This window comes from Meles meles, chromosome 18, assembly GCF_922984935.1.
Source record: "Meles meles chromosome 18, mMelMel3.1 paternal haplotype, whole genome shotgun sequence".
NCBI lineage: Eukaryota > Metazoa > Chordata > Mammalia > Carnivora > Mustelidae > Meles > Meles meles.
In genome coordinates, this window is record NC_060083.1 from 51,764,857 (window position 1) to 52,341,572 (window position 576,716).

Genomic DNA, 576,716 nt, shown 5'->3' on the forward strand with positions numbered 1-576,716 from the left:
TGCTTATGAGATGAAAGTAAAACACAAAATTATACGCTGTGTATGATCCTGATTTCGATTTTGGTATATAAACATGCTGCAAGGACATAACTCTACGTGGCGAGATTATAGGATTTTCATTTGTTTCAAACGTTTGTTTTCCAGATTGATTAGACAGATATAACACGCCTTTATAATGAGTAGAATAAACATGTAATTCTCCGCTGTATGAACCCTCTTCTTTGTGAAGCAGAACACCCACCCCTGTTCTTCCTGTTCTGACTCCCACCTTTGTTGTCCTTGTACCTTATGTGATCTTTATCTCAACTTGGACTTGTTTTAGTCAGGTGAGCTCCTGACATTTTACAGGCTTGATTTATGCTGCATTTGTGTTCATTCCATGTGCTGTTTCCCCCCTTCCATCCTTCCATCCTTCCTTCCTTCCTTCCTTCCTTCTTTTCTTTCTTTCTAGCATGTCTTTTCTTTCTATATCTAAGCTCGCCAGAGAACTTCTTGAAAAGTCATGTTAGTTTCTCCGGCTGCCTCCTCATTTTCTTCTACATCAGATCATCAGTGAACACGTTTTCAACATTTTATTCTCAGGCCCTCATCTGTTAAGTCTCATCTGTTCCCTTCCAGAATCTCCGGTAATGAGATCATATGGATCTTTCCTTTCGATTGCCTACAATATGTGTTTCTAAATAGTGTATGACATCAATGGGAAAGATCCCAGTGTTCTCATCTTTGTGTTCCAAAGCGTCAAGGCCTTTTTTGTCCCAAATGGGCCCTAACTCTGAATTTCATGTGAAGCAGGAAAAGGGAGGGAGTTGGGACCAGGCACCAGATCCATACCTGCCAGGAGCCGAGGGGGCTGAGGAGCCTGACTCTGGAGGAACTGGCTGGGGTTTCTGGTGATCACTAGACATTACCTGGGTGACATGATCACTGCTTAATCTTGAGGGGAAACATCTGTAGTGTTTTCTATATAAAGTGAGTTCCTGGAGCAGAGAAGCCCTATGCTTGTGCTGCCCCTGGGGATGGGGTCGAGTAAGCAGTGTCCAGGAATACTCTTTCAAGATGGAAGAATAACATACCTTCTTTTGTGTTTGTAGAGTTCCTGCACGGAAATAATAATCTTTTCCTCTTCTTCTTCTTCTTCAGATTTGATTTACTTATTTGAGAGAGAGAGAGAGAGCACAAGCAAGCAGGGGAGCAGCGGGAGAGGGAGAAGCAGGGTCCTGACACTGAGCAGGGAGCCCAGCTTGGGACTCGATCCCAGGACCCCGGGGACCATGACCTTAGCCCAAGGCAGGTGCTTAACCAACTGAGCCACCTAGGCACCCCTCCGTGCAGGAAATCTTGCATTTCCCCCCAAAGTGGAAATAATATTTCTGTCTTATCTACTGATCGGTTTTTAAAAATCAGTAAAAGCAAAATAAAACAAAAGCCTGACGTATTAACATGAAGGAAAAAAGTAAAATACTACTATTCCACCACCTACAGATGACTGACATTTGCAGTAGGGGATAGAATGTGGCTCTTTTTTTTTCTTTTGTTCTTTTGTGTTTTCTCATAATGACAGCAATTCACTGAGCCTTATTGAAATCTATTACGGTTTTGTGTGGGGATTTCCAGGTCTTGGGTGTAAGGCATCTGAGTCACTGATATTAATGATAAGAAGATTGTTAAGGAGAGCAAAATTTCTCAAGCACTTGGTATAAATCAGGCACATTGAAAGCACTCTGCATGCATCCCAGTTTAATCCCGACAATCAGCATTTGCCGTCGGTTTTCTTTCCATGCCCATTTTAGAGATGAAAACTTGACGATAGAGTATCGCTTGCTGAGGATGCCACAGCTAATCCGACGCAGAGTCAGGACTCAAACTCAACGTACTGTGATTAAAGGCTGTTTTTGCTGGGACACTGCCTTCCCTCTATTGTGGCAGCCATGGCACCCTTCTCCCATGGAGTCATCCTCCAAAGAACCACACACTGAGCTCTTCATTTTCTCTATTTGGCTCATATTCCCCTCCATAGACTCTATGTCACAGTTACATCTGGGCACGATTCTCCAAATTCCGTTTAAAACCGGAACATCTGGGTTAGTGATTCTGCCCAGCGAAATTCCCTCCAGTTCTGACTGCTGTCCTCAGCCCTCTGCTAGGAGTCCATTCTTAGGGAATAAAGTCCTTTATTCCCTCGGTCCTCCCTTTCACTACCTTCAAACTCCTAGTCACGGAATATAAGAGGCTCGGCTACCTAGATCCTACCCTCCCTCCAGACTCGTCTCCTGCTGTTCCATACCTGAAGCATTCTGCTCCGGCCACATTCAACCATTTGCAGCTCTTGGAAATACAGCTTTGCTTGTGCAACTCCTTGGACTGTCTGATCCTTGCCATCCCATCCCCACCCCACCTCGTCCCCACTGAACCACTGAGGTTCTGTCAAACGTAATCCAGATGAAGCACCCTCTGTGATGTTTCTGCAGTTGCTTTAAAGGAGAATAAGTATCTTTGACTTTCGTCTTCTTCCTTTTTTTTTTTTAAAGATTTATATATTTATTTGACAGACAGAGATCACAAGTAGGCAGACAGGCAGGCAGGGGAGGGGTGGGAAGCAGGCTGCCTTCTGAGCAGAGAGCCTGATGCGGGGCTCGATCCCAGGACCCTGGGATCATGACCTGAGCCAAAGGCAGAGTCTTTAACCCACTGAGCCACCCAGGCACCCCTCTTTGACTTTCTTCTACTATTTTATTTATAATACTGTATTTCAATCCTTGTCAACTGTGAACGCCTTACAGGCAACAATCAAGTCTTAGGTATTTTTCTGAAATTCCAGTATCAACTACAAAGCACAGCTTAGTAAGGGCTTAGTAAATGTTTGTAAGAATTTGGGGTGCCTGGATGGTGCAGTCAGTGAAGCATCTGATTCTAGGTTTCAGCTCAGGTTGTGATCTCAGGGTTGAGAGATCGAGCCCCGTGTCAGGCTCTGCACTCAGTGCAGAGTCTCTTGAGATTCTCTCTCTCCCTCTCCCTGCCCTTCCTGCTTGTGCTCGCTCCCTTTTTGTCTAAAATAAATAAATCTTTTTTTAAAAAAATGATTGAATTCATGGAACCCAGAGATAATTCACAAGAGCTCAAGGAGTCGCATAATATAGAAAGTATAGAGAGTAGTGTCACTTTGACAGGAGAGAGAATGTATGTGGAGGAATCCCATAGGCTGAACTTAGGTAAATATTAACATGATGAATCAGAGGGTTTTAACCTTCACTGCAATCATAATTATCTCAGCACTTAAAAAAAATTAATCAATGCCTAGACCTCTACTATCCCGCCAGAAATTCTATTCAATTTTTAAAAATTTAATTTAATTTTTAAAAGATTTTATTTATTTATTTATTAGAGAGAACAGAAGCAGGGGGAGTAGCAGGCAGAGGGAGAAGAAGGCTCCCTGCAGAACAGGGAGCCCAATGAGGGACTCGATCCCAGGACCCTGGGATCATGACCTGAGCCAAAGGCAGATACTTGACTGAGCCATCCGGGTGTCCCTCAATGTTTTGTTTTGTTTTTTGTTTTTTTTTAAACAGTCTGGGAGATTATAATGTGCCGCCAAGGTTAAGAATAACAGCTCTAGGTGAAGACTGAAATTGTAGTATATAAAAGACATTAGTTTTTTCAAGGGAAATGCTATTTACATGTAGGGAATCTCAGAATTCACACAAAGGTGTTTCAGTGCTGACTTCGGCTGACCGTGTGTGTATTTCTAGATGCATATAATCATGCCCATTAAGCCCTGTGACAACGGTCCTTTGTCCTCTCGGCAAATACGGGCGTAGTTCCTGAGATATTCTGCTATTATAGGAGCAATGGCACTTGGATCTTTCCACTGGGACCTTGTTGGTGGATGTGGGCTAGAATTCCATCCCAGAAAGAGACAATATTGAAAGGTTCTTTTTTTTTTAATCTAAACTGTTGCTAAATGTTTAATGTTACGGTCAAAGTCTCTGCTTGTAAAGTAAATAAGAACTTGTAAAGTAAATAAGTTTTGAACATGTGATGCAATGTGATGTTAGGAATACAGACCTTGGACTCCGAGTCTGGGTCTCTACAGTTCAATTTACAAAGGAGAATAGGGAAGGATATGTAAGGTCTTTAAGAGTTTCAAGTACAAAATCCTATGTTTCTTGTAAAACAGATGTTTTCATGTACTCTTCAGCCCAAGTGTCTATGTGTCTGGGTGTTCCCATCCATGGTTAACAAAGCAATATACCAAGTCCAACATTGACTCCAAGGGTTGGTTAATCTTTAGTGGTGAGTATAAACCCCAACAATACAAAACAGCCACTTGATTTGCCAAAATTCTTAGGGTTTTTTAGCAAATGGTTTCTCCATTTGCGCTGCCAAACTAAACTTCAATGGTAAGTTTAAATGTGTCTTCAAACTGCCATTAACCTTGATGATCAGCCAGCTTCTCAGTTATTATCATAAGGTAGTTAGTGTGAGTTGAACTGTAGGGAGAAGATAGATCAGACTCTGGGCCAACCACCTGGTGCTGAAGCTACGCAGAGAAATGACTCATCCATGCAGGGTGAAAGATTGCATCTCATCTTAAGGCTCATCGCGAAGGCTTTCATCAGCCCCATGTGTGTTTTTGGAAGAGTTCTGAGAACATCTCGTAATTCTCAGACGTGTTCAAGTGGCAGTACACTCAGAACTAATAATAATTATAACTTATGAATTGTGCAAAATACCATCCATTATCTTTGTATTTAATTATACAAACAAGGAAAAATTTTGCTAACAAAAAAAGGGGCGATAAAGAACTCCCCCTCCCCCTACCAAAACCATAAACACATGACTCTTCTCAAAAGCTGTCAGACTAAGTTTGACTTCGTCGTCTCCTCATTGACTTGTTACTGTGTTTTTTGCACTATTTTCCATAGCTTAGTAGGTGACAAATAGGAGTGGGATGTCAATGGCTCAAAATTAATGTGTATACATAATATATATAACTACTTAAAGCTCCTTTGCTTTATACACATGCACATACACACATATACGGGATTGAAGTTGAAAAAATTCTGTCCTTTACACTGATTTTTATAGGGCGATATCAAAAAAGCTCAGGTTTGGTTTAAGAACAATGTTTTATTGGGCTCCTGGGTGGCTCAGTCAGTTCAGCATCTGCCTTCGGCTCAGGTCATGATCCCGGGGTTCTGGGATGGAGCCCCATGTCAGGCTCTCTGCTCAGCAGGGAGCCTGCTTCCCACCCCTCCCCCGCCTGCCTCTCTGCCTACTTGTGATCTCTGTCTATCAAATAAGTAAATAAATCTTTAAAAAAGAACAATATCTTATGAAGACCACTCTCAAGGAAACCACAAGAAAGGAACATATTCCTTTTCATTGTTGTTATATTTTTAAGCAATTTCACATTTCAAATACACAGGAAATTTCCCAGAATAGAACAAAAACCTCCATATACTCTTTACCCAGAGACTCCATTCAACCTTCACCAAAATCCCCTCAGGCTCTCTCAGCAATGGCGTGGGACACGCACTTGACCATTCTCCCTAGGTTCCACCCAGTCTTTCTTTGCCTTTCATGGCCTTTGCCGTTTTGAACTTTACAAGGTGGTCATTTTGCATATCATCCTTGAACTTGAGTATGCGCCATATTTTCTCAAGACACAACCCGGGTCTTTATGTTTAGGGCAGGAGTATTGCAGAAGAGATGCTGTGTCCTTCCCATCGCATCTTATTTATGGGTCATGCTATGTCAATTTGTCCCATTAATGGTGGGAGAACTTTGGTAATTTGATTCAGATGGTGTCTGCCAAGTTTCTCCACTATAAATTCCTTTTTTCTCTCTCTTTGTAATAAATACGTTTTTAAGTGGAGACATTTTTAAGGCAATATGATTATCTCATCTCTAATCCCACTAATACCTCCTCGTTTTTATCATCCATTGATAGTTCTTGCCAGAATTAAATATTTCTCTGATGATTTCCCAACTGCAATTTTCCAATTCCAGTATTCTTATTATACTAATTAATTGGCATTCTACCACAAGGAAGAACTTCCTGATCTTCCCATATACTTGTTAATATGTTTATTGCTATCAACATGGACTCATTGATTTCCATTTTAGTCAATGGACTGCAACTTATTATATCATGACTTATTTTAACACTCAAATGGTCTCATCTTGAGAACCTCTTTAAATGCCTTCTGGGTCCTCCTAACATGTCCCTATCATTCTCTGAGCATTTTCTGCACTGCTCTTCACAGCACAATGTTGCAGAATTGTCTTATAGTTTCCACTCCTAGAATCAACCAATTTTTTAAGGAGCCTTGGTGCCTTTCCATGGATAGTTGTTTTAGAAACCAAGATCTGGGGATGAGGTGTGCTCATTGCTACGGAGTATATTGTCATTCCCAGGCCATCTTGGCGGAGAGAGCTAGGAGTAATATGTATGTCCAGGCATACATACATACACACAGGTACACAACTTTGTGTCTATAATTTCTGTGTCTGTCTAGGTATATGCAAAATTTGTACCGATACTGCTCCTTCCAATCGAACACTACAGGGTTTATTAGAACTTTCCTTCTTCCCCTTTTGCTCCTTCTCCTCACCAGTAAAAATCCCGACTCTCATTATCCCTAATATATTTGCCTGTTTGCTCAATCCCTTTTTGTAGCCAATCCTGTGATAACGCTGGGTTGTCATCATCACAAGGGTCAATGTGACTGCCCCACTGGGTCTGCCCCATGACTTTTGGACAGAATTAGGAAGGAAGGACAAAAGAATGGAGGGAGGGAGGGAGGGAGGGAGAGAGGGAGGAAAGAAGAAAGGAGTGCATTGTTTTTAATTTGAGGTATAATTAGCATATAATAAAATACACAGATTTTAAATGTTTACTTGGATAATTTTTAAAATTTAATAAATTATTTTTTAAAAATTGAAGTAGAGCAGACATCCAACGTTACATTAATTTCAGATGTACAGCATAGTGACTTGACAATCTATCCATGATGCTGTACTCACAGGTGTGGCCACCGTCTGACACCATGCAATGCTATTACAGTTCCATTGACTTTATTCCCTATACTGTGCCTTTCCTCTCCATGACTTACTCATTTGGTGACTAGAAGACTGTACCCATCCTCCCCATCCCTCCTCCTCCTTCCCCTCTGGTGACCATTAGTTTGTTCTTTGTTATTTATGGGTCTGTTTCTGCTTTTTGTTTATTTCTTTGTTCATTTGTTTTCATTAAATGAGTTTTGATCATTGCAAGTACCCTAGTAACAAACATGTAAAGTATAGAATGTTCCCGCCTCTCCAGAAAGGCCTCTCAGGTAAGGGTGCACATCCATTAGCAAATACTGTTAAAAACCCCTCTTCTGGGCGCCTGGGTGGCTCAGTGGGTTAAAGCCTCTGCCTTCCGCTCAGGTCATGATCCCAGGGTCCTGGGATCGAGCCCCGCATCCGGCTCTCTGCTCAGCAGGGAGCCTGCTTCCTCCTCTCTCTCTCTACCTGCCTCTCTGTCTACTTGTGATCTCTATCTCTCAAGTAAATAAATAAAATCTTTAAAAAAAAAAAAAAACCCTCTTCTGTCACTGCTCCTCTAAACGACTATTACTCCATTTACACCTATTGCCAAAAACTTCTCTTCTTAGTTTCACACTTCTCAAATATGTTTTCCTGATGCCCAGCCTGTTTGGTTTCTCTCTCTCTTTCTCCATCTACCTCAGATCTTTATTATGTAGAACAACTCAGCCTTATCTTCTTTAGTTTCTCTCTTCTCCACATTGAGGGAATTCTCTGCAATGAAACAGAGCCTGTGAATGATCTAGAAAAACCTTAGAAGGGGAAGGTTGAGTGTGTGTGTGTGTGTGTGTGTGTGTGTGTGTGTGTGTAAAGACTTTGATTTAATCACAGAGGGGGAAGAGCCACGATATTTTCTCTTAGTGGGAGTATACTTTTCTTCTTGTCACAGAACACAATGTTCATCAGAAGCAAAGTTCAAGAATCACTGCCTGACAAGAGTACTTCTTAAACTAATGTGTGTCAAGCAGCTTTAGACCTCAAAGGCCATCTAAATGAGAACGAGCAAAGGCAACTGACTCAGAGCTTGCCATAACAAGGGAGTCAGCCATCATTATTGGTATTTGGCATAGACTCAAAGTCAGAGGAGTGGTCAAACTTGATTGTGGACACAAAGGGCAAATTTCAAGTATGTCCCAATGGAAGGTTGTTGGTATGATAGGGGCAATGGAGGTGGACTAACTAGAAGCTGGGCATCCTATGTGATTGATTAAAGAACATATTTGGCTTCTTCTAGTTTGTCCTAAGTTGGGCTGATTGCTGTGGAGGTTGGGATTTGGCTTGCTGGATTGGTTGCTGCAGAAACTAGGGGTCAGAGTTCTTCTTCATATATTTTCTGGCCATTGTCCACTTGTATATTCAGTCCCTCTGACAGTGGGGGATGCATGAGAGGATTAGGGAGTCATGGCTGGTCCTCTCTGAACCCTCCAAGCAACGTCATCATCATTGGCCATTGTCGCCTCCTACTCAACTTCTGTTCTTCTCAGAGTCCCAGCCTGTAACTTCATGTCAACTTTCCAGTCCCTAAAACAGATCTAGAAATCTGCCTCAACAGATCTAAGAAGTATTAAGAACAACGAGAAGGACGAGAAGGACTTCGTGTTGACTTGACGTGAGAAGACCGAGGATTTGAGGATAGCTTTGAGGTTGCACCTGGAGGTCCCAGAATGATCTGTTACTAATTGACAGTAAAACAGAAATCTGGAAGAAATCATTGTTTTTCTGCGGGAAGATGATAAACTCAGGTTTTTAGGCATTGTAGTTTTAGACGCCTCCTTGTGGATGTTCTTCAGAATCATACATCTGGAAATGAATATCATTTTAGAGATGTGAAGACTAAAAGCCAGAGGTGGTCCAAAATTTCTCCATCAAGACTGTGGGGGAAGCAGGTGCTCCAGGCTTCTGATGTTCCACCCACTACATACACAAAACTAAGGATAGAGGATGAGAGGTCTGGAGTAGAGCCCTGACAATCTGGGAATCACCAGGATTCTATTCGAGGTGATAATGGACCATGTTGTGCCATTAAAATAAATGTTATGAAGATGGAAACCATTTGCCAAGGATTTCACAACAGACCCACAGAAGTGAAAGTAAATGATTAAAAAATGTAGGTCTCAGCGTTCCTTTCAAATTGTGATATTTTCCCTTCTATTTACAGAGGTAAAAGAACACAGGAGAAAAGGTTAATGTTTAAGCACTTTTATATTTGCGTCCCTCTTTTTAGCAGAGGAAACCATTTTGGTAGTGCCTGTGTGAGTCATCCACAATGATTTCTCTGGGGCTTTTCTTGTTCTCAAGTTTTCTCTGCCATGTTGCTACTGCAGGACGGAGTAAGTACTCTTTGCTTTGAGTAAGTACTCAAAGAGTAAGTACTCTTTGCTTTTGCAAATATAATTAATACCTCCAAGCCCTTAGTATATGACAGGGATCAGTAATGATGATTAAAATTCTTTCAGGTGTGGATGCTGGGGAGTCTGGATTGATACTGATTCTTCACGATTGCCACACTTAAAGTTCCTCCCCAAATATTCAGCAAGCTGAAGCCTCGATGTATCGACCTATAAAAGGGGGACACCTATAGTACCCCTCAAAGTTGAGGATATTAGATGAGACCTTGCATATGTGAAATATTTGGTACAGAATTTGGCATAGTGACTATTGGCAGCATTAGTTTTTTCATTTTTGTGCTAGCCGAGCTTAAAAATGAAAATATAAGTTTCTTTTTAAAATTTTAAGATCAATTAACATATAGTGTATTATTAGGTTCAGAGGTAGAGTTTAGTGACTCATCAGTTGCTTATCACACCCAGTGCTCATTCCATCAACTGCTTCCTTAATGCCCATCAACCGGTTACCTCATCCCCCCACCGCTTCCCTTCCAGCAACCCTCAATTATTTCCTACAGTTAACAGTCTCCCGTGATTTGTCTTCCTCTCTGATTTTGTCTTATTTTAGAAAAATGTAGATTTCTTAACTGACCACTTTGTGCTCTATTTCAGCCTGTCCCAAACCAGATGAGCTACCATTTGCCACCGTTACTCCATTAAAAAGAACCTATGACCCAGGGGAGCAGATCGTGTACACCTGCCGTCCGGGCTATACGTCCCACGGTGGGATGAGGCGGTTCACCTGCCCTCTCACAGGACTTTGGCCAGTCAACACCCTGAGGTGTATCCGTAAGTCAGTGCCTTCTCTCACATGCTGTCCCCTCATTGGGATTCAGGACACTTGGTGGATAATGCTCTTTGTCATGTTGGGGGCACAGAGGGCCAGGCGAGCCACAGAGTGGAAGGCTGTGAAGAAACAAGAGGACCTGGGTGGTGTTCATGGGAGTAGAGAGTAGAGGTAACAGGTACTATTTAGAGAGGAGGAGGTGAGCAGAGCCCAGAACTAGAAGAGATGTAAACAAGAGACCTGCTACAATAAGAGAGAGAGAGAGACACTGCAGATGTAAAAAAAAAAAAGATGTACAGATACTCTGAAATTTAAACGGATGCCAAAGAGACTTTTGAAAAAGTAAAACACAAGGAATCATCATATATTTGGACTTGGCCTCAAAACGAAAGTATATTTAATGGAATCGTATTACAATAATTTACAATAAATATAATAATATGAATTATACATGATTATATAACCAGAATTTATAATAAGTTATAATGTTATATATATAAATATAATATAAAAACTTAAATATAAATTTATTGCTCTCCCCTTATGGTAGATGGTTGCTTTTCTTTATTCCTCAGTACATGGTTCTATGCTATCATACCAGCATTTCTTTTTACAGTCAAATATGGAGCAATTGACCCAATAGAATTTCTGGCCCTTTTATGTAGAAGTTAAAGAGTAAAAATCACTTTATAGGTCTCTCTGAGCTCCGGTTGTTTTGGTCATATGAACATGGCCTTTGTGAAAATCATATATTTCATACGAGCAATTTTGGTCTGCTTTTTGATTCAAAAAGGACTAAACACGATTTTTCATGAAAAACAGCTATAACATCATGAGGGAAAAGTTTTCTTTCAATCGGTCATAACTCTGGAATACTAACAATTTCAGTTTTTCAAGTTACTTTCCACATATATTTTTGCATCATTGCAGAAAGTAGGTACCATTTTTGTATTTTTCTATATTCATCGGCATAAATATTCACAGTGTCTCCATAGTCTTTGTAATTCATATTTTGTTGGCTGCCTAAGAGTTCAACTGTTGATTTACCATAATTAATCAAGACAACCACTTGTTGGTAAACATTTAGGCTGTCTGATTTTTGTTATTAGAGGTAACAGTGCAATGAGCTTCTTTTGCATATATCATTTGATAATTTTGAGCTGTTTTCTTAGAGTAGTTAACAGTAGAGTTATTGGATCAAAGAACAGAAATGAGTTTATATATATATATATTTGACACTCAGAGATCACAGGTAGGCAGAGAGGCAGGCAGAGAGAGAGGAAGGGAAGCAGGCTCCCTGCTGAGCAGAAAGCCCCATGCAGGGCTCGATCCCAGTACCCTGGGATCACAACCTGCACCGAAGGCAGCGGCTTTAACCCACTGAGCCACCCAGGTGCCCAAGTTTATATGTTTTTACTCTAATAAAAAACTCAATAAGTTGAAATTTACCTCTCTATCTTTAAATTACAGCCAGAATATGTCCTTTTGCTGGAATCTTAGAAAATGGAGCTGTACGTTACACAACTTTTGAATATCCCAACACGATCAGTTTTGCTTGTAACCCCGGGTAAGGACTTCTAGCTAACAGAGGAAGAATGTCTCTCTGTCCTTACGTTAAATATCAAGACATATTTTATTTTTGGCCTTCCGGCTGGAGTTGCTAAATATAGATCATTTTTAGTCCTGCTTTTAATCTGTACCACCGCGGCATTGGGATGGGGGAGGGGTGGAGACTTTAACAGCTAGTGACACATAAAGTTGCTACTTGTATCCAACTTCCTCTCTGGTTAGTTACTTAACTGAGGAGGTGCATTGGGACCATTAAAACTGGATGGTAATTCTTTATCATCTCTGGGACTTGGCATGAAGGTTAAAATACTTTAGGAATTGGACTTGGGCTTTAGATATGAACCTAATTTGATTGACTGACCTGGGAGTCTCCAGAAGGATATTCTCTGGTGAAGTAGGGAGTGTGTTGGTCTGGAAGGTAGTTCCGTTGATTAGCATCCCCGGCCAGAAAGCACGTCCGGTCGGTCACATAGCTCAGCGGCCTTATGAGCAAAGGCACCACCAGTGACATTGTTGGTATAGGTCAGCTGGCTGTACCTTAGGGCAAAATTTTACTGAGGATTCTTATTTGAGATTGGAAATGAAGAAATACTATGTGTGAAAGAGAAATGAACTCTTTTCATCCGAAACACCAATTAACTTGTGGGTGTGATGAAAAAGGACCTTGAAGCAATTGGCACAGCGTTACATTTTCTATGGAAATAGATGCATTGTTTCCACCCATTTATCTCAGTAGAGTGAATAGTTTTAGGAAATGAAGTGTAGCCATGACTCAGTTTGATTCAGTTTTGTGACCCTGAAGAAGAGATGCTTCTTTGCTCTGCGTATGAAGCAGTTATTTTTGGTCTGCTGATTGGAAAAGAGGGATCTGGGGGTTTGGCTTCTACGCCTCCAGCTGTGGAAACTTCTCATTCTTCCGTGAGTCCCCTGCAGTCCTGGGCTGGGAGATTTGATGAGCCTTAAGAGTGCTGAGCTCCTCAAGAAAGCAGCCTTACAAAATAGGGGGAAAGTCGGTAGCATGACTCTGAGGCTATGTTCAGTAATGAGGACATTTGAGATGCCATCGATGGGTGATTTTACTGCTTCATGGGTTATATTGTCTTTTTGCAGGTTTTATCTGAATGGAAGCAGTTCTGCTCAATGCACCGAGGAAGGAAAATGGAATGTTGACCTTCCTGTCTGTACTCGTGAGTCTGTGGGTCCCCAGTTCTGGGGAGAGAGATTAGTTGTTTCGCCTGGGTCTTTGCTGGTCTCAACACTGTACATTCCCTGACCTGGAAACCCCTCAGTCCTCACTCCTTGGGATGGTTGCTCATCCTTATGCAAGTGTTCCACCCGATATCATCTTACCTTGGAGGATGCAACAACCCTTTTGGAAGGACAGAAGGGAAGCATTCGACTCTGATCACATTTGTATCCTCCACCTGGTGAAACCAGTGATACTTGGGCTTATTCTTTCCCTCACTCTCACAGTTTTTGGCAGGGGCTTGGCTACGTGTGATATTGGTCAACCTGGGATAGCCATCATTTGACTAGAAGAACTGGAAACAATCTTTCTGCCACTCTGGGACCTCATTCATTCATTTATACATTCATCCATTTATGTATCTAATTTATGTAAGAGATATACATATGAGATACACGTAAGAGATATACATATGAGATATACCTCATTTATGAGATATTTGTCTCATATGAGATCTCATTATGAGACACATAAATGAGTATTGGAGACCTAATGTGTGTCATGTTCTCTTCTCAGCACTGAGGCTGTATGGCTGAAGGAGAGTGGTCTGCCCTCTGGCGAGTGTGTCTAGTGATGAGGAACATAGGAAAGTAACCTTCGCAGTGACCTTAGACTCCATCAAAGGGCCTCGCCTCATAGGACTAGAGTGGGTTTGCTTCAAAACACACTGCTGGTTTATTCCGGGACCCTCAGCCACGCAGTCAGGGGCTGCTCTGGACATTGCTGATGGAGGCAAGGGTGTTCTTATTGTGAGTCACAGGAGACCAATCTTCGACCAGGAGTCCCACATGTCACAATCATGGTTATGGTTCTCCAACATTTCACTGAGATCTGTCCTAACAAGAGCCAGTAAAAAAGTCAAGCAATTTCAAATCAATGATCGTTTGAGAAAAGTTGAACTACCCAAACAAAAGGTTTTTTTTTTTTTTAAACGTTTATTTGACAGAGACAGATCACAAGTACATAGAGAGGCAGGCAGAGAGAGAGAGAGAGGGAAGCAGGCTCCCTGCTGAGCAGAGAGCCCCACGCGGGACTCGATCCCAGGACCCCGAGATCATGACCCGAGCCGAAGGCAGCGGCCCAACCCACTGAGCCACCCAGGCGCCCCAAACAAAAGGTTTTTAAGGCTAAAGTAGAGTTCTTTACTCAGCAGTAAAAATCACGACGGTTCCTCCAGTTTCCCTTGGAAGCAGGTTTACATCAACTACGTAAAGTCACTTTTGCTTCTTGGTTACAAACAGAAAATCTGCTTTAGCTTCCATCTAATCTAAACCAACACTCCTCATACTTTAATGGACGCGTGAATCATCCGGGCATCTCGTTCAGAAGCAGATTCTGATCCACCAGTCTGGATGGCGTCTGAGCTGCTGCATTTCTAGCAGGCTTCCCACTTGGAGTAGCAAGGATTTAAATAATTCAGATTAAATCACATTCTGCTCTGCACTAACTTCCTTTACATTAGTATAACTCTCCCTGGATTTATTGAAACCCCGTATTAGTCAGGTCGGATGACAACCCCGACCATATCTCCATGTAGAGCTACTTGTGCAAACTCCAAGCATTCGGAGTGCAGAAGGAGGAGATGTTCGGTGGGAACAAACCCGTGTAAGACAGCAGTGGAATGAAGGTGTCACAGAGGACGTTGTACCAAGCGCTCTCATGAGCATTCATTGCAGGATGGTCCTCTATCCTCCACTAACTCTGACTTCCAGAAACATCTAGCATTTGGATCAAAGCCTTATGGAGACCTATGCACTGTGTCATTTTAAGAGCCAGATTCGTGGGGACAAGACTTAGACTTACTTCATTTCTCAGTCTTTTCACTGGTTCGGACATCTGATTTTTCAGGTCATACGTTCTTCCGTGACTTTTTAAGTGATTGTTTTTACCCTGGCATTTGATCCCACTTTGCATTTTCTCAAGCTAATCTTTGTTTTTGTTGTTGTTGTTGTTTGTTTGTTGTTTTCCTTTCTGGAAAGAATAGCTTTAAAAGACTCAACTATTTCATAAAAGTGATCGTTCTTTCTTTTTCCAGCTGTAACCTGCCCTCCACCATCCATTCCGAAGTTTGCAACCCTTAGTGATTTCAAGTCACTGACTAAAAACCACTCCCTCTATGGAACAAAAGCTGTCTTCGAATGTTTGCCGCACTATGCCATGTTTGGAAATGATACAGTTACCTGCACAGCACATGGAAATTGGACTGCATTACCAGAATGCAGAGGTAGGTGCAAGGACGAGACAAAACGATTATGACAGTGTAGAATCCCATTTTTGAGAAGTATGGGAAATTCCACTCTCATCGAGTGTTTCCAATGGCCTTGTTCAATACATGTTTATTGGCATCTACCATGTTCTGGGCAGTGTGCTGGGTGTTGGGGATACCAGATGAAGGACACCTGGCTTCTGACATCAGGAGAATTCTATATAATGCATGAACTGTTTGGAGCTGCCTGGGAGGGCTTCCCAGAAGAGAAGTGGAGAATGAGGGGGAGTTATGGGAAGTTAGAGAGCCGTGAGAGAACAGGGTATATGCATGGACAGTCAAATATGGTAGTGAGATTGGTGGGGAGAAGGATTAAATTGGGGAGTTCTAGGAGATGACGGTGAAAAACTGGGCTGTAGTTGGATTGCCCCAAGCTCTTATAGTCCACCTAAATTTAAGAATCACAAGAACATTTGATTTAGGGGCGCCTGGGTGGCTCAGGGAGTTAAGCCTCTGCCTTCAGTTCAGGTCTTGATCCCAGGGTCCTGGGATCGAGTCCCACATTGGGCTCTCTGCTTGGCAGTGAGCCTGCTTCCTCCACTCTCTCTGCCTGCCTCTCTGCCTACTTGTGATCTCTCTCTATCAAATAAATAAATAAAATCTTAAAAAAATTTGATTTTAAAAATTATGAAAATTCTTCCTCTTCTACTTATTTTTATTTTTGAGAGAGAGAGAGAAAAAAAATGCATGTGCTCATAGGGTGGGGAGGGAGAGAATCTTAAGCAGGCTCCATGCCCAGCACAAAGCCTGACATGAGGCTCAATCCCAGGACTCTGAGATCATGACTTAAGCCAAAATCAAGAGTGGGACCCTTGACCAACTGAGCCACCCAGGTGCCCCCTTCCTCTTTTAATTTGATCTATCACCATTATCTTTGAATTTGTCAACTGCAAAACAAGTAGACAAATTATAGACTCTATCACGCACACAAGGAGTGACACTAAGGACTGCTACTTTCTCCTCTAGCAGATCTTGCTGATTTCTTCTGAATGATTCAAAGCATAAATGCTTTTTAGCATGGGGAAACTACCAGTAGTAACTCCTAGCACCTTCTGTGGGATTCAGACTCTGGGTCAGGTACTGGTCTCCTGCTCTATGCGTCATCTCATCTCATTTAATTCTCTCAAGTCCTAAGCAGTAGGTTCTTTCCCCCCCTCCCAGCCTTTCACCTACATGTATCAACCATCAACATGTTGTAACTTTTTTTGGTCTCTCTCCTTCTCTTTCCATAGACAGATGCTTTTTCTTCCTGTGCCATCTGAAAATAAGTTGTACACATCATGACACCCACAGATACTTCAGCAGGAATGCTCTAACAATGTTCTTGTAGGCAAGACATTTAATGTGTTTTGAATTATTAACAATAACGATTTAAACTATTATAATAATATAAATAATTAACATTTATTTCATGTGGAAATTTCCTCCCAATTGACCCCAAATTGTTCTTAGACATATGTTTCGTTTTACATGGGATCTCATCAAGAACTACACATTTGGTTTAGCTGTCATGTCTCCTTAGTCTCCGTTGGTTATAGAATGATCCCCTGCGGGACACCTGGGTGGCTTAGTCGGTGAAGCATCTTCCTTCTGCTCAGGTCATGATCTCAGGGTCCTGGGATTGAGTCCCGCGTTGGGTTCCCTGCTCAAATGGGAGTCTGCTTCTCCTTCTCCCTCTCCCAGTCCCACTGCCCCTCACCTTCCCCCTACCCATGCTCATTCTCTCTGTCTCTGTCTCTCTCTCAAATAAATAAACACAATCTTTTTTTTTAAAAGATTTTATTTATTTATTTGACAGAAAGAGAGATTACAAGTAGGTAGAGAGGCAGGCGGAGAGAGAGAGGAAGAAGCAGGCTCCCCGCTGAGCAGAGAACTTGATACGGGGCTCGATCCCAGGACCCTGAGATCATGACCTGAACTGAAGGCAGAGGCTTAACCCACTGAGCCACCCAGGTGCCCCTACAATCTTTTTTTAAAAAAGAATGATCCCCTGCCTTTTTAGTAGTCTTTACTTGCCGTTTTTATTTTTATTTATTTATATTTTATTTTTATAGAGAGAGAGGTAGCATTTGTGGGGGGGGAGGGGCAGAGGGAGAAGGAGAAAGTGGATGCCAAGCAGACTCCATGTCCAGCGTGGAGCCGGGCCTGGGGCTCAATCTCTCAACCATGAGATCACAGCCTGAGACAAAATCAAGAGTCAGATGCTTAGGGATGCCTGAGTGCCTGGGTGCCTGGGTGGCTCAGTCAGTTAAGCATCTATCTTTGGCTCAGGTCCTGATCCCAGGGTCTTGGGGTCGAGCCCCACATTGGGCTTCTTCCTTGGTAGGGAGCCTGCTTCTCCTTCTGCCTGCTGCTTCCCCTTCTTGTGCTCTCGCTCTCTCTCCCTGTCAAATAAATAAATAAAATCTTACAAAAAAAAAAAAAAAGAGTCAGATGCTGCTTAACTGATTGAACCACCCAGGTGCCCTTCCTTGATATTTTTAAAGAATACAGGCTAGCTGTCTTGTAGAATGTTCCATACTCTGAATCTAGGTGATGATTTACTTGTGATTAGATTCAAGCTAAATAATTTCATAAAGAATTCATTCGATCACATCAGGAGGAATTGCTGGTCATGGTTTGTTTGATCCCTCGTTCGGGTAGGTTGTGTTAGATCTCTTGGTAAAGGCATCTTTTCCTCTTTGGAAGCAAATGGTGGGTGATACTTTGAGACTGGGTGAATATCTACCCTCTCGCTGACATGTTGGCATCCTCTGATGATGCCCGACTTAGTCAGTTACAACACTGGTGGTTGCAAACTGTGGCTTTCTATCTTTTTCCTTTCTATCTTTTCTCCTATATTTATTAGTTTGCATTCTTCTATAGAAAAATGCTTTACTTTTCTTCCTTGGACTATTTTTAAAATACTATTAGAGACTCATAGATTCAGGTGCCAGGAAAAACATCATGTTTCTCCTTCATATTTCATTCTGGCTTCTCGTACAGACTAAAGACATTCATAAGAATTAGATTTAACATCTAGGGGTGCCTGGGTGGCTCAGTGGGTTAAGCCTCTGCCTTCGGTTCAGGTCATGATCTCAGGGACTTGGGATTGAGCCCTGCATCGGGCTTTCTGCTCAGCAGGGAGCCCGCTTCCCCCTCTCTCTCTCTGCCTGCCTCTCTGCCTACTGGTGATCTCTCTGTCAAATAAATAAATAAAATCTTAAAAAAAAAAAAAGAATTAGATTTACCATCTAAAATCCAATAATGGTGAGCTAGTGTGCGTGGAGGGAGGCTTTGTGTTCTAATTTCATGGTTTGTTGATTAAAAGAGGCAGAATCTTTTTTTCTTTTTTGAAACCCACCATTTTAGACTGCATGCAGAGGAAATTTGGAATAAATAACACCTTGCTATTGTATGAGAGCCCAAAACACTTGGTAACTCATCGATTTACTTTCAAAGTATTGTTTTTTCCTTTATAATATCTAGGGTCCTGTGGGCATAAGAAAAGGGGTACAGGATTAAGCACCTAGGTCCCTAGAAATTGATTTCCAGTTACAGGAACACCCAGTGACTCAGTGGGGTAATGGAGATTGGAATGTAAGTATTTTGTAACTGTGGAAGAGCATACATAGAACTAATACGTCTTACTGAATATACTTTTTAGAAGTAAAATGCCCGTTCCCATCAAGACCAGACAATGGGTTTGTGAACTATCCTGCAAAACAAGCACTTTATTACAAGGATAAAGCCACATATGGTTGCCATGATACATACGTCTTGGATGGCCCAGAAGAAGTAGAATGTAACAAATTTGGAAACTGGTCCGCACAACCAAGTTGTAAAGGTATGAAATAGGGGTGCAGTCTTAACATCTCCCTGAACTTACTCAGTGGATTACTTTTACTTGCCATTTTCTTGTTCCAATCATTTTCTGCTTGTTGCTCAGACGTGTTTCACAGTTATTTTTATGTGAAAGACTCTAGGACTCACATGTGCCTTGGGAGCTTCATGCTTAGCAAGCATGTTTGAGATGAAACTGTAGGAGATACACACATCCCTTGTAAGCACTGATGATATGGAAAATGGTGTGGGTTTCCTGTGCTCGTTTCCCTGCGAGCATCCTTTTCTGTTTTGTTCTAGTCTAGACTCTTCTTGTTGCTGCAAAAAACCAACCACACATTCAAGCTAGTTCAAGGAAATAGGGGTTTATCATAAACAGGCAACAGGTGAGCACATGGACATTGATGAGGAATGACGAAGACATGAAATACAACTGGTCCTCCTGAGGATTTGAACTGAAACCAGGCCCTATTGCTACTCTTTCCATATCTCAGTGACCTCATGTTCTCTCTCATCTTCATGTTTCCCTGCTCACTCTCCTCAAAACTGGCTTGACTCTGCACCAGGACCTCTCAAGCAAAGGGTTCATCACTAACTGGCATCTTTTCCTGGAAACACGGGTTCCTTTTGAGTTAGGTGCCTATCCTTGATCCAGGGTCATGCTTATGCAGAGAACAGTTACCTAGCACTGTATTTCTGCACTGGTCATTACAGGGCTGGGCAGTTTAAGCAGAAAAGGAAACCAGGCACAGCAGGCAAAACGTTGTGTAAGTAGTGTCTTAGGTTGGGGTCCCCTAGAAACAGAGCCTGAGACAGGGATTCAGGTGCAGGTGATTTACTCAGTGTGTGTCTCAGGAGGAAGTGAGGCAGGTAGGCTCCAGTAGGGCACTGGTTCTCAAACGTCACTGTGTCCCAGAATCACCTGGAGGGCTTATTTAAACCCAGAGTTTTTGATTCAGTAGATCTGGGATGGGACCTGAGAATTTGCTCAAGTTCCCAAGCGATACAGCTGCTGATGATCCTGGGACCAAATTTTGAACAAACAGGTGGTCTCAAATAGAGTCTAGTTTCAATTTCATCCCCTTGGGAGCTCTGGACCATGAATTCTATGCCAGAGTTGATTCCACCAAAAGGCATGGGGACCTGCTTTTTATATTCCCTTATCGGTCCGTCATTGGCTATGGGCTGCTCTCTTCCCTGACCCCGGTGTGGAGGCTGATTTGCTCCTGGAAGAGGCGGCTCCCTTATGGCTGAGGGCAACTTTGCAGAGAAAGGAGCATTTGTGAACTATCATCAGCCAACTCTCACAGTAGCTGTCGGATGGCTGCATTAGCTCAATAAATAAGATCTCAGTGGGGCAGTGGAGGTTTATATAAAATGGCAGTATCTTGTAGAAGTTCTTTTTCTTGGAAACCTAAAATCTGATGCTTCTGCTCTGACCTTATTATGTAGGTACTATAGGGGGAGAAAAGGGCATCTTGGAAGCCATGATTAATGGTTCTATGGATAAAGAACTTCTATTGGCCATGACACTGACGTTACTCACTATGAACATTCTTGGAATCTTCCTGTCTTGAGCAATGTGTTTCAAGCATACTCATCGACTGATTTAAATGCTACATTGTCCTTAAGGAAGACTCACTGAACTCCTAAGTCTTGACCACGAATATTGTGTCTTTCAGCTTCTTGTAAATTATCTGTTAAAAAAGCGACAGTGCTATACCAAGGACAGAAAGTAAAGCTTCAAGACAAATTCAAGAATGGTATGCCACATGGTGAGAAAGTTTCGTTCTTCTGCAAGAATAAGGAGAAGAAGTGTAGCTATACAGAGGATGCTCAGTGCATTGATGGCACCATTGAAATCCCCAAGTGCTTCAAGGGTGAGTCTGACTCTGGTAATTTTAGCTGGGATTCCCACTTGCCTCTCACCATAGTAAGTACTTTAATGACATAATGATTACAAGAAGCCATGTGAGTTTAGCCTCTGGATTTTCTTTCCTTTTTTTTTTTAATATTTTATTTATTTATTTTACAGAGAGAGAGATCGCAAGTAGGCAGAGAGGCAGGCAGAGAGAGAGAGGGGGAAGCAGACTCCCCATTGAGCAGGGAGCTGGGTGAGGAACTCTATCCCAGGACGCAGGAATCATAACCTGAGCTGAAAGCAGACACTTCACTGACTGAGCTACCCAGCTGGCCCTGGCCACCAGATTTTTAAAAAGAGCAGGGGAGCAGGAGAAAACAGTGAGATGAAGCCATAAACGGATTCATTTTCTCCACTTGCATTAACATTTTCCTTTCCAATTCTTTTCCTTAAAGCTCAGGGTTGCAGTTTTATTCAGTGACTATTGAGATGAATTATGCTATCTTGCCTAATTCTAGATTAAGCTCAAAAAATAATATTGCATGGAATATTGAATAATAATAATATTTACTTGGGGCGCCTGGGTGACTCAGTGGGTTAAAGCCTCTGCCTTCTGCTCAGGTCATGATCCCAGGGTTCTGGGATCAAGCCCTGCATTTGCATTGGGCTCTCTGCTCAGCAGGGAGCCTGCTTCCCCCTCTCTCCCTGCCTCTCTGCCTACTTGTGATCTCTGTCAAATAAATAAATTTTAAAAAACTTTAAAAAAAGTTGGGGATTTAAAAAAAATAATATTTACTACCCCTCAGTCCCAAATTACAGAGAACTCACCCCAATTACAAAGTAGCTCATAGTAATGGTGATTAGTTTATAGATCTTCTAACATTTTTTTCCTCTTTCTTCAGCAATTCCTGGACTTTGAAAAGTCTTCATTAGGGCAAAGTATTCATTAGAACAAAATACTTTAAGGAGGATGAGGTTATGTTTGTGTGAGATCAAGAGTATACAATGATCAGCATTTAGAACTGCCAAATTTTTAAATTTTCAGGTTTAGGGCTTAAATAGCTTTGTACTATGAAGGAAGAATGAACCAGAGGCTGAAGGTACTATTGCGTCTTAGTTTAGAAGTGGGATCCAAGAGGGATACCTGGGTGGCTTAGTTTCTGCCTTTGGCTCAGATCATTATTCCAGCGGCCTGGGATCCAGCCCCACATCAGGCTCCCTGCTCAGCAGGGAGAATACTTCTCCCTCTGCCTGCTGCTCCCCCTGCTTGTGCTCTCTCTCTCTCTGACAAATAAATAAATAAAATCTTAAACAACAACAACAACAAAATGTTCCAAGAACGCTGACAGCCTTATACTGGGCAGGCAGGTTAGAAAAGATGAGGGGTTTGAGAAATGACCAGCTAGAGATGGAAAAGGGAATGAAAATCACACCTACTTCATAGGTTTGTTTACCAGAAATATGATCCATGCCACAGAGGAAGTGTTCAAACAATGATAGTTACTATAATCGCTAATGGTTAGAAATGCACTGGATAAATTGTTATTGTTTCAAATATAGCAGACCCCCCAGGCAGATATTAAATACTGAAATTGACAGAGGGCCTGTAGCCTCATTCAAATCAGTACACAAAATATTAGAAGGCGATAATTTTGAAAAACCAAGCTGAGTTTTGTTGATGTATTTCTTCGGGCCATTGTTCCTTACAGTCTTCAGACAGATACCGCACTGTTAGTGCATTGAGAATAAATAAAAGGCTGATACAGTTGGTTTCTTTTTTTTTTTTCTTTTAATCTTGACTGTCAGAATTATACAGAACCTTTTATTTTCTCTCTTGGAAATGAGTGCCTTATCATTTCCCTGATGTTTTCTCCTGTCACTGAAACCTCACAGTCAATGGTTTTATTCATATAATTAAATTTTCCCACCCGTTGGTAAAATCTATTTGATTTGGCTTAGGCACTTAGCAAATTTAAGAAATGATCATTTCTCTTAGAATCTTTCTCTTTCTCTTCCCAAACAGAACATAGCTCTCTGGCTTTCTGGAAAACCGATGCATCAGATGTGAAACCATGCTAAACTGGTTTTCAGATTCAAAATTAAATGGCGCACTTGAATTGGTGTTTGTCCAAGGAACATGACAGAAGTGGAAAAATAAAGTGGCTGAATTTATTCCATTTCTCGCTGCAGCGTGGTAGCTTCCTTTTGGTTATGTTAGCTGGTTAAGAAACCCAGACACTTGGAACTTGGCCATTTCGTGATGTGGAACGGAAAGGGTACACAATTACCCAGGTAACCTAGTTCGGCTCTCCCTGGTTCTACTCTCAAATAATTTCACCTTAACCAACAGCAGTATTTTTCATAGACTGGTCCCGAGAACCATCACACAAGCCCTCAGCTCTGCCTGGCAGTCTTACTGTATTTCTCTAATTTGTGCACTCCCCTCCTCTCCAAGGTGGCTACTTCTCTTCTCAACCCTTCTCAGGCTGCCTTCTCTCCCCTCACCCTCATCTGATAATCTTCCTCTTCTTGCACCAAGAAAATAGAAAAGACCCTTTAAAAGACCTTTCCATGGGGTGCCTGGGTAGCTCAGAGGGTTAAGCAACTCTTGATTTAGGCACAGGTTATGTAATCTCAGGGTTGGGGAAATCGAGCCCCAGCAGGGAGTCTGCTGGAGAGTCTCTCTCTCCCTCTCCTTCTGCTCCCCCCAACCCTCACTGGTGCATGCTGTCTCTAAACAAATTTTTAAAAAAATAAATAAAATGAAAAATCTTCCCATGATCAAATCTGTCATCTTACTACTACCTGTACCAGATTCTCTGCCTTCTGTCTTTTTGCAGTGGATAAACTCAGTTCCCATCTAGGGGCAAACCATATGCACTGGATCCCATCTTCTCTCTCCCACTTAAGGATTTTGCTCCTGCCACGAGTGATCTTCCATTTTTATTTTTTTTCTTCCTATTGGACCATTTCTATCAGTGTAGAAATATACGGTAATATTACCCTTTACAAAAACCCTTCCTATTGTCTGACAGCTTTTTCCAGCTACTGCCCCGTCTTTTTCCCCCCTCTTTTTGTTTTTATTTTGTTTTAATTTATTTTAATTTTTAATTATTTTTTATTTTTTAATATTCCTCGTTTTTATAAAAGTACTAGAAAAAGGTGTTTCTCTTTGCCAGCTCTACAAATAGGAACTGTCACTACTCTTGAAATCTGTCTCCCCAAAATTCCCTCACTGATGCTTTTTCATTAGTGTTTGACCTGCTTGCTGTGGGTGGGGGCCAGATCTCTCTTCCAAGATATTTCTCTGCTCCTCCTTTGCTTCCCCCCACCCCCAAGGTGGTCATTCGAAAGCTCCACATTCCCATTACTTAACCTTAAAAAAGTTTTACTTTTTCTTCCTCAATCCCTCCTTTCTGTATTGTCTTTCCCTCTCTGGGCCTTTGGGTTTGGGTTTGAGACCATTTGATACCTCCTCTTTGTAAACCAAAAAGCCCTATTTGGGGATTTTGCTGAGCAAAAGAGCCTTCTGCTCTGGACTTCCTCTCTTAGCACAAAGCTTTACACCCACAGTTTCCTTTAACTTCTTATGTACTATTTTTAAAGTGGACCTCCCAGAGAATCTGGGTGGCTCATTCGGTTAAGTGTCTGGCTCTTCATTTTGGCTCAGGTCATGATCTCAGGGGTCGTGAGATGGAGACCTGCTCTACACTCGGCACAAGTCTCTTTCTCCCTCTTCCTCTGTTCCTCCCCTCCTCCCAATCTCTCTCTCTAAAAATAAATAAATAAATAAATAAAATCCTTAAAATAAAAAAATAAAAGAGACCCTCCCCCCGCATCCCGTGTAACAGGACTAAGAATGACAAGACCCTCCCCCCGCATCCCGTGTAACAGGACTAAGAATGACAAGACCCTCCCCCCGCATCCCGTGTAACAGGACTAAGAATGACAAGACCCTCCCCCCGCATCCCGTGTAACAGGACTAAGAATGACAAGACCCTCCCCCCGCATCCCGTGTAACAGGACTAAGAATGACAAGACAGCAGTAAACATTTTAGAGCGTCTCCTCCTGCTCCAGACATGATCGCAAGGTTTGCTCCAGAAAAGGAGAGAACATGTTTTTCTATTATCCTCCTTTTTGTTACAAATGTTTTCCTGATTAATTTTATTATTTCAAAATTTTAAAAAATACATAAGAAAAAATTTTAAATTGCTCACTGTCCCTCAGCTCACTTGAACAGGACTATGGAGCCGTGAATGTTAGTGATTTTCTTTATTTGTTGAGTGGTTATTGGGGAACTTTCTAATGCCGACCTGAGCTCCAAGGTCGTTTGCTCTATCTCTGAGGGCCTCTTAATAAAGACACACAATTAAGCTTTCCTGTTCTTTCACGAGGCCATTACCTACTTGGATCAACTGAGACATAATCCAGAATTTTTAAAGTTCTATAGTCCAGCTTATACCCAATGAACGAACATACCCAATGAGGGATTATTTACTTAAGTATTACCACGACCCATCTCAAGGGTATAACCAGTAGGATATGGGCCAATCAGAATGGACTGGGGGCTGGGTTGGGGCATTGGGGCTGAAAGCCTCCTGATGTATGAGGCATTACCCTTCATTTAGACTGGTGAAAGCAGGGCACAAGGTCTTATGGGAAGAGCTGTTGGCCGCATGGTTGGTACTCAGCGATTTGGGGCAACAGCTATCTATCAACTGGTGTAAAAGGTTTTCAATATTTTCACACTGTGTATGTCCTACCACGCCCCCTTTCAAGAAAGATTTGGAACATCTTGATGTTGAAAGGACATAAACAACATAAAAAGAAAAAAACCCCACATGCAACAAAGGAAACAGAACAAGAACATATATCGTATATTTAAAATTGTTATACCATTTATTTTTTAATGCTTTATTATTTCTTTAGAGTAGTTTTAGGTTTACAACAAAACTGAGTGGAAAGTACAGAGGTTTCGCATACACCACCCGTCCTCACACACGCAGAGCCTAGCCGTTATCAGCATCACTTACCGAAGTGGTACATTTTTAGCCCAAGTGAAAACTACACTGACATATCACCCCAAGTTTACCTTGGTCTATTTCTGGGCTCCCTGTTCTGTTCCATTGATCTATTTGTCTATTATTTTGCCAATACCACATTCTCTTGATAACTGTGCCTTCATGTCTGTTGTTTGGTAAGATCAGGTGTTCATACCACCCAAGTTTCCTGAGCCCAGAACTCCTATATTCAACCTACAGTATCTCTCTACCTCCTATCCCCTTAATCTGCTCTACAAAGAAGCTCCTAGAACATGGTAGGTTTGTTGAGGATGGTGTTTTGCACCTTCCCCCCCCCCCACTGGAAGGCATTTCAGGCTGCTAGATAGGCTTGGGTCCCTGAAAAATTAATCAGAGTAGACTTTAAAGCTTAAGCCGTAGTCCGAGTCTTCTAATTTAATGGTATTTTCATAGAAAGAAAAATCTGCTACTTTGGCAATTTGGATTAAAGGGCCCTGTCAGTAGAAACTGCCCAGTTCAGCCCTCCATTTCATGATTATGTGGTCCATTTAGCGACATAGGTAGATTCTCCTTCCCAGATGTTTTTCTTCTTAAAAGCTTAGGTCACCAGGTCACCCAGCATTAAAATTCAGCTATCCCTTCCCTAGTAGGTGTGCAGTGATCTCCCCTGCCAGCTGACAGAGCAGGAAGTACCTCCCTCCTCCTCCCACAGGGTCAGCTGGAGAAAGAGTGAAACTGTGGTTAAGGAGCCGGTTATCATCCTATATTTTAGCATCGCTGAATTCATCTTCCCATGTTATGTGATAGAAATTAACTAGCAACAGCAGACCCAACCAACACTATAAGCTACATATGGCCAAGGAGGACTTCTTCTAAGACGAGAAGGTCCCCAACTGTGCCTTCTAATGCCCAGCTTTCTTCTCTTGGATGATGGCTGGTTAGATTTCTACATGAAAAGGTGTCCATGTTTTAGCTTTTCTCTCACACTGTCCTAGTATCTGTATCTGTCAGGGGTTTAGAGTATCAAAAGTGAATTCTCTCATTTCTGTGGTGTTGACCAGTCTTTCAATATACAGGGTCTCATTTCTTTTTATTTTTTAATTAATTAATTTATTTTTTCTATAAACATATAATGTATTTTTATCCCCAGGGGTACAGGTCTGTGAATCGCCAGGTCTACACACTTCACAGCACACACCATAGCACATACCCTCCCCGATGTCCATGACCCTACCTCCCTCTCCCGATCCCCCTCCCCCCAGCAACCCCCAGTTTATTTTGTGAGATTTAGAGTCACTTATGGTTTGTCTCCCTCCGGACCCCATCTTGTTTCATTTATTCTTTTCCTGCCCCCCAAGCCCCCCATGTTGCATCTCCACGTCCTCATATCAGATCATATGATAGTTGTCTTTCTCCGATGGACTTATTTCACTAAGCATGATATAGGGTCTCATTTCTGAGGCCCCAAGCTCAATAACAAATATTCCTCAGTGAAATTTCTCATGTACCCCGAGGATCATTCCCCACCTTAATCCCAAAGTGAAAGATTGAAAAGATACAAGAAACAGGAAAAGAAAAGAAAATCACCCGGGATGTGTGCAAGTGTGTGTGTGAGTGTGCGACATACGGGTCGACATGAATGTGTGTGTGTTTGTGCGTGTGTGTGTGTGGTGTGTGTGACTGTGCAATGTAGGCTTGTACACAAATGTGTGGGTGTGTGAGAGAAAGTTCTTTGTGGGCAAATACTGCCCCCTAGTGGCATCTCTTAAAAGTGTTTAACATTAGGGAACGAGAGGATACCCAAGTCTCCTAGTGTCAAGCATCAGGCAACTTTCTGTGTATCTCACCTTTGTTATTTTTTATTTTCCGTTATGCCATAGGGAAGGTAAAGAAACTCAAGCTCGGGGAGGTTATGTCACTTAGTTTATCAGAGTCACAAAGCTAGTGACAGTTACCCAAACTTCAGAACTACGTCTTTTCTACCACTCTCACGCTGCTAATTCAGTGATGAATTTTCTCGGGGGTTTGTCAAAATGATGGCAATCTAAAGTTAGAATTTCACAGCCTCGGGAGGAGTGCTGAAACGTTCGTGGAGAGATTTCCTGGCAGGTGGTTGCCAGCGTGTAAGCACGCTGGCTGGGGCATATGAGTATTTCCGAAGGGGAGAAAAGCCAGTGTCTCTCTGTTGGTAGCTCCCTTATGGCTTGTCCAAGAGGGCAGGATAGAGCAAGCCTCAGGGACAGGGATAGAATGCCAGGTGCAGCTTACTTCCGGCGTGAGGATGGAATCCAGCATCATTGTGATAAAGGTGGTAACTCTTTTTCTTCTTTTTTTCTTAGTAGTGAAGAAAATAATGCTTGACAATTCTGTTCCTGCTCTCTTTACACTGCATCTATTTTTTGTCCTACAATTTATATTTTATGACCTGAAAATAGGAAGTTCTGAATCATTTCCTATCCAATTTAAGGAATTTGCTGGCTGTAGGATTATTGTGATATCTACCTCTAATGTGTTTACATAATAGTAATCATACTTGGTATTTGTAAATTGCTTTCCATTTAGATAGCTGAGATTCATTCATTTATTTCACTCTAATGATAGAGTATCTTGATAATGCAAAATGGTGAATCAACAGAAACTTGAGTAGTTAAAATATCAGCCCATGCTAAGTACTGTGTGCAGAGGCATTATTGGTTTTGAAACAATGAATCAAAATATGGAAGTTATGAGGGTAGGAGAAGAATAAATGAAACAAGATGGGATTAGGAGGGAGACAAACCATAAGTGACTCAATCTCACAAACTGAGGGTTGCTGGGGGTGGGGGGTTGGGAGGGGGGTGGGGTTATGGAGATTGGGGAGGGTATGTGCTATGGTGAGTGCTGTGAAGTGTGTAGACCTGGCGATTCACAGACCTGTACCCCTGGGGATAAAAATACATTATATGTTTATAAAAAAATAAAAAATAAATAAAAAAATTAAAAAAAAAAGAAATAGTAAAAGCCTAAAATTTATCTAAATAATAAACAGCAGGTTCCCTGGGGAAAAAAAATATGGAAGTTATTGTACATCAGGTCAAATTCTAGAAAAATGGACAAAGGGCTAAAAGGGTCCTTTGCAAATGAATAAAAAGAAAAAAAAACTAACAGAGATTTTAAAAATATTTCAATGTTTCTAATAGTGAAAAATGCAAATTAAAGAGGACTGTTTTTAATATACAGTTAGCAGTTAGATAAATTACAGTTAGAAAAATTGTTAATGTGAGACAGCTGCTCTCAGGGAACATTGGGTGGGACTGTAAGTTTGCAAAACACTCCTAGAAAGCAATCTGACTGTACTGATCAAAAGCCTTAATCTTTTATGCTCATGGGAATATCTTTTATGGAGATAGCTGAAACTTCAACCAAGGTGTATATATTAAAAGATATTTATTGTAACATTATTTATAAGAGTAAAAAATTGCTAATAACTTACATATCCAATCACAGAAGAATAAGCACATTTTGTTGGATCCAAATGATGGAGCAATAAGTAGACAGTAGGATAATTACACATGCACACACACACACACACACGATTTGAGGAAATATATGCAATTATTAATAGTGGTTATTCTTTAATGGTAGAATTACAAATAATTTTTCTTTTCTTCTTGAAACCTTTCAGTGTCTTCCAATTTCCCTATAATAGCATTAAAATTTTATAATCTGATTTTAAAAACAAGTCAAAAGTCTCCATCTAGGGAAAAACGTTTCATTTCTCTTTACAGGTAACTTTTGATTTATTATTATCATTTTTTAAAGATTTTATTTATTTATTTGAGAAACAGAGAGAGAGAGAATGAGCAGGCAGAGAGGCAGAGGCAGAAGGAGAAGCAGGCTCCTGGCTGAGCAAGGAGCCAGATGCAGGACTCAATCCCAGGACCCTGGGATCCTGACCTGAGCCAAAGGCAGATGCTTAACTGACTGAGCCACCCCGGCGCCCCTATTATTCTTGCTAGTAAGTGGGAATAACTGCCTGATAGTCCACTGAAGTGATCCAAAGTCACTAACATTTGTTCTTAGGCAATGTACTTTCTCTTTTATATGTTTATTATTCACAGTCCTTCAAATTAGTGGGTAAATTCACATTGAAGTTCTTGAAGCCCTGACTCAAAAAAATTTTAGAGGAAAAAAATAGAGTAAATTTCAAAATTTTGTGTCTGAGTCCATTTTTCCAAAATAGTGCATTTTTGGAGAGATTTAAGACTATTTAGAAGGTAAAACAGAATTTAAAATATGTTTAATTGCTTCACCTAGAGAATCACTGTCCACATTTGATTTGTATTCTTATGCGTTCTCCTTTCTTTGTGTGTCTGGCAGGTATGTAGAATGGAATCATCATATTTCGTAACTCACTTTTAGTACTTATTAGTACAGACTTCTACTTTTGGTATGACTCTTTAAGGCAATTAAGGTATCACAAGAATGCCTTTAGGAAATATGTAAGTTTTATATGCATATAACTTAAAGTTAAGAGATGTAAGTTACTGTAATCACGTTTACATTTGACTTTATAAAACAGGAAATTAAAATGACAGTGGCTTAAACAAAATGGAGGAATCTTCCAGGTCTGTGCTATAGTTAGTATAATATTAGAGAGTAGGAGTTTAAAATACAGAGTTCATCAGATTTAATACAACAAAATTCAGGCCTAGTTCAAACTATGGATGAGTAATTATTATCTTTCTAATTAGCAAAAGATCACCTTTTCCCATGTCTTATATAGGGAATAATTGAATTCACCTGGTTCAGTATTATCTAGACTAATCTCTCAATTTTAAGTTTATATTTTGAAAAGAAATAGGTAGCTTTCAATGTGAGAAGTATAGCATAATCAACTTCCTATACAGGGAAGGAAAACAATTCATATTTTATGGTCATTTTTTTTTAAGATTTTATTTTTTTGACAGACAGAGATCACAATTAGGCAGAGAGAGAGAGAGAGAGTGGAGGAAGCAGGATCCCCACTGAGCAGGGAGCCAGATGTGGGGCTCAATCCGATCATGACCTGAGCCAAAGGCAGAGGCTCTAACCCACTGAGCCACCCAGGCACCCCTTATGGTCATGTTTTTATTACTATCATGTTCATACTCTATTATCAACTGTGTTACCCTTGGTTTTTTAAAAATTGAGGTTAAATATTACTTGTTTTTGAAACAAACTTCTTTCATTTAAGTCATTTGTAGCTGATAGAAAATAATAGGTATTTTTTGAAACAATATTTTCAATGGGAATAATGTTTCAATTTCAATCCGGTTTCTAAAGCTGGAGCTAAAAACAAGGTTGGGTATATATTTTCTTGTCTTGACTTTATAATTACTATATAGTGTTTGCTTCATCTCCCCTCTATTCCCATAACATACTTTTTATAGACCTTTCAAGCCAGGTGATGTAACCTGACTCCAAATGTGGTTATTTGGTGTTTGTCTTATTACCTCCTACTACACGTTAAACTTTTGGAGGATGGAAACTCATCTTTGTTTTCACAACTCCTGAAGCTTTGTTGAAGCTGGAACCATTTGTGGGAACTCCTTAGTCTCCTTCTATGAGAAAGAAATCCTGATCCCTGTCCTTCAGCACAAAGGTGAGCTACTAAAAGTCATGTTAATACAGGGGGATGCCCCATCTCCTGACCACACCCGATCTGATTAAGTGTTCTCACTTGATTCAAATTAGACCAATCAAGTGCACTCTCCCAGAAAGAAGTTTGGATTCAGACAGTTAGTCTTCTGGGCCTCCTGAATGAAAGCTTTGTAAACTAGGCAGTTAAGGGTGGCCATGTTCCACCATAGGTGCAGAGAAAAGCACAAAAAAACCGTTTGCCTTCATTCTTTGACTGATAAACATTTACAGATTGTCTGTAAGTGGCAGGTGCTCTGCAAGGTGCTGGGTCTCCAATGATAAGCACAGCATATATGGTTCCTCTCCTTGTGGATCCTACAAACATTTGAAAAAGATTGCTAGTTTCGTGAATAATGGCTTACAAATTTTGATAAATGCAATGGAGAGAAGGAACAGGGGCTTTGAAAGTTCAAGGATGATGGGTGCATTAAGAACCGATGAAGGCCTGAGTAAGTGACATTTAAGCCAAGGTGAAGAGCAAGGTGTTAGAACATTCCCTGTAGTAACAGGTCAGATGCTCAATGACACCTAGAAGCATTCGATAAATATATTTTCGGCTGAAAAATTATCATGCATTATAAGAAAACCAGACACAGAAGTCCTATTAGTTGGTTGCCCTAGGTGTTTGGCCGTCAAAGGTTTATGTGAAGCTGTATTTTTCAGGCCACATAAGCTGGGGGCTATACTGCAGCAGTCACAAAAGAGTATTTATCTGACTTTACCCTTTGAGGTCCCTGAATGGATTCTGATTCCAGCCATTTCTTCCCAAATATTAACGAAGGTCTCTAGGGCGGGTCTCATGCATGCTGTGTTACTAAACTGCCATAGGCTTGTGTCATTGATTTTTCTCTAAGTGCCTGTAGCTGTGAGGATGCTGTTATTCTCACTTCTTGTCTCTGATGCTTGATGAAGGTGTTCCTGCGGCTACTTTTTACTGATGCTGCCTTGGGGTCGCTGGCGCCCACTACTGGGGCAATGTTGTCTGTACTGAGTGTGCTACCTTCAGAAATTACGTTCACACGTGCCGGTTACGGCTTCTGTTCTCAACGGTTAAATGGGTAATCAATCCACGCCCAGGAGTTCTTAACCTAGGCTCTATGGATGGGCTTCAGAAATTCTGGAAACCCTTTGATTTGTATCCATATTGTGGGGCATGGGGGCATTTGATGGTGAAGGAGGAAGGGAGGAAGGTTCTACATTTTTAAGATTTTCGAAGGATGTTCCTTACCTCTAAAGATTAGAAATTACTCTGTTACAACAAGAGGAGGAGAACTGGAAGCCATTTCAAGGCCAGCGCTGTGCTTTATGGAGAAGAGCCTTTCCCTTCAATGTTTGTATCATCATGGAACCAGACCTACTCACCATCTCTTAGGATGAGTTACTTCCTAGCAGTTCCTTGATTCTCATGTAAGGAGATTCTTTACATTTTCCACCAGACCGCTCACTAAGATGTATATAGGCTTAAATCCCAAGATGAGCGCAGCTTGGTCTCAAACTGGTATTCCAGCTTCATATTTAGAACATAAATGACACTAAGAGCCTCCATGCATATCATAACAATATTTCTGTCTGCACAAATATATATGTATGTACAGTTGACACATGAACAACATGGGGGTTAGCCATGTTGAAAATCCATGTATAATTTTTGACTCTCCCCAAAACTTAACTACTAATAGTCAATTGTTGACCAGAAGTCTTACTGATAACATGAACAATTGATTAATACATATTTTGTATGTTACATGTATCATTGACTGTATCCTCACCATAAAGTAAGCTAGAGATAAGAAAATCATAAGGAAGAGGAAAAACATTTACAGGACTATACTATTGTTATTTATGGGAAAAAATTGGTGTATAAGTGGACCCACGCAGTTCCAACCCATGTTGTTCAAGGGTCAATATGCTTTTTTTTTTTAAAGATTTTATTTATTTGACAGACAGAGATCACAAGTAGGCAGAGAGGCAGGCAGAGAGAGAGGAGGAAGAAGTCTCCCTGCGGAACAGAGAGCCCAGTGCGGGGGCTCAATCCCAGGACCCTGAGATGACCTGAGCCGAAGGCAGAGGCTTTAACCCACTGAGCCACCCAGGCGCCCCCCATATACCTTTTAAATGAAAAATTGGCAATCTTCTAGTTCTTAAAAGTGGAAAGGGAGATTTTCTTATCTTCTTATCTTCTTTCACTTATTTAGGGAAAATACTTAAGAAGTCTACTTTTTAAATTTTTTTTTTAGTTATTACTTTTTACTTTCAATCATATTTTTCTCTGCAACTATTTCCGCTCAGATGAACTTGACTTTATTTTTACCCCTTTTTTCACCTTCCATTTTTTTTTCTCATTCTCATTTAGACATCAATTGTTAAAAACTCATTTCACGTTCTCCCTTCAATGTGGTTATATATTTCGAACTTCACTGAGTGGTCAAATTCCTGCAATTAATTGCTTGCATGAGTTTTGCATCCCTGAATCTCAGTGCAAATGATCTGGATGACTGATCATTCTTTAGCTATAAACATGCTTTGGAAATATGCTTTGGAAAACTAATTTCTAAGGCGTTTCAGTTTCCTTCCTTTAGCCTTCATAATTCGTCATGGAAACAATGAACAACTGTTGGTGCTTATTTCTGGTAGGATGAGTTTGAAAAAACACCTTGGGAGAGAATAGGACTTCCCTCTGGAAGCTTGAAAGTAACTAGTTACAAATGAATGAATCTTCTATTTTCTTTATGGAAAAACTGAAAAGTTGCTTCAAGCTGTGCTTATGTTAGATTTGGCATCACACTAAGTGTATCGCGGATACTGCAGAAGAAATCCTGTTGTGAAATTAGATGAGAAACAGTGGTAAACTGAATTTCACTTAAGTGAGTGTTTTTACAATTTAAATTTTGTTTCTGCCTAGTATTTGGATAAATATACTTCAGAGCTCTTCCAGAAATGTAGTAGAAAACCAAAAAATATCACAGCACAGCAACGCAGACATGGAGACTGCCGTTGAGGTGCTTGAGACGTGCTGGGAGTAAAACAAATTACATTTTTTCCACTCGATCTTGCTATTCTACACAGAACTGGTAAACACAAAACCCTTTATTTTATTTCAGCATCCTCAGAATTTGGGGTCCAGTTTCTTTAGACCTCGGAGAGTTCTGAATGCAGAAAAAAAAAAAAAGAAAAAAAGAAGAAAAAAAAAAGGAAAAAAAAGGAAAAAGAAAAAAGAAAGAAAAAAAAAAGCAACAAGCTAATGCTCACTTTCCCCCTTTAGTCCGACCTCATTCACCTCTGGTTACCACTGCTGAGATACCAGGCAATAAATTCTCACTTCTGTAGACTCAATGACGTCTGTCCACATGGGCCCACCCTTCTGTGAACACCCCTCCAGCTATTCTATTTCTCTTTACCCTTTACCTGCTTCTTCTCTACAACACCTAAAATGTTCACAAGATACTCTCCTCGCTGGATGACCCAGGGGAGCAGTGTCCCGACAGCGATCGTGTTACCCTGGGAACCTCCGCCTACGTACCGTCAGGCTGCTCAGGCCGCCTGGAGGCTGCGCGACACCCGGGAACGTCGCCATGGCAACAGCGCGGCGCGCACCCCGGGATCTGGAGGAACGAGTACGGAAGTCCCACCTCCGAATTGCCGGGGGCGTCGCCATAGCAACGGCGCCGCGCGCACGTCGCGAGCGGTGGGGTAGAAAGGGGGCGGGGAATGAGGGCGCGGAAGTCCCCGCCCCTGAGCTGCTAAGGGCGGCGGCGACCGCGACGGCCCGCAAGGATTTGAAACCGTTTTTTCTGTGGCTGAGGTGGCGGCGGCGGTGCGGCCGACCGGAAAGCTTGCATGTAGGGGCGCCAGGTTCTCGACTTCCCGAATTTCCCCGCCCCGCCCCTACACCCGGGTTCTCGAGTGGAATTTTGCGCGGGAGGGCGGCCGCCCCTCCCGTGCGGGCCCGTTCGGGGAGGGGCGTCGCCCGGCAGGCCCCGGGCCCGTTCGCAAGGCCTGTGGGGCGCGCGCCCGGCTGGGGGGTGAGGGGGAGGGGGAGGGAGGCATTGAGGGTGAGGGTGGGGCGTCTGGGCGTGGACCGCTGCGATTCCACTTGGGGGTGAAACCCAGTCCTGGAAAGTTCTGGGTAAAGTTTGCTAGATGGATGGAGCTGGTCCGCAGGACGCGGTCCCGAGGTCGGACCGCGAGGTTGGTGCTGGGGAGGAGAAATCTGGGTCCTACACAGGGCAGGGGAGCGGCCGCGGCCTCGCGGCCTCGCAGCCCCCCGCCCGGCGCCCGCTGGCCGCTCAGACACGGGAAGTTCCTCCCAGGACAGGATGGGCGACCCCGGAGTTAGGGCCGGACCGGTGTGCTGGCTCCCGTGCGGGCGGCAGTCCCGACGCCCCAGCCCTCGGAATGGCCTGGCCCACCGCCACGGCGTGCGTGCGGGGGACACCGAGTGTCCCCGAGGTCCGGGGTTCAGGAGAACAGCACGGGTGCCGACGAACAGCTTTTGTTCTGATCCTTGTGTGGCTGTTTTAGCTTTTGTCCTTTATATTCAAAAATGAGTAAAAATAAGGTACAGAAGGTGAACGGAATGACAGGGGCCGCTGCGTAGTGGCCAGGCCGCGGGCACTCAGTGTCCAGGCCCAGCTGCCACTTTCCGTGGGACTGACTCGAGGGCAGTTACTTCACGCCGCCGAGCCTAGACTTCCCTTGGGAAATGGCCATGAAAGAGCGCCGGTCTCCCAGGGCGATGACTGGGAACCCTTTGTAAAGTGCACAGCATGCTCCTGGCACCGTCAAGGAAGTCCCAGTCCGGGCTCTGGTAACTGTCCAAGCATCACGTGCACCTGTAAAACTTCTGATTTACCGAGGGACATATTTCAAGTTTTCTGGAATGACTCACCATGCATTTCAAATATGGTTTGAGCAAAACTGATTTTTGCAACTTCCAGGAGTATGTTTATTGTGTTTGGCCCAGGGCACGATATACGGGAGGTGTATTCTTTGGCAGTGTGGCTGCTTTTCTCCCAAAGTCTTTTAATACTGGTGGCTTGCATCTGCTTTGCTGACGCCTGTGGAGGCTAAGCACCTTGAGAAGGTCTTAGCCCATTTAATAGGTGGCCACATATAAATAGGTTTAAAAAAAGTCAATGCCAGTGAGTTAAATAAAAGACGTTGTCAAGTATAGATTATAACCATAAGCAAGAGTGACCCAACTGAGTTCTTTTTTTTGCTTTTAAAGTAATTTATGTGATTGGTAGGCACATGAGACATACGGAAATACAGTTTTAAGTAGTGATAAAACTTTTTGCCTAGCTGGAACTAAGTAGATAATAGTTTGTTTACAAGATGTAATTTGGGTAGCAAGAATTCCTTGAAGGTTTGAAATGATAACTTCATTTTTTCCTTTTTGCATTTCTTAATGTTGTTGGCAAATAAATAAGGGGTAAGGAGATGCAGATTTTTAGCTTTTTCCCAATATCACATTGACCCTTGATTGAGTTTTTTAAAAAAGTGTACTCCACTATTGTGTCATTATAGTGATTGCCTTTCTGCTTCTCTAAATATGTCTTTATTAGTTGGAGATGTTGCTGATGTTTATGTAAATGCCAAGAGGTCAGGTATAATGGATCTGAGAGCTAGGGATTTCAGAATTTTAATCTGAGCTTTGTGCTTAATTTCATGACTTCGAGGAAGTCTTTCAGCTGTTGAGTTTTAGTTTTCCCTAAATTAAACACTAACATCTCCTGTGTGTGTCAACGGATTTATTGTGATTAGTGATTATTAGAAATCTTTTTGTTTTAGCTTTATCTATGGGTGTTCTCAGGCAAATGTTTGAGAACCTGGGCAGGCTGCACTGTTTCAGTCTGGGAGTACTCCTAGGCTAGAGTGGTGCTCAAAATTGTGAGTTTGGGAGTTTCTATTTGTGTTTTCATCCATTTGAATAGTTACTTTTTAGCTTTATGATCTAATGTCCTGCAGTGGTAACGTAGCCCTCTGCTACCAAGTACCTTAACAGGTGTAATTATAGGAATTCAGTTAGTTAGTGTAGGAATGCCAGACGACCAAGCAAACACCCCCAAGCCAACTAACCAATCAGAAAATGCATTTAAATAAAATTTGACTTAACCAAGTCTTACATTTGAAAATATGTTTCTTCTACTGTGATGCACAAGGTAGGATGACCAGTTATGGTAAATAGAATTAAGGCCGTGTACTATTTCTATTCTAGAGGAGCTGTTTGGTACTTGGAACGGAATCTTCTAAAAAAATTATTAGTCTCACTTTAAAGTGGGACATTATTCTGTTTTGTTAGCCTTTATGTACCAGTCCTTGAGCTTCTAATATTGGTGCCACATAATGGGCCAGGTACCTACGAAGATGTGTAAGTCGTGGGCCCTGCCCTCCAGAAACATCTCACAGATGGTGGAAGACACGTAAATAACGCACAGAGGTGTACGACAAATAATGGCACGGCGAATGCCGCTCCACACATGTGAGCAGTGCCCACGGAGAATGGAACACAGGCGTCTGCGCCGAGCGGGGCGGGATTTTCTCAGAAGCACCATTTGGGCTGCATGTTCCTGACTGCGGGCAGAGGGAACCCCCGCGAAGAGGCTGTGGAATCATGTCAGGGCTTGGAGTGTTGCAAGAACGGCGCAGAGGTCACCGGCAGGGATGTGGCCCTTGGCGGGTAGACGAATTAGGCGGCGTGTATGTAAGGAGAGGTGAGACGTGGGCTCACATGCAAAGGCACTCGAAGGCCTACCTTTGGGTTTAGGTAGTATGTTGATGCAGTAGCTCACGAGAGATTCTTTTTTTTTTTTTTTAAAGATTTTATTTATTTATTTGACAGAGAGAGATCACAAGTAGGCAGAGAGAGTGAGAGGGAAGCAGGCTCCCTGCCAAGCAGAGAGCCCGATGCGGGACTCGATCCCAGGACCCTGAGATCATGACCTGAGCCGAAGGCAGCGGCTTAAGCCACTGAGCCACCCAGGCGCCCCTCAAGAGAGATTCTTAAATAGTGATATGCTTAGCTTTGCACTTAGGGACCTTACTCTGGTACCAGTGACTGAAGTCGGGAAACCAGACGGTGGGGGGGGTCGGCTGGAGGAGGGCCAGGGAGTGGTGGGAAGGGCTTTCTCTGAGATGGTGACAGTGAGAAGGGCGACACCAGCACGTTCTGAGACATTTCTGAGTATTTATTGATATATTGGCTTGAGGGGGGTTAGAGAATGGGAACAGTGGAGGGGATGGAGGCCGTGGGGAGGGAGATTTGAACCCCCGAGGAGGTAACTGATAGGTGATGCAAATACTGGTGTTAGAGACCACAGCTAATGCTTCAGATACAGAAGCAAAGGCGGTAAGGAGGTATTCTGTTCTCTGAGAGGCAAGTCGAGAGGTGGAGGGAAGAGGATTTGGGGTGTCACCACCTGATTATTTTTCCCATGAAGGAGGAGGTAAGATTTTTTAAAAATTGAGAGTGAGGGGAGACAAGAGCAGTTGGAGGGGTTTTGTGCAGCTTTTAAGCTGCTCGGTGGAGGAGGAAGTAGTGAAAGACACGTGAGGGCTCAGGCGAGGTGGGAAGCTGTCTGACTGCAGGCAGCGCCATCTTTCTCCATCAGACCCTTCGTGAGGGAATGAAGGAGGGCGTCGCAGGAGCGCGGTGTTCTGAGGGAAGTGTACATATTTCTAACTTAGGAATTTCATCAAAGCCTATTGACTTTTGGGATTCATCTTCTTATAGGTAGTGTTTTTCTTGCTAATTTGGAAGAAATGTGAGGACTAATGTTAAGGTTTTTTGAGGGGAATTAAAAAGTTTGAATTTATGTACAGTTAAAAATCACTTTTTTGGTGTACAGTTCACTGCACTTCTACACGCGCATGGAATAGGGTCTTCGAACCTCCTGTGCAGACAGTAGACAGAACAATTTCCAGCACCCCGCGACTTCCCTTGTGCCACTTCTTTGTATTCAGACTGTCCCCCCACTGCTAACCCCTGTGAACTGCTGATCTGTTCTCTAGACTCATACTGTTCGCCTTTTCTAGAATGTCCCACAAATGGATAGCTAGCGTATGCAGCCCTTTGAGAATGGTTTCTTTCGCTCAGCGTAATACATTTGAGGGTTATTCATGCCCTGTATGTTAGTAGTTCGTAGCTTTCTGTTGCTGAGCCCTCCCTTCGTTGTGCGGATACACCGTAGTTTATTTCCCAGGTGAGGGACATTCGGATTGTTTCCTGTGTTTGGTGATGCCCCGAGAACAAAGCTGCTACAAGCCTTATATTCAGGTTTTTGTGTGATTATAGATGTTGTTTCACTTGAGTAAATACCCAAGAGTGGGATTTCTGGGTCATAAATTGTAAGGGTGTGTTGGACTGTGTAAGAAACTGCTAAATTGTTTTCCAGGGTGGCTGTGCCATTTTGCATGCCTCCCAGAAGTTCGTGAGAGTCCTTGTTCTGTGGTCTCACCAGCATTTGGTATCGTTTGTTTGCTATTTTTTATTTTAGCTGTCATAATAGAGTGAGATCTTGTTGTGATTTTCATTTGCATTTCCCTAATGATTAATGACACTGAGCATCTTTTCATATGTTTAGTTGTCATTTGCACATTTTCTTTGGCAAAGGGACCCTTTTTTTTTTCCTATTTATTTTTGTTGGTTTTTTCCCTTATGATTGAGTTTTGAGAGTTCTTTGTATGTTTTTCATATAAATCCCTTATGAGATATATGATTTACAAATATTTTCTCCCAGTCTGTGGCTTACCTTTTCAATCCCCTAATGGAGTCCTTTGCAGAGCAGTTTTTTATTTTGGTGCAGGTCAATATGATAATTTTTCTTTTATGGGGAGTGCTTTTGGTTGTCATATCTGAGAAATTCTTGTCTAATCCAAGGTCATGAAGATTTTCTCCTATGTTTTCTTCTAAGAGTATTATAGTTTTACATTTTACACTTTAGGTCTTTGATTTCTTTTTATTTTTGCACACAGTGTAAGGTCTAGGCCGAGATTTGTTTATTTACTTTGCATATGGATGTCCAGTTGTCACAGTGTATAAAACCTCTGTTATAAAACCTGTCATTTCTCCAAGAATTGCACTTTTGTCAAATACTAGCTGTCCATACTTGCTTTGGTCAATTTCTGAACTCTGCTCGGCTCCGTGAGCCTGTGTGGCTTATGCTTTCCCCAGTACCACATTGTCTTGATTCCTTAGCTTGATAGCACATCTTAACATCAGATCATTGAGTTCTCCAACTGTGGTTTTTTTCCCCAGAATTGTTTTTGATATTCTAGTTCTTTTACATTTTTACATAAATTTTAGAACCAGCTTGTGCACATTTACAAAGAATACTGCTGGAATTTTGATTAGGACTGCAATATATCTATAGGTCAATTTGGGGGTATTTAACACTATTTAACACTAATGAGTTTTTCTTGATCTCTTTCATTAGAGTTGTGTAGTTCTCAGCAGACAGATCTTACTATTTTAATTTTAAATCTTTTATAGACTGAATTATGGAAATTGGAAGTGAAGAAGAAAAATGGGAGAAGCTGGATGCAGAATTTGATCACTTTGTGGTAGATATGAAGCCCTTTGTTCTAAAATTACCCCATAGGTCAGGTAAGATTATGATTGCACACCAGATTTTAAGATTAATTTTTCTTTATATTATCTTTTCAAACCAGTGAATTATCACAATGAAGAGAACACTTAATTTCTTTTTTCTTTCTTTTTTTTTTGGTGAAAGATTTATTTATTAGAGAGTAAGTGTGTGCATGTGAGCAAGGGGAAGGGGAGAGGGAGAGAGAGAATCTAAAGCAGACTCCTTGCCGAGCGCAGAGCCCAATCTGGAGCTCGATCTCACTATCCTGAGATCATGATCTGAGTTGAAACCAAGAGCTGGATGCTCAACCGACAGAGCCACCTAGGTGCCCCCAAAAGCTAAATTTCTTTAATCACAGTTTCATGTTAAGCTGATGTAGAATTGTGTGCTTTGAGCTATTCAAGGATATATAGAAATTTAGTGATAATATCCTAGTAAACTGTGGGAAGATCTAGTAAACTAGATCTGTAAACTGTGAAAAGAGTGTGATATCACTCTCAGCCATCGTGAGCTTAAAGCCCTGGATCTCTAACGTTAGCTACAGCTGTTTCTTCCTGCATCTTTTTCCTCCCTGAATTGCTTCCTCTTTCAGGAGCCTACTACTATCCATTTGTTCTCTGACAGTTTTATTTATCAAAGAAGAAAAAAAAGTCTATTGATCTTGTATGCTTATTGGTTGACTGAATGAAATCAATTGTGAATGAGTTTTTGTTACTATCTTGTCTGTACTTCCTGGCCTGTTTAGTAATGGGATAAGAGTCTTTGTATCAAGTCAAAGACTTTCAGATGACTTAGGCATCAGAGAACAGTTGGAGAGAGTTTGGGGGGCCAGGGTGATTCTCTAAGCCATTGTAGGCTATAAAGATTAATGGGATTTGTTAGTGGGGAATAGCGCCAAGATGCTCTGGCTTTTACCCATGTTTTGTCCAAGTTCCCTGTTTCCCTGAGGTGTGTAAGTTAAGTCCATGTTCAAAATGAGGAAGCAACTCCATATTAGATATTTGTTCTGGGGGTCTGCACTGGGAGAAGGGAGTGTAGTGTATAAGTTATACATTCTGTGGTCATCTTCTATTCTGGGGCTGTGGCCTTTCTTAGAATAGCTTGGCATGGTCTTCTAAGCTTCTTTCTCTACTCTCTTCTTTTGCCTCATCAGACTGTAACCTCTTCTTTCTCCCTCTGCTAGTCCTTAAGATGCGTATTTCATGTCCTGTGGCTCAGTCATGATAACTTATATTGTTTGTATATTATTTGATTAATTATATTTCTATTTCATGGTATCTATACTGTGTCTTTTTTTCTGATATTTCCTACCTTTTTTTGGTCTTTTCTGTTCTATTCTTTTGTATTTCTATTTCTGTTCTTTGCTATTTCATGATCTCTATACTGTGTACTGTGTTCTTTTCTGATATTTACTACCATTTTTTTTTGTCTTAGACTTGCAGATTTGGACAAATTTGTATTAAAGTCTCATATTTCATTTTTTTAAAAATATTTTTTTAAAGATTTTATTTATTTATTTGACAGAGAGAGAGATCACAAATAGGCAGAGAGGTAGACAGAGAGAGAGAAGGGGGAAGCAGGCTCCCGGCTGAACAGACAGCCTGATGCGGGGCTCGATCTCAGGACTCTGGGATCATGACCTGAGCAGAAGGCAGAGGCTTAACCCACTGAGCCACCCAGGCGCCCCTTCATTTTCTTTTAAAAATGGATGGTCATATGATTGGATTAATTGTAATCTTTGGTTCATGACTTATTGTCAGTATTGGTATACCCTGCCCTTTAATTAATTAATTAATTCATAATGAATGTTCCAGATCTCACATCCCAATCAAGAGCTGGAATAAGGATGATAATTTATATCTTCTTATAGCTAAATGCTACTTAACAATAATGGCTTTCCCCAGTACTTTAAATAGAGTAAAGAATTCTTTTCATAGACCTAATTGTACTAAATTCTGGCCATTAGGTTATTATATAGATTTCAGTTTGCAACAAGGCATATAGAAAATACATAATTTGAAAAAAGTGTTTTCTTAAGTTTATCAGTTTCACTTTTTTCCCCCCTCAAAATACACCAAGTATTTCTTGAAGTTTGCTTTGTGATTATATAATTTTCAAAGCTAAAAATACAAAAGTTCTTTAAAGGTTAGCCCTCATACCTGTAAGTGATAAATCTGGTATAAGCAAAGTGGTAAATCCGGCCTTAGTGATTTTTGTAGGTAAAACAGTAAATGAATATGACCTTTAGAAATAAGAGATTAAAGCAGAGTTATGATTTATGTTAGATATATAATCCTTAAATTGAGTTAAACTGATAAAAGATTAATCTCAAAATAGTTTTCATGAGACAGGAAAATAATTCTGTGTAGTGGTCAGATAAGGTAGTCAGTAGGTCATTATATGTGGATTATATGTGTATTTTTAAAGTAGTTTTTAAAGGGATAATTATTTTGCTAACTTACATGTTGATAGCCCTCAATTAGTTTTAGAGAGGTCAAAAGAAAACCCTAAATTAATGTACAATTCTGAAATTTATCAGCTTAGTAAATAAAACATTTGAGATCGAATTTTAGGGTAAGTTTAAAATGCTTAAATAAGATTGCATTTCAGCTCTCCTTTGGTTTGTATAATTAGAATTATAGAAAGATTTTTCAGCCCAGCTAAAATTGTCTTAGAGGTGTTTTTATAGCATAATTTTATCTCAGAAATTATTCAATAGCGATCAGAGATTTTATTTTTGAGAACATATTTCTTTGCATTTGTCTTGCCTGATCACTACTTAACTGAAAAAGTTAAACTTTTCCGGGGTTGGCAAACCATAGCCTCCCAGCGCCAAATCCAGCTTGCTGTCTTTTCTCTCAAGTTTTATTAGAAAATACTGCTGCCTATTTGATTACACGTGGCATGGGGCTGCTTTCACGTTGCGGTGGCAGAGTCAAGTAGTCATGTCAGAGACCGGCTGGCCAGCACAGCCTAAAATGACTGCCTGGCATTTTACAGACAACGTTTGCCGCCCCTGCCCTAGACCAAAAAAGATGTTTTATAGGCCTTTACTGTTTTATTTTCTGAAAAATCAAGTTTCTGATGGTTCTTATGTATTTCTAGAACGGCAGAGGTGTGCACTTTGGATCAAAAAACTGTGTGAGCCTTCAGGAACAGGTGCAGGAATAATGGGCAGGAAGAATCGGAACCTCTACGCCAGACTGTTACTGCATATGCTGAAGCGAGGAGTGCTCGAAGGCCCCTTCACACACCGACCTGAACCGGGGACACTGAAAACCTTACCTTCGTACATGGTAGGTGTCATTGACCAAAAGGTGTCTCAGCTTCATTTCTTTAAAAATGTCAACTCATCATCCCAGTTGGGAATTGTTAAATTACTGCGTTACAAGTCCTGGATAATATATGAGTTAAAACTGGTTTTTTTTTCCTTCCTGATTCACTTTTTCCCCCTGTGAAGAGAAACCAGATACTGGCCTTATGGGGATTATGCATATTGATCTAGCCATCCCACAAATTCTCCCGTATTTCTGAAAAACAGAAAGTACACTTTTTAATATTGAGCCTTAGTTTTCCCACTAGTTTTCACTGGACAACATTAACCATTATTTATGTGTATCAGTGAATTTTAGTTTATTAAGCTCACGTACATCATTTAAAAATTCATGAGATGTTGGATTGAGTGAGTTTCTACTCTAATAAAATGATGATAGTAAGTTGGAGTTTACACTTCATTTAATTTCATTATCAGAATCAGCTGTTACAAAAGTAGTTATAATTATGTTTGACTGGTGAGTTGCCACTGTCTTGATCTTTGTAACCATGAAATACGCTTTGGTTTGTGTGGTGTTTGAATACTTGAGAAACCTGACTTGAGTACTTGGTATTGATAGCTGTTATTAGGATATTTATGTATTAAAACAAAATGATTATGGATAACTTAAACCAAAATGCAGTGAAGAGGCCTACTACGCACTCGACGATAATTTTGTTGTTCAAGGAGAGATGCCAAAAGTTGTAATGCTGTTTCTAGTTGTATGGTAAGGTAGAGCGGTGTATTTTTCTTCAGATCAGTGGGCTTGGGGGTAGTAGTGAAGTTTCCGGTTAATGCAGAGTGTCCTTCAGAAGTGTGTCAGCAAGCTCTGGTCACTTGAAAAGCAATTAGTGGGCCACTGCCATTCTTCCTAAAGACTGAGTGTAGAACCTTGTCTGAAGCAAATTCAGATGTTGAGATATGGGTATGTTGCATCATGTTTTTCCATTCATACTCATTTCACAGACTCATTGCAAGGCTTGCTTTCACAAGAGTAATAATGAGAAAGCCCAGGGACCCATCTTGGATCTTCTAGTTAGTTTATGGCCAGAACTAAACTCCAGGTCTTCACCTCTATTGTTCCTCCTTTACCTTATTGAGGGATTCTTAATTTCTGTTTCTGATTTTTATGGATTGTGGTTTCTCTGCCCACTGATTTTGTGTGTGTGTGCAGAGTAATTAGTGATTACAGAAAGAAATAGAGCACATGATTTAAAAAGAATTTCCGATTTATCTTTTTTTTAAACTGGGATTTCTAGTATTCCATTTCATTTTCACTATCAGTTTATTAGCCATATCTCTCCTTTTTAGTAGTTGCCTTAGGGCTTACAAATTGCATCTTTAAGTTATGGTAATTTACCTTCAAAAATATTATACCAATTTATGAATTATGGAAGAAGCTCATAAGATTTCCTCTTCCCATTCTTTGTGCTATAAGTTTTCATGCATTTCGCTCCTACATGTATTTTATTTTTAATTTTAATTCCAGTATCATTAATGCAGCATTATATTAGTTTCAGATGTACAATATAGTGATTCAACATTCTATACATCACTCAGTGCTCATCGTGATGAGTATATCCTTTTTTTTTTCTTTCAGGTTTTCTTATTCCCAATTTTTTTTAAAATTTTATTTTATTTGTCAGTGTTCCAAGATTCATTGTTTCTGCACCACACCCAGTGCTCCATGCAATATGTGCCCTCCTTAATACCAGCCACCAGGTTCACATATTCCTCCCCCACCACTCCAAAACCCTCAGTTCGTTTCTCAGAGTCCACAGTCTCTCGTGCTTCGTCTCCTCCTCCGATTTCCCCCAATTCACTTTTCCTTTCCTTCTCCTAATGTCCTCCATGTTATTCCTTATGTTCCACAAGTAAGTGAAACTATATGATAATTGACTCTCTCTGCTTGACTTATTTCACTCAGCATAATCTCCTCCAGTCCCCTCCATGTTGATGCAAAAGTTGGGTATTCATCCTTTCTGATGGAAGCGTAATATTCCATTGTATATATGGACCACATCTTCTTTATCCATTTGTCTGTTGAAGGGCATCTTGGCTCTTTCCACAGTTTGGTGATTGTGGCCATTGCTGCTATGAACATTGGGGTGCATATGGCCCTTCTTTTCACTACATCTGTATCTTTGGGGTAAATACCCAGTAGTGCAATTGCAGGTTCATAGGGTAACTCTATTTTTTAATTTCTAAAGTAATCTCCACACTGTTTTCCAAAGTGGCTGCACCAACTTGCATTCCCACCAACAGTGTAAGAGGGTTCCCCTTTCTCCACATCCTTTCCAACACTTCTTGTTTACTGTCCTGTTAATTTTGGCCATTCTAACTGGTGTAAGGTGGTATCTCAGTGTGGTTTGATTTGAATCTCCCTGATGGCTAATGATGAGCATTTTTTTTGTGTCTGTTAGCCATTTGTATGTTTTCTTTGGAGAAGTGTCTGTTCATGTCTTCTGCCCATTTTTTGACGTGAATATCTGTTTTTTTGAGTGTTGAGTTTGAGGGGTTCTTTATAGATCTTGGATATCAGCCCTTTGTCTGTAGTGTCTTTTGCAAATATCTTCTCCCATTCTGTGGGTTGCCTCTTTCTTTTGTTGACTGTTTCCTTTGCTGTGCAGAAGCTTTATATCTTGATAAAGTCCCAAAAGTTCATTTTTGCTTTTGTTTCCTTTGCCTTTGGAGACATGTCTTGAAAGAAGTTGCTGTGGCCAGTGTCGAAGAGGTTACTGCCTATGTTCTCCTCTAGGATTTTGATAGATTTCTGCCTCACGTTGAGGTCTTTTATCCATTTTGAGTTTATCTTTGTGTATGAGGTAAGAGAATAGTTGAGTTTCATTCTTCTATACATAGCTGTCTGATTTTTCCAGCACCATTTATTGAAGAGACTGTCTTTTTTCCACTGGATATTTTTTCCTGCTTTGTCAAAGATTATTTGACCATAGAGTTGCGGGTGTGTATCTGGATTCCCTGCTCTGTCCCACTGGTCTATGTGTCTGTTTTTGTACCAGTACCACGCTGTCTTGGTGATCACAGCTTTGTAGTAAAGCCTGAAATCAGGCAACATGATGCCCCCAGTTTTGTTTTTCTTTTTCAACATTTCTGTAGCAATTCCAGTCTTTTCTGGTTCCATACAAATTTTAGGATTGTTTGTTCCAGCACTTTGAAAAGTGCCGGTGGAATTTTGATCAGGATGGCATTGAAAGTGTAGATTGCTTTGGGCAGTATAGACATCTTAACAATGTTTATACTTCTGATCCATGAGCATGGTATGCTTTTCCATCTTTTTGTGTCTTCTTCAATTTCTTTCATGAGTGTTCTGTAGTTCCTTGAGTACAGATCCTTTACCTCTTTGGTTAGGTTTATTCCAAGATATTTTATGGTTCTTGGTGCTATAGTAAATGGAATCGATTCTCTGATTTCCCTTTCTATATTTTCATTGTTAGTGTGTAAGAAAGCAACTGATTTCTGTGCATTGATTTTGTATCCTGCCACATTACTGAGTTGCTGTAAGAGTTCTAGTAGTTTGGGGGTATGATAAGTGTATTCTTAATTCCCTTCACCTATTTCCCCCTTCCCCCTCACCCACCCCCCCCCCTTTGATAACCACCAGTGTGTTCTCTATTAAGGGTCTGGTTGGTGGGTTTTTTTGTTTGTTTCCTTTTTTTTTTGTTCATTGGTTTCTTAAATTCCACATATGAGTGAAATCATGTGGTCATTTATCTTTCTATAAAGCTGTAATTTTTTATAATATAAATACCAGATTTATCTGTTATGTAATTTTTATCATTTATCAGATTTCTTAAACAGCAAAGCATAACTAAAATGTAAAATAGTATCCACTTTATGTTTTTTAATATTTCATAATTCATTATGCATTTTTAATGTAATTGAATTTAAGTTGAGTATTTGAAAGGCTATTACCAGACTTGAAACTTGGTGGAAATCTTAACTATTTCATTACAGTACATTTTGAAAGAATAATTTTTCTAATTTTTAAAAATCAGTCCATCTATTTTGATGAACCAAATCCAGCACGAGCAAAAGGTTCAAGCCCGGAAGGATTACCAGACTGGGTAATGGGTGAGCTGGGGACCAGTGAACACAAATTAAATGAATCGTGGAAGCTTTCTTCCGGAGAAGATTACTCTTTGCTGCAGTCGCCAACTGATGTACACAGGTATGCTATGAAAATGGGATTTAAATGTGATTCATTATTTAAACTGTCTTCAGATCTGGTTCATATGTTGTTTTTCCTTGTGGGTTTTTTTTTTTTAATGGTAAGTAGTTGGCTTAGTTTATAATTTCATTATATTCGAGGGCTGTGAAGGGATGTCAGGTAGGAAAAATAACAGTTTTGGTTAAACACTTATGATATATGCAAGATTCTGTTATAGTTTCAGCCACTTTTGGGGTGTTCGTTAAATGTATATATATATCTCATACTCGGAAGTTAGTGCCTGAGAACCTTTAAATAACTTCTTTGTTTTCCTCTATGACAAGCATGAATAAAGAACATTGTTAATGACTTTGCCAAGATGTAACATCCTGCATGTTCATCTTGAAGTTTGTTTAAATTTCTCTTCTTTTCCCATCATTGCACAATATTTGTTTTGACTTAATAAAATAATGAATGTAAAGGTAAACCCCAGTCAACTGTGTTTTCTCACCAAAACATGAAACTTAAGTAGGATTTTTAGTGCAAATAAGAATAGACTTCTAAGGTTTTCAAATACACAAAAAGTTTATTATTGTTGTAGTATAACTTTTGGCCTTAAGGAGGGATAGATTTCCATTGGACTCTTATCAAATTTTGAATTTAACTTGGGCATTGTTTTCTGAAAACTTAAAATTTTGGACAGTGGCAAATTGACATGGAGCATACTTTATGCTTTACTCCTCACCATTCTCTTTCTAGTTTTAATATTTTGGAACTTGGTGTGGTTAACAGTATAATCTTTCTTTTTTTACTATAATTATTTTTGGTTTATTCCTTAATCAGATAGAGAAATATTATTAGTAATTTGAAATGTCTTAATGGTTGATGTAGTCTGGTTACAGGTTTTTCAGACCTCCCATATTATGATGGAAAAGAGCAGATAGATGAACACAACGCAAGAAATCTAGTCTACGTGAAATTTTTTTTATTAGGAAGGGGAAACAAAATGGAGAGGCAATAAGGAAAGAAATGGTAGAGTTAAGGATACATTCAGAAGATTAAAGAGAAATGAATAGATGAGTTAATAGCAGGTTAATAATGAGTTGATGTTAGATACTTATTTTTTCGCAGTCACAGGAGATTTAAAAATAGAAGAGGGGTTATTGTGGCATTTTTGTCAGCCTTGTAGTTGGTAAATGGAGGTATAAAGAGATAAAAACAATTCTTGGTTTGGCTTCAAAATCCATTAGGTGTTTGCCAAAACATTTCTTGAGTGTCCAACTAAAAGCTACATTCCTTTCTAGGTAATAAGTATGGAGATGAAAGTATAAAGGTGAACTAAAATAGTTTCCCATGTCTTGGAGCTGAGCAGAGGTTGGATACTGATGATCTTCCTGGACTGAATGAATCATGGGGTGGAGAGATTTGTTTTGTTTGACTTGTAGAGTGTCTTTAAAGGTTTTTGAATGAGTCATTCAGACTTAATAATTGGGGAATTTCATATAAATACCTAGTTTTTTGGACTATTAAAAAAACTGGAGGCCCAGCTGTCTTTCAAGAAGACAGCCATAGGTTGGAGATAAGTAATTCTTGGTTATTCCCCTAATGCATCATGCCTTCACTGTTTGCTGCTCGTTTCTGACACTGAGGTTGACTATGAGCTCTTTTTCCCTTTTAAGAAAGGTTGAGAGGTGAAAGAAGTACTTCTTTTCACATTTTTACATTCTGTCACAAGTGGGAAGAAGAAAGGTAGATGAAGAGGGCTCATATGACTCAAAAAGAGGAGAGAGACTGCATCTTTGTAGAAGTGAAGACTGTCCCTACATCTGGCAGCATAATCACTCATTTGTTACCTGGATCCTACAGACATTGGATTGTTAAGGGTAGTTTTAGATAAATAGGGAAGAGAGTTAGGTGTGTGGAGAATTTCCATATGGTGATTATGTGTGGTTGTGGGGATTTTTGTGAAGATTGAGGTGTGTGTAAAACTAAGGTTGAGGGTAGGAAATTTTTTTTTTTTTTAAGATTGATTTATTTGACAAGAGAGAGAGACATTATAGTAGGCAGAGAGGGAGGGGGAAGCAGGCTCCCTGCTGAGCAGAGATTCCTGGTGCGGAACTTGATCCCAGGACCCTGAGATCATGACCCAAGCTGAAGGCAGAGACTTAACACACTGAGCCACCCAGGTGCCCTGAGGGTAGGAAATTTGAGAAATCAGGGAGTCCAGGTGAATGGGCTTTTCTTCTTGGAACAGAGGGTAAAGTTTAAGAAAATACAGTGAGAATATTCTTCAAATATTATTCAGCGACTTTTCTGGAAAATGATACCATAGTAAAATCTCCACAATTTTAACATATAACTTCTTTTTCCTTGTTGCTCACCTGTCATAAAATGGCATGTAATGCAAGTTATTCAAATAATACATAATTGGTGGGAGAAGCAGGCAGTCATTTGGTTCTCTTCAGTCCTTCAGACCTTACAGTTCAAAAAAGCCTCACTCGACACCCCAGGTCTGTTTAAGGGACTCTGTGTTTCCCTGGTGCGCTCATGACATTCAAGGGTTCCATATCTGTCCTCTGTGCTAGAGTGTCAATGTCATGAGGCCGAGACTGTGCTTTTCCTATTTGCACCGTGTTTCCAGCATGTAGTGCTGGGCAGGAACCTCTTAGGAACTCTGAGTATTTGTATTTGTTGAGTGCTTACGTGCACGAATGAGTGAATGATGTTGGGCACCGCCACATACTCAATCTGTGCAAAACCTTTTGAGATGGGTAGACTGTGACAGAGAGGATGACCCACGAGGATTAAAATAAAACTTTCAGGACAAGTTGAGGAAAGGATAAATTTTAGAAGAAGTTAAGAGAAGTGGTATAGGCTGTAGAGATGCCCTTCACACACTGGGAGGGATATAAAGACAGTGAGCTGGAAAAGGCATACTGAAATATCTTTCTGGTCAAGTATCAGAATACCACTAAGGCTAGTGTCTCAGAATATCTTTTCTTATGTTTTTCTCTTAATTTGATCTGTTTTCCAATTTTAATTTGATTAAAAATTTTAATCCACAAGTACATGAATTAACAGATATTTGTAATTTTATATACATGAAGGCATTTAAAAAAATAAAACTGACTTTTACTTTAGCTAAGGGCAATAAAATTGACTTAAAAGCCAAATACATACTGTGTCAGATGAGATCAGAAGTGGCGGTAAGAGTCTACTGATGGTCTGTCTCCATTTTTCGAAAGTTGCTCCTTGACTAAGCGGTCATACTGTGCTAATGGAAAAGTTAGTATCTGCTAGTGTTGGCCTAATACAGCTAATCAGTTCTGTAAGAAATTGTTTTAAAAAGTTTAAGAGGCTTATAATATTTGACACATGTATGTTTTTATAGTGAATAATTTATTGTTACTTAGAACTGAAGTTTAATGCTGCCTCATAAATTTTACAACCACTTCAACTTGTCCTTTGAAAAACCTCTTTAATCTTAAAAGATTTTCCCCCTTAGTGTTTCTTTTTTGATCACTTTATAAAATCCTGCTTTACTTAGACCTTTTTGTCTGTGAAGTATTTCTAATGGCATTTTAGATTATGCTGTTTGTGTCCTAGCCTTTTCATAGTATTAAAGAGGCAGAGCCCTTCTGAAGCCTCTTTGTTGGGCCTCCCTGTTCAGCGGAGGTGACACCTTTCCTTTACCTTTATTCTTCCCGTAGGATGTAGGCCGTAGCTTCATTCCAAACATGGTAGAAGTAGTAGGAGGTTATATTCTGTCATGCTTATTCTCATGCTCCCCCGCCCCCCCCAGATACACATCATACCACGAGTAAACTTAGCATTTCACACCAGACAGTTGACACGTAGCTAGTTCCATCCTGGTTTTGTTCTTTGCTTTCCTTTTTCACTATTCTTGGTTTAGGGTTAGGTTATTATCTATGTTTCTTTTAGAAAAACTGCTGTTCAAATCATTTTGCTATGTTATGAGAGATCTATTGCTGCATTTAAATGGCAGACATCTGCTTATTTTCTTGGCGGTGAAGTAGGTTACTTGCATTTGAGTTTGGAGTGTGATTTTTCAAAATGTTACTGGCGGGACCATAGACTTAGATCTCATCCCTGTACTGTCTGGCTGATTTCGCTTAGTTCTGCCACTGTGAGCCATATCCGTATATGTTGCTTCCTGGTCATCCTTCAGACACTTACCACTGTGATCTGGTAAAGACCTTAATTATCTTCGTGGTAGACAGACTTTCAGGTGGCTCCAGGGTCCTCCTCTGGGCTTTCATAGTCTTGTGTAATCCCTGCTCGGGTACGGGTAGGACCTGCAGCTTCTAACTGGTAGAATATGCCAGTGGTGTTGGGATGTCACTTCCATGATTACGCTGTGATATGTAAGGCTCTGTCCTGCCAGCAGACTGGGTCTGGAGTCTTCTGCCTTTTCCTTGCTGGCTTTGAAGAAGCAGGCTGCCATGAATTCTCTAGTTAAAGGACGCTGAATGCCACTGACAACCCTACGAGCGGGGAAGTGGATCCTTCCCCAGGGGAGCCTCCAGATGAGAACCCAGCTCTGGGCGAGCCATGATGGCGGCCGCATAGGGTCCTAAGCAGAGGACCCCGCTCAGCTGTACCTACACTTCGGACCCACAGAAACCAGGAGAACATATGTAAAACACATGTGTGTTGTTTAAAGCTCTTCAGTTTGTGGTAGTTTGTTGTGCAGCACTAGATGCCTAGTACAGTTTTCGTCCTCCCTTTAGGAAGTTATACAAACTGTATATAAGACCTGCTTCTTGTAAAAACATCAGCGTCGAAGCACGTGGAGTAAAAAGTCAAAGCCCTTCTCTCTAGGTCCTCCTCTTCCACTTGCCTCACAGGATGTAATGGCCATCAGCAGTTTGGCGTGTAGCGTTGTCTAGTAGACACAGAGCCACACGAAGGTGATTACGAGTTAGGAGCTGGTGTACACTCTGCGCTGTTCTGACACTTGCTCTTCTGCCACTTGACCTTGTCGGATCCTGTCGTGTAGTCCGTGTGTCTTTTTAATTGTAGACCGTAATCCATAGTGTGGATAGACTGTAATTTAACCTGTCTCTCTTGCTTTTAATTCTTTATTGTTATAGAGAATGCCTTGGTTAACATTTTGGTACACATATCACCATGCAGCTACCTGCATTTTGGACTATTACTCATGCCCAGGAAAGAAATCACTGTTTCAGTAGCTAGGTGCATTAACAAGTTTAATGGATAAACTATTGGTGGGATTATTAGTAGGTGCAACATTTTGTGAATTGGTAACAAAAATCTGTAAGGGCTAGTATGGGGAAATCTCTAAGATATATAAAGTTTAAAAGAAGCATATGAAAGTATAGCAAGCTTCCATTTTTGTGTGTGTGTATATTTTATTTTTTATTTATTTATTTTTAAAGATTTTATTTATTTATTTGACAGAGAGAGATCACAAGTAGGCAGAGAGGCAGGCAGAGAGAGAGGGAGAAGCAGGCCCCCCGCTGAGCAGAGAGCCCGATGCGGGACTCTATCACAGGACCCTGAGATCATGACCTGAGCCGAAGGCAGCAGCTTAACCCGCTGAGCCATCCAGGCACCCCAGTGTGTGTATATTTTAGAGAGAATATGTGGATACATATGTGTACACGTGTAAGGGATACTTCTGGGTGCCACGTTTGAAACAGTTTTAAGAGTATAGGACTAGTCAGGTGTGGAAAGTTGAAAACTTTTATTTTGTACATGTGTCTGTGTTATTTTTAATAGTCTACACACTTATTTTTTTGATAGATTCTGTTTAGTTGCCCTCCAGAATATCATCTTATTAAGATGTTTGGGCATGGACATCATTAACATTAACGATGTACTCTTAACTATAAGAAACAAATATACAAGTTTAAACATAAGAATGAAATTTTCCCCCCAAATTAATACTTGTGGATTTCACTTGTATTTCTAGTTTGTGAAAACAGAAATCAAGTGGGACAAGTTGTACCATTTATGGAGCCTCTACTGCATGCTAATCCTGTTCCAGACATCTTTTATGAGTTATCTCATTTCATCCTCCTCCAGTTCTTTGAGGTTGCCGCGATGGCCCTTTGTGTTTATAGAGGAGGTAAGAGCTTCAGTAAGGTCGCGACACTTCCCCTCCTGGATCCAGTTTCGGAGTCTATAGGTCTTGATGATTCCAGACCTCAGTTCTTTCTAGTCGACCGTGTGGACACGAGTACTTTCCGCAGCAAATAAGGAAATTCCACTTTCATCTATCTTTTTTCCCACTTGAGCTGCATCAGCAGTCCTGGGCGACTGTGCCTTTGTTCTTGGTTATTTCTAGGCTGAGCTGAAATGAGGTAGTTTGCCTTTGTTCAGATCTCACTTCTGACACTTGGCAACCATGTGTCCTCAGGCAAGTTACTTAATTTCCCTAAACCCTGGTTTCATCATTTGTAAAATGGAGATCGAGAGCCTCTGACATGAGATCTGGGAAGGTGTTAGCTGTTGTGGCCACCATCATTGCTGACATGGTGATTGTTATTTTAATAGTTCCTGCAGGGCCTTGCTTCTTAGTTTATTTGACCATTCTTTGGCTTCTCTAATTATCCAGTCTTCCTAAAGGATATTATCTTTAAATCGATTGGTCAGTTATTTTGAGTTACTAAAAATCATTGTGTTCTTAAGAAAAATAAATGAATGGGTATGCAGAAAGCTTCTCATTGTAAATATGAACCTGCACACTTTCAGAATAAGGAGTGGTAAGAGTATTTGAAAAGAGGCTTCGAAGGAATCTTTATTTAGGTAAGCCAGCAAATCCCTTTCCTCTTCAGATAGAAGGAATACAGTGTCGCTGGCCCCACGCCCTACCTTTTTTTTTTTTTTTTTTTTTTTTTTTTGCATTTGGCCATACCCTAAATTAGAGGCTGCCTAAGTAATAGTTAGACATAAGTTCATGTCGTCTCTGTATATTCTTTTTGTGCATTACCCCAAACACAGAATACAAAGATAATAGTTTGTATTCTTGTCTTATGATTCTGTGGAAAATGTTTTGAAGCTTCTTTTTAATGGCTTGTAATTATTTTTATGACTTTTCAGTGAAGTATGATGTGGTTTGGTAGCTTATCACTGAAGTGAAGTTAGGGTCTAGGATAGAAAAGATGAAAAAGAATGCTTTAATGCCACTTATTATTTTTACTTGAAAGTTTGCTTCAAAGTTATGGGTTAAGAGAGGGTGGAGGGGATTTAAGAAGATCAGCCTGCTTCCCCGTGGAAGAAATACATGGATTCTGCTTATTTTAGAGGACTTTGTTCATGAAAAAGAAAGCATTGGTTTAGATTTCTTCAGATGCCATCTTATCGAGAGCTACCATCTAGATTACATAAAAATTCTAGGAATGTGCAAACAGAATTATTATTTATTGTATATTACTTTTACCATATTAGATTTAGATTATCTTTATATGGATTAAAGTTTTATCTCTTATTTTATCTTGTATCCTCTAAATTATAAATTTGTTCGTACCTATAGAAAGGACTTGGAGAATAATTATCTTATTTTAAGTGATTATAGAGGAGTATAATTTTTTTGCATCTAGCTTTAATGAGATCCTTCCATGGGTTATTCGATGCCAGATTTTAGTTTGGAGTGAAGAATCTAATTATAGCCTTGCCTTTATGGAAAATATGATTTGCTTTACAATGATCCTCTTTATGATGTGGTTTTCCAGGAATGCATTGCAGCAAAAAGCTGGGACTGTGTATGTCCTTTAAAAATATCTCCCAGTAGAGCAAGCATTTTATTTGCTTGTGTAGTTTACCAACATGGCCAGCAGATGGCGATCAAGTATAACGAAAATGTAGTTGTGATTGCGCATGTTGATCTATGTGGAAAAAACATTTTTCACTTTAAAAATAATGATGTAATTTTCTAGTCTGGATACTTAAAAGACTGCAAAAAAATATTTTTACTTTGTTAAGCTCTATTTTTGTATGTAAATGACCTTAACACTAAAAATAGCCCCTACTCATAGATCGTTGGATGAGTATATGGGGGAGCTGATCAATACCTTTCCTTCCTAGGGCTTCTTTATATCCACTGGCATAAATAAATATGGTTGGGATTACACGTAGTAAAACATCCTTAAATGTTCACCAGGTGCATTCATTATATTTACAAATAGCCCTGCTGTTTGGGCCAAGATACCCTCTGCAGCAGCACCTTCCAGTAGAACTTACTGCATAGAAATGGCCCATGGCTATGCTGGCCAGCCCAGGAGCCACTGTTCACATATGCCTGCTAAGCACTTGAAATGTGACTAGTGTGACTGAGGAGAGGAATTTTACATGGTACTTAATTTAAATAGCATCTGTGTTTTTGTGGTTGCTGTATTGGGCTTGGAATGGTAGACCTGGGTCTTCGGCAGGGCCGTTGTGTTGTAAAACCTGAGCTACCAGTGGACAGCTGCCATCTCGGTGGGGCAGTGGGATGCAGACAGGGACTAAGAGTTGGGTCTTGGTGCACATAAACCGCCTCTGCCCCAGAGGAGACCTTTTTTCCGTGCTTCCTTGTAATTTCACAGGTATCTCTTCTTTGATGATAATCACCCACGATCAACACCTGGTTGCAATTCTTTCAGTCAGTCTTGGGTTTCTTTCTTTTTTTTTTTTTTTTATTTATTTGACAGAGAGAGACCACAAGTAGATAGAGAGGCAGGCAGAGAGAGAGAGAGAGAGAGGGAAGCAGGCTCGCCACTGAGCAGAAAGCCCGATGTGGGACTCGATCCCAGGATCCTGAGATCATGACCTGAGCCGAAGGCAGCGGCTTAACCCACTGAGCCACCCAGGTGCCCCAGTCAGTCTTGGGTTTCAAAGGAGCTCTTGCGAATAAATATTTTTGAAAGAAAGAAAAATTAATCATTTTTCTTAAATTAATTTTTGTCACCATTTTGTTTGGGTAGAACACTTAGGATGGATTATATCTGATTAATTTGATATTCTTGATATAGTGGCCACTTAACCTTGAGCTCTAGAAATAAGTCTGCTACATAAATGAAGAATGAAAACTGTTTCTTAGGGTACTCCATAAAACCGAACATAATATTTCACTCTCATAAAACCATTTAACTACTCATTAATTTTCAACATTCATGTACTAATTAAATATCATTCTTCGGTGTTCACCAAGGCAAGGAAGTGGCAACAGATTGGTAACTGAGATGAAATTGCTTTGAAAATAATGGCCTTGCTTTTCTCTTAGGCATTTTTTTTTTTTTAAAGTGAGTCAGATTTTTTACAAACATAGTCACTTTCTAAAAAAATTTTAAGAAGTAGGGCTTTGTAACAGCATCTTTTTATTTCACAGGCAGGTTTCTTTTTGTGAAATCATAATATTGAACAGTTTTGATTGCCCTTTTAATAAACAAAAAAGGATGACAGTAAGCTTTAAGTATATTACTATAAAACTTAATTTTAAGGGAATGAAAATACTCTCTTTAAGTGTTGTGCTATTAAACGAGAGATCTATTATTAAATGTTTTACTTAATTGCATGATTTTTAAAGACAGTTTTTATTTTTAATCTTTAAAATTACATGTATTATTTTAAGGTAAGAAATGGGGACAACATGAAGTCTTTAGTCTTTGACTCTGGTCAGTTTTTAGTTTTGTTAAGCATCTAATTTTTTTTTTCATTTAGTTTTTCTTTTTATTCCTAATAAAGTTACCTTTGAAAAATTAAAATAAGTATGTTATGGGTCATTGATAGTTATTTGTATTTTCTTATTTTCAATGTTATTTGATAGTTTACTGCATTATTAATTGTTGTTTATTTTTATGTTTCGTTCGTATTTAACAATACCCTTAGACGACGATTCTTCAGATGGTTGTGTAACATTATGACCCACTGCTCAGATTAATGCAAAGACACGAAATCTAGTTAGTTCTTGCTTTAATTTTCTGATCATTTATAATGCAGTAGTTGTGCAGAAGTTGTACTACTCTGCGATATTTTACAACTTTGAAACAGCATACATGTAAAAAGTGTACAAGAATATACAGGTATACTTTAAAGAACAATTACAAAATAAACATCCCTATCCTTTAGGCGCACCCAAGAAACACCACGGTATAGTACTCCAGGAGACCTTTGGGTGTCCTTCACTGTTGCTCCTCTTCCCATCTCCTGAGAGGAGCATTGTCCCGTCTTTTATGTTAAACATTTCTTTGCATTTTAATTTTTTGAACGTTATATAAGTGGGACCATACTTTTTATATTATTTTGAAGCTTCTTTTTCTCACCCTATTTCTCAGATTCATCCACGTTAATAAATGTAGCTGTAGTTCAGTCTTCGTGTAAACTTCTAAAATCAACGTGTGACGTACAACAAGACACAGAATCTCGTGTCTAAAGCTTGAGGAAGTTTTACAAAATGAACACCTTTATATAACCGCCTTTTAAATCAAGGTAGAGAACATCACCAGCTCTCCAGAAACCTCTGTCTTGCTCCTTTCCAGTCATCTATCATCCCCTCTCCGCCAAGTAACCACTATTCTGCATTGTATCACCATAGATTAGTTTTAACTGTTCCTGATTCATAAAGTATGTTCACTTTTTTCCAACTTCATTGGCTCAACATTATTTTGGGATATTGATTCATGTTGTTGCATTTAGCAACGGATTATTTTTTTAAATTTTACTACTGTGTGAATATATCACATTTATATATCCATTCTACTGTTACTGGGCATTTGGGTTTTTCCAGGTTTTGGCTATTAGAAATCATTCTGCTGTGAACATTCTTTTCCATGTCTTTTAGTGCACATATGTACGCTATGTTGACTTGGAAGTGTAATTACAGCAGATACTGCCAAAGAATTTTCCCAAATGGTCATAGCAATTTATATTTCCATAGTAGGACTTCGGAGTCTGTGGCTCCCCATCTTTCCCAGCACTTGGTTTGTCCGTTTCTTTTAGATTTAGCAATTCTAGTATGGCGTTTTAACTTGCATTTCTCTCATGACTAATGACATCGAGCACTTTTCCCCATGCTTTTTGGCCATTTGGATGTCCTCTCTTGTGAGGTTCCTATTTATTTTTAATAAAAAATGGTTTGTCAGTCTTTTCTGTATTGGTTTGTCATAATTCTTTATATATTCTGCATACAAATTGTTTATTGATACACGTATGGCAAATATCTTCTACTTTCACTGTGTGTTCGGTTGAATGTTATTAAATTACAATGTAGTTTTATTTGTTATTTGTCTCCGATATCATTTGTGTTTGTTTTTGTGTGTCCTGTTTAAGATTACTTTCCTTATCTATCCCAGGATTATGGAGAGACTTGTCTGTGTTAGCTTCTAGAAGCTTTCTAATTTTATCTTTCTCATTTAGGCATATGCCACATCTGTAATTGATTTTTACATATGAAGTGAGGTAGGGCTCCCACCACACCCCTGCCCGCCACTGGCCCAGGATAGCAGATAGCCATTTGATCTAGCACCTTCAAAACAAAACAAAACAAAACAACCTCCCCCCCCCCCATTCTTTTCCCTCTGCTGTAGTTGGCATCGTTATTGTAAACTAGGAAATCTGATTTGTGTGGGTTTGTTTCTGGACTCTTATCTCCTACATTTGTCTGTTTGTCTATCTGTGTGCTAGGCTATGCTGCCTTAATTACTATAGCTTTGAAATAAATCTTGATTTTTAGTAGTGTAGTATATGCTTATCTTGGCTTTTTACATTTTCATTTAAATTTTATAAATAGCTTGCCAGTTTGTACACACACACACACCCCTCTGTTGAGATTGTGATTGCGTATGTATTGAGTTTATCAATCAATTTGGGAAGAATTAATATCTTTATAATATGGAATTATACTCCAAGACTCAGGCAAGCAGTGATCTGCTTTTTGTCTCTATAGTTTTGTCTTTTCTAGAAATTTCATGAGTGGAATCATAAACTATGTAGTCTTATGCATCTGGTTCTTTACTTCGTGCATTATTATTGAAATTCATTTGCATGTATCCATAGTTTATTATGAATAATGCAGCTATGGGCATTCATATTGCAAATTTTTCTTTGAACAGTGTTTCTCATTTCTTTTGGGTGGATATCTAGCAGTGGATTATATGATAAGTGTATAGTTAACTTTTTAAGGGAAATATCAAACCATGTTCCAAAGTGGCAGTACCATTTTATATCCCCATTAACAGTGTATGAATGTTTCAGTTTTTCACATCTTCAACTCTTGGTATTATGAGTGTTTTTGATTTTGATCATTTTAATGGACATGAGGTAGTATTGCATTGTGGTTTTAATTTGCATTCCCCTAATAACTGTGCTGAGTATTTTTTCATGAGCTTAATGGTCATTGGTATATCTTTGGAGAAATGTCTGTTCTAATAGTTGCTTGCTTCCCACACACCCAACTAACAATAATCATAATAGACATTTCTAAAAAGGAGAATAATGGGAAGCACAAAGTAGTCATTGGTCCATAGCAATTTTGAAATCTAGTTGGGCAAATATTAAAAATTCCTTAGTTAAGGCTCAAGACCTTGGAATAATATTCCATGTCTTGTGGCTCTTCCCACTAGGTTCTTGATTCCATCTTGTGAGTTCTTCCTTTTTCATGAAAAATAGCACGTATTTGCAGCTGAGTAGTTTTCTCAACCTACTTCCTTCCAGAAGAATTTTGGGAGTCCACTGACCCCTTCTTATTTTGTATTCTATCTTTTCAGTCCAGGAGAGAAGTGATTTTGCTGATATGATTATCTCAAAAACTTTGTAGACCTCCTATACATCTCATTCGTGTTCATTCCATTAGACAAAATCTACTTATATTAATCTCATTGAGAGTCCCTTTCTATGTTGGGTTTTTTGGGAGAAAATTGAGTAGCAATGACCTTAACCTTTCTGGAGACTTCATTGTTTGATTGAGAGAATCTGTATGGAATAGACTTAATCTTTTTAAAGGTCACTCTGTGTCTATGTATAGTACTCTGATGTACCACCTTTAATCTTTTTGATCTTATAAAAAGGTTTTTCATTTCTACTGTATCTCAAGGCAGTGCCCAGACTTCACTTGGATGCCATTTCTTACTTTAGCATCTTTTTTTTTTTCAAAGATTTTATTTATTTACCTGAGAAAGAGAGATCACAAGTAGGCAGAGAGGCAGGCAGAGAGAGAGAGAGAGAGGGAAGCCGGCTCCCCGCTGAGCAGAGAGCCTGACGCAGGACTCGGTCCCAGGACCCCGAGATCATGACCTGAGCTGAAGGCAGCGGCTTAACCCACTGAGCCACCCAGGCGCCCCCTACTTTAGCATCTTTTGCCAGCTGGAGACTGAAAATTTTTAATACCATGAAACCCTCGTTCTTTTTTCTTTCAATTTGTTACTCTCCTCTTGCATTTTAATGTAGGCAACAAGAAATACTTTGCTTGGAAATCTCCTTCACTGTATCACTTATCTAATTTATTTACAACATTTTCCATTTTCCATGTTACTGAAGGTGATAGTGGGCTTTCTGCCACTGTATAAAAAGGATCCCTCTCCCTCTAGTTTTTAATAATGTGTCTCTCATTTCATCTTGAGCTCTCACTGGACGTGTCCTCAAATTCCAGATTTCTACCTACAGCTTCTTCAAGTCAATTTTGTCTTTCTCTAGCATCCCATGCAAAGTCCTTCCAGACTCCCACCACTATCTGGTTCACATGAAATTTCCAAGTTTTTAGGCATTATCTCACTTGCAAGTACCAAAATCCATATTAGTTGTTGTCTATTGCTGCATAACAAATTACTGCAAGTCTTAGCAGCTTAAAAACAATAAGCATTTATTATTTTGTGGACATGACTTAGCTGAGATTTGTGGCTCAGGTTCTCTTATAAAGCTGCAGTCAAAGTATTTGTGAGGTATTTGTCTGAGGGTCTCAGTCTTCTGGCTTTCATTCAGAGGCTTCCCTGAGTTTCTTGTTTAGACTTCTCCAATGGACAGCATGCAGCATGGTAGCTGGCTTGCATTAGAGAGGATAAGCAAGGCGGAAACCAGAGCCTTTTTGTAAACTAATTTTGGGAGCGATATCCTACCACTTGTGTTAGATTCAGGTTATTAGGAATAAATTACTAGATGCATTGTACAGTCTAGGAAAAGGGCTTATACAAGGGCATGAATACCAGGAGATGGGGATCATAGGGAGCCATATTAGATGTTGCATGACATATACCTAAAACAATTATTAAAAATATAATAGAGGGGCGCCTGGGTTGCTCAGTGGATTAAAGACTCTGCCTTCAGCTCAGGTCATGATTCCAGGGTCTTGGGATCGAGTCCCGCATCGGGCTCTCTGCTTAGCAGGGAGCCTGCTTCCTCCTCTCTCTCTCTGCCTGCCTCTCTGCCTCCTTGTGGTCTCTGTCTGTCAAATAAATAAATAAAATCTTTAAAAAATATATAATAGAAAGACCTATAACCAGGAAGAAATATAACTAGAGGAATTAAAATGGAATATAGTAAAGTAGTCAACACAAAAGACGGTAGGGAAGGAAGAACAGGGGAACAAAGAGGAGATGGGACAAATAGAAAACAAATAGCAAAATGGAAGACTAAATAGAACCATACCAATAATTAAATTAAATGTAAATAGATTCAACAGTCCAATCCAAAAGCAATGATTGTTATATTGGATTAAAAAAGCAAGAACAAACTGTGTATTATCTATAAGAGACATACTTTAAAATACAAAGACAACTAAATTGAAAGAGATGTAGAATGTAAAGAGATGTAAAATGAAAACAAGCATAAGGAAGTTGGAATGGCTATATTAAATATCAGTTAACTAGACAGTAAGCTAAGGAGAACTATTAGAGACAAACATAATTTTCTTTTTTTATATTTTCTTTTTAATTTTTTATTTATTTCTTATTTTTTTTTAAACATATAATGTATTTTTATCCCCAGGGGCACAGGTCTGTGAATCGCCAGGTTTACACACCTCACAGCACTCCCCATAGCACATACCTTCCCCAATGTCCATAACCCCACCACCCTCTCCCTACAACCTCCCCCCAGCAACCCCCAGTTTGTTTTGTGAGATTAAGAGTCACTTATGGTTTGTCTCCCTCCCAATCCCATCTTGTTTCATTTATTCTTCTCCTATTCCCCTAACCCCCCATGTTGCATCTCCATGTCCTCATATCAGGGAGATCATATTCTAGTTGTCTTTCTCCGATTGACTTATTTCACTAAGCATGATACCCTCTAGTTTCATCCACATCATCGCAAATGGCAAGATTTCATTTCTTTTGATGGCTGCATAGTATTCCATTGTGTATATATACCACATCTTCTTTATCCATTCATCTGTTGATGGACATCTAGGTTCTTTCTATAGTTTGGCTATTGTAGACATTGCTGCTATAAACATTTGGGTGCACGTGCCCCTTCGGATCACTTCGTTTGTATCTTTAGGGTAAATACCCAGTAGTGCAATTGCTGGGTCATAGGGTAGTTCTATTTTCAACATTTTGAGGAACCTCCATGCTGTTTTCCAGAGTGGTTGCACCAGCTTGCATTCCCACCAACAGTGTAGGAGGGTTCCCCTTTCTCCACATCCTCGCCAGCATCTGTCGTTTCCTGACTTGTTAATTTTAGCCGTTCTGACTAGTGTGAGGTGATATCTCATTGTGGTTTTGATTTGTATTTCCCAGATGCCGAGTGATGTGGAGCACTTTTTCATGTGTCTGTTGGCCCTCTGGATGTCTTTTTTGCAGAAATGTCTGTTCATGTCCTCTGCCCATTTCTTGATTGGATTGTTTGTTCTTTGGGTGTTGAGTTTGCTAAGTTCCGTATATATTTTGGATACTAGCCCTTTATCTGATATGTCGTTTGCAAATATCTTCTCCCATTCCGTCAATTGTCTTTTGGTTTTGTTAACTGTTTCCTTTGCTGTGCAAAAGCTTTTGATCTTGATGAAATCCCAATAGTTCATTTTTGCCCTTGCTTCCCTTGCCTTTGCCGTTGTTCCTAGGAAGATGTTGCTGTGGCTGAGGTCGAAGAGGTTGCTGCCTGCATTCTCCTCAAGGATTTTGATGGATTCCTTTCTCACATTGAGGTCCTTCATCCATTTTGAGTCTATTTTCGTGTGTAGTGTAAGGAAGTGGTCCAATTTCATTTTCCTGCATGTGGCTGTCTAATTTTCCCAGCACCATTTGTTGAAGAGGCTATCTTTTTTCCATTGGACATTCTTTCCTGCTTTGAGACAAACATAATTTTCTAATGACAGAAGGATCAGTTCATAAGCATGACATAACAATGATAAATGTGTGTGTAGCAAATAGTAAAGCTTCAAAAACATGAAGCAAAACATAACCGCTAAAGGGAGAAATAAATCCACAAATGTTGCAGATTTTAACATCTTTTCTTAGGAACTGATGTAGCAGAAAAACCAATAATGATAGAGGACTTTAAAAATGCACCAATCCACCTCAACGTCCTTGACATCTATAAAATACCCCACCCAATAAGTGCGGATTACACATCTGTTAAGTGCACATGGAATGTTCATCCAGATAGGTCATCTCTGGGTCATAAGAGAAAACTCAGTTGGTCTCAGAAGGTGAAGGACATGGAGTATATATTCTGTCCTTATTTGAATTTAACGAGAAATGAATAATAAAAGTATTGGACATCCAGAAAAGCCCTCAAACATTTATAAATTTAAAAAACCTACTTTTTAAAAAAGATTTAATCTTCAGTGATTTCCACACCCAGTGTGGGGCTCGGACTCATAACCTTGAGATCTAGAGTTGCATGCCCCACTGACTGAGTCAGCCAGGTGTCCTCCAAAAAATCACCTTTATGCAACCCATTGTTTAAGAAAGAAATCACAAGGGGCACCTGGGTTGCTCAGTGGGTTAAAGCCTCTGCCTTTGGCTCAGGTCATGGTCTCAGGGTCCTGGGATCAAGCCCCACATCGGGCTCTCTGCTCCGCGGGGAGCCTGCTTCCTCCTCTCTCTCTGCCTGCCTCTCCGCCTACTTGTGATCTCTGTCTGTCAAATAAATAAATAAATAAAATCTTAAAAACAAAAATCACAAGAGAATTTAGAAAATATTTTCAAACAAAAAGTAAGGAAAATGGAAAATTTATGAGGTACAGTTGAGGCAATGCTTAGAGGGAAATTTAAAGTTTTTAATGCTTATAACAGTAAAGAGATATCAGGGTTCCTGGGTGGCTCAGTCGTTAACTGTCCGACTCTTGATTTAAGCTCAGGTCATGATTTCAGGGTCCTGGGATTGAGCCCAGTGTCATTCTCGATGATCAGCATGGAGTTTGCTTAAGATTCTTTCTCTCCCTCTGCCACACCTCCCAGTTTGTGTGCACACTCTTGCTTTCTCTTTCTAAAATAATTAAAAAAAAAATCTTTAAAAAGAAAAGAGATATGTAAAATCAGTGATCACAGCTACCCCCTTTGGAAGCTGGAAAAATAAGAGGTGAGTGGACCCAATGTAAGCACAGTGAAGGCAAAAAATAGATGAGTGGAAATCAATGCAACAGAAAGCAGTAGAGAAACATTAATGAACCAAGCATTGATTTTTTTTTTTTAAGATTTTATTTGTCAGAGAGAGAGAGTGTGTGCACAAACAGGGACATCATCATGCAACAGGAGAAGCAGGCTCCCTGCTGAGCAAGGAGCCTAAGGCAGGTCTTGATCCCAGGACTCTGGGATCATGACCTGAGCTGAAGGCATACACTTAACTGACTGAGCCACCCAGGTATCCTGCATTGATTTTTTTTTTTTTTGAAAAGCTAAATAAAATTGATAAATTCTGGTAAGACTGATCAAATAAAAAGAAATATATGGATAAATATAAAATCCTGTAGAATTTTAATTTTGGCTTATAATTGCATTTTTTGTTTTTTATAGGAGTATAAAGAAATATGCATAAAACAATTATAATTATGTGTTAATGAGTCATGGTATAAGTAACAAAAAGCTATGGGGAGAGACATGGAGCTGTAAAGGAGTAGAGGTTTTGTATCCAATTGAAGTTTAAAATATATTGTTGTAACTTCAGAATTTGTGTGTGTGTGTGTGTGTGTGTGAGAGATCTTCCTGGTAACCACAGAGAAAATATACACAAAAAGCTATGAGAAGGGAATCAAAACATGCCACTACAAAAAATTAACTAAATAGAAAGGGCAGGCAGTAAAGAAGGAAATGAGAGGCAAAGAGCTATAAGAATACAGAAGATAACAGAATGGCAATAGTCTTTGTACATCACGAATTGTACTTTATGTATAAATGTATTAAACTCAGTAATGAAAAGTCATGGTGTAGAAGAATCCAACTATATGCTGTTTATAGGAGACTCACTTTAGATCTAAGGACACACACATTGAAATCGAAAGGATGAAAAAAGATATTCCATGTAAATAGTAGCCAAAGGAGATCAGAGGTGGCTATATATCATATAAAATGGACTTTAAAGAAACTGTTATGAGACAAAGAAGAACAATATATTATGATAAAAGGTTCAATTCACCAGGAAGATTTAACAATTATAAACATAGATGTACCAAACCTCACAAGTCCTAAATATATGAGGCAAACATTGACAGAACTGAAGAGAGAAATAGCTCTTACAATAATAGTAAGAAACATCAGCACCCCACATTCCCATATTCAATAATGGGTAGAACAATCAGACAGAAGAGTAATTAAGAAATAGGAGACTTGAACTATAGACAAATGGGACCAAGCAGATACACACAGAGCAAATCACCTAACAACTGCAGAATACACATTTTTCTCAAGGGCACATAGAATATTCTCTAGGGTAAACCATATGGTAGTCTACAAAAATTCTTAATAAATTTTGAAAAATTGAAATCACACGGTTTATTTTTCTAATCAAAACATGGGGAAACTAGAAGTCAGTAGCAGAAGTAAAACTAGAAAATTCATAAAGATATGGAAATTAAATACTCACTCTGAGCAAGCAATGAGTAAGGAAGAAATCAAAAGGGACATAAGAAAATATCTTGAGATAAATGCAAATGAAAACACAATAAACCAAATCTTGTGAGATTCTGTGAAAGCAGTGCTAAAAGGAAAATTTATAGCTGTGAAAGCTTATGTTAAAAAAGAAGAAAGATCTCACATTGACAACCTAAATTTGCATCTTGAGGAATTGGAAAAAGAGAAATTCCAGACTTAGCAGAAAAAAGGAAATAATGAAAATTAAAGCAGTGACAAAAAATGGAGGATGAAGAACAGTAGGGAAAAAATAAAACCAAGAGTTGTTTTCTTAAAAATAAATCAAATTTGACAAACCTTTGTTGAATTGACTAGAAGAGAAAGAAAAACTCAAATAACTGAAATTAGAAATGGAAGAGGGGATATTACAACTGATTTTATGGAACTGCAAAGGATTATAGGTGAGCACGATGAGAAAATACATGCCAAAAAATGGGATAAACCAGATGAAATGGACAAATTATTGGAAACACAATCTACAAAGAGTGAATCATGAAGAGATAGAAAATCTGTAAAGACCTGTAACTGGTAGGTGATTGAGGGAATATTTAACAGTCTCACAACAAAGAAAGGCCTAGGACCAGATGGCTTCATGAGTGAATTCTCTCGAGCATCTAAAGAATATTTAACACCAATCCTCCTTATACTCTTCCAAAAAAATTGAAGAGGAGGAAACACTTTCAGTTCATGACATGAGGTAAGCATTACCCTGATACCAAAGCCAGACAAAGACACTACTGAAAAACTACAGACCAATTTCCCTGATGAATATTGATGTAAAATTCTTAAAAGAAAGAAAAAAAAAAAAAAGGAAAGAAGAGAAGAAAGAAACACAACCAGCAAATAAAATTTGGCAGCACATTAGAAGGATTATATACTGTGACCAAGTGGGATATTCCTGGAATGCAAGTTTCAACATATGAAACTCAATCAATATAATACTTGCATTAATAGAATGACAGGAAAAAACCACATGATCATCTTAATTGATGCAGAAAAGGTATCTGACAAAATTTAATACCCTTTCATGATAAAAAATACTTAACAAACTAGGAATAGAAGGAAATTATCTCAAAATAATAGTCCACATATGAAAAGCAGATAGCCAACATCATACTTAATGTTGAAATACAGACTTTCCTCTAAGGTCAGGAACAGGACAATGATTCCATTCTTGTCACTTCTATTCAACACAATACTAGAAGTTCTAGCCAGAGCAAGTAGGCAAGAAAAAGAAATAAAAGGGAACCAAATTAGAAAGGAAGAAGTCATCTCTGTTCACAGGTAACATGATTTTATACATAGCAAACTGTACATATCCCATAAAAAACTGTAAGAACTAATAAATTCAACAAAGCAGTGGGATGCAAAACCAACACACAAAAAATCTGTTGTATTTTTTATACACTAATAGTAAACAATCTGAAATAGAATTAAGAAAACAATTCCATTTACAATAGCCTCAAGAATAAAATACTTAGGAATAAGCTTAATTAAGGAAAAGCTATAAAATGTTGCAGAAAGAAATTAAAGAAGACACCAGAAATGGAAATACATCCTGTGCTCATGGAAGACTTGATATGTGAAGATGCCAGTACTCCTCAAAGTGATATATGGCTCCAATGCAATACTATCAAGATTCAAGTGACATGTTTTTTTCCCCTCCAGAAATACAAAAATCCATCCGAAAATTCATATGGAATCTCAAGTGACAATGAATAGCCAAAACAATCCTGGAAAAGAAGAACTCCCATTCTTCCTGATTTCAAAATTTATTGCAAAGCCACAGTAATCAAAACAGTGGTATTAGCCTAAAGACAGTTATATATAGAATAACATACTGGAATAGAGACCCCAGAAATAAACCCTTGCATATATGACCAAATTATTTTTGTCAAGGGTGCCAAGAGCACTCAGTAGGAAAAGGACAGCCTTTTCAACAAACTGGGGAAAACTGAATGCAAAACACATTCAGAAGAATCAAGGTGGACTTTGACACTGTATACAAAATTTAACTCAAATGGATCAAAGACCTAAACATAAGAGCTACAACTATAAAACTTTTAGTTGAAAATATAGGGGAGAAGCTTCACGACAGTGGATTTGGCAATGATTTATTGGGTATGACACCAAAAGCAAAAAAAATAGATGAATTGAGTTACATCAAAATTAAAAGCTTTTGCATATCAAAGGATGTAATCAACAGAATGAAAAGACATCCCATGCAATGGGAGAAAATATTTGCAAATTGAAACACGGTTAATTTTCAGAATAAATTAAAAAATTCTATAAATTGGGATGCCTGGGTAGCTCAGTCAGTTAGGCATCCAGCTTTTGATTTTGGCTCATGTCATGATCTTGGCTTGATGGTACTGAGCCCTGAGATGGGCCCCCAGCTCATCTTGGAGTCTGCTTAAGATTCTCTCCTTCTCCCTCTACCCCTCCGCCCTGGTTCACGCACGTGTGCACTCTCTCTTAAAAGAACAAAACAAAACAAAAAACTTCAACTCAATGACAACAACAAAAAACTACCTTGTCAAAAATTGTGTAAATTAACTTGAATAGACATTTTTTCCAAAGAACATAGGCAAATGGCCAATAAACACATGAAAAGATGCTCAACATCAGTAGTCATTCTGGAAATGCGAATCAAAAACATACCAAGGTATCACCTCATACCTATTAGGATGACTACTATTAAAAAAAAAAAAAGAGTCCCAGAAATTATTAGCAAGGATGTAGAGAAATTGAGACCCTTGTGCACTATTGGTGGAAATGTAAAATGGTATAGGCTACAGTTCCTCAAATAAATTAAAAATAGTTACCATATGATTGAATAAACCCAAAAGAATTGAAAATAGGAACTTGAACAGTGATTTGTACACCCGTGTTCATAATATTATTTGCACTAGCCAAAAGGTGGAAGAATTCCAAGTGTTCATTAGTTGATGAGTGGGAAGAAAATGTGGCATATACATACAATGGAAGATAAGTGAGCCCTATAAAGGAAGGAAATTCGGACACGTTACAGCATGGATGAAACTTGAAGATGTTATGCTAGGGAGAACAAGCCAATCACAAAAAGATAAACAATGTATGTTTCCACTTTTTTTTTTTTTAAGATTTTATTTATTTATTTGACAGAGATCACAAGTAGGGAGAGAGACAGGCAGAGAGAGAGAGAGGAGGAAGCAGGCTCCCTGCCAAGCAGAGAGCCTGATGTGGGGCTCGATCCCAGGACCCTGGGATCATGACCTGAGCGAAAGGCAGAGACTTTAACCCACTGAGCCACCCAGGCGCCCCATGTTTCCACTTTTGTGAGGTACCTAAAATAGTCAGATTCATAAAGGCAAAAAGTAGAATGGTGTTTGCCAAAGGCTGTAGGCAGAGAGGAATGGGGAGCTATTCAATGGATAAGAGTTTCAGTATGGGAAGATGAAAACATTCTAGAGATGGATGGTGGTGATGGGTGCACAGCAATATGTATGTACTGTTTTGTTTTTTAAGATTTTATTAGAGAGTGTGGAAGCACGAGCTGGGGGAGGAGCAGAAGGACAGGGACAAGCAGACTCCATGCTCAGCACAGAGCTGGGTGCAGGGCTCGATTCCAGGACCCTAAGATCATGCCATGAGCCAAACCAAGAGTGCAGTGCCCAACCAACTGAGTCACATGGGTGCCCCATGAATGTACTTAATGCCACTGAGCTGTATACTTCAAAATGGTTAAGACAGTAAATTTTATGTTATGTCTATTTTGCCACAATTGAAAATAAAAAAAGAAAACACAAATTAGCCATATCAAGAATGAAAAGAAGATACCATATGGATCCTGCACACATTAAGAATATAATAAGAGAATAATATAAACAATTTCATATCACTGAAAACTTTGAGTTAGTAGAAACATTCCCTGAAAGACGCAGAACCAATAATGACTCAAGAAGAAATGGGAAATTTGAGTGGCCCTGTTACCTACCAAGGAACCTTAATTCGTAATTAACCACCTTTCCACTAAGAAATCTCCAAACCCAGGTGGCTTCCTTGGTGAATTTTATCAAGCTTTTATGGAAGAAATATCCTACATGAAAATTTTCCAGGAAATAGAGGAAGAAGGAATGCTTCCCAACTGATTTTGTTAATTCAGTGTTATGTTGTTTCCAAAAGAAGACAGGGACATTATAAGAACATAAAACTGCAAACTGGTATGCAGTATGTTTAAATCAAGAACACTTAAACATTCTTAATTAGCAAGTTGTATGCAGAAGGAGGATAAAAAGGATAATATATCATGAATGTATGGGTTTTTTCTCAGGAATATGAAGGTTTTTGGCACTTGAAAATCTGTGTATTTTATCACATAAACAAGAAAGAAAAATCATGTCACCATCTCAATGGATGCAGAACAAGTGTTCAACAAAATGCAACAACCATCCATGATAAAAACTCTCAGCAAATTAGGAATAGAGGGGAACTTCCCCTGCTTGATTTAAGTTATCCACTAAAAACCGAAGCAATTAAGAAAGAGAAGAAATTAAGGAAAGAAAAGAAAGAGGACTTAACATTCCTGATTTTTAGAATTAAAGCTACAGTAATAGAGATATCAGTGTTGGTGAGAAGATAGATAAAGCCATAGATTAGAACAGAAATTCTAGAAATACGTCTGCACATATATGTTCCATTGATTTCCCACAAAGAATGGAAATCGAGGGATTAAATCAAATTATGGGGGAACAACTGGATATCCATATGGGAAAAAATGAAATGGGTCATAGACATAAATGAAAATGCTTAACACTAGAGAACTTTTTTTTTTTTCAAGATTTATTCATTTATTTGAGGGAGGGAGTGAGAGAGAGAGAACAAGCCAGGGGGAGAGGCAGAGGGAGAAGCAGACTCCCCACTGAGGAGGGTGCCTGATGCGGGGCTGATCCCAGGACCCTGGGATCATGACCTGAACTGAAGGAAGACAGTTGACCGACTGAGTCACCCAGGTGCCCCAAAACTAGAGAACATTTAAAAGAAAACAAAGATCTTGATGACCTATGAATAGGCAAAGATTTCTAAAATAGGATATTAAAAAAACAAACAAACAACACAATGAAGAAATGTTATAAACTGGACTATCAAAATTGAAACTTTTTTCTTTGAAAGACATCATTTGGAAAATAACCTGACAAGGCACAGAATGGGAGAAAATATTCTAAATACAAATATCTGACAAAGGGCTTGTGTCTAGAATATGTGAGGAACTCTTTACAATTTAAGAAATAGTGGATAACCCAATGTGCAAAAGATTTTATGGGTACCTCACAAAAGAAAATATATCAATAAATAATAGACATGTGTGAAAAGATGGTGAGCATCATATTTGATTAGAGGAATGACCATGATCAAGCACAATGTGATACCACCAAACACATTCAAATGGCTGAAATGATAAAGACTGTGAAAGCCACATATGGTGATGATGTGATCAAATGGGAAGGCTCATACAGTGTTAATGGGAATGTAAAATGGCACAACCACTTTGGAAAACAGTTTGTCACTTTCTTAAAAAGTTTAGGATAACTTACCATATGACCCCCATAATTCTATTATTTAGTCAAGAGAAATTAAAATGTATGTCCAAGTAAATAGTTGAGTGTTCATAGCAGCTTTTTTCGTAGTACCGGAAATGTGGAGACAATCTACATGTCCATCAGCACATGAATGAATATGCAAATTATGGTTCATTCATATAAGGGAATACTGATCAATAATGATAAGTGAACTTTAAAAAAAGATTTATTTGAGAGAGAGAGAGAGAGCATGTGAGCAAGTGGACGGAGGGGCAGAGGGAAAGTATCTTTCAAGAAGACTCCCACTGAGTGCTCCATCTCACAACCCATGAGGTCATGACCTGAGCTGAAACCAAGAGTTGGATGTTTAACCAACTGAGCCACCAGCTGGCCAAAGAAATGAATTTTTTGATACATGTAACATTTTCTCAATGAGAGAAGCCAGATATACAAATGTATATACTGTTTGATTCCATATACATGAGATTCTACTAAATGGAGGTTGTCTGGGTACAGAAGATTGATAACAAAGGAGCTCAAGGGAACTTTTAGGTGCAATGGAAAGAATCTGTATCTTTATTGTGGTGGTTATACAGGTACTTGTCAAAACTCATCAAACTCTGCATTTTAAATGAATACAGTTTATTTGTACATAAATTATACCTCAATAAACTTAATAAAAATCAGGGATGCCTGGGTGGCTCCATTGGTTAAGTGTCTGCCTTTGGCTCAGGTCATGATCTCAGGGTCCTGGATTGAATCCCACATTGGGTTGCCTGCTCACTGGGGAGCCTGCTTCTCCCTCTGCCTGCCGCTCCCCTTCTTTTGCTCTCTCTCTGAAAAATAAATAAATAAAATCTTAAAAAAAAAAAACTCAATAAAAATCATATCCAGGTGTAGTTGAAGCTTCCTTAAGTGTGCCTTCCAGTCTAAACACCTGTGAACTAAAGGATCAAGTTATTCTCCCCCACCCCCAGCCATCCAGTCAGCATATGGTAGAAGGCTGGTGAACTCCCATTCAAACACCAGGGAGAAGAAGAGACACACAGTGATGACAATTCTATAGCATTTCTGAAATCTAGCCAGGCATTTGTTGCCTGTTTCTTCTTTTTTTTTTTTTAAAGATTTTATTTATTTATTTGACAGAGATCACAAGTAGGCAGAGAGGCAGAAAGAGAGAGAGAGAGAGAGAGAGAGAAGGAAGCAGGCTCCCTGCTGAGCAGAGAGCCCGATGCGGGACTTGATCCCAGGACCCTGGCAGAGGCTTAAACCACTGAGCCACCCAGGCACCCCTGTTGCCTGTTTCTTGATTAGGGTTTAGTGCTCCTTCCCAGCTCTTTGCTTTTCTGCCCTTGGGTTCTTGGCTTTTCCCTCTGAACTATATATATATATATATATATATATTTTTTTTTTTTTTTTTTAAATTATATGGAATGATTTGCTTTAAGCTGAGTAGTTTCCCAGCCTGCCTCCTGTTTGTAGGAATTTGGAGAATCAAGTATCTCTTTTCATTTTGAATTCTGTCTCTTTCACATGAAGCTAGTCTGATTCCTTGGTTTTGAGACTGTCTATGACCTTTGCCTTTCCTAGGCCATACGGTTTCTTATAAGCCATAGCGGTCAGAAGTGATCACCCACACTGATTTTTAGCTTCCTCTCAAGAGCAAGGAAATCCATCCCTGCCTCTGGATTTTTGGAGTTTGATTTTGTTCCTCTACTTTGGGGAACTTTGGTTCCCTACTAATTCTCCAGAGTCGTACTTCTGCTGTCTCCAGTTGTTTCTGGAACCAGAACCTGGCAGAACTTTAGTTTCCATCGTTTTCAAGGCATTGCATTTTTGTTCTAGCTAAAAGTGGCATCATAACTTACTCTTTTAAGCTCTTCTTTGATGCAATCTTGACTGGTACTGTCACTACTATTTCTTTAATTATTATTTCCCCAGTTTCTGTTTTATTTATTCCTTCTGGAATTCATATTTTTTTGATGTTAGAGATTGTGAATCTTTCTACCTTATCTGTTGTGTATTTTCATTTATTATAATTATCTTTTTATTTTTTTTCTTTGTGTTATCTGAATATTTCTTGAACCAGTTTTTTAATTCACTGATTTGATTTTATACTATATTTAATCTGCTGTTCTCTTCTTCCATTATGATTTTAAAATTATCAAATTTTACCAAAATTTAAAATTGCCAAATCATGTTTATCATTTGTAAGCACATTTTTATGATCATGGATTATTTATTTTCTTTTTACATTTGAAATATCCACTTGAATGACACTGGAAACACAAAGATATAATTAGAAGCTTCCCTTTGTATATATAAATATATATGGTAAATTTCTTTGTGGGAAGACATTTGATTGGTCTTCCTTTAAGCTTTTAAATCTCATATGTCCTGTGTCTTATCCCTCTATCTTATGGGGACAAGTCTTTGTTTCTCTAGTATTTGGAATCAGGAATAATGCTGAGAGAATGATTCTGGATTCCTGTTGAAATATTTTAGCATTAGGAAAAAGCGAAAAGGAAAAATTTATATTTCCTACAGTTTTATTCCTTCCAAGGAGGAAAGAGGCATTTACATGTCAGGAAACTTACTAACATACTTACTGATATTTCTGTGTTAGTTTCAGTACCCTGAAATTGATCAAGCCGCAGTCCCTCTCTTCTCATTGATGCAAGTACCATAACCATGAACTCATGTAAATATGTCCCTGTACCAGGTACTCCATGAGCACCACGCCTTGCTATTCTGTGTGGTAGACAGTACCTGTTATTCCTGAAGAGGCTTACAGGGTTGAGCCTTGTCTCCTATCTTCTCTCTCACTCTCACTGTCACTCTAACCTCCAGCCTCATAACAGTGAGTCTGAACTATCTACTTTGAGTTCCATTTGATGGTGTTTCCAGCTGGAGACAGTCCTAGTGGCAAGAAACTAAACTTCTGTGCCTAATGTCCTGTCAGCCAGATTTTAGCAGTGGTAAGCCCTCCTTCATTAGTTGTCTCAACTGCTCGCACAAGAAACTGGCTTCCGCAATGCCTCTGCTTTATTTGGCCTGAATTAGAGCACGTTTTTTTGTTGTTTTTTTTTTTTTAATTTTTATTTCTTTGACAGAGAGAAATCACAACTAGGCAGAGAGGCAGGCAGAGAGAGAGGAGGAAGCAGGCTCCCTGCCAAGCAGAGAGCCCGATGCGGGGCTCGATCCCAGGACCCTGGGACCATGACCTGAGCTGAAGGCAGAGGCTTTAACCCACTGAGCCACCCAGGCGCCCCTAGAGCACGTTTTAAGGACAATATAATGTATTTAGTTTTGAACACATTGAATTGAAAGTAAGTAGGGCTTTTCGGTTTGTATTTGTAATGGGGTTGGAGGCTGAGAGAGCAATTTGGGTAACCAGAGTTCCTTGTTATTTGAAAAATAGTCTTTTTATTAGCATTTTGGATTGTCCAGAGGGAATGCGTGTAAAAGGGAAATAAGCAAGGTTAGACCCAGAACCCCAAGATTATAGCATGGTTGGGGTGTGCAGGGAAGGAAAAGCTGCTGAAGGTTATTGTGAAGATTTCTGAAGGATTGGATGAGAACCCGGGAAGAATGTTTCTATGGAGCCAGTGAATGTGGCATCTTTAAAACACTGTACCTAATGTTTTAGTGAGATCCACTAGGGTAAGGACAGATAGCAGCTCACTTGCTTGAGCAGCTAGGAGATCGTTGATGACTTATAGCACTTTCAGGATAAGTGGAAGTCAGATTGCAGTTGATTGAAAAGTGTATGGCAGGTTAGGGCATGGATCTAATAACTTATTTTGAAAATTTATTGTGAAGGGAAAGAAGTAGATTGGTACTTCGTGGACAGCTACAAGTGAATTAAAGGATATGTTGTTTTATGTATGCACCCTGTGTAATAAATAGATAAATGTTTCAGGCCTCTTTTTTTATTAATATTTTCTATGAGAATTTCTTTTAATATTTAAGCATTTTTCAATTTTTAAGTTAGCTCTTTTTATGATTGTTTAATCTATTCTTAAAGAAGGACAGGCCACTGCTTAGTATAGTGTATTAGGTTGCCTCTTCCCACATCCTTAGTTTTAACAGCTCAAGCACATGGGCTAATGAAATTATTCTCAAAATATTACTTTATCTATTTTTCTGATTTGTTTTTAAGTATTTGGATAACCCGGGGTATTGGAATAACAAATTAATAGCTCTTCTTTAAAATAGGTTTTTCAGACATTTTATGTTACTTAGTAACTAGTCTAAGGAATGTTATTCTTTTGGTGTTACTAACAAAACCACATTCATTGTCATCTTGTCTTTTTCAACTACTATTCTGTCTTTGGGAATACTTCGTATGGACCAGTGTTTGTGAAAGGAATCCTGATAGGGCTTATGGTTAAAAGTTAGTGACTTTACCTCATTCCGTAATGGTTAATTTCCATTTTATGTATCTTGAAGGAGCTGTTCAGAGCATAGATAATCATAATAATGAAACATTCATTGAAGTAGCTGGAGTAAAAATATATGAGAGACTCCAGGCTAAAGCAGAATATTGAGAATGATATTTTTAAATTATATTTTGTATTAGAGAAAAGCCTTTTTGTTCAAATTCATTTGGAAGCTTAAACTATTTTCCTATTTATACTGCACTTATAACATTTTACCTGAATTAACGTGGTATATTTTAAATTTAAGACTGATTTATCTGTAGTTTCTGACATGGTTTCAGATTAATCCAAATTTTCAGTACATGAGGATTTTTAAATTTTATGTATCTAACGGCTTCATCCTGAAGTACAACAAGAATCAATAAAACTTACTAACCTTTAAAAACAATTATCATCTCCAAGAATGTATGTTTCATTTTTCTCTTGTTCTCCACTTAGGAAAAGAGGGAGGAAGAAGAAAAGATTTGAATACATGTACTTTATTACAGTTCCACTTAAAAATAGCATTTGTTTATAAGCAAGTCTGTGACATTTAGATGACATTTTATTTATACTTAAATGAAATTAAATGTGGGAAATACAAATGGTCGTTGTATGCCTTTATTCTTTGCTATGGAAGCACCATTGTTAAATATAAACAATCATGTCATTTCCAAAAGAAAAAAATTAGTAGTCCTAGATTTGAATGCCCTGTGTCTTCTTAATTTCCCCCATTCTGACTGTTACTGTTTTGGTCTGTTAGTAGGGAACGATACACTGCGAAGCTCCAAATGAGATCCCATTCTATGAGTCCAACCTCCAGAGAAGATGGACAAAATATTACCCCGAAGAGTTGTGTAAGATCAGATTCTACTTCCGTTTATTTGTTATTTTAAAATAACTCCACAAATTTTTAGTTTCAGGTTTGTCAGTTTCCAACACTTACTTAAAAACATTGAATACAATGTAAAGGTTTTGGTGGACACTCCAATATCAAAGAACATGGTGCGTTGGGTATACTCCATGGTGTTCCTTCTGCTTTCTTAATGGTTCTGAGGCATCACATGAAGTAGTGTATTGTTTCTCTTGTGCATTGAAGAGTAACTTTGGAAAGCTTCATTTTTTAGCTGTTTTTTTCCCCCTTTTGCTTTATACACACACACACACACACACACACACATATGTATACATATATATATATATGATTTAACACCCGGTGGTCATACATTTAAGAAACTGGGATTAACTTGTAGTGAAGTAGGGGTACTGCATTTTTGCTGAAGTTGAGCTGTTTGTGTCCTAAAATGTGAAGGCCTCTTTTGCAACTAATTGCTTATCATAGTTTTGGTTTGAACAAGGTGCTATTGAGCGTTCCAGTTAGCTTTCTTTTTTTTTTTTTTTTCCCATTTTATTTATTTTTTTCAGCATAACAGTATTGCATGGAGCACTGGGTGTTGTCCAGTTAGCTTTCTAAGGAGAAGAATTTTGCCTGCTTACTCTGGCCTTTCTTGCGTAACTCTGGCTTGTCTTGGGTTACGTGACTTGTAGTTACAAGGAGATCATGTGTGATGCGTGACTGTTCAGCACATACTGCTCTAAACATAACTCACTGCATTTTCTCCAGTAAGAGTTTGGAACTTTGGAAAATATTTTAAGGGCAGCGTATTTTAAATATTTGTGGGTTTATTATCAACCATTACATTTACTCAAAATAAACAAGGCAGGTGCCTTTTCTTAAGACATTCTTCTTACAAAGAAAAACATACAAGAAGCAGGGGACCAACAGTAGAAACAATAATGAATTTTAATAGAGTATATGTAATAAATTAACACTTTGTTCAATAGAAATTTGGAGACAATAAGATATGGAGAACATTTTAGTATATTTTTTCATCACTTCAGGGTAAGTGATCATAGGGAAATAGATTTATTTATTAGTAGTGAGGTTTTCTAAAAGTGTGGAAATGGTGTGCCAACAAATTTAATTTCAAAATACATTTTTTGGCTGTACTGTAATGTATGCATTATTATTTTACACAGATATACCTTTCTAAGTTTTTAGAGCTTTTAGATCATTGTCCATTTCTGGGCACAGATTTTAGACTGTGCTCAGTTACAGTTTCAATCTGCTTTGATAAATGTGCAATATAATAAGTTATATGGGAGGGGAAAAGCGTGCAATTTTAATTTTTTAAAAAAGTAAGATTTCACATAATTGTATTCTCATGATGTGAATCCAAAGCTTATTTCTCTTTATATTCAGTGTATGAATGAGAATTAATTTAAGAACAAAGAGCTTCTTGGACATCAACACAAACTTCCCTGTTAACTAATTTTAAGGATTATAAATAATTCATCTTTTCAAGTGTTTCCCCACCCCCCTTTAAAGCTACTGTGGTATACCACAATTAAAAGTTTTTGTAAAAGAACTTAAAGAGAAGAATCTTTATTAATTTTTAAAATATTCTTTTGATGTGTGGGTTTTTTTTTTTTTTTGAAATCTAGTTACTGTGTGAATATATTGTGAAGGCACTTCGTAGCCCTAAGCAGCTCTAATAAACAGTCATTAAAAAGTCCTATAATAAACAGTCATTTATAATATAGCTCTAATAAACAGTCATTACTTAGAATTGAGAACTCTAGCTCAGCTGTAACTTTACCCTTTCCTTTGAGGGCAAGGCAGCACTACCAGAAAAGCACACAAAACGCTCATTACTCTGAATGACATATATTTTGTCCTGTTTTCTGTCTTTTCTTTCTTCTTTCCTCTCACTGTCCCTCTCTTCTTCCTTCCTTTTCTCTGCTATTTCTTCCTTCCCTCTTTCCTTCCCCCGCTTCCTCTCTTTTGTCTTTTGTCTTTCAGGAAGCTCATTCCAAAAAATCTGCTGTTTCTTTGGATGACAGCGACATCGAAGCTCGCCTTAATAGTTGGAATCTTGGGGTAAAAAAAAAGTACTTTATGTATGTATATCAATGTAGGAGAATTGTATTATATTTGGAAAACACCTGAACTGATTCTGTTTAGTGACTATTATTGGATGTCAGCCTCAGTACTGCAGTAGTACTGTGGGAGAAGGACTTTGAGTACAGGAAAGAGAAAGAACGTTCCAAAGAAGCATAAAGCAGTCCCTGCCCTCAACAAGCTGACTTTCTTATTGGTTAAATAGGAGATACACTCATACCTAGTTAAACAATAATTGAAGATAGTGTATGGTAAAATATCATAATGAGTTAGTAGAATACTAAAGTGGAGGGAAGGGGAGGGAGGACTTGGAGAAGCAAGGTCATTACGGTTGAAAAAATTGGGAGATATCCTGGATGAGCTGCCATCATGGGCAGCTGTTTTTGGTGCAAAGACCGAGAGGGGCCTGGATGTTTCTAGACAGGCGTGGAGGTGGAGAGCTAGGAAGAGAGAGGCCTGAAGAAATGTGGGTAGTGTAAGTCAGCTGTCATGACTGGATCTTTGGGACTTATGTAGTGGGTGAGGGGCAATGTTAATCAGGTGGATTGTATTGGAGCTTTGAATGCTAAGTTGAGTGGTTTAGCTTTTGCATTTTAGGCAATAGTGAGCCCTGGAGGTTTATTTTTTCCTTCTATGGTCCACTTTGCCTGATGCCACTTAAAAGCTTTGAGGAAATAAAAAGGGGGTTATAACAATTTTTATCGCATTTTTTTTCAAAGATTTTATTTATTTATTTGACAGAGACAGAGATCACAAGACAGGCAGAGGTGGGGGGGAAGCAGGCTCCCCACTGAGCAGAGAACCCAATGCGGGACTCGATCCCAGGACCCCGAGATCATGATCTAAGCTGAAGGCAGAGGCTTTAACCCACTGAACCACCCAGTCGTCCCACATTTTGTTATTAATAAAATAATTTGTAATTTGAAAATTTGAAAAATATAGAAAATCAGAGAAATAAAGTATGTTTGAAAATCTTAACACTGAGAGATGGTTTAGCCTTTTGCTATATATTTTCTTCCCTCCTTTTTTTCCTGTGTATATTTATAAAATTAATATTTAAACAAAATTGGGGTCATATTACAAATACCATTTTGCGCTGTTTAAATTTGCTCTAAGTTTATAATAGTTCTATAAATATGAATATTAACCATAGCACTAATTTTTCTTTTGGATGGGTATTCCGTAGCTTATTTAAGCATTCTGCTATTTTTGGGCATTTCGGTTGCTCCCAGTTTATGGCTAATGTAAGTAACACCCATTAAGAATCTTTGTGTACATATTTGGTTGTTTTCTCAGGTTATATTCTCAGGTTATATCCCTTCCTGGTACATTGCCCCCAGAAGGCATATACCAATTTATTCTCCAACCAGCAGTATGTGGGATTGTCTTTCTTTCTTTCTTTCTTTTTTTTTTACCTCTTCACTGACGGTAGCGATTGTTATTTTAAAAAACCTAAAACCCTTCCTTCTAATAATGGTCTTTAATGAAAGCGGTGCTTTGGGAAAATTGACTTGGTGGCATTTTTTTTTAATGTTTTTTTTTTTTTTAAAGATTTTATTTATTAATTTTGACAGAGAGAGATCACAAGTAGGCAGAGAGGCAGGCAGAGAGAGTGAGAGGGAAGCAGGCTCCCTTCAGTGCAGAGAGCCCGACGTGGGACTCGATCCCAGGACCCTGAGATCATGACCTGAGCCGAAGGCAGCGGCTTAAACCACTGAGCCACCCAGGCGCCCAACTTGGTGGCATTTTGAAGGTTATGGTGGATGTGAGTAGGAATTGGAGAAAGGGAGCCAGTCATCTTTTCAGTGTTTGTGGTGAACGGCAGGTTAGTGTGATTTCTGTGAAGATGGACGTTGTTGAAAGAAAAGACATTCAAAGAGGGTAAAGGATGCTAGTGACTGATGGGTGAGCTGACCGGAAGGGCACCTAAAGGTTTGCTTCTAGGAAATGGGAACATTGGCTCAGTTAACTGTCAGATGCGGGAAATCATTTGAAGAGTTACAAGTTTCCTTTTAGATGGGTGGAGTTTGAAGAGATGGTCGGACACTTTGGGGAGGTCAAGGTTTGGAGGTTCATGAGACTCGAGGGCTGGAATCCTACTTCGTAGTCGTACTGCTCCAGTGGTGGCTGCACCCAGAGGCTGGACAGCTGGTCTTCAGGGGGCAGAGTAGAGACAGCTAACTCCTATAAGGGGCATGATTAGAAGGTAGGGAATGGATCAGAATTTAAAGGAATATGAATCTCCTAGCCATTTTGGGAGCATGTTAGTGAAAGAGAAGAGAGAGAATTAATAACAAGAGGGGAATGGTAAGTTAAAAGAAACACACTGGGAGCGCCTGGGTGGCTCCGTGGGTTGGGCCGCTGCCTTCGGCTCGGGTCATGATCTCAGGGTTCTGGGATCGAGTACTGCATTGGGCTTTCTGCTCAGCAGGGAGCCTGCTTCCCTCTCTCTCTCTCTGCCTGCCTCTCTGTCTACTTGTGATCTCTCTCTGTCAAATAAATAAATAAAAAATCTAAAAAAAAAAAAAAAGAAAAAAAAAGAGACACACTGTTATGTTTGAAGGTGGAGGGGAAGCTGCCACTGGAGGGAAGGCCTAAGTTACCACCATGGGAGAAGAGCACAGGAAAACCCCCAGAAAGACAGTTGTTTTGATATTTGCCAGAAAGCAGTATCAAAGTGGAAAGTGGAATTCTGGGCTCTCCTTTTAAACTTGCCTTTGCCCTTAGCTATTCGGAACTTCTGATGCACATTTCTTAGCACACACAGTACTTTGCCCAATTATTTAACTGTTCAGAGGATTAAATTTTTCATTTATATAATAAAATTAAAACAAAAGATGTAAAATATTTTGAGGTAGTACCTTAAAACTAGGTCTGCCTGGGTTTTGTTTCACACTTTTATTGTTCAAAGAGTTCACTAACAGTGTAAAATATGAAAGTCTTGCATTTTTATGTAACATCTATACATTAATCAGGCTGAACTATATCTTTTGATCACAGTAGAATAATTTAAGAATCCAGTGTATTAAAAAGGTTAGATTTTGCTTTGATTTTAGTTTTGTGTGAGAATGTGTGATGCACTTTTTTTCTTCCTGTGAATGATCAGTTAATAGTAGTTAATTTTAGTGCTCTGCATTAAGGGTGCATTTTTTATATTGCTGGCATGACTTTCATACACCTTTGTTCTGATGCATTAGATGTTCCAGAATAATTTTCTAGATTTTGTTAAACATACATTTTTTCCATCAAATATATTCTTTCTTTCTCCAGGAGTGTGTTAGTATTTTTTTTTTTTAGGAATACATAATTTTAAGTAGAGATTTACTTACTAAACCTAGCAATTAAATTTTCTTCCTTTTTTTTTTTCCTTCCTCTCTGAGCATTTTAATCTTTAGTTTTGGGGAGGCTTTCTTACTCTGCCAATATAATGTATGTGTATTTCATGCTTTACTATCTTTACGTACATTTTTCCTTTTTCTTTTCTCTTTTTCTGAAGCCCTGGTTGGGGGCTGGGAAGAGGACTTTCCAGGGCCTTCCATCCTGGTTACTAGTCACCTGCCCACTCCCACTGTGGGTCCACATGCTGATGGCAAAGTCTCACTCCCACCAGAAGCAAAGGAACAGTGAGGACTCTGCACCGTAGCCCCAGAGCAGGATCTGGGTGGAGTGTGGGATTAGTGCAGGGTTAGTTCTCAAGATAGGCAGTGGGAGCTGGGCAAGGTCAGCAGGAGTGAGTGTCCCCCAAATCCCACAGGTAGTTCCAGAGGGTGAACAGCACCCTAGAGGCAGGCAGACCCACCTGGAGGCTGGGGGCCATCTGGGAGGAGTGAACTTGCCCGTCAAGGGCCAGGGGTGCCTGTAAACAGTTAGCAGATGGGAATATGCCTTTGCTCTCCGTCGGAAGCCTGGTGGGTCTGCTCACTGGAGCCTTCCTCCCCCGGGCCTGTTGGGAACTGTCCTCATTAGGCACCTTGGCGCTGTCACGCTGGTCTAGTAAACAAAAGAGGAAGAGGAAGACGAAAGAGTAAGTTGAGATGCGCGGTTCCAACAGATGAGTTGCCCAGCTTGCTGACCCACAGAACTGTGAGCTCAATAAAATGGGTATAGTTTGAAGCTCTGAAGGTTTGGGGTAATTTGTTGTGTAGAAGAGAGCTGTTTGTTTGGCACAGAATACTGCCTGACTGTTTTCTGAGGTGACTGCTGGGTTTCCTCCTCCTCAGCCAAGGGCCAGCTCTCGCTTCTCTACTTTCTCTTCAATCTTTGGGATTGTCAGTGAATTTTTTTTTTACTTAAAAAAAATTTAGCCATGAGAGTGGTCGGTGACATTGCTTTGTGTGGTGTTTGTATGTATTTTCCCAGTGACTAATACAGTTAGGTGACTGTTCAGAAGTTGTTGACAGTTTAGATGGCCTCTCGCAGGGTCAAGTGCCTACTTGTGCCTTGGCCAGGTTTCCTGTTGGGTTGTTTGCTTTTTTCATACTGATATGTCACAGTTTTGTATCTATTTTGGGTAAGAGTCCTTTTGGAGTATTATAAATATTTTCTCTTTGTTGCTTTCCTTCAGTCTCTTACTGGCATTTTTGATGAACAGAAAATGGACATTTTAATGCAGTTCATTTTCTTATCTTTTCACTATGTGATTAGTATTGTTTTGTGTTCTATTTAAGATCTTTAGATATTCTCCTATGTTGTCTTCTAGCAGCCCTGTTGTTTTACTTTATTGTGTTGTATTTGTTTATTTTTTAAAGTTTTTATTTATTTGAGAGAGGATAGTGAGAGAGAGAACGAGCAGGGAGGAGAGGGAAAAAGCAGGCTCCATTTCCACAGGGAGCCCAGTGTGGGGCTTAGCCCAGGACACTGAGATCATGACCTGAGCTGAAGATAGACGCTTAACCGACTAAGCCACACAGGTGCCTCACTTTTTCTGTTTAGATTACATACCATCTGGAGGTGATTTCGGTATATAAGATAGAGTGTTAAGATTTATTTTTGTCACATATATATGTAATCTATCTCCAGGTGACACTCACATTTATTGAGAAGACTATTCCTGGTGTACCACGGTTTTATCTGTCTCATAAATCAGGTGATAGTACGTGTCTGTTTCCATTCTGTTCCTTTGGCTTAATTGCTTTTCCTTGTGCCAAGGGACTATGCCATTATATATCTGTATTTAATTTGTGCTCATTAAATGTTTGTTGAAATGTGAGTAAACCAATGAATGAACTTACAGTTGTAGTATTATTTCTGAGGAAAAGCATTTTTCAAGTTCTAAAATGTTGACTTAAGAAACATTATTTTGGGGGCACCTGGGTGGCGCAGTGGGTTAAGCCTCTGCCTTTGGCTCGGGTCATGATCTCAGGATCCTGGGATCGAGCCCTGCGTTGGGCTCTCTGCTCAGCGGGAGGCCTGCTTCCCCCTCTCTCTTTGCCTGCCTCTCTGGCTACTTGTGATCTCTCTCTGTGTGTTTAATAAATAAATAAATTCTTTAAAAAAAAATATTATTTTGGAGCATAATTGGTTTGACATTGAGAACTGAATTTTTTTTACGCTATTGGGAGAATTTTGGCACTTCTGACAGATGCCGTGACTTAAAAACATTTATTTTAGTTGTGGTACTAGTAATATATTGCTTGATCATGCCCTTTCTTGTAAGGCAGCTAAAATATTAGATAAAATGTCTGTTTTTCTGGAATCGTAGACCCTCTCTAATTGGTCAACATTAGTCTATAAGGGATATTTGATCAGTTTGACCAAAATCCTGAATAATCCAAAGAAATAATCTGACAGAACCCTTTGTAACCAGTTTGGCTAAAACACTAACCAAAATAAAATGTCAAAAGCCAGTTTTCATTAAAAAGCATTCAGGTATCTGTATTTGTGTCTAGTTTAAACTATTATGTATTTTATTACTGTGATTCTGTTTGCTCTTTAAACAAGAAGTGTTGGTCGTGTGAGTCATTCTTGCTATTGGAACTTAATTTTTTTGGCTTTGTTTTCTGTGTAATATTTTGTTAGAATTTAATGTTTTACATAAATCCTTTTTATCTTCCATTTTGGACATTCTTTATTGTGGTCTTCTTTCTTGAGGTATTATGAGAGAACAAGAAATTTTCCAAAAGAGCATGAAAAAAGTAAATGTTAAGACTGTTTATAGATTGCTTCAAGTCCATTTGCTGGTGGATTACAAAGTGGGAACATTTAACTTCAAAGCACATCTGGCTGCTGTTATAAAAATCAGAAAATAGATTGCTTATTTCCCCCAAGTAGACACAAGAACATGCTTTACTATGGATAATTCTCATTACATATTGAAAGTGGTTATGAGACAAACTCAGTGTACTGTAAATGAACAACAACAGAAAGAAGATTTGTACTTGTTTACAGTGTTCATTGTTGCTGTTAAATATTATAATAGACCTTTTCATTTTCTTCTTTTTTTTTTTTTGGTCAACTTGAGAAAGAAAATTTATGATAACAGAATGAGACTTTAACTTCCGTATTTAATGGCTTTTAAAGATGCAGAGGATGAAACAGGAGTCACTTCTGCATAGTTGAAAGGCTACATTGTAATTAGCTAAACCAATATTTTGTACTCTGCTTGTAAATGTAGAGCTGTGTCAAAATAAGTCACAGATGGTTTTCTTGGCTTTTGGTTTTAAATTTTAAGCTTAATTAGAGCTTGAGCATCTTTGAGAATTCCGTTTCCCCCTTCCTTTATTTTTCCCCTTCTATTTAATTCTGCTTCATGAATTAGGGTTTTATGTATTTGCAGGTTTGGGTGTGTTTTTGAAGAACTTACTTTCTTGGCTGGTTTTCTCCATTCCAAAAATAGAGAATGGTTACTTACTTTTCATATATATACCTTCAGACAATAAATATTTATTGAGTGTACTTTGCTGCCTGTTGGAAATTTGCTGCCTCTATTTTTCAAAAAGCTGTGTATATATAGTACAGTGTTATTTACTAAAGAATGTGCCTCTTTCTCTGGTACGGTATTTAAGTGGGTTTTATTATTATCTCTACTTAATAAATGCTTCCCAAAATGAATGTATTAATTCATATACCCACCAGTGGTGCACCATCTGGAACACTTTTATTGTCAAATTTTTAATGTGTACCAATCTGGGGGCTATAAAATGCCATCTAGCTCTGGAATTACTTTACATTTGCATATTTCTGAAAAGATTGCACATATATTTCTACATGTATTAGTTATTCAGATTTCTTTGTAAGTAAAATGTGTCTCATGTTTTTCACATTTAAAAAAAACCTGTATTGTTATTTCTTTTATTCAATTTTAAAGACCTTCTTTACACATTTTGGAGACTGATCATTTCTGCAAACATCTCCCAGTTTATGGCTTATCTTTTCATTTTACTCATGATATCTTTTTTGGAGAGAAGTTCTTACTTAAGTCAAATATTTTAATTTCCTTTTTGTTTATGCATTTTGTTTTGTTTTGTTTTGGTTCTTGCTTAAGAAATCTTTTCTACTTTGAGGCTATAAAGTCAGGGAGAGGGAGAGAATCTTAAGCAGGCTTCATGTCCAGCATGGAACTCCACGAGGGGCTCGATCTCATAAGCCTGAGACCATGACCTCAGCTGAAATCAGGAGTTGGACTCTTAACTGAATGAGCCACTCAAGCACCTCAAGTCATTCTTTGAAGTTGTCTTCTGAAAGGCTTTATGGTTCTGCTTTTAATTATAAGTATTTTTTTAAAGATTTTATTTGTTTGTCAGAGAGAGAGAGCACAACCAGAGGAAACAGCAAGCAGAGGGAGAGAGAGGCAGGCTCCCCACTGAGCAAGGAGCCTGATGTGGGACTCAATCCCAGGACCCTGGGATCATGACCTGAGCTGAAGGCAGACACTTACCCGACTGAGTCACCCAGGCGTCCATAATTTTAAGTATTTAATCCACTGGAAATTTATCATATGTGGTACAAGAAGGAATCAGATCTCACTCTTTTCCACTTAATGAACACAGCTTTATTTTCTCAATAATTCACAAAGCTAGATTTTCATGAGTCATGTTCTCACATTTATTTGAATTTCCAGTACTCTCTAGTTGATTCCATTGACTTATCTTCATTACTATAGTTTTATTATATCTTAGTAAGTCACTCCACCTTGACTGTTTTCTGCAGGCATGTCTTGGCTATTCTTGTCTATTTATTTATATACATTTTATAGTGAGCTTATTAAGTTTTACCAAAGCCCTATAGAGATTTTGGTTTGGATAAATTTAGTCACTAGATCAAGCTAAGGAGAATGTCATTTTTATAATATTGAGACTGTCCAAAAACATGGTTTCACTATTTATTTCATTATTAATATTTTTCAAAAAGTCTGAATTATTTTCTGCACAAAGGGCTTATGTGTATTTTCTTAGATTTGCTTTCAGGAATTATATGTTGTTTTGTGATTACAAATGATATCTCTATAAAATTAATTTCTTTTCCTAAGTGACTTTTGCTAATTTACAGAAACGCAGCTGACTTTCATGTATCAGTTTGGCATCTCGCAAATTCGCTGAGCTCTTACTTGGTCAGCTCCTGTTTAATGTCTTTCTGTTTTCTGTCTTTATTTGTAGTGTTCTTTACGAACTTCCTGAATGTATTTAGAAGTTATACTTGAATACATATTGTCCTGGCGGTGGGACAGAAACATCGTCAAACACTGAGCTGCAGGAAAGTGGTCTATGTCAAGTGGGTTGCGTAAAAAACCCTAATGAATGAAAGTCCTGGACACAGGGGAGGCCAAAGGAGGCCCATATTACTGTTTTCTTCTATTTCATGGCTTTAAAAAAAAGTAATTCCTACTATTGACAGGTTTTGATTTTGGTTTTCTGTTTTTTATAGGAAGTTTTTATGGATGTTGGATTCTTTTTGTTGTTGTTGTTCACGATTACTGGTGTTAGATGTTTTTGAACAAGAGGTAGCCAGTAGTTGTACGGGATGGATGGCTTGGGTAGCTTACTTTATTTCTTGGTTTAGGAAGGCCTTCTTCTCCGGCTCCACTGAAGTTCACTTTCTTTAGTAAAGTTCTGCCTCTTGGGGTTGTCATTTTGGCCCGTCATCCTCTGCTTCTTTGCTTCTGTCTTGTTTCTCCAGGGTTCTTTTTCTTCAGTTCCTTCTTTCTTTCCCTCCGTCATGGACAAACTTCCTTCCAAGGGGCCTCTCTCAATTGCATAAGTGGTTCCTTCCTAAGAACCTTTTCTTATTTATAAGAAAGTTCTTTATACTTTTTCACACCCTTCTTTTGATTCTTCGGGCTCCAGCACTCTGATCCATCAGGTTTTTTTTTTTTTTTTTTAGTTTACAAATTCTATTATTTATTTATAAGTCTGGCAAATTTTAACAATCACTTTTAAGGGCACCTTTGAGAAATGTTTCTTCTCATTTACAAATGGATTTAATTAGTTTTGCATGGAGCACTGGGTGTTGTGCAAAAAGAATGAATACTGTTACGCTGAAAAAAAAATAAATAAGTACGAGAACCTATAAAAGAATATAAAATTTGCCGTATTTGTAAGTTTAATGAATGAGATTTATACTGGTTACTTAAACTTAAGAAGGTTTGTTAGACAACTGAAGTACTTAAAAAGAGATCCATCAGGTTTTTTGGTGCAACCCGGGAAAGGTAGACCACTCTCCTTTTACAAGTCAGTGTTTGATGACATTTATATTCCAACACCACTAGGACCCTGAGGCACTTCCCTTTTTGTTCCATGCTGTCACTCTGGTTTGGCTCCGGATCTAATTCTGCTGATCTGTGATCTTTCTTTGGTCACTTACATGTAAATCGAGGGTTTTAGTAATCTCTTCTTGTTATGTTGTAGACCTGGTGATGGGTTTTTTAATGTGCTTTCTTTGTTGATCTGTATGGGTTTCTGGAAGATGGGGAGAGAAATTTAAATTCAGACAGTTGCCATTAATTTATAGGAATCAGTCTTCAGGCAAAAGAAAATTGTTTTGTAAATTAATCCTTATCTAGATGCTAAAATATAGTTACTCTTCAGATCTTATCTGTTGCTATAGAGGCTTTTATGTTTTTTAAACATGAATAATCAGTTCTATTTTTAATTTCGTTGCTGCTGTATTCTTTGATTAATTGGTCCATGCATCCTTATTTATTATGAACTTGAGTGTAGGTTGTTTATTTCTATGATTATAAACCTATAACAAGTCATTTGAGGAGCTTTTTGAAAACACAGATTTTGGAGGAGTAGATTCTGATAATATATGTTTGACAAAATTTGTTATTTGATGCCAGTGGTATACTTCAGGGTAAAAACCGTTCTAGCTTGAAGTCATGGTTAGTGTTGTATTTATATTCTTGTACATTTTGAGATTATCTGTGTTGTAAATTATAACTTTAAGATGTCAAGAGATTAGAGTTCCGTGATAATGATTTTTTTTAAAGATCTTATTTATTTATTTGTCACAGAGAGAGAGAAAGAGAAAGCACAAGCAGGGGAGGCAGCCAGCAGAGGGAGAAGCAGGCTCCCCGCTGAGCAGGGAGCCTGATGCAGGACTCGATCCTAGGACCCTGAGATCATGACCTGAGCCGAGTGCAGATGCTTAACTGACTGAGCCACCCAGGCATCCCTTTGATAATGATTTTTAATTATCACTTCACTTGTGAACAAAATAGTTGGGACAATAATCAGTGTTTCTAGTTTACCATACAGTATATTCATTCAATAAATACTTCCTTGAAAGGCTACTACAGATTAGGTATTGTGCTAGTTACCAGGAATACAAAACTGAGACATCATTATCCTTGCACTTGTTGTGCATAAAGACAGACGTGGAGACATACTGATAAACACTTAGAATGTGCTGTGAGAGACACATAGGATACTTTAGGAGCTTGGTTAGAGGGTGGGATCAGGTACATTGTGCCCCTTCCTCCCTTCCTCCCTCTTACCCTCCTTCCATCCTTTCTTTTTTTTATTTTATTTTATTTTATTTATTTGACAGAGAGAAATCACAAGTAGGCAGAGAGGCAGGCAGGGAGAGAGGAGGAAGCAGGCTCCCTGCGGAGCAGAGAGCCTGATGCGGGGCTCGATCCCAGGACCCTGGGATCACGACCCGAGCCGAAGGCAGAGGCTCAATCCACTGAGCCACCCAGGCGCCCCCCATCCTTTCTTTTTAATGAATATTTAGTGGGCACCCATCACTTGCCGGGCCCTTTGGTGGATGCTAGGGATAGAAGGGTTGTGACAGTCATAATCTGTTTTCAGAGTTTACACTCTTTTACAGAAGACAGATGTTCGATTATAGAAGGTACTATCTGAGTAGGAGGAACTTAATTAAATATCTTGGCGAAGAGTCTTGAGTAAGTGAACCACAAGACGAAGTTGGGAGAATGATTTCATAGGTTGCAAAGACTCAGATTTGGGAGAGAAGGTAGTGCTTTTCAAGGTAAGGCAAGTCATTTAGTGTCCGTGAAATACAGGGTATACTGAGGAGGTACATGAGCCTGAAAGGTAGATGCAGGAGGAGTCCCAAAGGAATTCTCTACTCTGGTAATTATTCTGGAGGTGAATGTCAGGATTCATGCGCTGAACCGGCCTGGCTGTATAGTTATGAAATTGAGACTTGAAAGCTGATTAGGTAGGGGTTAGAGGGGCACGGAGTGGTGCCTAGACGTGGAGAGGCCCAGGAAGACTACCATGTTTCAGCAGTGTAAGTCAGCCAGGGTGCTGGGGTATAAAACGTGTCGGGAGGAGTAGTGGAAACGAATTGGGCAGTTAGGCTGTAAGAGGATCATGAAGGTGCATTTCTGTCTGTAAAGGAGTTTATGCTTTATTTTTATTTGTTAGTGGGCTACTGAAAGCATATCATACAATACCCATCCTAAAACACAAACTCAATATTAAGATACATAGAAAATGTTTTTGTAAAGCAGCTTAATTCAACATTTTATCAAATAATTAAATGCAAAAATTAAAACTCAAAAATATAATTAATAATTAACCAAATTATTAATTTCTATCTCAAATTTTCAGATAGAAAATCCTCGATACCTGAGACAGAAGCCAATCCCAGTTTCTCTGGTAGGTGGGAATGTCACTGGACTTTTTCTATGGACAGATTTTTTTTTTTTTAAGATTTTATTTATTCATTGAAGGAGAGTGAGTGAGAAAGAGAGTGCATGCACAAGTGCGGGGATGGGCAGAGGGAGAGAGAATCCCAAGCAGACTCCACAATGAGCATGGAGCCCCACGACCCTGAGATGATGAACCTGGGCTGAAATCAAGAGTCAGGTGCTCAACCCACTGAGCCACCTACACGCCCCCTTATGGACAGATACTTTTAAATAAAGTAATTGTTAGGTCATTTACAGAAAAGAACAAAAGTCCACATTATGAAGCATAATAGTCTTATTAATCCTATCACTTGTGAGTGAATAAATCACTTTTTTCTCCTATGTCAGTATTATTTTGGCATGAACTTCAGACAATTTAGAGTTTCCTTTTTGGTTAATGAGAAGGCAGGCTGAAAAAGTATTGAATAACTCTTACTCATTCAACAGATGACTCCCAAATTCAGTCTGAGAAAGTCCAGCAGTTTCCATGATGATCATCTCTTCATGCATGAGAAGGAGGTAGGATTGAAATATTTCTGAGTATCGAATAATGAACACAGGTTTTGTATTTTATATCATATGAGTTTTCAGGTCTGAATAATTATGCACGGTAGGGAGAGGTTGTCTTTGGTTTAAATGTAAAATAATGATGTAGGGCAGGCAAGTCTTGTGTTTCTGTTTTTTTGTGTGTGTGTGTGTGTACATCTCCCACTTTCTGTGAGTGCTGAGGGGACTGTCTTCTGACTATGCATTCCTGCGTGTCAGGGCCTGGGGAGAGGGCAGGTTTCAGAAGCAGTGTCTTTGACCTCAGTGAATCCCTCCATCCTGCCTTTATCTCAACCTGATTTTGATGTAACTTTCTACTTTTGCTATTCTTAACTGTTTCTACTATTTAAATTGATCTGCGGAATTAAGCTATGCTATGGTTGATATATAACATAATATACTGTCTTTCTTTGGTCATTGAAAAACAGAATTATCCAAGAGGCAGTATTGTTTATTGGTTAAAAGTATAAACTACGGAGTCAAGAATACCTGAATTTAATTCCTACTTATTTGCTGTGTGAAAACAGGCAGATACTTACCCCCTCTGAGTCCCAGTTTCCTTGTCTAATTTGGGAGACACCTGCTTTACAGGATTAGTATGAAGATTTTATGGTCTGTGAGTACCTGTACGCTTCACATATAGTAGACATGAAATGAAGGTTAATTTGCTTTATGATTTTCTTTTTAAAATTTCTATTCTAGGAAATCTGAAAATCATCATTATTATTTTTATTTTTGCTTATGACACCAGTGAAACGCTTTGGTCATCTGTGTGGTGTGATAGAAGACTGTCAGATTAGGAATATGAAAAACTATGTCCTTAATTTGCCTTACCGTTCTGTAGTCATATTAGCCGGGGAAGTCAAGAATATTAGTTTAGTTTTTGCTTAAATAGAGGGGAATTATTGATGTCACAGGGTCATTACCAAAATTAATGAGAATAAGGAGTATGTATGGAACTTGTAAATTGTAGTTTAAATGTACAAATGTGAAAGATGTTATTGGACTTAATGTTTCTAATAAATTTAATTAAATAATTTTATCTTTCATTATTTTTTCTTTCATTTTAATGAGGATGCTTCTAAGAATTTCTAAAATTTAATTTCAGTTTGGTGATTTTCAACATGAAAGGGTCTTCTCATCACCCTATTTATAAAATATCACAAAGGACATTGATTTCTTTTTTCTTAGATATTCCAAACAATAGCATGAGCATATAATTTGTTTTTTGTTGATAATGGAAGAGGAAAGGCAGTTTTTTCTTTTAACTTTAAATCTGGTGGAATTGTTGCTGCTGATCTCAGTACTATTTGTCATGAATTTCGTGGTTCCAGTTTAAGGCATGTGGGGTTTTGTTTCTTGGTGCAATCTTAGTGTTTAAAAAAACTGTTGAAATAAAAAACAACTACATTTTAAAAAGCCTTTGAGGAAAATACTTCTCTATATAGACACATCTTTTGAGCTCTTATTTTGAATTTCTTTCTTTTCCAAATTGTCACTAATTCTTTTTACAAGTCATTCCAAGTCATTCCCAACCACTTTTCTTTTTACTTTTGTTTTATGCTAATTCTTAGTGTTGAGGCTGCTTACCATAGAATAATTAAAATAATTGAAAGGAAGTACTGGCTTTTTGAATCTTTTGGGGGTCTTTGATGAATTAATATCTTGATTCTTTATGATGACACCTTGGGTCAGGCATGAACGTACCAGTGCTACCCACGTATGTGTTGACTGAGAGGAAAAAAGCATTTAAAGCTATCATGTATTGCATCAGAAATTCATTTTTAAATGTGTGTGGCTTTATTTTTTTCCACGCCCTTATGTTTTTGTTTTTCTTTTTGGCATACTACAGGAATATTTTTGGCATCATTGAGAGGTTTGCATGTAAACATCAACTTACTTCATATCTTAAAATATATCCAGTGCATATATTTTGGCTAAAATAGTCCTTTGTGCAATTACATAGTTGTTTTGGACTTTCTTATGAAATTTTTGTTTATCATATTTTTCTCCATACTAAAATATTTTAAAAGTATAGGCTGAGCTGCCCCAGTATGAGAATTATCTTAGTTTCATCTTTCTTTTAAAGTGCCATTTATAATTATAAAATAATTTATGGATTTTTATTGAAGAAATTTTGGAAAATATAGTCATGTGTAAAGAAGGAAATAAAAATCACCCATAAAACCAACACCTAGAAATAAAAACACTGGCAAAATATTGTATTGCCTTTTAGTTTTTTCTTTATGTATTCCGTAAATCTAAATTTTTCCTTAGAAAGTTGAGATGATACGGTATTTTTTTGTATAATTTGAGTAATTTTCATTCTATTAAATTTTGTTCCTAAGCATCTATTTTTAATGGCTGAAACATATTTCAAATTATGGAAGTATCCCCAGTTAATTTAACTTATCCCTATTGTTGGGAATAGAGATTTTTATATACTTTCACTAATATAAATAATCCTGGGAAGAATAGCCTTAATCTCTCTATCTTTAGGTGCATATCTAAATATTTCCTTGGGGTATTGAATTATATCTTAAAACATGATAAAATTGAAATGATGGGTTTCTGTAAGTTTAGTATCATTAACAATTTCACTTCTAGAATAAAAATTAACACTTACAAGCTCATTGAAAATTGTATGTTACTATAAGATACAAGTAAGGAACATATTATGCGCAAAAATGAGAATAAAAATAAAAAGACAAAGATAGGGGCGCCTGTCGGTTAAGCATCTGCCTTCGGCTCAGGTCATGATCTCAGAGTCTTGGAATTGAGCCCCGCATTGGACTTTCTGGTCGTTAGGGCGTCTGCTTCTCCCTTTCACTCTCCATCTGTGCGCTCTCTCTCTCAAATAATAAATAAAATCTTAAAAAAAAAAAAAGACAAAGAGAAACAGGAGCCATTTGAAGGCGGAGGAAGTAGCAATTTATATTGCCTTTGTAAATACATAAATACTAATTATATTTTGTAATACAAACATGTATTTGTAGGATAGAATTTTTTAATATTCTCATATTTGAAATAGAAAATACTAATCATATTGTTTTATTATTTTTGTCTGTTTTCCAAAGATATTTTTCTAACTTGGATTTTTTCCTAAGTTTAAATACATAGTTATATTGTGATATCATAGTTACCCTTTAGGATAATCTTATGTCTACTTGCTTAAGTCGCTTTTATTAAATATTTACTTGTGGATATGATGATATATGCTTTTCTGTTTTGAAGAAAACCCTGGTGTGTCTTTTGCATGTTCTCATTTAAAAATGCTTTTGTTGGGGCACCTGGGTGGCTCAGTGGGTTAAGCCTCTGCCTTCGGCTCGGGTCATGATCTCAGGGTCCTGGGATCAATTCCCACATCGGGCTCTCTGCTCGGCGGGGAGCCTGCTTCCCCCCCTCTCTTTGCCGGCCTCTCTTCCTACTTGTGATCTCTCTCTGTCAAATAAATAAATAAAATCTTTAAAAAAATCTTTAAAAATGCTTTTGTTGTTGCTGGGTGGTGTTTTAAAAATAATGAAGAGCATCGTTTAAAATGAGTTTACTTTATTTTAAAATGAAATATAAAATTAAAGATATAATCTTCATTTTCTCAACACCTAACCCTCATCCTTCAGAGGTAATCATAACTAAAAATTTAGTGTGTATTCTCTTCAAAATTTTCTAGGAATAGCTTATTTTTCAATATAAATAATATCATAAGCATTGCTTCAGTTTGTTTTTTTAACTCAAATATATAGTCTGATAATATTTCTATGTAGAATTTGTCTTTATTTCTTTTAAATAGTTACATTGCATTTTACTTTACTATACCATAATAGTTTCCGATTGAGCTGTATAAGTTATTAATTTTGCTGTAATAGTGTTTGAGGAACATCCCTGTGTATATCTTTGTGTATCATTTGCTGCTTTCTTTTTGGGGTGGTGGAAGGGACAGAGGGAGGGAGAGAATCCTCAAGCGGACTTCACAGCAAGCAAGGGGCCCCACGCAGGGCTCAATCCCACCACCCTGAGATCATGAGCTGAGCTGAAATAAAAAGTTGGAGGTTTAACTACCCAGGTGCCCCTCCCATACTTATTCTTATACGATCCATTCTGTGAAATGGAATTGCTCATTCACAGGGTTGCACACTTAAATTTTTTCTTGATCATCAGATTGCCCTTCAAATAAGATTCTGTGTGTACGGCTGCCGGTGTAGGAAGAATGGGAGAGTGATGGCTAAGGGATATGAGAATTCTTTTGTGGAGTGCTAAAAATGTGCTGAAATTAGATTGTGAGTGAGGATGGTTGCCTAATTCTCTGATACAGTAAAAGCTGTTGAATTGTTACTTTAAATAGGTGAATATTATGGTGTGGGAATTAGGTGTTTTTCAACAAAGCTATTATTTTTTTAAAAAGATTTTATTTATTTATTTGGCAGAGGGAGAGACAGTGAGAGAGGGAACACAAGCAGGGGGAGTGGGAGAGGGGGAAACAGGCTTCCTACTGAGCAGGAAGCCCAATGCCACCCTCTATCCCAGGACCCTGGGATCATGACTGAGCCGAACGTAGATGCTTAACGTATTGAGCCACTCAGGTGCCCTTCAATAAAGCTATTAAAAAAGATTATGTCTGCTTATATTTGCACCAATAGTGTATGAGAAATGTCTGTTTTTTCTCATTTCATCAACATTCAATTCTAAACATTTTTCATTATTGTTGACATGAAAATAGTATTTTGTTTTGATATTTACATTTATCAAAATGAGAATGAACATATTTTTTGTCTGTTTTAATTTTACTTTTAGGAGCTATCCTTTCTTATAGTTTCCCGTGTTTTCGTTGAATTGTTTGTTTTCATTGTGATTCCTGAGCAGTTTCTTTCTTTTTTTTTTTTTTAAAGGGAGTCTCAGATCTCTTCTGATTATACCTCTTGGTATTTCCTTCTCTCTCTCTCTCTTTCTTTTTAAAGATTTTATTTACTTATTTGAGATAGAGCATGACGAACATGAGCACGAGTTGGGGAAGGAGTGGAGGGAGAAGCAGGCTCAATCTCAGGACTGAGCCACCCTTCCTGAGCAATTTCTATGTTAAAGAATTCCGGTCCTGGGGCGCCTGGGTGGCTGAGTCACTTAAATGTCTGCCTTTGGTTCAGGTCATGATCTCAGGGTCCTGGGATTGAGTCCTGCATTGGGCTCCCTGCTCAGTGGGGAGCCTACTTCTCCCTCTGCTCCACCGCCCGGCTCATGCTGTCTCTCTCTCTCTCAAATAAATAAAAAAAAAAAAAATTCTGGTCGGTGTCATATATCTTGCAAGCATTTTTCTCTGTCTTTGGTTTATTTGTTTTGTTTTGTTTAAAGATTTTATTTATTTGACAGAGAGTGAGAGATCACAAGCAGGCAGAGAGGCAGGCAGAGAGAGAGGGGGACAGCTCTCTGTTGAGCAGAGAGCCCGATGCAGGGTTGATGGGGGGCTCTATGTGGGGCTCGATCTCAGGACCCTGGGATCATAACCTGAGCTGAAGGCAGAGGCTTTAACCCACTGAGCCATCCAGGTGCTCTTGTTTTTTTTGTTTGTTTGTTTTGTTTTTAATGTATGCAAGTTTTCTCTTAAAAGCTGGATCTATCTTTTCTCTATGGCTTCTGGTTTTTGTATCATACCTAGAAAAACACTTTTTGTTATAAGATTATGAAAAAAATTTACTCATATTTTTGCCACTCCTTAAATCTTATTTTTGTATTTAAATTTCAGATCTATTTCAGAGGCTTTTGTCGTGAGTAGTGATGGCAATCTAGGGCTGTCAATTTTAAGGTCTACAATAAAAAATTAGGAGGTTCTAATGTTTAAGTTAAAGAAGGCAAGTAGTATAGAGAGAATTAATTGATGTGAAATTTTATACATATTACAGAGTTCATCTGTGTCATGAAGCATTCAATGAAGGACTTGATTCTGTTTGAACTTTAGAGAGTCCTAAAATAGTTAATTAGCCTTAAGAAATCAAACTTTAAAAAATACAACTTTCATTTTAAATTTATGATTGTGTGGTAAATACCACGGATGTTGCATGAGTAATATTTGCAGTATTATTTTATTATAGTTAAAAACTTATAGTAGGTTTTTTTGTGCTTAAAAATATGTATACCCATAAGCTATTTAAAAATGTTCTTTTACAAAAATGTTCTTTTAAATTTCCAATTAATTTTGGGCATTACGGGAAAACATGTTCAGAGACCGTGATCCTTATTTTAACTTTAGCCTATCATTCACAAACACACTTGAACTTGTTTGCATTTGTAATTGTTAACACATTTCCTGTGATATCTACATCACAGAGTTCTGTGACAGTGAGCATCATTAAGCAGTGGGTTTTTTCTTTAGTATTCTTAAAAAAGATTTCTGACATAGATTAAGTCATTTGGAAAACCGTTGTCACTGAAAATGAAGTAAGAGACAACACAACAAGGGGAGATCAATTTTCAGAGCAACCATCAGTTTTCAGAGAGCAGATTGTAGAAATTGCTCTTTTTGTGAAATAAAATAGAAAATTTCCTTTGAACATCACCTTCACTTATATTGAACATTCTTACCTATTGTATAAAAAGGGATGATGCTTCCTTCTCGCATGTGATGCCAATTAGACATTTTTACCTTTGTGAATCTGCTAATTAAATATAGAATTTAAATAAATCCAAGATAGCAAAATTTACATTATTGACCTAATAAATGAAAAAATTGATATTTTCAAACATTTCATATGAATATAAATTCAGATATATCTCACACAATCTCACAAAATATAATAATCATACAAAGGAATACCATTGTAAAAAACACCCAGGCTAGGAATTAGGTCGTTGCTAATATTCCAGAAGCCTGCTGTCTGACCCTTCCCAAACATATTGTTTCCATCTTCTTTTGAGGTAACTACTGGGGCACCTGGGTGGCTCAGGTGGTTAAGTGGCCAACTCTTGATTTCGGCTCAGGACATGCTCTTAGGGTCCTGGGATTGAGTCCTGCATCCAGCTCGGTGCTCAATGAGGAGTCTGCTTAAGGATTCTCTCTCTCCTCCTCCCTATGGTCTTCCCCCTACTCGCGTGTGGGCTCTTTCTCTCCAATAAATAAAGAAATCTTTAAAAAGAGCAACTACTATCCTGATTCTGATTTTTTCTGATGATAATTTCCCTCCTTTGTTTTTAAAGTTGATCTTATCACCAATGCCAGCATCCTTAAAAGTGAAAATATTTTTATTTTAGTAGGTTTTAAATTTCATATAAATAGTACTAGACTTTATATATTCTTTTTTTTTAATATTTTATTTATTTGACAGAGAGAAATCACAAGTAGGCAGAGAGGCAGGCAGAGAGAGAGGAGGAAGCAGGCTCCCCGCGGAGCAGAGAGCCCGATGCAGGGCTCGATCCCAGGACCCTGAGATCATGACCTGAGCCGAAGGCAGAGGCTTTAACCCACTGAGCTACCCAGGCGCCCCTATATATTCTTTTTTTAAAAAGATTTTATTTATTTGACAGAGATCACAAGTAGGCAGAGAGGCAGGCAGAGAGAGAGGAGGAAGCAGGCTCTCTGCCGAGCAGAGAGCCTGATGCGGGGCTCGATCCCAGGACCCTGGAATCATGACTTGAGCTGAAGGCAGAGGCTTTAACCCACTGAGCCACCCAGGCGCCCCCAGACTTTATATATTCTATCACTTGTTTTGTTCAGTAGTAATTGGTGAATCTGCCATTATCATCCCTGTTATGCCATCTAGATTTCTATTACATGACTCGGCCACAGTTCCTCTCCATTTTCTTGATGAGTCTATTCTGATTTTTGGCTTTTACAAACAGTAATTTATGGACAGTCTTGTACATGTGTCCTGACAAATGTGTGAGAGTTTCTCTGGGTAGTGGCTCTCAAAGTGCTGTCCATGAGCCCGCAGTCCCCAAGACTCTTTTATGAGGTCTGTGAGGTCAAAACTTGTAATGATATTTAAATGTTATGTAATGGTATTTAATGTTTTTGTAACAATATTTTGTAATAATACTTAAATGTTATTTATCTTTTTACCATGTTGACGATGGTGCAGATGCGAAACTGGGTGAACCTGTATCTTGGCCCAAATCAAGGCAGTGGCACCACATCGTTCTTGTGATTGTTCTATTCTTCAGGGCCACATGGTCACAGGGAAAAAAAAATGAACAATTTTACTTAGGAATGTTTCTGATGAAACAAGCCATGAAACTCTTTATTTTATTAAATCAGATATGCATTCTTTTTGATCCCGAGTGAAGGAATGGAGCTTTGCAAAGAGAACTTAACACTGCATACTGAAGGATGAAGGCTGCCCAGAAGAAACATGCTTGTGTGATTGTGTGAGTTAGGAACTGCTGCTGTTTTTGCAGAAGACTGTTTTTATTTGAAAGAATGACTGACGAACAGTGGTCATTCAGACTTGGATATCTGGCAGACATTCTCTGAAAAACGAACAAAACGAACCTGTCTCACTGTGAGCTTGGGAGCTTTCTAATACTAAGACTTTTACTAAGACTTTTCTGATGAGAATGAGCATTGATATTAACCAATGTGAAGTTTGGGTATTGTACTACGAAATTTTCAATATTTGGAAATCTACATAACTCATTGAACTGATGTTTTCCAAATGAGTGATGCATGCTGTCATAAGATCACACATTGGTTAAAAAGTCCATTCCAGGGTGCCTGGGTGGCTCAGTGGATTAAGCCGCTGCCTTCGGCCCAGGTCATGATCTCAAGGTCCTGGGATTGAGCCCCGCATCGGGCTCTCTGCCTGCCTCTCTGCCTACTTGTAATCTCTCTCTCTGTCAAATAAATAAATAAAATCTTTAAAAAAAAAAAAAAAAGTCCATTCCAAGTTCAGGGTAGACCAACAGAACTTACTGTGACAGAGCATGAAAAGTTTCAGGTTCCACAGTGCAAGTAACTTTAAAAATCTAATACTTGTGAGAGACAATCCACAATTATCTGAAAAGGGTGCTAAAATACTTTTTCGGGCGCCTGGGTGGCTCAGTTGGTTGAGCAACTGCCTGACCTTTGGCTCAAGTCATGATCCTGGAGTCCCGGGATCGAGTCCCACATCGGGCTCCCTGCTCGGCGGGGAGTCTGCTTCTCCTGCTGACCTCTCTCCTCTCATGCTTTCCCTCTCTCAAATAAATAAATAAAATCTTTAAAAAAAAATAAAATAAAATACTTTTCCCCTTTCAAACTACATATTTATGTAAGGAAGCATTTAAGGAAGGACAAATTCCAGCATTACACAGATTCTTTGAGACAGTAGAGGAGGACGGAATACTTCTCTGTTCATTTTTTTTTTTTTTAAGATTTATTTATTTGACAGATAGATTACAAGTAGGCAGAGAGGCAGGCAGAGAGAGAGAGAGGAGGAAGCAGGTTCTGCGCTAAGCAAAGAGCCCGATGCGGGGCTCGATCCCAGGACCCTGGGATCATGACCTGAGCTGAAGGCAGAGGCTTTAACCCGCTGAGCCACCCAGGCGCCCCACTTCTCTGTTCATTTTATGAGATAGGCCTGACACCAAACCCGGAAGGGAAAAAAATTAAATACCAGTAAAAATAAAAACTCAATAACAAAATTCATTATCAATACACTGAGAAAAGATTTTTAGTTAATAAATGATGCTGGTACAATCTTTCATTTTCCTGGAAGAAAATAAAATTAGATCATCGTCCTTTAAAAACAGAAAGAAACAAAAACAAATTCTGGATGTACTGAAAAATCTGTAAGGCCCAAACAAAAAGCCTCAAGACAACAGAAATCTTGCAAATAAAACAAACTCTAGGAATCAGAAGAGGTTTCTGACCTAAAACTTTTGCAAACCCAGGACATATAAAATAAATGATAGCACTATTCGAATCAAGTGAAATAAAAGGCTTTGTGTAGTAAAAAAAAAATTACAACAAGCAAGATCAGTAGAAATATAATAGATTTGGGGAGAATATTTGGGACAGACTGTGTGTTAACGTGTATAGCACACCAGGAGGTCCTACTGACCGACAGACAGAAATTTGGATCAAAATTGTGACAGGACATTTTTCAGAACAGATTCTTATAGACTCAGAATGTGTGAAAAAGGGTTAAGAGTAGTTTTCAGGGGAATGCAAGTCAGAGTAGTAAAAAGGTAATCACTCTTTTGGGGGAAAGAGAAATTCACTTTTATTTTATTTTATATTTATTTTTATTTTTATTTTTACTTTTACTTTTTTTTTTTTTTTTTTTTTTTGCCATGGGGAAGAAACATTTATTCTGCCCTGTAAGCACCTGAATTTACCTTTACCAGAGGGCAAAATCTAGTAACATGTATCCACCATGGACTCATCCGCCTGTCTTCTGAGAATCTATAGCCACCCAAGCCCTGGTGTGTAGGATGCATGTATGAGAATTATTTTGTGGTGGTGTTTGGATTAGAAAAATACTGAAAATAAGGCTAATTTGCATTAAGGGAACAAATTTTGTTTTCATTAAGGAATAGGTGGTAACAATGTAAAGGAATGAATAAAAACTACAGCAGGTGTTGTTGTTTTTTTTTAAGATTTTATTTATTTATTTGACAGACAGAGATCACAAGTGGGCAGAGAGGCAGGCAGAGAGAGAGAGGGGGGGGAAACAGGCTCCCCGCTGAGCAGTGAGCCCGATGCGGGGCTCGATCCCAGGATGCCGGGACCATGACCCGAGCCGAAGGCAGAGGCTTCAACCCACTGAGTCACCCAGGCACCCCTACAGCAGGTGTTTTAAGAGGGATTTCCATGAGATATCATTCAGAGAGAAAAGCGAGATGCAGAAAAAATATATTTGTGTAAAACATTCATAATAAGCCAATATGTATTACTGAAGGTATAGTGGTTTAAAGAAGGAAATTTGGTTTAACTCACACTTAACAGCCCAGGGAATGTAGGGAGTGCTCTGCTCTGTGACATCATCGGGGACCCAGGCTTCTGGGGAAGCTCTGCCATCTTCAGTGTGTGACTGCAGTCTCTGGGTCTGAGGTGGGGGTTGCTCGCTGGTATCTTCTCTTTTAAGAGTCATCCTTCAGAAAGAAAGAGAGTGTGAAAAGAAAGCCACCTTATTTTAGATATCCAGTCAAAGTTGCCTGCAGCCTTTCTGTCCCAGTACCCTCCTCAACCATGGCTAGTCACGTGGTCACTCGCAGCCTCTGGTGATATGGCCCAGCCCAAATTTGGTGGTGGTGGGGGACTCAAAGAAAGGAAAGGAAGACAGATATCTGAGGACACTGGCAGTCTGTGCTACAAAACCCCTTCCTGGTGTATGCCTGTGTATGTTTGTATGTGAGTCATAGGCGGGAGATATGCAGATGTACTAGTTTGTATGTGCTACAAAACCCCTTCCTGGTGTATGCCTGTGTATGTTTGTATGTGAGTCATAGGCGGGAGATATGCAGATGTACTAGGTTGTTACTAAGGGATACACCATGCGGGTATTAACACTTCAGAAGGACATGGGGAGGAGAGGGAGAGAGTCAAATAAAAAGTGAACACCAAAGAGTGCAGAGAAGCTAAACAAAATAAACAAAAACTCAGTATAGAATAGAATTGGGATTATGTTTGTGTTGCATGTAAATTATGTTTGTGTATGATATATAGCAAAATATAAAAATTAGAAGAAAAATACCAGTATGCACTGTGTATGTTTAAATACCACTTCTTCTCTGACTGTAAAGAGTTCTGAGGAGACTCGAAATGACTTCGGAGAATGCCATCTATCTCTAAGCCCCATGGATAAGGTAGCAAGAGAGATAGTTCAAGTGAACATTTTGAGAGTAGGGTACACTGGAGGTGTTAATCAGGAAAAATCTTAATTATCAACACATGATAATACCTATCCCCTGACTAGTAACTAACAGAATTCTCTAAAAAATGGTTGTAACAATTAGGCATCTGAGTAAGTACAGTGATGATTATTTTAGAAACAACCTCTTCTGCAATTTGCTGTGGTGATTGTCGAGATGTAGAAAGTGGGAGGAAGCAAATACATCATGCGGTTGTGTGGCTTTGGAAATTGCTGGGCCGTGCACATGGTTGACATCAGCAGTGTTTTTGAGCTTTTCTGCCTTACAGTTGACTTACTGTGTAGTTGCAGTAAATAAAGGCAGCCAATATTTCAAAGTATGACATTTTCTGCTTTATAGAAAACTCGTAGTTTGTCGAGTTTTTCTCTCCATCAGAATAAATCTTGCTCTTTTTGCATATTTTATTCCTTTTGATATGATTGTGGTAGTTGATCAACATTAAAGCTTTTTTTTTTTTAAAAGATTTTATTTATTTATTTGACAGAGAAAGATCACAAGTAGGCAGAGAGGCAGGCAGAGAGAGAGAGAGAGAGGGAAGTAGGCTCCCTGCTGAGCAGAGAGCCCGATGCGGGACTTGATCCCAGGACCCTGAGATCATGACCTGAGCCAAAGGCAGCGGCTTAACCCACTGAGCCACACAGGTGCCCCAACATTAAAGCTTTGAAATGACATTAAAAGGAGTTCGTTGGTATTTTAAAATATGTAGCTGATACCTGTTTAAATAACTTCAATACATTTTTTCCTTACAAATTCATTAATAGTTATTATGCCATTTTATTTTGGTATTGTATGGATTTCAGTATCAAATGTTTAAAGTTTGCACCTGCAAAACTGCTAATCGTAAAAATACCATTCTGAGTAAGAAATTTGCTCTTCTGTAAGAGTCAGTGTTGAATGCCTGAGTGAATAGACTGGTAAGCATTCCTTGTTTTCTTTAAAAAAAAATAACATTGGGGGATAGGAAAAGAGTAAATGAAACAAGATGGGATCGGGAGGGAGACAAACCATAAGAGACTCTTAATCTCACAAAACAAACAGGGTTGCTGGGGGGAGGTTGTAGGGAGAGGGTGGTGGGGTTATGGACATTGGGGAAGGTATGTGCTATGGGGAGTGCTGTGAGGTGAGTAAACCTGGCGATTCACAAACCTGTACCCCTGGGCTAATAATACATTATATGTTAATTAAAAATTAAAAATTAAAAAATAATACAAAGAACAACAACAACAAACAAACCCTTAATTCAAAGCTCGTGAGTATTTAGTTAAATAAAATGACAATGGTAATTGTCCTAAAATTTAACTAGTTATACTGTAAGTGGGATATTTTTAAACCCAAGGAAATTCTCTAATCCTAAGTGAGCACCTTCATCAGTTTTATTCACTTAGAAAGAACGTCCAACCTCAGAGCTATTCTTTGAAGCACATACTGCAGAGAAAATGAAGCCAAATGGACTTTCTAAATAAAATTTCCTAAGGTCTAAATACAAATTTATAAAATTCTCTTAAAAATAGCCTGGGGGCATGTCCTGTAGAGAGGGAGGTGATCCATTTTCAGATCCTTTGCTTTGGCAGTAGGTTGTCCGTGGAATGTCTTGTCACACACGCCTCGTGTTCGTGGCATCGTCTCAATCTCTTGCTGGTTGTATGCTTCTTTTTCTAGAAGCGGGTGGTTTAGCCCTGAGGAGTTGGTTCAAGTAATTGAGTGGAACTTCCGGTCCTTTTGCGCAGGGGACTTGGTCAGAGGAGGTAAAGCTCTCCTCTTTCCACTTACCCCAACTGATTCTTTTAAGATATTTTTGAAGGGGCAAATGGCTTAGACAGGTATGTTGGTTTCAAACCTAACTCCTTTTACATCAGAGAATTGATAGATGATAACACGTTGAACAATGGCTGATCTTAGAAATAGGGTGAAAGTCCTTGCGTTTTTTTTTTTTTTAAAGATTTATTTATTTGACAGAGAGAAATCACAAGAGAGGCAGGCAGAGAGAGAGGAAGGGAATCAGGCTCTCCGCTGAGCAGAGAGCCCGATGTGGGACTCGATCCCAGGACCCCGAGATCATGACCTGAGCTGAAGGCAGCGGCTTAACCCACTGAGCCACCCAGGTGCCCCAGTCCTTGCGTTTCTTACGCATTGCTTTCAGCAGGGCTTCTCTGCCAACTCTCCTTAATGGCTCCGTCTTCTTACTTGACATCGAAAATTCTATAATTTAGGCTCAGTTTTTCACTTGTCTAATATTTAAAACTTAATTTTAACATATACATACTTGTGTACTTATATGTCTGCATAAGTATTGTGCACAAAGAATACAAATGGGACTACAAATTTTAATTATTTTATTCAGCAAATGTGATGAGAAAAGCCCCTAAAACTTAGATTTCAGGTCCAGGAAAGAAGGAAAGAAAGTACAGTGCAAACCAACTGCAGGCCATGTTGAATACAAAGTGTTACAAGGTATACTGAGGAAGGAAAAGTTGCTGTTTTCTGGGAAGTCTGAGGAAGATTTCATGGAGGGAATGACATTTGAGCCATGAGATGTGAAAAGGCAAAGAAGACATGGAGGCAGGAAGCCAGAGTGTATGTTTAGCTGCAGCTTGTAGACCTCCTGGCTGATGGTACAGGGAAAAGAAAAGAAGAGGGGGGTGTGGTAAAGTGACACATATATGCTGTTGCCAAGGCAAGGCCCAGGGAACTACTGAAGTTTCGACCTCACCTTGAATATCGTGACTTGGGGATGTTGAGGGTCAGGGACAAGGAGGAGTAAAGATAAGGGAGTTATTTATATGTAGTGACTATTATTTTGTATCGAATGTTGAATTGTACTAGAACAACCAACAGGAGTTAGCTAGGAGGTGGTGGAAAATAGGAAAGACCTGAGTCCTGGAGATGGACGGTTGTGACTCACCTGCATGGGAGATTAGAGCTCAATCTGGATAAAATACCCAAAGGCAGAACTTGTACAGGAATATACTTGTCAGGATATAAAATCAATGCACAGAAATCAGTTGCATTTCTATATACCAACAACAAGACAGAAGAAAGAGAAATTAAGGAGTCAATCACGTTTATAATTGCAGCCCAAACCATGAGATAACTAGGAATAAACCTAACCAAAGAGGCAAAGAATCTATACTCAGAAAACTATAAATACTCATGAAAGAAATTGAGGAAGACACAAAGAAATGGAAAAATGTTCCATGCTCATGGATTGGAAGAACAAATATTGTGAAAATGTCTATGCTACCTGAAGCAATGTATATGTTTAATGCAATCCCTATCAAAAATACAATCAATTTTTTTTTCAAAGAAATGGAACAAATAATCCTAAGATTTATATGGGCCCAGAAAAGACCTCAAATAGCCAGAGGGATGTTGAAAAAGAAAGCCAAAGTTGGGGCATCACAATTCCACACTTCAAGCTCTACTACAAAGCTGTCATCATCAAGACAGTATGGTACTAGGGCACTTGGTGGCTCAGTGGGTTAAGCCTTTGCCTTGGGCTCAGGTCATGACCTCATGAGATCGAGCCCCACATCAGGCTCCCTCAACAGGGAGCCTGCTTCCTACCACCCCCCGCCTGCCTCTCTGCCTACTTATGATCTCTGTCCAAAGAAAAAAGACAGTATGGTATTGGCACGAAAACAGACACATAGATCAATGGAACAGAATAAAGGGCCCAGAAATAGACCCTCAACTGTATGGTCAACTAATCTTTGACAAAGTAGGAAAGAATGTCCAATGGAAATAAGATAGTCTCTTCAACAAATGGTGTTGGGAAAATTGGACAGCCACATGCAGAAAAATGAAACTGGACCATTTCCTTACACCACACACAAAAATGGACTCAAAATGCCTGAAGACCTCCATGTGAGAAAGGAATCCATCAAAATCCTTGAGGAGAACACAGGCAGCAACCTCTTCGACTTCAGCCACAGCAACTTCTTCCTAGAAACGTCGCCAATGGCAAGGAAAAGGGCAAAAATGAACTATTGGGACCTCATCAAGATCAAAAGCTTTTTTTAAAAAGTATTTTATTTATTTGACAGAGAGAAATCACAACTAGGCAGAGAGGCAGGCAGAGAGAGAGGAAGAAGCAGACTCCCCATGGAGCAGAGAGCCCGATGCGGGTCTTGATCCCAGGACCCTGAGATCATGACCTGAGCCGAAGACAGAGGCTTTAACCCACTGAGCCACCCAGGCTCCCCAAGATCAAAAGCTTTTACACAGCAAAGGAAACAGTTAACAAAACCAAAAGACAACTGACAGAATGGGAGAAGATATTTGCAAACAACATATCAGATGAAGGACTAGTATCCAAAATCTATAAAGAACTTATCAAACTCAACACCCAAAGAACAAATAATCCAATCAAGAAATGGGCAGAGGACATGAACAGACATTTCTGCAAAGAAGACATCTAGTTGGCCAACAGACACATGTCACTTGGCATCAGGAAATACAAATCCAACCACAATGAGATACCACTTCACACAAGTCAGAATGGCTAAAATTAACAAGTCAGGAAACGACAGATGCTGGCGAGGATGCGGAGAAAGGGGAACCCTCCTACACTGTTCATGGGAATGCAAGCTGGTGCAGCCATTCTGGAAAACAACAAGGAGGTTCCTCAAAAAGTTGAAAATAGAGCTACCCTTCGACCCAGCAATCACACTACTGGGTATTTACCCTAAACATACAAATGTAGTGATCTGAAGGGGCATGTGCATCCAAATGTTTATAGCAGCAATGTCCACAATAGCCAAACTATGGAAGGAACCTAAATGTCCATCGACAGATGAATGGATAAAGAAGATGCGGTGTGTATATATATATATGTATATATATATGTATATATATATATATATATATATATATATACATATATATATATACACAATGGAATACTATGCAGCCATCAAAAGAAATGAAATCTTTCCATTTGTGACAATGTGGATGGAACTAGAGGGTATCATGCTGAACGAAATAAGTCAACCAGAGAAAGACAATTATCATATGCTCTTCCTGAGTGAGGAAGTTGAGAAGCAAAGTGGGGGGTTTGGGGGTAGGGAAGGAAAAAATGAAACAAGATGGGATCAGGAGGGAGACAAACCATAAGAGACTCTTGCAGGGGGGAGGGAGGTAGGGAGAGGGTGGTGGGGTTATGGACATTGGGGAGGGTATGTGCTATGGTGAATGCTGTAAAGTGTGTAAACCTGGCGATTCATAGACCTGTACCCCCGGGGCTAATAATACATTATATGTTAATAAAAATAAAAAAAATTAAAAAAATCACCAGAGGCAAGTGTTGCCCTATAGTGAAGGCAACTGCGGGGCTGACAGAAGAATGGCGGAGACAGAGAAACCCTCTCTGAGGAGCAAGAGGAGAACCACAACAGCAGAGTCGCAGAAGCTGAGGAAAAATGATGATCCTCCTGCAAATCACTAAAAACAAAAGCATGGATTTTGCCCTTAGAATTGGTGATCAAAGGGCTTTTGGAGTAAGGATGACAATTATGTCACATTGTGAACTTTGAGATTGCAGTTTTAATGCAGGGTGGAAGACATTCTTAAGGGAAGAAGTGGAAGTACAGAATGTGGAATATATGCACTATGAAAAGGTCATTAGTTAAAAAGAGGGAAAAAAGAAAAAATGAGTGATAGTTTGTGGGGAAAGCTCAGATATTGAAAGAGCAATTTCTGCCGGTGTCCTTCAAATGGGATTAAAAAAATTAAATATTAATTTGATTAATCTATTAAATATCATGAGGAAGATGTGTGTAAAGTACTAAATGATCTAAAAAAGGTAGGAGCTCTTAATCTTAAAACATTAAAAGTTTTTAGGGAACAGAAAATCAGCACGTTTTAGACTGTCAGTGGCTTATGGGTTATGTGCCTGTCCCTCCTCTCTTCCCTAGTTATGCCAGTTTTTCTGTCCCAAGCAAACATTTCTCATTAAAGCCATAAGACTATTTATTTAGAAAGCATCTTGTGTTTTTTTTTTTTTTTTTCTAGCAGAGGGAGAGAATCTCAAGCAGGCGCCACTCTCAGGGCAGAGCCAGATCAGGGCTTGATCTCAGGACCTTGAGAACATGAGCTGAGACAAAATCAAGAGTTGGGCGCTTAACTAACTGAGCCACCCAGGCGCCCCTTACTCTCATAGTTAACCCTCAGCTTTATTTAGCTTGTGTTCATTAGCTGGACCCAGACTGCTGAGTATGAGTCAGGCTGTATACTTCTATAGCTGGGTGACCTTGAGCAGCTACCTCTTTGTGCTTTAGTTTTGCCATTTGTAAAAAGGAGATGGTAAAAGTACCCACTCGCAGATGCCACTGTGAGGATGACATGAAATAATGAAACAAGCCATATAAATTTTTAGGATCAAAGCCTTGCAAGTTGTTTTATTTTTAAGTTTTATTTTATGAACATAGAATGGATTATTTGCTTCAGGGGTATAGTTCTGTGAATCATCATCTTACACCATTCACAGCCCTCACCATAGCACATACCCTCCCAGTGTCCATCACCCAGACACCCCATCCCTCCCACCCACACCCCCCAGCAACCCTCAGTTTGTTTCCTGAGATTAAGAGGCACTTATAGTTTGTCTCCCTCCCCCAGATATTTCTGCAGAGCTTTGCAAGTTTTATGTAATCAGTCATGTGTTTGTTGTTTTTCTGCTTCTGTAATTTTTTCTTTTCACTCCTTTCTGCTGCTGCTACTGAAATTGATAACTACAGATGGTCCTTGACTTAAGTCAAGGTTCGACTCAATGGTTTGACTTACGCTTTTTCGACTTTATGGTGGTGTTAAAGCGATACACATTTGGTAGAAATCATACTTCAGATTTTGAATTTAGCTCTTTTCTTGGGCTGTATGCGGTGCAATCATCTCTTATGATGCTGGGCAGTAGTGTTCTGTTGCATGAATATGCCATAATTTGTTTATCCATTGATATTTTAATCACTCTTTGGTTTGTTTTCAGTTTTGGCTGTTATTAATAAGGCTACCAGGAAAATTAATGTACAAGTTTTTGGTTCACTTATGTTTTTAGTTCTCTTGGATAAAACTGCTAAACTGCTTTCCAAGTAGTTGTACAATTTTGTACTCCTATCAGCAATGCCTGAGAGTTCAAGTTGTTCCATATCCTCTCCACCACTTGATATTGTCAGTTAAAAAGTTATTTTAATTTGAACAGAGCTATAAACAGCAAAGAAATTGAATCAGTAATCAAAAGTCTCCCAACAAACAAAAGTCCAGGGCAGATGGTTTTCCAGGGGAATTCTACCAAACATGTTTTTTAAAAAAAATTTGTTTTTAATTTATTTGAGAGCAAGCGAGCATGGGAGCACAAGTGGGAGGGGGAGTAGAGGGAGAGGGAGAAGCAGACTGCCCGCTGAGCAGGGAGCCCAACACAAGGCTCAGTCCCAGGACCCTGAGATCATGACCTGGGCAGAAGGAAGACGCTTAACTGGCTGAGCCACCCAGGCGCCACTTTACCAAACATTTAAAGAAGAGTTAGGCTTATAACAAATCCAAAGAGTTAGAAGATCTGTACTCTGAAAACTATAGAGCACTTATGAAAGAAATTGAAGGTGATACAAAGAAATGGAAAAATATCCCATGCTCATGGATTGGAAGAAGAAATATTTTTAAAATGTCTGTGCTACTCAAAGGAGTCTTCACATTTAATGCAACCCCTTTCAAAACACCAGCAGCATTTTTCACAAAGCTAGAACAAACAATCCTATAATTTGTATGGAACCACAAAAGACCCTGAATAGCCAAAGCAATCTTGAAAAAGAAGAGCAAAGCTGGAGGCATCACAATTTCAGACTTCAAACTGTATTAGTATTGCAAAGCTGTAGTTATCAAGACAGTATGGTGGCAGAAAAACAGACATAGATCAATGGAACAGTATAGAAAACCCAGAAATGGGTCCACAACTATGGGGCCAACTAATCTTCGACAAAGCAGGAAAGAATACCAAATGGGAAAAAAATCTCTTCAACAAATGGTGTTGGGAAAACTGGATAGCCACATGCAGAAGAATGAAACTGGACTGATTTCTTACACCAGACACAAAAATAAATTCAAAATGGGTGAAAGACCTAAATGTGAGATAGGAAACCATCAAAATCCTAGAGGAGAACATAGGCATCAACTTTTTTTTTTCTTTTTTTCAAAGTAGGCTCTACATCTAGCGTGGAGCCTACCATGGGGCTTGAATTCAAGACCCTGAGATCAAAGCATGAGCTGAGATCAAGAGATTGATACTTAACTGACTCAGCCACTCAGGCACCCCTGACTGTAACCTCTTTGACCTTGGCCATAGCAACTTCTTACTAGACATGTCTCTGGAGGTAAGGAGACAAAAATGAACTATTGGGATTTTATTAAAATAAAAACCTTGTGCACAGTGAAGGAAACAATCAACAAAACTTAAGAGGCAGCCTATGGAATGGGAGAAGATATTTGCCAATGACGTATCTGATAAAGGGTAGTGTCCAAAATGCAAAGAATTTATCAAACCTAACACCCCCAAAAGTCCCCCAAAATGACAAATAATCAAAAAACAAATAATTCAGTTAAGGATTGGGCAGAAGATAGGAATAGGCCTTTTTCCAAAGACACAAAGATGGCTAACAGAGATATGAAAAGATGCTCAACATTACTCGTCATCAGGGGAATGCAAATCAAAACCATGATGAGATACTGCTTCACACTTCTCAGAATGGCTAAAATTAACAACGTGGGAAAAACAGATGTTGGCGAGAATTTGAAGAAAAGGGAACCTTTTCACACTATTGGTGGAAATGCAAACTGGTACAGCCAATCCAGAAAACAGTATGGAGGTTCCTCAAAATGATAAAAATAGAACAATCCTACAACCCAGCAATTGCACTACTAGGATTTACCCAAAGGATACAAAAGTACTGATTCGAAGGGACACATGTACCCTGATGTTTATTATCAACAATATTTTTATTATATATTATTATATATTATATATATATATTATTATTATCTATTATTATCAACAATATTCAAATTATGGAAAGAGCCCAAAAGTCCGTCCACTGATGAATGACTATGTCACACACACACAGACACACAGACACACACACACACACATGAATATTACCCAGCCATCAAAAATTGTGAAATCTTGCCATTTTCACCAACATGGTTAGAGTTAGAATGTATTATGCTAAGGGAAATAAGTCAGTCAAAGAAAGACAAATACCCTATGATTTCATTCATATGTAGAACTTAAGAAACAAAACAGATGAACGTAGGGGAAGTTGTAAAAAAAAAAGAGAGGGAGGAACACCTTAGGAGACTCTTAATGACAGAGAACAAACAGGATTGCTAAAGGGGAGGTTGATGGGCTACGGGCTGGATGGGTGGTAGGGATTAGGAAAGCACTTGTTATGATGAGCACTGGGTGTTATACGTAAGTGATGAATCACTAAATTTTACTCCTGAAACCAGTATTACACTGTATGTTAACTAGAATTTAAATAAAAAGTTAAAAAAAAAGATCTATTGATATACAATGCCAACTTAATTAAAATTTCTGAATAAAATTTCCAGTACCCTTTTACAGATTAAGAGTCCTGTAGGAAATAACAATAAATAATCTAATAACATAAAGATATAGATTTGTTTTATGAGCTTGGGTAAATATGAAAAAGTCATACTTTTAAAGACATCTGTCTATGGTATGTGAAAGCAACAAAAACTAGATTAACTAAAATTCCAGAATGAGAACTATCTTGAAACATACCGTTAGGTTGCCGTTAAGAAAAATTATTTTAGCCCATTGAAGTTGTATCTCATTGTAGTTTTAAAAAATAATATTAGACTTTATTTTTTTAGAACAGTTTCAGGTTTAGAAAAATTAAGTCCCTATTATTACCATCATATTGTATCAGTATGGTACAGTAGTTAGAACTGATGAACCAGTTTTGATAGGTTAGTATTAACTAAAGTCCATGAATCACTTGGATATCTCTTCTTTGGGTTAGATATATATAGTTCTCTAGGTTTTGACAAATGCATAAGGTCGCATATCCACCATTATAGTATCGTATATAATAGTATACCCTAGAAGTCTTCCCTTCTCCATTTCTTCTTCTCTCCCTTTCTCCCCTGGTACCATTGATCTTTTTACTATCTCTTTGATTTTGCCTTTCCTGGAATGTCAGGAAGTTGGCCTTTCACTTGAGATTGGGCATGTTCAGGGTGGTATGGCCATAGACCAGATGGGTGGCCTTTCAGAAGGACTTCTAATTAGCAATGTACTTAACGTTTCCTCCATGTCTTTTTCTGGCTAGATGTCATGGTTGTTCTAATTTGTGTTTTCTGATGGCTAATGATAATATCTTTTCATATGCTTCTGGCCCATTTTTATATCTTTTTATGTGAAGTATTTGTTTAATGCTATCACATTTTTTAAGGATTTATTTGTTTTAGAGAGAGAGAGAGAGAGAAAGCCCAGGGGGAGGGGCAGAGGGAGAGAGAGTCCCAAACAGACCGCATTGCCGACAGAACTTGACAATGGGCTTCATCTCACAACCCTGAGATCACGACCTGAGCCAAAACCGAGTTGGGTGCCCGACTGACTAAGCCACCCAGCTGCTCCTCATGCTATTACATTTTAAAATAAATTTAACTTAAAGTAAAATAAAATTATTTTATTCAAAATAAATAAATTTAAAATAAAAAGTTATTTGCCATTTTATTAAGTTCTAAGAGCTCTTTTTATGTTCTGGACACAATTATATTTTATATTCTAGATACTTTTTATATTCTGGATACAAATTATATTTTTCTATTCTGTATACAAATGGGAATTTTGTTATTTGATAGATACATAAGCAGGAAGTCTTAATATTGCTAGGATGAATTCCTGTATCACTATAAAATATCCCTCCTATCTTTTCTTATAGTTTCTTGGTTTGTGTGGCATATCTTTTCATGCTCTTTAATTTTTGTGTCTTTATGTTTAAAACAGATCAGTTGTAGACAGCATATAATGGGGTCATTCTTTAAAAATGTAGTCTGTCTCTGTCATTTATTAGAGTGGTTAGTTCATTTAAATTTAATGTAATTATTGATATAGCTGGTTGGTTTTCAATGTACTTTCTTGGTATTTGTTTCCACTGGTACCTTATTTTTTCCACTCCTTTGTTGTCCTATTTTCATTTATTCATTTAAAAACTAGTGGGGTGGAGAGGGATGGGTGGCTGGTTTAGGGACACTGGGGAGTGTTTGTGCTATGGGGAACACTGTGAATTGGGTACGACTGATGGATCACAGACCTGTGCCCCTGAAGCAAATAATACATTCCATGTTCATAAAAAAAGTTATTTCATTTAAATTTTTCTATTGAATTCCTCATTATATATGCTTTGATATTTTTCTTTATTGGTCATTGTAGAGCTAAAAATGTGCTTCCTGCCCCTGTCAGAGTCTGTGCACGGTCAATACAGAACCACCTCCCTCTGGACTTCCCCTGTTGCAAATCTAATAATTCAGAAACAGTATCATGCGGTTTAAGCCTCATTCTCTGTGCTATCGTTGACACAGGTCTACATACATTAAACCCCACCTTCCAGTGTTGTCAGTTTTGCACTAAATAGTTGTCTTTGGAGGGAATAGGAGAAGAGAGAACAGCTCTTCTTCTTTTTTTTTTTTTTTTTTTGTTTTTTAAAAAATATTTTATTTGATAGAAATCACAAGTAGGCAGAGAGGCAGGCAGAGAGAGAGGAATGGAAGCAGGCTCCCCGCTGAGCAGAGAGACCAATGCGGGGCTCGATCCCAGGACCCTGAGATCATGACCTGAGCTGAAGGCAGAGGCTTTAACCCACTGAGCCACCCAGGTGCCCCGAGAGAACCGCTCTTCTGTATGTGTCCACTCATCTACTCCTCCAGGTCCTCTTCTTTCTTTCAAAACTGGGTTTGTATCTGGTATAATTTCCTTTCGTCCTCAGGAACATCTTTTATTATTTCTTGTAGTGCAGTTCTCTGGTGACAACTCCTGTCAGCTTTCCTTTTATCTGGAATGATTTTTTTTCCTTCCTTTTCAGCACGTCTGAGATATTATTCCTTTGTCCTCTGGCCTCTATTGTTTCTCATGAGGAGTGAGCAGTCATTCTTGTTATTGTTCCCCTGTAGATCATGTCTCTTTTCTTCTGGCTGTTGTTAAAGTTTTCTCTTTATCTTTGGTTTTCAGCAGTGTGACTGTAATGCGCCTAAATGTTTTCTCAGAGTTCACGGAGCATCTTGGATCTCTAAGTTAGTCTTTATTTTTTTCTCAAACTTGGGAAGTTCTTGGCCATTATTTCTTTAAGTCACTTCCCTCTTCAGGTATATTAGACTCTTCGATTTTGTTCCACAGCTGCCCGAAGTTTTGTTCATTTTTCATTAATTCTTTAATTTTTTTTCCCTCTCAGTCATTGGATTAGATCATTTCTATTGGTGTGTCATCAAATTTATAGACACTTTCTTCTGCCATCCCAAAGGTATTGCTAAGCTTATCTAGGGATATTCCCCCCCTCTCAGTTGTTATAATTTTCTATTCTGGAATTTCTACTTGTTTCTTTTTATAATTCCATGACGCTGCTGAGATTCCTTATCTGTTCTCTCATTAAAATGAATACTTAATTTTTTGAATATATTTTCCTTTAGTTCTTTGCAGTATTTATATTAACTGCTTTAAAGTCTTATGTGCCCAGTAGGTTCCTCTTGGGCCTTATTAGCTCCTTTTACTTATTTGTTCTTGCCTATAGACAACATTTTTCTTTTTTTCATGTTTATTAATTTCTGTGTATAAGACATTGTCATTGTGGATGATACATTTTGGAGACCTCCAGATTCTGTGGTCTTCTGCCATACAATGGTGATTTTCATTGTTGTTGTTCTTACAGGCTGTTCAAGTATTGGTCAGTTAGCTCTAACTTGTGTAAACTTGACTTTACATTCTATTAAGGCAAAAATGTAGAAAGCAGAAGGTATTTCCCAAATCCTCCAGCATGGTGGGAATCTAATCTACAATCTCTGTCTCTTCTGAAGATCTTATAAAGGCTTGCTTTTAGACTTTACTGGGTAGGTTTAGGATAAGCCTTAAGTGTGGCTTTAAGTGGATGGGGAGGTCTTCCCAAGTTGTTAGAAAGCTGTCTTCAGTTTGCTTGGGCTGGGCCTTCAGTGTCTCACAGCACCGTGTCATCTGGCGTCTGTTGTATTTCCTACTTTAGAGCCGCCCAGCTGTGTTATTTACCCAGTGCGTGCACCTGGTGTACCAGATGCACACACATTCCCTCCCCATGCTCAAGGGCTGGCAGGGCTCCTGCTGGCAGTTTCCCATGTTCCTGGTGCCCTTTACTTAAGATTCCAGCTTCTTCAACTGTCCTGAACTCTGACCTTCGCCTTCCCAGTTCAGTAGAGCTTTGGGGCTCCACTTGGACGGTGCTTGTGCCCATGCAGAGAGCCAGAACGATAGTGGGACTCAGCTTAGGAGGATGGCAGTATCACACCGCCTGTTTCCTGATACCTGGGAATGGTCACCTCCTGTATTTCATCCCATTTTGTGCTTGTTAACACTGGGGGGTAAGTTCGGTACTAGTTACTCCATTATAACCTGAAGTAGACCTCCGTGGTTCTTCAGTTTGAAATTGATAGTGTATATACTGAGCCCAGTTAAAGAAAACTTAACTGTTGTCTGGAATAGACTTACGGGAACAGGGGGTCAAACAAATTAGAAGTGCTGTATTCAGTCTTTTAATTTCAGTCTTTGTGTTAAATTAAGCAAGGCTGTTTACTCTCTTTCCATATGCATATGGTATATGTATGTAGATGTGCATAGATGTATGCATATCTATATATCTGTGTCTTGTGTCCTGTATTGTCTTTATATTCTATACTAGTAAAACTGCTTCTGTATTCTAATCCTGATCATTTGTCATGAATCATGCCCCTGAGTACAGGCAGAAATATAGAACTATTTTTTGGGTGTAAAGGTAAGAGTTTCCAGAAAGAGATACTCCTTTATTATTATTATTTTAGGATGGCAGTAGAGAAACTGTCTATTTAATAGTAACCTGATGATAACTTGTTCTCTCTCTTAACCAAGTTATCAAATGCTACATTGGCTATATTGGGACAAACCATCCTCTTCCTGATAAGATGGAATGAAAAAGGACACAACATCACATTAGGTGAATCTTGCCAAAATCTAGTAAATCTAATGATCAGGAAACATCAGACAAATCCAAACTGAGGGACCTTCAGTGATTCGCTGTACTCTTCTAAAGTGTCAAGGTCAAGAAACACAAAGAAAGGCTGCCCTAGATTAAAGGACATACAGTTGATATGTTACTTAAGGGCAATGTGTGATCCTGAATTGGATCTTGGAATGGGGAAAAAAAATACCTACAAATGGCATTATTGTGATAACTGATAAAGCTTGACTATAGACTGTGCATTAAGTAATATTATTGTATTGTTACATTTTCTGATTTCGATAATGGCTGTGGTTACGGAAGATGGCACCTATATTTTTTAAGGAAATATGCACTGAAGTTTTTAGGGACGAAGGAGCATGGTATCTCTAGCTTTCTCACAAAGGGTTCAGAAAGTAGGTTTATGTATGTCTCTAAGTAGATACAGATATTAAAAATGATAAAGCACATTAGGCAAAATATAAACCCTTTGTGAATCTGGGTAAAGGGATATGGGAACTCCTTGTACTGTATTGTAACTTTTCTTTATGTTTAATATTATACCAAAGTAAAAATTATAGCAGAAAAGTCAAATTTAGATATATCTCTGCGGTTGCAAGAACAGAGATCCATTGAGCTTCCCTGAAATAAAAAGGAATACAAAAACCTTCGAATTCAAGGGCGCTTACTGTCATGGACACTATTAGGGCCTGAGTTTGCTTACTTGACATTGAAGATACTATAGGGTTTCTGGTCTTTGCTATGTTGATGTATGTGGTTTGCTCTCTTCTCTGTAATGGATTCCTTTACTTTCTCTCAGTTGCTGCCCCTCTAGAACTTGTTTGTTCCTCAAAGTCGCTAACTTGCTGCCCTAGGTCACATTCTTGAGAGAGAGCATCAGAACAATTATTCTCCAATTAATGGATTGGTTAAGCATGTGTCAGGTGTTTATTCCTAATATGGTCAACCAAGATTGAAGTGGAACAGACAGGAGGAGGGGGTTTGGATTATGGCAACATAATTCCATGGCATTTAGGGCTGCCCGTCAGAAGCAAAGGGTATGACAAATTCTCTCAAAGGTGTTGGGGAAATATATGGACATGAACTGTGTCTCCCATATCTGCCCAGCTTGCTTCTACTGCTTTTTGAGTTTAATTACTTTTTAAAAGACTCCTACAATGCTTCTGTTGAGGATCTTCACACGGACTTGGATCACCCAGTCCGCTTTCTGCTAAAATGAAGAAGTAACAAAGGGAGTTAGAGGCAAAAGAATGGAAACATTCACAGTCTCTTCCTTGTGTGTAGTAAATGGATGCCTGCTTTCCTCTCCACCACTCATTGTTTAAAAAATCATGAGACTGTTAACTTTTGTTTGTGAAAGTTTTAAATTTCATTTTATTGTGTTGGCTTGATCATGCATGTTTCTCTTAAGTTCAGATTCATTACTTTTTTGAAATAGCAATTGAAACATATAAAGTGTATTTCAGAAATTTTAAGAGAGTATTTTGACAGGACATTTGTAATATTTTAAAAGAAAATTTTCCTGAAGGTTGTAAACTAATTTTTTTTGAGTACCTACTTTTTGCCAAACATTGTCCTGAGTATAGTTACTTAAACGATATCATTGAAAATAAGCTTCACAGCTCATTGAGGTAAGGGTAATTAATCTTAACTAGCACAAGATGAAATAGAATCTCAAAATGGTGACTTGCCCAAAGTCACAACAGTTAATGTAATGGGATTAGAATTCGAAATAGAAATGAGGTCTGTCAGACACCAATGTATATACTCTTTCAAAGGGTAAGGAATCAGGTGGTCAAACACATTTACATTTGAGATAATCAATTCCATATTTTTCATCTTAAAACCTGTCACTATTATTCTTTTAATTTTGAGATGTGCCCATTATTAACAAGGATTTGTTACATTTAGGCTGGCTTCACTCAGAACACTGTATAGTAGGTGTTGGTTTGATAAGGATAGGAGTCGTTAATGAATTCTCAAAAGGACATCAAGTTCCTTCCTTGAAGTAGTCAGGGTCTACGATTCCAGGAGACAGAAAATCTGTTCAGAGAAATGTGTGATGATCAGTCATATGCCATGATTGTGGACATCCACTCTCAAATGGTCATATTTAGGGGCACCTGGGTGGCTCAGTGGGTTAAAGCCTCTGCCTTCGGCTCAGGTCATGATCCCAGGGTCCTGGGATCGAGCCCCACATTGGGCTCTCTGCTCAACAGGAAGCCTGCTTCTCTTCCTCTCTCTCTGCCTGCCTCTCTGTCTGCTTGTGATCTCTCTCTCTCCGTCAAATAAATAAATAAAATCTTTTTTAAAATGGTCATATTTAAGTATGTAGGTAAATAAGAATAGTTTTAATGAGCATACAAATGTGAGAAAAGAAAAAAGTAAAAAGGTTGAATAGAGGCTCAAAAATAGTAAACAAAGGCTAAACTACTAGTGAATTTAGCAAAATATCAATTTAAGATGACTTCTTTTGAGGGTGGAGTGGGGTGGGGATAAGTGCTGAATCTGTATTTAGTAGTCTCCATTTTGCCTGTGCAGTGAAATTCATTTGAAAATGAGCTTGGAAGTAATCAAAGAATGTAACCAACGTGTTGGTAAGACGATGTGATTGCTAGATCAGTGGCCATAAGAAAAAAGTGGAAAATGATACTTTCACATCAGGAATTCTTTTAACTTAATTGCGAGCTTTTGCCAGAGGGACAAGTATGTTAATAACACCTTCAAAATGTTTTTCTTGAAGTTGGACATAAAAACAAAAATGCTGGAAGCTAAATGTCATGAGGAGAAGCTTAAACTGCAGCAGAAACATGATGCCGACGTTCAGAAGGTAGGGTATCTGCTGGAATGTTCTAGGTCTTGTAACCTTCATCCCTGCATCCACTTACTTATGTACTTAGAACAGCCTGGGCTATAAATGGAATTTGCTAAATTAATAATTTGGCAAAAGTTGATCTTTAAACTTCATCTTCTGAACAAATGTGTCCATGTAAGTATCCTGATGGTTGGCCTTGCCCTGTAGTTCTTGTCTGCTTGAAGGCTGCCCTTCTCATAGTCCATAATCCACATGCTGTCATTACCTTTGTAAAAGCTGAAGTAAGACATCAGCTGTAGACATGAGTTTTTCTTTTAGTCTGATGTTCTGTTGGGTTTCTGGAAATTAAAATTTTCTTTTTCATTGGCAAAGGAACTTTTGGGCTTAGTTCTGTTTGGTGTAGACCGCATGCATCGTGACGGGGTAGCACAGAATGTGGGCTTCTTGGTTCACTAGCTCATTGGATTTATGCCTTTCAATGTTGCAGTTTCTTTTTTTTAAAGAAAACTTATTTTTCTTCTTAATGGGCACAGCACCAGTAATAATTAATTTATAGTTATCCCACATGGAATTTGAATGATTAGTATATTTTAGTATTGATTTAAAAAGTTGAGTGATATTTTTATATATTTTAATACATGAAGGTTAATCCAAGTAGAAATTTGGCTTATCCCGTTTCACAGTTTGCCTGATCCTGCTTCCCAAAACTGAGTGACAGAGGTGGTAGCAGGGACTTGAGGCCACGCATCACATACCCAAGCTTTCATAGAAGCTAAAAATATGTTACTATTTAGTCAGGTGTCTATTTGGCTCATTTTCTTTCAAAGCAACAAGAAGGAAACCACTGATTGAAAATTAAAAGGAGAAAAATATATTGAATCCTTTCCCTTCTTCTTTCTTCTTTCCCATTCACATTTTAAAGGCCTGTATTATCTTCTGCTCTTACTAGAATTTTTCCTTAGCTTAAATTGGTTAGATAAAAACAGTTCTCTATCACAAATATGTTAGAGATTTAGTAATGTAATTTTAATATAACATAATTATATATCCAAATGAAATAGAATATATTGATGTATAAGATAAATAAGTATAAAAATATATTTGGAAAATCATGGTAATAGAGTTTGAAATAGGCTTCTTGGTATGTCCGTTACAAAAATCTATTCTAAGAAAAACATTTAATAATAAAATTCTTTCCAGGAATTTCTCTTTTAAAATAAATTCTGCATGAAAAAAGAAAGCAATGCAACTAGTTTGAAATGCCAGGTAAAATATAAATAAAATCCTTGACCTTATGCCAGATTTGGAAAGTATATTCATCAGCTTGTTGCTTAGATGGCATTTTCTAAGTGTCAGGCGTTGGGGAGGAACAAAATTAGAGTGTTTTATCTTTTTGCATACATTCTTTTCCTTTTGTGCTTCTTTATGAACATTAGGACCAAATTAGCTCCTTTTCTTATTTACCAATCATTCTTAGAGGTGGAACTAAAACCGTGAAAGGTAAAGTAAAATGCTCGTAAGAAAAGCACTAAGAAAAAGTTGGTTTGACTTCCAAAAGTTGGAAAGACTGGTGAAGAATGCCCTCTGCCATTTTTTTTTTAAAGCTGAATTTGGTTGGTAGGAAATATACTCCAACGATAAGAAAAGTGGATATTCCTACTCCTGCCTCAGTTTCAATTTGGTTTTCTTTTTCCCCTTTGTTAGCATGTTTTTGTCCTACTTTGTAGCTATTACATTTATGGTTATTTCTCCAGGTTTTCTTTTCATTTTCTTTTCTTTATTTTTTTTTGTGCCTGTATGTATAGATGTATGTAGATGTATAAAATCATACTTAAATCTTATAAAATGATTCATTTAAAACATTTAAAACTTGTGGCACAATATAATTAATGATGGTTTGTAAAAAGTTGGTTTGACTTCCAAAAGTTGGGAAGAAAAATGTTGGAAAAAAATGGTTTATAATTGACATTTTGCATCATTAATTGTACAAAAAATGTAAAATATTTTTACATTTACATCATTAAAATTTTTGACATATTTTGAACTGATTTTTTTGGTTCATGATAGCTAGGTATAAAATAAGCATAATACAGCTCAACTTCCCATGTTTCTGGGGACTCTTGTTATTGTGCATGAAAAAGAAGGGACACCAGAGAAAGGGAGGATCCAGGGACCACTCATCTGAAGGTGTTCTGTCCCAGTGCTGGTGGGGGGGCGGTGGATTGTGCTGTGCCAACAGGCTGATTTTCTGATGGCTTCTCTCTGCTACTTTATGACCCTTTAATCTCTGAATTGCATTTTAGAGAATCACCTAATTTATTATTTATATTCTCAAAAAATTGATCATGAAAATTGGAAGCTGGTAACATATTTCTTTCAGTAATCAGTTATTCTAGTATATTTAATATTTTCTTAGTGCCCTAAAATATAATTTTTACATTTTTTTTGGAAACCACTTATGGGATTAGCTGAGATAGATTTGCAAAAACTATTGTACCTATTTTTAAAAGTTCTGTGTTCTATGTATAAAAAATAGTTTACTAAAACATTTTAAATTCATTTGCAGATTTTAGAAAGAAAGAATAACGAAATAGAAGAATTGAAAACTTTATACAAAAAGAAACAAAATGAAATGGAGGAGACTATTCGAAAACTTGAAAAAAAAGGTGATGTTGTATGGTTACATTAATTTTTTAAAAGCATTCACATTTTATTTTGGTGGCTGTATAAAGTAAAATTTCATTTCTGACCTTTTAGCATGACATAGGGATGTTTATATGGGCTTTCATATAACTGAGAAAAAACTGTGTGTCTGTGTGTGTGTATATTAGGTGTGTAGTATGGGATATATATATATATATATGTGTGTGTGTGTGTGGTGTGGGGGGTATGGGGTATGTGGTATGCATGTGGTGGGGTATGGGGTATGTGTATGTATGTGTACATATCGGGTGTGTGTGTGTATTTGGGTGTGTATGGTATGTGTGTGTGTGTGTGTGTATGGGGTACATGGGTTGTGTGTGTGTGTATGGGGAATGTGTGTATGGTGTGTGTGTGTATGTGTGAGTGTGTGGTTATGTCTGGGGTGGGGTGATGTGGTGATGTGGTGTGTATGTGTGTGTGTGTGCAGGTTTGTGTGTGTATGGGTGGTGGTGACGGCAGGGGTGGTTGGTTTGGTTAAGGAGTTGAAAGAGTCTGTCACTGTTTCTCCCTCTTCCTAACTCTCTCTCATTATTGGACTGGAGCTGCCCTGAGTAGTTTATAGATTAGAGCTTACTGGCCCTCACAGGGAAGTCTAGGGAAATTACTCCTCCTGGTCTAATAAAAATTCATTGCATTAAGTACCTCCTTTAAGCTTTGTGGTATATGCTGGTGTCATGATGGGCAGAATAAACATTTAAGAAATATTCCTCATTTATACTTCCATGACGAAGGAAAAGAAAGCATGTAATCAAGTGTAAAATTGACTGTGACTGTAGGTGAAAACATTGAAATGCAACAGGTAGGCAGAGAGAGTGAGTGTTGAAAGTATGTTTTGGAGAAAGGAACTTTAAAAGTTTTGTAAGATTTGATTAGTTCAAGAGAAGAGCTTCACGAACAGGGGTAGGAATGCTGTGTTGTCCTGTGTGGGAAGGATGCTGCCAAGCTGCCGGGCTGGAGTGGATGTCCTGTGCATTAGAAGAAGGATTGCAAAGGACTAGACATGGGATTGGTCCTGACTTCAGCATGACCTTGAATTTCAGACTTAGAAGTTTCAAGTTTGTCCTGTAGGTGGTGGGGAGTCAGAGAAGATTTTTGAGAGGTGAACTTTAGGACCTCATGTTTTAGAAGAAGTAGCCTGGTCATGGTGGGTGTGCCAAACAAGGCGAGGCTGGCTTCTAGTCTGTTATAATAGAGGCAGCAGGAGGAGAGAGAGAGAGAGAGTGAGAGTGAGAGAGAGAGCGAGAACGAGGGAGAGCACATTCCACTTAATAGAAACATGGACTGTAATCCCTGCCCTGCTGTTCAGGGTCTGCTATATGACATCAGGAAGTTTCTGGGCAATGGCGTACTCGTTATAAAATGGTGAGGTTGGAATAAGTAATATATTAAGTCCCTTCCAACTCAAGGATGTTCTGCTTCCGTGCCTCTGTAACTTTGCTTGTGGGGTCATAAGGACTGGGAGTACCTGAATGATGGCGGGGGTGAAGAGGCTAGTGAGAGTGAAAGGGAAGAAGACATTTTGGAGGGTTTGGTGAATGGTCAGATAGAAGCGATGGGAGAGTTTTCTGTTGAGGGTTTCCATATGGAACTTTCTGGCTTTCTCCCAAACCACCAACCCTGAATGTATCTGAGAGAATGATAATGCCCTTGAAATTTAGGGTGGCAATTACATATATAAGTTGACTAATGAAATGGATATTTTTAGGTTTATTTCCAGCCTTAAATGTTGGTGAAAGTAATTAGAAATTTGTTCAGGTTCTTTTGCCAAATATCAGTGGCTACAAAAATATTTAAAATTTTTTTCTAGGTTTTCGTTTCTTACCCTGATTCAAACCAGGCAATTTAAACATGTCTAAGATTTAAAAATAATATTTCCTAAGGCTTTCTGAATTGCAAACAGATCTTAGTTTTAATTTTGGAATTGTGAAATAAAATGTTGTAGATGCTAAAAACTAATATTAGGTTAACTTGGATTCTCTACCTTTTCCCCTCCTGTGTTGCATAGTTGAGATACATGAGTGAAAGAAGTTTCTATGTAAATGTTTATGAAAATTTTGCAATCTTAAAGTAAGTGAAGGAGAACATATTCAGTAAGCTAGGAAAATAGTACTTTTAAGCAAACGTACAACTAAATTTATTTTACCCTCCAGAATTTATTTTACATGAACATATTAAACAAATTTTCACTTAAATCATTTAAAAGTTCAAAACATTTAAAGTTCAAATCATTTAAAAAAGTTCAAATCATTAAAAAAAAAGAAGATAGAAATTTAAATGATTTATAAGGGAAATGTTTTATATAATTTAAAGACTTTTGTTTCAATAACATAAACCTTGGCAATGATTTTAACATATCTAGGAGCGACGATACATTGAAATGTTGAGTTCCTCTAACTATGTATTCAGGACACATCTTTTTGAGTACTTGCCTGTGTGGCAGTGTTTGTTATGCCTTGTGGATAAAAAGTTGAAACATCTTTCTCCTCAGGAGATAGGCAAGCAAGCCATTATAACGTATAAAGTAATAAGTGATTTATTGGGGAAATAGATGAGGTTTCCTGGGAATGAAGAGGATTTGCTTTCTGGCCCTGCAAGGGGAGAAATCTGGTTGGTGAATGGTTCATGAAGAAGGTGATACTTGAATCGAGATTAAGGTTAAGTAGCGGCTTTTCAACAAGGGAGGGACAGTCATTCCACCTGATAAATAATCAGTCTGGCGTGAATAGATGAAAGATTATGGCCTCGGGAAGCCACAGACAGGTTGGTGTGTTTACAGTACAAGGTTGAAAAGATGGACGTGGTGAGATATGGCCAGGAAGCAGACCATGAGGAGTTGTTTTCCATATTAGAGATTTTTGGCTTTTACCTTTCAGGTGAGGGAAGCTGTAGAAAGATTTCAAGTCTGGGGGTAACAGGGCTGGATTTGCACTATAGAAAGGCCTCTTCACCGCAGTGGAGGACCCGCTGGAAGGGAACGATGTGGAGGCCAGCACACTGTTCAAACTGTCTAGAGAATGAGGAATAATGGTTTCAACAAGGGCTGTGGCGGCAAAAATGGAGAAAGGAAAGAATAAGAGATACTTTAGACAATTGAGAAGACTTGCAGAAAAATGGAGCTATTAACTGGTAAACCATATTTTTGTCATCAGACTCTTACGAGGTAACTAGGATTGGCTTAACTGTGTTTTCATCATTTTTGACAGTTCAGGCCCTTATACGTGACTGTCAAGTTATCAGAGAGACCAAAGAAAACCAGATTACAGAGCTAAAAAAGATATGTGAACAGAGTACAGAATCTCTGAATAATGACTGGGAGAAAAAGGTAAGCGTCATAAAATTGTGATGGAAAGTACAAAGGTTTATGCTTCAGAGGAATACATTTTATTATAAAAATAATGGATGCTCACAGAATATACAGAAAAGTATGAAAAAAGAAAAGAAAATAACATAAAATTCAAGACCAACTGTTTAGAAATAACTACTGTTCATGTTTTGATGTATTTTCTTCTAGAAGTCTAATGGTTTATAAAGTAGTTTTCACTTAGAAAACTTCCTTTTGACCAATTCTTCAATTTCATGTTCTGAATTTTTTGTCATAGCCTATAGCTTTTAAGAAAAATCAGTAGGGACAAAGCAAAAGGATAATTTTTGGAGATTTTACCTTTCTAATTTTGGATTTAGGCCATTGGATCATTTCTTTTCTGAAGTTTCAGATAACACAATATTTATAGTATAAGCTTGTTTTGGTTGTAAACAAAATCAGTAGTGGATGAGTTATTCTTGGAGAAGCATTTAATTAAGAAACACTTTCATATAAATTGACAGTGTCATAAAAATACTTCTTATGGACAAATCTCACATACATATAGTACTTTCACTTAAACCCTTAGCTATTAGCTCAAATTACAGTATGTGTTTAAAATAAAGTATGTCACTTCTTTTGAGGTATTCTCTCATAAAGATTTTGTTTACTCATATTCTCTCGATTATGGTCTGGGTTCAGAATGTTTTACTGAAAGTTATAAATGCCTTTGCAAGCAGATACTGTTGGTCTGAATGCGTCTTGGTGATGGCAGCTTAGATCAAGTCTGGGAAGTACACTGCAGATATAGCAGGATGTGGAAAGTTAGCTCTTTTCTGGTTTTATTTTGTCAATTTATGTGATTTTTCCTCTTTTTCACGTTTCGGTTTTACCTTTTCTATAAATCTGGCATATTTTTATGTTTGTTGCAGGTGCATTTCATACCTAGCAGGACCCCTTCCTCAAGCCTCACCTTCTGTCACAACCCTGCACTTCTTCTTATATTTTGGACTGGCTTCACAGAACTTTCCCAGTTTTCTGACTCTGTCATGCTGGTTCTAATCTGTGGGCCTTTAAAAATATTGAATATGATTCACACACTATAAAATCCATCCTCTTAAAGTGTATATACAGTTCAGTGGTTTTCATTATATTTACAAAATTGCATGACCATCATCACTATCTAATTTCTAGGCATTTCTGTCATCCCAGAGAGAAACCGATTGTCAGTCACTTCCTGTTTCCCTTTCCTCCATGCTCTTACAGCCACTAATCCATTTTCTGTCTCTAGAGTTTGGCCGATAGAGTCACATACTGTATGGCATTTTGTGACTCACTTCTCTCACTTACCATGTTTTTAAGTTTCATCATGTTGTGGCATGAATCAAGAGTTCAGTCAGCATTAAGGCTGAATAATGTATTGAATGGACGTACCACATTTTGTTTATCCATTCTTCAGTTGATGGGCATTCGAACTGATTCCATTTTTTGATGTTATGAGTAATGCTGCTATGAAAATTTGTGTACGAGTTTTTGTGTGGACATATGTTTTCATTTCTCTTGGCTATCATATGGGGAAAACCACTGCCCGTGTTTTCCCTCACTCATACACTCGTTATACTTCTGACTCCAGATATGTGAGTTTATTACATATCAAGCAATTTTCTTGGATGCCACCTGGATGTCCTGTCATTCAACTAAATTTGACACTCTTTGCCTAGAGTTAGTAAGTATCAGAGCCTACAACGTCAGGGCTAAATCCCACAAGACTGCCTCCACTTCAGATGTCAATCAAAAGTCCCAGGCTGTTACCGTACTTCTCACCAAACAGCTGTAAATAGGAGTACCGTGAAACCTTTCATGGGTTCTGTGATTTGCTGGAATAACTCACAGAACTTATGGAAACATTACTTATATTTACTGTTTTATAAGGCATATTATAGTAGATGTTGGTAAATAGCCAGACCAAAAGATACACAGGGCTAGGTACGTGGATAGGGACACAGGGTTTCCATGTCCTGTCCTGGCACACCACTCCCTGAGTTCTTCCACGTGTTCACCAACCTAGAATCTCTCCAAACCCAAACTTTTGGGATTTTTAGGGAGGCCTTATTAGGCAGGCACAAGCAATGGTAAACTTAATTTCAGCCACTTGCCCCTTCCCAGAGGATGGGGAATGGGGCTGAAAGTTATAAGCTTCTAATTGCGTGGCTTGACCATCTGGGTCACCAACCTCCATCCCAAAGCTATCCAAGAGCCCATCCAAAGTTGCCTCACTAGAACAACACACACTCCTATCACCCAGGAAAGTCTAAGGGATTTAGGAGCTCTAGGCCAGGAATCAGGGTCAAAGTCCAAATATTAGACCAAAAGACGCTCCTAGTGCTCTTATCACTTAGGACATTACAGGGATTTTAGCTCTAGGCCAGGAACTGGGGGCAGAGACCAATATGTATATTTTCTGTTATTTCACAGGTGTACCCCTAGGAGTGGAATCTCTGGGTTATATGGTGATTCTGTGTTTAACATTTCAAGGAACTGCCTGACTGTTTTCCAGAGTGCCTGCACCATTAACCTGTGGGCTTTTACAATACTTCTCCATCTATTTAGACAGATTGCTAGGTTCTCTGGGTCCTTTCTAGCATGAGGAAACTACAGGGTTAAATGTCCGAGCGAAGGACCCACATGTGGGATGCTGGGAAGGCCTCTTGCATCCCCCGTACCCATTGCCAAACCCTGGCTAAAAAGATGGTAGATCTCCTCCTTATCATACACCTGTTTGATCCTCAGGCATGTCAGCCAAATTAGAGCATACGTGTTTCTGGCAGGATCATGTTTGCCCTTGAAGTCTTAACTCTAAGTTCCCTGGGTGAGATAACTTGGGCTGACTTACAGGCACTCCATTAACAGGCCGTCCCCTTGTAACTCACTTGTGGGATGCACCCCGAGAAACCATGCTATGCTAATGGACTGCTAGATGACAGAGATTTGCAGCATTGAGTAGGCGTATGTCCTAGGACCTCTGGGAGACCCCAAACGTAAAGAAACCACTGCAACATATGTAAGACCGCAGAATTCGAAGTGACCTTTCGATCGCTTTGTCAGAGTTACGACCTAGGTCAGTCCACGGCAGTGAAATTTAGGTGCTGTGGGCCTGGCCACATTCATGTGCCCGCTCAGACTGACTTCTGAGCGGCAGACATAACGCCAGTTTAAACATAGACTTTGGCAAAAATTATAAACCCAACATACCAGGGATTTGTGGGGCGGCTCAGAAATAGCCCAAACTGCATATGTGAAATCTGTGAAACTCGAGTGTGGTTATTAAATCTTTATTATTAAATAAATATTAAATTTTATTATTTATTATTAAATCTTTTGTGTGGCTATTACTCAGCCATCCCCACTTTTCCTGGTCAGCTAGAAGTGAGAAGAGTTACTGGGGCCCTTGCCAGAAAGGAGCACAGTTCCTGCCCGCATTCTGCCTCCCCTTCCCACCATGTCTCAGGGGTTTCCCTCTCAGTTCAGTATCTTTCCTGTCAAGTCAGAATCTCTATGCATATGTTATATCCTCGTCTCTCCTGGTCATGACTGGGAAATCAAATCTGTCTTGGAAATCCTTCTGGATGTCTTTCCTCCCCACTTAAGGAGCAATCCTAGGGTTAGGTGTGGGGATAGGAGTTAGACTCAGAATTCACTCCCATTAAGATAAATAAAGGAATATCCCCAGCCTGGGAGCAGATTTTTAACTCCTTTTGGAAGCTATCCACTGAACTGTGTTCTCTTTACCTTAGTTAAATAGATTATTTTGGGCCTTCATCCATTTAAACAGTGGATACATAATCTTTATAAAAACCTGTATTCAGGAGGACACGTAGTATACATTTCTACTTAGTGAACTCTTTCCCTTTTTGATTTATAAATGCTATCCTTTGTATAGATTATGAAATGGGTAAAAATAATTCCTTGTTGGGTTAGGGTGAAAGGGAAAGCATTTTTAACACTACTCTTGTGCAAAATTTGGTGCAAAGGAGATGGAAATTCCGAAAGTCAGATAATATTCCTGGTCAATAACAATATTATAAATATTTCTGTTTCCTGATTTTAGGCAAACACCAGTGTTTTTCAGCCAAGGCATTGTGTTATCTGTATGATTTATTTACTATTTCTACCTGAGGTGGATAATTCCCTTTAATATTTGTTTATTCATTGGGATTTTCAGCTAAGGGAAGTCAAGAAAAAATTGTTTCTTTTTTCTTTTTTTAAAGATTTACTCGTTTATTTTAGAGAGGGAGTGGGGTTAGGAGCAGTGGGAGAGAAAGAGAGAGAATCACAAGCAGACTTCCTGCTCGGCATGGAGCCCAATGCATGTGTCTGTCTCATGACCCTAAGGTCATGACCTGAGCAGAAATCAAGAGTTGGATGCTTAACCGACTGAGCTACCCAGGTGCCCCGAAAAAAATTGTTTCATAATTATGCTCCATATAACCTCTTTACTTGGAATATTTATTTATGAGTTTTATATCTTTTGTTGTTCAGGTCACCAAATAAATAAATAGAGAAAAATAGGAAAACATTTTTTTCTGAATTGCAAAGTAGGCTCTTCCATAGTAATAGTGAAAGGGTCACTTCTTAAATTCACTGTGTAGCTCCACAATGCCGTCGCAGAAATGGAGAAGGAAAAGTTTGATCTTCAAAAGCGGCACACAGAAAATATTCAAGAATTGCTCGAGGACACAAATGTGCGTCTGAATAAAATGGAGAGTGAATACATGGCGCAGACGCAGTCCACAGTGAGTCTTTGTTGCCCTTTGCCCTTTCTTGCTGCTCCTGCTAACCATCCTGTTAATCTCCATGACTCCATGCTTCCTTGATGTATGCAGTGCATGAATAAATGTGTTACAGAATTTAAAAAAGCATTTTACCTTCTGACTTGATATAGAATTATACATGACAATGGACAGTCTCTTGAAGTCTGCTGTGGGATTTCACTCTGGATTGTTCACTGACACTTTTTTTTCCTTAACCCCCAGAAGCCTTTACAAATCTTGTTTCTTGCTTTGTTGTTGTCATTGTTGTTAACTGACTTTCAGTCTAGCGACCCTTCCTTCCCTCCTTACTTCATTCCTCCCTCCTTCCCTCCCTCTCTTTCTCTCCCTTCCTCCTCTTTCTCTCTCCTTCTCCTTTCCTTCCTTCCTTCCTTCCTTCTTCCCTTCCTACCCCTTCCCCTCCCTTCCTTTTCTTCCCCTCCTTTCCTTTCCCTCCCTTCCTCCCTCCCTTCCTTCCTTCCTTCCTTCCTTCCTTCCTTCCTTCCTTCCTTCTTTCTTTTTGTTTCATTTCAACTTGATTGAGGGACCAGACCCAGATATCACATGGGTAAACCACAAAAGTTCCCTTTCTGAGAGGATGCAGAAGGAAGTCCCCAGAGTATACAGGAGAGAGACCAGTCACTTTCCCGAGGAAAGATGAAGGAGTCTCCTCAAGGCCACCTCAGGGAGCACGTGGTGGTGGAGGACAGGTCTGAGAGAGTGAGCATCTTCAGCCTTTGAGAAGGTTAACTGACTTCCTGAAGTACATAAGTCTGAAACGGGTAGGCTCATGGATACGTGGACTGGGCTCCTCAGATCTGAGGCACGTACACCTCATCCATTTTGTTCCGAGTATATGGTACGAGCTTACAGAACTGTAGAGCCTTGTGTCCTAGGCAAGAACCCAGTTCTCATTTTCCACTGACAGTCTACCCAGGCCAGCCTGGCTGGGCCCCGTACTTCCCTTGAATTTAAAGCTGTGGAATTTGAACGAGAGTCAGTTACTCAGGCTTATCTTGGAGACCCCTAGACCAGTTCTACAGCTTGTCTCACAGAGTTAAAGAAATGGGAAGCAGGATCCGTGGTGACTTGGAACTTGGGCTTTAGGGTCTTGGGTTCAAAACCCACCTTGAGTGCCATGTGGATTCTTCACGTGTTAATTTTCCTCATCTGTTAGATAGGCTAACTGTAGTACAGTGTAATAGATGTTGTTGAAAAATTTTTTTAAAAGATTTTATTTATTTATTTGAGAGAGAGAGAGAGATAGTGAACGAGAGAGACAGAGAATGCATTCCAGGTGGAGAGGCAGAAGGAGAGGAAGAAACACTCCCCGCTGGGCAGGAAGCCTGACACAGAGCTCGATCCCAGGATCTCAGGATCATAACCTGAGCTGAAGGGAGACACTTAACTGACTGAGCCACCCAGGCATCCCTGTTGGAAAATTTTAATAAATTAATATGCATAAATTAAGTTACATAATAAGTGCTCAATAGATAATTTTTAAATACTATGTTTGAAAATGTAACATACAAGAATGATAATCAAGGGAGACGTATAAATGAGAAAATGATCAAGAAGTTGATCAACATTTGCTCAAAGATGGCAGGTTGAAGATTGTGTGGGCCTCCATCCCCTCCCACAAAAATGATAGTAAAGGGATATAGAAAAAGGCGTAAACCCAGACGGACAAAGAGCATTTGGCAGTAATAAAATTTGTGGAGTTGGAAAAGCAGTGGTGGGTGAATTGAAACTGACCAGTTCAAGAAAGCGGAACCCTAAATCAGCACTGAAGAAATCCGCAAGCAAGCTGGGTGACACTGGGGGTTCTCACATAGAGGCTCAGGACTTGTCCGCACCGGTCACCTCCGGAAGAGGAGGTGCAAATGGTGCTTCAACACATTGGATTCCTAGAAAGTTTGCTGAAGAAGCAGCTGGATGAATAAATAAATAAAAATTTTTAAAAAGTCTTTAAAAGGGCGCCTGGATGGCTCAGTGGGTTAAGCCTCTGCCTTCGGCTCAGGTCATGATCCCAGGGTGCCGGGATCGAGCCCCACATCAGGCTCTCTGCTCAGTGGGGAGCCTGCTTCTTCCTCTCTCTCTCTCTCTCTCTGCCTGCCTCTCTGCCTACTTGTGATCTCTGTCAAATTAAAAAAAAAAAAAAAAAAGAAGCAGCAGCTAGATATTGACTGGGTGCTGGACACAAATGGCTTTATCATACTACTCCTTCTGCTTTTGTATATGTTTGAAATGTCCCATAATAAAACTATTTTAATGATAAAATCAACAAACAAAACCAACCAGATCTTTCTATCCCCTCTCCTACCTCCTCTATGAAGCCTGGGATCCTAGCAAAGACATGAGGGTATTTTCTGAAGAGATTTCTTACCACTGCAGTTCTCAAAGTATGGTGAGCACATCCTGGGGAGTCCTTGAGGCTCTTTAGAATCCTTTGAGTGGCCAGACTGAAACTCTATGAAATTGAAATTCCACCCCCTTAATAAAGGAAAACATCAAAAACTCAGGTCATTTATAAGGGGAAACTATGAAGCTTCCCTCAGATTTTCTCACCTCAGTATTTGATACCAGAAGACAATAGAACAACACTGAAAGAAAAACATGAGAAGTGTGGCCTTAAGCAATTTTTACATATAGAGGATATGAGCAGTTTTGAACATCAACAAATATCTTTGACTTATTTATAAAAGCATTTATATACAGAGTTTCAATCTTCCAGAGGTGACCGGTGCTGACAAGTCCTGAGGCATTTACAAAGGAACCCAAGGAAATATCAGAGGAATCCATGTGATAATCTGGGAACAGCATTTCAGGCAGAAGGAACAGCCAGTGCAAAGATCCTGACACTGGGATGCATTGGGCAAATTCAGAGAACAGCAAGGGGGCAGTGTAGACCTAGCACTGGGAGCAGAAGGAGGCATGGTAGGAAAAGCAGGGCACAAATCAGAGAAAGCTGTGTAGACCATTGTGATTGATTTTTTTTTTTAAACAGATTTACTGAGGTATAATTTATATATTACAAAATGATTTTAAAGTGTATAATTCAGTGAATTTTTAGTATATTTGTATTGAATCTTTAATGAGTTGAGCACATGGACATGATTCCATCTGACTAATATTTTAAACATGGTTCTCTCGCCCTGTGCGGAGAAAAAAAGTGTGAGGGACAAGAATGGGAGCAGGGAGACTGATTAGGAAGCTATTATTGTAGTCTAGGTAAGAGAGGGGCTGGCTTGGACATAGGTATCAGTCAACAAATGATGATGCTAACAAGTACACTGTGGAGGCTAGAGGTAGATCAAATTTACTGGGGTAAAAAGAAAAATTCAAGAACTTATTTTGTGGATAATGACTGTAACGATGTAAACAAAGTCATGAATGAACACCCAATTTAACATCTGAAATACATTTTTTGTCATCTCAGCATCCTAAATTTTTGCAAACATGAATTAAAAACAATAATTTTAAAGTTGAGACTTGTGAAGCATATTGATTGCCCAAAATGCTGACTACATAGTTATATTTTATTAAATAATATACAAGCAAGATCTTTCACACTGGGATTTTTAATTTTTGTACATTTGGGATGTAAAGAAACGTGATGCTTTGGAGCCAAGTGGTCATTATCAAAGAAACCTCATTCTATTTTTAATGAAAGTTGAAGTTAAAAATTAGCATTCAGACCTTGTCATTAGGTAACAGTAAATATAGAGAAAAATGGACAGAGTCTGTCAGCAGGATTGAATTTAAGAATCATCAGAACTAGACAGATCTTGGTGAGCAGCTCCTGATTTAATAATTAAATAAGGTAGAGTTCAAGGCATGGCTTAAGATGAAAGACGGGACTGTCACTGAGAATTAGTTTCTCAGTTTTGTTGTTCTTTCAGGCTCTTTCTTTCTTTCTTTTTTTGTTGAGTCTTGTTTCATTGCCATTTGTTGTAAGCAGATACTTCTATAGATTACATTAGACTTCTTTTGGTATTGGCAGGGATTTCCTAGTGTGAAATTCATAATTAAAATATGTAAGCATTGAATTTTTAAGACAATGTATTAGAACTTATACATATGAAAATTATAGCTGAATTATTAGGTGCTTGGGGAGGTGACAGCTGTAAAATATAGGGCTCTATTCCTATCAACACTTAGACACACTGAAAGCCTGTGGATGACTTTGTTGCAATTTTAGGCTCTGTTAGTGGAATTCTTTACCTTATTTTGTATTATGAATCCTGCTGGCTATCTTGTAAAGTCTATGTAGTCCTTCTCAGAAAAATATATTTAGGTTTAATAAAATATTAAAATTATAAAGAGAAGAAATTTTATTGAGTTATAATTATCAAAATATTAAACAAAGTTTTGATAAAGTAATATATGTTTCTAAACTAATGCAATAAATATCAAGATTTAGGGGGCCTGATAACTTCTAATTTATGAATACGATGAAGATAAACAATATTTAGTGATTATCCCAAACTATGATGGACTATAAAAATATCTGTGATATATGATAACTACTTTCATTTTTGACCATATTCTTAGTTGAAGGGAAATGCTGAAGGCCAGTTAGGATAGTGAAAATTAAGATGAGATTTCCTTCTCCATTCTAATTTCCTGACACTCTGAATTGTGTTCATGGACCTGTATCAAGTTTAAGAACCCCAACCTTAAAGAGTATCAAAGGGCCTTCGACACCTGAGAATTTTGTTAGCCATTATTAACTGTTGTTAGTAGAGACATGTGATAATTCATGCAGCTGCTCATCTCCTCTCTGAAATGGCTGGAATTTGTCATTCTGTAGTCGCCACCAGCATTTCTTCTCCCAGCCTCAAAATTATAAAGAAACCCCAAATAGCAGTAGTTCATCATGTTGAATTAAATGACCATTTAAAAAAAAAGTAGATTTTATCTTTTTTAAAAAACAGTATTAGATTTACAGAAAATCTGAGAAGATTGTACACAGTTTCCATATACCCCATCCCAATTTCCTATATTATCATCTTACATTATTTTGGCCCCCTTGTTACAACAAATGAATCAGTAGTGATACATTATTATTAACTAAACTCCATAGTTTATTCAGTTTTCCTTAATTATTATGTAATGTCCTGCTGACCAGGGTCTCATGCAGGACATCACATTACACTTAGTTGTTATGTCTCTCTAGTTTACTATTGGTTGTGACAGTTTCTCAGGCTTTCCTTGTTTCTCATGATCTTGACAGTCTTGAGTAATGTGGGTCAGGCATGTTGTAGGATGCTCCTCTATTGGATTTTGTCTCGTGTTTTTCTTATGATTAGTCTGGGGCTCTGGGTTGAGGCAGTAGGATCCCACAGGTGCAGTGCTGTTCTCATCACATTATATTAGTGGTATGTGAAACTAATGACATCACTTAAAAAAAAAGATTTTATTTATTCATTTGAGAGAGAGCGAAAGTGGGTGCATGTGAGGGGAGGGAGGGGGACAAGCAGACACCTTGTTGAACGCAGAGGCTGACACTGGGTTCCATCTCATGACCCTGGGGTCACGACCTGAGCTGAAATCAAGAGTCGGATCTTAACCAGCTGAGCCACACAGGCGCCCCAGTGACATCACTTTTGATACTAACCTTGATCACCTGGCTGATCAAGGGTAGGGTTTGTTAGGGTTTTCACCCTAAAGTTATTCCCCACATTTTCATACTGTCCTCTTTGGAAGAAAATTGCTCTGTGTAGCCCATGCTTAAGATGTAGGGACTTCGCTCACCATACTTGATGGAGTACCTATATAAATTGTTTGAAGTTTTTCTGCATGGGAGATTTGTCTTTTCTTTCTCATGTATTCATTTATTGAATTGTTTATTTATATCAGTGTGGACTTGGGATATTTATTTAATACTCTGGGTTATAATCCAATATTTCTTCATTTTGTTGCTTAAATTGTTCCAGCTTTGGCCATTGGGAGATCTTTCAGTGGGTTCCTGTTCCCCTTTGACATCTCCCCATCAGTGCAGATACCATGGAGAAGGTATTAGAAAGCAAGATCTGTGTGTTAGGTACACTCATTACTATTGGGGTGTCTTTTCTTTTATGCCCTTTTACCTGACGGAGCAAGGGAGTGAGTGTGCATATACTAACCTGTGTATATATGCATTTCTATAAATATTTCTATATGTAATCATCTCTATCTAAACACATTTTTTTACTTATATCAGTAACTCAAATAAATTACCACATGGATTGTTCTAGCCTCTTCCCATTGTGTGTCTGTAAATTCTTAATCCAACAGTGGAAACTTGACATCTACCATCCTCCTTCATTGTTACTTAATTGTTCCATTCCCATATACATGTATACTGGTATCAGAGTTATTAATCCATAACCCATGGGAACCAACTTAGAGTGCAGTGCTCGTGAGAGTTCTTTTTTGCTTTTGGTCTTACAGGCTCCACTCATTTTAAAATTGCTTAGGCTATCACTTTTACCCTATCCCTTCAATGAGTTTTTTCATGTAATATAACTAGATTTTCTTGTCAGTCTGCATTTCTTCCCAATTCTTAAGTGATTTTTAAAATTTGCATAACATAGAGTTCATTTTTTGTGCTTTAACATTCCATTGGTTTGACGAGTGGATCTTCTCATGTATCCTTCATTATAGTGTCGTACATATTTTCACTGTTCTGAAAATCACCTGTGCTTTACTCTGTTCATCCCTTGCCCCTCTCCCTAGAATCCCTGGGAACCACTGATCTTTTTTTACTGTTTGCCTAGTTTTGTCTTTTTCAAAATGTCATGTAATTGGAATCAAACAGCATGTGTCCCTTTCAGACTGGTTTCTTTCACTAAATAATTATACCAGTAAGGATTCTTCATGTGTTTTTGTGGCTTGAAAACTCATTTCTTTGTCTTGCTGAATAACATTCAGTTATATGGATGTACCGTACTTTTACTCATTTATCTACTGAATGACATCTTGTTTATGTCATTTTTTGGCAATGATGACTAGAGCTGTTATCAGTATTCACTTAACAGAGTTTTGCGTGGGCATAGGTTTCAAATCAATTGTGACTCATATCATTTGCAAATTTGCTGCAGGAAGTGTAACCAAAATAAATCAGTGCATATATATGTGCCATAAAATATTTATGGAAGTGTTAATAAGCAACATTATTTTTAATAGCCAGACACTGAAAACAACCATCAATAAATGGATAAATTATTTTATGTACATTCACACAAGGGAGAACTATATATAGCAATGAAAAAGTTTTAATTACTGATATACCCCATGACATGGATGAATCGCTCAGACATACAATGTACATGATGAAGCCTGACCCAAAACAGTGCTCTATGATTCCATTTATAGGAAACTCAACAAAGCCAAAGTTAATTTTTTTGTGATGAAAGTCAGAATAGTGGTTGCCTGTGCAGAGAGGATGACCAATAAGGCTTCCGAATGGCTGGTAATGTTTACATCTTATAGTGGCTCATGGGTGTTTTCAGTTTGTAAATAATGATTAACGTGTGTGCTTAAGATGTGTATGCCTTTTTGTCATATTTCAATAAATTTATGAAATAAGATAAAATATGTCACTCTTTTTACCACTGGAAATAGTTGCTGAGTTACTAACCCTTTCTAATTTTTATCTCCTATAGGATTTCAGATGTTTGGGTGTAAAATTCCAACATTTGTATCTCCAGTCCTTATGTCTTATTCTAGCATAACCGAAGGCCCATTGGTTATTTTATAATTTCCTAATAACTTGTTGAAAATCTTGTCTTATATTTCCTACCAAAATAATACTCTTTGCTGAGCTTTCTCTTAATTCCCAATGTGCTATAATTCTCTTGGCATATTAGATTTTGAGCCTGGAAGATTTTGAATTCTTGCCATTTGTCATCTCCTTTACTTGGTATTTTATTTAATCATACTATTTACTACTCCAAAAATTTTCTTGGGTCTTCTCTCTTCCCTTCTGTTTCCACAGCTACCAGTTGAGTTCAGGCCATTGTTGCCTCATTCCAAGACCCTTCTAGTAACCCACTAGTTGCTCTCCCTGTCTTCTCTTGTTCCATACCCCACAAATGCAGTTTGTCCATTTACCCATGATCGAGAACTTTAGTTACTAATCTAATGCCTATTATAACTTCTACTTATAAGCCATGCCCATTCAAGAACTCCAACCTCATCTTCCGAGTGCCACCTTTGAGTTCACAATGTGGGAAGGTATTCTTGGCACACAAGGTAATTTGTTTGTCATTAACTATACAGTTACTTGTTCCTTCCTGTATCCTGTTCTTCTCTACCCAGAATTCTCCTCTACACTGTCTGTCACAGCCTGCAAGGCAGTGATTCGACAGCATCTTTTTTCCTGAGTAACTTTTTACCCCATTTTGAGGTTTCTGTTATTTTTTTTATCCTCTCAGTTCTTTTTATACAGTTTGAAAAAGGTTACTTTGCCTAAATATTGTTGTCCTTAAGGTATTTCAAAATACATCTATATGCTTTCCCCTGAATTTATTTTACTTACTTTGGGTCTATTTTATGTAAGACACCATGAGAGTTAGGAAAATGCCTTGAAAATGCATCATAAAAATAAAACAATAATAAATTTAAAAAATAATAAAATGAATAACTGTCTTACTATGCAGGGTGATAACAAAATGACCAACTCGCTACATGAGTGAGTTCTGTTGCATTTATTATTCTACAGGTGCTGTAAGTCTTCTCATACTGTGTGTTTCTTTCCCTGAATTGACCTCAGTCATAATTTGCTTCCTGTGAATGTGGCTTTGTGTGATTTTTCACCTAGCCCAGACTTTCCTGCTTATTCTTTGATGTCAGATTGCATTCAGAGATGCTCTGGTTACAACTTGTGTATATGTTATTGTTGAACCAAGCAACAGATTATTTGCATCCCACTTAGTTTGGATAACTATGTTCTGATGACATTTTCTAAGCTCTCCAGCCATGGGTCATGCTTTCTTGGAGTAGTCCTACATTTCTGTTTGATCATCATTTCATTTTGCAGACCTTCCTCATGTATTTTGAGTCATGTAACATTCCTCATAGATTTTTAGATTTCAGTATCTGGGCCATTCTGCATGCTGATTTCTGTTTTATTTTTTCCCTCTTGATTCTAATTTTTGATGGGCCTGGTATTTTCTGATTGAATGCTAGACATTGTGTATGAAAGATAGTAAATGCTCTGGATCATGTTATCTTCCCCAGAGAGGTGCTACTGTGACCGATGAGAGGTGTCTGGTGTGGAGACAGCTCCCCTCGATCCATTCAGGACTGAGGTGACTCAAGGCCAGGTTACAGTCCTTGGTCTACCTCTGATTCACTCCCACTCCTAGTGTGGCCTTCTACACAGTTTGAGGTGAAAGTCTCTGCTGTTACCGGGGGCCTTCCTCCTTGAATAATAATCTACAATTTTTTACTCCTGAGAACAGTGACATGCCGAAAACTCTAGTCTGCATTTCAGAGTATTTTTTCTTGGTTTCTTAGCCAGCTGCCCTGTAAATGTTAGGAATTTGGGAAATTCCTTGAGGAGAAAACTGTTTGGGGGCGCCTGGGTGGCTCAGTGGGTTAGCCGCTGCCTTCGACTCGGGTCGTGATCTCAGGGTCCTAGGATCGAGTCCCGCATCGAGCTCTCTGCTCAGCGGGGAGCCTGCTTCTCTCTCTCTCTGCCTGCCTCTCTATCTACTTGTGATCTCTCTCTGTCAAATAGGTAAATAAAATAAAAAAAAAAACCAAAAAAACAAAACTGTTTGGGTGAAGCCCCCTCCTATGTGCAGCCATCCTCTCAGGGATCTTGGTTCCTCAAGTCTTGGCTGCCTAGGCCACCCCCTGCTCTAATTGCCTTGCCTCGTCCTCATTCTCCAAGATTGGGGAATGCCTCAAAGGTGAAAGCAGCTTATGGAGTGTTGACTACTCATCTCTTGAGGTTTCTTTCTCTGGCCCCCGTAAGTCCTGCCTGCCTTGAAGATTCTCAAGGCCTTTGAATTGATTTTTTTCTTGGTACCTTTTGGGTTTTTCACTTTTTCTCGGCGTAAGTGTGATCTGCTGTAAGCTATTCCTTCATAGGCAGAGACAGAAGTTCCTCTCCTAGGGTTTATTAAGACAGAGTTTCATTTCTGTTTCTAGTATATCTTGTCTTTTTGTGTAATTTCCAAGAGAAAAGGGAATAGAAATAATTTTTTATTTCTGCCATTTAAAACTGGAAGGCCAAGTATGTATTCTTTTCTTTGTTTCTTCCAGTCAATCGATATTTAGGAAACAAGGAGAATTTAGAATATGTATTGGAAAATTGAACTATCTTCTAAAAGGAACTCCCAAAGCAGAGGGATCATTAATAATGAGGCAGAGTGAATAGGATCCATGGAGAAGAAATCTGAGCATCTGATATGTGTCAGACTCTGAGCTAGGAATTGTATGTATTTTCTATATACCGTATCTATATACCATGTTTTTACATTATATGTAATTATTTTCATTCCTCAAATTCAGAATCTCTTGCTTCCAAAATTTAAATTATATACCTAAATTTGTATTATAATGAAGAAAGGATGGAATGAATAAAGAATGTTGGGGTTATAATATTATTAAATGTTTAAACTTTATTTTAAATGTTTATCTTAGAATGAGTATAAAAACATACTAATTGGGGGCACCTGGGTGGCTCAGTGGGTTGGGCTCTGCCTTCGGCTCGGGTCATGGTCCCAAAGTCCTGGGATCAAGCCCCGTGTCAGGCTCTTTGCTCGGTGGGGAGCCTGCTTCCCCCCCTCTCTCTGCCAGCCTCTCTGCCTACTTTTGATCTCTGTCTGTCAAATAAATAAGTAAAATTTTTTTTAAAAAGGATCCTAATTGGTTAGAACATCATCCTAACCTTTCTAATTACTTATACTTACTGGAAGTATAATTGTTAAAATGAAAATCAATTGTCCCTTCAGCTAATGCCTGCTTACCCTAATTTTAGATAAAGTACGTAGTCATAAACATGTTGATCTAGTTTTATAAAGATGAAAAATTCAAAATAACTTAAACATATAATAGGGAAATGATTTAATTATGTGATAACTTTTGAAGACTTTGGAAAATGGAGTGCTTGATAAAATGGTAAGTAAATAAAAATATGAAACAATGAAATTTCATTCACTAATACTGCAACTATGTAATAAAATATTTTATACCCTAATGTGATATGTATATTATTTTTTAAAATAAAAATTTTTAATTAAAGATATTATTACTTTTTTATGATTTTAAGAAGTTTCTAGAGCTTCAACTGAAGAGTAAAAAACATTGCCAAATATATATTTATTAGCAGTTGCATAAAGAGAATGTATCTTTTGTGATGATAAGAACTTCATCTCTCTTATTTACTGGTTTGTCTCTAGATCCTGAAATCATACCAGATTCAGTAATTACTTGCTGAATGAATGAATGAATGAATAGCTAAAAGCATATAATCATGATGGTCTTACTTTTATGGGAGAAAGCATTTTTTTTTAAGATCTTGTTGAGTTAGGGGTTGGTTTAATTTTTACCAGTATGATTTATGATACATTTATTTTCTATATTCTTATCTGTAATAGGGTATATATTTTCTAAAGACTACTTAATGATACAGAAGTGTTATAAAGTCAGTCAGAGGCTTTCCTAACAATGACCTATTCTTTCAGAACCAGGTGGTCAAGGAACTGGAGTCCCGTGTCCAGCAGCTGACTGGAGAAGCAGAGAACAGTAACTTACAGAAACAGAAATTAATTCAAGAAAAATCAGAACTTGAAAGATGTTACCAGATAACATGTAATGAATTACAAGAAGTAAAGGCAAGGTATTGTCTGAAGTCAGATATCTATCAGATGTGGCTGTAAAGTACTGATATTAACTGAAAATTATTTACCAAAATTAATCACACCTGTGCATTTAACCTTGGGAAGTTTCTGGTTTAAATATTGCCATTTGTTAATTTTAGAAGTCCTATTTAATAGAGGAAGCATAACGTTTAAGTTAAACTGTTAATGTGTGGTTAAAATGTGGATACTTGGGGCACCTGGGTGGTTCAGTGGGTTAAGCCTCTGCCTTCGGATCAGGTCATGGTCCCGGGGTCCTGGGATCGAACCCTGCATTGGGCTCCCTGCTCTGTGGGGAGCCTGCTTCCTCCCCTCTCTCTCTGCTTGCCTCTCTGCCTACTTGTGATCTCTGTCTGTCAAATAAATAAATAAAATCTTTAAAAAAAATAAAATGTGGATCTATTGAAAGATAATGCATTTGAATTTTGTTCACTAAAAAGTTTCATTTTGGGTATTGATTCTAAACGTGTTAGAAGTATATTTTATTATCTTATGCTTTTAGGCGCAACATACTGCATAAAGAGAAAGATCATCTTATAAACGATTATGAACAAAACATGAAACTATTACAAACCAAACATGATGCTGATATAAGCCTTCTGAAAAAGGAACATGCTCTTTCAGCTTCTAAGGTATTCTGTGCGGGTAGATAGAGCCATGCAGAGTAGTTACTTAAACTTACTTGGCAAAGAGCCATAGATAGCCATGTGGAAGCGAACAATTTGGCCTTTGAAATTTGTCTCTTTTTTGCTTAATTTTTGAAATAACTGAAATTTTAAGAATTTTTATTGGTATTTAAAATACTGAAAATGCTGAATCTCTAATACAGAGCATAATATAAATATTTAATAAGCTAAATTCTGCTATAAGTTAACCCTTTTAAGTTCCAACTTTTTTAAAGGAGTAAACATAAAAATTCAAGTAGAAATGCTCAGTTGTGTCAATAATGCAGCTTATAGAGTAACTATATACACTGTTACTATTACTTTGAAATCTGGGTCATTCTTTAGCTTTCCTAGCATCACATACACATTCATAAAGTAGTCCATAGACACACTTACTGGCACCCACACACTTTTGTGTCCGATACTGAAACTTTCCACAAAGAGAATCCTGTAGCTCTAATTCTAAGGTAGTCAATTACTTGCTATTTCATGACTTAAGTATTCCAGTAGATTTACTTTGAAAATTAAAATTTAGAAGGTTTTCTATAAGCCCATTGTCTTTACATCAGCATCATATTTTTGTAACTTTAAGTACTGTGTAGAATTTAGTTTATATTTTGACTTTAAAAGATTAATTTTTAAGCTTTTAAAAAATATTTTTCATTCAGATTTATAGATGATTTTAATTCTGATTAAACCTTCAGTTAGGGGGAAAAGTAAATATATTCACCCAGAAGTTCTAGGATGGTACTGTTTTTCATTATTCTTAAAATTCTTGTAGGCATCTGGTATGATTAAAGAACTAGAAGAGAACATCTGTCTATTAAAACAGCAGCTCCAGGAATCAGAACTTCAAAGAAAGCAACAACTAAGGGTGAGTCCTGTATTTTTATAAAGAGCAGTGACTAAAACTCACCTTTCCTTTTCTTGATTATATGTATAAATAAGAGTCAATTAAGTAAAATCCTCAGACATACAAGAAGCCCTTTTTTTCTTTTGTTGCATTGTATCATTTTTCATCTTATTTATTTTAATAAAAGTAGATGCTCATGGGATATAGAGACTTAAGAATAATTTTATTGAATAATCTTTTTTGATTCATTCAAAAGATCAACTTTATTTAAATACATTATTATTTTAGAATAATTTCCTTCATTTAAATTACTCTCTACTAGTCTTCAAACTTTCTCTTTCTCCTTCACATCTTCTAGATCCTTCTTTTGCCTCATGGTCAAGAATTGCCAAAGACTAACATACGATATAATTTCAAATGTATTATTTCTGTATTGAGTCAACTGATTACTTTTAAGTAATATCCTAATCCTAAGGGCCAGAAAGGTTCTCTTCCATTGTAAAGAAGTCCCTTTTGAGGTAGGAACATCTTCAGATAGCTAAGGTGTTCTGTTCTGCCCTCACACATAGCTACTCACATTTCTGTTTGTAGTTTAGAAGATTGGACAAGTAGGGCCCTTGTAATAATATGCAAAACTTAAATAAAATTTGTCATCAGGTAGATTGATTTATTTCCTTAGATTGCAAATTGCGTTGACTCTAGTAGCAACTTTAAGTATAATAAAAATATTTATTATTCACAGGATCAAGAAAATAAATTTCAAATGGAGAAAAGTCATTTAAAACACACCTATGAAAAAAAGGTAATCTGTTTTGTGGGACACTGTAAGACATTTAAGATGGCCAATGAGGCTTAAGAATGAGGGCTGGTTTTTATGAAGCCATGCATTCTAGCCCTTAAAGGGTCATTGGTTTCTTAAGTTTATTTCAGCTAGCCAATATCAAATTTTGCTTCATTTTTCATGTTTATGTACATTTTCATGTTTATAAACAGCTTCTTTAGTTTATGAATTGTATCAATGTAAAAATACCCCTTGTATATTATATTTAATGCTTGAGAGTATTATGGTGTTACCTCTTATAATAAGACTTTGAAATTATATATTTTTTCTACCAGTTTAGAAGTATGGTACAACTGATGGGAGCTGTTTGTGTTCTGTTGTATCATGTGTATAGTAATGCTAAATATTTAACCAAAGAATATAAAACAGTTAAAGAATTGTCTACTACTTAGAAATGTATTTAATAGTTGTTTCTTGTCATTTACGACAGTGAATAATTCTGCATGTGCTCATCCCTGTTATCAGTAATAACTGGGGATTTATTGACAGAATTTAACACCTGGCAATAAAACCTAGAGTTCTATGGTTTTGTGACTTTTATCCTTCAATTTTGAATTTGTTTCCTGTATGACATGGAAAGTAAAAGAATAGTTGAAATGGTAAAGGCTTTATTGTTGTTTTTGTAATTATTTACTGTTGAAATATTAACTAAATTAATACATTTGTAAAATAGTCACATAATGATAAGTGAATAAAACATTAACCTTCAATAATTAAATACATACAAATTAAAATAGGTTATATAGCACTATATATATATATATATTTTTTTTTTTTAAGATTTATTTATTTATTTTAGAGAGAAAGACAGAGAAAGGGGAAGGGGCAGAGGGAGAAGGGGAGAGAGTTCCAAGCCGACTCTGCTAAGCGTGGAGCCCAACTCGGGGCTAGCTCATGACCTGGTCTGAAACCAAGACTCAGTTGCTTAACCGGCTGAGCCACCCATACGTCATGTAGCTTAGAACGCTTTGCATATCTTGTCTTACTTATCCATATGGTCACTCAGCAGATACTCATTAAATGCTTTCCTTGGGCAAGGGGTCACATGAGGTGTTAGATGGAGGGGAGTGTTAAGGATGAATTAGCATAGATTCTGCCTTCCAGGAGCTTAATGTCTAGGAAGAATGTTTCTGTCATTTGGAAAAGTGAGTATTTCAGCCGACATGTGTTGACGTGAATACATGCCCTTTCAAATTATAATTTTCTAATTGCTTAAGTTTTTTTTTTAATTTTGCTGATGTTTTATACAGTCTCAGTGCCAGGTCTTAAATATATTTCATGTCTACAAAATGATATCTGAACAAGAGAGATATATACTGCTTTCATTGGAATAAAGAAAAAAAAAAATATATATATATATATTTAGTTTTTACTCTTGAGCCATGCAGCTTCATAAATATTTGACTTAGTAAAAGAAGACCATACGTTATCATAAGCCTTACCTCTGCTATATAAGGCTTCCTCTGGGTGTCCTTGTTAGTCCATTGTTCATTCTTTGGACAGATGTCTGGCTTCCTGTTCATTAAGGAACACCTTCTTGGTCCCCTGCTCCACTAAACTCTGTGGTCACCCCTCTTCCTCAGATGATATGTGGGTACCTGTGAGATAGGGAGAGGGGTTGGTAGCAAAGAGAAAGGCATGCACTGACGAATTGTAAAAGAATGTGTTCTCTCCCAAACTTCTGTCAGTCCTACTGAGGACTGTTCGATACAGAGACGGAGCTGAAGAGACAGTCTTTCTTCTACCACCGTCTTTTCTTGGCTGGTTAGCCACAAAGGACACTAAGTTTTCTGGATCAGCCCCTCTGCCTGGCAGACACACCTGAGAAACAGAAGGTTAGAGCTCAGCTGGTCCCTATCCAGTAGCCTTCCACCCACTCCCGTTCTATTTCGCTTAGGGAGCAGACTGAAATTCTTTTTGTTAGGCATGCTTTTCCCTTTCCACAAAGTGTCTGTTGGCTTCAGCTTTTTAATAATGTAACTAGTTAAAGCGTGTTACTTGTTTTTAATGTAAATAAGAAGTGTTGAAAATAATAGCCATCCTAAAAAGAAAAATAAGCTCAGTTGTTGCCGTTGCCTATGTTCTAACATTGTTTATACTGGAAGAATGTTGCTCAGCAGGTCATTTTTTGTTTTACAATTAATTCCACAGTCTCCCCCTTTTACATTGACATCTGTTCTTCTTTCTTTATTAAACCCGCTGTGATCTCAGTCCTTGAAGATTGGATGTCTCGTACCCCCCTCAGGGAATATCCTTTCTGACTGAGCAAAGAGCCAGCATAAATCTGACATAGTCCTGCACTGTGGAAGTCAGTAGCTAAATGGGTTGTATAGGTTTTTTGTTTGTTGGCCAGTGTTACAGGTGTGCATGCTCAATAACTCTTGGTAGACAGCTTAGTTCTGAATATCTTTTCGGGAGGAGGAAATGCCATCTGAGTGACATTATTTCCTTACGCCAATAAGAAAGCAGCATGAGAGATCCTAACTTGTCTTTGAGGTAAGAGAAACAGCTAGCATCAAATGCTGTCCCTAATTTAAGCACACACACATTATCTAATGGTTTTTATTGATCTCTAGTGGCTATTGCCTGCTCTTAAGATCTTTGAACATCAAACAAATAATAGGTAGTAAAACTAAATGTCATTGTTTGATGAAGTGTCCTAATCTGTTAAATCAGGAAATGGTTAGGCTAAATGATTTTACTAGCAAGGAAACACCTGCCTCCTACAAATAACCTATTGGTTGTTTTCCAAACAGGCACCAAAGAGTGAAAGGTGGTGCTGTTTACCCAAAAGAAGTTCGGGAGACATACGTTAAGCATGTATATTCTAAAATGTGCTAGAATTTGAATACCTGCTTAAAATTTTTCTGTTCTAACCGTGTAACAGATGAGATAGAAAGTCTGCTGGAGTTCAAAACCATCAAAAATAGTATTCCAGTATTTTACACTCACTTATAATTCTTTTAATTAGGTTAAAATAATTTAAAATGTTCACAGCTTTACACATAATATATTATGTAGTATTTTCCAACTACCACAGGCATGATTTTCTTTAAGAGGGCAGTGTGCCTTGAGTCAAGTTTTAAACAATGAAATTGCACAGTGCAGCGACTTATACAAAGAAGTCATGCAGCCCCGGCGCATGTGCCTCCCGTGGGGAAGCTGAGTTGGAGCTGGGGCAGAGTTAGCTGGACAGTGGATGTGTGGGTGCGCAGCGGTTCACCACTCCTTCCCACGCCAGCGCGGCTGGCACCCTGTGTCTGTGTCCTTGTGCAGAGCAGAATCTCTTTCTTGTTTATATAAGTACTCCTTTCTTGATTACTTCAGTTCTTGGGTTGCCAGGGAAAATATTCATAATATTTTACATATGTTTACATACATTTTACATACATTTCCCTACATTTAGTAAATGTTCAGTAATTGTGTTTATGTCTAGTTCAATCAGTTATTTACAACAAACTCTCATGTTGGGGAATGTATGCTGTATCTTTGACTCTCCGGTTTGTGTTTTCATTATTTAAGTTATTAAGATTCATTTTTGGTATTAACCATACAGTGTAGGTTACAGAAAGGATTACAAAATCGGTTCGGATTATTCTCCACTGTCTTGCATACATTAAAAAGCAGGGGTTGACGGAGCATTATCTTTATCACCACAACTGTCTGGAATATAGGTAAAAACTAAAAATAAAATCCAAAAAAGCCCTTAACCACACAATACACATAGGTTCAGTTGAGGACAAAAAAATTTTTGTGTGTGGGCCCAGTATTGTGCCGGGTGCTGGGGATGTAGAAATAAATGAGAAAGAAGCAGCTTCTCGCTTTAAGGACCTCTTGGCTCAAAAGTCTGTGCATCGACGCAGGTATGTTTACCTCAGAGGGAAGCCTCTGCTTCTCCCCTCCAGAGAGCCCCATTCCTGCTTCAGAAATGGTTTCAGTGCTTTCAGAGGGAATAAATCAGATCAAGGTGCTTGTGTTAGCTCATTGACCAGCACCAAGAAGTCACAGCTGCAGACCTGACAGAGGTTAAGACTGAAGAGAGAGTGATAAAAAGCACTTTTACAAGAGCACCAATTCGTAGCGATGCAGGGCATCTTTGGAAAGGGCAGCCTGGGATGTACTGTATTGTGCCATCCCTGGGACTTTGGTCTTCACAACGACCTTGAGTTTTCAAGAAAATGTTTAGGTCTAGAGTATTCAATCTGAGAAGGTAATGATAATAATTTTTAACATTTGTGGAGCATTTATGATGTTCCTAATATTGTTCTAAGAGCTTTACATGGAGTCATTTATTAACTCATCACAATTACTTATTTCCCATGGAGGAACTTATTAACCTGTCACAATTTTTAAGATCTAGTTACTGTTACCCCTGTTTTTTCAGGGGCCACAGCTGAGGCACTGTGTTAAGTAAGTGGCAGAGAAGAAGGGTCGAAACCCATGCAGTCTGACTCCAGAGCGCACACTCATAATCACCATGTAATTTCAGATAGATTTTTCTCAAAGATGGGCAATTTTTTGAAATTTTAATGGGAAGAGGTAAACCTCGGTTATTCTTTCACGCAGAGAGTTCTGAGTCCCAGAGTAGAAGAAACAGAAGGGAAGACCCTGGTCGTGCTGTGCGTGGGAGGTTCAGCGCCAGTAATGGACAATATCCGTGATGGATCTAACTCCGCCAGCGGCTCCTTCTGGGTTCTCCAGGCGGCCTATGGCTTCGGAGTCCCGCAGAAGTGAGCTGTGAGGTGTGCACAGAGACCCCTCCTCGTGGAGATCCCCAGTCCACCATCCTGGGGGCTTCCTGGGACCCTCACTGGTGCTGCAGCCCCGAGGAGGAGGCCACACCAGCTGACATGTAATGGAAGCACTGTTCTGCCCCCTGCATTTTTGCTCAAGCACCAAAGCAAAATGGATAATATGCCATTTACAGATGAGTTGGAGAACAGAGCCATAATGGGGTCTGTGGCAAAACAGTGCAGAGCAAAGGAAGGAAAGTTCCATGTAAGACTCCAAGAAAGGAGCATCTTCTGAGAGGTATTACTCCAGAAGAGAGCGTCAAAAGAACTCATCGGTAAAGTCCTGGAAGATACGGTATCTAGGAAAGGGACACAGACATCATACAGAAAGAACGGGATGGAGTGAAGGTAGAGGTAATTGTCGTGGGAAGGATGTGAAGAACGTGAAAACACGGCAGCAGAGCGGACATCCACGCGGGAGCTGGGGAAGGTGGAGACGGTGCTGTGGAGCGCCCGGTCAGGGATCTGAAGGACAGACCTTTATCCCGCAGGCTGCAAAGGATGGGCAGAGAATAGATAACGTAAGCAGAAAACAGAAAACCAGTAGACAATAATCAATATTCCTGAAGGGGGTTCAGAATCAATTAACATGAAAGAAAGGGAGGAGAGAACTTTCCTGAAGGTCTTTGAATACAGATTGAGAAGAGTCACCCTTTATCAGGTAAAATCCGCTGAAGAGATTCGATAACATTTGATCCTCCCCACAGAGAGTGATTTTGTAAGCAACGGGGCTGGGGTGAGACGAGGCAAAGGTCAGGTCAGCTGAGCCTCCTTGGCTGCAAATCTCAATGTCTTAAGACAGTAGAGTGACATATGCTCCGTTGTTAGGCCAAAATGTTATGACTCAGTGACAACTTTTCCTTCGTGTGCGAAGGCAACAGCTGGCCTACTTAGATGTGTAAAGCCTCAGAGATAGATCACCAAGATACCCTTTTTGAAAATAAGATTACTAGGTGGTGTACTTTCATCCACCTAAGGATAAGCAAGAGACCATATCAAAACAAGACAAAATACTCAAGAATAAAAAAGAAGTAGTGTTGGATGCTACAATGAACTAAAATAGAGTTAAATTTAAATGTTTTTGTGTACATGATATAAAGTAGTGCAGCAGTTGTAAAAATTTCTTTAGAGAAGGGATGCATAGTTTAAAAATGTGAAAACGGCCATCTGGGATAAATCAATGAGATTATTGAAAAGAAAAAAATGGATAGGAGAAGAGGTCAGTGTGCTAAGCTGTTATTTAAAAAGATCAGACACAGGTTATGTTTTTGCTCATTGCCGGTTAGAGAGGTATGGGTTAAAAATAATTGTGAGGTGGTGCCTGGGTGGCTCGGCCGGTTGGGTGTCTGCCTTTGGTTCAAGTCATGCTCTCAGAGTCCCAGGATCAGGCCCCTCTTCAGGCTCCCTGCTCAACAGGAGTCTGCTTCTCCCTCTCCTCCTGCACCTCCCCGCCCCCCCCAAATAAATAAAATTTTAAAAAGAAACCAAAATGAAAAAAAACAAACATGTTTCCAAAGTGCCTACATTGGGTCATCTCTGAGTTTAATTTTGGGCTTTAATTTCTTTGATTCTGTACATGAAAGACACCAGATCAGCATTGGGATGGTGCTTCTGATGCTTTATTAATGTATCTACTCCAATTTAGCTTGCCTATGTATTTATTTTACTAAACCAGCAAAGGAGAAAAACACAAGAAAATCATGCATGGAAAAGGTCATAAGATTTTTGAATTGGAGATGTCTCTATCCAGACTAATATAAATAGCCAAGTACAGGCATTTCGGGCTAGCACTGGTTCAGTGTTTGAAAAGGTTTGTGAATGCATGTGTATGCGGAGGGGGGTGTGTGTGTGTGTGTGTGTGTGTGTGTGTGTGTGTGCGTGCGCGCGCGTGTGTGCATTGTTGGTTGTGTGCTTGTCATTCCTCTCCCATCCCCTTGACCCGCCTGTGATGCTGTCACCCTCCCCTGGGTTGCCAGCAGGTGGCCTGCTGGTGTCCTCACCCCACTAAGTGACTTGAATTTTCTCACCACCAGCATAGCTCCGTCCCCTCCCTCGTCTTGTTTGTGGACGCGAGGCTGCCCTTTCATTGCTCCCTTTCCGTCTCCTTTCCCTGCAGATCCATATGTTATCCAGGTTAGATATGCTTATCTGTATTTGCAGTGAAGGGCTTTCTGGGAGGAGGAAGCTTCATTTAGCCCTCATTATTCATGCTGCCATCCCGCCGACTCCAAGGATGCTATGTTTAGGAAAGAGAGATTCGTGGTGGGGGGACTGCCTCCCCAGCTCAGTGAATGGTTTTCCAAATCATTGCTGGCAGGGAAGAGAGGGCTGTTTCATCAAAACCTGTGTATGTTTGCAGAATACAGACACATGATTCACTGTATTCTCCTGAATCTTGTGAGATTCCTTTCCTTTGGCTACAGTGTAAGTTCAAGAAAATCCACAAGTGACTGCTCCTTTTGAATTTCTTACACATCAGCTTATTTTACAGGAAATCCACGTACAGGTAGCCTCAAACAGTTACTAACTTCGGCCCGACAACTGGTACTGGAACTATAGTACCGACATCGTTGTGTGGTAAATGGTTATGGTTAACCAAGTCTCTGTCTTGAAATATCTAAATCGGATTTTACATTAAAAATAGATTGAATGAGTGCTGTGAAGGCGATTCACAGACCTGTATCCCTGGGGCTAATAATACATTATATGTTAATAAAAAAAAAGTTCACAATGTTCAAAAAAAATAGATTGAAGATGACTGTTTCATTGTTTGTATTTCTCCTATGAGTGCTTGTCTTCTGGTAACTTGTGCATGTCATTGTCATGGCAGATTCATGAGCTACAGAGTGAACGTGATAAAGAAAAAGAAGATGCTCAAAAGAAAATCCATAAATTTGAGGAAGCACTGAAGTGAGTAAAACTGTCGTGTATTTAATTACAAAACACTCTTATTCTCGACTGTGAGCCACATTAAGTAACTAGAACTTAAACATCATACTTTTCTAAGAGCCTTGCTGTGGTTTAGTTTGAATTGGTTTTCCACCATGAATCTCCATTTTCTGAATTTTATTGCTAGCCAGCCCATATTTTTTTTTCAAAAAGGAAAAAATCAGTTCATCTGTTTTTAAGTGATAGGAATGTAGGAAAATAGAACTTAGTGGTTTTAGATGCTTTCTTCCTCTTAAATGAAAACAGATTAAAAAGAAAAAAACCAAGATTTAGGTCTTAGGACATTTAGAAATTCTTCTGTAGATTTTTTTTTTTTTGAGAAATTTTGGTAATGAAATGTTCCAGTTATATTTGAAAATGGACTATTACACAGGCATTGTTTGGAAAAGATTTTGCCTCATGATATAACACTTAAATATACACATTAAAGTGTCAGATTTTATTTATCTTCTCCATTCATTTACTAGGTTGATTAGGCCCTACTTATCAGTAGGTTTTATCATTCATTGATTTAGTCAATAAATACTGAGTTTCCACCATGTGTCAGGCAATATGTAGTCTCTTCCCAGAGGACCTTAGAATCGGTTGGAAAGATTTTCAAAAACTTTAGCAATTATATTACAGAGTGATAAGAACAGGGTACCTGACCCAAAAAAGTGATTTAAGAAGGGAAGCTAACTTGAGTGCATTATATCTAGCTACTCCCATCCCAGAGAGTTAGCTAATTCGATTTTTCTTTCTTCCTCAAACCTTCAAACAAGAATAACTTGCAGAAGGCCAAAAAGAACACCCAGAGTCAAGCAAACTTAGCATCAGATTCTGCCTGGCAGATGATGTAATCATTTCTTCTGCCTTGTTTTCCTTGTTAAGAAAATGTATTAGCTGAGTTATCGTATAGAACATCTTACAATAATTTATGTACTAAGACCTTATCGATATCAGTTTTTATCTGCACAAGGACTTAGTGCTTATGTGTTCACATCACCATGTATGAATTAAAGTCAGATGAGAACTATAATATTCATCAAAGATTAGTAAGTTAAGTAAGTGTGTTTTATACTCTAATTTGATTAGTGACAAAATGAGGGTGTTCTTGCTTCCTTCATGAAGGGATGCCCTCCCTTTATTCTTCATTCATTTTTCCTCCTTAAAATGTTGATTAATGGGGCACCTGGGTGGCTCAGTGGGTTAAGCCGATGCCTTCGGCTCAGGTCATGGTCTCGGGGTCCTGGGATCGAGTCCCGCATCGGGCTCTCTGCTCAGCAGGAAGCCTGCTTCCCTCTCTCTCTTTCTGCCTGCCTCTCTATCTAATTGTGATCTCTCTCTGTCAAATAAATAAATAAAATCTTTTAAAAAAATGTTGATTAATAACTTTCTTCGTCTATCCAATTTATAGTACTTCTCATTTCTCTTTTGTTCTACTTTGTCTCTATTCTTTTGTAATTTCTTTATAATTTTTCCATTGGGTTGTTGATACGCATTTTATACCCCTAATGGAAGCGATAACCCCTTTAAATAACAGTACACCAACAAATATTTGTTTGGTACTTAGGATGTCTATAGATTGTGGTATGATGCTAAAACAAGTAGAAGGTTTAGAAGATATAGCTTAAGACAGAATGCTGTTCTTAATGATTTGGTATTTGCGATACCAAATACTCAAGTTGTTGACAGTAAGTGCAATTGGAATTCAGAACGATTTTTTCAGTGGGATATTGGGAGTTTATGTGTAAAACAGTGTAGTATCTTTTATTGTTCACTGATACATTTTGAAAGAACCCTAGGCCTCTGTGGTTTTCTGTATACAACATTAGCATTCCCTGGTCCATATAACACTCATTAAAGCCTTACGGGTCTTTACCAAAATACCAAATTTTACTTGGGATCGAAAGGCTATTTACTAAAATTCCCCCATAGACCTGTTTCTCCCATTCCCTGTGTAGGTGATGTTTTCATTTCAACTAAATGTCTGTATGATCCTCACAGGATAGCCCGTAGGGTAGCAGGAGCAGTCGGCCTGAGAAGAGCAGAGTAAGTTCTTGTGTGCCCTGAACTTTAGAGTGAGCAGCGCAAGCTGGCTGTAGCCCCAGAGGAAAACAGTCTGGAGGGTGAAGGGTGACTGCTACTGCTTTCGAATCTAAGAATCGTGTTAGATCCAGTGGGTCCAAAAACAAGTCCGTTTTTCTAAGAAACAGCTATATGGTATAGAAATTTGCCTTGATTATTAGCAAAACTTTTCTGTGATTAATACGTACAAAATGGAAAGTCCCACTTTAGAATGTTGTGGCGTTCACTCGCAATCCTCCTTTCATCCGCTCATTAAGGGTTTATTCCTTCTGTGCATGTTGAGTGTATGGTAGAGGACAGCAGAGAACAGGAATTCATACATAGGAATTCATACACGTGTGAACACATGATAAATGTACTCAACTCAATCTTCAGTTAAGGGGTCAAGCTGATACCTGAGAGCCTCTCGTTTCTTAAGAGGAGCCCTGATTTGAGGTCGGCATTCGCTAAACGCTAACTGCTTAAGCTCATTTGTCTATTGTTACTGTTTCTCAGAAATAAAACTAGTTTGATATCATTGTACTACTTATAGTTTTTATTCTACACATATCCCAAGTGTTTTTGCTTCCTACTTTATTTTTATCCTAGCAAATAATTTTAATAACCTCCAATAACTAAAAGCTATCTGAAACTGTCAATGGTATGAATTGTATGTGTTCATTTTTTGTTCTTCAAAGATAAGTAATTGAAATATGTGGGAGGCTTGGTGGACTAATGAATGGAAAATAACCACATATAATAAGGTAATTTGGTATAACTCTTTGAAAAACTAACATTGAAAAAGTTTTTCTTTTTGTTTTTGTTTTTCGAGAAGTTAAAATCTATGGACAATAGGGGTAGACAGTATAGATTTGGTTTATTTCTTTTTCAATATTCATGTATTTAACAAATTTGATATCTAAGTTTTTGGTGCTATAAAATAATGAAGTATTGTTCTGAGATTATTATATACATTGTCTTTTAAGATTTTATTTTTTATTTTAGAGAGAGTGTGCGTGCACACACACACATATGCATAAGTGGGGGATGGGCAGAGGGAGAGGGAGAGTGAGAATCTCAAGCAGAGTCTGAACTAAGCATGGAGCCTGACATGGGGATTGATCTCACGAGCCTGAGATCACAACCGGAGCCAAGCCAAGAGCTGGGCACCTGACCAGCTGAACCAGGTGCCCCTATACATTGTCTATTTTAAAGTATTTAATGAAACATTCCAAAGTCATCTTTTTAACTGATACCTTTCAAATTCTTCTTTTGCAGTAAAATATAAAATCTGTTTCTGCCTTGAAACAGATTTATTCTGATCCATTTTAACTTTTTTTTGCGTTGTCAAATTGTAAATGTTACAACTATTTCTACCTTCATGCTATACACACACACACACACATATATATACACATACATATATATATATACACACATGTGCTTTCCGGTTTTTACAATTATCTGTCTAGTTTAAAAAAATTAGGCTTTTTGTTAATACTACTGAACATGTATAGTTCAACAAAAGAAAAACTGATACCGTTCAGTGTTAAGTCTTTTTATGTAAGAACGTGAGAGGCCTTTCCATTTGTTAAGGTCTTTTTTTCTGCTATTCTACAGCTCTACCTTTTTTTGAGAGACATTAGTCATAAGAAATTTGTGTTACTTAAATAGCACAAGTTGGTTCTCTTGTACTAAGCATGTGTGCTTAGTATTCTGATTATTAAGGTATGTAATGTGAAAATTGAAATACGTAGGAAGTTGTATGTTCTAGGTTTGACGTTTCACACAGAATGAGGTATGGATTTTACATCTCTGCACTTTTGTACAAACCATGTAATTCTATATGAAGAATGTGAAACTCTTTGGGGCATCACTTGCTTTGTGTATGCTTCTCCTGTAGCCATTCAATGCCTTATATCTGATTTTAATCAAATTTGTTTATGAATTCCTCCCAACATCTATTTTCTTCTAGGATCTTTGTTGGTATCGAGTACACAGTATGGGACAGAGCAAGCAAGGGCTCAGCTGTGGCATGGTGCATAGCTGTGCAGGCTTTGTGTTGCATAATACACTATTTGTTAGTACAGTAGTGTGGCTCACTAGGTATTAGTGCCCCCACTAATGGGGAGCACTGTCCACACAGACCACCGGGTGGTATTCTGGAAGTTAGATGTGTTTTTCCTGCTTTAGTTGATAACATCAGATACTGTTTTTTTGTTGTTGTTGTTGTTGTTTTTATTTTTATTTTTTTCGTTTTATTTCTTATTTTTTTCTATAAACATATAATGTATTTTTATCCCCAGGGATACAGGTCTGTGAATCGCCAGGTTTACACACTTCACAGCACTCACCATAGCACATACCCTCCCCAATGTCCATAACCCCCCTCCCCCTCTCCCAACCCCACCTCTCCCCAGCAACCCCCAGTTTGTTTTGTGAGATTAAGAGTCACTTATAGTTTGTCTCCCTCCCAATCCCATCTTGTTTCATTTACAGATATTGTTGATTTCATTTTACTAACTTAGTATAAAATAGTTCTTTTGCCTTCCATTAAACTGTTGTTGGGATTGCTGCACTGTTTGTAAAAGTAGAAATTTTGTATTGAAGGGAAAAATAAGTGTTTCAGGCATGATTTCAAGAGTTCAGGTTGGTAATTTATAGAAAGCCCAGCATGAGTCTGTTTAACCACCCCTGCCCATGACGTCTTTTGGAAGTGCAGTTGCCTGAGCACCTCCTAAGTGTCTTTGCTGCTCAGTCGGCTTTGCTTGACTGGTTTCCGTCAACTCAGATGTCCAGACTGTGTCACGTTCATCCTTTGTGTGATGTTTTTCTCTGCGTGTATGCAGAATCTAAGTCAGTATTGTTTTCTTCTGGAGAAATAATAGTAACGTCTAGCAGAGTTTCTTTCAGCAAGTAAATAGTTCATGTATTTATAATAATGGTATATAATGGATTTATAATACCTAGAGTGAACGAATTATAAGAAAAATAAAAATCTATTTTTAAAACAGACAAATGTCTTTTATAATATAAACAAATATTAACATAAAATTAAAATATAACATAGTCATGTAGAGAGAAGGACATATTATTGTACCAGAAATAAAATTATTTCTGTATTTAAATTCTAAATTTGCCCTGGCCTGAACTCTTTGATATGGTTTTGGGAGGCATTAGCATAGGTTAAGAGCATGGGCTCTGGACCCAGGTGTCACAGATCCAAATTCCTGCTCAATTTACTAGATGTGTGACCTTGGGTGTGGTGCTTAACTTCTGTGCGATGCAGTCTTTACATCTGTAAAATGAGGACAGTAATAAGATCTTCCTCCTAAAATTGTTGAGAGGCTTGGACATGTTAATAAAAGCATTTAGAACAGTGTCTGTTACATACGTATATGAGCTCTTAATATTTGGTTTCTCATTGCCTTATTAAAGGATGCAAACAAGTTCTTCAGAAGAACTTGTATTATAATCTTTCCTGGCATCATTTTATTTTTTTTAACAAACAGCTTTATTGAGGTATAATTATCACACCCTAATATTTACTCATTTTAAGCATATAGTTCAGTGCTTTTTAGTAAATTTACAGTATCACCATGGTTCAATTTTAGAACATTTCCATCATCCCAAAAGATCCCTTATGGCACCAGATTTTAGAAGGAAATTATCATAATTCATTTTTTTCGGATCAAAAGGAATAAGTAATAAGGGACAAGATCTTTGACAATTCTTTTGTGGTCAGTGTTAACTGACCACTTCTTATTTTGACCTTTAGTAAAAGTTGAACTCCTCATACTGAGATTTACTTCAGCATTTTGTGGAGATCTAAGCTAATGTAGCCCTAATATGTTGCTTCTGGGTTATTTAACTCTCTGATGTTTCAACTTTGTTGGAAGGATACATTTAGAAAGCAGATTCTGTGTGTGGTGTGTGCACATGCGCGTGCGCGGCGATGCTCCTGCAAATGCACTGAAAAGAGCCTGGAAATATATGTGAGCAACTGTGTTTGGTGCTAGAGTAGGAGTGATGTTCCCTTTTTCCTCTGAGTTCCTCTCTATTCCAATACGAAGAGTGTATGTTATGTTTGTAGCTTAATAGTAAAAGACAAAAGAAACCAATACAGATTTTAGAAGGAAGAATTGTGCAATATTAATAATGGTGGGCTCTGCTTAGCAAGAATATGGGACTTAAAAAGAATTCGTGTGTATTTTACATGTCCTAAAATACATGTGTCCCGCAGTTCCTCAGAGTCTCGACACCCTTTCAACTTGAACTAAATCTCTTTGTCAGCATGGGCTAGATAGAGCAGGTGGTAAAGCCGGATGTCTCTGGAAATCCAATCTAATTATTTTGGATTTTGTTTGGGGGAAAAAAAAACCTTTCTTGTATTTCATATAATAAAAAGCTAGGTGATAAGGTTATTAATACTTTTTTTTATAGGTGAGAATTTTTGTCACCTAGAATGAAGGGATACCGTGCTATAAGATTTTAAGATAGCCCATTAGGAAGCCTATGGAATATAGAAAAGGAAATACAGCTTTCTAATAAATGTACAATTAGGATATTCTTTTTTTTTTTTTAAAGATTTTATTTGACAGAGAGAGAGAGCGATCACCAGTAGGCAGAGAGGCAGGCAGAGAGAGGGGGAAGCAGGCTCCCTGCTGAGCAGAGAGCCTGATGCGGGACTCTATCCCAGGACCCTGAGATCATGACCTGAGCTGAAGGCAGAGGCTTTAACCCATTGAGCCACCCAGGCGCCCCCAATTAGGATATTCTTTTTTTTTTTTTTTTTTTTTTAAAGATTTTTTTTTTTATTTACTTATTTGACAGAGAGAGATCACAAGTAGGCAGAGAGGCAGGCAGAGAGAGAGGGAAGCAGGCTTGCTGCTGAGCAGAGAGCCCGATGCGGGACTCGATCCCAGGACCCTGAGATCATGACCTGAGCCGAAGGCAGCGGCTTTAACCACTGAGCCACCCAGGCGCCCCGAGGATATTCTTAATGAAAGTAAAATATATTCACCTTGAGAGATTATTTTGATATTTTTGACATGCTTTAAGTTTTCTTATGGGAATTCACATTTAATACATAGATTCATTTTCCACTTTTAATTTATGAATCTTATTTTATAAACTTGAATCTGATTGTAATACACATATTTTTATTCCTAATGTCAGAGCAAATTACATGCACTGGTTATTAATCCCAAGAGTATAAAGCACCACGCACTGGTTCCCAGTCCCTGGGAGGGCTCCAACTACATGGAGCATAGCGGAGATCATCACAGTGCCAACCACCAGGAACAGAAGTCCAAACATTTCTGCCTGTTCTGTCTTTGTATTGGAGTCATCAGGAGCACAACACAATCAAGCATTGAATGGAACAATGCTTTACTTAAATAGAGAAGAGAGAGAGCAAGATTAGCTTCAGGAGTGGGCTCAGTCCACCATGGACTATGGCTCTCTCCTGATGGCTGTCCCGAGGCAATTTGCCTACCTCTCCTATGCTGCAGTAGAAAGACTCTGTCCTTTCCTGTCGAGGACGGATCTAACAGTGGGTTTGGCCAGGTGCCAGATGATGCACGCACTTCAAGCAAAGACAAAAGAGCATCCTTTGACCTGAAACAGGGAGAAATACTCCCCAACAAGGTGATAAGCCCAGCACAGGCTCTGGGGGCTCTTTCTCTGTTGAGAAGTGTTCCAAGCCCCAGGCCCGTTCTTATGTGGCTGATTTGGGGCGGGGGGGGTGGTCAAAAGACTGCGTGTATGAGGCTGCCTTTCCTAACACCTAAATATCCTAATATTTCAAGGTAGGTGAATCTCATGCCTGACCTGTACTTTAGGGAGATTATCCTGGCAGGAGTGAGAATATCAAATGTATGAGTAACAAGAAATTGGAAACAGGAACATAAGGGAGACGAGGACCCAGTAACAGCCCATGTGAAAGGCAGCAGACGGAAGGCGGTGAGACTGTGGCAGGGTATAAAGGCAGCTTCTCTGGAACTCTTCAGTTTCATCTCAGTGCCTTTTTAAAAATTCAGAGTCAGAATGAACTTTCACAGATAAATTCCGAGAGATAACACTGACGGAAAGCCTTTTTATATTTTTATTCTGTGTAGGAGTAGCATAGATGGCTGAGGAAATGGAAACACGAAGTAAAAGGACTTCATTTGAAAATTTTGTCTCATGCTCTCAGGAGATACACATTTAAAGATGTTTACTTTTTATTATTAAAATTTGTTGCCAGCTTTATTAAGTATAATTGACGTAGAACATTAAGCTTGATTGGATACACTTTTATATTGTGAAATGATGATCACTGTAGCCTTAGCTAACACCTTCATCAGCTTGCAAAATTACCATTTCTTTTTTGTGGTGAGAACAATTAAGATCTACTTTCTTAGCCACGTTGAAAGGTATAATACAGTATTGTTAACTCTAATCACCATGCTGTGTATATTAGATCCCAAGAACTTAATCAACTAGTAACTGGAAGTTTGTACTCTTTAACAAACATCTCCCCCTTGTCCCTTCCCTTCTAGTCCTGGTTTTTACCATTTTACCCTTTTTCTGTGAATTGGGCTTTTTAAAAGATTCGTTATATAAAGGATATCACGCAGTATTTGTCTTTCTCAGTCTCACTTATTTTACTTAGCATGATGCCCTCAAGGTCACTCCATGTTGTTGCAGATGACAGGATTTCCGTCTTTTTATGGCTGAGTAATATTCACTGTGTGTATACGTGTGTGTGTTGTATACATATCACAGCTTCTCTATCCATCCATCTGTCGATGGACACTTAGGTCGTTTCCATGCCTTGGCTATTGTAAATAACGCTACTATGAACATGGGGGTAGAGATACATTTTTGAGTTGGTGTTTTCATTTCCTTTGTGTATATTCCCACATGTAGTATTGCTGGAGCATATGGTGGTTCTGTTTTTAATTTTTTAAGGGTTCTCCATACTGTTTTCCATTAAAAGATTTTATTTATTTATTTGGCACAGAGGGAGAGAGAGAGAGACAGTGAGAGAGGGAACACAAGCAGGGAACACAAGCAGGGGGAGTGGGAGAGGGAGAAGCAGGCTCCCCACTGAGCAGAGAGCCTGATGCAGGGCTCCATCCCAGGACCCTGGGTTCATAACCTGAGCTGAAGACAGCCGCTTAACGACTGAGCCACCCAGGTGCCCCTCAGCCATCATTTCTTTAAATAAACTTCCTACTCTCTTCTCCCTTTGTCTGAACCTCCAGTAATTCGCAAATTGGTTTTCTTGATAGTTCATGTAGGCTTTATTCATCCTTTTTTATTATTATTTTTTCCTCCTCCAACTGGGTAATGTCAAAGTTCCTGTCTTCTGGTCTTCTGTCTCATAGATTTTTTTCAGCCTGATCCGTATTGCTCTGGATGCTGTTGATTCTTTTTCATGGCCACTCTCTATTGCATTCATCATTTCACTCATTGTATTCTTCAACTCCAGGATTTCTATTTGGTTCTTTTTTGATAATTTCTATCTCTTTGTTAAACTTCTTATTTTGTTTGTATACTGTTTTCTTGATTGCACTGAATTGTCTTTTGGTGTTTGTGAGTTTCCTTAAAAAACGTATTTTGTATTTATCATGTACATTGCAGATCTCCATGTCTTTGGGACCAGTTGCTAGATGATTGTGATCCCTTGGTGGTGTCATGTTTCCTTGATTTTTCACATTCCTTGAAGTTCCGCGTTGCCATCTTCACATTTGACATAGCAGTCTCCTACCAAGGGTCTTTACTAATTGCCTTCAGGAGAGAAATACCTTCCTTCAGCCCTGCTAGTTATTCCGAGGCTTTCTCAGCCTTTCTAGAGTATACCTGCTTCATGCTTCTTCTTCCCTCTCGTGGTGGAATTCTTAACCTTGTATGCCTTTTTTTGATCCTGCAAGATATCTGGCCAAGTGCCCACAGATTCTGCTGTTTTTACAGAAATGGCGCTAATACCCATGTTTGTGGTCTCATCCTGGCCCTCAGATTTAGACTGGCTTTTTATGCTTTCTCACTAGCCATTTGCTCAAGCTTGCTCTGGTTGCTGCCACCGGGCGCTCACGCAGGAGCTGGCCTGTGCATAGGGCCTTCCCAGTGGCTCATGGGCACTCTTCCTGATGGAGTCCATGATGCAGTGAATAGGACTTGAGTCCTGTGAATGCCCCACGAGAGTCCCGTCTCCCATTCTCCCAGCCTCTTCCTACCCTGTAGTCACACAGCTCATCCTCCAGTACTCTGGATGGAGTTGGACAGGAATGAGCTTCTCTTGCTCAAACTTTAGGTTTGTGAGACCGTATTGTTACAAACATTGTAGTTTATTCTCATTTGTTGAATAATATTTCAAAGTGAACATACCACAATGTATTTATCCGTTGTATTATCAGTTCCTACCTTGGGGATATTATTAATAGTGCTGCAATGAACTTTCCTGTTATGTTTCTTTTGGTAGGCGCATATACACATTTATGTTAGATATATACCTTCATCCAAATTTTTATATTGTTCCAAGTCAGATGCATATATGGAGAAGACCGTCTTTTCGACTATCTAATGGCATTATCAAAGAACCAAGTGAAGTTAGCGCGGGATTCAGGTGGGTTGGGATGAAAGGGAAGAAATTATTGAAGGCCTTCCATCACTTTTACTTCACCCTCGTGCAGTTTTGAACCTCTTTTGCTGAGAACACAGTCATTATATGAATCAACTTTGTTTGGGAGGATCAAAGACACGAGTGATCGGATTCTTGGACATGCAAGTTGGTGAATGGGTGATGATAAGCTAATTGAACAAGTATTACAAGTAAGGAAAAAATATGACAGTTTCCTGAGGACTTATTTTATTATTGATTTTTAAAATGTTCCTGCCTCCATTAAAGATTTCTGCTGTCAATAGCTGTTTTTTTTTTAAATATATGATCATATTTTCAGGTACCACTGCTTTGTCAAGTACAATTTAATTTGCACATAAAATTATTAGAAAAAAGTTCTTGATATTTTTTATAGTAATTAAGAATGTTCTTGAATTATGTATATATAATGTTCTTAAGTTGTATATATATGTTATTTTTATATATATATATATATTTTTTGCTTTGAAGCCAACTCTTAATGTTAGTGATAGTCAGTAAATGTTTACCATTTGGTTTATTGGAAGTCATTCTATAAAATTATTTATTTATATAAAAATAAGTAGCATCTCTTCTTTTGCCTGACTTCTTAGCTTTGTTTAAAATGAGGAAATTTATGAAATACTTTTGGGGTGTTATTTTTCCAACACATTTTAGAAAACACAGTCTTTTCTTGCTGAATATACACAGTATTTATAATGTCCCTTCAGTGGAAAACAGATTATTTACCCCTAAAGTTATATTTTTAAATAAGTTATATTTTTAAACGTGAGTGGAAAAGCTTTCCTATAAGGTTCTTGAAAATCTCCTTCATTTATCTTTCAGTTGTTTGTTATTATAAATCAACATTTAAAATATTAGTAGGAATGGGGATTAATCTTCAAATAGGAATGCCTTAGAGTGTAGATAATAAAACTGCAATGTTATAATGACAGTGTTTTTGTACTTTTATTTGCTAGAAACTAATCTTAAAAGAAGACAAATGGAATGCTAAATAATGTTGTGATTATTCCAAGAGGGAGTGAGCTACATTTTGATTAGGTTTGTTTTTTAATGGAACATTGCTTATTGTAAAAATTTGGATGAAGTTCCATTAAAAGCAGATAACCTTCCAGTATACCCAGGAGCTTGAATTTTGAATTTTGGTAGAAAGGGAGAGCTAGGTTCAATCAGTCTTGTGCAGGAGGAATTTTAAAGTGTAGCTGAATCGTATAATTCTAAATTCAGTTTTACATATTGCCAAAGTGAGGGATTGCAGCTTAGTTGTTTTGTTTGTAAGGTTGGTAAAAAATAACTTAAGGTATTACTAGTGATATATATTTTAAAATGGAAAAAAAAAGTGAATTAAGGAGCTATATAGAAAGAAGATATAATTTCTATGCATAGTAAGTGAATGAAAACATCTTTTCCTTGATAAGAAAAATTATTTCTGTTTAGAAAACAAATTTGTGCCTTTAAAAGTTTTTTGGAAGATTAATTATAAAAACTGTTCCACTACAATCTAAAGTAACTTATAACTTATGATACTTAATAAGGAAGATGTATTAGTTTTAACCAAGACTATTGGAGTTGAAAGATGAATTCAGTTTGCAAATTGTCAGATACAATTCGTGATGTATTGTTCAATGAAAATATGTCAGATTTTTTATATCGGCCTATAATGTTACCTCCAACAACCTAGATATTTTGTAGAGTGAGGAGCAAGAAGATTGATGCGTATGATAGCATTGTAGATTTTATGTAACTGGAATTAGATTAATATGTCAGGGTAGGGTTAAATATAACCAGAAACTGGTAAGTTATGTTATAGTTGAATTATTTAAAAAGTTTGTTATTTGTCACTGCCCCTTTTGTTCTAGGCTAATCCAGGAGAGAAATGCTTTTTTTCTACCACTGGAATAGAGAGCTTATGTTAAAATGAACCTATGCAGGGTCCTTGGAGGGTGAACTCTGGATACTGAAATTATCCAGTGAGAAAACTTTTAGAAGTATCTATTGTTTAGCTTTGTTTTTATTACAAAACTAATATATACTTACTGTAGAAAATTGGAAAATGACAGAAGAGCACAAATAATCAAAATAGCTTATGATCACATTAAATAGAGCTATTTAATGTTACTCCATTTTAATTACTCTGAGAACATCAAATCTTGAGCTCTTATACAGGGATAACATCCCCTCCCATACTCTGTTCTTTTTTTTCTTTTTCTCACGCTCTTTAAAATTGTCTTAGCCATTCTTATTTGCTCTTCTATTTCAATTTCAGAATCAGGTTTTACTAAAATTCTGTTGTTATTTTATCATATTTGCATTGTTTTTGTAGATTAAGTAGAATTAAAATTTTACTAGATTGGTTTATTTCTTCCATAAATTGTATATTTCTCTATTAGTCTATTTTAATAGATTTTAAGCTTTATTTATTTGAGAGAGAGAGCACACATGAGCTGGAGAAGTGAGGAAAGGGGGAGTGAGAGAGAGAGAGAATCCTCAAGGAGATGCCCCCTGAGCATGGAGCCTGATACAGGGCTCGATCGTAGGATCCTGAGATCATGACCTGAGCTAAAACCAAGAGTCAGAGGCCTAACTGACTGAGCCACCCATGTAACCCTATTTTAATGGCTTTAAATGTTTACAATTTTCTCCACATATATTTTACATATTTTTGTTAATTTATTCTTACATGTAGTTTATGATCCCATTTTGAATTTTTATCTTTTTTTAAAAATTATATTTTCTAATTGAAGGGTCCAGCAGATGGAAGTACTTTCTTATTTTTAATTTTTTAATGAGAGAGAACATGGGTATGTTTGGAGGGGTGGGAATGAGGCAGAGAGAGAGGGAGAGAGAGAATCTCCAGCAGGCTCCACACTCAGCATGTAGCCTGCCACAAGACGCTGAGATCATGACCTGAGCCAAAGGCAGGTGCCCAATTGACCAAGCCACCCACGTGCCCCTGGTTGAAGGTTTTTGAGGCCACTTTATCAGGTTAAGGAAATTCCTGTTCATTTCTAATTTTCTAAGAGTTATGTTTTAAAAAATCATGGATGGTTGTTATAATGTGCCTCCAAATTTTGTTTTATTGCAATTATCATATGCCTTCTTTAAATGATTTTTATGTATTTATTTATTTTAAAGATTTGTTAATTTACTTGAGAGAGAAAGAGAACGAGAAAGTGAGAGTTTGCTTGTGAGCACAAGTCGGGGGCAGAGAGAGAGGGAGAGAGAATCCCAAGCAGACTCCATCCTGAGTGTGTAGCCTGCCGCAGGGCTTCATCTCAGGACCCTGAGATCACGACCTGAGTTGAAACCAAGAGTCAGGCACTTAACCAACTGCACCATCCAGGCGTCTCTTGAAATGATTTTTAAAAATTTACATTCCACTTTAAGCAAATTTCAATTATACAATACAGTGTTACCAACTGTAGTTACCATATTATACTTTAGATCCTAACTCCATACTCATCTTACAGCTGAAAGTTTGTATCCCTTACCAACCTCTAATTTCCCCACGTCTAGCTCCCAGCAATCTCTTTTCTACCTTCTATTTCTGAGTTACCTTTTTTTTTTTTTTTAAGATTCCATATGTAAGTGATATCATGCAGTATTTTGTCCTTTTCTGCCTGGCCTATTTCACACAGAATAATGTCCTTCAGGTTCATTCATGTTGTTACAAATGACAGAATTTCCTTCACTTTTAATAGAGAGTGATGTTACATTGTATATGTACACCACATTTTCTTGATCCGTTCATCCATAGGTAGACACTTCAGTTGTTTCCGTACTTTGGCTATTGTGAATAATGCTGCAAGGAACATGAAAATATAGATACCTCTTCAAGGTCATGGTTCTGTCTCCGTTGGTTATAGTTCCAGAAGTGGGATTGCTAGAGCCTATGGTACCTAGTTTTAACTTCTTGAGGAGCCTCAATACTGGTTTCCATAGTGGCTGCACCAGTTTACATTCCCACCAACAGTGCAGGAGGATTCCCTTTTTCTGCACGCTCATCAGCACCTGCTATCTCTTGTCTTTTTGATAATATCCTTTGTAACAGGTTTGTGGTGATATTTCATTGTGGTTTTGATTCAAATTTCCCTAATGTTTAGTGATGTTGAATACATTTTCATGTAAATTTGGGCTTTTGGGGGAAGATCTTTCTTTCTTTCTTTTTTTAATGTAGGTGTTATCACTATCAAGTATCCTCTTAGACCTGCTGTGGCTGTATCCCATAATTTTGGTTGTTGTGTTTCCATTTTCATTTGTCTCAAGATAGTTTTGTAATTTCTCTTTTGATTTCTTCTTTGACCCGTTGATTACTCAGTAGCATGGTATTTAATCTCCACATATGCATGAATTTTCCAGCTTTCTTCTTGTAATTGATTTCTACTTTCATACTGTTGTATGAAAGATGCTTTGTGTGATTTTAATCTTAAATTTATAAGACTTGTTTTGTGGCTTAACATCTGTCCTGGAGAATGTTTCATGTGTACATGAGAAGAATGTGTACTTTCTTCTGAAGAAAGAAAAAAATATATAACATACATATTGTAATATACATGTATGTAATCACATGCAATATACATGTATGTATATACATGCACCTCTGCTGCTACTGGATGAACTAGTCTGCAAATATCTGTGGGTCCATTTGTTGTAAAGTGTAGCTGAATTCCAGCATTCCCTTATTGTTTTTCTCTGTGCATGATCTATCCATTGTTGAAAATGGGTTGTTGGTATCCTTACTATTACTGTACCACTGTCTTTTTTCCCCTTCCAGTTTGTTAATATTTGCTTCATATATTTCTTTCTTCCTTTTATTGGGTGCATAAATATTTACTGTTATATCCTCTTGATGAATGGACCCTTTTATCATTATATAATGACCTTCTTTGTCTCTTGTTACAGTCTTTGGTTACAGACTCTGGTTACAGTCTGTTTTGCATGATACATCTACCCCTGCTCAATAACTTTTTCCATCCCTTCACTTTTAGTCTATATGTGTCCTAAAGCTGAAGTGAATGTTTTGTAGACATCAGGTAGTTGGGTCTTGTTTTACCCACTTAGCCATTTCATGTCTTTACATTGGAGTATTTAACCCATTTATGTTTAAAATAATCATTGATAGTTTGTGGATTTACTGTTGCCATTTTGTTAATTGTTTTCTGGTTGTTTCATAATTCCTTTCTTCCTTTCTTGCTCTCTTTTTTTGTAATTTGATGATTTTCTATAGCAGTATGCCTTTTTTCCTTTTTCCTTATTTTTTGTGTATTGATAGGGTCCCAACTCTGCTCTTCAGGAATAAGCTGAGAGTTGGGAGCTTCTTCCCTATTACACAGCACCATACTGGGTGTGCTTATGGCGGGTGTGTGTGTGCATTTCAGCCTTTCTTACCCAATGTGATGCATCTCTATTGTATATTCATGAGTTATTCCTGCAGACATTAAGAACTACTTCTTTGTTTGCATAGCCCTGTGGGACTTGTAAATGCAGGCCCCATTCTCTATCAGAGCCAGGCAAACACAGGAGTTTCTCAGCTAGTTTCTGGATTTCTTTCAGAGTTACTTTACTTGCAGCTGTACATTCTGTGTCTGTGGGAGGAGGGGCATCCTGTGACTTCATCTGGGTTGACCCCCTCTAATTTGGACTTGTTTTTCTTCTTCTTTCTGAAGAAAGAAAAAAATATATAACATACATATTGTAATATACATGTATGTAATCACATGCAATATACATGTATGTATATACATGCACCTACATGTATGCGATGTATATAATATGTAATATGCATGCATGCTTATATATGTAATATACATAATATCTAATAAATATAAATATATATTCAGCATATATAAGCATATATAAATATGTATTTAGTATCCTTATATATAATATACATTATATATGTAAATCTCTTGGCATAAGTGTTTATATATTTACATATGATATATGCTAAATATGTGTTTATGCTAATATATTAGTATAAATATATTAGCATATATTTAGCATATATGAAACATATGTAAATATATATTTAGCATCCTCCTATGTCCATTTCCGTGTCTTTTATTCTTTCATATTTCAAATTTTCTTATGTTTTTATCTGTGTTCTTGTCCTCTGAATGTATGTTTAAGATGGTTTCCAAATCACTGATTTGACATTCTGCACTTGCATTTCTCCTCTTTTCCACTTCCATGATGAGTTTTTCTTCTGCTCTAAGTTTTTCTTTTTTTATCTCTTCTTTATTCTAATCACTTCCCAGCTTTAAATCTTAATTGTATTCTTTTTATCTTAGATCATTCTTAAGATGTAACCCCCTATCTCATAGAGACCATCTTCTGTCATTCAGACTTCTCACAGTGTTCCTGTTACTTTCTTCTGGATATTGAAGGGGACCATTTTGACAAGTGACTCTTCCATGTATTTGAAGTGTTTCTATTCCCAGGTTGTGCAGTAGCTTTCAGACTCTAGTTGGTGTTTTCATACCTTATTACTTAATCTTAAACAAGGTAAATTTTGTGCAGTCTTGGTTTTTTTACTTCACAAACACTGAACTTCTACTGTGTGTGCATTTTGGCAGATACCATCTGGCATTAGTGTACCATGGAATCTGGGGATGGATTGTCCTGTCTCTGCTCCATGTCTACTTGCATAATGTTCCTGCTCTGTCGGAGAGCTGCAGCTAGCTAGAAAAGTCCTTGTCAGCCGCCAGTGAAGTTCGAAGTTTCTAGGAAATATTACCTATAGAAATTCTGCTTTACTGATGGGATGCTTTTTCATAGGCTGTGTGATGAGTTTCTGTTCTTCTGAATGAATGCAAGTTCTATAGTTCTGAGTGCATATCAAGCTCCATTTTCTTCCTATTTATGTTTCCATCTATGTTACTTTAGTTGTGGAAATTATAGCTCCTGGCATACGGTATACCATCATTCATTTTTTACGCTCAATCCAGATATTTTCTAGGACTTCCTGGCTCTGAATGGATGTATATAAAACATCTGTGGACATTCCTCTGATGTCTTCTGTTATGTGGAAGAATCCCAGCTACCTTTTTTTTTTTATTATTTGTTTAGACACAGAATCTTTTACCTGAGGGAGGAAGAGGGTGTCTTTCTACCTTATTTTTCTCTGATTCTATTTCCTAAGACCCATTTAGATGTGCTGTCAGATGGACCTGTTTAGGTATTTTTTATCAATCCATTTCCATTTGCTTTGTATTTATGGGCAGTTCCTCCCAGCTTCTTTCATTGGGTTGTTTGTTTATGTCAGTTCTTATTGTTATTGGGATCCCCTGCCCCCTACCTCTCTTCCCCCTCTTCTCTTCCTAGGTATTTTAGTTAGTGCTTGCAGGATTCAGGAGATGTTAGTTAGCCAGATGCCATTTTTGTATATGGAGACTAGAACTATTCTTGACTTATTTTTTATTGGAATTCTTTTTGAAATGTAATATATCCTCTCCCATCCTTTTTGTCATTGCATAATGAAAACATTTTATGGTAAGTCAGAATCGTCATCTTTAGAATCAACTATTGCAATTTACTATAGATTCAATTACAGATTAGTTCGTGTGACTAAAATCTAAATACACAGTGACCTTCCCATGACCTTGAATCTTGATTTTCAAAAAATTCCTTGATCTCCAGCTTGCTTTGTGGTCTTTTGCCTCTTTTTCAGGAGGACAGTGAGCCATGTGGAGCTGTATGACCTCCTGAGCAGTGGAACACTGTTAGCTTTCTGCAAAATTAATAAGCGAATCAAAGGCTGACTCAGATCTCCCAAATGGTTTTTTCTAACTCCAGAAAACCATCATATTCTGTGTTGCCATGAGTATTCTTTAATTTTTCACCCCATTGATATATGCTTTATGAATACAATAGACCACAGTCATGTCCTTTGGAGCTTTTATCTATATTGGGTTTTTTTTTATTATTATTATTATTATTCCTGATGCTGTTTGTTCATGGAGCATATAGGGAAACCTTTGTCATCACTTTGTCATCTCCTCCTCCTCACCTGCCACCTGTCACTAATTACATGTAAAATGGGTGCTATTTCTATCCTTGCACCTCCAAACTCAGCTAGTTTCTTCTTAATGTCCTCACTTTAGACCCTTACTTTCCTGTGTTCTGTGAACTGACAAGGTCATCCCTCACACCTAGCTTCCCATGCATTCTCTGGTTCCTTTCCCAATTATTGCCCGTTTCTCCATTGTACGGACTAATTTAAGACCCCTTTATTATCTCTCAACTACGTTGGTCCTTTTAACATGTAGAGAAGAGTAGATATCCACCTTAAAACACCCTTTCTCACCCTTAGCACCCCATCTGCAATCTTTTCCCCTTTCTGCTTTCATAGACAGGTTTTTTGCGAATTTAGTTATTTTGCGAATTTAGTCTGTGTTCTCATCTTCCACGTCCTTTCTTCAGCTCAGTCCCGTCTGTCTTCTTTCATCATGTTACCAAAACTTCTCCTAAGGTCACAGTGACCTTTGATCTGGATTTTGTTCAGTCTCTGTTCCCTACAACATTCTCTTCTTCAGTTTTTGGGACACATCCTCCTGATTTTCTTCCTTCCACCCTGTCTTAATTACATGGTCATTCCATGTTCTGTTGTCTCTGGATCCTCTCCATAGACAATCCAATCCAAGACCATAGCTTTAGAAACCATTCTTCGATACCGATCTTACGGCAGTGACTTACACATGTGTATCTTAGTCTCAGACCATTTATCTCCTTAATTTTCTTTATAGCACTTATTACTATATATTTGAATATTTGTGTTTATTTTCCACTTTTTAAACTCCACTTTTAAATTCACTTCTTATAGAAATTCAGAATGTCACAGAAGCCATTGCTTTCTCTTCATTGTTTCTCTTTCATGGTGGGTGCTCTTATCTTCGCCATCTCTCTGCTTGCTTCTTGTCTGTTTTGATGTTCTCCTCCCAAGTTCCTGCTTTCTTGGGCTGCTGATTGAGTCATTCTGCACATGTGTTCAGTTTGGACTGAAAAATAGTTTGGAAAATTTGAATGAGTTGCCAACATTATAAAATTAGGAGATTTCACATGAATTTGAATTTCTTGTTTCTCTGGAAACATGCAAGATCTGGCAGCACTAAGTCGTCTTCTCTCATGGTGACAGGTGGCTGGAGCTGATTGTGTAATGCTTGGATTAAGTCATAATGGAAGTCACAACAGTTTTCAAAGAATCATTTTCATTGAGGCCACTTTTTCTTCTGTTTATGGTGCGATTAAGTTAGTAGTCAATGAGAAGCAGCCAGTTTTCTTTTTAAACCCTCAGGTTTGTCAACTTAAAATTGTACTTTTAAATAATGTAAGGTTAAAAAGGAAATAATAATAAAAATTTCCAAATGTTTAATAAGAGTATTCCTCATCAAATATTAAGAAGTTTCTCTAATCCAATGTCCAGACTGAAATGACGTCAAGAAGCTAGATGAAGACAACAGGGTCATATGAAGACGATAAAAGAAATAAAGCTAGGGGCGCCTGGGTGGCTCAGTGGGTTAAGCCGCTGCCTTCGGCTCAGGTCATGATCTCAGGGTCCTGGGATCGAGTCCCGCATCGGGCTCTCTGCTCAGCAGCGAGCCTGCTTCCCTCTCTCTCTGCCTGCCTCTCTGTCTACTTGTGATCTCTCTCTGTCAAATAAAAAAAATTAAAAAAAAAAAAGAAATAAAGCTAAGAACAGAAATCCGTGGAATTGGAAACACGATGCAGAATATCACCCAAACCACTTTGAAAAGAAGTTAGTAAATGAGACATGTCCCTATTGTACAGATTAAAAAAGAAGAGAGGAAAAAATTGAACAGCTTTAACCAAAAAACCCCAAAGTGGCAATAGAACTCTATGCAGAGAATGATGTTTTGGGGTCATTCTTCTCATTTCTGTTACCTGGTCCTTGTACACATTTTCATCTGGGCTCCTCTCCACTGTTTTAGTTGTTTTGGTTTTTTGCTTAGTTGTTTTGTTTAAATTTGAGGTGAAATTTACATAATATAAAATTAACCATTTTAAAGTGAACAATTGAGTGACTTTTAGTGCATTTACATTACTGTGCAACCAGCATCCGTGTCTAGTTACAGAACATTTTCAGTGCCCTGCAGTAAAGCTCTGCACTCATTTAACAGCTTAATCCCCAATCTCCACCCGTTCCCAGATCCTCGCAACCACCAATCTGCTTGCCCTCTCTGGGTTTTACCTATTCTGAATATTTCATATGAGTAGAGTCCTGCAACGTGTGACCTTTGTGTCTGTCTTCTTTCACTTACATAATATTCTCCAGGTTGTTACATGTTGTAGCATGTATCATCACTTCGTTCCTTTTCATGGCTGGATAATATTTTATTGTATGTATACACCACCTTTCTTTTTTTTAATCCATTCAATGTTGATGGACATTTGGATTTCTGTCTTTAGGCTATTGTGAACAGTGCTACTATGAGCATTCATTCCACAGGTATTCAGTTCTTTTGGTGTATACTAGGAGTGGAGTTGCTGGGAAAGCTATTTGTTTTTGTACTTGGCTTTTGTTACTGGGTCTTCAAAATGATACTCTGGCAGGTAGCACACATATTTCGTTGTCAGCCTAGTTTCAGCTGCTGCTATAGCCCACAAAAAGAGAATTCCTACTGAGAATTATGTAAAGGCTTCTAGGCATTTGCTAAGAATATTCTTTTCTTTTTCTTTTTTTTTAAAGATTTTAAAAAATTTTTATTTATTTGACAGACAGAGATCACAAATAGGCAGAGAGGCAGGCAGAAAGAAAGGGGGAAGCTGGCTCCCCACTGAGCAGAGAGCCCGATGTGGGGCTCGATCCCAGGACCCTGAGATCATGACCTGAGCCGAAGGCAGAGGCTTAACCCACTGAGCCACCCAATATATACCCAAGAATGTTCTTTTCTAGTGGGCTAGCCTGTTCCAGAAGCCAAACCACTGATTAAATTATTGTCTGATAGAATTATAACAATGAGAACTTGGTGTTCTTAAGTCATATTTGTATCGAATTAGAGTGAGCAGTTAAGTTGGGTGGGTTGCCCTTCCCTACTATGGGATATTTTCACCGGTATCTCCTTTGTTAGGCTTTGCAAACGAAATTTTCCTCTGCTAATTGGTGCTAAAAGTACTCTGACAGACTTTTACCCTCCATATCCATCCATGTATAATCATTGTCATAAAAAAACAGTAAATTAAGATGATCACCACGTTTATGCCAAGAGAGTCACAGTAGAATTGTTAGGTTTTTACACTTTTTGGCCACTGGGCAGTATGGGAATGTTGTCTCCTTTTGCTATAGCAGCTCATTTATATGGTCATTTTAATATTTTATTGTATTTTTGCAATCAGAAAAATAGTGCCAACGCTAGTGATAAGAAATCAGCTCTTACAAACAAAGCATAATTGACACAAGATAGAGATCATCGTCCATGTTGAACGCGATGCTTCTTTAAGCTCAATTAATTTCACATTGGACTTAAACCTGTTTGTTAAAAATACAATGGAAGAAAGAAAAATTAAATAACACATCTGAAATACTGGAAAACATCCTTAATGATGATTATTTCTCACAGTTACTTCTTCATGGAGACTCAGAAACTAAGTCTTACCAGTAAAAAATTCGTATAAGCTAACTCTTAATCTGGTGTTAATTTTAATAATAGATCTCTTTCTGATGGTATCCCCAAGGTATACTCTGAACACAGTGGCTTATGTACCTAATACATTTATTCTTATATGTGGTAAAAGTCATCCAAGAAATTGGAAGAGTATGAACCTAATATGGAGGGATGGAGAGTAGAAGAGGGCATGTGAGGGAACTGGAGAAAAGGAGCCCACTTGGATCAGGAATACAGCAGCCTAAGCAAGACCCCAAATCCCCCCAAAGGTGGGGACGGAATACTTTCTTCCAGCGGCGATGGCAGATGGTTAGAGAACTGGTAGCAATGTGGTATGTGATGAAACTGGCATTGGAGGAAGACTTAACGTTCCTGAATATGTCTCTGCAATAAAACTGGGTTTTGAAGAACAGAAAACGAGCTGCTGGAGAAGAGGGAATTTCCCTGCCAGAAGAAATAAAATGTTTCAAGACATGAATGTGGTAATGTGTTAACGTCCAAGCATGAGGTTAGGAGTAAAGCAAACAGACCTCATTTTCTGGAAGAAACACTTTTGTCAGACAATAATAATAAATAAGCAAACGTCGAACGTTTCCATCCTTAAGAAAAACACGCTTTCATTTCCTTAACTCTGTTTCCTTTATTCCTTCCTAACTTATAGTCCCTGAAGTTCGAGGTCATGAAATTTAACAAGGAATTTAAAAATTGGGGACTTTGTGAAAATTTGGATCTTCTAGTTTTTTATTACTTGATAGAACATTTATTCATTTTAGGTGTGGAATACACAAATGTCAAGGAACTTTGAAGAAACTTTTGGTAATTTGAACCATATATCTCTATTCTTAGTGAACAATGAAGGAGGTTTGATGTGGAGTAAAGTAGGTCTGGAAATAGTCTATATTGAAAGACCTAATGGTCTTTTGATGTCTGATTCTTTGATTTTGCTTTTGCTTTTTAAAGGGGTGCTATGTGATTATAATGAGAAACATTTCAAGTTCTTTACTGGGGAAGTTAATTGTTCCTTAGCTTGCTCTGTTACAACTAATCGGTGGTTTTGAACGGTAGCAGTGTTTGAAATTATTACTGAAGAGAGTCACCCTGTTTGGTAGAGAAAGGTCCAGTTCATCATGAAAGTTTAATCACACCCATAAATTGTCGTCATCCCTTCTCTAGTTTGTGGCTACAGTGGGAACATACATTCATAATATATAATTAAAGTTTCAGTGTAATAATTTTCTAAGTAATTAATAGGAATAGAATAGTTTGTTTTTCTTGCAACGGGTACCATGAAATTTGAAGTTGAAAATTATGGATAAATCACTAGAAGGCACCATCAAAAGTTCATACTCATTTTTGTTAGGTGACTTGAAAAGTATTCAGTTTTGCACTGACGCAGACATTTGTGTCATCGTGAGAAAAGTTATCCCTGCACTTTGGAAAGTGCCCACCAACTCTGAACATAATTTTCTTCTTGAAAAATAGCACTCTTGAGTATCGATGGTGGTAGGTGGTGGGGGGGGACCCATCTGTTCTCTTTGCTGCGCTCTGCTTGAGCATCTGAAACCATTTTAGATGGAGAACACAGTTTCCCGTTTCTTGTAAGCATTCCTTAGCCCCGTGAGCGTGCTGATGTAACCCTGCCTCGAAGAAGCACGATGGAAGGCTTGAAGAGAGGACAGAAATATATGGTGGCCTTGCTTCAGATCGAAAAGGAAGTTTCTGTTCTGTCAAGTACTTCTTTGTAGATGCGTCTTCACAGAATCCTGCCCTGTTTAGAGGACACACTGCTTTACATCAGTGTCACTGTGATATAACGGTCAAGAGGCCTCTTATTGGCAGACATTTGTGACACTTTCACACAGTAAGTGTGGCTTTTAGGTTTATTAGATTCTTTCTTCAGGAATTAAATTTGCTGAACTCACTGTTTTAAACAGTTTATATATTTAGCTTCTTGAGTTTTACTATAATCAAAATTCAGTTTAGCAATGAAATGTGGTGAAATAGACTTAAGTCTGGTGGAGAGTTGATAAACAAATGGAATATAGCAATACTTTATTTAATGCATTATGGTCAAAATGATTTCGGTATATACCCTCTTTTTTTTTTTTTTAATTTTTTGACAGAGACACAGCGAGAGAGGGAACACAAGCAGGGGGAGTGGGAGAGGGAGAAATAGGCTTCCCACAGAGCAGGAAGCCCAATGCGGGGCTCGATCCCAGGACCCGAGATCATGACCTGAGCTGAAGGCAAACGCTTAATGCAGGGACGATGTGTTGATTATTTTTGTATTTTCAACACCAAGCACAGATTCTGGCATACAATAGGTGTTAAGTAAATACTTGATAAATATTTTAGCTTTCAAATGTTCTGGAAGTGGTTTGATATGCAAATATGTTGTGTGAGGATAAATTATAATAAGTAAGCACCAACTTGTGAGTTCAACCAATTAGCATCAGTGATTTAGTTATGTGTATTATATATATGCATACACACACACACACACACACACACACACACACAGGTTTAAAGAAATAGCATGATGTAGTAGAATGACTTTGGACTTTGAAGTCAAATGGGCTGCTTTAATTTCTCATTCTGCCATTGATTCTGTAATTACTTGGGCAAATCACTTAACTCTTCTAAACTTCCTTATTTTCCTTATTTCCTTATTTTCACTGGTGGAAAAAAGTAAGTGATAACTTTCTTATCGGTTTAAAAATGAAATGAAATAGTTCACGAACTACCCCAAACCAATGAGCATAGTGAGCATTCAATAAATATTCCCTCTGTTTCATCATTTCTGAAGATTATGCTTACACCATAAATGTTACTGTTTGTAGCAGCTTCATCCATTGGAAGTACTGAAAAGTGTCTATTATGACTTTATAATTATTTTGTGTAATTTAGAAATCATTTCTGATAAGCAAAAAGACTCCCATTGATAAATATTACATTTATGTTTGGTAAATAAAATAAAATTAAATTTGCCTATTTAAAATTTGATCTACTTGTGCATAGTGATGAATCTAAGTGAGAATATGTTCCACCTACTTTGAAATGTTGAACTACCCAGGGACAAGGCATGGATGATGTTTTGAAGGAAATAAATATTTCAGCTTCATGTTTCAGCCTTTCTTCTGTATTCCTTTGATCTGGCTTTGGTTTACTTTTTACTTATTATTCTGCTTGAATAACTTCACATTGCCTTTTTTCCTCTCCTGAGTAACAGGAAGTGGTCCTGTACCTATTTCAATGTATTTAGGCTTTGTCATTTTATAGGATGAACGTGTCTCTAATTATTTACTGATAAACGACTGCCTGTAAAATAAGCTGTATTGGTGGATATGTATGTAGCTTTGCATGTATGATGAATAATTTATATATGGAACTTTTAATCTACTTTCTTAAATATAAGAAACATAAAAGAAAACATTAGATTTGCGATTTTTTTGAAGTCTAAGATTTTAAAGGAATTTTTCTTCACTATCCACTGTAGCTATTTATGTTTAAGAATCATTTTCTCAAGGTTTTCTTATTTTACCATGAAGATTTCAATTGCTCTTCTGTTTGCTGGGATAGAGGTCTTTTCATTTTTTTGGTAGATCTATATTATAGAGAGAAGTTAGTTTAGCACAAAATTAATACAGAAAACTTTAAACTGCGTAAACATGTCATCACATTTACCTACATTATGTTATACTTCACACACAAATCTTCTGATCTTCTTGGCTGGTTTCTTATACAGATTCTCGCTGACTCTTTCCATTTATCATGGTCCCACGGCACTTAGAATATATATTATATATAATATTACAGTACTACTTGATTTTTTTTTTCTTGTGCTTCCCCCCATAATCAGACTATAGTTTCTCCAAGATTGGGTCAATTTTTCTACTTCTTCTAGGTCTTCTGCAGGTATCTGACTGAGTAGGTCTCAAAATTTGCTGCCAGGACCCTTGCCTCAGCTCCTAGAACACAGCTGCCTTGCTGAAAATGTAGGGTAGGAGGTTGATGCCAGGATTAGTTCTTTTGAGTCACGATCATTGACTTCAAGGAATTTATGTATCTTCTAGCTGAAATCCTTATGTTTTCAGGAGATTTTTGGATCGCTGAAGGAGATTCCTCATTCTTGTTCATAGGTAACATGCTTCAAAACCAATCATGGTTCTTCAAGACTGGAGTCTGGCTCTGGGGGCACAGCCTGCTGGGAAAGCCCAAGTCATTGACAATACAAGGTCCATGTCAGAAGAGAGTTCATTGCACTTCTTCATTGTACCATTGTACCATTGTACATTGTACATTGTACCATTGTACCATGTACCATGCCCTTTTGGAGTGTTTGGAGTGTTTCCCTTGGTATCAAGAGAAGAATCTTTAGCTAGGTTAGCATTGGAACATTATAGTTTGAGTATTATTGTGTGTTTGCCCATGATTTATCAATGCTGCCCTATTTGAGCCACGATGATGGTGGGAACTGCTGGCTTGCTTTCTTCTCCGTTTACTGTTGCTGTACATAAGCCCATTTGCCCTGAGCGCCTTCTAAGAAGGTTGTTCTGATTCACTATAATAGGATGGAGATTCCTACAGTAGAGATCTCTTTCCTATAGATCCATCTTCTTCATTGACTGGATGGAATGAAATCTCTCTGAACCCTCTCCTTCTGTTTTTCAAGACCCTGTGTTTAAACCTCTATTACAATATTTGGAACTTATTTATATTTTTCCTTTACGTGGTGGCGTCTTCTTAAAGAGTCAGGTTTGTCATATAGCTTGTTCCTTAGTGTAAGTTAGTGATTAACACATCATAGGTCTTAACCAATTTTTGATGAATGAGTTAATAAAATGTTGGATGACTCTGTTGTAAACTCAAAATATTATGTTCTTTTAGGAGGAAGAAGAATGTAAAACAATCTTCTCAGCTTTGCTATGGACATTTTAAACATCAATTTGTTATCCTTAGAAATATATTTATATTTGGTCTTAGGCTTCAGTGATTATATGATTATCTTCTACACAGCCTACTCTGTGATTCAGGAAAGCACTTTGTCCTTCTGTATTTTGTGTGTCATCCTTATGCAGGGGTCATGCTAATCTTCTCTGTATTGTTCCAGTTCTAGTATATCCGCTGTCAAAGTGAGCACTATCCTTGTGTTTTATGACTAATATATTTTTTAATTTTAATTTAATATTTATTTTATTTTTTGTGATCTCTACACCCAACATGGGGCTCAAACTCACAACCCTGAAATCAAGAGTCACATCCTCTATCTACTGACTAAGCCAGCGAGGTGCCCCTGTCCTTGTGTGTTTTGACTTGGACACCCACATTAGGTTTCAAAATTGTGATACATGTCTTTAATATGAGGAGTACAGAAATGCTTGGCAGCATCATTTCCTTGTAGGGCCTTAAAACTTCTCCATACAAACTCACCTTAGCTGTGCATTGGCATTCTTCTTCGGTCTTTCATAATCCTTGAGGTGCCCTGGAGTTTTCAACAGCACCTCGTTCCTCATTATCCATTGCGCACTTCTTTTCTATGCCAGCTTCTAGTCTTAGGAACTTACTTTTGAAAAACAAAACTTTCCTTGGTCACTTCTTCCTTTTGCAAGCCTTAGCAGTCATTCACCGATCTCCAGAATTTTAATTCCTAACCATACTGATTCCCTGCACTTAACCACACTGAGAGTTTGCATGTTTGGGCAGATGCATCTTGGTTAAGGGGAAAATCAACAAACTGGACAGTCTTTGGACAGTTTTACCCTGGGTCCTATCTCATTCAGATTTGCCACTATTCAATGTAAATATGCTCTTTGCGAAGAAATAATTTGACTTTTTAGTGTTTTGTTTTGTTTTTTAAACCTGGTGACATTACCCAGAAGGAGTTAAATAACAGAGCAAAGATGAAAACTTTAAATGCTCAAAGACTAGCAAATTTAACCTATGGATTTTTTTTTCCTTGATTTAACTTTTAAATTTGTTGAATTACCTACTTATTTTTTTGTTCACAGCATTGTTAAGGCAGTTATATGTGTGTGTGTGTGTGTGTGTGTGTATACACACACACACATATATAAAGTACCTCAGAGATCCCTTGATGTGTTCTAAGGTTTGAATATATACTAGTTTTATTAGGTGTTACTGTTTCCTTTCACTGCTGTACCACAAACATAGTATCTTATGACAATTCAATGTAGTATTTTACAGTTTGGAAGGTTAGAAGTCCAAAATAAAACTTAGGGCCCGAGATCAAGGTTTGTTAGGACTGGTTTTTGCTGGGAGATTTTAGGGAAGAACCTGTTTCTTGCCTTTTCCGTCTTCTGGAGGCTGTCTTCATTCCTTGGTTTGGGAGCCTGAATCACATTGTCTTTTCTCCGCTGCTGCTTCTCTCATACTGCCTTGTCTCTCCTTTGACCTTGGTCTTCTAAGGACCTTATGATTACATTTGAGGCCTATTGTCTCCTGTTTTTAAGCTCTTAAGCAGCCTCCATACTGTTCCACGGTGGCTGTACCAATTTACACTCCTACGCACAGGGCACAAGGGTTCTCTTTTCACTACATCTTCGCCAATACTTGCTATCTCTTGTCTTCTTTATTATGGCCGTTCTAACAGGTTTGAAACGATATCTCATTATGGTTTTCATTTTCATTTCCCTGAGGGGGGGTGATGTTGAGCACTTTTTCATTTATCTGTTGGCTATTTGGATATCTTCTTTGGAAAATGGTCTATTCTGTTCTTCTGCCCATTTTTGATAGGATGATTTGGGCTTTTTTTTTTTTTTCTCTTGAGTTATATTGAGTTCTTTATATGTATATTTTGGACAGTAACCCGTAACAGACATGGGTTTTGAAATATTTTCTCCTATTCTGTAGGCTGCCTTTTCATTTTCTTGATTTTTTTTTCCTGTACAGAAGATGTAGTCTCATTTGTTTATTTTTGGTTTTGTTGCTTATACTTCTGGTGTCATATTCATGAAGTCATTGCTAAAACCAATGTCAGGGAGCTTTTTTTTTTTTTTTAAAGATTTTATTGATTTATTTGACAGACAGAGATCACAAGCAGGCAGAGAGGCAGGCAGAGAGAGAGGAAGGGAAGCAGGCTCCCTGCCGAGCAGAGAGCCCGACGCGGGGCTCGATCCCAGGACCCTGGGACCATGACCTGAGCCGAAGGTAGAGGCTTTAACCCACTGAGCCACCTAGGTGCCCCAAGGAGCTTTTATCCTGTTTTCTTCTAGGAGTTTTATAGATTCAGGCCTACCAATTAAGTCTTGAATCCTTTTGAGTTAATTTTTGTGAGTGTGAGATAGAGGCCCAGTTTTGTTCTTTTGCATATGAATATCCATTTTCCCCAACACCATATATTGAAGAGACTGTCACTTCTCCATTGAATAGTCTTGGCTTTCTTGTCAAATATTAGCTAACTGTTTATGCGTGGATTTGTTTCTGGGCTTTCAATTTGTTCTATTGGTGGTGTTTTTGTTTTTTAAATAGCAGTACCATACTGTTTTGTTTACTGTAGTGGAATTTCTGGGAAGCGTCCTGCAGTACTGGGGAAACTAGATGTCTACCTTAGACTCTCCTTTTTCTACTGGAGAAAGCAGGGTGGCTCTGTTGGTGCAGTGTAATGCTGGCCTGGGTTGAGTGGATGGTGATGCAGAGTGCAGCCGTTCCTCTTACCTATCTTATGTGACCCATCTCAGTCTCTGTGGTCCATGGGGGTGCTTCATTCATATCCTTGGGTCTGGGATTTTCATGATGGTATCATGTCTATGGATAGTTGCTAGTTGGTCTTTTGGTGATGGGCACTGAAGTTGGGACTGATTTTTGTCACCATCTTGATGACATTACTTCAAATGGGCTCTTTGATATAGTGCATTTGAAGTGAAGACTTTTGTGTTCCAGAGAGGAGCAGAAGTTTGATCTAAAGCTAAATATCAGAGTCCCAAAACAGAAAGCAGACTATACCTTATCAACCCATGTGTAGCAGGCTGATCGGTAGCCCCCCAGTAGATATGTTCATGTCCAAATCCTCAGAACTAGTGAATGTTTTTATTTAACAAAAGGATCTCTGCAGAAGTAACTGAGTTAAAGATCTTGAGATGAGGAGATTGCCCAGGTGGGTCCTAAAGCCAACCATGAGCATCTTTATAAGAGAGACACTGGAGAAGGGACGTAGAGGAGAAGGTGATGTGAAGACGGATCAGAGAGAAATACAGTGGTCGCAAGCCAAGGATGCCAACAATCTCCACAAGTTGCAAGTGCCAGGAAATGGATTCTCCCTTAGAGCCTCCAGAGGAAATACAGTGCTGCCGACTCCGTGATTATACACTTTTGGCCTCCAGAATGAAGAGGGAATGAATTCCTATCGTTTTGGACTACTTAGTGTGCAGTAATTTGTTATAGCCGAGGGAAACTGCCACACCAGGCTATTTTCGTGTATTGCTCCATGGACTTCAATACTGAATTAGCTCTCTCTGTCCTACATTGTGTCCATAATGCTGATAATCTCAATAATCACTCTTTCATTCTGTGCAACAATAATTTTTTAGCTACCCCCATTCTCTTATTCATGTATGATCTCTTCCTACACTTGATATTTTTGGATGTCATTCAGTTTGCCTTTCAGAGTTTGCCTTTTTAAGACTTAACTACTTCTCTTCCTATCATATCTGAATTCACTCTCTTCTATCACTTTCCAAAGGTCATTTGATAAACTAAAGGAACAAATCGTGGCATTAGTCCAACTAGATAATTACAGAACATGCCTTCTTCGACGCTGAATAATCTATATATGTTAAGTACAATTACCATGCGGAGTATACTCTCAATTAATTATAGTTTCCAGTTTTGACCCCTACTAGTTTTTACTTCCTCTTTAAAATTTTCCATCAGAGGGGTAGAGGTGGCTCAGTCAGTTGAACATCCACCTTTGGCTCAGGTCATGATCCTGGGGTCCTGGGATTGAGTCCTGCATCAGGCTCCTTGCTCAGTGGGGAGCCTGCTTCTCTCTCTGCCTGCTGTTCCCCCTGCTTGTGCTCTCTCTCTCTCTCTCAGACAAACAAATAAATAAGAAAATCTTTTAAAAATTAAAATAGTGTAAAATTTTCCTTTAGAAATATATACCTAGAGGCACTTGGGTGGTTCAGTAGGTTAAGTGTCTGACTTTAGCTCAGGTCATGATCCCAGGTCCTGGGATTGAGGCCCATATCAGGCTCCACACTGAGTGGTGAGTCTGCTTATCTCTCTCCCTCTGCCCTTCCCCCAACTCTTTCTCTCTTTCAAATAAATAAATAAAATCTTTTAAAAAAGGAGAGAGAAATATATACCTAGTTGGGAAAATACATATAAAAACTCATGACTGTAAAGAGGTATGCAAGCATGTCATCATCATCATCATCATCATCATCAGCGTCATTGTCATCATCATCGTTGTTGTCATCAATTTAGGATTATCTGCGTCTTCTCTCTCCAGGTCAAAAACACCTACAAGGCACATGCTGTAGCAACAAACAATTCCTGGTGGTGGAGCCGTTAAAATAATTTATAAGCGTTTATGGCTTTGAATTCTCTTAAGAAGTTGGATGGTAATTGCTCTTTTAGATTATTCCCCATTACCAGTATCCTAACCCTTGAAAATCAAACACCTAGAAACCAAATACCTAAGGCTTCTTTCACTCTGTGGAATTTGATAAAGACCCATACTTTCTGGCCTAGTTATTCTTAATCAGGCATGATTTTGCCCCCTCCAGGGCATATTTAGCATGTCTGGAGACATTTGGGGATTGTCAGAATTGGGGATAGGACATTGTCACCGGGATCTAGTGAGCAGAGGCCAGGGATGCTGCTAACCATATTGCAATGCATAGAACAGGTCCCCATGATAAAGAATTAATCTGATCAGAAATGTCAGTAGTGCTGAGGTTGAGGAATCTGGGTCTATCTAGATGATATAATATGAATTTATGAAACAAATATTGAATTACTCTATACATGTAGTATATTCAACATATGGTTTATAAATATGAGGAAGACATGGCTGTGTCCCCACATCCTCCATTCCCCTAGCCTCAGAGAGATTTCATTATCCTAGAACAGATAAATACATAAATTAACAACTATAATGGCACATATAAAATGCTGTGACTGTAACCAGACTGGGTAGATGACAGCTGGATTTCTAGACTGGCCACAGGGTCCATTCACCTCCCAGGTGACACTAGAAGAGACCAGGTGGAAGTGGAGTGAGTGGGAGATTGTTGGGGGCCTGGAGACCCTGTCCCTGAAGCTGCCTGCCATGGTGACTGCTGCCCTGCGGCTCAACGAACCCCACTATGCCACATTGCCCAATCTCATGAAAGCCAAGAAGATTGAGGGCATCAAACCAGGAGACCTGAGTGTGGACCTGACCTCCAAGCTCTCCATGGTTAGTGTGGAGGACCCACCCCTGCATACAGCTGGCATCAAGGTGGAGACCACAGAGGATATGGTGGTCAAGCTGAAGGAGATTGGGTGGACTTGAGCCCCTTGCCTGAAACCCAGCAATAAAACCATGACCCTCCCAGAAAAAAAAATGCTATAGTAGCAGTATATAGAAAGTGTGGACAGGACAAAAGAAGTAGCTAGCAATTCTATCCAAAGAGTTGGCATTTGAACCCCCTTAAGAATGAATAGTAATCTGCCAGTCAAAACAACAAAGAAGGGGGGAGGATTCCAGTTTATACTATGGCCAAGTAATCTATCAGACTAATCCTCCCACAAATGGAAGCTCTGTACAAAATATAAAATACAGCTACCTGATGGCCCAGGAGAAAGAATAAACACAAAGAGCGTTTGGGAATACACACTTGTAAGAAGGAAAAGTGAATTTCCCATTTTTGTATTATTTATTCCTCCACATTTGGTGCCATAAGGTACAGTTAGAATTTAGGTAGATACCTGTGATCTTAGTGCTCAAAGAACCAGATGAATGAATGAGGCAACCACTGGTAAACTCAGATGGTGAAATACCCAGGAAATAAGTGAGCAAGTGAGACAGGAAGCCCAAATTCTTTGTATAATCTCGGTCCATGTTTCTGACTGATTCTGAAACATGCGTAGTTGGAGAGGATTCTAAGCAGCCCAGGTAAGAGTAAAAGAACAGAATTTATATATGAACTTTTGTCACCTGCAGAGGAGACAGAATTTATAGGGTTGGTTTTTTTGTTTTTTTTTTTTTTGGTAGGTAAGCTACATTTATTGGTTTATAAATATGTCCAAAATATATTTAAAAATATAGTTACAAAACTATAATGACGTCAAGAATTTATAGTTTGAGTTCAGCCAAGTTACCTGCCTGCTGGAAACAAACAATTGAAATTAATTATATTAATACTATTAATACTCTTAATATTATTTGGAGGAAAATAACAGAAGCCACGCTCTCTGTAATGTCTCATTCATAAAGATACAAGCCAAAATTACTCGACATAAGAAATAGGTAACCTATTTATTCTTTTTTTTTTTTTTAAGATTTTATTTATTTGACAGAGAGAAATCACAAGAGAGGCAGGCAGAGAGAGAGGAAGGGAAGCAGGCTCTCCGCTGAGCAGAGAGCCCGATGCGGGACTCGATTCCAGGACCCTGAGATCATGACCTGAGCCGAAGGCAGCAGCTTAACCCACTGAGCCACCCAGGCGCCTCGGTAACCTATTTATTCTTAAGAAAATAATCAGCAGAGACCACCTCAGGATGAATTAGATGCTAGGTTTAGCAGATAAAATTTAAAGTAGCTATTATAGTTGGCTCAAAGATATTAAGAAAAATTGATAATAACAAGTGAGAAACCAGGAAATCTCAACAGAAAAACTGAAAAAATACAACATTTGAGATTTAAAGTGTGGACTGATTATAACAACGGGGTGGAGAACAAGAAGACTCAATGAACATGAAGATAAATCAATAGAAATCAGCCAGTTTGAGGACAAAGAGAAAAATATACTAAAAAAACGAGCTGCAGGAACTCGTAGGACAATCACAATGTATAAATCATAACTGAGTCACAGAAGTAGAGGGAAGAGAATAATAGAGGCAAAATATTTTAATAAAAGCCAGAATCTTCCAGTTTTGTGAAAGGGTAATTATTTGTATTCAAGAAGCTAAAAAAAGCACACACAAGGTAAATGCAAAACAAAGCAAAACAAATACCTGTTCCTATCTGTCTTTTGATAACAGCCATATGAGAGGTTGTATAATGATATCTCATCGTGGTTTTGAATTGCAATTTTTGAATCACTATTGCTATTGAGTGACCTCTCATGTGCATATGGCCAACTATGTATCTTCTTTGGAGAAACATCTATTCAGATTCTTCACCTCTTTTTAAATTGTGTTCTGTATTTTTTTTTACTATTGATTGGTAAGTGTTGTTTATGTGTTCTTGATACAGGTCTCTTTTCACATATATGACTGGCAAGTATTTTCTCCTCTTCTGTGGATTTTCTTTTTCATTTTTGATGATATCCCTAGGAGCACAAGAGTTTTAAATTTGCTGAAGCTGTTTATCTATATTTTATTTTTTTGTTTATACTTCTGGTATTATATCTAAGAAGGCTTGGCTTAGCTCAATATCACCCAAATTTACTCCTGTTTTCTTCTAAGAGCTTTGCATTTTTAGCTCTTACATTTAGGTCTGTGGTTTATATTGAGTTACTTTGTGTGTATTGTGTAAAGAAGGAATCCAGCTTTATTGTTTTTGATAAATGGATATCCGGTTGTCCCAGCACCATTTGTTGTACAGACTGTTCTTTCTCCATCGAATTGTCTTGGCTCCCTTGCCGAAAATTCACTGATCATCAATGTAAGGGTTTATTTCTGGAATCTTAATTCTATTCCATTGATTTATATGTCTTTTCTTATGCCAGTAGCATGCTGTTTTGATTAATCTAGCTTTGTAATAAGTTTTGAAAATCAGGAAATGAGAGTTCTCTAACTTTGTTCTTCTTTTTTGAGATTGTTTTGCCAATTCTGTGTACCTTGCATTTCCATATGAATTTCAGGTCTCACTTGTCAATTTCTACAAAATCCCACCTGGGATTGTGTTGAATCTGTAGATCAATTGAGGAGTATTGTCATCTTTCCAATATGGAGAGGAATGCTACTTTCCATTTTACTCAACAGTTCTTTCTGACTCTTGAAGTATCAAAAGTTTCATTGTTCACAGTGTTTACCATTTTTTAATAAGAATTTAGCAGAGGGGCACCTGGGTGGCTCAGTGGGTTAAAGCCTCTGCCTTCGGCTCGGGTCATGATCCCAGGGTCCTGGGATCGAGCCCCACATTGGGCTCTCTGCTCCGTGGGGAGCCTGCTTCCTCCTCTCTCTCTGCCTGCCTCTCTGCCTAGTTGTGATTTCTCTCTGTCAAATAAATAAAATATTAAAAAAAAGAATTTAGCAGTGACAATGAATTCTGAAACACTGAAAAGAAATTAAAAAAAAATTTAAATTAAAAAAAAAAAAGAATTTAGCAGAGACCCCTAGTCTTGGCAGTCATGTGAAGAAGAGGCCAAAGAAGTTCATTTATCATGCATAGTGAAAGGTATTATCATTAGTGCCTTTTAAGTCAATTTTATCTTCATGTTTTTGACTAACTCACTCTTATCACCTTGAGTACCAATCAGCAGCCATGAACGTAGATGATAGAGCTGCTTGAAAGTCTTGTTTTCCAGCCCAGCTGGAAAGGGAATGGAGCCTCCTCTAGCTGTTTTCAGACACGTTTGAAGTTTTGTTTTGTTTTTCTTGGAGTTTCCAGTGGAGATGCCACGCTGGCAGCAAATGAAGTATCTTGTAATATGAAGCCTTATAAATAGATGTTGGATCAATGCCATCATTATCAAAAGTGCTGGTACAGAAATGTGCAAAGGGAAGATTTTCAAATTAAGGTTGGCCTGTACATACAAATGTTAGCTTGTAAAGCTCAAGAAATACTAAATTGTAGTCTATTAGTCTCCTACATTTTATTGCCTTTTTGGAATAATCATGCACTTCAGAACATCCTTTAATCTGAGCTGGCTTGTGGTTGTATAAGAATGCAGCTTCTTTCTTCTTTATGCTTTATGTTCTCAGACGAGGAAAATTTACTGCATTTTATAAATAAATCAGAACTGAAAAGCAAATTTTCTTCCCACCTTTTTATCTTCATGGAGGCCCTGCTTTAAGGCATTTGAATGATGCAGTTATACTCGGCCCCACAACTAGTTCCACTGGAAGAAACAATCTTCAAAGTCTTTTTCTTTTTTTTTTTTTTTTTTGCTTCTTAGAGGATGTACTCTGGAATCATGGTATGAGGAATATTGTTCTTAGTGAGAAGCAGACCTTTCTCTTTTTCAGATGCTGAACGTTTTCACTTCTACTTCATTACTTTGATAGAAATTAAGATGGATCCCTCATTAAGATGAGTATCATCTCTTTATTTAAATTGACACAGATATTTTATTTATATTAAGAGAGAAGCTTCCTAAATATCAGTGGAGCTCAATGTGTTTGTCATGTTGAACTGGACCGAACAGTCATTAACATTGAGTGAGGCCTTTTTTGATATTTAGCTTTACTACTAGCAGGTGTGGTGGGACTGGAACCCAGCTGGGATATTTCTTCAATTCCCCGTGCTTGCTATTTAATATGCAACAATGTTTTCTATTTGTAAATCATGATAGAACTTATCAACTAAATGCAATGTGTATTACTACACAAGGTTTTAACAATATCTTAAATATGGTCATAATATATAGCTGATTTTAGGTAAGGTTTATGACTTTGATTTATGTGGCTATAAGTTAGTTAAAAAGTCAATGACTAAATTTGGTAGGTAGGAATGAAATGACACAAAATATTTTCCCTATTAAGTAAAGTGTTTATATTAACTATAGGCTCATGTGACTATTAGGGCAAAAAATGTAAAAGAACTGACTTTTAGCATTCATAGAACAGAGTGGATATCTCAGCCAGTGGGTCATATATTTTATAAAATGTGTTAGCAAAATTTTCTTTTGCCTAAGTAATGGTACATTAATTTTTAAATTATATGATAAATAAATTTTTAAAGTTTTCAGATAGTGTCCAATGTACTTTTCTTTTGTGTTTATGGACAGACTGACCAAGCTAAGTAAACCTTTGAAAAATTGTATTCCTGATAGGAAATAGTCCTTTCAGGTGCTTTTAGGAGGCCTTCAAAAATGAAAGAGTAACAGAGGCTGAAGTGGTCACTGTGGTCCCTGGGTAGCATGGCAGTAGCCCTCATGATGCCTAACCCTAATCCCCTTCAAGGCGACATTATTCACCAACCACAGTAGCCCTTTCCTCCGAGCCTGGTCTCAGAATCCTTTTCACAGATAGTTCTTGGCAGCCCCATTCAGTCATCTGAGTCTGTTGCACCAGAGAAAATGTCCATTAAACATTTGTAACAAAATGTTTACAGCAAATATCCATCGAATTTTTCAACCTAGGTCTAGGACATGGTACCCAGTATACCATATATGACTTTACGTTGTTCTCATTTGTTTTAGTGTTCAAATATTTGAATATTTATTTTTAATAAATATTTGATTATTTAAACGAAACATTCAGTGTTTGTATCTGGGAAACCCTAGTCAAGCCTTCCTGCTCCTTGGGCAGAGTGATAGAAGAATGGAAATGCACTGGGCCAAATTCAAATTCCCTGTTGCCATCAGAGCGCTCGGTCGTTTGTGTGGTGATGTCTCTTGAATCGGTCTTCAGTGTAACATCCAGTTACTAATCACCTTTGTCTACTAGCTAATATTAACATCATATGACAAAGAAATGAAACATTAAGGCCTTAGAATTCGGCAACCAGTTAACATTAAAGACATCTTATTCTAACAATGTGGAAGAAAAATGAGCAGCAACGTATTCAGGTTCCTGTTGAATAGGCAACTGAAGTAAACCACTTAAATAAAAGCTTTTTTTTTTTAAGATTTTATTTATTTATTTGACAGGCAGAGATCACAAGTAGGCAGAGAGGCAGGCAGAGAGAGAGGAGGAAGCAGGCTCTCTGCTGAGCAGAGAGTCCCATGCAGGGCTCCATCCCAGGACCCTGGGATCACGACCTGAGCCACCCAGGCGCCCCTTAAAGAAAAGCTTTTAAAAGAAGTTCCAGAAGCCTGCACCACATTGCCCGTAAAAGGCAGCAACAGGAGCTACATCTGGTGTTGCAGCACCACCTAGAATGGCTTCCCTCTCCTGGAGGGCCCCCCACACCTTGGGGTGGAGTGTGAAACCCTTAGCTCATTAAAATGGTGGCTCCGCCCATGAAACAGACATGTAGAACGGCCTTTCTGCAGAAGAGCTGCTTTGTTTAGCGCAGCGATGTATTGATTGGGTCATCTTCAAGTAGAAGGATCTGTGGTGGGTACGAAGACGTTGACACAAATGGTATATCATGAAAAATAAAGGGAAGGTGGATTTGGAGTATGTTCATACTGTGGAGTATGCAGAGAGCTGCTTACTTCCAGATCCAACCCAAACGGGGGAAACTCTAAATGCTCATTGCCCCATTTCTTTACCAAGAGCCAGGAGAAACCTGCTGAAGAGGAAACTAAGGGACACTTTTTATTATTTTTGCATTCAAGCTTTGAGAAAGTTTTCAGTGTTTTTGGAGAAAGTTTGGTATTATGGTATTTTATATCACGTATGTGTTCTTATTAGAAAGCCTAGACATTGTTGTGTCTTAGAGGGGTTTTTAAACTCAAATCTGAGTAATTCCAAAAAATTGAAATTACTTTTTGCCTACCTCTTAAAAGACAGTATCATCATTATTTAGGAAATACCCCCCTCCACCCCCACTACCAACTCCTCATCATGATGTTTCTCTAAAATTTTATTTGTGTGCATTAAATCACCCCATCTCCCAGCATTCTTTAGTATGATAGTTCATCAGATAATGTTTTCTATGTGTGTAAACTTTTGCCTTTAGGGAAGGCAAGCCAAGTTAATCTTACGTATGATGTGTCAGTCTGTTTGCAATGCTGTAAGAAAATACCACTGACTGGGTAGTTTATAAGCAACAGAACTTTATTTCTCATAGTTCTGGAGGGTGCTAAGTCCAGGATCAAGGCATCAGCATGGTTGTGTTCTGATGAAGACCTTCTTGGTTCATAGCCGGTGACTTCTCACTGTGTCCTCACATGGTGGGTGGGCCATGGGAACTCTCTGGAACCTCTTTTTTTTAAAATTTTTATTTTTTTTTAAGTTTTTTAAATTTATTTGACAGACAGAGATCACAAGTAGGCAGAGAGGTAGGCAGAGAGAGAGAGAGGGAGAAGCAGGCTCCCTGCTGAGCAGAGAGCCCAATGCGGGGCTCGATCCTAGGATACTGGGATCATGACCTGAGCCAAAGGCAGAGGCTCCTTAAAGGCAGTGGCTCTTTAACCTTCTGAGCCACCCAGGCGCCCCTGGAACCTCTTTTAGAAGAGCACTAGTCTCACTTCAGGGGGTCACATTCAGACCAGAGTATGGCGTCTGGAAAATCAGGGAAGCAGCAGAGCCTAGTAGCCAACAGCATGAGCTCTAGGATCAGACTTGTGGGACTAGGCCTGATTAAATCTACTACTAAATGTATTGCCTTGGAACCACTCTCTAAGCTCCAGTTTCCTGCTCTGTAATATAAGGGCTCTCTTATATAAAGGTAATAATACCCTTTTATAAGTTTGCTGTGAGAGTAAAGGAGAGAAGATGTATAAAAATATTTTGCACACTGCCCAGCATGTAGGCAGAACTCAATATTAGCCATGGTTAACTTTCATGCATTTATAACCTCAAGCCTGTATTTTTTCCTTCTATCAATACATAAAGATTTCTCTTCTATTGAACCCTTTTGACCATACAACTTGAGCTCAAGATGTAAAGAAATGAGACGGGGATCGGTAGGCAAGTTTACTAGAAGGCAGTGGAACAGTCTCAGGCCGTCAGTCTGCTCTGTTGCCCCTGTCACCCTGCAGGTCAGCTGCTGCTAGACATGTATATTAGACGTATTTCTTATGGTACGTTGTTTTGTTTTGTTTTAATTGAGATATAATTTGCATGCTATAAAATTCATCCTTTTTTCAAAGTACACATTTCAGCAGATTTTAGTATATTCACAAAGATGTGCAGCCATCCCCACTATGTAATTCCAGAACATTTTCATCACCGGAAAGGGCACTGTATATGCATTAGCAATCACTTCCTATCCCCCCGACCCGCCACCCCCACCCCAGCCCCTGGCTACCCCGATCTACCTCCCATCTCTAAGCATTTATCTATTCTCGGCGTTTCACATAAATGGAATCATACAGTATGTTGCCTCTTATATCGCTTAGCGTGGTGTGTTTGAGGCTCCCCATGCTGGAGCCTGTGTCACAACTTCAGTGTTTTTGAAGGCTCAATAATACTCCATTGTACAACTATACTATATTGTCTTATTTATCCATTCATCAGCTGATGGAGATAAATGGGTTTAAGTGGTTTTATTTTTAGGGAAATCGTTGAAAGTCATTTGAAAGAAGTCTTTGAAAGTAGTCATCAGAACTCTCTGCCCCCTTTTCTGCAGGCCAAGTATTTTATGGTCAGCTTTTTAAGGGGAAGTTTTATGTAATTTGGATCAAAAAATTGAAATCTGAATGTTATTTTAGAGAGGGTTAAATCTTGCTCTTTCATTCAAGCCTCGTCCTTTTATTTTACATTTCAACTGTGAAGCTTCTCTGGACTTTTCCAGGGAAAAAGAGGAACAGCTGACACGGGTGACTGAAGTTCAGAGGCTGCAGGCCCAGCAGGCAGACGCCGCTCTGGAAGAGTTTAAGCGGCAGGTGGAACTGAACTCTGAGAAAGTCTACGCCGAAATGAAAGAGCAGGTGAGGAGGCCGCTGGGTCATCCCTTTGCAAAGTCGCTCTCCATAGGAAGGTACATTCTAATCTTTATGTGACAGAAACATATTTACTCTTTACAAAAGTTGTATCAAAATTAGCCATATAAGTGGGTCAGAGATTCAGAATGAAAAAGGGAAATTAGCCCAGGCAGAGGAGGCTGCCCATCTCCCCTGGAGCTCACGGTGGGTCCTGGCAACCGAGCAGGAGGGCCCTGGTGGGGAGGGCTCAGCCAGCACCCTGAGTGTCCTGTTCCCCACAGAGTGTGCCAAGGGAGGAGGCCACAGTCAGCAGCGCTGGCAGGCCTGCTCTGGGCTCCCCTGGGCCACCAAGTGGGCGCTGATCAGCAACTCCTCGGTGGTGGTGTGTGGAGGGAGGAGGGTAGACACCCAGCAGGAGCGGGGCAGGCAAGGAGATGAGTCCTCCGGCCTCCTTCAGGATTCCTTGATTCACCTTCAAGCAATGCCCACATCATCATTTTAAAGTCCTTGCTACAAATGTAGTAATAGGAAGAGTGGGTCTTGCTTTAGGAGTGTGGATCAGCCTAACAGTAAATTTCCATGAGCCGTTTCGTAGAGCAAGGGCTCAGGTTACCCATGTCTGTGCTTGTTTATGTTCCATAAATAGTGTTTTATTGATCAGCTACAGCAACATGTTTGCAACTGGCATTTCAGAAGGACAGAGACTGTCTCTGGTTCTTGTACAAGTCAAGGGGTATGCTTTTGAGTTTGTTTTTTTTTTTTTTTAAGATTTTATTTATTTATTTGGCAGGCAGAGAGAGAGGGGGGAAGCAGGCTCCCTGCTGAGCACAGAGCCTGATGCGGGACTTGATCCCAGGACCCTGAGATCACGACCTGAGCTGAAGGCAAAGGATTTAACCCACTGAGCCACCCAGGCACCCCTGCTTTTGAGTTTTGAGAGAAAAATAAAAAATTTGGAAAGGAGAGAGGGAACAAATACCTAGGTGCCCATCATGAAGACTCCACAATTGTCAACACTCTGTTTATTTAAACTAAAACATTACAGATGAAATTTAGTTTGCTTTGTTACTCGTATCTAATCACATTACTCTCTCTCTACTTGGGAGAAAACCACTGTCATTAATTTAGTGGGTATTATTTCAGTCTCTTTTATAGGTTTATATGTATATATAATGTTCATGTATCTTACATGCATATGCTCTCTCCATATGTAGATATTACATGCATATATAATTTTTGTGCATCTATTTCTTAAAAGTTAGGTGAGAACTGCAGATTTATTATGCCTTATTTGCTCTTTTATATTTAATTTTTTTTCAACTGACTGCTTGGAGTTTACTTTCCACTTGGTGCAGGGCTGCTCTTTAATTTTATATATCCATGCCCTATCCATGTTGATTTAGTGCAGTCCTTTTCACACTGAACATATTTTATTGTATGAATATACCACATTTCATTTATCAGCTTCTCTATTCAAGGGTGTTAGGTTTATTTTCAAGTTTTCTTGATTCCAAAAAAATGCTGCAGTGTTGTCCGCGATCTCATTTTCAGCCAAAGTTATCTTCCTCAGGAACCCCAAGCACACAGCGGGTGGTAGTAACATCCATGTGGAAGGTTTTATGGCAGAGCCCTGTACGGTTTCTAGTTTGGAACTGTGCTTTCTTGTCATTTTCTTGATTCAGATTTCCACTCCTATTGAGTTGTTTAAATCTGGATTTTGAGAGGGGGGTTCTGAGATCCCATTCTTCATTTTTCCCTCCCACTGCCTGGGGCAAAAGCTGGATTCCTGTGGGCTGTCTGTGCCAGAAGGTGGAGATCAGCCCCTGGGGCATGGGTGTGCATCTTTCAGCATCCTGCTAGCATCAGGGCCCAGGCCCTAGAATGTACATTTGGTCCAAATATGCAGCAGAGCTGCATAGGAGACTCTCTGATCCCCTTAACAGTTAAGGAATACAGAAAATATGGGAGGAAGTGGCCTCTGGCAAAAAGTTTTAAAGATAAATTCAAGAGGGCTAAAAATGAGGCATTTGAAAATGCTAAGACAGTACAACTTCTGTGAGAAGCTGAGACCATGACAGCTACCTTTGGCTCAATGAATGCACCACTTGGGGCTGATGATGTAGTATTAGCAGGTCACAGCATTCATGGGTAAGGAGGGAGAATAAAACAAACAGGGAACTCGCGAGAACATTCTGTAGAACAAGAAAAAGACATTTATTTGTATTCAGCAATTACAGAATAAAAGCATACTTCTGAAGATAATCTAGGGTAGAATATGGGGGGGGGAGCAGAAAAGTAGTATCCTCATAAGAAGACATGACCTACATGAAAGAGACCACATATCTTAAGTAAAAATAATGCAATGAAACCTGGATACTTTCTTGAAAAAGAATTGAATCTCAAAAATAAAAATGAAAATCCCACAAGTTTCTAGGCGGGATGAAACTGGCAAAGAAATTAGAAAAATAATGGAGTAATATTTCAGAATTTTGAAGGAGGAAGGTTGTGACCCAATTTTATACAAAACCAAAGAGTTTTTCACTTGTGAAATCAACAGAAAAACATATTCTTAGTAAGAGCTCATATGATGTATACTGCTTATTTCTTTTCTGGAGAAAAATTATATGAACTCATAAACCAATCCAGAAATGAAGCAAAAGATTTCCCACACATCCTTAAACCATCATATTTAAGGATGAATAGGTAACAATGGAATCCAACAGTATAGAAACAAATTAAACAAATTGTTATAAATCCAATTATAAAAAAGAATGTTAATGTTTATTGATTTTTAGGAAAGAAAGTATTTAAAGTAGAAAGTATAAATTTAATAACAATTTAAATCTAAATCTCTTGAGTACATTAACAAAGATCAGGATGGAGAAGTGGTTAGGGGGTGGGTGAGAGGAGCAGTATACTAAAACTCTTGGCCATGGAATATAGAAACATAGGCATTAATAAAATTAAAAGGGGTTATATTCTCATAAAAATCTTGAGAAGATAAGTCAAAACTTGAGGTACTGCCAAAGGAAGGGAAGAAGAAACAGATCAAAATGTCCAAAATAAGACGGAGCATATAAGTATAATAATAAATATTAATAGGTTAATTCTTTTAGTAAAAAAGATGCTGATTAGTTGACTAAAATCCATGCATATGCTATTTATAAAAGACATGACTAGTTTACACAAAAATTATGTTAGAAAATGATGAAAATATATCACTTGTATTCAGAAAAAAAGAATGTAATACTGTCATATAAATCACCATCAGTACAAGTTAATAAACTGGACAAATGGATTAATTTTTCATGCTAAAGGAAAGAATACTTAAATATGAAAAAACTATTAGGAATACTTGGAGAAATTTACCTAAATAGTCATGGAGTGCTTTGATAAATTTTTCTTCATTTTTGACAAAAACCAAACAAATAGGTCTAAATAATGGTTTGTAAAACATTTTATATTTCACTTTCTACCCTTCAAATACGACACATTAAATTCCTACTCCATTGGAAGAGTTGTAAAACTCAGTAGACCATAAAGAAATACTCAATATGTTTCTAAAACTTGACATGACAGAGAATACATATTTTTCACCACAATGCAATAAACCAGATATTAAATTTCAATTAAAATTGCTATATTCCACTTCACCAAAATTAACAACTTTTGATCTTTGAAAGACACATTAATAAAACTACAAAAGGAAGTAAGGCAAGCTGGAGAATGGGAGAAGAGATTCACAGATATTTCCAAGAACTTGTATCTAAAATGTAAAAGAAATCTTACAACTCAGTAATAAGAAGACAAGCAACTTAATTAAAAATAGGCAAAATTTTGGATCTCACAGAGAAAAGATTTTAAATGACTAATAAGCACATGAAAGATGTTCAGTTTCAATCATCAGGGAAATTAAAATCAAAGAAATGCCACTATATGTGCTTGCTAGGATGGTTAAAATTATAAAGATTGGTTGATATTGCTGAGTGTCGGTGAAGATGTGATCAAATAGAGCCGTTTCTTTTTTTTTTATTTGACAGATAGAGATCACAAGTAGGGAGAGAGGCAGGCAGAGAGAGAGAGAGGAGGAAGCAGGCTCCCCGCCAAGCAGAGAGCCCAATGCGGGGCTCGATCCCAGGACCCCGGGATCATGACCTGAGCGAAAGGCAGAGGCTTTAACCCACTGAGCCACCCAGGCGCCCCAAATGGAACCGTTTCTTAACAAGTGAAACATTCAGTGACCATCTGTCAGTCATTCCATCCTATGTGCTTAAGCAAGAGACATGAAGATAAATCCAGACAAAGACTTGTACACAAATGTTGACAGCAGTTTTATTCACAATAACCCCAAACTTGAACAACCCAAATGTTCTTCAAAAGTTGAAAGAACAATCTAAGTGTCCGACTCTTGATTTCAGCTCAGGACATGGTCTCAGTGCTGTGGAATTGAGCCCCAAGTTGGGCTCCGTGCTGAATGGGAGCCTGCTTAAAATTCTCTCTCTTCCTCTGCCCCTCTCCCTGCTCATGTGCGCTCTTTCTCTAAAGTAAATAAATAAAGTAAATAAATAAAATAAATAAATAAATAAAACCTTTTTTTTTTTAAAGTTGAAAGAACAATCAAAATGCAGTGTATACACTGGAATACTTCTCAGCAGTGTAAAGGAATGAACTACTAATGCCCAAAACAACTTGGATGAGTCTCAAAATCCTGATGAATTTTGTATTAATTACTCTCAGTAAAGTTAGAATTGCCTAGATGATCTTGAGTTTTTTGTTTTAGCAGATTATCAACCCAGTTTATTTCAGAATGAAACTCCTGTGTCATCTTCTGTGGGTGGGTTTCAGTTTCAATTAAGTTCCAAAGCCTTTGCTATGCTGCGTTGGGTCTGTTTGGATTGTGTCAGTCTGGAGTTGAGTCTGAGATGTGGGTGGTATTTAAATCACTCCACCTGGTAATCACTCCATAGAGGCACTTGTGGGACATTCCTCAGGAGAAACCATATGCTTGGATGCAAAACAATTCTCAATAATTTTTGGAAGGATTAAAGTCATGCAAAATGTGTTCTTTGACCCCAATGAAAATAAATTAGAAATAAACAATAAGAAATCTGGGAAGTCCCCACGTATTTGGAAATTAAATAACATGCTTATAAATAACTCATGGGTCAAAAAAGACATTACAAGGAAATTTAGGAAATATTTTGAACTGAATTAAAACAACATGACATATCAAAATTTATGGAATGCAGCTAAAGCAGTACTTAGGGAAAAGTTTATAGCTTTAAACATCTATATCCCCCAAAAAAGTTCTCAAATCAGTAATGTAAACTTCATCTTAAGAAACCAGAAAAAGAAAAGCAAGCTTCAGCCCAAACAAGGAGAAAGGAAATAATAAATATTTTTGTATTTTTGCAGAAAGCCAAAAAGTAGTAAGCAAAAAAATAGAGAAAATTCATGGAGCCAAAGCTGGTTCTTTGAAAAAATCAACAAAATTGACAAATCTTTAGCAGGACTAATGGGGGGGAAAAAGTGAAAAGAAAGAAATTAACAAGGTTGGGAATAAAAGAGAAGGGGACCCCCATTATTGATCTATAGAAAATAAAAGAATAATAAGGTATTTTATAAACTTATGCCAACAGACTACAAAACTCAGGTGAAATGGACAAATTCATAGAAAGATGCAAATTACTAAAATTGTCTCAAGAGATAGAAATCTGAACTGTCATATAATAATTATATTTAATTGACTGTAAAAAAACCTTTTCACAAATAAAAGCCCAAGGCCAGATGCTTCCCTGGTGGTTTCTATCAAATAGTACAGAAAATATAATTTTAATATTTTGAAAATTCTTCCAGAAAATCAAGGAGGAAGGAACACTTTCTAGTTCATTCTATAAGGCCAGTAGTACTCTATTATCAAAACTAAATACACTGCAAGAAAACTGTCATGAATGTAGACACAAGAATCCTTAGTGATATTTTAGGAAATGGAGTCTAGAAACATATAAAAATGATTATACATCACAACCAAGTGGGATTTATTCCAGGAATCCCAGGTGGTTTAAACATTTGAAAATTATTTAATGTCATGTAACATTTTAAAAATTTTTTTATTTTTTACAATATATATATTGTATTATTAGCCCCAGGGATACAGGTCTGTGAATCGCCAGGTTTACACACTCACAGCACTCCCCATAGCACATACCTTCCCCAGTGTCCATAACCCAACCATCCTCTCCCTACCTCCCTCCCCCCAGCAGCTTTCAGTTTGTTTTGTGAGATTAAGAGTCTCTTATGGTTAGTCTCCCTCCCGATCCCACCTTATATTTTTTCCTTCCCTACCCCCCAAACCCCCTCACTTTGCTTCTCAACTTCTTCATATCAGGGAGATCATATGATAATTGTCTTTCACTGATTGGCTTATTTGCTCAGCATAATATTCTCTAGTTCCATCCACGTCGTCACAAATGGCAAGATTTCATTTCTTTTGATGGCTGCATAGTATTCCATTGTGTATATATACCACCTCTTCTTTATCCATTCATCTGTTGATGGGCATCTAGGTTCTTTCCATAGTTTGGCTATTGTGGACATTGCTGCTATAAACATTCAGGTGCATGTGCCCCTTTGGATCACTACATTTGTATCTTTAGGGTAAATATGCAGTAGTGTGATTGCTGGGTCAAAGGGTAGCTCTATTTTCAACTTTTTGAGGAACCTCCATGTTGTTTTCCAGAGTGGCTGCACCAGCTTGCATTCCCATGAACAGTGTAGGAGGGTTCCCCTTTCTCCACATCCCTGCCAGCATCTGTCATTTCCTGACTTGTTAATTTTAGCCATTCTGACTGGTGTGAGGTGGTATCTCATTGTGGTTTTGATTTGTATTTCCCTGACGCCGAGTGATATGGAGCACTTTTTCATGAGTCTGTTGGCCATCTGGATGTCTTCTTTGCAGAAATGTCTGTTCATGTCCTCTGCCCATTTCTTGATTGGATTATTTGTTCTTTGGGTGTTGAGTTTGATAAGTTCTTTATGGATTTTGGATACTAGCCCTTTATCTGATATATCGTTTGCAAATATCTTCTCCCATTCTGTCAGTTATCTTTTGGTTTTGTTGCCTGTTTCCTTTGCTGTACAAAAGCTTTTGATCTTGATGAAGTCCCAATAGTTCATTTTTGCCCTTGCTTCCTTGCCTTTGGCGATGTTTCTAGGAAGAAGCTGCTGTGGCTGAGGTTGAAGAGGTTGCTGCCTGTGTTCTCCTCAAGGATTTTGATGGATTCCTTTCTCACATGGAGGTCTTTCATCCATTTTGAGTCTGTTTTTGTGTGTGGTGTAAGGAAATGGTCCGGTTTCATTTTTCTGCATGTGGCTGTCCAATTTTCCCAATACCATTTGTTGAAGAGACTGTCTTTTTTCCATTGGACATTCTTTCCTGCTTTGTCAAAGATTAGTTGATCATAGAGTTGAGGGTCTATTTCTGGGCTCTCTATTCTGTTCCATTGATCTATGTGTCTATTTTTGTGCCAGTACCATACTGTCTTGATGATGACAGCTTTGTAATAGAGCTTGAAGTCTGGAATTGTGATGCCATCAACTTTGGCTTTCTTTTTCAACATTCCTCTGGCTATTCGAGGTCTTTTCTGGTTCCATATAAGTTTTAGGATTATTTGTTCCATTTCTTTGAAAAAAATGGATGGTATGTTGATAGGGATTGCATTAAATGTGTAGATTACTTTAGGTAGCAGAGACATTTTCACAATATTTGTTCTTCCAATCCATGAACATGGAACATTTTTCCATTTCTTTGTGTCTTCCTCCATTTCTTTCATGAGTACTTTATAGTTTTCTGAGTACAGATTCTTTGCCTATTTGGTTAGGTTTATTCTTAGGTATCTTATGGTTTTGGGCGCAATTGTAAATGGGATTGACGCCTTAATTTCTCTTTCTTCTGTCTTGCTGTTGGTGTGTAGAAATGCAACTGATTTCTATGCATCGATTTTATATCCTGACACTTTACTGAATTCCTGTACAAGTTCTAGCAGATTTGGAGTGGAATGTTTTGGGTTTTCCACATAAAGTATTATATCATCTGCAAAGAGTGATAATTTGACTTCTTCTTTGCTGATTTGGATGCCTTTAATTTCTTTTTGTTGTCTGATTGCTGAGGCTAGGACTTCTAGTATTATGTTAAATAGCAGTGGTGATAATGGACATCCTTGCTGTATTCCTGACCTTAGTGGAATAGCTCTCAGTTTTTCTCCATTGAGGATGATATTCGCTGTGGGTTTTTCATAGATGACTTTGATGTTATTGAGATATGTACCCTCTATCCCTACACCTTGAAGAGTTTTGATCTAGAAAGTATGCTGTATTTTGTCAAATGCTTTTTCAGCATCTATTGAGAGTATCCTATGGTTCTTGTTCTTTCTTTTATTAATGTATTGTATCACATTGATTGATTTGAGGATGTTGAACCAACCTTGCAGCCCTGGAACAAATCCCACTTGGTCGTGTTAAATAATCCTTTTAATGTACTGTTGGATCTTATTGGCTAGTATTTTGGTGAGAATTTTCGCATCCGTGTTCATCAAGGATATTGGTCTGTAATTCTCTTTTTTGATGGGATCTTTGTCTGGTTTTGGATGAAGGTAATGCTGACCTCATAAAATGAGTTTGGAAGTTTTCCTTCCATTTCTATTTTTTTGGAACAGTTTCAGGAGAGTAGGAATTAATTCTTTAAATGTTCAGTAGAATTCCCCTGGGAAGCCATCTGGCCCTGGGCTCTTGTTTTTTGGGAGATTTTTGATGACTGCTTCAATCTCCTTACTGGTTATGGGCCTGTTCAGGTTTTCTATTTCTTCCTGCTTCAGTTGTGGTAGTTTATATGTCTCTAGGTATGCATCCATTTCTTCCAGATTGTCAAATTTGCTGGCGTATAGTTGCGCATAATATGTTCTTATAATTATATTTCTTTGGTGTTGGTTGTTATCTCTCCTCTTTCATTCATGATTTTATTAATTTGGGTCCTTTCTCTTTTCTTTTTGATAAGTCTGGCTAGGGGGTTATCAATCTTACTAATTCTTTCAAAGAACCAGCTCCTAGTTTCATTGATTTGTTCTACTGTTTTTTTGGTTTCTATTTCATTGATTTCTGCTCTGATCTTTATTATTTCTCTGCTCCTGTTTGGTTTAGGCTTTCTTTGCTGTTCTTTCTCCAGCTCCTTTAGGTGTAGGGTTAGGTTGTGTATTTGAGACCTTTCTTGTTTCTTGAGAAAGGCTTGTATCGCTATATATTTTCCTCTCAGGACTGCCTTTGCTGTGTCCCACAGATTTTGAACCGTTGTATTTTCATTATCATTTGTTTCCATGAATTTTTTTCGATTCTTCTTTGAATTTCTGGTTGACCCATTCATTCTTTAGTAGGATGCTCTTTAGCCTCCATGTATTGGGGTTCGTTCCAGATTTCTTCTTGTGATTGAGTTCTAGCTTCAGAGCATTGTGGTCTGAAAATATGCAGGGAATGATACCAATCTTTTGGTACTGGTTGAGACCTGATTTGTGACCCAGGATGTGATCTATTCTGGAGAATGTTACATGTGCAGTAGAGAAGAATGTGTATTCTGTTGCTTTGGGATGGAATGTTTGGAATATATCTGTGATGTCCAGCTGGTCCAGTGTGTCATTTAAGGCCTTTATTTCCTTGTTGATCTTTTGCTTGGATGATCTGTCCATTTCAGTGAGGAGGGTGTTAAAGTTCCCAACTATTATGGTATTATTGTTGGTGTGCTTATTTGATTTTGTTATTAATTGGCTTGTATAGTTGGCTGCTCCCATGTTAGGGGCATAGGTATTTAAAATGGTTAGATCTTCTTATTGGACAGACACTTTGAGTATGATACAGTGTCCTTCCTCATCTCCTTTTATAGTCTTTGGCTTAAAATCTAATTTATCTGATATAAGGATTGCCACCCCAGCTTTCTTTTGATGTCCATTAGCAGGGTAAATTGTTTTCCACCTCCTCACTTTAAGGTGCCTTTGGGTCTAAAATGAGTTTCTTGTAGATAGCAAATTGATGGGTTTTGTTTTTTTTATCCATTCTGATACCCTTTGTCTTTTGATTGGGACATTTAACCCATTTACATTCAGGGTAACTATTGAGAGATATGAATTTAGTGCCATTGTATTGCCTGTAAGGTGACTGTTACTGTATATTGTCTCTGTTCCTTTTCGGTTTATGACTTTTAGGCTCTCTCTTTGCCTAGAGGACCTCTTTCAGTATTTCCTGTAGAGCGGGTTTGGTGTTTTTACACATTCTTTTAGTTTTTGTTTGTCCTGGAAGCTTTTTATCTCTCTTTCTATTTTCAATGATAGCCTAATTGGATGTAGTATTCTTGATGCATGTTTTTCTCATTTAGTGCTCTGACTATATCATGCCAGTTCTTTGTGTCCTGCCAGGTCTCTGTGGATAAGTCTGCTGCCAATCTAACATTTTTACCGTTGTATGTTACAGACTTCTTGTTCCAGGCTGCTTTCAGGATTTTCTCTTTGTCATTAAGATTTGTAAGTTTTACTATTAGATGATGGGGTGTGGACCTATTCTTATTGATTTTGAGGGGTTTCTCTGCCCTCCTAGATTTTGATGCTTATTCCCTTTGCCATATTAGGGAAATTTTCTACAATAATTGGCTCCAATATACCTTCTGCCTCCCTCTCTCTTTGTTCTTCTTCTGGAATTACAATTATTGTAATATTGTTTCATCTTATGGTATCACTTATCTCTCGAATTCTCCCCTCATGGTCCAGTAGTTTTTTGCCTCTCTTTTGCTCAGCTTCTTTATTCTCCATCATTTGGTCTTCAATATCACTAATTCTTTCTTCTGTCTCATTTATCCTAGCAGTAAGAGCCTCCATTTTTTTTTTAAGATTTTTATTTATTTATTTGACAGACAGAGATCACAAGTAGGCAGAGAGGCATGCAGGGAGGGAGGGAAGCAGGCTCCCCGTTGAGCAGAGAGCCCAATGTGGGGCTTGATCCCAGGAAAATTTCAGCCTGGTTACATTTTAGGTTTTTTATTTCTCCAGAAAGGGCTTTTATTTCTCCAGACAGGGTTTCTCTAATATTTTCCATGCCTTTTTTGAATCCAACTAGCACCTTGAGAATTGTCATTCTGAACTCTAGATCTGACGTATTAACAATGACCATATTGATTAGGTCCCTAGCCTTTGGTACTGCCTCTTATTCTTTTTTTTTTTTTTTTTTTTGTGGTGAGTTTTTCTGCCTTGTCATTTTATCCAGATAAGAATATATGAGTGAGAGAATAAAATGCTAAAAGGGCGGCAAAGAACCCAGAAAAATGTGTGTTAATTAAATCAGAAGAGACCCCAAATCATGGGGAGAAGAAGGGGGTAAAAAGAAGTTAAAAAATTTAAGAAAAAAGGAAAATACATATCTTAGACTGGTGAATAGAACAGAGCCACGCACTTGATTTGGGGAGTATTTTGGTCTCTTAGAAGAAACTACCTCCCAAAATTTTAAAGAGTGCTCACTTCGGCAGCACATATACAAAATTTTAAAGAAAGAAACACACACACACACACACAAATACACAAATAAGGGTAAACACAATGAAGGGATGGAATATGACTGTAAAGATGAAAATTTTAAAAAAAATTCTAAAAAAGGAGTTGATAAGTTGCTTGGGAAAAGAAAGTGGAGAGAATTTTCTCAGGTTGGAGACTAGAACAAACCCTGTGCTAGATTTAGGGTATATTTTGATCTATTAGAAGAAGTTGTATCCCAAAATTTTTTAGAAGAAAAAACCCTATGTGTATACAAAAAAATTAAGTTAGATACAATGAAGGATAAAATATGACTATAATAATGAAGGTTCAAAAAGATTTTTTTTTTTAAGAAAGGTATTGTTAAGATAAACTTTCAGAAAGTGGAAAGTGGTTGATTTTCTGTTTCTAGAATTGCTGCTCCTCTCTCAATCTCCTGTTGGATTTGTAGGTGTTTGGAATGGTTTGATAACTAGCTGATCTCCTGCTACCTGATGACTTCTCAGCCTGCTACTTCTCTGCCATCTTGACTCCTCCCCCCATGCCATGTAACATATTAATAAAGGAGAAAACAGCATGATCATCTGAGTAGAGGCATAAAAAACATTTAAAAAGTTCAACACCGTTTATGATAAAAAAAAATTCTTGGAAAATTAAGACTGGAAGCAAACTTACATAACCAATTAACAGACATCTGTGAAAACTCTATGGCTTGTGTGCTTAACATTGAAAGGCTTAATGCTTTCCCTCCTAAGAACGAGGAAACCATGTCTGCTTTTGCCACCTCTGTTCAACATTGCATTTGGCATTTTGCCGTGCACTAAGGCAAAATAAGGAAAAAATGGAAAGAGAGAGAGAGAGAGAGAAAGAAAGAAAGAAAAGAAAGGAAGGAAGGAAGGAAAGGAGGGAGGGAGAAAGGAAAGGAAGAGCAAACGTATTAATTGGAAAGGAAAAAGTACACATATCTTCAGATGACACAATCATCTTGTATGGTCAAAATTTGTATAAGAAATATGAGAATTAATAAATGATTTAAACAAGTTTTCAGGATACAACTTTAAAATATGAAATTTAGCCATACTTTTATATACTAGCAATGAAATATCTGCAAATGAAATTAAGAAAACAGTTTAACCCACAATAATGGTAATTCTTTCAAGCTGATAATTTTTTTTTTAAGATGAAAAAGTAGCCTGTGTTGTGTGGCAGAACTGAAAGCCCTGGGGATAATGTCATCTCAGGAACCATTAAATGAAGAACCCTACCTAGGCACAAAGTGGACTGCCATAAAATATAGAAAGGCAGGGATGAACAATGGTATGTGTGGAACTGATTCTGGAACCACCCTTAATTGTTCTACCCTCGTATGTCTGACTGTTCTGCTATGTACCTGGTTCATGGTCTTTCTTCTATTTTGCTTCACCAATTCTGCCAATGCATTTGATTCTCCCACTTCTGAACACTGAGTTCAAGTGTTCCTGCCTTCTAAGTATCATATCTTTATGGACTGGTTAAATGATCCCATGAAGGACCCTATTGGGTGCAAGCCTCTGGGATTCCTTTCTTCCTCCATATAACCCTACTCCTGTGTCCTGTCTTTGCAAGTAGTTCTTACCATGTCTGATCTGCCCGGTGGTGCTTGATTTAGGCTCTTTGAAAAATAACAGTGATGACAGCCAATGAGCAACAAATTCTTTTGATGGTCTTCTGTTGAAGAAATAGTCTTCAGTGCTTTCCATCATAAATAGTTTTGCGAAGTGCAGTTGAGTTTCTGAAATAGAGAAAGTACCTTTGATGGGAGTCTAACAATAAGAACATCATTTATGATGGAACCCTTATAGCTGGGCTCATTCACAAATCAAATAATTCTTACCTGGCAAATTTTAACAAATGTTAAGTAAAATATATATGTCAAAACATGGTAAATTAGAAGTCTTCTACTCCAGATTATCAATCAGTTAAAAAGTATGCATCTGATATAGCTCAGATGCTTAAAAAATCAGCAGATTCATTATTTGGGGAATCATAATGTTTTCAAATTTTTTCCATAGTCTATATTTTTAACAGTCTTCCTTTTCTCTTGTTGTCTTGAACTGCTCATTTCTCTTCTTACTAAAATCTTTGTGTAAAAGCCAGCCGAGCTTAGGGCATCTTTTTCCATTTGGAAACTGCTGCAGATAGCAGACAATGGGAATTTGAATTTAAAAAAAATAAAAGCTTTGAGTTTGTTTTTGAAAGTGAATTGCTATTTCAAAAATGAGGCCCAGGAGAGAAAAATGGAACAGAGAAAGTTTAAAAAAAAAAAAAAATTGCTTCACACTGTTTCTTTCACTTTAAAGAACTTTTTATCTCATTTAAGATTGCTTCAATAACCTAATTTTTACTCCAGTGGTGAACTCTATTATAAATATTAGCTATCAGCAATTAGTTATATAAAATATACATATTTTAATTGTGAAAACGCACTACTGTGGTAGAATTTTCCACTTATACATACATAATCACACTTTTAAAAGAAATAGTGTTCTGTATTTACCTATTCTCTGTGAAACAAATAGATGACTGAAAAAGACAGCTATGTTTTTGAAGTACTGACAGGAATTCTAAAGTGAAACTTTAATCTTTTAAACTGACTGCATGCATGTCAGCTAACTAGTTCCTCCTGGGGCTTCCACTAGCCACTTGACTTCTAGTTAATTTTTCTACCCTTGAAAGTACATCCTCATTAAATGGTATTTGCTGCTAAGCTGCTAAATATGTGACTTTAAATTCAATTCCTTTTTTTTTTTTTTCTTTTAACCGTCATCGGCTACCTGATGTTAGCTTTGGACTTGGAGAACCCACTGGCTTGCCATGCAAACAAAATTCTGAAACATGGCTGTTGACGAGTGAGGTTGCTTCTGGCTCCTCTTACACTTGTAACTGGTTAGCAGTTTCTTACATTCCTAGAGATTGTAAATTTAATTCATCACCCTATTATTGCTGTTGAATATCTGAAAAAAAATTCTCAGGTTACAAGGAAGAAAGAATGCCCTCTGGATATATTTGTGTCATTAAGTGTAAATGGATAATAGACAAAGAGTCATCATATGAACCATTCATTGTGACTTACTCCTTTGTCCTCTTGTCCTTTAAGGGTCCTGCTGGCTCATGTAATTTTAAATAAGTTTTTTTTTTTTTAGACCAGTTTTAAGATAATAAAAGATCCAATATAAATAGAAGCATTTTATCTCAGTTACTTTTTGATGATAATGGAGACATCTCTCTACCCTTTTAACATTTGGAATTTTGTCTTTAAATGAGATTAGGTAGCAGAAGTAAAATTCTAAAATTCTATTTAAAAGTTTCAATAGAGGTTATTAGGATAATTCATCAATTCCCAATGACAACATCAAGAGAATATGTGTAACTATTTGGCTTTGAAAAACAAAATTAAATGACGACAACAGCAACAACAAAATGAATAATTACAAGAAATTTCAACTTTTATCCTTAAATGCTTAATGTAAGCAAAATAAGTGAAGCTTTTTCCTTGTAATATTCGTCAGTGACTAATCTCTTTTGCAGACAAAAATAAGCCAAAAAAAAAAAATCTACTGAGGACATTGGACCAGAAAATATGTCAGTTTTTTTTTCTGCATTTGACTGATCAGAAGGGTTTTTGATTATGAAATAGTAACATTATTATTTTTTAATACTTCAGTTATTTTACTGACTTACTGGCCAAGGATACAATAGATTTGACTTCTTTCATTCATTTATTAAAAATTTATGAATACTTGCTTCATACCAGCCATTGTTTTTGTTTCTGGGAATTCAGAGATTATTTAGACATGTTTATGGCTTGTGTGATAGGCCAGCACATAAAAGTGTGTGATTTAGTAAGTGTGGGACTGGTGGAATAAACATCAGTCAGAGAACACAGGGGAGGGACATCTAAGCTAGCCTCGTGAGTTTGGCATTTATCTGCAATTGGGACGTCTTTGTTGTAACTACAAATTTCTTAAATGTTTGCTTATTGAAAGGTTGACAGTAATGAATTTGATAAAGTCACTGAGTATAAGAGCATGTAGACAATGCAGTTTTATTTCTATATCAGCAGCCAACAAATAGAAAATAAACTTTGAAAAAGATGTCATAGCGTGAGAAAGCTTCACATCGGTACCAAAGAATCAATCCAGCAAAAACGTGCAAGACTTCTGTTTTAAAAACTGGAAAACATTATCAAGAAAAGAAGACCGGAATAAATTGGCAGATTCAAAGGCTCAATGTCATAAACATGTCAGTTCTCCCCACATTCATGTATAAAATCAACACAGTTCTGAAAATCAAAATGTTAGTAGTGGGTTTTTTGGGTTTTGGGGTTTTTTTGGGTATGTGGTTTTTGTTTTTTTGTTTTGTTTTGTTTTGTTTTTGGTGGGGTGAAGGGAAGTGAGAGAAACTGACAGCTAATTCTAAAACGTATATGAAAATACAAAGGGCTAAGAATTGCTCTGGCAATCCAGAAGAGCCCAACATATATGACCAGCTACTGAGACTAATATTCAGCTTCACTAATTAATACAGCATAGTTTGGGCGCAAGGATGACCAAAGACTTACAGAAGACAGAGACTCAAAATTAGACTCGCACATACATGCTCAGTCTGACTCATGTTGAAGGGAGTGCTGCAGTGCAGTAGGGAAAGAATGATCATTGTAGGAAATGCCACCGTGTCAATTGGATAGCCACGTGGGGGAAAGAAAAGAAAGAATCTTGCCTCTTATTTTACCCATGCACAATTATAGATGTACAAGTGATAGTTTCAGTGATCGTTACATAAAACTTTCAGAAGAAAATGTAGAAACATATTTGATAGTTGGAACTAGTAAGGATTATCTAAATAGGAAACAAAAAATCCCCAAATGTTGAATATAACCGTATTAAAATTTTAAAAAAGCAAACCACGCTCATTAAAAGAGACCAGTAGAAAGTGGAAAAGCAACTTCAGAGTGCGAGATTCAGGTGTGGAGTCCAAAATTTAATACCTAAACATTATCCAGAGCAGATCAAGAACTCCCACAAACTGACTGGGACAGGTACCATAGATATCATCTGTCTTCTATCAATTTATGGTTTTCTGTCACAAAAGAACTGTAGATATAATCAATTAATGTGTTCATTTGTATTCCCTGTTAAGGATATTAGTTTCTACGGAGTCTTTAGCCAACCACAGAATTAATGATCTGCCTTTCTGCCATTTGTATCTATCTGCCTGCCTGCCTGTTTCTGTCCATCGATTGATCGCCTTATCGATTGATCCAAACATACTTGAAGGACAGTTTTTTATAGTTTACCTAAATATGTATTAAATACAAAAATATTTATTTGAATTGTATATTCCTATACAACTGTCGTTTATTATAACGTGAATTGTATGTTGAATTACTCCGAATATAGTTACACAAGAGTACTTTACTAGAGAAAGAGCGTAATTTACGACCCTATTTGATAGTGACTGCCAGATGTCCACACCTGCTTTCTTATTCATAGAGCCCTGATTTTATTTAGGGCAACATTAGACACAGTTTTAAAACTGCAGTTTCTCACCTTGCAGATGGAGCTTACTTTTTAATGTAGTTGCAGTGAATGAGATACAACAGCATAATTAATTTGCTATTGACAGGAACTTGCAGGAAAGCTCCTTAAAAGAGTATTCAGCTCAGCTATAGGACCCTTTGCCCTTCCCTTCCCATATGTTCAGAGCTGTGGAAGCCATTTTGCAACTATTATAGGAAGGCTGAATTGCAGAGACCTTAACCCTGACATCTTTGAACTGCCAGTATAGCGGCCTGTTTCTGAACTTGTGGCACAAGGAAAACATAAAGGGCCTATGTTGTTTAAGCTCTGCACGGTCACTTGGGTTTTCTCTTCCCTGTAGCCCAAGTACCGAATGCCTGAGGCACCAGAGGAGGAAAACACCCCCCAACCCCTCCCCTTCCTTCTTTAAACACTAAACGTTCACAGAAATACACCCAACCCCTTTTTGCTCCAAAGTTGGCCACCGAGTTTTACTCCTAGGTTTTCTTGAAGCCAGAGTCACACAATAAAGGAGTGTTGTTGTTGTTATTTTCCTAACACTTGAAGTTGAACAGAATGTGGAATGATGTATGAGGAAGCAGAATCTTCTGTATCTATGGCAACTGAGAACACTGTGTTTTTATACAAACTAAGTATTTTACAAGACTTTTTAAATCGTTTTGTTAAATTATTGAAGGAAAATGGAATGGGGCCTTGCATTTTCGGTCAGTATTACCTAAAATGACATGCATTTTCATTTTCTTGTATCAGTTATTTACTTTGAATTTGTTTTAATGTTTAGGTATAAAAGGTCTTTTCATGTGTTTTAAATTCGTACCTGTTTTGGTTATAAAAGGGGATTTTGTTTTTTCTTGAATATACTCTATTTTTTACAAGCTTTGAGTACATAAAAATTTAGTTTTTATTTTAAATTCTAAATATTTTAAATATTTAAGTATTTGTTATTTACTTTTAATAGTCAATTTGTGCCGAGATAAAATAAGAACTTAAAATCAACTTCATGTGAAGATCTGTCTTAAAAGAACTAAATAAACCAGATCTTACCTCCTTGATGCACCTTCTCTTTTTTCCATCCCCTTTTGCTTTTGCCAATCATTTTATTCATCCTTGAGGATTTAATGCATATTTATTCTGCATACCATACCAATTAATAATTAAGATATAAAAGAATTATAAATCACTCTGCTCTGCAGGGAGCCTGCTTCCTCCTCTTAAAAAAAAAAAAAGAATTATAAATCATAGTTCCTTTTATTTGGTAGCTCATGATCTAGATGAATAAACAAAGCTCACACATTTGAAACACTCCCGTATTATAGAGAGAAGCACAGCTTGCTATGAAAATAGATGTTGAGTCCTTGACTATAGAGAGAAGGAAGGCACTTATGTCAGTTGGTGGGATTAAAAAACACCTTAGAGAGAGGAGAGGAAACTTGAGTCAGCCTTGAATACTATCAGTTTGGGTGAGGGAAAACACAAAAGGGTTTTCCAGAGAGTGCAAAGAGCAAAAGGCTAGGATCAAGAACAGACCTGGGTTGTTTGGGAAAAGCCAAGGATCTTGGAGTATAGGAGCACAGACTGCTGAGGACAAGCTAAGGAGCCTTCTGCTTGAGGTCTGATGTGAAAATCACTGAAGGAAAGAGAGCCTTGAAACCCCCATCTTGAGTTAGAAACAAAAGAAAACAAAGTGGACTTGAGTAATTCGTTAGTAAATTTATTCATGGCCACAATACCGACTACCTGTAGATCAATAATCTTTTAACTCTGATCATTGAATTTGGAAGCCGATGACTTAGTATTATTAGGGTTGCTCCCTTTGGATTTTTACAAAGAAGTAGGCTAAATTCCATGCTGTAGTTTAGATACTTCAGACCTGGCTGTGAGAAGCAGAAACCGGAATACACTGTTGGATAGCAGAGCAGTGAATGGCCATATGCATTTTGTTCTCACCCAGTGCAACTGGGTGCTCTTCACTGAACAGCTTTGTTCCTAGAGCCTTAAAGTGTAATCATGTCTGAATAAATGCATTAGAATTATTTTTTTAAAAAAATTTAAGATGAAAAACTGTGAAGGAAGGACTTTTAGGGTTCATTTCCCCTAATATTCATGTTTTGTCTAATCCTAGCAGTTACCAAAACGTAACCTGCAAGAGAGCATCGGATACAAGCTGAAAAAAAAAAAAAGAAAAGAAAAGAAAAAAAGAAATATCTCAACCTATCAGTGCAGCAGCAGAATGATAAATAATATAGAGTAGTCAGTGGTAAGATGATTGTCACATTAATTGACAGTTGTCTCAAGAAAAACATCTTCTGAGACAAAATCAAATCAGGGGAAGAAAGACAAAGGAAAAACTATTAGGAATACAAGGTGCCATTTTCATATTATAGGAAGCAATTTTTTATTACTATCTGTAAGAATATTTCTTTCTTGCCACATATAAATAAGCATCTGGCAAAAGCAAAGATAATCATACATTATCTCTAATTTTGTATGTGACAGAAATGTCAGATTCAACATAATCTCATATGTTATCGAAACTCTTGCACTATTAAATGTTGAAAATTACTTAATCATCAAATCTCAAACCTAGTTTCATACACTTGGTTTGCCTTTTTTCTTTTTCTTCTTCATTTGACTACTGAGGCCCTATAGGTGCCGGGCAGGGGGCTAAATCATTGGGATATGTGGGTGAACGTGGAGTTACTTTACCATGGGTGAGGCAGACATTAAAATGAGCCCTAAGGAGTAAGTAAGTTGTAGAGTATGCTTAAAGGTGATATGTCCTGTGATAAAAAGGAACAGTAGATCAGGGCAGAGGAGACTGTGACAACTGGGAGGTGGGCTGCAATTTAAATAGGCTGGTCAGGGAGGCTTCAGTACAAAGATGACATCTAAGCAGAAACTTGACTTTGAGAAAGAAGCCGTGTGACCATCTGAGGGGAAGCTTCTGGACACCAAGGCAAGAGCATCTCTGGCTTGTCTTCAGCCCAGCAAGGAGGCAGGTGGGCTGGAGTGGTGGTGCTTGTATAGAGTAGCAGAGATGAATGGAGAGAGGTACCTAGGATTAGATCATGTGAGGCCTCATGGAGTATGCCATAGTGTTTGACTTTTAATTTTTTCTATAATAACACCTTTATTAAGATATAATTCACATGTGGGGTGCCCAGGTGGCTTAATTAGTTAAGTGTCCCAACTCTTGTTCTCAGCTCAGGTCTTGATCTCAGGTGGTGAAATTAAGCCTTGTGTTGCCCAGCATGGAGCCTACTTAAAAAATTTTAAAAGGGATATAATTCACATAACAGCAATTAATTCATTGTAAGTGTACAATTGAATCATTTGTAATATATTCACAAATTGTGTAACCATCAGCACAATTTCTTAAAAGATTTATTTATTTGTTTTAGAGAGAGAGAGCATGAGCAGGAGGGGCACAGTGAGATGAAAGGGAGGGGCAAGGGAGAAGGAGAGAATCCCAGGCAGACTCCACACAGACCGTGGAGCCTATCTTGGGGCTCCATCTCATGACCCCAAGATCACAATCCAAGCTGAAACCAAGAGTCAGTTGCTTAACTCACTGTGCCACCAAGGCACCTCAGCACAATCAATTTTAAATTACCATTGCCCCCAAAAGAAATCTGATACCCTTTAGCAGTCAGTGCCCACCCCCCAATTCCCTCTCACCCTAGGCAGCCACTAGTCTACTTTCTGTTTCTATGGATTTGCCTTCTGGATGTTTAATACAAATGAAATCATATAACACATAGTCTTTTGCAACCATCTCCTTTCACTTAGCATAGCGCTTTCAAGGTTCATCCGTGTTATAATGTTATAACATGTATTAGTATTTCATTCCTTGTTGTGGTTGAATGATACTCCTATGTATGGATAGACCTCTTTTTGTTTATCTGTCATCCATTGATGAACATCTGGGTCATCTCCTCTTTTTGGCTAATGAATAATACTGCTACGAACATTTGTACACAAGTTTTTGTGTGGATGTGTGTTTTAATTTCTCACCGAGGAGTGGAATTCCTGGCTCATATGGTAACCGTGTTTATCTTTTTGAGGAACTGCCAAACCATCTTCCATTTCACATTCCCACCAGCAGGGTATGAGGGTCCTGATTTCTCCACATCTTCACCAACACTTGATATAATCGGTCTTGATTAAGGCATCCTAGTGGGCATGAAGTGGTATGTCATTATTGTTCCAATTTGAAATTGCCTAATGGCAGTGACGTTGGCATCTTCCAGATGCTTATTGGCCATTTGTGTGTCTTCTTTGGAGAAGATACCTTTTCAGTTCCTTTGCCCATTTAAAAATCGAGTATAATTGCCCATTTATTACTGGGCTATAAGCATTCTTTATATACTCTTGATACAAGTCCCTTATCATGGATATGACTTGCAAATATTTTCTCCCATTCAGCACATGCCAAGGCCTTAAAAATTCTTGTTGAATATTTGAATGCTCAGAAGTATATTTCCATTACATTATTATTATAGCATTAGAGTTTAATCAAGTATATACAGTGTTAATTTCCCTGGCTTAAACTATTAAATATATGTAAATAAATTGATATAGCTTTCATTATCTTATTTTTAAATTCACCATTATGATTGATAAAGGGTGTTTAAAATCTGCCATTTCAATGAATAGACAAATTACAAAAGCATGAAATATAATTAATTTTTTGTTTAAAAATATATTTGATTTTTAAATTTTATAGATGGAAAAAGTGGAAGCAGATCTAACTAGATCCAAGTCTCTTCGTGAGAAACAATCAAAGGAGTTTTTATGGCAGCTGGAGGATGTCAAGCAACGATATGAACAGCAGGTTGGTCTTTCATTTTGATGATGCCATTGAATTTTTAAATGCATTTATAATCTCTCTTTTAAAAATCTCAGGGCACCTATCTGGCTTAGTTGGTGGACCACGTGACTCTTGATCTTGGGGTTGTAAGTTTGAGGCCCACATTGGGTGTAGAGATTACTTAAAAATAAAATCTTAAATATCTCATTATAGCATCAAATCCTTGCACAATGATGATATTACTAAGAATGTTATTACTAATATATGTGAATTATTTAAAGCAAAATGTTTCAGTAAAATCCAGAAATAGGATGTTAGCGCTTCACTGAAGTCTATTCCAATGATTTGTTAATCTGCATGTTTAATTGAAGCATTTATTGTGATTCTTGTTCACAATATTGTGATTCAGGCTGTTCCTGTCAGAGCAAAAGTCTGACTTGTTCATTTATTTAAGAAGTAGTTTTGGGTACCTACCATGTCCTGATTCTGGGCAGAGCAGTAAGTTAGACTGACAATGGTCCTTTTCTCACAGTGCATATACTACATTATTTTATAATAATTAAAAAAATTTATTTAAATTTAATTAACATATAGTGTATTATTAGTTTCAAGGGTAGAATTGAGTGATTGATCAGTCACATATACACCCAGTGCTCTTATATCACATGCCCTTCTTAATGCCCATCACCCAGTTATCCTATCCCCCCCACCCACTTCCCCTCCAGGAACCCTCAGTTTGTTTCTTATAGTTGAGAGTGTCTTATGGTTTGCCTCCCTCTCTGTTGTTATGTCATTTTATTTTTCATTCCCTTCCCCATTGTTCACCTGTTTTGTTTCTTAAATTCCACATATGAGTGAAAAAAATTATATAATTATCTTTCTCTGACTGACTTATTTCGCTTAGCATAATACTCTCTAGTTCCATCCATGTTGTTGCAAATGGCAAGATTTTATTTGTTTTGATGGCTGAGTAGTATTCCATTATATACATATGGCACTTCTTTGTCCATTCATCTGTCAGTGGACATCTGGGCTCTTCCCTTATTTTGGTTGTTGTGGGTGTTGCTTTATAAACATTGAGGTGCATGTGTCCTTTGAATCACTATATTTCTATCCTTTGGATAAATACCTAGTAGTGCAATTTCTGGGTCATAGGGCTTCTATAAAGAACTTATCAAACTCAGTACCTAAAGAACAAAAAAAAATCCAATCAAGAAATGGGCAGAAGACATGAACAGACATTTCTCTGGAGCAGATATCCAAATGGCTAACAGTATTTACTGAATTTGGGCAGGCAGCCAGGCCATTAATAAAAAACAAAACAACAAAACACGAAATGATTTCAAAGAGTGATTTCTGAAGGAGAAAGAAGGTGTGTACAGAAGCCTTGTTGGGTGGAGGTAGGAAGGGGATTACCAGCATTGATGGATGGTCAGGGAAGCCCTCCTAGCAGGGGAGCTTTGTGCTGAGAATCTTGAAAACTCCGGGTGAGCTAGCCATGAAGTCTCATGAAGTATTCTAGGCTGGGGGAACAGAGAGTGCAAGGATCTGAGACGACAGCAAGTTGGAAGTGTTCGAGGAATGAAAATGACAGAAAAGGCCAGTTCAGCACAAGTATGGAGGTGAAGGTTCTAGGTGTAGGAGAGGGGGTGAGAACTCGGCTTAGCCTAAGACCAGGATGTCTGGGGCAGCGTAAGAGGTTTGGATTTTGTGTCTTATTTATTCTATAAAAAATTTTTATTTTCATCTTTTCTAAAAATGTATTCCTGCTAATTCTTAGAATATTCAAGGTGGTTATTAATTTTTACTTGTTTAATTTGCTTGCTTTGTTTCCTTAACATCTGGAAAAATGTTAATTAGCTTAATCACTAAGTTAAGAAAATTTTTTTTCTAAAGACAATATTTGAACGTTTTTATTCTGAAAACTTGAGTAATTTTTTTCATTATTATATTTTCAATTCCTTATAAGTGGCTACTACATCAAAAACTAATTAATCCCTGTGATTACTGAATTGAATCTCACTCCTAAGTGTAGCAATTAGGGCCTCAGTTGAGTTCCATGAAAAGGAAATCTGATCTGACATGTGACCCTATATGGCTGTTGTGTTGTTATCGTTCACTTATCATAAAATGTTGGTAAAAATACCTGAGTTACTTTCATAATGATGGTGTGAAGTTTGCAAATTGGTCCTTGTTATTTGTATTACCCACCTTATCTTGCTCCATTCTGTCTGCGCAAATCATGCTGGGTTTCAAGACTTGCTTCCTGCTCCAGCACTTACCTAAAATGTCTTGTGACCTTTTTGGCCCATACCCATTTCTTCCATCTCTGAAATTATGGCATTAATCATCTCATTATTCTGTACACTTAAATCAGTTCTTGTATTGTAAAATATCATATAGAGTTCTTTTTTCCCAGAATGGAGTGTAGTCTACAAGGGAACAGAAACTTTCTCTTCTATTTCTTCCAACCTCTATTACATTATGTTTCTGTGACTGAGTTGATATTAGAAATACATGATAGAATTCATTGCATTGTTTAATAATTAATTGGATTGGGAAGTGGGGATAAGAAGGAATCCAAGATGACCAAATATAAATAAGAATTTTTTTAAAAGATTTTATTTATTTATTTGACAGAGAGACACAGTAAGAGAGGAAACACAAGTAGGGGGAGTGGGAGAGGGAGAAGCAGGCTTCCCACTGATCAGGGACCCGACCTGGGGCTTGATCACTGGACCCTGGGATCACGACCTGAGCCGAAGGCAGATGCTTAATGACTGAGCCACCCAGGTGGCCCTATAAATAAGAATATTAAAGAAGGGCAAAAAGTGTTGCATATTATTGTGCTCTAGTTACGAGGTATAATTGAGATCATTTTGGGATAAAAAGCAATATTAAAAGCAAAGATAGAAACAAGAAAAATGTCAGTTCCTCTGAGTGAGCTGGTGGAAGAACAGGGAAGAGAGGAAACCCAACAAGTTAAAAACCGTTTCTGTGACACAGATCTGACTGAGAAGCTACTGTGTTTCAGGGTGAGTATAAGGGGGAGAAGCATTCTCTTTAAGACTTTAAAAAATTACATTTTCAGGTGTGTCTGGTAGGCTCAGTCTGTTGAGTGTCTGACTCTTGGTTTCAGCTCTGGTCATGTCATGATCTCAGGGTTGTGAGATCAAGCCCCGAGTTGGGCTTTGCGCTCAGTGAAGAGTCTGCTGGACATTCTGTCCCTTTCCTTCTGCCCCTCCTCCCCTTCCTCTGCCTCTCACCCCCCATTCACTCGCTCACTCTCTCAAATAAATAAATAAACTTTTAAAATTATATTTTCATTTTGATGATAACCTTGTAGATGACAAATTTCTTTCTTTTTTTTTTTTAAGATTTTATTTATTTATTTGACAGAGAGAAAGAGATCACAAATAGGCAGAGAGGCAGACAGAGAGAGGGGGGAAGCAGGCTCCCCGCTGAGCAGAGAGCCGGATGCAGGGCTCTATCCCAGGACTCTGAGACTATGACCTGAGCCGAAGGCAGAGGCTTAACCCACCTAACCACCCAGGTGCCCTGTAGATGACAAATTTCTAATCAGATATAGCCAAGTGACTTCAGTGCCTGATTTACGTTTATTGTGTGACTGATTTGGCACAACTCTGGCTTTTTAAAGTTGGGCGCATAGGAAAAACCCACCGTGGGAAATTAGTATTTGACTAAATAAAAATTATTTTAAGTTAAAAAAAAATACTATTTGCAATGAATGTGATAGGCAAAGAGTGACTCTTTTATGAAATTGGTAAATTTATAACAAATAAAAATAATTAGCATATAAAATAATTAGCACAAATCATAAGAAAATCATTACTGTCCCAACAAATGTCCTGGCAAAGGACAGAAACAGATAAGAAACGAATTGAATAAATGACCATGTAAAAACATCTCCAGCCTTATATTAATAAAAATGCAAATTAGAATTAAAAGTGATATACCATCTAAAGTTGGCAAAAGTTTAGTGAAATTTTTACTTTCATATATTGCTGATGGCATTTAAATTAATGCAACCTTTTTGAAGAGAATTTTAGCAGGATCTACCAGGAGTCATAAGAAGTATTTACACCCACTAACCCAATTATTTTTAATCTCAGAAATATTCAAACAATAATGTTAATTATTTTTTAGGTGATGGAATCATAGTTGATGCTTTTTCTATACTCCCTACTTTCCACATTGTGATTTTTTTTTAAGATTTTATTTATTTATTTGACTGACAGAGATCTCAAGTAGGCGGAGAGGCAGGCAGAGAGAGAGAGAGGAGGAAGCAGACTCCCCACTGAGCAGAGAGCCGGGTGCAGGACTCGATCCCAGGACCCTGGGATCATGACCCAAGCTGAAGGCAGAGGCTTTAACCCTCTGAGCCACCCAGGCACCCTGTGATTGTTTTTTTTAATGGGACAATCATGTTTTTAATTTAAAAATATACTTACACAGTGGTGAATCACTAAATTCTACACCTGAAACCAATTTTACCATATATGTTAGCTAACTTGAATTTAAATGAAAACTTGAAAAAGAAATACATTTACATAAATTTGTTTGAAAGAATGTAGGTTTCAAAGGCTTTTCTCAGAATGATAGTTTTAAAAATCTACCAAAGTTTTGTCTTTGTATAGTCTTGCTTAAAAATACTATAAGGAAAATTATTTTTTTAAAGAATTGATACTATTAATAGAAACGACATGCTGTTGGGATGCCTGGGTGGCTCAGTCGGCATCTGACTCTTCATTTCGGATCAAGTTATGATCTCAGGGTTGAAGGATTGAGTCTCATGTCCAGCTCCATGCTGGGTGTAGAGCCTGTTTAAGATACTCTCTCTTCCTCTCCCTCTGCCCCTGCTCATGCTCTCTCAAAAAAAAAAAAAAAGAAAGAAAGAAAGAAAAAAAAAAAAAGAGGTGGGGGGCACGTGGGTGGCTCAGTCAGTTAAGTGTCATGATCCCAGGGTCTTGGGATTGAGTCCCACATGGCGCTCCCGGCTCAGCAGGGAGCCTGCTCCTCCCTTGCCTCTGCCTCTACCGCCCACCCTGTGTCTCTCATGAATAAATATATGAAATCTTAAAAAGAAAAGAAAAACTGCATGCTATTGCTTTAATTTTTCTGTACTTCATTTTCATGAAAAAGGGATAAATGGTACAAGTGTCATGCAAATGTGTGACAGGAATTTTTTTAAAAACTCACACAAGAATCTCTCAGATCTTGGTGATTTCACCCATTTTATTCTTCTTATATCTATAGGCCTGTTCATTAGACTCGGTGTTGAGACTGAAGATTCCAGGCAGTAACTCACTAGGGAAAGACAAAGGCAAGAGGAATATGAGCCAGTAAATTTTAGGAGAATATTTATTGATGTGATAATATACCAACTTTTAAAAACTCTTTCTGGCAGAAAATTTTATTAACTGGAACAGTATTCCCCCAGACCACTCCAAATTGTTAAGATTTTTACTGTGAAAGTTTATCGTGAGAAATGATAGGCATATAGCTGTGGTCCCTACAAGCTAGCAAAGTGCACTAAAATGAAGCCGATTAAACTAAGCTCATTTCCTTCTTTGAATTGGGGTTCAGGCTGGTAGATAAGGCAAGTAGCACTGGACTTCATTGAGCCATCTGGTAAGGTCCTTCATGAAGGCGATGTGGGAAAACATGGTTTAGGTATTGGTGCATTTTATGTGGCTAAGTGGTGGTTCAAAGGGCCATCTCTGAATGACCAATTATCAACTTGAAGTGAGATTTCTCAGTGTGTCCATCACTGGATGATGAGACAGACCTAAATTTCCCTGCTTCCCTAGAGCTCAGAGGAGTAGTTAACAAGTAAGGCACGAGAACCAGTACTCTGAAGCTTTAAACAGCTGAAATTAAGATGATTAAATTTATTAGGATTGAATATAAAATCTTATGCTTAGATTTAAAAATTATTGGGAAAAAATACAAGGCAGGGTGGGATGGGTGAGGAATATAAAGGATGGAAACAGTGAGGCAGATGGAAAAACACGCCTGGGATGATGGCTTAATGGACCCAGTACACTGTTTCCGTATCAGGTCACATAAGGAATATGTCCATTCTGGTCACCACATTTTAAGTAGGACACTGGCAAAGCCATGTTCAAATGAAAGTCTCCAGAATATAGAAAGACTTGGAACTCGGTCAGAGAAAATATTTAAAGGAATTTGGCCAATAAGACTACGGAGAATAGCATATCTATTTGTTCTTAAATTCAAAGTAGGCCATCTAGAAAATAGTAGGATCAATCTATGTGGGAATATCCCAGTAGCCAGCAGTTAGAAGGACCGGCTCGGGGCCATGTACTGCTTTCTGGGCACATGTATGAGTTCAGCCACCCACCCTCCGCACAGCAGTCTTGTGAGGCAGAGACCGTTATGTCTTTTTTTTTTTTAAATAAGATTTTATTTATTTATTCGACAGAGAGATTACAAATAGGCAGAGAGGCTGAGAGAGAGAAAGAGGGAAGCAGGCTCCCCACTGAGCAGAGAGCCCAATATGGGGCTTGATTCCACGACCCTGAGATCATGACCTGAGCTGAAGGCAGAGGCTTAACCCACTGAGCCACCCAGGCGCGCTTATGTCTTATCCCTATCTTCTAGATGTAGGAACTGAAACACCTCCTTTTAAGGGACCTGACCAAGTTCCTACCCCTTTAACAGGTGACAGAATCAGGCCCTGGTCCCCAGCCATGCTCCTAAACCTCCATTCTAAACGGACTCCCCTTGCCCTTCCTGGAGGCAGAAATGGAACCCCTGTGTAGATAATACTAGGAGGCATATTTTGAGTCATTTCAAAGTCATTCTTTCCTAAACAACTATTCAAATGTGCAGCAGTTATCTTGGGAGAAAGTAAGTTTGAAGTAGCTCTTGGGAGTGTTGTAGGGGGACGCTGTGCTTTGGGGGGGGGGGGGCTGGCCTACCGCTGAGGTCCCGTTTGAAAACGAGTGTTCTGTGATTGTCTGTTCTTTTGCCTGATGAGACACTCAGCCCGTGTGTGTATCTTACAACAGATGGGGAGATCTCTGGCCCCCCACTGACCCATCTACTTACGTACCTGTCTAGCTGGATGTCCTTCAGGGCTTCTGCCTCCCTTCTCAGCTGCCATGCTGTGCAAGTGTGAGAACATCTCTCTTACTCTGCCTGACTTTCCTATAAAATGTGAAATACACGGGAAGGAGACGTAGACTCCCGTCACCCAGGCCCCTGTCTCCACTCAGCCCGGGGTGGGGGATCCTGGGGGTGGTCAGCCGGGGGGGTGTGTGAGGCCGCATACAGGCTTCCTGGAAGGTTGGAGTCACTTGGTTATTTTGTGGGAAAGCGAAGCAGTTTTACTACTGAGGTAACAATCATATTAAAACAAACAGAGACTTTCCTGTTTTGAAAAATGCACAGTTCTCATGAATTTTTGAGATGAAATAGGACATTTCAAAGAAACCACCTTGCAGAGCCTGCCTCGGGCTGTGCCCTCAGATCGCCCAGAGGGGTGCTGTTTGTTTTCACTGCTGCTGGGGGTACTTTGGTGGAAAAGTTTAGAAGCACTTATCTGGCCTCATCCTCGCATTTGATAATGAGGGCATTGCCATCCAGAGGAAATGAATGACTTGTGCTTTTGGGGTCTCAGTTTCCTTATTTGGTTTTCATTTCTGAGCCCCATCCCGTATAGGAAGCATCATGCCAGGAACTGAAATGAAGTGAAAAAAGCAAAGTGGTATTTTAAAATATTTTTGCCAGAATGCAGGCATAAAGTGAGCAGATGTGGAGAGGAAAACATCAAACGCATGGGCTAAACACTCACACAAATATCCTGTAAAGCCCAAGCTTTCATCAAGATTTCCTGTTTCTTTCCTGTATAACCCATTGGAACAAAAAGACAATTCTAATTGTCTGCACAAACCTCATTCAAGCTGGAAACAAACAACAAACCAGGCATGCTAGGATTTCCTGAACTGTGGAGATTTTTTTGGCAATCCCATCGTATCATTCTTTAGTCTTCTATTTTATATCTTCTCTTTTCACTACAAAGCCTTTAAAGGGAAATGTAGTTCAACAGATAAACAAGTGGTCAAATTCTCGGGAAAGAATAAATACTTATTGTTGATGATCATAAAAAACACTGAAGAGACCAGCTGCTTACATGTTACTCTTATTTGAAACTTCAAAGTATTTTGGTAGCAAAGACAGGGTAAAGATGAGACAAATTATGCAAAATAAGTAGTTGGGAAGTTTTACGATCAGTTGAGATATTTAATTAGCAGATAGCATGCAACTACTAATTTTTCCCTGTAAATATTTCAGTTACCTCGATTTTTTAGGTAACATAGTCTAAAAACATGGGTATACTTAAAGCAGGCCTCCTCTTCCTAGCTGTTTGTTTGTAACTTTTCTCATCTAGGTTAAAACAAATGGCACTTTTATGTGGAGTGGGAATTAAGAGGGCAAAGATGAACACAGTTCTTTTCAAAAACTGTGGTATGAAGTATATATGTTGTGTTTTAGGGATACTTCATTTTAAAGATGTTTCTTATGGGGCACCTGGGTGGCTCAGTCACTTAAACATCTGTCTCTGGATTTCAGCTCAGGTCATGATCTCAAGGTTGTGAGCCCCATGGTGGGCTCTGTGCTGGGTGTGGAGCCTGCTTAAGATTATTTCTCTCCCTCCCCTTTGGGACCTGTCCCCACCTCCCCCAGCCCTGCTTATGTGCTCTCTCTTTTAAAAAAAGAAAAGAAAGTAAAGTAAAAACTACAAAATAAAAATAAAACAAAAAGATTTCCTAGATGGTGATATGGCTGATTGATGATTCCCATTCCCTAGATACCTCAGAAGTCTGCAATAGAAGCAGTGTCTTTCCAGTCATTCCTTAGTTAACACATGTTTATTGAGCACCTACTTTGTGCTAACCATTGTTCCAGTGCTTAGGATGTGGCAGTGAACAAAATAAGGTCTCGGCTCTTATGGTAGAGGAGACAACAGCAATACCTCTCTCCCTCTCTCTCTCCTAAAAGTAAGGTAAGGTAATGATAATTGCTATGAAAGGATAAGGTGTTCAGAGTGAAGGGCAATTTTATATAGGGTTGTTGTTTCACATAAGGTGTTATTTTAGATGCTGCTTGTGAAAGACTCTGAAGAAGTAACACTCAAAACCTTCATGAAGGGAAGGAGGAAACTATGTAAAACTTGGAGTAAGGAAAGAATATTTTGTGCAGAGAGAATGGGTTGGTATGTGACTGGAATGGAGTGAGCTAGGGAGAGAGTGTTAGGAGTCAAGGTTAAGCTGTGGGCAGCTTGTAACAAGTTCTATGGACTGGTGGAAAGTTTAGGTTTTCTTTTGAGTGTGACAGAAAGCCATTGGAGCATTTGAGCAAAAACTGGTCTGAGTTTCAAAAAGATTTCTCTAGGGCGCCTGGGTGGCTCGGTGGGTTAAAGCCTCTGCCTTCAGCTCAGGTCATGATCTCAGGGTCCTGGGATCGAGCCCCGCATCAGGCTCTCTGCTCAGCAGGGAGCCTGCTTCCCCCTCTCTCTCTGCCTGCCTCTCTGCCTGGTTGTGACCTCTGTCTTTCAAATAAATAAATAAAAATGTTAAAAAAAAAAAGATTTCTCTAGCTGGTGTGTGGAGCATTGTCAGGGATGTGGAGTCAGAGGGCTAGTTAGGAGAGATAGCAGGCATCTGTTGAGAGATTACCATGGCTTGGACCTGGGGGCTGTGTTGCTGATGGCAAGTGGTCAGATTGGGATGTATTTGGCAGGAAGGACTTGTTAATGGATGTGAAATGGAGTGTGAGGGGGAAGAGGGAACTCAAGCGGGACTCATCAGTTTTCTGGCTGAACAACCAGGTGAATGGTGGTGACAGACCTGGACCCATGAGTAGAGAGAGAAGAGAAAGGAAGTCCCAGCACTCAGCCCGGGGTCACTATGGTGCTTAGAGATGGGGAAGAGATGGAGAAAAAACAAGAGACTGGGAAGGAGTAGCCAGTGAGGGAGCAGGGAAACTAAGGTCTGGTTTCCCGTAAGTCATGTGCAGTGAGTGTTTTCTGAAGGAAGAAGTGAGCAGCCAGTTGTCTCAGGGGCTGCCAACAGGGGACGTTAGATGGGGACTGAGAACTGACCATTGGATTTGGCCAGAAGGCCTCTCGCCACCTTGTCAAGGCCAGTTTCAGTGGAATGTGGGAACAAAAGCCTGTGTGGAATGAGAATGGGATACGAACATCCCATTTGAGGAATTTTGAAAGAAAGGGGAGCAGAAAAATGAGGCGGAAGCTTGAGGGATATGTAGGGCCAATGGAAAGTTCTTAGAAAATGAGGTAAGTACAAACGTTTGTCGATGAGTGTGACCCATTGGAGAAGAAAATGGCGATGATATAGGCAGCGGTGGGATGATTGTGGGAGCAAGGGCTTGATTTGGCAAGAGGGGATGGCGTGGTGCAGAGAACAGGGCTGAGGTGACAACGAGGACAGTCACCCACTTGAGTCACAGGAAAGGCAGAGACTAGGCAGGTAGCCACGTCAGTTGATGACAAGGAAGATGAAGTAGTTCCCCTCTGACTGCTTCTGTTCGACTGTGCCTGAATGCTACCTGTTCCATTCAAAACAGTAAATGATCATGGACCCTTGGAGTAGGTGATGTGCGGAAAGTAAAAAGAAAGTAAAGGGATAGGCCATGTTTTGGCTTTGTTGATCCACTTGTCTTTCTAAATTCCATACTAGCTGGGAAACTGGTGATTTTTGTATTTCCTGTCGTTCAGCAGCACTGATGTGCCAGGTCAAGAAACTAAATGTATTTTAGAGGAGCAGATAGGAGGTGAAATAAATTAAAACTAAAATGTACAGTGAAGACATGTTTTCCCCCAAAATGTTGAACTCTATCTAAGAGGGTGAATTCTTAGTTAATGAATTTTCTCAAGTTAAACAGCTTGAATTGACTATCATTAAATCACGAAGAAAAAGCCTGAAGGATTTGACTACCTGAACAAATCCTGGGTTTTCATTGAGATCTGGCAGATAAACACAGAAAATAGTAGCTAATTTTTCAAAAACTAATAAAGCTTAGGGTCATTATTGCCACTCATGCCCTGCGGGTGCCAGGTGACTGTTTTAAAGTATTGAAGGAGACTGCAGAGAAGTGTACTAGCTTCCCACCCCCACGGCCTTCCCGGCATTGGCATTCCTCCGTGACCGCTGGTGCACTTCCGGCCTTTACCCCTTGTGCCTTCTGAGCTTCCAGAGCCTCAGCAGCCACGTGTCCCTGGCTGTCAAAGGCTCACTGGAGAGGAAAAGGAGAACCGGCTCTATATGCTGGCAGGTCCTTGTTCCATCTCAGATAGCAGTTAGCTCCGCTGTATTGTGTTCTAAAAAAGAGAACTTGCATAACTAAACTGAACTGTTGACAAAGAGATTTCATAGATGGGTTTTCTTGTTATAGTGGATATCATCTAGGCCTGGAGCTACATGGCCACCCACTAATGACAAATTCTTCTCTTGCTCTTGACACTCTGATAACTTTTTACTATTTGCGGGAGATAGGGGCCATGCCCAGTCAGACTGTACTGTGCATATTCTGTGCCGACTTGTGCTTAATTTTTACTCTGACTCCAAAAGCTCAGAGTACATTTATATCTGTCCTTAAGTTTATCTTTTTTTTTTTAAGTTTTTATTTGGATTCCGGTGAGTTGACATGCAGCATGTTCATTTCAGGTGTGCGATGTCGTGATCCAGCTGTTCGACACATTACGCAGTGCTCATCGTGATACATATACTCTGACTCCCCGAAAACTCCTTGTTTTTTATTTTAATGGCTCCCTCTTTATTTAAAAAAATGTTTTTAAATAACAAAAAATATTTTACTAAAACATAAGATTTACAGAAGCTTCCAGACAGCCATACAAAATGGTCACAAGCTTTTTCTTGAAGGAAGGATTCTACATTTGACAGCAAAGTCACAGTGTTATTAGTGAGGGCTGTGATGTTTGTTTAATGTTCCCATTTTGGTTCAAACAATCAAGCTCGTCTATCCACAGCATCTAAATAAAGTTAGACGTGGCTAGAGAGCATATTCGAAAGAACTGGTTAGCTGCTTTTAACCAGTGCAATTAGATCACCATAAAAAGGGGAAAGGAGCCCATAAAATTAAAGTAAAACTTCTCTCCCTCAAAAAAAAGTAATAAAGAAAAACACCCACACCCCTGCAGCTAACCCTGACAACTACCTTCATTCACAGCGCTTTACACTTAAATCGGGATGGGGAAAATGAATAAAAGCAGAGAAGGGCCACTGCTTTTAAAGGTTTCACAACAATCCAGATGGTACTTCTAGCTTCTGCTCATGCTTTACAGCAGTGAATCAGGACAAGACATAGATAGCTAATGTGCATTTAATCACCAAAGGACTGAAGATGTCTGGGCTTTTATTGTGTAATGTTTCTAAGACTATGTCCGTTAAATGCAAACCAAAAAGAAAGAAGTCTTGGCAGAACGGACAAATGATGCACACTTGATGATCAGATCGATTTTAAATATTATTTATGGCATATAGCCTAGTCCATGCTCTAGCTGTTTCTGTGGCTTGGGCCTTGTTCTCCACTGCTCTGCTGCATCATTTGCTAATGGATCATCTGGATTGGAGCACTTAACAAAGCCTGGATCCGTAGCAGACCTGTGCAGATCTGCAGTGCTGGGGACCACTTACGTTTCAAAATATCTGAACGTACTCTTCCCAACTTGTCTACATTAGGATGATAAATTTTGGCCATGAAATGTACGTTAGGGGCTGCCTTTGGGTATTCTTCTGGTAGGAATAGTTCAAGCTTCAAAGTCCCTCCCTCAAAGGGGGAATCCTGGGGCCCAGCACTGACCACACAGAAATAACGGGTGTTAATCTCATCTGGTTCTGCTTTAATGCCAGGAACTGGTTCTGCCAGCAAGCGCTGGGTTTCCTTGATAATCCTGCAGGACAGCCTGGCCATCTTGTCAGATCCCGAGGCGGCCTCTGGTCAGTGGCTCCCTCTTTAAAGGAAAGGACCCCTTGAACTATTACCCGACACGTATAATTGCTCAGGGTATTTGAACTGACCTTCATCTCTCTTTTTTTTTTTTTTTTTTTTTTTTTTTTTTTTTTTTTCAAAGATTCTACTTATTTACTCGACAGAGAGAGAGATCACAAGCAGGCAGAGAGGCAGGCAGAGAGAGAGGAGGAACAGGCTCCCCGCGGAGCAGAGAGCCCGACGCGGGGCTCGATCCCGGGACCCCGAGACCATGACCCGAGCCGAAGGCAGCGGCCCAATCCACTGAGCCACCCAGGCGCCCCCCTTCATCTCTCTTTTTAAAAAAGATAGCACGTTTACAACAGCTGATGCTTTTACTAGACAGGGGTCTTCCTTACCACTCCACTCAGATTGAACCGGGAGCACATGCCAGAACTACCATCACATAGTATTAAGGAAGAGATTTTAAAAAAAAAATCTCGGGAAAATAAGAATGTTAGAATGATTTTATTACTTTAGACCAGATAACCTACCCCGTGGGAGGGACCAGAAGACATTGCCTTCCGTGAGGTGTTGACGAATGCACTGATGGTGGGAGCCCGATACCGCTGAGCAGCTACGTGGTGGCTTCCTCCATGCGCTGGCACCAAGAGTGGGAGATGCTGCTGCGGAACTGGGCTGCCCACTTCCGGTAGGATGGTCGGGTTCCAAAATGGCAGACACCAGGTGAGGCACTCAAATGTTGGAAGGTAGAAGTGACTGCTATAATGGGCCCCAAGGCTAGAGAGTTAATCAAGGTGTTTTGCCTGCAGGGATCTTTGATTAGAGTGAATAGAGCATGTTGTTGAGGGATAGGAGAGACAGAGACCAATGACAGTACTACTTGTACAACATTAAGAAGAAGTCAAGACTGGGCAAGGGAACTTCAGACAATTCTCCACTTGCATGGAAAATCATGGTCCTTCATTAAGTTTCTAGATCTGAGTTCACAGTTCACAGACCCAGAGCCCATGTGTTTGAAGGGAGACCATGTTCCTTGATAAGGGCTCTTAAAATACCAAGTAAATGCCATCCAATGTGGTACTGCACACAATGGAGAGAGCAGAAATTCCACCAAATTCTTATCTTCTGGTAGTGACTACTGTGAACTGGATATGAGTATAATTCCTGATATTTCTGAGACATAGATAGAAGGGAACGTAGATATAGAAACAAAAACATTTTTTAAGAAATGAAACTATGCTGCATTTCTTACTTTTATTAAAATGATTTTATGTGAAGTTAGATGAAGAAAAAGGAAAACAAGGAATTTCTGAGGTTTAGAAAAATGTTCCTTTGTCTGATGAGAGGTGGTTTCAAAGAACAGTCAGAGATAAAGATTAAAAATACATTGAGGTTTGGGGCACCTGGTTGGCTTAGTTGGTTAAGTGACCGACTCTTGATTTCAGGTTGTGATCGGAGGGTGGTGAGATCAAGTCTCACGTTGGGCTCAAACAGAGAGTGGAGCCTACTTGGGATTCTCTCTCTCCCTTCCCCAACCCTCCCCACCTCCACTTGTGTGTGTGTGTGTGTGTGTATGTGTGTACTCTCTTAAGAAATGCATTGATGTTAGAATCATTTTGAATTTTATGGCTCAATTTTGAGAGCATTAGTTTACTCACTATAATAAAAAAATAAATAAATTAACGTGCTTAAACCTCTTCCACCCACTCCTTCCACTGTATTTTGTCAATTATAGTGTTATTTTATACATTGTGGAGGGTTGTATCATTTGTATTCTCTTCTGTAACCATGATTATCATAATTACATGGAGTTAGTTTTTTATTTAAATCATTTATATGCTTACCACCAGGACTTTTAGTACAACTTCCCCATAGTGGATACCTTTATTTTGATTCATCTGTTGAATGCTGAGATTTCGTCATTAAATCATTTTTTCCAAGAAGAACGTATCATTGTTGTATTCATTACATTTTTGCATGCTTGAGAATCACTGTGTGTTTCCCTATTTTGGGCTGGGCGTAACACACTCTGGTGACCCACATTTCCCTAAAACTTTGTACGTGGTGTTCCACTGTGTTTTGGCACAAAACATTGCCCATAACACAGCTCCTCTAGTCTTCTCTTTGTTGCCTGAATTTCATCCTCAAGTTTTTGTTGTTGTTGTTTTTTTTAAGAATGGTTTGGGTTCAATAGTTTTGAATTTTTTTATAGTATTCTTGAGCTGTTATTTTCCTCAAGAACAGCTTTTGTTGGTATACAGTGTGCTATTTTGATATACACACTTCACTCTTCATTCATTATAGGGAAAATTTCTGATACATCTGTGTGTATGTGGGTTTTCTTTTGTTGTTTCCTCTCTACATCATCTTCTCTGTCTGTTTCATTATCTCGGATCCCTTGTCCATGCCAGTGAGTTGATTTTCAGCCATGTTTATTCAGTTGATTGCTGTTTCTAATTTAGAATTTACTTTGTGATCAGGTTATTTTTGGTTCTTGGTTAATTCTGTTGTTTTATCTTCTCATCTTTGGGTTCTTCTTCCATTGCCCTCATGGTCTTACTAGGGCTCCCTGTCAACTGCACTTGTTCCTGATTTTGAAGGTATATTTTCTCCCCTCAAAAATGGTGGGCCTTCCTTCCTTTCTTCCTGCTTCCCCCCAACCCTACCTCTTTAAAAAAAAAAAAAAAGTTTGTTTTTTACTTGATGTAATATTTTTATCGCTGTCCAGACATTTTTCCTTTCATCTCACTTGGGCATTAAGTGAGCAGCACTGTCCAAATCGACTGTTCATTTTGGTATAATATGCATGAGTTCTCTCTGACTCCTTTTCTGCCCTTATTTTCAGCCTGTCTGTCTTCCTCTGCATTGTGGTTTGAGCACTTTCTACAGCTTGAGATTAGGATAAGGACAAGGAGAAGAACTTAGATGGGTCTGTGAGCAACTCTTTTTAGAGAAACCTGTATCTGCTAGGCCTTTTAACATTTTACTCATGTTCTCCCCAGGATTTGCTGTCTGTATTGGAGGGATTTTTTCTTTTTGAATGGGAGCTTTAAAGCCTACGCTTCATCAGAACCAGCCATAATTTTTCACTTTCTCAGTTTTATTCATCTCTTCCCAGCAGCCATTCGTCCTCCATGCGATTACCCTCCTCACCCTCCTCTTAGAAGATCTTCCTCAGCATTACTGCTGAGGGACAGAGTAGTGTGTCTCACCAGGTCAGAAACTTGCATTCTTTCCTTGACTACCACCATTTGACATGGATGGCCAACGTGCTAGCCCTCTTTCCTTGGGTCGCTGCCAGTGAATGTTCTGTTTTTAACATTTGTTTTGTTCTTCTGACAACTTTTCAGCTGTCTTCACTTAGAAGTTCCAGTGTCAGGTGTGTTCACCATGAGGCACAAGTTGCCTTGGAAGCCATTTGTTCGCTTATTGCTAAAAGCATTCCAGCAGCAGCTGAGTGACTGTCAGGGTGTTGTGGGGAAGCTTCATGAATTAAGATTGACACCGTATTGCCTAGGTAGCCTTTACATCTCTCCAAACTCTTTGGTTTTCATACTGCTGTTCACTTGGAATTAGAGCAGCTACCATTCAGTTGTAAGACACATCTATCCCCAGGGCTCCTAACTGGAGCCTCCTTCCCCTTCTTCCTTTCCCAGCCAGAGCACAGGGAGGGCCTCTTTTTCTAATTCCTGTAGTTTAAATCCATTCTTCTAGCAAGGCTTGTAGAATATAGATTTGTAATTTCATTATAGGTGAGGTTATTTTAGCTAGTATTTTTGTATCTAAAAATGTGTTGGACCCATTCTATCACTTGCATAATTCATGTTTCTGGTTTGGAATTTCTGACTTTGAGGTGTGTTATTGAGATGTATTGGTCTTCTGTGGGTTATATACTGAGAAGTAATGACTTATTCATCTCCTTTGTCTTTTTCTTTATGAGATTATTAAAAGGTGCTCGGGCCACATTTGCTAGCACTGATTTCACTCTAAAACTGTTACCAGGGCTTAAAAATATATATTCTAAGACCCCCAGAGACTTGGCTATCTAGTGGTTCCATCTTGGTATTACTCAGAGCCTGTCACGTACTTCTGCTTTTGGACACTTACATCAAGTCTCAGTTAGAACGAGGACATCATCATCCGGTTGCAAAATGATTTAGTCTGTGATGGAGGGCTGCACTTTCAGGGATTTCAGAATTTCAGAATTTCACTCTTGAACTTCGTGTGTAGTGTGGGGGTAGCATAGTGGATAAAGTACCATCTCCTGTTTTGACCTACAGAAATAACAGTTTCAAACTAATAGTTTCTAGGCAGTAAAACCATTTTCTCACCCAAACCCCAACCATCAAGCCATCAAGCTCAGCATTTCAGGGGACTACCATATTGTACCAGATGCTCACCCTTGAGGGCTACTCACTTCACTCCCCCAGAAGACATGCCAGTCTGCTTTAATACATGCTGAAGGGATATACATAGTGTAGTTACCCTGCACAGAGCCCATTGCTTTTGGATTAGGGAACTTAGAGTTTTCCCTCCTGTATTACAGGGAGCTCTTTAGCTGGCCTTACTTAAGCAGGTTTCTTGGTGATGGAGCATTCTATTCTCCCCGGTAGGAGATATTGCCTTAACACAGAGATCTCATTGACCACTGAACATTCATCCTTGAGGATGCTGTATACTTCTACATCCTCCACATTTTCCATGATTTACAACCTCCTGATCACCACTGATTCCATTAGACATTATTGTTGGCCAACCAAAAGTATCTAGCAGTCCAGGATAAAGAAGATACCCCACTTCATTGTTACCACTGAGATATGCCTGTAAGTAAAGGACTGAACTGAGGGGCACCTGGGGGGCTCAGTGGGTTAAGTATCTGCCTTTGGCTCAGGTTCATGATCCCAGGGTCCTGGGATCAAGCCATCATTGGGCTTCCTGCTCAGCAGGAGGTGAGCTCTCTTCTCCTTTTCCACTCCTGCTGCTCATGCTCTCTCTCTCTCTCTGTCTCTCAAATAAATAAATAAAATCTTAAAAAAATAAAAATAAATAAGTGACTGAGCTGGAAAAGTAAAGAAAAACCTCTTTTAACATTTACTTACACGGAAGGGGCTAGCAACCAGTACAATCTTGAATTTAAACACAGATCCACTTTGGTAATGGCCTTTGTGGTTATGAATCTCATCATTGAGATGTTTCTAGACCATTAGGGTTTTTCTTCTAGACTCTACCATGTATTAGGATGAAACATGTCTGCCAGATGATGCTAAGAGTGAGGAATCTTAGGCAAAGACCAGAAAGGGCTTATAACATCTAGAATTTGACCAAGTAGTATGGATACAAGCAGACAAACCTGAGCTATTTCAGTTTAAAAGGCTCCAGCAACCCTGAGATTTATTCATTCATTACCTAGCATCACTGAGCAATGGGCCCTGACAAAATGACAAACTACTAATAATTTATGAACACCTATCTTTAGGCTAAAAATTCCACTATCTCTATTTCATTTTTCCTAATTTTTAAAAATGAATAAACTGAAATCTGAGCATGGAAAGGGTCATTGATCAGTCTACCAGAGCTCTTCAAAATAACTCAGAGGAAGTTACTTTGGAAGTACATTATTTAGAGGCTAGAATGAGGCTGCACCCTTACAAATGATCTCATAGAGACTTCTGGTCATGTGTTTTTTTCTTGGGGGAAGAATTCTGTAATCCTTCTGCCTTGATTATGGGTCAACTGTTTATTTTTCCCTAGAGTATATAAAATATTTTGTTTTCTATCAATTTTAAAATCATACTCATTCTCTCAATTTTTCTGAGGCTTTTAAGAATCAGATCTCAGTAGTGTTCTCTACCTCCTATTTCTTTACAGTGTGTTACATACTTAAATGATTTTAACTAAAACTTATAAATTTATTATAATAATGCTTGGTAGTGTAACACTGAGTAGAAATAATAATGTGTCCAAGAACTAAAAATATTCTAACTCAATAATTCATAAACTCAGATGCCTGAAATGATGCAGTAATATCAATACAATTTTCAGCTCTCTCTTTTGTTGGGATTAACATTGTGGTTGTATGAATCAGAGTAAATCATGCACATTAATTTTAAATAAAGAAAACTTAACTACTTGGTATGTGAGGAGAAGATGTGTATATTATTTTTTCTATATATTGCCAGCAGTAGAATAATTGGGAAGAAAGATCCCTAAATTTGAAATAGACACAAATTCACTAAGCTGTCTTTGCTCTCAGATGCAAAATAAATGTTTCTCTATTACTTCATACATTATTTTGTTCTGGTAAGTGTATGTAATGAAAAGTGGGTATCCTTTCCTTTCTTCTCGATAGTATAATACATTTATAAGTGGTCAGACATTTCCTGTTCATTTTCGACTCTAAGAAAAATCACAGTAAGGAAAAATGTCAAAACCCGTGTTTATAAGCACATTCAATTTGTGTTTTTGGCAGTTAAAGGATGAGGATATCAAATCTCAAAATAATTTCTGAAACTTAGTGTAGCATGCTTGCATGGAGAAATGAATGCTATCGCTTTAAGATAAGGTAGTCTGATGATTCATTGCACGAAACAAGAAACAAGATCGATTTGGAGCAGGCTCCTACTGTTAGCTTTTTTGAAGATGGATTCTCACGCCGAAAATAACACAGCATATTCTAGATAACGGCAGTTTTTTCCCCTGAAATCCACCAAAACTGAAGAAAAATCCAAGTGACTGTTCTTAGCAGCTGTGTGGCCTGGAGTTCACTGGGGAAGCTGGCTTCCTGCAGTCCCCTATTCATCACCTGCTTCAAAGACAGCCTGGCTGGCTATAGTTTGCAGGCCAGGTAGGGTGCCATTGTGCACAGTCTGGGAGGATTAGTATCAAAGCTGCGGCAACCAGGCCCTTGGTCTCGGGCTGCCATTCAGTCTAGCAGGGAGAGGCTAAGACTGGCCAAGGTCACAGTCTCCAGTGTGGAGTGGACTGGGAAAGGATCCTGAGAATAGAATGCTCTTTATGAAATCATGGCGCAAGCTTGCAGCACAGCAGGTGTCCTTCTGGAACACATAACATCTGTTTATGTTGGTCTACCGTCGCCGACAACGAGATAATAGAGCTTTGGAATTTATCATTTTGTTTTTTAAAAAGACAACTGTATATACAATAATCCAGATGCGTATTTAGCTTCAAGCTTTTATTTGAAAATCATAAAGAAAACGGACTGATTTAATTGCTGCTTTTACATGTATATATTGAAGCAAACAGCAAAGCGTACTGCCTATTAACCATTTATAACCATTGCTGATCAGTAATACCCGAAATCTTGGGTAGGAAATACCTAGCATTCAACGTAATTTTTTTCAGTGTTCAGGCATTTATGCCAACAGATTGCAGAACGATTTCCTGAATATGCCCAACTGTCTTGAATATTAGGTTTGGATAAAATCCCCACCCCTCCCACTCCCCATTCCCCCCCCCCACCCCCCCGCAGATGAGAGTATTTCAAGGGTGAGGTAATAATGACGCAAAAATAAAATTTTTAACTTGGACAAATTAGAGAAAAATTAAGCTGTCCATGAGTTGTCATGACGACAAGGATGTTCTGTTGATGAACTGTCCTCCTCATTGTCCAATCAGATAGTGGAGCTGAAGCTGGAGCATGAACAGGAGAAGACGCACCTATCACAGCAGCATAGCGCAGAGAAGGATAGCCTAGTCCGAGACCATGAACGGGAAATTGAAAACCTGGAAAAACAGCTTCGCGCTGCCAATATGGAGCACGAAAATCAAATTCAAGAGTTCAAGAAACGAGATTCACAGGTAATTATCAATAATATTTGATAAAACGGGTATCTATTTTTAAAAAGTCATCAGCGTTTAGTGTTTTCTTCTTATTCTTGTTGGTGCACGCTGTTTGATCATTTGCAAAACTGACATATAAATGTGATTTTTTTTTGTTTTCTTCTCCCCCCCCCCCCGTTTTGAGGATGAATAAGGCTTTAACTACAGAAACCACAGGTAGCCAGATTAAAAATCCCATGGCGCGCTATAACTTGGCCCCTTTTTTATAATCTTGTCTCAGTTCCTTTCATGATGGATTTTTTTTAAGGTATCTGCCCCTTACCCCTCCCCTCAGCCTCAGCAAATCCCTATGAAATATATCAGCCTCACTCCTTGCTTTTTGTTTTAATCTCTGTAGGTAATCAAGCAGCTGTTTTAATATTTGCTTTTCCTTCCTGGTGTTGCTTTTTTTTTTTCTTTTCCATTAGACTCTATATTTGATTAGATCACTCAGATGGTAATTGATAAAGATGACTCCAGAGAAGGGCTATTTCCCATCAGGTCTGTGGCTTATTCCTACATGCGCATGCACATGCCTCCTAGCCTCCATCTCTGTAGTCCCTGTTGGAAGCCATTTGGCAGAATAACCCCCAGCTGTGGTAGCATTTGACTCTTCAAACTTATGGATGAAATGTGCACTGTCAGCATGGAAAATTATCTTTATAAATTTCAGATGAAAAAAAAATCTTATTGGGTGTGTGCACCTTTGTGCTACAAATACGTTCTTTAGGGTATATGTAATCAAAGGCCTTTAGTGTATCCTCTTGAGATTGCTGTGAAATTTTATTAAAGAAAAATTGGGGAGCAATTGACAACAAAAAAGATAATTTTATTTTCTAATAAAACCATATCATGTACGAGGTCTAAATCCCTCTTTTCCCATTGAAATCTTAACCATATTATTCATACCACACATAAGCTTCTTCCTAGTTATCCTGTCTCCCAAATAATATAATTTTTAAACAGTGAAATAAGCCTTATATTTGTGATGGCATGTATTTAAACGATTTTATGATCATCTAAACAATAATAATGCTACTGATTAAATAAGGTGTTTCTTTCTTGGGTGGAGGGCGGGAGGCGGTAAGGCAAAGAATAGGAGTTATTAGTTATTTTTCATTTGACCTTGAGTTGTTTTTCACCTTCGGAGAATGACTGGGGCACTATGAGTATACTCGGCGCAGGTTTTTTTGGGTCAATAATATACATTTATAGGAAAACTATTTTCACTGTGTTTTTTGGGGGGGTTGCTAACTGAAAAAGGTAGTCATTGTAGTAGCCATGGTACCAGCAGAGTCAGGTGCTTCCTGCTAAATCAACGTGTATTGTATTTTTGCCACCAACCTCATTAGAGCGTTTATAAAAATACATGCTGATCTTCTGATTGTTAGCCATATCATTTACTAAGAATATTTTCAAACTTATATTCTCCTTCAAAGATGATGCTTAGCCTTACCATTGTCTTCTGTGATAGAATATTCGGGTTCTGAGTCTGTGTAGGGTCTGTTTGCATAGTAAAATCAAATACTTGATACAATAAAAGACATTAATTTATGTAACTTCCTACTATTTGGGTGCTGTTGTGGAAAGCCGACAGTAGTGGAGGCCAAATTTAGAGGAAATCTTTGTGATTTTTACATGTGTCGTATCTGCCATATATAGGGTGCGGTTCATCCAATAACAAAAGGGAAATTTTAGAATTATTACATATAATTAGGCCACAGGGAGAGTACAATAAGGTCCTTAATTGAATTTCTTCTAATTGAAGTAATCAGCATGAGGACCATATGACCTCTTGAAATGCTGTAGCGTAGGATTGTGTTTCTCCTATTTTGTGTCTTTCTTGGAAGTGCTTTCTTGCGAGTGCTAGTAAAGCAATGTAAACCAAAGCTAAATGCATTTTTGATCTGAATGAAAATGATTTTCTGTGTAAGTTAGACTTGGTTGTTTTTAGAGAATGTATTTTTTTTTAAATTTGCCAATAAGTTATATTTTTAAAAACCTTATCATGTATACCAAAATGCTAATTATTTGTATTTATTTTGGTTATTCATTGAGGATATGAATTCATAGTTTCCTTCAGGAACGATCTCAATTTTCCAAATATATCTTTTCATGGTTATGATTAAGGTAATGTAACATAGAATACCTTTGAAGTCCTAAATTCCATTCACGAATTTCAAGAAAACCAAGTGGACATATGTTTTTTTAAAATAGAAGAATTTTTTTTCGAATCATTGTTCTGTGGCTTGGTACGTGTGTGATGGATCTTAAATACTGGATTGTATAATTTTTCAGTTTAGATCCAGAGAGATTTGATTTTCAGTTCACGTTCTACTGCTCCCATTTAGCAATGGAGGCCATTTTGTAAAAAGGACTGTCGGAAATACTTAACCAAGAGAGGACCAGTGAAGTACCTATTTTGGATACTGTGGCTTTGCTTGCTACTCTTTCGTCCATCAAATTGTTGAATGCAGACAATATACTAAAAATCTACTTTTGGCTTCCTCCAAATATATAATGTATTGTATACTGATAAGAAAACCATTATTATAAAGTATAGTTCCCTACCATAAGGTGAATCATATATCAAACAGGAACTCCCTTTTGGTGAATATGCTGTGTAATTATTACAGATTAGTTGTTATCCAGGTAATTTCTGTTTTATAGAAAAATCCTAAGATAGAGTAATGCAACTAAAGACAATTATTTCTCCCATTTTATTTGGTGCATTTAGCTAATTATCTATGCATATATCTTTGTCATAACTTGATTTTCAGTCAAATAGGCTGTTTTATGTTGTAATCCTTATTTTGCTAAAATGCACATTAAATTTTACCACCCTCATTCAATATGGTCAGGCTTGTGTCTACCTAGGGTCATAATGTTTAAGAAAAAACATCTAAATCAGTAGATAATAAGATATATTAGAAAGTTACAACTTCATTGTCAGATATTTCTCATTTGCCAGATACCTCTTGTTGAAATTAATTTGGAGGATGATTTGATTGACTTACCCATGTTTTATAATACAAAGAAAATTTATCATTCTGTTATGACCACCTTAGGAGAACTTCTTCTAACATGGTGGTTTCTGCATGTCATTTGGCTTTTGAATTGCAATGTAGTGAAAAACAGAACTTAGATTCTTCGACTTCTTAGTTGTCCTTTTAGGATCCTGAATCACTTGGAGATTGCTTGATCTTTCTTGTTTGTCACCAGAGTGAATGGTGTATATGCACACAGTAGAGAGCCTTTGTGGTCTGCCCCAGAGGTGGGGTCACCATCACAGGACAGCTGTCTATGTGACCTCTTGAGGTACAGATACATGGAAGGCTCAGGTTGGCCATGGCAGCCTCTGTGATCCACCACCAGTATAATAAGGCAGATTAAAACAGCAGACTTGGAGAAGGTTATCAGAAAATCCAAAACTACATCAAACTTAAAATTTGTATGTAGGAAATTGGATCTTGCCTAACATTGGCATCTCGATGTCTTTCTTGATTTCCTAAACTGAGAATCGTGATGTTCATATGGATGAGTTTTGCATAATAAATGGACAGATCATCTTGATTTTGCCATATGGATTCACAGTGAGAAGCTTCCCTGCCACTAATTCTAAAATGTAGGATTTTCAGAAATCCTCCTCTTTCTCTCTTCTAGTTAAAAAAAATTTCCAGAAAAGATATTTGTGGTAAGACAGTTTTAATTTTTAAAATTATATCTCAGTCACATTACTTTATGTATTACTTTCTTTATTTATTATTGAATTTGGTAATCTGGGCCCAAAATAAAAATGTCCGTTGATAAACTGGGTGTGTACCTGCGTGCAGCATATTGAGTACTGGCTATCGTTCTTCAAAGATTCTTTATGGACGAATTTAGCAATATGTATGTTCTGAACATTTCTGCTAAACCTGTGCATGGTCTTTGGGCCTTTTTAGGGGAGCATTTTTCCATTGAATATATTGAGTTTAATTTCTTTATGCGCCAACCACTTTCAAAGAGGATTTTAGGCAGCATTTTATAATAATCACACACTTAAACAGGTTAAATATAACTGAAAATAGTCATGAAGGAATAAATGATATTAACCCCACCAGAAAACCTATACTTAAAAAAAAAAATGCCTTAGTTAAGTACAAGTTTTAGCTCTCAGCTCACCTAGAAGCCGCAGCAAAGAGGGAAACTGGATAAACCGTGTAATTCTAATTATCTATGAAAGAAATCGGACTACTTCATTTTTTTTCTAGTACTCAGTTCTGAGAGAAATTGATGACACAGGACTTAGTCTAAAGGACACGGACCAACGTAACTGACGATGATTTCTGCATGCTAAGACATTGGAAATAAAATCTGGTGGGGCCATCTTTGATTCTTTAAGTACTTTCACAAAATGTAATTAGCAGGTTTTATTTTAATGTGCCCAGATTTCATTTTAATTAATGGAGAATATGATCATTTTCAGTATCAAAAAACACACCCGCTTCAGGAGATCCATTGTTGTACATATTATGAAACAAATGAAAGCATATTTTAAGTCATGAGCCTAGCAAATTCTACTACTTCATTATATGGTTGATCCTGAAACCCTTACAAAATGTCTCGAGGAAGTACAATTAGAAGCATGGCTGAGATTAGAGCTGGTATAAGAGTTAGCTCCCTACTGTTAATTTCCAAGAGTGCTACTCTCTCTCTCTTCTGATTCGCTTGTCCTCTGAATGTATATCATAGAAAACTGTAAGAAATAAAAACAAGTGGTTATTTGGTCCAGGAGTGTAGGATATTTGCATCCATAATAAAACAGTTTGGTTTCTACCCACATAACCAAACTGGTATTTCATCATCAATATTTATTTACTAATATCATTTACTTGGTTTTGAGGTAGTAAATATTTTTATTTCTTTGGGTTGAACTGGACTGATCACTTGGAAAAACCAAACTATGTAAATATCCCCCCCTCTATCATGAGGCTGTTGCTCTTAATGTAACCCTGCTTTTTGTTCCCCTCTTGTCCCTGGTGACACACCAGTCACATCAGTGGTTGCCTGGTGTTCCAGCTGTGTACACACCACACTTGGATACTTACCCCCCCACACTGACTTATTTGTATTAGACGGAGAGAGGAATGGAATTAAGTGTGTTTTAAGTATTAAGTGGGTTTTTGCTGCAATGTACATAATGTTTAATGTCAGACATCAGTTGGTGGGAAGATGTTTTTAACAATTTACTTCATTACTCTGCAAAAAGAAAATAAGACTTTTTCAGTGGACTTCGTGGTAAAACCATACATTACAATTTTCATTGTATTTTCCTTAGATGAAGTTTTACAGTATCTAAACGCTGCATTTAAGATGGGTCAAAAACTGAAGTGCATTCATTTAGAATATAAACAGAGGTTTTCTTGACTAAGCCATTTTAAAAAGCCTATGGAGAAATATAGCTTCTCTGATACTAAAAGCATAGGTTACACAGAATTTTCCAAATAGGGCCAAAGTTCTTCTCATCTTTTGACACAGATGTATCGATGCAAAAAGATCTCATTTGCTAGTATCCAATGGTGGTTTGTCTAATGGTATTACATATGAATTTAGTAATTTGTTTTATTTCTATATTATTACACATTTCTGTGTATAAGAATATTGTTTCTTAGGTGCTTAGTTAGGAGAAAAATAGGAAAATGACCTTTCAAGTAACATTTACATTTTTTATAGATCGCTAGCTTTCTTTTTCTACATTATAGTTTTAAAATTCTGTAGTTATTTTCATCTTATAAGCACAAAATAGCATATATGCCTATAATTAAACTATTATAAATAATACAACTTGATCCTCGTGGAGAAAATTATATGAAGTTGAAAAAACAAAAACAGGCTGAGACAAGGAAATTGATTTCTCTAAGAATGATCCATTTGTAGAAGTGTTATACAGTGTATCTTTAGTCCTGTGCATATTTTTTAAATGTGGCAGTTACCATGGAAACCACATTCCATGGCATGTGGGTCCACTTCTAGATAAGAATATTCCTTTTAAAGACAAACCTTCCAAATCATAACATGAAGTATTCCCTTTGAATTAACACCTCCATGTCAATTGAATGCTTGCTTTAAAAATCTGTCTTTTGTTCTTATTACATGTAATAGATTTCTGAGAAATACTCAAGTTGTTCTTCAAGAGGTAATAATTAAATGCTGGAGATTTTTAAAATAGGGGTACAATGTAATGACTCTGCAGTGGTGAAAACCCGGGAGCTGGCCAGGGAGCACAAGTCTGTGGGTCCAGGATGTCATGCCGGGCACGCACCTTGTGGTCATGTCAGGTGTCTAAGCATCGTGCAGTAATGCACCAGACTGAGTAAAGAGATGACCACATCCAATTATTTTCAGTTCACAGATAAAGAATTTCTGGTTCAAGGACATTATCTTGCCCAAGGTCACAGAACGAGCAAACCAGGGCTTCTTAATCTTAATTCAGTGCTCGTTCTCTATCTCACAGCCTCTTTCAAGAGAGATTTTAGATTTTGGAGAGACTTGGGCTTGGCAAAACAGGCACAGGATTATATGAGAATCTTTGCTTAGCAGAAGAGAGAGGGAGACACTGGTACTCTTTGTTCCCCATGCTGAGATTCTCGTCGCAATTTGCATTTCTTTCAGTGATTCGCCATACTTGACGTTGCTGCAAAGTCATAATTGAACCATGCTGCGTGAGTTCCAGTTTTAGTAAGCAGCGCCTCCTAGAACAACGCTGAATTTTTATGCTTGTTTGTGTTTAACAGCAGCAGCAGCGACAAATATTTATTGCATGCTTCCCATGTACCAGGCTCTCTGCTAGGTCTCTCACACTGCTTCGTCTTGTTCCACCCTTCCAACACTTGCCAAGGATTAAAGTTCCCACATGGAAAGTCTGTTTTGACCTTCTTATCTGGGTGGTGAAACAAATGTATCTTATTCCGTTTTATCGATGAGAAAAGTTTCAGAAAGCACTGGTAAAATGCCCAAGGTCACATAACTAGTAGTCAGCATAGTTACGACTCATGGTAATGTCTTCTGCCCTCATGTGTCTGCTTACATATGAGCTTGTTGTCTCTGAGTTTCATTTATTTGGCAATAAATTCCATTGTATTTTCGATTTTGGATTGTTAATACGTTGCTAGATTTAAAATATTGATACCCATAACTCAGACTATGTAAATCCAAATCAAGATTTAGCCAGTAGTTTCAAACTTTCTCCAAAGCCACAAGCCATGGCTGTATCTCTTTTCTGAGACCAATTAAACTCTGAAGAGATGCAATTCTTAATATTTTATTTGGAAAAGAATTCCTTCCCACAAATTTCAGAATTTGTAGAATGGAAAAATCTGTTCTATTCACATAGTAATTTGGAATATTAAATATGATTCTTTCATTTTCTGGAGTGAATTTTTAAATCTCAAAGACTTCAATGTTAGCATTTTTTCCCCTAAAGGAACCCATATAATGATCGTTATTGGATGACAACACCTAGCCAAAACCTTTCAGAGATGAGGTCAAGGCAGTTTGGTAAGCTCAAACTGGGAGACTTTCTCGATAGAAATAGAGGAATAATTAGAAAATGTGTTTCCTTTAAAATCCTCAAAAACAACTTACATTGATGTAGTTTTTGTTTCATTCTAGACTTATTGTGGTCAAATTGAGAGGTTTTCAGATGAATTCTTTTTTGTTTTGTTTTGTTTTAACTTAAAATACCTCAGAGATGAATTGTTATTCTACATACTGAATGTCATTCCCATTGACATAAGGAAAAATGCCTTTAGTTATTTTTAGCATAGTGCTCTTGTCCTTTTCACTTCTGCCTCAATGAAATTACTAAGACTGTTGGCAGAAATTATCTTTGAGGAAATATTGGATGAATAAGTCTTCTTTCTTGATGTCTTAGAAAAGTCATTTTTGGATTTCTAACTCAGTTCTCTCAGATACATCCTTGATGTCTTTATTTAGATATTTGAGGTAATTTTTTGTGACAGGGAGGTCAGAGCCAAAGTGCATGAAATGATTGGCAAAATGATGATATCATCAAATGTTCAAAGAGCTGGCAAATTGAAGCTTATTAAACTGTCATTTTGTCTTCCATTCAGGACTAATTGGAATCATGCCTAGTTGCATGATAGGTAAGATATTTAACACCTGAGAATTTCTCACGAGAAAAATGATAGGAATTGATGTCAGGAAGACCTTAAACTAATGTTTGAGGAGGAAAGCAAAGGAACTACCTGAAAATATAGTCTATTTTCAAACTACTTTAATATTTGTTTGGAGAAAATGTTTAGATAATAAAAATTGGCCTAATTGAGACCGAAAACATTGAAATTGGTGGGTTAATGTGAAACTTGAGGTAATGTTTTTTAGTTGAAACGAATATTAAAGTTCAGTGAAACCCATTTTTCTTCACTTGTTTTACATTGTTACATGACAATTATTTTAAATTGTTACCTGACCTCTGAAATATTTGGGGGCATTTGTGTACTGGGAGGTTGGAGAATGATCACAAGGAATCAGGAAGAAACAGTACATAATTAGACTTGGAGGGTTTGAAAAAGTGTGTTATTTTCCTGGTTCGTTTTGATTTGTTTTCCTTAGGTACGAGGTCAAGGCCTAAAAGTATTAGCAATATTTGAAAATGAGTTAATGGCATCCTCAGAGAATGAAGTTTGCTGAAGTATGTGGCCTGGATCTGGAGTCTCTTCCTTTGTTAGTTGGGGGAGGGGAGGTGGAGGGGGAGGCAGTCACAAGGCCCCGTTAGTCTTGCAGTGTGTGTGTATCTATGTGTGTCCACATGCACACATGAGTATGCGTGTGTGCATGTCTCTCACTGATATCATCACTCTGTGGTACAGAGGAGCTTTCAGTGAACATGAAACCAACAGTCCAGCCAGGCCTAGCATCTCAAAACAAGGGAATTTTCCAGTGGAAGGACTTGAAAGTTACAGGTCTTTAAAAAGGTTAAAATTAAACTGGTGATTCATTCATCTTAAGTTTGCTCCTTAAGTCAGTATTTATTAATGAAACAAACCCCAGATCCCTGGGGTCAAGTGGGACCTTATTTATTTTGTTATTTGCAAAGATGTCATTTAATGTACAAAATGCATGTGTTCACCAAATGTTTCCTGAAGAGCTAATTTTTTGTAATGTAAATGTTACCCTCACTTGCTGGGCCAGTTTCCGAGGAGCTCCAGATAAAGGGGTGTTGGCATGTGCAGCAAACGTGGAGCGGGAGGTTTGAAAACATTTGTTCTTTGGTTGTTGAAAAATGATGCCAAAGCTGTTGTTAGACAAAAGCCTTGAGTTCAAGAGGTACAGTGTGTTGCCAGCCCCCATTCAAGTCAATCCTGACTGTGTGTACGCTGGTTCAGACTTGGGGAAACACGTACATGCACTCTTGTACTTTACCTCTCTGGTCATTTCTAGTGACTTGCAGTAAACATCGCGATCTGTTATGATAACATTGGCGTTTCTCAGAATAAGTCATTCAGCTCAGAAACAAGAATAGTGGAGTAAGTCTTCTCTGAAAATCATAATTATTGTTAACTCTCCGGATTGCTTTTCAAAGTCTTATTGTTCCATACGGATGTTGACAAGATGGAACGCTGTCACTTCAACACTTTTATAATTGGGACTCTTTGGATAATCTATAAATCAAATTTATTTCCATATACATTTTCCTATCTGTAAAAATTGGGCAGAATTCTGTATATGGAATTTCCTTATGACAGAGACTTTATTCCACATGATTCATTATCCAGTAAAGATTCCTTGAGTGTTATTCTGTACCAGGTCCTGAGGCTGGGTGTTTTAGAAGGTGATTTTCCCATCAGGGTACACGTGAATGTTGTCCCAAGCTTGCATAGGGCATGGACTGTCTGGCCCCACGAGAGTTCCTGCTCTGGGAACAGCAAAGAACAAGAGACACCAGTCCTCTGCTCTAAAGGAACTCACACTTGAGTGGGGGAAGACAGGTGATAACAAACACAAAAAGCCCCGAAGTAACAAGGGAGAACATCACATAACAATAACTAGTAGGTGGGAAATTAACGTGGAGAAGTTAAGTCACAGGCAAGTGACTGAGTGACTGTGTGAGCCATCAGAGAAGACCTCTCCAGGGAAGAGCTGTGTAAGCTAAGAATTATCTGAGGGATGAGAAGCCATTAGGGCTGCGGGAACAGCCTGTACAGAGACCTGGAGGAGCATGAACTAGTACGTTCAGGAAATAAAAAAGGAGGTCTGATGGCATGAGCTTCGGAGGTTCAGGGAAGGACAGGACCTTTGAAGAACTGAGAGTCCATTTGAGAGATGACTAGAAGACAACTAGAGGATTTTCAGCAGTAAGGTGACACGGTCCACTTCATGTGGCCATCGTGTACAGCCAGGACGTGTATGACGTATGTATCTGAGCTAACAGAACTTTCTGACGGGCTAGGTGTGGGGGGTGACGGTTTTGGTCTGAGCCGCTAGATAAATGGTGATGTCAAATATGAACATGGTTGGGGGGAATAAAAGCAAAAGCAAGAGTTCTCTTGTCGCCAAGCTGAGTCTCAGCCGCATGTTTAGCTTCCAAATGGAGATGCGTCAGATGGGAATTTGGATATGCAGGTCAAGATTCCAGATAAGGGAATGTGGACATCATTGACCAGTAGATAATTAAAGCATGGGCCTGGAAGCAATTTACCAATTTCTTATCAAACATGAAGACAGAAATGCTCGTTCCTGGCCAGTCTCTACCACTTACTGACCCTTTAAACCTGAGTGACCCACTTCATATCTCTGATCATTATTTTCACATCTGGAATATTCATTCATTCATTTAGCATCATCTGTTGAGCTGTTCCTGTGTGCCAGGCACTATACTAGACCTTGGGATATTAAAAAAGGAACAATCCCTGCCCTCTAGCTTATAGTCTCTGAGGAAACAGGCATTGCACATCTGTCATAAAAGGAAGGTAATGATAATGGTTCATACCAATGGATAGGAGCAAAGCATGTCTTCTTTTAACGTAGAGAAAAGAGGCATCGTATCACACGTCAAAGGCTGCATGGAATAGGAGACACAGAAACACCCCTGGTCAGGAGGACCTGCTGCTCTGGCCCACTAGTCTCCTTGAAGGCATCTCTTTGCCAATGACCCCACCTGATATTTTCTTCACCATTCAGTGGAGTGGAGAGAAATTAATATTCTCCCAGCCCCTTTCTGCTATTTGGAAACTTTGTCTTCATGCCTGCCTTGTCCACCGTGTGTAAAGAACTGGTAATAATGTTGGCATATGGAAATGGACGGTTTTATTCTGTGGCCTCTTCTAGCAGGCCCACCTTTATATATTATATCGATATATAAGCATATATATCATATCTATATCTATATCTACATATATACTATATCTATATATCGATATAGATATAGTGAGGTAGAAGAAAGTGATAATGGTACCCTGATCCCAAGTGAAGACGATATGTCTGTCATGTGATCTGGGGCGTAGGGTCTGGGGAGGTGATCAGAAAAGGTTGCATTAGAGGAGGTATCATACGCATTGCATTTCAAAAATGAGTAGAAATTCGCTATGCAAATGAGACTAGGAAAAGCATTTTAAACAGGACTTGCGTGATCAATCCCTGGAAAAGGCTTTATACCATGCTGAGAAGCCTCAGCTGGATGCTCTTGAGCACTGTCTCTAGTTTGGGGTTTCTACTCTCTGTCTCTGCTGCCATTCCTGTGTCTTCCATTTGTTTGTCTCCTTGTTCTACTTGTAACACTTATTACCCCTTCTGATACTCATTTAGAACAGCGTTCTCCCAAATAGGGTTTATTAGGATACAGGAAGAAAAAAGATAGAATTTCTATTTACATATACTTACATTTCATCTTTTTAAAAATATCCATTTTGTGTGAATTTTTGTAATGTACAGAATGTATTAGTACAGTGGTGTTACAGATTTATATATGTATACACACTGGGTTGCATGGCCCAGTTTTTTATGATAGAGATGTCCAATAAAAAAGTTTAGAGATCATGACTATCAACAATCAGAAGACACTGAAGAATTAGAAGCAGAGGATTAGGAAGTGGAAGGCAGGGAGACTGGAGGCTGGCTAGGACTTATCTGCGAGAGAGATGTTGAGGGACTTAGCTAGGGCATTGGCAATGGAAACAGTTAATGTGGCAGTGAGGGAGAGAGGGGAGACCCAGAGATAGGGCTTGCTGTGCCATAGGACAGTTAGGCATAGATGTCATGTGGGCAAGTGGCAATACAGGACCAGAGTTTAAAAGAGAGCTGTCCTGTGGGCATAGATTTGGGGGTCACCAGGATGGATGGTAGTGGGTACCATCAGTGAATATGAGATCTCCTAAGGAGGCAGAATAGAATGAGAATGGATGACACCCATTGCCTAAGGGAAGATGGAGGAAATGGAGCAGGACAAGAAGACAGAGAAAGTGGGTCAAAAATTATAGGAAGGGGGGTGCCTGGGTGGCTCAGTGGGATAAGCCTCTGCCTTTGATTCAGGTCATGATCTCAGGATCCTGGGATAGAGCCCCACATCGGGTTCTCTGCTCAGCAGGGAGCCTGCTTCCCCCTCTCTCTCTGCCTGTCTCTCTGCCTACTTGTGATCTCTGTCTGTCAAATAAATAAATAAAATCTTTAAAAAAAATGATAGGAAGGGACACAAGAGACCAGTGGTATTTCAGGAGCCAGGAAAAATCACAATACCTAACTCCTGGATTGTTTGTGAGAATTCAAAATGGGCAAGTATTCTTGAATAAGAGTTTATTTATTATAAATAAATATCAGCTTATTTTCATTTGTGAACTGTGGCCACATGACAGAAACAGAAACTAATGCACCAAATGGACAGCAGTCTCTGAAGTCAGACTCTGCAATCCTGTTGGCTTGGAGGGAAGCCATGGGGAACCCATTTCAGAGATGGGAAACATGAGACCTAGGAGAATAAGCACCTCAGTGGGGGGATAGTGGCAGAGTCAGGAGTGGTTTACAGGCAACCCTAAACCAGGCTTCCTCAGCAATGGGGTACGGTGGGGGGTGGGGGCTCAGCTCTGCACCCAGCTCTGGGCCTGTGTACCCTCTGCTGCTCCTGGGAGCAGTGAGGTTTCAGGTCCATAGAGAGCCTTTGCAGGTTGGGTACAGAGAGAGTTTCCACAGCTCGCCTACGGAAGCAGGGATCACCCATTGAGACACAAATGATCAAATTTTGCCTGGGCCTATGTAAGAGCCAAGAGTTAGAGGATCTAAGATGGGAGGGAGAACATATCTAGTGTCAGCTGACAGGAGATCAGGAGATCACAGGCTTCTCTGAAGCTCTCCTAAAATGCCCAGATTCCCAGATCGAGTCACTTGGGTGTGAAAAACCTCCTGCCGGAAATAGTCTACCACTGTTCCTGGGGTCTCTCAGTTCCATTGCTTGAAACTCTCTCGGTAGAGTCTGGGTTGGCGAACATTCCCTCTCGTGCTTGCTCTTTTCTTTATTGAATGCATTTGCCTTGACTAGGTAGCCCATGTGTGCATTTAAATTTTCAAAATAGATAAATCCCTTCAGTAAAATGAAGTTTCAAATAGGTAATTCAGGAACACTTTAAAAATTTACATGGATAAAGGTATATGGTAAAAAGAATGATCTCTGGAAATACATCTATGATTTCTTCATTTGTCTCTATTCATTCCTCTTTCATTGAATGTCTTTGTGTATGTCACTATGCTCAGAGAAGGTAACACAAAAACAAGACAAAACTCTTCCTTGGAGGAGTTCACAGTCTGGCCAGGCAGTTTGGCAAGTACACATGGCATTGCAAATGAGATAATTGCTGTTATCTGGTTATCTGCCCCGCATCCCAGGTCAGGGAAGTCTTGACAGAAGGAAAGTTCGGAATGACATGGAGGTGGAGAGGACAAGAACTGTGAAAGCCAGCCACCATATTGTGAAATTGTTTCTCATTAAATTGCTCTCGTCAAGCTGAAATCCATTACAGCAAAGAAATGGGAGTTTTGATGGATGAAATAGTGTGGCTTGATCCTGTTTGAGCACTTTATTCCCTCTCCCTGGTACCCCATCAGCTGAGCTGCCTCCTGCCATGTGCTTGCAGGACCCGGCTAACGCCTAGCTGTCACAAGTGAACAGGTGTACACTCAACGGTTTGACCGGTCATGGCCCAGTCAGATTCCAGCGTAAGGAAGAGACAGTAACCATGAGCTACTGGAGCAGTGGGGAGTTTCAACATCCACTTTCAAAAGAATGGCCATTTTCATTAAAATGGGATTCTGTTGTATAAACATTTTTTTAACAAGAAATGGTCTAGTGTTCATTGTTCTGTGTATCGTTTATTTTGAAAGGGGAATCAAGCATCGTGTTATTATGCGCTAGACACTTTCACAAGCTTTCTGGAAGGATGTAGGTATTACCTCAGGTTTTCCGGAAGGGAAGGCAGACCCAAGCTGTGCAGCTCTGAAGAGCCAGGGCTAGGACTTGAACCCAAATCTGCCTGACTTCAAAGCCTGGGAACTTCCCTCTCCCCTGCACCTCCGTCAGGATGGAAATTAAAGGCATACCCATCGGTGGGAAAGCCTTTTCTTGCTGCTGCTCACTAGTGACTTGTGGTTAACATTCATGAATATGGTGAGGGCAGTTTTACAGAACAAATCAAATCGGCGTGTCAGGACTCTTTAGAAGAGCAAATAGTTCAGGGAGACTCCGAGTCCCTCCCCCGAATCTCGGCAGAACGTCCCCCAGCATTTTACACGCAGTGTTGAGGCTCCTTCTATTTGCGTAGTCCTTAGTGCCACACCGGCGTGATGGCTGCAAGTCTTCCCCGCCCGTTCCCCGCCCACCCCACCCCCCCAGCAGCTCTTTCCCTTCTGAAACCTTGTGGCAGCCCATGGTTGTTTAGATCGAGCTCAGCAATGTTTCTAAACGTTAATTTGGTTTGACATGACTTGGTGCACAAATTAATTATTCAGGCACCTCCTGCTCCCCGTGCATGAAAAGAATGAAATTGTAGTGAATCACATTGTACCGACCACATGTGAATTGTAATGTTACCAGCGATCAGACTATTAGAGAACAAAAGCTGGCAACATATAGTAGCTCTGAATTCGGCCAGTCCCACAACATTAGCATAAACATGCGAGGCAATCAGAGCAGTTTTGAACTTCCTAGGAAAGAGTCCCCATGCTTATCTACTTCTAAAAGAATGTGGAATAAACTATTCATTTAACCAAGTCTCAAAATATGCCTGCTATGCAGTTATAATCATGTGTCATTAATCAGAAAATACTGCAGAAACTCTGACAAATTAAAAACACAAGGATGTGTCTGCAGGGTTTGCAGCCATTAAAAAGCTGCTTCACCTCTCAGGCGAGCTCTTTTATGGCAACTTCTTGCTCAGTGTACTGACATCTTCAAAGGCTCTGACATCTGTCGGCCTTTGAACTACCATTAAAAAATATTATCCCATTTCCATTCTTTTATGCCCATTTTTTTAATTATAGCCCTTCTTTCAAGTTGGGAACATGGTTGGTTTAAACGATGCTGTCCTTTCGTTTTCAGCCACCCAGCTGCGGTTTGAATAAATTGATGTAGAATCAAAGGCGGGACTTTAAAGGAAAAAGGTTTGATGGACTTGGACTCCGAACCAGATGAGGTTTTATGATGAAAAGGGGTTTAATCCCAGCACAGGCAATGCTTCTATCAGTCGAGCAGTACAAAGCAATTCATATATATAGGTTCACGCGAAATGATCTATTTTTTTTAACAGCACAGATCTCTTCAGGACTTGCAAATGTGGCATTAGCTAATATTCAGAGAGCTGATTTCCTTTCATCCACCAGAAGCTTATGATTATAGTACAGTTCTCGAATTGGAAATGAGAGCTGCAACACAGATTTAAAGCTGCTGTCTGATTTGTATTCAATATACATGTCACCGCGGGACAGGCTAGTCTGGGCCAAGCTGGTTCAATACGAGGAAAAACAGTTTCATCATCGGAGATTCTTTAGTCAAAAATATCACCAGCTAATTAAAACAGCAGTCTCATGACTATTAGCGAGGTGTTTGGTTGATTGGTATCTCTTTAAATTTGACAGGAAGGATTAGGAGATGCATCCTCTCTTTTATTACAAATTCTTCTTGCAGTGTTAATGTGTTCAAGTGCATTGCAGGGTAATGAAGTGTAATCAGTTAACTCAAACCGCTTAAAAGAAAAAAGAAAACAACATGATTTGAAAACAATTGCTGCTTTTGCATTGAAACATTTCCCCTCATTTGATTCTTGATCTGGAAAAAAAAAATTCATTAATGAAAGCAGACTTCAACATTGTCATTGCTCAGTATACTGTTGAATGGTAAAAACTATCTTGAGCCACATAATGAAGTAACTAGGTAAGCAGTTTAGGATGATTACAAACCTAGAACATAGATCTAAGTCCACTTTAGAGTAAAAAGTGATTATTTTTAAATTTTCTCATAGTAATTTAGGATAAATAACCCTTTCCATCCATTAGAAAATTTTTAAAAGATAATCTGCACCTGCTTTACATTAGAAATTTGCTGTTTACTTCTCACAATAAAAATGCTTGTTCCATTTACTCGGCCAGCTTGGTACTATTTAATTGTACAGATTTGTTGATTCTGCACCACTTATTTTCATCCTCTTCAAATAGAATTTCTATTTAAACTACAAATTCATATCTAAACTATAGTTTGAAGAAATTCTGAACATGTTCAGTTTCAAATTAGCAGAACAGATGTCAGTAAGAGGAGCAATACTTTAATTCTTCTTTTACTCCAGTCCATGGTCTACCTCATTCTAGAATGTTTCTCTCTCTCTCCTCCTTGAAAGGAAACCTTTTTTTAAAAAATGGGATTTCCCAGGAAATACATTTTGCTAGTTCTTACATATTTTTGTAGATTCATGAGAGTTTATTGAGTTACTTGGCAGAAGTTGGATTTCTCTCAGTTATAATCGTCATGGTTTTTTGCTCTGTGGTACCTCGTTAAGCTGCCCCCCATTTATGATACTGTGACTGGCCAGTCTTACACTGCTTCTAACCATGTAGTTGGGTTTTAATCACTGAATACACTCCTTTTCCTCTATCCTACTGGATTCTATCTTCCACTGAGTCCTTGTTTTCCTCCTGCTTCTCCCACATCTCCATCTTAGTTCAGCTTTTTTTTCTCTACCAGCTCCCCTACCTCTCCACTAAATCTTGGAGTCTGGCTCCTTCTCTTTTTTTTCTCTTCATTCTTCTGCTAAGTGATCATCTACATCTCAGTGGCCTTAAATAACTCTGTGCTAATAACCTCAAAGTTCTTATCTCTCATCCGAGAGGAGGCCTCAAACATCCAGCTGCCTCTTGGTCCTTCTCCCAGCTAGCTCACAAACACCTCAAATTTCACACATCTAGAACTGAAGCTTCCACACCCATCTTCTCTGTATCTATGAATGGTATTACTTTACGGTCCATGCTCAAGCCAGAACCTAGACACCATTCTTGCATGGCTTCCTTTCTCTTGATTTGTCAGTAAATACTGTAGATTCAGCCCCCAAATAGATTTCACATCCATTCACTTCCTTCTCTTACACCTGCTGCCCCAGTATCTTTCACCCAGACCTCGACAGCCTCGACAGCCGCCTTCTGAGAGTCCTGCTTTCTCTCTTGTTCTTTTCAATAGCCATAGTGATCAAAATGTATATTGGATTAGAAAACTCCCCTGCTTAAAATCCCTCAGCAGCTGGAACTTGGAATAAAATCCAAACTTCTCAGCATGGCCCACAAGACCCTGCATGACCAGGTCCTCCTAGTGTTTCCTCCCCAACAGCTTCTCCAGCTGTTCTCCCCTTGCTGCCCATACTTGAGCTACAGTGGCCTCCATTTAGTTGCTAAAACACACCATACTCTCTGTTGCCTTCCAGCTTTGGCTCATGATGTTCACTGGAACTGGAAGGCATTTGCTCTAGCCCTTTGTATGAGAAGCTCCTTCTCATTCTATAAGTCTTGGCCTGATCATCATCTCTTCCAAGAGGACTTCAACAACTCTGAGAAGGACATGCCCTGCTTTTATCTATCAGAGCACCTTGCTTGTGAATTTCACAGAACTTTCCAATTCTTGATCTGGAAAAAAAATCATTAACAAAATGATTCTATTTATCTTACATATTTATTAATTTTTGTCCATTCCATCAAATAGACTGAAAAAGGGACTCCAGCCCTTTTCCTCACTTCTATATACCTGTGCCTAAAAGATTCCTGGTATAGACTGTGGCCTCACAAATGTGAACATTTGTGAAACATCTGTATTAACAAGGGCAGATTCACGGATCAGCAGGAGCCACAGGACAGCCAAGTGAGGCTCTCCTCTGAGGAGCGAGTAGTGGCTTCAGGGTTGGGTTAGGTCACAGGGGAAGAGGCTGATGGTTGCCATGCTCTCACAGAAGCCACCAATTCATGTTAGTTGCTCTTTGTTTGTTTTTGTTTCTAGTTCTGTTAGGTTTTTTTGTATGTTTGTTCTTTTTGTGTGTTTGTTTGGACAGTGTTGTCAGTGTACTTACTGTTCCAACCTCTTGAGTTTCCACAGAACTTCTGAAATACTATGACAAAAAAAAAAAAAAAAAAAATATATATATATATATATATATATATATATATATATATATATATATATATAATTCACCCATAATTACTGTTATGTCCTTATTAATTACATGTTTGTGTCTTTCAGAGGAAGGACTATAGTTTCTCTGTCTTTGCATCTCTCAGAACCAGAGGGCCTGGCCCAAGTGCTGATGCTTTGTCAGCAAATGCAATGAACACAAATCAATAAGTTTAACCATTTTGCAGGGATTGGTCTAGGTCTGGGCTTTGCTTGTACCAATATCCTATCTTTTAACTTTCTAATTTCTGAAATATGTGGAGGATGCTTGTGAAACCTTCTGATAATCATCACTTCAGAGAACTGGTTATTATTTTGATGATATGATTAAAATTATGCCATATTCATCTGGCATATGCTGAAGTCCTCCTTAGCGTCAGGCACGTTGTTAGCTGCTGAAGATGCAAAAATATGTAAGACACACTTACTCATAAGGAGTAGAAGACAGAGAAACATAGATATGAAATAATGGGCTAATAAGCGCAGAACCGAGACGTAACGAAGACTTATAAGCCAAGAAGGAGACCTAAGCCCCTCTGGGAGGTGGCTCTGTCTCTGCTCCTTGGACCCCACTCTTGGGGAACTTTCTTTCAATTGAAAAGAGTGTCCTTTTCCTCCTTTATTATTTCTTTAACGTTTTTTCAATAAATGCATAATGATTTTATCTCCATGTTGCTTCTAGCGGCCAAGGCTGCCAGGTCCATACGAAGCAGGAACATAATCAACAAAAGTCCTTTTTTAGTTCTTCGCTGAAAGCCACCACAATCCCTCAAGAGTAAATTACACTACTGAGTTTGTGGTATTAGAACAATATTCCTACACAATTTAGTGGTCCTCTCTAATTTACATGAAAATCTTCAAAAGGGGGTTTAGTATAGAGAACATCTTTAATTTTGTTGTTCTCTGTTAACGATCATTGAGATTGATACAGTTTTACCTTAGAGATTTTCTAGGTGCTTCTCTGGTACAGAAAATGAATTCAGTGTGTAGAGATCCTCCTTTCATACCATTGAAGTGTTCCCACTCCAAGGACAAATGTGGTGACGATGTCATGGTGTACTGTGGTACCATGGGGCCATCATTCATTCTTTTTATCCACATCCAGTGGGTATGATGCTATAATTAAGGATAGTTAGTTGGCAAAGGGAATGTAGTCTGAGATCATCTTCAGGAACTTCTTTAGCTCTTTTCCAGGCAGTAAATTAACTTTTGAGGGCTAAAATAATAAGACAGTTGTTTGAAGCTATGTCTGATGGCCAAGGGGGAAAAACACACGCATGCATGTGTGTGCGCGCAGATGCGCGCGCACACATGCACACACACACACACACACACACACACACAGAACCTATTTTCAGCTTTGCCTCTGAAGTTAATGTATGAAGTTGTCTGTGTCTGTTCTTACAAAAATGACACAAAGGGGGAAATGCATTAGTTATAATAAAGTAGCATTGCTCTGCTCTACAGAGGGCCTTTGACTTGCTACTCCTAGTTTTTGTCTTCACCATAATTACAAACTTTCCCATCTCAGATTAAGAGTGAAGAATCTGTAAACACTGTTCCTTTATTAGGCAAAGACTTTGATGTGGAACAATCTGGAGATTTTATCACTTGAATAAGAAAAGTTAAGACAACTGGTATTGAGCACTGGCCACATGCCTCATACCGTGGTCAAAGGTATGAGACTGTCCCATCCCTGGCCATTTTTCACTCCTCAAAACCACAAGGTGGTTAATTGCTTCTATCAGGCCTCCTCTAACTCTAAATCAAAGACCTCGGAAAGCCTTTGCGACTGTTATTTCCTCAGATTTTTCTTCATTTTATCTTTTACTCAATGTTTTTTTGCAGATTTCCTTCCCTTTATACTCAAGAATCATATTTTTAAACCCTAAGAGATCTTTTTGTACTTTTGCAATTTATTTTTCAGAGCATCTTGTTTTCATTTGATAGATGTAATAAATTTTTCTCTCTCCACATTTATGAATTAGAATGTTTTTTAGTTCCAGTCCCTGAATTATCTCTTTCCTCCACAGTTGGTTTTTTCTATTTATCTTTCTATTTGTCGTTCATATTTATTTCTCTCAGTTTTCTTATATGCCTGATGATTCTTATTTTTGTTGAGAGTTACAAAAGATAAATGTGTCGTAGTTTCCTACTGCTGCTGTAACCAGTTACCACAAACTTTGTGGATCAAAAACAACAGAAATTTATTATCTTATAGTTCTGAAGATGAGAAATCTGAAGTCAGTCTTATAAAACTAAGATCATCTTGTTGACAGGGATGGATTTTTCTGGAGTTTCCAGGGAAAAATATGCTCCCTTGTCTTCCCTGGCTTCTAGAGGCGACCTACATTCCCAGTTCATGGTCCATGTGGCCCCTCCTCTTGCTGCTTCCATTGTCTCATGGCCTTCTCCCTCCCTCTTAAAAGGACCCTTGTGACCACATCAGGCCATGTGTATACTCCAGGATAATCTTCTATCCCAGCATCCTTAATCTCATCTGCAGAATGTCTTTGCCGTGACAAGTGTGTTATGGACAGCTTCTGAGGGTTAGAATGTGGACATCTTTGGGTAAAGGAGAGGGGACTTGTGTAAATGGAAATTTACCCACGTCCTAGTGTGTCTCTTCCTAAGTAGGAAATCAGAGTGAGTCCTGGGAAAGGATGTGACTTGTGGACTGAAAGATATGTCAAAATCCAGGCTCCTTAAATGCTGGAATGAAGAGGGCTGCACTGTGGGATTGCAGAATCCACACTTGAAGCCTTAGCTTTCCCTGGATAGCTCCTTCTCTTTTGTAGGGAAGGGCTTCTCTTTTTCCCCAGATTGCCCACAGTCTGCACGTTGGAAACCTACTTCTCCTGTACATAGGCCTTCAGGAGCTTGTTTTTATTTTGAGCTCTCACCGGGGTCTTTACTGCCTTTGTAGTCCGTGAGGCTGAGCCCGTTGAGAGAGTTGTGATAGATGGGCTCCCCACTCCTCTGCCGACTCCCTCTTGGCTCAGCTTTCCCGGGCTGCTTCATCTCTCAGCATCTGCATGTAGCCGTGTGTACTTCCTGTCCTCCAGAAATTTATCGAAAGCTCTTCTCACTTGGTGACTGCCCCCCGAAAGTGCCTATTCTTGTTCTCTTTGTTTCTATGGCTGGCTTCGTTTTGCACATTTATAATTTTATTTTATGCAAAATTACTTCTTAGGGGTTCACTGAATTGGCTAAAGCTCACCAAAAGCCGAATTCCCAATACATCATAATATTCCCTTAAAGATGTACAAATATTTGTGCATATAATGACTATAATACTGCTACACGAATGAATGAAATGCTACATGAAATACATGCTACATGAATGAAAATCAGCTAAAACTCTGCTGGTTTACGTTTCCTATCACATCAAAAATATGATGTACATTAATTTTTAAACTAATGGCTATTGAAATCGAGTGGAAGGAAGGATAACCAGACATACTAATAGAAATCCAGCCTGCCACTTCCTCTAGAATTTTACCCTGTAAAGTAATGTAATTACAAAGCCCATTATTAGAAGCTTAATTGTGCATGATGTTGTGGAGGTTTGGGTTATTCTGAAAACAGAGCCTGATACAAAAATTATCATGCAGGTGGTTTCTGGGGGGAAGGGTAGGGATTCCAGGAATCTAAAGTGAGGGAATGGGGAGAATGAGTAAGGAAGCAAAAAGCCAGTAAGTTCCTCATGGACTGAGTGACTGCTGAGAGCAGGGGTGACTCCTTCCACTGAAGACCCTGGAGAATCTCTTAAAACACACCGTGGCATTATCCTGCCCAAGAATGAGAATATGGAGCGTTTATCCATGAAATTCCATCCAGCTCCTTCCAATCGAGGTACTCCGAAGAGGCCTCGCCTCCTGCTATTTCCTGGCCACGCCTACCCCATGCCTGCTCCTGCGTGTCCTTGGCTGAGTGCCCTTCTCGGTCTTTGGAGAAAACTCAAGGTGGCAAAACTGAGTCACACCATCACCTATTCGAGGTGAATTGAGTATGTGTTCCTGCCTCGGCTGGGCTATGGTTGAACTGGTCAAAGAGATGTGGCCAGAGTACATGAAGCATCTAGAATTAAATGGAAAGAGTGAAAATGGAACAGAAACAGGTGCTTCTTTCTTTAAACAAGAAAGTCTTCCGTACATAACTGCACTAAAACTGCTTTAGGAGATTTGAATCATGTATATTTACCCATAGAAGCCCCAGGTTGTCAGACCATATGGGTTTATTCCCTGACATTTACAAGGCGCTGTAAAATGGTAATGATGGAATACCAAAGACCTAAAACTACCACGGCAAAGAAAACCTGAGAGAGGACACCAGCAGACGAGAGACACATTTCTGGAAGTGGCCAAGATCGCTGGCATCTAGCTACGTATGAGGGTTCAGCCTAGGGAAGAGCCTGTCTTCCTCATAAAACCCAGGAGAGGCCCAGGACTCAGCAATGCCAGGAAGGAAGGATAGCAGAAGACAGATGTGAGGTTGAAAATAGGATTCATTTAAAGTCAGCATGTAGTGTAGGCGATTTCTCTCTACCATGAGCCCAGAATGGCCAGCTGGAGGCATTTATTCCCAGACTGAGAGAAATGGATGATCTGTCTGGGAGGAGAACAGGGAAGCTGGTGTGGGAAATGACACCTTGGACCCAAGCCCTCTGCTTCCAGCATTTAGAAGGATCTCCATGCTCATGGCTTCCTCTGCTCTCACTCACCTTCACCCACAGTGACCCCTTTAACATATAAGCTCCAGCCCCTCACACGTACAGAGTTTCCAGTCTGCATTTTACCTCTTTGATCTTGACTGTGAGCAGAAAACCTGGGTCATCTGACATCTAAGGCATAGCTCAGAGGCCCAAGAGAAAAACTCAACAGATGACTCCAGAGAGAAGGAACTTCAGGGAGCAAAAAGTAAATTTGAGGAAAGCAAACCTGAAATACCAAGCCTGGTATTCACAAAAGAAGAACAGGCTGCTATGAAAATGTAACAATGATAGGAAGAAAAAAGGGCCTTGAAAATTTAAAATTGCTTTCATTGTTTGCCAAAACTCATGTCAGGAACATCTCCCACAAGAGAGAACAAAAAGCAGAGACAAAAACATGAGTATAAAAATACATTTTTTAAAGGTGAGCCATAGATGATTAAGCCACAGTGCCCAATATTTAGCTAATGTTCAAGACACAAAAAATAAAATAAGGGGATTTTTATCAATGTATTGAGAGTAGTGAAGTTCCCAAGGCTAAAGGATATGCGTCCTGAGACTGAAAAGACAAGAAGGTCTGCATCTGCACACATCAGTGAAAGAGATCCTACAACCTTCCAGAGAAAAATGAGTCCCCCTACACAGGAACAAGGTAGATGGGCATCCTGCGTCCAGTAATGGTAAGATATAAAAAGGCCTTCATAAGAACAAGGAAAGAGAAATGTTTTCAAACCAGGTTACCATACACAAGTCAAAGTTCAGGTTAGAGAAAGGCATTGCACACATGCAAAGGTCTGGAAAGTTTATCTCCTTCCTTTCTTTGGAAGTTGCTTGTAGCTGTTCTTCCCTGAGCTAAAGGAGTAAACATAAAAGAACTATAAATTCAAGGACTCAAGCAACAGTGAATCCAAACAGGAGAGGAGGAAAGAGAAGTCCCAGAGACTGGCTGCCCAGTGAATCTCGAAAACGTCCAGTCCAGATCAGAACAGATGTGGGGTGAAGAAAGGAAGAATCTAGAATCTAGATACTATCCACGAGAATTCTTAATAACGTGAGGAGGCAATAGAAGCAAAAAATTCAAGGGGGATAAAGGAAAGCTAATGAGAAACCTCAGGTGGGAATGGGTGGGAGGGAACTACCAGAAGCAAAATGTGGTTATATAACATATTGTCTCATTGTGCTTTGAACAATAACTAGAGTCTGTGTTTCAGTTTCCCCTTTTGAGGTCAATTTACATATAAAGCACAGGAAATTTATTCATGGTTATAGACATTACAAGAATGTTACCAACCTTAACAGAAGTATAAACTCAGATAATCAAGGTTATTAGAATAACTAGTTCAGGTGAAGGTTAAGCAATTCTAATATACTCATTGAATTAAGAGAAGAATGAAAACAGCCCATCTGTAATTGCTGGAAAAGTTGAATTATTTTGTAGAAAGTTGTATTTTCAATTTTGGGGGAACCTCCTTACTGTTTTCCATAGTGGCCATACCCATCTGCATGCCCACCAACAGTGCACAAGGGTTTTCTTTTCTCCACCTCAAAAAATTAAAAATAGAACTGTTATATGATCTAGCAATTCCACTTCTGGGTATTTGAAGGAAATGAGATCACTATTCTGAGATGTCTGCACCCCCATATTCATGGCATCATGATTTTCATTAGCCAAGACATTGAAACAACCTAAGTATCCATCAGTGATTGAATGGGTAAAGAAAATGTGTTGTATATATACACAGTGGAATACTCTTCAGCCACAAAAAAAGGAAAAAAATCCTGCCACTTATGACAACATGGATGGACTTTAAGGGCATTATGCTAAGTGAAATAAGTCAGGCAGAGGTAGACAAATACCATATGATCTTGCTTATGTGTGAAATCTTCAAAAACCCAAACTCATAGAAGCAAAGAAGAGATGGTGGTTGCCAGAGGCAGAGCATGGGGGTGGAGAAATCGGGTAAAGATGGTCAAAATGTACAAATTTCCAGTTAAGAGCTAATTAAGTTCTGAGGATGTAGTGTACAGCATGGTGACTGTAGTCCCACAATATTAATAATATTGTACTGTATATTTGAAAGTTACTAAGAGAATAAATCTTAAAGTTCTCATCAAAAGAAAAAATATTACGTGAGATTGATGGATGTTAACTAAACTTACTGTGTCGACCATTTCACAATATATACACGTGTCAAATCATTGTCATGGATGCATTCAACTTATACAAGGTTATATGTCAATTATATCAATAAAACTGGAAACCAGGTAGAAAGGTAACCAATAAAGAAACTAAAAATGGTGAAGCAACATAGAGTTGCTCGAAGATGGAGTAGGAGGGAGGGTGATGGTGTAAGGAAGCTGAATCTTTATCTTTCACAGCAGGACATAGGTAGTAAAAACGTTAGTAATTAATGAAATTATGTAAAGGTATGAAAATCATTATCTGAAGAGGCAAAAACACAACTGGAAGCATTAAATGTGTACCTCTGGAGGGTGGCTTGGACATACGAAGTCAAAAGCAGTAAAGTGCTGTTTCCATGAAAAGCCCTTCCAGCCCATTTGGTTGGTTTGTTCATGAGTATTTTAAAATATTAAAGAAATACTTGAGTGAAAAAAATTCATGAAGAAGACTTTTGTCAACACAAATCCTGGTTTGTCTTTTTCTGCTTTCATCTACTCTACTCTCAGTGTACTGAAATGTTACACAGACATAGGTTCCTGAACAACTGGGGCAAATTTCTTACTAGTTCATTCCTAATGCACTTTTTCAGAGAAATCAGGAGATGTTCAAAAGACTTCTCCAACTTGTGTCTGATACTTTGGAATGCAGTTATCTGGCATCCTGCAAAACATGTTATGGTACCCCAATTACTATGTGCCATAAGAATAGTCAATAAGGTATTCCGGTCATTGGTGCAACAGTATTTACATTTTAGGGTTAGGAAAGCAAGGATAAGTATCAGTTGGAGCAATTATTGGGATGAATAACTCAAGACAGTACTGGGGAAACCTTATTTATACTCCAGGTGGTGGTCATAGATGCATTAAGTAAGAGGGACAGGTTTTTCTGATGTCACGGTGAAGAGCAGGACACAGGCGTAGTTTCATCAGTGTGGAGAGTATATCAGATGGCCCCCACGGTATGGAGTCAGTGTCGTAGTAAATAGAAAATCAAAAACCTGAGTAGAAGAAGGACTCAGAATAATGCTCTGAGAAATAGAGACTGCATGAAATATTAATGGGAATAAGTAGAAGACTGATTGAGGCAAGACTTTCTTAATAAATCTTGAACATCTTGTTGAAATGTAATTTCATGATGCCATAAAATTTGAGGTGAGAAGCAAAATATCAGACTTTAATAAAATGACACAATTTCAGTTAGGTAATTCACCAGTATATGGGAAATCACTCCACGTAGAAGAATCCAACATGTGTTTTTTTCCACTAACGTTACTTTAGATTTCTTTAGCATTGACATGTTAGTTAAATCTTTTTTATTTATCCAGCTGGCAACTGTTTTTAAAATAAAATTAATAATAGTCATTAAAGATTTTAATTAAAAATTTTAAAAGTGCCCCAGTCACTGGAGTCCAAACTTCTGTGCAAATTTCTCTGAGTTCTAGGGCAAGGAGCGTTGATCAACTAAAGCACAATGCTGTCTAGTAGAGCAGATGAGGAGATTCATTGGCCCTGGGAGCCAATCCTGACTGCTACTTGCAAGATGTTTGCACTAAAATAGATGCCTTAATACAGTCTTTCAGAGCACCCATTTTATCATTTTTCATGGAAATTATAATACCCACATATTTACTATAAGGATTTCAAATATGTCTGTGAAGCTGTTTGTAAAATTTTGAAACAGACTACACACACACACACACACACACAGACACACTAATTTTCTAAAATGTAGAATTGAAATGGAGAGGGTTATTTAAGTGATGTGGTTTGTATTATGCATAACATTTTAATTAACATTTTAATTAACAGCATCGACTTTATTATATACGTTCAATTATAGTCCTACAGAACTGGGAAAAATTATTTCTTTATGATGTTTGAAATTGATGTATGATATATACCCACATTCAAGATGTCTCTTACAATAAAAACAAACAACCCTTTATATAATTTTCTGCTAATAAAAGTAATATGTACTTTCTGATTTCTTTGATTACATTCTCAGTTCTGAATTCCTGCCTCTCTATTGGCTACTTTGCTGTGGAACTGCATAGAATAAAATTATGGTCACAAACAGTTCTGTATCCATAGCAACATGCATTTCTGTTACAATACTTTGCAGGTATTAATTTTCATTCTTATGCTTTCTTAGGGTTTGCTGGTTGCTTTGGGGCATAGATGGCTCAATAAATGGCCTGAGGAAAAAAAATATAGTAATCTCAGTGCACTAGGGCATGGCAAAGGGAGGAGACCAGGTGGCTAGCATTAATATGGGCCATTAAGGTACTGGGAGGTCAGAAATATAAGTAGGTCAGTTTTAGAATAATGAAGTCAGATCAAGAGGTCATGAAAAATCCCAGAGAATCCAGGTAGTTAAAACAAGAGACAAAAAAAGATGTAGTTACATAATGTCAGGAATCGAAGTACAACAACAGATTTGGAAAACGGGTAGTAATCCTAACTTTGAAATGTATAACATCAGGAATCCAAATCCCAGATTATGAAGCACACAACTATCAGTGATTGAGGGTAACAAAAGGTTTCAGTCAAGCAAGTGCCCAAAGTTCATGGCCGTGAGCCTATCTTGGAGGCAAGGTCTCTTTTGGCTAAAGCCCTCTTGGGTGTGCCCTTCCTTAGCAGGGAATGATCCGGTGAGTGGATGGGCAAGTGCGAGCTTGTGCTGGAGGTTAAATGGGAGAGAGGGAGGGAAGGGAGTTTCTGAAACTTTTGGGTTGGTTAAAGAAAAACTGTCTCATAAATCATGTGTCTCCTATACATCAGGTGACTGTTCAGTACACTAAGTACAGCAGGCAACTAGAAGGCTACCAGTGGTTTAACAGGCATTAGAAACTTGGTGAATACTGACTAGTGGACATTATAGGTAGTTATATAGCAAGAGCTTTTAATCACAGAATGGTTTTAGAAGAGCTCTGTGTTAAATTATGTAAAAGATTTTTGTTAACAAAACTGTCGATCATAAAATACATTTGGTGTCTGTTAGTACTTGGTGAAAAAAACAATGTATCTATCAAAAATGTTAGGCTAATTGAAACATTCCATTTTTTTGTTGTTCATCTCTGAATTTACTTACAAACATTTTTCTATAGGCTTTGAAAATCTGTCGGTATCATGATCTTGATCAAGATAGCTGTTGTTTTTTAGTTTGTCTTAAAAGTTTAGACCAGCATGCCTGTAGTTAACTGTATGAATATGTAAGATGCATAACTTTACTTAGACTTAATAACTGTCCAATTTTACCAGATGGAAGAATATAATGTTGAAGAGTTTAACATGACATCTAGTAAGATAAATTCTTAAGAACTAGGGTGCCTGGGTGGCTCAGTGGGTTAAGCCTCTGCCTTTGGCTTAGGTCATGATCTCAGGGTTCTGGGATCAAGTCCCACATCGGGCTCTCTGCTTGGCAGGGAGCCTGCTTCCCCCTCTCTCTCTCTGCCTGCCTCTCTGCCTACTTGTGATCTCTCTCTCTCTCTGTCAAATAAGTAAATAAAATCCTTTAAAAAAAAAAAAAAGAATGATAGTCTCGGGGTTCCTGGGTGGCTCAGTTGATTGAGCATCTGACTTTCGATTTTCAGCTTAGGTCATGATCTCATCATAGGTCATGAGATCAAGCTCCACTTTGGGGCTGCTCTCAGCAGGGAGTCTGCTTGAAGATTCTCTCCCTCTCTGCCTACCCCCACACATGCTCTTTCTCTTTCTTTCTAAAATGAATAAAATAGGTCTTAAAAAAAATAAAAACGGGCGCCTGGGTGGCTCAGTGGGTTAAGGCCCCTGCCTTCGGCTCGGGTCATGATCTCAGGGTCCTGGGATCAAGCCCCACGTCGGGCTCTCTGCTCAAGTAGGGAGCCTGCTTCCTCCTCTCTCTCTCTGCCTGCCTCTCTGCCTACTTGTGATCTCTGTCAAATAAATAAATAAAAATCTTTAATAAAAAAAATAAATAAAATGAAAACAGGGACACCTGTGTCGCTCAGTCAGTTAAGCAACTGCCTCCAGCTCAGGTCGTGATCCTGGAGTCCCAGGATTGAGCCCCACATTTGAGCCCCACATTTGGTTCCCTGTTCAGCAGGGAGCCTGCTTCTCCCTCTGCCTCTGCCCCTCCCCCCTGCTCATGTGCTCGCTCTCTGGCTCTCTCTCATAAATAAATAAAATCTTAAATAATAAATTTTATAAATTTATTTTATAAATTTTATAAATAAAATCTTAAATAAATAATTAAACAAACAAATAAACATTTTAAAAAGATGGTAGTCTAAATTCTTCTATAAATTAACTTAAAACATTTATTTTTACATTATAGCAGTTATGAATCATGTTTCTAATGTCTGCATGCCAGCTATTGTAGAACTATTTATAACTTTTCAGAGGACTTGGATGGCTCAGTCAGTAAGTGTCTGCCTTCAGCTCAGGTCATGGTCCTGGGGACTTGGGATCAAGCCCCCACATCAGGCTCCCTGCTCATGAAGCTGCTGCTTCTCCCTCTGACCCTCTCCCCTGCTCATACCCTTGTTCTTGCTTTCTCGCAAATGAATAAATAAAAAATCTTTTAAAAAAGAACTATTTATACTTTTTTAACATACATTTGAATATATTTAGGAAGAACCTTTTATATCCTCTTACAGATCCTCAACACGAAAATGTTAATAAAAGTAATTTAAAATGAAATGACTAATTTATTAAAAATTAACAATTATATTGGGGCACCTGGGTGGCTCAGTGGATTAAGTGGCTGCCTTTGGCTCAGGTCATTGTCTCGGGGTCCTGAGATCGAGCACCGCATCGGGCCCTCTGCTCGGCAGGGAGCCTGCTTCCCCCTCGTCTGACTCTGCCTACTTGTGGTCTCTCTCTCTCTCTCTGTCAAATAAATAAATAAATAAAATCTTTAAAAAATAAACTTAACAATTATACTCACAAATAACAATTATATTCACAAGCAGAGGCAAATACTATCACCATGGATTTGGTTAGTGCATTTTTTCTAGTTATTTGCTTTGGCCTTGCCCCTGAAATATCTTTTTACATTAGGTAAATTCATTCTATGAATAGAGAAGTAAAGCAGCAAATGACAGGTCGTGAACAACAATGCAAGTTATTATAGTCCATTAAGTTAAAGTTTCTGTATCTCATGAGGTCACTCTGTTGATGTCAGAATCATCCAGGATGCTTTTCCAAGTAGGGTGAATCAAGAGCAAAGTAACCTTCCTCTCTTTTGCTGAACATAATACCAGTATTCTGACACCAAGGATATCTTGGGGAGGCCCACCTGGGCAGTAAAGCTGTTCTTTATGGTCAAGGTGAGGGGGGAGGTTATTGTCTACCCCACTGGAGAGATTTACCACCAGAACCTTCATGGCTGGAGAACGGATTTCCTAGATACTTATCTTGAGCTTCTTTCAAAAGCTTCTTTCAAAATTCTAGATCTATCAAGAATTTTATGCAGTTAGTGAACGGAATACTAAACTAGATATCCTCACTTGTAATCTGATGCATGGGAGGAAAAAAAGGCTGAAATAATACTATCATTTTTCAGATTATTGACTTATTTATATGTTTTTTCGCACACTTCAGTTACAAATGCGGTTTACATAGTACTGACATAAAATGTATCATGTGACCCTTCTGTGTTAGTTTCTGCATATATTTAAGGAATTGGTTGCCGCGAGTACACACAGTGCATGAAAAAGCATGCATCGTGGTAGGACAGGAGGTCCCGTGTCCGTCGGAGACAGGCAGTCGTGGAGCCAGCTGCACCTTTCCCAGCGGGTAGGACTCTGCTCTCTTTCATCAGCTCATTGCTAATCAAGTCAACTGTTCGTGCTTCTGAATGTTCTAGATTCTCTTGTGTTTAATTAAGCAGGCAAACTTGTGAATACTTTGCTTTAGGAAAGTCATATGGTTGTCAGCATAGTAATCGGTGTTTTCCGAATGGCACTAGGACAATGTGAGGGCTCTTGTGACCTAAGTGTGTGTAGGATGTTTGGATAGAGAGGCTACTGCGGAACTGGCAGGAAACCTAGGTCAAACTTTGTTTTCCAGAAGTAAGTGTAGACAGTATTGAAATCTGTTTTCCAATTACCTGAATATCATTCTTTATAGAAGAGTTCTAGTCAAGAAGAATTCAGCCTGAATTTTATTTTTATTCCAAGGCCAAATAGGTTACCTGTCACTCATGGAAACACTCTGCCAAGAAAGTTGCTTTAAGTGTTTCTAGATGCTGCAAATAACATCTTCTCGACACTGATTCATTAGTTGTATGGAACACCCAGTGCTCATTCCATCCAGTGCCCTCCTTAATGCCTAGCAGTCAGTTACCCTAGCCCCCCACCGCTCTCCCCTCCAGCAACCCTCAGTTTGTTTCTTACAAACTGAGGCTCTTATGGTTTGTCTCCCTCTCTGTTTTCATTTTACTCAATTTTTCCTTTTCTTCTTCTTGACGCAGTTTCTTTTTAGGGCCATCATTCTTAAGTGGAATATTTCCATTTTTATAATTCCATTTGAGTCTGAAAATATATAAAAATTTATATTTTGTGCTTCTGTTAATTATTTGTATAATTTATAAAATAAATTCTCATATGAGAATCATTTTATCTCTAGTAGACCTTTCATTTGCAAATTTCCATATAGGCCAAGGCGTTAGGAATCCTCTTATTTTCCTTTCAATTTTAACCTAAACTAGGTCTTTTATTCACTTTCCTCAAGACCTATTTTCAAAAAGATGGTTTGGGTGGTACTTTTAGAATAACACTAGAAATTTCAACATCAGTTAGGAGTTTTTAGCAATATCGTCATTACTCACAGAAAAACAAATGCAGCAATAATGTTTGCCAGTTCGCATGACTCATTACATGTTCTACTTCTTTTGAAGCTTTTTTTCTGCAGATAAGCATGTAAATTACTGAGGGCTTTTCTTTCGTATTTTTACTCTTTTCTTTCTTTCTTTTTTATTCTCCACGTAGAACACTGCCTTCTTTTGCAAGTAAAAATATATTTCCTTTCTTAAGTCCTTTGTAATATATTCCCAAACTGAATATTTGTTGTTCTGAAATTTTTACCCCCAAAAAGGTTTCTTGCCTTTTCTATATTCCAAGCTCTGTCATCTCTTTCGTAGCATAACTTAGTAGTGTCCTTGCAAATAGCAGTACTGCATTTTATTTTAGTTTTGTGTATAGAATTCCTTCCAGAGCTAAGTTAGTCTCTTGAAGTTTGGAGGAATTCTCGCCCATCTGTCTCTACAAGTTGCAGAGGAGATATTTCCACTGAACCACAAGGTGGGCTTATGATTTATTTTTTAGTTAGGAGATTTAATAACTGGAGAACAGGAGTCAACACAATTGTCCTTTAAATATACCAAACATGCATACTAGATGTCCAAGAAATTTTTGAATTATTTAAAGGTACATCTGCTGGCTTTTAGTTTTAAATACCTCTCCATCATTTAAGGGATTTAAAACATATTTTCCATTTGATAGAACCCCAGGATCATGGTTCAAGAAAGTTCTATTTGCAGCTTAGGTGCAGAAGGTTAAAAATAGAAAATGTGCTGTCCTAGGAATCTGAAAACCCGGTTTCTTACCCAGACTTTTGTGTGACTACCCACGTCCCTTAATACTCTTTTTTCTACTTTTATCAACTACCTGTCTTTCCTATGGCATATGAGAGCTCCTTTTAAAAACCTTAGCCCTACAAAAATGCTATAAAATATAAACTTTTATTTTAAAAAATTACCTTACACAAAAAATAATTTTCTAGCACATGGCTTAACTTGAAATGATTAATTTAGCAAAAATGTTAAAAAGTATATTATATGTTATATGATATAATTATATGGTAAAATTAACTTTCTGTTTTCACTATATGAATTTCAGTTTTTTAATGACAATAAATATAAGATCTCATGTAAGATATACAGTTTTATGCACAATGTGAATTTACTTTCTAAAATAGGTACATTAAACCTTTACAAAATATTTTTTACTAATCCAACAGTATTTTCCTAAATATTCTACTATTGACTTTTTAATACATATGCTGTCCCTCCTTGAATTGAATATCCACTATATATATTTTTTCCAATTCTATGTATTTAATAAAATCTCAAATTCATATTCCATTCAATGTATTCCTTTCATTAGAAAGTGAAATGAGACATTTTATTTTGGAGGAGTGTAAATTCTAGAAGAATAAGAGTCTGAAGTTTTCCTTCAGAAATAATGTAGCCATAGGAGTGATCAACAATCAAATATAACAAAGAAAGCTTTATCTGTATTTTAAATTTTTAAATGTAATAGTTGATATTACAAATATATAATAAGCCAATAGCAAACGTATTATATGCTAGATTATATATCATAACAGTAATCTGTATTTTCAAACCTAGTCATCAGGGTTTTTTCTTTTAAAAATTATTTTAAGAAAACAGCCATGGGTTTTTTTCCTTACAAGGCAGCAGCTTCAATACTGAAAGTTAATCTCCCAGTATTTTCCTTTGACAAAAATCTCAGTGAAGTTTGAGGGACATATAATCAAGGACGAATTTTGGATATTTACATAAAGCACATTTAAATTAGGAAATATAGAAAAAATAAAGCTAAGTTATTCTCTAATAAATTCCTTATTAAAGCAAAAGGAAGAAGTAAGGATAATTTAAATGTATATTCTTCATAAAAGTAAATAGCAGATAGCAAGGATTTTTTTTTCCCAAAATTACTTTGACTTTGAGGATATTCATCTGGTCACCATAGATTAACCCCAATCCCTTTATGCATTTATGTTACTTTACAATGCTAATTGGTATTTATTATAATGACCTGGAATTATTTTATGGTCCTGGAATATTTTCAAAATCTTCAAAGAAAGATTAAAGTATTATTCTAAGTATATATGTAGCAACTTGCCCTCCTTAGTAAGGTGCACTCAGTTCTTTCAATATGTGATATTTGCAATGCGTTGTCTGAAGTCTCCCAGCCCTGTAGACCAACTGCCTTCGTGCTTCCTGGATGAGAGAGAATGAAAGGACCAAGTGAATAAGAGAGGGAAACCATAACCTATCAAGGCTGCTTACCTGCAGCCTGCAGGGTGCTGGAGTGCTCTGACCTTTTTCTTCATGATGTAGCCAGCCAAGAAATTAGATGGTCATTTCTTCACATCTTTACCTTTCTGTGAGGTTTTCATTCCTGTGGCATTTATGTGTAACTTCCTTGAAATGACGAAGTTGCGGTGTTTTACTGTCCTGCCCTACATCCTCTGGAGATGAGCAGGCACATTTCAGCCCTTCTACTCTATCATCATAATTCCTTAAGAAATACAGGCCTGGTTGAATTCTGAGTCCTCTTGCTCTTGAAGCCTGTATGAAGCACCTACAATAGCTAACTGAACATTATCCAGGTCTGTACAATTCTACTTCCTTTTTTTTTTTATTTTATTTTTTTTCATTTTATTTATTTTTTCAGTGTAACAGTATTCATTCTTTTTGCACAACACCCAGTGCTCCATGCAAAACGTGCCCTCCCCATTACCCACCACCTGTTCCCCCAACCTCCCACCCCTGACCCTTCAAAACCCTCAGGTTGCCCCAACCTCCCACCCCTGACCCTTCAAAACCCTCAGGTTGTTTTTCAGAGTACATAGTCTCTTATGGTTCGCCTCCCCTCCCCAATGTCCATAGCCCGCTCCCCCTCTCCCAATCCCACCTCCCCCCAGCAACCCCCAGTTTGTTTTGTGAGATTAAGAGTCATTTATGGTTTGTCTCCCTCCCAATCCCATCTTGTTTCATTTACTCTTCTCCTATCCCCCTACCCCCCCATGTTGCTTCTCCATGTCCTCATATCAGGGAGATCATATGATAGTTGTCTTTCTCCGATTGACTTATTTCACTAAGCATGATACGCTCTAGTTCCATCCACGTCGTCGCAAATGGCAAGATTTCATTTCTTTTGATGGCTGCATAGTATTCCATTGTGTATATATACCACATCTTCTTTATCCATTCATCTGTTGATGGACATCTAGGTTCTTTCCATAGTCTGGCTATTGTAGACATTGCTGCTATAAACATTCGGGTACACGTGCCCCTTCGGATCACTATGTTTGTATCTTTAGGGTAAATACCCAGTAGTGCAATTGCTGGGTCATAGGGTAGTTCTTAATTCTAACCTCTGTCACCAGCCAAAGAATGTCTGAGGAGGTTGGCAGAATGGTGTCAGGACCCCTATTCTTAGGGTCTTAACCCTTTCATTGTGGGAGGATATTTCCAGTGAGGAGGATGTTAGGAATTTGGACCATTTCTCTTGAAATGGAATCCCAAACCATTTCCTCTGAAGATTCTACCTCCTTGAAAAACCTTGTTACAAATGAGAACACAACTCTTCAGAAATGGACACTGAAGGCTCATTGGTAAATATGGCCTTCCAGCTCCTAAAATAGAATTTGGTGAGGGTAATGGATGTTTAGATGGCCAAACCAACCAATGGCTGACACCGCTGGCCAGAGAGCTATGAACCACTTACTAAGGGTCAAAGGTCTTGAAAGACTTAAGACCCATATCTCAGTAAGAGTTCACATGGAAGTACTCACCCCTCTGTGAACACCTCTGCCTCAGACCATTCTGAATTTGAACCTCCTACCTTTTTATCACTTAATCTCTTTTTAATCCTGTCTCTCCCTATTGTCTGACCCTACCACTGCCTGAGCCATGGTATTCATTACCCCCCAAAACAGCGCTGAGTTGTGTTTGACTGTTGTATTTAACTCGTTAGGCACACTAATCATCTGTCATTATTTCTGGTACTTTTTCTTTTGAGAGACAAAAGCAGTGTTTTCTTACAAGGTTAAATTCTCTTTTATGCTAAAGTTTCTATGGAAGCTGTTTAAAATTGAAGGTTCTATTGCATTTGATATTTATAAAATAGTGTTAGAAAAGTAAAATACCATAATTTGAAATAGGATGTTTTCTTTGAATCTGTAAGCTTAAGTCCAAATATTTATCATTTCCAGCATAATGAAAAAACAGAAATTATTTTGATGTTTTATATGACTTAATAAGTTTGGTGGCCTTATATTAAACATAAGTAGCTAAAATGTGTTCTAGAACTCATAATATGTTGTTCTGAAGAAACGATATTAGTTTAAACTTTTTTACGTAATAAAGGTAAAAAATAATGAAGTAATGTGATATTCAAAGACATACATGAAATCAAGGGTCCCCTGTGAAAATCCAAACTAAAAGGAAAAATTGTTAAAGGATTATGCATTTGCATAATACAGACTCTATTAAAAAAATGTATTAAATTTTAAGAAATTATTCCTTATTAGAAGCATTCTCCTTGCCACTTAGGTATAAAACATCTGCATTATTTTTTAAAAGTTTTGTTTTATTGTGTCTTATACATAAAAAGAATATATGTCATAAATAATACTTAAGTACTAATGCATACAAACAAAATGAACATCACGAACTGACCACCCACGTTAAGAATTAGAACGCTGCTAAGACCATTGTCTCTAGCCAGATGCTCCTTTCTCTCCCAAGCTCTGGGTATCTGCCCCAGAAGCAACCTGTGGCCTTAATTTTGTATTGATGGCTACTATATATTTTTTTTTCAGGATAGCTTTATCACAAATCTGTACCCTAAACAATATGTTGTTTGCTTTTGCTTATTTTTGAACTTCACAAAGATGGTTGCATAGTGTAGGTCATCCATGATTTGAATTTTTCAGTAGTTTATTTTGAAGATTCATTCATTCTCTTGTGTGCAGCCATAGTTTGTTCATTTCTCTGGTTATAATAATATCCCTTTATGGCAAGTCAATTAATTGTGATACACAGTTGAGTCACCTCTAGTTACATAGTTTTAAAAACTCCATTATGTGCATTCTTGGACATGTCCTTGGTATGCATGTAGATGAGTTTCTCTACAAAATGTTGGGACATAGCTTATGAAAATTTTCACCTTTTTTAGGTAGTGCTAAATTAACTTAAAATAGTGTTTTGTCACCTCACACTTTCATCATGTGAAGAGTGCCATTAACAGACATCCTTGCCAACACTTAGTAGTATCAGACTTCTTAATTTTTGCAAATACAGTGATTTTAAAACCATGCTGCATTTTCTGATGACTCCTGAGGTTAGGCACATTTTCATGTGTTTACTATTAAAATGTTTCCTTTTATAAATTCTGTGGTCATCCCTTTTTCTCGTTTCTATATTACAGAGAATTTTCTATTTCTCTTTATTTATTGGTATGCTTAACAAATTCTGGATACTGTTTTCTCATTAATGAGATATGTTAGAAATCTCCTTTTTTAGGTTTCTATTTATTTTTTCATTATCTTTGTGGTGTCTTTTGATAAATAGAGGTTCTTAATTATATTATAGTCTAACTTACCAATCTTTTCAACTTCCTGCCTTTTGAGTTATGTTTAAAAAATCCTTCCTTGGACATTGGGAGATGGAGAGGAGAAGGAAGTTGAGGGAAATTGGAAGGGGAGGTGAACCATAAGAGACTATGGACTCTGAAAAACAACCTGAGGGTTTTGAAGGGGCGGGGGTGGGAGGTTGGGGGAACCAGGTGGTGGGTAATAGGGAGGGCACGTATTGCATGGAGCACTGGGTGTGGTGCAAAAACAATGAATACTGTTTTGCTGAAAAAATAAATTAATTAATTAAAAACATCCGTCCTTATCTTGAAGTAAAAAAGCCCTCCCTGATATTTTTAAAATTGTGATCTTTCACATTTGGTCTCTGATCCACTCTGCATTGATTTTTAGAATATTAGCCTTATTGGTATATAACTTACATACAATTCATAGAATTCACCTATTTAAAGTGTACAATTGAGTGGGTTCCAGTATGGTTTACAGAGTTGTGCAACTATCACCCCAATGATTGTGGAACATTTTATCACCTCCTTCCAAAAAAATGGAACAGTCAGCCACTCTCCATTTTCCCCACAACACTCCAGCCTTGGGCAACTACTAATCTAAATTCTGTCCCCCCAGATTTGCTTGTTCTGGCTGTTTCTTTTGAGTAGAATCATAAAATGTGTTGCTTTTGTGATTGGCTACTTTCATTCAAGGTTTTCAAGGTTTCATTCATGTCATAGCCCATATTAGCTCTCCATTCCTTTTTTTTTTTTTTTTTACTGAATAATATTCCATTGTTTGTCTATACTGTCTTATTTGTTCATTCATCAGTTGATGGGCAATTTGACTGTTTCTACTTTTTGCTGTTAGGAATAATGCTGCTATGAACATTCACATACAAGCATTTCTGCAGAGATATATTTTACTTCTCTTGGGTATATATCTAGGAGTAGAGAGAATTGATTTTTGTCTGTTGTGTAAGATAGGGATCAGATTTCGTTCTTTCCCATGTGAATAGCTTCTTGACTTAGGACCATTTTAAACTGGTTCATCATTGCCCCACTAAATGTAATACCAGCTCCATCCCATGCGACCTTGTTTCTAGGTTCACTGTTATGTTCCATGAGTCAGGATGTTTCTATTCTTTATGATTATACTGCACTGTATTCTTTCAGTGACATTATTTTAGGCCTGACATGTGGTACAGAATGTCACACCAGTTGTTCTTTAGGCGTATCATGGTACTGGGTTCATCCTGTGCATTTCAGGTTCATCTTGTCAAGTTTCTTGGAAGCTTTGATGAAATTTTAATTGGACTTGCATTGATGCTATAGATCAATCTAGAGAGAACTGATGGAAGGACTTTCCATCACCCTGATCTATCTCTCACTTATTTAGATCTTCTTTAATGTCTTTCAAAAAGGCTTATAATTTTTCCTTGGAAGTTTTGCACATCTTTTGGTAGACTTGTTTCTGAGAACCTTATATTTGTTATAGTTATACACGGTGTTTATAATTTTTTTGCTGGTGTATAAACACTACAAACAATTTTTAAACATGGATCTTTAGTTCAGACACCTTTCTAAACTCTTACTATTTCTAATAATTTTTATATTCATTTTGCATTTTCTCTGTAGACAATCATGACTGGAGACAGTTTGTTTTCATTTTATTTTTTCTTGTTGAATACTTACAAATACAAGTAGTGGTAGGCATATTTTTTCTTCTTTCTGATTTTAAAAGGCAGTAGTTTCACAATAAATAATGAATAAAATTTGCTGAACTTTTGGTAAATACCTTTCATCTCATTAAGAATGGTCTCCTAGATTCCTCTATGGCCAAGAGTTTCTGTCATGGACTTTTCTTGAATGTTTTTCTGTTTATTGTGATAACCATAAGGCCTTTTTTCCTTTAACACATTAATTGAATAAATCATATCATAAGCTTTTTTTTTTTTACCATCACACCAACATTATGTCCCATACATTTTTAAATGATGTCTTATTGCTGGCTCCAATTTGCTAATGATTGTTGAGAGCAACCTGAAATTTTCTTTTTTAGACGTGTTTTTTAATTGGTATTACGCTAGTCTCACAAATTGAGTTGCTAAGTAATATTTTTTCTATTCCCTGAAAGAATTAATGTAAGAGTGAATTATTTGTCTCTTAATAATTTGGTGAATCTGGCCAGTAGAGCCATCTGGGGTTGATATTTCATTTCTGGGAAGATTTTTGACTACTATTTTAATTTTTCTAATGGTTACAGGATGATTCACATTTTCCAATTCTTAAAACCAGTTTTGGTAAATTTTTATAGTTTTTGAATTTTTCCTTTCCATTTAAATTTGATATTTATTGGCATTTATAGATTTTGAGAAATGTTAAACTTCCCTTGCATTCTCTACAACACAGCAGTTATATATTTTATTTGTATACATTACCAGACTTGGTTTGCTAATAATTTATTTAGGATTTTATGTCTGTGTTCATGAATGAGTTGGCATATAATTTTTATTTCTCTTCCTATTCTTGTCATCCTTTGACTTCTGAAATAGTTAGTATGTTTCTCTGTCCTCTGCAAGAAATTATAAAAGACTAGAATAATCTATCCTCTGGGAAATTTTTTTAGAACTCACCTGGAAATTATCTAAGCTTGGTATTTTCTTTGTAGAAAGATTTTTCACTATTCTTTCAACTTACTAGTTAGATTGTTTTATTTTCTTTCTTATTTTTGGCAGTCTATATTTTCCTAGGAATCTGTTTTACCTTGGTTCTCCAATTGTTCACATAATATTTTATGGTATCTTTTTAATCTGTGATGTATAGTATTTTTTTTTAATTTTAGTATTAATCATTATCTCCTTTTTATAGGTAACAATGCCACAGCTCTATTTTCAGCCTGGATATTGTTTATTTATGCCTTCTTTCTTATTTCCTTCATCAGTCTTACCAGAAATTGTTCTATGTTGTTAATTTCTTTAATCGACCTTTTTTCTTAACAATTAGACTTTTAAAAATAAATAGCATGTTGTGGCTACATATTTCCTTCACTTTCATTTCATCCTTCAGGATTTAATAAAGAATATTTTCATAATCAACCATTTCTGAGAATTTTTATTTAAATGATTAGAATTTATTTTTATTAAGAAATATGTTAGCATCAATCATTTTAAAAGTCACAAAAATAGATATAATAAAATATCTCCCATGCTTCCCTGATTGTTATACTAACTCCCTCATAACCATCTAAAACCGTACAAATGTTAAAAAAAAAAAAAAAAAAAAAAGTCTTGTGTCTTCTTCCAGAGTCAATTCTAAGTTTTTGAACTTAATTTCATTTTGAACCATAGGTTGGTTGGTTGGTTATTTAAGAGAGAAAGTGTGGGGAAGAGGGACAAAGGGAGAGGGAGAGAGAGAATCTTAAGCAAGCTCCATGCGCAGCACAGAGAGATCCCATTGCAGGACTTGATCTCATGGCCCCGAGATCATGATCTGAGTCAAAATCAAGAGTTGGATACTTAACGAACTGAGCCACACAGCCACCCTGAACCATGAGTTATTTAAAGTATATGTTAAAAATTTTGAAGTATATGGGGAATTAGTTTTATTGTTACTATTTTTGTCATGGTTCCCAATGTAATTGAATTCTTGTTGAAGAATTTTTTTTTTTATACCGTCACTGTTTTTGCAATATGTTGACATTTAGGTTTCATGGTTTCCTGAGAGAGAGAGAGAGAGAGATAAGAAATCTCCTTCTAGAATAGCAGATTTTTCATTTTCCCCCGTAGTTCCATTAAATTTGTTGTATATATAATTTGAGCCTGTTTGATCACATGTATGTAGTTTAGATGTATCTGATGAATGAAATTTTTAAAAATAATCACTTAATGATACTCTATTTTGAGAGTGTCTTTGGTTAATATTTTACGGACCTAATTTTTTCATTTCCTTAGTTTTAATTTCCTTATGTCTTCAGTATGTCTCATTTAAAAAAGGGTGAATTTTGATTTGTTTAAAAAAATCTGAACTATCACACTCTTTTAAGTAGTTATTTTGGTACATTTACACTTGTTGTAATTATTAAAAGACCTTATTTTTTTCATCTTTCTCACTTTTTTCTATGTATCTTTCTTACCCTTATTTTTAAAATAGACTGTATTTTAAAAACATTTTTAGATTTACAGAGAAATTGAGAGGATACTACAAAGAGCTCTCATATCCTTTGCACCCAGTTTACCCTGTTATTAATATATTAGTATGATACATTGTTTACAGTTATGCACCAATATTGATATATCATCATTAAGTTTATTTTTACCTAATGTCATTTTCTTGTTCCAGGATCCCATCTAGGTTATCACATTACATTTACTTGCCATCTCTTCTTGGTCTCCTCTGCTATAGTAGTTTGTCAGATTTTCCTTACTTTTGAAGACCTTGACAGTTTTGAAGAGTAGCCATTTGGAAATTGTAAGATGCCCTTCATTGTAATTTGGAATTCTTCTGCAAGGAAGATTTGTTTATTCTTCCTCATTTTATTAATTTATTACATCATTTATTTATATGAGTATGTACTCATGAATATATATTTTATTCTTTGGAATATATTACAGTCTTTTTTTCTCAAATAGTTCCAGCTTTGGCCATTGGGAGGTCTTTCAGTTGGTTCCTATATCAGTTGGCTCCTATATTTGATATACTCTCAGCAATGAACACTTCCTAGCACAGAAGATGTTCTGATTCACCTTATGTGTTTCCTTGCTTATGTATTTCCATTCTTAGAATCAGCCATTTGTCCAAGGGCCACTGGTTCCTTTTATTGGTGAATGGTACTAGAACCCAAAATCTGGGTGCTCAGTGTACTTGTTGCTACTGGGATGTCATTTACTGAATGTATTCTTTGCCTGCTTTTTAAGTTTTTCTCTTTGTCTTTTGTGTTCTGCCATTTCATTATCTAGTATACAGATGTGGAGCTCTTTCTTTTCCTTCCTTTCTTCATTTTCTGTGTTTATTCTGTTTACTGTTTCTGTGGATTCTTGCTTTTCCCCAGTTCTGGAAAATTCCCAGTCATTTTTGCATATCCTCCCTATTGACTCTGTCCCCTCCTTCTGGAACTCTAAAGATATATTAGGTATTTTTATTTCACCTTTCATAGCTTTAAACATCTCACTTATAGTCATTATCTTCTAATATTAACATGCTACATTGAGGAACTTATTAGGATCTCTCTTCTCGTTCATAACTTTTTGCTTCTGCTATGTATAAACTGCCTTAACACGTCTGTTCTTTTATTCAAAAACCTTATTTTTGGAAATTATATTTGTTTTTTTCTCAAATCTGGTAATTTTTGCTTAATGTCTTCTGATGTACTCATTTTGTGATTTCATCTTTTGTTTTTTAAAATATTTAATGCATGTTATTTTTATCTTATTTTTCTGATAATTCTCGTATTTGAAATACTTGCCAGTGGGAATCTGTTTTTGCTAACTCATACCAATGGTGTTTTTTTTCTGGGTTTAGTAATTTTTTTATTATGAGCTCATTTTCTATTTATCCTAATTTATGGAAAATTAAAGACATTAAACTGAAGAAGCTTTTCTCCAGAGGGAATTTGTTTTAGTTTCAGGCAAGAGTAAATAACACTATGGACCTGGAACCACTTTAGTCCTATTCCAGGCTCTTTGACTTAATTCTGTAGAATCATGTTCAACTCCCATATTCCTTGCCCCTGAAGTTGCAGTGCTAATAAAGACATTTGTCCTCAAAGATACCTTGCCTTTTGGGCATGCTTACTGCTCATTATTCTATTTTTGGCAAATGCAGTTTACATATGTGATTTTTGTTTTCTTTTGGTTTTTCTCTTTGGATTTTTCTCTTACTTCCTGTGAGCAAAGAAAGAAAACATTGTATTTTTTTTTAAAACATTGTATTTTATACAGAACTACTTGTTTCATCTCATGAGGGCTTCTCCAATATCTAATCTGCCAAACTGCCTGAAGTAACTATCCTAAATCATCAATATTCCTGTCTCTTCCTTGCCTTCAACAAGGACGACTACAACATGTAGTTGTTTAACCCTCTTAATTCTACTTCTCAGATTGTATTCCCATCCATTCCTCTCTGCTGGCCTTCCCATCTCTGGTGTCTCTCACCCATTATATATACTACCTACACATTAGTCTTTCTTAATAGAAATTCAGTGGTGTTTCTTTGCATACTCTCCCCACCTACAACTCTCCAGTATCCAATTGAGATATCTTATTGGTTCTCTAAGCCTTGATTTCCAACCCTTGTAGTTTAATATCTTCAATGTCTGCAGCAAATCTCTGTTTTCTGAATTTCCCCTATTCCTTTTTGATGCTCTGTTTTTCTTCCATGCAACTCATTCTTTCTGCCTGAAATATCCTGTATTCATCCCTTTCCCCAAATGGTACTGTCTCTTAAGGTACATCTCAGATGCATTCCGTTTTATTCAGTTTTCCAGAATTCTTCCTAGCGCAAAGTAACTGCTCCGTCTTTTGAACTTATATGGCACTTTGTCTTCCTTTGTGGCTTTATGGTGTGTGTGTGTGTGTGTGTGTGTGTGTGTGTGTGTGTGTACAGTGTTTGTAGCTTATATACTACAATCTGAACTCTTTAGGGAATTTTTTTTTTCTAGAAGTCACTTATGGTGGCTTCCACATCATAGATCCTAACAAATAGTGAATTATATATAATTATAAAATAAAGAGTAACATATTGGAAATATTTCATACTGTGGTAGTAATTACTCATATACTTGCTGTGAATGTGCAGAGGTAACCTAATACATCAATAGCTTATTAATGTGTCTTTATTCCAAGAGTACCTAAAGAATAATTTTTCTGTTTTCAAAATAGTCCAAATGATTCTTTCTTAATCATGAACATGCTATCAACTTTTAGACACATTTTGCTTTCATAAAGTATATTTTTAATTTTGTTTGGGACTACTTTGATGATAATACTGGCAGTCCACAATCATTTACAAGGTGTTTCAACCTCTCACTTCTTTTGCCAGAATTGTCAGATTCAGAGTGGTTTCAAGAGTCATTAGCTTTCTAAGGAAATTGGTGTGTATGTTTGGTGTTCTTGTGGTTTTTTGTAAATTGGTTTTTTATTGTAGTAAAATACACATATCATCAAATTTACCATTTTAGCCATTTTTAAGTGCCAGCTTAATGTGGTATTAAATACGTTCACATTGTTGTGCACCCCTCAGCACATTCATCCCCAGAACTCTTTTGTAAAACTGAAACTCTGTGCCCATGAAGTAGTAATCCCCCATCTTCCTTCCAGCCCCTGGCAACTGCCATTCCATTTTCTGTCTTAATGATTTTGACTACCCAAAGTATCTCATGTAAGTAAAATCAACAGCATTTGTGTTTTGGTGAGTGGCTTATTTCACTTAGCATAATGGTCTCAAGACTTATCCATGTTGTAACATAAGGCAGATTTCCCCCTTTTTGGCTGAATAATATTGCTTTGTACATAGAGACTCCATTTTGCTTATCCATTTATCTGTCAATGGACATCTGGGTTGCTTCCATGTTTTCTGGTCTGTAGTTCTTAACTTGTAATTGAAATCAGCTTGATTAGAAGTTGTTCTTATAGTGTGTCTCCTGTAGATACAACCTTTATTAATTTGTGAAATTTCTTTGTAACTCTGCTCTTTTATATCAGTCAAATAGATGAAGCTTTCTAGGTCACTATTTATAATATTAAAGAAAAATGAACACATCTATTTCAGTGGCAGTTCCGTCACTGTAGTTACCAGCACATGCTAAGGACTGAAATATTAAATACCCTAGGGAAATCTTTGGCTTTACGTTCTTTCATTTAATGTTTATTTCTTCCATAATTAGTTGATTCATTTTTCAGTACAATTTTTCGATTTGAAAACCATCTTTGGACTACAGCCAATGTATATCAATGTGCCAGCAATTTAAAATGCCTTCCTTAAGTTATCATCACATTCCTAGTCAACTAATAAAAATATACAAAATTATAAAGTAAAGCAGTGGCAAGGTTGTGGAGAGACAGGTTCACATACCCACTGTTGTTCACACTGGAAATGGATCCAGTGTTTCTGTAGACCAATTTGGAAAGTTAGAAAGTTTTTCTTATCTTTTAACCAAAAAATTTTGATAGTATAACCTAAAAGCAAAATACCAGTGTAATTTTTTAAAAAATTTATTTGACAGAAAGAGATCAGAAGTAGGCAGAGAGGCAGGCAGAGAGAGAAGAGGAAGCAAGGCTCCCTGCTGAGCAGAGAGCCTGATGTGGGACTTGATCCCAGGACTCTGAGATCACGACCTGAGCTGAAGGCAGAGGCTTAACCCACTGAGCCACCTAGGTGCCCCCAGTGTAATTTATTCATAAATGTTTCATATGTAATAATGACTAACTGAAAATAAGACAAATATCCAAGAATAATGATTAAGTAAATTACAATGTATTGCAATGATGAAGTATCAAAGAGCCACTAAAGTGACATATATACTAAAAAATGGGAATGAAGATGTAAAGTTAGGTATAGGAAAGGTAGAACAATATCTAAACAGTGATTATACCATTAAAAATATTTGTTTGTACATTGTCAAAGACTGAAATTCAATTTGGGGTGGAGTCAGTGGTTTTGGAAAGCTAACTTTTTCTGGTTAATTTTTTTTTTTAAGATTTTATTTATTTATTTGACAGAGAGACATATCACAGGTAGGCAGAGAGGCAGACAGAGGGAGAGGGGGGAAGCAGGCTCCCTGCTGAGCAGAGAGCCCGATGCGGGGCTCGATCCCAGGATCCTGAGATCATGACCTGAGCCGAAGGCAGAGGCTTAACCCACTGAGCCACCCAGGTGCCCCAATTTTTTATTTTTTTATAAAAAGACATTATGACCTTGCAACTTTGGGATGTAACTTTATTTTAATCATAGTGAAAATTAGAGGTTAAGTATACAGTAAGAGTAAATTAATAAAACACAAGAAATGTCTTTCCTTATAAAAAATTCTTACTCCTTTGATACAGTATAGTATGTGATAAAAACAAAGGCTTTCTTATCAGACTGAATTTAGATATATCTTTGCATGTCTCTTTTTCTTGGAGTACATGTCTTAATCTGTTCAGGCTTCTATAATAAAATACCACAGGCTGGGTGTCTTCTAAATAACAGAAATTCATTTGTCCCAGTTCTGAGGCTGGGAAGTCAGAGATCAAGGCATCAGCATGGTTGTGTTCTGATGAGGACCCTCTTCCTGGCTCAGAACTAGCATCTTCTCACTGCGTCCTCATATGGTGGAAGGAGCAAGGGATCTCTTGAGTTTCTTTTGAAAAGGCACTAATCCCATTTTATAAAGGCATTTATTACATCCTAAAGGCCCAAGATGACCTGTGTCCTTAAAAGAAGAGGAAAATTTGGACCCAGAGGCACGGACAAACAAAGAAACCATTTGAAGATGGAGCAGAGATTAGAGTTATGTGTCTAGAAATCAGGGAACACCGTGGATTGTCAGCTGCCATCAGAAGCTAGAAGGGAGCCATGGGCCAGAGTCCCTCTCTTAGCCTCCAGAAGGAATCAACCCTGCCAGCACCTTGATCTCAGACTACTCATCTCTAGAACCGTGAGAGAGTATATGTCTGTTGCATTAAGCCACCCAGTTCATGGTACTTGTTATGGCATCCTCAGGAAACTAATATGCCCCATATGTTTGGGAATTAAGAAACCTGCTTCTAAATAGTTTATAAGTCAAAACAGAAAATAATAAAGGAAGTTAAAAAATGTTTTGACCTAAAGGATCATGAAAATACCATATATCTACACTTGAGAGATTAAACTTACGTAAAAGTTGGAGGAGTATATATTCTTAAGTTCATGAATCAGAAAAGAAGAAAGTATACAAACAAATGAGCTAAATACTAAAAAGAAGAAATCAGGAGGAGGAATATAATAAACCCAGGAGTGTAGAATGCAAGACATCATGAATTCAGAGCCAGTATCAATGAAATAAAACCAAAGATACCATAGCAAGCACTAGATGAATCTTAGGAACATAATATTGAATATTTGAAAAAGCAAGTTGCCGAAGAATACATGTGACATTCCACTTACATAGATATTTGAAACAAGCAAAACTAAACATGTTGTCTATGGGAAAAAGGTTTTAGGTAGAATTTACATCTAAGCCAGGAGGGAATGGCATGGGATGGGAGAATAAGTGGTTGAGGGAAGGAAGGGGGAAGGGAGGAAGGAAGGAAGGAGTGAACTTGTATGTTTGTTAACCTTTTGTGATTCTTCTTTTATGATTTTCCTATTCATATCCTCTGCCCATTTTCCCATTTTTAAAAACAAGGTTATTGCTGACATGGAGGCCCAAGTGCACAAGCTGAGAGAAGAGCTGATTCACGTTAATTCTCAGCGGAAGCAGCAGCTGATAGAGCTCGGTCTTCTTCGCGAAGAGGAGAAGCAAAGGGCTGCAAGGGACCACGAGACCACTGTCTACAAACTGAAGGCTCAGTCAGAAAAGATGAAGATGGAGCTGAAAAAGACTCACGCCGCGGAGACTGAGGTGACACTGGAAAAGGTAAGCTCTCCAGCTGGATTTGTGCAGGCCACTGAAACCCGTGGTCGGGCCCACTGCTGCATCTAATCTCTGAAAGGTGGTGAGCACAGAGCTACTCCTGAAACCTAACAACTCTTCAACTGAGCCATTTAAGTGTCCTGCTCTATGTTTAAGCACCACAAAAATCATCCAGGGAGTTGGGTTTCCTATTTTCCCTTGACATCCCTGGAAAGGATAGTATGGAATATCCCATTCCATAGTATTTAAATGCACGTTGTGATACAGCAATGTAGAATACTGTCCAATATTGCACTGAATAGGGATACTTGAGCTGTAGCCCCAAGTTTTCCTAGGTTAAGATTTCAGATCTTTTTTGGCTTTCTAATAGTCATTTCTAGATTTTACAGTCTTTTGTAACAGTGTAACATAAATGATGACATAATTCCAGATTACTATTTCAGATTAAAGAAAGTTTCTTTAAAATTATATATTTTTGAAATACATGTCAATATAATGTTTACACACTTGGGATCGAATGATTTTCCAGGCACAATCTCAAATATCTGTTCTTTCAATGGTCTGGAAAGGTGGGAACATTTTAATTGTGTAATAAATGTGTATTAACGATAACAACTGTAAATTGCCTCTTGAGTTCCTTAAGACCAGTCTAATCTTGAGATCAAGAAACTTGGAAAGGGTAATCAAAGAGTCTTCCAATTCTGCTTATCTTTTTTTCAACCTTTTCTTCTTCATCTTTAACTGTTACGCCTTCATGGAGCGCACACCACCATTCTAGGCACTGCTCCCTTGGTTTTACATGGATTGTGATTCTAAGAGGCTTCTTTTATAGCATCTTAAGTTATTTGAGACTCAGACTTCAGCAGATGTTGCCCTTGGCAGCATAGCTCTGAACCCGGAAATAAATAGGAACCAGACTCTAAAGAGGCAGAAGTGAGCCTGGCTTGTCGGAGGAACAGCATGGAGGCTGATGTGGCCAGAAATAGTGACCAAGGAGGAGGAGGAGAAGGATGTGATGAGGTCAGGAAAGAAACCTCAGGGGGTGGACCTATGTCCTGTGGGTCTGTGAGGGCCCTTGAGAGGGTTTTGCTCTGACTCTCTGGGAGTAAGGCTTCACAGTTTTTGAGCAGAGGACTGGCATGTGTTGATTCACATTTGAGTAGGATCTCTCTGTGCGTGTTGAGAACAGACTGAACTGAGGGCAAAGAAGGAAGTAGGGAGACAAGTTAAAAGGCCATTGTGGGCATTTGGACAAGACGACAGAGGCTCAGGCCTGGGCAGCCGCAGCAAAGGGTAGAAACTGATGAAATTCAGGTTAGGCTCAAAGGTGGAGCTGACAGTGTCCGCTGTTGGTTCAGATGTGGGGCGAAGAGAGAAAGAGGGGCATGCTGTTGAGGAGGTAAGGGTGAACCCAAGGTGACTTTCTAGAGCCTGGGGGCCAATGGACTCTGCCTACTGGTGGCCCAAGGAAGCCAGTCAGAACAGTAGGCGGGGCCGGTGGGGCCGTGTTCCAGTTGAGATGCCTTTTATATATCTATATGAGGCTGTTGGGGGGTAATTCCATCAAAGCAATACAAAATAAGAATGTTTTGATGCTAAAATATGCAAAGTTTCTGGAATTAGAGAAATTCCAGAAGTTTAGAGAAGTTTTACCCCTCTGACAATAGCACATCAATGAGATGGATAGGGAGTGAAAGGGGTGTTTTTGTATCCTCTCTAGAGATTCTTTTTTTTTTTTTTTTTTTTTTAGATTTATTTATTTGAGAGAGAGTTCCTGAGCAGGGGGAGGGGCAGAGGCAGAGGAGGCAGAGGGAGACAAGCAGACTGTCCACTGAGCGAGGAGCCTGATGTGGGGCTCCTTCCCGTGACCCGGAGATCTTGGCCTGAGGTGAAATCAAGTGTTGGATGCTTAACCAACTGAGCCACTCCGGCTTCCCTCTCTCTGGTGACTCTTACACACACCTTGCCTTGGCTCCATTTGTCTCTGCCAACAGTTCGAGGTATTTCAGAATAAATGTTCTTAAATGACACACATACCTGTGCACGATGATTTAAGAAAATCGGGCATACCAAAGCCAGACTTATAAAACATACAAGCTTGACCTTAATTGTCTTGCATTATATATTCACATTCCAAATGTTTCTTTTTAGTAGAAGATGAATCTTTTCAAGTATAGGTTTATATGTGTTATAACTAATTATCTGGTTACAAGTAATAAAAAAAATTAGAAATCATTAGTAATTTATTTGGCAAACATTTCTGGGAGATCTTCTAGTAACCCTGAAAGGCATTATCCTAGACACTGTGAGGATATATAAGAAAAAGGAAAAAAAAGGCACATTCCTCAAGGAGATCATAAAATCACAGTGACATCAAGCCATACACACATACGAAAATAATTGTAATGCAAGGTGGAGTGTGAATTGGGGGAAATTATTCCTGTTAAGGAAATCAGGAAAAATTAACTGGACGAGATAAAATTAACTGGACAAGATGTCACTTTTACTAGGATTTTGACTAGTAGACATGCAAGATAACATTCTATGCCCAAGAAATAACACCAGCAAGAGCAAACGAAGGCATTTACAAGCATGGTATAGAGGTTAATCAAGGGGAGCGGTTAGTAGTTAGTCTAAAAGGTAGCTTGGGATCACAGAGAGTCTCCAAAGCTGTCGTAGTATTTTAGCTTCGTTGAATAAACAGTGAGGAGCTGCTGAAAGTTTTTAAGCACTGAATGTCGCGATTCAAGTGATTCTTAGGAAAATCTTTTTGTCCATGTTGTTCAGATGCCCTTGCCATAGGAATAGTTGGCAGGGACCAGATTAACGCAGGCAGATTAACTGAGGGCCTGTTCAAGGTGCAGGAATGTGGTGAGAGCATAGCAGTGACTGAGGGCTAGAGGGGACATGCTTGAGAATCATCTCAGAGATGGCATTTGATTAGACTTGTGAAGTATCACCCAACCCTTAATAAACTGGGAAGGTGGGAGACGTCTGGTTTGGGGAGGAAGAAGGTAGGTACCATTATGAACTTTGTGACTTTGAAGTGCCTCCACTTCATCCAGCTGGGCTGTTCACTTGCTGTGGAAGAAACGTTTGTGGGTAATCGTAAGAGAAGGCAGGACTCAAGTAGACAGCTGTGGGGATCACCCACAGAGAGGGCCTGTTCAAGAGAGGGACACAGGCAGAAAACAGACAACTGTGAAGGAAGAACTACGTTGAAGAGGTTGGAGAGGAAATAGTCAAAGAAGGGTCTTCAAGGTAAGAGGAATCTGAGAAAAATGCATTTTCATGGAAACAAAGGAAGAGAATATTCGGAAAGGTGGATTTTCAAGAATGTGACAGAAAGTCAGGAAGGATGAGGGAGGAGGAAAAGTCCTGGGATTTGAAAGTGAGAGTCACTGATAATCTTGGACAGAGCCCTGAAAGGGAGAGTGTGAACAGAAACATGATCGCAATAGATAAATGAGACCATGGACTTTGTGAATACTCTATTGTTTCAGAAAATCTGATATTAAAAGGAAAGTGTCATTCCAAAGGAGTATATTTTTAGGCTGAGAATGTCTTGCAATACACAAGAAGGGACCAATGGAGAGGAAGAGTTTAGTGAGGCAGAGACCCACGGACACCTGAGAGCTTGCTATCTGAGACAGAAGGGTCTGGATGAAAGACTAGCACAGGCACACCCTTGCCCCTTGGCCACAGGATCCAGCCACAGGAGACCTCAGCCTGTTCCTGGAGTAGGCCTCACGCTCTCCTTCCTCTAGGCCTTTACACCCACCACCCCTCTGTTTGGGATGTTCTTCCCCTAGATTTTCTGTGGCCATCCTCCTCCTCATCACTCCACACGGTTCAGTGTTCCTCCTGACCTCTCTCTGTAGAGTCATGCCCAGCTCTACCACCTTCACTGGTCCCGTTGTCTTCGTAGCTCGTCTCACCATCTGGAATCATCTTTTCATTTCTCTGATTGTTTATTTTCTATTCATACCCACCCACCCATCCCCCCATTAGAATATCTGCTCCATTACGAGGACTTTGTCTGCCTTGTCCTCTTCTGTACTGCTAGTGTTGAGAAAACTCGGCACATGGTAGGTGCCCTCCTAGTACCTACTGAGTGAATGAATGATAGGAGCTGTGACTTTCAAGGAGGGAGGAAGGAAGGAGAGGACTGGCAAATATACAAGGGGGTTCTGTGACGAGACTTGCAGAGAGCTCCTATCTGGTATCATCTGTGTTTCTAGTAGAAAATAGCAGGAGTCTTCGGAGTAAGGAGTTCCAGGACCAGCAACATAGCCAGGCTTCATGCTGGGCTGATGGCTAGAATGTGGCTGGAAGGAAGCAGGAGTAAGTGCATTTGCCGAGGTAGAACTGGAATTCTGCAGGTCGAGGAGGGAGGTTGACAGCATGAGTCTGGAAGAATGAAATGCTCTTGAATTGACCTGAGGACAGAGGTAGCACAAGAAGGTAGAAATGGGGTTTTATCATGGTAGAACTTTAGCTGCCACGGTTAACAGGGCTGGCAGAGTTCATGAGAACACAGGGACTTGTTGGCAAAAGGAGAGTCTGGGGAAAGGGATGGGAGCATTGACTAAGCTAATGTTTAGTGCCATGAGTTTAGTTTTTGTTGAGTTGGTGGAATTAACCAATCCTAAGGTCCATATGATAAAATACAAGTGGTGGGCTCCTGATATGAAGAGAGATTTGTGTTTCCAGTTGATATGTGTTTTTACTCAACTAGTAAAAGGAGTTGAGCGTTTCTAACTGCAGGAAGACCAGGAGTCCCTTGAAAGCAGTCCTTGTGAAATGCTCATTTCCTTTTTTTTTTTTAAATTTTTTATTTATTTTTTTATAAACATATAATGTATTTTTATCCCCAGGGGTACAGGTCTGTGAATTGCCAGGTTTACACACTTCACAGCACTCACCATAGCACATACCCTCCCCAATGTCCATAACCCCACTCCCCCTATGCCAACCTCCCCTCCCCCCAGCAACCCTCAGTTTGTTTTGTGAGATTAAGAGTCACTAATGGTTTGTCTCCCTCCCAATCCCATCTTGTTTCATTTATTCTTCTCCTACCCCCCTAACCCCCCATGTTGCATCTCCACTTCCTCATATCAGGGAGATCATATGATAGTTGTCTTTCTCCGATTGACTTATTTCACTAAGCATGATACCCTCTAGTTCCATCCACGTCGTCGCAAATGGCAAGATTTCATTTCTTTTGATGGCTGCATAGTATTCCATTGTATATATAAACCACATCTTCTTTATCCATTCATCTGTTGATGGACATCTAGGTTCTTTCCATGGTTTGGCTATTGTAGACATTGCTGCTATAAACATTTGGGTGCCCCTTCGGATCACTACGTTTGTATCTTTAGGGTAAATACCCAGTAGTGCAATTGCTGGGTCATAGGGTAGTTCTATTTTCAACATTTTGAGGAAACTCCATGCTGTTTTCCAGAGCGGTTGTACCAGAAATGCTCATTTCTAAAATGCAGAATCCCATATGGCACCTCCCACAAAGTAGACATTCATAAATGTTGAGAAAATGAAAGAACGATGATGAACTGGGAAATTCAGTCTAGCCATGTACATGGTAATATGAATAAATAAGACATTGTTTTGACTCATCCACGTTTGACTTCAACCCATTTTAGGTGGGGCAAAATACCTCTCTATAGTCATATCTTCATTTTTTTAGTGTTACTTAGCAAGTTAAATGTATAGCATCAAAGGTTTTTTCAGACAGAGTTTTATATTTTCCTGCACAAACCAGTAGAGTTCTTAACATGAAAATCTGATTTAACACTAGTGAACTGGTATCTACCAGTTCCCATTGCTGCCTGCTGTGTCATTGTGCATGCTTGTGAATTCTTCCACTGTATTTTAGAAAAGGTTTAATGTTTTATCATGTTCAAATCGGAAGACTAAAATATTGGCCAGCAGCTCAAAATCCTGTCAGAATTGAGGGGTTTATGAATTAATTTTCTTTCGTTAAGTATACAATCGAGGTTCAAAGAGGAGAGGACAATAACACCAGAATAATAAATAATCTGAATGAAACGTTCCCTGTGGGTCTGGGTTTTGTCAGTGGCACTTCCAACCTTGAGGTTGTGAAGGAATCCCCGAGTCCAGACCCTGCCTGGGTCTCCGTCGGCAGCAGCTCCAGTCTTGCTGCCGTCTTCAGTGGCTTTAAGAGAAGCATGAAATCCTCCCCCAGGTGAGAAGACTTGAACCAGAGAATCTGAGAGAGCCTGTGATTGACATTTGCAAAGTGAGAGCTTCTTTTCTAGCCTGTTAAAATCTTTTCAAACCAAATTGAAACAACGTCCACAAAAAACATGAGCCTTTGACAAATTACAGACCATTACTAAGTGGTGGTAGTGGGTTATTTTCAGAAGTTTGGTTAAAACTTTGGTATTTACAATTTACCATTGTTTCAGAAATCTATTGGGTTATTTTTAAAATAACACTTCTTGAAATAAGAGGGTATTTGAGAAAATATAGGAATAGAGAAATGTCAAATTTCCTATTATTACCCCCAGCTAGCAATAACCTAGTGATAATTTAGTGTGCGTATAAAATAGCACATTATGGGAATTTAGAGGACCGAGATCACAGTGTAGTAAACAATAAACAGTGTAGTCTTTCACTTTTTTAAAAGTCATGCTAAGTATATTCCAATGTCATTGGAGAGTCTTGGAAAATATAGTTTTCATTGTTTCATGATACTCCATTTTATGGATGCAGCATAATATAGTGTAGTTTTCTCTTATTTTTAAACATTTAGCTTTTTAAAAAATTGCCTTCATCGATGTAGAGATGAACATCTTTATATATAAATTTTAGTCAACACTTCCATTGTTTTTGTCTTAGGTTAAGATCCCAGTAGAATTACACGGTCAGATTGGTTGTGCTAATTTATATTGTTCTGTGACAGAATATCTGTTTTATCTAGCCAGTCCTTACCATTAATACTTTCCTTTAATTTTTAGTAAAAAAAATTTTTTTAATTTTTAATTTGCATTTTAAGGAGTTAGCTCGAACATTTATAATAGATTCGTTGTGTGTGTTTCATTTTCTGAGAATTGCCTATTCCCACTCTTTGACAGGTTGTCTTCTCTTAGTGTCCCAGTGTTTTTCTCATCACCTTACAGGATGAAAAAATTCTTAGCTTTGTGGCAAATATTTTTGGTGTTTGCCGTTTCATTTTATCATTTAACTTTACGATACACAAAAGATCTTATTTGTATTTAGCATAATCTGTCCATTTCCTTTGTGAATTCTCTATTATAAGTAGTTGTTTTAAGCTTCACTGTTTGAAAATATACTAAAAATTAAATATTTAAAAATATAGGAACACATCAAACATTTTCTGCACCGTACTCACTATACTAAGTAAAAAGCACTTATGAAATTGACATAGCATTTACCAGCTTGGGTTCCTGGTCTGTAATTTTAATAGTGTCTGAAGGATTATACTGGAATTCTGCCAGCCTGAAGTCATTAAAAGGCTTTGAGCAACAATTCAGCATCTTTTTCAAATTTAAGAAAAGCTCCATATGGCATAATTATTCAAAGCTAAGGTCATAGAAACTACTTAAACCTTTGAAATTTATAATTAAAGGATTAATATTAACTTATGAAGACATTGTCATTTTGGCTTAAAATGGAATTCTAATCTCAACTTTGGTCCCTTTGCTTTGATCTTTTCCCTGACTTTTTCCTTTGCTAAAAATACGAAGTTTTATATCCTTAAATTTTTAAATTAAATATTATCCTCAAACAGTTCAGACATAAAAATTGATTGACAAACAACATCCACTCTAATTTTTACAGTATTTCACAAGTGTTGGTCTTCAAGTTGGCATTTTCCTCTGGCTGCAGCTTAATATAATGGATCACAATGATATTTCTCAACATAACAGTAAATTAATTTACAAAAAACACCACGCAAAAATGACAACTTAGAAAACCATGGGTGTGTAAATAATTTGAACGAGATGAATTGGTGTTCGTTTATATTAAGGTTTAGAATTTTCAAATAGTCTTCAAAGTACCTGCATCGTAAACCTTCTTAAAGTGGTGAAAGGGGCTGTGTCTTGTTTCACACCAGAGCTAGACTTTTTTGTCATTTGGACAATATCTACAAAGCAGTACAAACCAAATATGTTAGTTAAAGCAGTTTACGTATCTCCTGTGTAAAGAGGAATTGTGTGTTCCTTAGAGACACAGTTTTCCATCGATCCTCAGGTCTCCCCTACTTTTTCTGGCTCGGGTATGAGGCACTTGTTTCACAGTGATTCCACGAAGTAAGTACTGGAATAATGTCTGCAGTGTCTGCTTATTAAACAAAAAGAGCCGATGTTGGATATTTACACTGTGGGGCTCTTACCACCCCAACCAGAGGGCGGGGCTGCCACGCTCAATGCAGTGCGAAGTCAGGGATACAGATGGCAGCAGGCTGCCCCCCACTGAATGCGGCTCTTGCTGTTTCCCAGAGAATCTTTTGCCAATTCTCCCTCTGCCTCTTCGCTGCATGTTAAAGAGCACTTCTATTTTCTGGCAATCTGGAAGAGCAAATCAATAGCTTAACTTCAAAGTCTAGTTTTCCTGGGCTAGGGAGCTATGTTTTACTTGGAGGAAATTAAGAGTATATTCCATGTTAAGGCTATTTCAAAATAAAATCTAGAATTACAAATGAATCGTTGTTTACATTTAAAGTAAATATTTACAATTTATAAGATTAATCCTTCCTTGTCTTTGTCTGCCCTAATTTCCTAATATTCTAGTCACACCATTGTAAACGAAGTTCTGCCATTCACCAGAACTTGTTGGTTTTATCCTTTGGGATTTTCTTCAGGGAAGAAATTTCTACCTAGAATAAAAGGAAAATCTCTAGGTCAGGATAGCAAAAGATAGTATTTTGATTTGAGAAGTTGTTGAAAATAGAACAATTTATTTGGCATCTTTGGAGATTGATATCCCAACTGAGAGAATTCAGAATAAAACAAGTAGGTATTTGTGCCCAAAGGAATTTATGTGTGTGTTCATTTTGGTTTTTGTGAGGTTTTCTTGTTATGTATTGTGTGTGTGTGTGTGCACGTGTGTGTGTGTTTGAGTTGAGATTAGCATCGATAATTGTACGGTCCTTTCAATCCTTTCAGCTTCATGGCCAAACCTGTAGGAGTCTTATTGGCAGTGAATCTTTTTTTTTAACATGGAAGAAAATAAAATGAGGGGCACCTGGGTGGCTCAGTGGGTTAAAGCCTCTGCCTTCGGCTCAGGTCATGATTCCAGGGTCCTGGGATCGAGCCCTACATAGGGCTCTCTGCTCAGCAGGGAGCCTGCTTTCTCCTCTCTCTCTTCCTGCTTCTCTGCCTACTTGTGATCTCTGTCTGTCAAATAAATAAAATTTTTAAAAAAAATAAATTAAATGAAAAAAATATGTATTTCATTAGTATCTTCAACAATGATGAAGTGATTACAGATAAGAACAGAAAGAGTAATTTATGGCACTGTCTCGATGGTTTGCCATAAATGGGGGGGGCGTGTACATCCCAACTTGCCTAGGAAGGTCCCAGTTTGCACCTGTTGTCCCAGGATCCTGAATGATTAAACATTTCCCCACCTCTTTCAATCTTAAACGTGTCCCAGCTCGAGTGTTAAGCTTTGTGATTACCCTAACTAGGAGGGTGCTTTTTATGTAAAGGAGGCATCTTTTCTCTTTATATATCCTGTGATTTAATTATTGAACATTATAATGCTGACTACATATATTTTAAATGAGTACTTTTGAAAATGATACTGAACTTATAGATAACTAGACTCTAATTATTTTAACATCCTGACTAGCCTTCTGACCGATGTTTTTTCTATCCCACACCAACATTTCAGTAACATTTGATGCACTTCGATTGAAAGTATTTTCTGGTTGTTAGGAGGCTCAAGGAGATTGGAATGAAGAGGCAGGGCCTCCCTATCCATAATCCTGCCTGCTTTATTTGGAGACTCTCTAGAAGGGGAGGGTAGAGGATGAGCTGATGGGCATTTGGTGTTAGGTACTGAGGGCCTGATGTCACAGAAAGGCCAAAGGGCATAGCACATTGGAAGAGCACTGGGCTAGGAGTCAAGTCTTATTTTAATCATGGTTCATAGTAGAAGGGAGACAATTATTCACTGTGAAATGGGGTTTCCTAATTCAGTATTGTGAGGATTAAATTAATAGTTGAATGGGGCGCCTGGGTGGCTCAGTTGGTTAAGGCATCTGCCGTCCACTCATGTCATGATCTCAGGAAGGCCCTGAGTCGGGCGTTCTGCTCAGCTGGGAGTTCGCTTTTCCCTCTCTCTCTTTCTGCCTCCCCTCCCTGCTCATGTGCGCTCTCTCTTTCAAATAAATAAGTAAAATCTTAAAAAAAATTAATAATCAAAAATGGTCATTTAGGGGCGCCTGGGTGGCTCAGTGGGTTAACGCCTCTGCCTTTCGCTCAGGTCATGATCCCGGGGTCCTGGGATGGAGCCCCACATCAGGCTCTCTGCTTGGCGGAGAGCCTGCTTCCTCCTCTCTCTCTCTCTGCCTGCCTCTCTCCCTACTTGTGATCGCTATCTGTCAAATAAATAAATAAAATCTTTAAAAAAAATAAAGGTCATTTAACTAAATGAATATATTATGGGACACAGTAAAAATAACAGAAAAAGTGCAGTTAGTGTAAATATACCTCTTCATCCTCACAAGTAATTAAGGAAATGCTAAGATATTATTTTTCATGTATTGAATAAACAAATAATTTTAAGTGATACTGAGTATCACTTTTAATTAATAATACCAAATACCAAAGATGAAATGAATAAATACTCCAAAATGCTATTAGTGAGCATGTAAATTGGTACAACTTTCCTGAAAGCCTTTAGTTATCTATATTGTGGGCTTTTGAAATATTCATCTCTTTTGATGTAGTGGTCTATTTTGTGGTCAGCATGACATCAATACCAAAACCCGAAAAAGATATCCCACTAAGAACAGATTAATCTCAGAAATCTGTTACATTTCTATACACTAACAATGAAGTAACAGGAAGAGATGTTAAGAAAACAATCCCATTTACAATTGCACCAAAAATAAGATACCTAGGAATAAACCTAACCGAAGAAGTGAAAGATCTCTACTCAAAAAACCATAAAACACTGATGAAAGAAATTGGAGATGATGCAAAGAAATAGCATTCCGTGCTCATGGACTAAAAGAGCAAATATTGTTAAAATATCTATGCCACCCAAAGCAATCTACAGATTTAATGCAATCCTTATCAAAATAACAGCATTTTTCATAGAACTACAACAAAAACCCCTAAAATTTATATGGAACCACAAAAGACCTGGATAGCCAAAGTAGTTTTGAAAAAGAAAAACAAAGCTGGAGGTATCATAATTCTAGACTTCAAGTTATATTACAAAACTGTATTAATCAAAACGGTATGGTATCAGCACAAAAAATGGGCACATAGATCAAAAGAAAAGAATAGAAAACCCAGAAATAAACTCATAATCATATGGTCAGTTACTCTCCGACAAAGCAGGAAAGAATATCAAATGGGAAAAAGTCTCATCAACAAATGATGTTGGGAAAACTGGTCAGCTATAGACAAAAAAATGAAACTGGACCATTTTTTGCACCATACATAAAAATAAACTCAAGGTGACCTGAGGGGTGCCTGAGTGGCTCAGTCAGTTAAGCATCCAATTCATGATTTTAGCTTGGGCCGTGATCTCAGGGTTGTGAGATTGAGCCCTGTGTTGGATTCCTTGCTTGATGTCAAGTCTACTTGAGATTCTGCTTGAGATTCCCTCTGCCCCTCCCCCAACTCAAGTATGCACACACTCTCTCTTTATAAAATAAATGAATTAAATCTTTTTTTAAAAGTGGATTTACCTGAAAGGATAAAAATCCTAGAAGAAAGCAGAGACAGTAATGTCTCTGACGTCGGCCATAGCAACATTTTTCTAGGTATGTTTCCTGAGGCAAGGGAAACAAAAGCAAACATAAATTATTGGGACTACATTATTAAAATAGAAAGCTTCTGCACATAAAAGGAAACAATCAACAAATCTTAAAAACAACTTACTGAATATGAGAAGATATTTGCAAATGATACATCCAATAAAGGTTTAGTATCCAAAGTATGCAAAGAACTTCCACAAATCAACACCCAAAACCAATAATTTGATTTTAAAATGGACAGAAGACATGAACAGACATTTCTTTGAAGACATCCAGATGGCCGACACATGAAAAGATGCTCAATATCACTCATCAGGAAAAGACAAATAAAAAGAAACCCACAATAAAATATCACCTCACACCTGTCAGAATGGCTAAAATCTAAAACACAAGAAACAAGAGGTGTTGGCAAGGATGTTGGAGAAAGCAAAACCCTTGTGTGCTGTTGATGGAAATGCAAACAGTGTAGCCACTGTGGAAAACAGTATGAAGTTTCCTCAAAAATTTAAAAATAGATCTACCCAATGGTCTAGTAATTGTACTACTGGGTATTTCCCCCCAAAATATAAAAACATGAATTCAAAGGAATACATGCACCCCTATGTTTATAGGAGCATTACAATACAATACAATACAATTGTCTATTTACAATAGACAAGATATGGAAGCTGCCCAACTGCCCATCAATAGATGAATGGAGAAAGAAGATGTGGTATGTATCCAATGGACTATTATTCAGCCATAAAAAAGAATTAAGGGACACCTGGGTGATTCAGTTGGTTAAGCCACTGCCTTCAGCTCAGGTCATAATCCCAGGGTCCTGGGATCGACTTCCACATCGGGTTCCTTGCCCAGTGGGGAGCCTGTTTCTCTCTCTGCTTCTGCCTGCCACTCTGCCTGCTTGTGCTTGCGCGCGCTCTCTCTCTCTCTCTCTCTGATAAATAAATAAATAAAATAAATAAATAAATAAATAAAATCTTTTTTAAAAAAGGACGAAATCTTTCCATTTGTAATGACATAGATAAAGCTAGAGAGTATAATGCTAAGTGAAATAAGTCAGTGAGAGAAACACAAATACCATATTATTTCACTCATATGTGGATTTTAAGAAACAAAACAAAGAAGCAAAGTTAAAAAGAGATGAAAAGAGAAGAGCCAAGAAACAGACTCTTGCTATAGAGAACAAATTAATGGTTACCAGGGGGATGACTAAAACATGGAGACTGAGGAAATTGCTCATCATGATAAGCACTGGGTGATGTATGGAAATGCTGGCTCACTCTACCATACACCCAAAACTAATACAGCGCTGTATGCTAATTATAGTGGAATTAAAATAAAATTTTGAATAAATTAATTAAAGAAATAAAAGAAGAATGGATGCTGAGGGACAGCTGGCAGGCTATGGCACACTCTTAATGCCTTCAGCATTTGATGCCTATTTTGTGTATAGCAGTCCTGGATTACTTGACAGTGTGACGATCAAAACAGACAGATATTCCTGTCTCCTCAGAGCTCACATTTTAACTGGAAAGACAGATATAACTAAGCAGGGAACATGCCACTTATTTAAGAAGTGTCTAAGTGCTACTGAGTAAGAAATGAAAGAAAGGATTAAGGGAGACTCTGGAGTACCAGAGTTGGGGCCTATTTAAATAGCATGATCAGGGTTGGCCTCATTGAGAAGGTCAACAGGGAGCTGAATTAGCCCTGTGGGTATCCGGAGGAAGAAGTTTCTGATGGAGTGAACAGCCAGTGCAAAGACCGAGCAAGAGCCTGGCTGGTGGAGTTAAGGACCAGCGGGGAAACCAGTGTGGGGAGAGCGGAGGAGACAGGGAGAGAGTAGAAAATGAGTTTTGAGGAATCCCAAGGGTCCTGATCACATAGGACCTTTGAGACTGTTGTAAGGACTAACTCTGAGTAATGGAAGAACGTTAGGGCCTTGTGCCAAGGAGTGATATGATCCAGCTTAGACCTGAAAAGATCATTCCGGCAGTGTGAGGACAAAGGTGGGAAACCCATTAGAAGAGTACTGCTGGACTCCGAGGGAGAGATTAGGGGGACGTGGAGCAGAGTGGCGCCAGTGGAGGTGGTCGGATTCTGGGTGGATTTAAAGGTGGAGCCAACACAGCTTCTTGACGGATTTGATTTGGGATGTGAGACCAAGAAAAAGGAAGTCTTAGAGAAGTTTACACAGGGGAAAAGGGCAAATATACTAGTTCATTTCTCTGGGGTGTGGGATTAGAAATGATTTTTAAGTGGTATCATTCAGTTTTTCTAAATATTCTCTATTATATCCACACCGTAGTCCTAACAGTGATGTACAAGTCACCACTGGTTATATTGTCCCCTACCCCAAGCCCTAGGACATCTTCAGCCTGCTTCCTCTTTCTACCCTGAGACACCAGAGTCACAGAGACAAGGCTGGGCTGGCCCTTCGGTCCTGGGGTTGCATTCGCTGACACTAGAAACGGGGCAGTGCATTTGTGACGTCAGCAGCCCCTCCTCAGCCCTGCCTGTGAGGTTGGGATGTTCTCCAACGCCCCTTACCCTGGCCCAGGTTATCTTTCTCTCAGGGCAGGGAGGCCATTCTTCAAAGAAAAGCAGAAATATTGCCTGCCTGACTTCGGCCTGCTCACAGGGCTCTTATTTTTGCTTCTGCAACATTAATGAGCGCAGAAGGAAATGTGGGCCTCTCTGACTTCAGACTACACCTTTCCCAAGGAGAGCCCAGCCCAGGGTCTGATAGGGAGGAAAGGAGAAGGTGGTCATTGTCCCGAGACAGAGCAGGCTGGTAGTATGAGGCCCCTGAGGGACACAGGACCATCTGGCCTCAAAGAGAAGGTAAGACTGAGATACTCTCTCTGTTCCTGAGACAAGGATCTTTCTAAAAAACGTATCTCAGGGGCTGGCCAAGCTGGCTCAGTCTGTAGAGCATGCAACTCTTGATCTTGGGGTCATGAGTTCAAGCCCCATGTTGGACAGTACAGCTTAATTTTAGGAAAGGAGAGAAAAAAACAAATCGCCTTGCTGGGTGGGATTAGGCACTGGTAGTATCAAAACAACCTCTCCCTGCAAAGAGATATCCTTTAATGGGGCAGGGATAATGGAACAAATGGCACTGTGATTACACTGAACGGAAATCAGAGCCATTGCCTAGATCCGTTGGCCACCATGCTTGAGAAACTCCCAGGAGGTCTGCAGGGGAAGGGTAGAATCAGGCAGAACCTTCTGGACAAGGTAAACCATGAGTTAATGGCATTTCCCTCTCTTGCTTAAAAACTTACAAAGTGCCATTGCCCACAACAAAGTGAAGTTGCCCTAGCTCCTTAGTTTTCTGGCCAAGGATTTGCATAATCCCACTCCTCTCCTACCTTTCCTCTTTTCTCATTTATTTTAATTAATTTAATTTTTCAGTCCACGGTTCAGTGGCATTGAGTACATTTAAATTGTCGTGTGGGCGCCTGGGTGGCTCAGTGGGTTAAGCCGCTGCCTTCGGCTCAGGTCATGATCTCAGGGTCCTGGGATCGAGTCCCACATTGGGCTCCCTGCTCGACAGGGAGCCTGCTTCCTCCTCTCTCTCTGCCTGCCTCTCTGCCTGCTTGTGATCTCTCTCTGTCAAATAAATAAATAAAATCTTTAAAAAATAAAAATAAAAAAAAAAATAAATTGTCGTGCAACCAACACTACCATCTCCAGAACTTCTTCCATCTTGTGAAACCTGAACTGTCCCCATTAAACACTAATTCCCTATTTCTCTGTCCCCCAGTCCCTGGCAACCAACATTCTACCTTCTGTCTCTATGTATTTGATGACTCTAGGTACCTCATGTGAGTGGAATCAAACAGTAGTTATCTTTTTGTGATTGATATATTTCACTTAGTTTTATGTCTTCAAGGTTTATCCATGTGGTAGCCTGTGTCAGGGTTTCCTTCTTCCAAAAAAAGGGATAATATTCCATTGTCTGTGTATACCACAGTCTGTTTATCCATTCGTCCCATCAGTGGACACTTGGGTAGCTTCCACTTTTTGGCTATTGTGACTAATTCTGTTATGAATAGGGGTGTGCAAATATCAGTCTGAGCTTCTGCTTTTAATTATTTTGGGTATAATACCCAGTGTGGAATTGCTGGACCGTATGGTAATTCTATTTTTACTTTTTTGAGGAACTCTCCATGCAATTTTCAGCTGGTGCACCATTTACACTCCCACCAGCTGTGCACAAGGCTTCCGATTTCTCCACATCATCACCAACACTTGATTTCGGTTTGTTTGGTCTTTATAATTGCCATCATAATGAGTATGAAGTGGTGTCATCTTCTACCTTTTTTAACTGTCTCCTCAACCACAGACACACTGTGTGCTGTGCTCACCCCAGAAGACTCCCTTTTCCGCAAGTAGGCTGGAAGCATTCTCCCTTCATGGCTTCACATGAATTTTTTCTCTCCGCCTGGAAGACCTGGTGCACTTAACATCCTCATTCAAAGATGTTACCTGTCCTTGTCTTGCTCCTTCTTAACACCAACTCCAGAAGAAATCAGGCTCTTACTTGTATCAGTCCTCTTCTTTTTAAAACATTTTTTATCAAGATTTAATTTACATACAGATGATGTTTAGTTATGCAACTTTGACAAGTCATGAGCACAATCAAGATAAACAACTATTCCATCACCTCAGATATTTCTCCAGACCCTTTGTTGTCAATCCCACTTCCTTCCTCTTGCTCTGACCTCCTGGCAACCACCCATCTATTTTCTGTGACTAATATTAGATTTGCCTCTCCTGGAATATCGTATAAATGAGTCCTTCAGCATGTAGCCTTTTGGGTCTGGTTTCTTTCCCTTTAGCGTAATGTGAGAGTCATTCATGTTCTTGTGTGTAGCGATAGTCCTAATCTTTTTTTATTACCAATAATATTCCATTGCATGAATGTACCAAAGCTTGTCTGTTCTCCAGGGGAGAAATATTTGGGTGGATAAACATTCATATAAGGGTTCTGTGTGAACATAAATTTTTCATTCCACCTAGGTAAATAACAAGGATTGGGATGGCTGAGTGGTATATTTACTGTATCTTTAAACTTTAGGAACTGCCAAACTATTTTCCAAACTGGCAGTATCATTTTGCATTTCCATAAAAAATACATATGAGTTCTAGTTGCTCTGCATCCTCACCAGCACTTGATACTGTTGAATTTGTGATGTCATTTTAACCATCCTAATAGGTGTATCTCATTGTATATGGATTTCCCTAATAACTAATAACATTGAACATCTTTTCATGGATGTATTTGTCATTTGAATATCTTTCTTGGTAAAGTGTTTAAATATTTTTCCCATTTTATATTTAGTTTATTTTCTTTTGATTGAATTTTGATGGTTCTTTATATATTCTGGACACAAGTCCTTTATGAGATAAATGATTTGTAAACACTTTTCACAGTCAGTGGCTGAACTCATCTTTTAGCAGAATCTTTCAAAGAACAGGGATAATAGACCATGCTTTTGGTGTCATATCTAAGAAATCTGTGCCTAACCTAAAGTCACAAGGATTTTCTCCTGTTTTCTTCTAGAAGTTTTAAGTTTTTTTATTTAGATCTGTAGTCCATTTTGAGCCAGTTTTTGTGAATGGTGCAAGGTACAGATTAAGATTCAGTTGTTTCAGGACTATTTGTTGAAAAGACTATCCTTTCTCTGTTAACTTCCCTTTGCAGCTTGTTGAAAATCAATTGACCATAAATGTGTAGTGTGCTGCTGAACTTTTCTAATTTTGTACAATTGATATACATACTCTTCTTTTCTAATAATGCCAGTGTCCTTTTTTTTTTTAAGATTTTATTTATTTATTTATTTATTTTAGAGAGAGGGAGCACATGAGCAGGGGGAGGGAGAGGAAGGGAGAACAAATCTCAAGCAGACTCTGCACTGAGCACAGAGCCTGACCTGGGACTCGATTTCACAATCCTGAAATGCTAACCAGAGCTGAAACCAAGAATTGAACATTTAACTGACTGAGCCACCCAGGCACCCCACAAGGTGTCTTGATTACTGTAGTTTTATAGTCAGTCTAGCAGACAGGTAGTATGACTTGTCTTTGTTCTTTTTCAAAATTGTTTTACCTATGGTTCCTTTGCTTTTCTTAGAATCAGCATAGTAAATTCTACACAAAATCCTGCTGGGAGTTTTCAAACACCTTGTTAAATCTATTTCTCAGTTAGGAAAGAAATGAAATCTTACTGATACTGAGTTTTCCAGTCCATGAACAGAGTATATCTTGCTGTTTATTTAGGTTTTCTTTAATTTCTTTCATCAGTGTTTATTGTTCTCAGCATATAGATGTGGCATTTATTTTGTTTGACTTATACCTAATCATTTCATGGTTTTAACTTTAAACCCAACTATTTGTTGCTAATATATAGAAATACAAAAGATTTCTTTATGTCGATCTTTTAGACCTTGCTAAACTCATTAGTTCTAGTCACTCTTTTTCTAGATTCTTTGGGATTTCAACATAATCGATAAGTACCTATTATTTAATATATTTCCTTGTGAGAATTTTTTTTTTAAATATTTTATTTATTTGACAGAGAGAAATCACAGCTAAGCAGAGAGGCAGGCAGAGAGAGAGGAGGAAGCAGGCTCCCTGCAGAGCAGAAAGCCCGATGTGGGGCTCGATCCCAGGACTCTGGGATCATGACCTGAGCCGAAGGCAGAGGCTTTAACCCACTGAGCCACCCAGGCGCCCCGTGAGAATTTTTTTTTAATGAAGCTATATATATCAAGATATTTTATTTTTCAGTACTCTAACACAATTATTTTACTAGACTGGTGAATTTTAGAAAACGACTTCTTAAAACAAGCCTAACATAAGAAGAATCAAATGAGATCACACCAGTCAGTAAAAATGTATATAGGATGTGGAAGCAGGCACATTCGTAATTTCCCAGTTTATTTTGTTATGTCCTGTGATATATGTATATGATTTTTAAAAATAATAATACACACAAACATATAGGCAAAGTCACAAGTATTTTTAAATACCTCTTTTTAAGGATACAAATTATTCTTGGTCTTGGCTTTCCATATTAATCATTCTTTTTAAAAATTAAAATGATTTTTTTAATTAAAATTTTTAAAAGTTCTAAAATAACATATTTTATGAATGTATTTTAAATATTGCATTAGAGTAAGAGCCTCTGCTATTTAAAATCATAAAATTTTTGCAAGTATTACAATATTGAAATCAGGATCAAAACATATTTCTTCGACACACATATTGAAAAATTGGTAAAAACAAAACCAAAACCATTGTGATATATTGTCCTTCTCAGTGAATGAATGACCTTTTTTAAAAACAATATTACTTTGATAGTTAAGTCTTTTTTAAGTATTAGACTCACCAAATTGTGTAGAAAATCTCTTTAACTTTCATGTTTGAAATTACATTCCCTTTAAAAACATTTTTTTCTTTTTCTTTTTTCCCTTAAGAATATTTTTAACTGGTTCATTACATCATTGGAGTGTGTTTTGGACTTTATGTTCTGATTCATGACTAACTCTTAAGTAACTTTTTGGGGCATATGTCATATATATATATATATATACATCCATATATATATATATATAATATAAAAATATATAAATAGATAGATATCAAGAGAGAGAGAGGAATGAGAAAGCCTTCCCTTCATAGATTTACCTGAGATATATGTCCAAAAATTGCTAATGTGTACATACATACATATACATATGTCCACAATTTGGAATACACTCATCAATTCCAATAATAATATAGGCTGTATCATTGCACTTATGACTAAAATACTAGTTAGCCTGCCAGGTGTAGAGTATTGTATAATATTTTTGTATTTTCCAGAATGTATTACAAATTGTTATTGAAAAAAGAAAAGCTACATTTTTAAGTGTGTGCAGATGTGAATTTTGGCTAACAGAACTATTTTTAATATGCATCTATGGTATTTACTTGGCAAAGAACATGGACATTTGTTCCCACTGCATGAATTTAACAGATCAGTAGACATCCTAGGGATACTCTAAGGAAGCAACCTTGGGTCATAGAAAATATCTCATAAAACATCTATATCTTTGAATCTTACTTTGACAGTTGCTTATGTTACTATACATTTTATGTTATTATTGAATGAGGGATTTTAACAAATCTTTAAATGAACTTTTAAAGAGTTATAATTCAGGCCTATAATTCTATTAATTATTACAATTCTAACATGGATAATGGTGTTTATTCAACCTAGACTATTTTGTTAGGTTGACGGTAGTATCAACCATTTTAGAGACTTCCCGAGCAAGAAATTATTGGAATTACCATACTTAGATCATAACGGATGGTCCATTTAGTCCTATATTTGGTGTCAGATAGCACAAAGAGGGAATAAATGGGTGATGTGAATTTACAAATCTCTAGTTTCCTTAATAATTTGTGGGTGAAGGAGTCAACACACATTTAGCAAGCATTTACTATATACTTAGCTCAGTGCTGATCCCAAAATGGAAGGTAACTTTGTCCCTGCTTTCTGGAAAGTTTTATTATTGTAGTGATAATGAGAAATACAAGCACAAAAGAGCTTTTAAAACTATATAACTCTGTATAATAAAATTCTAGATTAAGGTACGATGCTGGGAAATCTGAGAAGGTCTGTAGTATTTAGGGGATGTTTTATGGAGGAGGTGGTCCTTGAAGTACAATGTTTGGATTGGCACTAGATATAAAGAATTTCCTGAAGCAGTCCAAGGGGATAAAATGGGAAGCCATGAGCTTAGGATGAATTGAGAGAATGTCAAACACCAATTAGGAAAATCTTACTTATATAAAAAAGATGGGGGTGCCTGGGTGGCTCAGTGGGTTAAAGCCTCTGCCTTCAGCTCAGGTCATGATCTCAGGGTCCTGGGACCGAGCCCCACGTCGGGCTCTCTGCTCGGTGGGGAGCCTGCTTCCCCCTCTCTCTCTGCCTGCCTCTCTGCCTACTTGTGATCTCTCTCTCTGTCAGATAAATAAATAAAATCTTTAAAAAAAAAAATGGACAGTGACTTTTTGAAACTTTTCCATTTTAAAACTTTTTATTTACACTTACTGAAAAGTTACAAAAATAGTACAGAGAATTCCCAGGCACCCTTCACCCAGCTTCCCCTGTGTCTACATCTTATCTGTAGTGCAATCAATAAAACGAGGAGATTCACATTAATACTTTTTAACATTGACAAAATGCATTTACATCAGTAAATAACTGTAGGCCTTATTTGAATTTCACCAGTTTTTCCACTAATGTTCCTTTTTTGTTTTTCTAGGATCTCCCACCACATTTACTTGCCATATATTTTTAGTCTCCTCTAGTCTGTGACAGTTCTTCAGCCTTCCCTTATCTTTCTTGACCTTGATGCTTTTGAAGAGTACCAGTTATCTTGTAGACTGTTTTTTCTCACTATGGGTTTGTCTAATGTTTTTGATGATTACACTGAGGTTATTCTTTTTCTTTGGCAAGAGTGCTACTGAAAGGATGTGCCTTTCTCAAGTGCATTATATCAAGGGGTTCAAAATATCTTATTACTGGTGACTTTGACATTGATCACTTGGTTAAGGTAGTATCTGCCAGGTTTCTCTGCTATAAAGTTATTTTTTTCCCTTTGTAATACGTAAAAATATCTTGAGATACTTAGAGGCTACACAAATATTCTGTTTCTCCTCAGACTCACATCCACTAATTTTGTCATCCTTTCGTGAATCTTGCCTGCAACACTATTATTATCTTTTTTTTACTCAGTTCCTTTGAAGTTTTGGCATTTTCTGGCTTTAACTTATGCTGAGGTTTTTGTTGTTGTTTTTTTAATTTTTAGTTTTTTGTATCTTGAGGAGAGAAAATATTAGGAGTCAAGGTGACTTTTTAAATGCAATTTTTTTTTTTTTTTTTTTTTTTTTTTTAGTGTAAGGAATCAACTCTAAAAGAAAAAAATACGATGAAAGCAGAGGTAGGGCTTGGTAAAAAGCAATGCATGATACAAGGGTTTGTATACCTAGAAAATGACCTCAATTTGACTGCATTTTCCAGGAACAAATGGTCAGAGAGCATCATAATTAGAACAAGGTTCAATGCAGCCAGATTTGAAAAATTAATTAGTTCAAGTTCCTCGAGTTGAAATCTTAGAGAAAAATTTACTAGAGGTTCTCACAAAGAAGTCAGTGTATGATGTGGTTAACATCCTCAACAATAATCTCGTGGAATAGAACATTTTTATTGGGTGTTTTCTTAAAATGGAGAAGTAATAGGTATTATTATTATTATTATTATTAATATTTTATTTATTTGACAGAGAGAAGTCACAACTAGGCAGAGAGACAGGCAGAGAGAGAGGAGGAAGCAGGCTCCCCGCCGAGCAGAGAGCCCGATGTGGGGCTCGATCCCAGGACCCTGGGATCATGACCTGAGCCAAAGGCAGAGGCTTTAACCCACTGAGCCACCCAGGCGCCCCAGTAATAGGTATTATTTTGACTTCAACTTTTCTAAAAATAAAGGAACTGTTAACATGAGATAAAACATATATTAGAAGTCAATCTGAGCTCTGGAAGTCCTCAGAAGGTTCCTGAAGTTATTTTGGGACCAAACAAATTACTGACCAGATAGTATTTACGTGAAGAAAAAATGAATCCCTGCTCATCAAATGCTGCTGTGTTAAATAGCCAAAACCTTATTGTAATAGTATTTTCTTTGGAGTAGGAATCATTCGATCTCAAACCATGTAAAGGAGTTAAATAGGGATGTCTAAGAATAACCTTGTTATGAGATAGTGCCACAGTATTAACTTTGAGAAGACAGTTAAGGAAATTGAGATTTGCCAAGCATTTGCCTTATTTGTTGTACTTCTTGAGAGATGTTTCAAGTTTTTCTTCTGATGACAATTTTATCCCCTGGAACTGAACACTGAGAAAGGATGTTAGAGAAGTAGCAAGGAAGAGGAAGGTTAGGCACATGCTGCATAGCTTTTCTCTTGTTCATTTTCTATTTCTAAAGAGCTGAAGCTATTTAAGATTTTGACATTATCTTCAAATACTGACTTTTGATCTGCAATGAAGTCTTGGCTATTTTTTAAAAGATTTTATTTATTTATCTGACAGAGACACAGTGAGAGAGGGAACACAAGCAGAGGGAAGTGGGAGTGGAAGAAGCAGGCTTCCCACCCAGCAGGGAGCCTGATGCAAGGATTGATCCCAGGACTCTGGGATCATGCCCTGAGCTGAAGGCAGTTGCTGAACGACTGAGCCACCCAGGCACCCTAAGTCTGGGCTATTTTTAACAAAAAGCTTAAACAACCTTTTCACATGATTTAAATGAATAACTGCCTATCTGATGTATGTGAAGTAAATATATGTATACATTTAGAACAACTTTTAACAAAGGAAAACTAAATGGATAATTCTTCCATTGTACATCACATAAGCATCTGGATCTCTGGATTATTTTGCAAATTGCCATATCACCAGTTTAATTCGGTTAAATTTCATATTCAGGTTAATGTGAGCTAGGGAATGGATTAAGTATGGAGAATACAAAGAAAACATAACATTATTGATTAGGACTTAACGAATCACAATGTATTTTAACATAGATTACATGTTAGTTTATTTCCTATACAATATGACTGAGAATAAAATAGCCCCAACATATATCAGTTCACATTAGATAAAGAGCTCACCCAGGGTCAGTGGACTATATTTGGCAGGGTCTGTAGAAGTTCCATGTTATCTGCATTTATTAGGTTATAAACTGAAAATAAAATACTATAAAAGTTTCCAGTCAGAGTGTTTTGGCATGATTTTTAACTGCCCTGTACCATCTTTTAAAAATGTGCCTTATATGGCCAAAGAATTAGACAGCAATTTAATAAAAAATCCAGATGTGAAGATTGATTTTTTTTTTAAAATACTCTGTGAGACCTTGGGAATAGAACCAAGTCAAAATTGGCCAATGCTAGAGACCCAATCCTTACTACTCAGAAGCTAGAAATAGCACAGTTTTTGATAGCTGATTCTTGGGGAAATCTTAGATTTTTAAAAATCACATGAGCAGACATTTACATGAACATGAAAAGAGTCTGATGTTGGCTTTGATCAGCTCTTTCAAGAAGTAAAGGAGAAAGTTACTTAGGGGAAAACATTTTGTAATCTTTTTCAGTTAAATAACTATTGGTTGTTTCAACTTTCCACATCTTCACATCAGGTATTTCAGCCACTGTTTTATAATGAGAACAAAACCAAAATATTATCTAATTAAGGTACCTAATTAATATTACCTAATTAAGATAATATTTTGGTTTTGTTCTCATAACTTAAGTAGTTTCCCTAGTCACCTAATTAAATGAAGCACATTGGTCAGTGTGCTGCATATTGATATTTCACTGCTAATTAATATGTACCAATCCCCTTTATAATGTGGATGTTCATAAAATAGCCTTTAATATTATCTTATACCCAAATTAATTATATATTAGATATATAAGTTACCACCTATATTTTCTGATCACACAAAAAATATTTTTAAGTGAGTTTAAAAAAAATAAGCCAGGTAACATTTCACTTTTTGCTTTCCTGAATACACTTTTGGCAGTCTCTTGCCAGTTTTCCTGGAAGAAAGAATCATAAACAACTGCTTGGAGTGCCTGGGTGGCTCATTCAGCTAAGTGTCTGCCTTCAGCTCAGATTGAATCTCAGGGTCCTGGGATTGAACCCCACATTGGGTTCTCTACTCAGCAGGGAGCCTGCTTCTTCACTCCCCCTACTTGTGCTCTCTCTCTCTGTCAAATAAATAAATAAAATATTTCTTAAAAACAAAACAAAACAAAAATGACTACTTGTACAATCTTCTTATGGAATTAGTCCAGAAATAACAAATGAATAAACAAGTACATTTTAGACAGATGATCACACTGATGAATTCTTTCACAACATTTAAGGAAGAAATAATACCATTCGGCATGACCAAACTGGACAGTATATGGGAAGAAAACTACAGACTACAGACATAAAAACTTCCTTATCAAAATATTAACCAATCGGGGCGCCTGGGTGGCTCAGTGGATTAAGCCGCTGCCTTCGGCTCAGGTCATGATCTCAGGGTCCTGGGATCGAGCCCCGCATCGGGCTCTCTGCTCCGCGGGAAGCCTGCTTCCTCCTCTCTCTCTGCCTGCCTCTCTGCCTACTTGTGATCTCTCTCTCTCTGTTAAATAAATAAAAAAAAAATAAAATAAAATCTAAAAAAAAAATATTAACCAATCAAATCTAGCAATATATAAAAAGGATAACACATCCTGGCCAAGTGGGACTTATCCTAGGAATGCAAAGTTGGGTTCAACATTAAAAAAATCAATCAATGTAGGTGCACCTAGGTGGCACAGTCAGTTAAGCGTCTGACCCTTGATTTTGGCTCAGGTCATGATTTCTAGGTCATGAGATCAAGCCTCGTGTCAGACTCCATGCTCAGTGTAGAACCTGCTTAAGATTCTCTCTCCCTCACCCTTTCCCCCTGCTCGTGAACACTCTCTCTCAAAAAAAAAAAAAAAAAAAAAAAAAAATCAATGTAAGTGACCATGTTAAAAGACTAAAAGATAAAACCATGATATAATCTCACTAGATACAGAAAAAGCATTAATACCCATCTGTGATAACTCAGAGAATTGGGATAAAAAGCAAATAATAGAAAAAGAGAATCTATAGCTATACTTAATGGTGACAGACTATATGATTTTTCCCTAAGATTAGGAAAAAGACAGGAATGTCCATTCTCACTTATAAGTCTACCTTATACTGAAGGTCCTGGTCAGTGAGAAAAGAAAAAAGAAAGCAAAGAAAAAGCATAAAATTAAGGAAGAAAAAAGTAAAACTGTCTTTATTTGTGGATAACATGTCATCTGTGTGAAGTAACCAAAAGGAATTGGCAAGCAAGCACCTGTACTAGAACTAATAGGTAAATTGAGCAAAGCCTTGGGGTACCAGGTTGTCAATTGTATTTCTGCATACTAGTAGTGTATTATGTAATAATGGTTTGAAATTTCAAAAATCAATACCATTTAAAGTGACAACACAAATACTTCAAATTTTAACAAAACATGTGGAAGATCTGTACACTGACAATTATAAAACATTGGTAATATAAATTTCAAAAGACCTAAATAAGGGAAGATAAATATCAAACTCATGGATGAGAAGATGCAACATTGTTAGAATGTCTTTTCTCCCAAATTAATTCTTTTTTTTTTTTTTAAGATTTTATTTATTTATTTGACAGAGAGAGAGATCACAAGTAGGCAGAGAGGCAGGCAGAGAGAGAGGAAGAAGCAGGCCCCCTGCGGAGCAGAGAGCTGGATGCGGGGCTCGATCCCAGGACCCTGAGATCATGACCTGAGCCAAAGGCAGCGGCTTAATCCACTGAGCCACCCAGGCGCCCCCCAAATTAATTCTTAGATTAAGTATAATCCGAATAAAAAAGTCTCAGCAGTTTTTTGTGTTGAAATTGACAGGCGAATCTGAATCCGTTTTGACAATGCAAAGCACTGCCAGCTCAATTTTGAAAAAGAGTAAAGTTGGAGGATGCACACTGCCCGATTTCATGACTAACTATAAACCTACACCAATCAAGAGAAGGTGGTATTGGTGTAAGGATAAATCTGTCGATCAGTGAATCAATATAAGGCTCTGGAAGTAGACCTACACATTTATAACCAACTGGTATTTTTTTTTACAAAAATGTGCTAAGATAATGAGTGGGGAAAGGATCGTCTTTCCACAAATAGTTCTGGAACAATCGGCTATCCATGTGGGGGAAAAAAGAGCCTTGACTTTTTCCTCACACTTACACAAGAGTAGTGTGAAGTGGATTGTGGACCTACATATAAATAATGAAAGTATAAAACCCTAAGAGAAAATCTTTGTGATGTTGGCTTCAGCAAAATTCTCTTTGATTGGACTCAAAAAGTATGAACTATGGAAGAAAAAAAATTGGTAAGTTGGACTTAAAATTTTTGCTCTTCAAGAGATACTTTTTTTTTTTAAGGGGTGCCTGGGTGGCTCAGTGGGTTAAGGCCTCTGCCTTCGGCTCAGGTCATGGTCTCAGGGTCCTGGGATCGAGCCCCACATTGGGCTCTCTGCTCAGTGGGGAGCCTGCTTCCCCCTCTCTCTCTGCCTGCCTCTCTGCCTACTTGTGATCTCTCTCTGTCAAATAAATAAATAAAGTCTTAAAAAGAGAGAGAGAGAAATATTTTTTTAAAAGATTTTTGTTTTTAAGTAATCTCTACACCCAATGAGGGGCTCAGACTCACGACCCCAAGATCAAGAGTCACATGCTCCATCAACTGAGCCAGCCAGGCACCCCGAGGGATACTCTTAAGAAAATAAGGCCGCACACTAGGAGAATATAGCTGCAAAATATGTATCTTCTGAAGGATATTTTTTGAAGGATTTTTAATAGAAGATTTTTACTAAACATATAAAAATTCTTATAATTTAATAAGAAGACAATATGCTTTTTAAATATCAGAAAAATCATTTAACATTCTTTGTCAGAGAAGAGGTACTGTACTAACTGAAATTTTAACTCTGTTGTTGGGGTACTGGGCTTATCTAACTAAACTTGAAAATCTATGCAAATTGGAACTACGCACAGTAGGAACTGCCTGTATTTAACAAACAGAATCACAACTACCTTCAAAGTATGTGAATCTTCTGGGTTTTCAGTTCCACTAAGTGTCCAATAAGGGACAGACACCCTGTGTTGTTTTGGGGAGCACCACACCCTGTGTGTGCCAGACATCTGGTAATAAACACTCCTTGCCCAAATTAATTACTCTTACTGATTGGTAATAAAAGTGGCCCGTGTTCCTTGCACCAAGTGTCAAACGTTGTAAAGGCTTATCTCATTGTCCACTCTCATTGAAGTAGGGCTGCCATTCCCTTTGCAAGGCTTAGATAGATTCAGTAATTTGGAGAGATGAGCTTCAAGCTCAGTTTGACTCCAGAACCCAGGCCCTGAATTCTCTTATTGTACACATGGTAACAATATGTTTGATGACTGTGCCAAGAAGGGAAATATAGGGAGATATGAGAATACACCAGAGCTGACAACTTGGTCTTCGGTCACAGAAAGACTTGCCTGATGAAATAATGCTGATACTGCTCCTTTAGTAAGAGTGAATGCTAGACACACATGCAGGGAGAGAAGTGGGTTCTAACCAGGCCCCTGTCAATGACTAGTTGAGCAGCCCTTGGACCAGTTACCTCTTTGAACATGAGTCTGTCTTTCACTCATAAGGTTGTCTTTTCAAGCTTCAGTTAAATTTCTTTTTTTTTTTTTACTTTCATCTTTTTTCCCAGTTTGATTTTTTATTATTTATTTTTATCTTTTATTCAAGTATAATTAACATACATCTTAAATTAGTTCCAAGTGTACAATATAATAAGCTTCAATTCTTAAAGCTTTCTTTTTCTGTTAGGAGAAATGGGCACCTTTGATGGACAAAGATTATTACGTGAGGTTAACTATGTTTGCAAATGCTTGCTTTGTTTACTGCCCTCTGTCCTGTCTCATTCCTACCCCAACAATTTGATCAGGCAATATAAGATTTTTTTAATAGAATTGTTCTTGTTAAAAGTTGACATTTTCATTTTCATAAAACAAATTAATGATCTTCTATATTTTTGTCAGGCTAGCAAACACAGGTCCTCTGCTTTGCACTTAACTGTGCTCAGAAATGTTCTTGAAAATAATTGATGGAAGTTAAAACAATTGAGAAGCAAGTTCAGTTTGTATTGATCTAATAGAAGAAGATATCTATTGTATGCCTACCATGTATCAGGCACTTGGACATATGTTGTCTACCTTAATTCCCACATTAATCTGCTTTAATTCCTTTGAAGTCAGATTCCTTCAGTATAGTTGGAGATACTGAGGACCAGGGGAGTTAAGTCGCTGGCTCAGTGTTACAGGGCCACAAAATGCAGAACCAAGATTCTAATTCCAGTTTCTTTCTCTGGACACATGCAAGGAATTGTTTGTTTTCCATGTCATGACCCAGCAAATCCAGCCATGTGCTGGCTCAGATGGATCACCATGAGCAAAAGATAGAAGCAGCTTCTCTACACAAGATAATTGACGTTCTGAGTCAATTCATGCCTATTGCCACCTTCCTCATTCCCAACTCCTCATTACCCACACCTTTCCCTCACAAGCCTCCTTACCTATATTTCTGATTTCTACCTTGATTGGTCTCCTGGAATATTTGGTAGCTGACTCCTCTTTCAGCTCTTATTTGATCACTTCGGACTTGACCTCAGATTCATTTGACTTAATGGAATTCTCTTAACGTACCTTTTCTAGTAGAGTGATTGGACGGACCATTTCCTTAGACAAACATCAGATCTTGCCTTGGTGCTTCTCTGTAGCATGACCAGAAGTGTAACGCTCCCATAACATCCAGCTAGTCCTCCGAGTGCTTTGGTATCAGAGGAAATGTTATGTGCAGTATCTGATGTGTTTCCAAATTCATCTTCTGATTTTTGCTTTGTGCTTTAATTTGCACTTTATTAGATTTTTACTTTTATAAGAATATTTTTTGTTCAAAAATACTTCCAGAAAGCCGTGTTTGCTTTTGCTTTCAATCTTAAAAATTTTGAGAACAAGTTTCTATCCTGTATAAACTCTAAAGTTATACACATTTATTTTTCAACGTTAGTCCTTTTTTAAAAAATTTTATATTGACATCTGTAGAAAAACTCTGTTCGTGTAAATAACAGTGCTTTAAAGTCACTTTGACTTTCGAAAGCTGCCAGATTCCCTTATCATTGTCTTTGAGAGATTAGGATGTTTGTTTGGAGGGTTCTCTTTTTTTCTAAATAAAACTGAAGTTTTGTTGTTCCATTGTAATATTTCATTTTAATCTGATTGGTTTCTTGTAGAGATAATATATAAAAGAACCCAAAATAGTTCAATAAAAAACCTTCAATTATAAATAGGCTGGCTCTTGTTGGATGACTTTTGGTGTCCTTGTCAGCTTCATTGAGACTGCTGCTTTTGATAGATGTGGAAGAATTTTCTCTGGGCTCTTAGGGTCTGTGTTGGAGTATAAAACAAATCTGTCCTCTTAACTATGAATCATCTGCAAGGGGGGGAAAGCCATTGTTCCTGTAAATATCCTGAAAAGCAAGAAAATAAAAATCAAGGAAGAGTAGGACATTTTTCAATAAGAAAAACATTTTCAATATATACGATGATAATTGGGAAACATCAATGAAAAAAATTGTGTATTTGTGGGAAAAAAAAAAAAAAAACCCAAGAATGGTTTTACACATAATTTAATAGTAAAGTGCCACTTCAGTTTAGAGTGGTAGACCAAAAATGAGGCATTCTTTTGTTGCAGAGATTCATGACTATTCATTTAGCTTTCAGTTTTAAATAGATTGATAAACGGAAGGAGAGCATAATTTTTTAAACTTTGAATTAGATAACATTATCTCATAGAGCTTGACATTCACAACTGTAACTTGTATGTAATTAAGCTGGTATAAATGGAGCAAAGCACGTCCTAATCCAACTTCCAAACCATTAGCCCCACCAATTTCCTCTTTCCATCAACTTCTTCACTTCACTTCTTCACTTCCCAGCTGGTTTAAGAGTCTATCAATGTAATCCCTCCCTTGAACTACCCTCAACTTCCTTGTCTCTCTTGTCCTCTAACTTCCTCACTGGCCAATCCTCAACCCTGGTCAAACCAAATACTTATGTACCCTACTCTTGTATATAATCATGTTCAAGAGCAGAGGCACTTAGGCTAACTGGTCTCCCTTCAACTTAAGGCTAGAAAGCTTAAGTGGGCCCTCCTCATGGCAATGGTTAATTCCTTTTCCACTATCTAAGAAATGTTCCTTCCTCTTTCTTCCTCTCAAACCTCACTCTCTCACTTTATTTCACTAGAAAAGTAGCAGCAACAGAAGAGAACCACCTCATCAGTGGTTCTCCATGTCCACCTTCCAGCCACATCTGTATCCATGTGTTTCACTCCTTTAGAGTGCTTGGTACCTTTCTTAAAGTTGTGTGCCTCTTTCAAAGGCCTTTGCTAGGGCCCTGTACTCCATATCTCTGCCAAAGGACTTCTTCCTTTAATTATCTGTTCATTTTCTTATATCAACTTTCTCTCTACTGTATTCCAAAATCATAAAAAATGCTGTAATATTTTATTTTTTTTTAAGATTTTATTTATTTATTTGAGAGAGTGAGTGAGCGGGAGGAAGATGGAGAAAGAATCCAAAGCAGACTCTGTGCTGAAGTGCAGAGCCCAATGCAGGGGTGGATCACACGATCCTGAGATCACAACCTGAGCCCAAAACCAAGCCAGCGCTTAACAGACTGTGACACCCCAGTGCCCATGCTGTAATATTTTAAAGAATTCTTGGACCATCTATGCCAAATTATATGTTACATTGTGTTAACAAACTGATTCCCAAATCTCAGTGGTTTAACAAAGATATATTGTTAAGTTAAACCATAAAGTGCTACTTTTATAGGTTGAAACTGGTTCATTATCAATGACTCATGTGATTAAGTAAAACTTTCCCAGACTGTACGTCCAATATCGTTCGACAGGGAGAGTCCACTATCTTGAATACCACCAGTCACCTGTGGTCAGAGAAAAGAGGGCATGAAGAACTACCTGATTCTTTGTGCTTTGGCCCACAAGTGACACTTAGTCTACTCCCAGCCCTTCAGCCAGCACTAGACAGAGGGGCCCCCCCACCTGCAGGGGGCTGGGAAATGGAAGTGGGGGATGCCGGGGAAGGGAATGGGATATTCAGCAAGCAGTGAAGGCTCTGCTCCAATCCAAATCCCCCTTCAACCACTCTGCCATTTCTCTACCTTTCTTTATAACCAAACTCTCCAAAAAGTGTTGTCTGCTTACTTGCTGCATTTCTCATATTCTCTTCCGGCACCCATGTCAATGGGGCTCTCAGCCACTTCGGTACCCTGAAAACTTTGTCCGGCCAGCAGTGACCTCTGCACTAAATGCTGTGCTCATTCCTCAGTCTTCATCCTCAGTGATGCCTCAGCAGCTCTGTCATCGCCTGTCACTCCGACTTCTGTAAACTTTCATCACGTGATCAGTTAGGAGGAGCATGGCTCTTTCCCGGGCTCTCTCCTGATGGGCTAGCTGCTCCTACTCCAACTCTTTTACTGGCTACACCTCATCTTTAGACCTCTTAATGTTTCTCTACCCAGTTCCTGACTGATCTCATCCAGTCCCACAGCTTCCCATGCCGTCTACATGCTGAAGACTTCTGCTTTGTGTCTCTTATCCTAGTCTCTCCCCTGAGCTCCAGACTTGGCTAGCCAACCTCTTCCTAGACATCTGCCCCGCAATTCTAATAGAAATCCCACACTTAACAATTTCTGAAACAGAAATCTTGATTCTCCCTCAGTCTTCTCCAAACTAGCACCTAGGACTCAGAGTTACTCTTGACTCATTTCATCCTTCCACACCCACATTTTTCTTATCAGAAAGTCCCGCTGATTTTATCTTCAAAATGTATCCCACATCAAACCACTTCTCCCGCATCAGACCACTTCTCACATTTCTGCCACCACCACCCTGGTCCACAAGCACCTGGTTTCCTTGTTTTCACTCTTGCTTTCTCCAACCAACTGAGCCACCCAGGCGTCCCTCACTCTTGCTTTCTCCAATAGTCTGTTCTCCACACAACAGTAAGATCTTTCTAGAAATAAACCAGGGAGTGTATTCCCCTGCTCAAAACCCTCCAGGGGCTTCTCATCATTATTAGAGCAAAATGGACACTCCTTAGCTTTTTCCTCCAGGTGCTGTGTGATCTAGCCCCTCCCTGCCTCTCCACCTTACCTCCTGCTCCTCTCCCCCACAATCAGGCAGATCCAGCATGCAGCTTTCCTCTTATAAACCTCCCAAGCTTGTTCCTGGATAAGCCCTTTACACTTACTTTTTCCATCTCTCCTTCAGTTTTCATATCTCCTAATGACCAACTGGTCCCTGCCGAGGTGTTAAGTTCCCCTACCACTTTCCATGATTGTACCCACACTACTCACTTATCATTTATTATTGTTTGTTTACTTATTTATTATTCTGTGTTTCTCCTGGGCCTAGAATAACGCTTGGCACGTAGTAGACATCCAATACAAATGTATTGAATGCTGGTTGGATGGATGGGTGATTATTGTTTTTTCAATCATGGTACCCCAATTAGACTGAAAAGATTTCATAAAGAATAATTCTTGGGCTTTGATTTCACCAACTAGTAAAATTGACACAGACACTCTAGCTCCCTAGAAACAGATCAAAACATTTTTGCTACTATTGTATCAAATATGACTTGAATGCATCCATCATAAAGCTTTAAATTATAAAAATAATACAGAACTGGTAAACATTTGAAAGACAATAACTAAGTGATAAAGGGAATGAAGCAGCTTCCATATGAAGAATTTTTTAAATTTTCATTTTAGGCAGAAGATTAAGAGATTTTTTTGGATCAGATTCTCTGATCTTCTAGTACCATGATTGGGTTAATTCAGATTATTTTTTTAACAAAGCACTGTTTTAAAAAATTGGAAAGGGTAGTTTCAAGACAAATAAAAGGAAGTATAGGAATGCCTCATTCATCAGATACTTTCCAGGAATAAAATGTTCCAGGTGTCAGTTTCCAAATAACTAAAATGTAATTCCTACCTATGTGCCCAAAACTAACATTTTGAACACCATTTCTCTAAGATACCCCCTGACTATTTTAAACAAAAATGCTGATGACATTGGACATCAACAGCCCTCCCAACAACTCCATTGTCCCTGTGGACACTGTAGTGCCACATGGAAAATGGCTTACCACCAGCGTGCCCCATCCTCATTCTGGCTATCTCTTTTTACTGTTCTAAGTCCACTTCTCCAAATGTCACTTTATTCTGATGACAGCTGCTTTCTATCTATTGGCTGATTTTCTACACCCAATGGTATGGGCAAGAGCCTCAGGGCAGTTCCTAAATAACATAGGCAATTGATGCTGGAATTCTGATCTCTGGACAAGTGAGGTATTATGGAGGTGGTAGGAATGGTAAAGTGATCTAAAATACATACCATGATGGTGCTGAGGAAGACCTTCATGACTCTTCCTGGTTCTTTAAAGCTTACTTACACAGAATCTCTTCTGACTAAATGGGCTGTAAACTTGACATAGCAAAGTGGTATTTAATGTTATCCCATTAACAACATATTGAAGATATCATTTATATTTAGGATGACCATATGTTCTAGTTTCAATGCCTTTTTTCTCAATGTAATTCTTTTTTTTTAAGTTTTATTTATTTATTTGACAGACAGAGATCACAATTAGGCAGAGAGGCAGGCAGAGAGAGGAGGAAGCAGGCTCCCTGCTGAGCAGAGAGCCCGATGCGGGGCTCCATCCCAGGACCCTGGGATCATGACCTGAGCCGAAGGCAGAGGCTTTAACCCACTGAGCCACCCAGGCGCCCCTCAATGTAATTCTTAACACTCCATTCACTCTGAAAAGTCATCCAATTTTGACAATAAATTATATTCCCCCTTTTACATAATGCATTTTAAATAATTCACAAAGTACTATTAGTTTTTTTTTTCCATTCAGCCCAGAATGTAGGTACCTGAAACTGGGAAATAAAACTAAGATATGGGATTTCTTATGTGATGGCATCAGAAACATACTTAGTGAAGGTAACCTGGGGTGGCAGAGTCAGTTAAATGTCCAACTCATGGTTTCTGCTCAGGATCTTGAGATGGAGCCCCATGTTGGGGTCTGTGCTCAGCGCAGAGTCTGCTTGAGTTTCCCTCTCCCCTTCCCTTTACTCCTTATCACCTCACCCCCCACCCCTGCTGTGCTTATGTCCTCTCTCTTTCAAATAAATAAAACGTTTAAAAATAGAAAAAATATACTTAGTGAAAAATTATGCTTAATTTACTAGGCAAAAAGAAATGTGAATTGAGGAAATTTTTCCTGGTGACTATAAAATATGGATCTCTTTTTGGGGAAATTTTGACAGTTTATATGTATCTGTTGAGTGAATAATTAGATTTACTTACATTTTAAGAGTAAAACTAAAATTTGTTTTTTAAAAAAGGCTTTATAGACTTAGAATACAGAAAAATTTCATACAATACAGCATAGATTGCATATCTAACTTTAATAATATAAAGAAAATATATTTTAAATTTATGAATCAAAATACAAAGCTTTTCTTATGTTTACTTAAACTAACACTGAGTTTGCTTGTGAAAACCAGGCAAAAAACACATTTAAAAAAAATTATAGGTAATTAATCACAACTCTTTTAAGACATGCTGAGAAGTTATTGAAAGGTGGCAGATTCTTTTGGATGAGGCCTTTTTTATTGTTTAAGTTTTTTATCTGTGTTAGGAAAGCATCTGTTCTGAAGAAATGTAATCTCAAGATATGAACAGCTATTAGCTTCAGGTTAAACACGTGTTAAAAAAAAATCATTTCTGTCATTGTGGATTTGTCTACATCTAGGATATATTACATAATTGATGAATATAAACTACTTTTAAATTTATTACACTAAATGTGCAAAAATTCAGAATTAACAGAAGTGTTCAGTGATTCATAAAAGGACTCTTTTGATTAGAAAACTACTAAAACACATTAAGACATTTAATTTATTAGCAAAAATTTGCCTAAGAAAAGTCAATGCATAAAACATGATACATTTAGATATTATAATGCTATCAACTTGTAATATGAATGATCACAAAGTTATCTTCATGATCCAGAGATTATCTCCATGAAATTATTTATTTGGAGGGAGGGGAGAATAGAGTTTTCAGGATACCATATGGGGCTGGGTTAAATTATGCAATCAAATTTTAAGAAAATAATGCAACCCCTAGGTATTTGGGGAAAAGCCTTCCTTGCTAGATGCAAGTTAATTTTGCATCTACATAAATTACATTCTGAAAACTTTTGACACAAGTAGGAGATACTTGTCTTTTAATCATATATTTATCACTCTTTTCCACTTATAAATGATGCAAGAAAGAAAAGAGGGATATCATGCATACACCAAGATGCCTCTATCATCTTCATTCCTTCAATTTATTATTTTTATCTGTTATCTAATGTTATAAAACAAATCACAACAAAATGCAATGGCATCAAGCTATAACATTTATCATTGCTTCACTTTCTGCGAGTCAGGAATTTGGGAGCTGTATAACTGAGTGGTTCTGGCTTGGGATTTCTCATGTGGTTGCAGTCAGACAGTAACCAGACTGAAGCCATTTGAAGACTTCTTCACTCACATTTCTGGTTTTTGCACAAGAAAGATTCAAACAGCTGGGGCTCCTCTGACATCTCTCAATCTGTAGGTGGTTTCTCAACATGGCAGTTTCAGGGTAGCTGGACTTCTCACATGATGACTTAGGACTCCAGAGGCTCATGTCCTAAGACAGAGAGCCTAAGACAGGGGGAATCTATATCCCCATTTGACCTATTCTCAAAGATCGAGTTGTGTCATTTCTACCATATTCATTTGGTCAAGGCAGCTACAAAGTCTGCCCAATTCCAAGAAGAGAGATCTTTAACTTCATCTCTTGATGCAGGAACATGAACACTATATTTTGGGCAGAACATGTGGGAAAGGGTATATTTGTGTGGGCATCTTTGGAAAATACAGTCTGCTGCACTGAGAAAATGTATGACTAACTATAATGTGCTAGGCAATATGATGAGTTCTGGGAATAAGAGGATGAATAGTATACAATTCCTGCTTGTATGATGCTGTAGTCTAGTAAGGGGAACATCCATGTATATAAATTTTATAGAAGGGGATAGGTGTAGTAAGGTAAGAGAATGATTAGATTGTGGAAAGTAAAATGTTGGCAGATTTGATGGAGGAGGTATTTAATGAAGACTTGAAGATAAAAGTGAGTAATCTAGAATGTCTCCAAGTTTTCTGGTTTGGGTAATCAAGTGGATGAAGGTTTTAAGACATGTTGGACTGGAGACACCTATGAGATATCCACATAGAAATGGCCATTGGTCATCAATAAGGCTTTCAGATAAAATGTTTGTGTTGAAGATACAGATTTGAGAGATACTGACTTTTGGGTAGACTCTGAAGACCTACACATGGATGATATTTCCCAAGGAAATTTTGTGGAATAAAAAGAGAATATAGGAAGTGATATAACCCTGTGGAAAACAACACTCAATGAATCTGCTGGGGAGGGTGTCAGGATAAATGACAGAGTAAGGACCTCAAAAAATTCTTTCCTCCATGAAACCTTTGAGAAAACAGGCAAAAATGACCATAATCAACCTTTTCAGAACTGTGGAAATTAACCAGAGGCTTACACCAATCTAGGGAACACTCATTAAAAAAAAACAAAAAACAAAAACAAAACCTAGCTGAACCCAGTAAGAAGAGCAAGTTTTGTGATTTTTTTAAACTTATGCTCTTCCTATCCTACCTTTCTTTCCAGCTCTGAAGTAGCATTGAAAACTAACAGCCAGCAATCATGGAGAAAATTAGTAGCCTGGAAACCACCAGGGAGGGCAAAACAGGTAGCTCCTTCAAATCTTATTCCCTGGGGCGCCTGGGTGGCTCAGCGGGTTAAAGCCTCTGCCTTCAGCTCAGGTCATGATCCCAGGGTCCTGGGATCGAGCCCCGCATCGGGCTCTCTGCTTGGCTGGGAGCCTGCTTCCTCCTCTCTCTCTCTCTGCCTGCCTCTCTGCCTACTTGTAATCTCTGTCAAATAAATAAATCTTTAAAAAAAAAAAATCTTATTCCCTGAGACCTATTGTTATTTGACCTGTCTTATCGATCCCAGGGAGATCCCACTCAGAAGGCTGTCTTTATGTGTCCTGACTTGAGGACTTGAGGACTTGAGGACCAAGCTCGTATACTGAGCTCACCCAGTATGAAAACCCTTTTCTCTAAGAAGAGTTTTCAAAAACAATTAGAAATAATTGTTTAAGATCATAGCTGCCTGAGGTGGTATATGACACTGGGGCAAACAAGAGACTAACCCAAAGGCTTAAGATGTGAAACTGGAAAGCAAGCTGTCCAAAGGGGCTTTGGTAATCTCCAATACATTACTTGGAATCTAGAATGCCATGTATATTTGTATGGCCACATGCTCACCCAGGGTCATGTGCATGCTCAGGAAAGATCTGAGAAGATTCTAAACTCTCACCTCTGGCCTGCACAGATAGGAAGAGAAGCCTCTTGAGACTCTGAACAAATAGGAAGAGAAGGCTAAGGCAGAGTTGTAATCTGCCATCTTAGTGCTGAAGGTGCTCATCAACATGTACATAGAAGCCCTTGGCAAAAGCCAGAAGACATTTAGGGAAGCCTCTACCCAATCATTAGTACACCACTATCAAGCAGAGACTTTAGTGACCATTTGTGACAGAATACATACTTCTCAGCATTAGTTCGGAAGTCACTAAAAATAACAACAACAATGATAAATCCCAGCAACAACGAAAAATTCTGGGGAAGGGAGAGAATCTGATTTCATAATTGCCACATTGTAAGATCCAGAATGTATAGTTTTCAGCAAAAAAAATTATGAGACATCCAAAGGAACAAAGTATGGCCTATCAATAGAGACTGTCCCTGAGGAAGCCTAGATGTTGGACTTAGTAGATAAAGACTTTAAAATCAACTGTTTGATATATGTTCAAAGAAATAAGGAAACTATGTATAAAAAACTAACAGAAAGATCAACAGCTGATTTCTCATCAGAAACCACGAAGGTCAGAAGGCAGTGGAATGAAATATTCAAAGTCCTGAAGGAAGCAGACTTTAACGAAGAATTCTACATCAGGTAAAATCATTTTTCAGAAAGAAAGGATAAATAAAAAGGTTCACAGGTAAACCAAAACTGAGAGAATTTGTTGATAGCCACCTTGTTAGACCAAATGTAAGAGCTAAAGTTGTGAAAGTCCTAAGACAAAATATACCATCCATCTTTGTGACCTTTGGTTGGGCAGTGGTTTCATAGCTATGACAACAAACACAGAAGAAACAAAAGAGAAAATAGATAAATTGGACTTCATCAAAAGTAAAAACTTTTGTGTTTCCAGGAGCATAACCACCAGAGATCAAAAAGATAATCCACAGAGTGGAATAAAATATTTGCAAATCATCTATATGGTAATGGTCTATAAACCTATATGAAGAACTTTTATAGCCCAACAATGAAAACACAGATAATCCAATTTTGAAATGAGCAAATGGTTTGAATAGATTTTCTCCAAAGAAAGTATATAAGGGATCAATAAGCACATTGAAAAAATGCCCAACATTATTTGTCATTTCAGAAATGCAAATCAAACCCACAATGAGATACTACTTCACTACTTCCCTACTCCACTAAGATGGCTATAATCAAAAAGACTGATGATAAGAAGTGTCAAAAATGTGGGTGAATTAAAACCGTCATATTTTGCTGGTGGGAATGTGAAATGGCATCCACTTTAGAGAACCATTTGGCAGTTCCTTAAAAAGTTAAACATAACATTACCATAAGATCCAGCAATTCCACTTTTAGGTATCTCCCAAAAGAATTGAAAACATATGTCCATGCAAAAACATGTACATAAATGCTCATAGCAGCATTATTCATAATTGTCAAAAAGTGCAAACAGCCCAAATGCCCTAATGGTGAATAAATAAAATACGGTATATCCATACAATGGAATATTAGTTGGCCATAAAAAGAAACGAAGTACTGATTCATGCTACATGGATAAACCTTGAAAATATTATGCAAGTGCAAGAAGCCAAACACAAAAGCCTACACATTGTATGATTCCATTTTTATGAAGTGTTCCTAGACAAATCCATAGAGACAGAAAGTAGACTGGAGGTTTCCAGGGGGTGAGGGGAGGGCTAAATGGAGAATGCAACTAATAATACAGGGTTTCCTTTTGGCTGATAAAGTATTCTGGAATTAGATAGATGATGGCACAACTTTGTGAATATCTAAAAACTGCTGAACTGTATACTTTAGAAGGATGAGTAAGAGAGTAAATGAATTATATATCAACTTTAAAAAGAGCATGGATTATGGAAAAAAAGGCAATAATATTGAGAAAGGAATGTATCAAAAGGTGGGAGAACTCATGAGAGATTGATTCCACACCCACGCAAGGATAAATTTCTCATCCCCGGGTTCTGAGGAATTATTTATGACGCACCCATAGTTAGACCTTTTGATGTATATTTCATTTGTTTCAGTTGCACTCTGAAAAATGTGCCAAAATTAAGCATCTTTAAACAAGGAATTACTATAGGAAAATACATTTGTGAATTTGTCAGTATTTGGGTGAAAGTTAGATGGTAGAAATGTGCAAAGAGTTGAAAATGCTATTATTTCCTTTTGTTTGATTTTGTGTTTCCCTAATGCAGCTTTCTACTTCAGAAAGAGGCACGAGGCTAGGAGAGCCATGGTTCATTTCCTTTGTCTCCTCAGTTACTGTCATCTCATTAGGGCTTGAACAAAAGCCCTCACCCATTGGCAGCAGCTCTCTTTGACTATTGCCACAGTTATCTGCTTTGCTTTTCTGCTTCATTCTCCATGGTCCCAGGCGAGCCATCTTCTCAACAATAGCTTTACTAATTTCACTCGCTACTCACAAACCTTGAATGCATCCCACTGCCTCCAGAATAAAATCCAAATTCCTTGGCCTCAGATTCCTTGATTTGGCCAAAACTCTGAACTTTTGGCTCTGAAGTCAGAATTGAGTGGGAGACAAGAGAATAGATATAACCAATAACGAGTATGTCTGGGTGAAGTGGGAGGGTTAGCATATTGGGAAATGATATCAAGGGTATTAGCAACTTTTTGTCTAAGCTGTCAAGGACATAGCATTTCTTACTGGTAGAAATTTCTAAAGATGTGTTGGCGGTCACACGTTTTATTTCAAATGCAAGGAATGAAAGAAAACAAACCTTTTTAAGGAAATTGTGCATAGAAAACATTTCCTCTTTATTTCATCTCAAGATAAAATGGAAGTAACACAGGAGAATGAAATACTACACTCAAATTTAAACTTTGAAAAACAAGTAGAAGGGCACAGCTTTTGAGTCTATCTCATGTGAAAACATTACGATTACACCTTTGATCAGTCAAGGAAATTTAAAAATTTAGTTTCCACCTGCTCGGCTAGTAAATTATTTAGCTCACATCTTCTGTTTTTTGTTTCTTTGTTTTGTTTTGTTTTAAAGATACTCTGAAGGCTTGTGGCCATTTTAAAAAATTGAGAGCCCACTAAAGTACTCCAGAACAAAGTCTGGCTCATGATATATTTGTACATAGGGTTTTATTTGGTCTTCATTTGTAGGTGAATTGAAAACCACAGTCTTGTAGTTCATTAGAAAAAACACTTCAAGGGTTTTAGTAGCTTTAGATCCTGAATCAATTAACTATAACCTTTCCAAACAAGCGCCAGTAAAAATGCCTGGACTTTCTCCAAGTTCTGTTGTGAGATTATAGCACTGGAGATGCGTGTTCATGACAACCGATCAGTGTCAAGCATGTTGAGAAGCTGGTTTAGGGTGTGAGCCAAGTTACATGCAAATCTCAATGAAATGTAGTAATGGCTAGAACATAGGATAACATCAGATGCCCTTCAGAACCCGGGTCTGCTGTGGATTTAGTCTGTCTGAGTGTGGTAACCTACGCAGGAGCAACACTGAGTTTTTAGATGTGCAATGTGGGGAATCAGATTGTGATTCACAATGAATTTCAACAAGTTAAATGTACCTTGTGGATGGTTTCACAAAAAATACTCTTGGAATACTCTTGGAAGTTAGCTGACCAGCCAGCCTTTCTAAGCAGTACCCTAATCTAGAGAAGAATGTTTCATCCAAATGTCTATAAGAAAACAATAAGTTTCAAATTTGAATATATAATATATAATTTACCTTTTATAGCCAAACATCCTGAAGAGAGGTATAAGGAGGTGAATCCCCATGGATTGGGTCATAGGCTGACAAATACCTAAATATCCATGAGGTAGGAGTCTGGGGACATTTTGTTGAGAACCACAGTGCTGGAAAGCCAGTGAGAGTCCAGAGAGAACTTGGAGTTCTGCCAACCCAGCCAGACCCCATTGCTGAGGCTCCGTATTCAAACACCATCCAGTTGTCTCCAAGGAGCTAGACAAGCGCGCTGTAAGCATCTCCCTCTCTTCCCACTTTGGCCAGGAGTGTGAGAGACCCTCAGACCCATCACCACCCCACAGCGAGAACCACCAGGACCCTTTAAAAAGCGGTCTCAAAAATCCTGGAGATTTTGAGTTGAAAGAGACCTAAAGGCTCTCTGGTCTGACCTTTCCATCCCTGGATGCAGACTGATGTTCAGGGAGAGGGAATTTTAGAGAAACTTCAGCCCTTGCAATTTCAAAGACAACATATCATTTCAGTTATTTTACATACAGTGCCTAATTAGCTAATCTATGCTTTTTCTATAGCATAACCAATTATAGATTTTCTTTTTTTAGAGTCTCCTATTTTCCCACGTTTGTGTTTCTTCATTTATTTCAAATTCAATGGAAAAATTTAGTCCTTTTCTTTGAGGAAGGCACATCAGTAGTGACTAGTCCTGAATTGTTTTAATAAGAACAAAAGCAAAATGTTCCAAAATTACTTGCTTGCAGCTACAAAGCATGTTGAGGGAATAAAAATTTCCTTCTTTAAATACGTGAGGAAGAAAAAAGAATTGTTTTGAATTCTTATGATCAGCTTGTAACGGCTTCATTGTAAACTGATGGTAAAAGGTCCCCATTATGATCTGTAGATTTCAGTGCCAGAAGGTTTTTTTCTTATGCTGAATTATTAAGTTCTGTCAGCTGCTGGGCTGTCATATAGAGATATAGTAAATCACATTATATTTTGTCATGGATTACACAGAGCAATAAATTTGGGAATAAAGATCAAAGTAATTCCACAATCACATCTGACTGTAGGAGGGATGTTTAACTTGTAGGAAACTGATTTAGGTGAAGCTGTTGCGGTCCTGTGTGAATTCGAAATGAATTTAGATATTTGGCTGAATATGAGGATCAAATCCCAAAATGACTTTGAATTTTTATATTTCGTCCAGAGAGGTTAATGCTAACACCTAGCTGCATGGTTTGGATTAGACAGATGAGAGCTGAGAGTGGCAGGCTCCGTGAAAATGCTGTGTATGTATTTTAATTGCTTTCATGAACAAACAGTGTATTCCTCTCTGTTTTTATTTTGGGTGTTGGGGGACAGCACAATTAGTTAAATGCTCTGGTAGTAATACCATCTGACTCCTTGGAGCTGACGGTTTGCTTTTCCGGCATTTAAAGCCATTAAAAGTAAGCCAGCTTAAGATCACTGAGCAGCCTTGATTATTTAGATCCTGATGGTGATTATCTTTGTTCTGTGTTACCACAGCAACTCTTTGGGGGTTATCAAAGTCAGTGATATTCATTTATTTAAAACAACCAGCCTCAACTTGTTGGGTTCTTTTCAAAGAAAAGTCACAAATGAAATGAGATAATGTAGCAGTAGGATAAGCAGAAATTATGTGCTTTATAACTTATTATTTTTTTTTTTAATTTAAGAAAGTGCTCTCAGTCATATTGTCAATTAGCTGGAGCAGTGGTTCCCAAACCTGGCTGATTATTAGAAGCAATAGGAGAGTCTTTAATACAGATTCCTGGGTCTCAAGATCCTGGAGATTCTGAATCAATAAGTTTAGAATCTCAACATCTTTCTTCTCTCACTCTGGGGTCATTTCTCCTACTCTCTCCTTTGTCGTAATCCTGTCTCGGGAAATGTTTCTCAATGCTGTAGTCTATTCACAGATAATGAAGCTGTGCAAAATTATTTCCCAAGATTTCAGTTCCTTGTTTTATTTTTATTAGTCTATCACCATCCTTTTGTTAATTCTAATTGATTTCATTAATTAAGTTTCATTTTCCTTTCATGAAATCTGGAAGGTTTACACTACAGCTATAGTGAACCAGTCTGACATCTGACATAAACAAATCATCCCCAGAAGGTCATATGAGGATTAAGAGCTCCCTATTCCAAATGGCATCAGAATAAAGTGTAATTGAGATATGGATAGGATGGCTTGTGTGCTGATTTTGGTCCAAAAGGAAATAAAAGGCCCGTTGGTGAGCGCATGTATTAGGTTATCTCCCCAAGAGAGCCTTCAACTAAGATGGAAGGTTTAGCAGTGATGCTACAAAGGCCTCTTTGGAAGAAGCTGGACAGTTTGAAGAACTCAGCCTCAGTAAGGGGATAGGAGACACCCTTCAACAGTGGATCATGGGGATTTGACCTACAGGCCTCAGGCTCTTCTAACACTTTTCCTCGTGTCTTCTGATAATGCTGTGATGCTCCCGAAGTCTAATGCTCCCAGACTGGAGCCACTATTTTAGAGCAGCTCCATGAGAAACCAAAGGCAAGCAGAGCTGTCGGAGAATGACCCGAGCCCCTACGTTTGCTGCTACTTCTGTGCGAGGGATCAAGGGAGCAGACCATACTACTTCATATCCACTAGGAGGGCTACAATCAAAAAGAGAGAAAATAGCAAATTTTAGCAAGGATGTGGAAAATTAGAACCCTCATACTTTGCTGGTGGGAATGAAATATGGTGCAGCCACTTAACAAAATAGTTGGGCGGTTTCTTAAAAAGTGTAACATAGAGTTACCGTATGACCTAGAGCAATTCCACTCCCACTGAGGAGCTTGAGGCCTGCAAATAGAATCTCCATGATCTTCTTTTGAAGGATGAACATTGAAAATATATTTCCCCTCCCAAAAATGCTTATCAGAATGTTCACAGCAACATTATTTATAATAGCCAAGAAGTGGAAAAAACTCAAATGTTTTTCAACTGGTGGATGGATTAACAAAATCTGGTGTATCCATACAATGGAATGTATTATTTGACAGTCAAAAGGAATGAAGTGCTGATCTATGCTGCAACAGAGATGAACCTTGAAGACGTGCTACTTAAACAATGCCAGTCACAAAGGGCCACATGCTGTGTGACTCCATTTATATGAAATGTCCAAGAATAGGAAAATCCATGGAGACAGAAGAGATTGGGGGGGGGGAGGAAAATGGGAAGTAACTGCTAAAAGGTGTGGGATTTCTTTTTTTTTTTTTTTTTAAGATTTATTTATTTTAGAGAGAAAGATTTCGCCCCCCACCCCATCCTGGGGGAGGAGCAGACAGAGAGGAAAATAAGTAGACTCCGTGCTAAGCAGAGATTCCCGACACGGAGCTCCATCCCCGGACCCCACAATCCTGACCTGAGCCCAGATCAAGAGTTGGTTCCTCGACTGACTGAGCCACCCAGGCGCCCCTGGTGTGGGGTTTCTTTTTGAGGTAATGAAAATGTTCTGGAAGTTGATAATGGTGATAGATATACAGCTCTCTGAATATACTAAAAAACCACAGAACTGTACAGATTAAAGTGTGAACTTTATGATACGTAAATTATGTCTTACTAAATCTGTTATTAAACATAGGAAGTCTGACAATGCTAAGTAGGATTGAAAGTGTGGAACAAAAAGAACTCTTAGACACTCTGGTGAGGCTATAAGATGTTGGTGGCATTATCCTTTAAAGTTGAGCATAAAGTTGATTTATGGACCATCAGTTCAGCCCTTTAGCATATGCCTAGGAACTCGCAGATACGCACCAGAAGACATGTCTGAGAATGCTCATAGCAGCGTGGTTCGTGGAAGAAAAAGTGAAAAGTACAAATGCCTGTTAAGGAGAATGAATGATTTTGACCTGTTCCCACACTTGAATATTCTCAAGCAGTGATTATGAGGGAAATCAGCTTCAAATGAAACGTCATGAATGCCTTTTTTAAAAAAATGTGTGAGAAACAGCAAGTTTCAGGAAATTACACAGGGCATGATTATGTTTGTATAAAGCTAAAACCAATATGTCAGAGACACGTCCATGTGTAGTACTGTAAAGCAAGGCAGTAAATAAAATTTAGGATAGTTGTTCATTCTCGGGAGGGGTTAGAGGATGCAGTGGACTGGGAAGAACCGTAGACATTTGCACAGGTAGATGTTACATGGTGTGGTTGTTGTAGGAAGGTTCTTTACCATCTTTACCATCTTTCAGAAATGTGGAGAATATTCTTTTGCATGTGCCAATTATATAATGTAAGCAGTTACAAATTAAAATGATTAGTAATGTCAAAAGCAACAGAGTACCCCATTTTGGGGGACATGTCAGGAAACAAAAATTGCTACCCCAGTGAAGTCTGAGACAGCAGTTATTTCCAAAGACCCAAAGTGAAAAAAGGAAAAAGAAAAAAGTAACAAGAATTTAATGCAAAAGACGGATTTTGACAGCTGACTTTTCTAATAGCCTGCTCCTATAGTTTTGTAAGCTCAGCTCTCCAGTAAAGTAATTTCTGTCTTGTTTCCACTTTATCTATCAAAAAATGCAGACATGCCTTCAACCTCAACATTACTCAGCTTGTTCACCTCCACGATCTCAGCCCATCAGGTTCTCCTTTTGATCACTGTTGCCTTACCTTTTATTTTTGCCGTTCCCTCACGCATAAAGAACCTGGTCTTTATCCTCATTCCAGTGCTTAGTCACCACTCTCTGATCCCTTGCCATCTTGAACTTCCACCATTCCTACGTTGCTAAACCTCAGTCCTATTTAATCTTCATTGTCAACTTTATCTGCACATTATAAAATAATGCCCAGGAAAGTTCAATAATTTTCCCATGGTCACACCACCCAGGGTGGTTTAACTTCAAAGCTTGTGCTCTTAACCATCATGCTCTACTGCTTACCGTTTGGCAACAGTTGTTGGGATAGTCAATGAAAGTAACTTGAGTTGAAGAAAAAGATGATTGAAGTAGTTTTAAGGGTCTGGGTGATGGAAAATTCACCTACACAGCAACGGAACCAGTTGAGGACCTTATGTGTGCAGACAAAGTGGGGGACAGGACATAGTTTTGTTTTTGTTTTAAGATTTTATTTATTTGAGAGAGAGGGAGCACAGGCAGGTGGAGGAGCAGAGGGAGAGGGAGAAGTAGGCTCCCCAGTGAGCAAGGAGCCCGACGTAGGGCTCGATCCCAGGACCCTGGGATCATGACCTGAGCCAAAGGCAGATGCTTAACGACTAACCACCCAGGCACCCCAGGACATGTTTAATATAGACATCAAACTTATTGTTGTCAAACATTTCGAGTATTATTTTAAATAAATTGGTATGGTAAAAAAAGTAATAAATTGGTATGGTATTTCTAGCTCAATATAAATGACCCTGGGAAGCTGGCTAAGCTCTAAGTCGTCTTTAATTAGTAAGAGCCAATAACTGAATCTTAAGAATGTCCTCCCAGCCCCTGTTTCAAACTTCCAAATTGTTCAGTAGAGAAAACAGAGATTTTGTTAAGTATTGAGATTTATATTGAACTGCCTGCAAATCTAACGTAGCAACTTCCTGTAAATGCATTATTTCATAAGCTTCCAGTTAATATTCATTACGTTCTATTTTCTTATACAAATGAACCAAGAAGTAGAAAAATTTCCGAAACAATAAACAAAATAATAATGGGATTTATGAGTATGACAAATCAGGACTTCTCTAACTCCCAGATTCAAAGCTTATTTCAAATAATTTATTACTTGACCAACAATTCAATTAACATCATTTCGTCATTGAACAATATCATCATGTTTTTGATGTCTAAAGTCATATATTTGAGATAGATCATCTATCTGCTTCCTTAAAGTACTATACCAACAAATGTGCGCTCTTGAGTAAATATATTAAGTAAATTTAAAATGTATATTAAATATATTAAAATTTGTTAAATACAGTAATCATTTTTCTTGAAGTTCTGTCAGATCATGCAACCTTAGATTTTGGTGTAAAACATAACAGAAACAAAAGCATAAAAATATTATAGAAGGTAGAGATTCTTTTAAAAAAATTAATTGGCCCCATTTACATTTGGTCTTTGATGATAAATCCTTTTTTGCACATCAGAGAATAGTTGCTTCTTCCCTAGAGCAAAGTAAAGTTTTTTTTTTCTCCTTCATTCTCTTAGAGTTTGTATTTCTGCCCAAGTAATAAATGAGTTTCAGTTTCTGTGGCCTCTGCTTCAGAGTGTTCCTCTGAGGGTGAGCTTTTGAAATATGATTAGATCTTAATTCTTTAACTATTTCCATAAGCTTGTTTCACAGTTTGCTCTCTTATTCAGTGAGTGCGGTGGAAATTCATGTAAATCTTATGTGATCATTTATGGGTGTTAACCACATAAATACCTATGTTGCAATGGCAAGAAAATTAGTCCTTCTGAATTGCAGTGACAGCAGAAAACCAACTGTCCCTTGTTATTCTATAGGTTATCTGTCATTAAGTGTATATGATTTAATGTAGATTGAGAATGTATTCAATACTAATTGGGCATCATCAGAAATAGGGCCAAATTCAGGAATATGGGCACTTTTTCTGAGAATGGATCCGCCGATATTTACTGAGAACTCAAGAAATAGTGATTTTGATAATGATACCGCAGCCCTTTTCCAAAACGGTCTGGTTTCTTTCTTCCTTTATGGAGGATGTGGCTTCTCCCTGGAATTCTTACAAAATAGTTAGGCAGTGACAAAAGCAAAGTACTTGGAGTTCCTAATTACTCGATTCTGGTTCTGGGTAAAGTAACTGTATAAAATGACTTCATCAATTTTTTAGAAATGAATTATAACTAAAGAGTCACTCAGTACGGAGCACTGACATCTGCAGGTCAAATGTTAATTCCAGCTTGGAAGGAGGGAGTCTCGGCCTCATGCTCCATCGCACTCCCACATCCACGGTCCTGGGCACAGAACCAGCCTGTCATCCATCTCCCGATTGCTGCCATTCCTCTTGTGGACCTCTCCTTCCTGGGGAGGGGAGGCATGATGACAAGGGGGAGCTGAGCCAAATGCCACCAAAGTCTCACCCAGTGCTTGATGGTGAAATGGGTGCAAATCCCAGGTCCTCAATTCAGATGCGCTTATTTTGTTATAATCCCAGTTTCTGTTTTGAGTCACCATTTGGCTGGTTGGCAAAAACTTGATATGTGTCCTCAGTCACCTTGGATCTCAGTCAGTCTCCCCCTTCCCCAGGATAGTACCTGAGTGCAAGGGCTCTGTCGTGCCCTGGGCTGGTGGATGAGGCATGGAGCCCTCTGCTCCTGGGTCCGACCCACCCATGCAGGCATCCACTGAGACATCTGTGGCCCCCATGGATCTTTGGTCGTCACTGGACCCGGGTCACCTCTCCGTAACCCCTCCTTTCTCTTTGAAAGCCCATTGAGCCTTGCATTCTCTGTGCTACATCCGTGCTACTCTCAGACACCCAGGAGGTTTCATAATCTTGTGTTTTGTCAGGGAGAGGTGTGAATACTCGGAAACTGGGTACAGCAGTCTTGCTGGCCGGCTTAGACACACACACCACACAGCTCATTTCTGCTGTGACCCCTGTATCCATGCCAGTGTGCCTAAGAACTCAAGGTCACATGGCCCCTTACCTCCGTCTGGCATGTGATCACAGACCTCTCTGCGATCAGAGTAGCCCTCTCTGTTTGTGGGGCTGGGGGGTGCGGTCCATGCGTTCCCCATCCTTTAGGCTTGGCCCAGAAAATAGGACAAGAAACAAGGCCTTTTCTCAGGAACAGACTCATGGAGAAAGATTTTCCCCTTCACTTCAGCTGACGTCTCATTCCCCCAAGCTAGAGAATCATTTTTAGTCTGGACGGGGGAAGCAGTAGGGCAAGCAGGTAGAGTAAGACCCACTGTCACTGATACACTTTTGGCCCTGTGTTGAGTCCCACTGGCCCAGATTATAAAGTCATAAGCCAAACACTACCTTCTTTATTTCCTCTGTACTTCTGCTGTGTCTTCCTTTTGGTGAGGTAATAAGGGCAACATCCAAGCTGGGATGGATTGGAGAATGGAAGAAAATGCCAGGTTTAGGACTTCAGAAATATCCTGATACCTACAAGTAAGTTGTACATAAAAAAGATGTCAACACTGTTACTCTGGATGATGGATTACAAGAAATTTTATTTCATATGTGTATTATTTAATGAAACAAAAACAAATTTTATGTGTGCATTATATAACTTTACTTTTTATATATTATAACTATTAAAATATATTACTAAATATTAAAATATTAATATGTGCATTAAAATAGACTATTAAATGCATACTGTGTCCTATATTAATAAATGTATTTTAAAATATACTAAAATATTAACATTTTATATATAATTTTTATATATTCATATTTTTGCATCTGTTGTTCTTCCCATTTGGAATTTTCTCTTTCTTCCCCAATCAGTTGACTCCTATTCATTCCAACCTGATAACCTCACACAAGTCTTTTCACCTTTCTCTCTCTCAGTTTCGCAGTCTATAAATGAGGATAATGATCGTGGCTACCTCACAGTTTTGGGGAGGGTTAGATCTGTTAATATATGTAAAGCATTTCAGCAATATGTGTCAGTAGAGTAAGAGCAAAATAAATACTGGTTGTTGTTTTGTTGTTGCTCTCATCATCATCATTATCTCCATCATCATTAGCCTTTAATATTCACCTCCTTACAAAAGCCTTCTCCGGCGTGAGGTATCGCTTAGTCTTTCCCTAATAACACCCTGTGCATAGCTCTTCCATGACACTTGTGCTGTATTTTATTGACTCATTTATTTGTCTCCTCCTTAACCACATTAAATTGTTTACCTCTGTAAATGCATAGTGTCTGACATAGAGGAGGTACTCAAAGTAGATGTTCGTGAAACCATCGCAGGGATATAGCAGGATTTCAGGGCACGCAGTGTGTGTGTGTGTGTGTGTGTGTGTGTGTGTGTGTGTGTGTGTGTGTCTGTGTCTGTGTCTGTGTCTGTGTCTGTGTGTGTGTGTCAAATCAGCCTGTTACAATCACCTGGAAATGAGTCAATGTAGAAGAAAATATTGGTGATGTGAAAGGAAAGGAGACAGGGGTATCAGACTCCGGATGGTGATAAGAGGTGGAATCCATGTCTTGGTGGAGAAACAATGCTCCCTTCAGTTACTATGACATAATTTCTGCATAGTCTATTTTCTGGAAGAGTTTCTGTGGAGTTGGTATTATTTCTTCTATTGATGTTCGGTAGAATTCGCTAGTGAAGCCACTTGGGCTTCAGTATACGGTGTGAGTGACTGTGTGTGTGTGCGCATGTGCGCATGTTTAATGCTTACAGGGATGTATGACTCTTTGAGTTCTTCTCTTCTTGCCTTACTTTTGGTGATTTGTATCATTTAAGAGACTTTGTATTTTGCCTAAATTATCAAGAAATTTTTGGCAATATTTTATTCATAATATTTCCTTATTGTCCTCTTAATCTCTGTGGGTTCTAATAGTCATGTCCCCGTTTTTCTCATTCCTGATCTTGGTTAATTTGTATCTTCTCTTAGTTGTTTCTGATCAGTCTACCTAGAGATTTATCGATTTTTTTTTTTTTTTAATCTCAGGGAACCAACTTTTGGTTTCGCTGATTTTCTCTATTGTTTTTGTTTCCTATTTCATTCATTTCTATCCTGGTATTTATTATTTTCTTTCTTTCCTTATTTTGTCTTTAGTTTGCTATTCTTTTTCAAGCTTCTTTAGGGGAAACTCATATCAATATCGCTTATTTCAGATTTTCCTTTTTTGCTAATAAAATAATTCAAAACTAAACATTTCCCCTAAGCACTGATTTAGTTGCATTCCATAAACATTATGGTTACATTTTCATTAATTTAAAAATATTTTCTAATTGCCTTTGTAAATTCTTTTTTGGCCATAGAAATTAGGTATATTTTTAATTTTCTGAATATTTTGAGAATATCAGATACATATCTTTTATCTTTTCCAATTTAATTTCATTGTGGTCAGAGAATGTACTGTGTGTGATTTTAACCCTTTAAAAATTTTTGAAAGTTGTTGTATGACCCAGAATATGGTGTCTGATTAATAATGGTCAAGTTGGTTGACAACGTTTGTCAGATCATGTACATCCTCACGAATTTTCTATCTCCTGTTTTTATCAATTCCTGAGACAGTAGGGTTGAAATCTCATTTACAGGGGTGCATGGGTGTCTCAGTCAGTTAAGCATCTGCCTTCGCCTCAGGTCATGATCCTGAGATACTGGGATCAAGGCCCACATCAGGCTTCCTGCTCAGTAGGGAGCCTGCAGCTCCCCCTGCTTGTGCGCTTTCTCTCTCTCTCTGTCAAATAAATAAATAAAAATCTTCAAAAAATTAAAAAAAAAGAAATCTCATTTACAGTTTATGGATTTGCCTGTTTACCCTTTCAGTGCTGTTAGTCTTTGCCTCATGTATTTTGAAGCTCTTGAAATTAGGTGCTACATGTTAGGAGTGTTTTATCATTTTTATGAATTAAGTTTTTATCATTATTGAAATATTCCCTTTTTTCTGCTAAGTTTCTTTGTTGTCAAATCTACTTTGATATTAGCATAGCCTCCTCACTTACGATTACTTTTTTCATGGTTCATCTTTCTTCATCCTTTTACTTTTAATATGTTTAAATATATAGTGTTTATTTTGAAAATATCATGTAGTTATACCTTTTTTAGATCCAGTCTGACAATCTTTGTCATTTAGATAAAATTTTTAAACTATTTATATTTAATGTAATTATTGATATTGTTGGGTGTTATTCTACTATTTTGCTACTTGTTTTCTATTTGTCTCATCTTTTTTCTTTTTTCCTCTTTTCATAGCTTTTATTCAATTCACTGAGTACTTATTAATATTCTGTTTTATTTCTACTATTGTCTTAGTAGATATACCTTTTTCTTTTTTCCTTTTTTTTTGTGTGATATGGAGCTTTATTACAGTCTGCCTTCATGATCTCTTATGCCAGTTTACCATAAAATATAAATGCCTTCATAACAGTGTAGCTCTTTTTCTATGCCTATCCTGTTTCTAAATATAGTATAACCCCCCCCAAATATACTTTTATTATTTCTGATGTTTTTAAAGATTTAATTATTTATTTTAGAGAGAGAGATCATGAGTGGGGGGAGGATTAGAGGGAGAGGGAGAAAGAATGTTAAGCAGATTCCATGCCCAGCTTGGAGCCCCACATAGGACTCCCAGGACCCTGAGATTATGACCTGAGCCAAAATCAAGAGTCAGTCATTTAACCAACTGAACCCAGTTGAACCAGGGACACCCAGGTGTCCCTATTATTTCTGCTTTTAAAAGTACATTTTCTTTCAAAGAAATTTTAAAAGGGGGAAAAAGGTAATTTCTCTTTACATACTTATTTTCTCTGTCCAGTGCTCTTAATTCTTCAAGTTGCTCCAGGTTTGCATTTGGTATCATTTTCCGTCTGCCTGAACAACTTCCTTTAACCTTGCCTGTTGTTCATGTCTGCTGGTGACAGATTTTTGTTTGAAGAGGTCTATAGTTCATCTTCAGTTTTAAAGGATATTTTTACCAAATACACGATTCTAAATTGACAGATTTCTTTTTCTTTCAGCACTTTAGGTTCAATATGTTATCTTCTGACTAGCATAGGTTCAGATGAGAACTCCTCACTCTTATCTTGTAAATGCATCTACCTCTCTGGCTGCTTTTAAGATGTTATCTTTAGTTCTGTTCATGCAATTTGATTATGATGTATCTTGATGTGGTTTTCTTTGGTTTATCTTTTTTGTTCATTGGTCTTCTTCCACTGGTGGGTTTACAGTTTTCTTCATATTGCAAGATTTGTATATACTATGTCTTCAGATATTTTCCCAAACTTTTCTCCTTCTGATACACAATTATACATATGTTAGATGACATGATATAGTCTCATACATTACTGAGATTGTTCATTAAATTCAGTCTTTTGTCTTTCTGGCAATCATTTGGGGATACTTAAAATGCTACATTTCTTCATATTCACTTTTTCTTCATATTCACTGATCTTTTCCTCTGTTGTGCCAAATCTGTTATTAATCCCATCCAGTGAAATTTTCCTTTCAGATAATACATTGCTATGCCCTGGGCTATTTAAGCTTTTTTGTTTGTTTTGTTTTGTTTTTTGCCTGTCTTCCATTTCTCTCCTCATTATGTTCATATTTTTGTTTAAATATTTAGGTGTGACTTTAATAGGTATTTTTGAAACATAATGGTAGTCTTTGTCTACTGATGTCACCATCTCTGTCATTTCTTAGTCTAACTCTATTGACTAATTTTTCTTCTGCGATGACTTACATATTTCTGCTTCTTATGCCATCTTTTATTGAATGCCGAACATTATAAAATATATGTTCTTGAATACTGGATTTTCCTGACTTCTTTTGAAAAATATTGAGATTGTTTAGGAAGCAGTTACTTGCAATGACCAGTTTGATCCATTTGAGACTTAAAAATAAAAAAAAATAAAAAACTTTGTTAGAGCAGATTTAAAGTTGACTCTAAGGCTAGTTTAACCCTGTGACTAAGCGTGACCTTCCTGGATGTTATATGAGAACCATTCAGTCTGGCTGGTCAGAAGAAAAATATCCCTTAGCTTTGCGTAAGCTTAAGAAATTGTTTATTTTAAATCTCACCAGTCACTTTTTACTTGACCTTGTAGAACCTTTCCCATACATGCACAGCTCAGTATCAGCAACAGACTCAGAGGGAACCCATGTAGGTGTCTGGAGCTCTTTCTGTGCATAGCTCCCTTCTGTCTAGTGCTCTGTCCCCACAAACTCCAACTGCCTCAGCCTTCCCAAACTCCAATCTTTGTCTCCTCAGCTCACAATCCTGCTATGCTGTACTTTGATTCCCTTGCCTATGTTCAGGCTCAGATGTGCCTCCAGAAAGAAAGGTGTGATCGAAAGGTTTAACCTCACTTGTTTCCCCTTCTTCACAGGGTCACAGTCCTAAACATCCTAAAACAGTTTTTTTCCCCTATATTTTGTCCAGTTTTCTAGCTTTTGACTGTAACAGATTAAGTAATGGCCCAGTCACTCCCATCATAGCCCAAGCAGAAATCATGAATTTTACTTATGCTTCACAGAGTTATAGCTTTATTTTGAGGTAAAATATAGGCAACTTCAAGTTTGGAAGTTCTGTAAATATTTTAAATTAAATTAAATATAAATATGTTCTATGAATGTTCTGGATTTTGTTTTGTTTTGTTTTTAGGGGCGTGTGCAGTTATATACTAACATCTGGCAACAACTGGCCATACTGTTATTCACAGTGTTTGGAGAAGCTTCAAATGGATGCCTACAAAGCTTTTGAGTAGAAAATACTGCATAATGAGCTGAGGTTTATGTTATGTTTCAAGTATTTGGGAAGCATCCTTTTTCCTAAAAGCAGATATTTAAAGATTTTATTTTTTTTTATTTATTTATTTGACAGAGAGAGAGATCACAAGTAGGCAGAGAGGCAGGCAGAGAGAAAGGAGGAAGCAGGCTCCCCGAGGAGCAGAGAGCCTGATGCGGGGCTCGATCCCAGGACCCTGAGATCATGACCTGAGCCGAAGGCAGCGGCTTAATCCACTGAGCCACCCAGGCGCCCCTAAAAGCAGACATTTAATTCAGAAACTAATGCTGTTATATTTTAAGGAAATTTATCTTTATAAGATCTGGACTTGCCTCAGATTTTAGAGGAGTCTCCTAATTCTCCTCTAAATTACCTTCCTGGAAATATGAGTGCCTGAACTTTCACCAGTAATAAGAAATGGAAAATAAAGGAAAGAAAGACTGTTTTGAATGAGGACTTAATGCAAAGTGTCCTGCAAGGAAAAAGTAGCATATTGTGATGACTAACAACCATTGACACATTGGTTTATTTTTTTCCATTAAAGTTTTAACCCAAGATTTTGATAGGAACTGTGTAGAGAAAGTGGACCAATACATTGGTGGCTTTCTAACAAGGAAGAGTGAACTGAGAAAGAGACCCTAGAAAAGCAGAGGGGAACTAAATGCTTGGTGGAGGGTGGAGGGCATGACCAGCCATAATGGGAACAGTTAGGAAGAGCCAGAGATTAAAACAACAGCAATGACAAAACAACTTTGCTCACTTCAGAATTATGATTTTCCTCTCATCTGTTATTCCACATTTGTTCAGGCTATGCTGCAGATGTTTGAAAATTGTCCTTCTATGTAGTAATGATAGCTATAAAAATAAGACTTGGATTAAAATAACCATAACTTAACTTTATGCATGGAAATGTATAGTCAGTACCATCCTGAGAATAAAATAATTCAAAACATGTTTCAGGGATAGTTTGCATGATAAATTATCTGTGAATGTTCAACCATGCTAAACCAGACTTTTTTTGTTTTTTGTTTTTTGTTTTGAGAACGAGAGAAGGGGAGGGGCACTTGGGCAGAGGGAAGGGGAGAGGAGAGGCAGAGAGGAAGAGAGAATCTTAAGCAGGCTCCACATCCAGCATGGAGCCCAGCTTGGGGCTCTATCTCATGAGCCTGAGATCTTGACCTGAGCCAAAATGAAGAGTTGGACACTTAACTGAGCCAGGTGCCCCTAAACCAGAGCATTTTAGACTTGTTCGAGAAGTTCAGAAATTCAGGCAATTGTAACTTAGTTTCACATACATAATAGAAACCATGATGGGTGATAAATTAATTTTATTTCTTCAGTCACTCTTATTATTCTCCAAAATAGTGATTCTGTTCTATTAGCTATTAGCAAGTTCTGGAGGTATTCATATATTACCAGCTGGCCTCACTTTATTTGTTTGTTTGTTTTTAAAAGATGTATTTATTTATTTTAGAGACAGAAGGAGAGAGAGAGTGAGCAAGGGGTGGGCAGAGGGAGAGGGAGAGAATCTCGGGCAGACTCCCCGCTGAGCATGGAACTCTACATGGGGCTCAGTGTCATGACCCATGATCATGACCTGAGCCAAAATCAAGAGTTGGCTACTCGACCAACTGGGCCACCTATGTGCCCCTGGCTGGCCTCACTTTAAATTCAACATTAGTGATTTTAAGTGGGCCCTAATGCTTCCTGGAGACCTGAGACTCATACTGCATACCGCAGTCCTTTCCCTTTCCCGCTTTCCTAGACGAGACCATCCATACCCTTCCCTCCTACCTCAAATCTTCCACCCCTCTCTTCCACTGTCCTCATGTTTTCTGTGAATCTTTCCCCCTACTTCCCAGGGAAGGTGGAAGCAAGCAGAACTTGCCCCACTGGGGCCGGTGTGATTTACGTGGACTCCTAGCCAAGGCCCTCCCTCCCCTGTGCTCCAGATCCTGTCCCCTCTCCTTTACTCAAGATCATGTCTCCTCTGAGTCTCCGGAAGCACCAAGTTTGCCTTCTCTCCTTCCAGATCTCTCTTACCAGCCTGTACACGTGCTGTTAGTTCTCTCATCGTACGGAAAACCAAACAAAACAAGTCAGCCCTTTCTTTGCCCACTTCCCCTGCAGCTTCCAGCCCATTCCTCCCTTTCCCCTCATGACAGAACTCTGGACAAATTGTATGTGTTCCACTTCCCCTCCTTCTCTGGAGCTTCTGCAACGACACCACAACTGCCTGTGTTCAAATCACCATCGTCCTCCGCAGGCTTAAGCCATATCCTTATTTTCCAGTCTTTGTTGTCCATGACCTTTCCGTCCCTGCAGCAGGTGACACAGAGGAATAGTCCTGAAAACACTTTTCTTTACTTGGCTTCAGGACTGCATCTTATCCTGATTTCTTCTGTCTCGGACCCTCTCTTCGGTTTGTTTTCCTCCTCCTCTCCAGCCTCCTGACATTTGCAGCACAGGGCTCTGGATACCCAGACTTCTCGGGTTCTTGTACACTCAATGCCTTGAGGTCTCATCCAGGAGCATCGTTCCATCTACCACTTATATTCTGGTGATGTCTGAATTTATACTTCTACTAGACCTCTGTACCGGACTCCAGCCTCGACTACCCCAACAGTCACCTCAACACAGATGTCTAAGAGGCGTCGCCATGCTTAACATGTCCGAAACCAATCTCTCCATCTTCCCCCCAAAACCTTTCCACCCGCAGTTTTCCTGATGAAAGATAATGACAACCCCACTTCTCTAGTCGCTTGGGAGAAAAGTCTTGAAGTCATCTTGGTTTATCTCTTGTTATCCTACAGCATATGCAGTTGGCTGTACCTTCACATCTTTCAAGGAGCCTGACCACATCTCAGCACATCTTCAGTTACGTCGCGGATTATGTGTGACAGCCTCCCAGCTGGCTGCTCTGCTGGGTTCTTGCCCCACACAGGAGCTAGAATAATCCTGTGATGACTTAAGTTCAGTCCTGTCACTCTTGAGCTGAAACCACTTCAGTGACTCTCCGTTCCACTCAGATTAAAAGCCACATTCCATACAGTTGCCCACAACACCAGGAAGGATCTGGCTCCTTGTTCTCCCTCAGACCTTATCCAAGGGAAACATTGCTCAGCGACCCAGCCAAACTGGCTGCCTCACTGTGCCTTGAACGTGCCCCTGCTTTTGGGCTTTTGCATCCGGCCCTCCCTCTGCCTGCTTTCCCTCGAGGTCCCCGGGACTCCTCCATCTCCTGCAGGTCCGTGCTCAGCGAGGCTTTCCCTGACTCCCACATCCTAACGCTGGAAACAACCCCCACCTTTCATCATTTCTCATCTCTTTCCAGCTTCGGCCTCTCCATAGCACTTGCACTATCTAAAATATTCTCACTTCGGTCAGTTATTTCATTTACTCACTTGGATAGAATTTCCATAAAGGTCGGGAGGGGTGTTTGTCTGCTGGATTCACCGCTCTCGTCCCAGTTGCCTGGAATGGATGAATGAATTAGGTGGTTGCAAAGGCACGATGTGAGTCTGTGGCATTCTGACTCAGGTGATCCTGCACAAACCAGCATCTCTGACTCTAGGTTTTTTAGGGAAAATAACTTAATCTTCATGGCACTGTCATTTTTATGTTTTCTAGTAAATAAATATTTTTAAAGTGCTTACAGCAGTGCCTCACCCATGGTGAGAGCTCTGTAGGTGTTTATTAAATAAGCAAAAAATACTTACTGTGCGTTTTGTGATTTAAAAAATATTGGTGGAGTGTAAATCACGGCAAACCTCAGGAAGCTCAGAGTGGCCTCCATTCTGTAATGGAGAGTGGCTTCCTTCATTATCGAGGTAGAATAGCATCTGATGGCTTAAGAGAAAAAAATAGTACTAGTCACATGCCCTCCCTAGTCTGAAAAAAACAGAACTACCCAGTGTACTAAATGGGACTGTAGATGCGGAGAGATTTATGCAATAAAGTCTAAAGAATTGCTTTCGAGCTCAAGTCCGTAAAACACATGGCTATTGTCTTAGTCGGCTCAGGTTCTATAGAAAAACACCATAAACTGGGAGGCTTATCAAGAACAGAAATTTATCTCTGGTATTTCTGGAGGCTGGAAGTCTGAGCTCAGGGTGCCAGTGTATCAAGTTCCGGGGAGAGCCTTCCTCTGGTCCGTAGACTCCATCTTCTTGTTATCTCCTCACAGGGCAGGAGAAAGCGAGCTCTGTGGCTTCTTATAAGGGCGCTCATCCGCTCCATGAGGGGATTCCACCCCATTACCTAATTGCCCCCCAAAGGCCTCACCACCAAATCCTATCCCATTGGGATTAGGGTTTCCGTGTCTGCCTCTGCCTCCATCCCTGGTTTGCTCTCTGGGGAGATGGCATGAGAACGGGGATGCATGTGTGGCTGAGGGCAAAATGAAATTGGGATTGTGCAAGAGCTGATATCTTGAACCTTCAGCAAACACTGGTAGCCAGATCTCTGCCGCCTGGAAGTAGGCTGGAGGAGGCAGCTCAGGGCAAGATGACCCAAGACAAATGTCCAGCCAGAGACAGGCAGGGAGAGTCCAGGCCCTTCTAAGACACCCATGATGGGACGTCCATGCATCCAAAGCCTGCCTGTTTTAGAGGCCTCACTTTAAATACAGAAGTTCGCCAGACAAATGAGGAAAGTTTGTAAAGGGAAAAACAGAGACAAAAAGTGGTTGGCAAAGCAAATGCATAAAAGTAACTCAGAAAAAAAACAGACACTCTAGAGAGCAGAAAAATGTTTGGGTGTGTGTATGGACATTCAGAAACATATTAAGTGTATATGGAGCTAATAACCTCAGCAGAGAGAGGCAGGCAGTGTGCTCAGCCTGAGTACCCATGCTCCACTGAGGGGGGTTGAAGTGGCTTCTTTACTTTCCAGCTGTGTGGCACTGAGCAAGTTACTTCACCTCTCTGTGCCTCCGTTTCCTCATCTTAAAAAGGGGATAGACGATGCTACTCAAAGAACAATAACAACAAAAACCTCTTAGAAATTATGAATAGTATGGTAGGATTTTTTTTTAAATCCAACAGAAAGTTTAAAATTAGAAGTTGAGAACTCTCTGTGAAAGGTCAAGAAGACAAAGAAATGGAAGATAGGTGTATCATCTCTTTTTCTCATCATTTCTGAGCAGCCCAACCGCAAAAGCTGCAGAGACAGACGGACGGACAGACAGATGAAGGGGAGCGGGGGAGAGACCTGGGAACAGAGAGAAGAAACTTTGAGAGTAATGAACAAAGCTCTTCCAGAAGCAGAGGGCACAGTCAGGTCGGAAGGGCCTCTTTGGTGCTTTTGCACAATGAATGAGAAGAAAGGCCCAGTCCAGGCGTGTCATGGAGCCATTCCGAGTGCTCAGGATGCTCGAGCCTCCCAGAGGCTTCCAGAGAGCAGGAAAGCAGTTCTCATGCGGAGGACGGGAACTTGAGTGGCAGGAGATAGTCCAGTTCTAAGTAATGCAGACTTATTCTGGGAAGGCCACCCTCCTTCCGGGACACGAAAATTGTTTGATGTCGATATATTTGTCACTTTGAAAAAGTAGCCCTTGTGTGTTAGGCAGAGTGGGGGCACATGTCTTTGCTAGGTGAGTCTCAGAATCGCCCATCTGCCTCTGTCCGGGAGCACCTCAGTTTTTCATCTTTCAACAATGGGAAAGAAGATTAACTTGACCTTTCCCATTTCTCCTCCTCTCTTTCCCTCCCCTTGTTTGCCTTCTCTTCTCCTTCGCTTCTCCTGCAGTTCCCTCCTTTACCTTCCGAGCCCTCAGACTCTTGGTAGGTCTATTTCTGTCTCCTCTTCTCGCTTTCTCTTTCTCTCCACGGAAGTCTGTGTTTGTCTCATAATTGGCAGGAGATTTTTTTTTTCTTTTGCTTTTTGCTTTTTAAGTGATGAATAGTTGGCGTGAGATCAAAGCCAAGCCCTGTGGTTTTCTGGCTGCCCCAGAAGGGCGGCGCAGCTGGCAGCCGTCCCAGCTGCCTGGTGATAGGCGTGTGGAAGAGATACCAAGCTCACAGGTCACTGTGTGTGTGTGTGTGTGTGTGTGTGTGTGTGTGTTCATGTTCGTGTGTTTTTCAGGCCAACAGCAGGCTGAAGCAGATTGAGAAGGAATACAGTCAGAAGCTTGCCAAATCTTCACAGGTAAGAATGTTGAAAGAAAGGAAAAAAAAAAAAAAGCAAAAAGCAAAACCAAAACAAACAAAAAAGAAACCTACACATAAAACCATTTGTCCTTTAGAGTTAAACTTAATTCTCTTCAGTCTTTATGGGTCAGTATGCCATTTTTTGATGATGGATAAATAATACATGCTTTTAGTATTTTAGCCTTCTTAAAAGACTTTTTTAACCAGGCATATTGAACCATTTGAACTAACACACACACACACACATTCACACGCTCAGATGTTGTAAAAGCAGCCAGTGCACTCGAACAAGCCCAGGCTGCAACATATTTCACAAGGGCGGGAAATACACACCTACACTTGTGATGTAAGCAGTTTGATACCATCTGTGCTTCTTTGCAATATTCCACTTAGCTGTACCTGAAGACTGCTTAGCAATAAAATTCAAAATGATAAATATTCTAGGTTAAATTAGCCACTCAACTCTTGACTCCTTTTGGGGAAAAAGAGAATGATTAAGTCCCTACATTATATGTATCTGGCTTCCTGGTCTTGCCCTAGCAGTTTTAGTAGAAGGCCCACAACTGAATGCCTGTCTCAACTCGACATGTGATGCTTAAAATACCTTTTCTGTGTAAGCTGTTATAATAATATCCTATAGTATCATTTAGGGAATCCCAAGCATTCCTTAGTTTTATGAGTAATTCTAGAAAAAAAGGTAGTAATTTTCATTGTATAGATGGATAGGTCAAGCCATTCACTTTCGTGGGCATCGTATGTAATGATTTTAAAATCAGCTCTTCCTGGTATTTTTGCATATACACAGCGATGTGTGGCCGTGAATTGAAACTTCTGGGCCATTTTATAAGTTACCATACAGTGGTTGTAGTAGCAACACAATGACAAAACAGTAATAAAATCAAGAATTTTATGGGGCACTAACCGTGTTGACTCCGTGTTCATTCATGATCACTCTGGGGTTAGGAACTATTATTGGCCCCATTTTCCCACTAGGAAACAGGCTCAGAGAGCTGAGGTCATGCGGGTTAGCAAGTGACTAAGCCAGCACCCCTCCTGGATCAGACTAGAGAGCCGAAGCTCACAACCTGCCGCCCCCGGCCTGGCTCAGGCCGCACCACCCCCCACCCCCACCTCCACCCCCCACCGAACTCTGGGGATAACTCATAAAATTTCTTCGATTATACAATTATTTCTAAAATGTGTATATGCCATATAATTCACATCCCACTCGGAAAGCAAAATGTCTCTGTCTCAGTGAAGACTTACATGCATTTACTTAAGAAATTATGATATGTCTTGATTGCCATCATCCCAGACCTTCTTTGAAGAAGGAACATGGGGAAATATCCTTTTAAATCTTTTGCAAGAATCTTCATATAAGAAGAATCTTGTAATCAGAAGAAATATTATGACTCCCGAAGTTAAACTTTAAATTAAGACATGAAAAGTAAGTAGCTGGCGTACTTATGTCCTGCTTATTTTGCGTTATGTTAAATGGGGGAGGCATACCGAAAGTGAGATATAAGATAGCTAATAAAAATGCTTAAATAATGAGAGTGTAAACAGGAGTATTTAAGTTTATCTAAAGGAATGTGTGAAGAAGCCTGATTAGTTCATATTAAAGCAAATTAAACGTCAGTTAGTGTGGAAGAAAGCCTACCGCTTTGCAGTCCAACCGACCCGAATTTGAATACCAGCCCTACTACCTATATGACCTTGAGCGAGTTACCTGGACTCCCTGGAATTTAGTTTCCTCATTTGTAAAAGGAGGGGGTAGTGCTTACCTCACAGGCTAGTTTTAAGTAGTTAGTAACGTAAGGGGAAAAATAGTGCTTCGTAGAGAGTGCTTAGTACACAGTAAAACATTTAATGGCTGTTAGCTCATATTGCAGCAGGATGAAAATGGAAATAGAGACAAGAAAAGAGGGAACAAAGAGTAAAAAAGATACGGAAGGAACAAGAAGTTATTTTAAATTTATTTTTGGGTATTCAAGAATTGATCAAATCTCCCTCCAAAATTTGGAGAGGCACAGGGGCTTGCTAAATATTTTCCCAAAGAAGAAGCAGGAGGAGGAAGAAAAGCCAACTAGTGACAGCTATGTCCTATAGCCATGGTTTCATACATCAAAGGACAACACAACACCAAATAGGAAAAAAAAAATCTTTGAAAGAGTATAATAACATAATAAAAGACAGTCCATCCTCCTCATAAAAGGTAGGATAACAACCTTACACTGATAATATTTTGTTTGTCCACCCCTAAATGCATGTAAATATTTATATGTATAGAAGCATATGTGTATATTTGTATCTGTGTACTAGCATTTGGGAAACACTGGTCTACAATCCAGTCGGTTTAAAGAAACAGATTATTTGAAAATGAACATTACAAACAGAACCATAGACTGACTTTTTCTGTTTTCTAGTGATAGTTTGCTGGGATCCCTAACTCCTATCTAAGTTGAGGACAATGCCAGGAGCAAAGTTGCTTAACTCTTTATCAGGTTTAAAAAAAAAAAAAAATCCCTCTCTGAAAAAAAAATTTTTTAAATAATACGATGACTGCATTTATAATGAATGCATTGGTATCCAGGAGATCATCAGGTTAAATTTGGAAAATATTTTAAATATTTTCCTCCCTTAAAGGAAGTCACTTAATCTTTGAGATTTTATCAAGCTTTTAGGATCTAATGGACCATGAACACCAAGCCCGTGGCATACTCAGGACTGTGCCCTTCTGAGACTCTCCATGTTCGTCATGACGGCCATGACTGCATCATCTCTGGGCACACTTCCAAATGTGATTTCCATCAGAATCACAACTTTGTTCTTTTTGTCTTAATATGACATTTTCACCTTGCCTTTTCATTGTTAGCGCAGTTGTCCCTATTCAGCTGGCTCACCTGGCAGCCATTTTTCAGAGAAAGATTTTGCCATGTTCCAAGAAGACGGGTCACTGTGGGCAAGACGAGAGCTGGAATATCAGTAGAGCTCGCCCACTGCCAAGAGCCTGGCTCCCCCCAGTGCCCTCACTTGCTCCCACGTACCTGAGGCAGATTCATGCCTGGGCATATTCTACATATCCCTTGTGTCACCAACCTTCATGTCATTCTCCAGGGTGGCAACCCAGAAGCCAAAACGTGCTGGGGAACCACTCTTCCTACTTGTTTGATGAGGATCTCAGTGTTCACCAAATCTTCCCAAGTAGGTCCTGCTGTATTTTAAAGAGTTTTGTAAAAATCTCAAGCCGTACTATAATCTGGAAAACATCAGAGTGAGTTAAAGAGAAAATCTCAGCCTCTATTCAGAATCCTATTTCTAAGACTTAATAAGACCCGCTAAACATTTTTTGCAAAGTGTTAAATGCTTAGCAATAATTAACTATTAGAGCTTTCATGAGTTAGGTTGCTTATGGCATCAGCTTGAAATAGCTGTCCTTTTGCTTCCCAAAATATTAATTTTTAATATCGCATGGAAATATTCGAATCCGCATCTCTCTCTGAAGCAAATGCAGGGTAAACATTCAGTTGAGTGGTGACGTTTTAATTATGATTCAGTCAAAACTGGTGGGGTTTATGGTTGCATAGATTAGTTCTGATTTTTCTCAGAAACTTTTAATATCATTATTCTATGGAAAGGCTAGATCATCTCAATATAACTTGTCAGGTAATTATTATTTTGATTTACTATGGTTATAGTTCTACTATTAAATATTAAGTGCCAGTTACATGCACTGAGCTAAGATGAATATAGTCTACAGTTTTTTACACTATGTCTACAATCAAGTGAGTTTTGTTCCTTACCCAAAGCATATTAATCAAGTTAGTATTAATTGAGATCTTAAATCTCAATCCTGGCTTTAAAAATTATCCACCTTTCAGCTACCTCTATATCCATCTCCTCTGTCAGTCTGTCAACCACTTTATCTACTCACCTGCCTACCGTGATTCACCTTAAATGTTTTGACACTCTCCCTAGATCATCTTCGTCAGTTTTTAGAATAACTTTCCAAAGATAATCTCATTACTTCGTCCCAAGAATCTCATCATTCCCCCCAAGAATGTAAGATTTCATTTTCCACACAAAAACAAGCATGCTCTCCTCAGAACATCCTGAACTTTGCTCATAACTCCTTCTAAAACCTGCATTTATTTCTTTTTGATGTACTCTTGTCATTAAGCTTCTGAAAATGAGAGATCCCTATTTCTTGCCCTTATGTTCACTTGAAGAACCCACACATATTTTTATCTTCAGTCTTGGCCAATTAAAAGCTAATCTAATCTTACCGTTCTTTAAAGCAACAAAATTACTTTGTACCTTAAAAACATATTACATGATTGTGGTCGTGGATATATGAATCTGGACATGTGATAATACTGCATAGCACTAAACATACACACACGCGTACATACATGCACACACACACACAATGAACACACGACAGACTTAAGCTTACCCCTTTACAAAGTTGTAGTTTACTTAACTCGAAACCCTCCAATAGTCATTGAAATAGTGAGTTATTTTTACTATTTGGCTCCATGCTCTTATAAAATATCAATCCTAAGTTTCATGTTGGGCCAAGGAAATTTGGCTCTTTCTTATCTCTGGCTCCTCTTGCTCTGTGACTGTGAGTGAGTTGATTATTCTGTGCCTCAGTTTTTGACATTCACTATAAGAATTTAACCTTCCCTGTTTCATAGAAGTGCTGTGAGAATTCATTGAATTGATGCCAGAATGGGAATAACATTTAATCAAAATGCAGAAAACAGATGAAAAACATCTTTATTCTCAGTAAATGGGATTCTTCCACTCATAGCAAAAGGTCCAAGTTCATATTTAAAAATATTAATGTACTGCTAATATATATTTTGCCATTTATTTCACAATGGTCTTAACATGTGATTCACAAATCCTAAATGTTAAACTTTGGTACAGTGAGTTTGCTCACTTCTAAAAGCATAGAAACTCCATATTTTATTGTAAATATGCTATCATTTATGTCCATAGTAATAATTGATATTTCTATAGGACTTGGCTTCTGGCAGACTTCAGAGAGTCTCTATTTACTGTCTTACAATACTGTACTCTAGTTTTGCCACCAAATACTAGGTGGAAAAATTGAACTTCAAGGAATAACTGAATTGTCCAATGTATCTCACCAACCAGCCCTGTTCCCATAGAACCAATGGAATTCTATTCTAACCAGGACTAAGGTTGGTTTTGTTTTGAAGAAACAACTATTTCCTGCTTTCAAGAAGTCATGACTATTGAATTTGAAAGGAAATGTAGCCATCCAAACCCAAGGAAAAGCCATATTCTCAGCTCATTAAAAAAGGTCCCTCATTACTGGGAGAACTTAGAAGGGACCCATTCGTGGAGAGAACTGGTTCTCCAATGTAGAGAATAGTACAGGGGTCTCTGGGTAAACTTCTATGGATATCTATCAGTTGGTCATGATAAGCTTCTCTTCCACACCAAAACCTTGTCTAAAAGAAAAACAGTCTAGGGAGAGGAACCACTTGGTACGGTGATTGATCTGACTGTGTGGTTCAAGTTCCGCCTGTCTTTTTAGTTCGATGTCATTTCCGACAGTGGGAAATGTACGACCTCTCTCTATGCCTCTGTTTCTCCATTTATAAAAGACAGGTGATAATAACATTTGTAAATGACGTGAGAACTTAAGGCACTCAACACGGTGCACAAACCTTAGTGAGTACTCAAAAACCGTTGTGTAGAATTAGGTAAGGAAAAAGAAGGAGCCCTGTTCATTATTTTCTTTGGTCCTTACAGTTCCAAGTATTAGAAAAGGCAAAATTGCTTTCTTCATTCTAATAAGTCTATTTCTCAGCGAAATAAAATCTGATGCTTTTCCTATTTTTGAGATCACAGATGTTCTTTCTTCTGGTGAGTAAATATTGTGGAATGTTATAGTGGAAATGTCTTCCAAATATATTTGGTTCAGCAGTTGTTCACCATTCACAGTTTTATTATAGTCTTTCATTGTGTGGAATTTCATGCATTATAGTGTGTGATATGTTAATTGAAAATATTTAGTTTGTGGATTAGAGTTTTGCCAAATCCACTCTTTTGTGAAGCATAAATACATATAAAATAGATGCCTCGCACTGAAGAATTGGAAGTCACAGCATGCTGTTTTCATTTTAGATCATAGCAGAACTTCAGACAACCATTTCCTCTCTGAAAGAGGAGAGCAGCCGGCAGCAGCTTGATGCGGAACGGCGGCTCCAGGATGTTATACAGAAGTTTGAAGATGAGAAGAAGCAGCTGATTAGAGATAATGACCGAGCAATCAAGGTAATCTGAAGACTTCAGTAACCAGTGGTACCAGCTGCTTTAATGTAATTAAAAGGAGGGCTGGAATCGCAGCAGTGGGCCGATGGTGCAGGTATCTGGCTTCCTCACGCAGCCTGCTGGAATTCCATTCACTGGGCTCTACCTTTGATGTATCCAGTGACTCAGGCTGACTTCCCTCGAAGAGATCACATGCCAGCATAAAAAGTCATTTTTGGCAAGCCCAGTCCATTCACACTGAACAAATATTTGAAAAATACCCTGTCCTTTTTCTTGAGAACCACTTTGGAACTGTCTCTTGAAATTAGGATGACTGTTTTAGCCCAGTACTGCTGGCTAATAAATTCAGAAGTCAGCTTCCAATTTACATTCTATTCTTTGCCCACATCCTTTCATTATGTATTCACATAATGAGAAATAACCTGTTTGAGGTTTGGAATACCAACCATTTGATGTGCTTTGACATAGTACAGGGTAGATGTGTTGCTGCTGAGAACCTAGGCTGTTTCCACATGGCTTCAGAGAATCACGCCTTTAATAGCAACAGAAAGTTCCCTGGACCCTGATTCTTTAGGTGATAGGCAGTTAGATCTCAAAGTAGTTTTTTCTTGGCTTCATAGCAGCGAATATTATTATAAGTGTCTACATCATGCTGTGTTTAATCTGTGAGGATAAGCATCTGGAAACCTTTATAAATAAGATTTAAAAGAGAACAAAATTTTTTAAAGAATTTCCAGCAAAAGATATTTTTCAGTGATTTTACTTTGTTATAACAACGCTTAACGCATGTTGAGCAATCGTACAAAGCAAGGAAAAATAAAAGAAACATTTGGGTTTTATCACTGCCCTTTTCTGCCTAACCCCTCGTCTTTCTTTTCTATAGCCTATTGTAGGCAATCTGAGTAATTTACCAAGAAGCTAGTGTTAATGTAAGTTGCTTTTTAAAAATATACTCTTTAAGCCTGGACAAGACTGAATGGAATTTTTTTAAAAAAAACCTTCAGATATCGACCAACTCTTGGAGGCCATTTCATCCAGCCTCCTCACTTTAGAGGTGAGGACTTACTTTATTTTGTTCTTAATGAGATTTTCCCTATATATTGCCATCGGCCAGCTTCTTTTCCCCCTACGTGGGGTATGAGAGAAAAAAGAGATTTCTTTTTTATATTTTAGTAATTGAAAAAAAAATCTCTGAAGCTCTTCTCATTTATAAATGCACAGGAGTTACTCATTGATCTGTGAAACTGTTTTGCTTGGCATGAATTGAGCTGAGTACTTTGTTTAAATTCCTTTAGTTATATAAAAATTTCATTTTAAGTGTGTTTCTTTTCCACTCAATATCCAAATCCCGTGCACTAGGCAATTTCCAAATTTCAAATAAATAATTGAATCCCAACATACGCAAAAAGGGAAAACATAAATTTACTCCATAAAGGCATAGTTTCTAGTATTGTCTCTTTAGATTAAAAAAAAAATCTTGAAAGAAATATAATTAGTATGTCTGCCTATTTTTAATTGTTTTTGCAGTTTTAATCCACTTACCTGTTAAAACAGAAAACCATTGTGATCCTAATTTCCAGAAAAGTGTCAGATCTTAAAGACTGAATTCAAAAGATGTACATATATATTATATTAAAATATATGTCATATGATACTTATGACCTCCAGAACATAGGTACTTGAAAATAAATGATAATGTAGGTAAGATATAGTTCAGTTTTTTGTTTTGTTTTGTTTAAGAGGGGAGGGGGGAGGAGCAGAAGGAGAGGTGAGAGAACAGACTCCCTGCTGAGCTTGAAGCCTGACACAGGGCTCCATCCCAGGACCATGAGATCTCAGCTTGAGCCCAGATCAAAAGTCGGATGCCTAACCCACTGAGCCACCCAGGCGCTACAGATATAGTACAGGTTTGATTGACTCAATTAGATTGTGTGTAAGGTGAATGACCTTTGTGGGGTTCTTTTTACTAACCTGCATAAGATAAGTAATTCATTAGCACTCCTCGCATTGCTTTTCTTTTCCAGACTATGTCACCAAAAATAAAAGGATTAATAGCTCATGTTCATTTAACATGTCCTATGTAGCAGGCTCTCGGCCAGACATTTTTATTCATCACCAGCCCCATTATGCATTTAGGCCTTCTTGTCATCTTTACAAGGAAGGTATAGCTATCCTCCTCATCTTACAAGTGGGAGAACTGAGACTCTGAGGTTCAATACCCAGTCCTAAGTTCATACTGCCCAACAGCTGTCACAGCCAGGTTCAAGCCACAGTCTTCGTGACGGGAAAGGCTCAGCCATGAACTGTTGGACATACCCCAGTCTCTACATTCTGCCTGTGAAAGCCAGTCATTGGCCAAATGCACAAATGAACGCAGATAGCCTCACTCTCATTTTCTGTCTGCCTAAGTGATAACAGCAGGTCTGCAACAGCTGTTGGATTCGGGCACTCTAATTGTGTTTGAGTGTTTTGTACATACAGGTACATAGACAGATCCAGATACTCAGAGAGAGGCACAGGCACCATGAGGCTTGTGTTTGGTTTTCTGAAACCAAACGCATTTGTCTGCATCTATGTTAAAACAAGCTCACATGTACCAAAGACTTTGTGATGTTAAATACTACTATATTGAAATATGAGAATCAAAGAGTGCCATATAAAGAGTGTGCATATTGATTGTGAAATGCACTCTGTCCCACTTTCTGGGTTGGGGACAAGCTGAGCCCTCAAGCTGGCAGTCGAGGATGAGGATGGAGAGTAAATGTGTTACTCACCCTGCCAGAGCTTATGATAATGTCTCCGTGGATCAGCAGACCTTTTATTAAAGTAATTCTTGAGAGAAAAGTAGCCTATCACAATCCACTTTTAAGGGCCACCAGTATGGTATAGTATAACCTGCTAAAATATTTCTGGAGAATAATTTGGCAATACCTACCATTATTACATTGCCTGAGAGACATGCCCAACTTTTGACCCATTTCCAGAATGTGCCTGAAGGTGGCAGTTAAAAAGGTTGCACAAAGCTTTAGCTAGCCAAAAGAAGTTCATTCTAGCATTCACTCATCTATGCAATACCTATTTTTAAAAAATATTTTATTTATTTGACAGAGAGAAATCACAAGTAGGCAGAGAGGCCGGCAGAGAGAGAGGAGGAAGCAGGCTTCCTGCGGAGCAGAGAGCCCGATGTGGGGCTCGATCCCAGGACCCTGAGATCATGACCTGAGCCAAAGGCAGAGGCTTTAACCCACTGAGCCACCCAGGCGCCCCTATGCAATACCTATTTATCAAGGTCCCATTGCAGACAAGGCACCCACAATACTCATACTTTCTATTTCCTTTCTATATTTTTTGCCATAGTACATAAACTAAAAATGATGCAGTATTTAAAATGGTGCTGGGGAAGGATATTTAAGGATAGTGAAAATGTTCACAACGTAGTTTTCAATGAAAATAGTTTACAGAAATTATATATGAGGTCATGCTTGCAAATAAAAGTACATATAAAGAGAAAAAAGATGGGATTTTACTGGAGGACATCTCTGCAGGGTGGAATTTGTGGTAACTTTCTTTTATCTCAGCACCATATTTTTAATTATAACATCACTTTTGCAATAAGAAACAATAAAAACTGGTGAAAAGTGGAGGAGCCAGCAGTCCAAGGGAGCCCAGTGGATGTTAATCATGGTGGTGGAGACCAACAGCGGGCATGATTCTGGCTAAGAAACAATGGACCAAGTGAGGTCTTTCACAGAACAGGATTCCTGGGGGTGTAAAATGAGTTATAGAAACAAATACAATCCTATGGGTAAATCTTTTATACCGTATTATGCCCTATTTTGAGAGCAAAAAGATCTTTATCACTTATTTACTGTTTTAGCTCACTCCTTACCTTCAAAGTCAAGCTTCTAAAAAGAGCCAGCTCTTCTGCATAACAGACCATCCCAAAACTTGGTGTTCTAAAGCAACAACCATTTTATATGCCTAGAATTCTTTGGATCAGAAATTCAGGCAGGGATTAGCGGGGTGGTTCTTCTGCTCCATGTGTGGCATGGTGGAGTTACATTCAGCAGGGAGCTTGGCAGGGGCTGCAACATCCAATATGGCTCCAGGTGCTCTCCGTATGGCCTCATGCACTGGGTGGTCAGGCCTTTCACATGGAAGCTGGCATCCAAGAGGAGTATTCCAATAGGTGAAGGCAGATCTGCACTTCCCTTAAGGCTACTGTAGGAAGATTCACATGGCACTTCTACCACATTCTCTTGGTTGAGATAGGTCCCAGGGTCAGCCTGAACCAAGGGGAGTGGAATTAGTCTCTACCTCTGGAAGGGAGGAGTGTCAGAGATGGTGAAGCCATCCTGAACCCATAGTCTATGCTAAACATCTGGTTTTCATCTCCCATTAATTCCTCACCCATATGAAATAGTACTACATGATGTCAATTAACATCATGGCATAGTTGCATGCATAGTTTTAAAGAAAATCTCATTTTTGTAAAAAATGGGTAGTTGCATATGCTCACAAATGATTCAAAATGTAGGGGGAAAGGTAATATTTAAAGTCACCCCAAATCCCATCAGAAAATAGTCATCATCGCATTAAGGTGAACATCATTTCAGATACCCTACTACATGTAAGGAGAAAAGAGAAGGAAAACTAAATAGACTTGTAAAATGCAGTAATACTCCAGATTCTGTATTTCTGCTTGTTTTAGAAAGATCTCTGGAGTTAACATTACTTCAGTTCAATGGATGGAAGAAACTAGAGTCTAAAGAAGGACTTGTTGGACTTTTGAACAGAATTTGATTTGGGGTGGAAAATGAGTACATTAGTATGTTCATACTTTCTCCCATAACCCCTGCTTTCTGCCTCCTGCCTGGGGTGGTGCTATTATTTTTACACTGTCCAGGTTTGTGGTAGTCACAGTTTGTCCATACCCTGTTCTTCAGTTTAATACTCATGCTGTCCTTTGTGGAGTGGTGCTTACCACTAGACCTTTTACCACGGTGACTCCGTTTCTGAAGTTAATACTTTGATTTGGTTCTTAATTGGCTGGATTTCATGGTCAAATAGTTTTTCTAAGACTCATGGTTCTGTCTTCCCTGAGTTGTTCATGTTTAAGAACATCTGCCCATTTACCTTTATGTTTGAACACCATGTCAGATGGGCACATCTTCCTGGTCACGTGTTTTCTCATGAGAACTGTAAACATTGCCCACCTAGCAGTTAATATTGCTGTGGGAGAGGCTGTGCAAGACTAGGTTTTCCCCTGTGGAAATGATGTGCTTTTTTTGAGGGATTCCTAAAGAAGTCTTTCTCTATTGTGTTAAGGTTAGTAGAGTAACCAGGATAAATTCAGTAATTAACCAGAATACCTCTACATATTAAACATTCAATATATGTTTCTGAAGCATCGTGATTGTCTCCTCTCTGTAAGAAAAGCGATTTGTGATGTCTGTGCATTTTCTCTAACCTGAAGGGAGGGAAAGAAAGAGCTGGAGTAGAGGTGTCTGTGTAGTCTGGTTGGGGTGACTGTTCTGTGTTTCTGCGTTCACACTACCTAAATGGGAGAGGGCATCTGATATCCCTTTGGGGTTTGAATTATCCCAGTTTCGCATGCATCCCTAAGGTCCTGAGACCTTCACTTTTCTCAGAGATAGACAGCCCTGATATTTACCTGTTTTTCCACCACAATCCATTTCCACATCTCACTTTGGAAGAGGAAAATGAGATTTCTCAGGATTTTGTTGACTTCTAACAAAATAATGAATTGGGGGACATTGGCAGATATTGGAGGTTTTTGTGCTCCAGAGTCACGTTTCTTTCCTTGACTACAGGCTTCAGTGCTCTAGTGAATTTTTGCTAGTTTTCATTCTTATTTAGTCACTTCATTTGGTGTTGCAAAACCTTCTATTTGATCTTAGAAGCCCGTTTGACTCCTTTATAACATTTTACAAGGAACGTGTGTTCATCAGCTATTGCCACAATAATGCTGCATAACAAACAAGGCCCCCAATTTAATGACTTATAATAACAAGCATTTATTTAATTGTTTGCAGCATATCTATGGATTATTGCCGTGGTTTGGATTCAGGCTGTTGATTGGTTTCATTGGACTCCAGGTTTTAGAATGAGTTCAGGACAACTCTACGTGCCTGCACAATCTCCCTAGACTAGTAGCTTCCTGGAGTAGCCTCCTCATGGTAGATTATGATGAGTACAAAATGATGAGCAGGGAAAAACATCCCTGCAGCCCCAGCCTCATTTCTTCTACATCAATGGGGCAAGGAAGTTACTGAACTATTCTAGTAAGAGTCCGTGAACGTCTGTGAACAAGGACTTAATCGGCCACATAAACAGCCTCTCAAATCTTAGCTCCATGGCAACACATGCTCAGTTCATCCACCATTCCGAAACCCTCTCTCCCATCCCCATTCCCTGTCCCTTGTTCCCATTTTTAGCACTCAAGTAGTGGAATTAAGCAAGACCTCTTCTATTTCCTTTGTATGCCTCCTGGACATTCTCACCCCTTCACGTATGTAGTTTCTGTGCAAATGAATTTTGAATCTTCATCTCCACATAATCTTTTTTTTCTGAGCCCTCAGTCCAGATTTCGAACTACCATCCCACATTTTCACTTGAAGAGCCACTAGGCTACCCAAACTAGACATCCTATGAACTTAATTTATGTTTCTCTCATTCTTACCTTGCCCCCAACCTGTTTTTCTTCTTATACTGATCTGAATTAAATACCACCACCCGGTCCCTCAGGTCAGATTCTGGAAGTCCCCTTGAATGAATCCTTCTGCTCCCTCACCTTTCTGAGGTCTATTTCTAGAAATAATTTCTAAATGTCTGCAAGCTCATACCCCATCCTGCAGTCACCAGTTCCCGCCTTCTTAATTGGCCCTTCATCGTCTCGTCCTTGCCTGTTACAATCCCTCCTATATAGAATCGTGCCAATAACTCAACAGTCCCAAGCCTGTCCCTCTCCCTGTTGATAAGCAGCCTCTCGAAAACACAAATATGAGCATGTGGTTTGCTTCTTAAAATCCGTCGATGGCTTTCCGTTGCCCTCCTGGCATACGAAACATTTGGTATGATCCAAACCAGCAGTTCTCACAGTGTCCTCAGACGCGTGTGGGTCCCTACTCTCTTTCCAGGAGCTCCACAAGGTCAAAACTATCTTCATAATAACACTAAGCCATCATTTGCGTTTTTCACTGTGTTCACATTTGCACTGATGGTATAGAAGCCACACTGGATAAAACTGCTGGTGTCCTAGCACAAAACACAGCATCGCCACTCACCCACGTAGTGATTAGCTCCTTCACCACCATCCACTTGTGCTTTAAAAACAAACAAACAACAATAACAAACCTGAAGCAATAAAGTATTCTATTAAATCTCAACCCTTGAGAACACATCTTTTTAATATTAATAGGAAGTACACACAAAGCGCTTCTACTGCAGACTGAAGTAGGGTGTTGTCTTTAGGAAGAGCAGTTCTGCGTGTGTTTGAGTGCGAGCTGAACGCTCAGCACTTGGAAGGAGCGACGGACAGGCAAACCAGGCTTATTCAGATATGACTGTCCGGCAGAGGTGTTCTTGAGAAGGAAGGAAGTGAACCTGACACTTCAAGGCCCACAGCTGACTACATTGTTGCTAATGATAAAATCTGAGCTTTCAAGCAGAAATCACAAATTTGGAAAACCTTGTACCATCACTGTAAGCTTGACGGCTTCCCAGTACTTAAAGACTTTTCTGATGAGATCAGTGGTATTACTAATGATGTGAATGGGACGAAAGGGGGAGGAATATAATGACGTGTATCAACATTTGGAAGATTTATTTAACTCATCGAACACAGTGTTTCCAAATGACCAATACCCGGTGTTACAAAATCGTGTGTGGGTAAAAGATCCTTACAAAGTGTAAATGAGAACAATTGGTTTCAATGGAGCAGTTGGCAAAGTTCACGGCTAAGAGCGTCAAATCGGATATTGCAGCTGACCTTTAAGAAACTACCACTTGTCAAGTTTTGGGTGTTTTTTTTTTTTTTTTTTAAGATTTTATTTATTTATTTGTGTGTGTGAGAGAGAGAGAGAGCACACTTGAGCAGGGAAAGGAGCAGAGAGAGAGAGGAAGAAGCAGGCTCCCCACTGAGCAGGGAGGGACTAGATGAGGGACTCAGTCCCAGGACCCCGGGATCATGACCTGAGCCAAAGGCAGATGCTCAAACGAGTGAGCCACCCGGCACCACCGCCACTTGTCAAGTTTTTATTTGTCCCAATGAGTACCCACAATCATCTGAAAAGACCACTAAAATAATCCTTCTTTTTCTAATTATTTATTTGTGGGAGACTAGATTATTTTCCTATACTCAACCCAGAGCAACACATTGCAAGAGATGGAGAACAGAAGCAGACAGGAGAATCCAGCTCCCTGGTATTAAGCCAGACATTAAAGAGATTCAGAAAAATAGAAAGCATAGCCATTTTCTAATTTTTTTCTTTAGAAAATAGTTCTTTTTTATTAAAAAAATATGATATTTATGTTCACACACAATGGATTTATGGCTTATTTTAAAATTAATAAATATCTTAATATTTCTTAATTTTAATTTCTAATACAGCAAATATCATTAACTATAACACACATTAAAAAAGCCTCTTTGGGATTCTTTTAAGAGCATAAAGGGATCCAAAGATGAAAAACTTTGAGAACTGCTTGTGTGGATGCTGCCCTTTTGTCTGCCTCATCAAACAGCCAGTCCTCAGCATTCATGCCATGCTCCCTGTGCTCCCGTGAACTGTGTGTGAGGTCCTTCCCTTTTAAGATTTAAATGTCATCTTTTCTGTGACGTGTCAGAGTGGGAAGACCTTGGAGTCGGCTAGGTTTCACCAATCAGACTCCGCTGACTCCAGGAAGGTGGTACGGTCCTAGTCCTTGTCCTTTATCGTCGGTGGGGTCGGGTGGCACACTGCGCCAGACGCACAAGCGCACAGTGAAACTGCCCGTATTACACACGGGACAAAAAAGGGCCAGGAACCCTGGCAAACATCAGTGCGGTTTTGCTGCCTCGCAAGTGAACCACAACCTTTCAAAAATCATTTGTGGTTTGCAGAGGATTTTGAATTTCAGGATTGCAGATAGGAGATTGTGAACCTGTCTTTTGATTGACTTACTTTCTTACCGACTGGACTCTGAGCTTCTTGGGAGCAGGCACTTGCCACAACATTTGGTCCAGCAGAAAATGCCAGGAAGATACTGAATGAGTGAATGATACTACCTCATAAATCCAGGCTCTGAGGACCAGTAGTGTCCATTTATTCTCATGTTATCTTGTGGATGGCAACAAGCTTGTAAATATTGGGGGGTGGTACAGCAGATAGGTGTAAATAATCTCGATCTTATGGTAACAGTGCTGGGTTTGGTCTGATTAGGCAGGTTCGAATAAAATACCCTTCGCATATATTATACCTTGCATAGCTTGTCTACCCCCGGGAAGGCTCCCAAAAGGCTGTCCACAAAAGCGAAGTTATCTAAATGTTAGTTAGCTCTAGCCACTGAACTCACAGAAGTTCACCGGGGGAAATTTTTAGAAATAGTTCTATAGAAAGACTGTGCAACATTCTTCTGGCATCACTGCCCCACCAGGGCTAAGCCCTTCCTTTGAAGCTAGTGTATTGAAAGTTCCTCACTGTGAAGCCAGATGTCCAAGCAGAGATTTCATATCAAGGAGAAATGTTGTAAAATTTTTGCTCGCAGGCATAGAAAAGAGATTTTAAAGCACTGATGCTTCTCTCCCTTGGCCACTGACTGGAGTTCACGAGAAAAGGTCGGCTGCCAGTAGGACATCTAGAAATCTGGTCCGTATTACCAGAAGGGCTTGAGGGGGGAAAAGAGAATATTTCATAAGATTGGGCAATTCTCACTGTGCTAAAAGCTTACAGGAATCCATTTCCCAAAGAATAAAATTATAAACCTCATTGTGGGGTTTTAGTCATTGAGAAACAGAAAGAAATCTCAGTGCCTAGCATCAGATGGCTTTGTTTGGGACCTGTTCATTTTTTAATTCTTGTCTCCCCTGTATGCACGTCCTAAGGGCAGGGGGTGGGTGGGTGGGTAGTGACATTTTCTTTGTGCCCTCCTGAATTAGAATTAATAACGCTAAGAATAGAAATGTATTTTCCATCCCACCCAAGAAGGCTTGCCCGCATTCTCAGAAAGGAAGACAGAGCCATTCATTCATTCATACTGGCAAAAGCCCTAAGTACCATTTTCCAGGAAGAATACTCTGGAAGATAAGATTGGGTACAGCATAGTAGTGAATTATGACCTTGCTTCCTAGAGCAAAAAGAAGCAAGAACAATAAATGATGAGCAGAGAAGAAATTAACAGTTCTCCCCCTCAGAGCCTTTTACCCCCCTGCCTTTCCTTCAGTTCTGTTCTCTGGCAAAACTTTATTTTATTAAAAACTAGTTGAAGATCATTTGTTCAGTGGACAAAATCCTTCAGGCATTATGAAAAGTATTTTTGGCCTCTGGGACACTGCCTTATAGATACTAAGAGACCAGTTAGGGTTCAATGAGTGAATGCGGGAGTGACGGAGAGTGAGTCAAAGAGACCAGGTGAAAACAGATTCTCCTTCGCCAGTAGCTGTGTAAACACTACTCTTGGAAGCCACCGGAATTTTGTTACTGCAGGGTCCAGTATATGAATGGCTTTGGTGAATCAAATATTGGAATATATAAACATCAGTTTCTTTAATATTTGAAAAAAATTAAAGAGCTATTTGGAAATATTTTGATCTTGAATGATTCTGAACTATCTCAAAAACTATTTCAAAGTCAGTTAAATGAGCATAATAAGCACCGAAATACATAGCTGTAAGCCTCCATAACCAAAATTACTGAACGATTACTATGTATATACATATGTGTTTATACACATAATTATATATATTTCATATCCATGTGTATATTCAGAAGTACTGCATTATAAAGAATTTTAATTATTAGAAGACTTGATAATGACTTAATATATTTGTTATATTAAGTAGTTTTGTGATGTCTTGATTTCAATTGGCTCTTGGCCCATTCTCTCCAGCAGAAGCTGGGCTTCTGGTCAGTTTCAGGTGACTCTTGATAAACCTCTCTTTTCCTATTTATCAACAGTGAAATGTATGCCTCTTCCTTTCATGGAGCATAATACTATCTTTTGCTTCCTCAGGTTTTATTCCCAAAGAATTCAGCATGTTGCTGCTGTCCTCCTATACTCTATCCCCCACCTTGGGCCTGGGTGGCAGCAACACCCGGTTGGGGTGGCCCAGGCGTGTGCTAGCTTGAGCGAGCTGATTGTTACATTGTCAGGAATTCCACCCGCTGGAATGTGCACACCATGGAACTTGGTACACACTGCTACAAAGACTTGTTTTCTTGGAGAGCCAGTTATTAACATGTACTAGGGTACTGCTGCTACTAGAGTTCCTTTTCTCCTCCGTTCTTTGTTTCTTTCTTAAAGATCGTTTCTAAAAGATGTTATTTATTTTATTTGACACAGAGAAAAGAGATCACAAGTAGGTAGAGAGGCAGGTGGGGTGGAGGGGAGTAGGCTCCCTGCTGAGCAAGAGAGCCGGATGCGGGCTCAGTCCCTGCATGTTGAGATCGTGACCTGAGCCGAAGGCAGACACTTAACCCACTGAGCCACCCAGGCGCCCCTCTCCTACTTTCTTGATGAAACCAACTTCCAGCTGTAGTCGCCATGCTCATGATGCTGCTCAGCCTTCTCAGAGCAAGGGGCGTGTGGACGGACAGGTGGATAAACAGCATTCTGTTATTCCTCTTGCTGCTCTTTCTAGCTACTGGCCAACCACCTGCTCTCATTTTTTGGATGGGTACTATATGACGTCGCTCTTCCATATGTTCCCTTAAAGTCCAATTTCTAAGCCCAACAGATGGGCAGTTTACAAAGTAACTAACCTTTTACCTCTTCTCTAAATTCAGTGGTGCTTTCCCCACTTCTACTCATCCTCTAACTCCATGCAGCCTTTGACTGTACTGACCAACAATTTTCCTTCAAGAACAGAGGTTGGCAAACTTCTTCTATAAAGGACCAGACAGTGACTGTTTTAGGCTTTGCAGGCCATATGATCTCTGTGGCAGCTACTCAGCTCCTGCCTCTGTGGTGTGAAGGTAGCTTTACTTGACCATATGTCAGCAAGTGGGCATGGCTGTGTTCCAATAAAACTTTATTTACAAAAACTGGCTGGGTGCCAGATTTGGTCTGTTGGCCATCCTTTGCTAACCCCTGCTCTAGATATATATGATACTTCTTTTACTTGTTTCCTCTATTGATCTCTCTTCCTCCCTGTGGGTGTTTTTCTCAAGTCTGTGTCCTGTGTCCTTCACTTCCCCTTTTCCCTTCCACCGTGAGCTCATCTCCTGCATGACTTCAGCTGTCACGTCCTTCGGGATGCTTCCCAGAAGCCTCAGCCTGATTCCCAATTGAGTCCTGTATCTCTTGCTGCCTGGAAACCATCTTCCTTTGGAGACTACACTGCTGTTTCAAACTCAGTAACTACAACATTGAATTACCATCCTCCCTTCCAAATTGGCTCTTCCTTAGCCTATCAGGGTTACCCCCAAGCTTTCTGTTTCCTGTTAGAAACTCTGGGTTCATCTTTGTCCTTTCTTTCCTTCATCCCAATTTACCTCAAGCCTATCACCAGAATCCGAGAATATCTCTTATTCCTCTGCTCTGACCTATTCGGAGCCCTTCTCAACTTGCATTTGATTTAAAACAGCCTCCTCTCAGCTGGTGTCCGTGCCAAAAGTCTCTCAGCTCAGTCCAGGATGAAGAACTCTGCCAGAGAAGTCTTAAATCACTAACTTCCCTGCCTTACAAAGGGTGCTTGAAAATCAATAGGAAAAGACTAACAAGCCAGTGGACGAGAAAAGCAAAGGGTACAAACACAGAATTCACAGACAAAAAGCAATATCCAGCAAACTGTGAAAAATATGCGAATTCTCATTCATAATTAAAGAAATGTAAATCAACACTACAAAGTTGTGAAGGGCTGGCTGCCATTGGATAGGCATAAATTTTGAATTTGCAAAAATACCTGACAATGCACAGTTGTTGGGAGCGTAAGTGGGGCAGCCTCCTTGGAGGGCGTCTCGGGCGTCTACCACCACCTGAAATGCACAGAGCCTTTGTCTCAGCAGCTCCAGGGGTAGGAATTTATCCCACGGACATACTTGCAGGAATATGCAATATTATTTGAGCAAAAAGCTAGGGAAAGCGATGAATTATGGCACACACATCCATACAATGGAATACCATGAGGCCATTTTAAAAGACTGAAGTGGATCTCTGTGGGAAGGGAGACAAGATGGCCACCATGTTATAAATGAAAAGAAGGCAGAAGGGCACATACATTTAAATTTGCCTGAATGAGCCTCAAAATGGGGCAGCTGGCCATTTGGGAGGCTAAGACATTTCATTTCTCCTTTTCTATATTTTGATGTTTTAATTTCTTATAAGGCCATCTCAGGTCCTACCTGCCTCCTCTAGGAAACCTTTCTGACTGCCCCTTCCCTCAGGACCTTTACTTTCATGAAGCTCTCTTTAAGGCTTAATGATTCTTTCTTTATTTCTGGCTTCTGCACAGTAGCCGAATCACTGGGAGCCAAGAATACAGACTTAGTTGATTTAAAGAATATAATCTCTCATTATTAAATGCTCAATCTTAGGTCTGCTATTGTATTTTTTAAGGCAGCTTGAAGTGTATCATCCCCAACCTTGTAGTTAAAAGAAGTAGGAATACACACACCCACACACACACATCACACACACACACACCTGCAGTTAACTATCTAAGCCTTTGGGTTCGCAAACTCTTCTTCTAAGATGCAGACATCCTTGATGTGTTAACATATTTAAAACCACTTGAAGTCGTTCACGCTCTAATGTGAATTGTTTAATCAGAGACTTTCTTCCTAACAATTAGATGAGATCATCTCATTTGAAGGACTAGGAAGTGGGACCTAGAGCAGGAAGCAGGGAGCAGAGATCTATGGGGTATTGAGGGGCCTAAGCCACAGAGCCAGGATGGGGCAGGAGGGGAGGCCACAGGGAACAGGGAGGAGGCTAGACAGGGATGGGAAGAAGAGCCCCTGGATTCCCATGGCCTGGTGGGACTTTGTTTACCATCATCTTTGTTGCTACAGAAGTTAACAACTGATTCATAAGTTGTTCTGACTCCGTTTTACATGATTCTATGTTGACGGGTATTGGTTTTTACAAAAGGAAATGCAATGGATGCGTATATATATGTGAATGTATGTGTGTGTGTGTGTGTGTCTGTGTGTGTGTGTTGGTGTGTGGGTGTGCACATACTTTTCCAAAAAAGATAGGATGTGTGTCCCTCTGCATATATATGGCATGTACATTTTCCAGCAGTTATTACATACTCTTGGTGAGACAAAAGTGAAGCTGTGAATAAACAGCTGTATTATCATAGCTCGTTCTACGTAAGTGTGCCTTATAAGCCATGAAACAATATTTAAGACAGGCCTAGCTCATTCTGCTTTACGTGTGTGTGTGTGTGTGTGTGTGTGTGTGTGTGTGTGTGTAGTTAGGACATTTGTTCCAGGAGATAATATAGAATATAGAGAGTTAATTGACAGCTTGAACAGAATTTCTAAGGAACTAAATCAAAACAAACGCATCAAAATAAATCTAATATTTGTATGTGTATTGTGTTTGCCAAATGCATGTAATTGACAAAAAATCAGAAAAAACTGACATGATGCCATTGAGCCGTGAGGGCAGACCAAAATGTCCTTTTCCAGCTCGTCAAGAGGAGACTGTTGCTACCAGGGCGCAGGGGGAGCAGCTGAAACCAAAGATTTGGAGCGAAAGGGATCTGGGGTGGTTGGTGGGTTACAGGAATGCTTTAATGTTGGAAGCACAGAGGAAAAAGTGGAATTAAAAACAAAGCAACAGCCCCCATTTTCTTCAAGAGGCAGAACCCTTTTGCTTTTATGTCTCTGTCACTTGCTCCAGGATTCTTCATAAAGCCCTCTAACCACCTAAATAAATATTCATATGGCTGCTCACCATCTCATTAATAAAACAAGATTTGGTGGTACAGTATTTCAGAGTAACATGCGATTTGCATCTCACCCTTGTTTAACTTTAAATCTCAAGCAATTAATAAATTAGACTCGAGAGCTTTTTAAGAAGTAACATCCTCTATGCACCACAAATTGCATTATTTTTATGTGTAAATAATGATGAAAGGAGAGATTGTTCCTTTGATGTCTATAAACTACTCTGTAAAATATGCAGAAAACATTCTTGAGTTCAGTTGCAGCCAAAACAAATAGACTAGTTCATAAAACAAAGCAGCAGCATTCTTAGAAACAAGCATTATTTTTCTTTTCATCCCAATGGCTCTTTTTCCATCTTATATGCTTGCCATTCCTAGTGGCAGATTCGTTCCAAATGCAAAAGCAACGCTGGGCTGCATTTTCTCACCCAGACAACTGGGTCCCTCCCAGGTTCCTCCCCAGGAAAGTTGTCTTCCTCTACAGCTCTGACCCGACCTCAATGGGTGGCCAGGCCTTGCACAGGGAATCATTTTTGTCAGTAGTATTTCGTTATTGCTTTCAAAACGATTTCAGATAGTAGCACATGTCTGTGTCCCTCAGAGAGAGATCTGTTTACTTTCCCCTCGATTTTCCAATCTGGCTTATCTGGGTTTGCTTTCTTCTTGAATAGGATCTGCAAAGTTTACAAAGTCTGAGTTTGGCCTATTTTTTTCCCCCTTTGGCTAGAGTTAATATACAGCACCTCGTTGTGGGTGTTTACCTACCTGGGAAGGGGACAGACACAGTGTGGGTTCCTGTTCCAATAGGGCATCACAAGATGGTGTGTTGTCTAGATGGGACGCTGCCTGTGTCCTTCTCTGAACACACTGTGTGCAGCCCAAGATTAAATACTAGGATATGCTTATTTGGAGAGACCAAAGAGGGGTGCTTAACTGCAAGTCCCTCCCAGCCTGAACAATGGATATTCTTCCCTGAGATCAACTCTGCTGTGGTCCCTGTTTCCGCCTTGCCACCCTGTCTCCTGTTTCACTTCTTGGCCTAATGCGCTGTCATTAAAACGGATCCTGAGCTCTGATCAATTCACTTCGGGTCATGTCCATCGGGTCCCGTGTCACACTTCCTCCGGCGGAGCGTTTCTTCTGATTTCTCTTTTCTTCCTGACGACAGGTTTCTACTCGAGCTCACCATCTCTCTGTTCTCGAACATCATGTTCTCATCCATCCTTCCTGTCATCCTTGCCATTTTCTTAACAAAGTTTAATGAGCAGATTCTTAAAAATAGTGGGTATTCATGTGAAACTCTCTTACACCAACTGAAATCATGGCCCCATATTATTTCACTGATTACTAACATCTTCGAGCAGAAAAGAACCTTAAAGGGTTGTCCCATGGACCTCGCTGACCTCCCATTCTCCCCATCCTTGTCCCTCATTTCACAATTAAAAATCTTGAGCCCCTGGCGGGGGGTGGGGGGCAGTGCCTGGTCACGCCGCTATTGGCAGCACTGAGGCTTGAACCCCAAGCCTTCTGAGGCTTTGGTGTTTCCCTCCTACTCCGTGGAGTCCAACACACATGAAAATGGAATGTACATACGATTTTTTTTTAAGATTTTATTTATTTGACAGACAGAGACCACAAGTAGGCAGAGAGGCAGGCAGAGAGAGAGAGGGGGGAGGAAGCAGGCTCCCTCTTGAGCAGAGAGCCCGATGTGGGGCTCCAACCCAGGCTCTGGGATCATGACCTGAGCCAAAGGCAGAGACTTTAACCCACTGAGCCACCCAGGCGCGCCGTGTACATACGATTTTTACTGTAAAATGGATGGGGCGTCTTCTTCACAGTCTTCAGTGGCTCCTCATGACCTAAGCAGCACTTGCCCTTGGCTTTAGAGTGGAGCTCAGCAAAGCCATTTCTCATTTGGACTGTTTAAGAAATGCTTCCTTCGGTGGTTGGCCTTCATGCTTGCCGTGATTTTTTAAAAATTATCTTTAGCTGTCCTTGGAAACAGAATGTTCAAGGCCAATTTAGAAAAGAGGTCATGATTGGAAAAGTAACTTTCTGAACACTACCTAATTTAAAGAGCGTTCCAAAGGAAGGAAATGTTGACGAATAATGATCTCTTCAGCCTTCTAGATGCAGAGGGTTCAGCAAAGACACTTGGGCCAAGATTCATTTGCGAGAAGGCTGAAGAATTTGTTTTCTGAGAGGAAACCAATTATTTGAAAACCCATTTAGTTCACATGCTTTTATGTCTATGATGTCAGATGATCAATGAATAAATAAAAGGGGTCAAAACAGCAGCACTCTTGATTTGGGGAAGGCCACTGGCGCAGTGGAAGGAAGATGGCAGGCTTAGCATCGCTTTGAGTGATTTTTGAGCCTTTGCCAAACTGTGAAGTGTTACATGAAAGCCGATCTTTTGAATGTTACCCCTGTGTCATTTTTCTAAGGCTCCCACTATCCTCTTGGGTTATCCTGCATGTTTTGTGTTAGAGAGAGGTGTAGGGCTTCATAGCCTGCGTTCTGGAGCCAGACGGCCAGGGCTTAAATCTTGGCTCTACCATTTAGAAACTATGGGGCCTCAAGACAAGTTCTCTGTGCCTCTATTTTCCCATTTCAAAAAAAAATGGAAATGATAATAAAACTTACAGGAACTTTTGTGAGAATCAAATGAGGTAATGCTTGAAAAACATTTAGAATCGTGTCTTCTACTAAAAAGTCCCATTACGTGATCGCTAAATGATTTTTTAAAAGGCTCTAGCCAAGGGGGGCCTGGGTGGCTCAGTCAGTTAAGTGTCTACCTTCGGCTCAGGTCATGATCCTGGAGTCCAGGGATCAAGCCCCATGTTGGGCTCCCTGCTCATTGGGAAGTCTGCTTCTCCCTTTGACCCTCCCCCTTGTCGGGCTCCCTCTCTCTGACTCTCTCTCTCTCAAATAAGTAAATAAAATCTTAAAAAAAAAAAAAAAGACTCTAGCCAATAGGAGTTGAGATATGCTCAAGTGTAACCCAGAGAACAAACCTCTCTCTATCCCATGCCCCTTCCAGCTGCTGTGTCTACTTCATTCCCACTCATTTTTTGTTACTTGACAGTCTGACTTCTGTTACTCTGCAGAAACTGATGTTTGGGTTGCCAATGGCTTCCTTGTTGCTAAATCCACCAGACACTCTTGTCTTTATCTGCTTGACTCCCCTGAAGCACCTGACAGGGTGGAAGGCAGCCCCCCCTTACTCATGTTTAGGGGCCCTTCTTGCCCTCAAAGCCCATTGCTCTTCGGGGGGATTGTTCTGGGCTGTTTTGCTTTTCTGATTATACTCAGTGATCTCTTGTAGGCGATCTTGTCCACTACCACCTATATTTTGAAAACTGGCAACTTCCTATCTCTTCCCCAGATCTCTTAGATCTTATTGCATTCCAGCTCTTTCTGGAAGCTTCTTGGTTATCTCCGCAGATCTTGACGTGTCCTGCAGAAACCTGAGAACTCACCATATTCGAAACTGAAGTGATGATCTGAGCCCCTTGTACCTGATTCTGCCCCTGTGTTCCCAAGTGCAAGTAATGACTTGGTCCTTCCTTCCCACAGGCAGCCAGTCCCCTGGGTCTAATCTTCACTTTGGCTCACCCTCTTCCCTTCCCCCACAAGGCCCTTCCCCTTGTGCAGGGACCCATCAGCTCTCTCCTGATTCTCAAGGTTCCAGTCCCTCCTCCACACCACACCCCGAGTGATTTTTGCTTCCCTGGGTCCCCACGGGCCCGAGGATGCGGTCCAGATGCTCTAACAAGGCTCACCAGACTCCATGGCTGCCCAGCCTGACTCTGCCGCCTCTCTCCTCCCCTCCCTATACCCCACATCCCCACCATCACTCACCCTCAAACCCTTCAGCTCTACTGAGCTTCTCTCATCCTGTTTTTGCCCCTTCCCCCGCCCAACTCCTGTGCATCCCTCGGGCCTCATCTTAGATGGCTCTGTCCCTGGGGAGCCTTCCCTGGCCATTCCAGCCTCCCAAGACGGGCTTGCGTTCCATCCCTTTTGCTCCTCTGTGCCCACCGTTACAGAGACACACACGACACGTGACCACTCTACTCCTCTGCACCGCCCCTGCCTCCAGCCTCTAAGCCCCACAAGAACAGGACCACTCACTGCCCGCCCTGGGGCCGGGCACCAGGCCTGAGCAGTGCGACCACTCAGGCAGAGTTCATTTGTCAACTCACCAGCTGTTCATGGCCCCACAAACCCAGGCCTCGTGTCCACCCCCGCGTGGACTGTAGGAAGCAATAAAAGTATGGTTTGCTTTAGGAAGCGCTTTCTTCTTAAAATGGTGTGGCAGCACACATGCAGAGGAGACAGGCCATTTAACTTCTGCAGTCCCTAAAACCTCTGACCCTCTTCATGACGTGCTTTGGGGTGACACCTCTGCTTTGCTTCCCCACTCCCCCCTCTAACCCCTTTCGCTCTGCACCTCGCTGAGGCAAATCATCAGGAGCATTTCTTTGAATTTTTCATGTGGAAACACTCAACAGATTTTAGAGCTGAAAGAACAGTCCTACATACAGGCGTCACCCTAAGATGAGAACATTCTCTGGTCTGTCCTCTCTCAGTCGTAAGCCCTAAACTATCCCGAAGCTCTGCGAAGTTGGATTTCCCTTTCCTTTCTCTTATGATGTTTATCCAACGTTTTGTTTCATCTTGTCAAGGCTAGATTAGTTCATGACATAAAAATTCCTTTCATTTTATCAGTAAACATAAACAACGATGTCATAAAAAAAAAAAGAAGAAACAGTTAAACTACATCCTTCTGAAATAAAATCAATAGAATTGAATCCACGTTCATGTTGAACTACTAAGATCGAGGGGCCCATGGAAGGAGGCTGTCTCCCTCCTGGGATGCATTGGAGGAGGCCCTTGGCAAACATTTAATCATTGATTGGCTTCTAGGGAAATATAGTAAATATTTTATTGAAATTAAATTAGTAAATGCAACTTCCAGTTAAAATGTGACATGATGCTGCCTTCACATTCCAGCTTTGCTTAGTCAAATTTGGAGAGCTAAAGAGATGAGTCAAGTTTTATATTAATAGAGGAACATCGTCAGAAAAAAATTTGTTGGGGCTCCCTTTGTTTTTTAGGGGAAGGTTCTCAGCAGCCAAGACAGCATTTGGCTCCCTGTCTTCGATTCCTGTCATTTCTTCCTGGTCAAGAAGTCAGGAGCCCTTTGAAAAATTTTCACCTTCAACCATCCGTACCTTCACCTGGGCACCAATTCTCTAGCTGCTAGTTTTCTAAGAAATTGTGTTCAGAAAAATTAAAACTTGAAAGCCAGGAGAATCTGGAAAAAAAAAAAGATTTGGGAAAAAGACATTTTTCAAAGCAGTGCTTTGTATTATCTAGTATGTATAAAGTTGACCTACAAGGCTGGCGGACACAGAATGCGAGTATGGACTTTCAAACACCGGCCTTTAGGTTAAACCCTGAGCCAGAACCAGTATGCAAAAGGCAGAGAGGAAAAATTGCTCATCAAAAGAGCAGATAAAAATGAAGTAGAGTGGTCAGAATATGGCATTTCATTCCACTTGATGAAAATCATCAAGTTTGAAACTTTATTTTTGTTCTATTTCTGGTTTCTTTTTGGACTTCTTCTCTCTCTTCTGGGACTAACCTGTTTTCATATCTGTGAGATCATTATAGTTTAAAGAGAATATCTGTGAGCTGTGCACTACCCGTCCAGTCACTTGCCTGAGGCACATGACATCCTTTCAAAGGCTGTTTCCAGGGACAAGGCAAGTTTGTAAATTCAGAGTAAAAACTTTTAAGTATGATATAGTAAGAAGTCCTAAAATATACATGCATATTTAGCTGAGCAAATTATATTTCCCAATGAGAGCCCAGCCATAAAGGGTAGCATTTTTCTATTTTTTAAGGATGTATTTATTTTAGACAAACAGATACAGGGGGCGGGGAGTGGCAGAGAGAGAGGGAGAGAGAATCTTAAGCAGACCCCGCCCTGAGCACAGAGCCCGATGTCGGGCTTGATCTCACGATCCTGAGATATCAACCTGAGTCAAAACCCAAGAATCAGACCCTCAAATGACTGTTCCACCCAAGTGCCCCGCAGTTAGCATTTTTTTCTAGGAATTAAGTAAAATGGATCTCATAAATATAAATTTTATTGCAACCGAGAATGTTTTCACGCTTAAATTCTCTCACCATTGTTTAGAGACTCCTGGCTTCGATATGTACAAAATGCAATTTTTTTTAAGATTTTATTTATTTATTTGACAGACAGAGATCACAAGTAGGCAGAGAGGCAGGCAGAGAGAGAGGAGGAAGCAGGCTCCTCACTGAGCAGAGAGCCGGATGTGGGGCTCGATCCCAGGACCCTAGGATCACGACCTGAGCCAAAGGCAGAGGCTTTAACCCAATGAGCCACCCAGGTGCCCCCAAAATACAATTTTTTATCTAAAGTGTATAACAACAATAATTTCTCGAGTCCGGACCTGTGATCATGCTATGATTCGTAGGCTCCCAGTTCCTGTGTCTTCCTGTCCCATCATGTTGCTAGCAAGGCCCTCAGTATCACATTGTCCCTTGTAACGCTCCTTTATGGCATCATGTTCTCTGATTTTCACCTCCTGGTCTTAGAATCCTGTCTCTCATTTCCCCCACTAACCCCCGCATTTGAACTGACTACAATACCAAGACTACTGTAGGGAAAGATGTGTTCCTTGCATCCAGATGGAAACTCTGAGCACATTTTTCAAGGGAAACACTGTTACAAATGGTGAAAGGGTCCCACAGTATACTTAGTACAATCTAGTATGGCAGACACTAAAGGTTAAGTAATCTTGTCCAGTTCTTCCCCCAAAGAACCAAACTTTGACTTGACTCTGACTCATTCCCCCACCTAGACCACTTTCCCCTCTCCGCCTGTTGCAGCTCCAGGTTCTTACAAGAGTAGGACTCTGCTCATCTCTGCTTTCTCGCCGTGCATTCTTTCTTGTTCTTTGCTTTATACCCTAGTGCCCAGTTCGGTATTTGGCAGATAGTAAGACCCAGTACATTTTTGTAGAATGAAGAAACGAAGTTGGGATTTACATCTACCAGCTAGTAAAAACACATTCTTAGAAATGACGAATTTCCTTCCACTTCCCAGCCAACTGTCAGCAATGGTTGTCGTAAGATGATCGTACCAATGATGATGGTGGGGGTGAAATCAGTCGTGCGTCTCCCCAGCTGCTCTGAACAGCCTTCAGTTCTGATAACCACCTCCTTGAAATTCTCTTCTTCCTTGGCTCCCTGGATTTCCTGCTATACTTAAAATGTCTTCTACGGCTATATTCATTGGCTCCTTGTTTCTCTTCAGGAGCCCTCAGTATAAATCCTGTGCCACCACTGTATGGTTTTTTTCCCTGATTCTATTTCCCTAGTAAAAAAAGTCCAATTCCAACTCTGATTCCTCTGCAGAAGAATCACAACTTTGAACCCCTGACCCTGGTTTTGCCTCAAGTTCAAGACTGTGTAGACATGTCTTTATGGATGACCTTGGCTTCTAGAACTCAACACACACTTCCTCCTCACTCTTACTGCTCATGACTTAACTTATACTGAGATCCTCAGCTGATTCTTCCCTTCCTGGCCTCCTACACAGAACCAGTTGTTTCTGTGCCTTAAATTCACCCTTTCTTCTGTCTGAGCATTCCCTCAATCCGATGTACGCTTGTGACTTCTCTCCTGGACTCTTCCTCTGTCTCCCTGTTCCCTCCCATCCAACTCCTTCATGTATCACCAGAGCAGATAAATCAGCTGTAGTTCTAAACAGACCCAATCCTATCACTCCCCCACCCAGACCTTTGAACTGTTCCTCATGGCCCAGTGAGACGTGAACAGCTCAAGCAGCCCATCCACCCCTCGTCTTCTATTTCCACATGTACTCAAAGCATCAAGCAGAGTAGACTATTTATTGCCTAACTACACCCACTGTCTCCCTGTATATAAATCTTGGATGATGATGTTCCTTTTATTAGATCAGCATATGGGATTGCTTAATTTGTTAGAGATGCACCAATTCTAAATGAGAAGAGGATATATGTATGATTCAGCAGTAGAATGGATTGCCAAAATGGAGGTGAAGTTAAGGTTTTCAGAGGAGAGAAAAAGATGGAACTAGGAAGGTGACTAGGGACACTGATGGCTGATTAATGAGGACCCTGAGGTCCTATGATTGTAGCTGAGAAGGAGGAAGGCCAGGACTGGGTCACGTTCTGAATCCACAGTAACAGGAGTGAACTGACAGATGCCTGTACTGTTAGGCCGTTTCGTCTTTATGTAAATGGCCAATAAATACCAAGTCAGTGGTAAAAAAAAAAAAAAAAACTTCTGGCAATATATAGAAGAAGAAAAAAAGGGACTTTGTAAAATATCTGGCTGGTTGACTTTCGTACATTTTGATCCGTTGGGTTATTGCAACTCAAAGTAAATTAAATGTAACAAACAGAATCACCTTAAAAATGTTACACATTTACATCGCGGGCAGAGAGAGAGAGAAGGAGGGACAGAGGGAGGGAGAGAACGGGGAGAGATAGAGAGGGAGAGGGGGACAGGGGTTGTGTTTGGAGCTCAAAGGGACATAGTCTCTCAGGAAACATCGAATTCTTTCTGAAGAGGAGAAGGTAGCAGATGCTTGCATAATTTAGATGAGGAGCATATTCCAGGTTTAAGGAGCTGGCATTCAAAGCCTCCTTTAGAAGGGTGACTGAGAAGCTGGTCCACACAGATGAAGAGAGAAGAGGCAGATCAAGTCTTCTTCAGCTCCTCGGAGAGGAACTAAGGGAAGAAGGAAAGTAAACTGACCTGACACGGAAGGAAATAATAGCGATTAAAGAATTTGAGGGATGGGAAGAGACTATATTTGTGAAAAATTTGAATTTTGCCTCACCTGTGTGTGTTTTGTGGGAACCAGTAGGGGCAGCACGATAATTTGGTGTAACTCTTAAAATAACTTCAAAATTGTTCTTTAGATAGTATAGGTTTTCCTTAAATGGCTATATTTAGATTTTCTTATGTTTTTGTTTCTAAAGTTAATATAATGTGTATCCTTTGCAGAGCTGGGCTTGTAATTCCCCAAAATAAGAACAGCAATTCCAGAAGGCTATGTTATAGTGTTAATTATATCAGCAGATTCTAATCGGCTGCATACCCCGTAACCCCCGGGACCACGACTTTATGCTCGAAAGCCACGCTCCCCTCACATCCTATATTCTCTATTTCTGTACAGCTACAGAATACTCACTTGCCGTGTATCATCTACCTGCCTTCTGCCAAAGCACAGGAACCCCGAAAAGCACACAGGAAAAATGAGCATGGGGGCCGAAGATTATAGCGTGGTCTGGGCTGTCCGTGTGCTCCCCTTTGAATGCTTCTAAGGTGTTTTCCCATTTCTTTTGTGCCTCCAGCCCACCTTCTCTGGGTTTTATGCCCACTTTCTCCTTCCCTCCTAGCCCAGCATTAGCCTCCTCAGCAGGACACTGGTGATTTTTGGCACCAACACGGGCTCTGTGCCGCGAGCCCCGTCCAGCCCCTGCTTCCAGGTGTCACCCCCGGCACCCACCTGCTTCCGGGTGTCACCCCCGGCACCCACCTGCACAGAGCGGAGACTTGCTCTTATGCTCTCATCAAAAGTGAAAATGAGCGCCGGCCCAGACAGCTCTGGCCCTGCTTACTTTCTGGTACTATTTTGGTCACTATTTACATTTGCTGGTGAGAAAGCCGAGGCTTTTTTTGTGCCTCAAAACCCTTTTGAAGCCCCATGGCACAGCAGAAATTATATGTTTGTCTGGGCCCTGCCACTCAGAGGGAAGAGGGAAGAGGGCGGTCGGTACACAATGAGGGGGCGGTGCGGATAACCCTGGCCTGTTTCATGTTACTTTCTCAAGCATTCGTAATATGCTGTATTTCAAAACTCTTTGGAAGTCTTCCTGCCTAGGATATAAGCAGTATTAGACATCATTTTCTCCGGGCTCCTTTCCACCTGACACATAAATACTGAATACTTTAGTCTCCTCAGAGATCTAAAAGAGGTGGATGAAGAAGTGTTTATTTTTTGTTCTACTATTCCTCTTCTGTGGGTCTTCTCCATGAGTTATGGGGAGAAGTATAATTCCTCTGTGACGGCAAGCACCGTGAATTTCATGCCCTGATTTCTCTCATGTACAGCATCTCAGAAATTGTTCCGTTGGACACAGTGGGCCTTGGATACATAATCATTAAATGGGCCTGGGGCAATAGAGTCCCACTCAGTGTGCCTTCTCTGTGCAGAAGAGAGAGAGGCGAGTGAGGAGGGCCACTCCACTCCATCCTCACACAGGCCAAAATCAACGTACAAAGAGAACTGCAGCCAACAGCGGAAGCCCAGGAGGCAGGGTGAAGACAAATGTTAGGAGGTAGTCCCAGGGGAGAGTAATTTATAACAAGTCTCCAGTCCGATCCCAGCCATCACCAGGGATGTTGGGGTGCAGGGTTCCCCCAGGACCACCCACTTGTTTCAGGACCTTGAGTCAAAGAGAAGCAGAAAGCAAAAGTATGTTCATAATAAGCCATAGAATGGCGCTCAGGAGTCCTTTAAATCTGTCTTGCCTTAGATGAAATTGCCTTTAGGAAAAATTTAAATTTGTCCAGAACAATCCAAATGGAGTAACAGTATGTGTCCAACTTCAAGTCACTGTCGGACTAAGGTGACCTGAAAATCACGGTCCCTTCTGAGTTTTCACCAAGGGATGGGAGAGAAGCTACCTCCGCTACGCAGGATTTCAGGAACAGTGGGAGACAGAGGGTGGGGGCTCCCATGATCACATTCAGTGAGTCCTGCAAGTTCAACATGTTGTTTACATGCGTGGGGAAAAGCCATGGTGTGAGTGCTAGTTATGTCTGAGTGCAAGGAGTACGGAAGTTTACTTTCCTCTTTGTGCTTGCTGGTATTCCTTCATTAGCACGTATTACTTTACAATCAGTTGTCAGACATAAAAATTGGGGGGGGTGAGGGGGTGAGTAAAACAAATGTTTAAAATTGATATTAGGTCCTAGAACAAAGTTTCATCTACTAGTGAGAGGTTGAGAGGTCTTAGCTATTCAGAAGTTGGACTAAGAAGCCATCCTAGCGGGGCGCCTGGGTGGCTCAGTGGTTTAAGCCGCTGCCTTCGGCTCGCGTCATGATCTCAGGGTATTGGGATCGAGTCCCACGTCCGGCTCTCTGCTCTGAAGGGAGCCTGCTTCCCTCTCACTCTCTCTGCCTGCCTCTCTGCCTACTTGTGATCTCTCTCTGTCAAATAAATTAAAAAAAAAAAAAAAAAAGCCATGCTAGCAATAAATCAATGAGGAAACAGAATTTTTTAAAATTAAAACGTTAGATTTCCTAGACCACATCTTTTTTAAGAATACGAATCAGGTAATGCACTAAAACGAGTTTTGTCCATTTTGGAGAGAAACAACACTCATCTGAAGCCGTAGGTGTTTGGTTTGTGGCGGTTCATTTCAAAGGGGCTGTGCTGGCCTTCTCGTTTCAGTTCCAGGCATAATTCATTAGTAAAGGAAAGTCTTTGATGAAAAGTTAAGGTTGAAAAGTATGTTTTGGCTAAGCTCTGCCAAGAACCAGCCTTGGTTTTTTGGTTTTGTTTTGTTTTGTTGCTTAAAAATATTTTTTTTAACTATTTGCTTCCCTACTTTAAGTGTGCTGGGTCCAAGCTAGTTCATGAAATCATGGTTCACCTCGAGCATCATTGTCTCTGATTAAAGCTGATTTGAAAGCTGTGGAAGCATTATTATGGCCTTTTCTTTGTATTTATCATGTACTGCTGTACAGTGATTGAGGGAAAACACATTCCTGACAATAGCCATTGTTAATCCAGTAATTCAAAAAAATTTTTAATCTTTTTCATTTTCTTAACTCACATGGGAAACCTCAATATTACAAAAAAAAAAAAATCCATTTGGAAACTTCTGAAACTTTCATCTTCTTTTTGTGTGTGAGCTCTACACCCAGCGTGGGGCTCAAACTCACGACCCCAAGATCAAGAGTCACATGCTCCACTGACGGAGCCAGCCAGGCGCCCCTCTGAAACTTTCATCCGAAAAAAGCAGCATAAATCATCAAATTAAAGGTCTCATAATTTCATCATGAATGTAATTTTTGCTGCGTATTTAGGAGCATTGAAGTTCATGTTTGTTATTGTACTTTCAGACTGGAATTTGGAAATAATTCACATTTCTCTGCCCCCACTGTCAGCAAGTTTCATTGCCCAGGAGAATGAGCTTTTTAACACAGTGGTCTTTAAGATCCTTCACTGCCAAGACCAGCCCCTGCCCTCATGGGAAATACGGCTCGAAGAAGAGACAGATGCCAGTCAAAACAATCACAGATGTAAATTAAGAGTTACGATCCTGATGGGGCTACCAAAGAGAGGCCCATGGTGCTCTGGGAGTTCTAGCAGGTCTGATTGGAGAGGTTGCTCTACAAGAGTGATGTCTAATCTGGGATTGAAAGGATGTGTGGAGAGAGATCATTAAATATTAAGTGGTAAAATCATGGCCCAGATAAAAAGGAATACGTAAGGCAAGATGGCAGCAAACTAGCAGGCCTGCCAGACTCAGAGAGCCGGTGCGGCCGCAGCAAGGGGGGGGCCAAGAGTGGTGCATGGCGGAGGCAGACTGTGCAGGAGTCCTAGAGGCAATGCCTGAAGACTACACATGAACCTTTGGAATATTTTCGAGAGAGGAGGACATGACCAGATACTCTACAGCAAGTATTTGTTGAGCCCCTTCTAATATGCCAGGCTCTATTCTCGGTCCCTGAAATTCAGTGGTAAACAGGATCCATTCCTGGCCTTCATAGGGTCTTCTAAAGAAAAGAGAAACAAAATAAAGAAGAAAAGTATCAAATGGTACTAAGTGTTCTGCGAAGACCTTAGGTGGGATGTCATAAAGGATGACCAGGTGGCCGGTCTCGGCTGCATGGTCAGGAAAGGCGTCCCCAAGGAGGGGCTTATGATCTGAGACTAGCTACAAGAAGCTGACCGTGTGAAGGTCATGGAGACAATGTTCCTGAAAGAGGGGAAGAGCTAGTTGCAAGTCTCAACGGCGGTAATAAATTGGTGATGTTCAAAGAACAAAAGGAAGCCGGCGTGTGGCTAGAGCAGGAGGGCCAAAGAGAGGCTGATAGAGGAGGCCTGAGGGACATGTGGCAGCCCAGTCATGAGGGCCTCACCCGCCTCAGGGAAAGTGGGGTATTATTCCAAGTGTAATGCTAAGCCACTGGGGAGTTTTGAGCAGGAGAGAGCCATTCACACTTGAGATGGGTGAAGCTGACTACTGCGTGCAGAAGGTGTAGGCGTGAGAGGAAGGGAGACCGGAGGCTACTGCGGGAGTCTTCAGGTGAAAGGCAGCCATGGCTCAGATGGGGCTGGTGGAAGCAGAGGTGGAGAAGGGGTGGGTTGTGTGTGTGGTAAGGTAGAGTCAACAGAACTTACTGATGCATCGCATGTGGCAGGGGAGGTGAGGGGAAGAAGGGATTCGACGAAAACTTGTAGATAACTCCAGAATAATTGGCCGCTCTGTGGAGAACTGGCTGAGAGGGGTCACCAGGAATGAGTGGAAACGAGAGAGGAAGCTCTGACAACACAGTCCGAGAATGTCAATTGAGATGTCGCCACGCGGACCCAACCAAAGGTACTGAAGAGACTGAATCCACAAGGCTTAGTGAGGAACACCAGGACTCTGGGGGAGGAGAGTACGTGGAATAAAAGCAAGTCGGTGAGGCTACGTCCTGAACGTTCTCCTTGGAGATATCTGGATATCTGGATCTCCTGGAGATATCTGGATTGTGTGGGTGTTGCTGGTGCTGTTCGTAGACGTGGGGAGAAGTCGATAGGGACATTACTGTGGCAGCAGAGAGTTGGAAAGGAGAGACCTGTGCCTGCATTCATAGCTCAGGGGAGAATCAGCAAGGGCAGGAACAGTGGACCAGAGAAGAGAAGCAGTTGGAAATCAGGCAGGTGGTCTAGCAGGAGGTTTAAGGGTAAGGAAAATTCAGGCGTATCCTCGAGCTTCCTGATTCGGATGACTAGAGGAATATGGGGTCCATTAATCTAGCTCTGAATACATAGGGACATAAATACATTTAGGCAAAGGGGTGGGGTGGGTAGGGGGAGAGGGGAAGAAAGTAGGAGATAATCCATCCAGTTTGGGACGTGCTAAGCCTGGGACCTGCGTCATTGGTATCTAGGAAGTAATTACGTGTACTTAAGTGTAAGCACAGCACAAAAGGGCGTCTCCTATTCACCAAATTGTGTAAACTCAGCCTGGTGTTCAAGGCTTCTTGGCTCTGAACTTGACTCCGTTTTCAGGAGCACCTCGCCTTCCTAGGGGCTGCTTTTTTGGACTCCAGGTTCTCTGCTAAGTGCACCCCCATTTTCTTCTTATGTACTTTGCAGATGCTGTTCCTTTGGCAGACGGTTCCTCCCCTTCCCCCATCTGCCCATCCATATTGCAACTGTCGCTCAAGGTTTCCCCCCAAGAGCCACTTTCCCCCTGAAAACTTTCCTGATAATTTCATGCTCCCCCCCACCCCACCCCATGTCGTTTTATTGTATACAAATATTTTTAAATTTTAATACGAAAATTTGCACACCTACCCAAAATAGAGAGCATAGACCCTCTATACTCAGCTTCAGTAACTGCCCATCATGCGGCTTCAACGTTAACAAGATTTGGCCACAGGTGCTTTATCTTTTCTCCCCATTTTCTTCGCTAACGTACTCTAAAGCAAATTCAAGACGCCGTGTCATTTCCCCCTGGCTATTTATTTGTCTCACACAGCCACAGTGGTACTGCCACACCAAAGAAAATTAGCAGTTGTCTTTCAGTATCATCGAATGCCTGCTGCATAACTAGATATCCCCCCTCGAGTTTAAAATGCCACTTTGCAGTTGATTTGTCCGAATCAGGATTCAAGCAAGATCCAGACTCTACATGTGGTGCTATTTGCCTTGTGTCTTCTTCACCTGAAAGCAGACCCTTCCTTACTTTTTACTCCATGCATCGACTTCTTACAAAAACCAAGCCACTGGTCCTGTAGGATGTCCCCCATGCTGTATTTATCTGCTTGCTTCTTTGTGGTGTCCTTGAACTCCTTCCTCTGTCCTCCCTCTTCTCTTTTGTTTTCTCAGTTGGACGCTTAACACGCTTCTTGTGCTCCCTGCTTTTTGTCCTTATTGCAAACCTTCTGTGGTAGTGTAAGCTCCTTAAAAAGTAAGACCACGTCTCACCCAACTTTTTGCTTTCCATATGAGGACTAACTGTATTGCATACATTTTAAAAACATTATTCGGTGGAATTATTTAGAAAGACTTTTGATTCCTCTTGGGAAAATGTGACCTGGAGTTATTCTCAATGCAAAGAAATTTATACTAGGACGAAGTTGCCAGAGAAATCTCAATGATGTAGGTCACTGTTTCCTAATCGACACCAAAAGAATTGTAGGCAAACTTAAAGTGTCCCATTCTTCTATCTGAAGAGTCTTACAATTTAAAGCATTATAAAACACTTAAGTGAAATTTCCCAGTCCCCTCCTCTGTCTCTGGGTCCACATAGAGGTGATTTCAGAGATCACTTGTGCTGTGCATTCCACATGAAAACGAGGTCACTAATCATTTTTCTGATCAGGAGAATTTAATTTTGCTTAGTAGTTCAGAAATCAGACTAGAAGACGGACTCTAAAAACGCTATCACATGTGTGCTTTGTTGTTGATAACCAACTGCAATCCGAGCTTTAATAACGAAAAGGGAGTGGAAGAAACTTCAAAAGGTTGCATGATAAATGTTTTTGACAATGTGTCAGCTGAACATTAAGCAGAATCTTTGTAAATCCTCTCATTCTAAGTGGTTTAAATGGAAAGTTTGAAACTTCTTTCTTTGTAAATATTGGCTCCAGATATCATAGTATCTTAGGGAAAAGAAAGAAGGAAGGAAGGAAGGAAGGGGGGAGGGAAGGGAAAAGGAAAGAAAGGAAAAGAAAAAAGAAAAGGGAGGAAGGAAAGAAAAAAGGAAGGAAGGAAAGAAGGAAGAAAGAAAAGAAGGGAGGGAGGGAGGAAGGAAGAAAAAGGAAGAAAGAAAAAGGAGAGAAAGGGAATACTTTATGTGGCACATATAATTTCCATCCCTCTGTGAATGTGGGAAGGCTGGAAACAGGCTTACCTAAGAACTAAGGTAAGTCTTAGTCCACTAAGACATGGACCAAGACTCCACGTCTTGGGCCTCTTGGCTTTCATGGTATAGGAATGCACCAGTGTTTTGCTGGAACGACTGCCTTTATAACCTGACAGAAGCATGGACACAAACATGATGGACACGCCAATCGCCAATGGATACGCTGGAGATGTACTGGAGAAATTCTCCAAGTTTCCAGATTGTCACATAATGACAATGCTGTTTTTCCTCGCGTGGGCAAAATGAGGTCTAGAATTAGGTCTAGAACTAGGTAGTACAAAAGGAATGTGCGTGCATGTGTGTGTGTATTCTTGTGGGGGTGTGTATGTGGGTGTTCACACGTGATACAGTGTTTCAGAGAGAAAATGTGTAAGACACAGGAAGTTCCTTGGTATATGAGTTCCCTAGGGCTACCAAAACCAAGTACCAAAAACTAAGTGGCTTAAACAACAGTTACCATCTCACAGTTCTAGAGACAAAATGTCGAAAATCCCAGGGTCAGCAGGGCCATGCCTCCCTCGTTCTTTACCTCCTGGTGTTTCCCAGCAATCTCCAAGGTCCCTGGCTTGCAGGTGGATCTCGGCCCAGTCTCCCCCCAGTGTCACGTGGCCAACCTCTTCCCATGTTTCTCTCTGTACAAGAACAGCAGCCCTACTGGATTAAGGGCCTACTCTCGTCCAGTATGACTTCCTTAACTAATTCCATCTTCAAGGACCCCATTTCCAAATAAGGTCATGTTTTGAGGTTCTGAGGGTTAGGACTTCAACATGTCTTTTTGAGGGCATGCAAGTCAACCCAGAATACGATGTAATGCCCTTCTCTTGTGACACCATACTCTGATAGGCAAACCACTGGCATCATTATTACTATTGAATCTGTGACATAGAAAATTTTTTCTTCCTGCCTTTTATTTATTTTTTTAAGACTTTATTTATTTATTTGACAGACAAAGATTACAAGTAGGCAAGAGAGGCAGGCAGGGAGAGAGAGGAGGAAGCAGGCTCTCCGCGGAGCAGAGAGCCCGATGTGGGACTCGATCCCAGGACCCTGAGATCATGACTTGAGCCGAACACAGAGGCTTTAATCCACTGAGCCACTCAGGCGCCCCTCTTCCTGCCATTTATACATTTTGATTCATTAAGTTAAAGACTAAGTATCTTAAGACCAAACCCAGATCATTTGGAGTCATTGGAAGCTTTTGAATGAAAGCATTAGCAGAGACAGTCAGAGGCATTCTAGATAAGATGAAGAAAGGACCAGAGAACAGAGGCCCACAGGGCAGTGGGGTGACGGGGGGGGGGGGGGGGGGGGCATCTTGGTAGCAGCAAGTGGAGGCAGAGAGGCGGAAGAGCCCAGTGCACAGGCAGCACCATTCCCTCCTCCCAGGTCTGGCTGACCTGGGGCAAGTTACTCTCTTTATGACTTTCTAGCTGCAAGGCTTGGGCAATCTGTAGCAGCCTCGTCTCCCTCCCTCCCAGTGAGGCTTCTCTGAGAGTTATTGTGAAAAGAAGGCGACTATTTAAGGCTCCTAGCACAGGGCCTGACGTAGGAGCTAACATGTTAGCACAGCGTCTGACGTGTGGGAGCTGACGTGGGAGCTTTGAGTTATTATGCTGAGCACAGTAAGCAAGACTATGCAGGGATTTAGAACTAGGTAGATTGATGTTAACCCTGACAGGGTTAAGTGATGGTCAGGCATTTATGTTTCTGGAGGTGGAGAATGACATAAAAAGATAGTCTTCGAGAAAAATTTGTCTCCCAAGGGTTGCAGGGGGTCACAACCGGGAAAAATGCGGCATCCCAGTATGCAAAAATGAAGGCAGAAGTAAGAGTGCCTTCAAATAGAGCTTGAAGGATCTCAGGCAACTAACCGGGCCTGAGAATTGGAAGAGGGACGGCCCACAGGGGGCTGTGAGTTTAAACCCAGGTGGTGGCAGAAAGACGGCTGTATGGCTGATGGGCAAGGACAGCAGGGAGGGAAGCTGGGGGAGGAGGGGGAACACCTGAGTCTGGTCTTAGACTTGATACATCTGAGATGATGGTGAGGCACCCATGTGCACACAGAGACAGCGGGAGACCCACACCAGAGGACATGGGAGATGTGTGTGGAGATGAACTAGGGCTCTCAGCAGGAAGGCCCTTGCTGGAGCTGAGGGCCACTGCCTGCGGAACAGGGGATGCTGGTGTCATGGTGCGTGCTCCAGCTCTAACACTCAACTCACGGTCTCGCTCCCCCAGACTGCTTCCTTCATGAGCTCGCTCTCTCTCTCTCTCTCTCTCTCTCTCTCTCGGCAGTGTGCAAGCGCGTGGTCATCACTCGTACTACCGTTGAATCTGTGTCACACAGAGACTTATTTTCTCTCTTCCTTTCCATATGTTTTAATTCTGCCCTGTCCACCGTCCCCCTTGGTTAACGACAGCACCCAGCCACCTCCGCAGGGAGCCCGGAGCCATTCCTTCAACTGCCTTGTCTCTCAGCCGGCATGTCCCTTCTTCAGTCTCAATGGAGGAAGAAGTCAGGGTTTGTTGGAATGAATGCACAGGCCCAAGGGATCACGCGTGTGAATGATTCGCCATTGTAAGAAAGTCAGAATGGAAATGAATGACTTCTGGGTGCTCCCTCTCCGCTGGGCTTGTGCAGAAGAGGGGTGGTCCGCCAGATGTCAACACTTTCGCTCTTTGCCCTCCTCCGTGATCCTGAGCCATTCTAGCTGCAGTTCTTGAACTTGATCCTCTTTTCTACTACCCGAGATAAGAACCTGTGCTTTGGATTTCCTGAGTAGAAAGATACTGGCTTCTTGAAGAGGAGACGTGCGTCAGGTCAGGAGGGTCTCTGTATGACTCAGGAAACACTGATGAGGTGCGTCAGGAGAAGCCAGCTTCCCTAGGTCGAAGTCTCGGAATAGCATGATTTCTGTTCCTAAAACCGGGTTAAGACCAGGAAACAGCAACATTTTTTAAAAGTGCATTTTTAGGACTTTTGAAGGAAGTTCTTCAGGAATTTTAAAAGCCTGAAAACAGGCACGTACGTGAGAGAGAATAAGTAAAAACTTTCTTATTCTTGGGTGAAAACACTTCTCTTGTTTTTCATGCTGGCCACAATACTTTTGCCTTTCATGCTGAATCAGTAGCCTACTACGTACTATAGCAATGGCTCACGTCCAAGTGCAATTTTTCATACATGTGGTTTGTTGCTACAAGGACTAGAAACTTTCCACCTGAAAGGAATCTTGCTTGATGTGAAGAGTAACATATGTATGGTGTTAACACCCCCCAAAGATCTCCTTTTCTTCATACCAGTACCACTGGAGACTGAATTATGAGGCTTAAAAAAAGGGAAAAAAAGTGCTTGCTTGGAATGTGAAAAAAAAAATTAAAAACCTGACTGTAAGCCATAAAATATATATATATATATATATATATATATATAGACACACATACACTGTTGTGTTTTGAATACATTAGTGGCCTCTGCAGTGTCTGTGGTTCTGGTTTTCTTTCGATCTATATATAGTATGAGCCCATTCTCTCATCCCTGTAGAACCACTAATAAAACTTTCTTACGGTTGGTTATTCATCCTGGGTGGGTCTCAATGAAGAAATCACTTTGAAAGACATCTCGACTGGCATTTCAGTTGAAGACTCCCTACTTTTGTTAGTAGATTTAGCCTATTAAAAAAAATAATAATAATAAAATCAGACAGGACCTATAGTGGCCTCTGAACATAGCCGGGGAGACCACCCAGGAAAAATGTGACTCTGCCATTGTGTCATCGTCCCTCCCCCCAGAGTCAGAGCTCCTCCTCTGGGGGACAGGGCTTGGTGTTCCCGCTGTATCCCAGTTGCTCAGGATGTGCTAAAAAAAAAAAAAAAAAAAAAAAAAAAAAAAAAAAGTCTATACATCTGGCATAAAAATAGTGAGATTTTGTTGCTTTTCTTTCATTTTTCCTTAGCTTTTGGTTAGCAACAGTAGAAAGAAAATGACCTGCTGTTTCTCTGTCTAGTGACATGCCAAAGAAAACCGACTCATCAGAAATACTGTCAGCGCTGTTTGTGAACCGAATCAGAGAGGTGCCCCTCACACCAATGTGGGTATTACTGAAAAGGCAGCTGAGGTTGGAATGAGAGTCACGCCTCTTTCCCCTTCATGATTAGTGTCTCTTCTCTATAGTCACAGATCAGGTGTCATTTCTGGTTGATGGATAAACCAATGAGGGGATGATGGTTTGTATCAAGATTTTATAATCTTACTAGGTATTTTATGACACAAACTTTTAAGTCATCTTCAGACCACTTCCATTAAAAAATAAACCTGGAGTTTTTCCGTCCGTAAATTATATCCTAATAAAAATATAAATAAGCCTTCCCTTTCTAGTTATCTTCTCCTTAGGCCAAAATATGAACATCACTCTTTGCATTCTTAACTTATATTTAAAATACACATGGGGAAGTCCTTCTCTATCTCTCCTACCCCTTGAATGATGAATGAATCATGTCTTCTCTGAAGTGAGATAGTAAATTCAAACCTCATGAAAGAAATGGTGACTTCATGTTTTTTAAGTAAGAGAAGCTTAAAATTTTTTTAGCTTTTTATTATGGAAACTTTCAAATATACACAAAAGTAGGGGGAGTAGTATGCCAGGCGGACTTCTTTTGGGCAGCTTCTTTGGTACAAATATTCTGATTTTTTTGCTTATTAAACTCCTTGGCTGTGCAGTGCTTGGTGCTAACGAGGCCCTTTCTGCATTTCACCTACCAGAGGCTCATCTGCTTCCTCATTTCATGACCACAGACCTAACCCAAAGTCTTCAAGATCAATGACTTTGAGGACCCCAATGTTGTATCTATATAGGGAAAAACTTAATCCATGATTTTATGGTCTACATATGCTTTAACCCAGTTTCTTATAAAAGAACTCTACACTATTCAAGATTCCCACTTCCCAGAGAACATGTAGAACATGGTCTGGGGAGAGAACCAAGGAAAGGGTCCTTTTATCCTTTGCCCCTCTGTGTATGGCAGACTTAGAAAAGTGTGCCCATAGGCCTCATGAAGCTTTGTGAAAATGTCAGACATAGGCATTTTGCCAAAACTTGGCAACACCGGATGAGGCAGAATATAAGTGTAAAATGCATGAAATGTCAAGTCACTGAGAACTGGTCTGAAAATTCTTAAAAAGCAGGAAGGCATGCTCCTACAGTCTGCATAACAAAATGTAAGTGCTCACTCTGCTGACCGTATTTCCAGAAGTGACTCAAGAAAGGGTAGCTTTTTCCTGTCGATTCTGTTCTGATTAGAAAGTAGTTTTCCAAATTTCTTGCAACGGAGGTTTTGGTATAAAGATCGGGGGAGGCAGAGAGTTTGAGATGGCAGTCTCTGGTGAGAACCTGGAGGCCAGATATTCTGGGTGATGAGCTGAAGACAAATTTGCTTGCCCAGACAGCCTACTGAGAAAGAATTGTAAGGTCATAGCTCTCGTGGGCCAGAGTGGATGTCCACACCCACCGCCATCTATGGAGCTGGCCAAGAGGCTGGCTAAGGGCAAGGTCAGATCTCTAGAAAGACTTCTGGTCACACTAAAAGACTAAGTGTGAAAACCTCTGTCATATGCCTTGTATACTGGGAACATTCTGACATCTGTATAGCTACCTGTCCAGGCATGCCTGCGTCCATCCATCCAAGCAATCTCTCCACCCACTGTGGGGCTCAAACTCATGACCCCAAGATCAAGAATCATACGCTCCTCTGACGGAGCCAGCCAGATGCCCCATTTCTTTTTATCACGATAGCACAATGTTTCTCCCTTCCAATGGCTTTTTCCTTCATTAAATAACTTTTCAACCACTTTACAATTGAAATGAACTCTTTTGTTTCATTTCTTCATTATTAAGAGGCATATATGTCCCATCATTTCATGTTCGTTTAATTGATTCAGAACTGCCAGAGAAACTTTGGTTTTTAGTAAGACTACAAATAATTCCTTAGTGCATGATTTTACAAGTTGAGTGGTTTGCTTTGAATCGTGTTTATAAAGTTTAGGAAAATGACATCGACTCTAGTACCCTTTCTTTCCCCCAGACCAACAGCAACGCTCTGGTACTGACACAGGTGCCATTTACTGGGCAATTAGCCTCCAGCCCTCCTGCTCACCCCAGAGGTCCACTGACATGTATAATCCTTCAGACTTCAATTTGCCCTCATTATTTTCATGTTTGAAACAAACAAATCAAATTATCTTATAACGTGCTCCCTTTTAAAGAGTGTGGCATACCCTCATTGTCCTGGCAAAGCTTATTATGTCATTTACATTTTTCTTCTGGAAAGTGTCATTCTCTCTTCCCAACCACCACAAAGCACTCTGAGAGTCAGCACAGTGTAGCTCCCTTCCTACAGCAAGCTGACTTATGTGGCATTTAAAGGCAGGCTTAATTGGAGAAAAGAACTGCCTTTTCAGTAATGATGCAAGTTAACACAGCAGAGCTGAGAGACGAGGAATGGTTTTGCAGAATAAACAGTTTAACGGGGCAAGTTGGATTCCGTTGTCCATTTGTGACCCAATGCTGGACATTCTGTCCTTCCAGTATCATGGGCTTTTCTCAGGAATAAACCAAAAGTTGTGATTTTGTGTGTGTGTGTATCAAATGTCAGATCTGAAGGCTTTTGAATAAAGAAGCCACAACTCGAAAGAATGTTCTGCTTGTGTTGATTGAGTAATTGTGGTCACTTTCACATTGTCCTTATGTCAGATTCCGAGGTTGGAACTCTAATGGCCTAATAATTCTTTAGAATCTGAGACCAGTAGCAGCTGCCAATATAAACTGTCATTTTCCTTTCATCTCAGTACATCTTAACTTTTTTGAGAGTGGCATATTATTTGGTTACTTTTCAGTTGTTTAAAATGATTTTTTTAACAGATAATAAAAGTGATTTCTAGACATACTGCTTTCTCTGATTAGCCTTAAAAAGATTATGTCTTACATCTGCATCTTTAAACTGCGAGGAAATTTGAAAAGTGGTACCTTTCTCCAAAGCAAATGTGATTTCGCTTCTGGTTTGATAATACTGATAAAATATGGTTGACTTGGTCTTTTCACTCTGTGGAGTGTGGAGAAAGGAGCAGATGTAATTCTGTGACCTGTCCTATTAGAAACGCTTTCTGCTAGAGTCCTGTAAGGCTAAATTCTCAGCCTCTCCCTGACCCTCAAGTTCTCACCGGTTCCCTTGGCCTCCTCTCCCTCTGCCTGCCTTTCCGTGGGGCAGGAAGTCAGGGTCTCGAAACACCTCTTTTCTTTCGATTTACTTCCCCCCAAGAAAGTGTACCGTCTGCACCTAATCTGAGACCCCTCTCTGCTGCTCAGAACTCCTCCCGGTGTGACTGGTCCCCTGTGATGTCCCACCAGCACCTTAAACTCAATTTGTCAAATACCAGCCTGCCCGCACTGCTCTGGCTCCTTGTCCCTTTGGTAGCTCGTGGTGTCATATTCTGTGGCTGTTCCGTGTCACAGCCTCGTGGTATCTCTGAGTCCCTCTTTCCCTTGATGCCCCATTCGGGATTCCGCCACACCCACCCCAGCGCTCCTGCAAGCCCTCCCATCACATCTGGCCTGCACTTTGGTGGCAGCCTGCCCACTTCGGCCCTGGCTTCACTCTGCAGAATTAGTTTCTCACAGTTCAAGGGCAAAAACACTGAGGCATGAACAGGGCCAAATACCGCCATGGGATGAGCAGAAAATTGGCTTCTGGCTTTGGTGTACGGGAGGTAACAAGTGACCATGATGAAAACGGACTCAGGAGTGTGGTGGGGACAGCTGGCAGGTGCAACGGTATGCCAAGAGGGTAGAGAGGAGGACAGGCACGCTGCATGTGGCCGCTCCCAGGGTCTACTACTGGAGAAGGAAGGAGACGAGGCAGGAGGCCAGGAACTATGTTTTGTTTAAGACAAGAAAGGTACACCTCTCCTTTATTTTCTCCTATGAAATAAAAATTAAAACCAGGGGCACCTGGGTGGCTCAGTCGGTTGAGCATCAGATTCTTGGTTTCGGCTCCGGTCATGATCTCAGATTCCTGGGATCGAGCCCTGTGCCGGGCTCCACACTCAGCAGGAAGTCCGCTTGAGGATTCTCTCTCCCTCTCCCTCGGCCCCTCCCACCCACGTGCACGCACACGAGCATGTGTGCGCACTCTCTCTCTCAAATCTTAAAAAAAAAATAGAATAAAGACGAAAAATACAACTAAAAAAAGAATAAAGGAAGCATTGTATTTTTTTATTGTGGCAGAAACCAGACAGTCTGTCACAAGTAACAATAATGTCACACACACACATATATGTGCCTAGATACAGATACTCGGAAGGGATAGTTGTACACTCTGTGTTTCGAGAAACATAATAACCTTTAGTTTCATGTGCTGCACTAAGGATGTTTGGAAACCCTGATGACCGAAGTACATCTCCTCAGGGAGTTCGTTCAGATATTTATTAGCTCCTTCCATGAACACAAATTCAGGGTCAAGCGTGTGCCAGGTGTCAAGCTGGCCTGGTGCTAGGCTTGCAGACCTGAGGGGGAGAGAGCCCCGAGCTCCTGGGGCCATCAGTCCTGAGTGGACCCGGACACTGACTCTCTGAAGCCCCAGATGGATAGAAACCCAGAGGAGTCCACCTCAGCTCTCAGGACTGATGCCCTCAAGCCGAGCAGGTGCAGCAGCTTCCAGGCAAAGAAGACGGAAAACAGGTTCAGAGGCAGAAAGAGGCAGCGTGAGTAGCAAAACGTACAGAATATGAAGTCGGTGTTTTAAAATTCCAGTCTGGTGCCTGAGTACCAGCCACGGGGACCTGAGCAGACTGCGGAACCTCCCTGACCCTCAGTTCTGTGCTCTCTAATGCAGAGGAAGCAACACCTATCGCCCAGGGCTGCAGTGAGGGTTAAAAATAAACCCCATTCCATCCCTGAGAGCTGCCGGGGTTACCCGATGCTGGCTGGGGCAGCAGCGGGGCGCTGGGGCTTCAAGGGGCTCAGCCTGGCCAGAGCCAGAAGACAGAGGTCCCTGCGAGCCGTGCCCAGGAGCTTGAGCTGTATCTCAGGGACGCTGGAGTCCTGTTTGAGTATTTCCACGGGGTACGGACGTAATTAGATTTCGGTTTAAGAAGATCCCGCTGACAGCAGGATGAGGGCGGATGGGAGAGCAGGAAAGACCAGGAACAAAACATGCAAACATTCTTCCCACTCCAGTAATCCTTCCTCTCCCCGATGATGCCATCAGAGAAGCGGATGCGATCCTATCTGTTGGTAGCTACCAAAAGGAAAAAAGAAACTGCGACTTGATCAGCAAACACAGGAACAGTTGCATTCCCAGACCACAATAACGGAAGTGTAAACAAGGACACCTTCCAGCTCGTGGGCAGACTTGGTTGAACTGGAGATGTTTTCATCAGACATAATATCAAGGAGCCCCTAAAGCTTTTAACCTCATGCTCAGACCCTTTTACTTTTTAAATGAGAGGCTCTTGGCCTGGGGTTCATCTCTGGATGGGCTTCAGGCAATCTGTGGACTTCCTGAAATCAAAGACCAAATCACAAGCATAGTTTTTCCATGTCGGGAGTGACCATAAGACATTGACAAGATGCTGCCTGGATCTAGAACTCCAGAAGAGGTGAGGAGCCACTGTGGATGTCTGTGTGCAGAAAAGACTGGCATCGCATTGAAAAAATCCCGAATGGACACTGACTGGGACATTTCGGTCTGAACTTCAGACTCTTGTGCCTAGCTGCAAGCCCACGTCTTTGCTCGGATGCGCCATGGGCTTCCAGACTTACCATAACGCATCCTGGGCTTGACAGATGTTCTCCTCCTACCCGTCCCTTACGTTCTCCTACTGCCTCTTCCTACCTGCTCGAGCCCAAATCCTGCGGATCTTTTTATTGTCCATGCTCTGCATCCACCCCTTGGGGATGTCACTCTGTCTTCAAACCCCCAACTGCTACAGTTCCCCCTCGTCCTTCCCCAGTATGTTTCGGTGACCTCCACCCTGCCCCCCTGCTTCCGCCCTTACCCCTTTTCCATCTGTTCCTCACAGCAACCGAAGCCACACTTGCCCACACCTTCCAGCAGCTTTTCCTTCTACCTCTTATTTGCCCTCTGAAGCTTTGCATGACGTGATGTGACTTGGCACCTATGATGTCCCTGATGGTGTGAGTCCCCCGGTGCCCCTCTCCACACTGACTCGAACACCCCCACCTCAGGGCCTTTGCACATACAGTGTCCCCTGCTTGGAAGGCTCTGCCTGCAGATATCCGTGACTTGCTCTCTCTCCTCCTTCCAATATTTGCTCAAGTCTTCCTGGGCCATCCATTTAAGATTGCAATACCTTCCCTGGCCCCATTCAAGAATATCCTGCTGCCCTGCTTTATTTCTCTTCTCCACTTATCACTAATATATTACACTTGTTTGCTTATTGCCTACCCCCCATTGTAATATAAGCCTCATGAGAACAGGGAATTTTTTGTTGTCTGGTTTTTTTGTTTTTTTTTTTTGCTCTTCTATCTAGAGCACCTATCATAGTTCTTGACACACAGCCAGAAGTCCTTTGTCTTAATTGAATTTTGTTTTGAGAATTTATTTGGCACCTTTGCAGTTACCGTGCTATGTGTCCTTCTCACTTGTAACTTTCTGTGTATCATATCCATATTGTGTCAGATTGTTTGAATGCATTCTGTTCCTTTTCAAATTCACCTCTTCAAATAGTAATGGAGGCAGTGATGCTTATTGATCTCACGGTTCCTAAATTCCCCTGGTAACCTGAATTCTGTTTCCAGCAGCCACTTGGCCACTGAAAGAGCTCCCCTCCATACACTTCTTACAGGCTCCTCAAATTCCACACCATCCTTCATGACTTAATAAAGAGATTCCTTTAAGGTTACTATTAGTATGATTGGGAAACCCGTCCTGTTGGTCCGCCATTACAATTCCTAGACTGTTGCACCTTTCAGAGTGCCCCGTACCCTGCAGGACTGAGAGCTACTCTCATTAGCGACAGCTTTATGCTTTGCTGTGTGCTTGTGGCTCTGTGCTGGGAATAGCAGAGACATTTTTCCAAACGGAACTGACACCTGCTAACGTGTCTGTCTTCTGTTTGGAAATTGTTACGCTAGTAATTCCTAAAGCAGAAAACACCTGGGTGTGACCTTAAGAGGCTGGTTTTGTTTGCCTGAGCTCTGGGCACCAGCAGTAAGGGCTCAAGCCAAGGTTTTCATGGCAGTTCAGGGGGTAAAACTTATTTCTCAGGATGCAGCTTCTTAACATGTATGTGTTTATCTTCCACTGTTTCAGGCTTTACAAGATGAGCTAGAAAACCGTGCCAGCCAGGTGCGATGTGCAGAGAAGAAACTGCAGCACAAGGAACTATCATCCCAGGAACAGGTAGGTGCCCTCCGCGCTGCCGCTGGCTGCTTGACTGCTTCCTGTCTCCAGGCCGAGCAGCTTCTGTAGCTCTGGTTGCTCCTGGGATGCGTTGGCCGCAAGATACAGAATAGCCCACCCCTGGCTGGCATAAACGGCTTAAGGACCAATGACTTCACATGACCGGAAGTCTGCAGGGAGGGCAGGTGCCGGGCCCAGTGCTTCGGGGTCTGGCTCCGCTTCTCTGCCATTTCCACGACTCTGCCTCCTGGGATGGCTTCATCCTAAAGCAATCCAAGAGGGCTACAGCAGCTCTGGGCATGCCGTGCAGACCTAGCAGTGTCCAGAGCGCCCCTCCGAAGAGTAAAAAGACATTTCCCAGAGCCACCACCCCCTTCCATGCCCCCCTTCACACCTCATTGGGCAGAACCGGTCACGTGCTCAACCTGGCTTGTCCAATCCCTGGCAAGAGGATTCAGGGGACCTTTCCCCACCCAGCCTCAGACTAGCCTAGACCAGTCAGGATGCACCTGCTGGTGAGGGACTAAAAGAGGAAGGGTGGTCTGGACCGAGAAGGGAGGAATGGATGTCCTCTATGCAGAGGGCAGTGTCGGCCACATCATCACCCTCCTATGTATGGACATTCTCGTACTCACGCACACCAGATTTTCCTTCGAACTTTAATTTTCCCTCTCTTCTCGTGTTGGAGAAAGAAGTCTAATAGAACCAGAATAATCTGGCTATGACAATAGCTAATGACCTATTTTATTTTCAAATGACAGGATTATTTTCACCCAGTTCTTCTGGTTATAGTGAATTTGTGGTAATTTTGACAGCTTAAATGAAAAGGTCAACGTTATCAATAGAGGTCGTGAGTCTTAATGAAACTTTGATAAACACAGCGTCCCCAGCCATGGGGTAGAGGACTGCTAACGTCCTCCTAAGTGCCACCCGCCTTCGTGCATGAAAAGCACCAGAGGTATTGACGGATTCCCACCCTTCAGCTGTCTCGTAGAAACACGAGGTTAGATGATTATGACCTCGTGGGAAGACTAAACACTGACGGGCGGCTGAGAGGGAAACATTTTTTCATCTTTGCAGGTGTTCACAAACAGCATCCAAGGTGGGGGTTTGCACAAAATGGCAAACGTGAGCATGTAGTCGATGCTGAGTATTAGTGCCCAGTAACTTGACTTGACCTCCTAGAACTCCTTCCTACTCTCTCGTCTATGTCCCTGTAACATACTTGCCATGTATCTGTGTGTAGGTCATGTCTTACATCATAGACGAAAGCATGTAGGTATGTGCACATACGTGGACCTGTGTGAATTGCCTAGAGTCTAACATACAGTTGGTAGCAGGATCGCAGCGCAAGACGATACCAGGTTGGACCGCTTAATAATAACTACACTTGATCAAAGGCCCGAAGGTGGCAGACACTGTCTGAGACACGTTACACATAGTAGTTCCTTTGTCGTGAGAATAGCCACCTAGGGCCAGGACTGCCATCCCCATTTCATGGACGGCACCCAAGACCCCAGAGAGGCTGAGTAACTGCTCCAGGCTCACACAGCTAGTGAATAGTCAAGGTGAATTCAAACCCGGATGTGTCAGAATTCTGAAGCCTTCCTCCTGCCAGTGGCCTACGGTTGTAGATCCCCGTGGCTCAGTAGCAAATGCCGCTCACTGGCCGGGGGCCGAGCACAGCAGAGGGCAAAGGCAACCAAAGCTGAGCCAAAACAGGCCACGATGGCTCCTCGGACCTCAGACACCGCAGTGTCATGTTCAGGTGCAGCCCGCACAGGCCTGCGCGCTGCGCAAGGGCCGCTGAGCTCACCCTCTGTCTCAGATGCTCGAAACTGGGAGAAGACCGGCTGCTTAAAAGCTGGGAACGATGCTCCCTCCTGGGGCCCCTCCGATGCATGATAGAATATGACTTAAAGTAAAACTTCGTTGACGTCACTCCAATTCATGGCAAAACTTCACACAGAAAATTCTATAATATGTTGAGCGTAGGGAAATTAAGAAATCCCAAACGAACAATAGGGAAGGATTCAAGGGCCATTTTTTTGGTCTTTTTTTTTTCCTTCTTTTTGATCATCAAAGTTGCTTTCATCTCTGTAGCGACAATGGCTTTTTAGACTATTTCTTGCGCTAATTCCTGATATCTTCTGTTAAGGCTACAGTTTACCAAAGAAATGTCAGGAAATACCCATGGGTAAAACTGAGTATTTCGTAATCGCTGCAACCATAAAACGCTGAATTCTTCCCACAAGATCCTAGGGTGTGGCTAGGATTTGATGCCAATTGTTTCAGCAAAACTGAAGAGCAAATAGTGAGCACATAATAAATCATATTTCTCTATCATTCACTTAATTTAACTTCGGTTTTATCTAAATTTGACCTATGGCCCCCTTTCAACTTGAGACACTCATGGAAATAGTAAAAAATAATTACAAGTATCACCAGGACATTTTGTAGGGTCTCCTTATAGATGAGCTAACTTGGGATACTTCAGATGTTGAAATTGTGTCGGGTTTTCTTTTTTTTCATCTGTCAGAGCAACTGCAGGACCAGTAGCCGGCCTGACAGCAGCCTATCAAATAATCAAAACAGCTTCTTGGAACTTTCTTCTCTTTCTTTTCGACCAAATATTATTATCCTGATACTCATTGCACAAAGAATCAAAATTGAGACTGGCAGAATTACAAAGGACAATTTCCTGGCCTTCCTTTTTTAACTTGCTTGCTTAAAAAAAAAACAAAAACAAAAAAAACCAAAAAACTGTTTCTGTTTTTCATTTAAGAAAAATTCCTGTGTTTTGAGTCTATAAAAACAAAAAATGAATGAGGCATTTTAAAAGTTATGTTTTTAATTAAAAACAAAAAGCTGCTTCTCATCAGGTCTTGATGGGCGGTATTCTTGCCGTCCGCCCCTTGCCTGCACGCCGGCATCTCTCCCCTCACTGCCGGGGCCTCAGTCAACCGAGTCACCAAAGAGACGTTGTTCACCCATAGTTCCAAAGGGTTAATTTGCTCTAATGCACTTTTATGATAACACAAACAAAATGAGAAAAGTACTAATTTTCTAAGTCAGCCCTATAGAAGCGCGTTTCCTATAATCCACAAATAACAAAGTAATTTTAAAATCACTTCTATTTTTTTCCTATGCCAGGAGTTAATAATTTCAAATTCTAGATTAGATTGAGCAAGAATCCCATAGGTGCAGCAAGAGGGGGTAGATTTCAGAGCTCTGAGCAAACTTCCTCATTGTGCAAGGAAAATGATGTCATCTGAGGGGCACCTGAGTGGCTCAGTGGGTTACAGCCTCTGCCTTAAGCTCAGGTCATGATCCTGGGGTCCTGGGATCGAGCCCCACATTAGGCTCTCTCCTCGGTAGGGAGCCTGCTTCCTTCTCTCTCTGCCTGTCTTTCTGCCTACTTGTGATCTCTGTCTGTCAAATAAATTAATTAAAAAGAAAATGAAGTCATCCGAAAAGGAAGTGAATCCCTAACACAGTAGCGGTGGGCCTGGGGTAAGACATCTCCTACGCATGCGCTAGGCGGGCAGCTCACTCCCAGGCAACTGTTTTCCATTATATTGAGCCCTCTGTAAAATGAATAAATGTCATGTATCTCTTAGGTTCAGATATGTGTAAAACCAAATCTCATTCATGGGAGGAAACAAGATTTCATTGTTTGCAATGAGACTAAGTAATTTGCTAGCCATGGCCAAGATAATTTGGTCTGATAAGTCACAGAAAAGAGAGGGAAGAAAAGTAACGGTGTAACATTTTACTTAATATTTTTAACACTATATAAAGGCACCAAACAATGTCAGTTAATAATGTACATGGGACAAAACCCCTCCTTTGAACTGAGTATCTTAAGTTTTGAAAGTATGAATGCTTTGATTACATTGGTCATGCAGTTTCTCAGAAGATGATTTTAAATAAGTTAGTGAGAAAAAAATAATACCTTCAAGATCCAGTAAATAAAGTATAACGCTGTGCATTTCACTCGCAGGGTCATACTTTTTTTGCACATTTCATTCTTTTGATAGGCGTCTTGCGCCGGGCAGCAATAGGTGCTGAGAAGACACAGATGAATAAGTCATAGTTCTTGTCCTTGAGGGGCTTACAGTCGAGTAGAGCAGAGAACATATGTGTAAAAGGGACTCCAGGCATGGAATTTAAAGGAGGTTTTTTCCTTCGGACTGGCATATAGGCCCCGGCTCACAGGATGCAGAGAGAACACACACGATGCAGAGAGAACACACACATTGGTACTGCTGTCCATCTTCCCCAAGGGGAAGGGGTGGAAAGCTCTCTAGCTGGTAAAAGGGTAGGGTCCACCTCCCCAGGCAGAGCTCGGAGCTTGCAGGATGCGGTGGTTTCAGAATCCTTCCGCCTTCAAGGGAACCAGGTCCTTCAGGGTTGGGGGGGGGGGGGGCGCTGTGCTGCCGCCAGCTTCTCTTGGAAGGCCTGCGCACCTGCTTCATCGTGTTGCCTGGGACTACCCCTGGAGAGCCTGTCTGGTTTTATGGTTAACGTTTTGGGACAGCCAGCCGGTTTAGCTCCTTGTCATATCTGGTGTGCCTAGGCATGAAGGGTCTGGACCATGCTTACAGAAGTAACTCGTAAATTGTCTCTTAAAATATTGAGCGAAGGCAGCCTACTAAATGGGAAAGGCTATTTGCAAGTGATATATCATATAATGGCTGACATCCAAAATATATAAAGAACTTACACGACTCAACACCAAAATAACCCAAGCCACCCGATTAAAAAATTGGGCAGAGGACCTGAATAGACATATCTCTGAAGAAGATATCCAGATGGCCATCAGACACATGAAAAGATGCTCAGCAGCGCTCATTGTCAGGGATATGCAAATCAAACCACAATGAGATATCACCTCACACCTGTCAGAATGGCTAGAAGCAAAAAGACAAGAAATAACAAGTGTGCGAGGATGTGGAGAGAAGGGAACCCTCGTGCACCGTTGGTGGGAATGCAAACTGGTGTGGCCACTCCGGAGAACAGTGTGGAGTTTCCTCAAAAAATAAAAAATAAAATTACCATAGGATGCAGTAACTCTGCTTCTGGGTATTTACCTAAAGAAAACCAAAATATCAATTTGGAAAGATAAATGCCCCCTATGTTTATTGCAGCATTATTTACAACAGCCAAGATATGGGAGCAACCTAAGTGTCCATCAATAGCAGAACAGATAAGGAAAATGTGGCATATATATATATATATATATGAGAGTGTGTGTGAGAAAGGGAGAGAGAAATTGGAAGATAAGTGAAATTTATATAAACAGGATATATACAATGGAATAAATACTCTGTATATGTGTGATTACACACAGTAGAATATTACACAGCCATAAAAAGTGATGGGATCGCGCCATTTGCAACAACACAGATGAACCCAGGGGGTGTTATGCTGAGTGAAGGAAGACTGAGAAAGACAAATACCATATGATTTCACTCATGTGGGTTCTAAAAAAAAACAAATGAATAAACAAAAAGCAGAATCAGGGCTATGACAGAGAACAAATTGATGGTTGCCAGAGGGGAACAGCATGAGACGGACGGGCAAAATGGGTGCGGGCAGGGGGAGGGGAGGGAGATACCAGCTTCCAGTTATGGAATGAATAAGTCCTGGGCATGAAAGGCACAGCCGGAGGGGTATAGTAAATGATACTATGATAGCATTGTATGGTAACAGACGGTAGCTGCACTTGTGGGGAGTGGAGCGTGATGTATAAATTTGTCAAGTTACTATCTGGTACACCTGAAACTAATGGAACATTGTGTGTCAGCCATACTCAAAAATTGGAAAATTACCAAAACGTGCAAACACTAAATCAATAATGTAATATATATGACATATAATATATATGCACATATATGCTGGATATAAAATCCAGTCATACTTAACATCTCAATCTCAGCTTTGTAGCAGCTCACTTTATATCTAATTGATCTAACCACATCGATTAATTTAGGAGAGAATCTAGTGAACACAGGTGATTGTGTCTGTTTGAGGAGGGAACAAAGGTTGTCCCAGAGACCCCTACCAAGACACGGGGAGGAGAAGAAGGAGAGGCTTCAAGGACTCGTGTGATCCAGCAGAGAAGCACTACTGCTTCCAAGTCGATCTTGTCACTACTGGTCGTGTGCTCTTGGGCAAGTCACGTAACCTTTCTGGATACCAAGTCCGTAAAATGTCGGTAATAATACTTTCCCACAGGATTGATGTGAACATCAAAACAAGATAATGTGTGAGAAATACTTCAAAAAGCATAAAACATAATGCAGGTGAAATGTGTGTCATTATAGATGCTCATAAAGTACAAGGACGCATGTGAGCGAGGCCTTAGCAGGAAGGACGGACATCTGGAACGGAATAAGGGAAGCCGTGAAACAGAACCGGCTCAGAAGGCTCGGGGAACAGTGACTAATATCGTGGCAAGAGGATAGCATCAGTGAAGAGGAGAATAAGACCAGAGATCTAGCTGGGTTCATTTCATCCATTCACCAAAAACAAACCAAAACAAAACAAAAAACCTGTGTTATTACCTGTTCTTTACCAACCAGAGCGCTGTGTGTTAGGAGCATTGGTGGCCAATCTGGCATGGAGTGCTAAGGAAATCACTCACTGGTCAGAAAGCAGTTGTCTGCCATTGAGGATCTTTGCCCTTTAACTGGGTAGTGTTCTAGGATTGCATTTATACTTTAGATAAAGATTAATCTGGCAGCAGAAGATGAGATGAACAAGGGATGAAAAGAGATGAATTCAGAGGGTATAGCACTAAAATTTGCATCATGAGTCACCAGAGACCAAGAGGGCTCGAACTCGATCTTGTCAAAGGGAGTAGAAAGGAAGGAGGAGATGAGGAGACACACTTGAAATTCACAGAACACAAAGATTCAGAGGGCAAGAGAAAAGCATAATACCACGTCTTTGAATTGACAGGCTGATGAATGGTGTATTGTCCACGAGATGTTGAGTCTGAGAGGCTAGCTGCATGACGTTTGTTTGGAGACATGTAATAGAAAACCTGAACTAGAACTCAAGAAGGAATGGATGCATGTCTGGATCCTCTTGATGGGGGAACCTAGCAAACCCCAAAGGATGTGGGTGATACAGAGAGTCAAGAGACAAGAGGCCCGCGGGCAGATGCATGGACAAGAAAAGGTAGCGGAGGATCCAAAGAGGGTTTTAAAGGATGATTGGTCAAGGAGAGAAGAGCAGAGCCGGAGGAATTTAATGTCATGAAAGCCAAAAAGAGTTCTCCGTTAGACTTTCAGCTCCTTGAGGGTGATGGCCCTATGTAACAACACAAGGCACCCCCCCCCCCCAGTGCTTGTTGTCACACTGAATTTCTCAGTAAAGTCCTTGCTGCCCTGAATCTCATCCTCAAAACTCTCCTGCCCACTCCAATGTCCCTCTTTCATCTGTGTTCTTTTAACGCTTTCTGTGAAACTCTGTTAAAGGTTTTCCCATCGCACTCCCTTAGTAGATGCTTGCTCTTTGAGGATGGGCCCCTGAGTTGAGACTGTATCATGTTCATCCTTATAACTCAGCATTCAGCCCTGTGCTGGGCCCATGTGGCACCCGGTGAATTCTTGGAAGGAAGACAGGAAGGAAGGAGGGGGCCATAAGAGCAACGTCTCCTACAAGGAGTCTGAGAATGAAGAATTCCAGAAGCCACTGAACTTTGAACTACAGATCATTTACGTTGCACCCCATAACCATCTGCTAAGTAGAATTTTCTGAACATATTCTTGTCTAGGCTTAGAATAAATATTATATTCCTGTATAATTGTCCTCTGCGGTGAGTGGGATCATTGAGCGGTCCCATCATGTCTTATGTCATGGCTTATCTGGGGCTCTCAGAACAGTTCGTAGGTTGCGGAAAACTAAGAGAAAGCAGAATGCCAACACCCTACCCACACAACCCACCTTTCCTCTTTTTTTCTCAGTAATTTTTTTCCACCTTTATTGAGGTATAATTGACAAATAAAATTGTATATATTTAAAACGAACATAAGACAACGTGATGATATGATGTACGTTGTGAAATGATTACCACAATTAAGTTAATTAACACTTCCATCACCTCACCTGCTTACTGCAGTGTGTGTGTGTGTGGTAAGAATGCTTAAGATCTACTCTTAGCAAATTTCAAGGAGACAACGCAGTCTTATTAACGGCCGTCACCACGCGGTACGCCAGATCCCAGAACTATCTTAACAACTGCAAGTCTTCACCCTTTAGCCAGCATCTCCACATTCCCCCCACTCCCCTTCCCCCAGCATCCAACATTCCACTCTGTTTCCGTGAGTTCGCCTTTTTTCTGTCTTTTTAAAATTCCACGGAGGGGTGAGAGCCTCTGAGTTCTCTGCATTATTTCTTTCAGCCTGCTGTCCTCTGGGCTCACCCATGGTGTCGCGAATGCCATGCAGCCCACCCTTCTGCTCCTCTCTAAACCAGGGCCACAGGATGCCCTCAGAAGGACAAAGCAGGAGGAATAAACATGAGCCAAGCCCTTTATTTTCTCTGCAGATAAACTTAGCATTCGGCAGCTTCCTTCCCAGGTTCCTGGGTTTAAGAATAAAACTGGATCCCTTTAGTATCGGTGGCTTTGGGGTCCCGTTACCCATCTCTGGCAGAGTCTTAGCTGCTTCTCCCTGGTCCACTCTTACGATGCTCATGATTTGTATTCCCAAAGACTTCATTTGCCTCCCATAAAGCCCAATGATCTATGGGGGAGTAGCATGGATTTTGGGGGGAAGCAACATCAATATCTTTAAAGTTTCCATTGGGTAGCACTCTTTGCCTTTAAACCACCTCAGTCATCCAGAGTAACTAACAAATCCGTAGAGACACAGGCAGCCCTACAGAGGAAGACGCTGTGTAGACAGAAAATCAATGAGGCAATAATCGTGACAATTGGTAAGAGGAAGAATTGGTCTTTTGCAGATTTCCAAGCCTTTAATTTCTGTTTTCCATAATGGATTTTAAAACTTCACAGCCGTAGCTGCTGTTGGCTAACTCATCTGCAGTGGAAATCTATTTAAAAGTACTAACAGCTCAAAACTATGTTTTATCCCAAAGCACATTATGAAAACAGGAATAATAATTGCAACAGAAATAAAATTCAAAGACTTTTATTGACTTTTCATGTTTAATGGTTATTATTCTGGCTGTTTCGAGTAATTTTAATAACCACAGTTTATTTACAAAATTCAGACTAATTCTTTTGTTCCCATGCCAACAAAATACATTTGTTCCCAGACAGCTGGTATGATGCATCATTCTAAAATTTGTGTTGTTATGAAGGACAGAACCACATTTAATTTTGGCCACATCTGATTCTCGATGAGAGTTTATTTGAATACTTGTCTCTATTTTCTGAAGAACTCTTGAAGCACAGTGTCAGGGACATGAGTATTTTCGTTAACATATACATCTCATCAAAATTTTCCTTATAAATCAGTTCTGGTAGAATTCTAGCAGATTTTCAGGGCAAAGCAAGTCAACACTTGTACACAAAGCCTCTGCTACAGACTGTACCCGATGATCACAATCCTGTTGTGAGAGGAGAACTTAAGGCAGCTCTTCTGGGATGAATGTGCTCTGCATTTCGTCTTGGCTTTCTTGAGATTGCCTTTGTTTTTAACTTCACTGGGCTAGTTGTGGTGGGCGGGAAGGGAGATGAGGTGTGTTTTTAATCCTGTGTAAATCCAAGTGTCAGCAAAGAACCCACTGCATCATTGCAAGTGTTTTTCCATAAAGCATTTTCTACATTGTTTGAGTGGCTCTTTGTCCATGCAGCCAACTCTGGGGGACGGTGGGGACAGGGACGAGAGTCACAAACGGACTGCACGGATGGGGCTCTGATCTCGGGCTGCTGGCTTCAAAGCCTGGCTGTGTCTCCCCAGGCCTGGGTCTTATCTTGCACTCCTGTAATGAAGTAATGTGATAATACATTCTTTCTTCTTGTGGTTTGATTTTGTTTTTTTAAAGGTAGTTTTGGCTGGAATTTTAGTGGGGTTTTTTAATTGTTTTTTTTTTTAAATTCCAAAAATGATTTACTCCAAATCGGTCGATTGTGGAGGCATTTAAAACCCAAGAATAAAAGCTCAAAACCAACTTTTCTTCTATGCCACCTTTGTAAATTGGGGGACAAGGAGAATGACGACAGGCGTTAACCTGGGTAATGGAATACAGTCTCCCAGGAAGAGAGAAAGGAGGATATATCCCTGAGCAGTGTCCTCTCAAGGCTGAGTTTCCTGGCAGCTGCTAAGCCCTGATTTCATGGAATTGAGTGAACAGCTGGAAAGAGGAAGTCAAAGAAGAGAGAAACACAGGGATGGTAAAAGAGGGTGAGAGTGAGTCAGCACGGTGACAGGGAGAAACATTTGATGACTACTTACTGGGCCTGTCACGCTCAGAAAAGTTACCACATATTCTGAGCTAACATTTACTTAGAATTCCTCTTCTGCTCTCGTCCAGCCAGAAAAGATCTCCTTCCTGTTGAAAGGGGTTATTTTGAGGTTGAAGCGATTGAAATTGTTTATTGTCAAATAAATGACAGAGCCCAGGTATTTTAGAGGCCTCAGATGTGTATCAGTTTAAACGAGAAATAAGGGAAGAAAGGTGATATTTTTACACAAAGGAAAATTCAGAAATTTAAAAGCCCCTTTGAACATACTTTACATGAAGGTAACCTTTTAGATTTCTATACAGAATTCGAGGACAGTTCCAACTGAAAAAAAATATTGTCATAAAATGTTCAAGTGCAAAGAATGACTTCTTGAATCACATGAAGAAATTAGAACTAGTGAAGAACAGAGTGTCATTGGCATGATTAAAATTGTATGAAACATGACACCTGTTGTGAAACAGACAGCCTAATAAGCGTAGAGTTGATGTGGAAATCTTGTCCTCTAGGAGCTTCTGTTATCATAATAAAGGAAATCATCATTTAAAGATCCATTTTTGGTTTTGTATGTGAGATTTACACTCAGGTTTACTGAGAAGTGGCAAGAAGTAGGAGCAGAAAGCCCTCTGATAGGAGATTTTTCCAATTTTAATTAAAGAGTAGGGGAGGGTTTGGCCTGTGTTAGCCATGACAGACTTAGGTGGGGGGCTCTTCCCGGCTCAGATGGGTAGCAAGGCATGGTAGAGAAGAAAGGGCCCAGACATCGTGCTTACATCACACTTGGTTCTTTCAGCAGCAGCAGAAAGGATCTGACAGGCAGCGCCTCAGGCCTGGGCCCCCACTATAGAACCAGAGCAACAATTTATCTTGTTTTTCTGCCCTTCTGCTTTGTGATTTTTTTTTGAATGAATGCCCATGCAGAAAGAATGGGAAAAAATTGGAAACCTAGATCAAATGATTCCACATGCTTCCTTTGGCTCAGAAGATTTTGAGGTTTTGCCTGAGTTGGTAAACAGAGGAAGGTGAATGAGAGGGTGAATCAGAACGTGCCATGGTAACTAAATGACAACTCAGGGTGAACTCTCTAAACTCCTAAGTGGTACATTCAACATTTCAATTCAGTACAACAAAGACTTTCTGAGTACCTACTCTATATCAGGTCCTTTATTGGCCTTGATAGACATCAACGTGCAAAGAAAAATCCTTGCTCTTGTGAGGCATACATTTTAATGATAGATTCTTCATAGCCTTTTGCATTTCTATATAAATTTTAGACTCAACTTGTCAATTTCTAATGTCTCCCAGTCCATGAACATAGTATATTCCTCTGCTTTATTTAAGCATTCTGTAATTTTTTTATTGTTTTATGTAAAGACATCTTACACATCTTATGTTAAATTCGTTCCTATTTATTTTACATATTATGATGCTGTTTGAAATGGTATTACTTTTATTTCTCACCATTGGTTCCTGGCATATAGAAATAAAGCTGACTTTTGTGTTATTTCCCTTTATCATTTTAAGAAAGTTTCTTTCTACTCATACAAAGATTTTTTTTTCACTTTAAAATTTAAATAGGTATTTCTTAAGTGACCTTTTCTCCATTCTTTGAGGTAGTCATATGAATTTTACCCTTCATTCTGCTTATGCAGTGAACTTCATAGGTTAGTTTTCTAACATTGAATCATCAGTGTTGAGTTTCTAGAATAAGCCCTTTTTGATCATGATGACTTATCCCTTTTTATCTTTTGCTGGATTTTGGTTTGCCAATATTTTGTTTAGGATTTTCACATCTGTGTTTATGAATGAGATTAGCCTTTACTTTTCTTTGATTATAATGTTCTTACTAGATTTTGGTATCAAAGTTTGCTGTCCTCATAAAACAAATTGGAATGTCCTTTCTTTATCTGTTTCCTAGAAGAGTTTGTCTAAAATTGAAATTATTTCATCTTTAAAATGGTAGATGAAGCCATTGGGACTTAGAGTTTTCTTTCTTGGAAGATTTTCAGTTAATTGTATATATACTTTCTTTAGTGGTTATAGTATCAGATTTTCTTTTTTTTTTAAGGTTTTATTTATTCATTTATTAGAGAGAGTAAGAGAGTGCGTGAGGGGGAGAAGGTCAGAGGGAGAAGCAGACTCCCCATAGAGCTGGGAGCCCGATGTGGGACTCGATCCCATGATTCTGGGATCATGACCTGAGCCAAAGGCAGTGCCAAACCAACTGAGCCACCCAGGCGCCCAGATTTTCTATTTTCTATTTTAATGTCTGCCTGACTCTCCTCTTTTTGAGACTATAATTTTATGTATGTTAGACCTTCTAACTTTGTTCCCTATTTCTGTATTTATTCTGAATATTTTTTTAATCCAACTTCTAGTTTCTTTCCTTAACTGTGTTTAATCTGCTGTTAAACGCATTCTTAATTTTGGTTATTGTATTTTCCAGAGCCACAATTTCTACTTAGTTTCTTTTTAGTTTTCTGTCCTGTGCTGAAGTTTCACAACTGTTTTTCTTATTTTGTTGAACATATTTATCTCAGTTCTTTTAAAGTCAAAGTCTGATAATCATTATGTGGAATTCACATGGAATTTATTTTATTGCCCTTGTTTCTCTTGGCTTTGGGTCATATTGTCTTGCTTTCTTGTGAGCTTGGCTATTTTTGATCGAATGCCAGATATTTTATAGAGAACTTCATAGAAATAATTTGAGGCCTATCTAGAATGATGAGAATTTCCTCCAGAGAGAATTTACATTTGCTTCTCGGTAGGCAGATGGCGGTGCTTGCTGTCCTGAATAACCTTAATCCATTTTCAGGGATTGAGATGATTTGAAACTAGTTTTAGAGAGGGCTGGTCTATTTCCAATTCACTCCTTCTCATAGGGTGCGAAATCCACCCAAAGAATGAGATTTTTACCAGGCGCTCCTGTTTAGTGAGACCTGGGCTGCAGCTTGTGTCTCTGTGGCTTTTATTTTGTGAGGCTGTTGAAAGATCTGTTCAGCTTCTCAGCCTCTTACCAACCACTCTAGAGTTGGCAAAGGCACTACATAAAAATGTCCCAAATGCCAGATGTACAAGTTATCTTAATATCTATTATTTCCAGGATCTTGGTCCTACAATTCTTCCCTTCCTTGTTAGTTCCCTAATACTCTGAACCAGACTTGGAAGAGAATTATTTAAGTGTCCATTACTAGAAGTGGAAATCCAGGATTTGCATTTCTGTGAGTTGCTTCATCACACTCTTGCTGATTTGTTCTATCAATTCATTTCTCTAATTGGACCTGTAGAAATTAATTTTCTTACATATTCTGTCTTAGTGGTGTGATAAGTTTGCAGATCCTTTCGGTTGCTTCTCCTTTAATTTTATACTCAATATTTTAATTATTTGAGAACATTATTTTTCATTTCTTCTTTATGGTTTCTAAGTTTGCCTAGGAAGGTCTTCCCTACCCTAAGATTATAAAATATATCCTCTTTGTAAATGTAGATAAAGTGACTAATCACTGTCTTCAAAATAAGGGGGTAGGCCTAATCCAAACCCATGACCACTTAGGGGCAGAGAACTTTCTCCGGCTGGAGACAGAAGAGATGTGACAGAAGGGAAGGTCAGAGAGTTTGTAGTGTGAGAAGGATCCAGTGCACCGGTGCTGATTGAAATCCGAGGGGGCAATATAAGGTGGCCTTCGGGGGCTGGGAGAGGCTCTCAGCTGACCGCCAGCAAAGCAATGGGACATCAGCCCTTACAGCTGCAAGGACCTGAATTATGCCCCAAACCTGAATGAGCTCAGAAACAAATGCTCCCCCAGAGCTTCCGGATGAGAGTCTAGGCTAGCCAACACCATGGTTTTGGCCTTGCAATACCAGAGCAGAAGAACCAGCTGGGCCTCTTCAGACTTATGGCCTTATAGAACTGGGAGATAAGGAATTTGCATTGTTTCAAGCTGCTAAATTTATGGTAATTTTTTAGAACAACAGTAGAAAGCTAATGCTGGGATCTTACCTTATGTTGTTTATTTTATTTCCAAATAGATATCCAGTTATTGATAGCCTTTACTGATGGAGATATCCCTCCCCCACTTATTTGAAATGCCACTTTTGTCAAGAATCAGATTTTCCATATATGCACGAATCTGCTTGGGACTTTGTATTCTTTCCTAGTCATCCATTCACTCATCATTTTTATGGTGTTTAAGAACATGAAGTCTGGAGCCACAGTGCCTGGATTCAAATTCCAACCCTGCCACTTGGACTTACTTGCCCTAGGACTTCAAGCAACTTACCTTGCTTTTTTTTGTCTTTAAAATGGGTTAATAATAGTACCACCTTGTAAAATCGATGTGAGAATCATCAATTATTATCGGTTATTACAAGTAACATATTTAGAAAAGAACCAGTAGGTAGTACCTTTGAGCTCTAGGGAAATGTTCCCCTCACAATCTCTTTTTGGAATTGCCTGAGTCATTCTTAAGCATTCACACTTTCATGTGAATCTTAGAATGATCTTGCCAACTTCTGTTTTGTAAAATCTCAGATTGGTTGGTTGGAACCGCACTGAGGTTATGAGTTACTCTGGGAAGAATGAACATCTTTGCGATATTGAGTTCACCTCTTCAGAAATGTCACATCTCTTCACATTCCATTCTGTCTTTTTGTGTCTTTCAGTACACTTGGAATGTATCTTTCTACGGATGTTCATTTCTTATTAAATTTATTCCCAGGTATATTATGGCATTTTCCCCCCTTGGTGGGTTTTCCCCATATAGTCTCTAAAAAGTCATGACTTACGTTGAAGAAAGTGTTTCATATGTTTGGTTTGTCTCTATCCAGCCAACCAAAACTATTCTCAACCTTAATTCTATTGAATCTTCCGTTGATTTCTTTAAGAAAACTTAAGTACGTTTTCAGTTAATTTTTTAAATTTATCTAAGGAGACAATTACATTGTTCCTTAGCAGATAATGTTGTTTCTTCCTTTCTGTCTTTCATCCGTATTTGATTCTGTTATTGCCCCAGGGGAGGCCTCAAGTTCTGTGTCGAGGAGCAGCCCTGGCAGAACGCATCCCTGTCTTTTACTTGTTTTTAATGAGAATGCTTCTTGCATTCTGCAAGGGTTTTGGTTTCTGAGGGTTTCTGGTACTCTGTGGGGTTGAGACATATCACCTTCGTTATGATTAGTTACGTCCACGTTTTGTCCTTCCCACCAGGCTCCTTTAAGGGCCAAGTATATATTAGAGTATATATTAGTATATATTAGAGTATTAGTATATATTAGAGTAGGAATACACACACACACACACACACACACACACGTGTGTGTGTATATACATCTACCTAGATCATGTTTATGTGTCTGTGCACATGTGTGTGTAACAGAGACATCTGCCTCATAGTCAGCTTCAGCACAGAGAAGACAGAGTTTCTCTCCAGTTGGTACAGGGAACTTGCAGCAATTAGACCAATACACAGAGAATTTCAGGGTCCTCCTGCTGACCTGTGCCTTCATCTGCCCCCAGTGACTTCTCAATCCACTTTTATTACACCAATGGGGTCTCTTATGCACCACACAAGACCCTCATCTCCAAGGTGTAGAATCCCCCTAAGGGGGTCAGAGAGTTTGTCTCCCCTTACTGCATACACACGCTCCCTCCCAACTCCCCCTTCTGGATCCCTTCACCCCTTTCGCTGTCAGGGGCAGGTTTCTATGAAGCCACCCTGTGGTCTGACCTTCAGATTACGGGCCCATTGACTACTGTTTTCCTATTCGCCACCTGCTTACAGTATTTCCCTTTTCAACCAGCTGCACGCTATTTGTTTTCCTCCTCCCCACGCAGCCAAACAACTTCAAAGGACATCTGAGAAATGCATTTCCCTTTAGAAACAGTAGTAGACATGTCTTTCTAGATGTTAATATATCTTCTCTAATATTTTCTTTATTTATTCATAATAGCAAGTTATTCTTTCAAGGACAGTAACGTGAGTTAACTCCCCAGTCATTTACATCGGGCTTAGTCTGGGTACCTGCCCCTCAACCACAGCATCCCCCCCCCCGGTGCTTGGCACAGAGTTGGTATGCAGCCGCTTGATCTGTGAATATATGAATAACACATTCCATACGTTTTTGGACTGAGCTGGCTAACTCTCTGATTTATGATTCTGAAGTAGTGTCAACCTAGTTTTCATTAATCCTTAAAACTGCTAAATTCTGGCTTGCGCCTATGTCGACCTTTTTAATGAAGTTTGCATATGTAAAAATTATGCTGCCCATTCTACTCCTTTGTGAGCTGTGACATTTAGGAGCAGCTAAGTCTGGGCAAAAGCAAGATGAGGGGGAAGCCTGAAGTTTGCCTCATGTGTTGTAAAGTTGGCACTTTTTGGTATTTGGTGTTTGTTTTTTTTTTTAAGATTTTATTTATTTATTTGACAGAGAGAGATCACAAGTAGACAGAGAGGCAGGCAGAGAGAGAGAGAGAGGGAAGCAGGCTCCCTGCTGAGCAGAGAGCCAGATGCGGGGCTCGATCCCAGGACCCTGGGATCATGACCTGAGCCGAAGGCAGAGGCTTTAACCCACTGAGCCACCCAGGGCCCCTGGTATTTGGTTTTTAAACAGGTGACAGATAATGATGAAAGGGTCCGCATTTGCGTGTACAAAGATGTTGCCAGCAAATAGAAAGTTTCCTGAGAATTTAAATTATGGGTTTTTAAAATTCCAGCTGAGTTGTAACAGTACACAGCATCAGGACCCAAATAGTGAGTTGACTTGCTTATTAGGGGAACCTAGATGTGGGATCTGTGGTGTTGTATTAGGGTATAGTTAGAGCATATTTTAAAAATGACAGAACACAAGAGTTTTAGACCCTCTTCTAAGCATCAATAAACCTCAAAGAAGAGATTACTCACTGATGGGAGAAACAGACTATTTTTAACAGGAGATGGCTCCTATTCATTCAGCAAATATTTATTGAGCACCTATTATGGGCCAGGCACCATCAGCCTGGAATGTATGATGAGTGAGAGGAGCATTTCTGGAAGAAGCTCTTGGCCTCATGGAAGAGATTCTTTTTTTTTTTTTTTTTTAAAGATTTTATTATTTATTTATTTGACAGAGAGAGAGAGATCACAAGTAGACAGAGAGGCAGGCAGAGAGAGAGAGGAGAAAGCAGGCTCCATGCTGAGCAGAGAGCCCGATGTGGGACTCAATCCCAGGACCCTGGGATCATGACCTGAGCCGAAGGCAGCGGCTTTAACCCACTGAGCCACCGCGCCCCATGGAAGAGATTCTTGAAGTTAACCTGTATTGTCCTGTTGACCCAGCATATTCTTGACTTTTCTGCCCCTTTTTAGACCTCCCTCACAATCTCTTCTACTGACTTCTGGTCTTTGATGGTTACCCTTTTTGTAAGTAACCTCTGCTTTCTGGTTTTTCTTTCTGACTTCTCACCGCTATACATTCATCTTCCTTGGTGAGATCATCTATCCCCAGGGGCTCGAGCACTCATTTATTTCAGTGATTTCCGAATTTCTAGTTGCAGGTGTATCTCTTTGTCAAACTCAAGTCCTGTGTATCTATACGTGTGGGGACACAGGCACCTTAGTGTGGCATATCAGACCCTCGGGTCTAAAGCCAGTGTCTTTAAAACAAAAACTCCTTGCTGCTAAGTCTCGGTTTTATAGTCAATCTAACAGTTGGGGCTCAGTCATCTTCAGGAGGGACGAAAACTGAGTCATTAGTCATAGGCAGTATGAATAGAGTTTGTCTTAATACAAAGCAGTCAAGCTGGTGGTATGATTTTAGTGAAGACGAGGAAGGGTCAGCTGCCCCTTTCCCAAAAAATGTTTCCTCTCCTGACTTGTTGAAAACTGAAATTATGGGGCCACAATTTCAAGTAGCAGAGACCAGACTTTATTTTTCAATTCGAGACATACTAGGGTAAGATATCCCTCAAAACTGTCACCCATCAGCACTTTTACCAAAAGACATTTGGCAAGGAGAAAGTGGTGAGAAAATGTGAAAATATTGGGCACCAGAACAGGATGGGGGAGGAGGACAAGATTCTGTGTGAGGACAGAGAGTTAGTTTTGCATGGTGTTGGCCCGGGAGTCAGGCAGAGCCTGTCTGACGATGGGGTAGTGAGGGGTGCAGGCTGTTGCACTCATGTGTTGAATCACTGTATTGTACTCCTGATGCTAATATTACCCTGTATGTTAACTAACTGGAATTGAAATAAAAACTTAACAAACAAAAAAAAAAAAAGAAAGAAAGAAAGAAAAGAAAAGAGCCTTTCCAAACCTGTTTTGGCCAAAAGGATGGTATGAACTCTTTCTGTGAATCAGTAGTGCTGAACTGAGAGAAGACAAACTTCTCAAATCTTAGCAAAATGAGAGGAAAGGGTGCCTGGGGGGCTCAGTTGGTTATGTGTCTGCCTTCAGCTCAGGTCATGATCCCAGCGTCCTGGGATCGAGCCTTACATGGGGCTCTCTGCTCAGCAGGGAGTTTGCTTCTCTCTCTGCCCCTGCTGTCTCTCTCTCTAATAAATAAATAAAATCTTAAAAAGAGAAAGAGAGAGAGGGAGAGAGAGAAAAGGAAACCCTTCTTCTTCCACCCAGGACAGGGGGGAAACAGGTTTAATTCTGCGTTATTGTGAGTGAGCACTGTGATTCCTGTCCAGCTTCTGTAATCCCAGGAACGTTGCTCCCTGAAAGCCACATGTAGTCAGCTGGTTTTAGAACTTTCTCTGTCCTCATGGTTACAAGTGATGTAGACCTTTAGGGCTTAACCACACAGGATTCTCCAGGTTGGGGGTCAGAGTTTGGAAAACAAAACTACTAAAACTCAAGTCACGGGAGTAATAAGGTCTCTTTTTGTTGAAATGGGGTGACTGCCCTAAGAATGAGGTGCTGGGCTTTGGGCCCCACCCGGAAGGGCAGGAATGGCTGCTGTGCCAAGACTTCCGGGTGGTGGCAGATGCTGGCTTTATCGACCACCAGGCTAGACGGACTCTTTGATGTCTGCATTGTTGTGTGTTTCGTTCTTTGTGGTTGTCACAGAAGTTAAGTTTACTCTCGGTGTACAAATAATACAAGCTGGCCTTAGTGCTTTCCACTTTTGTCTGCCCGAATGTATGAAATACAAAATACACTCGTTCCTGGAATTAATTCTCACCCTAATTCCCACTGCTAAGTGCGAGCCTCTCTTGGACTCCTTTCAATGGGCCTTTTGTTTTTGCATGAAAGTAGGAATGTTTTCAAAATGCGTATCTGTGATATAATAAATTATAGAGGTATAAGAGAAAAGAATATAGGATTCTAGAGTTTGGGGGGTTTGTTTGGGATTTTTTGTGGGTTTTATCTGGTTGGCTTTTTTTTTTCTTTCTAGTACATCAGAGTGGGACCACAGTTTAAGTCAATCCTATAACAGATGCCAACTCAGAAAATATCCTTTTATTCCCTTACTCCATTGCCCTGAAGTTGTGATTACTCTCCGTAATTCCCTGGGCTTCTACATTTGGTTCCCTGGACATTTTCCCAAGCTTGTTCAACCATTAGCCTTCTGGACCTCTGGGTTTAAGTACTGTCAGATCAGATTTAAATCATGTGTTGAGGCTTGGTGGGTCCATCATTGTCCTCAATTTAAGAGGCATGATAGAGGTCACGACATTGCTACAAAGAAGGTGGCACTAATCCCTCACTTTATAAAAGGGAACGCTGTGGTATGCGTTACACCAAACGCACCAGCCCCACCAGCACCAGGACCCGAGAGCCGGCAATGCACTCATTTCCTCTGCTCTCACTGTGTACTTCCAGGGATGGGTAGTACAAAACCAGATGTCAAGTCTTTTTCAAATACTCCTCTCTGACTTAGCATTAAATTTCCTGGAGACCAGATGCCAGTGTTTAAATAATATCCTGGAAGATCCAAAGAGAAGGAATTACTCATCGTGTTTCATTCATATAAAATCTGAAATAAAAGGGGAGAAGAGTACAAAGAAACCAGAGTACCTTGACTATGTCTTGCCAGACTCGTAATTTGGAAAGAATATTGCCTTGCTTCGGAAAGCTCAGAAGTGAAGTGTCCTTTCTCTTTAATTATCGATCAGGCCTCCCATTACTGGTTATTAGTGCTTCTTCGTAAAAACAAAAGCAGTTTCTCTCGGAGGCGGTTTGGTTCTGTTTTCTGGAGTGTGGGCGGCAATGGCTTTAAAGCAGCTTTGTCCTTAATCACGTCTACTTACTTATTTTATCGATTTCAACCTTGTTCTCTGAAATTATTGCTTTGAGGGTCTGCATCAATCGAGATCCACAGCAAATAACCGAACCCCTTGTCTCTGAATAGTTATTCTCCATGCTGCTGCCCAGGTGGGACCCACAGCCTCCTGGAGCACAGGTGCCCTCAGGGCTTGAATTACAGCAAGGCCAGTTGTGGGCAGATCGTCAGCAGTATTAGCTACTGGGTGTGTGGGTCTCTTGTGAGCTAGAAGCCATGTGGGAAAGGCCCACCACCCAGTGTAAAACAGAGGCCAGCCAAAGGTTTGCCACCAATGGAGAAGGTCCGCTGAGGTTAAATAGCATGAATGTGCAGTTGACCCTATCAAAATAGTGTGTGTGTGTGTGTGTGTGTGTGTGTGTGTGTGTGTGCGCGCGCGCGCGCGCGCGCGCACGCGTGTTATTGTTGCTGACTTTCTGCAGCAGCAAAAGAGAGCTTCTGGCTGGGGAAAGCAGGTGGTGGGCAGTTCCCAGAGCTGGGCTTTGGCCCGGAGAACCCACTAACATCGATGTTAGTGTCGAAGTCTAGCTTAAGCCAGTCAGAGAGCCCACGCAGGCACTAACTCACTGATTTGGAAAGTAGGGAGGCTTTGGGTAAGCAGAGTTGGAACACAGGTAACAGTGGGGGGTGGGGGGGCAGGGGCAAGGTAATTGGAGGTGCAGAAGGTGGTGTGGGGCTTGGGGCAGAGGTCCAGTGCCCAAGGATCCAGGCCAGACAGTGTGGTGATTTTTAAATAGTGGCCCTCCTCATGTCATCGTTGCTGCTGATGGGTTGGGTCAGCTTGTTGGGTGCCGAGTCAAGAGTCTTGTCAGAGAATCTCAGCCCCTGTCCAGTAATCCACTAGAAATAGCTGGTCGAAACTCACATGGGTTGAAACAGTAAGAATGCTTTGGTTCCTATAACTGAGAAGTGGTATTGGCTTCAAAGGAGGCTTAATCCAATTACTCGAATTATGTGACCAAACGCGAATTCTCTCTCCATTTTTAGCTCTGTGTCCGCATTGCTGGCTCCATTGTCTGCAGGCCGTCCCCCCTCGTGGTTGCAAGGTAGCTGCCAGTGCTTCCGGGCCTTTGTTTCCAGGTTTAAACCCTCCCGGAGAGAGAAAGTTCCCTTTCCACCAGCAGGAGTCTTGGGCCTGATTTCATTGGCCTCAAGCTCTAATTCTAGCAGCAGCTTGGGGCAGAAGGCAGAGGAGAAAGGCCGTTCAGGCAAACCAAGAGGATTACTGAAGCAAACCACCATCGCCTGGGGCCTGGGGCCCCTGGGTCCTGAGTTTGCCAAAGAGACGAACTCCACTGTCTCCAGCCGCGGGGCCTCAGCGGCTAAAGTGCCTCCTGTCCTGACCTGCATTGTCTCAGCAGCTCCTAGGACTGGGCTTGCAAATGAAAAGGCCCAGTGACTCAAGCAGAATGAGGACGAAAACTATCTAGAATGCGGAAATGGCCGTCATTCAAACTGAGGTGTCCTCCGGGGTGCCTGAGGGGCTCGGTGGTGAGGCATCTGCCTCTTGATTTCAGCTCAGGTCAGGATCTCAGGGTGGTGAGATCGAGCCCTGCACCGGGCTTCAAGCTGAGTGTGGAGTTTGCTTAGGATTCTCTCTCTCCTTCTGCCCCTCCCACCCCACTTGCTCTCTCTCTCTCTCTCTCAAAAAAAAAAAAAAGTGAAGTGGTATTATGGGCTGGATGTTTGTGTCTCCCCAAAATTCGTAGGTTGAAACCCGAAGTCCCAGTGTGATGGTATTTGGAGATGAGGCCTGTGCAAGGGGTTAGTGAGGTTGGGGATGGGATTCCTGCCCTCCCAAGAAGAGATGCGAGAGGGCTGGCTCGCTCTCCGCCGTGGGAGGACACCCCGAGAAGGGGCCTGGCGCCCACTCGGGAGAGGGCTCCCCCGCCAGATCCTGACACTGTTGGCTCCCTGGCCTTGGACTTCTCAGCCTCCAGAAGCGGGAGAGGTAGATGCCTGTGTGTGGGCCACCCAGGTTGTGGAGTTGTGTTACAGCCGCCCGAGCTGACCTCAGACCAGCCAGAACCAGGAGGCCAAAGGTGTGGAGATGGCCCTTCCAGGAGGACATCGAGCCCTAACCGTGTCAGCAGGATTGAGAGGAAGCCTATGCCTGCTGTTGCCTTGGCGTCTGCCTCCTCCATCAGTCACGCCTGATACCATCTCATCACTGAGTCGTGTGACTTCTCCCTCCTCTTCAGTTCTGTTCGTCCCGTCCACCCTCCTGGCTGTCATCTCTGAATCCTTATCACCCCGAGTTTGGAGGAAATGGCCTCTTCCTAGCTGGTGTCCCTGCTTCTCATCTCTGACTAATCTTCCTTAAATACCACTGCTGTGGCGTTTTCTCCTGCTTGAAGAGATTCCTCTGCCCGATTCCGAGGGCTCTTGTGGTCAGATGACTTCTCCAGGCTTGTGTCCGGGCCCCCAGCCCCGCAGGCAGGCCTCTGCTCAGCAGGCCCTCGGCCTCCACACCAGTCACACTCACGGGGCATTTTTCTTCACCTGGAATTTCCTTTTGCCGAATGTCTGCTCACCCAGCTGCTGTTCACCTTTGGGAGTCCAGCTGAACACCCCCCTGCTCCCCTCTGACCTGCCCAGTCTGTCCCAGGCCACAAAGATCTCTTTTTCCAAGTTTCTGTGACGCTCAGTTTCCCCATAGCTGGATGTGTAATGTTTGTGGGCTACTCTGGTTTCCCAACAAAACTGGAAACTCCTTGGAGGTAGAGTTTGATTCTTCCTCTGTGTTCCTCACTGAGCCCGGGCTGGTACTAAGAAGGACGAGGGCTTCCGCACTAATAAGGAGAGCGGAGGAGGTGAGCACAGGCACAGAATGTCTGGGCGGGGTTCTGAGCACACTGGCAGCCAGGCTTCCCGGAGGCAGCGGCTCTGGTCCTAGCGGATTCCCACCGGACCACCCACAAGGCCCTGCATCCCATTGGCATGGAATCGTTTAAATGAAGACGTAAAGGTTTTTAGTTTAAAGTCCCCTGTGCCCAAGCCTAGCCACCCTTTAATTCTCCTAATCCTTATATCACCACACTGGCTGCCCGCCTTTCTCCCAGGCTGCTTCTGGTCACGGCATGCGGCCCAGCAACACAGTTGAGCTATCTGCGCTTCGGGAAGTGCTCATTCCATCAAACGTGCACTCTGCCTTACGGGACATTTAAAGTATATAGTAACCGAATTTTGCAGTCAACAACCCTTATTTTTCCAAGATCATTGACCATGACAGTGGTTCACTTTTCCAGGGACTTGGGCCCACCTATTTAAAGTCTCCTTTAAAAAAGAAAAAGGGGGGGCGCCTGGGTGGCTCAGTGGGTTAAGCCTCTGCCTTTGGCTCAGGTCATGATCTCAGGGTCCTGGGATTGAGCCCCACATCAGGCTCTCTGCTCCGTGGGGAGCCTGCTTTCCCCTCTCTCTCTGCCTGCCTTTCTGCCTACTTGTGATCTCTCTCTCTATCAAATAAATAAATGAAATCTTTAAAAAAAAAAAAGAAAAGAAAAGAAAAAGAGGGATGCCTGGGTGGCTCAGTCGGTTAAGTGGCTGCCTTCGGCTCAGGTCATGATCCCAGTATCCTCAGCAGGGAGCCTGCTTCTCCCTCTGTCTCTGCTGCCACTCTGTCTGCCTGTGTGCACACGCTCTCTCTCTCTGTCCCTGACAACTAAATAAAATCTTAAAAAAAAAAAAAAAGAAAGAAAAGAAAAAAAGAAAATGAAATAAGATCTTCTGAAGGAGGGGCACCTGGGTGGCTCAGTGGGTTAAGCCTCTGCCTTTGGCTCAGGTCATGATTCCAGAGTCCTAGGACCGAGCCCGGCATCGGGCTCTCTGCTTGGTGGGAAGCCTGCTTCCTCCTCCTCTCTCTCTCTCTGCCTGCCTCTCTACCTACTTGAGATCTCTGTCAAATAAATAAATAAAATCTTTTTTAAAAATCTTCTTAAGGCCAGGAGGAAGCAAGATTAATTTTCTCAAAGAAAATCTATCACAAAAAATTTTCTCGAGGCTGTAAAAAAAAAAAAAAAGTTAGCGTGATGCAAGATAAATGGTATCCTTGTCCCCCAAGTCTCAGACTTTCTGCTGCCACCATTGGTTTTAAATATACATACAAGATAAAGAGGGGAGTAAAATGATTATGGAGTTCTGAGCAACCCACTTGGGCACTCGAGCCACACAGAAAGATCTGACAGCAGCCTCCAATAGCTTGGAAATAAATAGCAAAAACAAAACCTCTAGAATTCAATCTGAATTAGAAAAGCCACTCTTCCTGTTTGTTTTCACATATAAATGAGGTGGTTGAAATGTTCGCTATAATATATTTTACCTTGAGGGCCAGTAAGCATGAAGAATAACATTAGTCATAATATCAGCACCTAATGTTTAGGAAATTTTTTTCTATTTTTAAATAGCGATTTTTGTCTGTCCTTGAAGTAAAGAAGAAAGCTGTCCCAATGAGGATCCCTCAGCCAGCAGTGCTTGTCGAGAGCTTTTTCCTTTGTGTCTTGACTTCTCCACCGTGAATTCTTTTCAGACATCATCAGAATATGCTTCTAGATTTCAGTACATTTTTAATATTAAAGAAATGTCTTCAACTGAAAGAACAAAATCTCCCTGCTCTTTACTTGACCTTTGTTGGTTTGATGTGTTTTAGAAAAGATCTGGGCAACAGTTTTATAAAGAATGCACCGAGACATTCCTGGAAACGCACACTAGTGCAAATAATAATGAAAAAAAGATTAGAAGAGGAAGGCTCTTGCTCAGTCTAACGGACTGCTAATCTCCCCACAGTTTCTTGGGGTTGTGTTGGTTTTATTCAAGACAGGAACAATGTACCCAAGTTTTTTAAAAGATACTTTAATGTAACTGTTTCCAACAGAAATTTTACTGTCGCAAATGTCTCAGTAGACCAGGCCAACTTAATATTCCTACCAGTGTGTCTGATTTGTGAAAACAGAAACCCCGTCTCGCACTAAATGTGAGCTGCTCTCAGGCCATTTCTCCATCGGACCTAGAGCAGGTGTAAAGCCCAGAAGTATGCGGTCAAGTGTGTTCTGCTTCGTGCAAAGTCCAGCCTGCATGAGAGGCTGGTAGAAATGCCTGTATATTGGTAAAAACAATCCTTATAATGTTTTCAAGCTTCAGCTCAATAATGAGGTAATCTTATTTTCTTTTTAAATAGCATTGATCTCCAGTGAAACATAGAACCTATGCTCAGGGGACCCACAGTCTAAAAGGAGAAAGCAGTGAATAAATAATTACCCTGTGACAATGAAGTAAAACAGAGGCTCTGGGTATGGAAAACCTAGATACAGGTCCTAACGCACCTGCTAACTAGCTCAGTGGCCGTGACGAAGATAGGGCCCTGTCTCGGCCCGTTTCTTCACATGTAAATAGTCCTGCAGGTGCCCCCTGGAATTAGAAGGGAGAGTTGATAAACTAAAATATGCGCGGAGGGATGCCACGTGGCACGTGACACAGAGAAAACAGTAATTGTCACCTGCCGTCACCTGCCGCCGGCCGTGACCACCAGAGCAACAATCACCAGCTGTTAGATGTGTCGGGCTTGCAGGTGTCGTAGGAGGGAGTGGGTGGCCTGCCTGGACAACTAAGGAAAGGTGTCCCAGCCAGAGGGTCTCTGTGAGAACAGTGAGTAGCGTTCCAGCTGGTCAGGGGGAGAAGAGAGAACAGAACGATATGTGCAAAGGCACGAGGTGCGAAAGGGCATGGGATTTGGGGGTGGGGTGGAGTGCACGGTCCCTCCTGGAGCACAGGGTTTCTAAGGAAACAAGATCAGCGGAGAAGGCTCTTAGGTGATCCGTGCCAACAAGGTTGGCCTTGGTCTATAGGTTAAAAGAAAAAGTCACTGAAGAGCTCTCATGATGGGGGGGGCGGGGGTGGGCAATGTGGTCAGATCTGCATTTTCAAGAAATGGGCAACAGTGTAGGTCAGCAGTTGAAGGACAAAAACAACAACGAGGAGCAGTCTCTACCTGCCTCCTTCGTCCCCTGCCCACTGCACGACCCCCATCCACACCAGACCGCTTGGCAGACCCGGAGCACACCACACGCACTCACCTGCATGCCTCCGGCTCTTCCCTCTCCTCCGTCCAGAAAGTTCCTCCTCATTGCACAAAGTCCCAGTCAGATCTCATCCTGTCTCTAAAGACTCCCATTAGCCCACTTAGAAGCGATCAATCCCTCCGATTCCCTTCCTTGGCCCATTATGCTCCGATTATGTTTTTATGTAGTTCCTTTTGGCGTGTCTGATGTCAAATGTGTAAGCTTCGCGAGGACAAAACCCATTTGCCGCTCCACACAGAGCCACGCGGAGTAATCACCCGGAAACGTTGGCCAGATCCAGATCCCGACCGTCGTCATTCAGAAAGCCTGAATGGGGTCTTTGGATAACTGCACGTTCCCTAACTTTTAATTGAATGAAAATTCCTTTTATCTCTGCTGTGTAAAGGTGAACAACGCTTGAATGTAGTCAGTGACTGTTTACAATGGTGTTTTGAAATTGTCTGCTCTGAGGTTGTGGGGTCTCGGTGCCCATTCGTTGGGAGGTAAGGGGATTCATGCACAAAATCCTCATTAGTGTTAATTGGAACTGCCTAAGTAAATCCCGGGGCACCAGTGGGACAATGACCGCCTTTGTATTTCTGTTTTGTGTTTTGTATAGAATGCCATATCTGGCAAGACATGCCTTCTCAAACATAAGGAGATAATTGGTACTTTGAGGGAGAGATTTAACTTATTTATAATTGTCAAGAGTTTAAATATGCAGAAAAGAAAGAGCAGTCGTAGCTTGCCTCTTTTGAACAATGCCCTCAAAGCGGGTCAGAAGCCTCAGACGAAGTCAGATGTTTGGAGTGACATTGAAGGGAAGGGCAGATGCCGATACTCCTGCGGTAATCTTCACCTTAAAATAGGAAGCAACGCATTTATCAACAAACTAATTCCATCCTAACCCTTACGTGTAGTGTCGCTGTTCACCCACGTCTCTCAGGCCCGACAGGCGGTCTAGATGGCCGGCCAGCGGGGGGGCAAATGATGCCCGTGGTCCTTGGCCTCCCTGCGGCTGCCCCTGCCTGTGAAACCCAAGGCCGTGCCCCCTCCCCGCCCCCCCCCCCACCTCTCCCACCATTCCTGATGTGTCTCTGGTTCTGCTTCTCCTGCACCCTGCATGGGAAAGCCCCTTGTGGGTGAACCTCTGCGCCCCGGGGATTCTCAGTCTCTCCTTCCCTCTTTAGAGCGCCCTCCCTTCCCAAGGTTTCACGTGCTCCTCCAGCCCGGTGTCTCAGGCCTCCAACCCCAGCCTTTCTCGTAAGCTCCACGGCTGCCTCCCCTCACCAGCATCTCCCAGCAGCCCACACTAAGTAAATGCAAACCCGAACCAGGCTTCCTCCCCTACCCACACACAGACAGGGTCCCTCCCCCCGTTACCCTGTCTCTCCAGGGACATCGCTCTTCTGGGTACGTGGCCGAGGCCTGGGTTCTCATTCAACTCACCTCTCACTCTTGTTTCTTACAAGCCAGCTCATGGTCAGCGTCTGTGATAGGACCTTCCCACAGCCTTGCCTTTGAACCGGCGCGCGCTCACTCTCCTAGATCATCACTCCAGCCACTCCCGCTGTCCCCGAGGCCCGGGCTGTTCCTCTCCTGACATCTCTCTGCAGCATTTCCAGATGAATCCTCCTCACTCCCCACCACCTCCCAGGGCCCCACCGTGAGTGGGCACAGTGGGGTTTAGATGTCCGATGTCAGCCCCGCTCTAGCAGAAACTCACTGTGGGTGTATTTCTTCATCTGTGAAATGGGAGATGTTATCTGTCTCCCAGGTTTTCTGGAAGGACTGAATGGCGTCTTGACCACAGGGGGAAGGTTATGCACCCGTTCCTCCGTACGGTGCCTGCTGTAGCAGTGTCAGTGTTCGTTTCTCTTTATTTTCTGCTACATTCAACCGAAACTCGGTGGATGGCTTCTCCTGCCCTCCATAATTTCGGGGTCCCGACTACCTATTCAACCATAGCTCTGTTCATCATTAACTCATAAGAACAGTGTTTGCTGAGCGTTTACCATATGCCAAGTGTTTCAACATTCCTTCAGTGCATGAAGAGGAAATATCAAATAGACTCCAAAACCCTGACCAGCCATACCGAATATCAGTGTCGCTCCGAATGTCTTCGCGGGTCTTCTATTTAAGAAAGTCAGTTAAAAGTCTCAGGAGCCTTTCCCCTCCTCCCTTGGGCATGGTTTTGGTCCTCCGTGGATGGACACTTACTTTGCACGAAGTCTGGCCCCATGCAGAAAGGGCTGACCCACTTTCTCTGAGAGGAGAACAGTGAAAACCACCCTGTCCCTCCCCAGTGTGCTCTCTCCAAACCCTTTCAGAGATGGACCTTCCGAAGTAAAGTGGACACGTTGCTTCCCTTTAACTCCCGTAAACTCGACCCTCCCGGTGTCCACGTTTTCCAACACATACCTCCCCAGGCTCCCCACGCCGCCTTTCTCGGTCTCTGCTTCCAGCAGTGGTATTGTTCAGAAGACAAACATTTAGAAACCAAAATAATATATTGCAGTGAGAAAGGAGCCAGCATTTAATTTCAGGAGAAACGCACACACACACACACACACACACACACACACACACACACACACACACCAGGAAGCAGGGGTCATCTAATGCAGTGACCCTATAGGAAGTCTGGTGGTTAGGGAAGGGGGGAGGAAGCTGGAGGAGGGGGCAGGACAGGGATGAAGCCAGCTCCCCTCCCTCAGGGCAAATCTCAGCAGCCCTGCGGACCGGGGGTTTGCCTCGGATGTTCTCCGCTCTGAAGCTGGCCTGCTTATCCGTAGCCTCAGTGCTGATTACAGACTACAGGACCGTCATGGTCTTCACAGACAGATGCTCTTTGTGTGTCAGGAAAGGTTTTGTGATTTGTTTAATCTAGACATTCTGAAGCTCCTGTCGTCTGAAGATGAGACGAACCTAGCGGAGGGCGCTGTGAGGGTTGAGTCATTCATTCACTTAGCAAATGTTTGTTGAGTTGCTACCGTATGCCACGCCCCGAGATAAATGCTGGCGGGGCCACCGTCAGCGGGACAAGCGTGCTGCCCACTTTGGGGTTCTCAGTCTAGTGCAGGGGTCCACCGACCTTTTGGGGGCTTAAGCTTAACCTGTGGAGTCTGTCAGAACCCTCAGCTCTGCCATTGACATGCAAAAGCAGCCACCGATAATAGGTAAGCAAATGAGCATTTCTGCGTTTCAGTAAAGCTTTATTTACAAAAATAGGTGCTGGGCCAGACCTGGCCTGTAGGCCAGAGTTTGCTGACCCTTTGTCAAACAGACACAACACGTAGATGCAAGTTAATATTCTCCCCGTTCTCCCTTGTTTCAATACGACTATTTGAGTTGCAAGTGACAGAAAATGCAATCCAAACTGAGAAATCTAAGGACAGGGCGAACTTCGGGGTCAGCTGGACAAAGGACCTGGTTTCTCTCTTCAGTTGCAGCTCTTTTTCCTCGGGATTGTCTCCCCTCTCAGTCCAGCTTTCACTCGTGGTAGCAAGATGGCTGGCGAACCCCATGACATCCCCTGGGTGAAGTCTAGTGGGTGAGAGGGTTTGTCCCATGTCTCTCTCTTGGTGACTCCGGTTACCTCAACTTGGATCGGTACCCAGGCCCCAGATGATCCCAGCACAGAGGGAATGTGGTGTGATGACTGGCTAGGCCTTATCACATACTATGTGCGTGCACGTGCACACACCCCCAACCCATGGCCTGGGGTAGACTGTGTGAGGGGAGGCGTGTATTCCAGTAACCAGAAGCCTCTGGAAGGAATGCTTAGAGGGTGAAACAAATATCCACCACACATTACCTTGTGAAATTCGAAATGAGTAACTCTAAAGGCCACATTTGTTTCTAGGAACTCTAAAAATAGGGTTTCGGATTTTTCTTCGACATCAGGAGGGAAGGGGTTATCCGCTTATGTGCAACAGGTCCTCCAAAATTTTAATATTCATTTGTGTTTATTTCCTGCCACGACCTCAGTTATCTTATGTATCTAGGTCTTTGCTTCGTGGACAGAGTTGGGCAGTTTAATGGTCATTTTCTGGCCTCTGATTATCATACCTGATTCCCATCTTTTCTGTATGTGTTGGTTCTTATGAATAGACTTATGAGACCCGGCTTTCTTTTTGCTGTCAGGAATCTTTTCAGCTACGTGCAGCTGAATTTAGAGCATCCAAAGCTAACTGAAGTGCATGGTTCAGACCATTGTCTTCACCCTCAGGCCACCGCTTTCTCCGAAGTACCAGAAAACTGTTCCTTCCTCCTAAAACCACAACACTTTCCAGAAACTAGTTCATGCTCTCTCCTCCCACCAGAGGGGCTGGTGGCGGCTTCCTTAATCAACCACCCCCTTTCCCGGGAGGCTCGGGGTCCCGATATACAGGGAACGAGGGAGTCCTATGAGCCGCTGCCTCGGTCTGAGGGGACCCCTGTTGGAATAAAGAACCATAAGATAACACCATATAGAAGAAAGAGGGGAAAATTAAATATTTTGAAGATTGTTGAGAAAATTATGGTTCCTTCTGCACTTTCACTTTGTATTTGAGAATCAAAGTGCACCAGCTCCGCCGCAGAGCACCTTCCTTAGAATGGATCTCTCTTGGCAGTTGCTGTGGCAACGCATGATACCTTAACCCCAATAAAAACGAGATTCCTTCAAGGCAGAGCATTTTTTCTCAGCTGCACTGGGACATTGTTTTGGCATCATCTTTTACTACAATTTCTTTCATTCTTATTCTTTAAACCACATTGGAATTCAGTATCAAACCAATGAGGTTCCTATGCTCACGCCCCTAGAAGCCCATGCAAAAACTTGATGGTGCACAAAGGCCCACTGCAGAGAAACATCCCCCACGTTTCTGTTCGCCTTCTATCAGATCCCCCCAGTAACCTTCCTCTCTGTGTCCCCCACCTCTTACCTGCCTGTCACTAGCCTTCAGAAGTGCAGCATCCTTTTGATGTCCTCCACTTACTCCAAACCCCCCACGATAGTGCCCACCCATGTTCACCCTCTCTCGGAATATATGCTTCAAATTGACCTCTTGTTCTTACCTTCATCTCTGACCGCCTGCAATTTACTCAACAATCAAACTCAGTTTGCTTTATGACACTCAGCTAAGCCAGGTGCTAGGACACAGCTCTGAATACACGAATTCACAATGAGAAGAAGCATCTGATAAGTTCCGCCAACTCTCCCGTGTATAACTAAATGATAGAAATCCAGGCTGGATAGAGAGAGAGTTCTAAGCTGAGATCCTTTCCTTCAATCATTCAGCACGGAGCAATGATTCCCCACCTATGAACCAGAGCTATTGGCAAGGCTCTGAGAAAACTCACATATACACCAATCACGGTCAGTGCCCAGGATAAATAACACGAGTCAGAAACAGATACTACTGCTTTCCAAAGATATGTAGATGATTTTAATTATAAAATCCAAATTCACTTAAAATCAATTCTGAACTCATAGAAGCTTTTTGTCACGATGCACTTTCTCAACCCGTAGATACTAATGTGAAAAGAGGCTTAAATGGAACCCTGAAGTTGATTGCGAATATATGCAAATAATTTGCTATGAGGATTTCTAGTATTGCAAATAATCAGAAATCAAAAAGTATAGTACTAGAGGCTTGGCTAAATTAAAAAATATATATATATATGTAATTCATAATATATGTAGACATAATGTAATGAAATATATGTGGATAGTCTCCACTATGTGATGTAATGATAACTAACATTTATTGAACATTTATTTACTAAGTGCCACTCTTGTAAAACTTCTATATATATTAAATCACCTAAATCTCACGGCAGCCTCAAGAATTTATAACTCCCATTTTCCTGATAAAGAAACTGAGGCACCAAGAAGTTAACCTTCCCAAGGCATGCAGTTAGGAACCCAACTCAGATTCAGCTCTGACATTCCCGCTCCAGAGTCTGGGTTCTTATTGTATTAGGGAGGTATTAAGACTGTATTTTTAAAAAGAAAGAGAAAAGTAAAATGGGGGCACTGGGGTGGTTCAGTTGGTTGAGTGTCTGTCCTCTGCTCAGATCATGATCCCGGGGTCCTGGGATCGAGCCCCACCTAGGGCTCACTGCTCTGCCCCTCCCCCTTGCTCATGCTGTTGCTCACTCTCCCTGTCTCTCTCAAATGAATAAATTTTAAAATCTTGAAGAAAAAAAAGAGAGAGAGAAAAGTAAAATGTATTCAGAGTCAAAAGCAGGAGGGACATCCACATGTGACTTGGAAACAGAACAGAACCCCAGAGTGGTGAGTGAAGCCAAAGCTGCGAGTATAGGGTCCCGAGCCCATCAGCAGGCAGAGGCAGTTGGGAGAGAAGTCCCAGCAGTGATAGGAGACAAAACTGCTGAGAGGGCTCCTTGCCAGCTAAATGACAAGAGAGTGGGTCACAGCTTGAAAGAGAGAGCTGGTGTGGCCCCCATTCTCCAAAGGAAACTGAGGAAGACTATTGCATGGGACAGGAAAGTAGGCAGAAGGAAAGGAAAAAGGGCCTATTGTGAAGAAAATCACCCAGGCACCTGGTGAACAGTCAGAAAGAAGCCAGCGAACCTGGTGTCTGGAAGTGACAGGACCATCCCGTGGTGGGGGATGCGAGGTGGATAGAGGCCAGATTGTGCGGGACCTTGTTGGTCTTACCAAAGGATTTTACTTTGATTGTAAATTTTTTTTAAGATTTTTATTTATTCATTTGAGCGAGGAGGGTGGAGGGAGAGGGAGAAGCAGGCTCCCTGCTGAGCCAGGAGCCTGACGTGGGGCTCAATCCCAGGACCTGGAAATAATGACTTGAGCCAAGGGCGGATGCTCAACCATCTGAGCCACCCAGGCATCCCTGATTTCAAATGTTAAGAAAATTTGAATCAAAAATCAAAACCAACAGGGATGCCTGGGTGGCTCAGGTGGTTAAGCTGATGCCTTCAGCTCGGGTCATGATTGGGATCGAGTCCCACATGGGGCATTTTGCTCAGCAGGAAGCCTGCTTCTCCCTCTGCCTCTGCCTGCTATTCTGTCTGCCTGTGCTTGCTCTCTCTCTCTCTCTCTCTCTCTCTGACAAATAAATAAATAAAATCTTTTTAAAAATTAAAAAAAAAATAAAAACCAACATACCCGGTATTGCCATGGGTCGGGTGCGAGATGAAGGCATCCCGGACTGGAATGGTCCTGGGGCGACACAGAAAAGTGGGGCAATTGTTCAGAGATGCCATCAGTAGAAGTCTGACTTAGTTCCCTCTTTCCTCTGCTGAGCTGACCCCCCAAATTCTCACTTGGATTTCCTAAAGTCATATCAGGCACAGTCATTTTCCCAAACTGCTTCACTCTTAACTCAGAAAACAATTCACAAATGACTGTGCAGGGACACGTGACACGGGAACCCCAGGGGGCACCAGTGGCCTCCCCTTTCCTCACCTCTTCAGAAGCGAATGCCGTCTTGGCTCGTGGAAGCTTACGGTAAAATACCCCGTGGCTGAGACCGTCCCTAAGTTGCGTATAAAAAGCTGCAGCCTTCCATCTTACTTGTTGTTTTGTTATACCACAGGAGGGGGACCTGTTTCATATGGTTTTGACATGTCAACGTGACTAGTTGATAATGTTTTTCGATAAAAACAAAATGTGCTTTCGTTCTCCTCCTGTATTTTCAGTGCAATTTTAAGGTTTTCCAGGTTCGCTTTTTTCAACCATCACTTTGAGTTTTTACCTCCGGAGAGATCCCATTGGCTCGAGTCAACTGCAGATTCTGTACGGTCTGTAGACTCTGGTTTATCCAAATGAGTATTTGGCCGACCCCCCGGGCTGTAAGTTTTACTTGAGTGTGACACCGAACTCCAGTTAAGGATGTTCCCAGTCTTCATGGTCCTTTTTCGAGAGTAAGGGAAATACTGTCAGTGCCTGTGCTTTTTTTGTGTGTGTGTGTGTTGATTTCATGTTTTTTTTGTTTTTTTTTTCCATTTTATTTATTTTTTCAGCGTAACAGTATTCATTCTTTTTGCACAACACCCAGTGCTCCATGCAAAGCGTGCCCTCCCCATTACCCACCACCTGTTCCCCCAACCTCCCACCCTTGACCCTTCAAAACCCTCAGGTTGCCCCAACCTCCCACCCCTGACCCTTCAAAACCCTCAGGTTGTTTTTCAGAGTCCATAGTCTCTTATGGTTCGCCTCCCCTCCCCAATGTCCATAGCCCGCTCCCCCTCTCCCAATCCCACCTCCCCCCAGGAACCCCCAGTTTGTTTTGTGAGATTAAGAGTCATTTATGGTTTGTCTCCCTCCCAATCCCATCTTGTTTCATTTATTCTTCTCCTATCCCCCTACCCCCCCATGTTGCTTCTCCATGTCCTCATATCAGGGAGATCATATGATAGTTGTCTTTCTCCGATTGACTTATTTCACTAAGCATGATACGCTCTAGTTCCATCCACGTCGTCGCAAATGGCAAGATTTCATTTCTTTTGATGGCTGCATAGTATTCCATTGTGTATATATACCACATCTTCTTTATCCATTCATCTGTTGATGGACATCTAGGTTCTTTCCATAGTCTGGCTATTGTAGACATTGCTGCTATAAACATTCGGGTACACGTGCCCCTTCGGATCACTATGTTTGTATCTTTAGGGTAAATACCCAGTAGTGCAATTGCTGGGTCATAGGGTAGTTCTATTTTCAACATTTTGAGGAACCTCCATGTTGTTTTCCAGAGTGGTTGCACCAGCTTGCATTCCCACCAGCAGTGGAGGAGGGTTCCCCTTTCTCCACATCCTCTCCAGCATCTGTCATTTCCTGACTTGTTAATTTTAGCCATTCTGACTGGTGTGAGGTGATATCTCATTGTGGTTTTGATTTGTATTTCCCTGATGCCGAGTGACGTGGAACACTTTTTCATGTGTCTGTTGGCCATCTGGATGTCTTCTTTGCAGAAATGTCTGTTCATGTCCTCTGCCCATTTCTTGATTGGATTGTTTGTTCTTTGGGTGTTGAGTTTGCTAAGTTCCTTATAGATTTTGGATACTAGCCCTTTATCTGATATGTCGTTTGCAAATATCTTCTCCCATTCTGTCAGTTGTCTTTTGGTTTTGTTAACTGTTTCCTTTGCTGTGCAAAAGCTTTTGATCTTGATGAAATCCCAATAGTTCATTTTTGCCCTTGCTTCCCTTGCCTTTGCCGTTGTTCCTAGGAAGATGTTGCTATGGCTGAGGTCGAAGAGGTTGCTGCCTGCATTCTCCTCAAGGATTTTGATGGATTCCTTTCTCACATTGAGGTCCTTCATCCATTTGGAGTCTATTTTCGTGTGTGGTGTAAGGAAGTGGTCCAATTTCATTTTTCTGCATGTGGCTGTCCAATTTTCCCAGCACCATTTATTGAAGAGGCTGTCTTTTTTCCATTGGACATTCTTTCCTGCTTTGTCGAAGATTAGTTGACCATAGAGTTGAGGGTCGATTTCTGGGCTCTCTATTCTGTTCCACTGATCTATGTGTCTGTTTTTGTGCCAGTACCATGCTGTCTTGATGATGACAGCTTTGTAATAGAGCTTGAAGTCCGGAATTGTGATGCCACCAACTTTGGCTTTGTTCTTCAATATTCCTTTGGCTATTCGAGGTCTTTTCTGGTTCCATATAAATTTTAGGATCATTTGTTCCATTTCTTTGAAAAAAATGGATGGTATTTTGATAGGGATTGCATTAAATGTGTAGATTGCTTTAGGTAGCATAGACATTTTCACAATATTTATTCTTCCAATCCAGGAGCATGGAACATTTTTCCATTTTTTTGTGTCTTCCTCAATTTCTTTCCTGAGTACTTTATAATTTTCTGTGTATAGATTCTTAGTCTCTTTGGTTAGGTTTATTCCTAGGTATCTTATAGTTTTGGGTACAATTGTAAATGGGATTGACTCCTTAATTTCTCTTTCTTCAGTCTTGTTGTTGGTGTACAGAAATGCAACTGATTTCTGTGCATTTATTTTATATCCTGACACTTTACTGAATTCCTGTACAAGTTCTAGCAGTTTTGGAGTGGAGTCTTTTGGGTTTTCCACATATAGTATCATATCATCTGTGAAGAGTGATAGTTTGACTTCTTCTTTACCAATTTGGATGCCTTTAATTTCTTTTTGTTGTCTGATTGCTGAGGCTAGGACTTCTAATACTATGTTGAATAGCAGTGGTGATAATGGACATCCCTGCCGTGTTCCTGACCTTAACGGAAAAGCTTTCAGTTTTTCTCCATTGAGAATGATATTTGCGGTGGGTTTTTCATAGATGGCTTTGATAATATTGAGGTATGTGCCCTCTATCCCCACATTTTGAAGAGTTTTGATCAGGAAGGGATGCTGTACTTTGTCAAATGCTTTTTCAGCATCTATTGAGAGTATCATATGGTTCTTGTTCTTTCTTTTATTAATGTGTTCTATCACATTGATTGATTTGCGGATGTTGAACCAACCCTGCAGCCCTGGAATAAATCCCACTTGATCGTGGTGAATAATCCTTTTAATGTACTGTTGAATCCTATTGGCTATTATTTTGGCGAGAATTTTTGCGTCTGTGTTCATCAAGGATATTGGTCTGTAGTTCTCTTTTTTGGTGGGATCCTTGTCTGGTTTGGGGATCAAGGTGATGCTGGCCTCATAAAATGAGTTTGGAAGTTTTCCTTCCATTTCTATTTTTTGGAACAGTTTCAGGAGAATAGGAATGAGTTCTTCTTTAAATGTTTGGTAGAATTCCCCTGGGAAGCCGTCTGGCCCTGGGCTTTTGTTTGTTTGGAGATTTTTGATGACTGTTTCAATCTCCTTACTGGTTATGGGCCTGTTCAGGTTTTCTATTTCTTCCTGGTTCAGTTGTGGTAGTTTATATGTCTCTAGGAATGCATCCATTTCTTCCAGATTGTCCAATTTGTTGGCGTAGAGTTGCTCATAGTATGCTCTTATAATTGTCTGTATTTCTTTGGTGTTAGTTGTGATCTCTCCTCTTTCATTCATGATTTTATTTATTTGGGTCCTTTCTCTTTTCTTTTTGATGAGTCTGGCCAGGGGTTTATCAATCTTATTGATTCTTTCAAAGAACCAGCTCCTAGTTTCATTCATTTTTTCTATTGTTTTTTTGGTTTCTATTTCATTGATTTCTGCTCTGATCTTTATGATTTCTCTTCTCCTGCTGGGTTTAGGGTTTCTTTCTTGTTCTTTCTCCAGCTCCTTTACGCGTAGGGTTAGGTTGTGTACTTGGGACCTTTCTTGTTTCTTGAGAAAGGCTTGTACCGCTATATATTTTCCTCTCAGGACTGCCTTTGCTGTGTCCCACAGATTTTGAACTGTTGTGTTTTCATTATCATTTGTTTCCATGAATTTTTTCAATTCTTCTTTAATTTCCTGGTTAACCCATTCATTCTTTAGAAGGATGCTGTTTAGTCTCCATGTATTTGGGTTCTTTCCAGTTTTCCTCTTGTGATTGAGTTCTAGCTTCAGAGCATTGTGGTCTGAAAATATGCAGGGAATAATCCTAATCTTTTGATACCGGTTGAGACCTGATTTGTGACCCAGGATGTGATCTATTCTGGAGAAGGTTCCATGTGCACTAGAGAAGAATGTGTATTCTGTTGCTTTGGGATGAAATGTTCTGAATATATCTGTGATGTCCATCTGGTCCAGTGTGTCATTTAAGGCCTTTATTTCCTTGTTGATCTTTTGCTTGGATGATCTGTCCATTTCAGTGAGGGGAGTGTTCAAGTCCCCTACTATTATTGTATTATTATTGATGTGTTTCTTTGATTTTGTTATTAATTGGTTGATATAGTTGGCTGCTCCCACGTTAGGGGCATAGATATTTAAAATTGTTAGATCTTCTTGTTGGACAGACCCTTTGAGTAGGATATAGTGTCCTTCCTCATCTCTTATTATAGTCTTTGGCTTAAAATCTAATTGATCTGATATAAGGATTGCCACCCCAGCTTTCTTCTGATGCCCATTAGCATGGTAAATTGTTTTCCACCCCCTCACTTTAAATCTGGAGGTGTCTTCGCGTCTAAAATGAGTTTCTTGTAGGCAACATACTGATGGGTTTTGTTTTTTTATCCATTCTGATACCCTGTGTCTTTTGATTGGGGCATTTAGCCCATTAACATTCAGGGTAACTATTGAGAGATATGAATTTAGTGCCATTATTAGCCTGTAAGGTGACTGTTACTGTATATTGTCTCTGTACCTTTCTGATCTACTACTTTTAGGCTCTCTCTTTGCTTAGAGGACCCCTTTCAATATTTCCTGTAGAGCTGGTTTGGTGTTTGCAAATTCTTTCAGTTTTTGTTTGTCCTCGAAGCTTTTGATCTCTCCTTCTATTTTCAAAGATAGCCTAGCTGGATAGAGTATTCTTGGCTGCATGTTTTTCTCATTTAGTGCTCTGAATATATCATGCCAGCTCTTTCTGGCCTGCCAGGTCTCTGTGGATAAGTCTGCCGCCAATCTAATATTTTTACCATTGTATGTTACAGACTTCTTTTCTCGGGCTGCTTTCAGGATTTTCTCTTTGTCACTAAGACTTGTAAATTTTACTATTAGGTGACGGGGTGTGGACCTATTCTTGTTGACTTCGAGGGGGGTTCTCTGCATCTCCTGGATTTTAATGCTTGTTCCCTTTGCCATATTAGGGAAATTCTCTCCAATGATTCTCTCCAATAGACCTTCTGCTCCCCTCTCTGTTTCTTCTTCTTCTGGAATCCCAATTATTCTAATGTTGTTTCGTCTTATGGTGTCACTTATCTCTCGAATTCTCCCCTCATGGTCCAGTAGCTGTTTGTCCCTCTTTTGCTCGGCTTCTTTATTCTCTGTCATTTGGTCTTCGATATCACTAATTCTTTCTTCTGCCTCATTGATCCTAGCAGTGAGAGCCTCCATTTTTGATTGCACCTCATTAATAGCTTTTTTGATTTCAACTTGGTTAGATTTTAGTTCTTTAATTTCTCCAGAAAGGGCTTTAATATCTCCAGAGAGGGTTTCTCTAATATCTTCCATGCCTTTTTCGAGCCCGGCTAGAATGTTCAGAATCGTCATTCTGAACTCTTGATCTGACATATTACCAATGTCTGTGTTGATTAGGTCCCTAGCCTTTGGTACTGTGTCTTGTTCTTTTGTTTGTGGTGATTTTTTCCGCCTTGTCATTTTGTCCAGATAAGAGGGTATGAAGGAGCAAATAAACTACTAAAAGGGTGGCAAAGACCCCGGAAAAATGCGCTGTAACCAAATCAGCAGAGACCCCAAATTGTGGGGGGGAGAAAGGGGATAAAAACAGGTTCTGAAAAAAAAAAAAAAGAAAAAGAAAAAGAAAAAAATTTAAAAAATAAAACAAATAAAAAAATATAAAAAAGAAAGAAAAAATATATATATTTAGATGAACTAGTCAAAAAACGTTAAAAAAGAAAAGGGTAAAAGTTTTAAAAAATTTAGCAGAAGAAGAAAAAAGAAAAAAGAAAAAAAAATTGAAAAAAGAAAAAAAAAATTGAAAAAAGAAAAAAAAATTGAAGTAGCCGCAAGACTAAAGAATCATGGGGAGAAAGCCATGAGTTCCGTGCTTTGCTTTCTCCTCCTCTGGAATTGCTCTGCTGTCTTAGGAATTGAATCTGCTTTCTCCTTGATAGATGAACTTCGTCCTGGCTGGATATTTTGTTGATCTTCTGGGGGAGGGGCCTGTTGTAGTGACTCTCAAGTGTCTTTGCCCGAGGCGGGATTGCACCGCCCTTACCGGCGGCCGGACTAAGTAATCGGCTCGGGTTCGCTTTTGGGAGCTTCTGTTCCCTGAACGCTTTCCGTAGAGTTCCGGAGGACGGGAATGAAAATGGCGGCCTCCTAGTCTCCGGCCCGGAGGAGCCGAGAGCCCGGGGCCCCACTCCTCAGTGCGCCCCCAGAGGACAGCACCCAATCACTCCCGTATCCCCAGCCTCTAGCCGCGCTCCGAGCTCACCCAGCCCGCGACCAGTTCAAGGTAACCCCGAGCTGAGAGTTCAGTCCTCGGCTCTGTCTCTGAAGCCGGCTTCTCCGTTCTAATACCTGCGAGCTCTCCGACACTCCGACACCCCCGATCCTTCTGTGACCCTGCGGGGCCTGGGGCCACGCTGGCCCCGCGTGGGCTTCACCCTGGTTTAGCCCCTGGAGCAATGTCCCTCAGTGGAACAGACTTTTAAAAGTCCTGATTTTGTGCTCCGTTCCTCCGCCGCTTGCCGGGAGCCGGCCCCTCCCCCCGCGGTCTATCCTCCCGTCGTTTTAGATTCAGTTCTCCGCCAGTCCTACCTTTCAGAAAGTGGCTGATTTTCTGTTTCTAGAGTTGCTGTTCTTCTTCTCTTCGCTCTCCCGTTGGATTTGTAGGTGTTTGCAATGTTTAGATAAGCTATCGAGCTGACCTCCTGTTACCTGATGTAGTCTCAGGCTGCTACTTCTCCGCCATCTTAACTCCTCCCCCCAGTGCCTGTGCTTTTGAGGGAAAGGCGGGCGATCTGTTGCCGTGGCGCGGGGCACAGCTGTCTTTGGTCACGTGGGTGCTGTGTTATACCTACACCATTTCCCCTCTGCGCCCAGGGGTCTTACTATATTACACGAATGTCGTGTCATCGTCATGACATCCCACGATTCCTAATTTTCCTTTGCTAAAGGAAAGAAGGTTGAAGGAAAGGGAGACGGGGAGGCTGATGTCTATCTGGCATGAGGTGGTTGAGGAATGTGGAAGAGAAGATAATCACGCACAGCGATTTTAGAGGGCAGTGGGAGTGCTGAGGAGGGGTGGAAATGAGCCAAAACTTTAGTCCTGAAGATGCCTTTCTAGAATTACTCAAGTGAGAACGGTCTTTGAATGCTTCTGCATTTAATAAACTAATACCGCACTCACTAGTATAACTGGACAGTGTATGCTAATGAAAATTTGAATATTCAGACCTGATAATAAGATAGATTTATATATAAGAACTTTCGTTTCCCTTAGTTAAAGGAATTGTACGTCCATCAAACCCTTTGCTCCGGTCAGTTTGGCTTCCTCTGGCTTCTTGATCTGTTGTAAGGCCAGATTGAGACCACAAGGGAAATGTGGGAAGGCAGGAAGACGAAGGGAGACTGGCGTGCTTGGCAGTTCGTAGACTGTGATTAGTCTATAGATGCATTATCACCCCCTCGATAGTCCCCCTCAAACTCATCCTGGCTCAAAGGTGGGGATAGAAAAATAGTAGCAGGAATCCAAAGTGATAGGAAGGAATATAAGCTAATCCTTTCCTTCCTCTTTCTCGTTTTGCCACGTGACGAACTTAGATATAGCCTTCACTGGCTGGACCTTAAAACTGTGCTTTTGTGGGGGATGTATGGAACTTCTAGTTTAGGGCAATATGTGCTTTGCATTTGTAGAGATTATTTTAAATTAGTCTTCAATTAAAAATTTTAACCACTGGGAGAGTGTGAGGAATGAATTATTTTTGTCGTCGTTGTTATTGTAGTCATAAAACAAAAACAAAACAAAAAAACAGATTGATGTCTGGAAGGATGGTTCCCCCTTCCTCATCCTCTGTTCTACTGGGGAGAGCACCAGTGTGTAATGGATGAAAGTTCTTTAACTGGTTGTGTCTGTGGTGTCCTTTTCCTTTGGGGCTAGAAGAAACATCTCAGCATTTGGAAAGATTATTTGAGAAACAGCAGGGCATGTGGCTAAGAACGTGTGCTTGACAGTTGTTAGACTCCTTCAGTTCCCATCATGACTCTCCCGCCTCTCTGTGTTTACCTCGCTGGGGTGTCAGAAGGATTCACCACTTATAAAGCACTTAGGATTGGGTCCAGCACATCAGAAGTACTCCATAAATGTTTGCTGGTAGCAACATTATTGACCTTATAAACAGAGCAAAACAGATTCAAGTTTTCCATGACTTTATTAAGGTAACAGGATTCTGCTTGGTATAATGATTTTCAAATTCAGGATTTGGGTTTAAGGATTCAGGGTAGTAACATTTTCCTGGTCGATAGTCTCATTCATAAGTGAGGTCACTTCAGATTTTCCAAGAGCTCATTTTAAGTTTACTCAGATTCACTGAAATCATAAAAAGAAAGGAGAAGTTGACAGGAAGTGGAAATGCCCGGGTCCTCAAAAAAGGTTGCAAAATAGAGCCTACTGAATTTAAAAGGGATGCGATTGGGTGATCAAAGGGCAGTTTTGCTCTCACACTGCTCTCTGCTGCCTGTGGCCCAGCCCCCAGTAGAAGGAAGCCATCAGATATGAAAAGTGAAGGGGGGACAAGGGAGTCAAGAGAAACTATGAGCTTAGAAGAACCTAAGTGCTTGACCTTCACCTCCAAAGTACTTAAAACTGAGGGAAGATGGCCCCAAGAAAAGATGGAAATGGCACACACAATGTCCCAAGAAAAGTACCAAAACATATCCCAGTGGAGTTCCAGAATCGAGGAAAAAGAAAATCACACGGGCATCTAAGCAGAGAAAGAAAGACACCTTCATTACAGCAAACAACCCAGCCTGGCTTCAGACTTCATAGGAACACATGATGCCAGAGGATATTGCAAAGAAAGTCACCAGAGTCCTCAGGGAAAGGAAGTGGGGCAGGGCATTATTATACCCAGCTCAGTGGTCTTACAAATGTACAGACAGTGGGCAGCCACTCCAACCAAACAAGGATATAAGTCAGCACACACGAGTCCCTTTTGAAAGAGTAGTAGCTTAAAATTTGAGAGCCAGTGTTGAACAATAGAAAAATCTAGTCAACATAATAGCTTGAGGACCCTCAACAAATGTTGCCCTTAAGATCTGGTTTATAAAGCACGTGTTTTGCTTTGCATGTGCCTTTCATTTTGATCTAGCTATTGAACTTGAGTCCAAGAAGAGAAGGTGGGAAAAATCAAATATTACATCATGGGGAGAGATCCTGTTTCCTTATTCTTCTTTTTTCCTTTTAGGTGTAAATCACAAGATTATAACATATGTCAAGAAACACTTTGCCAAAAATTGAAAAATCATATTCTAGAACATTTGCAGTGGGATTTTTTTTTTTAAGATTTATTTATTTGACAGATAGAGATCACAAGTAGGCAGAGAGGCAGGCAGAGAGAGAGGAGGAAGCAGGCTCCCAGCTAAGCAGAGAGCCCGATGCGGGGCTCGATCCCAGTACCCTGGGATCATGACCTGAGCCGAAGGCAGAGGCTTTAACCCGCTGAGCCACCCAGGCGCCCCTGCAGTGGGATTTTAGTGGATAATGAAATGAACTGTTAGAACACATTTCTTAATTCAGTTTAGTCTAAGAAAAGTTGGGAATTAAAGGCCGATCATTTTAAATTATCCTCAGTAAATCAATGCACAGACTTGTCTAATGAGCTCAGTTGCACATATTTTCATAGTATGTTACCTTATTTCCAGATGCGTCCAATGAATCATTTATGGAATACTGTGCAATTCTGCTTTAATATTCAGTTAAGTTACATGCAAAACCTTTTTTAAAATCTGTTGCATCTCAGATTAGGAGGAAGAGAAATCAACAGGAGAAAGACACCAAGACACACATTACACACACACACACACATACTCACACTCATGTACCTCTCCCTCCTGCACAGGCATAGCCCTCCAAAGACTTTTCTTCTGCCTTCCTTGCTTCTGTCTATTGCTTTTAGAGAAATGAATGTGTGAGCCACCAAACTTTGCTTTACCAGCGCAGGGATCCGTCAGTTAGGTGAGCCCAGACTTGATTGTGTTCTGGAGGGAGAGGGAAGCCCAGGAGCCAGAGAGGCTCACAGCGGCAAGACTGTTGGGTCCACCTGTGTTGAGGACTCTTGGAGTCCTCTTGGAGCTGCACAGATTCTTCTTTACTCCTGTCCTCATTGTCCTGTCCATTCTCTCAGACACCCACGTGCCTAGCCAGTTGGAGGGAGTGTCTTCATCAAAACAACATAGCATGAGTTGTCCTCAAATCACAGCACATCATGACCGTAAGCCACATCCTGATCAGGAGAAGGTCAGCGTAGTGTGATATCACGAGCGGGGAGGAGACGACAGGTGTTTTACTGATCACGTGCTGAAAATTGTATTAAGAGGGATTTTCAAGGAATACAGGTGTTTCAGACTCTGTCTGTCCCAGACTGGCAAGGGCAGACCTGGTGCCTTTCCAGTTTGTAACTCTGTCTCCTTTGTTTCGTCTTCATTTGGCCACATGCAGCAAACTTACCTTTGTGATAAATAGATACTATTATTTACTATTTTAAATGTAAAACAATCATTTCTGTGGAAAAATTGGTAAGCTGTCTTTTTTTTTTTCACTTTAGATAACTTATATACGACAAGAATATGAAACCAAATTCAAAGGGTTGATGCCAGCGTCTCTAAGACAAGAACTGGAAGATACCATTTCCTCCCTGAAGTCTCAGGTAATTCCTAGAATCAAGGCGTTTCCTCAGGGTTCAGGTGGTGTGTATATCCTGAAAACAGACTCACAAATAAGTTTAATTCTGAATTGATGCCAGAAATTAATGTAGTAACATACAAAACATAATGTACAACTCAGGATGAATTGGGTTTTGTTTGGATTTTTTTTAAGATTTTATTTATTGGAGAGAGCAAGCGAGCATGAGCTGGGGGAGGGGCAGAGGGAGAAGCAGGACCCCGCCTCCCCACCCCTGTATTGAGCAGGGACCCCGATGGGATATGGGGACCGATGCCAGGACCCTGGGATCATGACCAGAACTGAAGGCAGACACTGAACCGACTGAGTCACCCAGGTCCCCTGTTTGGATTTCTTTTTTAAGTTTTTCTTACTAGTTTTGGAACTCATTATCTCAATAAGACTTTCTTATAAGCTTCCATGAAATTGTAGTGTTCAGTTATGGTCACTTTCCCTCATTTACAGTGCACATTCCCATACAGCCTCCCCCTTGCTCCTCTTGGTACCAGGCCCCAAATGCCATCGCTTGGCACACTGGGGATTCCTGACTGTGCAAAAGGGCAGAGAAACAGAAACTGTGGTTAAATTAGAAGCATTTTTATTCTGGTGTCTCTGTATGGTTGTTAGACACAACAAGATGCATTTTAAATCCCAAGCAGGATAATGACAAGGTATTCAAACAATTCGGTTAAATATTTCTTGCCGAAATGTGTAGTTCTTGGTATAGGTTATGAAATACAGTGTGAGAGAGGCGATGGGTGTAAATTTAGATGCTTAAAATTATTTCACAACTTCCAACATCAGTTTTCTCCAGGTACTTCTAGAATCTGGTCTGTTGCTAGTCTGATCTATTGGTCTGACATCTGATCTCTTGCTAGTCTGCCTAACCTGGGAAAGAATCCACACATTCCCACTTCGAATGCACTTAGGAACCTAAAACGCACGCTTCCCCTAAAACAATCATGTTCCCTTTGTATGTCTAAGAATCCTCGTATGACTGAGGCTGATGAAAAATAATAGCTAGGACCCAGAGTAGCCAAAACCATCTTGAAAAAATAAGAATGAATTTGGAGGGCTCATGCTTCCCAATTTCAAAAGTCACTACAAGGCTGTCGTAATCAAGACAGTGTGATATTGACAAAAGGATAGACACAGAGATCAATGAAACAGAACTGAGGTTCAGGGGGGAACCTTTCATAGATAGATAGATAGAGAGAAGAGATGTATAGATATATTAAAAATAAATATTTTAGATTTTTTTTTTTTTTTTTTTTTTTTGGTCAGTTGGTTTCCAAATGTTCCAAGACTGAGGGAAAATGGAAAGAAAACACTGGGACGATCAGATAATTCAACAAGTTAGCTCAAAACGGGTCACAGACCTAAATGCAAGAGCTAAAAAGCTACAAAACTCTTTGAACAAAACTCTAAGAAGAAGTCTTCTTAGATGAAGGAGTGACTCTGCACCTTGGGTTAGGTGGGAGTTATTTTTTTAACTGTGACACCAAGAACACAAGCAGCAGAAGAAAACACCAGATGAGCTGAACGTTGCTAAAAGTTAAAACTTTATATTTCAAAAGACAACATTCAGAAATTGAAGAGACAAACCATGGCATAGGAGAAAATATTTGAAAATCATGTCTCTGTTAAGAAACTTAAAAAAAAAAAAGGAAATCATACTTTTTTTTTAAAAGATTTTTTTTATTTATTCATTTGACAGAGAGATCACAAGTTAGGCAGAGAGGCAGGCAGAGAGAGAGGAAGGGAAGCAGGCTCCCTGCGGAGCAGAGAGCCCGATGCGGGGCTCCATCCCAGGACCCTGAGATCATGACCTGAGCCGAAGGCAGCGGCTTAATCCACTGAGCCACCCAGGCGCCCCAGGAAATCATACTTTTTTCTAGGAAAGCGGTCTTGGTTCTCTGTGCCAAGAACAGTGCCTGCCACGTAGTAGGTACTCAATAAATTGATTTATGAACCGGTAGGATTTGATGATATTCACAGGCGCTCTTTAGAATGTGCAGGACAAAGCACGGGCAGCCAATGTCGGCCACCCCGTGTGTGTTCCCCTCCGTCCAAAGCCTCTTCTCTGAAGATGAAATGTTCATTCTATCATTTATCATTCCGTGGACTACTGTTGGCTCTGCTCCTGCCTCCTTCGCTGCTGCCTATAACCCCAAATACTGCAGGAAAGCGTTAACGCAGAAAGGGTTAAATCTCCTCTTGCAGCGCGGTTTACCCATTAACTTTGTAGGAGAGCTTCCATAGGGTCAGCGGTGGAGGACCTGGCACCTTTAGAAGACTGGGTTTTTTAGAAGAAAAGAACCAAGGAAAGAAATGTGATAGCCACCTGCGGGGCTTCTGTTATCATTCACATCATTTCGCTGTAATAAAAGCCACTTCAGCCTCGGAAAACCGGATGTTGACCCAGAAAGAGAGGGCTGCCAGCTGCGTGAGGGCCTCAGCACTGGCAGCTGTGCAGGGGAGTCGCCGGCCGTGGAGTGTGCAAATTTAGTTTGAAAGCACAGGTGCCTGTATTTTCTGAAAATTGCTGGGATTCCGATTGCAAAGCAGGGTGGGGGAAGGGAGGCCGAATCGGCGTAATCCTTGCATCTGTCAACATTATCAATCGTCCTGTGGGTCATTTGAGCAATGGGCTGGAATGAAAACCGGGGTGCTATTACAAGTAAGCGAAACCGAGGGGGACCCCTTGGATATGGACCCATATCCTCTCGCGGGAGCACGTTTGCTGCTCTGCCGGCTGGGTTCTCTGCCTAACTAGGCTTCGGAATCAACCGTTGCCATGGTTTCCGTTCAGACCAAAGTGGCAAGGGTAAACAATTCTGAAATGATCGAATGCCACTGACTGGATTACATGGAGCCATAGCAGAAGTTACCCCCAAACCGCTTCTATTTGCTTGTGTAAGGTGCTTTTGAAGTCATACCTGATACAGGGATCTTTAATACTATATAGAAATGTATGCTTCCCAAAGAACCACACTGTGAAGATCTGATCTACAAGAATGCGCTGTGCGGCTTCTACTGGGCTTATCCCGCAGTCCTCCTAACCTTGGGAAGCAGCTGCCATCGGTTCCATTTCCCAGATGAGGCATCAAGAGCTCAAGTAACTTCCCTAGAGCCTTCGACGCCAGGCCAGGACTTGAATCCAAGCTGGCCTAACTCTGGCTTGGGCTCTTTCCACTACCAGCGTTGCCTCTCCAACTTCAGGGAATCCTCAGGATGAACTGAGGTTTCCAGAACACAGTACTTTTCTTTCTCCTTCCTCATTCATTCATTACATGCTAGTGAACACCAGCGTCCCAGCCAGCCCCATGAAAGAAGCTGGGCCACGGAGATGAAGAAACATCCTCCTTGTTCCAGAAGAGCTCTCCGGTTATTTGAAAACAAATAACCCCAAGGCAGTTCAAGAAGTACTAATAATGGAGCGCAGGAGTAGGAGGCCAGAGGAGTCGCCCTGACTTTGCCTAGGAGGCGGGGAGCGGTTGGGGAGGCGTCAAGGAAGTCAGTAGGAGAGGTGGCAGAGGAGGATAAATGGAAGAGAGTTAGCCAAGCACTCCAAAGAGAGAACATGGCCCGGGCCAAAGGGCAAAGGAGTCGGGAGGACATGGTGTACAAAGTGGCGATGAGGGGGAGGTTGGGAGGAGAGATGGGGTCCCAGGGATGGGCTGGGGCCAGACCAAGATGGCTCCGAGGAGATCGAATGGATTCTCCAGGCTCGGATGGATTTCCAAGAAGGATGCTGTGTGAGCAAAGTTGAGAAGTACACTGACATTCAGCGAATCCTCTGCCTTTTATCTAGGGAGCCACGTTATTTACATCCCAATGCCCTTTCAGCCACATTCACCTCTGCTCCTCCACGGTGTCTTTTTCTAGGTTAACTTTCTGCAGAAGAGAGCATCCGTCCTTCAAGAAGAGCTGACTACATACCAAAGCAGAAGGTACAGCCCACTCCCCTCAGGCCTTCTGATTAGCTTCTGTTGTCGGCACCTGTGAGCCTCCTGGGTTGACAGTAGGGTCTTTATTAAAATGCTTATACATAGTATCAATTTTGGGGAAAACATACTGATTTGGTAAATTAAATAGCCCATCTTGGAAGAGCCACCCACCTCTCATAATCACTGTGCTTAGCACGATCGGAGCAGAATGAGAGGACGCACAGGTGCCTGACAAGTCTGGGCCTCCCCTGCACAGTCCCGACAAGACATTGTCTTGAAGCCCAGTTGCAGGGTTAAGGAGACCGTCTTTTAAGATAGCGCGGTGATGCAATCCTTAGCGTGGTAGCCCACATCTTCAAAGGCCCGTATCCCCTGGAGGTTTGGCACTGCTTGCAGATGTTCTCCCAGCCCAAAACAGATAAACGGCTCGGTGGTGTGGCAACACCGTGACTTTAGTGCCCTCAGCGTGTGCTTCGCAAGGCTGCCTTTTTAGTCCGGGGTTCCCAGAGAGAGACATCACGGACATAGATTACGTTAACCTGCTCTAAGTCAGTCAGACAACCTCCCTTTTCGTGCAGTGAAAGGCCAAAGCCCTTATTTGGCGTTGGATTAAGAGTTAAGACCTTGTGAATCATTCACCTTTCAAAAGATTCTGTTGCCTGGTGCAGATGGGCTCGGATCCTTTCTGGGCATAAATGATGAAATTTTGATATCAAATAGCCTTTTAAACTGCTATCCAGTCCCTCCCGAGTTAGGACCTAGTTTATTGTTGACATACCCATTAGACCTGGAGAAAATCATTAACTGAGTCTTTTGATTTTCAGGTAACTGCAGGAAGGCTTACCTGCGTAGCTCAGGGCGAGGGCAGTGGACGTCACTGTCCAGGCCACACTGTGGATTTCTTCCAGCAGGTTTGAAGACTTGCATACTGTAAACTGTGAGATCAATGGCATTTTTTAATACTTAAATGTAATTAAGATCATAAACACATGCATCACTCATATGCTTTGGGGTGGTTTTATTTGTGTCTGCCCAAGTTATTATTTTTTTAACATTCCTTTATTTCGCATTTCCATATTCACGTGCGTTTGAGCGTGTGCTGAGAATTGCTTATATTGGGGAAAGAAATGATTTCTCATAATATGCCTTGTTGATGCTTTTGTATAGAATTTTACCAGTTTCGTATGATCAAAATCACGTTTGTAGTATCGTATCACAATTTTTAACATGCTTACGTCGTTCTCATGTTCATGTTCATATATTATTAAAACATTATATTTTGTACTTATCAATTTTATTTCTAGTTTTTATTGCACCTCATTTGCCAAAATAAGTATGACCTGTACCTGGCATTCCTCCCTAAAAAATCCTGACAATCTCAAACTGCACTTTGGGGGAAAATACCTTATGTCCCGTCGGAGATCACATCCATTCATTGATTTAGAATAAAAATCGCTGGGTCATCTGCATACCAGTTTAAGGAGTTGTCGCATTGGTGTCGTCTAACCCTGGGACGCCAGAGTGCTGTAAGAATTTTATGTAGTAGCCATGGTTTTATTGTTGCTTTCTCTTTTTATGGTGGTTGTTTTCATTTTCCTATTAATTGATGCTCTTTAAGAAAGCCTAAAAGCATAGGGGTGTGTCCCAAGGACACGCAAGCCCGAGGCCCATAGTGGCAGATGAGCTGTGATTGGTCCAGTTTTCCTCTGTGGATATGGTGGTATTCCCCTGATTGGATGGTTGTCTCCACCCAACTGACCAGTCAGCACATTGATTCTAATTGGTCATTGCTGATTGGTCTGTGTTCTATACTGGTCTGTGGTCTAGGCTGATTGGTCAGCCCTGTTTGCCGAGGCAATTTTGCCCTCCAGTGGGTGGACGCTCGGTCTTCTTTCCGCGTTGTGGTGTGCGCGGTGGGCCCTCGGAGAAGCCGGGAAAAGCTGGACCACGGGCAGGGCCGTGATCACCGCCTTCTCTGTAACAGGACAGGGCGGAACGTTTCTGTATGCTTTTTCAAAACTCTTGTATGTCTCCCACGCCCATCTCTGCTGTTTGCCGTCCAAGGATTAGTTACCCTTTCCTGCACTGTAACTGGGACCCAGACATGACAAGGAGGTACCAGGTTTTATGCCACTTCCAAAGCCAGGCCAGGGGCGGCATAGACGCGGCCATCAATGCAAACCCTTTCCTTCCCAATCCAGATGACCTCTGCCTGGTGAATTTGGCCTGACACCTCCTGCGGAATAGAGGCGCCTGTCCTTTGAAAGATCGGGCCTTCCTTGCCTTTATGACAAACTATAGCACTGGCTTGAAGAATGTTCAGGAAAAAGCAAAATTGAAGCAGATGCTTTTAAAACCATCTACCAAATGAGGGCAGTGGGTACTCAGGCTATGACTTAGCGCTCAAAAGGGAAAGATTAAGACTACACGATTAATTTTAAGTGCGTCTCTACAGACCGTGAAAAACAGGTTGAAACTCAACAGATTTCGTTAGTAAGGTTATTAGCTGCCCGAAGTGAAAATACTTGGGGAATTGTATTGTCTGCTGGACTTGGAACTCCCACTCAAGAATATTTGTTCTCCATGAGTAAATATCAGTAGGTGTTTTGGAAAGTTGCCTGCTATTCTTTCTTTTCCTTAATTCAAGGGTTATGAAATCACAAACACTGGTGAACCTTTGACATTACCGAGATCCTGTTTCCCTTCTGATGCGTGTCGCGTATGTCTGGGAGTAAGCGCGCTGAAACTTTAGGTCAGTTTGGTTGCGTGTGATAGGACTGGGTGGCCGACACTCATGTTTTTGGGAACATCCTCTGATAAAAGAAGAGAAAGAAAAATTGCCTCTGGCAAGTTTAAAAGCCCTTCCTGAATTGAGCCCCGGGTATATCAATGGCTACTGGGAGGACACGCAAGTGCTCAGGAAATGAATTATAAACATTGTGCCTTATTATAAAATCATCTAAGATTTTATCTCTTCTTTTATCTGGTGGAAGATCCATTGTTCATCCCAAGTACCTCATTCAGTTCCATGCCAAGTCGTCATTCTTGGCTCCTGCACCTGACTCACCCACCTGTGCGTGCGACCGTCCGTGGGGGCGTGGGGGGTGGGGGATAAGGCGTTGGGAGCGACCCATAGGAAGGAAAGCCGTGGGTGCTCGTGTTTACCCAGCCATGGGTCGAGCGCAGGAGAAGGTTAACGCGCAGGCCAGGCGTCTCTCATCTGCCCATGTCACCGTTTTGTTTGAGTCCTACCACTTCTGCGTCACCAAGCCTCGAGTCCTTTCAGGGGTCTGACCCCTGATTTTGCAACCTCCCCGCTCAACAATCAGCTCCTCTGAGGGCAGCCATCCGGCGGCACCATGGGGCAAAAAGGCCCGAGGGGGGAGTTGGGGACAGAGAATGGGTTGACTGGCTTCACAGTTTGTACAAAAGAACCGGCTGTGACTCGAGGGAAATTGCTGGATTCAGGCGTTATCCTATAATGTCACCTAGTAACCGTGGATTCCTCAGAAGCGGGCATATGCCTGTCGTCATGAGCAACCTCATTAAAGGCGTCTGCAGAGAAAGTGCAGACAGGAGAAACTATGAGTTTGAATTAACAATTAACAGCCCTCTTACTGAAGTGCATCCCCAACCACGGAAGGCAGTGGTGTTTTAGCTCTCGTTCTGAGAGTAAAAATGAAAGGTAAAACATCAAAAATGGTTGGAGAAAAGTTTCAGAACACAAGGTCATTTGAATTCATAGTTTCCTTAAAAGAGCAGTCTCTTTGGAGCTTTCATATTTTGTTCAGAAAGGTCGTCTCTTTTAAGCCTTGTCATTAAAGACAGTTTGCTCTTTAAAGTGAATTATCAAAGTGTGTAGAAATTGCAAGTTACTGAAACTAAAATGCATGATCAATTTTAAGTCTGCTAACTAAAGCTTACTTAAAATTGGATGTGCTTTTGTCCTGGCGGCCCCTTTGATAAAACCAAAAAAAAAAGATACATGGTTGGTCATTTCAAAGTAGGAGAAGAAGATAATTAGATAAAACCTTTTTTCACCCGTTGAAGTGGTTCTCAGATTTGGAGGCTTGATTGGGAAGCTGTGGCATAGGCTGGAATTGTAAAAATCAAATATCCCAGATTTTGACCTGAATTAACATTCTTCCCTGTACTGTTTTAAGAACTGAGTCAAACTTCAGACCCTCTTATTTACTTCACATGGAGAAAGAGAGCTGGAATTTGTAACATAAGACTAAAGGAATGTCAAAATCTGGATCCTTCACCAACATCTAGGTCAGTTGAAAATTCATTCTTCCAGAGATTTCAGTTTTAAGCAAGGATTTCCATCAGGCGTATGTTTTAAGCCCAAGATGTCGCCGTGGATTCTGCCGTATTTAGAAGCGAACTTAGTCTAGACGTCAGGCTAATAAACACCCTTATATCCTCTTTGGGAGTCTCCCATTTGAGAGAGGTCTCCTGGAAAGCAGCTAGCTTTCACACAAACACTTGATCATCGAGCAGAAAGACAGGAAGGGCTACCTAATGAGAAGCCTGATGTGTTTAATTAGCTGAAACGTGATTGCGTAAGTGAAACCTTGTCCGCCATGCTCCTTTACTTTCTCTAGAAAAGAAACGTCATTCATAGGTGGAGTCGACCAGTTAGCTTGGTTTCCCCAGGTAATTCCCTTTACCTCTCTGGGCCTCCCTTTGGTCATCTGTGACATGATCAGTATTTCCCAAACTCTACCATTTCAAGCTCTAATTCACCTTTCTCCCACGAGCATTCTCTCAAGCCCTGTTCTGTATGACTTGTCTTGACATCTTCAGGTGGCATATTTAGGAACTGTGGCATGCTAGATCCCCCTTTTAAGGGCTCCCATTCGCGTCACTCCCTCCCTCACCCAGCCATCTGCATAACAAATGCTGAGTGCCTACTGTGTGCTGGACAACACAGTAACCGCCTCCAAAGTTAGTAGCTTCACCATGACTTATCATCTCCCCCGGTGCGGAGGGCTGACCAGGCTCAGCCTGGCTGTTCTCGCTTGGGCCTCAAGCACATGCAGTGACCATGATCACTCGCTCCCAGGGCGGCTGTCAGGAGCCCTCAAGGGCAAGCCCAAGGAGAGTCACCAGAAAGAAGTCACCAGAAACCTAACATAGTAAGCCCACCAGGGAGGGCACAGCAACCCTTCTACTGAACTTCATCTAAGACAGAGCCCACCCAGAGTCAAGGGTAGAGGACACAGAACCCAGCAGTGTCCAAGCTCCTGTGGCCGTCTCCATCTGCCACACCTGTCTTGCACCTGGAATCTTTCCTTAAACCAGGTGATCCACATAGCAGACATATTTTCTTGCCTGGCGTTCTGAGAAGCACTGACTAGGGCCCAAATCCAGGTGATTGCTAAAAAGGCTCTTCCCATACAACGTTCTGCTAGTCTCTGCTGTATTTCTATGATCGCAGGTTAAATGGGATTTGGAAACACCGCTTGGGAAGCCGCGAGTTACGAGTATTCACTAAGACTATGTCTTCCTCTGTGATTCTTTCGAAAGATGGTAGCAACCACAGGCCAGTGTTTCCCTCAACTCTTCTCTGTTTGGGGCTTGGTGTGCATTGTTTACCGTAATTATCTTAGCAAGCGTATTATTGTGAAGGTCCACCAAAACACATACCCTGTGCTTAACGTGGTTTTTCCTTCTTTCGTGGAAATATCAGGCGCATGGAAGGGTGTGGTCCTGATGAGTCTGTGAGGGAAAATTCCCTGAACCACAGAGCATTCAGAAACTACTCAGCTAATCATGCAGATAAACAAGTGAATCAGCCTCCTAATTGCCCCGTTAGCTTCCTCGCTGCTGCTGGGTTATCTCTGTTCATGCCCCTGAGCCCAGCTCTGGGATCTCACCAGCCTGAGCCTGAGCCTGAACCTGGGTGGAGGAGGTGAACCAGGAACTGAAGCCCCGAGACCACTCCTCCGCCTTCTAACTCCCAGTCTCCCTGAGTGCTGCCGCTGATGGATTGATCAGGCCTGGTGATTTGATCAGAAGACATGGTCGCCCCGAGTTCAGCTCGGTTCCGCCAGCAGAGCCTGATAGTTTAAGGGGGAGAGGAAACAAGAAAAGACATCATCTCCCCAGGAAAGAGGAAATATTTTCCTAACAGGGTGGTAGAAAATCCTGAGAATCTTGCACTTTTTACGGAAATACCTTGACATCGGCTGAGGTTTCTCCAAAGCCAGTTTGTGTTCCCCACGCTGGCTCCGCGCAGGCTTGACAGATGCTGCCATTTACCTGACATCGACCGTGATGTTGCTTTTCAAGTTCTCCGCAAACTCTGACTTGCTGTCCGGCTCCCCCATGTACGTTTTGTGTTTCCCAGCTACCGGGGTGTCACAATCCTGTGTGAATTCCTTTTCAGAACTGATCATTTGGCCCCTTACTTATCACTGTGTTTGTAATAAAAATATTTATCCAAGCAGTTACGGCGTGAAGCCTAGGCGGGATGGCCTCTTCGTGTCTCCACCTGCTCCCTCCCAGAGTTAAGGATCTGGTAGCCGTTTTCTGCCTAGAGTGATATTTCTTACAGTGTTAGGGAACCTTTCTCTGACTGAGTTCCCACTTGTGTTATCTGATTTTCTCCTTCGGTATTTTTATTTATGCACTTGGGCATGTGAGCTTGGAATCTGCTAGAATACAAATTGGGTGGATTCAAGGAATTTTTTTTTCTTTCAAAATCATTTCTGCAATCTTATTTGGGGTGTGTGTGTGTGTGTGTGTGTGTGTGTGTGTGTGTGTTGAATTTGTTCCTATTAGGCTAATGAAGACAGCAAAACCAAGTAGACCACCTGCCCTTGGCCCCTATCAGGTACTTCCCTTAAGACCGTCTAATGGTAACTGTCTCTGCCTTTTTATCAGCAGAGGAGAAAGATCAATTGGCTTCCTCTCTGTCTCACATTATAATTATTTTTCTCTCTGTGGTATCACCTCTACCATATGAGGAACATTTTTACCTCATGCAAGCGGTAAACTGAGCTCAGCTCTTCAAAACTTGAATACATTTGCTCCCAGATTAAATACCTAAGTGCCTGGTGTGTCCCAGGGACCGAGCCTGGCAGATGAGACCCGCAAGGATGAATGAGACCTGCTCCTTGCCTGCAAAGAGCTTGTAATCCGTATGCAAAGATAAGACATATATAGGAAAGGAAAAAAAAAAAAAAAAGATAAGACAGAGCAGATCTTCCTATAAGAGAAATGCCAAATATTCTGGGAATTCGAAGGAAGTGGTAACATTTTGAAATGGTCTCATAGGAGTAGGTGACATTGAGTCTGGACGTTGGAGTAAGAGCGAGATTTCAATCGGTAGAAATGTGGGACGGGCCCTCCAGCTGGAATGCTGAGCCGGGAGAGTCCTTCACAGCGGGAGGAAGGGAGTACGAGAGAAGACTTACAAGGTGTGTTGGAGTCGGGTCGTGGAAACCAAAGGGAACTTACTGACCACCTTCAGTGCTGTGCGGGCCTCTCAGCACATGTGGCCAAGGGCTTGGGGTCACGGGGATCTGGAGCTGGGCAGGTTGCTCAGTCTCTGAGCCTCAGATCCCTTATCTCAGAAGGTGGAGGAAATAGAATGCGGTTGCGAAGATTGAATGAGATCATGCATTTTCGAAGGCTAACATGCAATGAACATGCAGTAAGTGAAGTCCCTTTTTATTTTCTGACCATCCTCCATGATTTCACAAGCTCAGTACGATCCTTGCTTAGCTACGGATGCCAGAGCAAAGAGAGGCTTGGAGGTTTGCCCAAGGCCCAGCTTCGAATACGTGGTGGAAGCAGAGGTGGGAGCTCATGTCCCGGTAATTTGTCCCTGGCTGCTCCTGCTGTATTGCGTTGCCTCCACGGGAGAGGAGAGGTTTGGACTCCATGTTAAAGAAAACCAGGGAGCAATTACCCTGCTTCGAGCAGGGCAGTGACACCATGAGAAACTGCCGCATGAGCGTTTGTCCTGCAGCAGCACAAGGCCGGATGGTTGGAGGCTGGAGGCAGAGAAAGAGACAGGAAATAGACGGGAAATGTATGCAGGAGTCCCATAAGTGCTAGCGAATCCCCAGGGAGAGGAGCACCTCTCCCTCTCTCTGTCTTTCTCTCTCTCAACAGAATGTAGGTCAACGTTTTGGTGGTGACCGTGGCACCGGAATGAATGAGATGCTTGTGAAGGAGAAAGAAACTTAGGGCCGAGTCTTGCAGCCTAAAAAGATGCGGGGTGCAGATCTGGGAGTGGGGGTGATGAGTTTGGTTTAGACACACTGCACTTCATCAGGTAACTGGAAGCCTGGGTCAGGGCCCTGAGATTTGTCAGTCAGGACCCTGTGGGTGAGAGCTGGGGTGGAGAAGCTGATGGTTTCACGGAGAAGGGGAGCGGTCTGGGGGAACCAGGAGAGGAGAGGGAGCGGGGACAGGAGGGGACCAAGAGGGAGTGCACAGTTCCATTGGCCATTGAAGAAATGAGTTGGAAAGAAGTAGGGATAAAGAGAGGGTGGGAGGCAGGATGAGGAGTGTGCCTTGGAGGACTGAGCAAACCCGTGATTTGCCATGGAGGAGAGATCAGGCAGGATGGTGAGTTAGGGGGCCTCGTACATTCCTCGAAGGTCCAAGCTGAAGGGCGCAGTGCCTCCCAGACATGGACAACCCTGAGTTGCGTGGTGGAAGCCGGGTATAGAGTTCGGTGGGCTTCTTAGGGATTGGAGGCAGGGTTTCCTCCTCTTGATTCCAGATAACAGCTTACAGTTGGCAAAGGTTCCACTGGACAGCAACCCCGCAAATGCCGCCGAGCGGGTGCCGGCCGCCCCAGGATAGCCCAGCAGGCTATCCTGGCTGATCTGGGAAAGTTAGGGAAGTGTTTGTGAAAGTTCAGTTCTTCTCTCATCCTAAGGTCTTATTCATTTGTCCATTTTGTGAAGTCACTAAATGAGCTTAGCTGGATTGTCCTCAAGGGACGCTGCTCTACATTCAAATATTTTATTTCTGATCCTTACTCATACGAACTTACTGTTGGTTTTCAGGCCTTTTTATTTTTACAGCAACAAGAAAAAGTCACCTTGAACTTGATATTTAGGTAGAATTTAACCTAGAGTTAGTATATGGATCACAGAATTACCCTTTTTTAAGGTCCCACCCTCCTCAATCCCAAACAGTAGTTAAGAAAATGAAGTGAATACATTTTGAGGGTAAAGAAGGCTGCATTAAAAATTGAGCAATGAGGGGCGCCTGGGTGGCTCAGTGGGTTAAGCCGCTGCCTTCAGCTCAGGTCATGATCTCAGGGTCCTGGGATCGAGTCCCACGTCGGGCTCTCTGCTCAGCGGAGTGCCTGCTTCCCTTCCTCTCTCTCTGCCTGCCTCTCTTGTGATTTCTCTCTGTCAAATAAATAAATAAAATCTTAAAAAAAAAAAATTGAGCAATGTAAGGGACAGTACAGGGGCTTTAATATGGAAGACCAGGAGATAAAAGAACTTTTTTTAAAAGGAAAATTAAACTTGTTGATTTTCTGGAAATACAAGTGACACTTTCTTACTACCTAAAAGCATTTTGATGTCCTGATTTTCTTTAATGCATTTTGTAAATATGTACCCCATAATGTCTAGAAACCATAAATGTCTTCCTTTCCTTTTTTTTTTTTAAATAATAGTTTGGCACCAAAATTTCCTTTGTGCCAACAGCAAAAGTTCCTAGCAGGGACTTAGAAAGAAAATAAGGCAAGACATTATAATTCTACCAAAATAATATAGAGTATTCTCTTATTTTAGAGGGAGGGAGAAAAGATTTTTTTTTTTTCTACTAAGGAAAGTTGAGAACTAGATACTTGGTCACTTTGTATCTCCAGCAGAGGATGGGGAGGGGATCCCTACTTTAGATTTGCTGACTGTCCTCCAAAAAGGTGACAAAGGGAACCCAGTTTAGCCCAGTGCCTGTCAGCCGCTGGGAGAATGTGGTGGGCTCAAGCTGGCCAGACCGTGGCTTCCCCGGGGCTCTGGGGCTGGGTCCCCCCTGGGAGTGTCTACAGGGGACTGTGATGCCTACATGGGTGCCACCATGAATTTAGCTCTAGATTTCTTTCTCAGTAAGAGAACACGCTCCCCGCAACCCCCACGCCCCACCAAGCTGCGAGAAAGAGAAGTCCGGACCCAGTGTCCACTGCAGGGCACAGCGCTGTTGGGCGGGTCTGTCACAGAGATCGGCAGTGTAGATCGTGAGAGGGAGGTTCGTAGACACTGACTCAGGGTTTTTCTGCCGCTGCTATCCCAGAAGTGATGCCGCCTCTCTGCCAGATGGCATCAGCCAAAGGCAGACCTGGAAAGGCCGCGGGTAATTAGGCTCTTGATTTTCAAATACCTACGCTCTGTGGCTTGATGGGATGGCCTGTTCACCCAGATGCTTCAGGAACACACGGAGAGGTTCCCAACAATATCGAGGCAAAGTCTTGAGAAGTATGTGTGAAACTAGGAGTAGCATTCTCCTTTCTCTGAAAGGAGCCTTTGAGCCAAAAACACGTAAAGCCTCATTTCAGGTTAGCTTGACTGTAACGCCATCTAAATAATTCCATTTCATATATACTTGGGTTTTAGACTCTAATTCCTACTTGGTCATAATGGTTTTATCTGTGATTATGCCCCCCAGGGTAGTGGAATTTTGTATTATGTCTTCTGACCACAGGAAAGGGAAAGTATAATTCTACTGTGTCCTCAGGCGAGTCATTAAATATTTCATGGATCAGGTATAGATCGCCATACTTTCTTTAAGACAAGAGCTTGTATTGGTAGACAAATTTAATTTCTAACCCTGGCGAAATTGGCCTGTAGGCTACCTGCTTCAACTCTGTGTGCCTTACGTAAATTACGATAATTATCATTATCATTAGATAAGTAGACAAGGAATAATGACTATCAGATTATCAAATTAGGGCTGTGTTTAAGATCAAGAAGCCCCACTAGAGATCACACAGGCCATCTTGAAAGGGAAATGCCGTCTACAGCTGGTGTGGACAGCACCTCACGTCCTGCAGTGCGTCTTGGCCCCCGTCTTCTCTTAACCTAAATGAAACCACTACTTACTACCAAAACCTCTATCGACAGTGGCCTAAATAAGTCAGATGTATAGTCTGCCCGTTCAAGGTCAAGGTGGGAAGTGATTTTTCTGACTCCATCTGCAGCTTGGGGGAAAAAAAAGTACATCCTTTTTGGCAATAGTTCCCTTTAAAGAAAATTTTAAGTATTAAAGTGTTTTCATGCTTCACTTTATCTAAGCAAAGCAAATGTGATGTGTGGATTCCTGCATCAATAAAACAATAAACAAAGGCCAGAGTTTTGGAAATAAAGCAATTTAACAAAAAGAAAGGCATCTTACTTGATTGTGTGCTCCATTTCAAAGGACACATCACTTTTCTCCCAAACACATAAGAACTGGAAGGCATTTTCAGCACCACCAAAGCAGGGTTTCATCACTTCTGGAAATGAATTTGTTAGTTTGATGTCAGTGTTCAGGAAGGAGAAAGCTTTCAGAGCCTATTCAGAAGCCTCGAAGAGTTCTACGGAAAAGTTAATGAAAGGAAGCCCTGGAATCTTCTCTCCCCCTGCCGTTACCACTCGATGGGTTTCTACAGCATCTGCTCACATAGGAGCCACGGTACCTGTTTTCTGGAGAACGACCCTCATTTTGAACACAGTTCCAAGACCCTCCAAGCAATGGAACATGCTTGTACAAAAATTCTATTCTCCATCCAACATCTTCGGACTCATATTTTTAAAAAACACATCCAACCCAGCCCATGAACAAAAGCCTGTAGAAAGGAACATGGTGATCTAGTGTTTGATTGAATGATTTTCCTGAGACCAAAGGTAAAGTGATTTTCCTGAGGTTCAAGATCAGCTACCAAGAAGCCAAATTCAGTGTAGAACCCAAGTTTTTTGTTTCATAATCCATATTTCCCTCCCCCAATTGCTTGTTCTTTCCCCCAATGTATTAGACACATTAACTGAACTCCATGGTGATGAGTCTTTTTTTTTTTTTTTTTTAACAACGGCCACACTTGGGCCAATGTCCATTTACTAGGTGCTTCCATATTTTATGTGCCTCGTGATCTAGAGAGGCTGAAAGGTCTGGCTAGAACTTCATGGCCCTGGCACCAGTGTCTGTTTGGAAATGGGCTATAAGGCATCAAAGTCTAATTTCATAAACCATCTGATAAGATATTTTATAGAAGAACAGCACTTGCCAGAGAAGTGGCATGGCCAAGAGTCTACTCTTGGGCAAGAGTCTGCGAAACAGAGAGGGGATTGCAAGACAGGAATCCTGGCATCGCTTCCAAATGCTCCATGGCCTCCAGCAAGGCCCCCTCCATGCCTGCGCTCTGGGCGTCCTGTCTCTTCCCCAGAGAGCTCCACTCCGGGCAGTGGGAAAAGGGTCCACAAGGAAGCCCCACCTTCCCGGGTCAGCAGGGGCTGGAAGTGGATAAGGAAGTTCTTCGTCTTTGCATTTACATTTCTTCCTCTTTCTTTGCAAGGTTGGAGGAGCCTTCTGAGAGAGGCCTTCCCTTGGCCTGGAAGCAAGTGGGTCCTTTTTCCTGCAAGAGCCTGGGAGCTGTGGTGTCAGGGAAGAAGGAGGGAAAAAGAGAGAGTGTATTGTGCAAGTCCTGGGTCCTCTGTAACTCCAAGATCTTATGACAAAATCCTAGGATGCAGATTAGTAGCTATACTTGGGCAAGGGAGAGAAAAGTGTGAAGCAACCAGACAGATCCTTGATATCTAGCCACATGGCCTCACCCGGGGACATTATTTTTGAAAAGGCTCTTAACCGCGGAAGGCTTGGGCTGTCCCATGGCTGCCAGCTTGCCAGCTCTGATCTCCATCTGGAGATGGTAGAAACACAAGCTAGCAATGTGAACGAAATGTTGCTGGTTTCTGGGGCAGCCCGCGACGTCACTTCAGAAGGAAAGAAGCAAAAACTCCTGTTTTCCCAGTCTGGGTCTCCCTGTCACTGAAGACAGGTTTAAAAAATCTCATTTTTTCACTTGAAACAAAATGCTCTAAGATCGCGTGATATGTAAGCCATCTCCCTCAGAAGTCATCTGGGCACAGTATCACTTCAGAACAAGCCTGGTTCTCTGGTTCGCACACGGGTTGCTTGAGATGGGTGGCGAGGTGGGGGGGGCGGGCAGAGGGGAAGGAAGAGGGAGAGAGAGAATCGCTTAAGCAGACCCTGTGCCGGGCTTGATCTCATAACCCTGAGATCACGACCTGAGCCAAAACCAACAGCTAGACGCCTAACGGACTGCACCACCCAGCTGCCCCAAAGTGCAATTTTTCTAAAGGAAAATCAATAGACTTTTCAAACTTCATTTCAGAGTTCTGTTTTGAAAAAGCAGCTAATGTTACATTAAATCTACAGCACAGGCAGCCAATTCAGATGCCTCCCCTCAAGTGGCCTCATCTCTCATGGGTGACCTAAGATTGTGGCGGCTCCCCAGGAGTAGGGTCCTTGTCCTTATGCCGCTGGCCAGGGCTGGCAGGAGGGAGGAGAGGCTAAGAGTCAGCTACGCCTCAGCCTACTCACTGTGAGAATGAATCCCCACCATTCTGTTCTTCGGGCAATGAAGAGACACTGCCCACAAGTACCAGGGAGACAGAGATTGGGGAATTTCATCCTCAGGGACCACGAGAGGACAAGCCTCCCAAGCTTTTGTGTTTCTGTAGGAGGTAAAGGAGGGAGAGGTTTGCAGAAAGAAGAAAAGCAGAGCTAAGGGCACCTTGGGCTATCCTTAGGCCTAAGCCAGTTGGGCTGGATGGGGTAGGGCAGCCATGTTGAACTTCATGATGGAGGAATTTGCCCAAGTTCCCCAACACAGGAAGATTTCAGAGCTTAGGCCTGGTCTGACCTGAAGCCCTGGTCTTGGGGATTCATCGAGTCCATGGACTTCAGGGACAACTAAAATGCCTTGTCCCTTCATGTGTTAAAAACAAAAAGAACTTAATACACTGCTGTTCCTCGGAGGAGCTGACGTGGGTGCTGGGCGGGAAGAACAGGCACAGGGCCTGGAGGGCGACTCAGATGGGGGAGAGTTTCTTTAGGGAGTCGAAGTGGGCCGTGAGGGAGAAAATGCGGGATGACTCCAAAATGTCTGGCCTGAGCAACTCCAAAGCATGCCATCGCCTGTAAAGGAGATGACGGACTGCGTGTGTGCAGGTGGGAGGCAACCGGGGACTGGAGCTCGGTGTTTGTCATGAGAATTCTGGGAGGTCTGCTCGGCTCTTAGAAAAAGCCGTCACGCGTGTGAAGCCCAGCCCAGGAGGAACTCAAGAAGCCTTGCCGTCATCTTCATCATCTTCTCACCGCTCTGCTCCCGCCGCTCCAGCTTGAATCCTGGAGGATGTAGGTCTTCAGGAAAAGCCAGAATCCACTGACTCCCTCATCCGAGCCATGGCCATCAGCTCTCTGTCCCCATGAGGAAGACAGTGGAGCTTCCTCCCCAGGCCATCTCAAGCCCAGGGAGAGCAGCAGCTGACCACCTGGAAGTCCCCTTGTGTTCAGGACCTTGTGCAAGAGGGAAGCTGACTCAGGCCAACGTCATGCTGCAGCTTTGAACTTCAACCCAGGGCCCCAAGCGGAAGTGTCAGCAAGAACCCCTCTGTTCTCTGTGAATCAAAACACATTCATCTTCTTCCCAGAGCGGGACTTAGGACTACAGAAAGGAATCTGGGTCATACGGCGGGGCCCTTGTCCATTCAAAGAGGAGGAAAACGGGGACCAAATTATGGGAACGCACTGACACAATATCACATAGCCAGTTAGTGGTAGACCTAAGATGAGGTAAGGTTCTCGATGCCCCATCCTCCCTACCACATAGCTGTTTCCCAGTGGGGCCGGGGGCACCAGGCTGGCTCAGATAGAAAAGCATGTCACTCGATGTCAGTGTCATGAGTGGAAGCCCCACATTGGGCATCGAGCTTGCTTAAAAAAAAAAATGGGGTGGAATCATTTGCCAAAGATTTCTATTTCTTGGTAAAATGTTTTTTGTCATTGTTGTGAGATCATGTTATAAGGTCTTTGAGAGCAGGAATTCAGTTCAGGTCAACGTTCTGGTTTTCTGCAAAGTGCTTTCTAGACCCTGTTGCTCAGAAGCATTGCCCATGCGGTCTCTGCCCTGAAGGGTCCCCTGAATCCCCCGCCCCTGCAGATGCTAGAAAATTTCCAAAGAGTGAGATGCCTGGGTGACTCAGTGGATTGGGTCTCTGCCTTCAGCTCAGGTCATGATCTCAGGGTCCTGGGATCAGGCCCTGCATCGGGCTCTCTGTTCAGCAGGGAGCCTGCTCCCCCCACCCCTCTCTGCCTACTTGTGATCTCTCTCTGTCAAATAAATAAAATCTTTGGGGAAAAAAAAAAGAAAATTTCCAAAGAGGAGAATACCCAGCTATCTCAGATACCCTTCTTCTTGCTACCAATACCTCCCGATAAAGAGAAAGGTACCCCTTCCCTAGATGTTCTAAGGCATAACCTTCATACCACAATGTTCTTAATCTTTTGGACAGAAGAGGAAGTTCATTGTACAGAAGATTGAGGGTGGGGGGTGAAGATGATAAAGTCTGTGTAGGCTTCCAGTAAAGGCACAACAGCTTCTGTTGAACCAACTTCCTGAAAGATAAGAGTGGTAAACTCCTGACAAAATCATGTTTTCAAAAAAAGCTATTTGGAGTCACCGGAGAGTGGTCCAAAGCAGACACAGCCTGGAAGGCAGTGGGCCTCTGAAAGAAGTCAGGCTGTGTATGCTGAGAGCCACATATATGTGGTTTATCCCCCTGAAGACGATCCACAGTCTGCATGACACGGAGAGACCATGACTCAAGTGGCAGCCACAGTTTCTGTGTTGAGGTAGCAGAAGGCCTAACTGGGGCTACCACCAGAGTGGCTAGAATTTAAAGAGGAGTGACAGTTGGGGTCTCAAAAACTGTAAAGGAACCTCAGATTCTTGCCTGACTCCTGAATTATCGATGTGTGGGAAGACCCCAAGGTGCCACAGAAAAGAGTAGCCGGGAGGCTAAAAGAGCAGAGAAAATATGTCTATGCTGTGTGACAGAAGAAACCGAGTTTATTTTACTTTTTTAAAGATTTTTACTTATTTGTCAGAGAGAGAGAGTGTACAAGCAGGGGGAGCAGCAGGCCAAGGGAGAAGCAGGCTCCCTGTTGAGCAAGGAGCCCCATGCCGGACTCAATCCCAGGACCCCAGGATCGTGACCTGAGCCGAAGGCAGATACTTAACTGACTGAGCCACCCAGGTGCCCCAGAAATTGAGTGTAGGGTTTGAGACCTATTATGCTAACTGTCTGCTTGAAAAAAAAAAAAATCACTATAATCTTCAGGGGAGGATAAAATTCAGTCTCTATAGCATTTATAATACAATGTTAGTATATAATTCAAACACTGCTGTGCATGAAAGGGAACAGAAAGTATCTCGATCAAAAGAAAAATCAGTCAAAAGAAACCGACTCCAATATACATAGATGTTGGAATCGGCAGACAAGGACGTCAAGGTAACTTTTATAAACATGTTCAAAGATTTAAAGGAAAGATGATCACAATGAATTTGAAAATGGAGACTTTAAGATAAGAAATGGAATTTTTTTCAAGAACTGAAGAACCGGATTCTAGAACTGGAAAGTATATCCAGTTGAAATGAAAATTTTCCTAAATGTGCGTGACAGCATATTTAAATTTAAATTTAAAAAGAAAAAGCATCCGATTTGAAGGAAAGGATGTTGCCAAAAAGAACAAAGCCTCTGCGATTTCTGGAGCAACACAGAAGGTCTAACGTACATGCAATTAGAATCTCGGAAGCACCGGAGAGAGAATGACAAAGAAAAAAAAAAATACTTGATGAAATAATGGCTGAAAATTCAGTAAACTTCATGGAAACCATCAATTTAGAAATCAAAGGTGTTCAGCAAATCCCAGGCAGAATAAAGAAAATTGCACTTAGGTACATCATGGACTGTTTAAATATAAAGAGAAAACCTTGAAAGCCACCAGAGAGAAAAAGACATTTTAACCAGGGAACAATGTCAAGAATGGATGCTTGCCTGTCATCAGAAACACTGGGGGTCAGAAGACAATGGGCCATCTATAAACTGGAAAGATGTCAGCATCCTTTCAGACTATTCCAGAAACCATCTTTTAACCCCGACTCTCGTCTCTCCCTGTTTCTGCTGCTTGGCTTGGAGAACACCGGAAATGCATGTGTGTGCCAGTGCGCGTTTAGTTCTATGCAGTTTTACCACACACGTGGCTATTTTGTTTCACTGGTTTTTTTCTAATAGATATTTATTAGCATAAGACATCATTTGGGACACCTGGGTGGCTCAGTCAGTTTAGCGTCCAACTCTTGGTTTCAGCCCAGGTCACGATCTCTCATGGGTTGTGAGATGGAGCCACGCTCAGTGCAGAGTCTGCTGGAGATTCTCTCCCTCTGCCCCTCCCTCCACTGACACACCCATACACAGGTGCGTGCACTCATGCCCTCTCTCTCAAATAAAGAAGTCTTTTTTTTTTTTAAAAAGACAGAGTTTTATGCTAAAGAATTTATAGTCTTGTTAGGAAGACCAAAGAAACATGTAAGAAAAGTGAAAAATACACATTTAGGAAATGGTTTTGTTTAGCTTTTCTATTGAATGTAATTTATATGCAGGAAAGAACACAAATTTTAAGTGTACAGCTTGATGTTTATATATGTGTACACTTAGATTAAGATGGAAAAACTTCCATCACCCCAAAAGTCTCTCTTGCTCACCCTTCCCAGTCAGGGCCCACAACCAGAGGCAACCGCTAGTCTAATGTCTATCACCAATGTTAAATTTTGCCTGTTGTTATACTTAATGTAAATGGACTCACGTGTTTCTTGTGCCTGATTTCTTTTGTTAACAAAACATCTGTGAGTTTCAGCTATGTTATTGTTGGCCTTAGTACTCAATTCCTTTTTACTGTTGTGTCGTATTCCATTGTATAAATATCCCATGATTTATTTGTCCATTTACCTATTGATGGACATTTGAGTTGTTTCTAGTTTGGGGCTATTAAGAATTAAAATGGTATGAGTATTATTTTTTTAAGATTGATTTATTTATTTTAGGGAGGTTGAAAGAGAGAGTGGAGGGGTGGAGGGAGGACAGAGGGAGAGAGAGAGACTCAGGGCTGACTCAGGGCTCAATCTCATGACCCTGAGATCATGACTTGAGCCAAAATCAAGAGTCAGTCTCTTAACCGGCTGAGCCACCCAGGCGCCCAACTATGAATATGATTATACATGTCTTTCGCTGGGCATGTGCCACATTTCCTCTGGATATGTACCAGAAACAGCATTAATAGGACATAGGAGCAACATATATTCAGCCCTAGTAGATACTGCTAAACAATTTTCCAAAATGGATGAACCATTTACCCTCCTCTCAATGATCGTGGAGGGTTCCCATTGCCTCACATGCTTGCCAACACATGTTATTGGTGGTCTTTTAATTGAAGTCATTCTGGTGGATGCGTAGTGTTACCTGGTTGTGGTTTTAATCCGCATTTCCCGGACGGGTAGTGATGTGCGTTGTCACGTGATTCCAGCACCTAGCGCAGCCTGCGACAGAGAGTAGGGACTGTGTAGGGACTGTGTGCGTGTTCGGTTAGGCTGAGTCAGCTCACTTCCGGTACTGCGTTCATCACCCTGTAATTCTGCAGAGAGACCACGGCACAGACTTTCTCAGGAGAGAGCATCGGAGGTTGGGGGGAAGTAGAACTATCCCCCACCTTAACGCTCTGCCTTAAGGAAATAGGGACAGTATGTCTTCATCATTCCTCCAAGGGAACTAGTCCTGGGCATTGTCCTAGCATTTCACCACTTCCCTGGGCAGTGAGATCCCTGGGGACAAGCCCTATAAATTGGCCACAAGAAGGAAAGTGGCTCCAAGTTGATCATAGCAAGACGGTAGCACAACTCGGGTGGGAAGTCGGGTCACCTGGCTGAAGCGAATCCCATGGCCGATCTCCTAGGATATGGAGTCAGAGGCGAGCTCCACCTGTGGCCTCCAAAGACCACCCTCCCTGGTGCTGTCGTGTTTAGGACAGTAGCCTGTTGCCAGGTGGCAGATAAGTGGAAAGCAGCTGCCTTCGCCTTGGGCCCTGGATTGGAACGACTGCTTTTCCATCCTCACCTAGATGTTAATCACTTTGCAAACTGCCAGCCTATTGGCAGCTGCATTCCTTGACGGCCCATGTTTTCATAAGACTTGAGCCCTGCCGGCAGGCCCGCAGACAACGTGTGGATTCCCCAGACAGGATTCCAGATGGGGCTTTTCTTTGCTGCACTAGGCCTGGGAGTTGGTGTGCATTTCTGCTCCAACGCAGAATCTCCAAGGAGGCTTTCACTTTCTAAGAAGGATGCTACCCACTGCGCTATTCAACGTGGGTAAATGAGAAAATGGGTTCATAAAATACATGCTAGAGAAAAAGAAAATAAGATTAAGGGGCTGCCGTTTGGGCTGAGAGTGCTTTTTTGGGCTCCAGGAAAAATAGAACTAGATGATTTTTTTTTTCGGCCCAAAGGACGTCATGCCCAGAACACCACCACTAATCCAATTTCCCTGCTCTAATAAGCATTTGATCAACACTTCTTTAAAAGTTCAATTCTCATACTGACTAGCCGACCAGTTCCCCTAGTTATTGATATGTGTGTATAGATCGATTTTCAGTTTCTTTGGCAGAACCACACGATGCGGATCTGCCCGGACATGAGAATGGGGGGCGGGGGAGGGAAGGTATGTTTCATCACATTCATATTCCATAACTACAGTTTGAGGGTGGGGAGGGTCTCACTTTAAATGACCCAAGAGCCTGGGAGGTAATTCAGAGTCATTCAGGCAGTGTGGACATGGAAAGTCAGCAACCAGCACGGAGCGCCTGGCCCTCCCCAGCTTGATTAGAGTTAACTTTGTGTGGTGAACAGGCAGGGATAATTTTTCTCCTTAACCAGGGAAGGGACGGGGGGAGGGAAGGTACCGGGAAGCTAAGAACTAAAGGTTTCGTCAGTTAAGACTCCTTCCCAAACTTTCAAGCTGAAAAGGTTTTTGAAGAGTTTCAAGCATGTTTTTGCAAGACATTAAAAAAGAAGAAAGGTTAAATATAAAAACTGGAGTTTGGCAGGCAGTATTCCCTGAACTCAATGCATTGCTTGTGGTATTTTGAAAAAAGAAAAGAATTTTGCTTTGAAAATGTCATACTCCAAAGAAGTTTTTGTAAGTTATTTCTAGGGGAGTTGACTCCTATTTACTTGAATGGATGATTTGACTGTTCCTTTAAAGATATTTCAAACTGTTCCAAACAGTTTCTCTCTCTTTTTTTTTTTTTTTTTTTTTTTGAACAACAGAAGGCCTACCCTACACAATGTTCCAGTAAAACAGGGTAGGAGGGAAGACATTTCCATTTCAATGGAGAAATAATAATTACAAAAATGTTAAGATGCTCAGGCTCACGCCCGATAATCTTCTCAAAAGATATAGAAACATATGCCGTTCAGCTGGCCCCAGAAACCAACCCCCGCCCCCCAAGATGTGAGGCCAGCAATCGGGGAACTTCAGGGAAGAGGGGCCACTGGGCCATCAACACAGCTGTTCTAGAAAAAGAACTGAACTCGGCCGGTGTTTATTCTTCTACCTCCAGTGGCCCCATTTCCTCCTCGCCTCCAGGAGGTGCTCAGGGAAGAGGGGATGAGCTGTCAGGTGTCCGAATGGTCTCCCTTCGCGGCAGGGGACAGGACGGCATCAAGGCCTTGGTGCTCTCGCAGGCCTAATAAGGAGGCCAGCAGAAGTGGGTGGCACCGGCAGGGGTGAGGCACCTGGACGGGAGGGAGAAAACATCTGCATGGGAAGAGGGGCGAGGCAGCAGAACGTGATTGTGACAGACAGCAATTACCACACTAGCAACACCACGATTATACTGAGCGATGTCAATTACCTGTTCTCTTCCACATGGATCAACGATGCTCAGAGGATTTTTTTTGCTGAAAGAGACTCTGGAGATGGTCTCGTCCAAACCTCTCACTTCACAGAAGACGAAACCAGCAGACATAGAATTTAAAGGGCTTGGCCGAGGCCAGGGGGCCAGCCGGTGATATGTGTGACTGAGTTGGTCATCCAGCCCAGGACACGGGGGAGCATTGTGATAGACAGGGCACCTGGAGTGCCCGGCTCACCCTCCTCTAGCGGGGCTTTGCTCTTAGCACAGTGCCCAACACACAGGAGGGGCTCAGTGGATGTTAGTGGAAATAAACAGTGGACAGCCTCATCGGGTGAGCCACACATCCACTCCCGCCAAGAGCAAAGGCCAAGGCAAGTGCACAAAACTCATGGCTTCCAGCGAAGATCATGGTAAAGTTAATCCGTTGGCTTCTATCAGAAGGCCCGAGTTACTGGCGTCCCGGTGGGACAGGAGAACCTCTGCAATTCGCTCAGTCTGTTAGGAGATGCATCGGTGCCGTGGCTCAGGTCCCCTCTGGGCTCATCCCGTGTTCTTTGTGCCAGCATTCAAGTTATGCCCTAATCTGGTGTTTGCAATGAGCCGTGGAGCCCAGGCAAGCTCGCGAGGGTGCAGGGAAGCAGATTACAGAGACATTCGCTCGGTAAGGATCAGATTCCTCTGGGAAGGAAGGTCTGTGGCAGTTTGGGGGTGCTTAGTCCCCCTGGGTGTGGCATATCGCCAGCAGTTTGAGAACTTGGTGGCATTTTGGTTCTTCTAAGTTAAGAATATCTCCTTCACTTTCATCACCTCTTCTGTTGTTTCTAGGGCCAAGGATTCCCCAATTCTGAACTTCCTTCTCTTCCTCTCCCTTGGGGCTCATTACTGGCAATGCCTGATAGAATCCGGTTGCATTTCCAGACTTTACCAGTAGGTGCCCCCATCCAGCACCTGGGGACCTCAACTTGCACCTGAGGTTGGCCACTTCCGCTCAGCGTCCGATTCTGATAATCCAGCGTCCGATTCTGATAATCCTACAAGATTAGGCTCTTGTAAAGCAACAGCGACTGTAGTTCTCCTCACTCCCCCACCTTCTGACCAACAGCAAGTCTGCAATGGTCCGTGGCCGTGACCACGACCACGTCCTGGTGCCTGTCGTGTTCTTGGCAGAGGGCTTGGATCTGTGGATGCGAAGGGAGATGCGGTCACCACTCTCAAGAAGCTCGCAGTCTTCAGGGCTACGTGAAATCCGCTCAGTCTCCTCCATTGTGGGGCACGCAGAACAATTAGTGGGAAAATAACAATGGGTGTAGTGAGCCCTTGCTACAATATGCCAAAGACACTCCAACTGCCCCTGATACCGCAGCAGTTCTACGAGACAGGGATTTCCACACACACCCCCATTCCCCATCCCCTGCCGCCATCCTACAGGAGTGGAAGTGGAGACACAGAGAGGTCCGGTAACTCGTTCCAAGAAATGTCCTCAGCCGACAGCGGCAGAGCGAGGTGTAGATGCTCCACAACGCCAGCTTCCTGGGGGCGCGGGTGTGACTCAGTCTGGGTCTCTGGATCTGAAGTTTATTCTTTATTTCCACAGAAGTGAAAAGCATTCTGGAGTGGTCCTCCCGCAACCCCTCACCTATGTGCTTGCAAACACACACACACACACACACGTACCCCCATGCCCTTTGAGAGCTGACTTGGGGCTTGTTTCTCCTTTGAGGACCAAGCCTGGTGGAGGCTTATTAAGAGGAATGTCCCTGGCCTTGGGCCCTCTCCTGCCTCCAGCAAAGCCATCTCTAACAGAGCTTGTTCCTGACACCTGCTCTGATCACATGGGAAGCCTTGCTCTCTGAAAGCAGCATGAAAAGACAGCCTTTCACTTGGTTCCTGAAGTAAGACTCTCTGTGGCCTTGAAGCCTTTTTTGGAGAAACTTCTTGGTAAATACAGGTTTAGCTTCTCTTGATAATGAACATCCACTTTTCTCCTGCTGCAGAAATGTTTGTCACGGTGAGAAGGAAAGAAAGAAAGAAAGAAAGAAAGAAAGAAAGAAAGAAAGAAAGAAAGGAAGGAAGGAAGAAAGAAAGAAACAGCAAGGTGTGGAGGGGAAATATTCATATACCCCAAAAGGAAATCTGGGCAGGGACAGGAAGAATCAAGCCAAGCCCTGATCCCAGGCTCCCAGAGCTTTCAGGGTCACCCTTCCAGACTCCCGGGGTCTCTGCCCCAGCCCGGAGCCCTCTCCCCGCACCTGATTGCCCAGCCCCATCCAGCTGAATTACATATCAGGAGCCCCAACTAGACTTGCCCAAAACCAACCATTAAAAATAGACCTCATATCCTGTCTTCCTTTTGCGAGGAAAGAACACCGAGAGAAATGTTTCAAAAGTATTTTAGAATAACCCAGGGCATTCTAAAGCTCTTTCAAAACAAAACAAAACAAACCCAGGCCCTCCAGAAGTCCCCCCCCCCCCAACTCCCATTATAAACATCCCCAAGCATCTTGCTTTCCAATGTGCAAAGATTAGAAAACCACTATAAAATGGAAAATCCTGAAGTAAGGACACGAGATTACGGTTATTCCTAATGTGGGCCAATTTGGGCTCCCAGTGCCTTCTAAATCTTTTATTTCTTCACAGTAGAAATGTTTAAGCCGTTGTAGTTCTGGCAAAAATGCAAATGAAACCCTCCAATTCAAGTAGAAGTTCCTCCAGGGTCTGCACAAATCATATTATAAAGCAGCTTTTATGTATCTAGAATAATTACACTTGATTTGAAGAAGTTTGTTTTTTGTTAAGCTAACTTTAGCTCGCTTCTAATTGGGAGCAGACGCAATGCGGCATCCCAGACTGGAGAACCTTTGCTCACATGGAAATGTGCGTGTCTGCATGGACGCGGCACGTCAGAGATAAGCCTAGAAATGGGGACACCCACCACCCCACCTCGCGGTGGCTCGAGCGCCCCCACATTTCGGCGACTTCTTACTCGCAGGGCTGGTGTCACCTGCCTCTGTCAACGGGGGAGTCACTGCGTCAGACTCCTGTTCAACCCTCGGCCCCAGCCCCGGGTGACCTGCCCATATCCGTGACCCTTCTGGTTCCTTTAAACCCAAGAAGTGAAGAGTGACCTGGAAGAAACGAGGGCTGGGGCAGTTGAAAAACTCTCTCCCAGAAAAAGCTCAGTCCCTGGGAGAGGAAGGCCCAAGGCCTTTGGAGAAAGTATGAGAAACATTTTGATCTTTGCACATAAACCACTTTACTTTTCAAAACCTCTGCTCCTGCTTTTTTTTCCCTTTCCCAGAGTGCTAGCTGAAGTGCGTGTATAAATAAGAAGTAAAAACCCAAGGCCGAGGTATTTTGAAACCAAACCCAAGACAGGCTCCTTTCAAACCCTCATCCGAAGCGTGTATGCACGGGGGTCTCGAGGCACTTGGTCCTTCCTCCCGGCTGGAGGGCCCAACCGAGTCATTCCCAGGAACACGAGAACATGCAGCCATTGCTTCCCGTCTGAACAGACTTGGGGAGTCACCAGCTGCCTCCCTTAAACCGGGAGCACCATGAAACCCAGGCCCCTGAACCCAGGCCACGGGGTCCAGTGGTGGCCCTGAGTTCAGAGAGCCCAGCAATTCCCAGGCAAAGGGCAGGCCTGCCCGACCCACTGCCTCCTCCCTGCCAGGCCTTCCTCCGTCTGGGCTTTCCACCCCCCACTCCACAGCACACCCCCCACCCCCCAGCCCCACACCACACCACACACACACACACACACGCACACACGCACGCACACACACACACACACACACACACACACACACACACACACACACGGCAGGGGGAGACGTTGGCCCTGTGGCCGAAAACACTGTCAGGGCCTAGCAGATGGAGAAGGGAGCTTTCCAGATGTGGCGCACAATAAAGTGGGGTTTTATTTTATTGTTTCTTTTTTTAATGAGGAGAGGGGGAGCTGTAACCAGGGCAAAATGTGAGCTTTTAAACCGTCGTCTGGCGGTGTGTGTGCCTGTGTGCGTCGGGCAGAGAAAGAGGTGTGGGCTGCACGGTGGAGGGGCAGACGCCACAAATGTCACATTTCCAACCGGACAAGGGCTGCTTCTCGCTCCCCGAGAGCACTCCTTGCTCCAGCGGGGACCTGGAAGGCAGAAGCCCTTCCTGTGTCTGCCTCTCCCTGGTGCAGACGGGCCTTCCAGACGGACTCAGTGAAATGGACCAATAAAACATGCATTTCCAGTGTTAGTTAGCAACCCTCTCCCCACATTTTCTTTTTCTTTCTTCTTTTTTCTTTCTTCCTCTCTCTCTCTCTCTAAACAGGCAGCGTAATGATCCTGAAAGAGCTGCTGCCTCAGGGAGTCCAGAAAGACTTTTGCAAAAAAAAAGAATATATATATATATATGATGTTTTCCCTCCCCATGCTGGGGATCTGTGGAGGCTGACTTTCGTCCTCGGTGGGAGAACCCGGGATGAAAGTTCCCCTCTCCGATGGCCTCTTTGGGGGACAGATCTTTTTAACAAGCCATTTCCTGGCACATGAATAGTTTGGTCCCCTTCCCCCTTGAACAGTGTTGTGCACCATGTCAGACATCAAAGCCCTAATTAAACCCATTCTTTAATTGTGTCTTTTTGCTTCATTACTTTCTCTCCTCCTTTGAGGAGGGCTGCACCTCTCTGATCGCCCCCCAAATCATCCCTTTCTCTTCATTTTCCAGAAGATCCGGGAACTGATCGCCCGGGCTGTTGTTTTTGGGGTTCCCTCCCCTATTTTTTTTTTCTTCCCCAAGTCGGGCAGCTGTCCCGTCCCCGCCCCGCCCCCACCCTCCCGGGCAGGCCAGTGGTTAAAGGGATATTCACACCTTTTCCCTCCCGGCTCCTCTATTCTTATGAAGTTTCCATTGATTATTGTCCTGCGATTCCTTGGTCCAGTCATAGATAAAAGGATAATGACTTCAAAGAGAAGAGTTAAGCGTTTAACCCCAAGCTAAGAGAGTGGACAACTAGATAATTGAGGGTAATAACCCATCACAGACTCGCTTTCAAAGGATCGCCGGGCAAGCTCTCAGGTGGCTTTAATTTTATTAACATTTGTAGCCCCTGACTTGAGAAGACTGTCTGGAGTCCTTACGGAGCTTCAAAGCAGCAGGTAACACGGCCCCGCCGGGAGCCTGACATCAATTTGGGCCCGGGCGCTCCCCTCCCAGGATGGCAATGATGGCTGCTCACCCCAAACCACAGACCCCAGAAACTCGGGGGGGGGGGGTGTCCACGAAAAGATCAAAGGTCTCACTCAGCCGCCACCTCTTCACGATGGCAACTGAGAATTCAAATCAAATGAAGACACGTAAAAAGCGCAAGGGTTTTGGGGGTGGGGCGGGCTTTACGGAGGCTGGGGGTCCCAGTGTCCTCGAAGCCTAAATCCTTCAGTGCTGGGGGCGGGGGGGGGGGCGGTGCGGACAGAGAGAAGGGCTCCAACCCTCCGTGGGGGAGTTTTGGGGGTGGAATGGGACCCCCGGTGGGTGTCCCTCCTCAGCTGAGGCTTCTCTCAACCTCTCATGCCTCCTCTGAGAAGCCCTTGGCGTCCCCAGAGAGAATCAGGCTGGGCCCCAGGCCAGCACCTGTTTTCTGGTGAGGAAGGTGGGGTGACTTGCCCTGAAGGCAGCAGCTAACCTGTAGTAGCAGAACCGGGAGCTCTGACCCCCCGTAGCTACCAATGGATGAGCAGACAAGACCTGGGGGAAATGAACGAGCAGGTCGCCCAAGGGAGGCTCGCCTGGACATCTAGCATAGACATTCGCCACATTCCCCGATGGCACTTGTGCGGAAGCTCTGGGTCGCCGCCCTGCTCTGCGCACCTGGCCCGGCATTGAATGGCGGAGGGGGGTCAAGCCCGCCGCTCGGACCACGGATCGCCCGGCTCGGCTCCCGACCCCACTCCCTGGGTTGGAGGGGAGCTTGATAGCCTTCCAGGTCACTGCGGTTGGAGGGCTGCCCTGTGCGTGGCTGCGGGCTGTCCTTTTGGCCGTTAGAAGTTGAACAATAGGCCTTTGAAATGGATCGACACTTGAACAGCTGCCAACTTGGGGCAGGGCTCTCCGATTGCATTCTTGGGCCTGTCCCCGTGGGGAGGCTGGGCCCCGGGGAGGTTCATGGAATCCCTTCACCCCTGCCAGCACCCCTCAGCGACACCAGCCCCTCTCCCCCTCCCTGGCTTCTACAGAGAGCCACCTGTATCCCCCCCGAAGGACCAGAAAATGCAGCCTGGGCCACCAGGGCTGACACAGCACTTGCCACCCAGTGCCCCGTAAAGTCCCCCCCGCCCCGCCGTGTGCACAGAGGGCTCAGCCCTAGTTCTGGGGCAGGGGGTCTTCGCCGGCCTGAGAACACCTGACTGCAACTCCTCCATCTGCCTTCACTCCTGTTCTTGCAAAAACCTTCCTTTGAGAGGCGGAAATGCCCCCCGCCCACAGCGGGAGGGTTGGCAGCTTCTCAAGCTGTACCCCAAATTCCTAAAGGGGAGGCACATGCTCGTACCTCCGGTGGAAGGGTCCAGGCAGAGCAGGAGACGGCGGGGGTGGGGGTTCCCCCGGCACCTCGGTCAAACCTGGGCAGTGGCCTCTCCCTTGCGAAAAGACCCCCTAGGAGGAGACGGGGCAGCACACGGGACCAGGGACCAGAAGGCTGGCTGTGCCCCGAAGTTTTGACACAAATAGTCCAGCCAGTCGGCCCCCCAGAGACTCCCTATGACCATAGAGGGGTGGTGCGCCCCCGAGTTACGCCAGGGAGGAGCCGGCAGCCAGCTCTCTCTGTGGTTTGTTCTTAGAAAATTAGGATGCATTTTCAGCATAGCCTGATAGGCGGAAATGATGTATGCGATTTGTTCCAATCCCAAGTTTTCCAACAATCATCTGCTGATTTCGATATTGTATACGTAGCTGCGCGCCCCTATAGAAAAGAGCCCTTTAGGGGAAACTGGAAACATGCTTAGTGGGGCCTGTCCCTCCTGGCCCGGGGGGCTGCGGGGACTCCGTCTGCATTCTCTTACCCAAAACCCATCGGCAGCAAAAACGTGCCTGAGGTTAGGGTCCCGAGTCCTTGGCTCTGCGACAGAACGCGTCCATGTGGGACATTGGAAGCTGGGACTCTGAGTATCGCCAACCTTTGATTTTTATGATGCTGTAATCCAGATGTCTTCGGTTAGACACATGGGAGTGTATTGGAATAAACCCAGACTTTGAAGTCAGACAGGCATGTGTTCAAGTTCAGACTGCCATTTACCGACCAGCTTGGCTTGGACAAGCCCCTCAGCCTCTCGGATTCTTGGTTCCTTGGGTGGCGTGTGAGGAAACATAGTCACCTGTTAGCCGGATGTTAAGGCCACCTATCTGGGCCGGGCACCTGCCTGGGTGAAGTTCCGGGGGGTGTAAAAGTGAAGACATTTCATCCTTGCCCCTACAGAGCTTAGGGTCCAGAGCTGTGGGTCCAGACTCCCTTCCTGCCCAGTGGAATGGGGACATAGATGCGGACACAGGCGTGCATGGAGACCCTGACTCACCAGGGTTCCCCCGGTGAGATGGGGCACAAATCCTAACGGAGAAGCTCTCCCCGGCTGCCCACGTGTTCCCTGACCGTTCAGGTGTTCCAGTCACAGTTTTCATTTCTTTTTTCCCTGCAGCCTCGAGGGTCTAAGACAAGCAGGCTCTGGACCCGGGCCTGGGGCACAGATCTTAATGTTTTAGAGGGAGCCGTTCTGCTTGTGGGCCTCCCAGGAAGAGGATTCCGAAGGGTCCTCCAGAGAAGGAGGGAGCAGGGTGGGGGGTTCCCAAGCCGTATCACGCACAGGACTGATTTGCCCCCGAGAAAAGCAATGGCTTCTCTGCGCGGTTCTACAGGAGGTGAGGTTAACTTTTAATTAACTGGCTCTGGAGCCCCGTGGAAGTCTCGCCTGGCCCCGGAGGCTGGCCGAGTGCGTCTGGCTGGCCAGGGAGGCAGAGCAGGGAGCGGGCTCTGGACCTGGTTAAACTTATCAAAGCTTCACTCGCTGGCCGGCTTTGATCTCTATCCTCAAGTCTGAAGAGGTAACTCAGATGCTCCATGATGAATTGCATTTCGTGGAGATCACGTGACTTCGTGGTGTCTGTGGCTTGTGGGGACAGACCCGGGTCTCTGTCAGCATCCCGCCTGAGGGTCAAAGTTCTGCCCGGTGCACATTTTCGTTTGGGTGAAGCCAGCGAGGGCCTCCGTCAGCCTGGCCATGATGTGCAGTGAGTGTCGCTTTCCTCCCTTCCTGCCCACGTCTGACATGACTCACCATTTCGGAAGTGGCGTGTGCTTGAACATTCTTGGAGAACGTTCCCAGGGTAGATTCCTATTTTTATCCCTATGACAGTCTTAGAAATGGGCAGGGCAGGTAAATCCATCCCGGTTATGGGAATAAAGGGCACTGAGTCAGTGACGGATAGGGACGCGCCCTTGCCCCACGTTCAGATAACTAGTCCGTGGCGGCCCGTGGATGGGAACCAAGCCCCAACTCTTGCTGGGCAGCCCTGGTGTAACCAACAATGAGGTTCACTGTTAATTCTTGGCTCAATCTGGGGCCACCATTCCTTTCCCTGCCATGTCTCTTGCCCCTTTCACAGCCGAGAGGAACGGGGTCCCCATAATCCTGGTAACAGAGCTGATGCTGGGAGTTCTAGTTTGGACTTTTCTTCACCTTCTGGATCTGAACCATCTAAGATCTGCTGAAGCACGAATTGCTGGCTAGTTCCGAGGCCCACGGGACATACTGGGAGTCCCGGGAGGTCTCATCACCCACTAAAGCAGATAACTAAAACTCAGCACTCTGGCCTCCGCCGACCCTTACCTCCCTCAGGCACCTGCTTTGCCTACAAGCTCCGAGAGTTCAAGGTGCCCGCATCCCCTCTCTTATCCCGGAGGCCTTCACCAGTGATGGACAAAGGCCAGGGCAGAAATACCCCAGCTCCTTCCTCTCCAAGCCGGCGCGCCAGTGAACCAAATGACTGCCCTGGGGACACTGATGGACATCATGCCCTCCGCAGGCCACCACCGCCTCCCCTCCAGACTTCCCCGGAGACTATTTCCTAGTCATTCACCTGAACTGCCATCTCAGGGTCAGCTTCTGGCGAACCCAACCTAAGAAAGTCGCCGGAACAAAATGTAAACATCTAACGAAACACGCCACCTTAGATTACCGTGGCCTCGCACTGGGGTCCTGGCTTCCTGCCTTCCACCCCCTCATTAGACCCAGTGCCGCACCCCCCCCTCCCAGCACTCCCACAAGGAGGTGCGTCCTGATAGACAGCTCGATGACGTAGCTCCCCCGCTAGCTGGTTTTTCTATAAAGTCAAGGCCATATTCTACACCAGAACATTCGGTTTCCCCTTGCTTTGGCCGCGCCCGCTCCACTCTGGACAGCCGCTTGCCCGGCATGTTGTGGGCTTGTGAGATGCGATCCTGCAGGCAGCTGGATCAGAACCCTTTGCTCAGGCTCTTTCGCTTTCCAGGGCTGTGCTGCTTACCTTCCTTGGACTGGTTTGCCCCTTTGTCATCTCATCTAGGGCTGACCCTGGAGCCCACACGCCCCTGCCCGCAGCACCCAGCGGACATCCTGGCTTCGGCTCTTCCCCGTTCTTCCTATATCATCTGCCTCTCTATTTCCCTCTCAGACTCTTAAAGGACAAAACCAGTGGCCGTCACGGACACTGCCCCTGAGCCTAAGACAGTGCATGACACAGGGCAGACCCCTCCCGGTGTGGGTCCGACTGACCTGCCCATGGTCTTGAACCTGATGGGGTACAATGAACTGTGCCCCACCCACATTTACATGCTGAAGCCCTAACCCCCCAGAAGATGGCATTTGGAGCCTTTAGATGAGGTCACGAGGGTGGGACCCCAGCAATGGGATCCGTGCCCTTTTTAGAAGAGGAAGAGAACAGAACTCTCTCTCTGCCACGTGAGGATATAGTGAGATGGTGCTTGTCCATAGCCAGGAAGAGAGTTCTTCGCAGGAACTGAATGGGCTGGGACCTTAATCTTGGATTTCCAGCCCCCAGGACTGCGAGACGTGAATTTCTGTTGCTTAAACCACGCAGTCTATGGAATTTTGTTATGACAGCCTGAGCAGATCGAGATACACGGGCACAGTAAATCCAAACATAGACATTTCTGAGGAATACCAGAGCAGGTCTCCTGGAATCCAGGATGAAGACTTGTTAGAAATTTAATTGTTTCGGGATGAAAGAAAGAATTGAAGCATTCATTTTACCTGCATGTAACAATGCCGACCCATCATCCATTTGCTTTAGATCGTCTTGGCCCAGCCCTGTCTGAAAACCAGTGGACTAGCTCCCCAACGCCTACACCTGGCCTCCTGAGTCTCCCGAGCGGAAGAGCTCCGGACCGCCCCAAGGATCCTGGTGCAGGTGACAGGAGCGGCCCGCTGGTCTCTTAGACACCGCTGGGCCCGTGAGCTAAGGCCAGGTCTAAAACCGGACTCACAGAGGTTCGCACTCCATGATCCCGCTTTATTTCTTTTATCTATTTTAATTCCGCTTCTTCTGTTTCATTTTTAAATTGTATGTATTATCGGCACGTGGTGTGCAGGGGCAGGAGCAAGGCGGGTACCCCCAAGGCGGCATAGCGTCGATCCATCCAAGATGAAAGCCGGGAGAGGGACCTGGAGAAGCCATTCTCTCTCCTCTCGAGGCACATGTGGACATCGGCTTCACCTTCCGGGGCCCAGAGTCATTGTTTTTCCTGGGGCTTTGGCCCAGGGGGTGGCAAAGGGGTGAGTGTACACGTTCTCGCTTCTGTCTCGAGCGGAGGGATCAGGTGAGAAGAGCCTGCCCCGTCCGCATGCCCCAGGCCACAGAGCCGCCCTGACAGCCTCCTGGGGCCCGAGGGTCTCCCCTGGGGGTGGGGGGGCCACCCACCCTTTCAGTGCTAGCACCTTGACCTTGGCCTGGCCACCTCTGCCAGCAGCCAGCACCGCCCTTGCCAAGAACTCTTCCCTGTGGTCCCCGCGCCAAGGGTTTACAGCTCCCCATGGACGGAGGCTGTGTGGTTCCTCTTCAGCGCTCGGAGCCCCCTTCCTAGGCCTGGGGGGCTCCCTTCCCTCCAAGGCCATCAGGAGCTCCTGGTTCTTGCAGAGGGTTCTTCCAGGGCCCAGGGAGAAAGCAGAAAGCTCTGGGGACTGGAGCAGAAGAGTTAAGTTCTGGGCTGAGGCTTCAGGTTCAATTCCATTACTTCTTGCCGAAGACACTGCCGGCTTCCCACAGCCATTGACACGTGTTGCTTTCATCTGCTTCATTTCAAGACATGCGTACACTTGCTGGAAACTATGCTTAATAGCTAAACTCAAAACATTTGGATTTCCTTTCCTTCTTGACTCTTTGCTGGTATGCTGCGTACGCTCGTGGGTTGGTTTTTTGGGTGGTGGTGGCTTTTTTTTTTTTCCCAGCCACCATTTTTAAACCCAGCAAAGAGAAGCCAGTGGCTTCCTGGCCAATTGGCTCAGGCCCATCCGCTCCATATGGGCTCTCTCATTTCCTGGGGGGGGGCCATTGGCTCAGGCAGCCCCCTTGTTGTGGTGCTTAGACAGCGTCTCCCAGCCTCTTTCTCTGCCCAGCTTTTCCCTGGGTCAGGGAGAGAACCAGCCTGTGTAACTAGAGGATGGGCAGCGGGTTCTCCAGAAGGTTCCAGCTTCTTGAGCTCTGCGACTCACGGCTTGGGCCTTCTGAACGGAGCCTCCAGAGCGGAGAGGTGAGCTTCTCTGTCTGGACCCGAGGACTCTGGGGGAACAAACAGGCCCGGCTGCCGGGGGATGGGATCCGGACAAGCCTGCCGCTGGCCAGGACTGGGGTGGAAAGTGGCCGTTGGAAGCAGGCCAGCCTCATCTGGTTGGAATTGGGTTCGACATGTGCTTCTAAAACCTGGTCGCAGCCACTCAGCCCTCCCCAAGCCAGGACGGCATTGCGTGTTGACACGTGAGCAATCGGTCTTCTCCTGGAAGAACCTCGGAAGTGCCTGGCCTGGGGTGGCTGCCCGCTGCTCAGCATGCCCAGCCCCCAGCCGTTTCTCCCTCCAGAGGCTCTGGGACATTTTCCCGTGGGGGCACCGGGGGAGGGAGGGGAGAGGGGACGGCGGGCAGCCTGGTTCCCTCAGCGGAAGAGCAGCTTGTGTCCTTTTCCTCATTTGCCCTCCCCGTTAACATTCCCATTTCATAGTCGAGAAAATCGAGGCCCAGGAAAGGCAAAGCGGTGAGACTGGGACAGGAGCCTAGGACCGAGGCGTCCCCAGCAGCTTCCATCTGCCTGTACCATTCTTGCCTTCTCCCCAGGAGCCCGAGGTGCCTGGAGACCCCATACAGACCCCCCCTTTTCTCCATGTCACCCACTCTGGGCCTTTCCTGCCCAGCAATCTGCATTGCAAGCAGGTAGGAAGAAGGTCTTCAGAAGCTGGCAGATGGGTGAACGTGGTCTCGTGCATTTTATCCAGGAAGAGAGAACCTTTGGGGCCCCTCTGCTGCCCTCTCCAGTGAGCAGACCTGGCCGGGAGTCTGAGGCAGCAGGACGTGCGGAGAACAAACACTTCCAGGGGAGAAGCGCGTGAGAGGAATGGAAACGCTCAGGGATTACAGGGTCAGACATGCATCACTCTTACCTGTTCAGGTTCACGGACACAAGTCCCCCCGCGGAGGAAATGGACTTCACGTCTATAAAACGGATGCCATGTTCTCTTCCGTCTCCTTGTCCGCTCCTTCCAGGCTGTTGGTCTTCCGGTGTGCGTGTGCGTGTGCGTGTGCGTGTGCGAGCGTGAGGGGCTGCGTGAGGCAGCGCCAATGCCCATGTGCTCTCTTGTCTAAAAACAGGGTCGGCACGAAACAAGCGAGGCCACGCTGCCTTTCAGAGCTGACGTTTCTGAGAGGGACGAGGCTCTGTTGGCCTGTCGGGGTGTCCCCCGCGGGTCCTGGCTGGGGGAGTCTGATGCCGACACCGCCAGGTGGAGATCTGGGTTGCAAAGCATCCAAATGGCCTTGAACTCCAGCTCTTCCGTAACCCTGGTGAACTGATGCGACGCCAAGCTTATTTAAAATATTTGACCTTACCGAAGGCTCTCTAAAATGCCAGGGTTGCCAAGGATCCAATGGATCCCCTCTTTGGCAGTGAGTCATTTCACTAAAAGTCATACACTGTCATTGTAGAAGCTCCGAAAACACAAAATAATATTACTCCATTTTAAGGACCAGAGACCCACTTGATTGACCCCAAGGGAAAATAGGGGTGTGTTTGGGAGAACACAAGGGGCTTGGGGTTCCCTCAGAGCACGGCCCCTCCCTCTGGCCCCTCACCATTTCAAAAGCTCCCCAGCCATGGCAACCATCCCCTCAGCCTCGCTCTGGCCCCTTTCTATAGCTTTGGCTCCCACGGAGCACAATTTTTTCTTTGTTTCTCAGTTCAAATTTCCGAGCTCAAGAGAAAAACCGAACAACCCAGCTCCTCTTTCCAGGCCTGACTCGTCCAGTCTCGTGGCGCCGGCGAGCCCATGATGGGCCGCCCGTGAGTGACAAGGCGGCACGGGGTTCAATCAGCTGTGCCCAAGAAGGGGTAGGGTCACATGGCACCAAATGTCACCATCCAGGCCTGGCAACGCAAGCCCGCTAACACGGTATAAAAAGCCAGAGAAAAATGATCTATAATCCCACCGTCTACAGCTCAGGTCTTTTTTCTATACATTTGCCTGTTTGAATACGTGTTCGATACCACTTTTGCCCCTAGCTTCTTGGAGTGGACTTCATATGGACTTCCAATATCATCACAATCCCATTACCTTGTATTTATGGTTTTTCAAGAGGGAGAGTGAGGGAGGGGCAGAGGGAGAGAGAGAGAGAATCTTAAGCAGATTCCACGCCCATCGAGGAGCCCAACTCGGGCTCAGTCTCTCGACCCTGAGATCATGACCTGAGCCAAATTCAAGAGTTGGGTCTTAACCGACTGAGCCACCCAGGGGTCCCACTCCATTGCCTTTTAAATGGCGACATAATGTTCCTGTGTACTGCCCGCGGCGGTATATGATTTACTTAATCGGTCCCCTCGCAGACGTGGAAGTTATTTTCAAATCCCTCCTATTATACATAACCCTGAATGTCTGGGGTAGCGTCAGGAATGCACAAGACGGCATCCAAGACTCCTCGTTAAGTCTAGGAGAGTTTGGGAAACCTGGCCCTTCCTCCCAAAGCAGAACTATGATGGCTGTTTAGAAGAGGCCATGGGGACCGGAGGGAGAAGTGGGTCCCGACCCCTTGGCATCTGCTTGCCTTCATGTTATCCTTCTCGAATGCTGGACCTGTGGCCAAGACCAGAGGTCACAGCCCGGCCCCTCTCCACTCCCTCCGGGGAGGCCCACGCAGGCTGCACAGGGGGAGGAGCGAGTGGGTGACAGCGTGTGGCCTTCTGCAGCCTTGTCGCTCTTAGCCGGTGGGTCCAGCCGTGGCCAGGGTGAGACTGTGCCATCTCCTGTGGATATAACGTGCAGCGAGGAGGGAGAATGGAGTAGAGGGAGCTGGCGTGTGCGAGTCAGAGATGCCGGTCTCCAAGCCCCTTGTTGCGCAGGTGGGCACCTGGCACCCCCCAGAGCGTCCCGGGCCGGTGAGCGAGCTGGAAACAGAGCCAGGACTGGGACGCAGGCCTGGGCGCCGGCCACGAGCCCTCCCTGGGGATGTGTGCCATCGGTGAGAACACACAGCCACCTGGCAAATTAATAAACGCTTCGTCAGTGTGACGGCTCTTGTTCTGAAAAGCAGCCTTCCCGTTGGGCGCCTTCGGAGCGCTAGGCCTCTGAGCACGGACACCTGTCATTCAGAGACCGGGAAGCTGACACTGACCGGAATTTATATGAGAAAACTCCATGAGCTCAAGACCAGGCTTGCACCCTGGACTCCAAGGCACTCGCGTTCCTGGTGGAAGAGCCCACAGCTCTGTCCTCAACGGATGCTTACGTGGCGGCTCCTTCCAGCCGGGTGCCTCCAGCGCCCCAGGAGCGTGTCTCAGCAAGCGAAGACTGCCATCTACCAGGGCGATGGCCCTCCTTGAAACCCTTGCCTTCTCAGAAGAATCCACCTCTCAGAGAGCCGGGTGGCCCCGACCTGTTGACTTACCCTTTCTGAGCCTTCGCCAGCGGCTGGTGGCTGCACTGTCCCTGGGGTAGAGGGAGGGCGACGAGGAGTCCAAGAACCAACCCTGAGCCTTGTCCTTTCCCACCACACGGCGTCCCCACCCGGGGTCACCACTACTTCCTGCCGCGTGGTCTTCACCCAGCATCTAGAGGGGCCCTCTAGACAGGCCGGCTCCGTGGGCAGGTGGTCAGTGCAAGTCACACAGCCACCAACTCCAAGGGGCCTGCGCGGTCGCCATCTTGAAATTCCCAAAGCGAGACAGGGGGCCTGCTCACGTCCTACACTGTGTTGTGCAAGCGGGGAAGCAGGTCCTGCCCCCAGGCCTGTTTCCCGTGACATGGGTTGGTCACAGTAGCGTCTGCCACGGGGAGTGGCTGGGCGGGGGAGTAAATGAGGTGACCCCTTCCTTCGCGGAGAGCCTGGCCCCCGACAAGGGTCTCCTCACCTCAGCTGCTCTGCCGCTGTTAGAACCCGAAGCCCTCGGCAGCCCGCCCTCACCCTCCCGGCCTTTTCGGTCCCCTGGGAGGACTTCTCCCCAGCCTCCTCTCTCTCCCTGGCCTCTGACCCGAGAATTCAAATATCTAGGGCACAAGGACCAGACTTGGAAATCACAGTGTCTCCTCGGAGCGCTTGAAGCCCTTATCAGAGAGGAAACTACTAACGACTCTCTCTGGTTTATGGCAGCTTGCTCCGTTTATGGCCTTTTTACTGCCCTGGGCCCTTGGGCGTTCAGACAGAGCCGCTCTTTGTGAGGGAAGATGGCGCCAAGGAGGGACTCATCGCTGGCGGTGACTCCTGGGACCCACCTTCCCTCTGGGCACAGGCCTTGGATTCCCTGTGCTTGGGGAGGAATCAGCCTGGAAACATCTACAGAAATGTTGGACTGGGCCCAGAAGCCCGAGTGTGGTCGTCCTGCCCCGGTCTCTGGGCTCAGCTTCCTGGACCGGACATGGGTTAATCCTCACGGTGACGAGAGGCCCTTCTGCTTCCTCCCGGCCAGGGAGGATGGCTGGCGCTCGGCGTCTACTGTCGCGATGCCCACAGCATCGTGGGCCTGGTAGCCGGGGCCTGGGAAGTGGGAGGCATTTTTTTTTTTTTTAAAGGATAGCTTGAAAATTATTTCAACATTTTAAAAGAAGGATGGCTTGAAAGTGATTTTAGTTATAAGCAACCCTTAAAACTGGTTGTTTAGCCTTAGCTCTGTTTTGCAGATGTGGAAATTAAAGCTTAAAATGATACACGACTTACTAAAAAGGATATATGACTGGGGCGCCTGGGTGGCTCAGTGGGTTAAGCCTCTGCCTTCGGCTCAGGTCATGATCTCAGGGTCCTGGGATCGAGCCCCTCATGGGGCTCTCCGCTCAGTGGGGAGCCTACTTCCCCTCTCTCTTGGCCTGCATCTCTGCCTACTTGTGATCTCTCTCTGCCAAGTAGATAAATAAAATCTTAAAATAAAAAAAGGATATACGACTTATTTCAGGTCATGGTGGGGTCGGGATTTGAGACTTGATGTATGTCTGACTCCAACTTTCCAGCATGGCTTCTCATGCATGAATTCTTCTGCTCTTTCCTTCATTACACTGTGCCGGGTACAAAAGAGGTGGTAGGCTTGGTCCCAGCAACTGATGGTTCTGTGCAGGTCGGGCTGGCCATTATACGTGCACGTTATATATGCAAGACCAGCAGCCCGGCCCAGGTCACATGCAGAAGGGTGGGAAAGAGGATTGTCCTGGGATGGGCGTGACTGTGACTTCCTGTGACTGTGTCTCTCTCTTCTGTCCCTTCCTCCTCCCAGCCTGGGGTACCCCTGAATAAGGGCCACCTTCAAGAGTACATTTATAGAGGAAACTTCTAAATTGAGTATTGAGGTTCTGGGGAAGGGGGCTAATAGCTAGCACCCGCCTTTCCCTGCCCGAGTATAGAGCCGATGGAGAGCAGACACAGGGTTCGGGCAGGTGGTGATGATACGTCAGGTTTGCTGTTCAACAAGGAAGTGTCTGGCAGGAATCAGCAATCTGGCTTAGGGCTTCGAGAAGCTGATAAAGATCGGACACTGTGCAGGCCAACTCCAAAGAGGAATGGGCAGATTACACACATCCCTGCTTAGTTTCCTCCTCTTCCGGGGTTAAAGGTTCCCCCACCCCTGCCGTGGGAGCTGAAGGAGTGGAGGGAAGCGTGCGCCCAAGCCATGACCAGCAGGTGAAGACCCAGCCCCCGGCTGACCAGCAGAGGATGGAGCAGCCTTGCATCCATGAAGGGTGGTTGGAGGACATGGTCAATGAACAGATGAGTCCTGTGGCTCCATTCCTAAAGCGCACGGGGCCTCTGTTCACTCTCCTGAAAGTGGGCAAGGCCCAGCAGGGAAGACCCAGCTGGAAAGCCCCGAGATGTTCCCACTGCCCTTTCCTGCTCCTGCACACTCATCCAGCCTCAGGGCTCAGGGGCTCTGTGCTGGGTGCTCTGCACCTAGTAAGGTCATCTAGCCTCCGTCCGGGTCCCCGGCCCCCACCAGGGAGGAAAACAAAATCTGAAAAGTGCTGGCCATCGGTCCTGGCCGAGCCAGGGTCTAGTACTTCCGGGATGACCAAACTCCCTTGTCCTTCTCTGCCACTAATGCCTGCCTGCTTTGTAGGCTCCCATGTGGGCTTCAGAGCTGGTGGGAGCAACGGGTGGGCTTGCATGCGCCTTCCGTGTCCCGTGATGCAGCCTGCCAGGAGGGCTCTGGGGCCCCAGGGTAAGTAGCCTCCAAGACACTGTCATCCCGTGCCAGGCACACACAGCACGAGATGGGACAAAGGGCACAGCACAGCGTGCACAGGGAGCACTGCGTCAGCGTGCAGAGTGCCCCAGGGTTGGAGAGGAGCCGGCAGAGGCTCAGTGTTGGACCCTTGTCATCCTCTGAGCCTCCCGTTCCCCCCCACACACCGAGATGTTACAGCTCGCTGTAGCTCAGACACACAGAAGCCTTGTCAGTGAGGAAGACCAGTCCTGTCCCATACCCGGGCAGGAGTCCCCTGGCTAGCAACAGAAAACGCACCCCGGCAGGAAGCCTTGACGTGCCTGCACCCATCCTAACACACTCCCAAGGACTGGCTTTGAACAAGGCTTTTTTGGACACAGAATAAGATTAAGGGATGGAATCTGTACTGAGAAGCGTCATCGGAACTCAGCATCTTGCAGGATTTACAAAGAGAGGAGCAAATGAGCGGGGGGGGGGGGGGGGGACAGAAACTTGGTAGTCACACCTGGATGGTTAAAAAATTGTGGAAACAAAGAGAAGCAGCACGCCGTGCCGGGTGTCTGGTTCCAAGGCCGTGAAGCTCCCTCGGAAGGCTCTAGGGGAAGAGGGAGCGGCTGGGGGCCTTGAGGATAAGGGGGGCCGGGGATGGGCATCCCCTTCTCCCAGCACAGCCCCGTGGGGCCCATCTTACAGCTCTGGGGAGGAGCAGCAGGATCCTAAAACATGCCAAGGCCGCTCATATCTGGGCCTGGGGACAGGCCTGGGGGGCGGGAGGTGGTGGTGACGGGAGGCACCGCGCGGCGAGGGGTGCGGATGCTGGGCAAGTGTTCCCTTACTATGGCGGCAGCAAGGCTTGGGGCTGGGGGGTGCTTTCCGAGGAGACTCAGATGAATTAACCGGCGGCAGTCCTCACCCCTAGATGAAGACTGGCAGTGAGCGCCGACGGGATAACGTGTGTGCCGACGCCCCAGCCGGCCTCGGCAGACCGTTTGGTGCCAGAAACTAAATTTACTGGCTAGAACGTTTCCACTCCAACTCCATGCCGTTATTTCATCCCCATTTTATGGTGAAGGGAAGGGAGTCTCCAAGAGCCCAAAAGACTTTGCAGGGTGTCCTTTGCAGGGGAGCCTGGCCTCAGCCCAGATTGCTCTATTCTTTTTTTGCCCAAGGTGATTAATCCTTCCCAGGTGCCCACCGGTCACCGGGTAGGGTCCAGCCACTTGATGGCATCGCTTCATTTAATCCTCACAACCAGCTCCCAAGCCAGGTGCCACCATTGCTCCCAATCTGTACTTGGGGAAACTGAGGCACAGAGCAAGGTCAGACTCTCTCCTCTCTCTGTGGGGAGCCGGGCACCGATTTTCAGAGCCTCCATGTTTAACCCCTATGCCATGCTCCCCTGGGCTCATAATTACATTTTAGGATAAAGAAAAACGTTTTCTTCCCCTGGCCCGTAAGGCTCCGCCAGGCCCACCCAGGCTAGTCTGCTCCACCTTGCCTTTCTCCCTGGCTCTCAGCATTCGTGGGTTTCTGGAAAAGGCACAGCTTCCTCCTGTCTGGGACCTGTGGGGTCCAGCTCCCAGCTGCCCACGGCCCCCACGCCCCCCGCCACCTACCCCTGGGCTGCGGTGCGCCAATTCCAGCAGGGAAGATGGATCCCAGGCTCTACCATTCCCCAGGCTTTCCCACCTCAGGTGATCAGAGCCCCCACCTTGAGCCCTCCTGGTCAAATAGTCGTCTTCCTCCCCACCTTCCCCCAGACAGCAGCCTGCGAGCTCAAGCACTCTGGCCTTTGGATCCACTCTGGGGTCCTGGTGCCCACTGCATGGGACGCCCGTCTTCCTCTTCTCTCCAGGCTTCCCGGGAAAAGTTCCCTTCTTTGTGGGGAGGGGGCGGTAAGCACCGTCCCAAGGGCACACTAGGCCCTCCATTGTCTTGTAGAGTGTAAGGCTGACACCTTTTCACAGGGAAATTCAGAGCGGGGACCCCCTGGGGGGGCTGGCCAGGAGGAAGGAAGGCGGCCTTTGTCAGGGTAGAAGAGGTTAAAGCTTGGGGTGGGGGCTGGGAGGGTCCTGTCTGTTACTGCAAAGCCAAGTTTGGGTGAAGCGGCTAGACCTACAGGAAGTGGGTGGTCACCTGAGAAAGCCGACTTGGAGTGGGGGGAAAGCCTCACGGCCGTGGGGCCCACCACACCCTAACGGGGTGGCAGAGTTTTTCCCAGCAGGCTTCTCGGTCTTTCTTCAGGATACTGTCCTGTGGCTGTGGCTCCCGCTCAGCAGCCATTGGGAAGACAGCCCAGGCTCTACTGGGCAGGCGGCTGTCTCACACCTGCCTTTCACACCTGGCTCCCCGTGCTCCCATCTTCTCTGACCTTGGCTTTGAGAAAGGGAGGAGGAGCAAGCCCCTTACTCAACTTGTTGAGACCCGAGGCAGGTCGCCAAGTCCCAATCATCTTCTGATGTGTGAATTAATGGATTCACATGTAAAGTGGTACACAGGTAGACAGATTTAACGCACTGAACAAGTTGACCTTGAGAAAAAATTTTTAATCCTGCAAAAAAGAAATAGTTCAGGGAGAGGGGAAATGGTGTTTTCAACTAAAACACTATCTTCTCATCGTGGCCTCTGTTGGTCGTACCATGCCCCAGTCTTCCATGTCTGGAGAGCTGGGTTAGCTCATGGCAGAATTTTTCCACTTAATTTTCTTCCTGACATCCCCGAAGTGTTGGGGTGATGTGTCGAGATTATCAAGACAGATTTTGTAGCTTCGCTAACTACTGTATCTTTTTTCCACACTCAAAAAGTATTATTGGGGAATATTTATTAACGGGACATTAGTAGCAGGAGGAGAGGCTCAATCCACACAATCTAAATTTGGTGATACTCATATTTTTGCTAAGGAAATCGTTAAGTACTGTGTCCTGTGCAGCCAATGGTCACATGGTCACATCAACAATACAAAAAACAACAAAAAAGACTACTCCAGAGTTGTTCTGGGCCACCCCATTCAGGAATTCTCTCCCCCATATCCATGTTCAGTAATAGGAATTCAGAAGATTGCTTTATAAATACCATTCAAAGGGGCGCCTGGGTGGCTCAGTCGTGAAGCGACTGTCTTTGGCTAAGGTCATGGTCCTGGGGTACTGGGATGGAGCCCCACATCGAGCTCCCTGCTCCACGGGAAGCCTGCTTCTCCCTCTCCCACTCCTTCTGCTTGTGCTCCCTCTCTCACTGTGCCTCTGTCAAAAAAATAAATAAGATCTTTAAAAATATATATCATTCAAAGAATGAGCCCCAGCCCCTCCTACTTCCGGCATCCCATCTGAATCCCAAAGATCCCCTCATTAGCAAATCTTCGTCCAGGTTCCCTGTCACTCCAAGGGGAAGACTGGCTTCCCTCTTCTAAATCTGACGCGATAAATAATATTCATAATTACCTTCTAGACGGATAAGTCCAGTCTCTCCATTTGCGCGGGGTGCGGGGGGACCCCAATAACTTGGGCAAAGGTGGCAGCAGGTAAATGTTGTTTTTGAGTGGGATCAAATGTCACTAGCCCGGAACTCAGGAAAATCTCAAAACGATTTCGGTTTTGAGTTTCATAACCTATTTGGAGAAATCTGATATGTTTTTACAGAAACATCCGGTAACCTTGGAAGAACCTCAGATGTGTTATAATGATTGCAGGCTTACTCTTGTCGCCGTTCCCCCCTCCATGCGCTGTTGTGTGTAAGTGTGGAAACGGCTCCTGGAACCCCGATGGACTGCCACTTGGTCCCCAGCATGAGAGCCCTGTTAGCCCACAGAGCGCACGTCTCAGGGACCCGTCTGGTTTGGCCACGCCCCTTCGGAAAAGGGAGCCTCTTAATCCGTGGGTCCAGAATCTGGGCGTGGCTTAGCCAGCCTCGGGCTCCACGTGGTCCTCGCCCGACAGGGGGGTTAAGGAAGTTTAATGCTGGGCCTACCCAAGCCTGAAGGCTTGGCTGGGCAGGACTCAACTTCCAAGATCACCCACTGGGTTGGTGGCAGGCCTTGTCCCGTGCCACAGGGGCCTCTCCCCTCCAGAAGGCTGCCTCACCATCCCAAAAAAGCACCGAAGAGAGAAGTCACAATCTTTTTTTTTTTTTTTTTTTGACAGACAGAGATCACAAGTAGGCAGAGAGGCAGGCAGGGAGAGAGGAGGAAGCAGGCTCCCCGCTGAGCAGAGAGCCCGATGTGGGGCTCGATCCCAGGACCCCAGGATCATGACCTGAGCCGAAGGCAGAGGCTTTAACCCACTGAGCCACCCAGGCGCCCCAGAAGTCACAATCTTTTTATAATCCAATCTCAGAAGGAACATCCCGCCCTGTCTGCCGTATTCTGTTGGTTGGAGGCAAGTCAGCTAGCCTCAGCATGCTCAAAGGGAGAGAATGACACGGGGCAGAGTGCCCGGACACAGGGCTTATTGAGGTCTGCTTCGAGGATGTCAGCCACGATGCCCCATGACACAGCAGCTAAAGGCTTCACCCTGCCATGAGGATGTCAGGACCCAGCCCCGGGACCTGGGCCAGCATCCATGCCAGTGGGCCTGTGTCCATGTTATATCCGTTGTGCAACGTTTCACGTATCACCCATGTCCACAACGGGGTTCGGCCGTGGACCGGGCTAAGGGAGGCAAAAAATGTAAAAAACATGGCACCTTCTTCGGAGCCCATTGTTGAGCCGGTAGGACAGGTGTTTTGCTAGAGGTGAGGCCCAGGTGCCACAGAACCACAGAGAGGCATGTCCCCCAGTTCAGGGGTGATAAGGCAGGGGAGGAATGAAGAAGCCGAAGAGGGTGGCCTGCTGGCCAAGGAAATGTCAAAACTCGGAACCTCTTTCTGGGTTTGTTTGGGTATTGGTGGTCTCTCCTGGTTAGGAGCTCAGGCCAACTCTAAAGAAGCCAGACTCGGAGATGATGAATGGCAGTGTGCCAAAGGCCTGGCCGTTTGTAGCTCCATTTATAATAAATAGGAAAAGCACTTGAAAGGAAATCAGATTAGGAAGTTTTACACTATTAGCTCTGTTTTAAATTTAACACTTAAGTGACGTGTTATCATTCGTTTTATTAACAAATAGTAGTTTCCCCATCCCTTCTCTCTGGATAGGAGTTCTGAGAGAAACCTCCCCTTTTCTCCCGTGGCTTCAAAATTTCCACCTTGATGTCCCAGTCCCTGCTCTGCTAGGGGAGAGCAAAGAGGAAGGAGGGCGCTGGGGGGGGGGGGGGGGTGGAGTCCGCCTTTTCCTCTTCCCTTCCTCCTCTCAGGTTCTGTGAAAGTCAGTCCTCCCTTAGGTGAACAGACCCCACTGAGATGCACATGGAAACACCTGCCACCCACACCAGACTTGATGGATAGCCCAGTTCCAAGGGTCAACGTGATCCCTAAGCAGGGGCAGAAGGAAATGTGTTTCAGTGGAACTTCAGACTGAAGCCCTGGGGTGATTGTTTTGGGAAGACAGCCCCAATCCTGTTTATTAGTTCCGCAGTGGAAATCAGGGACTTGAGACGCTCAGGCCCCACTCTTAGCCAGCTCTATGCTGGGTCTCCTCACCGGGAGGAGGGAAAGAGGATGCATCAGGAGTCAGAACCTTCCATAGGTTTCAGCCCAGCTCCAGCATGCGGGGTGATCTTGGGAAACAAACAACTCTTCACCTCCCGCTGGCTTAATCCTAAAAGGCGGGTTGGATCAGATAACACTTTAAGAGTTCCCCTGGCTGGAAAATTTGGATGTTTCATTTTGGGTGCAGGAGAGAACTGTTTTTGAGAGAAGCACTGTTTTTGAGAGAAGCACAGCCCCTTTTCCCTCCCAGCCTGCTCTCCTCCCTGCAGGGAACATGGCAGGGCTGGCTCACCTCTGTAGGACCTCCCTGGCGGCCTCCAAGCCCCCCCCCCCCCCCCCCCCCCCCCCCCCCCCGCTCCCAGGAGTGGGCCTCCCAACTGGAGGACATCTTTGCTTTTGGGGCACTGCGTTTCTTCCCAGAATGGGAAAACAGACTATTGAGGGAACAGTTTGGAGGGCCTCCTGTATCTCAAGCATCTTGCTGGACATTTATTTGTGTTATTGCTTATCCTCACAACAGGCTTCTGAGGGCTGTTTCCTCCACTCCGCAGGTGAACACACGAGACCTGCAGTCTTAGGAAAGGTTACCTGTGTCCTTCTCCGCCTCCCTCCTCAAACAAAGGTACATTGTCTAAGGTGGCACTTTTCCAAAGAAACAAAAGACAAAGTCACTGAATCTTAGAAAACCATGTCCTGGGTCAGAGCTCTCTGAATTCACAGCTTGTATGACTTCCACACCAGAGGGGTTTTGGAGGGGGGCCTGACCAAAGTTTGGAGATCTGGCCAGATGCTTCCCAATCCTCGTTTTCTGGGATTCTAGGATTTCAATCTGATACGTAATTCCAGAAAGGACTTACACTCTCTGCTTTATTAAACTTGTCTGCACTTAGGCAAAGTAGGCTGTTTATCCTCTATAGGGTTTTGCTTTAAAGGAGGGGGGAGAGTGAGCATGTGCAGAAATACATCACCTTGCTTTCCAGTTTCCAGGCAACTGTGCGGGATTACAACAAGTCACATGATATCACTGCTGCCAGGGAGAAGGGAAAAATGGAAAACTGTGCTATCTTGAGAAAGGGGCTGGGTATAAGCAAAGGACTTTGGATTCTCTTCCAGAAATATTATCAACAAGTAGTCAAAGACCCGGAGCCTTCAGAGAGCTCCTGGCTTCTCCACACTTGGCCCAGCCTCCTGCTGGATGGGAAATGTTCCACCAGATCTGAAGTCAAGGGGGAAGGGGGAAAGGGCAGGGGTGAGATGCAGGGGAAGCCGTTGGGTCAAGGTGACCAAGCACCTGTTCTGGAAATCAGTCTCTTAGAGGGGTCATTAATGAGAAGATGCGAACCAAACCAGGCCTTGTGTCTGCGTCCCAATCTCCCTACCCTCCTTCCTGCTGCTGCAGCCCTGGGATAATGAGGGAGCAGGAGGGTCTTTGGTTTAAGCGGAGCCTGTGATGATTAGGGCTGGCTGGGGGGCAATGAAGGGTCAGTGGGGACAGCTGGGAGGGGAGGAAAACCACCCATGAAGACCAAGTTTCCACTTCCTTTTTTAAAGCCTCCTCTTTCTGATCATTGTTTATTTGATTTTGGATGTTTTGATTTTTCTATCTCCCCTCCCCCACATTGTGTGTGTGTGTGCGTGCGTGTGTGTGTGTACACACACATGGATGCTGCTGTTGTTTATATCGTAGACACTTCTGTGGCAATGTATTCCCCCTCAGTATACACTTCTGTTCCTGTAATAACACCCTCGGTGGCCTTTAAAGGAGGGGGGAGAGTGATCATGTGCAGAAATACATCACAGGGACAGCTTGGCTCCTGGCTCTCGTGGGGTCGCAGAAGGGGGTGGGTGTGTCCTTGGCCATGGGTCCCACATACCAGCATTCCGGAAGGCCAGGCTCTTAGATGGAGCCGACCTGAAGTGGACTGGCTTCCAGTTTCCTCACACCCAGCAGTTGTCCCAAGGCAAAGATGAGTCATCCTGCCACACTCTTGCGCTGGCCCTCCCAGTTTGCCCCGAGGTGGCCATATTTCATAGCCTGGACTGTGGGCTTGCAGCCAGCCTGGCTGCCTGGGGAGGTGAGCCCAGAGGGGCAGAACGTGGACACAGACAGGCAGGTATTGGGAAGTGAGATGCCACCCACCTCGCCATTCAGGAGCTCCAAGGTCTGAGCTGCGAAGCACTCTCGCCCCTTGTCCCAGCCCCATAGACAAGGGGAGGTGGAGCTCAGTCCCTGCTGCCTGCCCTTTTCCAGCAGATGGTGGGTGTTGCATGTGCCTTCTCTTTTCCTACGGAATCCTAAACAGACGCGTTTCTTGTGTGTTTCCAAGTTCTGAAGGCCTCGTGACAGGTTAGGGGCACCTCTGCATTGGAAAGCATTGTCATCCATTAAGTTCAACAAGCAAGTAAAAAAAGAAAAAGTGAGTAGAGGGGGACACCCCAAACCTCACTCATCACCTTCAGTGCTGGGCTCCCCTTTTCTCTTATGGAAACGATCTGATTGACACCTTTACGTTTCTCGGGAAGAGGACAATTTAATAGCTTATCGCACGAGGGATCAACCCTACAGCAAGAGATAGTCTAGGTTTGTGGCCTATTTTCTTGTTACCTTACGTGAGAAGGTTGTGCCTCATAAACACTCCTGGCGGCATGTGGGGAGGTGACGTTCAAGAGACACAGTGGGTGAAGAGTTTTCAATCCATTAAAACTGCAGATCAAGGAGAAAAGAGACATTCCGTGTCTGTTTAATATGGAACATATGGGAGGCTGGGGGATGCCTGCCATAGCGTGTTGGGAATGCAGTTGTTACAGAAAGATGTTCTGTATGTGCACAAAAAGGGTTCTGGAGGCCAGGTTGGGAATTTGGAGTTAAATCTTCAGGGAACTGAGGCATGCTTCTTAACGAGGCGTCAGAGCCCATCTGCAGCGCTCAGGCCTGTCCTGGCAGATTCACACCCCCAACTTCACACATCCACAGACGTGCGCGGTGGTTCTAACCCACACTTAGATACACGCGCACAGGCGCACGCACACGCATGCCTTCTGCGTGCAGGCCCGCGTTGGCCCTATGACACTTGGCCAGTGGATCCCAGGGCTGGAACTCCCTTCGCAAGATCCTCGCAGCCCAAATTCCCAGGGAAACTTGAATAGAGGTGGAAGAGTGTTTGATGATAGAAAAAAAAAAAAAATCTGCTTGCTTGCAGTTCTCGCCACCGCCAGAATGCTACAATAAACTGTTGCTTTCCAGAGCCAGGGAGGGCGAGGGCAGGCAGGGGGAGGAAGCCGGAGCAAAGAGGCCGCAGAACTTGAAAGACGGAGTTGGAACTCCGGCCGCGAGCGCGAGCGCCCCCCGGGGCGGCAGGGGCCGGGCAGGGGTGGAGGAGCACGCGGGAAGGGTTAACGCGGGAGCCGAGCGTGCGGCGGAGGCGGGCCGGGCCAGGCCGGGCCGGGCGGGCGCCGGGCGCTGTCCCTTTAAGGCGGGCGGCGCGGGCCGGCCGAGCGCGGTTGTGATTGGCGCGGCGGGATCACTGGCTCCCCGAGCCCGGCCCGGGGGAGTCGGCTGGAGCCGGCTGCGCTTTGATAAGGTCCTGGCAACTCAGTAACAACCCGAGAGCTGGGAAATAAAAATAACCCCGCGCTGCGATGGACTTCGGGGCCGCCCGGCGTCCGAGGCGCCCGTCTCCCCCGCCGAAAGCCCTGCTGTAAAAGGTGGGGGTGGAGGCGCGGCCCCAGCGGAGCCGCTTCAAAGAAAGCGCCCCTCGGACAGGGGGCGAGGTCGCGCCGAGCAGCGTCGCGGGCGCCGGGGGCGGGAGGGGGTCCGGCCGGGCCGAGCCGGGGCTCGGAGGGGCGGTGTGAGCCGGCCGGCCCCGGGGAGGGGCGGCAGGGGCACCGGGGGGCGGCCCGGGGTGCGGCCGGCGCGTACCTCCCTTTCAGGACCGTGCGCTCGGCTCGCGCCTTTGAAGTGCACAGTTAAATCCACAGCGCAGTTTTTGTTGGAAGCGCCCGGAGGACATTTGGTGCGCGGAGTGACTGCTGGAAACAGGACCAGTGTTGAAAGCCGGGCCGAGCGGGGGCCGGAGGGGCCGGGGGCGGCCGCGGCGGGGGCGGAGGCCCACTCGGGTCTTTTGCATAAAAGGGGCGGCGGAGCGCGCCGCTTCACCCTCCCTCCCGGTGGAGCTCGCTCTAATCCCGGGATTGTTGTTTCCCCGCACCCCCTCCCCTGCCGCGCGACTCCCGATGTTCCCCGACGCCGGGACCGGCCCGGGGGGGCCCGGGGCTGCCGCTGCGAGCCGATCCGGGGGCCGGGGCCGGGGCCCTGCCCGGGGCACCTACGAGGTCTCGCGGCGGAGCGCACCCGCGGATCAATGGTGAGTGCCGAGGCCGCGGCGGCCCGGCGGCCCGCGCGCTTTGATGTGCCGGCGGTCCTTTGAAGTTGGCAGGCCGGCTATTTCGGGGCGCTCTCCGGGCTGGCGCTGAGGGGAGCGGCGGGCCCGGCGCCCGGCGCTCCGGGGGGCTTGGCTGGGCCGCCCCGCGCGCCTTGCGCCCGGGGCCCCCTCCCCAGCGGGGTGGCGGGGCCCCCGGCGGAGAGACTTCTGCTAGTGGCGGCTGCGGCGGGGGCGGAGAGGGGGCAGATCCCTTCCCTCTCCACGCCCGGGGGTCGCGTCGCTGTCGTTGTTATGGATGTGAGTCGGGGTGTGAGTGTGAGCGGGAGTGCCTTTGGAAGGTGGGATGAAAGGGTGGCGGCGCCCCCCGCTTGCCCTACCCCCGCCCCCTCCCACTCCCCCCCGCCCCCTCCCTCCGCCCCCTCCTCGCCTCTCGCCTCTCTGCCCCCCCCCCCCCCTCCTCCCCTCCCGGCCGCTGGTACGCGCTTAGGGGCCCCGAGCACTGGCCCAGGCTCAGTCTGCGCGCAGGAGCGGCCCGAGCCCCGGGCGCCCGCGTTCCCCGCGTCCCTCCTCCCAGCCTGGGCCCCGCGCCCCCGGCCACCCCGGCCCCTTGTGCGGAGAGGCAGAGACTCCGCGCGTCGCCATTTCTGGACTAGGCTGCTGCTTTTCGTGCCTCTTCGCGAGCGGCGGCGCCGGGGACCGACCTGCGCCCGGGCTCCCGGTGCCGCGAGCGCCTCCCGGGGCTCCGGCCCCGCTCTCGGCGGCCCGCTCGCTGGGGCTCTGGACGCGTTCGGTTGGATTTGGGCCGGGGGGGCGGGCCGGTGGGGCTCCGCGGAGATGAGAGCCCGGCCTTGGGCCGCCTTCGTCTTCCAGGTAACGGGGCCGCCACCTTCCCTCCGCCCGGGCAGCGCGGCGCTCCGGGCGGCCCCGCCACTCCGCGGGCCGAGCTGCCCAGCCCGGCCCCCCGCGAGGCCCCTCGTTCGGGGTCGCGCCCCACCCCTCCCGGCCCGCCCCTGCCCTCCTTAGTTTTGATCCTTCCCGTGCTGGGGAAAGCGGCGTGTTTATTGGTTAGATAAGACTTTTTTCTTTTGGAAAAGAGACAGGATTGAGGTCAGTAGAGTTTGGGATTCTTGGCACAGGCAGTGGTAGCGAGAGACGGTTTCTGATCCGGTTTTGTAGGGTTTGTGGGTCCGGGAGGTGAGCTGGGGGCGGGAGTGGGGGCGAAGGGGGCGGCGGGTCCTGAGGCTTCTCTGCCTCTCTCGCAAAGTTTGAAGATCAAAGTCTTGTCTGAGTGAGTTGATTTCTGGTTTGGGGGAACGGGGAACACAGAGGTGTAGACTGAGCCGGATTCTTGGCGGGAGGCGGGGGCGCCGCGAACATTTACATCTGGGTGGAGGGGGGCGTTTTCCAGCTGGGAGCCCATTCCGCCCCTCGCTGGGCGGGCTTCTTTCTCGGTCGCGGACCTTCTGAATTTTTAAGGAGTGGGAAGGGGGAGCGCCCAGGGAAGGGGTGGGTGGGGGGAATGGGAACCAGATGCCGGGGAAGGGCACGTTTGGAGCTCGAGTTATCTGTGCCGAGAGCCGAGTGGGGAAATTTACCGAAATTGGTTTCACCTGCACACAACCCGGCGGCTCCGTGTGCGCGTCTTTGGAGTTGATGCTATCTGGGGAGGGGGGACAGGGGGGACCAGAGGGGAAGGGAAGAAAGCGCAGCGGAGCCCGTGCGGAGCTGAGGCTGACCTGCGTGCACCCCGGCCCAGGGGCATTTTGGAAGATTCAGTCTTACACCTTCCAGGCCCCTCCGCCCCCACCTCCCACCCTCCCCGCTCCCAGCTCACCTTCCCCGCCCCTCTCCCCCCCAATTGTGCAGGGAGCTCAGATTTCGCCTTTGAAAAAGCAGCGTCTGATACTTTAGATGAGCACCTCGCAGATAGCTGGGTTGCTTGATTTGAATTTGAGGAGTTGAAAAGCCTGTTTACTTTCTTGCTTTGATGTTGGGTAGATCTGGTTTTGATTAGATCAATACCCCTTCTCTCTCCCTACCTCCCCCCTTCCTTTTCTTTCCAGAAAGGAGGCTCAGATGAGCCCCTGCTGACTTGAGAGCGAAAGAGAGACCACGCTGATCGCTGAGCGGACCTGGGGGAAGAGGACAAACTGCGGAGCAAGAACTCCCTCACCATGAGCAGTGCTGTGCTGGTGACTCGCCTCCCAGACCCCAGCAGCAGCTTCCACGAGGATGCCCCCCGGCCCCCGGTCCCCGGGGAAGAAGGGGAGACGCCGCCGTGCCAGCCCGGGGTAGGAAAGGGCCAGGTGACCAAACCCATGCCTGTCTCCTCCAACGCCAGGCGGAACGAGGATGGGTTGGGGGAGCCCGAGGGGCGGGCGTCCCCGGATTCCCCTCTGACCAGGTGGACCAAGTCCTTGCACTCCTTGCTGGGCGATCAAGATGGTGCTTATCTCTTCCGCACTTTCCTGGAGAGGGATAAATGCGTGGATACCTTAGACTTCTGGTTTGCCTGCAATGGCTTCAGGCAGATGAACCTGAAGGATACCAAAACTTTACGAGTAGCCAAAGCGATCTACAAGAGGTACATTGAGAACAACAGCATCGTCTCCAAGCAGCTGAAACCGGCCACCAAAACCTACATAAGAGATGGCATCAAGAAGCAACAGATTGATTCCGTCATGTTTGACCAGGCGCAGACCGAGATCCAGTCGGTGATGGAGGAAAATGCCTACCAGATGTTTTTGACTTCTGATATATACCTCGAATATGTGAGGAGTGGGGGAGAAAACACGGCTTACATGAGTAACGGGGGACTGGGGAGCCTCAAGGTCGTGTGTGGCTATCTCCCCACCTTGAACGAGGAAGAGGAGTGGGCCTGTGCTGACTTCAAGTGCAAACTGTCACCCACTGTGGTTGGCTTGTCCAGCAAAACCCTGAGGGCCACAGCGAACGTGAGGTCCGCCGAGGTTGTTGAGAATGGATACAGGTAGGACTTTTTCTGTCCGGGGAGGGCGGTGTCTCTCCGGGGAGGGGGCTGGGGGCCGGCGGCAGGGGTGTGTGGCAGGGGCTGGTGTGGGCTTTGCAGATGTTTTGAGTTAAGTGGGATGGATGGTGGGATGGATAGGCCGCTGGGGCTGAAGAAGGTCTGTTGAGAGCCACGAACCCTTTGATCTTGGCTTGTCGTTGTTAAAAGTGGGGAGACGTACCGCACACAGCTGAATCTCAGCCTGCAGTCTTCCAGGACTGACTTCAAACAGGGGCAAGCAGTATTCATTAATGCGGGTTACTTATTATCCTGGACCAGTCTTAGAAGGCTGAGAGAGGGAGAGAGCGAGAGCGAGAGCGAGAGAGGACAGCAGCTTTTGATGCCTCTGAGTCACTGAGTACACTAAGCGCCAGTTTTGGAAGGGGTCACTCACCACTCATCAGTAGTGAGAGGAATGAATGTGGCCAGGGAGGCAGCTGGGTTGTGGAGGCCTAGGGAGCAGCGTGCGCACCCACTGGACGTGGGGGTAAGTGGGGTCTTTTGAACTCTCCGTGCAGATGAGAGCCAGCAGTTGGCTTCACAACTGAGGCTGTGGTTCTCTTTGTACATTGGGTATCCACCCGGCAAGAAACCCTCCTAACTAGGGAAGGTCCTGTGACTTTCCCGAATAAAGGACCCTTGGCTTTAGAGTCTGCTGGTAGATTAATCTAGATTTTAAATGCTGGCAGCTCGAGGCTCAGACCTCCGTGGACGGTTGTGTTGCTTAGTGCTGGCGGACAAGAGTCTCGGATGGAGAGGACGGGGCCCTGGAGTACTTTCCCTTTTTGAGGCTTCAGAGATCAGCAGTCCTTTACAGAATGGCCAAGTCTTAAGATTCTTGACCTTTGACAGCAAGTTCAGGCCTCCTGTTAGAAATGAGTTTTCCCGTGTCTCTCCCTCCCTCCCCCTCCAGATAGCCCAAATGAGCCTCTGGCTTCTAGATCCGCTGCTTGTGGCATGGCAGCGGAGGGGGTGGTGGGGTGGGTATGTGATCGCTCTCTGCCTGCGGTATTTCTTCGTGTGTTTGGGACCGGGGATGCAGTCTGGTGGCTGCCTCTGTGGAGACTGCCTTCTTCCTGGCCGCGCCCGCCTCCGGGGTCCCACAGGAGCAGCAGGGGCAGGGTAACCGCGTGGGAGCCTAGAAGCAGTGATTTAGGGGTGGCGCAGAGAGCTTCTTTTTCTTTCCACGGGGAGTGAAGAGCTCGTTCTCCAGCCACCAGAGGGCGCTCCTACAGCCTCGCGCGCGGGTTCACCCACATTCAGACATCTGGTCTACACCTAGGTGGAACTCCATTGGCTTTTTAAGATTTTGTGGGTTTTTTTTTTTTTTTGTTTTGTTTTGTTTTTTGACAGAGAGATTACAAGTAGGCAGAGAGGCAGGCAGAGAGAGAGAGGGAGGAAGCAGTCTCCCTGCTGAGCAGAGAGCCTGATGCGGGGCTTGATCCCAGGACCCTGAGATCATGACCTGAGCCGAAGGCAGAGGCTTTAACCCACTGAGCCACCCAGGAGCCCCTCCATTGCCTTTTGAAAGGAAGTGGAGGATCACGTGACAAGGAGTTGTTTCAGCATCTTGAAGCTTCTGGTGTCAGGTGGTTTTGCGGAGGCACCTGCAGCTACGGCCCCGTGCCATTGGGGCAGCGTTCTGGTAAATGGGTGCCGGTCTCGCTGCTGCTCTCGGGGCTGACAGCCCAACAGTGGAGCTTCTGTGTCTCCCAGTGTCAGGACCCAGAGTGACCCCTGTGGGAACAGCGGCCCCTTTGTCAGCAGCACCGTGCGTGGTTTGCGTGTGGTTTGGGATGTCATGGAAGAGAAAGTGCTCCCAGGCAGGACCCAGCTGCGACCCCTCCCCTTTGTGGGTGGGCAGTAGAGAGCCAGCCTGGGTGGGCCCCTCCCCCTTCCAGAGGCCTCCCCTCGGATCAGACCAGGATTGAACTTTCCTGAGATGACTCTGGTGAAGTTCTTGAGATTCTGGGGGCAGGCGTTGGAGATCCTTGGTGGTTCCAGGGTGTGGACTGTGGGCCTTGTTGATCCCTAGATGACACCTCACCCACCCCCACGGTCGTCATGTCTATTTGTGGGCGCCTTTGCGCCCTGTTGGATTAAAATGAAGTGTTTTACCTGTACCACACGGAGCCCGCCACATCTTGACTGGGCATCCTCAGCATCCTCACAGACAACCTAGGACCTATCCAGTTTCACTGGAACGTTCAGGCTCTTCAGGTGGACACAGGGCATAGTGGGAGGTGTCCCCCGTTTTTCCAGGGCCTGGCTTCCAGCCCTGTCCACTCATCACTACATGGCTGAAGCCTTTCTAGCCCCACATGTCCTTTTCTGTGACGACTGGGCACCCTCCCTCCTGCTTGTGTCAAGCTCGCTCTTAGGATCAAAACACTGGACCAGACAGCCCTGGTTATAAATGGAAAGGTTCTAACTCTCGGGAAGCCTTAGAATTCGTATCCGTTAACTGTGATAAGGAGTGGGTCCGGGAAAGGGGCGGCCTGCTTCGGATGCCTTGGCTTCCAGCCCGCGCTCCCTGGAAGCCCGCCTTCAGAGGTTTCTGCTTTCTCTGCAAGTTGAACTTCAGCCTGGGTCTCCTCAGCCAGCTCCCGGGATGTGGGGCTCCCGGCCGACCCTTTCAGCTCCGAACGAGGCCGACTCCCCCGAGCCCCGCCACGGGGTCTGCCGTCCGCAGCCGCGGAGGAGCCACTGTGGCCGCTGGGTCCCGGGAGCGCCCCCAGGTTTCCAGGCCCCGTGTTTACCTGGGGCGCTCAGGGGAGGCCTCCCTTTTAATGACTTGTTTGTGTCCTCGCTGATTGGGTGTCAGGCTGGATATAAATAGTTGGAACCGAAGAGCGAGACTTCTCCTCGGAGGGGAGGACTCTGGTTTGGGAGCGCTGGAGTGGGACGCCTGGGCTTTTGACGGGCTCCGTAAATAACTCGGAGCCGGAGTGACCCGTGGGTAGGAGCAGGCGCGGAGGGTCACGGGGTGTGGGTGGAGGGGCGGTGGGATTAGGGGCTCGGCCTGGCATGTATTTTGGGAAGGAGACCGCGCCGGGCTCACAGAGTGCTCCCTTGTGTCCTCCCCCGTCTGCCCCGGCCCTGGTGCCCTCCTGTGCCAGGCGGGTCTCCTGTGCTCGCCGTTGCACCTCTCCTCTGGTCTCCCTTCAGATGAGCGGGGCCTAGCGGATGGCCCTCTGCTGGCTCCAAGTGCTTCCTGTTCTCTGAAGGAGCTCGCTCAGGAGGCGGGTGTTTGTGCGAAGCCACTGGAATCAAGCTCGGCCTCCGTTATCAAAGAAGATGTTGCCCCAGGAAAGACAGGCTGGGAGCAGTGGCCCCCCAGTTAGAGGCTGGGCTCTCTGAGGGAGGCAGTTTGCCAAAACCCACCTGTGAGAGCTGGCCTGTTGCTAATGGCTCAGCCGCCCAGGGCCACCTGCGTGTCAGGCCCCTTACTGAATGCACCCCCTCCCCCGCGCCATCTTGCCTTAGAAGATGCTTCTTGAAGAGGTGGTTGCCTTTGGGGCAGTGACTTTGGAGTACATGGTCAGAGGGCTTTCGGCAAGCCCTAAACGTGCAAATACTTGTTAAGTTGCACTGTTTTGAGAGAGGAGGCCCCAAACGTCAGGTCTCCGGTGCTCTCTGGGTGGCTTGACCCTGGTGTGTGGGGGAGGGGGCCGGGGCCACAGCACTGGGCCTCAAGATAAGAGATAAGAACAAGCTGGGGAAGAAAAAAGAGCGAGCCAGGAAACAATTTCCCTTCCCTGAAGGTCCCAGGAGCCCCTGCTACCTGACAGCCCAAAGCCCTTTGCTCATGGGCGTTACAAACCGACAAACCGACAGGTCCGCCCAGTGTGGAATCGGTCCTGTAGGCCTCTGCTCTCTGTAGGAATTTCAGATCCTTGCAGCAGGGGCACCTGGGTGGCTCAGTGGGTTAAGCCTCTGCCGTCAGCTTGGGTCCTGGGATCGAGCCCCGGATCTGGCTCTCTGCTCAGCAGGGAGCCTGTTTCCTCCTCTCTTTCTGCCTGCCTCTCTGCCTGCTTGTGATTTTTCTGTGTCAAATAAATAAATAAATAAAATCTTAAAAAAATCCTTGCAGCAACCATGGGAGCACAACAGTCCTGAAGAAATAAAGCATCTGGGTACAATTACTGTAGCATGGTCAAGTTTCTTTCCCTTTTCTTTTTTTTTTAAGATACACGAAAAAGGGCTCTAATCCATTTTCTCAGAACCGTGTGGCGATTCTGACAACGTTCCGGTTCTTAAAAATCGAGTTATCTCCACGACCCTGCCTCCTTCCTCTGCTCTGTCCTCCCTCATCTGTTACAATTGGAGAAAAACCCAAATACTTTCTTGCAGTCAAGCGAGCTAATAAGGGCAATATATTCCGTGTTTAAGGATGGTCACGAAGGCAGTCCTCTATGCGTGGAGCGGAGGAGGACGAGTTTATTTTGGGACCCATGTGTTTTGTGATCCACTCCAATGAGTGCAAAGCCATGAGCACACACAGATTTGAGTTCTGTGTCTTTCTGGTTGGGGAGGGAGAAGGGATTTGTCTGGAGTCATTTGCTTCCCAAAGAGGTTGACCTCAGGACATGCCACAGAGACAGCAGCCAGTGTCTGAAGGCTCTTGAAGGCCCCCTGGGCTCTTTTGATCTCGTACTAAGGCCTCTCAGACCAAAACACTTAACAGCCGCCCATCAGATGGCCCCATGTCTGTTCAGGAACTTGAGCAAAGCCTAGAGCTCCCGCCTCACGCCGCCAGCTGTGGGGGGAGCCACTGGCGCAGGGGACCGACCTGGGCCTTGCCCTCACGGAGCTTCCGGTCTGGCTTCCGATCTGTCAGGCACCCGTGGCCTAGACACCAACGCCTCGTGACCATAAGTCCTGATAAATACCGCGGAAGAAGGAAGAGCCAAACCCCCGACAGCTCTGTTTTCCTCAGCATTTGGTTTTTTGGAGGATTACCAACATCTCCCCAAATTACAGTGCCCTCGAGTCTTTGGAGATCGTAGGAATTTCCTGCCCACGGGCAGTTGGAGCGGGTGTTCTTTAGGTGGAGAACCCATGTCCATGGAGCTGGTGACTTGACCGTGGCCACCTGCTGGCCCGGAGCTAAGCCAGCACCAGCGCTCGGCCTCCCCCCACGCCTGGTCCCTGTCAGGAAGGGCTTAGAGCACTTTCCTACCCCTGGGCTTCTGAAAGCTAGGAGGGGGCCTGGAAAAAGTTTCCTTGTCGGAGCACCCCAGAGAGCAGGGAGCTTTGGGCTTTCTTAAAAGACTTGGGCAACTCCATAATCCTATCCCCTCCATGGTCCATTGGGACTGGTAGGAATTGCTTTCTTCCTTCTGACTTCAAAACCCTTTCCTCCCTCCTCTTGTCCTGCCTTTATTTTATTTATTTAATAAAGTTTTTTTTTTTTTAAGAATTTGTTTATTTGACAGACAGAGATCACAAGCAGGCAGGGAGGCAGGCAGAGAGAGGGGAGGGCTCGATCCTGGGATCATGACCTGAGCCGAAGGCAGAGGCATTAACCCACTGAGCCACCCAGGCGCCCCTCTTGTCCTGCCTTTAGAGGCAGCTCCAGACACGGCCGTCCTCTCCTTTCTTCTGACTTCCCTTACCTACTAGGAGGCATTTGTACTCCGTCGTCTCCCCTCCCGTCTCCTCTCTTAAAAAATGTCCACTGCCCTTCCTCTGTTCCCACCACTCCTCAGCCTTGCTGTCTGGAGATCCCATATCGAGGGCATGGGACCAGGGCCAAGGCACGGAGGGCCTTACTGTCCTCGTGTAATCATCACAGCATATTCTGGGAGGTGGGGAGACTTCTTGCTCTCTACACTGAGGACAGGGCCAGTGTCTCAAGGACACTTTAAGGTCACTCAGTCCAAGGTATTCAGCAGGTTCAACTGGGACCTTCCTCATTTGCACTTGCTGGTCGATTCTGTACCAGCATCTGGCTGTGTGTTCCAGTCTGGCTCAGGAGAACAGAATCATGGTCCCTGCTGACGTCGAGCTCCTAGGGGAGCCTAGGTGTGGGTTCCCTGTGGCCACGTCTCCAGCCAGGTGGCCTCTGGCCTCCACCTGGGGCTCTGCGCATCCTGCCACGGTTGTGAGGCTGCAGGGTGACTGGGTCCACCCGCGCCCAGAACAGAGATCCTGCCTCTCCCGAGTGCCGTGTCTGTGGCGATGCTTGACTGTTACTCACAGCTCTGTACCGAGGAGATTGGCTTCATTCTGGCTCTAAATATTCCTGCTCTGGGTGTAACGTTTCTCTTTTGCGTGTTCACTCTGGCTGGAGTGCAAGCTTTCCTGTCCCAGCTGCCCCCACGGACGCCCTCACCCCGCACTGTGGCTGCAACCCCTGCCCATAGCCGACCCTCCTTCCGTCCGGTCCGCTGGCACGGCGCGGGTCCCATGTGCTGCTGGAACTTCTTGGACCCCTGGGGCTGGTCTCTGTATCAGGAGACAGAAGGAGTTTGGGTGGAGGCTAACGAAATCCGCGTCTTGCCAGCGACTCCCGGCTCTGCCCTGGGTGGCTGCTGTCCTGCGGGGCCAGCAGGGGCACACTGTCGGGGTGGGCCTAGGACACCTTCTCCCCTAGGTGGCTGCAAGCACAGGGGGCTGTGACGTGTGTGAAGATGACTCACACCTCCCCAAGGGTGCCCCTGTTACGGAGGCCAGCCCACTGGTGCCTAGAGACCGGAGACCCAGGCTGGGTCAGGCCGGAGCCCAGCACCGTGCTGCACACAGGGGAGGTGATAGGAGCTGGACGATGGCACCTAGAGGCTGCTTTGACCTTTCGTGAGTCCCTTTCATCTGCTGCCCCAAGGCCATCTTTAGAGACCTGTGCAATGGCCTGATGGAATGGGTTCTTTCTTCTGGGCCTTCCTCTTCTCCCCCAGTTGATTTCTTTGCTGTTGGCTTAGACTTGGCAGGCCCAGTGGAGTATGCCAGGGTCTTCATCAGTGGGGCCATTTGTGACTTCGGGCTTGACGGGCCCCTTGCTGGAGCCGGCTGACAACAGTGGCCCTAACTTCTCCTCCCTCCTCCCCCCTCCCCCCTCCCCCACCCACTCAGTGTCCTTCTCTGGTGACACAGGAGGAATGCAGCCCAGCAGGGGACAGGCACGCTGGTGGTCCTGGGGGGCAATCAGGAGGGCAGAATGCACAGGCAGAGGCCACTGAAACAAAGGGCAGCAGACACCGGAGGAGGGGCTGGACCTTTCTTTGAAACAGCTGTGTTGCTCATTCGAATCCTGCTCATCCTGATCATAGCCCGGTTACCTGGAAAAGGCAGGCCTGGTTGGGGGAATGGGGCAGGGCCCAGCGGGGGCGAGCTCCAGGGGGGTGCAAGTTCTGAACCTTGTTTGGAGCTTTTCTGTCCCATCTGTCCAGTTTCCCAGACCCAGGTGGAAGCGAGAAGGTGATGCCAGGCCTTGGGTTGCTTGAATCTTGGAGCTATGCTAACAGACCCCGGATGGGGAGTTTGGATGCCTAAGACTCCTGGGGGCCCTAAAACCGTGTTCTAGTGCAGGCTTGGCTGTGGTGGTGGGGAGAAGACCCTGCACCTCTACACACTTGCTCTCCTCTTTGGTTTGACAGCCTCCCCTCCTAGAGCAGAGTGCTGTGCCTTTTTCTGCCGGAGTGTGTGTTTAGCCCTTTGTAGGATCCCCTGGGCTGCTTACGGCTTCCTCTGTCCCCTGGCAGCCCTGCCCTTGGCAGCAGGGGAACCCAGCCTCCTTTCTTCCCAGGGTGAACCGGTGGCTCAGCTGCCCTCCCTTAAGGAGCCCCAGCTGTCTGCCCAGGTGAGCAGCTTGGCCAGGACGCAGGTTGGCCCCGACGTATGGTGGGATCGTGCCCTTGCTTGTCCCCGCATTGCCTGGTCGCCTGGGTGTCTGGGGCGAAGCCGTGATGCGCCGCTCCTGTGCTTCTCCGCAGGTCCTTCAAGAGGAGCGATCCTGTTAATCCGTACCATGTAGGCTCTGGCTATGTCTTTGCGCCGGCCACCAGCGCCAACGATAGTGAGATATCGAGCGACGCACTGACGGACGACTCCATGTCCATGACGGACAGCAGCGTGTGAGTATCCCGGGAGCCGTGTCGTGTCCACGGCGGGCTGCAGTCTTCAACGCCCCGCGGCTGGCCCTGCAAAGCCCGTCTGGGTGTGTGCGGACATTTGCTCGGTGGTGGTGGTGGTGGGGAGTGCGCCGGGGCTGTGGCGCACGGGTGCGGTGTGGGGGGCGATGGGGTCATCCGGGCGGTGGCGAGCTTAGAGCCTTGGAAGGAAAGTTGGCTGGTGGAAACCTAAAGTAAGGTCGAAGGTTGAGATGACGATCCATGGAGTAATGAGTTCAGAAAGCCATCTTCTGGTTGTCCGTTGCCTTTCTTCCGTGATGGACGTGCATGGCTGGTCTCGAAGCCCAAGGTGTCCAGTCTGCAGCACCAGGAGGTGGGAGACGGGGTGGCGTAGGGAGGATTTGTGTGTATGTGTGTTGGTTGTTTCCAAAGGACGAGGCGTTGACGGTGAGGGTCGGAAAGCCAGAGCTCTGGGAAGGCTCCCTGGTGCGTGAGGTTCCCTCGTGGACGTGTTCAGGTGGACATCAGTCAGCTCAGTGCTTGCCGGCGGAGTGCCCGCTCTGTATCAGCTTCCACCGCCGAGTAGGGCTTCTCTCCAAAGTTGTCCGATCTGGGATCTTTGGAAGATGAATGCATCTGGCATCCCAAGGCTTTGCTCCTTTCTTTAAAAAAAAAAAAAAATTTTATTGTTGGAGTACGGTTGACACCACGTTCTAGTAGTTCCAGGTACCCGACGTCGTGATCCCGTCATTCTGTACGTGGCTCAGTGTTCACCACGACAAGGGTAGCCCCCACCTGCCGCCAGCCCGCGCTGCTACAGTGCTGTCGACGAAAGTCCCCGTGCCGTACTCTTCCTCTGCGTGACTGACGGACCGTGTAACTGGGGGTCTGTACCTCTCGGCGCTCGTTGCCTATTTCGCCCATCCCCCCCACACCTAGAGATTGTTCCTTTGCTTTCCAAAAGCAGTCCAAGTCATCAGCCGGCAAGGTCTGAGGAGGTCAGCAGGTGGGGTCTGTCAGGTGGGGTCACAGTTTGCACTGAAAGTCATCGGAAGTCACGCAGTGGTGATTGCTGGGTGGAGAACAGAACATTCTTTCTGTCTCATCACTGTGCGTGTGTGTGAGTGTGTGTGTGTGGAGTGGGGTACCCCATCTCTTGTCATCCTTTGGGATTCTGATTCAGGAGAGCCAAGGGAAGTGAAGCCTGGGGTTGGGCAAAAGCCCCCCAAGAGCCCACCCAGCATCCAGTAGAGAACCACCATTCCAGAAAGGGTCTTTGAAGACGTTCCACAGGTGTGTTTGCAGTGGGAATCTCCTTTACCAAGGGGACAATTTGGAAAGGCAAACCCACTGAGCCATGTATCATGGCATATGTAGAATTTCTTCCTTTTAGCAGCCTCACCCTGGACCGTCTCTTCTTCCGCTTCGCTGGAAATGATCTGGTTTCCGTTGGCCAGTGTCCTGTGTTTTGGCCTGTGGCATGGGGCCGCGTAGAAGGGAAGTTGATACGGTTGGTTTGGGATTCCACGGTTGGTCTTCCCAGTGGCTTTCCTTGTGTCATCTCAGATCCCCCCGTCAGTCAAGGGAGGGAGAGCCACAAGGTGACAGCTTCCGTTTTACTCCAAGAAGAGCATCTTGGCGTTAATGAGAACAGAACAAGGGTACACCTCTTTCATCCAACGTGGAGAAATGAGGGGTTCTGTGGAAGTTCGTTTCCTGTCCAAACGTGAGAAAAGTTACCCTTTGATGGCCATAGTCCTTAAAACAATACCTTTTTTCCGATGTTAATTGAATAGTATGAGGCATAAGTTACTGCTTGGTCTCGGTCATTAACATCCGATCTGTTTTCATGCTATATTATAGCGTTCCCTCCCGGTGCGCAAGGCCATGTAAGGCCGTCTGCCGCTGCACGGGCATACCGGCAGCACCCCCACTTTTGGAAAAATGGTTTTCCGTTTTTCTCTCGGCCATTCTGCCTACTGCCATATTTTGCCATATTCTGTCTGCGTGCTTGCTTCTAGCAACACTACTCCTTTAGCTTTTATCTGTGGATTGTGTGGGGGGGGGGGCGGTCTTAGCGTCTTGAGTGAAAGAGTTAGTTGGGTTGGAATGAGAGTGTTAGGACTGTAAGGCTTCTGTTTGGTTTTCTTAGAGGCTGTTCTTGGCTGGCTTTCTGGCCCTTGCCTGCATGTCAGCCCCCACCATGGAGGCCCTGTTCTGGGTTCGTGATGAGCTAACTTGGGTGTAGTCCCCATGCCTGTCTGAGCCCCACGAGAGGTCAGGAGGCAGGTGGTCACTTGTGACTCTCACAGCTGGGACAGTAGGGCCTTTTGCTGGTGCGGCAGGATGGAGCTCTCCTCCAAGGCCCGTGCCTTTTGCCTGTCACTTCCCTCCCCGCAAACACGGGCGTTTCCAACACAAGGTGTTGGGAGGACCCCTTGGGAATGAGACCTTTAAGCCGCTTTGGGTTCCTTTTATCAATTAGGGATCCACACTGCTTTCTTTTTGGAATGGTTTCGGGGAGGGACAGGAGGGAACAAGTTCAAACTTCTCCCCGGCACTGGCCCACCCTCCCCCACCCCCTTTCATCAGCCCCTTCCCAGAAGAACTTTCTCAGTTTGTCTTTTTAGAGGTGACCTGAAAGTTCTCGCCCTTCCCATGTCAGCGGAGACACTTGTGGACATGAAGCCCCCGCTAGCCCCTGCCCGGGACCTGGGAGCTTACCTTGGCTGGTCGGCTGTTCTAGGTCACTGGGGTAGGGCGTCGCCAGGAAACTCCACGTGGGTATAGGGCCAGGAAAGGGCGAGCCCCTCAATGTGTCACTTTCTCCTTGGGGCATGCTAGGTACCCCCGGGTCCCGAATGGCAGGACATCAGGGCCAAAGGCAAGTGCCTGGAAGGCTTGGGGCCCCAGGGCCTCAGTATTGGGTCTGACCTTCTTGACGTCAGTGTTACGCGCCTCGAAGCCTTCTCCCAGCCAGATGGGCAGGTCATCCCTGAGCCACCGGCGCAGCTCTACCCGTCGGGCAGGGTCATGCCAACTTGGGGCAAATATCTCATCAGTGTGGGGTCCTCCTCTCTCTCTGGAGTTGGTTTGTCCAGGGCCGTTTATCTCATGCAGACCACAGTGGGGGCAAAGAGTTCTCTGGAATAAGAACCCATCCTCTGGATGGTGGGGGTGGGGTTCCTCTGGGTCTCAGGCTGCCAGGTGCTGGGCGTCCCTGGGCTGTCCTGCTCCTAAAGGCCTGGCGCACATGGAGAGCCTGGGCTGTGCGAGCCACTTTCTGGCCGGCTGGCCCAGGGTGGGTGTGATCTGCCCGGTGTCGGGCGGGTCACCCGGGATTCCCAGGGCTGGGATTAGACCCCTCTTCAGAGCGCTGCCAATTGTGGGCCTCGCACAGATGAGAGCAGGGAGCAGGCGAGAAATAAAGTGTGTGGGGGATGAAAAGCTGCACTGAACCGCTTTCAGCCCATTGTTCTTCTGGGGAGGCTTAGCGGGGATAAGAGGGTAGCAGGCCCCTTTGAAATTTCCTTGAACAAGTGAATAGGAACGCCCCATAAAGCATGAAGAGAGCCCTGGCTGTTTCTCCCTGTCACAATGGGCGGCTCGGGCTGCCAGGGGCTGGGGAGTGGGGCTGGCCGCCCTGCTGGGGGGTAGGGAGGGGACCCGGCTGGGGAGGAGGAGAGGGGGTCACAGGCGGCCTTCAATAGACTCCAGAAGGTTGGAGTTCATTAGACACAAGCCCGGGAAGCAATCGTCTCATTTGCTACAGGACCAATTAAGTCCCGGGGGCCTTTGCCAGAGGGCCCGAGTGGAAGCTGGGCAGGGCTGGCCTGGCCTCGGTCGTTCCACGGAGCCCTGTGCTGGGGGGCCTGGAGATACAGAGCTGCCGGGGGCTCCAGAGAAATCCCTGCCTCCCCCCAAAGCCCACTGCTGACTTCTGTGTTCCTGCTAAGGAAAAAGCCTGTTAAAGATGGCTGAGGGTTTGGGCCTTCGTGGTAGGCCTCGGAGAAGGCGGTGTTATGAGCCTGTTACTCTGAAACCACCATTCTCAGAAGAAATCGCTTTCTGTTTTTTTTGGTGTGTGTGCGGGGGCAGTTCGCTGCCAGACTCCCCGAAGTCCTAAAGCCCAGTCCAGTGCCAGGCCCAGAGGCTCGTGGGGCCAACCTGGAGCATCAGGCCTGGGAAGATGCGCTGGGGGCGGGCACCGCCCAAGTGTGGCTCCTGTGTCCAGGGCACAGCCAGGAAGCGCGGAAGCGTCGCCTGCAACATGGGGGCATCTCTTGGGTGTCTTTGTCTTTGTGCAGAGCTACTCTTGGAGTTAGGATCGGCCCGGCGTGGAGGCCGCTTCCGCTCCGGGTGTCACAGGACCAGCGCGAGAGCCTGCTGTGGCGGTTCCTGCCGAAGGGTGGAACGGGTTCTTTTCTTTATTGACTTGTATTGCCTTATATCTTATTCATGGGTTTACTCTGGGCACCAGGAAAGGCCCCCGAGTGAAGTTCAGATCTGATCTGATCTTACAAAACCAGGCTTTTGATGTCGGCTGCGATCAGAGGCTGCCTTCTGAGTGGTCGCCAGATGGGAGCGGGAGTGGACACGTGTGTGAGCGAGGCGCTTACCGCGAAGCCTCGGGAGAACGGCTCTCAGGTTAGGCTGGGCGCCGTGGAGTCCACAGGCCACGCTGATGGGCTCGGCTTATGTGCCGGCGGAGTGGAGTCCACGCTTCAAAACCAGTGCTCCCCAGAAACGGCTGGGCCCGGCAGTGGGCTCGTTAGCTAAAATGCTTACAATTAGCGGAGGATGGTATAGGGACCAGAACTCGGGCACTTGGCAGCTCACCGTGCTGAGCGTCCAGAAGACGATGGATCGTGAAGGTCTAGAGCCTGAGTCCGAGGCAGAGTGGCTCTCTTCTGGAGTGCGTGGCTGTTGGGAAGAAGATTCTTGGCTGGTGGGGGGTTAAAGCCCCGTGTCCGGGAAGGCACCTGTTCATAAGCCTCGTCGAGCCTCTCTAAGTTGCACTCTCTCCTCTGCCTTCGTCACAGGTTTCCTGTCCTGAGTTTGGCTCCTTCAGCTGCCCTGGGGGCGGTGCTGAAATCATTTGTTCTTCCGCCTTCTGTTGGCCAGGCACCTGCTCCCCGCCTCCCCCTTTCTATATGTACTTACCCCAGTTCTCTTCTTTCTCCTGCTTTGTATGGAAAAAGCTAGAGGTATAAAAACCTTACCACGGATTTCCATCTGGGTGGAAAGGGGAAGAACAGAGGCTCTAGAGGACACTTGAGGACAGAGTCTTGGGGGAGGTGGGTGGGGACCTCCTCTCGGGCTCTTGAAGTCTTCCCCGTGTCACAGGGAAGTGGGTGGGGTGCTTGACTCCTGCCCCCCACAACACTGTCAGGAAGAGGCCTGGAGCAGAGGCCAGCCACCCTTCGGAAGTCTGTAGCGGTGTTGCTGGTCAGGAGAAAGCCATGGGCATTATTTGTGGGGCAGCCCGGCTTAATAGAAGTGGTTTAGATCCATGTGAGACCCAACCTGGCGGACCCCCACGGTCCCCCTCACCCCTCAAGGAACATTAGGCAAGAGACAAGGGGATCCTCACTGTACCTTGGAAACCACCTGGCATGCCCCACAGCCAGTGAGTACCGAGTGGTGGGGAACTGTGTTCCAGAATGTTCCCTAGGTCTTCGATTCGCCCCTTCAGAGTGTCATGTGACCTCGCAGGGCTTAGGAAACGAACCATCAGAAAGCTTGGCTCCTCCAGGTGGGGTGGGAGGGGTAGGTGGCTGAGTTAAGGACACCTGTTCGGGAGTCTGGCTGTGGCTCAGATTTGGGATCCTGGGTCTAATTGCTACTGACTGACCCCAGGAGAGCTACAGAGGGTCTCTGACCGTCTGTAAAACTGGGTGAATTCGGGATGAAGTTGGAGTATACGTACCTCGGGCCAGGCCACCTCACGTAGGACTCAGCCCCTTGGGTGAAATCTGGTTCCTGGTCAAGCCAGGCATGCGCGTGAGCACCCCGTTTTCTCCCGTCTTGGAGGTGATCCCAACGTGAAAACATTGAGGTTTGGTAAATACAGACCAGGTGGTTCAGTAAGTTTCCGAACTTGGACCCTTTTATCCTACCTGGCCTTCGCGGACCCGGTCAAGTGCGTGGGGGCCTCTCTTGGACACGGAGTCTGCGCTCGTCGCCTGGTGTGCTGTTTCTGGCCCTCTTGCCCTTTCTCTGGGACGGGACTCACCCTTGTGTGCATAGTCCTGCTTTAGATATATTTTCAAAAAGATTTGTAGAGAAAGACAGAGCACGCACAAGTTGGGGAGGGACCGAGGGAGAGAATCCGAAGCAGACTCCGCTGAGCAGGCTGCCGCATGCCCCGTGCAGAGCTGGGTCCCAAAACTCCCGAGATCAGGACCTGAGCCGAAATCAAGACTCAAGCACTCAACCGACTAAGCCCCTCAGGCGCCCCCCTACTTTAGATACTGACAACTTTTCTCCCCCTGTACCTTCAATAAAACGATCCTTTGTGCTAATTCCTAGCCAAGCTTCGGCTGACTGACCTCAGGGATGTATGGACCGGCCATGATCTGTGTCATCCCCTGTGATCTGGCCTAGGCCAACAGATTTCTGGAAAATGCAGCTGCTTGGAATTCTAGGGCATTACAGATGAGGAGCTAGAGGTCAACCGGTTCCCCCCGGCAGCTCCTGGGTATTTTTAGGCATTGCTGATTTTCACCCACGGCTGGTGAGCCAGAGATGTTTTTCTTCCTTCCACCCAGCGATGAAAAAAATGCCAGGAAAAGGGAAATAACCAAATACCTAGTTTCAGTATTTACAGCCTCCAAGCATGATTCACTATGAGAATGTTGGAATGAGGCTTTGTCAATAGTGGCCTCTGGAAGGGCCAGCAGTGGGGAAAAGAGTCACACCTTGACCATGGACTGCTTTCAAGCACGAAATTAAAAAAAAAAAAAAATCATAGCCTCTCCAGGTCATGTCTTATGACGACCAGCTGGGGTGGAGGCTTTTCTTTCCTTTTCTTACCTCCTCCACTTGGTTTTTTCTTTCTTTTTGGGGGGAATATAGTGATGAGAGACATAGGGGCTCATCCTGCCTGCAGGTCTTTACTCAGAGGTCGCCTTCGCAGCGAGGACTTGGTCGACCCCTCCGGCCCCCCGCATTAAACTGGAACTCCCTCACCCCCTCCCATCCTTTCTTCCTCTTCTCTCCCTGTATTTTGGCTCAGTGCTTAACACTTTCTAACATGCTGTAGATTTTGCTTTGGTATTTTCCACTTCCGGCGTACCGCCTGTTAGAATGTAAGCTTCGTGAGGGCAGTCGTCTGCACTTCAACCCCTTCTGTCACCGCTACGTCGCCCGGCGCCTGGAGTAAGGTCTCACGTAGTAGGTGCGCATTGCCCAGAGCGCCACATAGTAGGTGCTTTTTCTTTATGCCCACACTGGTCACGTGTCCTTGGGAATGCCTTTGTTTGGGGGGTTGGGGTAGCAGGGTTTGGAGCCAAGGGATGGAAGGAGCCCAGAGGTACTGTTGTGGGTGATTTATAAAAGGAAAACATTTGGAAACAGGCGGGGGCTTGACTGTGGGAGAAGGACGCACCGCTTCCCTAGGGCCTGGCTCAGCTTTCTGCGGGCCTGGTCCGTCTTCCTGCAGTGTTTTGTGCTGGTGTGCTCCAAAGGGGCCTTAGTTTCTCCCACGTGTACCACCTGTGAGATAAAACGGGGAGCCATCACTCTGGGCTGGCTGGAGTGTAACCACTTCCCAGGCAGAGCTTGCAGGAGGACCTCAGCGAGCTCTTCTCAGGTTGTCGGTCCCGAATCTGAGAGGCAGCCAAGTTGCCAGAGGTGGCTGATGGGCAGGGGGCTTGGCGGCTGGATCTGGGATTGGTCTTTCCTCTTGGGGGTAGTAGCCATGGAGCCCAGGACGGGGGCACAAGTGTGTGGAGGCATGCAAGGGCGCTCTCCACCTGTGGGTCTCGGGAGGGCTTGGGACTTAGCCCACGTGCTGAAAGCATCCTCGTGAGCCTATGGGTTCTGTCTTTTCCCTTCCCTTAGAGATGGAATCCCTCCTTACCGTGTGGGGAGTAAGAAACAGCTCCAGAGAGAAATGCATCGCAGTGTGAAGGCCAATGGCCAAGTGTCTCTACCTCATTTCCCGGTGAGTATAGTCTGGAAGGGGAAGGCAGGTGTTTCTGGCCATGTTGAGTCTCGCAGAAGAAGGATGGGAGGTGGAGGGGGCAGGTCCAGGGTAAAAGGAGCAGCAGTGCCTGCGGTCTGCTCAGGGAAAGGGAAGGAAGGGGGAACCAGGCAAGAGGCGTTACCTGGTTCCTCGGGCTGTGATGCTGAGCAGAATGAAGCTTGGGACGACCTCCTTGAACTTCTGCATTTTCTCAGTTCAACAAAGAAGATTCTTTCCAAAAAAGATATCACAGCAGTTCTCTCGTAGAAACCAAGCAATGGTGGGAGTGAAGCCATGCTTCCCTCTGTGGGTTCCCACTAGAATGGAGGCCCCCCCGAGGGCAGGGAGTTTCCGTTCCACGTAATGCCCTGTCCGCAGTGACTATGGCTGGTGCTTACTAAAACGTGCTGACTGACTGCGTGAATGAGGAGGCTGCAGGCTTCTCTGCCTCCCGCAGAAGGAAAAGTGCACCCCTGAATCGTGTCTCCTGTTGACTTCCAAAGCTCTGGAAGGCAGCTGTCCTGTCTTGTCTGTTCCCAACCCCACAACTTGGCTTAGTACGTCCTGTTGGATCTGTACCTCATAAATGCTGAATGAATGAAGCCTTTGGAAGTGAGGATCGCATGAGCAGCTTCTCCCTGTGATTGACAGGAGAGGCCAGCATGGCGTGAAGATCCTTTCCTTGTATCTCCTCTTCCATTTCCAAGGCCCGGAGGGCGGCCAGCATGTGGCCCCGCTAAACCCAGCAGAGGCCCTCGTCTGTTTTAGGAGCTGCGCTTCTTGCACTGAGACCCAAGGCTGCAAGAGTACTGACCTTAGGGACGGGAGGGGAGTGCCGAGCCCTGAGCGGCACCTCCGTTCGCGAATCCTTCCTGCCAGCTTCCGAGAATGCCATTGGCTCATCAGTGATGTTGCGTTCAGGAAATTAACACATCCAGTTGCTGATTCGACATTGCGGGAGTGCGTGGTTACTGGCGCTTAGAGCAGCTCCTCTCTGAAAGCCCCTCATAGCCCAGAGGGGACTTGGTCCGAAAATTTAACATATTAACGACGCGGTCCTGGGGTCCTTCAGCACCCCCCTCCTCAATAATGTTACCCCACAAACGCAGCGGTATTGGGGATGCAGGTTCTTTTCTGGGCAGGCCTTGGGGGTGCAGAGGAATATGCGGGTGAATAAAAATTCTACCGCCCACACATGTACGTTAGATGATTTTGTCCTGGGGTGTGCAAATCAACTTTCTCCATAAGGCAGAGCTTTGATCTGGGCTGAATGGAGCCAGCCTGCCTGAGAACGGCCTGTTCCTGGGGGGCCTTTCTCCCTCCCCCCGCCCAGGCATGGTTCCCTGGCTCTGTGGGTGCCCGTCAGCGAGGCGAGCCCTGCTCCGCTGCAGGGAGAACGCAGGCCTTCGCGGGTCGGCCTTCTGCCTCCCCCACTCATCCTGAAGGAAAGGGCAGAGCAAGAGGGCCATTGAGGAAGGAGGAGGCCGTCTGCCGAGGGACTGCGGTGGCGGGAGGACCGGAGGACGTAGAACGGGGCAGTGGGAGTCCTCTGTTTGCTGCTTTTGGCAGGCACCCTAGGTGCCTTTTTATATTCTGTACTTGATTTGGAGATGTTCCCTTTTCCCTTGATAGATCAGCTTCAGGCAGCCCAGCGCAGCGGTGCTCTGCTAGCCCGCAGCATCTTTCCTCATTTTCTGTACAAAGAGCTGGGGAGGAGGGGCGCGGAGAGCCGGGGAGATCTAGGACAGTGTTGAGACAACACCACCTCAGAGGTGCGCAGTGTGCGGCCACGAAATAAATTACCACTTCTTCTGATCCGGCTGTGTGACTCCCTTTTTTTTCCTGCCCCCCCCACCACGGCCCCCACCTCCCTTCCAATCTTTTTCTTTTTTTAAATTTCCAGTTCCCTTTCTGTTTAGACTCTACTTTTTGTTCCTTGAGTCGGTCCCTCTCCCCTCCCTCCCCACCGCAGAGGGCTGCCTTTTTTTTTTTTTTTTTTTTTTTGATGTTTGACAACAGTCTTTGAAGATTTTCTACTTCAGAGTAGCTACTGATGGGCTGGTTGTACTACAGAGAGAACAAGCCGGGCCTCTCGGAGTGCGACCAACTGCTCCTGCCCAAGGCAAACGCTGGTGGGGACCATGGCTCTCCATGAGGCCGTGGCGCTGGCGCATAAAGCTCCGGAGCAGCCCGGGCGCCGCGCCCGCCGCTCTCCGCCCGCCTGCCCGTCCGCCCTTGCAGCTCTGGCCGTGGCTGTGGTTGGGGCTGTGGCCGTGGCCGCCAGGCCCGGGAAGCTCCGGTGCGCATCGCGCGCTGGCCCCGCTGAACATGCCTCGCGTCTTCCCTCCCCGCGCCCCGTAGAGAACCCACCGCCTGCCCAAGGAGATGACCCCTGTGGAGCCCGCCACCTTCGCGGCCGAGCTCATCTCCAGGCTGGAGAAGCTGAAGCTGGAGCTGGAGAGCCGCCACAGCCTGGAGGAGCGCCTGCAGCAGATCCGAGAGGTAGTGCAGGGCCCCGTCCACTCCCCCCGGAGGCCCGCGCCCCGCCGTCCGCACCCCTCCGCCGTCCTTCCCCGTGACCCACTGACGACCCAGGCTGGCCCCTCCTGCTTACCCTTTTGCTCCCCCTTCTGCCGCCTGCCCCTCAGGATGAAGAGAAGGAGGCCTCCGAGCTTGCGCTGAGCTCCAGGGACGGGGGGCCCGCCCCGCACCCCCTCTCCCTCCTGCCCTCCGGCAGCTACGAGGAGGACCCGCAGACCATTCTGGACGACCACCTGTCCAGGGTCCTCAAGACCCCCGGCTGCCAGTCCCCGGGCGTGGGCCGCTACAGCCCTCGGTCCCGCTCCCCGGACCACCACCACCACCACCAGCCGTACCACCCCCTGCTCCCGCCCGGGGGCAAGTTGCCCCCCGTGGCCGCCTCGCAGGCCACTTGCGCCCTCCTCGCAGCCAAGGGCTTCGTGACCAAGCAGACGACCAAGCATGTCCACCACCACTACATCCACCACCACGGCCTCCCCAAGACCAAGGAGGAGATCGAGGCGGAGGCCGCCCAGAGGGTGCGCGGCTTCTGCCCTGGGGGCGCGGAGTATTACTGCTACTCCAAGTGCAGGAGTCACCCCAAGGCACCGGAGCCCGCACAGGCTGAGCAGTTTGGGTAAGTGTCGGGCAGACCGGGGTATCCCCTTGGGGCTTCTCTCCCACCCAGGGACCTGGGCAGGTGCGAGGTGGGGGTGTGTATCAGAGGTCATAGGCAATTAGCTTCCAGGAGGGAGGCGCAGGGTGGCGGGGGGAGGATGGGTAGGGGGAGCAGGTGCATGGGTCTTTCGTATCTCCCCGCCGCTCACCGACTTGCCCCAATTCGAGGCGCCCCAGAGATGTGACGTGGCCTCGGGGCTGGGTGTGGTTCTTGGTTCCCCGCAGCAGCAGCCGAGGCAGTACCCTGCCCAAGCGCAGCGGGAGAAGCGTGGAGCCGGGCCTGGCCCCGCCCGCCAGGGAAGGAGGGGTGCCCGGCGGAGCCGGGGCCCTACAGCTTCCAGGGGAGGAAGGAGACAGGTCGCAGGATGTCTGGCAGTGGATGCTGGAGAGTGAGCGGCAGAGCAAACCCAAGGCCCCTAGGTAAAGAGCACCGCCGCCGCGGCCGGGGTCACGGGAGTCCCTGCGGAGGTATTGTGGGGTGGCCGTTTCTGCAGTCGGCCGAAAACATGGGACCGCGTGCTCCTGCCGTCTTCATATTTAAACGCCGGACTGAGCAGATCGCAAAAATGCCGTGTTTTGGCACCGCCCCCTGTACGTGTGATAGGGTCATTTATTTTTTTTCTCTTTTTGAAGGCAGGATAGGGAAGTTTCTACTGAAGTCATCGTCTCCAGTTTTTCTAACCCCTTTTCTTTCCTTCTGCTCGCTCTCTCTCCTCTTGCCCAGTGCCCAAAGCACAAAGAAGGCTTACCCGCTGGAGTCCGCCCGTGCGCCGCTAGCCGAGCGGGCCGGCCGGCACCACCTGCTGGGGGGCAGCAACGGGCACCCCCGCGCCACCCCCCGAGCCCACCCGTTCACCCAGGACCCCGCGATGCCTCCCCTGACCCCGCCCAACACGCTGGCGCAGCTGGAGGAGGCCTGCCGCCGGCTGGCTGAGGTGTCCAAGCCCCCCAAACAGCGGTGAGTAGGGGCAGCGCAGGGGTGGGGGCGGGGGAGGGGGCTGGGGCGTGGCCTGGTGCCGTGGGGAAGGGCCTGGGTCTAGGTCCGCGCTCAGCAAGGAGGGTGGCTCCTGGCCACAGACGGGTCTCCCTCCCACCCTCAAGAAATTGTTCTTTTAGTTCCGTTTGTTCTGAAGAGCTAGCCGGGCTCTGTGTGTTAGGCGAGGCGGCCGGGAGGACAGTGCATGCCTGTCCTTCCTTACAAATGCCCCGATCCCGCAAGACTGGGTAGATGAGCATGTGAGACGCCTTGACAGATGGAGGATCCGGAGCTTCGGCCCTTCGCCTGGGCACGCATCGCCCAGTCCCTGGGCTCCCAGGGGGCTTGCGGTGGCTGCTCCCCACGGATGGAACTTGGGTCTACCGAGAGAGCCCAGAGTGTCAGACTTTTCTGTCTGCTCCCCGCGCGCCTGACTCTCACTCCTCGGCAGGTGCTGTGCGGCCGGTCAGCAGAGGGACAGGAATCACTCCGCAGCCGGGCCGGCGGGAGCCCCGCCCTTCTCCAGCCCCAGCCTGGCTTCCGAAGAGTGAGTGTCTTTACCTGACCTTGCTGAGAAGCCCCCGCGTGGTTTATATTTCGGGGCATTGACTCCCCGGCCTTGGGGTTCCTGGAAACTTTTTCTAGTTTATGAAAGTCCCCTTGTGAACAGTAGCCACGAGGAAGGGTCAGCGCGGCTACTGCCGGGAGGCGGGTCTTGGAAACCCCACCCACACTGGGAGATGCCTTGGGACGTGTACACAGGTGTTCCTTCCCGAAGTTTCGGATGGCTCAGGGCTCCTGGGCACACGCTCATCAAAAGCTGGGACGGGCAGCCATTAGCAGATGGATAAGAGAGGGTCCCCCATCCCAGATGGAAACATTGTCCTCGTTCAGCTTGCAAACTAGCAAGCTGGAAACGTCTGGTCACGTGGAGCAGGAAGGTGCTTCAACCGTTTCAGAGCCCGAGGACCGTCTTCGTCCTTTTGCTTGGGGAGAACGCTGTGTCTTCCCCCGCAGTGCCATGGTTCTTCCCATCAGGTTACACTCTTGCCCAGTGGGCGGAGAAGCCTGGCTCCGTTGAATTCCAGGATGGTGTGGTTAGAAAGCGGCTACAGGGGTCTAAAATGGCCTCAGTAATTCAAGGTTTCTTCCTCAGCTGGTTCATCTTGAGCAGTGAGCTGTGTCCGACGGCCTGCACAAGCTGCCACCTCGCCCTGTCCTTTCTCATCGGTTGGCCTGACGTGCACCAGCCGTCCAGGCCTGCAGCTTTTTTGTTTTTTTTTAAAGCCACTCTGCCAACTCCAATTAAACGAGGGAGGTCGAAATGATTGTTTCCCCTCCCAGTGGGCTCTGGTGTCCGTGTCGTCCCCAGAGATGCTCTGAGTTTGTCTCTACAGCATTCCCTCGTCGGGCTGAGTGGACCCAAGGCTCTGTGGCAGCCTCTCCCTCCCGTCTGCTGGGCAACCAACCCCACTTGGGCCGTCCCGAAAGAGACCCCATTTGGTGGTAGTGAGGGGAACGATAGCAGTGTGTATAACCCAGAGGAGATCGTCCCTTCCCAGGTGCCCCAAACAGATGACCTGGACAGTGCCCCCAGAGCGGCTGCTTGCGTGACCCGGCTCACTTGGAGCTCACGGGTGCAGCCTGGCTTTCTCTTCGGAGAACATGTTAGAGAGCCTCTGTGTGTGTGTGTGTGTGTGTGTGTGTGGTGTGTGCACTTGCCACCTTCAAATGCTGAACTTGTTGCATTCCATCTTCTTTTCTCAGTCACAAAGAGCCAAAGAAGCTGGCGGGGGTCCACGCGCTCCAGGCCAGCGAGTTGGTCGTCACTTACTTCTTCTGTGGAGAAGAAATTCCATACAGGAGGATGCTGAAGGCTCAGAGCCTGACCCTGGGCCACTTTAAAGAGCAGCTCAGCAAAAAGGGAAATTATAGGTAAGAGCCCTGCGGCTTCTGCTGCCCCGCACTCTGTGTGCTCAGGAGCGAGAGCCAGAGTCGCTTCCCTGGCCTGGCCGGACCCGGGAGGGGTCTCAGGAGGCGCTCAGGGAGGCCCCCCCGGGCTGCCTGGCACTTCTGTTCCTTCTTGTTTCCTCTCTCCCCTCACCACCGACAGAAATAACACCGTGGAGCAGCAGGGAGGCCGCTGGGAGGGCTCTGTGGGGACCTGCATGGGCGTTTCCTACCAGGTGAATGAGACTCTGAAGGAGAAAGGGGGCTTGGCCAGGATTGCTGAGCTCTGGCCATCCCGTGGAGGCCCTTCCCGAAAGGCAGCGAGCGGTGTGTGTCGGGGAGAGACAGACGGACAGGCCGATGAGCAGGCTTGGGTTTAGGAGAGACTGACTGTCCACACTGAAGGCCTGGGGAAGGGCAGAGGCCATTGCCTGGAAATAGAGACAGCCTTCTCCTTCCTCAGCCTTTCTCCCCGAAGAGCTGCCTCGCGGTGTGGGTCCCGTGAAGCAGAAATGCTCGTGTCCGTAACTGAGAGGGGTCGGCCCTGTGGGTGGGGACTGGGTGGACAGGGCTGGCCAGTCTTCCTGGGCAAGGGCACTAGCCCTCCCTCCAGCCCTATTCTCCCTTTCTGCGCAGTGGAGACACCTGCCTGGCCTTCTAGGGCCCCAGAGAGGATTCCGGAGCTGGGACCACTTCTTGGTGGCCTCCCCGGGAACGTGGGGTGGGTCATGACTCCATCTGCGTTCCTCAAGTCCTAGCTGCTCCTCCTTGATGGTCTTCATCTCAGGGACATGCGTGGGCTCTGCTCCAGCTCCATCTTGGGTGGTGTTGCACGCTCACTTTGAGGGGCCCAGTAGGTGCTCCGAAGGTGCCAACCCATCCCCACCTGGCACCTGAGGCAGGTGTGGAGAACTGTCCCAGGATTGCACGACCCGCCGGGTGGCCCCTGCTCCGGGGCCCCGAGACTGCGTCCCTTCCGGAGCCGGTCCTGCGTGGAGACCTGGGTGCCCAGTGGGCCTGGGGTCCGGAGTGATTCCTCCTGCAGGGAAAGGCCAGGGTCAGGGGCGAGGACCCCGTGAGTGACGAAGACGCAGGGTGTAGAGCTGGGCATTAGAGCTCTCCGTTCGACACCGGGCCAGAGACGATTCTGGAAATGTGTCATAGGGATTGGGGAACAGGCCTGGCTGTTGCTGCTGCTTTTTCTTCCTCCTCCTCCTCTTCTTTTTTTTATCTTGAACAGACACAAGGTGAAACTAATTACATTTGACTCGGCTGGACTTTGAGTGGAACTGCAGGTGACCTTCGGGAGGGAAGGGCGCTGGTGCGCCGCGCGGCGGCTGCAGGGGAAGCTCCTCGCTCAGCCACTCCGGCCACATCTGGCTCTGATTGTTTTTTCTAAGGCGCACTTAATAGGCCCGGCTTTGAAGCCCCAGCCTCCCCTTTAATGACCAAAGACTTGCACAAATGGTTGACTCTCAGAATTCTTTCCTGATTGGATCAGGCTGTGGCCAGACCCTTCCCGGCCACCTTATCTCTCTGTACTTGCTCTCTGGCCCCAGCTGGCTCACGGAGGCACCGGGTGCCAGGCCTGGCCCTCCCAGGGGGGCGACGCCCCGTCCTCCCGTGCACGCTCCCCCTCACCCCCCCCAATAAAAAGCCTGGCGAGGATGGGGCCGCGGAGCTGAGGGGGGACCCGGGGGCACTGAGTAATCGCAGCATGGCAGGGGTTCAAAAGGAGAACAGTCTCTCCAGACGTGCCAGATGCTATTGGTGCCAGACGTCAGAAGAAAGCACGGTTTGCCACATAAAGCGTGTTGCGTTGGAAAAGCCCGTTTCTCGAAGAAGATGAGGGCAGCTCAGTTCATTTGAAGCCTCAGGGTGGGGGCCGAGGGAATGTGACCTCTGTCCTCTCTGGAGGAGGTTACAGTTCTGGAAAAGGTCGCCGCATGTTTGTTCGGAGGGGCCGTGGAAGCCCGACTTGGTAGAGCAGAGGGGTCAGAGCTGGGGGACTGGGGCATGACCAAGGGTGGGCTCGTGTTGGAAATTGGAAAGGGCCTCCTCCCAGGCTGTCCGGGGACCCCTGTGTACCATGTCCCTCCCTGTCCCCGCTTGGGCTCCCCAAACACCCCGACCCAATCTGCTGGTTAGGAAGCGTTCACCCCGGCACTGTGGCCTCACTGGAAACCACTAACAGGGACCCTTGACTAAACCCAGCTGGTTCACTTTATTGAGCCTTATCTCCTGCGAAAGCATTTGGCTTGCTTTCATTAAAGAGGAAAGAAGTTGAGCTCTAACCAAGGGGAATTTTTTTTTTCTTTTAAATGAAAAGACAGAAACAAAAAACCAACTGTAACCCTGAGACACAATTAAATATTTTAGAGCGCGGTCCCCCTCCCCCCAGAGGACCAGGACCCTCCCTGCATGAGCAGCCTTGATTGGCTGAAGGTAGCAGCTTGCAGGAACAGGCTTAATCCTGAGGGGTCTCCCTGGGAGGGGCCGGGGAGTGGGCCTGCCCCGGGGACAGCCATTGCTTCTGAATGTGGCTCTCCTGAGAGAGGCTGGTCATTTGCGTCCACACAGTTAAACAGCCTTAGAAGAAAGAAGTCTGGGGTGGGATAAAAGGAACCTTTAATCAAGGGGCATAATAGAAGGGTCTTTAGTGTTTGACCCTGGAGGGGTGGGGCGGGGGGGGGGGGGGGGCGGGTGGAAGGGCGGGGGAGGGAAATGGGGAGAAGAGGGGAGAGAGGGGGGGGCCAAGGGCTGTCTGCAGCCCTGGGAAGCAAGATGGCGCTGGCCAGCCTCCTGCAGCGGCCTGTCCCGTGGCTGTGCCGGGGTCAGGCCAGAGGAGTGGGCCTGTGGGCACTGCGGGGTGGGAAGGACCGGAGTTGTCAGCCTTCCACAGACTTCTGCAGGTTCAGGGTGGCTGGACTGGGGGCCTCTTGGAGGGGACGCCCCCTCCCCACAACCTTGGCGGCTGCCGCTGCAAATGAACCATGCGTGCCTTACCCTTCCCGCGCCCTCCGCCTGCACCCCTCCCCAAAAGGGGAGAAAACCGCAGGCCGCGCTCCTCTGCAGTGCGCTCTGCCCAGCTTGGTGCTGCGGGTTGCAGGTTGGCCTAAGCCTTCTGGGCTGAAGACTGCAGGCGGGAGGCCATCTGGCCCCGTGCTCCGGGGGCGTGTCCTGGGTGACCCCATTGCTCCGCCCCCCTGTCCCCCCCCCCCCCGCCAGGGTCCCCGAGCACACCTGCCGCAGCAGCACCCTCAGGACCCTCCGTCCTCCGGGTCGACGTCTCGCCTTTCTCCTAAGCAAAGTAGAAAACGCACTTTTCACCAAGACGCTCTCTGGGTTTTCCTTTTAAGGTATTACTTCAAAAAAGCAAGCGACGAGTTTGCCTGCGGAGCCGTGTTTGAGGAGATCTGGGACGATGAGGCGGTGCTCCCCATGTACGAAGGCAGGATCCTGGGGAAGGTGGAGCGGATCGACTGAACCTCAGTGGGGGTCGGGCCCTGGTGGGACTACGGGGCTGCCTGCCCGCCCGCCCGCGCCACTGGCCTTGGCCATGACGGACCGCAATGAGATGTTTTGAAGGAAAACGAAACCAATGAAGAAGACAAAAATCTCGGGAAGAATTGGCCACCGGCCACTTGGGGAGGGTGGGGAGGGTAGGGAGGTTGGTTTTCATTATTCACGAGCTGGGTACTGAGATAAGAAAAGCCTGAACTATTTATTAAAAACATGACCACTCTTGGCTATTGAAGATGCTGGCTGTATTGGAGAGACTGCCACGCGTAGGTAATATATGACCGCCTGGGGATCTGAAACCCACAAGCTGAGGACTGTGTATAGCTTCCCTGAACAGGAGCCCTTCCTGCTATTTATTGAACAATTGATTCCCTGCCCTCCCCCCCACCCCCAGTTAATGGATATGCTGCTTTAAACATGGACGGGGGAGAGGGGACGTTTTCATCGTCCTGTCCAAACTTGAGAGTTGAGCTAGGGGTGCATTCATGATTTCTTCATTAAAGGGGGAATTACTGTGCTTTGCCCTGCATTTCTCCAAGTGAAGATAGACTTTTTAAAAGGGTGCCCTACCATTGACACACACAGAAAATTGGTGCATTTTCTTTCTGTGCTGCTCTGTTTTGTCGTAAAGATCTTGAGGACTGACTGATGTTGCAACATCACCGCCATTTGGGGGTCGTCGTATGGGATGGGATCCACTTTGGGGCGGGAGGTGGGGCGGGAGCTTCATTTTTGGGGACCCCAGATTTCCTTGGTAACCCCTTTAACTCCCCCCTCCCCAAGGCCCGGCACCCAACGGCCGAGGCCCGCTAAAACCTTGGAGTTCAACTCGCGCTTGCGTTGAAACAATTCCTTGGAGTTTGGGTTGGTTGGGTTTTTGTTTTTTAACTAGTCTTTGGACCACCGCCATTCTGGACCCCCCCACCCCCCCCTTACCCTGCAAAGCAGCAGACGGTTGTGGGAAGACCTAGCAGCACCCTTTCCTCCAGACACCTTCGTTTTGATGTTCGGGTTTTCGTGTTAAGTTAATCTGTACATCCTGTTCGCCTTCGTTACCTGTACTATACGTCTGTATATATTGTTCCACAGAAGAGTGTTAATCCACTATCTCTAGTGCTTGACTTGAAATCAGTACAGTACCTGTACCTGCACGGTGTCCCGCTCCGTGTGTCGCCCTATATTGAGGGCTCCAACTTTCCCTTGTTTTTTGAAAGGGGTTTATGTATAAATATATTTTATGCCTTTTTATTACAAGTCTTGTACTCAATGACTTTTGCCATGGCATTTTGTTCTACTTATACTGTAAATTATGCATTATAAAGAGTTCATTTAAGGAAAATTACTTGGTACAATAATTATTGTAATTAAGAGATGTAGCCTTTATTAAAATTTTATATTTTTCAAAACGTTGGCCTCGTCTCTGAGTCCCCTGGGGCGGGAGCAAGGCAGAGGCAGCCTTCCCCAAGGTGGCCCTGCCCTGGCGTTTTGAAGAACCCTGTCTTCAAATCGCCAGACTAACTTGTTGAGGGTTTTCTCGTTCTCGGGCAGGCTATACGGCTTCCTCTGCCGTTCCCCTCCCCCGCCACCTCCTTTCGCCTCTTCCTCGAAGGCGGGTCGCATCTGGCCAGGTAGGTCCATGAGATGAGTGGAGATGGGGTTGTCCCAGGAATACTGGGAGAAAACGTCCAGAAAATGGCACAGGGGTCCGGAAAGGCCAGTGGAGCTGATGAGCCTTGAGCTCGGTGCTAACCGGCCACCCTCTCCGTGGCCTTGACAGTGGCCTCAGCTGATGCCTTCAGCAAGGGGCCTGGCCTTACTGAGGGTCCGTGCTGGAAAGGGGGCGGGAGGAAAAATGTGGTTCAGCAAGAAAACCGCATGGTTCGCTGGACCACAGAGGTCCGCTGACGACCCTTCAGTCATCAGACTTGGGGTTACCTCCTGGTGTGCGGAGCCCTGGGAAGTCGGGCTGTGTTTCTGACCTGGGAGAGCAGGTCTATCTACCTTAAAAAGAGTCCTCTAATGGGCCCATTTTAGAAAGAAAGGGTCTGTCAGGCTTGGCTTCTTGGAGTTTTCCCGTGGTTCGGTCTGCTGCAAATCTGGTCGCTTTCTGTCCCCATTGGAACGTGTGCGGTGGACAGGGTAGGGTAAGGCCAGGGCTGTGGTGGCTGTTGGGGGGTGGTGGGTCAGGGGCTGGCTGGAACTGGCCAGCCTCAGGGCGCCCAGGATAGGAGGCAGGGAACGGCACCAGACCACAGGAGTCCTTGATCTTGGTCCTAACGATGGGGCTTGCTGCACCCTCCCCTCCCAGCTGCAACGGGGGCTCACAATTGTGAGCTCACAGCAAAGGTTCTTTCCAACCTGAAAGACAAAGACATTGAACCTGGTGTAGGTGGTGTGGGTGGGATGTGAGACGCATTTATCTTCAGGCCTTTTGATTCATCCCATGAGAATAATGGGCTAAAACCAGGGGCTCAGACAAACCTGGGCTCAAGTCTCGGGGATTGTGGGCATCTGTGAGAAGGCAAGCCAGCCCAGAAGATGGACCACCACGTCTGCAACTCTCCTGAGAGGGCCTGCTTCTCTGCCTCTTGCATTTTAACAATCAGGCCTGCTTCACCTGGCCTGGATGAGCTGCTGGGGTGGATGGGGGGCTGCTGGGGTTTCTCAACCCTCGCCATTGTGGAATCAGCTGCTTCTTCCTCTAAGGAAAGGGTCGTTAGTCTTATTAGATTCTTAAAGGGATCTATGACTCAAAAGGAAAAGCTAAAACACGGTTTGGCTATCTGCTCTTTCTTCCCTGCCCCTCAAATCATTTATGACCCAACCCACCCCTTCAGAAACGCTCTGCCCCTGCTCCAGCAGCCGTCCACCCCAGCCTTTCTGACTGGACAGGACCTGCGCCAATCTGGCCTCTCCCGAAGGAGTTGCACTTGCTCAGGTGCTCCTGGATCTCCCCCTTCCTGAACTCCAGCTTCCAGTCTGATTCACCCACTTAGTGCTCATTCCTTGGTGCTTCCTTGTGCTCTGGCCTTATTTCTCAGATTAATTGTTAACCAGCTAATCAGAGTGGGGTGCAGACTGGGGGGGGGGCAGTTTCTGCCTCTACGAAGTGGGGATAATCGCTGCGCTCACTTCCAGTGCTGCTACGACGGCGAGTGAGGGGCAGAGCCTTAGGATCTCACTCTGGGTCTTGAGGTACTTCGGCTCCATTCTTAGGGCCTGTGTTATTAGCTCCTCATTTGGAAATTCCACCCCTCCCCATTCCTGCTGCAGCATCTGGGCTCTGGGGTCCCGCTTCCCTTGCCCTTGGCACAGAACCAAGAGGGTGGTGGGCAAATGGGCTGGTAGGCGGCTTGGCCCCAGAACATCTTTAAATTTTCATTAAATCTATGACTTTATACAATACTTGGAAATTCTGTATGGACTCTCACCTAGGGAGAGTTCATGTAAAGAGGCTTGAAATGTGGGGTTTTGGGAAAAGGATCCTGTTCTACTCTCCCCCTACCCCAAAATATGATGGGATCGTGGTTGTGCTATTAAAGAAGGAAATTAGCAATTATCCCAAAGAAAATACTCCAGTCTATTTGAAGAATTAGGTTATATTTGTTGTTGTTGGTTTTCCTTGTTCTTTTTGGTAAGGAAAAGTACTCCTTTTTTTTTTTAACCTTTAATAAATCATTTGGTTTTACAGGAATTCCCCAAATAATGTAGATGATTTAAAAGAGGGATTCACTCCTTCCTTAGCATCATTATTCCACGTCATCAACTTAGTTTTCTAAAAATCTGCTATGAGACTGAGCCTCTCCTGTATTCTATGGCTTGTCCCAGGAGAGGGGACCTCTCCCCTGGATAGTGCCCAGTTCTGAAAACATAAAATCCCTGTGCTTCACTCACACCAAACTTTAAGTTCTGCTCAGAGTCTTTGCATATGCTGTTCCCTCTGCGGGGAACACCCCCGAGCTCAGCCCTTCCTGAGGTTGTCCACCTTTCAGCCTTCAGGTCTTGACTTAAATGTCAGAGGTGCTGGGACGGCTGGGTGACTCAGTGGGGTAAGCCTCTACCTTCAGCTCAGGTCATGACCTGAGGGTCCTGGGATCGAGCCCTGCATCAGGCTCTTTGCTCAGCAGGGAGCCTGCTTCCCTCTCTCTCTCTCTCTTCCTACTTGTGATCTCTGTCTCTCTGTCAAATAAATAAAATCTTAAAAAAAAAATAATATTCTTCTGCTTTGCTCCACAACATGGCCTGAATGATGGTTGCATTTATTTAACTAATCACTTCTGGCTGCACATTCATACAGTTTACCAGTTCTGCAATTATAAGTCACGTTGTAATGAAATCTTCCTAGCTAAGCACTCCCTCGGTATTCATCACTAAATGATCTTTAATGATGAGGATAAAGGTTTTCCAAGTAGCATTTGAGGATCAAAGTTCCTTTTTAGGGCTTCGGCCACTTCCTGCCCGACTGTCTGAGACACTGGCTTGTCTCTGACTCTGCAGTGCCTTGCTCACGGCCGGCCTTCGGGCCACGGTTATGCCACCCGCTTAAAACTCAAGCCCAGATAGCCAAGGCGCTCCTCACCTTGAGCCAAGCCTGGCTTTCTGGCATGATCTCCCTTTTCAAGCCGGGTCGCCTTGAGCAATGAACTTCCCTCTACCTGGGTTTGCCTCTTTGTAAACTGAGCAGAGCCACGAGCATCCTTCCCGGGGCTGATGAAAGTTGCTAAGGTGTGCGCAGTTCCTGGCCGTGAGTCTGGCCTCGAACACGTCAGCTGCGGTGATCACCTGCTGATCCCCACTGTCCAGTCTTTATCCCTGACTCTGCTTGGCCCTTCCCCTCCTTTCTCTCACCAGTCCCTTTCCCTGCCCTCACCCCAGCCTCCCCTCCAGAATCCCGGGGGACCCTGACTTTCTCCGGTGCTCAGCCTGTGGTCACTTCTATTTTTCCCTTCCTCCTCCCCTGAGTTTGAGAACAGGGTCTATGGCTCACACTTTGATGTACAAGAGCTTTACAGATAGGAGCGCCTGGCTGGCTCAGTTCGTGGAGCGCATATCACTCTTGATCTTGGGGTTGTGAGTTCAAGCCCCACCATGGGTATAGACATGACTTAAAAATAACATCTTTAAAAGAAAGAAAGAAAAAAAGAGCTTTACAGATGAAAAGTCACCCTGGGTGATACAGAGAGTGCCGGGTAAGACTTCTCCAGACATCCCGTGACCACACACGACCCTTCTTTTTTTTAAAAAGATATTTATTTATTTATTTGACAGAGAGAGAGATCATAAGTGGGCAGAGAGACAGACAGAGAGAGGGGGAGGGGGAAACAGGCTCCCTGCGGAGCAGAGAGCCCAATGCAGGGCTCAATCCCAGGACTCTGAGCTCATGACCTGGGCGGAAGGCAGAGGCTTAACCCCTGAGCCATTCAGGAGCCCCACACACGACCCTTCTTAAGTCCCCATCTGATTTTGCTCCATTTCCCCAAACTCAACTTTGGGCCAAACTGTGTTGTTGGGAGCCCCTGAGCCTTTCATGCTGTGTGTATTAGACATGGTGCATGGAGGGGATCAGCGGAGAAGCCAGTGGTCACAGGCATTGAGGTTGGCCTGCCCTCCCACCGTCTCCCAGTGATCTCAAAAAGAAGACACTGGAAACCAGCCATGAACAGTGTTGTGGTTAGAGTGGCCCCATTAATAAATTAAATTATTTAATTTATTAAATAAATTAAATTAAAATATAGGACGCTCCATTAAATTCAAATTTCCTATAAATGATGAATAATTTTTCACTCTAAGTATGTCGCCAGTAGTGGGGGCGTCCTTATACAAGAAATCTGCCTGTTTATCTGAACTTCAGACTTTACTGGGCATCTGGTGTTTAACCTGGAGAGTCCAGCTGTGGTGGATGCTTTCGGATTGTCCCTCCACCTTCCTTCCTCTCCGCTTCTCATGTGCTTTCTTCTACTCCAGAGACCGGAAAGCTAAACCCTCATTCTCCAGACTGCTTTGTGTCCAGGCTCCACGTGGCTTCCGTCCTTCAGATTTGCTCCTGAGGAGAGAGAGATGTCCTCCTTCTGTTTGTTTGCCCACAAGCAGAGTCACGGGGTTTCACGACAGCCCCGTGACATCTGTTCCCAGTATCCCGGGAACTGAGAGGGGTGAAGCTGGGAGACAGGTCCAGGCTCCCCTTCGGGGTGTCCCGCCACTAGCCCCTGGATCCTGATACCCGGGCTGTGCCCCTGGCGGCATCTCCGTATGCAGTCCTTGGGCAGGTGAGCTCTGCGGGACGTCAGGAGGTCATGACCAAAGGGCTCAATCTATTGCATTTGTTAACTCCTTGAACAAACCTCTGAGCACCTTGTATGAACTCACTTTCTGTGAGAAGGTCCTACCCGTTTGGGGCTGCTGGAACAAAGCACGAAGAAAGGGGTAGCTTCCAACCACAGAGATTTATTGCCTCCATTCTGGAGGTTGGGGGTCTGAAAACAAGGTATCAGCAGGGCCCTGCTCCCTCCCAACCCTGTGGGGGAAGGAGCCTTTGTGGCCCCTTCTGGGTTCAGGTGACTTCAGGCATTCCTGGGCTTGGGGAGGCAAAACTCCCACTTTAGGGGGTCCTCCCTGCGTCTTATCACACCGTCCTTCCTCTGTGTTGCGACTGAGCCCAAACTTCCCCTTTTGATGAGGACACGAGTCCTGTTGGCTAAGGGCCCAGCTGATCTCATCTGGGTTAACTTACATCTGCAAAGACCTTGTTTCCCAATACGCGCAACATTCTGAGGTCCCGGGTGTTAGGATTTCTCCACCATAACTTTGTGGGAGGACACAGTTCAACCCACAACAAATACTTAGGGCGGAATCTGTCTCCTGGCGGGTCACAAAGTGACTCCCAGAATTTTGTCTGTCCTAACAAGAAAAGAGAAGCACAAATCTTTCCATGAGAAGAACTTCCACGATCACCTCAAGGAGAAATGCACCGTGACCGCGCGCAAGGTCTCCCATGTCCCTCTGCCCACCAGTCACTTCACCGCGCCCCCCCCCACCCCTGCTCCCCCCACATCACTACATCCTCCCTGCCTGCCTCCCTTCCCAGAGCGGAGCAGACTAAACCCATTCTCCTCCACACTCTTCGGCTTCCATTTCTACTCAACCTGGGTCACACCAGAGAATCCAGGTTGCTGGTCTTTGTCCACCGGAAGAGAAAGCCAGAATCCGAGCCTTCCCCCTGCTGCCTCCTCCGTGCCCCTGGTACAACAGCATGAAAAGCAGGAGATGTAACTGTCTCTCCAAAAACTATCTTGGCTACCAAGATCTAAAACCCCGAAATAGGTCCCTGGGAGACCTCCAAAGATTTCCAGATGAAGAATATAAAACCAAGACACTTTCCATGGCTTTTGGACCTCCTCTGGCCTGGAAGCTGGCATTCTTACTAGACGAGCTGTCCAGATCTGTTCCTCTCCGGGGGCCTGAGTGTGGCACAGGTTTGTGATCCCAAAGGGAAGGGATCAGCTCCCAGGTAGTCGTTGGGTGGTGGCGGTGATATGGGCATAGTTCTAATGGCCTTGTAGAGGGGTGGGGGGTTTGTGTCTTGGCAGGGACGCTCCTTGGTTAACTGACCCTCAGCTCCCATCCCCAGCCAGGCAGTGGGTGCCTGGGCGCCTGTTCGCACCAGGGTAAGGAAAATCTCTTGTGGCAATCAATGGTACAAATGATTTCTGAGTCACTGTCAAGCACTTGGCAGGCTGAAGACAGCAAGAAGCTATTAGTCTTCTGATCAACATGGTTCGGCAGCATAAAAGGTTTGGGCTCCAGCGTCCTCCAGATGACACCCACTTCTTGGCGGGCCTGAGATGGCCCCAGGCCTTTGTTGTTCATTCATCCAGCCCAAAAAAGCCCAGGGGGCGAGAGAAGGGGGAGGGGCACGCGCTGGGGGAGGGGCACAGCTGTCTTCCATCTGAGCCTCGCCCTCTCTCCCTGGCCAGGCTCAGCGGGAACCAGCCACTCCCAGCAAAGCAGAGAACACCCCCCCTCCCCCCCAACCTCACTTCAGGGGACAGAGCTGCTTGGGCCACCTGCTTCCCAGCCAGCCAGAGGCCAATCATCCAGACGGAGGGACAGTCCTCAGGGCGAGAGACAGAGAGACGGTGGGAAAATGAATTTGCAGCACAAACAGTGGCTTGTACAGTGTTTTGACATGAGCACCTCAGAGTTCTTTCCCCTTTAATTTGTATCCCATCCCCCTCCCCGGACAAAAATAGTCATGGCAAAAAGAATTTGAAAAATGCATAGAATTGCATAAAAGACTAAGAAATCGGCCTGTAATCCCACCACCCAGAGATGCCACTTAATAATTATTTGGGTATATTTCCTTCTGATACACGGCACACTCTCTTGCTCAGTAAAGTGTTCTGAGCGTCTCTCAACTTTTCAGGGTAAATGTCCACACGTGCGAGCACTTCCATTGTTTCGAGCGAAGCTGGTGGCCGCCGTCTCTGCCGACTTCCCTGGTCACTGGGCTCATCCGTCTCGATCCCTCCAGCCGAACCTCCTTTTCCAACAAGAGGCAGAGCACAACCTCTCCTACCTGGAGGCCAGAGGGGCAGGTGAAGCCGGAACAGGCTCCAGACTCTGTAGGAACTGTAGAATACGTTCTGGACCCAGAAAGAACAGCTTGGAGTTGCTGCCCTCGCGGCACCTTCTCTGTTGGGAGGCCCTGCTCCTGGATCCCACCTGCTTGAGTCCTCTGCTGATTGTCGAATTCCATTGTTCCTCTCCCTCCTCTGCACGTCTGATGAGGTCTTGTTCCTTGTCCCAGTTTATCTCCACGCCTTTGCCTCCAACACTCAGTGTTTTCCCCCCGTCACTGCCTTCCAAGAACTACCATAAATGATACCAGTGAGATTTGGCCTTGCCGTGGTCATCTGTAATCTTATTCGGTCCAACATCCATGTTTTCAGCTCCGGATGACAGCACCTTGGTTTTCCTTCGGGGAGCAACACTCAGCGACAAAATGGCACCTGGTCTGGCCAATTAATATACTGCATCATGTCGGCTATCCTGGGTGGCTCAGGGATGGACACGTAACTTAAGTCGGTCCAATGAGACGACTTAAGTTGGGCCAATGAACCATGGCACCTGTGGAGAATGGGGTGCTCTCTTTCTACCGGGCCTTCTGAAATGGTAGGACAAAGTCTTGGAGCTTCTGGAGGCCAAGAAGTGGAGAACGCTTATCTGCTGTTGAGCCCAACAGAGAAATCCAGAACCGCAAGATGGAGGGGTGGGGACAGAGAGAAGGATCAACCAAGTCTTGTCAGCATCCCTGGGATCCCCAGACTCAGCTGCCCAAGAACCCAGCCTTGTGAGTCAGCAAATCCTGTCATCTGTTTTCTTCTTAAGTCAACTTGACAGGTTTGTCTCATACTCAACCAAAAGAATTCTGGGTAATAATACAGCCACTGTCCTAGAGGAGGGAAGGGTCTGTTCTCGAGGCCCGTTTGGAAGTCAGAGAGCCCAGGCTCCTGGGGTTTTAGGTCTAGGCATTCCATGGCCTGAAATGGCTGGAAAGAGATTTGAGAGGAGAAACTGTGGCTTTGAGAAACAGAGGGAGTGATGAAGAGATACTTCAAGTTTAAATTAGGAGAACGTCACGTTTAGATGTTAGCAAGCAAAGCCTCAGTTTATATAATGGCCTTTATGTAACGTGACCCTTGGGACCCAAGCCCATGTTCCCTGGTCTCTGCTGAATGTCCTCATCACCAACACCCACTGGGAGGTACCACGTGCAATGCACCAGGGCAGGGGGTGGGGGAGTAGAGACAATGAGGACATGGCCCCCAACCGGATTAACATCAGGTCGAGACATTGAACTTCAGCGTGAGGAGTGCCCACACAGAGCTTGTCTGGAGGCCCAGAGGAGAGCCACCTCTGCTTGGGCTGTCCAGAGCAAGGCCCCTTCCAGGCTGGGACAGGGGACAGGGTCCTGGGGACTGATCAGGAGAATAACAAAAGGGTTGGCAGTCCTGGGAGGCGCAAGAAGGTGGGCGAGAAGGGGGGACAGTGGAGGTCTCCAAGTGGAGCCGTGGCCAGGAGAACCTGGGGTCTTCCAGGGCTGGACTGTGCCCCAGCTGAGGTAGGGGTGTAGGAGTTGGGTGGGGGGTGGGGACTTTGATCTGGGAGAAGCTAACCCTGCTGGAGGCCCCAGAGACCCCAACCAGGTGCAGCAGCAGCCTGGGCAGCAGACCTGGTCCCTCCTGGTCCGCTTCCCCTCCCCTCCCCTTCCCTACCCACTCCTCCTGAGTCCCCTCCGTCCCCTTCTCTACTTCCTCCTCACTTCTCCCCATCTCGGTCCTTGTTTCTCCCCCTTCTCTCCTCCATCTGGTCCTTCCCCGGTCCAGCTCCCTTGTCTCTCCCAATCTCTCCCTCCTTCCCTCTTTCTCCTTCCTCCTCCCCCTTCTCCTCCATTTCCTGCTCCTCCCCCTCCTGTTCTGACCCTCCCCGGTCTGCACCCCCCCCCTACACACACCCAGTGTGATGGGGGTGAGCCGGTCCCTGTCCTCCAGCAGCTACAATCTCTCACGGGCCTGTTCCAGAGATGCCCCACGGCCCTGGCCATCCCCCACCCCAAAAAGGAACTCTCCTGGCGGGGATGCCCCCCACTCCCACTCTCAGAAGGGAGGTCCCGAGACCCGAGAGCCCTGGGCGCAGAAGGGAAGCGAGCACGGAGCTGACTCTCCTGTTATTATTTTTCTCCCCTGGGGGTCACGAGCAAAGAATTCTGGGCTCCGAGTCTTTATAGTTCCTCACTCCCTTGGCAACCCAGCACTCCTGTCCAACCTGGAGTGTTTAATTACCAAGGAAAAGAATGATTTTTTTTTTTTCCCTGAGAATCCATTTAATTATTTGATTGCACAGTAACCAAAGAGTGTGAGCGGCCCGTAGCCAGAAGGGACTTCAAAGCAGTACCTTGATGTTGCTGAGTGGGGCATTAATGGGTTCTGAAGGGAGGAGGTTGCTAAAGAGAGGGAAAGTATTCAAAGCAATCCTGCCAGCAATCTCAAAAAATGCATAAACACTGGAATGCTCGGCCGGAGAGGGAAGGCGAGTTCAAAGGGACTGGGAGAGTTTTCATGTAAAGTTTAGAGTTGAAGGCGTGACTACCGGCAATAGAGCCTCAGCGTTTGAACTCTTGTTTATTAAAAACAGTTTCCCAGCCATTCAGCGGGTTCCCAAAGACAACAGAGAAATGCAGACTTTTTCAGTGTGGAAGATTTAAAGGCTTCATTGATTTCTACCTAGGGTGCCCCCCTCGCCACCCCCAGCCCCCGCTTTTGTGCTTGCTTGCTTTTCTTATTTTTTTTATTTGTTTTTTTGATCAAGTTCTTAAAATCCCACTATCAGAGGGTGATGGCGGCAGAAAAAGCGAGGTCTGCCCTCACCCCATCCCATCCAGGAGAGCAGGTTGCGGGCCCCCTGCGCTGCTTGGGTGGGGGAGGGGATGCAGAGCTGCTGGTGACCCTGATCTCGGGTCCCAGGAGTTCTCTCAGAGGCAGGGGGACGGCCTAGATGCTGGGCCCGGCCCTGGCCCTGGCCGGCCCGGCCCTGGCCCTGGCCAGCCCAGCAGGGCCTCCGGAAGGGGAGTTCTCCCCCTCTGCTCTTCCTTGTTTCCCAGAGTGATGGCGGGGGGTTGTCGCCAGTACCCGCCCTCAGAAGGGCTCAGAGAAGGCCTTCAGTTTTCCAGGCTTGATTTCCAAGCCCAGGGACTTGGACCAGTATCTTGTACTGACCTCCTACTGTTCCTGGATTGGGGGGGAGGGGAATCACATTTTAAAGGTGATTTAAATAACAAACCCCAGGACTCTCTGGTTCCCGCCTCCAGGCCTCAGTGTTGCTGATTCTGACCCAGCTGAGCTTGGGGTACCTGGTCCGCCTCCTTGTTCCACGTGCCAGAGGGAAGTAAGTGAGCTTCTCTCTCGGGCCAGACCAGCACCCAGAAAGCCAGAGGCAGCTCAGGACAGAGTTACCACTCACCAGAGACGCTGGTCTCTGGGAAATGTTTCCCTCCTTCCTCTCTGGCCTTATTGCTTTGGAAAACCAGCCCCGGAGTAAGGTGCCAGACGCCCCCACAGGGTGCGTGAGCTCACCCTAGAGCACTTGCTTCTGGCTTCTCATGCTCAAGGCTCAGGTTCCTTGCAGGATCCTGACCCCCTGGAAAGTGTATCCATAGGAAGATGTGACCAGACCCTCCTTTCAATTAGGGTTTCTCTGCCCTTCCTCTGAGGTCGTGGCCTAAGATCTCACTCAACGGGGTACCCCCCATTCAGCTTTACTCCCAGGATAAACATTTTGTTGTGCTTGACCTGTGCTCCCTATGTTCCATTACTGTTTTCTTTCAAACCACCGTATGGGGTCACTTGGGTGGCTCAGTGCATTCAGTGGTTAAGCTCTGACTCTTGGTTTTGGCTCAGGTCGTGACCTCAAGGTCCTGGGGTCAGGACCTGAACCTGGTCCTGTTCAGTTGGAGTGTGCTTCTTCCTCCCCCTCTGCCCCTACTCATAAGCTCTCTCTGTCTCTCTCTTCCTCTCAAACAAATAAATACATCTTTAAAAATCAACCAATCCATCAATCAATCATTCATGAAGCACGCATGGCCTGTATCCAGGCTCCGCCTCCTCCCCACCTTGTTCTACAGGAAAATGGATCTCCAGGGCAGTTGCAATTGCGTTGATGACACAAGAGGAAAAAATTATAAATCCCGAACCACAAGGTCCATGTTCATACCCATGTGCATTCTCTCTTTGGTACGAATTTCTTCTCTTTCTGAGTCAGAGGTAATGGTGCACTGGCCAACAGTCCAACCACCAGTTCTCGGGGAACGAGCCCTGATTTGTAGCATTTGCCAATTACCCTGGTGTAAACGCTGCCACCACTGCTGATTTGAGACGGAAAGAGCTAGTTCAGGGACACCACTGAAACAGGCTCCAGAATGACAATTCATGGGATCATCACCATAGAAGCTGCCTTCTCTCCAAGAGGCCTTTGTTCCAAAAGATGGCACCCTAAGCTGAAAGGTTAAGGAGTCTATTGCTTTATGAAAATACTGACAGGTGTCAGTTTCAGCCTGGGTGGCTCAGTGGGTTAAGCCTCTGCCTTCTGTTCAGGTCATAGTCTCAGGGTCCTGGGATCGAGCCCCGCATCGGGCTCTCTGCTTAGCAGGGAGCCTGCTTCCCCCTCTCTCTCTGCCTGCCTCTCTGCCTACTTATGATCTCTCTCTGTCAAATAAAATCTTAAAACAAAACAAAACACTGACAGGTGTAGAGATGAAAGTGTAAAGAGTGTGGGGTTCGGGGTGACTGTTATTAACACTCATTATATATCTCTTTGTGTCAGGCACCTTGCAAATGGCCTGCGTGCAGAGAAATCGCTGTGGGCATGTGTCCACACACACACGTACGGATGTTTGTGAAACTATAATACTATAGATTGACCAAGGGACTTCTTTGTTCTTCCTCCCTTCCTTGTTCCATCTTTCTCACTTTTAATTAAAAAACAAGGACTCAGGGGACACCTGAGTGGCTCAGTTGGTTAAGTGGTTAAGCATCTGACTCTTGGTTTTGGCTCAGATCAGGGTGCTGGGATCAAGCCCTGCATTGGGCTCTGCGCCCAGTGCAGAGTCTGCTTGTCCCTCTCCCTGCCCATCTGCTCCTTTCCCATCCCCTACATGCTCGCTCTCTCTCTATCTAATTTAAAAAAAAAAAAATCAATATTCCTGAGGTATAGGTTCCATAAAATACACTGCTTCATTTGACCACAATCGGAATATAAATCATTTTCATCACTTCTTTGCAGGCAACCTTTCCTCTCTCACCCCCGACCCTCACCCCAGCCAGTACCAATCGCCCATCCACATTCTGTCCTCCAAGCTAAGGATTTTCAACCTTACCCCTAAGGACATTTCAGGTCAGGTCATGATTTGTCGTGGAACTGATGTGTAGCAACTTTTCTAGCCTCTACTCACCAGATGCCAGTAGCCAACGCCAACTTGTGACAAACCAAAACTATTTCCAGATATTTCCAAATGTCGTCTGAAGGGCAAAATCATCCACGGGTGAGAATTCCAGAATTTCACATGAGTGAATCATACCCTATGTACTCTTTCATGTCTAGCTTCTTTCGCTCAGTCCAACTGGGGGGATTCATCTCCGTTAGTTGTGTGTCTGAGTGGTTCATTCCTTTTTATTGTGGAACGTTAGTCCACTGCGTGGAGGCACCATAACTTGTTTATTTGTTCACCTGCTGATGGACATTTGGGTTGTTTTCGACGTGGGGCATTTGTGAGCAAGTCCACTAGAACATCCGTGTATAGGTCTGTGTGAATGTAAGTCAATACTCCTTTTCAGCAGAAAGTGAAATCATGGAGTTGAATGGAAGTCTATATATTTTTTTAACTTCATAAGAAACTGCCAGACTGTTTTCCAAAGCCATTTGATCATTTTCTATTTCCACTAAAAATGTATGAAAATGGATGAGCGTCCCCGTTGATCCACATCTTCTTTACGGTTGAATGACAGATCTTTTTCATTCTGAACCTTCCACTGCGTGTGTATATGGCTCCTTCCATTTTGCTGATGACTAATGACATTGATCATCTTTTCAGGTGCTTGTTGGGCATGAATACATCTTCTTGGGGGAGAAATAGTTAATCTCATCTTTTACCTATTTTTAAAATTTTATCAGTTGTTTTCATATTTTTGAGTTTTAAGCATTCTCTCTATATTCTGGATACAAGTCCGTGTCAGATGTTTGCACCTGAAATGTTCTCTACCGGTCCCTGGCTTCCTTTTTCAATTCTTTAATGATGTTTTGGAAGAACACTTTTTTTTTCATTTCAATGAAGTTCAGTTTATTCATTTCTTCTTTTCTGATTGTGCATTTTATGCTTTTTCTAAAAAACTTTTGTCTCCACCAAGGTCAAAAAGTTTTGGTTTTTTTTTTCCTATTTCTTGTCCAAAATTTTTTTTGTGTGATTTTAGCTTCTATAAAGTTTAGCTCTGTGATTGATGTTTGGTTAATTTTTGTCTGTGATGTAAGGTAAGATTTAGGGTTCATTTTTTTCTCTTGTAGATATCCAGTTTTTCTAGCATCTTTTTTTTTTTTTTGTAATCTTTTAAAAAAATTTATTTGACAGATAGATAGAGAGTCCAAGTAGGCAGAGCAGCAGGAAGAGGGAGAGGGAGAGAAGCAGGCTTTCCACTGAGCAGGAGCCCGATGTGGGCTCCATCCCAGGACCCTGGGATCATGACCTGAGTTGAAGGCAGCCACTTAACCCACTGTGCCTCCCAGGCACCCCTCCAGCATCATTTTTGAAAAGGCTATTCCTTCCTTGCTGAATTATTCCAGCATTCTCATTTTAAAAAATCCATTTTTTATTGGATCTATTTCTGGACTCTCTAGTTGTTCTATTAATAAATTTATCTTTCTCTATGCCATACCACACTGTCTTGATTACTATAGCCTTATAGTAAGTCTTGGAATCAGGTAGTGTAAGTCTTCCCAAGTTCTTCATCTTCAATAATCATTTAAAAAATGGTTTTGGCTAGCTTAAGGTCTCTTTATTTCTATACAAATTTTACAATTGGCTTGTCAATTTCTACCAAAAAGCCTTGGAATTTTTATTGGGACTGAATTGAATCCATAGATCAATTTGGGTAAAACTAACAACTTAACCACACTGAGTCTTCCAACCCATGAACACAGCCTATCTTATCATTTATTTAGGTCTTCTTCTCTCTCTCTCTCTTCTAAGATTCTATTTATTTATTTATTTATTTATTTATTTACTTGAGAGAGAGAGAGAGAGAGAGTGCAAATGAGTCGGGGGGAGGGGCAGAAAAGAGTGAGAAGCAGGCTCCCCACTGAGCAGGAAGCCTGACACAGGGGACTCCTTCCCAGGACCTTGAGGTCATGACCTGAGCCAAAACCAAGACTCAAACACTTAACCAGTTAACCCACTGAGCCACCTAGGCATGCCCAGGTCTTCTTTAATGTAATTGTTTTGTCGTTCCCAGTGTACATATTTTGGATCAATTTCATTAAATTTATTCCTAAGTATCGCATGGGTTTTTTTTTAAATGTTATTATAAGTGGCATTTCTAAAAGTTATTTTCTAAGCATTCTTTGGTAGTATATAGATATATAATTGATTTTTTATTTTGACCTTGTAGCGTACACCTTTGCTGAATTCACTCTTTCTTGTCAGCTTTCAAAAAACAGTTGCATAAAGATTTCCTATGTACACAGTCATTTCGGGCACAGACCTGCTACACCTGCTATAAAATGTTAAATAAAGGTTATGAGATCAGATATCCTTGCTCATTTCCAATCTTACGTGCAACGTATTCAGTCACTCATTGTTAGGTTTGATGCTATTGGTAGGTTTGTTGTAGATGCTCTGTATCACATTGAAGATGTTCCATTGTCTGTTTCCCGTGAACATAAGCGTGAACATAAGTTTTACTTTGTCAAATGCTCTTTTTTCACATCTGTTGATTTGACCATCTGATTTCTTCCCCCTTTCTTGTATCAATAGGTTGATTTACATTGGTTGATTTTTATTTTTTACTTTATTTTATTTATTTATTTAATTTTATTTTATTTTTAGTAATCTTTACAGCGTGGGGCTTGAACTTAGATTCTGAGATCAAGAGTCACATGCTTGGGGGCACCGGGATGGCTCAGTCATTAAGCGTTGCCTTTGGCTCAGGTCATGATCCTGGAGTCCTGAGTTCAAGCCCTGTATCTGGCTCCCTGCTCTGTGGAGAGTCTCCTTCTCCTTCTCCCTCTATTCCTCCCTCCACGTGTGCACGCTGCTCTCTCTCTCAAATGAATACAATCTTTGAAAGAAAAAAAAAAAGAGTCACATGTTCTGCCAACTGAGCCAGCCAGGCACCCCACTTTGGCTGATTTTTAAATGTTAAAAACCATTCCAGTGTTTCTGGGATAAATCCCAGTCAGTCATAATGTGTTATTCATTTTAATTATTGCTGGATTTGAATTGCTAATGAGTTGAGAAGTGGTCCCTTTTCTATTTTCCAAAAAAACTCATGAGAGATGGGCATATAACTTCCTTAAGGGTTTGACTGAATTTACCAGTGCAGCCATTTGGCTCGAAGTTCTCTTCTGGGGAATTTTTTTTTTTTAATTATGAGAAATTAAATTGCTTTAATAGATTAGGGCTCCTTCTGAATGCTTATTACTTCTTGGGTCAGTTTCAGTAAATTTTTGCCCTTCAAATAATTTGTCCATTTTATCTAAATTGTTGAATTAAACAACAAAACATTGTTCATGATATTTTCTAATTATCCTTTCATTATCTAGGATTTGTGATGATATCCCTTTTTCATTCCTGATAATGATAATTTACATGTTCTTCTCCCCCCCCACTTTTTTTTGTCCCCTTGGTTAGTCCAGCTGGAGTTTTACAATTTTGTTGACGTTTTCTAGGAGTGAGCTTTTGGTTTCATTGAATTATCTGATTGTAAGTCTATTTTCTATTTCTTTACTGCTCTTATTTTCACTATTTCCTTCCTTCTGCTTCATTTGCTTTTTTTTCTCTAGTTTCTTAAGCTGGAAGCTTAAATAGTTGATTTTAGAGGTTTCTTCTCTTCTATTGTAAAGAATTTAAAGCTGTATATTTGCATCCAAGCACTGTTTTAGGCGTGTCTTCTGAATTTGGAATTAGGTGCATCTTCCTTATCATTCAGTTCAAAATTTTTCCTAATTTCTCCTTGGAGTTCTCTTTTGATTCATGTGGCTACTTAGAAGTATATTGTTTAGTTTCCCAATATTTCTGGATTTTCCGGATATTTCTCTTTTGTTTTTTATTTAATTCTATTGTCAGAAAATAGAAGGTGTGGTTTCAACACTTTTACATGTATTCATAGCTGACTTATGATGAGCAAATGGTCTATCATGATGAACGCTCCATGTGCATTTGAAAATAATGTGTATCCCACTGATGGCAGGTAGAGTGTTCTATTAACGTCAATTAGGTCAATATGGTTGACAGCATTATTCAAATCTTCTGTATCATTACGGATTTTCTATTTGCTCTACCAATTCTGAGAAAGAGGCTTAAAATCTCACAATGGTGGATTTCTTTTATTTCTGCTTTAATTTTGTTAGTTTATGCACATTTTGATTACTATGTCTTCATGAACTGATTTTTAAATCATTAGGAAATATCCCTCTTTAGCCCTGATAATATTCTTTGTCCTAAAGTTACAATCATCTGATATCAATAAGCTAGTTTTCCTTGTCATGTTTTATCTTTTTCCATACTTTTACCTTTCATCTATGTCTTTATATTTAAAGTGTGTTTCTTAGATAACAAATGATTGGGTCTTTTAAAAAAAATCCATTTTGATGATAATCTCTGTCCCTTAACTGGAATGTTTGGACCATTTATGTTTCATGTAATTATCAATATGATTGCGTTTAAGTCTCTACCATCTTTCTATTTTTTTTCTATGTGCTTTTAATTCTTTTTTTAAACTGATTACATCTACCTTCAAAGAATTTTAGGGCCTTGTTTGTAAGTAATAACATTTGCTGATTTACTAGGTATGAGGGTGAATGGGAGAGGAGAATGTCAAAGATGCTTCTAAGATTTGAAAATGGGTGACTGGGAGAAAATCCAGTATGTGTGTGAGGTCATACAGTGGTGTGTTGGAGCTGGCTCATACCAGCTCACGAGTGCTGATTCTCTGCCGTTTGTCCCAAATCCATGTTCAGTAATGTTATGTTAGAAGATTGAAATCAGCCATCATGGAATATTTACACCATGGAGATTGGCAAATACTACAAATCAGGGCTTTCTTTTTAGGAAAGTTGGCTTACCAGCATACCAGTGGGCTCAGGAGATCTTGCTCCCAGGAATCCCTCATGGGAAATGGCCTGCCATTTGTTTTCATGGCACAATGTCTGATCACTCTTGTTTATTGAGTTCCACTGAATTAAATGAGAAAATAAGGAATTTCTTTTGAGTCTTTGAGTTTCAGGGATTAGAAATGCATGGCTTTAAATCTGAAATTTAGAGATAAGTTGGGGCTGAAGATTTAGTTTTGCATGTCAACTGAACTTGCAAGTGGACATACAATTTTGGGAACAGGTTGAAGAACTGGAATGAAGGAGACAGGCCTGAGCGATGGAAGCAATCAGAATAAGCCAGGGTAAAAATTTCATGCTAAGCAATGTGGGCTTGGCCAATAGCATTTTAACATTTAATGGGAGAGATGGCCGAAATCATGAGTCAGACCCTTAACCAAATGAGATTAAGATACCCCTTAAGCTTTTAGGGTTTGGTATCTGACTCTGGGTTCATACCCCATCCCTGCTCTTTACTGTGTGACATCTGACAGTGGGGGGCAATGCCAACATGAGGGTTGGGGTTGCAGGGAGAGGCTGCTGGAAAGTCCAAGGTGATGGGGATTCTGGTTGGAGAAAGCTGTGCTACAATGTTTGGCCACAGGGATCCAGTCTAGACAGAGAATCTTGCTTTAGGAAGGCACTGCTCTAAGGAAGGCAAGGATAACCTGGAAAATCCTTCATCTATGGGAGCAGGGAAAAGGATTATCCAAATGAGCTAGTGGGTTTTTTGTGCCCACCTGGTCAAGAGCATCATTCTGACCACTGTCTTTAAAGGGACTGAAGCCAAACTCAAAAACCATGGTGTGGTAACTGGCATAACGTTCCTCCCAAATTCATAACTGCCCAGAAAGTTAGAAAGTGGCCTTCTTTGGCAATAGGGTCTTTACAGATGTAATTAGTTAAGGATCTTGATATGAAATCATCCTGGATTTAGAGTGGTCCCTGCATCCAATGACCAGGGTCTAAATAAGGAGGAGTTGGACACACAGAGAAACAGGAAAGTGCATCATGTGAAGGCAAGCACAGAGATTGGACTGATGTGGCCACAAGCCAATGAATGCCAGGAGCCATCAGAGCCTGGAAGAGAAAAAGATGAATCTCCATCTAGAACTTTTGGAGAAGAGGGAACATGGTCTACTGACACCCTGTTGGTGGACTTTTGGACACCAGAACTGTAAGAATTTAAACTCCTGTTATTTCAAGCCACAAGATTTGTGGGAGTTTATTGCAACAGCCCTTGGGAATTGACCCACATGAGAGAGGATGGCAGTCTGTCCAGGTCACGGTGACAACATGGCAGATCCCCTGTGCATCTCTTACTAGGTCAGGCAACTTCCCATCACCACTGTCCCTTAGCCCTGAAGAGCTTGGGGAAGCACTGACAAGGAATGGGGCATGGGGTAATGGCCAGAGGTGGCAAAGAGGATGGGAGCTTCAAGCTTAAGGAAACTGATCTGTCATCGCTAGTCAGGTGGCCATGGGTACTTCTCTATGAATCTGTTTCTTCACCTGTGACATGGGAAGGAACAGAACAGAACTTTCTTCAGGGGGTTAGTGTGAGGATTATATGACATACTATGTCTTCATCCATTCTGGCTGCTGACAAAATATCACAGACTGTGTGTCCTATAAACAACAAGCATCTCTCTCTCGCAGTTCTGGAGGCTGGACGTCCAAGATCAAGGCACTGGCAGATTCGGTGTCTGATGAGAACCTACTTTCTGGTTCAGAGATGACAGCGTCTAGCTGTCACCTCACAGGGTGGAAGGAGCAAAGGAGCTTTGGCAGGTCACTTTTATAAGGCACTGATCCCATTCATGAGGGCTCCATCCTTATGACCTAATTTCTTCCTGAAGTCCTCGCCTCTTCATGCCATCACCTTGGGAGTTATATTTCAACATCTGAATTTTGGAGGGACACAAACACATGATCTATAGCAGGTCCCACGTCAAGATGGGCATACAGAAAGTGCTCAGTGAATGTTAGCTACTTTACTGGTTATTTTTTTTATCCTACTAGCTGGGTGACCCTGGGTAAATTACTTAATAAGTAGGGAGGCAGAAGAAAGTGAGTTTTGAGGCTCCATAGACTTGAAATTGAACTCATCTTCCCCACTCACCTTGTATCATGTGCTCATCTTCTCTGTACCTCCTTGCCTTGTCGATCAGATGTAGAAAGAAAACAAAGCAAAAAGCAGGTGACTGTCAAAACTATATATGCAAAGAATATTAAAGCCTGGTACACAGGAGGTACTTAATAAATGTTTATCTTCTCCCTTCCCTTAACTTTGGAAGAAATTCCCTTTTACTCTGTGAAAGAGAGGAACCATTCCAACCTCACAGGAATGCTTTGAGGGTTACAGGAGCTTCTAAGTATAAATTCCTGGTACGAAGCCTCATACCCAGAGTGCCTGGACACAAGTGTGTCATTGTGTGAACCCTGGTTTTCTGAACCCCATCGGGTTTTCCCTCATGTCTTCTCTGCTGCACCAGATCGCTTAAATGCTTCCAGCACATTAGGACCTTGCGGCAGCGGCGGTGGGCAGTGGGCGGTGGGCGGTGGGGGGAGGGGCACGGGGTAGTGTTGGCATGAAAGCCACACTGAAGACATGGAGGGACACTTCAGGGAATCTGTTGGTTTCCTTGGAGTCTCCTCAGACACAGGGTCCCCTGGGCCCCAAGCTCCCCATCTGGGCTCCCTGTTCCCACTTTGCCCTCTGGAGGGTACTGAGCTCTGGTCTGAGAGCCTCGGCACTCTCCTCCCTTCCTGCCCTTCAGCTCCCCAGGTAGGAGGAATGGAGCTCCTGCAGCTGCCCCCTCCTCTGGGTGGGCTGGAGATCACGCCTGAGGGTCAGGCTATGGCTATGCCCATCGCCTCTCCCTGCCACATTTAATTCAAAAGAGAAACAATACTAAACCACAAACTGAATATAAGGAACCAGCAAAAGAAAAACAATACTAAACTGTCAAATAAATATAATACCAAGCTACAAAATAAAAATAAGGAAATCAGTAATTTCTGGTTTTCCTTTATTTCAAAGCTTTTGGGAAACATGAAAAAATTAGTTTCTTGTACCCTGCTTTGTAGGTTGCTAAGCACCTGGTTAGACCACCACTGGGAATCCCAACATGGCAGATGGCACCCCCTCAGGGTCCCTCTGCCCAGCCCCACCACCACCCCTACCACGACCCCCATCACAGTCACCTTCCTGCCTGGATATGTTTGTTTATCCAGCAGTCCCTCCCTTGCGGAACTTCCTTGCCCCACATCATGGGATTCTGCCCCACTCCCTCCTCTGTCAAGGGAGTGGGCCAAAGACCTAGGGGGATCCCTTAGAGGGTCTATCCATCTGGCCAAGTATTTGGCTCAGAGATGGGCATAGCTTTTCAACCTCCTTTACCTTTTATTTCTTTGCTTTTTTTTTAAACTAAATTTGTCTTCCAATGCATATAAAGTGTTGTGGTCTGTTTTTTTTTTTTTAATTAATGTTATTTTGTGAGCATTTCTGTATGTGCATAAATATTCTTAGAAAATACTATTTTTAGTGGCTGTATATTCTATCCAGTATTTTTATGTCAAACTATATTAAACCAATTGTCTACAAAGTATATTAAACCAATTATCTACAAATACTTAGGTTTTTCTTAATTTTAAAATATCACGAAGAACTTTGTGAGTAATATATTGATATGCAAATCTTCACATACAATTCTAATTTTTCTCTTAGGAGACATTCCAAAAAGTTAAGTCAAAGGATATAAAGGGTTTAACTGATATTAACAAACTGCCACCAGAAATGTTGTATTACTGAGCGCTTTCACTAGCTTTGAATCAGTTTCTGTTTCCCATACTCTTAGCAACATTATTTATTTTTAAGAACTGACAGTAAACTAAGTGGGGAAAAAGTGAAATTTCACTGCTATTTTTGTTTGTACTTTTTAAATTTTTGATAGGATATACTTTTTACAATATATGTCTTCGAAGTGGCCTTTATTGCCACTTGCAAATTACTTGTTTGCGTTCATTGAACTTTTTTTTTTAACTGGGATTTTCTGGGATTTTTTTTCCTTATTGATTTATAAAAGCTCTTTATATATTAAGGATAATCAAGTTTGTCATCTATGTGCAATTTTTTTTTTTTTTTAGAGAACAAGAGAGAGTATGTGTGTATGTGTGCCAGTGGGGGTGGGAGAAGAGGTGGAGGGAGAGGGAGAGAGAGAGTCTCAAGCAGGTTCCACATAGCACAGAGTCAATGTGGGGCTCTATCCCACAAACCCTGAGGGCATGACCTGACCTGAAATCAAGAGTCAGATGCTTAACCAACTTGAGCCACCCAGGCGCCCTCAAATATTTTGTTTTTTTAATATATGTAGTTGTATACATTTTTCTTTCTACCCATTTTTTTTAATGTAGAGAAATTTTACATTAAAAATTGTTCAAATCTATTAAGAACATTATATATTCTTAATATATGTATGCTTAGAAATGTTTCCATAGCTGACCTCATAACTATTCACTAATATCTTTTCTGTTTCTCTTACTAAATTTTTAAAAAATAGGAATTTAGCCATTTGTTATCTTTCCTTTGTCTGACTTTTTTAGGTGTTTTGCTTTCTTAGTTGGTGTTTTCTTCCAGGGCTGTCCATCCTTTCAACTGAAAAGCCAGGTTACTGGCTCCCTTGCAAGGTAACCCCAAATGTCCAAAGGATACAGAAAACGAAAAGTGGCCTCTTCATCCAAGCAGTCCCTGGGAAGATTGGGGCATGATAAGTCACTTCTATCTCAAGACCCCCTCCCCGCATCCTGATTTCTGATTGTACTGCCTCTATGGAGAGATGAAGAAGGGACAATCTCACTGTCTCTTTCCACCCCTAGGAGGGTGATCTTAAGGAGGGCAGCCATGGGAGGTCAGGGATGGCATTTCCATCAGGCCTCAAACTGACGCCTAGAAACCGATTTGTCCTCTCTGGCATCTCCCTCCCTCCGTAGTCCTCTCTGGCCACTGCTGAACCAACCCAGCGCCAGGCTCCCAGGCATACCCCACACCATCGATCCTCAAGAAGGGTAGCAGAGTGGGGAGAAAGAGAGTGAACATGTTTGAGCCTTGTGTGCCCACCTACGTGCGTATATGCAACTTCTTCTTAACCCTACGGCCACAGCTACAGTGTGTGGAGGCAAAATCCAGGGCAGCTTAGACACTGGGTGAGAGGAGTGGAAATGTCCATGGGACGTGGCTCTCGGAAGTCATCAGACGGAACGGCCAGTGGAAGGACTGGGGCATGAGCAGAAGGTAAGAGTCCCGAAAGAGCAAGTGAGGTGGGAGAAGATGTAGGGTCCAGCCAGGTAGACCCCAGCGAGAAATGAGCCTGTGGAGAGGCCAATGCTGGGGACCCAGTTAAGAGTTGGCCACTAAAACTGCAGGAATGAGAAGGATGATTAGCGGTGTCCCAAGCTAAGGCTTGGAGGGATCAGTGTTTTCTGGACTGCTGCTCAGTCTTTCCTGCCACCAAGGCTAGAGAGAGTGGAAAAGGTGGAGTGAAATGCCCGCTCCCCCCTTCAGCCCATTGCCATGACCCAAGTCCAATGCAGACACTCACTTCCTATCCTCCCAACCCCTCAACACAAGGGGCTTCAGGATGACTTCAGAGAAGCTAGGTTTATGCCTGTTTGAATGAGCATCCCCAGGGAGCAAACTGGGGAGGGGGCCGGAGACTTGAGAGACCTTGGCATTGACAAACAGAGGTATTCCCACTGACCAGTGCTATTCAAGCAAGTTTCTCTCCAGTGGAGGGAGGGATCGCGGTGGGGTCTATGACTCACTTCCTGGGATCCTCACACAGGGCAGGGGCTCACTGGCTGTTACCTTCTGGAGCATCTTTCTTGCCGGGCGCTCTCTCTAGGGATCAAACAGGGTCACTGGAGGTAGCAGAGAGGCGGCCTTTGGAGACTTCCAGCCTGACAGCCCTGCCCCAAGGCTCCGAGGCTCGCTGTGTTCTGGGTGGGGCAGCCTGGACTCTCGCTCTAGATCATAGCAGCCCAGGGGCCAGGGAACTGCAAAGCCTCTTCTTAAACCCCAAAGAATTCTTTGTTCTATAGCTGAGAACTGAAAATTCAGGGCAGCGTCTCTTGGATGGTTGCTTGGAGGTTGCTGGGAGAATCCCTCAGCGAGAGAAAAAGAGGTTTGGACCAAGATCACAAAGAGAAGCCAGTCCTTTCCTGCTTTGTGTTCCTCGCCTGGAGAGACGCTCTGGCCACTTCCAAGTCTTTCTTTCCTTCTTTTTTTCCCCTAATGAAGGAACAGAGCTTCCAGCTTGCCTTTCATGCCCACCAGCACAGCAGCCCCGGGGGACTCTAACACCTGTTGCCCGGCCGCCACCCCCAGACATTCGGACTTCACTGGGGTGAGGTCGGTCTCCCCAGGGGGTTCTCCTGGGCCACCCAGGCCAAGGGCCACTGGCTCATAACGACGTTTACAAGCTTACCATTAGTGACGACCATGGAAGGGGAGGGCGAACACCTCTTTCCACCCTGGCAGCGTGGACACGGCGTCCTCAACCTCACCTGGAGATCGAGGACAGTGAGAGGCCCTTGACAACCGCCTCCCTCCACCTCCTCCGGCCCGGAAGCAGCGCCCTGCAATCATGAGGACCGGCTCGAGCAGGGATGAGGGTGGCTGGTGCAGCTGTAGCCCAAGCGTCTTTGCCTCTCCCCGCACCTAATAGAAACGTTTAAGGCAGGGAGTGGGCACAGTCAGTTACGCGTAAGACTGTCGGTCTTGGCTCAGGTCATGATCCCAGGGTCGTGAGATTGAGCCCTATGCTGGGCTCTGTGCTCAGTGAGGAGTCTCCTTGATGATTCTCTCCCTCTGCCCCTGCCCCTACTCTCTTTCTCTCTCCATCTCTCAAAGAAATAAAATTAAAATAAATAAATAAGTTAATTAAATTAAATTTAATTAATAATTAGCTAAAAAAAAATTTTTAAACACCTGTTGAGGCCAGGCCCACCAGCAAAGCTTTCCCTGCTAGGCCTAAATCCCTTCCTTTCCTACCTCCCTTCCCTCAAGGCTTTCTCTGTCCTTGTGAATTGATGAGGAAGCCTTTATTGCCACTTGCATTCCAGCCCCACTAGGAACAGCAACCTCTTCCCGGCAAGGGAGGGCCGTTAGCCAGCCCTGAATTCCCTGTGCCTCTCCCCGGAGAGGTGAATGCCACTGACTCCCAGACACTCATTGTCCTTGAGTTGGCTGTTTGGAGCCCTGGGCCCCAGTGCCTTGGTCTGTCTAGTGAAGATGATCATATCCACTTTGAAGACGTGATGTGATGAGGAGTAGAAGGGATCGAACTCTTTCCAAGTGCTCTCAAAACCCCGTGAGGCCCAGGGCCTGTTAACAGAAGGCTGGGGCCGGAGGGAGGGGGGGCACTCTCCAGATTCAAGGGCAGACACTGCTCTAGAAACAGGGCGATCCACATTGCACCTGCACCCTGATCACGGGTGCAGGCCCCTTTGGGGAGGGGGTTCCTTTTCTTCTCTTCGGCTTCCCTCCCATCTCCCATTCCTGAGGCCTCCACCTCATTCCTGCCTTTCTGGGTTAGGCCCCAGCGGTCTTGCTTCTCTCTCTTCCCAGGAAGCCCATCACCAAGGGCTTTCTTGGACATCTCACCTCCAGCACGGATCACGCCCCCACCTGGAGACTCAGGTGCCCGCTGCGGGCAGTGTTGACTTTGAAAACCACAGTCTTCTTTCTAGGAAGCCTGGAAGGTTCTCGAGGCAGAAGTGACACTCCATAAATGCTCCTTTCCTTCCTGAGGACCCGTTCCCAGAGGAGGTCCAAATCCTGTCTCCCAGTTCCCATCCTCCCCTCTCTCCCTGCTCGTTTTCCATCTGCATGCAGGGGAGAAACTTGGATCTGTGAGACCCAGGAACAGACCTAGGAGGGCTCCTACCCGGTCCCCGCAGGATGGCCATGCCTGGTGTGATCGGTGGAGCACAGAGGAGCTCGCCAACAGCAGGTGGCACAAAGCCTTCATAGAGGCGGTCCCAAGTGTAGGGGAAAATCAGCAGACAGGCTGCACGGGGACTTTGGGCAAAGCCCGGAGGCATAGAAGAACAAGGGGGCGTTCAGAAACTACCTGGACCTTGCGGAGCGTGGGGCCTTGGCCCAGGAGCGATGAGGAGTCACGCAGCCGACCAGGCCAGGGCCTCGTCGTCTGGAGGACCTGGTGTGTCCATCCATTGGCAGCCAGGTTTTCAAAACACAGCCGTCACGGAGTGCTGAGAGTAATGCAGAAGGCTGCAACCAGCTTAAAATAAAAAAGAAAGAGAGAGAGAAGAAACACAGAGTAGAAAATCCGAATGCATGGCCTGTCACCGGGGTAAGGACCCTCGCGTGAGATGTGAGTTTTACAACTGTACGGACAGATGCGGGAGCGGGCTGGATCAACACAGAAAATGCAACTCCTGCTGGGGGGTCATTGCAGTTGGAGGTGTGCTGCTGGGGGGTCGCAGCCCCGCGGTGGACCGTCCGGGGAACGTTCTCACAGCTTCTGGGCCGGTCTTGTGAGCCTCCTGCCCGGGTGCGGGGTTGCGGGAGGGGCCCGCCCGCGCCCCGCACCTGTGGGCTGCTGGCGTTTCCTGAGGCTGCTGCTTCTTTGAAGGCTTAACTGCAACCCGCCGGGAAGCCGCTCTTGCTGAGTGCAAAGCATTTTTGAGGGAGAGGGAAGTGGGTGTGCGGACTGGCTGTTTAATTAAAACAGGGAGAGGTTGACATGAGGGACCTTTAGTGGCGTTTGATCTCTTTCTCTCTCTGCCTGCTTTCCGACTTGAGTGGGGGAGGGAGTAAACCTTTTCCCGACTCTTTTTTTTTCTTCTGCCTCTTTGGACGTTTCGCAGAGCTGGGGGTGCCACGGGGCGTCTGTCCTCCCTGCAGCCTCTCCTCCTCGGTCTGGAAAGGTCTGGATTCTGGATGCGGTTTAGACACAGAGTGTGTGTTTTTTGGGGAGGTGTGGGGCTGGGGATTAACCGTTCACCGTGCTGAATGTACTCTTGGCCTTCTAAAGGGCTTTAGAAATATATCTGGTTTCCCTACAGAACAACGTAGAAATATCTATTGCAAATCCGGAAAATTTCTGCGTTCCCCGGCCAAAGAAGGAGTAGTACAGGTGTGGAGGCAAGCAGGGCTCCCCAAGTTCAAGTCCTGGCCCGTCATTCATGAAGTGTGGCTGTGGGAAGGTCACCTCTCAGAGCCTCTCTTCCCTCATCCGTAGACTAGGTTGTTGTGGGGAGACGTAGTCGCTGAAGCAGAGGGGAGCGTGGGGCTGGCCACTGTGACTCACCGTGGTGACCCGTCCCTGTGCTGGGATGGTGGTGTGGTTGTGGATGTCACGGTCTGTGTCTCTCAATACCTTGTGTCTATTAGTAGCCATGGAGTCAGAGCCAAGAAGCAGACCCCCTCCCACCCACGCAACCCCTTTAATTTGTACGTGGAGAAGAAGCTGAGGTCTGGAGGCATGAAAGGACTTGCCAGCATCATGGGATGGGGATGACGAGATCAAGTGGATTATATCTGTGTTGCGATCTCTTGGCTGTGCTTATTCCTAGTCTCTCTGGAGGTTGGATTTTGAACTAGCAGAAGGGTGTCTTCTGTCCCCTGCCTTAATCCCGCCCTTAATGTGCCTGTGAGCGCATCCATTGTGTGGGGTCAGTGGACCATCTGGTCGTGATGGGCTGGTTTGCAGCAGAACAAAAGTATTCTCAAAACCCTTCCATTTCTACACTTCTTGTCTCACTCCAGGAAACCAGCTGTAGGCAGGAGGGCTGACGTCAGCCCCATACATAGTTTCAGAAAGGGAAACAGACTCAGAAGATGAACTGTCATAAGTGATAGTTACATGAATCTCCAACTGACTAATGGGGTCATAAGGAAGACAGGAGCCATCATTTAAACAAAGGAGACAGTAGCCATCAGTTAAATTGTGGAGTTGAGGATGGACCTATTAATACAGGCTGACAGGTCTGAGGATCCAGAGGGAATCCTGCAGGACCAGCCAAAGGGTCCTTGGCTTCCATAGAATGGAAATCAAATGAGAGCTGAGAGGAAGTGAGAGCAGAGTTCATTGAAGGGGTAGAGAGAGTGCAGATGCAGAGTGTCTGGGAGACTTGGAGAGGAAAGGAGGGTGAGTCTCATCTTCGCTTGGCGTCTGGGGATTTTACTGAGGACTGTGGTCCAGCGTACGTGTCTTGTCAGGCATCCAGGAACCAAGACAAGTGTTTCAGTATTCCCTGTAAGTCATTTATGCCCTGGAGCCAGGGGTCTCGGTGAGTCAAGGTCTTGGAAAATGCTTGTGATGAACTCGCCCAGTCACTCCTTCGATGTTATCTTTTGTGCTGGATGACTCCGAAGAAATCATTAACTCCTTGACCTTTACAAGGAGAACATACATTATCTGTTCTACAAGGCATGTGGAAGGCAGGGGTGCAGGTCCTAGCAAGAACAGAAGCAGGAAAAGGAGCAAAAGCAGTAGTTTTCCATGAAATCCCTTTAGTGTCCCTGTCTCGGTATCAGCCCGGGTTCAAACTAGGAACCAGCCGGCTGGTGGGAAGTCTCTGAAACGTCCCGGGAGAATGAGCCGTTGGTGATACCGACCTTCCATAGATCCCCACACAAGTCGCCTGAGCAAGCGATCCCCGTAAGACACTCTCCTGGATGGAGTGCTGCTGGGAAATCCACCTGTGGTCTTGTCACATCTCTTTAGGTGACGACGAAGATGCATTCCGATAAGTGCATTAATCACACCTGTTGAGGAAAAACAGAGCGAGGCCCTCCGCAGTTCCCTCGGTCAGTGGGTGCGTGCTCAGGGTTCAAGGCTGCCCAGAGCCCTGCTTGCTCCCTTCCTCAGGGCCTGAAGGCAGTAAACAGACAGAGTCATTCCTTGGTGCTTGTGTGATTGTAAGGAGCATTAAGGACCTCAAGAGGCAGATCCTAGTGTGCCCTGGACCAAAGAGGCCTGTCCTTTCTTGGATCTCTAGGTCTGGTTTCCGTTGTGACTTGTAATTCGCCACATGCTCAGCATGGTTTCCCAAAGTCTTCCATTCGCCAATGCCCAATATCTGCTGAGAATTTCTGCGGAGCCAGGCGCCCCAGTATGGGCAACCCTGATCGTCCCTCATCTAGTTCTCCCAAGAACCCCATCACCTTGTTTCACGGATGGGGACCTGGGACTCAGAGAGGTTCAGTCACCTGGCCAAGATTTACACAGTCGACGGGTGACACAGCACGGAGGTGGGGAAGGAGGGACTCTGGCAGTAGCAAGATGGGAGGGACAAAGGCATTCTCTGTTTGACTGGCAGCTAGGGGACTCAGAGTAAGCGATAAGAGAGAGGATGTGAGGCTTGTGGGGCAGGTTTGCAAGGCCAAGGAAGGCATTTGAAGCCGCTGGCTCCTTACAGAGTCACAGTCCTGAATTTCTAGGTTCAGTGTCCAAGTCCCATGACCATCAGCTTAGATGCAAGTCAGCCCACGGAGGCCGGAAGATAGGGAAGGACGAGTGGCAAAGTGGAGCAGGGAGGCTCGTGGAAATCCTGTGCCCTTTGTAGTGGGGAAGTTCTGAGTTCCGATCCCAGCTTGGTTTCTGGCAGACTGCACGTGCTTGGGCAAGTTTCTTGATCTTTCTGAATCCGCAAGCTTCTGGGACACAGTGAAGACATAGCATGAGAAGGTAGGGAGGCCCCGGGCCCCTCGGGTACACGGATTGCAAAGACAAAGAGACATGGACCATGACAACAACCACAGTGAAACATTTACAGGAAGTTTCGTTCTGTTCTCCCCAGCGATAACATCCTGTGTAATTACAGCACAACGCCAAAAGGACGTTGTACAATATCAGCGTCCGATATCGGGGAGTGGACATGGGTACAATCCAGAAAGCTGTTCAGATTTCAGCAGTTTTCTGTGCACTCATGTGTGTGGATGGGCATAAGCACCGCCAAGGTCAAGATACAAAACTTGCCTGGTTCCCCGGCTTTCTGGTGTCACCTCTCTGTAGCCACGCTCCCGTCTGCTCCCCCCTGACTCCTGGAAGCAGCTGATCTGTTCTCCACCTCACCAAGAATGTTCCATGAAATAGAACAAAATAGTATGTGACCTTTTGAGATTGGGGTTTTACTCAGCAGAATGCCCCTGCACACCCCCGGGGCTTCAGAACTCTGGATAGAAAGGCAGAACGTAGCCTTTAATGAGATAGGAATGTCTTGTTCTTGCTCAGCCCATCTTGGGATTGCTAGAATTTCCTCTACTTTTTTTAAAAAAAGATTTTATTTATTTATTTGAGAGAGAGACAGTGAGAGAGATCATGAGAGAGAAGGTCAGAGGGAGAGCAGACTCCCCATGGAGCTGGGAGCCTGATGTGGGACTCAATCCCGGCACTCTGGGATCATGACCCAAGCTGAAGGCAGTTGCTTAATCAACGGAACCACCCAGACGCCCTCTTTTTTTAAAGCATTTTATTTTTATTTTGTTTGACGATTATTTATTTATTTATTTGAGAGAGACAGAGATAGCGAGCGAGAGCATGAGCAGGGAGGAGAGGGATATGGGGCTTGAGCCCAGGATCCTGGGATCATGACCTGAGTCAAAGGCAGAGCTTAACCAACTGAGCCACCCAGGCGCCCCTAGAATTTCCTCTCCTGTCTCTCTTGCTCAGACAACTATAGATCCTCCCTCCCACGGCCCCACTGAATTTTTGTTCCATTCACAATAAGTAAGCCCCATTCCTCCATCCTCCTGATAATGGGCACAACAGTCTTGGGTCACTAGGTATCAGGGACGGTGAAGGGCAAATCACTCAAAGGCTAGTGAGTGAGTCTTGAGCCGGGCATCGGGGCTCTTATTCCAAGGCTGGCTAAACGGTTGTGTGGCCCAGGGCCGCGCCCCTAGCTGGCAGTTTTCCTCTGTCTATAACGAGGTACTTTGCCTAGGTGGTTATTTATGAACTGTCCACATGCATCTTGCTTCTCGTCATCAAACATGTTGGATGCCTGCTGGGTACACGAGCCCGGTGCTCATTTTGGGTGGGGAATGGGAAGACATGAGTAAGGTGTGGTTCTCGCCTCAGTAAAGAGAGAAAGATGGACGAGGGAAGGATGTGCGCTGTAGCAGGAAGCATACGAGGGACTCGAAGACCAGATCAGGAGGTGGGGATGCCATGATCTGGTGGTGGAGACTCCCCCTGAGCCTATGGGGGCCCCATAGGCTTATCTTCCCAACCATAAGCTAAGCCCCCGGGGGGAAAGACTCTTACTCGCCTGTTTTCCGTCCCTCATGGCTGCTAGTGAAGCACGGCTCCCTAAAGAACAGCAGCTGACGTCAAGTCTGTGCTCCATGCTAAGGCCTTGACATTTGCTCTTGACCGTCACGATGACCCAGTGAGGAAGAGACTATCGTTAAAACCTATTTTTATTTATTTTTAAAGATAATCTTATAGCTTTATTTTCTATTTTTCTTTTTTTTTTAAATATAATTTAAACTTCAGTTAGTTAACATATAGTGCAATATTGGTTTCTGGGGTAGAATTCAGTGATGCATCACTTACCGATGACACCCAGTGCTCGTCACAAGTGTCCTCCTTAATGCCCATCCCCCACCTAGCCCCTCCCCACCCACCTCTCTCTGTCACCCCTCAGCTGGTTCTCTGTTGTTAAGAGTCTTTTTTTTTTTTTTTAATTTTTAAGGACTTTATTTATTTATTTGACCTAGAGAGAGAGCACGTGCACAATTGGGGGAGTGGTAGAGGGAGAAGCAGGCTCCCCACTGAGCAGGGAGCCTGATGCCATGCGGGGCTTGATCCCAGGACCCTGGGATCATGACCTGAGCCGAAGGCAGACGCTTAACCGACTGAGCCACCCTGTCGTTAAGAGTCTCTTACAACTTGTTTCCCTCTCTTTTTTTTTTCTTTTCCCCCTTCCCATACATTCATCTGCTTTTTTCCCTTAAATTCCGTATATGAGTGAGAGCATATGATATTTGTCTTTCTCTGACTGACTTATTTCACTCAGCACAATACACTCCAGTTCCATCCATGTTGTGGCAAATTAAAACCCATTTTTAGATGAAAAAGCTGAAGCCTGGCCTCGTCAAGCAACATAACCAAGGTCCCCCAGGACTGACGGGCAGTTGGAGTTTAAACCTCCGAGTTTTTGACTCACACTCAAGCCTGCTGGCTGTTTGGGCTCATTTCAAGGTAGCCGGGTGACTGGGCTCCTGTTTTAACCACTGCTCCTTCCCGGTGAAACTCAGGGCATCTCCGCCCCCACTGACACCCCCCCCAGAAGGTGAACACCCCCAATGGTGCTTTCTCAGCAGCTCCTGTACGGCTGAGAACATGTGTCCCTGCTCGGGGAGAGGCCAGGATTTACGGCTTTCCCAGGATAAATCAACAGTCGGTTATTCGCCACGCGGCTGAGAGTGTCCATCCCGTCATCTCCGTCCTCATTAGCCTGATGATTATTTACGATTTCTTTGCGACTGTGGGGAACCCAGGCTGGCTCACAGATGACTGGAGGAAAAGAGGCCCAAAGGCGATGACTCCGGAAGGAAGCGAGGAGAAGAGGTGTTGCGATGCCCACGCAGGAGCCCTGAAGCCAGGGGGACAAAGCCCATGCGTTCTCCGTGTGGGTCCTGTCGCCTTGCCGGCTCTGCGGACGCCTGGCTCAGATAACTGAGAGCCGCCGGCCTTTCCAAGGCAATAAGCAATGGGCAAACTAACCCAGTAGTTACACAGTGTGTTAGAAAGTGCAAAGTGTCCTGGAAAGTGGAACGAGTGGAGCAGAATGGAGGAGTGGACGGTGGTGGCGGTGGCCGGTGGGATTCGTGTGCGCGGCGGTGTTAAACAAGGCGGTCAGGAGCACCATAGTGCAGGTTGCCATAGTAAACAAGGGAGGCCTCATGGAGAAGGCATCGTCGAAAGAAACAGCCATGAGGGAGTTGGCCTTGGGCAAAGAACATTCTAGAAAGAGGGGACAGGCAGGGCAAAAGCCTCATTCTCCTGGATAGAATATAAGCTGCCTGAGAGCAGGGAACTATCTTTGCCTTCCTCGTAGAGTGAGCCTCGGGCCTGGCTGGGGCGCTGGCCCAGGGTGGGGGCAGGGGAACTTGCGGAGGAAATGAGCCATTAGTCTCCTGGGGCCAAGGCCTTGAGGAGCCCGCATGGAGCCCCCAACTCCGTCCCCGCTGTGGAAAGCTGACCCAGCTCCAGGAAAGGTTTTCCTGTGGCTCGGACCCCGTGGTCCTTGGGCCTTGGTGTCCTTTCTTCTTCCCATGGGTGGGGACCCCTCCGGGTCGTCTACTGTCACAGTTCCCTCCCCTCCGGGTCGTCTACTGTCACAGTTCCCTCGCCTCCAACTTGGAAGCCTTATCACACCCCCCCTTTGTGTGGGAGCCAAGCTAAACATATTTGGGGACTGTCGTGCTTTTTTCATATTTCCTCATGAGTCAGTCTCTCCAGCTTTTTAATCCAGACTCCCCCGTGAGTGGTTGGCAAGGAGCTGGGGTCCGGTTCTTGACTATGAGGCACAGTGACTTTGGGCTCACAGGCACAGGTTCGGGCCAGATGGCCACCCCATCTACCTCTCATCTACCCCCAGTCTCCTGGGGGACAGGGTCACCTGCGGGGCTAGGGAGCCCCTATGATGACAGGCATTGCCTAAGCGCTAGGGATTCAAAGACACTGAAGGCGGATGGATGAACGAATAATGGTAATGGAAATGTGAAGAAAAAGGTTCTCGGCTCAGGCACCCAAGTAGGGGACAGTCCTATCTGCCTTGGTGACAAGAGGGTTGAGAAAGGTTTATGGGGCATTTTGATGAAGGGTTAACAGCAAGGAATTTGAGGACTGATAGATCTGGGTTCAAATTCTTCACTCCACTACGTACTCGTGGTACAGCCACAGGCAGGTTACTGGTGCTGGCTAACACTCAGTTTCTTAACCCACAAATGGGGCCGACGATGCCAGTCATACAGGCTGCTGGAGGGATTAAATAAGATGATATGACTATGGGAGCTGTCATGATCATGAAGGCTTCATCGACTCCCCGCTACACACAGTGCAGCCCAAGAACCAGAAGGATCAGCTTCACCTGGGAGCTGGGAGAAATGGGGACTGTCGGTCTCTTGACTCTTGAGTCCCTTGACTCACCGAGACAGAACCAGCCTTTTAACAAGATATTCAGGTGACTTCAAGTCTTGCGAACCCCTTGACGTTCTATGGGAAATTGTGTGGTCTGTGCCCAAAGCTGAGGAACCACGATTTCAAGCAATTCCCAAAGAGGGTTTTGGGAATGCCCTGGACAGTTTTGTGTTTTGGATTATTCCAGTCCGGGGTGGATGGGGGATGGGGCATGGGAGATTTTCAGAGGGGTCCAGGCATAAGGCAGAAATGAGAAGAAGTGAAGGGGAGGTGACAGGTGTGGGAATACACATGTAGGAGATGGCGTGACTTTCAGGTTTGGGGTTGGAGGAATTGGGGGAGCGCTGAGCTGTTGAGATTGACCCTCAAAGCTTTGGCATGAGTGATTGCCAGATGTGCAGGTGGACTGTTTACCAACGTGGGGTATGGGAGAGAAGGGGCAGTTCATGAAGGAGGGATGTGGCGGGTTTGGAAGATCTACTGAGGTGAGAATGTTCCAGGGGAACTAGAAGCAACAGGTGCCGTGTAGATGCTCAGGTGGGGTCAGCGATGGATAACGCAATGAGGGCCGATCACAACGAATGCCATGTGGACTGGGTTCAAGAGTATCCCCCCAAGTGCGCGTCTGCCCAGAGCCTCGGAAGGGGACCGTATTTGGAAGTCAGGTGTCTGCAGATGTGATTAGGTAAGTTGATATGATGTCATACTGGGTTAGGGTGGACCATGAATGTAATGGCTGGTGTCCTTTTTAAAAAAGATTTTATTTATTTGCTTGTTTGTTTAGAAAGTGCACATGAACAGGGTAAGGGGCAGAAGGAGAGGGAGAGGGAATCCCATGCAGACTCCTAGCGGAGTGTGGAGCCTGACGTGGGGCTCAGTCCCACAACCCTGAGATCATGACCTGAGCTGAAATCAAGAGCCGGATGCGTAACCAAATGAGCCATCCAGGTGCTTCTGGCTGGCGTCTTTCCAAGAGGAGAGAGCACAGAGAGAAGAAAGCCATGTGAAGACACGGAGCAAGACTGATAAGATGCAGCTAAAAGTCACATAACACCAAGGGTTGCTGGGACCACCAGGCGTTGGAAGAGGCAAGGATTCTCCCCTGGAGCATTTAGAGGGAGCGGGGCCCTGTGATGTGTGGGTTTCAGACTTCTAGCTTCCAGAACTCTAAAAGAATAAATTTCTGTTGTTTTAAGCCACCCAGTTTGAGAATGCTACAGCAGGCCTAGGAAACTAACACACAGTGTAAACAGAACACAGTGAGGTTCCTGGAACCATGTTTCACCTTCAAGGTATTGTCATTGTGAGTCTTTCCTCCTTTCTGAAAGGCTGGGACCTTTTCAAAGAACAGGAGGATGAGTTTCTCTGACTGTATTACCCAACAGCAGCCATAGTGAAAGAATTAGTGAGTGAGTCACCCTTGCCTGCCTTGGGCTTGAACTCCCCATGCCCTTCAGAAGCCACTCAAGGGGCCACGAAGCCAAGACGTGGTCTAAGCTTCCAGATCAAGGGTGTGGCCTCCAGCAAGTGTATGAAACTTCTTCAGGCCTAAGGCCCTCACCTGCCAAATGGGGTTGATGATCACATCCCCCCATCTGCATCCCCAGGCTGCTGGGACACACATGGGAGCTGACAATGGCGGGATCCATGACACTTGACCGAATGCATCAACAGCGGGTTATTAGTCACATACACTCCCATCCCAGGGGAGGGGGACACTGCACATGACATGGGGTTGTGCTTGGGCACAGGGTGAATAGCCGGGGGCCTTGGGAGGCAGGTCTGCTTTGTAGTATCTAAAGGGTGAGGTGCATGCTGGTTCATGGAAGGGCAAACTAGCTCTTCCCTTCTTCCATGGGTTGGCAGGGAACTGAAACCCACTACTCAGGGATAAGCAGGAACTGTGCCTGGTTCCCTCCATAAGGGGGTTGTTTGGTTAGGGGATCTCATCCATGGGAACAGCCTGGGGAGGGGGCTGGCAGTTAGGACGTTCAACGCCTTCCCAGTTTCCCCAGCTGTCAAGGCAACACACGATCTCAGACCTTGCTTTTAATTCTTATTCCTCAGCCAAGGAGAGGAAATGCATAGCAAGGGTTGTATGTTCTGGTCTCTTTGATGCCAATACTTCCTTATCCCTGGAGAGGATCATGGGCCAAGTCCCATTGCCCCATGTGTCAAAGCCCTGTTGAAATTCATTGATGGCACTGAAATTCCATATGTTGGTTCTTGCCGGCAGGTCTTGGAAATCCTACAGGACGTAGTGGTTTTGCTGTGATGGGATTGTCATGGGTACTCTTGATCAACTGAAACTTCTTAATGGGCTACAGCTTTTTCCGGTTCCTTCTTGCCTCTGTCCTGACAATTTACGCCTGTATCTAAAGGCCCTGCTCAACTTTAGGGCACCAAGGGCTCTTGAGTGTCCTGGCAGTGGTTCAGAATCTGATCTCTGAGGATGCAAGCAGCCAAGGGATCCAGACATGAGGCCTTTGTTTTCCCTTCTGTACCAGTTGAAGAGTGGCTGGACTGTGTGATTGCTGGGGAGAGTAACCTCCACCAGGAAGGGTCACTGTTCTCAATCACAGCAGTCTTCTGGTTTTGTGACTACTGTGTGGCTGATGGTCATGTCCAGGGCTGAGTGTCCATTGTGTGCAAAGTCCCATAACTAGTTTTCAAGACAGTGAAAAAGCTCAAGGTTCCTGCTGCACAAATATACATACAGTTGCATATGAGACTCTGGACTCTTCTGTGGACGCACATAGAGGGGTGCGGATCAGAAAGACAGCCTTAGTTTATTTTCCCTCACCCCACTCCTGTCTAAAATGGAAAAACAGGACTTCAACAGTTTTCATTCTTTAGCTGCAAGTCAAATAAATCCATGTGAACCAGCGTAAGCCACGATGGAAGCTTGGCTCTAAGGATATAGGGGATTCTTTTGTAAATTGAAGACAGAACGTCATTGTTCTAGTGATCTATTTCTGCCTAACAACCCCCTCCCCCGCCAAAACACAGTGACTCCGAACAAACACCCTTGACGGCTCCTGAATCTGCAGTTTAAGTGGGGCTCAGTGAAGAAATCTGGTCTCTGGTCCCTGTGGCATCACCTGGCCTAGATTTTACTGGGGACTCAAGGATCTACTTTCAAGATGGTGCACTCGTGGTTGGCGGATTGATGCTGCCCATGGTTGCTCAACGAGGGCTTGGCTCTTCTTCACGTGGTCCTCTCTTTTTGGTCTATTTTTTCACGGCATGGCCGGGTTCCGTGGACAGGTGTCCCAAGAGTTAGAGCCATGTAGAAGAAGGTGTTGGGCCTTTTAGAAGTGGTTCTAAATCTGCAATATACAGTACAGTAGCCACTAGCCATGTGTGGCTCTTGGACACTTGAAACATGGCCAGTGGGACTGAAGAACTGAATTTACGTGTAAATGTCTACACGTGGCTAGTACTCACCGCACTGTACAGCTGTCTCACTCTCTGCGGGGTGCTCCGAGAGGCTACTCTTGGCTCACAGGACCAGACCTGCATCAACCATCTTCACGGAGTTGGCGAACTCTGCCTAGGAGAGGATCACATGTTTGACTCACACAGGGTTCACCTCATCTGAACCACATGAAACGGGTCCCTGGTGGAAAGAGGATTTCTCTATCAGAAGAGGGAAGAAGAACAGCGTGGGCTATCAAAAACCCCATCCCCAGAGCCGCCCCCCCCATGTACCATGTGCCCCACTGAAGGGAAGTGAGGGTGGGGATGGCATGGGCGGGAATCCACTCAAGACCCTTGCTTCTGGGCACTGTGTTAGCTGCTGGGAACACGAATACAGAAATCATGCCAAGAGTGAGGTGAGGAAGACCCCGTTCTTTCCCAGGCCAACGGGAGAAATCGACGCCTGAAGGTACAATCACCAAACAGGGTGAGAAGTCCCCAGACAGAGATGGATGAACACCCTGTTAGCAGACAACTCATGTTGTCTTCATTTGGCAAAAGAGCAAGCCCTGATTTTCCATAGTTTGCAAACTGCTGATGGTCGGACAAGTGATCTCGTCTATTTCCCCCTTCTGAAAGAAGCATTGAGAAATCGCTCCAGTTATCATTAAAAAAAAAAAATCAGAAAACAAAGTCTAGTCTCGGAAAGGGGCCAGCGTCTGGCTGATGGCTAGGCATGAGCTGTCTAAAAATAAAGTGAGACAGATTAATGAATGTCTTTAAAACAGAGATCAGACCGAAGGATGTAATAACACAGCCGGCATGTGCTCCTTTGGGACTTCGTACTCCTTTTGAGAATTGCTCAAAACCAGGTTACCCAAGAGCTTGGGCTGCGTGCCCGCCATTCTCCCAACACCGGGGAGGAAGCTATCATCATGTGACACCGGGCTGATGGCGGGGGTAGAGGGCTGGCCTCCTGTCCTCTTGGTCTTCTCTCCCCATTCCAGCACTGTCTGGTCAGCACTCAGCAATGCCTGTCCTTGTCTCCCAAGCCCTCTGTGGGGTCAGGGTCAGGGGCCCTCCCTCTGGGGCCAGCTCCTTCCATCTCCCTGTGCTTGGTTTGCATGGACACTCCTGGGCAGTAGGACATCCAAATAATGGTTCTGCTTATGGATTCCTGACCCACTTCAATCCTCCCAACAAGCCTAGGTTGGACCTTATTAGCACCAGTTTGCAAATGGAAGTGCTGAGGCACCTAGATACGGATAGCTTGCCCAACTTCATGGAGTCCATAAATACAGAATGGGGATTTGGACCCAGGCACCTGGTTCCAAGTCCACACGATCAACCACCACCCACCCACATTGCCCTCTTTTGTCCTTCTAGATCCCCTACAGATAGATAGTATCCCTATCCTTATTTGATTGTTGGGGACAAGAGTGGGGTGCCTGGGTGACTCAGCTGGTTGAGCCTCTGAATCTTGGTTTCCACTCAGGTCATGATCTTGGGATCCTGAGATCGAGCCCCATGGTGGGCTCTGTGCTCAGTGTGGAGTCTGTTTGAGATTCTCTCTCTCTCTTTCTCTGCCCCTCTGCGCTGCTTACGCTCTCTAAATAAATAAATAAATAAATTTTTATAGATGGGGCAGGAGTTACCTCACCAGTTGAGAGAAATAAATGGCAAGGTGGATAGAACCTGGTCTGGGCTCTGTGACCTTGAAATCACCATTTGCCCTTGCTGGGTTTCTGTTTCTTCATTCTTAAGGATCAACATGGTTTCTGAGTTTCTCTCCCATGCCCGGCCCTGCACCGGTCACCCATGTAGCCTGCCAACAGCAGTCTGAAGCTGAGAACCTCAGGGACTTGTCCCAGGTTACCCAGAGGGTCCCACTGGAACCTCTAGAATTGGAGCCCAAATCTCTTTGGTTCCAAAGCCCTGGTTTCTCTCTATTTATAGCACGAGGCTCACTTGGAGTAATGTTTCAAAGCTGTTGGTGGGGAAGCAAGCCAAGCTGCTACCAGGGGAAGGTGGCTGGGCTCTTGTTATCAGCCTCACAGATTTCCTGGAGGGTGTGGGTTGTGCGGGCTGCCCTGTCCCCAACAAGTGCTAAGAGGATTTTACTGGAGGGGTTAGAGAGGGGAGGGGCGAGGACAGGAGAACACAGACAGACAGACAGGCTGGCGGTGGCCACCAAAACCAAGGGTGGGAAGACTGAGGTGCCCTCCGGTTTCCACCGGAGTTCCACTTGGAGTTAGATAGACCTGGCTCCCTGGGCCAGGCCCCCAAGGCCCTGCCGCCCCCACGAGGCTTACAGCTCCTCCTCCTGTCCTGGGTGATAGATAATTGCTTTCCGACCAGTGCCTACCCCTGCCCGCCCCTCTGAGTTCTGATTCCGAAGCTTCCTCAATTATAGAGAGAATTCACTTTGTCTCTTAAGGACACTAAAACCTGGGACAAACAGTCTCTGATAATAAACACATTTTTTTTTTCCAGGGGATCAAAAGCGCCCCAGACACTTTTAAAGCGAGCCAGGGTGCTTTGGCGATCACACAGCCCGGAATGCCGGCTGACTCGGGAGAAAGGCTGGGAGCACTTGGCTCAGACGGTCGGTCTCTCCTTCTCAGAGTTCAAGTGCCCTGCTGAGCAGAAGGCAACTGGGAGCGAAAGAGGCTGAATTCCAGGCCCCAGGCAGAGAGGGGAGAAAGGGCTCCTTGCCTTCCCCCAGCAGAGCCCCTTCAAGAGGCAGCTGTGCCCAGCCTGGGGTGGCTCTGCCTGGGGGAAGGGGACAGCCCTGGGACACCGGAAGGCACATCTGGACAGCAGCAGCTGGCTCCTTGGGCAGCTCCCAGGCTTGGAGGAAGCTCTGAAGGCTGGGCGTTGCCATGGCCACTGGCCTGAGTGGGGGGCTTCCAATTAGATGAACCCCCTTCCTCGGGTCCTCAGTAAATAGAGAGTAAGGTGGTCCGCCAGCGGCCACCAACCTGTAGGCAGTCCTCAGCTCTGCTCCTGGATCAGACAGCTTCCTGAGCCTTACTCTCCAGCCAACGGGACTCAGGTGGATGGGCTGGTCCAGGAGGCTGTGAGCCTCTCCCGGGAATAGCCTTTGTCTTCTCATCTACTTCTGAAACCACTCCTTGACCATGATGTGGTGGCTACAGGCATGGGCGGGAACCAGACCCAGACCTGGATTTAAATCCTGTTATCCAAATTGCTCATCTTCTGTATTCATTATCTTTTGCTGTATAACCCTAAAACTCAGAGGCTTAAAAAAAATCCATCATCTCACAGTTCCTGAGGTTCAAGAGTTCAGGAATGGCTCGCCGGGTTGTTGGCTGTAGGTCTCTCACGAGGTTGGCCAAGATGTCAGCTGGAGTCTGAGGATGGGTGACCTCAGGGCTCACTCACATGTGGGTGCATCCGTGGGGGGCCCCTGGCAGGAGGCCAAAGTTCCTCGCCACATCAGCCTCCCCAGAGGGCTGTGCAGTGTCTGCATGACATGGCCACTGGCTTTCCCCAAGACTGGTGATCTGAGAGAGCAACGTGGAAGCTGCCATGCATTTTAGGACCTCAGAGGAAACCCGCTGGCATTTCCACAACATTCTCTTGGTTACATAGGTCAGCCCTGTTTCATGTGGGAGAAGAGTGTACAAGGCTATGAGCACCGGTGGGGGAGGGACCTTGGGGGGTGTCATGGAGGCTGACAACCACGTCCTCTCTGGGTTTGAGCTTCTCCAAGTGTGCATAAAAGCCGGCACTCTGCAGTATGGTGGCGAGCTCTCGCGTGAGGTAAGCGGAACCATCAAGCCTGGTGCCCGGCACAGAAGACATGCCCAACAAGCTGCCATCCCCCTCTCATAGGTGATACCAGGGGGCTAAGATTACGTTCCTCCCGTGATACAATAGCACCGGGGTTCCTGGGTCGCAAACATTATTCCAACAGCTTTATCTTTAGCAACTAATTTAATTTTCACAATAATCCCACGAGTTAAGTACTATTATCCCTCTGCTCTACAGGAGAATCCTAGAGCCATGAGGCCAGTGAGTGTGGAGATGAGATTCAAACTCAAGCCACCTGGCTCTCAAGCTCGCTTGCTACGATTATTCCAAGTCCAAGAGACCCCTTGGAGGAGGAGACTTTCCAGAAGTGTCTTTTCCCCATCTTCCTGCTTTGTAAATCCGGATGGTGTAATGACCTATACTGAGAACCTCTGGCTTTCCCGCTCCCTCACCACGTGACGTGGGACAAGTTCCTTCTCTCTCAGATCCTCGGATTCTGCATCGGCGACGTAGGGACGCGAACCCCATCCCAGAGCTGTTGAGAGGAGGGAGTAAGAACCCACGAGACACTGGTTGAGTGAAGGAACTCAATCCGTGTTGACCCAGAATGACTGGCTCTTGTCACCATCTCGCCCATTGTCCTGCGGCAGAAACTGTACCGATTTCTTCAGGATCTGCGGTGACAAGGATCAGGTGACACAGACTCACAGGTACTCCACCCCCAGGACCCATCACCTGATCTTGGGCCAAACTGACTGGCCCACCAGAGTGGTTGGATGCGAGTGTTGGAGTCGGAGAGACTCCAACTCTCCAGTCTCTAAAACCCCAGGGTGGTGGTGGGAGGGTGGTGGTTCCCCCGTTGAGCTCAGGGACGAGGCAGGAGAGCTGGAGGGGGGCCCCCCACTCTGTGTGCATCCTCCTTCCTAGTCAAGCCTTTGCTGCTCCCTGGACTTCAAGCCGGCTTTCCTGTTGGGGTCATTTCTGTCTCTCCAGCCACGGGTGAGCACAGTTTCCTATCTAGACGTCACTCACCTGGGATGGCATGCCCTCTGGGGTCACTCAGGGAAATTCCTGGAACCCCAGTCACCAGATTAGCTGAGGTAGTTCAACCTCATGGCAGGTGAGGGTCCAGTGAGACAGGCCATGTTTGATAGAGGGCAGGTCGCCAGAGTCATGACAGACATCAACGAGTGAGCATCTGGACTCGGCTGACCGTCCGGCAAGGAGTAGCTCTGGCCGCCTCAGGACTGCCCACCCTCCTCCTTCTCTTTCAGCTTGCATGGAATCTTGAAAACAAAGTGTCCCTTTCTTTGGCTAGAGAGCCAGTTGCTCTGGGCCTCACAAGGGCAACCGGCCCCCAGGCCTCTCAGCAAGAATGCCCCTGGTAGACAAGGCCTCATTGTGACCTTTCACCTCTTGGCCTCTGGGTGAAGGACCATTAACCAAACTGCCTTCCCCAGTCTTTTGTGGAGCAGAGTCCTTTGTCCAGCTGTCTTCTAAAAAGAACACATGTGGAGCGATGGTTTCTCTCCCCGGGCCGCATCTGAGGGCCGGGCGGCCATTTTTGTTTGCTCATCCTTTATAATTCATAAAATTCTTTCATGTGTGCGATCTCATTAGGTCTTCTGAGAGGCTACGTTTCTTGCCCAAGGTGACTCAGCCAGCCCACAACTCCTTGTCTTCTGATTCTCTAACTCATGTCCCTCAATTCCACCAGGCTGCTGAGCAAGAGGCATGGAGGGATGAAGACTGTTTGGACAGATCATTTAGACTTGCCCCATTTCCATCCCCACATTCCCTACGAGGCAGGATTTCTAGACAAAACCAAAGGGAAGAGAATTCCTATTTAAATTTATGGAACCCCCTTCTTTGGCCAGACACTTGAATGAGTTATCATGTTGACTCCAATTTAGTCTTTATGGGAAACCCTTAAGGTGGGTGTTCTTATGGTTTAGAGGGGAAGAAGTGAACATGGAGAGGCCAAGGAATGCATCCAAGGTTATAGAGCTGTCGAGTGGGGCAGTGGGAATTTGCACCCCAGTCTCCCTGACTTCTGCAGCCTACCTCCTTCTGCCAAATTGTGCGCTTGGCATGGTGGTGGGATCTCACACGCACAGCAACTCAGAGCAATGTGAGTGTACGTCTAGGACTCCACAGTTCTCCCAACAGCAAGGAGGACGCAGGGTTGGGGAATTGAATGTAGTTTGGGGAGAGCTCAGGGTCTGGAAACTTGCAAGCTCAAATCTTGACTCTGGCCCCATAGCTGTGAACCTCAAGCCAACCATCAGGCATCATCTGCTAAACGGGAGAAACGTTCCCTGGCTTGCAGGACTGCTCATCGTGTATATATGCTGTGCTCAAGAGGAGTGGCCCTGTTACTCCTGGGAGGCTGGGAGACAAAGCAGAATAAGCAGGATCTTGAGAGATGGCATTGTTTTCCTCAATTCCTTTCCCTCGCCCACCTCATTGTGCGACATGGAGAACACCCTACCCCAATCAGCCTTCAGTAACATGCTCACTTGTGCCCAGAGGGTAACAAGGGTTTTTATTCTGAGTCACAGATTCATCACTCCCTGCACAGGGACATGGGATCCCAGGGAGGGGTGCCAGCCCCTCTGCTGTCCCCCAAGGGAACACTCAACCCTGAAGACCAGAGGAGTCGAACGATGAAAGCTTGTGAAAATGAATGCCTCAGACTCCCAGCAACCCCACGGGTATAGCTCAATCCAACACACATGTAATGGTCATTTATTCCGAGCCAGGGAAAGGACCCCGTCATATCAGTTAGGACGAGGCTCCGCTGCCAGTAAAGAGAATTGAGTAACAGCAGCTTCAACAGGATGCCAGTTTGTTCCTCTCTCCCATGAAAGTCTGGAGGCAGATAGGTCAGAGTTGGTATGGGGGCTTTGCTCTGGGAAGCCCTGGTGGACCGGGGCTCCCTCCATCTTGTTGACCTACATGTGTGGCCTCCATTCCAGTGTGGTCTAAGACGTCAGCTCTGGCTGTTATGTCCATCAGCAGCAGGACAGTGGATGAGGTGGACTAGAAAAGCAGAGAGGGCGGGTGCACCAACATTCTCTGAATGACATTCCTGGCAGCGCTCACGTGATACTTATGCCTACATACCATTGGCCAAGCTCAGTCACATGACCATGCTTGGCAGCAAGGGGAAGCTTAGTGACCTTACGGCTCGGCTAAAAATTGGGTCTTTGTTACTGTAGAGAAAAGTGGCCATTCCCACTCTCCAGCCCCGATGTATTTCAGCTTTTCCTGTGGATTAGGTGCTGTATTTAATCTTCTTTATCTCAACAACTCTACCATTTCATTCTTTTCATCCCCTTTACATAAATGAGAACACTGCTCATCAGAGAGATTATGTAACATTTTCTAGGTCACCCAGGAAGGAAATGGTGAAGCTGGGCTTCAGGGAAAGGCCTATCTGATGCCCGATCCTGAGCGGCTACCTCTTCCATAAGGGCTGGGCTGGGCTGGGGTAGGGGATCCCCCAGATGATAGGACACCCCCTTTCCCTGACATTGTTTAAGAAATATCAGTGCTATTTTCTGGCTTTTCAGAATGAAAGGAAGGGATAGATGTAGATTTTGGATGCCATTATGGGCTGACTATGTTCCCCTGATTTCATATGCTGAAGTCCTAATCCCCAGTACTTCAGAATATTACCTTATTTGGAAGTAGGATCATCACAGATATAATTAGTCATACTAGGAGAGACGCATCCCTGGTCCTATATGACTGGTGTCCTCATGAGAAAATAGCCATGTGAGGATACAGAGATATGGGAAGGACCCCATTGAGGGTGAGGGCAGAGATCAGAGCGATAGAGCAGAAGCCAAGGAATGCCAAAGATGACCAGAACATCACCAGAAAGGAGGAGACCATGGAACAGATTCTTCCTCACAGCCCTCAGAGAGAACCAAGCATACTGACCCCTTGATCTTGGACATCTTAGACTCCAGGACTGGGAGACAATAGATTTCTGGCATTTGAACCACTCAGGCTGTGGTAATTTATCATGGTGGCCCTAGCAAGCTAATACAGATGCAATGTGTTGTCCTCAGTAAGGGGATGCCTTAGTTTCCCTTTTAAAGAGACGGCAACCTTTCCTTGGGGACTGTTCCCAGGTTTCACCCAGGGCCATCAAGTGCAATGCAACTTTGTCGAATCACTTCTAACATCCCAGGCACTGAGTTAGAGGCACACCCCAAAGAAACCAGACTGGACTTAGAAGATGGCAGGTTGTTATACTTCATTGAGGCTAAGGGAAGCCTTGGACTTGGCACTGGGCCTCCTAGTTTAAGCTCAGACATTCCTGGCCACTTGCTCCCTCCTTGGCTTGGCCTTGGGCAGGGTGAGAGGGGCAGGCTCCAGTTTGTTAAGCTTCTCTGCTACATGAGATCAATAGATCAGTGCAGAGGCTGGTACGCAAAGACCAAATCCTCTCCTGGTTGGTGGGTAGTGAGCCAAGTTATCTCAGTATTTGAGCTGCTTTATCTGTGGCTATTTATCTCACTGGATTAGACCACGCAGCTCGCAGGAAGCCAGTGCCTTGATGTGCTCGGGCTGGTTGCAGTGTCCTGCCTAGGAGTGTAGCCTGACCGAAGTGGCTGACTTCTAGGCAAGTCTGTACACGGCTGTGGCACCCTCCTAGTCCATCATGACCTAGAGCAGGTTTGTGCAACTCTGTGTGTATGTGTCTGCTGAGTAGAGCTTTCCTCTTAAGAATAGCTAGTACTCCTACAACTCAGCAATAAAAAATACCCCAAGGAAAAAAATGGGCAAAGGACTGGAATAGATATTCAAGCCACAATGAGATACTACTTCACACCTCTTAGGGTGTTTTTTTTTATTTTTTAAATTAACATAGAGTGTAGTATTTGTTTCAGGGGTACAGGTCTGTGATTCATCCGTCTTACACAATTCACAGCACTCACCATAGCACATACCCTCCCAATGTCCCTAGCCTGGTCCCCCCTTCCCTCCCACCCTGCTCCCCTCCAGCAACCCTCAGTTTGTCTCCTGAGATTAAGAGTCTCTTACGGTGTGTCTCCCTCTCTGATTTCACCCTGTTTCATTTTTCCTTCCCTTCCCCTGTGATCCTCTGTCTTGTTTCTCAAATTCCTCCTATCAGTGAGATCATATGATAATTGTCTTTCTCTGATTGACTTATTTCCCTTAGCATAATATAGGGTGGCTTTTGTTAAGAAAACAAAACCAAAGCAGAAGACAACAAATGTGGAGGAAGAGGTAGAGAGATTAGAACTTTGGTGTACGGCTGGTGGGGATGCTCAGACAATGAGATGGAACTGCCACATGATCCAGCAATCTGGCTTCTGGGTCTACACCCAAAGAACTGGAAGCAGAGAACGGAACAGGTATTTGCATACACAAATTTATAGCAGCTTTAGTGACAATAGTCTGAAGATGGAAACAACCCAAGTGTCGTCAAGGGATGAACGGATCAACAGAACGTGGTGTGTCCATACCATGGAATCTCGTTCAGCCTTCAAAGGAATATGGGACTGGAACTCATGGGTGTAACATGGATGAACCATGAAGACATCATGCCGGCTGACATGAGTCATATCCAGGGAGAAAAATACCGGATGATCCCACTTACATGAAGTCCCTAAAGTAGTCGAGGTCATAGAAGACAGAAAGTAGAGCAGTTTCCAGGGGTTAGGAGAGGGGAAAATCGGAGTTAGTGGGCACAGATTTTCATTTAGGGATGATGAAAAAGTTCTGGAAGTAGACAGTGATGATTATGTGAAAATGTGAACATACTTAATGCCATAGAACAGTACACCTTAAAAATTGCTGAAATATTAAATTTTGTATTAACTGTTTAACGCAGTGAAAAAAGAATGGTTGGTAATAACACCTGCCATTTATTGAATCCTTATTATATGGCCGTCCACCTCGCCCTGCCCACAAAGCACCTCACACGCATTAGCTCCTCAACTGTCATTTTAAAGATGTACAAGCTGAGGCTTGTTTTAGTCATTTGCCTGAGACTGTATATGGCTAACAGGAAGCGGCAGATCTGAACCCAGGACCTCAGCTCCTACCTGCCCTACCAGACAATCTCCCAGCTTCATCGTTGTGTCTCAGACACTGCTTCAACACAGTGGCCTCCAGCCACTCTGGAGTGAGGTTATAGACTCCAGGAAATACCCAGACCTCGCCCTGGCTGAATCAACACTGACGATCTCAGAGGTGCTCAGAGGTGTCAAAGTTTAACTTTCAAGAAACTAAAAAACATGATGCAGGCTAATATAGTGAGAATGGGTCCAGAGCTCAGACTAGGGTGGGGTGACAGCCCCCGTCCCCAGTCTCGCCCCCCAGTCCCAGCCCTGCATGGGTCAGACATTTCTTTAATCCACAAACAAGGGCACCAGCAGGATGGATAAGCTGGTTCACAAGAGTAAGCAAGAGACCGGAGTGTATGTTGTCTCGGAGGGAAGGACGGCTGGAAATGACTTTGCTAGGTCAAATTCAAAACTGGTGAATTGCCTACAGGGCAATAAATCTGTAAACTTTGGGGCTATCTTTTCTACCAGACAGGAACTGTTTGCATATCTACTGGGCAAACATCATTGGCAACTTATCGATTTCTTGTAAGTTAGCAGCTAGAGCCTGGGTCTTAATCAATAATCAATAAGAATTCAAAATGACCTCAGACTGAATAACCTGCCCCCCCCCACCCCTGGTATTGCCCAGAACCTTCCTTCGGCACCTGTCACAGGCCCCTGGCCACAGCTCTGTGGGCATTGCCTGAGGTGGAGGAAGCTGCCCCCCAAAGTTATACTCCCCTTCCCCTCCCCGGGGCGTTTTGAACAGGTGCAACAAAACCTGATCTTCTTGCCTCAATTTGGGACCCTCCCCCCCGCCCCGTGAAGGGCCTCCTCAGCTCTAGAACTTTCCATGGGATGGACTGAGTCATCCACGCTCACAGGCCAGCTTCTTCCTGGCCCGATTTTTCCTTCCTTCTCACTGCCTTACAGGTGTAGCTCCCCAACGGGACTTCTGCCCACGAGTTCGTGTCTTGGAGTCCACGTCCCGGTGGGCCGTTTGACAATGCTCCCGTATCACTTTGCAAGGCCGGGTTGTCATCTTTTGGCCTGGTTTCCAGGTTTTCCTTCTCCACAGAAGTTAGTAAAAAAAATCTGTGGAATGAACAGACAGGAGTGGGCGGGAGAGACTCCGTGGAAACCGTCCCTCACCCCTGGAGAAACAACTCTGGGTCTGCCTGCTGACTGACGGCCAGAAGCAGCCTCCAGGCCCCGCAAGGTGTTGGGAATTCAAAGGGGTTGTTCCCTGGCAAAGGTGAGAAATCTGACTGGTCTGCAGTGGGTGACTGAGATCGTGGGAGATTCTCCACCTCTGGGGTGGGGGAGGGGAGGCGGAGAGCAGAGAAAGCAGGCTTGAGTCCTGGGGAATTTGTTTTCGGTTGACTAAAACAGCCTGATGGAAAAAACGGCAGGGCCCGCATGCCAAGCCAGCTTCTCCTCCGCCTGGAGCCCACCGCCCTCTTGGAGAGCCAAGTCAGGCTCACGGCGAATCAGAGGACTCCAACTCCTGCCTCTGCCTTTTCCTTTCTGAGACAAAAATAAGGTTCTGGAAGGGTGCACCTTAAAATAGACCTTTCATAAAAGATTCATTCCTGAGGAAGAATGTCACGAAAGCATGAAATGTGCAATGGGCTCCGATCTCTGAATTCCGCTGGAGGTATTTGGCAGTCATTATTTTTAAATTCGCCCCCCCCCCCCCCCAGCAAAAAGCACTTTTCAACTACAGGAGAGCGAGAAAGATCTGGAGGGATCAGGGCCAGGTAGTTTCTTCATTGGGGAGAGAAAGCTTGTTTCAAGTTGTAGGTATTTATCTAAGGCATTTAGAATAAGCATGAGTGTTAAATGGATTTAGTTAAAAAAAAAAAAAAAAAGCCCAGAGCCCTGGCAAGAAAATGCCTGCAGAGCCTCGGCTCAAACAAAGATGTAAATTACCTCCAGGAAAAGCCTGATGAGCCATTAGGTACCACCCAGTCGCTATTAGGGATGGGAGCATTGTGATCGTAGGACTACTAGGGTCCAGAATTCTCCCCACACTGGGGAGGAGTGATGCGCCCCGCCCCGACCGGCCTGTAGGGGTGTCTGTATTTGGGATCTAACCCCGAAGCTTCCTCTTCTATGAGGAACCCCTCTCGGGACAGACGGACGTCCTCCCCATCAACACTGCATTCATCTGCAAACAAACCCAAGTGGACAAAACCAGCCTTTTCTGGGCAGCGTCTGTACTTGCATTTGCTTTTCTCCCCTTCGTTTTTTTCTTCCCAGATCATATTACCACGACGCCCGGCAAAGGCGTGGGGTGTGTGTACGGGTGAGGCCACATTTCTCGTTCCTTGTCCTTGGGGACTTGGTGTGATATCAAAAGCACGAGTTAAAATTTTCGGCTTTTTACAGACTTTTGCACAGGGGTTCCTCAGTCTCCTTCCTCAAGTCCGTGGGCACTGCTTGGGGTCTGTCCCCTCCGGTGTCCTTGTTCAGGCTGGTTCCCTGGGGCCAGTTTTTGAGCTTTGTGACTTGTAGTGGGTCCAAGTTCTTTGCCTCGAGCAGAGAGGTCTGGAGCAGTAAGTGTGAAAAAGTGGCACAGTCCTATACACACACACACACACACCACACACCACACAACTCGTACACATACACCCTCTCCACACCCTCCCTGGATCAGAGAAAATAAAACGAACCCCTCCATGTTTGAAGTGGTTTCGGCTCTCGCGATTCATGACAGCTATTGGGTTTTATTTGTGATTCTTTGTGGATAATAATGTTAATTGCTGCCCTCATCCACAGGGTGCCTTCTGGAAGGCTGGGAAGAAGGCAAAAGAAAACGGGGAAGCCGCTGAGGTTTGGTTCCAGCGTTTCTTTTTAAGAAGAGAGATTCAGGGTCAGGGGCCATCGCGGGGGAGATGGAGGCTCTGTGAGCAAGCACAGGGGAACCTGAAACAGGTGGGGGCTGGAGGGGGGATTGGGGGTTAGGACTGGGCCTGGGGCAGTAACCCCCCGGGCGGGGACAGGGTTTGGACTGTCAGGGCCAAACCCCGGGACACAAGGAAGGGCAGAACAGAAGCAAGGTAGTACCTGAGCATTGTGCACGAGTCCAGAGGAAGCGGAGCACAGGGGCTTGCCTCGAGTGGAGTCGGGGTCCAGCACGGCAGGCTCCCGCTT

The 576,716-nt window shown here is 42.3% G+C and overlaps 3 protein-coding genes, 1 non-coding gene and 1 pseudogene across 5 annotated transcripts; 3 read left to right on the forward strand and 2 right to left on the reverse strand.

The window, feature by feature from the left end:
* Window positions 1-9,310: 9,310 nt before the first annotated feature.
* APOH (apolipoprotein H) lies at window positions 9,311-23,205 on the forward strand. The gene is made up of 8 exons (XM_045986623.1): window positions 9,311-9,419; window positions 10,089-10,265; window positions 11,734-11,830; window positions 12,943-13,019; window positions 15,114-15,302; window positions 18,991-19,170; window positions 20,849-21,046; window positions 23,051-23,205. The coding sequence occupies exons 1-8, from the start codon at window positions 9,356-9,358 to the stop codon at window positions 23,104-23,106; spliced, it is 1,038 nt and encodes a 345-aa protein (XP_045842579.1). The 5' UTR covers window positions 9,311-9,355; the 3' UTR covers window positions 23,107-23,205.
* A 15,146-nt stretch (window positions 23,206-38,351) lies between these two features.
* CEP112 (centrosomal protein 112) lies at window positions 38,352-448,285 on the forward strand. Its single transcript, XM_045984701.1, has 27 exons — window positions 38,352-38,423; window positions 41,201-41,314; window positions 44,403-44,593; window positions 48,627-48,799; window positions 78,540-78,633; window positions 80,640-80,717; window positions 92,756-92,803; window positions 93,283-93,354; window positions 122,200-122,286; window positions 124,838-124,937; window positions 128,178-128,296; window positions 132,925-133,068; window positions 144,765-144,919; window positions 145,441-145,570; window positions 146,385-146,477; window positions 147,199-147,258; window positions 154,921-155,000; window positions 196,090-196,225; window positions 218,086-218,193; window positions 238,828-239,010; window positions 287,346-287,576; window positions 349,064-349,126; window positions 355,294-355,443; window positions 398,129-398,218; window positions 443,283-443,384; window positions 447,287-447,351; window positions 448,173-448,285. The coding sequence occupies exons 2-27, from the start codon at window positions 41,209-41,211 to the stop codon at window positions 448,174-448,176; spliced, it is 2,862 nt and encodes a 953-aa protein (XP_045840657.1). The 5' UTR covers window positions 38,352-38,423; window positions 41,201-41,208; the 3' UTR covers window positions 448,177-448,285.
* On the reverse strand, window positions 182,384-182,486 carry LOC123930322. The gene has a single exon (XR_006816042.1). It is a non-coding gene; the product is annotated as a U6 spliceosomal RNA (small nuclear RNA).
* Window positions 230,718-231,171, reverse strand: LOC123929260 (annotated as a pseudogene).
* A 50,080-nt stretch (window positions 448,286-498,365) lies between the features above and the next one.
* On the forward strand, window positions 498,366-526,587 carry AXIN2 (axin 2). 2 transcript variants are annotated; one of them, XM_045984702.1, is made up of 10 exons: window positions 498,366-499,236; window positions 507,210-507,350; window positions 515,412-515,514; window positions 517,897-518,037; window positions 518,184-518,692; window positions 518,959-519,153; window positions 519,458-519,691; window positions 520,161-520,256; window positions 521,477-521,644; window positions 525,019-526,587. In XM_045984702.1, exons 1-10 carry the CDS (start codon window positions 498,422-498,424, stop codon window positions 525,143-525,145), a joined length of 2,529 nt encoding a protein of 842 aa, XP_045840658.1. In that variant the 5' UTR covers window positions 498,366-498,421; the 3' UTR covers window positions 525,146-526,587. The 2 variants fall into 2 exon arrangements, with proteins under 2 accessions (XP_045840658.1, XP_045840659.1); XM_045984703.1 differs by lacking the exon at window positions 518,959-519,153.
* The last annotated feature ends 50,129 nt before the right edge of the window (window positions 526,588-576,716 follow it).

Excerpts from the sequence above, each read along its gene's own strand:
- CEP112 (XM_045984701.1), top strand. The coding sequence starts at position 41,209 with ATGGAAATTGGAAGTGAAGAAGAAAAATGGGAGAAGCTGGATGCAGAA. Across the intron at positions 133,069-144,764 it reads TGGCGCAGACGCAGTCCACA|AACCAGGTGGTCAAGGAACT; the intron begins GTGAGTCTTTGT and ends CTATTCTTTCAG. Across the intron at positions 355,444-398,128 it reads ATAATGACCGAGCAATCAAG|GCTTTACAAGATGAGCTAGA; the intron begins GTAATCTGAAGA and ends CCACTGTTTCAG.
- APOH (XM_045986623.1), top strand. The coding sequence starts at position 9,356 with ATGATTTCTCTGGGGCTTTTCTTGTTCTCAAGTTTTCTCTGCCATGTT. Across the intron at positions 13,020-15,113 it reads TGACCTTCCTGTCTGTACTC|CTGTAACCTGCCCTCCACCA; the intron begins GTGAGTCTGTGG and ends TTCTTTTTCCAG. Across the intron at positions 15,303-18,990 it reads TGCATTACCAGAATGCAGAG|AAGTAAAATGCCCGTTCCCA; the intron begins GTAGGTGCAAGG and ends TATACTTTTTAG.
- AXIN2 (XM_045984702.1), top strand. The coding sequence starts at position 498,422 with ATGAGCAGTGCTGTGCTGGTGACTCGCCTCCCAGACCCCAGCAGCAGC. Across the intron at positions 519,154-519,457 it reads AGCAAACCCAAGGCCCCTAG|TGCCCAAAGCACAAAGAAGG; the intron begins GTAAAGAGCACC and ends CCTCTTGCCCAG. Across the intron at positions 520,257-521,476 it reads CCCAGCCTGGCTTCCGAAGA|TCACAAAGAGCCAAAGAAGC; the intron begins GTGAGTGTCTTT and ends TTCTTTTCTCAG.